At 43.9% G+C, this 509,626-nt stretch overlaps 2 protein-coding genes and 2 long non-coding RNA genes across 12 annotated transcripts; 2 read left to right on the forward strand and 2 right to left on the reverse strand.

The window, feature by feature from the left end:
- The first annotated feature begins 157,914 nt into the window (after positions 1-157,914).
- Positions 157,915-358,728, forward strand: cacnb2 (calcium voltage-gated channel auxiliary subunit beta 2). Of its 5 annotated transcripts, none has more exons than XM_033015312.1 (13): positions 157,915-157,972; positions 284,148-284,267; positions 324,562-324,684; positions 324,768-324,904; positions 328,280-328,356; positions 332,727-332,860; positions 338,930-339,010; positions 340,234-340,292; positions 344,063-344,172; positions 351,048-351,199; positions 353,396-353,491; positions 355,841-356,026; positions 356,750-358,728. In XM_033015312.1, exons 1-13 carry the CDS (start codon positions 157,946-157,948, stop codon positions 357,245-357,247), a joined length of 1,800 nt encoding a protein of 599 aa, XP_032871203.1. In that variant the 5' UTR covers positions 157,915-157,945; the 3' UTR covers positions 357,248-358,728. The 5 variants fall into 5 exon arrangements, with proteins under 5 accessions (XP_032871203.1, XP_032871219.1, XP_032871189.1 ...); XM_033015298.1 differs by lacking the exon at positions 157,915-157,972 and adding an exon at positions 218,660-218,982; XM_033015320.1 differs by lacking the exons at positions 157,915-157,972; positions 332,727-332,860 and adding exons at positions 218,660-218,982; positions 333,007-333,026.
- A 912-nt stretch (positions 358,729-359,640) lies between these two features.
- Positions 359,641-415,727, reverse strand: nsun6 (NOP2/Sun RNA methyltransferase 6). 5 transcript variants are annotated; one of them, XM_033015358.1, is made up of 13 exons: positions 415,637-415,727; positions 411,940-411,944; positions 406,454-406,695; positions 405,629-405,784; positions 403,696-403,784; positions 397,640-397,749; positions 389,676-389,829; positions 386,542-386,623; positions 385,610-385,729; positions 374,475-374,619; positions 373,090-373,238; positions 368,752-368,877; positions 359,641-364,838 (listed from the first exon to the last, which is right to left on the reverse strand). In XM_033015358.1, exons 3-13 carry the CDS (start codon positions 406,526-406,528, stop codon positions 364,611-364,613), a joined length of 1,434 nt encoding a protein of 477 aa, XP_032871249.1. In that variant the 5' UTR covers positions 406,529-406,695; positions 411,940-411,944; positions 415,637-415,727; the 3' UTR covers positions 359,641-364,610. The 5 variants fall into 5 exon arrangements, with proteins under 5 accessions (XP_032871249.1, XP_032871237.1, XP_032871230.1 ...); XM_033015346.1 differs by lacking the exon at positions 411,940-411,944 and having other exon boundaries at positions 415,595-415,726; XM_033015339.1 differs by lacking the exon at positions 411,940-411,944 and having other exon boundaries at positions 415,556-415,726.
- On the reverse strand, positions 379,489-380,760 carry LOC116968602. Its single transcript, XR_004410483.1, has 3 exons — positions 380,720-380,760; positions 380,073-380,075; positions 379,489-379,618 (listed from the first exon to the last, which is right to left on the reverse strand). It is a non-coding gene; the product is annotated as an uncharacterized LOC116968602 (long non-coding RNA).
- LOC116968612 lies at positions 403,246-413,814 on the forward strand. The gene is made up of 3 exons (XR_004410487.1): positions 403,246-403,259; positions 411,820-411,825; positions 413,705-413,814. It is a non-coding gene; the product is annotated as an uncharacterized LOC116968612 (long non-coding RNA).
- Positions 415,728-509,626: the final 93,899 nt, after the last annotated feature.

The raw sequence follows: 509,626 nt of genomic DNA on the forward strand, positions 1-509,626 counted from the left end.
AGAATAATAAATTGGTATGTTCAAGATATCCAACGTTATTGATGATTCTTATTGCTCTTTTTTGTAATGTGCATAACGGCTGTAGGTTGGTTTTGTAGGCGTTACCCCATATCTCCACACAGTAATTTAGATATGGCAATATGAGTGTATTATACAATGTAATGATTTGTGGTCCAGAATATGTCTTGATTTTCCCAATATTGCTATAGACTTTGCCAGATTTGCTTTGACGTGGTCTATATGTGGTTTCCAGCAGATTTTAGTGCATCAGATCTAGTGCATCAGTTTTTACATTTACAGAGGAAATGACTGTAAATTTATGATAATTCTGGGCGATATATTTCCCTATGGATATGCTGTCAAATGAGGGTTCTTTTGTAATCTTTGCTTCATTGTGGACAAATTAACAGGGAGAGAGAATATAATATATTTTCCTTTAACCAAAAAGTAAATCTTCAAATACCTGTAAAATAATTGAATATTTGACGGTTGGCCTTCTTGGTCACTGAAACTTGAAGAAGTTGATTGTGAGAAAGATTGAACTGGTGGTGAGGAAGAAAGGTTGCGTTTCATGTGATGGACAAGCAGAAGCTCGCAGAAGCATGAAAGGGAGAATAATTTGTGAAATAGTGACTGAAAATATGTCTGCAAATATGTGGCCGAATTCATTGCAAAAGACATACGAAGATGAAATGGATCAAGACCATTTTAAGGAGACAGGGAACTGCAGATGCTAGTTTACAAAAAAAGACACAAAATGCTGGAATAATTCAACGGGTCAGGCAGCATTTCTGGCGAACATGGTTAGGTGACGTTTTGGGTTGGGACCCTTTTTCACATTGATTCTGTTGGGGGGGAGGGGTGTGTGTGGGAGTTAGCAGGAAAAGGTAGAAGAGGACAAAACTGGTCAGTGATAGGTGGATACAGGTGAGTGGGGGGGGGGGTTTATAGGCAGATGGTTGGACAAAGGACAAAGATGAAAAGTGTGAGATAAAAATAGAAGAGTTTAAAATTGTAAAGTCAGAGGAAGGAACATAGAGGGAAGTGGTGGGGAGGGGGAGACATGGGTGCAAATCCGGGTGGGGGTACAAGGAAAGGTGGGATGGTGAAAGAAAGGAAGACCATTTAACTCTTTATTGCATTGATGCTGGCCTGAACAATGGTCACAGTACAAAATATAATAGATTTCTTATCATATCTGGGTCAATCAATATTTATATTGTACTATTCACAAATTCTTGATTGCAGTGTATGTATATTTTATTGAAGTATGTTACCTTCAGAGTCGTTTGTGATGCAGAACAGGACTGCCTTTTCAGAAATGTGCTGATTTTAGGGAGGGTATAAAATGTATGCACATTTTCATTCTGCTACCATTGCTAAACAATAGACAATAGGTGCAGGAATAGGCCCTTCGAGCCAGCACCACCATTCAATGTGATTATGGCTGATCATCCCCAATCAATACCACATTCCTGCCTTCTCCCTATAATCCCCTGACTCCGCTATTTTTAAGAGCCCTATCTAGCTCTCGAAAGCATCCAAAGAACCTGTCTCCACCACCCTCTGAGGCAGAGAATTTCACAGACTCACCACTCTCTGTGAGAAAAAGTGTTTCCTCATCTCAGTTCTAAATACGTTAATAAAGTATTTATCTATCTATCTATCTATCTAAATGGCTTACTCCTTATTCTTAATCTGTGGCCCCTGGTTCTGGACTCCCCCAACATCGGGAACATGTTTCCTGCCTCTAGCGTGTCCAAACCCTTAACAATCTTATATGTTTCAATGAGATGCCCTCTCATCCTTCTAAACTCCAGAGTGTACAAGCCCAGCTGTTCCATTCTCTCAGCATGTGACAGTCCCGCCATCCTGGGAATTAACCTTGTAAACCTCTTTTCTCTTTCTTCCTTCGCATCATATACTCACTTGAAAGCAAAAATAATCAACCTCATTAATTGCTTAGCTTATAACTCACCAGCGCAACAGCACAAAATGCTATTAGCAATCCCAGCAAGTATGCTTCTTCTGTTAGACTATACATTCATTTGTTAGACAGTGTTTTGGCAGAGAACAAAAACACAGTCCTTGGCCACGGGTCTTCAGCAAAGATGAATAAAACCCCAACACTTCGAATTGCTGTTTAAAATTAGCTCCTGCATTTTCAATTTCAATTTAAGTTATTAGTTAAACTGTTGACAATAGATGTCTGGATCCAGTTATCAATGTACCTCACTTCAACTGCTTTTAGTCTAAAATGTATAATGACAGAATCAAGTGCAGTTGAGTGTGAAATCGTGTTAATAGGTTCGTCATCCTGTCAGAAAATAATTTACTGTCAGCTATATTAAAGAAATGCTGACAACATGGACACATTTACTTAATTCCTTCTCAATGCATTGATTATAAAAAAAATTGCACAAAAACAGTTCACCCAGCCGTTGCCCTGTGATTTTACAAGAGAGTATCTTTTGCTTCTCTGAATTAGAAATAGTCGTCAGGACAGGTAGAATATCTGGAGAAAGAGATAGAACACTGGCTTCAAGTCAAGGCTTGAGTGGCACAGTAGTACAGCAGGAGAGTTACATCCTTACAGCGGCAGCAGCACGAGTTCAACCCTGACAACAGGTATTGTCTGTACGGAGTTAGTACGTTCTCCCCCGTAACTGCTTGGGGTTTTCTCTGGGTGATCCAGTGTTCTCCAACACTCAAGACCTACAGGTTCATTGGCATTGATAGAAATTGTAAATTGTCCCTAATGTATAGGACGGTGTTAGTGTACAGGGATCGCTGGTCAGCACTGACTCGGTGGGTCAAAGGGCCTGTTTCCGTGCTGTATCTCTAAACTAAACTAAGTCAATTGGCACAGGTGAGGCACCTCTGATATGGCTCATTGAGTTGAAAGGCTAACCATGTTTTTCGTTGCAGTTTCTGTTAATGGATTCTGTCAATAAAATGCAATAATATTCTTTTGGGAACTGTAATACAGCTTCTAATTTTCTGATTCATCGCTTTGGCCTTTGTTGGAATTTAAAGGACAATTCAAGACATTGCATATCAGGAAATCTGGATTCAACCCTAACTTTGGGCACTGTCTATGTGGACTTTGCATGTTCTCCCTGCGCTGAGTTTCCTCCCACATCCCAAAGGGTTGTGAGTTGGTAGGTTAATTGGCCACTGTAAGTTAGGGTGGCACAGTGGCACAATGGTAGAGTTGCTGCCTTACAGCACCAGAGGCCTGAGTTCGATCATGACAATGGGTGCTGTCTGTACGGAGTTTGTATGTTTTCCCTATGACCGCGTAAGATTTCTCCGGCTGCTCTGGTTTCCTCCCACTTTCCAAAGATGTACGGGTTTGCAGGTTAATTGGCTTCTGTAAATTATCCCTAGTGTATAGGATAGAACTATTGTACAGGGGATCGTGGGTTGGCGCAGACTCAGTGGGCTGAAGTGCCTGTTTTTAATGCTGTATCACCAAACTAGGCTTACCCTCGTGTGAAGATGAGTGATGGAATCTGAGGGGAAGTTGGTGAGAATGTGGAGAGAATACAATTGGATGTAGGATTAGTGTGTATGGGTGGTAGATGGTCTGTGCAGATCGGTGGGCCACCAAGCCCTTTTTCTGTGCCATATGACTATGGAGAGCGTTGGCTGAGATTTTAGCAAGTATCTAAGATTTTATTTGTGAGGTGAGACTTTGATGATTTTCTTCAGAATGTGAAAGATTAAGGGTAAACTTAACTAAAGTTTCAAATGTTGAGATTTTGATAGAATAAAACTACATCCTCGGCTGAGATCTGGGGAGGCATTGAAGAGAATATTTTAATTCCACGCAGAAGTTGCTATTACCTGAAGACATGATGGAAACTCTTTCAATAAATAATTTTCAGAAGGCATTATTTGAATGAATATTTGAAAATGAACTTACTGGTCCATGGGCAAAAGCAGAGTTATGGGAATAAATATGAATGTTCATTCCAGGAGTTTGCCACAATGGAGGCCTGGTTAGAGCGGATGTGGAGAGGATGTCTCCACTAGTGGGAGAGTCTAGGATCAGATGTCATTGTCTCAGAATTAAAGGATGTTCCATTCGGAAGGAGATGAGGAGGAATTTCATTAGTCAGAAGGTGGTGAATCTGTGGAATTCATTGCCACAGAAGGGTGTGGAGGCCAATGGATATTTTTAAGGCAGAGAGAGATAGATTCTTAATTATTATGGGTGTCCAGGCTTATGGGGGGGGGGGGGGGGAGGGGGAGCAGGAGAATAGGCTTAAGATGGAAGGGTAGATCAGCCATGATTGAATGGCGAAGTAGACTTGATGGGCCGAATGGCCTAATTCTGCTCCTATCACATGAACTTAAAAAGAACCAGAGGTACTGGAATCCTGTGCAAAACACAAAAATACTGAAGTAACTTGGTAGTCCAGGCACTATCTATGGACGGAATGGGTTGGCGATTTTTTGGGTCAGGACCACAATAGGCCAGGTTTCTCTTCTGTGAGAGAAATAACTTCTTATACTAACCTTTTCTGCTGGCCAGTACATTTCATGGCTAGTTATTATTACTGGCAGTTGGCATTCACAGGGGAAATCAACCAGAAGCATGCTCTCAAATCACTCCCTTCATTTGGAGTGAAGGACAGTGAGATTAGTGTGGAGAATACTAATATGCCCTGGCAGTTTGTGGTTAAGAAGGAGGAGGTGTTGGAGGTCTTCAGTAGAGCATTAAAGTGGATAAATCTCCAGGACCTGCTGGGATTTATCCAAGGTTATTGAAAGAGGCAAGAGAGGAGCTTGCGGGAGCTTTGATAAAAATATTTGCATGACGTCATGGAGGATTGGAAAGTAGCTAATGTTGTTCCTTTATTTAAGAAGGGAAGTAGAGAGAATACAAGGAAATTATATTCTCCCATCAGCGGTAGACCACATCACAAACCAGGAGATCTACCGGGAAACTGCAACAAAGCCTCTCAGCCAGGACATAGAGGTACGCAGGATGAAATTTGCAGGACGTGTACTCAGAATGTCACCAGAATGTGCACCTAAGATAGCAATGACATGGCAACCTGGCCGAAGAAGGAAAAGAGGCCGATCAAAACTCACATGGAGAATTTGAGAGCCCGGGACGCAAACCTATCGAGGGTGGAAGACGTTGCACATAACCAAACAGAATGGCGAAAGCTTGCTGCCCAATGAAGTCAACAGTGTGGGAGGAACAAAGTCTAAGTCTAAATAATCAATGGAAGGGAAACTATTGGAGAGGAATCTTTGTTTTTGGATTTACATTTGAAAGGGAATGGGTTAATTGTGGACGGTGAGCATGGTTTTGGACATGGCAAGTGTTGTTTTACTAATTTGATCGAGTATTTTGAAGAGGTGACTTAAGGTTATTGATGAGGGTAGGGTGGTGGATGGATCCTACATGGATTCCTTACACCCCAAAATATTGACATGTGCCTGCTCCTTCCAAAACTTGACAAAGTAAAATGCTGTACTAATCATGGTAAAACTTTTCACACTCTAATGCCTACATAAGCAATGTTTGTTCTAATCTTCTCCTTTCTCACACTTGCCTTTGATGTCTCAGCGATTTGATTTTTTTTTAAATTAAAAAAAAGAATAATAATAGAAAATGCTGAAAGATAATTGATCTGAAATGTTTAAGAAGGAACTGCAGGTGCTGGAAAATGGAAGGTACACAAAAATGCTGGAGAAACTCAGCAAGTGCAGCAGCATCTATGGAGCGAAGGAAATAGGCAAACGTTTCAGGCCAAAACGCTTCTTCAGACTGATGGATGGGGGGGGGGGGCGAAGAAAGGAATTAGGAGCCCGAAGGCTGAGGGATGGGAGGAGACAGCCCGAGGGCAGAGGAAGGGGAGGAGACAGCAAGTGCTAACAAAATTGGGAGAATTCAATGTTCATGCCCCAAGGATGCAGACTCCCCAAGCGGAATATGAGGTGCTGTTCCTCCAAAAACAAACCCTCCGGTGTTGCTCTCTCTGGCCATGGAGGAGACCTAGGACAGAGAGGTCGGATATGGAATGGGAGGGGGAGTTGAAGTGCTGAGCCATCAGGAGGTCAGGTTGGTTATTGCGGACCGAGCGGTGGTGTTTGGAGAAACGATCGCTAAGCCTCCGCTTAGTCTCACCGATGTAGATCAGCTGACATCTAGAGCAGCGGATGCAATAGATGAGGTTGGAGGAGATGCAGGTGAACCTCTGTCGCGCCTGGAACGACTGCTTGGGTCCTTTAATGGAGTCGAGGGGGGAAGTAAAGGAACAAGTGTTGCATCTCTTGCAGTTGCAATGGAAAGTGCCCGGGGAGGGGGTGGTATGGGAGGGAAGGGAATAATTGACAAGGGAGTTACGGAGGGTGCAGTCTTTGCAGAAGGCAGACATGGAGGAGATGGGAAGATGTGGCGAGTGGTGGGGTCACGTTGGAGGTGGAGAAACTGACGGAGGATTATTTGTTGTATGTGACGACTGGTGGGGCGAAAGGTGTTAACTGTTTCTTTCTTCATAGTTACTGTCTGACCTGCTGAGTATCTCCAGCATTTTCTGTTTTTATTTTAGATTCCCCAAATCTGCAGCTTATTAATTTATGATTAACTGCATGTATTTTATAATATTCACAATCTCTGTTGCATCCTCCTCTGTCATTGCCCCTGGTATTCCAGCCTTTCCTTACAACATCACCTTCTAATCCTTGTTGTCAGCAAGCTAATTTTGTGTTGCACATTCTTCAGGTTTATAATCTCTTATTCGGCACGGACTAGAAGGGCCGAGATGGCCTGTTTCCGTGCTGTAATTGTTATATGGGGTATAACAATACTGTATTTCCGAAACCATGGTCTAAATAATATTAATATTATAAACTTGAGCTATCTTCCTTTGCATTCAACACAACTTGTTGTTTCTAATGCGTAGGGGAAAAACTGTAGATGCTGGTTTAAATCTAAAATTCCTTCACTCCAGAGATGTTGCCTGTCCCGCTGAGTTACTCCAGCATTTTGTGTCTATCCTTGTTGTTTCTAATGGCTGTTATGTTCACATTTCATATATTCAGTGTTAAGATTAAATCCAGCAAAAAAAAAATGTTGCATTTGCATGGCACATTATCACATCTCTGAGAAATTCTTGATTTGTAAAAGTATCAAATGTTACGGGGAAACGGCCAGAGAATGGGGTTCAGAGGGGAAAATAAATCTGCCATGAATGAATGGCGGAACAGACACAATGGCCTAATTCTACTACTATGTCTTCTTTGAAGGTATTTCACATCTACTGTTGTGTGGACAGTTGAGGCAAATACTCCAGCACCAGTACTTGACAAATACTCAACATTACCCTGGTTATGTTCTCAATGACCCACACTACTCAGGCCATGGTCTCGTGTCAACCCTACCATCGAGGAGAAGGTACAGGAGCCTGAAAACTGTGCTCACCAGGTTCAAGAATAGCTCCTTCCCAGCAACCATCAAGCTCTTGAACACTGCCCAACACTAACCTGGTTTGTAGGTTAATCGACTGTAAATTGTCCCTAGTGTGGTGGATAGTGCTAGTGTGCGGGGTGATCGATTATCTGTACAGACTCGGTGGGCCGAAGGACCTGTTTCAACACTACATCTCTAAATTCTAACCTCGCCTAACTTGAAATTTAACCTCACTCAACTTAATATGAACTATAATGAGATGTCTTTGTTTGCACGGACACTTTTTTTTCTTTTTGCACTTTTTACGGTTATTGATTTATGGAATTTTGGATTGTTATTTATTTGTGTGTACTGCATTTACAGGCCTGTTAAGCTACTGCAAGTAAGAATTTCATTGTTCCATTGATGGTACATATGAAAATGAAACATTCTTGACTCTTGAACCAATATATGTACAAAACATCTTTCAAAAATACTAATAGGAACAAGCACATGGGCTGCGGAGCTGGGGGGGGGGGGGGGGGGAGACATGTTCCAATGTCTTCAACTTTGGACGAGGTGCTGCTGTGCTCTGAGCAACCTGGTCGTGGGTGTTAGAGCTGGGGCGGAGGGATGGATGGAAGCAGTAGCGGCGGGGGCAGATGCGGACGGGGAGCCAGGGATGGCGAGTATTTGAGGGGCTGGCGAGCCGCTCGCTGTAGCTCCGGCCATGGAGCGGCCTCAGTGCAAGAGTCCCTTGCCGTCGGAGACGGCCGGGCCTCGGGTCGAAGGCGAGGAGGAAGCATTGCGCCACTGCCGTGAGAGTCTCTGCGCCGAATACACCCTGGTGACCGGCATAGACCAGGTTGCGGCTCAGTGCATCCTGGAAGACAACCAGTGGCTGCTGGAAGTAGGTACCAAGATCTGGGTTGAAGCAGTGGAAGTTAGTGGCCTTCAAATGGGGGTGGTTGGAGATAGCATCCTGCTTGCCTACTAGATTTTCACTTACTGTAACTGCAGGAAAAATGTTCCCAATGTTGGGGGAGTCCAGAACCAGGGGTCACATTTAAGAATAAGGGGTTGGCCATTTAGGACTGAGATGAGGAAAAACTTTATTCACCCAGAGAGTTGTGAATCTGTAATTCTCTGCTACTAGAGGAAGTGGCGGCCAATTCACTTGATGTTTTCAAGAGAGCGTTAGATTTAACTCTTGGGGCTAGCCAAATCATGGGATATGGGGAAAAAGCAGGAACTGAGTACTGATTTCAGATGATCAGCCATGATCATATTGAATGGCAGTGCTGGCTCGAATGGCTTATTTCTGCACCTATTTTCTATGTTTCTATGCTTGAGTATATGGCAATAAATCTTGACCACTTGATTTTGAAGCATTCATACATGGTGGAGGTATAATGTAGTCATTGAGTGATACAGTGTGAAAACAGGCCCTTCAGCCCAACTTGTCCACACCCGCCAACTATACTACCTGCTTTTGGTCCATATCCCTCCAAACCTGTCCTATACATGTATCCGTCTAACTGTTTCTTAAATGTTGGGATAGTCCCTGCCTCAACTACCTCCTCTGGCAGCTTATTCCATACACCCACCACCCTTTGTGTGGAAAAAGATACCCCTCAGATTCCTATGAAATCTTTTCCCCATCACCTTAAATCTGTCCTCTGGTCCTTGATTCACCTACTCTGGTCAAGAGGCTCAGTCTATTGAAATGTATATTCCTAATGCATTTTAGATTTCTCAAATGCCTTACTTTAAAAAAAGTGATGTTTCCACAAACATAAACCCCCTTTATAAATGTCATGGTTTGATGATTCCACATTCAAATCAAAATATATGTCGAAAGGAGAACGCATACTTTCAAAATACTCTGATTTTTCCCCGAGCAAAACATAATTTCTATGACTTTGCAAAATCAGGAAACATTATGATTATTTCTTGTCCCTTTTTCCAACTACAAACAAAAAAAAATAGCACTTGAAATTATAACACATTTAAACTTTTTTTTGTCAAATTTTCTGTACCGTAGAAGGTACTGGCGTCGATCCCAGGGGGTGGGGTATGGGGGATATATCCCCCCACTTTTTGAGGTGGGGGATGGCCTGTGTTATTATCCCCCAGTTTTTGGAGCTCGAGCAATAACAAAAGTGATAATTACCTACTCGTATCTCGACTGTAGGCCCTACAATATCTTAAAAATACTTCTAACAAAAAACATTGAAATCATACCTACAATGCAATAAAACATGATTTTAATACATCAAATTTCAAAAAGTCCCCAAAAAGTGCCCCCCTCCCTCACCCGCTCCACTCCCTTGTCAGGTACCCCCGAGGCTGGTAATCAGTGATCGCTCAGCCCCCCTGCACTTTCAAAAACGCTACACGGCCCCTGAGGCAGACTGTTCAGGTGACATCAGGCACTGAGAAAATCTTGCCACACCTTTCACAGGATGTTTAAAATGCACTTGAATTGTAGTAAGCAACTCTGTTTAATACATAAGCTGAAGAACAGTATTATTGATGATACTTCATTCTCTCAATAATATAATGTATCATTACATGAAATATGTCCAATGCCTGAAGCTTTGTTTTTAGTGAAATAACACGTTTTTCAAAAGAAAAAGAATATTGCATTATTACCAAGTTGAATGGTGAATCTCTGGAATTCTCTGCCACAGAAGGTAGTTGAGGCCAGTTCATTAGCTATATTTAAGAGGGAGTTAGATGTGGCCCTTGTGGCTAAAGGGATCAGGGGGTATGGAGAGAAGGCATACTGAGTTGGATGATCAGCCATGATCATATTGAATGGCAGTGCAGGCTCAAAGGGCTGAATGGCCTACTCCTGCACCTAACTTCTATGTTTCTAAAATATTCCTTTTTTATATTGTGTATTCCTTGAAAAATTTACGAAAGCTTGCAAGAAAACGGAATATATTGTACATTTAGTTATCAGTCATCAATTTTGAAGGTTATATCATTTAGGTTTCTGAGGCACTACACATTAATCAATATTTTACACTTGGCAATAATAGTCTCAGAGTTATCGGTCTATTTATGTTTTGATTAGCCAAATGTAATAAAACAACTTTTCACTTAGTTAGACATATGCCATTTCGTTCATGAAAGAATTTAATCTAATGTAAGTTAATATATGCAAAACTAAAGTAAAGGTATTAATATAACTTTCACAATGAATGTGACATGCTTGATAAACATACAGTGGGAAAACAGGTGCCAAAGCAGGAGGAGAGAGAATTGCTGAAGTGAGAAGCCAATGTGTTGAAGAGATGGTAAATGATAGAAATCTCTCACATCGATTGAAGATAGATGAGAAGAACTTTTTTCACACAGAGAGTGGTGAATCTCTGGAACTCCCTGCCACAGAGGGTAGTCGAGGCCAGTTCATTGGCTATATTTAAGAGGGAGTTAGATGTGGCCCTTGTGGCTAAGGGGATCAGAGGGTATGGAGAGAAGGCAGGTACGGGATACTGAGTTGGATGATCAGCCATGATCATATTGAATGGCGGTGCAGGCTCGAAGGGCCGAATGGCCTACTCCTGCACCTAATTTCTATGTTTCTATGTTTCTAAGATAGGAAGTTTTGGTCTGAATTTTGCAGTCAAAATAACAGAGTGGGTAGTGGAGCTTGTGGCTATTAGATGATAAATCAGTGGTTTCTGGCTTGGACACATGTTCAGTTAAACATGGAAATCCTGAAGCTTTTGTCAGAGATGCCCCACTTCTCCACACTTCCTTCCTGTTGATATCCTTGCTGATATAACGCCACCCTGAAATTACTAGTGTCGGGATCTGCACTATTTATCCGCAAGTCCACGCTAGTTGAAATGGTTATTGCTGGTGGAATCCAGGGTAAGTGGGTTAAATTTCACTGGTTTGTTTAAATGGGAATTGATGCCACATGTTGCCTGCTGCTAACTTCATGTTGCTTCTTCATTTCCATGGTTTCTGTGCTCAGCCAACACGAGCCATGCTGTTCATTGGCTACATGCGGTAACAAGCAGCTAATATAGTAAGTATTAGTTCACTGGCACTGCTTAAAGAGGAGCTGTACTGTGGTTGGATCGGGTGCTGGAAGTTCATCTACCCGAGAGTCTAACCCAGGGTGGATGATTCCATTTTATTGATGGCGATCTTGTATGTGGTGCAGGGACTAAATATCAAGGGACAAATTGTGTATCCACAGGGAACCAGCCGATCTCCAGGCTTCCCTGTCGGGTGGCAATCCAATCAAATGGTCCTGGAGCTCTTTGAGGAGTCTCAAGTTTCATGATGCTGGATACAACATCACAAGAAATTTACAAACTGCACAAGATCAGAACCAGTGAATATAAAGTACTCTCAAATACAATTGCAAAATTAACCCTGCATTCTGCTCAACTCATCAATTTTTTTAATCAATTGGGACTCTCACCTGACATTCTTATGTCCCAGACACTCCTTCCTACACTTAAATTATCGACCGCATTACCCTCATGACCCTACTTGTACATGTTGCCCGTAATTCAATCTGATAGCCACGTCTAACTTTCTCTACATTTAATGTAGGCTCCATCTAAGGGTTTTGAAAAGGTTCCACATGACAAGCTGTTGTCCAATGAAAGTAAATTGCATGGAAACATAAAAGCTCAAGGGATCTTATGGAGGGCTGACTTTTGCATTCAAAATTAACTCTGGTAGTTTGGGGTGAAAGTAACTTGCATTTAGAGTCATTGTCATCCAACACAGAACCAGGCCCTTTGGCACAACTTGCCCATGCCATCTAAGATGCCCCAGTTACGCTAGTCCCATCTGTCCACATTTGACCCATATCTCTCTAAATATCCTATACATTTCTTGCCTGTTCGCTAACATTACTGATTTAATATATTTGTATTGATGCGTTGGCCATTTTCTTACTGATTAACTGCATTGGTTTAGTTTCTCCTTTGATGGCAGGAAGCAAAGAGTAAAAGTTGACAGTTTATGACATAACTTGTTATAAGTGGGGTTTCTCACAGCTCAGTACCTGACACCTTGATTTTTGTAATGCAGTATACACCAGTGATTTAGTGTTGTAGCTAGAGAAGATGATAATGCCCCTGTCCCACTTAGGAAACCTGAACGGAAACCTCTGGAGACGTTGCGCCCCACCCAAGGTTTCCGTGCGGTTCCCAGAGGTTGCAGGTGGTTGCCGGAGGTTGTAGGTAGTGGAAGCAGGTAGGGAAACTGGCAAAGTTGCTGGCAAGAAGGAGGAAAACTTTAGACTGTAAGAAGATGAAAATGGGCACCTCAGTTGAGTGAGAAAGCAGTTATTCAATTTAATCCAAGGTGGTGTAAGGCAGCATAGTTCAGAAGGTGCCACAAGACAAAGGCATGCAACCACCAGAATAATATCAAGACTTAAAGAGGAACAAAGGGTTCTTAAAATGTGCGTTGACAGATCCCTAGCAGGACGTCAATGTGGTTAGAGAGGGATATGATATGTTTTACTTTGTTAGTCAATACATAACCTGTAAACTATAAAATTATACACCATAGAAACAGTCTGTTGGCCAACCAAGTCCATATTGAGCACAGAACACCACTTACACTAATCCTACACAAATCCCATTTCTCCAAGGAACTGCAGATGCTGGTTCAGTATTGTTAAGCTTCAAGTCCGAAAAAAGGTCTCAACCTAAAATGTCACCGAACCATGTTCTCTAGAGTTGTTGCCTGACCTGAGTTACTCAAGCCCCATTTCTCCAATTTCAGCTACCCATTCCCCTTCTCCCCCCCCCCCCCCCACCATGCTTGCCATGCAATTACTTACCCCTTCTCCACCTCTTTCATCCAGTTATCTCATACTTCTCCCTACTCTGTGTCCCAGTTTTTCTTCTCCCCTATTTCCTTCTACCTATCATCTCTCCCCTTGGTTCATCATTTTACTCCTCACCGTCCATTCTTATCAGATTCTACCATTTGCACTCTTTTGCCCTTCCGCTTATCAGCCTTGGTTACTATCTCTCCCCTTCCCCCTCCCAGCTCACTTGTCAACTCCTCCTTACCTGGATCCACCAATCACTTGCTAAATCAAAGAGTCATACAGCATAGATACAGACCCTTCAACCCAATTTGCCCATGCCAACCAAAATGCCCCATATACATTAGTCCTACCTGCCTGTTTTTGGCCAATATCTCTCTGAACCATTCCTATCCATATACCTGCCCAAATGTCTTTTAAATGTTGTTATGTTACCTGCGTCAACTACCTCCTGTTGCAGTTTATTTCATATATCCACCACCCTCTGTGAAAAGGGTGCCCGTCTGGTTCCTATTGAATCTTTCTCCTTCATCTTAAACCTATGTCCTCTAGTTCTTGATTCTCCTGCTCTGGATTAAAGACTGCATTTACTCTATATATTCCCTTCATGATCATATACACTTCTATAAGATCACCCCCCCCCCGCCCTCCTGCACTCCGAGGAATAAAGTCCTTGCCTGCCCAACCCCTCTATAGCTCCCCCCATTCCTTCTCATCTATCCACCTTGCTCTGTCTTGTTCCACCTCTTTCCCTCACCTCTTTCGACCAGCTGTCTCCCTTCAACGCCATTGGCCTAAAGAAGTTGTCCTGAGCCAAAACGTATTCTGTCTATTTCCCTCCACAGATACTGCCTGCCCTACTGAGTTCCCCCACTACTTTAATTTTTGCCCAAGTTTCCAAGGCCTGCAGGTTTTTATCATCCGCTTTCCCATTTCTCCCCATATTCCCATAACCTCCCAAGATGCCACCACTCACCCACCCACACATCAGCGGCAATTGACCTATAAACCCTCAGGGCTTAGGATGTGTGACCAAGAAAAAACCAATGTGCGAAAGCGCAAGTTCCACGCAGACAGCAATGGAATCAGGATTGTAGCTGGATCACTGGAGCTTCGAGGTAACTGCTCCACGAATTGTACCACTGTACTAAATAAATAATCATAAAGGGTCCCAACACAAAACGTCTCCTATCCATGTTCTCCAGAGATGCTACTTGACCTGCTGAGTTACTTCGGCAGTTTGTGTCTTTTTTATGATGATGTACCCATTTTCTTCGCAGAGAAGTCAAACACCAGTGGACATAGATTTAAATGACCATTAGGTTCACTTACCTGAGTGCAGTAAGGGTCTGAAGCTCACTGCCTCAAAGGGTAATAGAAGCAGAACTGTCATCCCATTTTAACAATACTTGGATGTGTACTTGAAGACTCCTGCCCTGGAGTGGTACAAATGTAGTGCTAGAAGGTAGAATGGGACGACAGATGGCACAATGGGCTAAGTGTTCGGCTGGCAACCGGAAGGTAGCCGGTTCGAATCCCGCTTGGAGTGCATACTGTCGTTGTGTCCTTGGGCAAGACACTTCACCCACCTTTGCCTGTGTGTGAATGTGTGTGAGTGATTGGTGGTAGTCGGAGGGGCCGTAGGCACAGATTGGCAGCCATGCTTCCGTCAGTCTGCCCCAGGGCAGCTGTGGCTACAGAAGTAGCTTACCACCACCGAGTGTGACTGAGGAGTGAATGAATAATGTGATGTAAAGCGCCTTGAAAGGCGCTATATAAATCCCATCCATCATTATTATTATTAATTAGGTTGAGAAGTTCTTGTACATCTGGTAGGTATTAGATGGGTCAATTGCAAATCTTCTGTGCTGGAAATTTTCTATCAATCTATTTGCTACACTTTCCATTCTGTAACAGAAACGGTTGGTATCTTACCAGAGGCACTATGTGTTAAGTATGGAACAGGGGCAAACAATGCTGAGTTCCAAGCCAATGGCAGAGATGGTGATGAAACCATTGGCTTGAGAGTATTTCATACCTCATCCTTGTTTCTCCTCTCTCCTTCAACAAATTGTAACTATTGTTTCCTTTCACCCTTTCCTTACAAAATAAAACTCTGTTCCGATATGCAAGAAATGCACGCCATCAAGGCAAGCAAGTATTGCAAGAAGACAAATATTCTAAAGGTACATCACACCAGAATTCACCAGCACAGATACAGAACCGACACATACATTAGAAGACTACATCAAGGCAGAATCTGAATGTGTTGAAACTTTAGGTGTGCTAAGTCTGCTCCAATTCCCTGGAAGGAGCGGTGTCTTATATGAGCACTTTAGTGGGGTCTACAGAAAAACAAAGATGGGTACAATGAAATGCTTGGTGGATTTGATATTTTACTAGCTTGTGTTCCTAGCCAAGATGTTAACCATATCTGGTACCAACTTGGCACTGGGTTATATGCTGAGCTTGCATGAAAGTGGCAAACAATTCCATTGATATATTTGTAGATCGAGTATTGCCACTTGCTTCAGTTGCATCTTGTCCCAACATTTGCTTGCTGCAGTGGATTCTCACACAATGGGCATCATTGGATTACAGCTTGCACAGGGCACACATCACATGAGTACAACATTCAAATCAGTATCTGCTAAAGCCCCAATCAATAGAAATACCATTTGTGAGGACTACATCATGCATCTTCTAATCTTTTCTGCGGCTCGTACATCTAACACCAACTGCCCCTGTCCATGTAGATAGTGCTGCTGTAGAAAGTCTGTGCTTTCTAGAGGAAGTACTGCATAGCATTTCCAAGGGTCACTATACAGAGATTGCACAGTCAACATTATATAACCATATAACCATATAACAATTACAGCACGGAAACAGGCCATCTCGGCCCTACAAGTCCGTGCCGAACAATTTTTTTCCCTTAGTCCCACCTGCCTGCACTCATACCATAACCCTCCATTCCCTTCTCATCCATATGCCTATCCAATTTATTCTTAAATGATACCAACGAACCTGCCGCCACCACTTCCACTGGAAGCTCATTCCACACCGCTACCACTCTCTGAGTAAAGAAGTTCCCCCTCATGTTACCCCTAAACTTCTGTCCCTTAATTCTGAAGTCATGTCCCCTTGTTTGAATCTTCCCTACTCTCAGTGGGAAAAGCTTGATCACATCAACTCTGTCTATCCCTCTCATCATTTTAAAGACCTCTATCAAGTCCCCCCTTAACCTTCTGCGCTCCAGAGAATAAAGACCTAACTTATTCAACCTATCTCTGTAACTTAGTTGTTGAAACCCAGGCAACATTCTAGTAAATCTCCTCTGTACTCTCTCTATTTTGTTGACATCCTTCCTATAATTGGGCGACACCATACTCCAGATTTGGTCTCACCAATGCCTTGTACAATTTTAACATTACATCCCAGCTTCTATACTCATATATGTAGCAATTTGTAAATTTGGTTTGGATTTTGATTTGGTATTGTGGCCAAATGGATGCTAAATTGGACAGAGGAAAGGTGAAATATGTCTCATGGGAGTAGTTTTCGCAGAAGATAGACACAATACTGGAGCAGGTCAAGCAGCATCTGGAGAAAAGGAATAGGTGGCTTTTTGGGTCGAGACTCTTCTTCAGTTATTCGCAATGCACGTTGAGTTTTTCACAGACTATGGTCAAAAATAAGCTGTTTATGAAACCTTCTCCAACCACTTTCTCCATCAGCCATCTACTCCTCCAGTTCCTTATGTCTCCCTTGTTTATTGTACTACTTCACCCGCCCGAGTCGCGGGGTCGAGGAGTGCCTGGAGCGGGGCCTTACTTCACCGCCCGGCGCGGCTTCAACGGCTGCGGGACTTTGCTAGCGCCCGCCGGGGGCTCCAACAACAAGACCCGGAGCAGGGCCTTGCATCACCCGGCGCGGCGTTAATGGCCGCGGGACAATTGCCATCGCCCGCCGGGGGCTTTGACTCTGACATCGGGAGGGGAATGTGGAGTGCAGGGGAGAGAAGTTTTTTTGCCTTCCATCACAGCGAGGAGGAGATGCGCTGTGATGGATGTCTGTGTAAATTGTGTTGTGTCTTGGGTCTTTTTTTCTTGTGTGTATGACTGCAGAAACAACATTTCATTTGAGCCTCTATGAGGTTCAAGTGACAAATAAATTGTATTGTGTATTGTGTATAAAGGCAATACAAAGGTTAGTTCCCACTATGCTGTACAGCATTCAGCGGACCACAATGAGTCTTGACTCCTGTACTGTTGAGTGCTGCAAAATGCCTTCAATTTGGTCTAGACCTTTAAAATGCTAATGGTCCATCAAAGATTTTGCAGCAGTGTGGTTATTATCAAAGGCTTGCAGTCCATTTGGGGGTGGATGAGGATCAGAATAATTTGAAGATAGCTCTAATCACCTGTTAATTGGTGCAGGCTGCAGCACCCACCTGCATAATTGACTGACTATTGTTGCCCATTAATGTGGCGCTAAGGCAATAGTGTGTCCTTAGTTTCCTGAAGAGAACAGAACCAACGCTGAAGCAATTCAAGACGGGTCGTGAGCAATTGAATAGCTGCACTCTGTCTCTGCCATTAATGTTGACGAGAAGGAATGAAGAATTGTCAGCTGTCTCCAACTAAGACGTTTCAGTTACTACACGTAAACAGCAGTGGACAGCTGACAGTAGGATGTTGAAAATAAGTCCTTTGCTGGAAGAAAAAAGATACATACAAGTTCATCGCCCGTCACATAGATAGGCAATGGCCTGCTCCAAGGGTGTAGCTGCCTGGAGCTAGGTGACATCTTATTTGCCACAGAGGGCTGTGGAGGCCAAGTGAATAGATATTTCTAAGGCAGGGACAGATAATAATAATAATATATTTTATTGTCATTGCACATAAGCGCAATGAGATTTGGTATGCAGCTTCCAACCGATGTTATAACATAAATAAATAATAAATTTGGATTTAGATGTCCCGAGAACATGGATTGTAAAAAGAACAGTAAAACAGTTCACAGACTAAAGTGCAGATGTGTCTGTGCGACGTGACCATCCGAGGGAGACAGTCCATGGGGGGTGGGGGGCACTCAACAGGGCCGGTTCAGAGCCGCTATAGCTCTGGGAATGAAGCTGATCCTGAGTCTGGAGGTCCGGGCGTAGAAGGCCTTGTAACGTCTGCCGGAGGGAAGTAGTTCGAACAGTCCATTACAAGGGGGAGTCTTTATGGATGCTGACGGCCTTCCTGAGGCACCGTGTGTGGTAGATGCCCTCCAAGGCTGGTAGCTGTGTCCCAATAATCCTCTGCGCTCTGTGGACGGCGCACTGAAGAGCGCTCCTCTCCGCCTCCGTGCAGCTGAGATACCACACAGAGATGCCATACGTTAATATGCTCTCTGTGGTGCAGCAGTAGAAGGTTGTCAGCAGCTGTTGGGGCAAACCAGTCTTTTTTAATGTTCTCAGGAAGAACAGTCGTTGCTGTGCCTTCTTGACCAGCGCAGCGGTGTTGGTGGACCATGTGAGGTCCTCTGAAATGTGAGTGCCCAGAAACCTAAAGCTGGACACTCTCTCCACACTGTCCCCTTAGATGGAGATTGGGGCGTATTCTCCATTATGGGACCTCCTGAAGTCAATAATCAGCTCCTTGGTCTTGGAGGTGTTTAGTGACAAGTTGTTATGTGCGCACCAGTTCGACAGGTTCTGCACCTCCGCTCTGTATTTTGTTTCATCACCGTTGGTGATCAGCCCAATCACTGTTGTGTCGTCTGCAAACTTCACGATGGTGTTGGTGTCGAATGCAGGAACACAGTCGTGAGTGAAGAGGGAGTAGAGCATGGGGCTTAGTACACAGCCCTGTGGTGTGCCGGTGCTCGGGGTGATAGTGGAGGACAGGTGTGGGCCCAGTCTCACTGCCTGCGGTCGCTCCGTCAGAAAGTTCAGGATCCAATCGCATATCGGCGAGCTGAGGCCTAGCTGGTGGAGTTTGGTGGTGAGCTTGGTGGGGATGACCGTATTGAATGCAGAGCTATAGTCAATGAAGAGCATCCTCACGTGCGTGCCCTGTCTACCCAGGTGAGTCAGGACAGTGTGAAGAGCCAGAGAGATGGCATCCTCTGTTGATCTATTTGCCCTGTATGCAAATTGATGAGAGTCCAGCGAGGCAGGGATGCTGGATTTGATGTGGGAGAGGACCAGCCTTTCGAAGCACTTCATTGGTATTGGAGTTAGGGCAACCGGGCGGTAGTCGTTCAGGTTGGTGACTTTAGACTTTTTCGGCACCGGCACTATGGTAGCTGTTTTCAGGCACTTGGGGACCGTTGCCAGAGAATATTCTCGTGAATACCTCCGCCAGCTGTACAGCACAGTCCTTTAGTACCCTTCCCTGGACTCCATCCGGGCCTGCAGCCTTGCGTGGATTGATCCTACGCAGAGCGCACTGTACCTCCTGAGTGCTCAGTGATAAGGCCTGTCCCTCCGCCATGGCCGGGGTTATTCCACTCCTGGTGGTGTTGCCAGTTTAGAAGCAGGCAAAGAAGGTGTTTAGTTCGTTGGCCAGTGTGATATCACTGTGGGGGCAGGTGGGGCTACTCTTGTAGTCAGTGATGTCCCGGACACCCTGCCACATGCTTCTGGTGTCCGCGGTATTGAAGTGGTCTTCCACCCTTTGCCTGTGGATGTCTTTGGCCTTTTTTATACCTTTGTTCTGGTTCGACCTGGCAGCACTGTAGGCAGAAGTGTCCCTGGATTTAAAGGCATTGTTGCATACCCTTAGCAGATCCTGAACCTCCTTGTTCATCCAGGGTTTCCGGTTTGGGAACATCTTTATTTGCTTGTCCACTGTGACAGTCTCCACACAGCAGTTGATGTAGGAGAGCACAGTGGATGTGTACTCCTCCAAGTCTCCAAGATAGATTCTTGATTAGTACAAGTGTCAGAGGTTGTGGGGAGAAGGCAGGAGAATGGGGTTAGGAGGGAGAGATGGATCAGCCATGATTGAATGGCAGACTTGATGGGCTGAATGGCCTAATTCTACTCTTCCTTATGACCACTTTCAGCAAGGATATCTTCACCAAGAGTGCAGATATTTTGCAGTTTGAATCTCATTCAGGAAAAGTGCTCCTTCTTCAACCATCTTGTCCCCTTTGTGCCTCTGAGGATTCTCCTCGAAAGAAAGAGAATGGCACAAAGACTAATCAAATGGTTTGTACACAAACTTTGACATTGGTTAGAAATCCAACAGTGCCTGCCGCATCATTCCCAGTCGACTTTTGTAACATGATTTGATTTTCAAAAGTATAAAACAATTATTGAAATACAGCAACGCCAAGGAGAAATTAAATAATGTGCAACAGTTAAAAGGTGCTCACTGATCGATTGGAGGGAAAGGATCTTCTTACTCTTTATTGATGTTCAACTGTGTATTTGCAATCTGTGTATTTATAGTAGCGTTGAACACCAAAATAACATTGCCGGTATCAAGGAAATATTGAATGTAGACGGACACAATCTGTCACTTCTGAGTAATTCCAGGAAATATCTGCTGCATGGATTAACCCCTCCTCAATATGATACTTACTGGCAGTATCAGCCAAATAAACATGTTCCATGTGTAGCAAGGAACTGCAGATGCTGGCTTCAACCAAAGATCGATAAAAAATGCTGGAGTAACTCAGCGGGACAGGCAGCATCTCTGGATAGAAGGAACGGGTGATGTTTCGGGTCGAGACCTTTCTTCAGACTGAGTTCCACACCCTCTGTAGTATTATTGTGGTCATCAGTGAAACTGGGTGCCGAGTGTATGTTTATTCCATGTTAAATGATAATTATTATTCTACAACCTCTCTGGCCCTGAATAATTAAGATTTTGATGTCAAGGTTGGTTTCTTCAGATGAAAATTAATGAGGAAAATTGTTTTTTTTCTTTTAAATTCTATCTTGCATATGACTTTCATGTCATGCTTTCTGTATAGTCTAATCTTTTTTTTTTCAGTGTTGAACCTTCTTTAATTCTGATACATAATTCCTGGCATGGAAATTGACATTTGGATGATGTTGCTGAGAAACAACATGTAAATGGGAAATTCAAGGCAGTCAAGGGAAGCTACACAAAATTGCTGGGGAAACTCAGCGGGTGCAGCAGCATCTATGGAGCGAAGGAAATAGGCGACGTTTCGGGCCGAAACCCTTCTTCAGACTGGCTGGTCAAGGGAAGCTGCCTGGTTGCATCTGGATGCCTAAGCATTGAGCAAAGTTGGTATGGACCCATCCCATCCCGCAGGACAATGGTGTAGCACATTTGTAGTCGATAGCCCAAACTTACAGGCTGCGCATGGATCAAAGAGTGGGTCACTTAAGTAGTAGCTGAAAGGAAGACGGGCATGTGGTGTGGAAGTGTAGATAGGGAATTTAAGACTCTGGAACGAGGCAGTTGAAAGCTTAGAGAGGTGACAATGCAGAGAGGTTAAAAAAAAAAAAGGTTGTGATGTTAGTTGAATGGGAAATGAGCCAGGACTAGAGACGCATACAGATTTTTCTAGCCATAATAATGAGAACAAAAAGGGATTGAAAACAAAAAGCAGAGTTTTAAAATTGAACACGGGTGGCTGGAAGCCATTATAGATCAGTGAGCAGAAGGGTGAAATGTGAACATATCATAGTGTGTAGGTTAAAAGAATCGGAGGTTATGGAGAGAAGGCAGGAGAATGGGGTTGAGAGGGAAAGATTGAGCAGCCGTGATTGAATGGCGGAATAGCCTTGATGGGTTGATTGGGGATCTCATTGAAACATATAAGATGGTTAAGGGTTTGGACACGCTAGAGGCAGGAAACATGTTCCCGATATTGGGGGAGTCCAGAAACAGGGGCCACAGATTAAGAATAAGGAGTAAACCATTTAGAATGGAGACGAGGGAACACTCTTTCTCACAGAGAGTGGCGAGTCTGTGGAATTCTCTGCCTCAGAGGCGGGTTCTCTGGATGCTTTCAAGAGAGCTAGACAGGGCTCTTAAAAATAGTGGAGACGGGGGATATGGGGAGAAGGCAGGAACGGGGTACTGATTGGGGATGATCAGCCATGATCACATTGAATGGTGGTGTTGGCTCGAAGGGCCGACTGGCCTACTCCTGCACCTATTGTCTATTGTCTAATTCTACTCATAGCTTATGAATTGATGACTGATTTGCTAAATTTACAAAATTATGGCTAATGCATGGAAGATTCACAATCGTACCTAAACGTAATTTTAATGTGGCCGTAACAATTTACCAGCAACAGTGATCAAACGGCATCTTTCACTGTATTGTTGTATATTGGAGTGTGGCCATATTTGTTACTGGCTTTACTAATGTTTAAATAAGTCACTGGGCCATTATCTGTTAAATGCATGTCTTTTGTTGCTCAGTAATTAAATTTAATGACACAGTGATCAGTTTATTTCCTTTGCAGTGGTTTGTATTTTATATAATTTCTACTTTTTAGACATTTTCTTCATGTTCAGTACTACTTTTAAATGACCAGCTTTGAACTTACTTGTTTAATTATTATTTGGTGCTTAGGGTTATAATTTTTATTTAATAAAGCTATAATTAATTATATTGATCATAACGGCATCTTAGTCAAGCTTCAAAGAAACCAATTTAATGACCAGCAGCAGGAGAGCAGCGAGTAATTGAATTTTCCCCACTTCTCGGGCTGAGCCTCAGAGGGATGAAATGTTTGTTTTGCTGTAGCATAGTTCATTATACGCATGGCCTCAGTGTGAAACATTAAATGTGCCAATTCAGTACATAATGCAAAGTATAATGTCAATTAAATTGGGAAAGTGCATTGTAAATGATTTGCACTCGTATAAAAATACAAGAGTAGAATTTGTCAACACATAAGCCAAGATCAACTGAATGATTTGGCAAGTTTACTGTTTAGTTTAGGGATTCAGCATGGAAACAGGCTCTTTACCACTTAAGGGCCTGTCCCACGAGCATGCGACTCCATGCGGCAAGCGCGACCTAACGTGGTCGCTTGAGCTGTACGGCCTCGCGGGGCCAGTCCCACTTCGATCGCCGGAGCTGTATATGGAGTTGTGCGGAGCTGGTCCCAACATCATGCGGGGCTCCGAAAAACTGACCGTGTTCAAAAATTCCGCACAGTAACGGCCTGCCGGCCCGCAGCCACCTCGACACCGTACGCACCGCCTCGACACCGTACGCACTGCCTCGACGGGCGTGCGCAGCGTCTTGACGTAGTACGCAGCGTCTTGACGCCGTATGTCACACGCGAACTTCCCGCGGACTTTGCTCGAACTTCACGTCACTCACTCAACCTCCGCGCGGCCCCCGCTTCCGTTTTGGTCGCGCTCGCAGCTTGCGGGCGCATGCTGGTGGGACCGGCCCTGTACGGGGATCACTCGACCTCTGCGCGGCACCCGCTTCCGGTTTGGTCGCGCTTGCCGCATGCAGGTCGCATGCTCGTGGGACAGGCCCTTTAGTCTACATCGATCAAAGGGTGCCACAGTGGTGCGGTGGTAGAATTGCTGCCTCACAACGCCAACTGGATTTCGGATTTGAACCTGGCCGTGGGTGCTGTCTGTATGGGATTTGTAAGTTCTGCCTGTAACTGCGTGGGTTTTCTCCGAGTGCATCATTTTCCTCCAAAGAACTTCGAGCACCTGTTTACACTAGTTCTATGTTATCCTACTTTCTCATCCACTCCCTACACACTAGCGTAATTTACAGAGGCCAATTAACCTACAAACCCACACATATTTGAGATGAGGGTGTAAAGTGGAACATCTGGAGGAAACCCATGCCATCATATAAAGAACATGTGGACTCCACACAGACAACACCCAAGGTCATGATCGAACCAGGTCACTGGTTCAACCAGTTGCCCCACTGATGCCACGGATCTCTAGGTTATCCATATGGCATGACTGAGCTCTTCACTGTCTTCCATCCTATGCCCACTTCTGATGGGAATCTAACCAGTGTGACAGCACCTGCCATGTTAATCCAGCAACCTTGGTTCAAACTGACCTTGGCTGCTGTTTGTGTGGAGTTTGCATGTTCTCCCTGTGATGGCGTGGATTTCCTCCAGATCCACAAGCTGTCTCCCCCATCCGAAAGACATTGGCTTCTGTGCATTATGCCCACTGTAGGCAGGAAAAGCAGAAGGGTGATCATGGGAGAGAGAATGGGTTCCAGGGAAAGCAGTGTGGGAATTGGACTGCTGAGATCTGGCAGAGGCGTAATGAGCTAAATGGCCTCCTCCTATGTTGTAAGGTAGATAGGAGAAACACACAACAGATGAAAGATTGAGATGTCGATACAAGGAACTGCAGATACTGGTTTACAAAATAGGATATAAAGTGCTGGAGTAACCCAGAAACCCGCTGGGTCACTCCAGCACTTTGTGTGGGTTTTTTGACATAACAGACGAGGTTTGGTCACCGAGGTTTGGTCACCAATCTGATTTTTCAGTTTACTTCACAAGTGCTTCACAAATTCACTGATTTTTCTATGCAGCACTTACACATAGCCTGAAGTGCATCATTTAAGTATTTATATACTTCTCTAGACTTTGTGTTGAAATAGCAATGAATAATAAAACTATCTATATAAAATGGACATTCAGAATTGCTGGCAGCAGTGTATGATGCTGGAGTACATTTAAAGAAGTCTTTAAAATTATAGTTTTGACTCGACGCCTGTATTCCAAGTTTTATTTTGTTTATCTTCCTTTTATGTCTGTTCGCACTTCATTGCAGAGGAGGCGTTGTGCCAAGTGTTTGGAGTTCTGCAAATTTGGCACATTGCAATCCCACAGGAATTAACACTCTATATGAGGGGGGTTTTTTCTTCAGAAGAGGTATTATGGGCAGATCAAACTGCATTCTACTTATCTGGCAGCATTTCAGCCCGATTTCCAGATGCAGGGTCAATTTCTTTGCATTAGTTGGAGCAGGTGCAAAGCAAGGCCACCATCCCAGTCTTGAGCTCCAGCCTAAGCTTCTGCAAGCTTTCTTCACCGGTGGCATTAATAGCTAACTGTGCCTTTCTCATCTCTACCTTCAAGGCATTCTGCAATAATGTCCCTTAGGCACCTAATCCTGCTATCATTTGTGTATCAATGCCCCATCCGCCTGTCATAGAGTCATGGAGTTATATAGCTAAGAAATGGACCCTTTAGCCAAGCCCATCCATGCCAACTATTTTTTGCTCATCGACACTACTCTCATTTGCCTGCATTAACCCCATAAACCTGTCTCGTCAAGTCACTGTCTAAATGCCTCTTAAACATAGTGATTGTATCTGACTCAAACTACGTTCTCTGGCAGCATGTTCCAAACACCAATCATTCTCTATGTGGGGGGAAAAAACGGTTCCCCTCGAATCCCTTGAGCTCTTTCCTTTCCCATTAAAGCTCTGCCCTCTTGTTTCTCGTATCACACTGGCAAAGGTTTGAGGGAGAGCAGCGGTGTGTAGGTGAACCTATCATTATTCTATTCTTTGGCCATAAGATTGGTTTTCCTTTCTCCATGTTTATTGTATGTCGATGGATTTTGCCAGTTATTTTTTATTATTCAGAGGCTGAAATGGTTGTAAAAATATTATGTGGCTTTGCAAAGATTACAAGCATTTTAAGCTGTATCTGACCTACTTATATTGAAGTTTGCAAACCACCTCTGTCTGCAAATAAGTTCTTGTCCTGCCTTCGGCAAACTTCCAATGGCCGAACACAATAAGAAAATGAAGCTGCATCATCAGAATCCACTGGGTTCAGTAAATGGATGCTCAGATGGTTGCTGATAAAGAGCCATCACCCAGTTGAAGCTCAGTCGGAGGCCTGACTTGAATATGATTATTTTTTACAGTGGAATGGACAAAATGAACATGATGAAAAAATGTATTGCCTTCATACCCAGTGGATACACTAGTTACAAAGTGCACAATTTCAATTTATTTTGCACATTATTTTCAAAGGTCAGTGCACAATGTGTATAATAACAACAAATACAGCAATCATTTTCCTTTTCATTACTTGGGTATCATCACTATTTTTTCATGTTTATTTAATTGTTTCTAATTTGAGTCACTTCTGTTTTCTCTTTCTTGCCTTTGGTTATGGAATACCTGGTCAAATGACAACCTAGGCATGGAGCATAAAGCACAGAACAGCAAAGGAACAGGCCATTTGGCCCACTGTGTCTGTACTGATCATTGCGTACAGTTTTGGTCTCCTAATCTGAGGAAAGACATTCTTGCCATAGAGGGAGTACAGAGAACGTTCTCCAGACTGATTCCTGGGATGTCAGGACTTTCATATGAAGAAAGATTGGATAGACTCGGTTTGTACTCGCTAGAAGTTAGAAGATTGAGGGGGGATCTTATAGAAACTTACAAAATTCTTAAGGGGTTGGACAGGCTAGATGCAGGAAGATTATTCCTGATGTTGGGGAAGTCCAGAACAAGGGGTCACAGTTTAAGGATAAGGTGGAAATCTTCTAGTACCGAGATGCGGAAATCATTTTTCACACAGAGACTGGTGAATCTCTGGAATTCTCTGCCACAGAAGGTAGTTGAGGCCAGTTCATTGGCTATATTTAAGGGAGTTAGATGTGGCCCTTGTGGCTAAAGGGATCAGGGGGTATGGCGAGAAGGCAGGTACGGGATACTGAGTTGGATGATCAGCCATGATCATAATGAATGGCAGTGCAGGCTCGAAGGGCCGAATGGCCTACTCCTGCACCTATTTTCTATATTTCTATGTTTCTATGAGGCTAATTAAATCTAACTGAAATATTTGTAGAAACCGAGAATTTGGTATGTAATCCTCTTTGTACAAAAGGTAGCAGGACAGAATATTTTTAAACAATGGACAATCAAAAGGTGTTGATGTTGAGGTGGGAGTGGGGTGTCATATGTAAACCATTAACATTTAGCATGCAGGTATGAAAAATAATTAAGAAAATAAATGGTGCATTAATCTTTAGTGCAATAGTATTTGAGTACAAGAGTGCAAACATCTTGCTTTAATTAAATAGACACAAAAAGCTGAAGTAACTCAACGGATCGGGCAGCATCTCTGGAGAAAAGGAATAGGTGTTGTTTCAGGTCGAGACCCTTCTTCAGACTGAGAGTCAGGGGAGAGGGAAACTAGAGGTATGAAAAAGTTCAGAACATATCAGAGCCAGCACTGAAGACCATGGAAAGGTGGAGCCCACAATGATCCATTGTTGGGTGTGGAAGAGCTGATAATGAATGGATATATGGATGCAAAGAGTGAAACTAGCAAGAAGCCTAGGGTGGTGGAAAGATAGAGAGAGAGAGAGGGGGGGGGGGGGGCATGCAAGGGTTACTTGAAGTTAGAAAAAAATCAATATTCATACCGCTGGGTTGTAAGATGCCCAAGCACAATAAGAAATGGTGTTCCTCCAATTTGTGTGTGGCCGATAGAGGAGGCCCAAGATAGAAAGGTCAGTGTGGGCATAAGGTCATAAGGTATAGGAGTAGAATTAGGTCATTCGGCCCATCAAGTCTACTATGCCATTCAATCGTGGCTGATCTATCTCTCCCTCTTAATCCCATTCTCCTCTCTCCATAACTTCTGATACCTGTACTAATCAAAAATCTATCTATTTCTGCCTTAAATATCCACTGACAGCCTCTACAGCCTTGAATTCCACAGATTCACCACCCTCTGACTAAAGACATTTCTCCTCATTTCCTTCCTAAAAGAACGATTGGGAAGGGGAGTTAAAATGTTTGGCAACCGGGAGAAACCACACCTGGAAGTCTGGTCTTGCTACTGAAGAATTGTCACCAGATCAATTTCTGGGTAAGTGGAATTGCTATATGCAGAGAGATTAAGCACTCTGGGCCTATACTCTGCTGCATTTCGAAATTAGGAGGTCTTGTTGAAATGGAAAGCTTTTTCAAAAGGTTGGGATGAAAGAGTATTGCAGATTTATTTTTTGCTTCAAAATATGTTTTGCTGAACTGGAATATCTAGAAACAGAGGTCAGAGTCCCAAAAAAAAAAGGTTGATTATTCTGGATGAAGATGAAAAATCACTCGGAAGGTAGTGAATCTTTGGAATTCTCTACTCATAGAAACATAGAAAATAGGTGCATTCGGCCAAAAGTAGGCCATTCGGCCCTTCGAGCCTGCACCGCCATTCAATATGATCATGGCTGATCATCCAACTCCGTATCCTGTACCTGCTTTCTCTCCATATCCCCTGATCCCTTTAGCCACAAGGGCCACATCTAACTCCCTCTTAAATATAGCTAATGAACTGGCCTCAACTACCTTCTGTGGCAGAGAGTTCCAGAGATTCACCACTCTCTGTGTGAAAAATGTTTTCCTCATCTCGGTCCTAAAAGATTTCCCCTTTATCCTTAAACTGTGACCCCTAGTTTTGGAACTCAAGATGGTCATGGGGGCTCAGATTATGCGTTAAAGGACAAGGCCAGTAATTTGAGATATTAAGTAAATCAGGTGAACTAGTATTAGGAAAGCGTCAATTAAGGCAAAGGATCAGCCATGGTATAATGGAACTGTAAAGGAAAGATTAGGGTGGGGGTGGGGGGGGGGTGGGTAGCCTCTTCCTACTTTTTATTTGCTTATGCACTCATGCATTAGAACTGCTGTTGAGAATGCCATCCAATGATGTTGGGTGGGAAACAAAGGAAATGTATCAACAGCAAAGGGTGCAGAGATTGCACCCTTCAACAGGTGGTATGTAACATGCTAACTGCTCATGTCTATAATTGCAGCTTCTGCTCAGCTGCCACATTGCTGATATGTACTATGTTGCATTGCACATATTGCCGGCAACGACCTTCCATATAAAGAATGGAATTGACTATGCCTATCATTTAATTAGTTGCAATCTATAGGATCCCAAACATCCTGGAGTCGTCATTGACCAGAACCTCAACTGGTCCAGCACATAATTACAACAACTGCCAGGAAAGATTAGACTGTTGGTATCATGCTCTGAATGAATCACTGCCTGACACCTCAAAGCCTTTCCAAGAACTACAAGACATGACTCAGGCTGGAGTAACTCAGTGGGACAGGCAGCATCTCTGGATAGAAGGAATGGGTGACGTTTTGGGTCTTGACCCTTCTTCAGACCCACATTACTTCCTGTCACGTGTCTTCTGCCAGTCCTTAAAGGGCCTGTCCCACTTTGCGATTTTTTTTCGGCGACTTCGGAGCATCAGTGACTGACGCCCATAAAAACTTCAAAGTGCACGACATACACACGCTGACATATGCTGCCATGCGGGTGACACCCGGTTAGGGTTGAGGCTGTAAAATATTCTTCCTTCAATGCATGGATTTTAAATATTGATACATTAAAATTAATACAATAAAATCAATTGCTCAAATGAAAAGATGTCTGAGTCGTTCAGTTTTATTTATAGATTTATTGGTCCGCTTCCAGATCCAATCACCGTACCCCTCCCCTCGCATCCCTTCTCCATTATTGTATTAATTTTAATATATAATGTTTAAAATCCATGCATTGAAGGAAGAATATTTTACAGCCCATATGTGGTCCCTCACCCTAACCGGGCGTCACCCACAGGACAGCATACATCAGCAAGTGACAGGGCGCGCAACATGATGAGACACCCAAATGTCGCCCCAGGATTTTGAACATTCCAAAATCCTGGGGCGACAGGGACGCACCGCGCTTACCGCACGTCACTGCATGCGTCACCAAACCTCACCATGCGTCACGCCTGCGTCACGACCCGACCACAGCGCAACAACCTCTTTTTAGGCTTTTGCCTAAATGTCACCCAAATGTCACCCAAGTGGGATAGGCCCTTAACGCTGTTGGAAACCTACACTCGTTTGCAAGATGTAAGTCATTGGCAGAGCATGATCATCACCAGGGTACACAAAATTGCTGGAGGAACTCAGCGGGTGCAGCAGCATCTATGGAGCGAAGGAAATAGGCGACGTTTCGGGCCGAAACCCTTCTTCAACATGATCATCACCAGACTAGGATCAGTAAATGTGAATTGGGAGCTAAGCAGCTCAAATACAACCAGAAATGGCAGTCCTTCAGCTAATATGGCAGTAGACATTTTTTTAAGATTATATCAATTAACTATATCTTGGTAAATGTTTTTTATCTCTGAGTTATCGTTGAGAATCACTGGACATTTGGGTCAGTTATCTTTGGGATGTTAAATGAGGAAAGTTAGCAGATGGGAAGGAATTTGACAGGGTCAAATGATTATACTTAATGATTAAGAAGTATTTGCAAACATCAGATCTGGATAAGATTTAATGAAGCGTCTTGAGGAGCCAATGTTCAACCTAACTGCCAGGAGGCCAATGTTCAATTCTTATCTGCTTCAGGGTTAAAAAGGTTTGTTATACTGTACGAGTTACATGCCCATTGAAACATTAAAAAAAATCTATTTGGTCTTTGACTGACCTAGATTCAACACTAAACACTGCCATAGAAAATAATTATTGCTCTGGGTTTCCCTAGACTTTCTTTGAACCACCCATTGCACAAAAGGGACAACTTTATCCATGTAAATTATCGCTGCAGATTCAGTACAAATAAACTAAGGATATAAGCATCTCAGAATTAGTCATTATTGTTTCAAAGTCTCAGGGGGCGGTGGCGGCTGGTTCTCTGGATACTTTCAAGAGAGGGATGAGATGAGAAAAACATTTTTCACACAGAGCGGTGAATCTGTGGAATTCTCTGCCACAGAAGGCAGTTGAGGCCAGTTCATTGGCTATATTTAAGAGGGAGTTAGATGTGGCCCTTGTGGCTAAAGGGATCAGGGGGTATGGAGAGAAGGCAGGTACAGGATACTGAGTTGGATGACCAGCCTTGATCATATTGAATGGTGGTGCAGGCTCGAAGGGCTGAATGGCCTACTCCTGCACCTATTTTCTATGTTTCTATGAGAACTAGATAGGGCTCTTAAAGATAGCAGAGTGGGGAGATATGGGGAGAAGGCAGGAATGGGGTACTGATTGGGGATCATCATCCATGATCATATTGAATGGCGGTGCTTGCTCGAAGGGCCGAATGGCCTACTCCTGCACCTATTGTCTATTGTCGAAAGCAGATTATGTATCATGTAAGATGGACACAAAATGCTGGAGTAACTCAATGGGCCAGGGAGCATCTCTGGAGAAAAGGAACGGGTGACATTTTGGGTCGAAACACTTCATCAGACCCATGTACCTCATCAGTACCTGTACATGTACATCGGTATTGCATCAGTATGTACATCAGAACACGTACCATGTACATCAGCATTGCAATGGTGATCATCTGCTATGTCTTTGCAAATCTGACTAACTATAGCTTAAGGTTAAATTTTCAGGCTGAGTACTATTTGTTATCTTTTAGGGTGAGTGGGAGAGTATGGTAGGCAGACACACAATGCTGGAGTAACTCAGTGGGACAGGCAGCATCTCTGGAGAGAAGGAATGGGTGACGTTTTGGGTCGAGACCCTTCTTCAGCTTTTTGATTTCCAAATCAAGATGATAGTTATCATATTATGGCAGGTTCTCCCATAAATGTCATGCATTAGGTTACGAGTTTTAGTTTATCAGAATATTGGCACATTATGGAAACAGACTACCTGCTGTGAAGTTGGTGGAAAGCCTGAATTCTTAACAACATTTCTAAAATGCACTGTCATTTTATTTCCAGCAGAGAGGACATATATTTTCCTGTAATCGTAACTGCAGACACACTTTGCTGTTTCTGGTTATTTTTGTTGAGGGGAACAAAGTTGTGAAATTTTAGATTGGAATTAAATTTAGATGGCCATACTACATAAACATTTGACTTTGAGTATAAAAGTTCAACACTGAAAATAGGAATTACCTGAAATCTGGTTCCCTCTTAATCTCCCTAATTTTATTTTTACTCATTCCCTGTTAACATCTATTGCATATATTTGCATAATGTCACAGGTAAAATGTGGCTATTTTTCTGTGTTATTTATAGAGACTTAAACTTTGGAATTATGGAATGGGAGTGGAAAAGATGGTTGGGAAAATGTTAGCTTATCCAGTTGGATTAGATTCTCCTGAAGCCTGCCTAATAAAGCAATGCCTAAATACAGACAAAATGTGCATGAAGGAACTGCAGATGCTGGTTTAAACTGAAGATAGATGCAAAAAGCTGGAGTTGCTCAGCGGGTCAGACACCATTTCTGGATAAAAAGAATGGGTGATGTTTCGGGTCAAGAGCCTTCGTCAGACATTTGCGCTGGGTTTTCCTAATCGAACGAAGGGTTTAAACCCGAAACGTCACCTATTCCGTTTCTCCTGGGATGCTGTTTGATCTGAGCTCCTCTAGCTGAGTTACTCCAGCTTTTTGTGTCTATCTTGCTTAAATACAGACCTTCCCTTTAAGAACTGCTTGGTGGATTGATCTAAGAGCGATTATCATACATTTATGGAGTTGATAATGATAATGATAATAAGCTGAATGCTCCACATGCCTGACCATTTGAAGAGATGGGCTGGAGGAGATTTCAGCAATGTTGGAAAGAGGAAATTGAATTCATCAACATAGCCAAGCTAAACAATGCAAATATTGTAGAAAAGGTGAGATTCAAGGAAGCTCTGATTCAAGGAAGCTCTGAATCATTAGTGTTACTTTAACCTAATGACTTTTAATATTGCTTTATATAACTAAAAATAACTCTTCATAAATCCCATCCATCACACTGTTTTACCCCTACCCCCCAACTCCGATCCTCCCCAGTCTCACTGTTACTCTCAACAAGCATACTGTATGGTTGTGCTATAAACATGTTAATTCTACTTACTGGCACAATTCAGGATGTTTGGGATTAACATTGAGATTATAGTGTAGAAAATACATCGGGATTGATTCTATCAAAGCAGGTTGCTTTGACCATAACATGACCTAAAATGGCAAAATTCATTGGTTTATTCAGTTCTTTTAATTAGTCAAGATAATCTTGCTTGATTCAGAGCCAGTATTTTACTGGTTGTTTTGGCTTTTCCTCGACCTTCGTCAGTGTTGAGGATTACTTGCTGCCTTTCCAGCATGTTGAGTGGGAGATGCCTCTACAAGAAAGAATGGCACGCCTTAACGTCCACTTCCTCTTTCATTGCTGGTCCTGGTCAGGCAGCCTCTCTGAAGAATGTGGATAGATGGCATTTCAGGCTGGGACCCTTCTTCAGACTGATTATTGGAAGGGGAAGAAAGCTGAGAGAGAGGAGAGGCAGGACAAAACACCACCATTCCACATTCTTGTGCAAATATCTCAACATCTATCCTGCCCCCCCCTTATGTCCATTGGCTCATAATATCAGTGCTGCCCATGATGCTGAATTAAAGTAGTCATAGAGCTACACAGCACAGAAACAGAGCCCTCAGCCCAATTCATCCACGCTGACCAAGGCACCCCATGAAAGCTAGTCCTACATGTCCGCATTTGGCCTATACCCCTCTAATTTTTTCTATCCAAGTGTTTTTCTACCTGCCTCAACTGCCTCCTCTGGCAGTTTGTTCCTTATAGCCCCCACCCTCTGAGTGGAAAAGATGACACATTTAGGAAAAAGACTATCTACACAAGTTTTGACTCGTAATTTTACATACTTAACTTATATTTTTCAATAAGGTCATTATTTTAAAGAATAGATAAGGTGAGAGGTCACAGTCACTTCTGGGGGGGGGGGGGATAAGATGAGGGGTAACTCTTTTACACAGAGAACAGTGGATGTATGAATTTAGGAGAGGTGAGTACAATTGGATTTAAAAGAAATTTGGACTGGTATATGAATCTGAAATGTTTGGAGGGATATAGAATGCCAATAGGTGCAGCTCATTGGCCAACTCATTTAGGCAACTTGGTTGGCAACTTAGTTGGGCCAAAAGGCCTTTCCTTGCAGTATAACTATGACCTTTTGACTATTTATATAACAGTGTGCCTTGGATTCCTCTTATTGAAGTGTATGACCCCTCACTTTCATCCATTTACCATTTCCCCCCACTCACTCAATCTATATCCAGTTGCAGAGTCCGAATATTCTCTTATCATGCCCTTCTACCGACTTCTCCGAGTAGCAAACTTAGCTACCTCACACTCTGCCCCTTCCCCCAAGTCATTAAAATAACTGGTCCTAGAGGGCCAAGAAGTGATCCACCAGTTATATTCTTGCAGCCTGAAAATGACCTATCTATTCCAAGAATCTGTTTTCATGTGACAACCAGTCTTCAATCCATGCAAACATACTCCACCTAATGCCATGACCTTTACTGTTCTTGCACTCAACACATCTGTTAAGTAATCAAAGTGTTCAAAAAGGAACTGCAGATGCTGGAATATCGAAGGTACACAAAATTGAGACTGAGTCTGAAGAAGGGTTTCGGCCCGAAACGTCGCCTATTTCCTTCGCTCCATAGATGCTGCTGCACCCGCTGAGTTTCCCCAGCAATTTTGTGTACATCTGTTAAGTAAGCTCTGTTTCCAGTATGTTTTTATTCACTTCCTCAACATGCCTTATGTTCGAATTCTCCTAAATCTTTCTGTTAAAGTATGCCTTTTAGAATTGTGCCCCTTGTGCCTTTTTTTTCCAATCACTATTTAATACCTCAAATTTCTCACCGTAGAATTTAATCTGCCACATATACACCCCATCCACCAGTCCCTTGAAGTAGATTACTATGCTCCTCGCACTTTTGTTATATGTCCACGTTTTGTTCCATGAACACCCACGTCTAAATCCTTAATATGCTCACATGGGGAAGCTCCTCCATACACATTCCCTCCTCTTTGAAAAGCAACCTTTCATCCAGTTTTCTGTTTCTTAGCTAAGTTTCAAAACATGTTGATCTAGCTCCTTTGCCTCCTGGGCATCCATCTAATGACATTAAATTCTTGTCAAATTCCTTTTGAAAGTCCACATGTAATAATAATAATAATGGATGGGATTTATATAGCGCCTTTCTAATACTCAAGGCGCTTTACATCGCATTATTCATTCACTCCTCAGTCACACTCGGTGGTGGTAAGCTACTTCTGTAGCCACAGCTGCCCTGGGGCAGACTGACGGAAGCGTGGCTGCCAATCTGCGCCTACGGCCCCTCCGACCACCACCAATCACTCACACACATTCACACACATTCACACACAGGCAAAGGTGGGTGAAGTGTCTTGCCCAAGGACACAACGACAGTATGCACTCCAAGGGGATTTCTCTCACCTCTGTTACTTCATTTAAAAAAAAAAAATCAGTGATTTACCTTTAACAAATATATGTATCAACAATTCGCTTTTGTCCAAGCTACTGCTAATTATGACTCTCGTCATAGCTCCTAGCCAAACATCTGGTCTATGACCGGCTTTTAGCCTCTCCCTTCTCCTACCTTTGCAATCAGTACCTTTCTTCCATTTTGGGAGGCGCCCAGCCTTTCAATCTTACTATCTGGAGCCTGGCAAATTAATGCTGGGTTTTTATTCACACTGGCATTGTGATCTTCACTCCATCCTTCATACTGGAGATGCTGCAAATTGTGCACACTAAGCCCATAAGGTCATGTGATAGGAGCAGAATTAGGCCATTCAGCCCATCAAGTCTACTCCGCCATTCAATCATGGCTGATATATCTCTCCTTACCCTAACCCCATTCTCCTGCCTTCTCCCCATAGACCCTGACACCTGTACAAATCAAGATTCTATCTATCTCTGCCTTGAAAATATCAATTGACGGCCTCCACAACCTTCTGTGAGCCTGTGGACTTCTATTTAAATTAGCAGCTGAATCACCAGGACTGAAGTCTTGTCTGCAATCTGAGTTTCCACTTACACCAGCTGTTCTTCCCACCCTTTGCCTTTACAGAAGTGAGAGAGTTGTCTGGCTTAAATAACAACACGGAAATTCCACAAAGTAAACTATAAAGGGCCTGGAAATTGAGGGGTTGGCTTTTGTTCTAAGTAAAATGGTTATATTTTTGTTAACAAAGCCGCTGCAGGAATATGTTCTTTTCAGAGATCAGTGGATCTGAACTCGCATCCTGACCTAATATAATGACCTTCCTTGATATTAGTTGAGATAAGATTGCTCCCTAACAATAATGCTCCCGGCTTGGAGATTCTTGTTTCAACTACATGAATCCAACACTGGAACTACTTCAACATTTAAGGGAAAAATGGAGCCAATTATAAAAAAATCACCACGTGTTGCAGGCCACAAGCGGCAGCAGGTCTGGTTCACCGCCATGAAAAGATAAGACTGTATTTGGAGATTTTGAAACTTTGTCGGAAGCAGAAATATGACAATTCTTTGTGTACTACCTAGGTGATGTCTGCTGTATGATTTTACTGGCTTGTATGTAAAAATGAAGATTTTCATTGTACCGATGTACATGTGGCAATAAAGTATCATTCATTCATTCATTGAAATGATAAAGGTATTTAGAAAGAGCACTGGGATACTTCGGATATCCGTTCCTGTTCAATGGATGGAAAATGAACAAAATATTGGAAAGAGATAGGATTTCATCTTTGCAACCAAAGGTTTGCAGCAATGACACCTCAACCAAACTGGACCACTTCCAGATTCAATGTCCTGTGGAAAATGATAAATGAGGAGTTGGGCACGGACATATAGGCCAAGTTTCATCTTGGACAGAACAAGGAGTAGTGTGGGATGTATAATATTGGCTGATTGTTTTGTATTCTGCCATTTCAGCACAAATGTCAAGTAAAAAATGCTGAGGTGAATAAAAATGTTGGCACCGAAAGGAAAAGATTTTGGTCTTTTGAACAGGTTTCTCAATATTCAATAACAGTAAATGATATATAAGGGCTATTCATAACTGATTCAGTGGCAAAATATGGGCAATTACAGACTGACTGCACAATGTATAGCCAAGCTGAATTTTATTTCCATTAATTTTATTCGCTACCTTTGCAATTGCCCAAATATGATGTTGTATGACTCGTGAGATATCACATAAGTCATAGGATGTGATATTGAGCCTGTGCTCACTGATTCTTTTTAGAATACTATGGAGAGTTGTGCTTAAAATATTATAATTAAAAACATGCAGCAAAAAAATATTTCGTTGATTTCTGAAAGTGAAGACCTGAATTATAAACAATTTACAGAAAATAATGTTTGTTAATCCAGAGACAAAATTACTGTATTGAAGACTGTAATGAGATTTTTATTTGCTTACTGAACCCTTAAAACTGCGTTTCCCAGCTCCGGGACAGATAATGAGGGGAAATGGATGGATTAGATATAATTGCTTCACACGGAGCAAAGTGAATATTTTTAAGTGGCTGCCGGCAAGGTTGAGAGGATTAGTCATTTTTTCTCTACTGTTGGAAAGGCTATTGATGAGAAAATCAGTTGAAGAATGTCAATAATGGGATCTATGTTCTTGATTTTGAACTGTTGAGAAGGCCAAAAATAATCGAAAGTTATCTCTTGCAGTTCTGTGCAGTGGATTATATTCCTGTGCCACAGATCTCTTTGGTCTTTCTAATACTTTTGAAAGAAGCAAACCAGTTGAAATGATTCATTATCACATACATGTTACAAGTTATTCCTGGGAAATTGTTTATAACCTTCAGTCTGTGGTGACCAATCCTGCCGTCCAGTTTATATATTGTCTGCAAAGCAACATTTCTAACATGGATCTAACATTTTTCATTGTTCATGGTATGAATATTTATTATTTTTGATATATGTAAATGCATTTTGGCGATCTCTTATTGAATTGAAAGATGCAACCTGGAAACTGGTCCTTCGGCCCGTTGAGTCTACACTGACCATTGTTCACACTAGTTCTATGTTATTCACTTTAGCATCCTCACCCTACAAGTGAGGGACAACTTAGAGGCCATTTAATAATAATAATAATAATAATAATAACTTTATTTATAAAGCACTTTAAACAACTGCAGTTGCCACAAAGTGCTGTACATGAGAACTCATGGACAAAAAGCTATTACAAACCATTAAAAACCGTAAAACGAAGGACTGTAAAAATCACACTAAAAATTAAAAGACATTAAAAGCACTAAGAACAGGAGCAATGCCTCAGCCAGTGTCGAAAGCCAAAGAATAAAAATGTGTTTTTAGGGAGGATTTGAAGATGGACAGTGAGGGGGCCTGTCTGATGTGCAGCGGCAAGGTGTTCCAGAGTGCCGGAGCAGCAACAGAAAAGGCTCTATCCCCTCTGAGCTTCCGCTTAGACCTTGGTACCTCAAGGAGCAGCTGATCAGCTGACCTGAGGCACCGGGCAGGAGCATATAGGTGGAGCAGCTCAGAGAGGTAAGGCGGGGCGAGCCCTATTCAACGATTTAAAAACAAATAAAATAATTTTGAAATGAACTCGAAAGTGCACTGGGAGCCAGTGAAGGGAGGCCAAAATTGGCGTAATGTGCTCCCTCTTTCGAGTTCCGGTCAAAAGGCGAGCGGCACCATTTTGAACAAGATGGAGACGAGCCAATGAAGCTCGTGCGACTCCAGAGTAGAGTGCGTTACAGTAATCCAGCCTAGATGTAATAAAGGCATGGATTACTGTTTCAAAATGCTGCCGCTCGAGAATGGGCTTCACCTTTGCCAGCTTCCTTAGGTGAAAGAAGCTGGACTTAACCACCGCGCCTATTTGTTTATCTAATTTAAAATCACCGTCCATCCTAAAACCCAGGTTCAAAACGGTTGGCTTTACAGACAATGCCAGTGGACCCAAGTCAACAAAGGGAGGTTCACGGCAGCCATTGGGGCCAAACAAAATCACCTCTGTCTTCTCTTCATTAAGTCCCAGAAAGTTTAAGGCCATCCAGGACTTAATGTCCTCAAGACAAGACAGAAGTGATTTTAGAGAATAGTCGTCTTCTCTCCTGAGTGGCATATATAACTGGCTATCATCTGCAGTAAAAGTGAAAGGAGATGTCCATGCCTTCTTAAAATTGAGCCCAGAGGAAGTAGGTATAAAGAGAAGAGCAGGGGCCCTAAAATTGAGCCCTGTGGAACCCCATATACCAAGGGAGTGGAGGAGGATTCAAAGCCAGCAAGGCTTACACGCATGGTTCTGTCTGCCAGATAGGACCTGAACCATCCCAGGGCACTGCCACAAATGCCCACTTGGTGCTGTAATCGGGAAATTAAAATTCCATGGTCCACTGTATCGAAGGCGGCAGATAGGTCCAGCAAGACAAGAACCACATAATTACCAGAGTCGTTTGCCAGGAGGATGTCGTTGAAGACCCTTAGCAGAGCCGACTCTGTGCTATGCATAGCCTTGAATCCAGACTGGAAAACCTCCCGAATATTGTGCTCATCCAGGAAGAGTTTCAGCTGAGCATAAACTACTTTCTCCATGATCTTAGAGATAAAAGGCAACTTGGAGATCGGCCTAAAATTGGCCAGAACAGTTTGATCCAGGCCTGGTTTCTTAAGTAGTGGTTGCACTACAGCATGTTTAAAATTTATGGGGACAACCCCAGAACACAAGCTACTGTTTATGATGGCGAGAACCGACTGCCCTATACTCGGGAAAACCTCTTTAAAAAGAAGAGGAGGGACAGCATCACAAGGGGAACCCGACGGCTTAATATGCCTAACCACATCCTCTAGACCCGACAATGTCAGAGGCACAAACTTATCGAATGCCACCAGGCATGGGGCCGGAACAGAGGGGTCAGAGGCAGGAGCTGAGATGAGAGCCCTTATAGAAACAACCTTATTGATAAAGAAGTGCAGGAAGGTACAAACCTTTGGGTTGTGGGTGGAAACAGAAGCACCTGGAGGAAACCTACAGGTGCCAGCAATGGTTTAGTGTGTCTAATTGTATGTTTTAAATGTTGGCAGAACTTGAAGGTCTGAGTACAGCGAGAGGTTGAGCAGGCTAAGGACTTTATTTCTTGGGGCGCAGGAGGATGAGGGGTGATCTTATAGAGGTGTATAAGATCATTAGATGGGGTAAAATGCACCAAATTGTTTTACTCAGAGCCTGAGGACATGGGTTTAAGGTGATGAGGGGAACGATCTAATAGAAGCCTGAGGGGCAACGTTTTTACACCAATGATGGTAGGTATGTGGACCAAGTGGCTAGAGGAGATGGTTAAGGCAGCGACCATCACATTTTAGAAAACATTCGGACAGGCACATAGATAGGATAGGTTTAGCGGGATATGGGCCAAACACAGGCAGGTGGGTCTAATGTAGATGGGGCATGTTGGGAGGCATCGGAAAGTTGGGCTGAAGGGCCTGTTTCCACATTGTATGACTCTCTATGACTATGAATCCACTTATTCCTGAGCACATCCTGCTAGCAATGTCCAGAAACCTCTGCTAATTTCAGAAGGATTACCCTGGCAAAAACAAACCAGCTCTTATTTCCTGGAACCCACAGGTCCATATTTCAGGTCCTGTCTCTTGATGTTATAGCCTGATCAGTAACAGAACACTAAATAGCATGTAAAAAATTGAATTAGCTTTGACTATTCTCAGAAGAAAGAGCCTCGTATCCAAGTCCAACAATAACATTAAAGGAGTTGCTGAACATAACTAAATGCCAAAAAAAGGCGAAAAATTGAACTGTTTGTCTTGTTCAATCACAATAAGTAATAATTTCTAGGAAATCAAGATCCATACGCATCTCAAGATTTTTGCTAAATAAATAATGACGGAGGTAAAAGTTATCTCTGTTTTTCTTCCCACAGAATGCGACAAGTTTTTCCAGCTTTCACTGTTTTTATTTTAGATTTCCAGCAACACATTTTTTTGCTTTTCACTTGCTTGTTAAATGCAGTCATTTGGTTGCACTCAAGATTTAAGCAGCTCAGCCTTAATTGTTTAAGAAGGAAGACTTGTATTTACATGTCATCTTTTATTTTCTGGGGAATGGTCCTTAGCATTTTACATCCAATTCAGCACTTTGAGAAACAATTACCATTATAATGCAGAAAAAGAGCTGTCAAATGTTTGGACAACACAACCCTACATGTAGGCATGAAATAATGATTGCATAATGATGGGCAGCATGGTGGCACAGCGGTAGAGTTGCTGCCTTAGAACGCCAGAGATCTGCGTTTGTTCCTGACTACGGGTGCTGTCTATGGAGTTTGTACGTTCTCCCAGTGACCTGTGTAGGTTTTTTTCTGGATGCTCAGGTTTCCTCCCACACTTCAAAGACATGCAGGTTTGTAGGCTAATTGGCTTGGAAAAATTGTCCCTAGTGTGTTTAGGATAGTATTAATGTGTGGGGATCGGTGGTCTCGGTGGGCCGAAGGGCCTGTATCTCTAAACTAAACTATAAACTCCCTTGTCAATGTTGGTTGAGGGGCATAAGGACAATACCCAGGATGGTATGTAGAACTACTCAGCACTTCTTAAAACAGTGCTGTGGCATCATTTAAATCCATTTGAGAGGACAGATGGTTTATCAGCTAGATACCTCATTTGAAAGGTGCCTTCTCCTAAAGTGTCAGTCTAGATTACGTGTTCATGTGTTTGGTGTGGGAGCTGAACCAAAAACTCTCAAACTCAGAGCTGAATATGTTTAGCTGGGTTGGTTGTGTTTTACCATCTTTAGGACTGATATTATTTAGACCTGGCTGGTTAGTCGTAGTGTTAGTATAATTTCCAAGCTTCTATGTGCCAGTATTAAATCGGGCATAGTGCATTTTGATGTGAAACTGACTGGGAAATGAAATGAAACTTCCTGCTTCAATCCTGCATTCAGGTGGAGTCTTGCTATGGGTGCAGGCTGATTTTACAGTGTAAGTTCTGGCTTTGGTTCAATTGAAGCAGTTTTGCCGAGGAAGCGTTCAGTGAATCAAGTACCACGTGTGAACATGTTCCAAGGTGACAAGTGAGTGAACAAGTGTGGAAACATGCACTGTTAGTCCTGCTGTCTCTTCATGGTGATTCTAAATTAGAACTCCATTCTCCAGAACTAACAATATCCAAATGGATTAACTGGCCTCGCCTCATTCATCTCCTCTTCTTATAATCCCTTTGCGGTCAGGGATGATTTGTAGCTTTCAGCTTTGTGGGTTCTGAGGTGACTGAAAAGGTAAATGTGTGATCCATAGGCTCTAATGCAGACTGGACAAGGTTAGTTTGGCTAAATCGGTCAATAGATACAGTAGTTTGTTAGTTTGTATGACAATGGGTTTGATGGATTCCTAATGCTGCTTACGCAGGGCTCCCAACTAATGGGAACAATGTACTCAGTGTCATCCCTAACATTTTGGTGCCATTCTGAATGGTCCTAGGTCGACAATCTCCAGATGGCAGTGGGGATGTCGCATATTATCAAGAAGGTTTTGAAAATATCCTTCAATTCTAGATTTTTCTGACATACTAACTGTACCTTGGAGATAATTAAAGATATTGGTTTATGAGTGGATGCTGACATTAGTTCCAGTGCATTTGGAGAAATTTTGCAGAAATAGCATTGGTGGTATCTCTCCTGTGCTTTGAAATGCCTCATATTCTTAAAAGGTGACATTTGTATAACCATATAACCATATTACCATATAACAATTACAGCACGGAAACAGGCCATCTCGGCCCTACAAGTCCGCGCCGAACAATTTTTTTTCCCTTAGTCCCACCTGCCTGCACTCATACCATAACCCTCCATTCCCTTCTCATCCATATGCCTATCCAATTTATTCTTAAACGATACCAACGAACCTGCCGCCACCACTTCCACTGGAAGCTCATTCCACACCGCTACCACTCTCTGAGTAAAGAAGTTCCCCCTCATGTTACCCCTAAACTTCTGTCCCTTAATTCTGAAGTCATGTCCTCTTGTTTGAATCTTCCCTATTCTCAAAGGGAAAAGCTTGATCACATCAACTCTGTCTATCCCTCTCATCATTTTAAAGACCTCTATCAAGTCCCCCCTTAACCTTCTGCGCTCCAGAGAATAAAGACCTAACTTATTCAACCTATCTCTGTAACTTAGACAGGAGGAGAGGGGTGGGGGTGGGGGGGGTCATAGCTACCTATTAGATCATGATCTTTACTCCAGGTTGAGGACAATCTTCAAACACCGCTCTCGTCAACCATGGTGGCCCAGTTGAACTGAAGGCAAGGATGAATTGCACTATTGATGCCGTTCTTTGCTGAGATATTGGGAACTACTATCAAAAGGCTGAGTGATGCAGTGGGAATAGATAGAGGAGATTGGTCTTGTGGACAGTAAGTGAGCGGCCCATTCTCTGAATAAGTCAACAATGGTTTTGATGTCAACCTCTGAATGGTGCCTATGCAAGCATCAATTGTCTCCTGCATCTCGCCTGCTGGGGTTGGGGAGACCTTAGTTCTAGAATGGGCATAATGTAGGTAGTTTATTTAGGTATTATTGGCACATGTATCAATGATGGACAGTGAAAAGCTTTTGTTAGAGTGCTATCCAGTCAAAGAAAAGACTTTGCATGGATACAATCAAGACGTCCACAGTGCACAGATTTACTCTACTCCCACAAGAAGCTTAATGAAGGTGAGGTGATAGAGTGTGAGAAAGATTGAAGGATGTGCCTTGTTTAATGATAGCCTGCCGTGAGATTAGATCTGTTCTGGACCTTTTAGATCACCTCTTGAAATACTTAATGGATGGAAAATGTCTGTGAGCAGTCAAGTTTGAGCAGGATGTCTGCTTCACCATCAGGAACTGCCTCTTGAGGTGATTCACCTGCTTCAGGCTTTTCAGCGTCTTGAACTCAATTGAAAGAGGAAAAAGAAAACAGAAAGGAATGAAAAGTAAAATAAATCGACATCCTCAAATATATCTTTTCATTTTTCAAAGTAACATCATATGACCATAAGTAAAAAGATTTGTTGTTTGAGTCCTATCATTACCTTTCTTCCTTCTAGACTTTGCTATCGCTCGATTTATTGTTGTTATGTTGCAGAAGTGACGATAGCACTCTGCATGATAACCCGGGATACACTGATGCCTCCTAAATATAGAAGATAATATGTCTCAGGGTGTATTTTACATCTTTTCATGTTTTATATTATGTAAGACAATATCACATATCAATGAGGAAATTAAACATGTATGCATGTCCAGGTAGATGGGATGGCAAATCTGCAAATTATCAAATTAGTGTTCATTAAAGCACAGTGCATGTCCATACAACACACTTTTGTGTGGACAGGCTCTGAAGAGTGGAGGGGCAGAAGCTGCAGAAAAGAAAAATCTCATATTACTTAGGTCTGCATGGACTTCAATTCATAAAATGTCAATCTCTTCTTAATGTCAATGAGACTTACACTGTAATTTACTGCCATAGATAAGACTTCAAGTTCAAGTGCAGGAGCAGAGGGTGCAGAATAGCTAGAGAAAGAAACATCTCATAGTACCTAGATCTGCATGGACTTCCATTCATAAAGTGTCAACCTCTATTTAATGTCAATGAGACTTGCACTGTAATTTACTACTATTGATAAGTTATTTCAAGTTTAAGTAGAGGCTACAGAAAAAAAAATCTCATAGTCATTAAGTCTGCATGGACTTCAATTCATAAAATTTCAACCTCTTCTTAATGTTAATGAGAATAACAATAGGTTACTACCATAGAAAAACTAACTATTTGTTCACCAATTCATTTCTACAGAAACATCAACCATTTCTGACCATTTCTCACTGCAATGGAAGCCTATAAAGTGCGATCAATATCCCTCCGTTTTTCTCCCGAGGTCTGGGCTGGAAACGGCCGCTACAGACGGCACTATGTACAGCCTCCTCCCCTCCCCCCGCCCGCGGAGATGATCCGCGGTTCCGCGTTCGCGAATCGGCCGCTTCTTAATTGAGACCGCGGCTTCACTATATTAAGTACCTAGGCCCCGCGGTCAGAGCACTTTTTCCCGGTAAGTTATCGCAGGCAGCTCCGAGATTAGCTGTTAAAGACTTATTACTCTACTACAAGCTGGCATTAGTGACAATGTTTAATTGACTGTGTTATGGATACATATAGTTTAGGCCCTCAACTTCATGAATGAATGAATGAATGAATGAATGAATGAATGAATGAATGAATGAATGAATTTATTCACATTATAAAAGGGTGCAATTAAATTAATTAAAGTCCATACAGATAGATTTTCATAAATTCAGACTTTAGTTCTTACCTTTCAGTTAGAGTTGATTCCTGGCTGTCTTCTTTGTGTTCCAGCACCTCAGCAGCGACTTTGCTTTCAAGGCTTTCTTCCACTTAGCAGCACATTCTTCAACCTTTTTAATGCTTTTCTCACTAAATTCAATTACCCTGCTGCAGGTTTCCACGACATGTATTCCACAGAACAACAAATCGGAATCTCCAGTAAAACAGGCATCAGTGAAGCCCTCTCAGCTATGTTGTGTGCTAGCCTGAAGCAAAGTGTGTGATTGGCCAACTGGCAGACAACTCAATGTTAAACGCGCTTTGATTGGACTAAAAATTACCCGAAATTTTTCCGGTTTTTCTCTAATTTAATAAAAATGTGCAAGTCCTGTTCATGACGAGTTTCAGGGGTGATTTATATAATTTTTTTACACAATATGTGAAAATTTCATGTAGTTTGGTGACTTAGGTCACGTAACAGTAGAATAAAGCTCCTCGGCCCACAGCTTATTTGTAGGTTAATTGGCGTTTGTAAATTGCCCCTGGTGTGTAGGATGCAAAATTGATTAATATCGAACAAGTGTATGGGTGATCGTTGGTCAGCGTGGACTCGGTGGGACGAAGGGCCTGTTTCCATGCTGTATCTCTAAACTAAACTAAAATTATAATCGTAATTATGTTTCATGTTACTTGTTACTGTATACTGTTTGAATACAACACAGTATTCATACTGTCTTTTACTTTTGCTTATGAATCAACAGAGAATAGATATTGGGCGTGAGGTGTTTGAGAATATTTTAAGAATGAGAAAGTGTGAGGTTGGACAAACTTGTATTTTTTGTGTTGGAACATCGAAATGCTGAGAACCATCTCCGACTTCTCCCTACTGTTTCTAGATCTCACCGTCTCCATCACAGGAGCCAGACTATCAACTGACATCTATTGCAAACCCACTGACTCCCATAGCTATCTAGACTACGCTTCTTCCCACCCTGCTTCCTGTACAGACTCTATCCCTTACTTCCAAATCCTCCCTCTTCACTGCATCTGCACCCAGGATGAGGTTTTCCATACCAGGCCATCTGAGATACCCTCATTCCTTAGGGAACGGGGGTTCCCCCCTTCATTATAGATGAGGCTCTCACTAGGGTCTCCTCGATATCCCGCAGCTCTGCTCTTGCTCACCCTCCTCCTCCCCCACTCCCCCCCTCCCCCCTCCCATTCATAACAAGGACAGAGTCCCCTTGTCCTCACCTTCCACACCATCAGACGTTAGTATACAATATCAATATCAATATCAGTTTTATTCGTCACTTACACATAAAGTGCAAGTGAAATGAATTTGCCAGCAGCGGTACAATGAAAAGGAACACACAAAAACACAATAAAAATATTTTTTTAACACAAACATCCAGCACAGCATTCATCACTGTGGTGGAAGGCACAAAATTTGGCCAGTGCTCCTCCATTTCCCCCCGTGGTCGGGACCTCAACCCTCTGCAGCCGCCGCTGCGGGCGTCCAGAAGTTCAGATAAAGTCCAGGCAAGTCCTGAATCGGTGATTGCCCCACCGGAGACCGCGGCTTCAGATTGGTGTAGGCCGCAGGCCGGCGTTCGAAGATTTAAAGTTCCCGCCGCGCCGCAGCCAGAAGCACCGCAGACAGCAGGGCCGGCGGTCAGAGCTCCTCTCCAGGGGTCCCCGACGAGGGACCCTGCTCCTGATGGTAATTCCCCGCCGCGCCCGCGGTAGAAGTAGGATTCCCCCTCACCCCTCCACACCACCCCCCACACAAGACACACAGAGAGACACAGCACATAATCCTCTGACATTTTTGCCACCTCCAACGCGATCCCACAACTAGCCACATCTTCCCATCTCCACCCCTTTCTGCTTACCACAGGGACCGATCCCTCTGCAACTCCGTGGTCAACTCGTCCCTCCCACCCAAACCACCCTCTCCCCAGGTACTTTCCCCTGCAACCACAGGAGATGCAACTCCTGTCCCTTTACCTCCCCCTTGATTCCGTCCAAGGACCTCGACATTCCTTCCAGGTGAGGCAGAGGTTGACTTGCACCTCCTCCAACCTCATCTACTGTATCCACTATTCCAGGTGTCAACTCCTGTACATCGGCGAGACCAAGCCTAAGCTTGGCGGTTGTTTCGCTGAACACCTCTGCTCAGTCCGCCTAAACCTACCTGATCTCCCGGATGCTCAGCACTTTAACTCCCGCTCCAATTCCAAATATGACCTTTCTGTCTTGTGCGTTCACCATTGTCAGAGTGAGGACCAGCACAAATTGGAGGAACATCACCTCTTATTTTGCTTGGGTAGCTTACACCCCCAGCAGTATGAACATTGACTTCTCCAAGTTCAAGTAGCCCTTGCTTTCTCTCTCTCCATCTCCTCCCCCTTCCCAGTTCTCCAGCCAGTCTTACTGTCTCCGACTAGATTTTACCGCCCACTCCCCTGACATCAGTCTGAAGAAGGGTCTCGACCCGAAACGTCACCCATTCCTTCTCCCCAGAGATGCTGCCTGTCCCGCTGAGTTACTCCAGCATTTTGTGTCTACCTTAGAAGTATATAAAACTTAAGGGATGCATAGACGGTCTTTTTCCGAGGGTGGAATGATCGATGCTTGAGGGTAGAGCTGTTATGTGAGAGGGGGAAATTTTAAATATATTGTTTGGTACGTTGTTTTACACAAAGAATGGAAAGTGCATGAGAGGTGGTATAAGCAGATGCAAGAGTTGTGTGTAAGAGGCATTTGGACAATACATGAACAGGCAGGCGATGGACTATGTGCAGGTAGATGGTATTAGTTTAGATTTACATAATTGTCACTGCAGACATGACAGGCCAAAGGGCCTATTCTTTTGCTGCACTATTATATGTCCCATCAATGTAAAGCAAAACTACTTGAGTGGATCTGTTAAGCCCCCGTCCCACTTAGAAAACGGAAACCTCTGGAGACTTTGTGCCCCACCCAAGGTTTCCGTGCGGTTCCCGGAGGTTTTTTGTCAGTCTCCCTACCTGCTTCCACTACCTGCAACCTCCAGCAACCACCTGCAACCTCAGGGACCGCACGGAAACCTTGGGTGGGGTGCAAAGTCTCCAGTGGTTCCCGTTTAGGTTTCCTAAGTGGGACAGGGGCATTAGCCCTTGGTGAGGTAGCTTTTAGTAAAAAGGATGAAAAGAGCTAAAGAGGAACAGAGGGACATTTACCCATTAATGAGCTATCGGAGAGAGTCAAGTATTTAAGTGTTCACCCGAGAAACTAATCTGTAGAATGTGCAGCAACCAATACAATGTAATTTTCACAAAAGATTGGATGCCTTTATTAAAGGTAAATAAAAATGCTGGAGAAACTCAGCGGGTGAGGCAGCATCTATGGAGCGAAGGAATAGGTGACCTTTTGGGTCGCGACCCTTCTTCAGACTGTCTTTATTCAATGTAATTTTCTAAAAAAAAGTTAGATTCGGTGTATGCAGTTTTGAAGTTTGCTTAAGCACTGGATTCAACAGTTGGGCAGCTACAGGAAAGAGTGGCAGGCTAAAACACACTGAGGACCACCAGGTCCCAGCTGTAGCAGGTGAAATGTGTAAGAAGGAATTGCAGATGCTGGTTTACACCGAAGATAGACACAAAGCTGGAGTAACTCAGCTGGACAGGCAGCATCTCTGGAGAGAAGGAATTGTCAGGCCTTTGGTTAACCATTTCTCATGTTTATTTCCCATATTCAATTAAAGTTTGACAGTGGCTCCATAACCATGGGGATATATCATTCTGATTAAATTAGATAAATTAAATGGTAAATATCCTTCTCAGATGTTGTCTGAATGTAACGTTTCTGAGATCAGTGGCAAACTGTTACCTTCCGTTTAATCCATCTGTTCTGATCTATGAATATGTTAATTAGGTGCAAAATATATCTCTGCCTACACTCAATAAGTAGGATAACTCAGAAGTTCTTGTGATGATTTAGAGCAGGTGTCATAATGATCTAAGCTTTCACAAGGGTAGTGTGACCTTAAGAATATAAGAGATATGAGCAGGAGTAGGCTATTTATTCAAAGAACATACAGAATATAGAACAGGGACAGGCCCTTCGGCCCACAATATCTGTGCAGAACACGATGCCGTTAAACTAATCTAATCTGCACATACCATCCATACCCTTTATTCTCTGCATATCCATATACCTATCTGAAAGCCTCTTAAATGCCATTATCATTTCTGCCTCCACCACCACCCCTCACAGCACGTTTCAGGCATTCGCCACTCTCTGTTTAAAAAAAAAAATCTAGTTTACTTTTTTGTTCGATTTGCCCTCTATCAATTTCTTTGCTGGATTCTAAAATGACACCAGTCCTCAGTCTTGCTGCTTTTTTTTTTTCCAGGCAACTTTCTAACCCTTTTCCCTACACTTAGTGCAGAGTTATGCAGCCCAGAATCAGGCCCTTCAACTCAACTCACCCACACAACGAGTGAGTCCTCTTCTATGTTAATACTATGTTCCAGCATTTGGTCCGAAGCATTCACTGCTTAAGCAATTCAAGAGCCTTTCTAGATACTGTACATCTTTAATATTGCAAGAGTCTCTGCCTGCACCAGATACTCAGCCGGTGTGTTCAAGATTCCAACCTTCCTCTGGGTGACAAGAGATCTCCTCCTATCACCTTGAGCCTACTACCCCTTATCTTAAACCCATTACTTCTGATTTTAAATACCTCCACTTTAGGCAATTTTTTTTACTATCCTATCAATTGTCCTAATAATTTTGTTTCTCCTGACATGTTATCAATGTGTTCAAAAGGGAACTGCAGATGCTGGAATATCGAAGGTACACAAAATTGCTGGGGAAACTCAGCGGATGCAGCAGCATCTATGGAGCGAAGGAAATAGGCGACGTTTCTGGCCGAAACCCTTCTTCAGACTCAATGTTATCAATGTCCCATGGTTTAGCATTCTTCAATCAGGTCCCCTTCAGTCTCTCCACTTCAAGGGAAAAAAAGAAGATAGTTCAATCTCTCCTCATAACCAGAAAGCTCCATCACAGGTAACATCTTGGAGATTCTCCTCTGCATTGTGTCCAATACAATCATGTCATCCTAAAGTGTGATGACCAGAACTCTACACAGTTCTCCAGCTGTGACCTACAGTTGCACCATAACCTCCATACTCTTATATTCTATGCTCTGGCTAATGAAGGCAATTATCCAATTTTGCCTTCTTCGCCAACTTATTTACCTGGAGTCTTTTCCTCAATACTCCCTTACATTTATCAAGATTAAATTCTGTTTAAATACTGTTTCTCTTTTCATCTCACCAACTCTTCATTATCTCGCACCACCCATTTTTATGTTGTCTTGTGAACGTACTAATTATGCCTCCTACACGTATCAATTTGATGAAATGTGATTCAATCAAAGAATCCCTGCAAAAAAAAATCCGTGTGATGCACCACACATCACAGGCTTATAATCATAAAAAAACCTTCACCATCACTCTTTGCCTCCTATTACCAAGCCAATTTGAGGTTCAATTTGCTAATTTTCCCTGGATGTCATGGGCTCAAACCTTTTGGACTAATCTTACTAGTTCATCCTTGGAGACATCACATTGGGCCCTGGGGATTTATCAAATGTAATCCTGCTAAGATATCTATTACCTTCTCCTTTTGAATGGTAATGTTTTCTAGAATGTCACCAACCCCTTCCACAAATTCTTCACTGACAATGTAATCCTTCTTGGTTCAACGATGCTTTATTTGTCATTTGTTATAGTTGAGAAATATTCATTTATCCTTTTCCTGTAGTTCCATGTTCTTATTACAACTGTTCCCATGAAAACCCTGTTGCCCTTAATATACTTTGCAGAAAATTCCATAGCATTAAAAACAATCTTGTCCATTATGTCATATTCCCTGCTTGACTTCCTAATATCATTTTAATTTTCCCTTACATTTCTGATACTTTTGCTAGGTTTGCCAAATTTTTAATTCCCCACACCTACCAGTATGCTTCCCTTATTTTCTTTGTCCAACTCATGATGGTGCTTGACATTGAAAGTTCCTTTGACTTACAGTCTTCACTCTTAAGAAACCCTCACTTATTATTGTTCACTTTTGAGCAACTCCCACTTGTTGGATGTCAACCCACCTGCAAGAAACTGCTTGAACTCTACTTTTGCCATTTCCCATCTTATGATATCAAATTTAGCCTTATCTAATTCGGGATGCTAATTTCTAGTCTATCCTTTGTCCATAATTACCTTTGTATAGAGCTGTGGGTGATATCTTCAACATAAAAGCAGAAAACGCTGAGAACACTCAGGCAGCATCCACGGAGTAAGGAACAATTAATATTTGTTCTGTCTATCACGATTCCACACCTTTTCTGCTACCTGGACTAATTTGTTCCTCTTTCTCAGTTCTGATTAAGATTCCCAGAACGGAAATGTTAACAGTTTTTATTTCAGATTTCCAGCATATGTATTACTTTTGATTGTCATTATCTTCAACAAGCCCGCCCACCCACGTTTCAATTACTTTACCAGCTACATTCATTATATTAGATCCAGTCCAGGCTTTTTGTTGTAGGATTATCTGCATAATGTCTCTAAAATCTCTCCTGGGCACACTTGGAAAAACTCCATTCCCTCGAAGTCTTTCACACTAAGGTAATTCCAGTTAATATTAGGGAAATTGAAATCTCCTACCAGATTAACTCCATTATTCTTGCACTTATCTGTGAATTATGTAATATACCCCGCAACTAAGTCCCTTTTTGTATCTTAGCTCTACTACGATGACCTAATTTGAAGAGCTTCCTATGATATTTCACCTCATCACTGCAGTAATTGATCTTATAATCAATTCTGGACCACTTCTCTTGTCCCAGAAAATCAAATAAAAGCAGTAGATGCTGGAAATATGAAATATAAACAGAAAATGCGCTCAGCATTTGTGAAAACAGAAAGACAATGGGCCTTGAAGGGAATAAATATCTAGATCTTTGGATAGTCAAATGGAAATGGAAGGAATAGAGGGATATGGATCACATGCAGGAAGAGGAGACTAGTTTAAATAGGCACTATGTTCAGCACAGTCATGATGGGCCAAAGGGATTATTCCTATGCTCTACTGTTCTGTCCCTGAGGACTTGCAGTGCTGTTAAAGTTTTAGTTTACATTAGAGATACCAACACGGAAACAGGCCCTTTTGCCGACTGGTCCCCAACCAGAGATCCCCGTATACTAGCACTATCCAACACACTAGGGACAATTTCCGATTTTTACCAAAGAAAAATTAGCCTACAAACACGTACGTCTTTGGAATGTGGGAGGAAACCTGAGCACCCGAAGAAAGCCTGTGTGGTCACAGGGAGAACGTACAAACTCCGTACAGACAGCATCCGTACTCAGAATCAAACTTGGGTCTCTGGCACTGTAAGGCAGCAACTCCACCACTGCACCACCTTGCCGCACCGTATGGGCGTGAAGCATGAAAAAAAATATTAAGAACTTAAAATCAATTAAAATGATTGCGATTTGGATTTGGCACCTAGTCTAGGTGGTGCATAGTTGCAGGGGCCTAACTCAGTGCAATCCAGTGGTAGAGGCTCTGAAACGGTTCCCTATTTGCCCCCTGCATACAGCAAGACTGCAAATTCACATGCAGTTGGCACTGCTGGTAGAGCCGCTGCTTGGCCGCAATAGATGCCCAGATTTGATCGGGAGAGGATGCTAAAGTGGGATGACATGGAACTTTTTTGAAGGGGGCGATTGAAGATCGGCATAGATTCTGTGGGCTGTTTCATTGGTGTATCTCTCAACTAAAAACCTCTAAACATATTAACTTTGGACTTAGTTCATTGGGAACTTTCAACCACAACAAGCACAATTAGTCAATGTTTCAAAGACAATGTTAAACTTTCACCATCTTCATTTTCCATGTCAATCCAAATTCGATATCAGCAGAAAATGTGTCTCATTTTAGCTGTCATATAAATCATTATGTAGCGGCCAGTAATGAATTTGTACTTTTATTGCTGCCTTTCTTCTTTCTATCGGTTTCTTGCTCTCAGGCTGACAACATAAAGCAGCATGATAATGCTGAGTTAGGCCCAGTGATTGTGGCAATAAATCTGTGAACTTTAATTTGTCCCTGTTGGTTTTCGAACAGCTCATGTAAAATTAAAATAGAGTCTAACCCTGAGTCCCAGTCACTGGAGAGCAAAGTGAAATCCAAGAAGTAAGCCCAAACAAATCTTTTGACCTTTCCCATTTGTTCTTAAAATTCTACTTCATAATTGCCTACGTGAAAGGAAGTTTTCTCTACTTATCTTAAGGAAACTTAATGGTTACCCGTACTCCACATGAAAATTTAATCTACTCTCTCCTCTTGCAATGAGCTCTCATTGCACATATCCCTTCAATGCAAGGAATTAACTCTTTGACATCCTCGCCAGAGCCTTGGTTTTTGCTGATCTCTCCCACAATTTCATTTACCCACATTTTGCCACGTCATTTGTGAATGATTGAATACTTTATTGTCAGATGTGACAAGACACAGTGCTATTCTTAGCTTTCTTTATCCCGAGGTGTGCAAATAAACGCCACATAGAGGGCGCTTACAAAGTATTGGCATCGGGTCCCCCTTTACACTATTCCACCCCCCTCCCCTCCCCCTTCCCCCTCCCTCACGGCAGTCCCCCCAGGCTGGGTCCTCTGTTCCTTCCCCCGGCAGTGGCGTTCACACTTCCATATGATCCGATCGACTGACGTGTCGACCTCCACTATCGCTGCCAGGTCTTCTCCGGATGACTCGTGGCGCTGATCCTAAAGATTGTGCATTTTAATGGTGTCGTAATAACATTTTTAAGCATTTTTGCTAAATTGCAATCTTTAATTGCAAAGTTCCTAGAAGAGTATTGTCAGATTTTCCTGCATAACGTCATCCTGTCCTAGCTTCAGCGTGTGCTCTTAGGTCATAAGTGATAGGAGTAGAATTTGGCCATTCGGCCCATCAAGTCTACGCCATTCAATCATGGCTGATCTATCTCTCCTTCCTAACCCCATTCTCCTGCCTTCTCCCTATAACCTCTGACACCTGTACTAATCAAGAATCTATCTATCTCTGCCTTAAAAAAAAGATCTGATCTGTACAAGTTCTCCCAGCTGCTGTCACTCAGCCTCACAGTTGCAATCTCAGCAACCAGCCCTTAAAAAGACGTACAGGCAGCAATCTTGCAACCATCGTTTAAGGAATAGATATTGCAATGATGAGGGGATGGGTGGTTGTAAGTTCTGTCAGGGGGGCAGTGGCATGCAGACGTGCTGGGGAAGAATGTGGCAAAGATATATTAGATGGTTATAGCTGAGTGTCCCTCTGAGGCGGCAAGGATTGATACTGCATGTGTATACCTATGACCACTGTCTTTTGGAAAGCCTGCAATCCTAAACGGTCCATGTCCCTTTGTCTGTCACTGGGAGCTAAACTCTACTCCCACGAATGCTATGTTCAGGGGAGCTTAGTTTAGTTGAGAGATACAGCATGGAAACAGGCCCTTCGGCCCACTGAGCCTGGACTGCTTCACCTGTGTAGTGGGAATATAGTTTAGCTCACAGTGACTGCAATTTAACATCACTGGAGAGGACAAACAAGTAATTTTGAGGGTGCCCTTTTAAAGTAAATATGGTGTCAATTTTCAGAGATATGAGGTTGAAAAATCGCATTAGTTATGAATATTGAGGGATGTGCTATTGTTAACATCTTTTGGTGAATTTTCCTCCTGAAGAAAATGTACCAGTGCAAACAAACCGTCAAAATGTCAAATTTTCTAATGGATGATAAGACAATTAGAAATATGCCCAACACCGTTTTATACTGGGATGTACCTTCTTCCCAACACGTGGAGTTTCAGGAGAGACAGGGGTGAGGGGAAAAGGGAAGGGAGGGTTGCATTGTTGGTTAATGAGGATGTCAAGACTGTGTTCAGAGGTGACATTACGGACGGTTCGTCTAGTGAGACTATATAGGTGGAGATGACAAACAAGAAAGAGATGATCACCTTGTTGGGGGTGTACTACAGATGCCTGAATAGTCAACGGGAATTAGAAGAACAAATGTGCTGGGAGATTGCAGACAGCTGCAAGTCAAACAAGGTTGTGTCGTAGGGGATTTTAACTTTAGTAGACTGGGAACATCGTAGCGTGAAGGGTTCATATGGGGTGCAATTCCTCAAAAGTGTTCAGGATAGTTTTTTATGCAGTATGTGGAGGCCCCCACATGTGAGAGGGCAATGCTCTGGATCTAGTGATAGATTGATTGATTGATTGATATAATTTAATTGCCACACAACCAAGGTCGGTGGTATTTGGGTTGCCAGCAGCGGTACAGTAATAAAAAACACACAACCACAATAAAAATTTTACACAAACATCCACCACAGCATTCATCACTGTGGTGGAAGGCACAGAGCTTGGCCAGTCCTCCTCCATTTTCCCCCGTGGTCGGGACCTCCACCCTCCACAGCCGTTGCTGCGGGCATCCAGATGGTAAGGGACAAAGTCAAAGTTAAGGTGAGTCCAGGATCGGCTCTTCCCAACCAGAGACCGCGGCTTCAGGCTGGTGTAGGCCGCAGGCCGGCGGTCAAAGTTTTAAAGTACCTGCCGTGCCGCAGCCGGAAGCACCGTAGACTGCAGGGCCGGCGGTCAAAGCTCCCCTCCAGGGGTGATGGTAAGTCCATGCCGCACCCGCGGTAGAAGACGGCCGCGGGACGGCGGTGGAAGCTTCTTCTTCCCCCCGGGTCCCCCACGAGGGATCCCGGGCTGCAGACGCCGCACCAGCTGGAGTTCTGCAGACCGCTGCTTCAGGCTGCCGGCTGCCGCGGGCCAGCGTAACGGAGCGCTCCCCTCCAGCGAGCCCCAGCGAGGTCTCACCCGCTCCGCGCCGAGAGTCCACGCTGCGCCCGCCGCTGAAGCCCCGGGCGCGTCTCCGGGAAAGTCCGCGCCGATCCTTGCTGTTAGGCCACGGGGGAGGCGACCTGAAAAAAGTCGCCTCTCCATGGAAGAGGCGGCCAAAACGGTTTCCCCCTTACCCCCCCACACCACCCCCCACACATATCACACAAAGAAACATTAAAAACAGACTTTTAAACATACTAAAAAAATAAAAAAAGTTGGGAAAAAACGGACACGCTGCCGACAGGCTGCTGCCAGTGCAGCGCCCCCTACACTACTAGTACCCCTAGTATTGGGAAATTGGGATGAGCAAGTTAATGAATTGTGCGTGGAGGAGCCTTTTGGGATCGATTAGGTTTAAGATGGTTATGGCTAGGACGGAGAGGTTCCACGTGTTAAAATGCTCAACTGGGGTAAAGCAGTTTGAGGGTATGAGAGAAAGTCTTGCTCATGTTGACTGGAGCAGGTTATTTGAGGGGAAAGGAATATTGGCCAAGTGGGATGCTTTTAAAAGTGTACTGGAGAAAGCTCCGGATGTGTACATCTCCATTAGAGTGAAAGGCAAAGCAGGCAAATGCAAGGAAGCTTGGCAACGAGGGAAATTGAGACGTTAGTCAAAAACACGAAGGATGCATGGGTAAGCAGCTGGGATCAAGTGCATCCCTGGAGGAGTTTCGGAAACTAAGGAGTACACTAAAAAAGGAAATCTGAAGGGTAAATAGGGACCAGGAGATAGCTCTGGTGGGTAGCATTACGGATAATCCCAAAAGATTTTATAAATACATAAGGGGGGAAAGAGTAACTAGAGAGAGAGTGGAACCTCTCAGGAATCAAAGTTGTCACCTCTGTGTGGAACCACAGGAGATGGGCAAGTCACAGGAAGTGTCTTGAGAGCAGTTAGTGTTACTGTCAAAGAAGTACTGAAGGTACTATCGTGTTTGAGGTAGACAAATCTCCAGGGCCTGATCTGATATATCCAAGGACATTGTGGGAAACTAAAGAGGAAATTGCGGGAGCCCTGCTTGAAATTTATGACGTCCTTCAATACAGGAGAGGTGTCGGAAGATTGGAGGGTGGAAGATAGGGTACTTAAGGAAGTGGCTCTAGAAAGCGTGGACGCATTGGTGATCATTTTCCAATGTTCTATTGATTCATGATCAGTTCCTGTCGATTGTAGGGTAGCTAATGTGATCCCACTTTTAAAGAAAGGAGGGAGAGAGAAAACAGGGAATCTGTTGATCAGTAGATCAGTTAACCTGACATCGGTGGTGGGGAAGATGCTGGTGTCAATTATAAAAGATGAAATAGCAGTAACAGGATTGGTCCGAGTCAGCATGGATTTACGAAGGTGAAATCATGCTTGACTAATCTTCTGGACTTTTTTGAGGATGTAACTAGGAAAATGGACAAAGGAGAGCCAGTGGATATAGTGTACCTGGACTTTCAGAAAGCATTTGATAAGGTCCCACATGGGAGATTAGTGGGTAAAATTAGAGCACATGGTATTGGGGGTAGGGCGCTGACATGGATACAAAATTGGTTGGCAGACAGGAAACAAAGAGTAGGTATTAAAAGGTCCCTTTCAGAATGGCAGGCAGTGACTGTGGGGTATCACAAGGCTCGGTGCTGGGACCGCAACTATTTACAATATACATTAATGATTTAGATTAAGGGATTAAAAGTAACATTTGCAAACTAGTAGATGACACAAAACTGTGAGGAGGATGCTAGGAGGATGCAGGGTGACTTGGACAGGTTGGGTGAGTGGGCAGATGCATGGCAGATGCATTTTAATGTGGATAAATGTGAGGTTATCCACTTTGGTGGCAAAAACAGGAAGGCAGATTATTATCTGAATGGTGTCAAGTTAGGAAAAGGAGAAGTACAACGAGATCTGGATGTCCTTGTTCATCAGACACTGAAAGTAAGCATGCAGGTACAGCAGGTAGTGAAGAAAGCTAATGGCATGTTGGCCTTCATAACAAGAGGAGTTGAGTATAGGATCAAAGAGGTCCTTCTGCAGTTGTATAGGGCCCTAGTGAGACCACACCTGGAGTATAGTGTGCAGTTTTGGTCTCCAAATTTGAGGAAGGAAATTCTTGCTGTTGAGGGAGTGCAGCGTAGGATCACACGGTTAATTCCTGGGATGGCGGGACTGTCATATGTAGAAAGAATGGAGCGACTGGGCTTGTATATACTGGAATGTAGAAAGATGAGAGGGGATCTTATTGAAACATATGCTTATTAAGGGATTGGACACGTTAGAGGCAGGAAACATGTTCCCGATGTTGGGGAAGTCCATAACCATATAACCATATAACAATTACAGCACGGAAACAGGCCATCTCGACCCTTCTAGTCCGTGCCGAACACGTATTCTCCCCTAGTCCCATATACCTGCGCTCAGACCATAACCCTCCATTCCTTTCCCGTCCATATAACTATCCAATTTATTTTTAAATGATAAAAACAAACCTGCCTCCACCACCTTCCCTGGAAGTTCATTCCACACAGCCACCACTCTCTGAGTAAAGAAGTTCCCCCTCATGTTACCCCTAAACTTCTGTCCCTTAATTCTCAAGTCATGTCCCCTTGTTTGAATCTTCCCTACTCTCAGTGGGAAAAGCTTATCCACGTCAACTCTGTCTATCCCTCTCATCATTTTAAAGACCTCTATCAAGTACCCCCTTAACCTTCTGCGCTCCAAAGAATAAAGCCCTAACTTGTTCAACCTTTCTCTGTAACTTAGTTGCTGAAACCCAGGCAACATTCTAGTAAATCTCCTCTGTACTCTCTCTATTTTGTTGACATCCTTCCTATAATTAGGCGACCAAAATTGTACCCCATACTCCAGAATTGGCCTCACCAATGCCTTGTACAATTTTAACATTACATCCCAACTTCTATACTTAATGCTCTGATTTATAAAGGCCAGCACACCAAAAGCTTTCTTTACCACCCTATCTACATGAGATTCCACTTTCAGGGAACTGTGCACAGTTATTCCCAGATCCCTCTGTTCACCTGCATTCTTCAATTCCCTACCATTTACTATGTACGTCCTATTTTGATTTGTCCTGCCAAGATGTAGCACCTCACACTTATCAGCATTAAACTCCATCTGCCATCTTTCAGCCCACTCTTCCAACTGGCATAAATCTCTCTGTAGACTTTGAAAATCTACTTCATTATCCACAACCCCACCTATTTTAGTATCATCTGCATACTTACTAATCCAATTTACCACACCATCATCCAGATCATTGATGTACATGACAAACAACAGTGGACCCAACACAGATCCCTGTGGCACCCCACTAGTCACTGGCCTCCAACCTGACAAACAACCATCCACCATTACTCTCTGGCATCTCCCATTCAGCCACTGTTGAATCCATCTTGCTACTCCACCATTAATACCCAACCATTGAACCTTCTTAACCAACCTTCCATGAGGAACCTTGTCAAAGGCCTTATTGAAGTCCATATATACAACATCCACCCTCATCAATTTCCCGAGTAACCTCTTCAAAAAATTCAAGAAGATTAGTCAAACATGACCTTCCAGGCACAAATCCATGTTGACTGTTCCTAATCAGACCCTGTTTATCCAGATGTTTATATATATTATCTCTAAGTATCCTTTCCATTAATTTGCCCACCACTGACGTCAAACTAACAGGTCTATAATTGCTAGGTTTACTCTTAGACCCCTTTTTAAACAATGGAACAACATGCGCAGTACGCCAATCCTCCGGCACTATTCCCGTTTCTATTGACATTTGAAATATTTCTGTCATAGCCCCTGCTATTTCTACACTAACTTCCCTCAATGTCCTAGGGAATATCCTGTCCGGACTTGGAGACTTATCCACTTTTATATTTCTCAAAAGTGTCAGTATTACCTCTTCTTTGAATCTCATAGTTTCCATAGCTACTCTATTTGTTTCCCTTACCTCACATAATTCAATATCCTTCTCCTTGGTGAATACCGAAGAAAATAAATTGTTCAATATCTCCCCCATCTCTTATGGCTCTGCAGATAGCTGTCCACTTTGACTCTCTAATGGACCAATTTTATCCCTCGTTATCCTTTTGCTATTAATATAGCTGTAGAAACCCTTTGGATTTACTTTCACCTTACTTGCCAAAGCAACCTCATATCTTCTTTTAGCTTTTCTAATTTATTTCTTAAGATTCTTTTTACATTCTTTATACTCCTCAAGCACTTCATTTACTCCATGCTGCCTATAATTATTGTAGATCTTCCTCTTTTTCCGAACCAAGTGTCCAATTTCCCTTGAAAACCATGGCTCTTTCCGATTTTTACTATTTCCTTTCAACCGAACAGGGACATAAAGATTCTGTACTCTTAAAATTTCCCCTTTAAATGTACTCCATTTCTCTTCCACATCTTTCCCATAAAACAAAATGTCCCAATTTACTCCTTTTAAATCCTTTCGCATCTCCTCAAAGTTAGCCTTTCTCCAATCAAAAATCACAACCCTAGGTCCGGTTCTGACCCTCTCCATAATTATTTTGAAACTAATGGTATTGTGATCACTGGTCCCGAACTGTTCCCCAACGCATACCTCTGCCACCTGACCCGTCTCATTTCCTAACAGGAGGTCCAGCACCGCCCCTTCTCTAATAGGTACTTCTATGTATTGCTGCAAAAAACTATCCTGCACACATTTTACAAGCCAGGGGCTACAATTTAAGAATAAGGAGTAAGCCATTTAGAACGGAGATGATGAGAAACTTTTTCACCCAGAGAGTTGTGAATCTGTGGAATTCTCTGCCTCAGTAGGCAGTGAAGGCCAATTCTCTGGAAGCTCTCAAGAGAGAGTTGGGTAGAGCTCTTAAAGATAGCAGAGTCAAGGGATATGGGGAGAAGGCAGGAATGGGGTACTGCTTGTGGAGGATCAGCCATGATCACAGTGAATGGCGGTTCTGGCTCGAAGGGCTAAAAGGCCTACTCCTGCACCCATTGTCTATTGTCAAACGTTGTACCTCTTTTCAAGAAGGGCTGCAGGGAACATGCTTGGAACTATAGGCCGGTGAGCTTAACATCTGTAGTAGGTAAGTTACTGGAGAGTATTCTGAGGGATAGGATATACAAGCATTTGGATGGGCAAGGGCTGATTAGGGATAGTCAGCATGGTTTTGTTTATGGGAGGTCATGTCTCACAAATTTGATTGATTTTTCTGAAGACGGTAACCAAAAATGTTGATGAGGGAAGGGCAGATCTGTAGATGTTGTGTACTTGGAAGGTGTTCAACAAGGTTCCGCATGGTGGGCTGCTCTGGAAGGTTAGATCGCATGGGATCCAAGGAGAGATAGCTGAATGGATAGTAAATTGGTTCCATGGAAGGAAGCAGAGGGTGATGGTGGAAGGTTGCTTCTCAGACAGGAGGCCTGTGACTAGTGGTGTGCCTCAGGGTTCGGTGCTGGGCCCGTTACTGTTTGTCATCGACATCAATGATTTGGATGAGAATATACAGGGCAAGATTAGCAAGTTTGCTGATGATGCAAAAGTTAGTGATTTTGCAGATAGTGAAGGTGGTTGTGAATGATTGCAGCAGGATTTGGATCGATTTGCCAGGTGGGCGGAGGAATGATTGATGGAATTGAATACAGAGAAGTATGAAGTGTTGCAATTTGGGATGGCGAACAAAGGCGGGACCTACAAAGTAAATGGTAGGCCTCTAGGTAGTGTTGTTGAACAGAGGGATCTAGGAGTACAGGTGCATGGTTCCTTGAAGGTCGAGTCGCAGGTAGATAAGGTGGTCAAAAAGGCTTTTGGCTCTTGGGCCTTCATCAGTCAGAGTATTGAGTATAGAAGTTGGGAGGTCATGTTGCAGTTGTATAAGACGTTGGTGAGACTGCATTTCGAATATTGTGTTCAGTTCTGGGCACCATGTTATAGGAAAGATATTGTCAAGCTTGCAATGCTTCAGAAAAGATTTACGAGGATGTTGCCAGGACTAGAGGGTGTGAGCTATAGGGAGAGGTTGTGTAGGCTGGGTCTCTATTCCATGGAGTGCAGGAGGACAAGGGGAGATATTATAGAGGTATACGAAATCATAGGAATTTGGCCAGAGTAGGGGAATCGAGGACCAGATGACATAGGTTCAAGGTGAAGGGGAAAAGATTTAATAGGAATCCGAGGGGTAACTTTTTCACACAAAGGGGGGTGGTTGTATGGAACAAGCTGCCAGAGGGGGTAGTTAAGACTGGGACTATCCCATCGTTTAAGAAACAGACAAGTACATGGATAGGACAGGTTTGGAGGGATATGGACCAATCGCAGGCAAGTGGGACTAGTGTAGCTGGGACATTGTTGTCCGGTTTGGGCGAGTTGGGCCGAATGGCCTGTTTCTTCACTCTATCACTCTATAACTCTATGACTGCTTCTTTTTGAAAAGTGTGAATGAATTGCTAGCTCAGAACACTATGAAACATTTACATGAAACAGCCCTAGTGAGACCACACCTTGCAGGCAGCCTTGGAAGCCTTACCCCACTACTCAAACCTCACGTCAAAAACCTTGGCGTGATATTTGACTCAGCACTGAAATTTGACAAACGTCAATGCCGTGGTAAAAGCTAGCTTCTTTCAGCTTCGGACGAGAGCTAAAATAAAACAATTCCTCCAGTTTGATGACCTGGAAAAGATCATCCACACATTCATCTCCTCCCGCCTAGATTACTGCAACTCCCTTTACACTGGCATCAGCCAATCTTCCCTGTCCCGCCTGCAACTGGTCCAAAACGTCGCAGCGAGACTCCTGACGGGCACCCGAAAAAGGGACCACATCACCCCGATCCTGGCATCTCTCCACTGGCTCCCTGTGCGGTTCCGTATAAACTTCAAAATACTCCTCCATGTCTACAAAGCCCACAATGGGCTTGCCCCCACCTGCATAAAAAGTCTTCTCACCCACCACTCCACCTCCAGGCCCCTCAGATCGGCCAACTTGGGGCTGCTGAATATCCCGCGGTCTAGGCATAAGCTCAGGGGCGACCGTGCCTTTGCGGTTGCAGCTCCTAGACTGTGGAACAGCATCCCCCTTCCCATCAGAACTGCCCCCTCCATCGACTCTTTTAAGTCAAGACTGAAGACTTATCTATACTCCCAAGCCTTTCCTGACGTCCTCTGAGTGAGGGCTATATGTATATATGTATGTAGTCTGTTTTTGTTGTGCTATTCTTATAACAAATGTAAAGCACTTTGGCCAACGAGAGTTGTTTTTTAAATGTGCTATATAAATAAATGTGACTTGACTTGACACCTGGAGTATTGTGTGCAGTTTTGGTCCCCTAATTTGAGGAAGGACATTCTTGCCATTGAGGGAGTGCAGCTTAGCTTTATAAGGTTAATTCTTGGGATGGCAGGACTGTCATATGCTGAGAGACTGGAGCAGCTGGGCTTGTACACTCTGGAGTTCAGAAGGATGGGAGGGAATCTCATTGAAACGTATAAGATTGTTAAGGGTTTGGACACGCTAGAGGCAGGAAACGTGTTCCCGATGTTGGGGGAGCCCAGAACCAGGGGCCACAGTTTAAGAATAAGGAGTAAGCCATTTAGAACGGAGACAAGGAAACACTTTTTCTCGCAGAGAGTGGTGAGTCTGTGGAATTACCTGCCTCAGAGGGCGCTGGAGGCAGGTTCTCTGGATGCTTTCAATAGAGAGCTAGATAGGGCTCTTAAAAATAGCAGAGTCGGGGGATATGGGGAGAAAGCAGGAACGGGATACTGATTGGGGATGATCAGCCATGATCACATTGAATGGTGGTGCTGGCTCGAAGGGCCGAATGGCCTATTCCTGCACCTATTGCCTATTTCGTCCTGATGGTCTAATTCTGCTCCTATGACTGGAAATTTCATTCACACTTTTTTCTGTCGGTCCCTTGAAGTAAAGGACAGTGGTCTGCATTTAAAAAAAAAAAAAAATTTGATTTTGTACATTTTCTAGCTATGCAATTTGTGTTATCAGATACCTACATTATTATCCTCCACAGTTTAAAAAAAAAAGAAATTTCATCTCCCTTGAATCCAGGTGGATGAGGCTCACACCAGGGTCTCATCCATACCCCGTAACACTGCTCTCTCTCCCCATCCCCGCACTCGCAACAAGGGCAGAGTCCCTCTGGTCCTCACCTTTCACCCCACCAGCCGGCAAATACAACACATAATCCTCCGCCATTTCCGCCACCTCCAACGTGACCCCACCACTCGCCACATCTTCCCATCTCCCCCCATGTCTGCCTTCCGCAAAGACCGCTCCCTCCGCAGATGGCGCAAGGGACGACAGATGGCACAATGGGCTAAGTGTTCGGCTGGCAACCGGAAGGTAGCCGGTTCGAATCCCGCTTGGAGTGCATACTGTCGTTGTGTCCTTGGGCAAGACACTTCACCCACCTTTGCCTGTGTGTGAATGTGTGTGAATGTGTGTGAGTGATTGGTGGTGGTCGGAGGGGCCGTAGGCGCAGAATGGCAGCCACGCTTCCGTCAGTCTGCCCCAGGGCAGCTGTGGCTACAGAAGAAGCTTACTTACCACCACCGAGTGTGACTGAGGAGTGAATGAATAATGCGCTGTAAAGCGCCTTGAGTATTAGAAAGGCGCTATATAAATCCCATCCATCATTATCATTATTTATTCCCCACCTTAAATGCCATCAGTCACAATATTACCCGCTTCCCTGGACTGTCCCTGTCATCTCCTGCTCCCACAATGCAGCTTATTCTGGCCCTAGGCTTGTTTCATCTCACACCTGCAAACATAAAATTACTCCAAGTCAGTAACGGGTATGGTAAAATTCTGAAGCCTTATTATGGAACCTTGGGGACCACGTCTTGTTGTCACATCCTCTGCATCAAAGAACATTCTCTCTCCCTGCTCTTTTTTTTAACTTGCTCTTAACCAATTACCATCCCGTGTCAACAGATGACCTTCAATTCTGCATGCTTATATATAACCATATAACCATATAACAATTTACAGCACGGAAACAGGCCATCTCGACCCTTCTAGTCCGTGCCGAACACATAATCTCCCCTAGTCCCATCTACCTGCGCTCAGACCATAACCCTCCATTCCTTTCCCATCCATATAACTATCCAATTTATTTTTAAATGATAAAAACGAACCTGCCTCCACCACCTTCACTGGAAGCTCATTCCACACAGCTACCACTCTCTGAGTAAAGAAGTTCCCCCTCATGTTACCCCTAAACTTCAGTCCCTTAATTCTCAAGTCATGTCCCCTTGTTTGAATCTTCCCTACTCTCAGTGGGAAAAGCTTTTCCACGTCAACTCTGTCTATCCCTCTCATCATTTTAAAAACCTCTATCAAGTCCCCCCTTAACCTTCTGCGCTCCAAAGAATAAAGCCCTCACTTGTTCAACCTTTCTCTGTAACTTAGTTGCTGAAACCCAGGCAACATTCTAGTAAATCTCCTCTGTACTCTCTCTATTTTGTTGACATCCTTCCTATAATTAGGCGACCAAAATTGTACCCCATACTCCAGAATTGGCCTCACCAATGCCTTGTACAATTTTAACATTACATCCCAACTTCTATACTCAATGCTCTGATTTATAAAGGCCAGATTTATAAAGACCAGATATATTTGATAACCTTGCGTGTGGGGCATTATTCAACGCATTGACTGAGTACACAGAGAAATTCATGGACATATGCCTATCCATTGCAGCAATGACTGCTTCAAAAATTCAACTATGCTAATCGAACATGACATACCCTTCACAAATCCTCACTGGCTGCCTGTTGCTGGCTCCTAATTGTTGAAGTGCTTGGTCATGCTGTCCCAGGTGACAGATGCCAGGAACTTTAGCAACTGGCAGGACTGAGTTATTCATAGATCTAATTTATGGAGCAAGAGAGGTTTGTAAAATTGAATTGTGGTACTAGATCCATCTTGTCAAGATGCTCAATATAAGCTAGTCCCAGTTACCCATGTTTGGCCCATCTCTAAACCTTTCTCAATCCATGTATTTGACTAAATGTCTCTATAGAGTAAAGCATGCCTAAAGATGCTTTTTGTCATCTTAATGAGTATGTTTGTAATAACCTGCTGAACATTCAATACAATAAGCACCACAGTGGTGCATCCTCACAGTGCCGGAGACCAGAGTTCGTTCCTGACCTTGGGTGCTGTTTGTGTGGAGTTTGCACATTCTCTCTGTGACCACATGGGTTTCCTCCAGGTGCTCCAGGTTATTTCCATATTTCAAAGCTGTGTGGGTTTGCGGGTTAACTGGCCTCTGTAAATGATCCCTAGTATGTAGTGAGTAGATGCGAAAGTGGGATAACATAGAAACAGCACAAACATAAATGGTTAGCATGGAGTTGGTGGGCCGAAGGCCCTGCTTCATGCTGTATTTTAAAATCCAATCAAAAACAACATTGAATTATAACACTAAAGTACATTTGGTGTGTACATTTGTTAAGCAATCCATTAGTAATCTGGAGATATTCTTTGCCCTGGTTGTAAACGGTAATATTTTACACAACACCGTTAACATGAGACTAACTAGAAAGCTTACCATTTACGTGTTCTGCCGAATGTTTCATCTTTTATTATTGTTTAACAAGCTCTCAAAATCAAGTTAGCGTCTTGCTGATAATGACTTTTTTCTGCACATCATGGCCTAATGTCTGTTAAATTCGAGTATGATTCATTCATGCATTGTGCTTGTACTTTGAACGAAATAGTATGCAAATAATAATCTTGTAAATTTTCATCAACATTTTTTTTCTGAAGAATCTATATATCTAATGTAAGATAATAATGTAGTTTGTTGATGAATAAAGTGTAAAAGGAAATTGTGAATTTAAAATCATTTTAATGTAATTTGATTCAGTTTTGCCTAAAGTGTTTTGAAGAGTCTCTAGTAATATATTTGACTGTGATAGTTGTGTTGCTGAAACGCATATTAGCTGTGAGGTGTGGGAGGTTTGCAACAGTGTCAAATGTATAAGATGAAGGATATGAATGGAGGATGCAGCTTTCTAAACCTTTGGTTAGGTCACATTACGAGTATTGCATTCTGTTCTGGTCGCCCTATTACAAGAAAGATGTGGAGGCTTTGGAGAGGTTGCAGAAGAGATTTACCAGGATTAGAGGATTGGTTTGGATTTCTGATTGTTTTCCTGAAGTCGGAAGTTGAGGGAAGACTGGATAGAAGTATACTGTATAAGACTTGAAGAATCCTAGATAGGGTGGATAATCAGAACCAAGGTATAAAAGTCAAAGACTTGAGGACATAGCTTTCGGGTCAGAGGAGGAAAGTTAAATGGAGATGTGCAGGGCATATTTTTGACAGTGGTGGATAGACGCAGATACGATAGTGGTGTTTAAGAGGCTTTTGGATAGGCATATGGGAAATGGAGGGATATGGGTCATCTGCAGGCAAAGGCTGTTAGATGAATGACATCATGTTCGGCACAGACATTGTAGGCCAAGCTTTATTTTGGACTGTTTCATGTTTTTTTTAATGTAAGGCAGGGATTGAGAATGTGCGAGCAGAGAGGGGCAGTTGTATTGAAGATGCATTCTCTGATCTTGATCATTCATGTGTGCTCATTCGTCAATAACACCAGAGTTGTTACGGATGATGATTAGTCAGAGTATAGGATGGAGATCGATCATCTGACTGGTGCCAGAACAATAACCTTGCTCTCGACGTCAATAAAACCAAGGAACTGATTGTTGATTTTAGAAGAAGAAGGCCGAGGATCCACAAACCTGTCTTCTAGGTGTCGCTAGTGGAGGGAGTCAACAACTTCAATCAATCAATCAATCAATCAATCAACCTTTATTGTCATCTTGCAAAGCAACAGTTGTACAGTGCAAAATGAGAAGACGTTTCCCAGGGAATACCGGAGCATCGCACATGAAACTTAAAACATTTCACACATAATAACAATAAAAACAATCCAGTCCCTGATGAAACAAGTTCTACAGCTTGCATATCTCTGAAAATCTGTCCTGGACCTAGCACATTGATGCAATCATAATGAAAGCCCAATCAACACTTCTACTTCCTTAGAAGATTGAGGAGATTTGACTGGTGGGCGGCAGCTTCGACCACCCCGGGCCGCGGTGTTTGAGCCGCGGGACTGATTTGTAACATCGCCCGGGGGGTATCGCCTCAGTGCAGAGGGAGAAGAGGAGGAAAGAGACTGCAGACCTAAGACTTTTGCCTCCATCACAGTGAGGAGATGCTGGGTGGACTCACTGTGGTGGATGTTAATATGTGTTTATTGTTGTTTTTATTGTATTGTATGTATGACTGCTGAAATTTCGTTCAGACTTCGGTCTGAATGACAATAAAGGCTATCTATCTATCTATCTATCTATATTAATGAATACTCTAACGGGTGTATGGTTGAAAGCATATTAACTGGTTGCTTCACCGCCCAGTTTGGCAACTCGAACACCCAGGAATGAAGAAGATTATGGTCCTGAGCACAATCCTCTTCGGTGTGCTTGTCTCCCAGCTGTTCATTGAGGCCCCCACAGCTCAATGCGGAGATTTTCTGCACACAAGTCCTGGAGAACTGCCAAATACTATTTGAATCAAAACTTTGTGCATATTTGATTCTGGTATTTACCAATGTTGATATTTACCAACATTCAGCAAAAATGAGGAACTAACTACCAAAGAGTGAAAATAGTTGATTGCACTTAATTGTTTAATTCTTGATTACTGGTATAGTTTAAATGCTTAAAATGTCAAAAGCCAAAACCGTATCCTTATCTTTACTGTTAAACCACTAGCTTAATTGCATGCTGCCTTTACAAGAATCCTGGTTATTTGCATAAAATGGTCATAAATTAACATGTCCGTGTTAGTTGATATGAACAATGTTTGACAGGGCGGCACAGTGGTACAGCTGCTCCCGCACAGCACCAGTGAGCCGGGTTTGATCCTGACCTCGGGAGCTTTCCGTGTGGAGTTTGCAAATTCTCCCTGTGACCGCGCGGATTTCCTTGGGTGCTGCGGTTTCCTGCTTCATCCCAAAGATGTCCAGGGTTGTAGGTTAATTGGCCTCTGTAAATTGCCCCTAGTTTGATGCGAAAATGGTAGTTGATGCGAAAATGGGATAACATAGGACTAGTGTGAACTGGTAATCAATGGTTGACGTGGGCCGAAGGACTGTTTCCATGCTATATCTTTAAACTAAACTAATTATACCACACTAAACTAGACTGTTGGACATTATAAAGATTTTGACAAAACATAAAAAAGAAAAGTATGTGAAAGTGGTAGTGGTAATTGTAGTTAAGTTATTATATAAAATAGTCACAAAAGCTGGTTATGTCATGTGATATGCATACATACAGTGGGTGACTACAGACACAAAAATATACTTGTGCTTAAGAAGGAACTGCAGATGCTGGAAAATCGAAGGTACACAAAAATGCTGGAGAAACTCAGCGGGTGCAGCAGCATCTATGGAGCGGAGGAAATGGCAACGTTTCGCTCCATAGATGCTACTGCACCCGCTGAGTTTCTCCAGCAATTTTGTGTACCTACAAAAATATACGTAGTTCATCAATCAGTTAACCGTAATTAAGAAGCTAAAAGTAACAAAAGTGGCAGCTGGTGTATAAAATCTCGCACAATCCTTAGCTTTCAAACTGTTTCTCTTCACAATTTCTACATGCAATGTTAAAAAAAAATGGCCATTCACTATCTGACAAATCAAAGATTCTTGAACTCCTAGGCAACAAGATGATGAGCCAGAGTAATATGTAAATTTATAACTGGTGTTTGAACTAGATTTATTGTTCTTTTGTAGCCAAGTCACTTCCCCACCTCTTTCCCCCTCCACCCTTCGACTATTCTTTAATAAAACATTGTTTTATTGCATGTCCTGCATAAAGGCATAATTGCCTGAGAAAATAGGTTATGTAAGTAAACAGTATTGACTGTAAAGTAAAATCCTGATTTATTAACATTTTAACGAATTAAAGTGCAAAACACTAAAATAATTTGCATGCACATAAAAAGAACTAAAGCTTTAAAGTGACTAAATTAAAGCAAATTTAAAAGTCCACCTAAAGGCCCTGTCCCACTTATGTGTCCTTGGCAGGCAAATTACGCAACCTCGTCGTCGCGTTGAGGCGCACGGGTATCGTGTGGCCGCGCAGGGCTGGTCCCACTGAGAAGCGAGGAGGGGTATGGAGTTGTGCGCGGTATCGCGTGACGCTACGGGATTTTGTACCGAACAAAATCTTAGCGCGCTACTTGCCTGTCGTGTAACTTACGGCCAAAGTGGGACAGGCCCAAGACCCTGGCGCGACGCAATGTCTCACCTCCAACTGCAGCAGAAGCAGGCAAACGATCGTCAAACTCGGCCTGGGGCTCACGGCCATTGCGGATCCGGTCCGCCCCCACTTCTACTCCCACAGCGGGGCCAAGAAAATTGAAGATAGACACAAAATGCAGGAGTAACTCAGCGGGACCAGCAGCATCTTTGGAGAGAAGGAATGGGTGCCGTTTCGGGTCAAGACCCTTCTTTCAGACTGAAGACGGGTTTCGACCCGAAACATCATCCATTCCTTCTCTCCAGAGATGCTGCCGCTCCTGCTGAGTTACTCCAGCATTTTGTGTCCATCTTCAAATGACGTCACGCGCTCCAGACGGCTGTGTGGGCGCATGACGATGCGCGCGATCTTCGCGGGACCGTCGCGCCTCAACGCGACCACGAGGTCGCGTAATTAGTGTGCCAAGGACACGCAAGTGGGACAGGGGCTTAACATTTTGCTGGTGTAGGAAGGAACTGCAGATGCTGTTTTACATCGAAGATAGACACAAAAAGTTGGAGTAACTAAGCGGGTCTAACATTCTGCTGGTAGCTGAATGTTTCTCCCATTTATTGAATCCACAATGTTGGCAGCTGGTCTAATCCTGGCTAGGTTCAAAAGGCTGAATTCCCTCCCTGAGTGATAACAAACCTGTTAGTGTTACCCTATTAGACTGCATGAGGTGACCATGGGTTCCTTTGGGCCAACACCTTACCTGGAAAGCAAAACCTGGGTGACCTGTTGGCTTTTGAGCCAAAGATCTGCTCCATGTTTATGAACAGGCAGCACAACCTTGTCATGTTACTTGACAATGCAATCCGTGGTGGGTTTAATCTAACTTGGCAAGTCTTTGACTTCCCTTTCAGACGCAATAGTCGCAGTAGAAACCCTTTCCTCCCTCGGTTTAGTATATCTGCAAATGTTTCCAGTTTCATTGAGTTCAGACTTTAGGGAGGGAACATTGACTCTTCATTCAAAAGGGGAGTGACGGTCTGAAAAATATTGGAGAAAAATAGTTCTGCACAATTAACACTTATCCTGAGATTTATGAGGTACAGATGGTATTCATGAGGCAGTCTTACATTTGCTTCTGTCTCCTAAACCACTTTGTTGCATTACATTTCTCTGTTCTCTGTTTTGGCATCCAAACATTGTATGATATATGTCTAAAGCAACATCCTTTTGAGCAGAGCTTTTTCAGATGCTAATTTGAAGTCAATGGCGTACCATGACATTAGGGTTTTCTACTTGGAAAGTCTGTGGACATTTCTTCAGAGAAGGCAATAAGATAGTTAAGCCTCTAGCTCTGCTCATTTCTGCTGATTTACTCCTAATCAGACGAAGTCAGATTTACAAACCTAATATAACATTTGATGCAAAATTTACAAACCCTTTGCCTGGACATTTTTTCAACTTTGTGAAAATAAATCCCACATTTGATTATCTCCTGCCAAAAAAACATTTGTGATGAGTTTGCTCGTGCTGCCTGTATCTGCAGAGTTTCCTCTGGGTGCTCTGGCTTCCTCCCCTATCTCAATGATGTGCCATTGGGGTCAGTTAATTAGCCAGCAAGTGTGTAGGTGGGCAGTAATATTGGATGGAGTTAATGGGAATGTGGGGAGAATAAAAAGGGTCAGGGGGATTACTATGAATGCTGGTTGCTGCAGACTCAGAAAGCCGAAGGATCTTTTGCCATGCTATCTCTCTCTATGACTCTGTGACATCTGCAGCATCTCATAACTCTTAGAAGTGTTCCAGGTAAGTATCTTCCCACTGACAACCATTCTCCAGTAACCTTTCTCAGGCTGCCAAAGACCCCAGCTCCATTGATGCTGGCTCCACAATACTCTGATAGCAGTGGACACAACATTCATCTCTTCTGTGGTCGATACCCACTTTTTCCCTTCGGAGCTATCATATCGGCTGACCTAGGAATATTCATTCTCTCTCTCATGAATGTTGTGATACCACTATTAGAAAAAAAACAAAAATGTGAGACCATTCATCTGTTTCATTGTCTAATTTACTTGTAGGTTCTTTACTGCTATAACAAATGATACATACTGTGTACATTGCAGATTTGTTGAAAGAATTCTATTGATTTTCTATCAACATTAATTGAGTAAGAACTGCAGGAGTTCAATAATCTGGGAATATAATGTTTTTTAATATATCTTGCAGTCTATCTTTTTTTTGCTGCATGAAAGTAAATATGCCACATTAACAAAATGTAAAAGCAATGGTCTTGTGATTTTTTAATTAAAATGTCACTGGCAGAAAACAAGGCCAGCGCCTAGCTGAACTGGAACGAATGCTGTGAAGCACCCACAACAGCTGGTCCTATGCAGAGGCCTTTGATGCGTTAGCTTTCATAGCAAAATGATTTGAGTATAGGAGCAGGGAGGTTCTACTGCAGTTGTACAGGGTCTTGGTGAGACCACACCTGGAGTATTGCGTACAGTTTTGGTCTCCAAATCTGAGGAAAGACATTATTGCCATAGAGGGAGTGCAGAGAAGGTTAACCAGACTGATTCCTGGGATGTCAGGACTGTTTTATGAAGAAAGATTGGATAGACTTGGTTTATACTCTCTAGAATTTAGGAGATTGAGAGGGGATCTTATAGAAACTTACAAAATTCTTAAGGGGTTGGACAGGCTAGATGCAGGAAGATTGCTCCCGATGTTGGGGAAGTCCAGGACAAGGGGTCACAGCTTAAGGATAAGGGGGAAATCCTTTAAAACCGAGATGAGAAGAACTTTTTTCACACAGAGAGTGGTGAATCTCTGGAACTCTCTGCCACAGAGGGTAGTCGAGGCCAGTTCATTGGCTATATTTAAGAGGGAGTTAGATGTGGCCCTTGTGGCTAAGGGGATCAGAGGGTATGGAGAGAAGGCAGGTACGGGATACTGAGTTGGATGATCAGCCATGATCATATTGAATAGCGGTGCAGGCTCGAAGGGCCGAATGGCCTACTCCTGCACCTAATTTCTATGTTTCTATGTTTCTATGTCATTGCTTCTATGGCTGGAGCATAGCCACATGTCATGTGGATTAATGAGGGCAGTTGGAGGGTGATTATACCTTGTGTGTAAGGTGGTGCCAATAGAAGGGCTGTGGGATATGCCCATCATAGACTGATAGCGCGGAAACAGGCCCTTCGGCCCAACTTGACCACACCAGCCAACATGTCCCAGCTACACTAGTCCCACCTGCCCATATTTGGTCCATATCCCTTCAAACCTGTCCTATCCATGTGCCTGTCTAACTGTTTCTTAAATGATGGGATAGTGCTTGCCACAACTACCTCCCCTGGCAGCATGTTCCATACACCCACCACCCTTTGTGTGACAAAGTTACCCCTCAGATTCCTATTAAATCTTTTCCCCTTCACCTTAAAATCAGGTCATCTAATGAACGAAAGGCGGTGATATCTGTGCTTTATGACAAAAGTATTAGTGCAATGTTTTGATCTCTCATGATTTTCATTTCCCGTAAATTATCTCACCAAATTTGAAGTTACCTCATTATTTTCCAACTTAGGAACAAAACACTCCCCCTGTTGCTCCCCCCCCCATTTCAGTGCCCCTGGACTTGCAACTATTTCTTCCCTCCCCCTCTTCCCTCACCTTCATTCCTTCCTCTAGCTTCACAATTTGCAACTATTCAATCCTATTTCATCACACACATCTCTGGCCTTTGTCCACCATCTGCCTTTCAACCTCCCCCCACTGCCTCATCCTATTACCTGCTAGATTTTGTCCCCTTCCTCTCTTCCAGCTTTTTCCCCCTCCCCCCCCCCCTGCCCGCCACCGTACAATCAGTCTGAAGAAGGGCCCCAACCCGAAAAACTTCATCTATCCATTTTCGCCAGGTATGCTGCCTGACCCACTGAGTTACTCCAGCACATTGTGTGTTTTTTTTGTAAACCAGCACCTGCAGTTCCTTGTATCCTTTAAAAAAAAAAAATGTTTAATCTTATCAAATTATCCCTGCCGCACCCCTCACCGATCAATAGACAGATGCATTAATTAGACTGGCGAGCTATCTCGTGTTATTTATCACAGGTATGTGTATAGATCAAGTGCTTTAAGATGATTAATGTACAGTTAAAAGTAGGTCACCGAATTGCTGACAACAGCAAATTTTGTTTCAATATTTTTCTGTGCAGCTGGTTTGCAATTGTCAACCTGTGATTTGTTCTATTAATCATTCATTAACAACCTCTAGATGCATAGGACAATTTTATTTAGCTGATGTTTAAATGATGAGAATAAGTTGATGTGTTATTTTAGTTCAACAGGTAGCTTCTGAGTAATATTGTGTCATAGTGTAGCAATGTTACAAAATTTTGAGATTTAAAAACTCAAGTCTGCAATTTATCCCATCAGATAAAGCATAAAAAGAAGTTTAATTTGACACCTAATTCACTTTCATATCTTCAGTATTAAAAAAGTTATGGCCATTTTCATACTCGGAAATTAGCATCTTGTTCCCTATTGATTTTCCATTGACTTAACACAAAAGCTGTGATCAAGAACAGTCTAACGCCAATAACTTTATTAAAAATTAAGAGAACTGAAAGAAATTTTCAGTTATAGATTGAAGCACTCTGAAACAAATATTAAACAATCTTACTTGGGTGACCTGAAATTAAAGCATATAATTAGTTAGTTACCCAATTGTAGCTAATTCCAAAATTCAATTACTAGATCTAAACATCTATCCATTTCTTAAGGAAAGATTAACATTTTTAAATAGCCCAAGTGTCCAACGAACATTCACACAAGAATTCACAATAAAACATGATTTTTAAATCTCACTGACATTAATTTATAGGCCAAATGGAAGGGATTTAGTGTTCAATTGCTGTAAATTAATGGCCATTTAAATCAGCTTGCGAGTGGGATTTAGTAGAACGTGCTGGTTTGGAACGCGGCCATTGCGGTGAATTTGAAGCCCATATGGCATGAAAGATACTGCGGGATTGAATGGGCCCCCAAGTCAGCTACTCGCAACATAACATTTTGTATAAAGGGATCTTAAGAAGCCCTTTTTAATGTAAAAATAAACAACCTACCTTGCCTTGTCCCCTACATGAGATCCGTCCCGTTGTCGGGGTTCGCGGCTTTAGAGGATGATTTTTAATCTACTATAACAATTAAATTATCTAACTTAGTTTAAAAATACCTGCAGCGAACGAATTTAGCAGCGATTTTTCGTCAGCAACTAAGTAGGCTGAACAACAACGATTTCAACAGCCTAGAGAAAATCGCGTTTTAAACCCGCCCCCCTCTCAAAGGTGCCAAAGTCGCGCACACGGGCAGCGGCAGAACTGCAGCGCTGCTGAAGGTATGTTTTGTAACATACCTACATAGTGAACATCCAATAAAGTCTACTTCATTAAAAAGACAAATAACAGCATTTTTCTGATCATTACACCAAATTTAAGTTTAATTTCAACTTAAGGAACTTTTAATGCAGCAGGGTGGCGGCACCTGGTGGCAAGCCATGGGAAAACGAACCCTCGGCTCTGGAGGGCGGGGTCTCGGCCTGGTATTTAAGGCCGGGCAACGCCCGTGACCTTGGAGAAGTAGGGAGCTGTATTGGAGAGAATAAACACGTCTCGTGCACACAATTTTTGTCCGCTTAGTATTTGGCTGGACTCCTGTGAGTCCCCGCTACACTGGTAACCCCAACCCCCAGGAGTGTAATCCTGGAAGGGAAATTTGAAAATTAGCATTTCGCTGCTGCCGCCTAAGAGGCCCGCGAGGCCGAAATCAACGCAGTCTTCCTGAAGCTGCCTACATTTTGGACCTCGCAGCCGGGGGTTTGGTTCTGACAGGCTGAGTCCCAATTCTACATCCGCAGCGTAACGGGACCCATTACCACTATATGGTAAACGCACTTGATCAGGAGACGGCCAGTCGGGTCGTTCCTTACCTCGATAATCCGCCAGCAGCGGGTAAGTACACAGGCCTCAAGGAGCTGCTGCTCTGGATCTGCAGGCCGAGCCGAATGGGTCCTCAACATGGGCGGGCTCGGCGATCAGAAGCCCTCGGCCCTCATGAGCGAGATGCTCACGCTCATGGGCGACCACCAGCTCTGCCCGCTGTTTGAATTTACTTACCTGCAGCATTTGCCACATGACAAAGGTAAAACAGTTATAATGGGTGACTTCAATCTACATATAGATTGGGTGAATCAAATTGGCAAGGGTGCTGAGGAAGAGGATTTCTTGGAATGTATGCGGGATAGTTTTCTAAACCAACATGTAGAGGAACCAACGAGAGAGCAGGCTATTGTAGATTGGGTATTGAGTAATGATGAAGGGTTAGTTAGCAGTCTTGTTGTGCGTGGCCCCTTGGGCAACAGTGACCATAATAAGGTTGAGTTCTTCATTAGGATGGAGAGTGACATTGTTAATTCAGAAACAAGGGTCCTGAACTTAAAGAAAGGTAACTTTGAGGGTATGAGACGTGAATTGGCCGAGATTGACTGGCGATTAATTCTTAAAGGGTTGACGGTGGATATGCAATGGAAGGCATTTAAAGACTGCATGGATGAACTACAAAAATTGTTCATCCCAGTTTGGCAAAAGAATAATTCGGGGAAGGTAGTGCATCCGTGGATAACAAGGGAAATCAGGGATAGTATCAAAACAAAAGATGAAGTATACAAATTAGCCAGAAAAAGCAGCCTACCTGAGGACTGGGAGAAATTCAGAGACCAGCAGAGGAGGGCAAAGGGCTTAATTAGGAAAGGGAAAATAGATTATGAAAGAAAACTGGCAGGGAACATTAAAACTGACTGCAAACATTTTTATACAGTAGATATGTGAAGAGAAAGAGATTAGTTAAAACAAATGTAGGTCCCTTGCAGTCAGAAACAGGTGAATTGATCATGGGGAACAAGGACATGGCGGACCAATTGAATAACTACTTTGGTTCCGTCTTCACCAAGGAAGACATAAATAATCTGCCGGAAATAGCAGGGGACCGCGGGTCAAAGGAGATGGAGGAACTGAGTGAAATCCAGGTTAGCCGGGAAGTGGTGTTAGGTAAATTGAATGGATTAAAGGCCGATAAATCCCCAGGGCCAGATAGGCTGCATCCCAGAGTACTTAAGGAAGTAGCTCCAGTAATAGTGGATGCATTAGTGATAATTTTTCAAAACTCTTTAGATTCTGGAGTAGTTCCTGAGGATTGGAGGGTAGCAAATGTAACCCCACTTTTTAAAATGGGAGGGAGAGAGAAAACGGGGAATTACAGACCAGTTGGTCTAACATCGGTAGTGGGGAAACTGCTAGAGTCAGTTATTAAAGATGGGATAGCAGCACATTTGAAAAGTGGTGAAATCATTGGACAAAGTCAGCATGGATTTACGAAAGGTAAATCATGTCTGACAAATCTTATAGAATTTTTCGAGGATGTAACTAGTAGCGTGGATAGGGGAGAACCAGTGGATGTGTTATATCTGGACTTTCAGAAGGCTTTCGACAAGGTCCCACATAAGAGACTAGTATACAAACTTAAAGCACACGATATTGGGGGTTCAGTATTGACGTGGATAGAGAACTGGCTGGCAAACAGGAAGCAAAGAGTAGGAGTAAACGGGTCCTTTTCAGAATGGCAGGCAGCGACTAGTGTGGTACTGCAAGGCTCAGTGCTGGGACCCCAGCTATTTACAATATATATTAATGATTTGGACAAGGGAATTGAATGCAACATCTCCAAGTTTGAGGATGACACTAAGCTGGGGGCAGTGTTTGCTGTGAGGAGGATGCTAGGAGGCTGCAAGGTGACTTGGATAGGCTGGGTGAGTGGGCAAATGCATGGCAGATGTAGTATAATGTGGATAAATGTGAGGTTATCCACTTTGGTGGCAAAAACAGGAAAGCAGACTATCTAAATGGTGACCGATTAGGAAAAGGGGAGATGTAACGAGACCTGGGTGTCATGGTACACCAGTCATTGAAAGTAGGCATGCAGGTGCAGCAGGCAGTGAAGAAAGCGAATGGTATGTTAGCATTCATAGCAAAAGGATTTGAGTATAGGAGCAGGGAGGTTCTACTGCAGTTGTACAGGGTCTTGGTGAGACCTCATCTGGAGTATTGCGTACAGTTTTGGTCTTCAAATCTGAGGAAGGACATTATTGCCAGCGAGGGAGTGCAGAGAAGGTTCACCAGACTGATTCCTGGGATGTCAGGACTTTCATATGAAGAAAGACTGGATAGACTCGGCTTGTACTCACTAGAATTTAGGAGATTAAGGGGGGATCTTATAGAAACGTACAAAATTCTTAAGGGGTTGGACAGGCTAGATGCTGGAAGATTGTTCCCGATGCTGGGGAAGTCCAGGACAAGGGTTCACAGCTTAAGGATAGAGGGGAAATCCGTTTGGACCGAGATGAGAAAAACTTTTTTCACACAGAGTGGTGAATCTCTGGAACTCTCTGCCACAGAAGGTAGTTGAGGCCAGTTCATTGGCTATATTTAAGAGGGAGTCAGATGTGGTCCTTGTGGCTAAAGGGGTCAGGGGGTATGGAGAGAAGGTAGTTACGGGATACTGAGTTGGATGATCAGCCATGATCATTGTTACGACTCCCGAATGCAAGTACTTCAGAGCCACGTAACACAAGTCAAAAACCAGGTTCAGGTTCAAAAAACAGTTTTAATTATTCATAGGAACACAAAACTCAAACCTGATTTAAACAACCCAGTCAGGGATATGGATAAACCGACAACAATTTAACAATGCTCCAGCCAGCCTCGCCATGGGCCGTCGAACCGGAGATCCCAAAACCTGCCCAAAGAGATACAACCCTGAAACCAAAATACAGGAAAACTCTAAGGTCAGCCCTTATCCGTCCCAATACAATATCTGATAACAAGGAATGGTGAAAATACACAAAGTTCTATGCCATGTGGTCAGGCTGCCTCGGCCCACACCAGCAGTCTGCTCATCAGTCGGAGTCTACGACGAAGAGACGAGGATCCTGGGAAGCTCTCGTATTTATACTTCAGATGAGTCACCCGTCACCTGACGCAGCTGGGCCAATCGGGTACAGGAGCCTTTAACCCCTCGATTCCAGACTCACAGCCACGAGGCCTGTACTTGGGATAGAAACAGAGAAGTAAGTACATAGCATTCACCAGGAGGGGGAAAGTGCCTAACAATCATATTGAATGGCGGTGCAGGCTCGAAGGGCCAAATGGCCTACTCCTGCACCTATTTTCTATGTTTCTATGTTTCTATGACATTCGCTGGCAGCTCGCGGGAGAGAGCTTCGAGGATCCGATCAGACTAGTGGCGCGTGCTGATGAGCTGTGGCTGTCCGACCGGCAGCAAGTGGAATTCCTGGAATCGCTGGAGTCACTGGACCGGATCGATTCAGCGCCCTGGAAGGCCCAGTGACCCAGGATCACGTACACGTGGACATCGTGGGGCCACTGTCTCCATCCCGGGGTGGATGGACGAGTTGCCCTGGGTCCTGTTGGGGATTCGGACGGCCCCCAAGTAGGATCTGTCATTGTTCTCCGCGGAGTTGGTATATGGTGCTCCGCTCACCGTCCCCGGGGAGTTTGTCCCTGCTGCTGATGGGTCCCAGGAACCGCCGTCATCGGTGCTGGTCTGCTTGCGAGAGAGTGTCAACACCCTGTCTCCCATCCCAACGTCACATCATGGAGTGGCCCTTTCCCATGTACCACTGCTGCTGATGGGATGCCCATACGTCTATCTTCGCCGTGACTCTCACAGGTCGCCCTTGCTGTGCCTGTATGAAGATTACTTTCGCGTGCTGCGGCACGGGCCTACTACATTTGATTTGGACATGGGAGGCCGGCACAAAACTGTGTCCATGGCTCATTTGAAGCAGGTCCACTTGGACCTGAGCGAGCCAGTCCATGTGTCTCAGCCACCCCGTCGCGGGCGTCTGCCGTCCCGGGTTCCCATAGATTCTTCTGAACCGTGCAAGCCCCCAGGGCTTGGGGTGGCATCTACGCATTCTGGCCGCCTCGTTTGGCGTCCTGTCCCGTTAGGTGCCTCTGGTTCTGGGGGGGGGGGGGGGGGGGGGTCATGTGGCGGCACCTGGTGGCAAGCCACGGACACAACGAACCCTCGGCTCTGGAGGGAGGCGCTAGTCATGGGGTTTGCACCTGAGTTGGTATTTAAGGCCGGGCAACACCCGTCACCTTGGAGGAGTAGGGAGATGTATCGGAGAAAATAAACACATCTCATGCACACAACTTATGTCCGTTTAGTTTTTGGCTGGACTCCTGCGAGTTCCCGCTACAGCAGTATCAAAGTGGTGCACTCCCGTTGAGAGCAAATGAACAAGTTGAGTTCATAGAGTCGAAAATGGTTTACGCCAGACAAATAGTCCGCTGCACTACAGGTACCAGACACCCCAAAAATGGACTCCCTTGACCCTGCTGTCCAACTAGGCAAGCCTAGATATTGTGGGTACCAGCTAAAACCAAGTTTAAATGATCTATCACACCTTGGGGGATATGAAATGACCTATGACAGAACAATTATCCACTGCCTTGGGTCTACCAGCCCCCTAAATGGGCCTTGGGTCCATCTAGGGTAGCCTAAATATTAAAGATACCAGCTAAAGCCAGGTTTTGATGATAAATCACAGCCAAGGAAATACAAAATCACCCATGCCAGAATGATAACCCATTGCCTTGGCCTTACCAACCCCCCCCCCCCCCCCCCCTCCCCCTTAATATTCCTTGGGCCTGTAGGCTAGTCTAGGTATTAAAGATATGAGCTGAACCAGTTTTATATGATCAACCTCAACCTTCGGCTAGTGAATACAAAGTGACTCATGTCAAAAAATTGATCACTTTATCGACCATTTCCACAACAACCCATTTCAATGAGAAAAGAGGGACAAGAGGCTATTAATAGGTATAAACTGTTGGAGTGTCCTATTTTGCTTTCTTTATATTTGGCCATTTGGCTGAATGCGGTGACAAGCTCTCCTTAGCTGCATCCAATCAACATCGGATTGGATGGAAGTTTTTGCAGTAAAGAATCACTGCTTCCGGTTGTTTGAGGTAAGTTGTTTTACTTTGCTACATAATAGTTTGCTGTTATAATGCAGGGATATCATGCATGGTTCAGTTATAGTGTTCAGTTGATAATTTGCATTAAAACCAATGCCATGGGGCCATGCCATGCCCAGAGCACATGGCGTCCAGAGAGGTACAATGACTGACACGTGGTTAGGATCAAGTATCAGCAAGTGCATGTAAAAGCCCTGTAGAATTTGTGCAATAAACTATGCTATATAGGCCTAAGTACAATTTAAGCTGGAATATTATGTTGTTTGATGGTGATTTATCTTAAATAGGGATGAACTTTAATTTGATAAACTTACAGAGTCATCTCCCGTCTTTAAGAAAAACTACAGATCAGACATCCTATAGTATGGAAATTATTGCAATATCAGTAGTGATGCAGTGAGTTTATGCTTAAAATATTAAACTCAATAATGTTGTTTATTGTCAAGGTCAATTTGTGCCATTATGGGATGTTTTATCTGTGGCATGGTCAGCAAATAGTTTGAAGATACTTGTCGATACTTTAGATTCATTACATTCAGTCTCGTGTTTAAAATTGTAAGTATGAATTTTGGAACATTTGTGATATTTACTTACAATATATCACAGTGGAACATTTGCAATATTTACTTACAATATATCACAGTGGAACATTTGCAATATTTACTTACCTTATATCACAGATCAAGAAGATATTTGCTACAATGTTAATTTTTTAGTGATTCATAAACTGATAATTTGTTATTTATGTTTGTTGGGTTTACCACCCTGAACCAAACTTATAAAAAAAATACTTTGATGACCTAGGTTTTTAAAGTTTTCTACATTCAAATGGAGGAACAAGCTTTGAATGAGAGTATTTTTTAGTCCACATTGATCTCCCATTAAAAGCTTTTTAGTATAGTTCAGGTTAATTTTATCCCGGGCCTTAACAAGTTCTGGCTAGAGGTCTTTCATACATTATCCCAGGTGTTAAACATCAAATTGGAACCAAAGCCTCTAATCGCTCTTTTTGGGGTCACTGGTGAGGAGGTTGGATTAACTGCAGATAAACGTCGCATTATATCTTTTGCTGCTCTTCTGGCTCGACGAACAATCCTGCTCAGGTGGACGGAACCTACCCCGCCCGCTCATACACAATGGCTGACAGATATTATGTCCTGCCTAAAGCTCGAGAAAATCAGGTACTCGCTTCAACATTCAAATGGAAGGTTTCAGAAAGCGTGGGGACCTTTTTTAAATGCATTCCAGGCTTTGTAAATGCTTGATCATCAAGCACAGTTTAACAGCTTAACAGTCTACCCATTCACCCAAATCACCAAACCTAGCTAGTACTAGTAGTAAGACAATGTACATGGAGGGTCCTGTAAACTGTAATGATGATTTACCATTCTATTACGCTACCGGGAAATCATAGCACACAATGAGCTATAAATAATTGCAAAAATGGGCATTTGGGGGCATATTTGTGATTTTTCTTAACTGCTCGATGTTCAACCCACTAAATTTTCCACATGGTTGTGAAGATCATATCATCTATATTAAAACATATATATATATATATATGTATTTTTTGCAATGAGAAAAAAAGCAACTTGATAACTGTTTCTAAGTCTTATATATATATATATATATATATATATATATATATATGTGTGTATATATGTGTATATATATATATATGTGTGTATATATGTGTGTATATATATATATATATATATATATATATGTGTGTATATATATATATGTGTGTATATATATATAGATAGATATAGATATAGATAATATATATGTGTGTGTATATATATATATATATATATATATATATGTGTATATCTCTATATATATGTATATATTGTGTCTATCTATCTCTCTATCTGTCTCTCTCTCTCTGTCTATCTCTATATCTCTCTCTCTATATATCTCTCTCTCTCTCTCTCTCTGTGTATCTCTCTCTCTCTCCATCTGTCTCTCCCTCCCTCCCTGTCTCCCCCTCTCTCTCTCTATCTCTCTCTATCCCCCTCTCTCTCTCTCTGTCTATGTCTCTCTCTCTCTCTGTCTCTGTCTCTCTCTGTCTCTGTATATGTCTCTGTATCTCTCTCTCTCTGTCTATGTCACTGTGTCTCTGTCTTTCTCTCTATCTCTCTCTCTCTCTGTCTCTCTCTATGTGTCTCTATCTCTCTGTGTGTCTATCTCTCTGTGTCTCTCTCTCTCTGTGTCTCTATCTCTGTGTATATCTATCTGTGTGTCTCTCTCTCTGGTCTCTCTCTCTGTGTCTCTCTCTAGGTGTATCTCTCTCTGTGTCTCTCTCTCGTTCTCTAGCTCTGGTCTCTCTCTCTCTCTGTGTCTCTCTCTCTTGTCTCTCTCTCTCTGTGTCTCTCTCTCTCTTTGTCTCTCTCTCTCTGTGTCTCTCTCTCTCTGTGTCTCTCTCTCTCTGTCTCTCTCTCTCTCTCTGTCTCTCTCTCTCTGTGTCTCTCTCTCTCTGTGTCTGTGTCTCTCTCTCTCTCTGTGTCTCTCTCTCTCTCTGTGTCTCTCTCTCTCTCTGTGTCTCTCTCTCTCTCCTATCTCTCTCTCTCCTTTCTCTTATCTCTCTCTCTCTCTCTCTCTCCGCCTTCGCCCCCGTTCTCCGTTGCTTTTTTTCTCATTGCCCCCCTGTCCCAGCTGTTCACTTTTTGCCAATTTTACTAATGACAACTTCAGACTGCTTTTGGTGCAAACTGTTTGTTTTGAAATAGCCATATCTAAGAACTGAGTAACAGTTTAACATTTGAGTCTGTTATTCTTTAATGAATCATTCCTTACACAAATACATTGGGCCATATACAAATGAGCTTGGGATCAAAATGTCAATTTTGGACCACGTGTTTGCCAACAGGCTAAATGTTTGCTTTAAATGATCAATCACACCTTGGGGAATATAACATGACCGATGCCAGAGCAATTATCTGTTGCCTTGTGTTAAAGGACACCCCCCCCCCCCCCCCCCCCCCCCAGTTGGGCAATTAAGGGACTATTTGGGGAGTCTGGTAGACCCAAGGCAGCCGATAATTGTTCTGTCGTAGGTCATTTTATATTCCCCCAAGGTGCAATAGATCATTTAAACTTGGTTTTATCTGGTACCCACAATATCAAGGATTGCCTAGTTGGACAGCAGGGTCTAGGGTGTCCATTTTTGGGGTGTCTGGTACCTGTAGTGCAGCGGACTTTTTGTCTGGTGTAATCCATTTTGTACTCTATGAACTCAACTTATTCATTTGGCATCATTTTTGAGTGGGACCTTGCTCGTCTATATGCCAGCCCATTTTTTTAGGCCCTTTGTGGGGGGTCTGGCGGGCCTTTTGCAGCGGGAAAAATGGCTGCCGTTTGTGTTGTTGATATAGGCGTGGCAGTGAGCACACCATGGTAGTGGAGTTAAGTGGTACCTCACTCATCTATTGAGCACTCGTTTTTTTGGCCCCTTGGGGGTCCCCCAGGTCTACACGCAGTGGGTGGTACCCGGCAGACTCCCAATTCTGTTCATTTCAGGTGACCCCCTACACACTCCCATAGTCAGACATTGTTACATAGTTCATCTAACCTAATGTCTCTGGGCTGAAGGTCTATTAGGAGAATGAGGGGTTATCTTATAGAGGTGTATACAATCACGAGAGGAATAGTTTCAAACATGTCTTTTGCTCAAGTGGGGGTGAAAAGATTCAACAGGAACCTGAAAGGTAACTGCATTATGCTTTATTAGCGTGGAACAAGCTGCCAGAGGAGGTGATTGAGGAAGGTGCTATTGCAACGTTTAAGAAACATTTAGACAGGTTCATGAATAGAATAGGTTTAGAGTGGACTCGGTGGACTGAAGGGCCTGTTTCTGCACTGTATCTCTAAACCAAACTAAACTAGACTTTCAGGGTCAGTCACTCTCTTCCTACATTTTAGAATTCATCTTTTTTGTCCATTTTTGAACCAAGAATGTAATGAACCAAGTGGTCCCAATAAAACCCAAATTAAACATCTAAGATAACATTGTCAAATGGCCTTTGATTGCCACACTGAAAAATGAGAATAGATTAATTTAGTAGAATCTGGCCAAATTATAATTCCTTTTTTTCCGAGAACTGTGGATGTTTGAATAAGTTTGTCTTTTCTCAATGCTGTAGCTGTACTGGAATAGCGTTGCTGAACACAAGACTAATTCTACATCATTACCTGGGGCCATGATACATCCAAAGCACTCAACTGCTTCACAATATTGTTCAGGGTGATTGAATACTGGCTTCTGTGATGATGAAGATCTAAACAAATGGTCTAGGTGTCTTTAGTCTTTAGGCAGGGAAACAGGCCCTTTGGCCCAACTTGCCCATGCTGAACAAAATGCTCCATCTACACTAGTCCCACCTGCGTGTCAGAGTCATAGTCATAGAGTGATACAGTGTGGAAACAGGCCCTTCAACCCAACTAGCCCACACTGGCCAATACGTCCCAGCTACACTAGTCCCACCTGCCTTCGTTTGGTCCATATCCCTCCAAACCTGTCCTATCCTTGGTACACAAAAAAGCTGGAGAAACTCAGCGGGTGCAGCAGCATCTATGGAGCGAAGGAAATAGGCCTCCAGCTTTCCCCAGCTTTTTTGTGTACCTTCGATTTTCCAGCATCTGCAGTTCCTTCTTAAACACTGTCCTATCCTTGTACCTGTCTAACTGTTTCTTAAATGTTGGAATAGTCCCAGCCTCAACTACCTCCTCTGGCAGCTTATAAGTCACACCACCCTTTGTGCGCTCCAAGGAATCGAGCCCCAGCCTACTCAACCTTTCCCTACAGCTCAGACCCTCTAGTCCTGGCAACATCCTCGTGAATCTTCTCTGTGTCCTTTCCAGCTTGACAACATCTTTCCTATAGCATGGTCCCCACAACTGAACACAGAATACTCTATATGTGGCTTCACCAACATGTCTGTGTTTGCCTCGTATTTGTCTGAACCGTTTCTATCCATGTACCTGTAGAAAGTGGTGGATCATCCACTAAGAATTTCTGGTTGATGTTGCTTGCATAAAGTTCTACCTTTTCCTTTGTGCTTGCATGTTAGGCTGCATCATTGTGCTTCATGAAGCCTCCTCCACCAAGATGTTGGTTTATTCACTTTCTTCTATTTAAAACTACACAAGTGTTTTTATTTGTTCATACCCAAGTTCAAAATGAAAGATGATTCAAATACAGATTTTTTTTTTAAGTACACAGCATGCCAATTAAAGCCTGGAAGAGCAAACCTCTTGGACACAACATTACAGAATAACTTGGTATAACTTGTATCCCTTTTCTTTAATGGTAGCGCAGCTGTGGAGTTGCTGCCTTAGAGTGCCAGAGACCCGGGTTCAATCCTGACTACGGGTGCTGTCTGCACAGAGTTTGTATGTTCTCACCATGACCTGTGTGGGTTTTCTCTGGAAGTTCCAGTTACCTACCACACTAAAGACGTACAGGTTTGCAAGTTAATTGACTTGGTAAAATTGTAAATTGTCCCTTGTATGTGTAGCTTAGTGTTAGTGCGGGGAATGCTGCTCGGTGTGGACTTGGTGAGCTGAAGAGCCTTTTTCCGTGCAGTATTTCTGAACTAAACTAAATTATTCACATTGTGATCCTTGCTTATGTTCACTCATCTCTGTCATAGAGATGAGTTCAGGCAGCAGTGCCTCAAATATATCTTCTGAATGGTTTGTAAAACAACATATTTATTTCATGTAGTTACTTTAACTGCTGCTTCTACTCCCAGTTCCTGTAGGCTCTCGGCTAAGATGACATGGGAGCCAGATGGCTCCCATCTAATATTTCTAAATGTGAATCCTTATTTATACCAGATAAGATGCCCATGAGAGAGCAAATACGAAATTATCTAGAAGAAAATGATATGTGCCTGTTTTGAACAGAAATGAAAACCCTATAACAGCATTTGAAAGAAAAAGGGCTAATTTTAACTGATACTGTTAGGCAAAATTTGGTGATAATGAATTGGATTCACCTGGCTCAACAATATTTTGAGATTTAAACTCTGGGCAATACAGTGGCGCAGCTAGCAGAGCTGCTGCCCAATTGCGTCAAAACCCGGCTTCAAAGCTGACCTTGAGTGCTGTCTGTGTGGAACTTTTGCAGCTTTTCCTTGTGACAATGTGGGTTTCCTCTGGATGCTCCAGTTTATTCCTACATCCCAAAAACGTGCGGTTTGTAGGCTAATTGGCTTCTGTAAATTGCTCCTAGTGTGTAGGGAATGGATGCGGAAGTGGGATAACATCAATCTAGTGTGAATGGGTGATCGATGGTCAGGATGGACTTGCAGTGCAGAAACAGACCCTTCGGCCTAACTTGCCCATGCTGACCAATGTGCCCCATCTACATGAGCCCCACCTGCCTGCATTTTAGACAATGGACAATAGACAATAGGTGCAGGAGTAGACTATTCAGCCCTTCGAGCCAGCACCGCCATTCACTGCGATCATGGCTGATCATCCACATTCAGTACCCCGTTCCTCCTCATATCCCCATGACTCCGCTATCTTTAAGAGCTCTATTTAACTCTCTCTTGAAAGCATCCAGAGATTTGGCCTCCACTGTCTTCTGAGGCAGCGAATTCCACAGATTCACAACTCTCTGGGTGAAAACGTTTTTCCTCATCTCCGTTCTAAATGGCCTAACCCTTATTCTTAAACTGTGGCCCCCTGGTTCTGGACCCCCCCCCCCCCCAAGATCAGGAACATATTTCCTTGCTCTAGCGTGCCTCTTGCCCATATCCTTCTAAACCTTTCCTGTCCATATACTTGGAGGACTTGATGGACTGAAGCACTTGTTTCCCTGCTGTGCCTCTAAACTAAATTGAATACTGGCATTTCTGGAAAATATTGTTCTTGACTCTAAAATATGTAATTTATTTTTATTATTCCATGAGGTTACAAACCTGTGCAGTAGCAGAGAAATTTGTTATTATTGGTGGAATATTAACTTCCCTCTACAGAATGAAATGATGAAACGTTGAAGTGATGAGGTCAGCCAGTCCTCCACACTTTGGTGTCGGAAGGAATTGCAGATGCTGGTTTGCACTGAAGATAGACTCAAGATACTCCGCAGGACAGGCAACATTTCGGGACAGAAGGAATGGGTGACGGTTCAGGTCTGAAGAAGGGTCTTGGCCCGAAACCCCCCCCCCCCCCCCATTCCTCTCTCCTGCGATGTTGCCTGTCCTGCTGAGTTACTCCATCATTGTGTGTCACACTTGGGTATGAATCTCTCTTTCCCTTTCTTGGTTCCAACTTCTGCTGCTCTTCATAGTAACCGAGCGGTTACGAGGTAAGGGATTCTGATGACATCTTACCTGCCCCATTTAAAGTTGCTCGCAAGACTATTTATTCATAAATAAGTAGTTATGGACTGAAGAATAGACTACCTATTCAAGTTCCAGTGATCAGAGGTTGCAAGAGCCAAGTCAATATTGTTTAAGTGTCCTATGTACCAACAGCAGAATAATGAAATTCTTACTTGCAGCATCAATAAAATCATCACAAAAAATAATAACCATAATCCAAAGAACATATTGCAGCCAAATGCTCAGTGTATAGAAGTTAATTGTTGCCGAGATTAGTGTTGTGTAGTGTTCAAGAGCTTGATGATTGTTGGGATGAAGCTGTTCTTGAACCGGGTGGTCACAGTTTTCAGGCTCTTGAACCACCTTCCTGATGGTAGGAGTGAAATGAGAGCATGGCCAGGGTGGTGTGGGGTTTTGATAATAATAATAATGGATGGGATTTATATAGCGCCTTTCTAATACTCAAGGCGCTTTACATCGCATTATTCATTCACTCCTCAGTCACACTCGGTGGTGGTAAGCTACTTCTGTAGCCACAGCTGCCCTGTCAGCAGACTGACAGAAGCGTGGCTGCCAATCTGCGCCTACGGCCCCTCCGACCACCACCAATCACTCACACACATTCACACACATTCACACACAGGCAAAGGTGGGTGAAGTGTCTTGCCCAAGGACACAACGACAGTATGCACTCCAAGCGGGATTCGAACCGGCTACCTTCCGGTCGCCAGCCAAACACTTAGCCCATTGTGCCATCTGTCGTCCCAAATGATGACATTTGATGACATTGGCTGTCTTTTTGAGGCAGCTACTCCTGTAGAACCCTTGGATGGTGGTGAGGTCAGTACCTTGGAAGTTGGTGCTGGGCTACCAAAGACAACTTCAGCAAGAAAGGTAAGTCCACTCTGGAGATTGAAGATATCTATGAGGGCTGTTGGTGTGTTGTATTGTCTCCTCACTCTTGATGTAACATGTTGCATGAATAAGCGTGTTGTAGCAAGAATAGTTTGAAATTGCAGAATGTTTTCAGCTAACATTCAAAGCAAGCCTCCATATCTGGAGTGCTCATGTGCTATAACTTTGATTACAAATTTAAACAGAAGTGAAATTTGTCTCCTTGGGAAGCAAAAAGGGACAATAAAACACTGACTGACAGTTTTATATCCGATATGCGGCCAGCCGATGCTGGGGAAAAAATAGCAGATCAAACATCATTGGTCAGCTTATAACAGAAGAATCTTCAATTTGGAACGTGAATTCTGTTTGGCTTTCCCTAATGTCTGCCTGACCTGCTAAAATGTTCCAGCATTTTCTGTATCTATTTCTGATTTTCAACACCTGCAGTTTTTGATTTTCATTTACTGTTTTCTATTTTGCCTTCTTCTTCTTCTTCTTCTTCTTCTTCTTCTTCTTCTTCTTCTTCTTCTTCTTCTTCTTCTTCTTGTGAATGAAACATAAACCAAATAAATAGTTAGATCTCAAGCCGGGTGTTGAGCAGCCAGTTTGTTGCATCCGTGTCAATGTCTGCCAGGCCCTGAGCTCCATTTGGTGGGTGGTAGAGCGGGCACCCGGAGATGACATGGTTGGCTGTCTGTTGTTCTGCTCCACATTCACAGGCTGGGCTCTGGCGGAGCCCCCATGAAACGCCCAACTCCAGTACGAACTCTGTTGAGCTTTACCAGGGCTGCCAACTCTCACGCTTTGAGCGTGAGACTCACGCCCTCAAGCAAACTCTCACGCCCTCACGCTCATCAGAAATTTCTCACGCTCAGTGGTGAGAAATTTTGTGATCAACGAAAATTTCAAAACTCGGATAAACTGCATGGTCCGCGGGTGTTGGAGAGCAGGGGCTGTGGGAGGGATGGGAGCAGAACCAGCGGTGGGAGCAGATGCGGGGAGCAGGGACTTGCGAGTGTTTGCGGCGCTGCGAGTCGCTCGCTGCAGCTCTGGCCATGGAGCACTCCGGACAGTGCAAGTGTCCCGGGCCGCGGAGCCGTCGGAAGCGCCGCTGCCGCTGCCACGAGAGTCTCTGTGCCGAAGGGACAGACTCTCAAAGGGAGGTGGAGAGAGAGAGACGGGAAGGAGACAGTGGGGGGAGAGAGAGGGGAGAGACAGAGGGGGCATGAATGGAGAGAGAGAAGAGGGAGGGGGGGGGAGAGAGGGGTGAGAGGGAAGAAAGAGGGTGGAGAGGGAGGAGAGGGTAGGAGAGAATGGGAGAGAGAGGGGGAAGAGAGAGGGGTGGTAAAAGAGAGAGGGAGAGAGGGGGAAAGAGAGAGATGGGGAGGGGCAAAGAGAAAGAGGAGATAGAGAGGGGAGAGAGAGCCAGGGGGAGAGTGAGGTGGGAGGGAGAAATGGGGGAGAGGGAGAGAGAGATGAGAGAGAGAAAGTGGGGGAAGAGAGAGAGCATGGGGGAAGAGAGAGAGGTGAGAGGAGAGACAGAGAGAGGGGAGAGTGTATAGAGAGGGAGAGAGAGGGAGAGATAGAGAGGGAGGGAGAAAGAGAGGGAGGGAGAAAGAGAGAAGAAAGGGGGAGAGAGAGAGGGAGGGGGGGGATAGAGTTAGGGGAAAGAGAGGGGAGAGAGAGTTAGGGCAAAGAGGTGGTCGAGAGAGGAGAGAGGGGACGAGAGAGGTGGAGAGTGAGGTGGGAGGGAGAGAGGGGGAAGAGAGAAAGAGGGAGAGAGAGAGAGGGGAAGAGAGGGGAGAGAGGGGAAGAGAGGAGAGAGAGAGGGGGAGAGAGGTAAGTGGAGAGAGTGAGAGGGGTGAGAGGGGAGAGAGGAGAGAGAGAGAGGGGGAGGGGAGAGAGAGAGGGGGAGGGGGGTTGAGATGAGAGAGAGCGGAAGAGAGGGAGAGAGAGGGGAGAGAGAGAGAGGGATGAGAGGTGGGAGGGAGAGAGAGGGGAGAGAGAGAGGATGTTGGCGCCTTTGAGAGGGGGGAGGGTTTAAAACGCGATTTCCTCTCGGCTATTCAAATCGAGGTTGTTCAACCTTCTTAGTTGCTCTAAACCCGCGACCGCTGACAACGGGACGGATCTCATGCGGGGACAACGGAAGGTAGGTTGTTTATTTTTACATTAAAAAGCGCTTCTTAAGATCCCTTGATACAAAATGTTATGTAGCGAGTAGCTAATTTGGGGGCCCATTCAATCATGCAGTATTTTTCTGGGCATATGGGGTACAAATCCACCGCAATGGGAGCGTTCCACTCGCAAGCTGATTTAAATGGCCATTAATTTACAGCAATTGAACACTAAATCCCTTCCATTTGGCCTATAAATTAATGAAAATGAGATTTTAAAATCGTTTTATTGTGAATTCTTGTGTGAATGTTATTTGGACACTTAGGCTATTTAAAAATGTTAATCTTTTCTTAAGAAATGGATAGATGTTTAGATCTAGTAATTGAAGTTTGGAATTAGATACAATTGGGTAACTAACTAATTATATGCTTTAATTTCAGGTCATCCAAGTAAGATTGTTTCATATTTGTTTCAGAATGCTTCAATCTATAATAACTGAAAATTTCTTTCAGTTCTCTTAATTTTTAATAAAGTTATGGCCATTTCACTGTCTTTGACCACAACTTTTGTGTTAAGTCAATGGAAAATCAATAGGGAACAAGATGCTAATTTCCGAGTATGAAAATGGCCATAACTTTTTTAATACTGAAGATATGAAAGTGAATTAGGTGTCAAATTAAACTTATTTTTGTGCTTTATCTGATGGGATAAATTGCAGATTTGATTTTAAAAATCTCAAAATTTTGTAACATTGCTACTTTGCATGCTATCCAATCAGATCAGACAATACTATACATAAATACAATCAAGTCGATCTGAAACAAAATACAAAGAGCAGATGTAAAGATACAGAGTGCAGAATATAGCTCTCAGCATTGTAGCGCAATAGTTCCATTGACAAAGGTCCAATGTCCACAATGGAGTAGAGATGAATTGGACATAGCCTAGCTTATGGAAGGGTCATTCAGAAGCTTGAGAACAGAGGGGAAAACGCTGTTCCTGAGTCTGGTGATGGACACTTTCAAGCTTCTGTAGCTTTCTGCTGGATAGGAACGGGGAGAAGGAATGACTGGGGTGGGATGTCTGGTTATGTTGGCTGTTTTTCCAAGGCAGTGTGCAGTGTCGTTGAAGTCAACTACATGGTGGGAGGTCTGGCCTGTGTGATGGACTGGGCTACATCTACAACTTTATGCAATTTCTTGCTATATTGGGCAGCGATGTTCTCAAATCAAGCTGTGATGCAACACAAACAGTATGGTTTCTATGGTGCATCTGTAAAAATTTGACGTTCGGAACAGTCATTGGAGACATGCCACATTTTCTTAATCTCCTCAGGAAGCAGAGGCATTGCTACACCGTCTTGGCTGTGGCATCAATATGGTTAGGAATGAACTACAGATGCTGGTTAAAACCGAAAATAGACACAAAGCTGGAGTAACTCAGCGGATCAGACAGCATCTCTGGAGAAAAGGAAGAATCTGAAGAAGGGTCTTGACCCGAAACGCCAACTGTCCCTTTTCTCCAGAGATGCTGTCTGACCCACTGAGTTACTCCAGCTGGTTAAATGGGAAGTATCTGTATAGTGTTTTTTCTTTAAAATCAACTGCCACCTAAATACACCACTGCTACATAAAATACATTCTTCCACTCCTGTGGGTTGCAAAAGGATCTGAAAAAATGATCTGTACCGAGAAAAGGAATCAATTGGCTGATGTAGTATATACAACATTAAAAGTGTTGTTCCTCTAGTATTTTATTGCTTACTAGGCTGGTAGATTATTGCTTACATTTAATAATGTTTCTTTTCAGAAAAGGTTACTGTCGTGGATATTTATTGAATGTTCGCTGTATTTGTCTGTATTCTGACAATGAAAAATATTTTATTTTTGTCACTGCACTGTGTGTTATCACAGCAGCTTTATTTCCCTTAGCTTCGACGGTTCATTACTACTGACTCATGGTCATGAAATATGAGCACGAACAGTCTCCCTTGAGACTGGGAACCTCCTGACTTCCACGGCGTTACCAAGTTGGAATGGAAGTCTGGTGCATCACAACTGTTGTCTTTCATATGAGTCATGCAACGATCTATTGAACTTGATTGCGTTTACTGGGAGATCATGGGAGGGGAGGAACATGGGTCAACAGGAAGTTGGCATTTCATTGCCCAGTGTTTCAGATGTACCAGCATTTTTCCTGAGAGCGTTGACATTCATGAACTGCCTGTAGTCTCAATTGGTTGCGAACAGACACATATGGAGAGTATCCTGTTTTTCAGCTTGTTTTTAAAATAGAATCTTTAATCTGTCAAGTGCATCGAGAGCATTTGCTTTGGACATTGCTGTTATTTTCTTCCTGACATCTTCACTCGGATATATTTCTCTATAATCCTCCCTGTGCCCCTTCAGCCATTGGTCATGCGTTCCAACATTCAACTGCACTGCGGGAAATTGTTGAGTCTTCCGTTGAGATATACTTTCTTAACAATCAGCATATAACAGAATTCATCTACACTGAGGTCAGAAACCTGAAATGTTTAATTTAGTTTTAGTTTTGGGATGCAGCACAGAAACAGGCCCTTCAGCCCGCCAAGTCTGCGCTGACCAGTGATCCCCATATACTAGCACTTGTGGCAGTCCCTGGGGGTTAGGCCACTCCTTGGGTCATCCCCCTCGGCTCTTGAGGGACAGGGCCGATTGCCTGCCCAAGGGGTTTCCTGGGTCCTGCTCGCGGGCGTTCTGGTTGTTTGAAATGTTTCATTAAACGACTTCTGAACCTGCCTGCCGTCTGGCCTTTTCCTGGCCTCATCCAGGTCACTACAGCTGGTGACCCCGACGTTCATCACGCATCGTGATGGAAAACAACGCCGTTGCGCTGAAGCTCCCGACTTTGTGGACCGAAGAGCGTGATATCTGGTTCCAGCAGGCAGAGGCACAGTTTGCTCTGCGAGGGGTGATGATAGATGAAACTAAGTAGTTTTACGTGGTCAGCGCTCTTGACCAGGTGACCGCGAGGCGGGTAAACCTTAACTCAGCGCCCCCCCCGGCAACTAACAAATATAGGGGCCTTAAGGCCTTGTTTATCAGGAGGTTTGGCCTTAGCGAGTCTGAGCGGGCAGCTCAGATTCTCCGAATGGACGGCCTAGGTGACCATCGGCTGTCGGCCCTCCTGGAGGCGTCCCCGTGGACGGTGCCCGGGGAGTTCATTCCGTCAGCACCGGGCCAGGTGGAGCAGCCTTCGGATGCTCTGCAATGTCTTCGGCAGACGGTGAGCAAGCTGGCGCCGGTGCCCACGTCTCGTCATGGGTCCTTCCGTCCGCACGTTCCCTCTGCTCTGGAGGACTGCCAGTTTGTCTTCCTGCGCAGGGATGCTCATCGGGCACCCTTCCAGCAGCCGTACGAGGGTCCCTTCCGGGTCTTGGAACATGGCTTGTCCACATTTGTCCTGTACATGGGGGGTCAGCATGAGACTGTTTCGGTTGCGCGGCTGAAGTCGACGCATATCGACATTGATCGACCAGTGCTGGTATCACGACCCCACAAGCGAGGGCGCCCTCTGCCTAGGGTAACTCCTCCAGTGGCTACTCCATCCTCTGCACCTGTTGGTCAGTTGCCTGTTCCTGTGCTGGGCATGGTGCGCACCCGAGCTGGTCGCCGCATGCGCCCTCCTGTCCGTTTCATGCTTCTGGTTCTTGGCGGGGGGGGGGGGGTCCTGTGGTGGTCCCTGGGGATTAGGCCACTCCTTGGGTCATCCCTCTCGGCTATTGAGCGACAGGGACGATTGTCTGCCCATGGGGTTTCCCGGGTCCTGCTCGCGGGCGTTCTGGTTGTTTGCCATGTTTCATTAAACAACTTCTGAACCTGCCTGGCGTCTGGCCTTTTCCTGACCTTATCCAGGCCACTACACACTACCCTACACACTAGGGACAATTTACAATTTTTACCGCAGCCATTTAACTTACAAACCTGTACATCCTTGGAGTGTGGGAGAAAACCGGAAGTACCCAGGGAAAATGAATGACTTCATGGGGAGAGCGTAAAAACTCTGTACAGACAGCACCCGTAGTCAGGATCGAGCCCGGGTCTCTGGCGCTGTAAGGCAGCAACCCTACTGTTGCGCCACCATGCCACCCAATCTTGTTAGCAAAGGCTGAGGGCTACTTTATATGCAGCTCAATATGGCTATTCCTTTAGCTTTTGTTGTTGGACTAAAAATACTGGATAATAAAATCCTGCCCGAATTGAGTTTGTTGATAGTCACTAATGCTTAAGCCAAAAGATGGACTAATAAACTCCATGAGCTTCTGTGGTTTTCAGAACCTCAGTCATGTGCTTCTGGAAGCATCTTATCGGGAAACATCACAGTTTGGTTTGGCAACTGTTCAACCCAAGAAATTGTGGATCAAGAAGCGAGTTGTAGGCGTAGCTCAGCCCATCATGTAAACCTGCCTCCACCACCACTCTCCCCTCACTCCATTGACTCTACCTGCCTCAGGAAAGCAACCGACATAATCCAGCACCACTCACACCCTGGTCATTCCCTCTTTTCCCCACTCCCCAAGATATAAAAGCTTGAAAATACACACTGCCAGTTTAAGGGCAGCTTTTACCAGACTTGAATCTCATAAGCTAATGACTTATCCCGCTACCCCCCCCCCCCATTAGACCACGTTGTGGCCCTTGCATCTTTTTTATCTGCACTTTTCCAGTTACAGCACTATATTCACCATTATTTTTACATTCTCTGCACTTGTGCTTGGTTTTGAGTGTAATCATGTATTGATTTTTTACCTGGAAATCATGCAAATGGAGATTTTTGCTGTATCTCCATACATATGACAATGATAAGTCAATACCAATATCAATGAAGCAAAGAACGTTAATCTACTCAAAACATCGTCATGTTGTTTGGTTTTGTTTGAAACCGAGGATCCACCATAAAAGGCAAGAAAATCATGATTATTTAAACATTTCTAATTTTGTTATTTTTGGAGGTGGCAACAGTTTAATTTGACACGTTTGATTATATTTTGGAACACGAGCATGTAAAGGTCTCAGACATTCTGACCCGTTATGGTAAAAAGAGAAATATGTTTCATATCAAAGCTATGTTTGTAGTTGTACAGAAAATGTCAGACATCTATTAAAAGCAGTCATAAACCACTTCTAGCCCAAAAAACAAACTGGGCTGCAGCATTTTGGGTTTCACATTGCAAACTGCAGTGATTTAGGTGGAACAGCAGGAACTTTGTAAGTGGTCATGCCTTCTCAGGTCCTAGTAATCTCTTTAATTCTCAAAAAAATTTTTTGGCTGAAGTGCCATGCTGAGGAAACAACTTGTTCACAAGGAAGTGTATAAATCTCCAGATGTTCTAAAAAAAATTGTGCTGTTCATTCTTCCACTATCCCAACCATGAGCTGTTCAGGTTGATAGCATGAAAACATCTGTGCAATTTCCATCAGATTTAAATTTTAATTTTAATTGACTTTGACATTGAAATTCATCTAGCATTGGATGTAAGTGGCTGAAAGTATCAAGCGTGCACACATGAATTTATAAACAAAATACAGTCTACTGCAAAACCTCTGGTCAACCATTCCTACATTGTGCTGAACAAGTGCCAGTCACATGCTGTGCACCAAGAATAAATCTAATTCAAAGCTCAACTCTGTCAATCAGCCTGAGGAAGGGTCCTGACCCTAAACGTCACCCATCCTTTTTCTCCAGAGAGGCTGCCTGACCAGCTGAGTTATACCATCACTTTCTGTCTATCTTCTGTCAATCTAAAGTCAGCTGGATGATGGCCTTTACATTCTGCAATTAAATCTATGATTTCTAGATCACTGGGATCTCTTGTTGGGCAGGGCTGACCTATACAAAAGGGACGGATTGCACCTTAATTAGAGGGGGACCAACATTCTGGCAGGTAGGTTTGCTAGTGCTACACGGGTGTGTTTAAATTAAACGGGGGGTGAACAAAGTGGAAGCATATGCGTGCAGCTAACGGGAAAGAGAGTGTAGTAAAGGTCACGTTTAAACTAACAGGGCAGGGGGATGGGAACCAATGCAAAGAGACAGAGGGACATAAAAGGAGGACAGAAGCAAAAGGTAGAAGAGCGATAAGAAAAATAAACCTGAAAACTTTGTGCCTTAATGTGAGGAGCATTCGTAATAAGGTGGATGAATTGAATGTGCGGATAGTGGTTAAGGAATATGATATAGTTGGAATTACGGAGACATGGCTCCAGGGTGACCAAGGCTGGGAGATAAACATGCAGGGGTATTTGATATTCAGGAAGGATAGAAGGAAAAGAAGAGGAGGTGGGGTGGCATTGCTGGTTAAAGAGGAGATTAATGCAATAGCAAGGAGAGACATTAGCTTGGATGCTGTAGAATCAGTATGGGTAGAACTGCGAAATAACCAAGGGCAGAAAATGCTTATTGTATACAGACGACCAAACCAGCAGTAGGGAGGTTGGGGAGAGCACCAAGCAGGAAATTAAGGATGCGTGCAGCAAAGGTACAGCAGTTATCGTGGGTGACTATAATCTACATATAGATTGGGTCAACCAAATTGAGGCCCTCACTCTTGTCTCCTCGGTACCCCGCAGCTCAACCTTTGCTCCTCTTCCCCCTAGTTGCAATAGAGCCAAAGTCCCCCTCGTCCTTGCCTTCCACCCCATCATCCGTCGCGTCCTCTGAAATTTCTGCCACCTCCAACGGGATCCCACCACTAACCACATTTTCCCATCTCCACCTCTTTCCGCCTTGCACGGAGACTGTTCCCTCCGCAATTCCCTGGTTAACTCATTCCAAACCACACCCCTCCCCAGGTACCTTCCCCTGCAACTGCAGAAGTTGCAACACCTGTCATAGAAACATAGAAACATAGAAATTAGGTGCAGGAGTAGGCCATTCGGCCCTTCGAGCCTGCACCGCCATTCAATATGTTCATGGCTGATCATCCCACTCAGTATCCTATACCTGCCTTCTCTCCATACCCCCTGATCCCTTTAGCCCCAAGGGCCACATCTAACTCCCTCTTAAATATAGCCAATGAACTGGCCTCAACTATCTTCTGTGGCAGAGAATTCCAGAGATTCACCACTCTCTGTGTGAAAAATGTTTTTCTCATCTCGGTCCTAAAAGATTTCCCCCTTATCCTTAAACTGTGACCCCTTGTTCTGGACTTCCCAAACATCGGGAACAATCTTCCTGCATCTAGCCTGTCCAACCCCTTAAGAATTTTGTAAGTTTCTATAAGATCCTATACTTCCTCTCTCAACTCTGTCCAGGGACCCCGACAGTCCTTTCAGATTAGGCAGAGGTTCACTTGCACCTCCTCCAACCTCATCTACTGTATCTGTTGTTCAAGATGTGGACTCTTATACATCGGCGAGACTAAACGCAGACTGGGTGATCGTTTCGCGGAACACCTTCGCTCAGCCCGCATGAACCAACCTGAACTCCCGGTTGCTGGACACTTTAATTCTCCTTCAGATTCCCTACATAGACCTTTCTGTCCTCAGTCTCCTCCATTGTCAGAGTGAGGCTAAACGGAAATTGGAGCAACAGCATCTCATATTTCGCTTGGGCAGCTTTCAACCCAGTGCTATGACTATTGATTTCTCTCACTTCAGGTAGCCCCAGCATTCCTTCTGTCTCTATCTCTCCCCCACCCAATTTGCACTAGCTTCTAATTTTCACTCTACAACCAACTAACGATGGCCCGTTTCCTTTATCATTGATACTTTTTTGCATATCTTTCATTCATTTTTCTTTATCTCTCCACATTTCCTCTCATTTCCCTTATCTCTAACCAGTCTGAAGAAGGGTCTTGACCCAAAACATCACCCATTCCTACTCTCCAGAAATGCTGCCTGTCCTGCGGAGTTTATCCAGCTTTTTTGTTTACATTCGTTATAAACCATTATCTGTAGTTCTTTCTTACACATTATCTGAATGATGTCAGATTTGGAAAAGGGGAGGTGCAACGAGACCTGGGTGTGCTTGTACATCAGTCACCACTGAAAGTAAGCATGCAGGTACAGCAGGCAGTGAAGAAAGCTCTTGGAATGTTGGCCTTCATTGCAAGAGGATTTGAGTTTAGGAGTAAGGAGGTCCTACTGCAGTTGGTGAGACCACACCTGGAGTATTGTGTGCAATTTTGGTCTCCTAATTTGAGGAAGGACATTATTGCTATTGAGGGAGTGCAGAGTAGGTTCACCAGGTTAATTCCCGGGATGGCGGGATTAACATGTGATGAAAGAATGGGTCGACTTGTATTCACTGGAATTTAGAAGGATGATCTCATAGAAATATATATAATGTTCTTAAGAGATTCGACAGGCTAGATGCAAGAAAACATTTCCCGATGTCGGGGGAGTCCAGCACCAGGGGTCACAGTTTAAGAATAAGGAGTCAGCCAGTTAGGACTGAGATGAAGACATTTTTTCACAAAGAGAATTGTGGATCTCTGAACATCTCTGCCACAGAAGGCAGTGGAGGCCAATTCTCTGGATGATTTCAAGAGAGTTAGATTTTGCTCTTTGGGCCAACTGAATCAAGGGATAGGGGGGAACGCAGGAACAGGGTACTGCAGGAAAATTGTTCCCGATGTTGGGGAAGTCCAGAACAAGGGGTCACAGTTTAGGATAAGGGAGAAGTCTTTTAGGACTGAGATGAGAAAAACATTTTTCACACAGAGAGTGTGAATCTGTGGAATTCTCTGCCACAGAAGGTAGTTGAGGCCAGTTCATTGGCTATATTTAAGAGGGAGTTAGATGTGGCCCTTGTGGCTAAAGGGATCAGGGGGTATGGAGAGAAGGCAGGCACAGGATATTGAGTTGGATGATCAGCCATAATCATATTGAATGGCGGTGCAGGCTTGAAGGGCCGAATGGCCTACTCCTGCACCTATTTTCTATATTTCTATTATCATAGAACATGGAACATAGAACTGGGAAATACAGAAACAACCTGTGCAAATACACAGTAGACCATGAAGAAAATAAATACATATTTGTTAGATGGATGATCTAACATCACAATTAGCTGATTATGATGCAAACAGGAAAAGCTAGTTATCTGAAATTGCTAAATGCAATATTAAGTCCCAAAGGTTGCAATATATCTAATGGAAGAAGTAGAGACGTACTTCTGCTTATGTTGGACATCACTGCAATGATGTAGGAGGCTAAAGATAGAGAAGTCAGACTGGGAGAGGATAGTTAAAGTGCTGAGCATTTGTATGCTCAGTGTCATCGTTGCTGACTAATAGAGATATTCTGCATAACAATCACCTTATTTCCATTCTCTGACTGCCTTCATTTAAGTATTAATTAGATGGCACAATAAACAGTTCTATCATTTTTTAATAATTATTTTTATTTTAACATTTTAGGGTAGGTGTTTTACACAGAGTGGTGGGTGTTTGGAGCGTGCTGTCAGGGTGGTGGTGGAGGCAGATATGATAGTGATGTTTAAGAGGCTTTTAGATAGGGACATGGATATGCAGGGAGTAGAGGGGTGTGGATCATGTGCAAACTGAGGAGATTAGTTTATCTTGCAATCATATTCAGCCCAGACATTGTAGACTGAAGGGTCTGTTCCTGTGCTATACTCTTCTATGTTTTATCTGACCATGCATTATATTACAGATATCTCCCAGCCACTGCCTCCATTCTCCACCACCCGCAGTATTTTAAAGCACAGTTGTTTTCCTGCTTTGTCAATTATGGAGCCGTATAATCATACAGCATGGGAACAACCTCTTGGACCCAGGAAAAACAGGAAAGTAGACTATTATCTGAATGGTGGCCGATTAGGAAAAGGGGAGATGCAACGAGACCTGGGTGTCATGGTACACCAGTCATTGAAAGTAGGCATGCAGGTACAGCAGGCATTGAAGAAAGCGAATGGTATGTTAGCATTCATAGCAAAAGGATTTGAGTGTAGGAGCAGGGAGGTTCTACTGCAGTTGTACAGGGTCTTGGTGAGACCACACCTGGAGTATTGTGTACAGTTTTGGTCTCCTAATTTGAGGAAAGACATTCTTGCCATAGAGGGAGTACAGAGAAGATTCACCAGACTGATTCCTGGGATGGCAGGACTTTCATATGAAGAAAGACTGGATAAACTCGGCTTGTACTCGCTAGAATTTAGAAGATTGAGGGGGGATCTTATAGAAACTTACAAAATTCTTAAGGGGTTGGACAGGCTAGATGCAGGAAGATTGTTCCCAATGTTGGGGAAGTTCAGAATGAGGGGTCACAGTTTAAGGATAAGGGGGAAATCTTTTATGACCGAGATGAGAAAAACATTTTTCACAGAGAGAGTGGTGAATCTCTGGAATTCTCTGCCACAGAAGGTAGTTGAGGCCAGTTCATTGGCTATATTTAAGAGGGAGTTAGATGTGGCCCTTGTGGCTAAAGGGATCAGGGGGTATGGAGAGAAGGCAGGTACAGGATACCAAGTTGGATGATCAGCCATGATCATATTGAATGGCGGTGCAGGCTTGAAGGGCCGAATGGCCTACTCCTGCACCTATTTTCTATGTTTCTAACCTGTCCATGCCAACCAAGATGACCCATGTAAGCTGTTCCACCTATCCACATTTGGCCCATATCATTCTAAATCTTTCCTTTCCATGCACCTGTCCATTGTTGTAACATGTAATGCTCAACCTGAATTGTTAACTCTGTTTCTCTCCCAATGGGTGTTGTCTGATTTGTTAGACACAAAATGCTAGAGTAACTCAGTGGGATAGGCAGCATCTCTGGATAGAAGGAACGGGTGACGTTTCGAGTCGAGACCCTTCTTCAGACAGAGTCAGGGGAGAGGTAGACACAGAAATAAGGAAGGGTAAGGTATGAAAACACTATTTGTTGCTTGTTTCAAGCATTTTCTTTTTTTCAAATTTCACCAACTGCCTTTTTGCCTTGAAGTCTGTGGATTTGCTGTCCGTGATGGGTTCACTTTTGTTTGAACTTGTATATGGAACAATGACCAACATCACCAACGTTTATGTACATAATATGCAGCTCAAACTAACATTAACAAACACACGGCCATTTTATTTCAAAGGCAGAACAACAACTAAACTAGTTAACTAGAGGCTAGCAAGAAAGTCTGTCACCTTGAAAACATGAGATATAATAATGCATTGTAATGGGTTGTAATGCACACCTAATGAACACATCATAGGACAACTTCTTCCGTAGTCCCTCGGGTTGAAGATGACTTGTTTTCCACAATTGATCTGAGCGTTTTAAGGTGACGGAAGAGGCCAATTTCAAAATTGCTGGTTCTTCCACTGATGGGGTCAGTGCATGGATCGTTTGTGAGATGGTGTGGAAACAAAGGTATGCAGAGGCTGGTTAATACACAAAAGAACACCCCTTCACACCTCACCTACATCTAGCTATGGCTTGCTAGGCTTTGCTCCCCAACCTCCCTTCTCCTGCTTTCCCCTATTACTGTATCAGTCTGAAGAAGGTTCCTGACCTAAGATATTTTATGTCTGATATTTTCTTGTTGTATGACTGCAGAAACCAAATTTAGTTTGAACTTCATTTGAGGTTCGTTGGTCAGCGTGGACTCAGTGGGCCAAAGGGCCTGTTTCCACTGTGTATCTCTAAGCTCTGAACTCTAAACATCTACAAAGAGCACAGGAAATTGAGTTTGATTGGAGGTCGAGGAGAGATGCAGCCTTATAACCATATAACAATTGCAGCACGGAAACAGGCCATCTCGACCCTTCTAGTCCGTGCCGAACACGTAATCTCCCCTAGTCCCATATACCTGCGCTCAGACCATAACCCTCCATTCCTTTCCCGTCCATATAACTATCCAATTTATTTTTAAATGATAAAATCGAACCTGCCTCCACCACCTTCACTGGAAGCTCATTCTACACAGCCACCACTCTCTGAGTAAAGAAGTTCCCCCTCATGTTACCCCTAAACTTCTGTCCCTTAATTCTCAAGTCATGTCCCCTTGTTTGAATCTTCCCTACTCTCAGTGGGAAAAGCTTATCCACGTCAACTCTGTCTATCCCTCTCATCATTTTAAAGACCTCTATCAAGTCCCCCCTTAACCTTCTGCGCTCCAAAGAATAAAGCCCTAACTTGTTCAACCTTTCTCTGTAACTTAGTTGCTGAAACCCAGGCAACATTCTAGTAAATCTCCTCTGTACTCTCTCTATTTTGTTGACGTCCTTCCTATAATTAGGCGACCAAAATTGTACACCATGCTCCAGAATTGGCCTCACCAATGCCTTGTACAATTTTAACATTACATCCCAACTTCTATACCTTGATGCAGAATGGCTGAGAGCAAAATGATTGCTTTATTAATTTATCAAAATAAACTTGTCTTTCCCTGCTGTTTCTGGCAACACAACATTCACAAGGGAGTTGATTCTCAAAGTGAGCCTTCATTATGTTTTTCTATTCATGGTTTAATTTTGTATTCGGGAATCAATATATAAAAAAATATCGAGGCAATACAGTTGTTACACTTCATTTGTCACCAAATAGATGGGAATCTGAAATGTGGCCAAGCACACCCCCAAGTGGTAGATAGGGGCAACTTACACCTAATAATACAGGCTGCTGTCAGTGTAGCGACACATTTACCTTTAAACAAGTTTTGAAATGCAATGATACAGCAGGCACAATGTCAGATTGAATTCATATCCTGTGTATTTAGAGCAGAATTCCAGCATGTTAATACACTGTAAACTGAGTTATAAACATAGGCAGCATTGCTAGGTATGTTACAGGCCTAATAATATGTGACATGGAAGGTGTATTACTGGACTAATGATATGAAATATAAAAGCTAGAATCAGTAACCATCTTCTCGGGCTGTCTCAGTTATGAGAATGACTTGCTTCTTCTTCAGTTGCATGGATACGGTGGTGACTGATGAAGCCAAAGTGTGAACCGCTCTTCCATAGGTGGGGCATGTAGGTGGGTAGATAATGAGGTGGCGTGCCACTTCTGCTGTTTACATTGAGTTTCTATGTGCTATTGGGTTCCCAATGCTAATGGTTCTTAATAGCATCATGAATGCTCCTTCATCACTCTGATGGTCATCGGCTAGAGATTCTCAGCAGCAAGTGGGGATGTTGCATTTTTTTAAGAGAAAGATGAGCACATTTGTTCATATTTTCTTTTGTTCACCCGGTAATCTCTTCCCAAGACCAGGCTTGGAATAGAGTGCCTGTTTTAGGGTGTTAGATGGCAGGCATGTAAAAGTGAAGGGAGTGTTGCTGAAACCTCTCCTGTTCCTTGTACCTGCTATCGGTATCTCAGAAACAGAAGGGACGGTGAGCTTCATTGCTATCTGCTGGAACGTAGGGCAACACAAGAGACTACAGATGCTGGAATAGAGTCATAGAGTGATACAGCATGGAAACAGGCCCTTCGGCCCAACTTGCCCACACTGACCAACATGTCCCAGCTACACTAGTCCCACCTGCCCACGTTTGGCCCATATCCCTCCAAACCTGTCCTATCAATGAACTTGTCTAACTGTTTCTTAAACATTGGGATAGTCCCTGCCTCAACTACCTCCTCTGGCAGCTTGTTCCATACACCCATCCTTTGTGTGAAAAAGCTACCCCTCAGATTCACCTACTCTAGGCAAGTGACCCTGTGCATCTACCCGATCTACTCCTCTCATGATTTAAAGATTTTAATGTGGAACAACAAACAAGAGAGAGTTGGATATAGCTCTTTGGGCTAACAGAATCAAGGGATATGGGGAGAAAGCAGGAACGGGTTATTGATTCTGGATGATCAGTTATGATCATATTGAATGACGGTGCTGGCTCGAAAGGCTGAATGGCCTACTCCTGCACCTATTTTCTATGTTTCCAATCATTTGAAAACAAACAGTCTGAAGAAGGGTCCTGACCCGAAATGTCACCTATCCTTTTCTCCAGAGGTGCTGCCTGAACCGTTCAAGTTACTCCAGCACTTTTTGTCCATATTCTACAATCTTTAGTTCAATGTAGAGATATAGCTTGGAAGCAAGTCCTTTGGCCCACTGAGTCCATGCTGAATATCAATCACACGTTCATACTAATTCTACTTATCACACATTCTGATCCACTCTCCACTCTTCCCACTAGGGGCAAGTTACAGAGCCAATTAACCTACAAATCCACATGCCTTTAAACCCCTGTCTCATGGTGCGTGTCCACCCACGAGGGATCCCGAGTTAAAAACAAATTAAACTCGTGGTAATCACGTAGAATTAACGCTGCGGGAACGTCGGAACTCGTGAACGTAACTTAGCGACTCGTAACGCTAACGGCAGGTATTCGGGGAAACTTGTTAACTCGTGAAAATTATTCAACGTGTTGAAAGATTTCCACGAGTCAAATTTACTCCTGAAGGAAAAATTTGAAACGTTTAAACTCGTTGTAATACCGTAGTAGCCCGTGAGTTTACCGTAGTGACTCGTGAGTAGCTCGTGGGTTTGGCCTGAGTGCCAGAAGTGAAATGTTGATGATTAATCAGATCTTAATGGAAAATTTTACAGTGATCTAACAATTCACTGTTAAGGAGCAAAAATCACTCACCGGGGATCTGAGAAACAGTGGCAGAACAAAAAAGAATGAACCGTGCAGTGTGGGGAAAGCCGCAGTGCGAGAGTTAATTAGTTCTATTCATAACTTTAACTTTTCACATTGAAACGGTGCCATGAATCCTTGTTGGGTTAATGCACTTTTTATGGAGAAGCAGATATATGGGACAGGTGTCCCGTCTCAGGATTTATATCCGACAAATTAATATCAGTTATTGAAGGCTGATGCGTTTATACAGGGGATTTTCTCACCTAGTCTGTCCGCGTTAGAGACCAATTGGTCAAAACAATGTTGTAAATGGGACGTTTTATTTTATAATTTTATAAATGGGAATTTTATAAATGTTATAAATTGGAAGGAACTACAGATGCAGGTTTAGTCCGAAGAAGGGTCTCGATCCGAAATGTCACCTATTCCTTCTCCCCAGAGATGCCGTCTGTCCCGCTGAGTTACTCTTAGCTTCTTGATAAATGAATTGTTGGAAGCTCCTTCGTGGTGTGTTGCTATTCAGAGTTTTGTACTAACCCGTGCAATATGCTTGCCAAAGATAGGAGGCGTACAGTGCGGAAGTTCACAAAATAAGTTCACAAGTTCAAGAAGGAATTGCAGATGCTGGAAAATCGAAGGTAGACAAAAGTGCTGGAGAAACTCAGCGGGTGCGGCAGCATCTATGGAGCGAAGGAAATAGGCAACATTTCGGGCCGAAACCCTTCTTCAGACTGAAGAAGCAAATAAGCTCACAAGCTGTAATTTTTGTGTGTTATGTAAAATAAATTAATGTTTCAGGTTCTTTACATCACAAGTATTCTCCTAAAAAGTTACCAACAACTTTACGTTGTAAATGTGTTGGTTTTAGTCCAGTTGGTTTTAGTCCAGTAAAACTTGGTTTTACCCGAGTTTAAATTGAAACTTGGGCCAGGCGCTGGGAAACTCTGGGACGACACTGCTGAAGAGAACATCTGAGCTCTGTCTTTCATTCAGAGGTTCACGGGCGGGCTGGGGTGACTGTAGGGCTCTGAAAACTTTGTTTCCCAGGGCTGGGGTGAGTGTGAAAGGGGTGGTTTCTGGGCAGATCTGCCCAACCAGCAATGTTTTGAGCCGCTGCTTTTTATACAGTTTAAGTCGCGATGGTGGGACGGCTGCTCTGACGGACATACTGGGTGAATTGAGACACACACGCACACACACTGCTATCCCCCTGGTCTACGGACCTTGCTGTCGGGGGGGAAAAAATAACGTCAATGCTCAATTTACCTAATCTTTTTGTTAGAAGTTTACCAATGTTTTGATGAGAGATAAAGGGAATAAAACAATCTTACTGAACACAAAAAGCTGGAGTAACTCAGCCAAGCCGACAGCATCTCTGGAGAGAAGGGTCAAAATATTTTTTCAATCTGAAGAAGGCACTCGACCAGAAACGTCACCCATTCCTTCTCTCCAGAAATACTGCATGTCCTGCTGAGTTACTCCAGCATTTTGTGTCTATCTTCATTGTAAACCAGCATCTGCAGTTCCTCCCGACACAAAACAGCCTTTGCCTTTCAATGATTGATGCCAGACCTTGAACAAATGCAGTTCAAATGGACTTTTGTATGCAATTTTGGAAGGATTGTTTCTTGAAAAAAACTGCTCTAAAAGTTTGAAGGAAGGAGTTGCAGATACTAGTTTAAACCAAAGATAGACGCAAAATGATGGACTAACTCAGCTGGTCAGACAGCATCTCTGGAGAAAAGAAATAGGTGATGTTTCGGGTCGAGATCGTTCTTCAGGCTGGGTCTTATAGTGAAAGAAAAACTGCATGACATCATTTTTACCATGTGATGATTTTTCGTTGTTGGCTCAAGAGTAACTCGGGAGAGGAACTTGGTACATTGCAGAAATGAGAAGTAAACGGCAAACTTAGACATACACGTGGGAACTCGTTTAAACTCGTGAACATAAACTTGGAATCTCGTAGACAACCACGAGTTTGATTTTTTCTTTCACTCGGGATCACTCGTGGGTGGACTCGCACCATGAGACAGGGCCATTAGGATGTGGGAGGAAACCGGAGCACCCAGAGGTCACAGTGAAAACGTGCAAACTCCACACAGACAGCACTCGAGGTTAGGATCAAACCCGGGGCTCTGGTGCTGTGAGGCAACAACCTTACCAGCTGTGCCTCCCTGCTGCACTAGATTTTTATAATTTTCCAGCTTCTTCCTACAACTACAATCAGGCTGAAAATGAGTCTGAAGAAACGTCATCTGTCAATTCTCTCTAAAGATATAAAAAAGGAACTGCGGAACTACTTCCACGGGGTGGTGCAGCGATGGCAGCCTCGCCAGCAGCCTGTGTGCCATTTCCACTTTTTCTGTAATTTTTAGTGTGTCTAAAATGTATGTTTTAATGTTTCTCGGTATGTTTTATGGGGGGGGGGGGGGGGATAGGGAGAAACATTTCAATTAGTTACATCGACGGAGATGTGATCTTTCTCCGTTCCCCCCCTGCGGTCTAACAAATTGGATAGGTGCGGCCTTTCCTGGAGACCGGCCCGGAGCTTCAAGCCGCAAGTGCGGCGTGGTCTTATCATCACGGAGCGGGCGATCCTTTGCCGAGGATCGCTGTGGTAATGGTCCATGAAGCAACAATCTTTAACACCATGAAGCAACAGTCTCCGATAAGAAGAGGTCGACTCAGGAGTTCCATGCCACGGAGTGTTCCGATCCGTCCCGACACTGGAGTTTCCATCATCCCGAAGAAAGGGGTTGAACAGCGGACCGTCGGCAGAGGCAGTGCTGAGGGTTAAAAAGCCCCGACCACCACGGGTGAACAAAGGCGGAAGATGACTGAACTTTATTACCTTCCATCACGGTGAGGAATGTTGATTCCACTGTGGTGGATGTTTATGTTAAATTTATTGTGCATTGTGTTCTTTTTTACTTGTATGGCTGCATGGTAACTCAAATATCACCGTACCTTAATTGGTGCATGTGACAATAAATGTGAACCTGAACTTGAACCAGAACCAAGGAGAGATGCAAAGAGCTGGAGTGACTCAGCAGTCTGGCAGCATACTTGGAGAACATGGATAGGTGACACTTCAGGTTGAGCCCCATTCTTCAGACTGAAAAGGAGTCGCAAGCCGTAATGTTATCCATCCATGTTCTCCAGGGATGCCGGCTGATATGCTGAGTTACTCCAGCATTTTGGACTTTCCCTCCAAAGATATGGCCCAACCTGCTGAACTCCTCCAGCACTTTGTGTTTTGCACATTGAAAGCGGAGATGAAGTTCATCACTAATGATTGTTTTTATTGATAGGAATCACTTCTTAGCGAAGATGGTAGCAATAATGGCCACCATGAAAATCTGTACCATTGTAAAAACAAAATTGGCTTGGAGGAAAGAGTCAAAGTTCTGGAGAGTTATTTTTCTGATTGGAGAGCTGTGACCAGTGAAGTGCTGCAGGGGTCATTGCTGAATCCACTGCTGTTTGTTATATATATTCACAATTATAATAACAAGCATTCAGTGAGGAGATCCAGCTGGAGGTTGGCATTCGAGGCGAGGATGTCTGGCCAGCATTGAGGTCTGGTCAGCGATAGAGGTCGTTCCAGTAAGGGATGTCGGAGGTCGGATGCGCTGCTGAGAACAAAGGGAGACCCGGTGTGGGGGGACCGACAAGACTAAGGGGGTCCCACAATTGGAATGTGTTAAAAATGGTTTCTGTTAAAATGGGATACTTGCGCCCTTTATGTGGCAACGCTTTGCATATCTTGGGTATCCAAAACCAAGAATATGGCAGTGACTTGTCACATAGAAACATAGAAAATAGGTGCAGGAGTAGGACATTCGGCACTTCGAGCCTGCACCGCCATTCAATATGATCATGGCTGATCATCCAACTCAGTATCCTGTACCTGCCTTCTCTCCATACCCTCTGATCCCTTTAGCCACAAGGGCCACATCTAACTCCCTCTTAAATATAGCCAATTAACTGGCCTCAACTACCTTCTGTGGCAGAGAATTCCACAGATTCACCACTCTCTGTGTGAAAAATGTTTTTCACATCTCGGTCCTAAAAGACTTCTCCTTTATCCTTAAACTGTGACCCCTTGTTCTGGACTTCCCCAACATCGGGAACAATTTTCCTGCATCTAGCCTGTCCAACCCCTTAAGAATTTTGTACGTTTCTATAAGATCCCCCCTCAATCTTCTAAATTCTAGCGAGTACATCCAGTCTATAGATCCAGTCTATACATATCCACATGTGACAATAAAATGCCATTCATTCATTCATTCATTCATTCACAATTTGGATGACAATGTGGATAACAGAGTTAAACACAAAATGCTGGAGTAACTCAGCAGTTCAGACAGCATCTCTGGAGAAAAGGAATGGGCGACATTTTGGGTGAAGACCCTTATTCAGACTGAGAGTCAGGGGAGAGGGAAACGAGATTAGATCGTGGTGATATTGGCAGAATAATGGCAGATGGAGTTTAATCAAGACAGGTGTGAGTTGTTGGAGTTTTTGAGGTCAAATGGTAGGATTGATGTACAGAGGTATCTTGATAGCTAAGTTTCTAAAAGTTGCAACACAAGTAAATTGAATGGTAAAGATGATATGCTTGCCTTCATCAGTAGGGCATTGAGTATAAGATTCAGGGAATTATTTTACAGTTTTGTGAAACTGATTAGGCTGCATTTGGTGAGTGGTGTGCAGTACTGCTTGCTCCATTACAAAAAGGATGAGGAAGCTTTTTAGAGAGCAGAAGCAGTTTACTAGGATGCTGCCTAAATGGGAGGGTATTAGCTCTTAGGAGAGGTTGGCCAAAGTGGAGTGTTTTCTCTGGAGCTGAGGGAGGATCTGATCAGAGTTAATAACATTATGAGCGACATAGAAATGGTAGACAGTCACAATCATTTTTCCAGAGTGGAATTGTCAAATCTTAGAGGGCATTGGTTTCAGGTAAGAAATAAAGTTGCCGTACGTATTGTATATTATTGTCATGTATACCGAGATCAAGTAGAAAACTGTTTGCATGCTATCCAGTCAAATTAAGTCATGCTATACCTGATCCCAATCAAACCACAAACAAGTACCACAGGAGGTGCAAAGAGAAAAATACAAGAGTACAGAATATAGTGTCATAGCAATATGGTGTTGCAGTTACACAGAAATTGCAATATCCACAATAAATTAGGTTGCAAGACTAGCATTACACCCTAGTTGTGGAAGGACCATTCAATATTCTGATAACAACAGGGAAGAAACTGTTCCTGAAGCTGGTGCAACATGCTTTCCGCTCCAACAATGTTCTTACCACTGGGCGGCACGGTGGCGCAACAGTAGAGTTGCTGCTTTACAGCGCTTGCAGCGTTGGAGACCCGTGTTCGATCTCAACTACGGGTGCTGTGTGTATGGAGTTTGTATGTTCTCCTCGTGACCGCGTGGGTTTTCTCCAAGATCTTCGGTTTCCTCCAACACTCCAAGGACATACAGGTATGTAGGTTCATTGGCTTGCTGCATGTGCAAATTGTCTCTCGTGTTCTTGGTTCTTGGTTTCTTGGTCCTCCAAAATATTCCAAATGGAATTTAAACTGGAGGTGGTGGAGGGAGGGAGGAGTGGAGGGAGGGTGGGATGTGTAGGATAGTGTTAATGTGTGGGGATTGCTGGTTGGGCTGATGGGCCTGTTTCCACGCTGTATCTCCAAACTAAACTAATGTCAAGTCTACCGATCTATAGTTCCCTGGCTTGTCTTTGGTGCATTTCTTAAAAAACTATGCAACATTATCCATCCTTCAGTTTTATGGAACTTCACCTGTGGCTAAAGATGATGCAAATATTTCTGCAAGGACCTCTGCAATTTCTTCCCTAGCTTCCCACAAGGTTCCGGCTGCACCTGCTTAGGACCTGTGGAAGTAATTTAGAATAGGACATCTGATGTGCCTAAGTCTGGTCTATAAATGATTCTACACCCTAAATCAATTGACTCCTAACTGCTCAATGAAATGATTTAGTAATCATTTAGTTCAGGAGTAATTAGGAATTGAGATTAAAATTGCATTGCATCCTGCATTGCCAGGAATGCTTGTATTCCATGAATTAATTTAAATGAAATAACCAGGTATAATCTGCAGTAGACAAAAATGCTGGAGAATCTCAGCAGGTGAGGCAGCATTTATGTAGTGAAGGAATATGTGACGTTTCGAGTCGAGACCCTTCAGACTGATGTGGAGGTGAGGGGTGCAGGAAGAAGAAAGGATGAGGCGGGGACAGTGGGCTGTGGGAGAGCTGGGGAGGAGAAGGAGGGAGAAAGCAAGGACTACCTGAAAGTGGAGAAGTCAATGTTCATACCACGGGGGTGTAAACTACCCAAGCAAAATATGAGGTGCTGCTCCTCCAATTTGCAGTGGGACTCACTCTGGCCATGGAGGAGGCCCAGGACAGAAATGTCAGATACGGAATGGGAGGGGGAGTTGAAGTGCTGAGCCACCAGGTGATCGCGTTGGTTAATGCGGACTGTGCGGAGGTGTTGGGCGAAGCAATCGCCAAGCCTGCGCTTGGTCTCACCGATGTAGAGCAGCTGACACCTGGAACAGCGGATGCAATAGATGAGGTTGGAGGAGGTGCAGGTGAACCTCTGCCTCACCTGGAAAGACTGCTTGTGTCCTTGGATGGAGTTGAGGGGGGAGGTAAAGCGACAAGTGTAGCATTTCCTGCGGTTGCAAGGGAAAGTACCAGGAGAGGGGTGGTTCGGGTGGGAAGGGTCGAATTGACCAGGGAATTAGAGGGAGCTGTCTCTGCGGAAAGCCGAAATGGGAGGAGATGAGAAGGTGTTGCCAGTGGGATCCCGTTGGAGGTGGTGAAAATGTCAGAGGATTATCTGTTGTATAGGTCCTCTGGTGCAGCAGGAGACATGTTGGTGGAAGTTGGGGAGTGATTTCTTGAGGTTCGCCTTATTGAAGTCCCCAGCAATGGTGGTAAATGCCTCGGGGTAAGACGTCTGGTGTTTGTTGACCACGGCCTGCAGCTCCTCCAGTGCCAGACGGACGTCTGGCTGGGGTGGGATGTAGACCGCGGTCAGGATAACGGAGGTGAATTCTCTTGGGAGGTAGAAGGGACGGCACTTCACCGCCAGATGTTCGAGGTGTGGAGAGCAGGAGTTGGACAGGACTGCCACGTCTGAACACCATGCAGAGTTGACTCCATACAGCTCCGGCGATTGAAGTGGGACCGGCCCCGCGAGGCCGTACGGCTCAAGCGACCACGCATACAGTTGCATGCTCGTGGGCCAGGCCCTAAGCACTGCTGCCAACACAATCAAGGACCGCTTACTTCCTGGAAGGAGACAAAAGTGCTGGAGTAACTCTGGGTCAGTCAGCATCTCTGGAGAACATGGTTAGGTGACATTTCTAGTTGGCACCCATCCTTAGATGACGTTTTGGGTCCCGACCTGAAGCGTCATCTATCCATTTTCTTCACAGATGCTGCCTGACTCCAGCACTTTATGTCATTTTGTGTATTAAACCAACATCCGCAGTTCCTTGTTTCTACCACTCACACCCCAGTCATTTTCTATTCTCCCCTCTCCTGTTGGGCAGAACATAGAAAACATTAAAAGCACACACCATCAGATTCAAGAGCAGCTTCTTCCCTAGTCTTATCAATCTTTTGAACAGACCTCATATGTGAGGGATGAGTTTTCCAATCTATCTCTCTGTGGCCTTGCATTTTTTTATATCTGCACTTTCTCTACAGTTGTAATTCTATATTCTGCACTGTTTATTTTCGCATTTATACTACTTGATGTATTCAAGTATGATGTGATCTGTCTGGATAGAACAAAGTTTTTCATTGTATCTTGGTACGGAAACCAATACGAATACCATAGGCCACGAAATGGCAAATGCCAGATTTAAAAAATATTATGGTTGAGGAAGGAATATGCCAGGTCATTTATTTGAGTAGTGCTGTGGGATCTTTTATATATCCAAAAATTCTATTATAACATTAATTTAACACCCTTCCCTAAAGATATTGGAAGTAATTTTCACCTTCAACAAGAGTGGGAATTAATTATTGCATGTTTATTATGAACTATGCACAAATAACCATTACTGATTCAGTCGGGTGATGTGTGAACACATTGCATCAGTGCAGTCCCTACTTGCAACCACACTGAAAATGGTCCCAGTACCAGTTCAGCCACAGCCAGGGTGGCACAGCACTAGAGTTGCTGCCGTAAGGGGCTGTCCCACTTGGGTGACCTAATTGGCGAGTTTACAAGAGTTAGAAAAAATGTCATGTTGAAGTCCACCTTCCACTATGTAGAAGACCTCCTTCGACTATGTTGAAGACTAGCTTCAATTAGCTACGACTAACTTCGGGAAAATTGGACACCAAATATTGGCGAATGAAGCCAACCTCCTTCGACCTCCCTTCGACTATGATGAAGACTATCTACGACTACCTTTGACTACCATTGATTACCTACGACTAACATGCTGACCTACTACGACCTACTACGACTAAAGCTACCAGTAAAAAAAGTATCGACTTTTTTCCTTGGCAACCTTTTTTTACTCACGGGCATTTTTCAACATGTTGAAAAATACGCCGCGACCTAGCTGAGGCCTTGAGTACACGGGGACTACTCTCGAGCATGAAGGAGAGTTACAAAGACCTCCTACGACCTCATGTCGATCATGCTGCGAGTATGAGTCGACGGCAAACTCGCCAGAACTCGCGGATTAGGTCGCCCAAGTGGGACAGCCCCTTTACAGCGCTTGTAATGCCGGAGACCTGGGTTCGATCCCAACTAAGGGTGCTGTTTGTATGGAGTTTGGACGTTCTCCCTGTGACCGCATGGGTTTTCTCTGAGATCTTCGGTTTCCTCCCACACTCCAAAGATGTGCAAGCTTGTTGGTTAATTGGCTTGGTGTATGTGTAAATTGTCCCTAGTGTGTGTAGGATAGTGTTAATGTTTGGGGATCACTGGTTGGTGTGGACTCGGTGGGCCGAAGGGCCTGTTTCCGCGCTGTATCTGTAAACTAAACTAAAAAAAAACTAATAACACAGGACACTTTTAACAGTAAAAGTAGCATGGACAGAAACATTGGATCACATCATGCCATTTTTTTGTGTGCAAAACAATTCAATTTCAGTCAAAGATCAATTGCAAAGGAAAATCAGGGATTATGTAGGTTGCCCAGATTTTATAGGATATGTCGAACAACCACCGTTCCAGGCCCTATCCTTGAACTCTATCTCTGCTACATTGATGACTGCATCGGTTCTACCTCCTGCACCTATGCAGAACTTACTGACTTCATTAACTTAACTACTAATTTCCATCCTGCACTTAAATTCACTTGGACCATCTCTGACATCTCCCTGCCGTTTCTTGATCTCACCTTCTCCATCACAGGAGCCAGACTATCGACTGATGTCTAATGTAAACTCACTGACTCCCATGGCTATCTGGACTACACCCAACCTGCTTCCTGTAAAGACTCTATCCCCTACTCCTAATTCCTCCATCTACGCTGCATCTGCGCCCAGGATGAGATGTTCCATATCAGGTCATCGGAGATGTCCTCATTCTTTACGGAACAGTGGTTCCCATCTTCCATTATAGGAGGCCCTCACTAGGATCGTCTCGATATCCCACAGCTCCGCTCTTGCTCCCACTCCCGCTTTTTGTAACAAGGAGAGAGTTCCTCTTATCCTCATCTTCCACCCCATCAGCTGTCGCACACAGCACATAATCCACTGACATTTTTGCCATCTCCAATGGGATCCCATTACTAGCCACATCTTCCCATCTCCACCCCTTTCCACTTTCCAACACAGATCATTCCCTCTGCAACTCCCTGGTCAACTTGTCCCTTCCCACCCAAACCACCCATTCCCCAGGTACTTTCCCTGCAACCACAGGAGATGCAACACCTGTCCCTATACCTCCACCCTCGACTCTGTCCAAGGACCCCGACAGCCTTTCCAGGTGAGGCAGAGAGGTTCACTTGCACTACCTCCAACCTCATCTACTGTATCCGCTGTTCCAGGTGTGGACTCCTGTATATCGTCGAGACCAAGTGCAGGCCCGGCGATCGTTTCGTTGAACACCTCCTCTCAGTCTGCCTAAACCTACCTGATTTCAACACTTCTCCTCCCATTCCCACATTGACCTTTCTGTCCATTGTTGGAGGGAGGTCCAGTGCAAATTGGAGGAACAGCACCTCATAGTTTGATTGGGTAGCTTACACCCCAGCAGTATGAACATTGACTCCACTAACAAGTAACCCTTGCTTTCCCTTTCTTTCCATCCCCTCCCCTCTTCCCAATTCTCCTACCAGTCATACTGTCCCCAGCTACATTTTATCTCTGTTACGCCCACTCCCCTGACATCAGTATGAAGAAAGGTCTTGCCCCGAAATGTCACCCATTCCTTCTCTCCAGAGATGCTGCCTGTCTCGCTGAGTTACTTCAGCTTTTTGTGTCTATCTGTAATCTCCCTTTCAGGTTCTCCATATCTTTAACAGGCTGATTCTTGGTGAAATCCAGAAAGCCCCATTGTGTCTCTGAGTGCACAGTGTACAGACTGGACATTAATTGGCTGGTCCAGAGCATGTAGACAGCATAGGCAATTTATCAATGAGCATGCCTTCATTAGATAAGTGAGGTCTGTTTCAGGATCAGTTAAAGGAGACCTAACTGAGCACATCCCAGATTATGGTGTTCAGAAATGGGACGTTGCCTCGAGTGAGTCTCATCACAAGAACACAATAAAATACAAATAGGCGCAGGCTACTCTGCCCCTCAAGCCTATCTTGCTATTCAATATTATCATGGCTGATCTATGCTGGCACTAACTCTTCCTCTGTACAAGTTCCCCATAACCTTCATTTCCTCAATCTTTCAAATATTTATCTATCTCCACCACCCTTGTGGGCAGAGAATTCCTATCATTCACTAGCCTTTGAGATAAGAACGTTTTATGGAGATCATTTTTAAATGATCGGTCCCTTATTTTGTAGTCATGTCCCTTTGTGGAAATCTCTCAACATCCATTCTGTCAGTCCCCCTTTATTTTTGAATAAGGAAACCCAAACTATTGATCCTCTATTGATACAGGGACCAAAACCATGAGCAATATTTATTTTGTGGCATCATCAATACCCTGTACAAATATATCAAAAACTCCCCATTATTAAACTACAATCTATTTGCAATAAAGACCAATATGATGTTTGCCTTGATGACTTTTCCTCAATACCCACCACAGTAACTGCCTGGTTGCAACTCCCAACCTCATCCGAGTTAACCTATGCCCCTGCCCCACTTAACCTGAACGGAAACCTATGGAGATTTTGTACCCCACCCAAGGTTTCCGTGCGGTTCCCGGAGGTTCCCGGAGGTTTTTGTCAGTCTCCCTAATGGTCGAAAGTGGTTTCCGCTTCTTCTATGCTAGTTGAAGGTGGTTGCCGGAGGTTGCAGGTGGTTGCTGGAGGTCGCAGGTAGTGCAAGGTAAGACCTTCCACTATCTGCAACCTCCGGCAACCACCTTCAACTAGCATCGCAACCACCTTCAACTAGCATCGCAACCGGCTTCAACTAAAAAATTACCGATTTTTAAAACGGCAACCTATTTTTAGTCGCGGCCGGTTTTGAATTTTTTGAAATAATCGCCGGAACATAGAAGAAGCGGAAACCACTTTCGACCATTAGGGAGACTGACAAAAACCTCCGGGAACCGCACGGAAACCTTGGGTGGGGCGCAAAGTCTCCAGAGGTTTCCGTTCAGGTTTCCTAAGTGGGACAGGGGCATGAGATTCTCGCCTACTCAGTAGTGCCCATGACTGCCTGCCTATCAGTAGAACTCTTCTGCCACTTGTCTCTCAGCTCCGACCCAGTCATAAGTACCAGCCTTCTGAACAGTTATCTGATCCTGATTCCTTTCTCCTGACTGCAAATCAGTGGGCTCAAGACATTATGGCGCTCCCGTCGGGGCGGCCCAGCTCGAGGGTAACGGCACTCCCGTGAGGGCGGCCTGGCGCGGGGCTGAGACGCTCACGTGAGGGCGACCCGGCTCGGGGCTGGAACGGTGCTCCGGTGGCTGGGACGGCGTTCTGGCGGCGGCGGCCTGAGTTCGGGGTTCGGCCGCGGGCCAGTGGACGACGTCGTCAACAGCTGCGTCCGCTGGACTGGAGGGCGGCAAGCTTCGACCACCCCGGGCCGCGGTGTTTGAACCGGCCCGTTCGCGGAGCTCGGTGAGCCGCGGGACTGATTTACCATCGCCCGGTGGGGTATCGCCTCAGCGCAGTGGGAGAAGAGGAGGGAAGAGACTGCAGCCCTAAGATTTTTGCCTCCATCACCGTGAGGAGGTGCTTGGTGGACTCAATGTGGTGGATGTTAATTTGTGTTTAGTGTCTGTTCTGTTGTCTATTATTGTATTATTGTATGTATGACTGCAGGCACGAAATTTCGTTCAGACTGAAAGGTCTGAATGACAATAAAGGAAATTCAATTCAATTCATTTAGCTATCCATCTGCCCAACCAACCCCATCCAATCGATGAACCTCAGTTGTGATGTTGATCTCCAGTTCCTAAACCACTGAACTACACCTCCACTTTAGCAATCCCTAATCCTTGACCTAGACTCCTCAGGATCTTTCTCCTCCCCAACCTATCATGCCCCACTCCAACGATTAGGACCAGGAGTAATTTGATTTCAGCCTCGAACATGACTGAATGTTGTAATAGTCGGTACTCGGTCAAAATATTGATTAGCCAACTGCACACAGCCTGAAGAAGGGTCTCAACCCGAAACATCACCCATTCCTTCTCTCCAGAGATGCTGCCTGTCCCGCTGAGTTACTCCAGCTTTTTGTGTCAAACACATTGTCATCCAAATTGTGAATGAATGATACTTTATTGTCACATGTGACAAGTCACAGTGATATTCTTGGTTTTGCCTACCCGAGGTATGCAAAGAGTCGCCACAAAAAGGGCACCGTCATAGTTACAGGTATCCCATTTTAACACAAACTATTTTTAACACAACCAGCATCTGCTGTTCCTTCCTACATACAGCCTGACTCAAATGTGCTTGTTGCCACACAGTCCCATTCCTAGCTCTGGTTGTAGTGTTTAGTTTCTGTTTATAAATGGGATCATACATTTAGTAGCAGAGTTAAGTGTTCTTTCACATCTGAGCTTCAAATGCTGCAGGCTCTATGTGGATATTCTATGTTGTTTGACAAGTAGCTAAAAGCTGCGATCGAGGCGGCCATCTCATAAAATAGCCATTAGAGCCTCTATATTAAAAATAAATGAGGAATTAATCCCTATTTGTCATGTTTTTTCTGAAATTGGATCTCAGAAGTTCTGTGGAAGGCATTCATGTAATTGAAACCCTTGCATGTTTCTGTTTCCCACCCCCAAGTGATTCAGCTGCTCTTCAAATCACCTGAGGGGCAACATCTTTACTCAGAGGGTGGTGAGTATATGGAACGAGCTGCCAGAGGATGTCGTTGGAGGAGGTACTACACCAGCATCCAAGCTGCATGGATAAGAAAGGTTTAGAGGGATATGCAGCAAACACGGGCAAATTAGCCTAGCTTAGTGCGGGGGGAACTTGGTTGGCATGAATGAGTTGGGCTGTATGACTCTATCACCATTCCGGCCACTTGTCCTTCCTTTTCTCAATGGCTCCACTGTCTGTCTCTTTCTCCCAAATACCATTCTCTTCTCCTCTACCACACTATCTCTATTGTCCCCTTTCCAAACTAGATTCTAATGACTTCTGAGAAATTATCCCCAGTGTAAAGGTGACCATTAGTCGGCATGGACTCGATGGGCCGAAGGGCGTTTCTACGCTGTATCTCTAAATTAAACTAAACCAAGCAACATGACCAAGTAGTAAAATGAAATGTTCATCACTACACCTCAGCATTCAGCTACCATGAAAGCTAAAGAGGCAACTGATTAAATTTATAATTGTTTTCAAATATGCTTTAAACCAAATGTATTGAGTCAAGGAGAGATATAGCACATCAACAGACATTTCAGCCTACTGAGTCCATGCCAAACATCAAGCATCCGTTTTGCATTAATCCTTCCCTAATCAATTGTTATTTTAAATCTCTTGCAGTAGATGAAGAATCTCTACAGTATTTTAAAACCTCTACAGGTTTTGGCAAAGCGTTCCTGCTCTTGGTCAAAAGAGCTGGCAACATTTTTGAATCATTAATGTACTGTTAGAAATCATCTGTTTTAATCAGGACGGCTGCAAACAGAAGGCACTATCAACAAAAACAGTTTTCTACTATTAAATAATATTTACACATTACAAATAGTAAGATTAAACGAGAACTTACCAGTTTGAAGTTTGATCGTTATTTTATGAGGAGTAACGTTGAGGGATTACGTGAAGAACCCCACCAGGACGCATGCGTGTCATTCTTCAAAGCAGCGGTGTGAAATCACAGATAACTGTAATGACTAAACATAGTAAGATTAGAGAAGAGATACCAGTTGAGTATATGATCAAGGGTGGGAGCGGAGGGCACGTAATCCCTCAACGTTACTCCTCATAAAATAACGATCAAACTTCAAACTGGTAAGTTCTCGTTTAATCTTACTATTTTACTTCGGAGTCACGTGAGTGACTACGTGAAGATTTTAAAGCTCTGTGATTTCATGCCGTGGAAACGAGTCCATGCATCACATCTGCCTTGATTATGGGGAGAATAGTGTTAACATCATTAGACATCAATACGATATTGAAAACCCAACGATAAATATATTAACACCAAATTATAGCCCCTATTTATAGGGTAAATTATATTACAGAACTTAAAATTGTTTCTGCAAATGTTCCAGGTTCAATGACTGGTTTGTTATAAAATCGTTGGAAAGTTTTCTCCGTTGACCATCCTGCTGTCTTGAGGATTTGGTCCATAGGAACATCCAACTTCATAGCTGCCGATGTAGCTGCAGCCCTGGTGGAGTGAGATTTAAAATGCTAGTGTCTACTCCAGCCTTTATTAGGACCTGTTTTAGCCATCTAGAGATGGTCTGGACTGTCACTGTTTTGAGTGGCTGTTTGTAGCTGATTAAAAGTGACATTTCTTTCCCTCTGATGATCTTAGTATACTCCATATATAATAGTAAGTGTGTTACAATACAGAGACGATCATCTGTCGGGTAGGCCCTGAATTCTGTTTTTAGGCCTGCTGACCCCTGTCTGTTTTTTTTGACTAATTCATTGATGTGAAAAGTTAAATTTCCAGATGAAATAGTCATGTTGTCCAGCCTTAGTTTCTGTAGTGACTGGACCCTTTGTGCCGTGACCAAGGCCATCAGCATGACTGTTTTCATAGTCAGTTTCTGTAGGGACAGAGCTGTAGCTGGAGACCAGTTTCTTAACATGGTCAGTACAATGCTCACATCCCATATTTGGGAGTACCTGGTTCTTGGGGGATTAACATTAAAATGCCCCTCATGAGTTTGGTTACCAGGGTGTGTCCCAACAGAATGCCGCTCTGTTCCTTGCCACAGGTATGTTGACAGAGCACTTCTGGCGCAGTTGATGGCACTATGACTGAGCCTCTCATCGTAATGGAGGCTTGCCAGGAATTCCAGAACAGACGAGATGTTCATAGATCTGTGGGTGATGTTTATTGTTGTGACAGTACTTCCCATTTCTTGATGACACCAAGTACTGTTTTTTGGTGGACTGTCTGTGGGCCGCTGAAATAATATCCACTGTTCGGTCCGTCAGTCCCAGGTGTAGTAGAGGTGCTTTCAAACTCTACAAATAAATAGGTTTATATAATTATGACATGGGTAACTTCCCCTTGTTGCGGGATGAACCAGTAAATTAAGTCTATGATGGATGGTGATGCATGGTTCTAATACCATGTCGAGTATCACTGGGACACATGGTTGAGTAGGCCAATCGGGTACTATCAAAATACCAGATGCGGAGTCTTGCTGTATATTCCTAAATACCCGACTGATGAGGCAGAAAGGAGGGAATGCATAAATAAACAATCCCCCAATGCAGCGAAAATGCATCTGTTGCCACTGCCCCAGGTTCTGGTTCCCATGAACATAATTCGATAGCTGGTGTGAGCCTGGATGCGAATAGGTCGATATCTGGTGTTCCATACCGTGCTGTAATTTCAGCAAATACATTTTTATCCAACATCCATTCAGTGTTTTCATTGAATTTGCGTGACCTGTTGTCTGCCACTAAATTTAGTTTACCTGGTAAGTAGGTAGCTGATATCCAAATATCTCTCTCTGGATACACTATTGCCAAATTGTGTTGGCCAGATTGTCACATAATGTCGATTTGTTTCCACCCATATGGTTGATATATGCTACCACGGTGGTGTTGTCAATTTGTAGTCTAACATGCTGGTGATATAACCCAGAACAATATGACTTAAGGCCATGGAATGCACTTAACATTCCCAGGTAGTTTATGCCCAGTGTTTGTAATAATGATGCCTCCTGTGCATTCCATCTCCCCCACAGCTGGAGATGGAATTGGTAGCACCCCATCCAAGTGCACTGGCATCAGTTTGTAGTTCCATAGACGGGTAGCTGATAATGTTTGGATAGGAACAATGCCTAATGTTATCTTTCCACCATTTTAGTTCCATTATGGCCTCTGTTGGTAGCTTCATAGGTCTGTCAAAATGACCACCATAATTTTTGAGTGCTCGTATTTTAGCCCTCTGTAATTTTTGATAATGTAAAGGTCCGATTTGTGTGGCTGGAAACGCAGCCACTATTATGCCAATTATTCTTGCTACCAGTCTGATGGATGGTTTTGTGATGTCAATGATTTTGCTGCAAGCCTCCATTAAGGCTGTAACCTTTTTTTTTCGGCAAAGTCACTGACGTGAACTGAGTTAAGGGTGAACCCTAGATGATCCATTGTGTTAAATAACATCTGTGGTCACCTCTAATGGGTACTGTATAGTAAGCATCTTTTAAAACGAGGCTTGCCATGTAGTAACCTAGGAAATCAATTGCTTAGCAGTAATAAAGGTTTCCATCTAGTAATGAATATATAGTACGAAAGTATTCAAATTAGTCAAATTTATGATGATGATGCGGCAACCACCATCTTGTTTACGATAAAGATTTTGGACACGAATTCCTGTGATTCGTGTTGGGTTTCCTCCATTACTCCTTTTGTATATGGCCACCGTAGTTCAGCATGCACTTTTGATTTTTCTTTGCCTGTAAGCACGGACATTCGGTTCGGTACATGCTGAACTGGAGGATTATGTTTTTGTATTAATTCTATGGTATAACCCTATACTTCTGAAAATATCAGTGTCGGTAGTTAATTTATCCCATGCATCCAGATAGAATTGTAATCTCCCACCAACCTCATAAGGAACCAGACCCACCTACCTCCATGGTTACTATTTTTTTTTTTTTTTTAAATCAAAAATATTTATTCAAATATTAAAATTGTATTTACAATACAATAAAACAAAACACCACCATAATACAAGATGAACAAATATGTAAGCAACTGCTAAACAACTATATTACAATCCTTGTCAAGGATACATTCAACCCCCCTCGGTGCCCAGCGGTCGCGGAACTCCCTCAGGGTGCCCGTAGACAGGGCGTATTCCCTTTCCATCCGCACCCGGGCACGGACGTAACCCCGGAAAAGGGGCAGGCAGCCAGCTCGGGTAGAGCCCTCCACTGTCTGGCGCCTTGACTCACGGATGGCCAGCTTGGCCAGGCCCAGGAGCAACCCAACCAGGACATCTTCAGCCCTACCCTCTCCCCTACGCACAGTGTGTCCAAAGATGAGGATGGTGGGTGAGAAATGCAGCCAGAAGGCAAGGAGCAGCCCCTTTAGGTATTGAAACAGTGGCTGCAGCCTCACGCACTCCATGTACACGTGGTACACAGACTCTTCCAGCCCGCAAAAGTGGCAGGCGGCTGGCGAGTCTGTGAACCGCGAGAGAAACAGGTTGCAGGGTACACCTCGATACAGTACCCTCCACCCCAGGTCCCCAATGTAGAGGGGGAGAATCCCTGCGTATAGGGACCCCACCGGGGGCCCCCCTCGCGACCGGAAGGCAACACCGACCGCCACTTGGTGTCCGGACGGTGGACCAGGGCGAGGAAGTGCAGGGTGTGGAGGAGGAGCCTGTACAGGACACGCCTCCCTGCGTCTCGGAGGGAGACGAAGGGTGTCGTGGAAAGGCGGCTCAAATTGTGTGGGACCGGCTCCCGGGATGGATTACGGCGCCTTGGTCCGATGAGTACTTCCGGCTGAGCGGGGTCTTGCTCAACCACCAGTACTCCACACGTTTGAGCCCCCCGGTCACCCGATGGGGCGGGACAGGGACCGGCTGCTCTCAAGTCCGGGCCGTCACCCTCCGCTGGTGGAGGTGGGGCCTGGTCAACGGCAACCAGGTTCCAGACTCTCAACAAGTCCCTGTAGAAGCCAGGCATCCCCATCAGGACCGCACGGCTGACCCCCACCATCGGGATCCGCGTACCTCCTTGAAGGCAGCGGCTCCGTTGGAAAAAGTGCGTTGCCAGCACGTGCCACCTGGGAGGATGCCCTGAGTACAGGTATCTCTGCAAGGTCCTGAGGCGGAGAGCCGCCAACTTGGTGCGAATGCACACCAGCGACTGACCGCCCTCCTCGATCGGGAGACTCAGGACCGCTGCAGAGACCCAGTGCTTTCCGTTGCCCCAGAAGAAGTCCACCAACTTCTTCTGGATGATCCCAGCAAAGGTGGCTGATGGGACCAATGTGGTCAATCTGTACCAGAGCATGGAGGCCACGAGTTGGTTAATGACCAACACCCTGCCCCGGTACGAAAGCACTCTGAGGAGACCCGCCCAGCGCCCCAGCCGGGTGACGACTTTCACCTCCAGCTCCTGCCAGTTCGCCAGCCAGGTCTCCGCACCGGGACTCAGGTAGACTCCCAGGTAGAGGAGGTGTGTGGTACTCCACGTGAAAGACCTCATCTCCTGCGGGAGGGAGTCCACCTGCTAGGGACCCACCAAGAGTCCAGAACATTTCCCCCAGTTGATCCTTGCAGAGGAGGCTGCCGAGAAGACTCGTTGGCACTCATGCATCCTCTGTAGGTCGACGGGGTCGGTGACCATGAGGAGCACGTCATCGGCGTAGACCGAGAGGACCACCTCCATGACCGGCTCGCGTAGAACCATGCCCGTCAACTTCCTCCGAAGCAGACTAAGGAATGGCTCCACGCAGATGGCGTACAGTTGGCCAGACATGGGGCATCCCTGACGTACTCCTCTGTGGAAGGGAATGGGGGCCGTCAAGGATCCATTGACTTTCACGAGGCACTCTGCGGTGGCGTATAAAAGTCGGATCCGGGACACAAAGTGCGGTCCGAACCCAAACGCCCGCAGAGTCCTCAACAGATACTCGTGATCCACCCTGTCAAAAGCCTTCTCCTGGTCGAGGGAGAGAAAGGCAGTGGGTACACCGGTCTCCTGAGCCAGGTAGACCAGGTCCTGGACCAGATGGATATTGTCCTGGATGGACCGGCCTGGGACCGTGTAAGACTGGTCAGGGTGGATCACTTGAGCCAGCACTGGGCCCAGACGGTTTGCCATTGCCTTGGCAAAGACCTTGTAGTCGGTACAGAGGAGGGAGACTGGGCGCCAGTTTTTTAGACGGCGGAGATCGCCCTTCTTGGGCAGAAGGACCACGACAGCCCTTCGCCAAGACAGGGGCATCTCTCCGGTCGCCAGGCTCTCCCTCAATACCATGGTGTAGTCCTCCCCAAGGATCCCCCAGAAAGTGCGGAGGAACTCTGCTGTCAGTCCGTCTAGGCCAGGGGATTTGCCCCTTCGGATCTGATGGAGGGCCGCGGTCAGTTCATCCAGTGTCAGGGGGGCATCCAGACGCTCGGCACCCTCCGGGTCGACCGTGGCTAGACCTTCCCACAGATCACTGCACTCGTCCCCGCCAGAGCTATCTGGTGAGAACAAGGTCCCATAAAAGGAACGAACTGCTGCGTTAATGTCCTCTGGTTCAGTGACGGAGGAGTCATCATCAGCGAGCAGCTCCACTAACTGCTGACGGACTCCCCGCCACTTCTCCAGCGAGTAGAAGAAGGGTGAACCGCGGTCCAAATCGTGGAGCAATTGGATCCGCGACCTCACGTACGCGCCTCGAGATTGCTCCAACTGTAGCTCCTTCAGCGCGTCCTTCTTCTCCTGGTATTCCCTCCAGAGGATCGTGTCCCCGACGGTCTGACTTAGACGCGAATCCAAATCGAGCAGCTCACTCCCGAGCTGTCTGATCTTGGAATCGCGTCTCTTGGTCGACCCTCTAGTGTACTCCTGACAGAAACTCCGGATGTGGGCCTTGCCCACATCCCACCATAGCCGCAGGGAGTGAAATCCTCCCCGCTTCCTCTTCCAGGTATTCCAGAACCTCGCAAACGAGTCCCGGAAGCGGCGATCCTCCAGCAGCCGGTTGTTAAACTGCCAGTACGCGGACCCTCCCCTCGTGCGCAGCGGGTTAAACTCCGCCCACACCAGGTGGTGGTCCGAGCACGGCACCGGCAGCATGGAGGCCGCCGCGACGCGGGAGACGTACGCCCTAGAAATGTACAGGCGGTCGATGCGAGACCCACCCCCCTCTGACCTTCTGGAGAAGGCCCTAGAGTCGGGGTGGAGGTTCCTCCAAGTGTCTACCAAGTCAAAGGAGCCCACGAGCTCCTTCAACTTCTTCACCGACTCCTGACCACGCTGGAGACCGGAACGGTCTCCTTCCTCGAGGGTACAGTTGAAATCCCCCCCGAGGATCACGCAGTCACCAGGGTCGATGGAGCTCAGCAGCGCAGACACCTCCCGGAACAGGCGCGTCTGCAACACGGCAGGCTTGGGGGCGTACACGTTGACAAAATGCAACGGCACGCCATCCAGGCGCACGGCCAAGTGAAGCAAGCGGCCTGGCACCAGTTCCTGGACCTTTAGGATCTCAGGCCGGAAATTCGGGGCCAACAAAATGGCCACCCCACTGGAAATGGAGCTGAGGTGGCTCATGAAGACCTCGCCACCCCACTCCAGGAGCCAAGTGGACTTGTCTCCTGGGGTGGTGTGGGTTTCCTGCAGAAAGCTCACCGCATATTTCCCATCCCTCAGGGTTGAGAGATGGTTAAACCTGCGGAGAGGCCTCCTGCTGCCATTTATGTTGTAACTGGCTATGGTGATCGCCATGTCAGGAGTACACTAGATCCCCTCACCAGTCCCCCGGTCGCTGACAGCAGAGCTGCTCCTCCCTCTCCGGACCCTACGTGGATTGGCGGTAGGTTTTACCTTCCGGATCCTGGCTACAAGGGACGCTCTACGGCTCCCTCTACCCTCAGCAGGAACGACGCTGCTCTCGGCCTTGGCGTCCTTCTCCAGGTCGTCCAAAAAGGACCTGAGCTGACGCCGGTCGTTCCCCTTCACCCCCTTTGACCCCTTGCCCCTCACCCTCTTTTTGAGGATGAGTTTTAGCGAGCTAGTGAGCCCTTTTATGTTCGGCCACCGAAGGGAGGCCAGTCTGGGCCGATGTTGAGCTCCTTCGGTGGCCGTGATGAACTCGCGGATCTCCTCCACTGAAATGAGTGGAGTGGCGTCAGGGGGAGCGAGAACATCCATTGACTCATTGCCCGAGGAGTCCCCTTCCACCTGCTCACTGCAGATGGAGTCGCCATCCCCAACTCCGGACACACCTTCTGTGCTTAAAACACCCGCCTCACCCTGTGCAGCGGTTGCCTCTGCCCCACCCGCTGGTCTCTCCTCCACCTCAGCCCCAACACTGGGATCAGTGGTAGAAGGGCCTTCCCCAGATGTACCCGGGGATTCAAGACCATCGGCAGTGGGGGTGACTATCCCTCCCCCAGTTGGGCCCAGAGAGGACTCTGGTGCATCAGACTCAGGGAGTACCTCTGGAGCCAGGTCCTGAAGCAGAGAAGGGCTGGGTTCCCCACCCCCCTCTCCATCTACAGTCTCTAACTCCAGAGGTGTGCTCTGCGCCTCGTCCTGGGTGGGTTGCTTCTGGGCTTCCTCAGGTGCCTGATGCGGGAGTCCCTCCCCAACAGGAATCTCCCACTGCTCCATAGCACCGGAGTGGTCCCCATCACCACCCTCCCCAGAATCCCCTCCAGAACATGGGACCGGGGCCTGAACCAGAGGGTGGGAGTCTTCCTCCACCACAGTACTCCCCTCCCCCCTGGAGGATTCCCGTTCGTCCCCCTTCTGCTCCTCCCCAGAGAGATGCCTCCTCCTTTTCTTCACAGGGGAGGAGCTCACAGGCTCTGGTGTCGCCTTAACAGCCTTTTCCTGTGGCTCCCCCTCCTCCCGCCCGATCCCCACTGCCCCCGATCCATGGTTACTATTGGTAGGTTTGTTACTTTTTCGGCATCCTCCGTGGACGTTGAGGCGCCGGTGTCTGGATCTGTAGTTGGGTCGGTGTTGAGGGTTAGCGCATTCCCCAGGAAGGCCGGTCTGGGCCATGGCCTAAAAAGACCGATGTTGAGTGTTCCTGGCCTTTGAGCTTTCACCAGTTTGTCTTGGCCGACTGGTGGTGCGTAGGGGTGCTTTTTCTGGCCGAAGTAGTTTTTAGACGTTGCTTTAATGAGCCCCAGGGTTTTACCCTCTTCGTCAAGTTCTTTTATCTGTTTTGATAAGTTGCCTCCAAATAGTAATACAGGTGCACAACCTTTTATCCGGAGTTCCGGAAACCGAAAAGATCCGAAAACCGGACATTTTTTCCAGGATGTCGTCTGCACACCAAAGCTCGCGTTTGGCGCCAAACTTGACCCGAAACGACCCATGGTCAACCCAGGTCTGTACTACTGTAGCGGCTGCCTCCTCCCCGGAGACCGGGGGAGACACTTAAACATCTGTAAATCATTGCTTAAATGTCAGTCAGTTAGTTTGGAGGGCTTTTATGTGAGGCGGGGTGAAGGGGGAAACTTTAATTCTTAGTCCCCTACCTGGTCGGAGAGGCGGGGAGCGGGCAATGCCTTACCGGGTCGCCATGCAGTAAGCTCCGGAGCGCTGTGGCCGCCGACTGCCAACATCACGGAGCTGGGGCTGCGGGGTGCGGCGCCGGTTGTAGCTCCGACCCCGGCAACTCTACCCCTGTCTGCGCGGCGCTCCAAATCCAGTGCGGCCCGCGGCCGGACGCCCGCAGCCCCAGCTCCGCGATGTTGTGTGTCGGCGGCCACAGCGCTCCGGAGCTTACCGCACGGCGACCCGGTAAGGCATTGCCCGCTCCCCGCTGGTATCCCAGCGCTGCGACGGCGCCGACTCCCAACATCGCGGAGCTGGGGCTGCGGGCGTCTGGCCGCGGGCGGCGCTGGATTTGGAGCCAGTGGTAGAGTTGCCGAGGTCAGAGCTCCAACCGGCGCCGCCCGCGTCCGGACGCCCGCAGCCCCAGCTCCGCGATGTTGGGAGTCGGCGGCCACAGCGCTCCGGAGCTTACTGCACGGCGACCCGGTAAGGCATTGCCCGCTCCCCGCCTCTCCGACCAGGTAGGGGACTAAGAATTAAAGTTTCCCCCTTTACCCCCTGTCCTTATAGCTGGTTGAATGACAAGTAGTTGACACTTGCAGCTATTTTAGGTTCCAGGTTTTGGCCAGTTTGGTCGGGTTGAATAAACTGGGGCACCATATCCAATAGGTTTTCTTGCACCCCATGTGCACTAGGGGTATGTTCTGCACCCCTCTTCAGGGTCAGCCCAGAATTGACCCCCTGTACTCCCCTCTGATGAGGGAGAAACACTGTGCAGCCCTACAAGAGGTACTGCTGTAGGACTTACTAGCTGCCCACTGTGACTAGTCTCCATCTCCCGGAGCATGTCACTTTGGAGTATTTGCTCCAACAGCCGCTCCAACTGGCTCCAATGCTCTCGGGCACTGGCCACTCGCGGCTGCTCCAGTTCCTGCAGCCGCTCCAACCGGCTCCAATGCTCACGGGCACTGGCCGTCACGGCTGCTCCTGCTCCAGTTCCTGCAGCCGCTCCAACTGGCTCCAATGCTCACGGGCACTGGCCGTCGCGGCTGCTCTTGTTCCCCGCTCCCAGCCGCTCCAACCGGCTCCAATGCGCATGGGCACTGGCCGCTCGTGGCTGCTCCTGAAGCCGCTCCAACCGGCCCCAATGCTCACGGGCACTGGCCGCTCGCGGCTATTCAGAGTCGGACTCATCGGAGTCAACGACTCTGTTAGTTTTTTGCTTCGCTTTAGGAGCGAAGTCGGGCACAGCTGTTCCCATTACGGGAGATTGGCGTGCCATTGGCTGCTGCTGCCGGCTGCCCGCAATGCCGCGGTTCTCCCCCGCCAGCTTTTTCGCAGCCTTCGTGGATCTGGTCCATGTCACCACCTGTAAGGTAAGTGGAAGGAACGCAGAGTCTCCTTATCTGCTGTTCCCGGCTTTCAAATTCCGCCACTAAGGGGAACGTCGTTCCCCCTGCTGTGACTCGTTGCAATGCGTGTAGCGATATGACACGCATGCGTCCTGGCGGGGTTCTTCACGTAGTCACTCACGTGACTCCGAAGTAAAATTGAGTATTTACTCAATTGAAAAATGGGAGCACAGTGAGCAAAAGCAGTCAGAAACAGAAGGAGTACAGGTGGGTGCTGGAGACAGATATGATGGTGGCCTTGAGGCTTTTGGATAATAACATAGATATGGAGGGATATAGATGACGTGTATGTTGAGGAGATTAGTTTTTTCATGTTTGGCACGACATTGTGGGCTGAAGAATCTGTTCCTATGATGTACTGTTCTGTGTCTGTCTAACATAGCATTCATTCCCTGTAACCAATGGATCAGATCAAAACTCTAATGTCTTGCCGCACTGAGTCATGATGGTCAAGTCAAGTCAAGTCACATTTATTTATATAGCACATTTAAAAAACAACTCTCGTTGGCCAAAGTGCTTTACATTTGTTATAAGAATAGTATAAACAAACAAACTACATACATATAGAAACATAGAAACATAGAAATTAGGTGCAGGAGTAGGCCATTCGGCCCTTCGAGCCTGCACCGCCATTCAATATGATCATGGCTGATCATACATATAGCCCTCGCTCAGTGGACGTCAGGAAAGGCTTGGGAGTATAGATAAGTTTTTAGTCTTGACTTAAAGGAGTCCATGGAGGGGGCAGTTCTGATGGGAAGGGGGACGATGTTCCACAGTCTAGGAGCTGCAACCGCAACCCTAAACGTGGGTGAAAAATTAAACATTTAAGGATCAATGGGTGTGGGCACCTGTGTTGGGTTGCTAGATTGATGGGTTGGGTCACGGCATCGAATGTTTGTTTTCTCTCAGCCGATTTATAGCAGTCCATTGTTGGTGTTGAGTGGGCAAATCATTCATTGCTGGAACATGTTCAGAAGGATGAGGGGACACGTCGCTGAAACTTACCATGTAGTGAAAGGCCTGGATAGAGTGGATATGGAGAAAATGTTTTCACTAGTGGGAGAGTCTAGGACCAGAGTCCATAACCTCAGAATAAAAGGATGTTTCTTTAGAAAGGAGATGAGGAGGAATTTCTTTAGAGGATGGTGAATCTGTGGACTTTAATACCACAGACAGCTGTAGAGGCCATGTCAGTGGATATTTTTAAGGCAGAGATTGTCAGATTCTTGGTTCGTATGGATGTCAGGTGTTATGGTGAGAAGGCAGGAGAATGGGGTTGAGAGGGAAAGATAGATCAGCCATGAATGAATGGCAGAGTAGACTTGATGGGCTGATTGGCCTAATTCTGCCCCTATAACTTATGAACTAATGAGAAGTGCCAAATTATGGTTGGCAATGCTCCAGTTAGCTTTGTAGAATGTTGGGTGGGAGTGCTGGTGTTGAGTTGGGAGATGAATACGTGGAAATGCCAAGCTTGGGGTGGGAAATTAGTGGGTTCAAGTGCCAGGCTTGGGTTGGGAAATCAGTGGGTGGGAGTGATGTTGATGAGTTGGGAGATCAATGGGCAGGTGTAAATTGGGAGATTAGTCCATGTGCTGGATTTTGTTCAGCAGCTCGGTGGTGCAGTTACTGTTTTGTATGGAAAGAATACTACATGGTTGTGTCAGTCTGAGGTTGATTGCACTAAGGTGATAGTGCTTTGGCTGGGTTAGTGACAATCATGGGTGGAAATCGCTTTTAAAACATGGGGGGGACACAATGAGGCCTAACATTTAGGACGGGTCGGCAAACTACGGCCCATGGGCCGGATCAGGCCCTTAACCTGAAATCAACCGGCCCGCAGGTGCATTTTTTTTTCAATGTATTCGCGATCTGGGAACTGCGGCCAGTCCCGGGGCACGAGAGCTGACCTGGGCGCTACAGCCAGACCTGCCAACTGACCTGGGCCCTACAGCCAATTCCCGGGGCAAGCGAGCTAACCTGGGCACTACAGCCAGTCCCGGAGCAGGCAGGCTACCTGTGAGCTAAAGCCCGACCTGCCAGCCGACCTGGGCGCTACAGCCAGTCACGGGGCAGGCAAGCCAACCTAGGCGCGCATGCGTCCTGGGAACTGCAGGTCCTTTGGCCCACGGAGTCCGCGCCGACCAGCAATCACACTGTATACTAGCACCAGCCGAGACACTAGGGACAATGTACCGAAGCACTTAACCTACAAACCTGCACGTCTTTGGAATGTGGGGCAGGTGAGCTGACCTGGGCGCTACAGCCAGTCCCGGGGCATGCAGGTGACTTGGGTGCTACAGCCAGTCCCGGGGCATGCAGGTGACCTGGGTGCTACAGCCAGACCTGGGGCATGCAGGTGACCTGGGTGCTACAGCCAGACCTGGGACAGGTGAGCTGACCTGGGCGCTACAGCCAGTCCCGGGGCATGCAGGGGACCTGAGGGCTACAGCCAGACCTGGGACTGGCTGTAGCGCCCAGGTCACAAAACATGGGGGGGAATTGTCCCCCACCTCTCAAAACATGGGGGGGATCCCCCCCCCCCCAAGGATTTCCGCCCCTGCCAATTGGCAAAGGTTGGTTTACAGACTGCTGGGTACAGTTACTCGAGCTAGTTTGGTAAATGGATGAATGTTGGTGCATGGGTTAGATTGCCGGTTAGATGTGGTGGATTCCTTTAATGCTCTCTGCTAACAGGCAGATGCTCTCTCTCCAACACCATTATTGCCTCAGCTGATTGGTGGCTAAGGAACCCAACTTGATCAAGATGGAAGCTCACTGCTAAGATTTCATGTTAGAGAGAAGAATCCAGTGTCATCTTAACATCTTACAAAGGCGGAGCACCCAAGATTGACATTCTGTTCATTAAACGTTGGCAGTGCTACAGTATCGGGGTATGTGGCAGGAGTTTATTTTTGTTGGAGTTTATCTTTGGGCTGCATGGGAATAATTTCAGATATTGCCAGTCTGGGTTTCCACTCCCTCTGGGATTGGAAACCATCTTTCAAATCTTCCTTTCTCCCAATCAAGGTGAACCTTGGTTAGAGCACTGGGATGCATAAATCGCAAGCTTGCCATGTATCTGTTAAAACACTATAAAGCAGACAGGGGCTCCTGATGGTTCAAGTCTAACTCACTTCCATAAAATATATTTGGTTGCAAGTTAACCACAGACTATGAAATAAGTAACAACCAATTGTTAAGTAATAATAATGATTTAATTGTTTTTGCTCCATTAACGTCCCTTAATTTAATTTTCAGCAGCACATATGTGTGTGTCCTGTTATAATTATTTGTCAGGCTACACTTTGAACTGTCGTTGAGAATTTTAATTAAATCATGGAGCGCGCAGCTGCATCTCTCGGGGTACAGGCAGTAAAGACACAGTTCTGACCAGACATGATGTGAGACACGTACAGGAGGCACAGCAGCTTACTAATCTGACATTGGTTCAGATCGTCCAGTGAATTGAATCCAGCCTTGGTCATAAACATCGAGCGAGGCAGAAGATTGAAAGATCAGATTCTGTCAAAGTTCGCAAAGTGTACCCGAGTAGCTGAAACAGATTTTAAACACAAATAGCTGCATTTGTCTCATAGAGAAATTAGAAGGATTGGTTTGTAGTGATAATCACAAGATTTGAACAGTGGCTATTAAGTAATATATGAATTCAAGTTGTAGCATATCCACAGAAGTTTACATAAAACTGTGACATCAAAATGCATGTTTTGCATGTGAAGAGACGGTTTACCACAATGAAATATCTTCATCATTCCTGAAGCAAGCTCTGATATCTTTGGGATCAGCGTTCCATTTCCTACAAGTTTCTTACACTGAAGAAAGGTAAAACCTTGACAATGGTTCACTTGAGTGAGTGACTGACACAGCTTAAGGCTCTGTGAAGCTGCTTGCAGTTTGTATTCTGTTACCCGCTTAATGCAGTGCTGTGGCCTGGGACATCGGCGGCCAGTGCAGATTTCCTACGTAAGTGTCCTGATCTCTGCATTAGTCTATTCTTTACCCGGCTGCTGTTTATTGTAGTTCTAACTGGTTTCATCATCAATCTGATATTTCGTCATGGGCTCGCATTGCAATTGAAAGATAAATTTGCTTATTTCCTTTAGCTTCAATTCACGTTTGTTCAAGGATAGCAGTAAGCAACTGTTTTAATTTACTATGTGGATTTAATTTAAAACACAGAACTTAATCCTATTTAAGAACTGAGGACAAGCAAGGTCAAATTCGGATGCTGTTGATAGCAAAGCATCACCCTTGCTAGCCACGCTAAATATACAGGTGCAGGGGAAAGATAAACCTTATTTGGTTGTGTTTGCTTGTGTAATACTTAAATGTAACTGCTCCTTAGCATAGTATATATTAATATATCAAAGTGAAATAGCTATTGAAGATTTGCAACAGTACTCAGCAATGGATATTGATTCATACTAAAATCACCGGTGAATTCTTTGCAGAGGAGATTCAATCATGTTGTCACAGATGCTTGACAACATTTGCAGACTAACATTTGTAAAACTAAGTAATGTTGAAATTGTTCAAATGTTTTTCCCACTTAATTTGCATAATTGTTATAGTAGGAATGTATTCAAAGCAATGTTAACTCAGGGATACCTTCAGCCAATAATTCTCCCCCCCCCCCCCCCCCATAGGATGTGCGTATCCACGTTAAAGGATAAATACTTTTTGCAAACTATATTTAATTTTCTGATTAGACTTTCACTAATAAGTTAAAACATTTTACTAAAACCTTATTCTAATTTTGCATATTTATATAGTAGGGATGTATTCAAACAATGTAAACTTAGGGTTATGTTTTGCCAGTAATTATCTCCCTATGGGATGTGAACATTCACACTGAAGGCTAACTACTTTTTGCAAACTATGTTTAATTTTCTGAAGAGACCTTTACTTAAAACCTATTCATTTTGTATCAATTCTGTTAAAGCCGAAGTAAACTGCCTTTTTCTTTTTTTTTTTGTTTGTGATTACCTCTAAACATATTTGTAATTAACCTTTCATGTCAATTACTGTGTTAGTTGGCAGCTCTGATTGTAATAGATCCTTAGGATTGAGAATGACCGTGTTCTTAGATCACTCGCACTGAGAACAGGCAATTATTCACCAGCTCTGTGTAGGAAGGAACTGCAGATGCTGGTTTACACCAAAGCTTCAGCAGAGTTGATATTTCTCTAACTAAGGAGAGATTGATGTGCCAGTAAACATTTTTTTCTAAACATTTAATTTTTTTAATTCATTGTTTTTAGCCCTTTTATTCCTCCATTCTTTATATTGTGTACAGTGAAATCTGCTGTTTAAAATTAAACATCCATTTCTAGCTCACCTTTAAAAGTAACTGTTGGCAAATCTGTCTCAAAAAGAGTACAGAGAAGATTCCATCTCTGGACAGATGGAATGAGTGACATTTCGGGCCGAGGCCCTTCTTCAGACTGAGTCAGGGGAGAGGCAGATAAAGAGATAAGGAAGAGTAAGGTGTGAAAATTAGACAAAGTTCTTGGAGATCAAGATCAATGTAGAATAGATAGTCTGAAGAAGGGTTTCGGACCGAAACTTTGCCTATTTCCTTCGCTCCATAGATGCTGCTGCACCCGCTGAGTTTCTCCAGCATTTTTGTGTACCTTAGAATAGATAATTGTTAGCTAGAAGCAGGTAACATCAAAGCAAACTGAGATCAAATGTAAGAGGACAAACTAGTCAGAGAACTGGATGATTCTATGGCTTGCTGTGACCCTAAAAGAATAACCTGTTTGGTCATTAGTTTAATATGATTCTACAATACATTTTTTATCAGTTGTTTAAAGAAAATGAATTTGTATCAGAACATGTGGAGGCCTGCGATTAGAAGATTTATCGATGAGGGCTGAAAATTATTATCTCCTGTTCTTTGGGAAGTTTAGACAGTTTTAACCACTAATTAGGCTCTGCAACAAATTTGATGACTGTTAAAGTGTTAGTGGGTAAAATGGCTCGTATTTAAATTCTATCACCTGGAACCCTTCTAAATTTTGCAGATCTGCTTTTGCGTTATACAGCCTCAGGATGCCTAGAATCCATTTCCAATTAAGAAGTTGCAGTGGTAATTGGGGAAGAAATATTCATTGAACTAACTGAACTCTATCAATTCAGGTCAAAGTACTGTACATCTTGGGAGAGTTGGTACAGTAGATTAGAGAAATGAGTGACTTACTATTTTTTTTCCTGAGAGCAATGTCAAAAATAGAGATGTATTTAAAGTGCAGGTAAACATGTGTTTTCTATATTCTACCTAGCTCTTCCGTTTTTTAATCTTGGTTTAGCTCATGGGGAGTTTGTATTTAGTTTAGGGTATTTTTTATTTTATTAGTCCTTGGCAAAATTGTGCACTATTGACTGTTTAAATAAAACCTCAAGCAATCCATGAAATTCAAATAAATCAAAGTTCCTGAAACATACAGAAGAGATTGTACAGTTGCCACTTGTGGCATTCTTAAGGCAAAGTTAATGAAAATGTAAATTCTGCGTGGTTGAGATTTGTTGCCTGTATAGTTTTATTGGCAAAAGTAAATTAGAAGGTGTTTTCTAAGTAGGCTTTTGGAAGGAAGTGGGATCTGGGGCAGATTTATTGGTTAAAACAGAAAAATCTAAATCCTGATTGCACTGGGTATGCAGATACAGAGACTTGAGATATAATCCTGTGTATTTAAAGCCCTGTTAGCAAATGGATAGTTGATTCAGGTTAAAACAAGGAGATGAAAGGATTTGAATTGAGTCCTATGAACTGTCACATGTTTAGAACAAATGGACGTATCATTGTTTTATGTTGATACTTTGAGTTGGTCAATTTTTTTCAAATTCAAATGGCACATTGGTGCAGCAGGAGAGTTGCTGTCTTACAGCGCCAGAGACACGGGTTCAATCCTGACTACAGGTGCTTGTCTGTACGGAATTGTACGTTCTCCCTGTGACCGTGTGGGTTCTCTCCGGGTGCTCTGCATTCCAAAGACGTACAGATTTATAGGTTAGTTGGCTTCAGTAAAAATTGTAAAGTGTCCCTAGTGTGTAGGATAGTGCTAGTGTACGTGGATCAGTGGTCGGCGCTGACTCAGTGGGCCGAAGGGCCTCTTTCCATGCCATATCTCTGAACTAAACTAAACAAACATTAAGAACATGAGGCTGTCTATATAAAGACCGATTATTTGCCTTAATGCAAATTGTATTTGTCCAGGTCAAGAAACCCAGGATAAAATTCAGCCTTATTGTCCTTCCATCATCTTCCACATGGAAAGTCAGCTTTATCTTTGCCAAAACATTTACCAATGATAATGTCACTTCAGACCCGTTATCTTCCTCTCATGTATTGCTACCATAGCACCAGCAACAAGGTCATAATATAGCCTTTAACAGAGGTGTAATTAGATAAGAATTGATACCCAACCAAACATCTTATTCAGAGTTCCTGCACATAGTGTTTTATTTTTAGGGACACTCAGAAGAGTGACCAAAAACATGTTCAATTAATTGATTTGATGGAGAATGCTAGGGGGGTGAGATTTACACAGAGACCTCGCAGATTTTTGCTCTAGAAAGGCTCTAGGAATTAGTGGTGCTTAAGAGGTCAGCATTGGCTGAACACATTGGCTTGTGGTGTTTCTCTGAGGTATTTAGATATGTATGAAAGCTATATTAATGCAAGTATATATGTTCAAATTGCTCAATTTCTCAGTAAACCTCCCAAGCAAAGGCTGCATTTTCAAACAGTGCCACACAAGATGGTATTAGAACAGTGTGATGTGTTTTAAGGAGCATCTTCTGGAAGGGACAGAGAGGTTTTAAAACAAAATTCCACATCTTCTTATGTAGATAACAGAAAGCATTCGCAAGGGATACAAATTCTAGATTCAACGAATTGCGACTGGCAGTCAATGTAGCTTGTAATGGGTAACAAAACATTTCATGAGCTGAGATGAAGATCATAATGGCCATTGGTTAGGAAGTTGGCAGGACCTAACTTAATCAAGATCTGAGTCATATTCTCACCTGAATAACAATGCCTGACTTCACCCCTGGTTAAATGCATCTCTTGACAAAATCCTAGCACTTTGCTTTATCTACTCCAAACTCAAGCATGGAAATGCTGCTCGGACTGACTTCCCAACCATGATTCAGTTTGTTGAGAATGTTTGATACTTTTTAATTTTACTCCATGTCAAAGTTACTGTGATTAATTATGAAGACATGTTGAGAGAAATGTTCTGGATTTTATGGTTAATTTTAAGTGAGGTTTCTACAAATGACCCATTATCAAAAATGTTCATTCCACTGTGAAGAACTTTACCTGATCTAAGAAATGGTGACTATTAACCATTTAGATACAAAGTGTTTAAGAAGGAACTGCAGATGCTGGTTTAAACCAAAGATAGACACAAAAAGCTGTAGTAACTCAGCAAGCGAGGCAGCATCTCTAGAGAGAAGGAATGAGTGACGTTTCGGGTCGAGTCTGAAGAAGGGACTCGACCCGAAAAGTCACCCATACCTTCTCTCCAGAGATGCTGCCTGTCCCGCTGAGTTACTCCAGCTTTTTGTGTCTATCTTTGATACAAAGTGTTATTGTCTTTACTAATGCATATGTAGGCAAGTTTTGGAATAGTAACTTTAGATTTAGATTTTGCTTTATGATATACAGTACAACAAAAAGCTTTGTTTTGCACGCTATCCAAACAGAAGAGATAATACTACATGTAAATATAACCCAGCCAAACTCAAGTACAACAAGTAGACCAGGGGATAGATACAGAGTGCAGAATATGGTTCTCAACATTGTAGCACAACAGTTCCAGACAAACTCCAATGTCCGCAATGGGGAAGAGGTGCCCTTGTTAATAGAAGGATGGTTCAGATGCCTGATAACAAAGGGGAAGATAAATGGTATCAGGACCTGGCAATGGGAGGTAAAACAACAAAAACAGACTTGGTTGGTAGTCCCCTTTCTGCGGAGTTTAATGTTATAATAGAGCGATTGTCCCTACTTTCTTTTTCTTTCTTTTCTAGGGTCTACTTTCTTACTTTACTTCCTTCTCTAACTTCTTTTCTAAGGGGCTTTCTTTTCCCAACACTCTCTTGCACTTCACGACTCTTGCGCACTTTCTTTACTTTCCTTACTTCTATCTTTTTCTTAAAGCTCAAAAAAATGAAGCGGTACAAAAAATGTATTAAGATATATGTGTTGTGTATTATTGTAATTTACCGTACTTCTAATAAAAATAATTTTAAAAAAACAAAAAAAAAACAAAGGGGAAGAAGCTGTGGCTGAGTCTGGTAGTATGCACCTTCAAGCTTCGGTACATTTGCCCAATGGGAGCTGGGAGGAGAAGGAATGAACGGGTGGGACAAGTCTTCGATTATGCTGGCTGCTTTTCTGAGGCACTGCAAAGTGTAAATGTTGTCGATGTTATGGAGTCTGGTCTTCATCTACAACTCGCTACAATTCATGGGCAGATCTTTTCCTAAACCAAGTGGTGATGAAACATCTGCTTTCTATGGTGCATCTGTAGATGTTTGTAAGAGTCATTGGAGACATTCTGAATTTCCACAGTCTCCAAAGGCAGTAGAACTATTGGTGTGAACTTCTTGGCTGTCACATCAATATGCTTGATTCACAGCAGACTGAATAAATGTGACAGCAGTAGTAGATAGAAAATACGAATCAGCTGGAGGTTTCCTTATCCACGATTGAGTTGTTCTTAAAAGGTATGTTTCTGCAGTTATGGCTTTGTCAGAATGTTGGTGACTAGTCTGTGGAACAGCACCCCTTTGTAATTTAAGCACAGTTTCCTTAATTTGAGTAAGCAAGATTATGAAGATTAGACCAGGCTATTATAGGAACATAGAAACATAGAAAATAGGTGCAGGAGTAGGCCATTCGGCCCTTCGAGCCTGCACCGCCATTCAATATGATCATGGCTGATCATCCAACTCAGTATCCTGTACCTGCCTTTTCTCCATACCCCTGATCCTTGGCCATATACTTTGGCAAACTGAAAAGACTTTTACAACAATGTGGTGTTTTCACAGTTAATTTACTGTTCCACCTTAATTTATGTTATAGTCAAAGAGTCATATCCAAGTCCAACTTCCCCACACTGACCAAAATGCCCCATCATGCCATCCATTATGCCCATCTACACAGTCCCATCTGCTTGCATTTGGCCCATATCCATTAAGTGAAGAATAAAAGTCTACATCTGACAGAGTAGAACTTGAATACAAGTTTCTGGGTCATTGGTCTATATCTTTCCATCCCACGTGCACAAATGCATTTGATTAGTATGACTTCAAGAAAGCTTGGTGTCTCTCCCTCTTCTCCCCCTCTCCCATCTGACAAGAGGTATAGAAGTGTGGAAATGCATTCCTCCAGATTCAGGAACAGTTTTTTCCCAGGATAGTTCAAGCAACTGAACCATCCTACCAGCATCTTGAGACCAGTCCTGAGCTACTATCTATCTCACTGGACACCCTCGGCCTATCTTTAATCAGACTTTATCTTGCACCAAACATTATTCACTTTATCATGTATCTGTACACTTTGGATGGCTTGATTGTAATCATGTATTGTCTTTCTGTAGACTGGTTAGCACGCAACAAAAGTTTTTCACTGTACCTTGGTACACGTGACAATAAACTAAACTAACTAACTAAATCTTTTCTATGTATGTTTCTATGTATGGAGAGAGGGCAGGTACAGGATACTGAGTTGGATGAACAGCCATGATCATATTGAATGGCGGTGCAGGCTCGAAGGGCCGAATGGCCTACTCCTGCACCTATTTTCAATGTTTCTAAGTTTCTAAATAAGTGTTAGGGAATCATCAAATGTCTGTCCAGTTGTGGAGTGCGTGGGGAAACTCAACATCAGAAGTCATTACTTGCCATCAAGTTTGGGTCTCCCTGTACTCAACATGGAGAAGTGCCAGTTCTCACAAGTTCTTACTGCTTCTGTGCAAACTAAAAGCAAGTCATGCTGCATTCACTAGCTTTGTCTATGGGGAGTAAGATTCATTACAGAAATACTATTCACATTGCAAATCATTAACTGCCTTTATAAGGCCTCTTTAGAATCATGCTGAAAACAAAAAAATAATCATCAGTTCATGTTATCCTCATGGTAGTTTTTGCCAAATGCCTTTCACTAGAACAAGTTCAGATGAAGACTATTATTGCAGTCCCTGTCCTCACCAACTAACTCCCCACACTATTGACCCTCCCATTAGAAACATAGAAATATAGAAACATAGAAAATAGGTGCAGGAGTAGGCCATTCGGCCCTTCGAGCCTGCATAGAAACATAGAAACATAGAAAGTAGGTGCGAGAGTAGACCACCAGGTCCGTCGAGCCCGCACCGCCATTCGCTCATGGCTGAACACTAAACAGACACACTTACCCACAAACAGTAGACACAAGACACAGAACACAAGACACTACCCTCCCCTTTATACCGCTATCACCCCTCTCCACCCCAAGAACCGCGTGATCTCCTGGGGGAGGCAAAAAAACGGATAAAAACCCAGGTCCAATTCGGGAAAAAAATCCGGGAAATTCCTCTCCGACCCCAATCCAGGCGATCGACACTTGATTCAATATAATCATGGCTGATCATCCAACTCAGTATCCTGTACCTGCCTTCTCTCCATACCCCCTGATCCCTTTAGCCACAAGGGCCACATCTAACTCCCTCTTAAATATAGCCAACGAACTGGCCTCAACTACCTTCTGTGGCAGAGAATTCCAGAGATTCACCACTCTCTGTGTGAAAAATGTTTTCCTCATCTCGGTCCTAAAAGATTTCCCCCTTATCCTTAAACTGTGACCCCTTGAACATTATGAACATTTCATCACACAAAGTTTTCTCTCTCTCGGATCTGAAATAGAAAATACTACAAGAATGTCAGCTCAGGGATGACATTTAGATTTGTATGGGTTTTAGAAGAAAAAGGACAGAAAATCAGAGATTTATTTTATGTCTATGGTTCCAACGTACATTTCTGTTTTAAATTGGCTCTTGATAACAGACTTGAAGAATTGTGCAACATTGTGCAAATAAAGAGATTCACTTTATCATAGAAGCATAGAGTCAAATTGCTTGGACAAAGGCCCTTCAGCCCAACCCATCTATGCTGACATTCAACCAAGATGCAATTAGCCTTTCCTCTCTATATACCTACCCATATGCCTTTCAAATGTTGTTATTGCACCTGCCTCAACCACAGACTGTGTGGTTGAGGCAGGTGCACTTATCACCCGATGTGTGAAAAAATTGCCCCACGGGTTCTTATTAAATCTTTCCCTTCTCACTGTAAACTTATGCACTCTAACTCTTGATTCCCTAACCCTGGGAAAAAGACTGTGTACATTCATTCTATCTACACCTCTCATGATTTATATATTTCTAAAGGATTATCCCTCCATGTCCTGCACTCTAAGGAATAAAGTCCCAGCTTTCAAGAGAGAACTAGATAGGGCTCTTAAAAATAGCGGAGTCAGGGGATATGGGGAGAAGGCAGGAACGGGGTACTGATTGGGGATGATCAGCCATGATCACATTGAATGGCGGTGCTGGCTCGAAGGGCCAAATGGCCTCCTCCTGCACCTATTGTCTATTGTCTATTGCCTGTCCAACCTCTCCTTATAACTCAGTCCCTGGCAACACACTTGTAGATCATCTATGCACTCTTTCCAGCTTAATGTCATCGTTCCTACAGTAGGGAGAACAAAACTGAATACAATATTATAAATGCAGTCAAGACCAATGTTTTATACAACTGTAACATCGCGTCCAAAATTCTCTACTCCATGTCCTTACTGATGAAGGCTGCTAAAAAGCCTGCCCACGCATAATGCCACTATCTCCTTGTACTCCTCGGTCTCTCTGTTCTACAACATAGTCCGCACTATTCAATGTGAAAATTCAACCCTGGTTTGACTTGACAAAATGCCATGCTGACTACCTCTAATCAGCCTTTATCCTTCAAAATGCATCTGCATCTTATCCCTCAGAGTCTCCAGTAACTTTAGGTTTACAAGTCTGTACTCAGGTTTTCCTTGGCACCTTTTCTTAAATTGATCTGCAACATACACAGTCTTCCAGCATCTCACCTGTGTCCAATGATGATTCATATATCTCAGTCAAGGTTCCTACAATATGGAGAGAAGGCAGGTACAGAATACTGAGTTGGATGATCAGCCATATTGTTCACACATCGGGTGATAAGTGCACCTGCCTCAACCACAGACTGTGTGGTTGAGGCAGGTACAATAACAACATTTGAAAGGCATATGGGTAGGTATATAGAGAGGAAAGGCTAATTGCATCTTGGTTGAATGTCAGCATAGATGGGTTGGGCTGAAGGGCCTTTGTCCAAGCAATTTGACTCTATGCTTCTATGATAAAGTGAATCTCTTTATTTGCACAATGTTGCACAATTCTCCAAGTCTGTTATCAAGAGCCAATTTAAAACAGAAATGTACGTTGGAACCATAGACATAAAATAAATCTCTGATTTTCTGTCCTTTTTCTTCTAAAACCCATACAAATCTAAATGTCATCCCTGAGCTGACATTCTTGTAGTATTTTCTATTTCAGATCTGAGAGAGAGAAAACTTTGTGTGATGAAATGTTCATAATGTTCAAGGGGTCACAGTTTAAGGATAAGGGGGAAATCTTTTAGGACCGAGATGAGGAAAACATTTTTCACACAGAGTGGTGAATCTCTGGAATTCTCTGCCACAGAAGGTAGTTGAGGCCAGTTCATTGGCTATATTTAAGAGGGAGTTAGATGTGGCCCTTGTGGCTAAAGGGATCAGGGGATATGGAGAGAAGGCAGGTACAGAATACTGAGTTGGATGATCAGCCATGATCATATTGAATGGCAGTGCAGGCTCGAAGGGCTGAATGGCCTACTCCTGCACCTATTTTCCATGTTTCTATGTTTCTATATCCCTCTAAACCTTTCCTATGCATGTATCTGTCCAAGTGTCTTTTAAATGTTGTTATTATATCTTGCCTTGACTACCTCCTATTACCTAATTTATTTCATATACCCACCACCTTTTGAGTAAAAAAGTTGCGTATTAATTTTTGCCCCTCCAACACAGCCAACTAGCTCCAAAATGTTGGCTTCCCTTTGCAACTGGATCTTTCACTTCCTCTTCAGGAGTGCCCATTAGTGCACATCAATAACAACATCATCTCCACACTAACCAGCTACACAGGTGTACGTCAATGTTGATTGCGTAGCCCCCTGCTCTACGCTCTTTACACCCATGTGGACAAGTTGGGAGACTCCATGATTCTAGCTGATCGTTGACTTCAGGAGATGACATGCTAGTTTTCCTTGGATTGGCAGCAGGGAGAGTTAGCAGCTTCAAATTTCTGGGCGTTAACATCTGAGATAACCTGTCCTGGGCGGAGCACATAGAGGAGTAATCAGGAGGAATGCTGCTTTATAATTTTTTTAAGAAAATATCCTACATGTCACTGAAAACTCTATCAAACTTCTACAGATGCATCTTGAATGGTTGCATTATGACCTGGTCCGATGATTTCAATGCATAAGTACACAGAGGTTGCAGACGGTAGTGGACTCCACTTGGTCCATCATGAATACAGCTCTCCTCACCATCAAAAACATCTACATGAAGTGCTGACTCAAGAGGACAGCATCTATCATCAAGGATCCACACCATCCAGACCATACCATCTTTTAGTGACTACCATAGGGTTTACAGAAGTCTGAACTCCCACCGCACTAGATTCAGCAACAGTTAAGTTCCTACAATTGTCAGGTTCTTGACAAGTGCAACCCTAATCCTACCTCACAAAGGAACACTACGGACCTCTGGCACCTCTGTGGACTTGTTTACTAATTGCATTTTGTACTAATGACTTGTACAACAATATATAATTTGTGTGTGATGTATGTTTTTGTGCATTGTCTGAGTGTTCATAAGGTCATAGGAGCCAAATTAGGCTCTTCAGCTCATCGAGTCTACTCTGCCATTCAATCTGGCTGATCTATCTTTCCCTCTCAACCCCATAGTCTAGCAAAGTCACAAAATTTTGAGATTTTAAAAATCAAGTGTGTAATTTATCCCATCAGATAAAGCATAAAAATAAGTTTAATTTTACACCTAATTCACTTTCATATCTTCAGTATTAAAAAAGTTGTGGCCATTTTCATACTCAGAAATTAGCATCTTGTTCCCTATTGCTTTTCCATTGACTTAACACAAAAGCTGTGACCGAGGACAGTCAAAAGCCCATAACTTTCTTAAAAAATAAAGAGAACTGAAATAACAGTTATTATAGATTGAAGCATTCTGAAACAAATATGAAACTATCTTACTTGGATGACCTGAAATTAAAGCATATAATTAGTTAGTTACCTAATTGTAGCTAATTACAAAATTCAATTACTAGATCTAAACATCTATCAATTTCTAAAAAAAAGATTAACAGTTTTAAATAGCCTAAATGTCCAAATAACATTCACACAAGCATTAACAATATAACATGATTTTAAAATCTCATTGTCATGAATTTATAGGCCAAATGGAAGGAATTTAGTGTTTAATTCCCGTAAATTAATGGCCATTTTAATCATCTTGCGAGTGAGATTTTGTGGAACGCGATCGATTGGAACGTTGCGGTTGTGGTGAATTTAAACACCATATCGGCAGGAAAAATACTGCCAGTTCATATGGGGCCTAAATCACCTTTTCGCAAAGTAAAATTTGGATTAAGGTAATCCGAATAAGCACGTTTATATGTAAACTAAACAGCTTACCTTTAGCTGTCCCGTACTTGAGATCCCTCCCGTTGTCGGCGTTGACGGCATTAAAAGCGGGTTTTTATTCTACTCCAGCGCTGAAATTGTCCCGCAATAAATAAAAAAATTCACAGAACGGCAGCCGGAACAATTCTTCAGCATTAGCTAGCAGCTCGAGAAAATATATATCGGACAGGCGATAGAAAACCCGGTCCCCCCCCCCCCCCTCAAAGGCGCCAAAGTCGCGCACATGGCCAGTGGCAGAACTGCAGCGCTGCTGAAGGTAAGTTTTGTAACATACCTACATAGTCCTGCCTTCTCCCCATAGCCTTTGAGGTATATTGCCTATGATGTTGTTTCAAGCAAGATTTTCATTCTACCATAACAGCACTGTACTTGTGCAAATGACAATAAGCTCGGCTTGGGTCTTCCGCTATGTGATATGTGCACAAACTCCCCCAATTTTCATTCCCTTTGGTGAATTAATATCTACCCATACCTGACATCTCAGTTGAAGAATTCAGTAGCACCAGGAACATTAATTGCAAGGAAAACTATATATAGACGGAACCTTACAATGAAGCTGGATAAACATACAAGTGGCACAGCATATGGGAACAATAAATATTACCTTTCCCTCTATTACGCTGTGAATAAAGAGAATTAATTGTAGGGTCCGCATGGCTTATTTCAGGATAGTTATAGATATAGAACAAAAAATAATAATTATAAACATTTCTATTTGCAGATTTATTCTGGGTTTAGTTTAGATTGTAATGTAAAGAGCTGGGAGCATGGTGAGGAATCAGCTTTATCAGACACTGAGAAATACTGTAACTTCATTGATTGAGCATGATTAAACCAACACTTTGATGTGTGTTGTACAGGAGCTAATCTTCCTATTGTTGTTGGCAAAAGGCCAGCAGTGTTGTCTTTCTAAAAGCTTTAGTTTAATACACGGCCCACCAAGCAGGAGGCCAGCTCTCCAGCTGCTGATCCGTATATAATCCACACTCTAGGCACTCTTGGAAAGATCTTAAAAAATATTTTTCTTTATATAACGGCGCACCAAGAGAAAATGATCTCTTTGTTTCAGCAATAAATGAAACATGGCACTGTAGGAAAAATGTAATGCAACTTTTTTTTCTGTGTCCAGGCAATTTATTTCTGCAGCTACAAATGCTGATTCATGCAAGTGTGAGAATGAGATATATATATTATATATATATAAATTTCCAAATATGGCTCTATTCAGGTCTAGGTATTTGCACTCGATGCAGGTATGTAAATTTCTACTTCACCACGTCATCAAGGCATGACATCAATCCTGCCCACATACAACACAGCCCAGGGGTAGTATGGCCTTTCTGAAATGAGTGGGTGCACACACATTGTTTCAATTCAAATGTTAGCTCTAATGCTCCTGGTTTTAACTTTAACAGGATAGTTTCAAAAGACCTATTACTCTACACGATTTTAAATCTATATTACTAAAAGTCTGATCTTGACCACTTCCTGTTGTTCTGTATATTGATTTTAGAAAAAACGCTGCCGAAATCATGACATTAAAACCTCAAGAACCTACACACTTACTGAAGTTCCCCTTTAAAATCGCAACAGAAAAATTTAAATATTTGGGTATTCAGATTACCAGAAAATATAAAGCATTATTCAACGCTAATTTCATGCCTTTATTAAATAAACTTAATACGTTGATTAAATTTTGGAAAACACTTCCCTTATCATTATTAGGTAGAATAAATGCAATAAAAATGATCTTCCTACCACAATTACTATACCTATTTCAATCTATACCGGTATATATACCAAAATATTTTTTTTTTAAATTAGACTCTAATATTACTAATTATATTTGGGACTATAGATCACATAGAATCACAAAAAAACACTTATGTAAACCAAAAGAGGTCGGGGGACTTTCACTTCCGAATTTTATGTATTATTACTGGGCAGTGCATATTAAGGATATGATTTATTGGTTGGATAGTTCTACCCAACAGACAGAATGGATAAAAATGGAGAAGGAGGATTGCCATCCTTGTAATATAGGAACGATCCTCTTCTCCCCCAAAAAACTGAATAACACAATATATAAGAAGAACCCAATTATATATGGTACAATAAGAATTTGGAAACAAATAAAATTATCTTTAAAATTAAGAAATCTATCACTGTTAATGCCAATAGCGAATAACCCTTTATTTAAACCATCTCTTATTGATAAGACATATAACCAATGGGAAAGTCTCGGAATTAGAAGGATCGGGGATATGTATGAAATGGGAAACTTACTATCATTCCAACAACTACAATTAAAATTTAAATTGAAAAACAACCAATATTTTAAATATCTTCAGATTTGCGATTTCGTGAAAAAATATATACAAGGATATCAAAAAGTAACTCCTGACTTATTGGAAGAAGCAATGAATATTGAAGCTGACTCACAAAAATTAATATCATATTTATATAACAGTATTCTAAATATAGACCTACCATCGACAGAGGTACTTAGAGAAGAGTGGGAACGGGAACTAATGATAAAAATTACGAAGGTTAAATGGGAAAAATACCTGATATATATTCACAAATGTTCAATTAATGTAAGACATAATCTAATTCAATTTAAAATTGTACATAGATTATATTATTCAAAAACAAGATTGAACAAATTTTATCCAAATATATCCGCCACTTGTGATAAATGTCTAGCCCAAAAGGCAACTATAACACACTCCTTAGTTTCCTGCATAAAACTTTATAGATTTTGGAATGATATTTTTGAAATATTTACAAAATTATTCAAGACAAGAATGGAACCTAATACTGAAATGATTATATTTGGCGTAATGGAAGATGGGAATAAATTGAATACATCTCAAAATCTATTCCTTAACTATGGTTTAATAATAGCAAAAAAATTAATTCTTAAATTTTGGAAGGGTACATCAATACCAACGCTTAAAATGTGGATTGCAAGTATGTTGGACACCGCTCATCTTGAGGAAATGCGATTCCTCTTAATGGATAAAACTTATGGTCGTGATTTTTGGCCATCTTACACAGAGTCCCCCTCCGCTGTGCAGGACAAGAGGATGTTTCCCATCGATGAAAAATAAAAGAGTTATTAGTGTTTAAAAAATGTTGAGATTCGCTCTCCTGAAGGCCATGACCCTTCTGGAGGGAGTATAAAACCCGGAAGTGTTGAGTGCCTCAGTCAGTCTCTGCAAGATGGGGGAAGAGAGAGGGTCACGTCTCTCAGTCTGTGCTGTGAATAACACTGAACACACGTCTACTAAACTGTGAGTGTGGTTTTACTGACCTTGAGTGCCCTTAATGTGGTTTGAAAATGAAAATGTGGTTGGTTTGAAAAAGCACAGCAAATGGTTGGTGGTGGTTGGTTTGAACTAAAGCATAGCAAATGGTTGGTGGTTGGTTTGAACTAAAGCACAGCAAATGGTTGGTAGTGGTTGGTTTGAACTAAAGCGCAGCATTAAAAGTCTAAACTTGACAACTTCCTGTTTACACTGTATATTGATTTTAGATAAAACGCTACCACTTATGGCTGTGATTTTTGGCCATCTTACCCAGCCCCCCTCCGCTCATCAGGTGCAGAGGATTCTTCCCGTCAATGAAAAATAAAAGTGTTATTAGTGTTTAAATTTTTTTGAGAATCTCTCTTGTCAATCACTCCATGAAGACCACGCCCCTTCCGGTGGGAGGGGGAGGGATTATAAAACCCGGAAGTGTGGGTGTGGCTCAGTCTCTGCAAGATGGGGGAAGGAGAGGTCACGACTCTGTGAATCAACGGACCACACTGAATGTCTACTGAACTGTGAGTGTGGTGTTTATGTGGTGTTCATGTGGTGTTTTGTGTGGTTTTATGGTGGTTTCACCCTGCTTGAAATGGTATGAAACTGCATTTGTATTTGGTTGTCTTGCACCCTGCTTGAAGTGCTATGAAGCTGCACTTGAATTTCGTGGCCTTGCTCCCTGCTTGAAATGGCATGAAACTGCAATTGAATGTGGTGGACTCGCACCCTGCTTGAAATGGAATTTCAAGGAATAGCCTTGAGTCAACTGCCAGCCCACCAGCCTTGAGTGAGCTGCCAGCATATCAGGCTTGATTAACTGAGCTGCCACCCCAAGAATCCATTTGGCCAACAATATCCATACTAGCCCTCTGATAACCAGTCTCTTCAGCCCACAACACCCATACTAGCGCTCCAAAAAGCACTATTGGAATTGGTGGAGAGGTGGAATATTGCTTTGGGGGACCAGCCCTCCCGTGTGAACATGGAAACCAACGGGTCCCACTTAGTCTAGTATTCTATATTGGTGTTGAGCAATATGGGGAGGTGTGGGGGTTGGGAGGGTTGTTTGCATAATGGATTGAGCTGTGCTCACAACTGCCTACAATTTCTTGTGGTTATGAATGAAGCAATTGCCATCCAAGTTGTGATGCATCCAGTTCAGATAGTTTGCATGATGCATCTGTAAATATTGGTAAGGGTCATTGGATACATATCAAATTTCCTTAGCCATCTGAGGAAATAGAGGAATCAATGTGCTTTTTTGGCCATAGTTTATAGCATGTAAACAGGCCCTTCAGCCCACCGTATACGCACCAACCAATGATCACATGTACACTAGTTCTATCTTACACACTAGGGACAATTTACAGGTCAATTACCCTACACGTCTTTGGAATGTGGAAGGAAACCAGAACACCCGGAGAAAACCTACGTGGTCACAGGGTGAGCGTAAAAACTCCATACAGACAGCATCCATAGTCAGGATCGAACCCGGGTCTCTGGCACGATAAGGCAGCAACTCCACCATTGCACCACTGTACTGGCTTAACCACCATGCTGCCCTGCACATAGTATCAGTGTGGTTGGACAATAACCAATTGTTTTGCACCAAGAAACTCGAAGCTCTTTATCATCTTCACTTCAGCATTATTGATACTCTTCACTAATAGACTAGTCCTATCAGGACCTCTCCTCCCACTGTTCCCATTTGCCCACCCCACTTCCCATAGATGGTCCCATACTACAACTTCCTTTCCCATCAAAATTCAACATCTGCAGACCCTGGTAACCCCCATCAATCATTTCTCAGCCTCTATCACCCTCCTTCCTATCTGACTTCACTGAACTCCTCACACTTGCCTCATCCCTCTCCCCACGTCTGCTGCTACTTGGTGACTTAAATATTCACATGGACTCCCCCACCTGCAAGCTCGCATCTGAATTCGCCTTTTTACTGGACAACTTCTCTCTCACTCAGCACGTCACCTTTCCCACCCATGTCAAAGGTCACATCCTTGACCTGGTCTGCTCCACAAATCAACCGGTACTCGACCTCCATCCATGCCTCTTCCCCCTCTATGATCATAAGCTTATACGGTTCACCATCCCTTCTCCGACACCTTGCCCCCGCTTCCTCCGAGAAATCACCTTCCGTAATCTAAAATCTATTGATCCCCACCATCTCTCTGACCTGCTCTCCACCACTCTCCCCCTGGACTCAACCCATATCTCACCTGATGAGCTCACAAACCATCTCAACTCCATCTTGTCTACCTCCCTTAACACTATGGCCCCCCTCAAAACAAGAACTGCAACTTTCAACACATCTTCACCCTGGTACACACCTGCACTTCGTAAACTGAAACAGACTGGTTGCCGACTTGAACGACTCACAAAGAAATCATCTCTCACAGTCCACCTTGAAGCTTACAAACTCCACCTCACTGACTACAAAGATGCCCTCATTGCAGCAAAATCTGCCTACCTCTCCTCCATATTCACCGATCCCTGCCTAAACCACAGAACCCTCTTCTCCACAGTGGGCAACCTCCTCAAGCCTCGAGCCAACACTCTCCCTACCTCTACTCCGGATCTCTGCAACTCATTCCTCCACTTTTTCGCTGATAAAATCAGCACCATCTATCAATCTTTATCCCCTGTACCCGACTCCCCAGCATCTACTCCACCACCTACCAAGGCCCCTACTTTCAACATCTCCACTGACCTCCTTACCCCTCCTCCACACTGCTTCCTCTCCCAGTTTGACCTGGTCACCCCTATTGAAATCTCCAAACTCATCAGCTCTTCCAAACCCACTACCTGCTCCCTCGACCCTCTCCCCACTCCCCTGTTGAAGTCCTGCCTCCCCGTACTCTGCCCCTACCTCACTAATCTCTTCAACTCCTCATTGTCCCAAGGAATTGTCCCCTCCGCTTTCAAAACTGCTGCTGTCACACAAATCTTAAAGAAACCTGGTCTTGATCCCTCCTCTCTCATTAACTACCGCCCAATCTCAAACCTCCCCTTTCTTTCAAAAACCCTGGAGCGTATCGTTGCGTCGCAACTTCATTCCCACCTCCTTGCGTATAACCTACTTGAACCCATCCAATCTGGCTTTCGCCCCCTCCATAGCACAGAAACTGCTCTCCTCAAAGTCCTCAACGACCTCCTCACCTCTGCTGACACTGGTTCCCTCAACATCCTCATCCTCCTCGACCTGAGCGCAGCCTTCGATATAGTGAACCATAACATCCTGCTCACCAGACTCAAAGACCTCGGCATTGAAGGCTCTGCACTCAGCTGGCTCCGTTCCTACCTTTCCAACAGATCCCACTTCATCTCTCTCCACAACCACACCTCTGCTACAGCCACAGTCACTCAAGGCATTCTTCAAGGCTCCGTACTCGGCCCCCTCCTCTACATCCTCCCCCTTGGTCAGATACTCCGCCACTTCAACCTGGACTTCCACTGTTACACCGATGACACCCAGATCTACCTCAGCACCAAATCCCCCCACAACTCGCCCCTCTCCCATATCAACTCCTGTTTGTCAGCTATAAAAACCTGGATGCAACATAACTTCCTCAAACTCAACAGCGATAAGACAGAATTCCTCCTCATAGGCTCCAAAGCCACACTCAGCAAAATCAATAACCCCATTCTCACCATCGACGGCACCACTGTCTCCCCATCTCCCCAGGCCCGCAACCTTGGCGTGATCTTTGATTCCACCCTCTCCCTTGAGCCTCACATCCGCCATGTCATTAAAACCTCCTTCTTTCATCTCCGCAACATCGCCTAACTCAGACCCTCTCTCACACCGCCCGCTGCTGAAAGACTCATCCATGCGTTCATCTCCTCCCAACTGGACTATTGCAACTCACTTCTCCTTGGCATCAGCTCCACCTACATCAACCGACTCCAACTGGTCCAGAACGCAGCCGCCCGACTCATCACCCACACCAAATCCTGGCATCACATCACTCCAGTCCTCAAACAACTTCACTGGCTTCCCATCTCCCACCGGATCACCTACAAAATCCTGATCCTCACCTACAAAGCCCTCCACCATCTGGCCCCCCCCCCCATATCTCACTGACCTCCTCTCCCCCTACCAACCCTCACGGTCCCTCAGATCCACATCAGCCGGTCTCCTCTCCATCCACAAGTCCAACCTCCGCAGTTTTGGGGACAGAGCCTTCTCCAGGGCAGCTCCCAGGCTCTGGAACTCCCTCCCCCAACTGATCCGCAATTCCGTGTCCCTCACCATCTTCCAGTCCCGCCTCAAGACCCATCAAAGGCCGATAAATCCCCAGGGCCAGATAGGCTGCATCCCAGAGTACTTAAGGAAGTAGCTCCAGAAATAGTGGATGCATTAGTAATAATCTTTCAAAACTCTTTAGATTCTGGAGTAGTTCCTGAGGATTGGCGGGTAGCAAACGTAACCCCACTTTTTAAGAAGGGAGGGAGAGAGAAAACGGGGAATTACAGACCAGTTAGTCTAACATCGGTAGTGGGGAAACTGCTAGAGTCAGTTATTAAAGATGGGATAGCAGCACATTTGGAAAGTGGTGAAATCATTGGACAAAGTCAGCATGAATTTACAAAAGGTAAATCATGTCTGACGAATCTTATAGAATTTTTCGAGGATGTAACTAGTAGCGTGGATAGGGGAGAACCAGTGGATGTGGTGTATCTGGACTTCCAGAAGGCTTTCGACAAGGTCCCACATAAGAGATTAGTTTACAAACTTAAAGCACATGGCATTGGGGGTTCAGTATTGATGTGGATAGAGAACTGGCTGGCAAACAGGAAGCAAAGAGTAGGAGTAAACGGGTCCTTTTCACAATGGCAGGCAGTGACTAGTGGGGTACCGCAAGGCTCAGTGCTGGGACCCCAGCTATTTACAATATATATTAATGATCTCGATGTGGGAATTGAAGGCAATATCTCCAAGTTTGCGGATGACACTAAGCTGGGGGGCAGTGTTAGCTGTGAGGAGGATGCTAGGAGACTGCAAGGTGACTTGGATAGGCTGGGTGAGTGGGCAAATGTTTGGCAGATGCAGTATAATGTGGATAAATGTGAGGTTATCCATTTTGGTGGCAAAAACAGGAAAGCAGACTATTATCTAAATGGTGGCCGACTAGGAAAAGGGGAGATGCAGCGAGACCTGGGTGTCATGGTACACCAGTCATTGAAAGTGGGCTTGCAGGTGCAGCAGGCAGTGAAGAAAGCGAATGGTATGTTAGCTTTCATAGCAAAAGGATTTGAGTATAGGAGCAGGGAGGTTCTACTGCAGTTGTACAGGGTCTTGGTGAGACCACACCTGGAGTATTGCGTACAGTTTTGGTCTCCAAATCTGAGGAAGGACATTATTGCCATAGAGGGAGTGCAGAGAAGGTTCACCAGACTGATTCCTGGGATGTCAGGACTGTCTTATGAAGAAAGACTGGATAGACTTGGTTTATACTCTCTAGAATTTAGGAGATTGAGAGGGGATCTTATAGAAACTTACAAAATTCTTAAGGGGTTGGACAGGCTAGATGCAGGAAGATTGCTCCCGATGTTGGGGAAGTCCAGGACAAGGGGTCACAGCTTAAGGATAAGGGGGAAATCCTTTAAAACCGAGATGAGAAGAACTTTTTTCACACAGAGAGTGGTGAATCTCTGGAACTCCCTGCCACAGAGGGTAGTCGAGGCCAGTTCATTGGCTATATTTAAGAGGGAGTTAGATGTGGCCCTTGTGGCTAAGGGGATCAGAGGGTATGGAGAGAAGGCAGGTACGGGATACTGTCTTCACCTCTGCCTATCCTTAGCCCCACGTCCCCCTCCCTTTTCATCTGTGCATTAATTGCCTCATATTGTGTTTTGAATTGAATTCTGTCTTTACTTTGTGTACTAGTCATGTCTCTACTATTTATTTCATTCCCGTTACATGTTTTTCCTCTACATGCTAAATTTTTGTAAGGTGTCCTTGAGACTCTTGAAAGGCGCCCATAAATAAAATTTATTATTATTATTATTATTATCACTATCTACACAACTGCGAGAATGATCCCGGGGATGACTGGGTTACCATATGATGAGCATTTGACGGAATGTGTCACCAATTGTGTTTCGACCTTCAAGTATTACTGAAGGTATTCACGGAGAATTTCTTAAAACTGTCTGATCGGGTACAATTACCATTTGAACTAATTGGATGTATTGGTGGCTGGGAAAAATTTAAACGGGTATCGGATTTAAACGGGTCAGGTCATTAAGGGCTCTGGTCGAACAGGTTTCCTGGCTGGCTTGCAGGTAAGTCCCTCATTCACTGTCCCTCCAAGGTTGGTACTTCTGTTTGCCTTTATTTGCTTCTGTTTTATTTGTTTAAGTGTTACTTATCTCACATTGTAGCTTTTGAAAGATTCAAGCGGCTGAATCGGCACATTCGCAGGGCCTTTCATCGCCCGGCGCGGCTTAAAATCAATCTGCTGCATCGAGACTCCCAATGTTGAAGCCCCCGCCGGCCGATTTTAAGCCACGGCTGGTGATGAAAGGCCCCGCGAATGGGCCGATTCAAGCCCCACAATTCGGGGCGGACAAAGCTGCTGTTGCTGGAGTTCGGAGTCGATCACCAACCAGGTCAGCTCCCGATGTTACCGTCCACAGGGCCCACGGCCGAAGCTTCGCGTGTGTGTGCGTGCGCGTGTGCGCGCGGCAACCAAGAAATTGTACACCCCCCCATATTTTGACAGTGATTTCCACCCTGGAATGGATATGTGCTAATTGTGTTTTACAATTACTGGGCTGCCTGTGTCCTTGTTGCTCCAGTCATTATATGATGGTGCCTAAAATGTGATGACCCTTGTGAATGGACTCTACTATCTACACTCTTGAAATTGGTATGATTATGTCTAATGGATAGCAGGAGTGGGGTTGAGGGTGAACGATAGATTGATCAGCCATGATTGAATGGCAGAGTAGACTTGATGGGCCAAATGGCCTAATTTTTCTCCTATAACATGAACGTGTACTATAGCTGGAAAACCTTGCAGAGATCTGAAGAAAGGAATAAGAGCATGAACTAGAACTATTCATTGAAGAGGCACCAGTGTAACCACTGAGCATGGAAATTATGGTCAAAATGGAATTCTGAATTTCACTTTGAATGAATAAAAATGTACATTACCAATGTTACCAAAAACAGCAAAATAATTCTTGCAGTTTGCTTTAAATTTAAGAATTAAAAAAAAATTAAGTATTACTCTGTGTTCATCTTCAATTCCCTTCTTTGCCCAATCGGCAACAAATACTTGAGTATCCAGGGATTTTGAAGGAATATTAAGTGGCATTTAAAGTGCGAGTTTCCATCCCCTTGATGTAAATGACCCCATTCCCAGGATTTATCCTGATACAGATTCTGAGCCAAACCAGCAGCTAGAACTCCCATATTTCCAGTGGTGGAACAGAACTCCAGTATTTATATATTGAAACTAAATGACTGGGAAATGTAAATTCATTACCCCTCTATCATTGGCGCTTTTGAATTATTCTTCGTCGCTGGAATCTGGTGAGCGTTGCCATGGAAACAAACACCCTCTGGTTGTGAATCCGTGTTCCTAGCATTTCTCTGCAGACTGTGAGCATCTTGTGAGGCTGGGAAATGGTGCACCGATCCGTCTGGAGCAAGGTGACATGTTATGCTTTTATATAACCTAGCAAACCTGGATCAATCAAGTTAATTTAACGTAGAGGCTGTTTTTATAATGTAATGAAACTTCACTATTTAAGAAAATAAAAAAATAGTGTGTTAAATTCTTCACAGTAAGTACAAATATCGTAGTTTTGCAGGGAACGAGCAGTTCTCAATGGAGATTAAATTCCAGTATTATTAACTATTAGATTTTGAGACAAATATTCTATACATTAAATTGTTGTTTTAACAATAAGTATCTGAGTTTGTTTTTAACTTATATATGTAACATTTTTTGTTAAAGTAGTGATTTCCTCAGAAATAAACTGTAACCCAGCAATAATTGTTTGATTCAAAATGTATTATTGCAGCAGGGCCTGCTGTGGGGATCAAAGAACTTTGTAAATGGGACTGACCCGCTTGCTAAATGGGAAGGGAGAGACCCTTGTCTATAATCTGCCTTCAATCAACCCACACTAATCAGTAGTGATAGTTGTAAAATTTAGCCTGGATCTACTTAACTAATCTAGATTGACGTGAGGTGAAACAGAGCAATAGAAGGGAAGAGAGTATACGGGAGAGAAAGAGAGCGAGCGTGAACGAGCGGGCGGAGGGGAGATTGGAATCTGTTTCCAGGTGATTCTGAATGCTTTGTTTCTGTCAGGTTACTTGATTCCAGCCGTGGGCCCTGTTCACACCAGATGTACCATGTGACTCTGCAGCTATCAGAGAGCATTACTAGGTAAAAATTAGTCGGCACCGACTACTTTTGCACATGCATTATTAAATGGATAGAGAACAGGTTGCTGACATCACCATGAATAAGACTGAAGTTTGGCTTTGTTGTGGGATACAGCAATGACAACAGAAGAGAATAGCAGCAGCCCTTCAAGGTCTTCCCAGTGGTAGTCCTTTTCAGTATTTATTTATGTCTTAATGCTTGCGTAAGCCACAGGCTCAAAGTCTTCATTAAGGCTTAGTGTGTGATTGGGCACAGCAGTGTCTGTCTTAGCTCCGGCTCCACCCCTGGCAAGTGAAAGATACGTGATGCGTCTCATTCCCACTCTGCATTTATGACAATTTCTGTGGGATAGAAGAATCTGCCTCTCTGTGGTGGAGATAAAGGATTTATCATTGGGAACGGTCTGTGGAAAGATGTTTTAAATGGTACCTTGGGGACAGACGCAGTATTTTAACAACAATGGCAGAAGTGGACATGGCTCAATGTGTTGGCATTTCTTTTAACTACCGCTGTGCCTCCGTTAACCAGGCCAGGGAACTATATAGATTTGGGTGACTGCTACAACTGGTCATCTCCACCAAGCTTCCCATGCTGGTGGGGTTGCTTTTGGTTTTCACAACGCTACATGTTGCCATGCTTAAAACACCCAAGGCCAAAAATGTCTCGTGGGTAAGTACTTCAAACCTTTAAACTTGTGACAAGAATGTGAATATTTTTAGTTTCCAGAATGTTATTTGCTGTTATTGCGCTGATGTTTACCTTCAGACTTTATTACTGTATTCCAAAAAATGGATAATAACTACAATCTGTATTTACGGTTAATTATTTGGCAAAACTTTCTGATTTAGTCATTTTCAAAACTACCGTGCAGGTAAACTTCCACCAAGATATTTTTCCTGCTTATGAATGTACGATAAATGAAGACGTTCTATCACTTCAGCCACACAGTAACCGTATCAGTAGTAATTGTGTGACCGACCTCATTAATTGTAGATTTATTATTGTGTGAAATAAGAGATTATTTTCTAAAAGTTATGAAATCTTTGGAATATATGCAAGGAATGCTGACCTAGAAACTGATTAGACCTGCTGCATATTTTGTTCCAGTTGTTTAATTAAAGCCTCATTGAATGCTATCATAGCGAATACACCTTTTCCTTATTAAGATAAAAGGAAATTGTACTCTTGTTGGTACCAAATGGATTGATGTTATTTGCGAAATAAATTTTAGGTGCTTATTGTGGAGATATTGGTGAAAAGCAGCAAAACGAGAGTTGATCAATTTGGGAGTACACCTGCTGAAGCTAAAATAAAACATACATACTAGGAAACAGATGGATAGATTGTGAATCAAAGAGGAGTTCAGATTAAACAAGCTGCATATACACACTCAATCCTTTCAATTTCATTGTATATACCTTAATGCTTTCTCATTCAGGAAATGAAACATCGGTCAGCTTTTGTGAATCTTTAGTTTTTATATATACATACTTGCCATCTCAACTAAATCCAAGTGAAGCTGGTCTCTGCAATAGGGTATAAAGCAGGAAGAACAGATGCCAGTCCAAGTTAGAGATTAATTCTTCTAATATAAAGTGCTCCACAACCTAAATCCAAGTTGATTTGGTCATTCTTTGTGAGCCTCCTATTATGTGCTGTATGTAATAATTCTGTGATCCAGCTGCTATTGGGGATGGGCACCATGTTGACTTATTGCATAAATCTTTAATTAAACAGGGCGACCTATTTTGCTTTTCAAATATTATCAGCTGTGGTACTGAAGAATGGCACTGCGTTTTTTTTTGCTTGGAGGTCAAATATCATCAAATGCATAAAATCATCCTGGCTCTTGTGCTGGGAACATGGGGGAGAAACACACATTGAAAGCAATTTGAAAGTTCGCCAGACAAGATTAAAAACTGCTTACTAATCTAGATTACTGTTTGTAATGTTTAAAAAACTGCAAGATCAGCAGTCAAACTGAAGTATGGCAAAGCATGGATATTTCCCGTTTCCCTTTCCCCTGACTCGGTCTGAAGAAGGGTCTCGACCCGAAACAGCTCCTATTCCTTTTCTCCAGAGATGCTGTCTGACCGGCTGAGTTACTACCTTCAGTAGTTGTGCCTATCTTCAGAAGAATGCCAATGTTTAGTGTGTACATCAAAAATGTAGAAATCCATGGTTATCCTTGACAATGAATGTGTTGAAAACGGTTTTATTACATCCCTGTGAAATTGTCTTCTTTATACGTTCTCGAAGAAAAATTGCGAAGGATTGTGAAATGTTGTTTAGCATCACTTGCTTCAGTGACACATCATCAGTGGGAATGGTAATTAAAAACCTCTACCTACTCATAGTGCAAATTAAGAAGTGCAAAGAACATCGTAAATAATGTACAACAGCTCAAATGTCATTGTAAATGAAGGATGAGCATTTTTGGTAACTAAATGTACAAACGAATAACATCAGTGTCTGGGGAGAGCAGCATAATTGCAAAGATCTGTGCCATGTATGAGTGGGCATAGGTTTTTCTTTTCATTTTCCACCCGTGTGTTATTTTCTATCTGAGCTACCTGCCACAGAGAGGCCAGTGAAGATGGCAGATGCTTTCCAAGAGGGCTGGGGTAATTAGAGTGAGTCACACTGGGTGGCTTTCGCACTGGTATTTCATGGTAATACAAGTGTAAGACTGATAACTGACCATCTGCTTGGTCAGTCATTGGAAAATTATGTTGTACATGGCAAAGATACAGAAGGTGCAGATAGAGAGGATGCAGCTGAGAATATGAACCTTGAAGAATAAAGTTGAATTTTACATTGGTTTAATCACTGCAAGGTGATCAAAACACAAAGATACCCATCACAAATGGCATCAATGTAAGGTGGAATGGGCCTAATTTTCCATGAGAATGTCAATTGGATTTGAGGTCGGTAATTGTGGTTGAAATATAACAAAACAGTACTATTGTTTAAACGAGCCTCATTCATCAGTGAAACAAGGTTTTTTTTTTACACACATAGTGGTGAGTGGCTGGAATACATTGCCAAGGGTGGAGGTGGGGGAAGATATGATAATGGCATTCAAGAGACTTTTGGATAGGCGCGTGGATATGCAGGGAATGGAGGGATAAACAAGATTGACCATGTGAACATCATGAGACAATGCTCTTCAGCCCACAATGTCTTTGCCAAACACGATGTCAAGACCAAATCTTATCTGCCTGCACTTAATCCCTCCATTCCCCAACATATCCATATACCCATTCACAAGACTCTTACTGTAAATGCCACTATAGTATTCTGCCACCCCACCCTCCCCCAACCCCAGCAGCACGTTCACAACATAGAAAGATAGAAAATAGGTGCAGGAGTAAGCCATTCGACCCCTCAAGCCAGCACCACCATTCAATATGATCATGGCAGATCATCCAAAATCAGTACCCCATTCTGGCTTTTCCCCCATATTCCTTGATTCCCTTAGCCTTCAGAGCTAGAGGTCTGGAGAGTGGCGGCACCTAACGGCAACGGCTCGACTGCAGTCCGTCTGTCTTTTTTTTTTTTTCGTCTCGTTAAATGTATGTTTTTGATTCTAGTTTTATTATTTTTTAACTGTGTATATGTGGGGGGTGGGGGTGGGGGAAACCGTTTAATCTCTTCCCTGTACGGGGACCCGACTTTTTCCCTGTCGGGTCTCCGGTGTCGTTGGGTCTAACATCGTGGAGCCGGCGGCTGCCTCCAACCGGAACCAACCTGAGGGCTCCAGTGGCGGAGCCTGCGGACTCGCCATCGCGGAGCTGGCGGACTTCAGAGCGGGGAGAGCTGTGGTGGCGCGCGGCTGCAACCCAACTTCGGAGCTTCGGAGGCTCTGACCGCAGGCCCGGTGGACAAGAACATCGGGAGCTCGCAGGTCCCTGGTGGGTGACCGCTTTTCGGAGCTCCGGCACCGGCAAATTCTCCCGCCGCAATCGCAGGGTTTAAAGGACTCGGAGCGGGGCATAACATCGCCCGGCGCGGCTAAAACGGCAGCGGGCCTTACCATCGCCCACCGGGGGCTTTAACATCATGAGCCCCAGTCGCCTCGACGCTGCAGTTGGACTGCTGGACTGCGGGAGAAGAACAAAGGGAAGAGATAAGACTTTTGCCTCCCATCACAGTGAGGAGGTGTTGAAGATTCACTGTGATGGATGTTTGTGTAAATTGTGTTAAGGGTTTTTTTGTAATGTTAAGACAGTAGAAATGCAATTTTGTTCAAACCAAGCTGTTTGAATGACAACAAAAGGCATTCTATTCTATTCCATTCTAATTCTAACTCTCTCTTGAAAACCTGCAGTGAATTGGCCTCCAATGCCTTCTGCGGCAGAAAATTCCACAGATTCACAACTCTCTGAGTGAAAAGGTTTTTCCTGATCTCAGTCCTCAATGGCCTACCCCTTATTCTTGAACTGTGACCCCAGGTTCTGGACTCCCCCAACATCGGGATCATCTACCTTGTCCAATCCTCTAAGAATTTTATATGATCTTATTTACTTATTACATGATTTTATGATCCTCCCCTCTAAGACCACCTCGCATGAATCCAACTCCACCACCAGAAGTAGCCAGCCTTCCTGATGAGTAACACAATGTTACCTCAAATTGTTTAACTAATGGTTTCATTTTTATAAGGTACTAGACCAACTGGGACCTGTTGGGTCCCTGTCACATGGGAGGCCTGGTCCCCCAACGCAACCCGTTCCCGAAAGTAAGATTCCAGCACACTCCTGCCTCCCCCAGCACTGGACTTTAAAAAAAAAAAAAAAAAAAAAAAAAAAAAATTCCAATTGCACTTTCCCAATTGCAATACCAGGAGATGACGTAAGTGTTGTAGGATGGCACCATTGTTGCAAATGTCAGGTAGAGGACTGTGATATCCCATTCAGGTACAAACTTGGTGGAAGCACAAGAGTGTTCCTGTATTGCAACTTTCAATCAGTCTGTTGGAAGCTGGTGCAGCAAGGATATTAACAGAAAATATCTTGTTAAAGTTGGCTTTTTTTAAACTTTAAATATCAATAACATGAAATTTTACATCAAATGTGAAGTAACTTGATACGAATGACCACGGAAAAAAGCTGAGTAAGATTCTGCAAAAATAATTCCTAGAGTGTGAGATGCCATTGTGACAACATGCTTCTAGAAAAGTCTCACACTCAGTCAGTTATTATTCTCAAAGTTGGCTTTTTTTAAACTTTAAATGTAAATTACTTGTGAAATATACCATCAATGTGAAGAAACTTGATACGAGCGACGACGGGAAAAAGCTGAGTAAGATTCTGCAAAAAAATGTTGTGCTAATGTGTACTGTTTTGGCGTAGCTCCTGAGATCACAGACAGACAGACAAGTCGAGACTTTTAATAGTATACTAGACCAAGTGGGACCCATTGGGCCCCGTCCCCAATGCAATAATCCACCACTCACCTGTTCCCCCAATGCAACCCGTTTCCACCACTCACCCTTTCCCCAATGTAAACTGTTCCCTCAAGGCAATAATCCACCACTCACCCATTGCCCCCACGGAAGGCCTGGTCCCCCAACACAACCCATTCCCCAACGTAAGATTCCATCACTTACCCGTTGGGTCCCTGTCACACGGGAGGCCTTGTCTCCAACACAACCCATTTCCCCCAATGCAATATTCCACCACTCACCCATTTCGCCAATGCAACCCGTTCCCCCAATACAATATTCCGCCCCTCATCCATTCCCCCAGCGCAACCCGTTCCCCCAATGCAATATTCCACCACTCACCCATAGCCCTCAACTGCAGGTCATTTTAAACTTTAAATCTTAGTGCAATTGCATTTTTTTTAATGTGATGTAGGTGCCACCGACAGGGCTATCTTTTGTTATCCAAATCTAATCATTAAACTTTGCTGTGCTGGGTTAGGCTGGCAGATTCTTTCCCTGAAGGACATTTGCTGTGAAGGACTCAATGTTCTGGGATAGAAACATTGTACCCGGTAGGGCATTGTGATGTCATAACTGCCTATCTGCCAGCGCAGATGTGAAGAAATCCAACTTTTAAATGTCACTTTAAAACTTTTAAATCTCCCCCACTATGTCCCTCTCCTTACAACAATGTAAAAACACTCCCATGGCTTGTGTATTGGCAGCAGAGATCACATTGTGATGTCATTTTTGGTTTTCGGAATCTTTACGGCAGCTTGTCTAAATGAGATCCCATTGTGATTGGACAACTGTGAGATGCCACTGTGACATCATCACTGGAAGCTGCTGGAAGGAGACGCCCTCTCAAAGGCAGTTATTATTTTCAAACTTTGCTCTTTTAATATCAATCACATGAAATATAACATCAAATCTGAAGGAAACTTGTAAGAACGACAACGGGAAAAAGCTGAGTATGGTTCAACAAAAATGTTTACGTTATTGTGTACTGTTTTACGCAGTTCCTTGAGATCGCTCGCACGCAGACAGACAGATAGACGTCCAAACAAGACGAGACTTCTAGTATAATATAGATACATAGATAGAATGTAGAAAAGTAAATGCATGTTAAAGAGGAGCTGCAGCACAGTGGACAGCTAATAGAGCCACTGTGTTCCAGTGCGGAAGACATGGGTTCAATCCGATTTTAGGTGCTCTCTGTGTGGAGTGCAGGAGGGAATTCTGTGCTATTTTATGCTGTGTCAATACCATGTATCTGGCTTTACTCAGATAGGCACAGACACAAAATGAAAAAGCTTGTGGATCAGTGGTGAGTCTATCGTACAAGTGGGACATTGAAGGCCTTTACTCTGAGTAAAACCAAATGTCTCAACAATTCCTTGCACCTACAGCATTTTTATATTCTCATGATACAATTGTTACTTGTGGAGTTGAAATAAATCAGCATTGATCAATGTTGTAACCTTTCATCTTTGCCTTTCCTAGAGTTAACTTTAACATTAAGTTTCCTGTTGTTTTGAAAATCTCTCTCCCATATATCTAACAAATAGATACCATAGATGTCAATGTCCCTGTAGGGAGATTTCGATAGGGATGACTTAGTAAAAAAAAGGCCACTTGTTAACTTTTGGGAGATTTGCCTACTAAACACAGTGATAAAGAGCTGCTGTAATCTCAAGGTTGCAACGGATAAGAACCTAGACAGAACTGCAAACGACTATCCCCTCTTCAATAGACAAGGAAGCCTGCTTTTCAGCAGAGTGCATTAGTTTTGGCTGTTCCCCTCAATAGATAAGGAAGCCTGCTTTTCACAGAGTGTATTAGTTCTAGCTATTTTAATTAAGGTGTGCTGTGAAGACTAAGTACATTGACACATCTACTTATTACTGTCCTAACATTCTATGTTGGCCATCATGCTTCCCCAGTGTGTGACCTCTAGGTTTAACCAGATTATAACCTACTCATCTTCCTTATAATTTTTCACAATTCCCGACAATAGCAGTTTGCAGTTTCTTCTTGTGACTGCATGGATTTCCACCGGGTGCTTTGGTTTCCTTCTACATCCCAAAGGTATGAAAGTGGGTAGTTTAATTTAATTTAGACTTACATTAGACAGACAGTGTGGAAACAGGCCACCATGTCTGCCCTCCTCAGCGATCAACCCCTATATCAGGACAATCCTACACACACTAGGGACAGAAGCCAATTAACCTACAAACCTGTACGTCTTTGGAGTATTGGAGGAAACCAGGACACCTGGAGAAAACCCATGTGGTCACAGGGAGAATGTACAAACTCTGTACAGACACCTGTGCCAGTCACTGTAAGGCACCAAAAACTACCGCTGTGCTACCCTAATTAAAAAAAAAACAATTGACTGCTGTAAATTCCCACAAGTGTTAAATGAATGGTATATTCTGGGTGATGTGATAGGAATGTGGGGAAAATATAACAGAATTAGTGTAGGATGTGAATATCGGGATGCTTGTTGATAGTGAGGACTCAGTTGGGCCAAAAGCCTGTCTCCACAGTTTGACTTTCCACTCTACAGTAATTCTATCAGAGTGAGTTAGTCAGTGAATATCTGCTGTGTATGTATTGCTAATCATGAGTGTGCCTGTTCTCAATATCTCAATGTATGAGAAAGAGCAGGTGCAGAATATTCTCACTTGAATAAAAGTAGTTGTTTTATGTTTGTGGGTCTTTAACCTGCTTCAACTGTGATCCATTCTTGCTGCATGTGTAGCAGACTGACTCTATGAAACCCTTTTAGGAGCTGTCAGCAATATCTTTTTGTTCAGAGCCTTTATCTCAAATCAAATCTTCCGCACCTATTCTTCCAGTATTTCAAACAGACAATGCAGGCAGGATATTGCAACAGAGAATGGAAAGCAGGAAATCTTGTGTGGATTTCGTGAGGTGTCTAATCTTTATTGCCTCTGAATATAGAAAAAGCAAAGGATGTGGAGCTTTAGTTGCTCTGTGGCAGCTCGCATGCTTGGATTATTTTGCAACATACTCAATACTCAATATTTATTACATGTCATTTGAACCTCAGTGAGGCTCAAACGAAACTCCGTTTCCACAGCCATACAAACAAAGACAATTTCCTACAGACATACACACAATTCAATTTACAGAAACATCCATCACAGTGAACCCACTGTGATGGAAGGCAAAGTCTTTTCACTCCCCTGTTCTCCATTTTTCTCCCGATGTTGAAGCCCCAGGCGGGCGATGATAAGTCCCACGGCCATTTTAGGCCACGCCGGGCGATGTACGGCCCCGCTCCCGGTCTAAAAGTCACGAAGTTGGAGCCCCCGGCAGGCGCTGGAATATCCCGCGGCCATTAAGCCGCGCCGGGCGATGTACGGCCCCGCTCCGGGTCGTTCCAACCCCGCGACACGGGCTAGAGAAATCGCGTTGTGGGAGCTCCGGAAAGCGGTCTCTCATCCGGACCCACGAGCTCCCGATATCACAGTCCACCGGACCTGCGGCTGCAGCTGCAGCTGGAGCCTCTGAGCTACGTGGTCGGGCCGCAGCAGCGAGTCACCACCGCTCCCCACGCTCCGATGCCGGCCAGCACCACGATGGTAAGTCCGCAGCTCCGCAGACTCCGTCACTGGAGCCCCCAGGTCGTTCCAGATGGAGGCCGCTCCACGGTGCTAGGCCCCAACGACAACGGAGACCCGACAGGAAAAAAGTCGGGTCTCCCGTGCATGGAAGAGATTTTTTTTTAAGTTTCCCCCTTCCCCCCCCCCCACCGCCCCTCACATATACACAGTTAAAAACAGTATTAAAAAATACAAACAACTACATTTAACTAGACGGGCTGTAGGGGCCGCTGCAACAGGTGAGTCACGCCGTCGCCGGAACATAAACATAAACATGTTTATGCTTCTAACTTTTGTTGATGCAGTAGAAAACTAGGAAATGGTAATTGTGTGCGTTTATCCTTGCTAAGATAATTGAGATGCCTTTGCAAGGCCACCAGCATATGCAAAGATGTGTCTTACCACGATCACTCCCTCTTCTGCCCTCTCCGAGGAAAACACACACCTCAAGATTCAGGGATAGTTTCTTCCCAGCTGTTATCAGGCAACTGAACCATCCTATCACCAACTAGAGAGTGGTCCTAAACTACCATCTATCTCATTGGAGACCATAGGACTATCTTTCATCAGACTTTACTGGATTTTATCTTGCACTAAATGTTATTCCTTTCATCATGTATCAGTGTACTGTGGATGACCCAATTGTAACCATGTACTGTATAGTCTTTCCACTGACTGCTTAGCAATCAACAAAAAGCTTTTCACTGAACCTTGGTACACATGACAACAAACTAAACTAAACTAATCCATGGGATAAATTATTCTTCTACGGTAGGGAAATACTTGTTTTTGTGCATCATTTGAAAAAAAGAATAACTGATTGCGGCATGTGCAGTGGACTTACTCAAAGAAACCCTTGACACATATTAAAGGAAATGTTGAAAGGCAGACAGTTTAACCTGGTTATTCTTCCTCATCTGCAAGAGCTGCCAGAAGATAACAATTTAGGAATTTAATGCCTAAATTGAGCAGGAGGGAAGGAAAACTGGCCCAAAATCAGTGGGCCGAAGGGCCTGATTCAATTCTAAATTAAACTCAAATTTCCTGATATTTCATGATAAAGTTATGTGTAGGAAGGAACTGCAGATGTTGGTTTAAACCAAAGATAGACACAAAATCAGCAGGACAGGCAGCATCTCTGGAGAGAAGGAATGGGTGCCGTTTCAGGTTAAGACCGTAATTCAGACTGAAAGTCAAGGGAAAGGGAAACGAGTGATATAGACGATGATGTAGAGAGATATAGAACAAATAAATTAAAGATATGCAAAAAAAGTAACAATGATAAAAGGAAACAGGTCATTGTTAGCTGCAGCTCGGTGAGAACGAAAAGCTGGTGCGTCTTGGGTGGGGGAGGGATGGAGAGAAAGTTGAAGTTAGAGAAATCAAAAGTAATACCCCTTGGTTTTAAGCTGCCCAAGCGAAATATGAGATGCTGTCCCTCCAATTTGCATTTAGCCTCACTCTGACAATGCAGGAGGCCTAGGACAGAAAGGTCAGTGTGGGAATGGGAAGGGGAATTACAGTGTTTAGCAACCGGAAGATCGCATAGGTTCAGGCGGACTGAGCGAAGGTGTTCAGAAAATTGATCGCCCGGTCTACGTTGGGTCTTGCCGACGGACGCAGTAGATGAGGTTGGAGGAGATGCAAGTGAACCTCTGCCTAATCTGAAAGGACTGTCGGAGTGCCTGAACAGAGTCGAGGGAGGAGGTATAGGGACAGGTGTTGCATCTTCTGTGGTTGCAGGGGAAGGTACCTGGGGAGGATGTGGTTTGGGTGAGAAATGATGAGCAAACCAGGGAGTTGCGGAGGGAACGGTCACTGCGGGAGGCAGAAAGGGGTGGAGATGGGAAGTTCATAGATTATAGGAGCAGAATTAGGCCATCTGGCCCATCAAGTCTACTCCACCATTCAATCATGGATGATCTATCTTTCGCTCTCAAGCCCATCTTTCTGCCTTCTCCCCATTATCACTGACACCCTTACTGATCAAGAATCTGTCAATATGCATTTTAAAATATCTAATGACTTGGCCTCCATAGTCGTCTGTGGTAATGCATTCCGCAGATTCACCAGCCTCTGACTAATAAAATACCTCATCTCTTTTCTAAGGGTGTGTCCTTTTATTCTTGAGGCTATGGTCTCTAGTCCTAGGCTCTCTCATTCGTGGAAATATTCACTCTATCCAGGCCTTTCACTCTTTGTTAAGTTTCAATAAGGGGTCCCCTCATCCTTCTAAACTCCAGCGAGAACAGGCCCAGTGCCATCAAACACTCATCATATGTTAACCTAAGCATTCCTGGGATCATTCTCGTAAACCTTCTCTGGATCCTCTCCAATGTCAGCACACCCTTCCTCAGATATGGGGCCCAAGACTGCTCACAATAATTCACTGTGTCTTATATAAAGCATCAGTATTCCAACCCTGTTTTTATATTCTAGTCCTCATGAAATAAATGCTCACATTGCAACTTTTGAAGGTCTCCTGGTGTCAACTTTTGGTCCAAAGTCAATCAAGTCATCAATAACAAGGTTCTTACTGCTGAAGATGTCATCACATGAGTGTCGGGTGAAATGAGTGTATGAGTTAGTAGGAATAAATGCAGATCAAAGATGACACAAAACTTACTGCAAAGACTGTTAGGCAGTGTGCTCTGGATTACTTGTCTGTCAAAAACCACGAATGAACAAAAATCAGAATACAACACTTTAAAAAATATTAAACTATACTCAAGTATATTATCTACTGCCTTGGTACTCCGGAAGTGGCGGCGCTGGTGAACGGCTGCGGCTCGCCTGCAGTCCGTTTGTCTTTACTTTTTTGTGTTGTTTTTTTTCGTTTTGTCTAGTTAAGTTTTTGGTTTTTAGGTTGTGTTTATGTGGGGAGAGGGGGGGGGGGGGTGGGGGGTTGAAACGGGGCTTGCTGTCTCTCCCTTCGGGGGAATGCGACTTTTTTGTTGTATCCCCCTTCTCTGCCTCCGTCTGCGCTGAGGCCTAATGGCGGAGCTGGCGACCTCGAGACTCCGGAGGCAGCCAGTCAGGACTCACCCTGGGCTCGCTCCCGTGAGGGAGGCCCAGCTCGGGGCTGGAACGGCGCTCCCGTGAGGGGCTGTGACGCTCCCGTCGGAGCGGCCCATCCCGAGGGTGGAATGGCGCTCCCGTCGGAGCGGCCCAGCTCGGGGGTGGAATGGCGCTACCGTCGGAGCGGCCCATCCCGAGGGTGGGATGGCGCTCCCGTCGGAGCGGCCCATCCCGAGGGTGGAATGGCGCTCCCGTCGGAGCGGCCCAGCCCGAGGGTGGAATGGCGCTCCCGTCGGAGCGGCCCAGCTCGAGGGAGGAACGGCGCTCCCGTTGGAGCGGCCCAGCTCGAGGGAGGAACGGCACTCACGTGAGGGCGATCCGGCTCGGGGCTGGAACGGTGCTCCGGTGGCTGGGACGGCATTCTGGTGGCGGTGACCTGTGTCCGGGGTTCAGCCGCGGGCCAGCGGCTGCGTGTGCTGGACTGGAGGGCGGCAGCTTCGACCACCCTGGGCCGCGGTGTTTGAGCCGGCCCGTTTGCGGGGTTCGTTGAGCCGCGGGACTGATTTACCATCGCCCGGTGGGGTATCGCCTCAGCGCAGAGGGAGAAGAGGAGGGAAGAGACTGCAGCCCTAAGATTTTTTCCTCCACCACAGTGAGGAGGTGCTTGGAGGATACACTGTGGTGGATGTTAATTTGTGTTTAGTGTTGTTTATTATTGTATGACTGTATGTATGACTGCAGGCACGAAATTTCGTTCAGACCATAAGGTCTGAATGACAATAAAATAATTCAATTCAATTCAAAACAACTATTCCGCTGCATTCATATGAAGGGAGTTTCTGTACCTGTTCCAGTGCTGATCTAATGCAAGGTTAGAGATTTCTTTCTCCAGTGCTAATGCAGAGTAATTGTCACAGTTTCAGCTCTGAGAACATCCTCAAATCTTTTTATCAGTCCATCAGGTAACTTCATGCCAGAATGAAGACCGAGATGAGAAATCATTTTTTACACAGAGAGTGGTGAATCTGTGGAATTCTCTGCCACAGAAGGTAGTTGAGGCCAGTTCATTGGCTATATTTAAGCGGGAGTTAGATGTGGCCCTTGTGGCTAAAGGGATCAGGGGGTATGGAGAGAAGGCAGGTACAGGATACTAAGTTGGATGATCAGCCATGATCATATTGAATGGCGGTGCAGGCTCGAAGGGCCGAATGGCCTACTCCTGCACCTATTTTTCTATGTTTCTATGGAACTCCGAATAGAATATTAGTTTTGATCATCTGAAGAAGGGTCTCGACTCAAAATGTCACCCACTCCTTCTCTCCAGAGATGCTGCCTGTTACTCCAGCATTTTGTGTCTATCATCAGTTTTGAGGGTCTGCTGGTGGGATTGCAAATAAAGTGCCCAGTTTGATGGAGTTAAGTATAACTGGGCCTCAGTGTGGAGGATGGCCTGAGAGAGGATCTTGTCCTGATCCTATCAATGGATGTTCATTTTAGTTTTGATTTTCTGTCAGTGTTTTTGGAGTATTTTACGGAGATGACCTTGGTGCAGCACCTCTGGTGCTTTGCAATTCCCGATGTATGTAGCACATGTTCCAGAAGTAAATCTGAGTGCTTGAAGAATGAATGCTGAGAGTAGCAAAAACGTTTGTTGGATTAGAGGAGGCACAATGGCACCACGGTAGAGTTGCTGCCTTACAGGACGACAGATGGCACAATGGGCTAAGTGTTCGGCTGGCAACCGGAAGGTAGCCGGTTCGAATCCCGCTTGGAGTGCATACTGTCGTTGTGTCCTTGGGCAAGACACTTCACCCACCTTTGCCTGTGTGTGAATGTGTGTGAGTGATTGGTGGTGGTCGGAGGGGCCGTAGGCGCAGATTGGCAGCCACGCTTCCGTCAGTCTGCCCCAGGGCAGCTGTGGCTACAGAAGTAGCTCACCACCACCGAGTGTGACTGAGGAGTGAATGAATAATGCGATGTAAAGCGCCTTGAGTATTAGAATATAAATCCCATCCATTATTATTATTATTATTATTACAGCGCCGGAGACCTGGGTTCGATCCTGAATCCAGGTGCTGTCTGCATGGAGTTTTCACGTTCTCCCTGTTACCATTTGGGTTTCCTCTAGGTCCTCAAATTTCATCCCTCAGTTCAAAGATGTGCAGATTTGTAGGCTTCTGGATGTTGCCCCTGGTGTGTACAATAAAACTAATGTTGGGGTGATCGTTAGTCAGCACGGATATGGTGGGCCGAAAAGCCCATTTTCATTCTGTATCTCCAACCTAAACTCTCTAAACTAGAGGTCTAGCCAGAGTTTATGCTAACACACTGAAAAATGTTAGTGAACCTCATTATTGAGTTCTCCATGGAGAAGTGGTAATGTAGAAATGGTCCACATTCTTCATAATGTCATTATGGATCTTTAGTTTCAGAAAACAAATTTGTACACAACATTGGTCGATGTTAACATTTTGTGGATGTTAACTGTAGGCACAAACCTTTGTGTGTTTGAGTAAATGAGTCAACATCAATTTTGACATCAGCCTCCAAATGTCTGTATTGTTTAGATAGAGTGAGTATCTAAGAGTTGAATAGTTTCCTCTTGCCCTATAGATTAGTTTTACAGTGGAGGGAACTTGTTGGAGGTGCAGAGATGTGGTGAGAAAGATTGGGCAAGATGTGTGGACAATGAAGTAATGTTGTATGTCGCCAGTCTGCAATTTGATTAAGCTTATGCCTTACACGCTGTCATGTGAGATGGACATGTATTTCTGTAGGCAGCTAATATGAAAAGGGGTAATCACAATCTCTCAAAGTCTTTTCTGAGGTGAAAAACAGTTATGTATAGTAATTGCTCCCCTCCCCCACTTAATAACTTGATCAATCTGGAGGAAAATCATTGAAGAAAATGCAAACTTTGAATGTTGTTTTCCAGTTTTTGTTTGGGCAAGTGATAATCATCCTAGGAGAGTGGAATAGGGTAAATGGAGCTGAAGGAAACCATTGAAGAACATCTGGTAGCCATTAGTCTTGGATGTTTGCTATGGCTAGATTTGGCATTCCTCCATCTAAAATTGGCCAACTCCAATTGTTAAGGAGCTTTTGGTATATTGTGGATCAAAATGACCACAAAAAAATATTCTTTGATGTCCTGCCATGTGATTATATTATATGATCCAAGTATAAAATACTAAAGGAAGAGGAACAATGTTAAAAGGAGATGCACAGGACAGGTTTATTTACACAGAGCATGGTGAGTGCCTGGTGATTGAGGCCGATATGATAGACATTTGAGACTTTTGGATAGGCATATGCATATGTAGGGTATTGAAGAATATAGATTACCCCTAGGCTGATAAGAATTGGTCTTGGGAATATGTTCAGCACTGACAGTGTGCTGCATTGTTCTATATGTGGTACCGAACAATATATATATATAGATATATAGATATATAGATATATAGATATATAGATATAGATATAGATATAGTGAAATGATATTAAAATGGAGTGGCGTCAGCTAATACACAGACCACTTATGGTCGAACCCTCGTCAGTAGCTACGAGGGCTGGCATGTGACGTCATGGGCTAGGGGGAGTGTCCTGCTACATACGCTTATCTCAATAATGTAAGAGACCGAGGGAGTCAACCGGTAGCTGAGCCCGAGAGAACAACCTCACTCAGCTACAGCAGCAATGATAATTACGTTATCGGACCAACTTAACATGTAACATCTGAATAAACTATTGTTTGAACCTGCCTGACGTCTGGCCTTATTCACCACGCTTGGTGCTGCTACAATGGTATGATTTTCTCATCCATCAGTGTATTTCTATCAGAACTGACTATAATTTCTATCATTATCTGTGCCTCCATTCCTTTGACAGAAAAAATAGAGTTACATTTGTAAATATAATATCACTATCAGATAGATAAAATCAGGAATTATGAACAATGTGTTAGAGGTAGGTTATGGGTAACAAAATATATCCAAATATATTCCATAGTATCCATTCTAATTGTTAAGGAGAAACAAGAGACTTCAGATGCTGGAATCTTGAGCAAAAAACAAATTGCTGGATGAACTCAGCAGATCAAACAGCATCTTTAGTCTGAAGAAGGGTCTCAACTTGAAACGTAGTCTATGCATTTCCCTCCAGATGCGGACCAGAGTTCCTCCATCACGTGGTTAAGAATATGTCTGAATAGAAGGTTGTGATAAAAAGGACATCTTACCCAATTTGCACCTTCTATTGAATTTACGTCAGCAATCATGTAATCTGTTAAATGGTGCGAAACTGAAGAGCATTGGTGTTGAGAAGAACCTGTGTGTCATTGTACATGAATCACTGAACGTGAACTTTCAGGTAGAATTAGAAAATGAGAATACAGACAGACAATGCTATATTATAGAAATATAAAGTTCACTCAAATATATACAGAGGCCTAGTGAAGGAGCACCTGATATATTGTGTAAAAACTGTTCGTTCTGTCTAGGATACAAGAAAAAAAATTCAATTCAACCATGTATCCTGTCCGATGAGAATATTCTAGCCCATGACGTCACATGCCGGCTCCTTAGTTGGGTTAAATTTCTTCTAAATTTATGAGTCATGAATAGTTTGCGAGGCAATGTTTTGTATAATTGAATCTTTGAAAGATACAGCATGGCAACAGTCCTTTCAGCCCTCTGAGTCCATGTTGACCAGTTATCGTCCATTAACACTAGTTCTATGTTATCCCACTTTCTCATCTGTTGGCTTATTAGCATGAGATGTCTTTGGAAATTTGGAGGACACAGGCCCATGCAGAGAACTCATGCTGTCCCCAGGAGAACATGCAAACTACACCGAGACAGCACCTGAAGGTCAGGGTCAAACCCGTGTCTCTGGCGCTGTGTGGCAGCAACTCTACCAGCTGCGCCACTGTGCTGCATATTTAAATTCGTGATGGTTGCCTATACATTGACATTCCAGCTATAGAAACATAGAAACATAGGTGCAGGAGTAGGCCATTCGGCCCTTCGAGCCTGCACCGCCATTCAATATGATCATGGCTGATCATCCAACTCAGTATCCTGTACCTGCCTCTCTCCATACCCCCTGATCCCTTTAGCCACAATGGCCACATCTAACTCCCTCTTAAATATAGCCAATGAACTGGCCTCAACTACATTCAGTTGCAGAGAATTCCAGAAATTCACCACTCTCTGTGTGAAAAATGTTTTTCTCATCTCAGTCCTAAAAGATTTCCCCTTTATCCTTAAACTGTGACCCCTTGTCCTGGACTTCCCCAACATCGGGAACAATCTTCCTGCATCTAGCTTGTCCAACCCCTTAAGAATTTTGGAAGTTTCTATAAGATCCCCCCTCAATCTTCTAAATTCTAGCGAGTACAAGCCGAGTCTACCCAGTCTTTCTTGATATGAAAGTCCTGACATCCCAGGAATCAGTCTGGTGAACCTTCTCTGTACTCCCTCTATGGCAAGAATGTCCTTCCTCAGATTAGGAGACCAAAACTGTACGCAATACTCCAGGTGACTGGTTTGCCAGCTGAAGTTCCTGATCTGTGTATGGGAGCTGAACTGCACTTCCACTTATCCTTGGGCTCAGCCACTATATCCATGGTCCAAAACAAAAATGCAGAGAATTAGAAGCAATGAGAGGCAAGATAAACATCAGAGAAATAGGAATAAAGAGGTAAATGGAGCAAATGCAGCATTTGGTCTCAATTAGAACAGTTGAAAATGAGAATCTATGTAGAGAAAGTATGCTTCACTTAACATTAGGAACTTTGTGATACAAACCTTTCTTTTTTCTTGGCTAGAATCATAGAGTTATACAGTATGGAAGCAGACCCCTCGGCCCGACTCATCTATGTTGACCAAGATGCCCCAAGCTAGTTCTATTTGCCAGTATTTGGCCGATATCTCTAAAACCTTTCCTGTGTATTACTGTCTAAGTGCTTTTTAAATGTTGGTATAGTACCTGCCTCAACTACCTTCTCTAGCAGCTCGTTCCATATACCCACCACCCTCTGTGTGTATAGGTTGCCCCTCAGTTTATGATTAAATCTTGTTCCACTCACCTAGAAGCTATGTGCTCTGATTATTGATCCCCCCCCTCCCCCACCCCCACTCTGGATTCACTTTATCACTATATCATTCTTTATCTAGCATTCACTTTATCTATTCCCTTTATCATCAGATCATTAGTAATAGCAGCAGAATTAGGCCATTCTGCCCATCGTCTACTCCACCATTCAATCATGGCTGATCTATCTCTCCTTCCAAACCCTATTCTCCAGCCTTCTCCCCATAACCTCTGACACCTGCACTAATCAAGAATCTATCTATCTCTGCCTTAAATATGTCCACTGACTTGGCCTCCACAGCCTTCTGTGGCAAAGAATTCCACAGATTCACCACCCTCTGATTAAATTAATTCCTCCTGATCTACTTCTTAAAAGAACGTCCTTTAATTCTGAGTCCATGACCTCTAGTCCTAGACGCTCCCACTAGTGGAAACATCCTCTCCACATCCACTCTATCCAAGCCTGATTATGATTTTATACACATCCATAAGATCACCCCTGAGCTTCTTGTGCTCCAAGGAATTAAATCCTGGCCTGCCCAATCTTTTTCCTTATAACTCAGGCCATTGATTCTGGTAACTTCCTTGCAAATCTTCTCTTCGCCATTTGCTGCCTGTCTTTTCATCTCTTTTTTAAAATTTTTAGTTAGTTTAAGTGTTTTGTTGGAGGTCTAGACTTTTTTATGTGGGGGGTGGGGGGTGGGGGGTGGGGGGGCGGGATGGGGGATACTATCTTTCAGGGTCCCTACCTGGTCGGAGAGGCAGCTTTTCTCCGGGCTGCAGTTTCGACCCGTCCTCGCGGCCTACCAGCGGGCCTGGAGCGGCGTTTCCTGTCGGGGACCGCCCAGAACCTCGGCTTCGGTGGCGGCACAGCGCTGGAGCGCTATCGTGGAGCGGAGCGGGCGATGCCTTGCCCGGGTCGCCACGCTGGAGCTCCGGTGAGCTGAAGACCGCCAAGATAAACATCGCGGAGCTGCGGGACTGTGGAGCGACCAGCTGAGGGCGGCGGCGCTGAACTTAAACATCGGGAGCCTGGGATCTCTCGATGAGATCGCCAGTGGTGGAGCTCCAACCGGCGCGGCCTTGTTGGCTTCGGAAACCGCTGTCTCCGGTGAGGGAGGAGGCCGTTCCAGGGTTCCCATGCCGCCGAGAGGATTCTCCCGACGCTGGAGTACAATCATCCAGCGAGAACGGCCTGGAACATCGGGCCTCCTTAAAGGCAACTGTGGAGGCCTCAATAGGCCCGACTATGGGTGGACATGGGATGGGGACTGGACACTGTGTCTTCCCTCATAATGGGAACCATTGTGGGGGGATGTTTTTATGTTTAAATTTCTTTATTATTGTTATGTCTGTATTCTTTCTTTATGTGCTGCATGGCAAGAAGCATTTCACTACACCTAGGTGTGTATGTGATCAATAAAATTATTCTATTCTATTCTAGTTTGAAAACATCCGTCCAATAGCAGAGTGACCAAAACCAAACACAATACTACAAATGTGGCCTCACCAATTTCTTGTATGATCATAACATAATGTCCCCACCTCGGTACTCAGTACTGTGACTGACGAAGGCCAATGCACTAAAAGCCTTCTGTACCTTACTATCTACCTGTGACGCCACTTTCAGAGAACTATATACCTGTACTCCTAGATCCCTCCACTTCTCAACACTCCTCGGGGTACTATCATTCATTGTGAAGGTCCTGTCCTTGTTTGACTTTCCAAAATGCAACACCTTTCACTTAGCTGCATTATACTCCATTAGCCAGTCCTCAGCCCCTTGCCCAGCTGATCAAGATCCTTCTCTATTTTTTGATAACCGTCTCCACTGTATCTGATACCATCTACTTTAGTTTCATCTGCAAATCTACTTGTCATGCCTTGTACATTCTCATCCAAATCGTTGATATAAACCACAAACATCAATGGGCCCAGCACCAATCCCCAATCCCCAAATCACATGTAAAGGAAGTTCCGCCAAATGCAGGCAAATGGGAATAGATTAAATGGGGCATCTTGGTCGGCATGGGTGAGTTGGGCTGAAGGGCTTATTTCATGCTGAATGTCCGTCCCTAGACTATTTTTCTTGAATTACCTCTCTCAGGATAGTGTATTCATATCATCCCTGTGTAATAATTTTACGTTTTTTCCATCTTAATCAGCTTGCCCCATAGTTTCAGGAATATGTAAATACAAGACACATTTATTATCTGTCTTTATAATGGACCATCTACTGTAGGTCCCTACTTCCAAAAATGTGGTGCCCAAAGTTGAAATCAATGTTTCAGAACGGGTCAAACCAATATTCTATAACTAATTTTAAAACATAGCAAAGTGGCAAAACCAAGAAGTCAAGTCCTTAGGCTGGTGCATTTATTCTGGATTAATGAAATTAAATTTAAGTGAGAAATAGTAGTCCAAAATATTCTGTTAATTTGTAAAATGTTAGTGAAAAAAATCAAGGTGAAGATAAGCTTACTTTAAAGAAATCCTGCACTACTGCAGTGTATTAAACTTGAAATGAAGTATAAATTGGAAGACTGTTCTACTCATACTCTTTGAACTTTATCTAATTGTAGCCTCAAATACAGTTACCATTTATGCCGAATGGACTTTTCTGAATCAATAATAAAACAATGAACTTCAGGAGTTTGTTCATAGAGTCCCTGGTTACAACTGGCCAGCTTGAACATTTTTGCTTGTTCATTTTAATGAATAGAAGAATCTCATCTCCAGCCTTTGCCTGGTGATCTATTGATAACAGCTGGACACATCTTCAAAGTCAAAATTTGCATATTGTAAATTCGTGACCTCATTTAAATAAAGTAGAATGTACTAATGTGAACTCAGATTCACTTCCTGAATGTCATTCTTAAAAAGAAAATTATCATTATCATTATCATTAGCAACGTCTTATCTTGATCCATTATTTCCTTTAGCAGAAACATGTCATTTCCCTCTGAATAGAGTTGGAAGATAGATCTATTTTTGTGCCAGAATTTCTTCATACAAGCCTACTGATTACTCTGATTAGAAAAAAACAGTAATTGCCACAAAGATGAGCTTCTGTATTGAGCTGCAGTACTGCCTTCTCTTAGAGTTTGCATGCAACAAAACAACATAATTAAAGGATCAGGAATTAAAGGTTAGTCGAATTATAAACAAAATTTAAATGAAAGTTCCTGCAGTTAATTTTAAAAACTGGAGGGAGTGATTATGTTGCATTATTTGTACAAGCCATACATTCAAATTCAGTGTGTGGGAATGAACAATATTTTGAATATGAAGTTTAAATGGTTATGAGTTAATAGCAGGTGGTATAAAGGAGGTCTCCATAAACAAGCATGGTATGGAATTTTTAGTAACATGTTGTTGGTGATTCAGATTCAGAGTCAGTAGTCTGAGGAAGGGTTCCGACCCGGAACATCACCTATCCATGTTCACCAGAGATGATGCCTGACCTCCAGCATTTTGTGTCCCCTTCAAAAAGCGAAAAACTATGGACAGGTTCGTTGAACGTCTGTTGCTGGGAAAATGCTTGACTGTATTAATAGAGAAACATTGCAAACATTTGGAAAATTACATACAATTGAACATATGTTTGCAAAAGGAAAATCAGTTTATTCAGTTTTGTGCCACTTTATAGATTATTAGATAAGGTGAGAAGTCAAGATGCCGCGGTTAATATCTTTGCATGGATCAAAATTAGCTTACAAATAAATTCTTTAAATTTCTTTATTTATATAGCACATTTTTAGTCAACTTGCATTGACCCCAAAGTGCTTCACATAATTACATTCACACACACAGGCAAAGATGGGTGAAGTGTCTTGCCCAAGGACACACACAGGCAAAGGTGGGTGAAGTGTCTTGCCCAAGGACACAACGACAGTATGCACTCCAAGCGGGATTCGAACCAGCTACCTTCCGGTTGCCAGCCGAACACTTAGCCCATTGTGCCATCTGTCGTCCCTATAAGGTACATAGAGGTAGGATTACAGGGTCCATTTCAGCTTAGCAAAATGCCACAGGGATCAGTGTTAGGTCCTCAACTACGTATAATCTGTATCAATGACGGATGGAGAAATTGTGTTGTATTCACACAAATGTTCACTGGAACTTCTTAATTGTAGAGAGATATAGATGCATGGGAGGCAACATGGAAAAGGTACACGAGATTACAACAAAGGATGAGTGAGCCATTTGAGCCTATTCTTCATGGTTTAGAAAAGAGAGAAGCTTGTTGAAGCTTACAACATTCTGAGGGGACCTGAGTAGGAATACCTGTTGAGAACATAGATCATAGAAATGTACACCACAGGAACAGACCATTCAGCCCACAATACCTGTGCTGAACATGATGCAAAACTAAAATCATTTTGTTAAACAAAAACAAAACAAAAAGAATAATGATAAACATAACAATGATATTGATACATAGGGATCAGGATTTCATTAATAACAGGTATAAGCTAAATATGAGTCCAGTGTCAAAATACACATTGAATATAGACCTCTATGTAAATATAGTTAAATGTTTAAAAGAAAACTTATATATGTAGAAAAAAACACAAAGATAAAAAAAGGAAGAAACAAAACCCCCCCTAAACTAAAGATTAAAAAATAAATTTAAAAAAGCAAAACAGAATCTGAGCTGAGAATTACAACAATTTAAGTCTGTTTGTCGTCAAGTCCGTTCCACCATATAAAGGTAAAATAATTTTTATAACGGTGGAGGGGGAGCAATTTATGTTGTGTGAAAGTGTTGAATACATTTTCCCCAAGTCTTATCAAATTTAACCAAGGGTTCAACAATGTTACTGCTGATTTTTTCTAAATTTAAACATGATATCGTTTCAGAGTACCAATGGAGTGTAGCCGGAGGGTTGGAGTCTTTCCATTTAAATAAAATAGATCTTCTGGCGATTGATGTGGTAAATGCAATCAACCGATGGGCGGAACGGGGACAAATATTTCCAAATGTCAGTGACATCAGTGAACATTAAAAACTTCACTGCATTGACAGCCAGCAAAGTTAGGTGATGGGCATTGGGCAGGGAGGACGTTCCCAGCGGTAGAAGATTCTGCAAGGAATCTAGAGGATGGGGTCGATCTGGTCCATATATATCACTCCATTACGGAGTCCAGAAGTTGCCATTTGGTTCTGGGACTGCCCAAACCGGTAAGACCAGCCCTTGCCCTGTGGGAAAGGGGAGGGTGGAGCAATGGGGTGCATGAGCGTCAGTCAGATGCATCATTCTCATCACAGATACGCAAGTTTATGCTTTTCTTTAATGATGGAAAACAAACCTTGGTCTTCCCAGTGGCGACTACATCCCGTACGTATAAATGGAATACAAAATCTTTGTTGGAAATTTGCCAACCAGAGCAAGATGTGTAAATGCAGAAATCGGGAGATATTAAGCAGTTTCTTTGTGACTGGCTGATGTCTTTTGGCTATTTGTCTAACATCTGAAGAGTGCCTCAAACCAGCTGTTGAGAGGGTTTCCATTGCCCTTTCAAAAGGCCACAGACTGTTGCTCAAACATTTATTAACACCCTCAGGAGCTACCCAGGCTTGTATCCTGACTTCTCTGCTAAAGAGGGCCCTTTGGATGCGATTTATTTTGAAAAACAAAGCTTTCATGAAAATTCTTTTTTGACTACAATGACTGCAGCCCCACAACCTTTAACCCTATTCAATTAGTGGCTTGCTATTCCTTTCGATGATTGTTGATTTTTACAAAAATACTGGACTAAGTGCAGACCCGTTGGGTCTGCATCCCAACACAATATTCCACCACTCATCCTTTCCCTCCCTCTCCTTTCCCCGACCCTCGGTCACTCCTTCCCTCCCTCCATAACTCCTCTCCCCTCCCTACTCCCCTCCTATCCCTCTATCTCCCCCCCCCCCCCACACTATCCCCCCTCACGTCCCCCACTGCCCTCCTCTCCCTCTATTCCCCACTCCCTACCTCCCCCACTCCCCCCTCTCCCTCTATTCCCCCTCCTCCCCACTCTCCCTCCTCACCTCCCCCACATTAACCCCTCTCCCTCCCTATCCTTTCCTCTCCCTCAATCCCCCCCCCATTCTCCCTCCTCACCTCCCCAGGTTCTTTCCCCTCTCCTCCTCCCCTCCCCCAATCCATTCCTCACCTCTCCCTCCCTCTCCTTTCCCCTACCCTCAGTCACCCCCTCTCTCCATAAAAAACAGCATCTGCTGTTCCTTCCTCCACAGGTCATCCATTGTTAGCTGTGGTTTAGATCCCGTTGACTTAACGATTGGACTAGTTTGCATCATGTGTGCAAGTTACTCAAACTCCTCGCAAACTGCCCGGCCACCCTGCAACCCGACTCTCCCTCCCTCCCTCTGCCACCCCGGCTCAACCGCTGCTCAGCCTGTCCCCATCCTGCCCGACTGCCTGCTGATGCTACTAGGCCCGTCCCGGCCCTGCCCACCTGCCTGCTCTTTGCCGCTGTACCATGAGCAGGTGGAGAAGATCTCCTCCGAGTGGGCAGTGAGGGTGAGTTACCGCAGTGGCGGCGGCGGCGGATGAGACGGACGGTCGCAGCCATTCACCCGGGGGGACGGGTAGATGGGACCCCCATTGCCGCAGAGGGCGGGGGGGGGGAGGGGTGAGTGAGGGAGAGAGCCACGGGACCAGGGCCTCCACAAACCCCCCCCCCCCCCTCCTCCGCGGCCACCACCGGTGGTGGGGGAGACGGTAGACAAGTTACTGCGAGGAGGGGAGAGGGAGTTTGTGAGTGAGAAACATAGAAAATAGGTGCAGGAGGAGGCCATTCAGCCCTTCGAGCCAGCACCGCCATTCATTGTGATCATGGCTGATCGTCCCCTATCAATAACCCGTGCCTGCCTTCTCCCCATATCCCTTGACTCCACTAGCCCCTAGAGCTCTATCTAACGCTCTCTTAAATCCATTCAGTGATTTGGCCTCCACTGCCCTCTGTGACAGGGAATTCCATAAATTCACAACTCTCTGGGTGAAAAAGTTTTTTCTCACCTCAGTCTTAAATGACCTCCCCTTTATTCTAAGACTGTGGCCCCTGGTTCTGGACTCGCCCAACCTTGGGAACATTTTTCTTGCATCTAGCTTGTCCAGTCCTTTTATAATTTTATATGTTTCTATAAGATGTCCCCTCATACTTCTAAACTCCAGTGAATACAAGCCTAGTCTTTTCAATCTTTCCTCATATGACAGTCCCACCATCCCAGGGATCAATCTCGTGAACCTACGCTGCACTGCCTCAATCACAAGGATGCCCTTTCTCAAATTAGGAGACCAAAACTGTACACAATACTCTAGATGTGGTCTCACCATAGCCATATACAACTGCAGAAGAACCTTTTTACTCCTATACTGAAACCCTCTTGTTATTAAGGCCAACATTCCTTTAGCTTTCTTCACTGCCTGCTGTACCTGTAAGCCAACTTTCAGTGACCGGTGTACAAGGACGCCCAGGTCTCACTGCACCTCCCCCTTACCTAACCTAACCCCATAGGATAACCCCAGAGGCAGGAGAGGCAGCGGTGCAGGAAGTGATGTCGCCGTCCCAGCCGTGGCGTTGACTGAGAGGAGAGGAGACCAATCTGCATGACATTCCTATACAAGTAAATTTTAGCAGCAGTCAATAATGGGGAAGAATTAATCTTCAAAGTATTAATGTGAACTTGGTCTTTCTGGAATGATGTTTCCACAATCATGATTACAAATGATCCTACATGGCTGAAAAATCCTGTTGCTGGTGCCTGCTCCTCAGCTGCAGTTGGATTCACTGATTGCTGATTTTCCCTTCTACTAAAATATATTTTGTTTTGTCTGTACTAAAATATATTTTGGGCCTCTACAGAAATGCATGGTGGAAAGTAGTTTTGAGAACTGAAATGCCAAGAGCTAGTAATTAGAAATAAGGCACCAATGCAAACACAAATCAGATTATTCCACAGATTAATTTACCTGTCTGGGTATTAATGTTATTCAGAGTTCTATCATGTAGAGACATTTAAAAAAAAAAAAATCTGTTTATTGATTTTGTCCTGAACTACTATCCACCTCATTGATGACACTCGGCTATCTTTGTTTGGACTTTACTGGCTTAATTTTGCATGAAACGTTATTCCCTTATGTGGATAGCTCGACTGTAATTGTCCTGCATTGACTTTCCGCTGACTGGTTAGCATGCAACAAAAGCTTTTCACTATACCTCGGTACATGTGACAATAAACTAAACTGAATTGCATCTTAGATATTGCACACTATTTTTCAATAGTTATGATCTAAAGTAAATAACCATCTAAGTAATGGATTGGTGAATAATGTATTACCGAACTGATGTATAACCAGTCTTCACACTGTGTAACTTCAAAGTGAATGAAGATGAGCTACTGTCTACCATTGCTGACCTTCAGACTATCCTTGATCGGACTTTGCTGGCTTTACCTTGCATGGAACGTTATTCCATTATCATTATCTACATACTGTAAATGGCTCTATTGTAATCATGTATTGCCTTTCCGCTGACTGGATAGCACGCAACAAGTTTTTCAATGTACCGCTGTACACGTGACAATAAACTAAACTGTAACTAACTTTTCATTAATCTGTCTGCAGATATTTCCAATTATTTCTTATAATGCTTGTAAAGTAGATAATGCTTATCACTAAGCAATGGGAAAGACTCATTTGTTTATATTTGTCAGCATTTGACACACAAGGGTAGAATCCGTGCGTTTGTGCCTCTGATGCAGGGTGCATGTAAGGAATTCCTGCTCTGAGATCAGATGACATGCAGAATGCTCCTCTGGGACCGACTGTTCTCAATGAACATCGGATCTGAAATTGCATCACGTACTCCCAGTAGGTTTAAATTTGCCCCTTAAAGTTCAGGCACATTGACATGACGATAAAGCTGCTGCCTCACAGCACCAGAGATACGTGGATAAGCTTTTCCCATTGAGAGTAGGGAAGATTTAAACAAGAGGACATGACTTCAGAATTAAGGGATAGAAGTTTAGGGGTAACATGAGGGGAACTTCTTTACTCAGAGAGTGGTAGCTGTGTGGAATGAGCTTCCAGTGGAAGTGGTGGAGGCAGGTTTGATTTTATCATTTAAAAATAAATTGGATAGTTATATGGATGGGAAAGGAATGGAGGGTTATGGTCTGAGTGCAGGTAGATGGGACTAGGGGAAAATAAGTGTTCGGCACAGACTTGTAGGGCCAAGATGGCCTGTTTCCGTGCTGTAATTGTTATATGGTTATATGGTTATACGGATTTGATTCTGACCTCAGTTGCCGTCTGTGCGGAGTATGTAAGTTCTCCCTGTGACTGCGTGGGTTTCCTCCATTAACAATAATGTTTGTTAAGTGCCTTTTCTTCCCTATCGTAATTAGCCGTCTTTACCTAGGAAACAGGAAGTTCTTCAGATTTCGCACTTTTGTCTTTTTTCCTTCCCTGTTTTTGCACAAGAAACAATGGTCTCCCATTCCTGACATCAGAGTTTACCAGCAATCAGGAAATCAGAAAAGTATCTGACATTCAAATCCATTAATTTCTACACAGGATCACTTGAATGGAATTAGGAATTAAAGCCTTGGTGAATTTTTCTGAACCCTTTCAAGCTTGGCAATATCTTTCCAATAACATGGTGTCCAGAACTGAACACAATATTCTAAATGCGGTCTCACCAACGTCTTATAAAACTGCAAAATGACCTCCCAACTTCTATACTCAATACTCTGGCTGAAGAAGGCCAAAGTGCCAAAAGCCTTTTTGACCACCTTATCTACCTGCGACTCGACCTTCAAGGAACCATGCACCTGCACTCCTAGATCCCTCTGCTCCACAACACTACCCAGAGGCCTACCATTTACTGTACTGTACTGCAATACCCCACACTTTTCTGTGTTAAATTCCATCAACCATTCCTCTGCCCACCTGGCCAATTGATCCAGATCCTGCTGCAATCTTTCACAACCATATCTGCAAAACCACTACCTTTTGTATCATCAGCAAACTTGCTAATCTTGCCCTGTATATTCTCATCCAAATCATTGACGTAGACAAACAGTAACGGGCCCAGTACCAAACCCTAAGGCACACCACTAGTCATAGGCCTCCAGTCAGAGAAGCAACCTTCCACCATCACCCTCTGCTTCCCTCTGTGGAGCCAAATTGCTATCCATTCAGCTGTCTCTCCTTGGATCCCATGCGATCTAACCTTCCAGAGCAGCCTACCATGCGGAACCTTGTTGATTCCCTTTCTGAAGTCCATGTACACAACATCTACAGCTCTGCAATCATCATTCTTTTTGGTCGTGTCTTAAAGAAAAATCAATTATTTCAGTCAATTCCTTTATCATCGTTTCTTTTTTGCATATCTTTAATTCATTGTTCTTTATCTCTCCACATCATCTGAATGGTGGCCGATTAGGAAAAGGGGAGATGCAACGAGACCTGGGTGTCATGGTACACCATTCATTGAAAGTAGGCATGCAGGTGCAGCAGGCAGTGAAGAAAGCAAATGGTATGTTAGCATTCATAGCAAAAGGATTTGAGTATAGGAGCAGGGAGGTTCTACTGCAGTTGTACAGGGTCTTGGTGAGACCACACCTGCAGTATTGCGTACAGTTTTGATCTCCTTATCTGAGGAAAGACATTCTTGCCATAGAGGGACTACAGAGAAGGTTCACCAGACTGATTCCTGGGATGTCAGGACTTTCATATGAAGAAAGATTGGATAGAACAGGGGTCACAGTTTAAGGATAAGGGGGAAATCTTTTAGGACCGAGATGAGAAAAACATTTTTCACACAGAGAGTGGTGAATCTCTGGAATTCTCTGCCACAGAAGGTAGTTGAGGCCAGTTCATTGGCTATATTTAAGAGGGAGTTCGATGTGGCCCTTGTGGTCCTAAATGGATCAGGGGGTATGGAGAGAAGGCAGGTACAGGATACTGAGTTGGATGATCAGCCATGATCATATTGAATGGCGGTGCAGGCTCGAAGGGCCGAATGGCCTACTCCTGCACCTATTTTCTATGTTTCTATCACCTTCTATACCTCTCTTCTCCCTAACCAGTCTGTATACGGGTCTCGACCCGCAACGTCACCCATTCCTTCTCTCCAGAGGTACTGCCTGGACCGCCGAGTTATTCAAGATTTTTGTGTCTATCTTGGGTCAAACTGGATGCTGATCTGCTTCATGATGCTGGAAATGATAATCCAGCACTCAGTTAATAGCCATGTGGACAGTTGTGGGTAAATAGAAGTAAGTCAGGGAGGTTTTGTTAAAATAAAACAATCTTGAACTAACAAATCTTTGATAAGGCATTCTCCAAGCTTATTAGATAAAATGCCACATAATTGGTTGCCTGCAAAATTGACATCCATGGAAATATGGGCAGTGGAAGTATGGATATGAGATTGGCTTAGGACAGAGGTAGTTTTGTTTTAGACTGGGTGAAATTACATGGAAATGTTCATAAGTATCAGCACTACTTTTCTTGATAGAAGTGAATAACCTTTTTGTGGTTGTGAGACACGGTGTCAAAATGCACAATTAACACAAAACCTGTAAGATGGAGAGTGATATACTTCATCAGAATGTCTATTAGTCACTAAACTACCTATTAGTGGAATGGATAGACATGCGAAAAGTGAAATCGAATGCACTGAAGAGCAAATTAATGCATTTGATGGGAAGAACAAGGAGAGGCAATATAATTTAAAGGCACCATTCTAAATGCCTAATATGCATTCAGTGTTTCATTTTCAATCTGCTGAAAGCTATATATTTCAATTTATGTACAACATAATGACTATACAGGCTGTAACACAAATTGTAGAGGCAGCTGAGGAGTTGATATACTTTGTGCTTTAAATATGATGATTGGAAAATAATGCAGATGTGTGCTTCTATATTATTTCCTGTGGCATAATAAGGAAAAGATAACATTGAGAAACAGTTGTATAAAGTTGTCTTAATAACTTTGGTAGTAAGATTGTGTTTGCTTGTTTTTGAATATTAATTCTTCAGTACAATTGTATGACTGATGCTCAAAATTACTATTGGAAGAACAACAAAATAGAGAGAGTACAGAGGAGATTTACTAGAATGTTGCCTGGGTTTCAACAACTAAGTTACAGAGATAGGTTGAATAAGTTAGGTCTTTATTCTCTGGAGCGCAGAAGGCTAAGGGGGGACTTGATAGAGATCTTTAAAATGATGAGAGGGATAGACAGAGTTGATGTGATCAAGCTTTTCCCTTTGAGAATAGGGAAGATTCAAACAAGAGGACATGACTTCAGAATTAAGGGACAGAAGTTTAGGGGTAACATGAGGGGGAACTTCTTTACTCAGAGATGGTAGCGGTGTGGAATGAGCTTCCAGTGGAAGTGGTGGCGGCAGGTTCGTTGGTATCATTTAAAAATAAATTGGATAGGCATATGGATGAGAAGGGAATGGAGGGTTATGGTATGAGTGCAGGCAGGTGGGACTAAGGGAAAAAAGTTGTTCAGCACGGACTTGTAGGGCCGAGATGGCCTGTTTCGGTGCTGTAATAGTTATATGGTTATATGCTTGAATTTATTTGTCAACATAGAAAATGCATTACAACAGAATCCTGTGGGGAAAAAAAATTGTATTTTGAAGATAAATTAATTTATTAATTATCTTTCACATTATATTGTGTTGAAATATATTTTCCTCTTCCTACAGTTGGGTGTTTGGGATATTTTAGGATGTGTTGTTAAAGGAACAGAAACATCTTAATAATTAGTTGCAGAATACATTTAAATAAAGAAAGATAAATTATCATTGTTAAAGTAATCTCCAGTGAGTAGTTCAAACAACAAACTGTTGGAGGACTGTTCAGCAGGTCAGGCAGCATCTGTGAAGGCAAAGGAATGGTCTGTCTGGTGCAGGGTCTTGACCCAAAATGTCGACCATAGCTTTACCTTTACAGGTGCTGCCCAACCCATTATTTTCTTCCTGCAGTTGTTTTTTGCTCAAAATATCTGCACCTGCAGTCTCTTGCACCTCCAACGAGTAGCTAATGAATTAGTAGAACTTTTATGTATGTTCTTGGGGTGAAATATTGTAGACTTGTTTGAGAGACACTACGAATATTTTTTTCTAGATCAGTTATTCTGAAGCTAATTCTAGAAATTCAATGGAATATTAAGTGGAGTAAAAGGAAGGAGTAGGAAAAATGGGATTGTTCTTCTAAAGAGCTAAGATGGACACAAGGTGTGATTGGCTTTCAGTGAGGCAGCTGGACTTAAAGATACAAAGACTAATCCTGGCAGTGCTTGAAACTGCAATCAGTATGTTTAATCTGAAGAAGGGTTTCGGCCCGAAACGTCGCCTATTTCCTTCGCTCCATAGATGCTGCTGCACCCGCTGAGTTTCCCCAGCAATTTTGTGTACCTTCGATATTCCAGCATCTGCAGTTCCCTTTTGAACAGTATGTTTAATCAGTCTGCTATCAAAATAATTTTATTGAACTCTACAAAGTTGCAAATAACTACTAACCACAGCAATAGTAGCATGCATGCATTTTTCAAATAAATTGTAATTAATTCTGTTGGACCTGTTGAATGCAAGCTAAAAGAACTATGAATAGATTTTAGTTCTAATAACAATCAAATATTTTACTTGTGTGGCAGGTATTATTGGTGGCGCTTAATGTTAAAATATGAAGTTGGGATTTGCTTTTGGATGTTAGAAATCTGAAATAAAGACAGAAAATACTGGAAATCCTCAATCGTTGAGGAATTCAATAGTACTTTATTGTCATATGCACCTAGATACAATGAAATGTTTTGCATACAATCCAGTAAAATCATACTATACATAGGTGCAATCATACACAAGTGCAAGAGTGCAATGATTGTATTGTGAAAATAGTAGATTTGTTCTGAGGCAGTACGTGAAAACTTCCCACATTTCCAGCAACATCTTGTACCATTTCAAGTATCAAATTCTTATAAAATATCACATCTTAGGTTAGCCTAGAAGGGTCTTTGTTCTGGCAGCGGTCTTGTTGGTGTGGTCATCAGCCTGGGCTGGCGATGCTGTTGGGGTCCTCCACCAATGCTCCGCCTCTCCCATGTTGCCCCGGGTAACATCCGATGTCGATCCAACTTCCGGGCGTCTGATCCACATGGTCCACTGGCTCCTGTAGGGTCTCCAGTGGCCCACTCCACCATGAATGCATCTTCTTATCTCCTGGAACCACCGCTCCACCTCTGTGTGCCAAAATGCTTCCTGTAACTGGCCTCTGAATTTTTAAAGCACTTCCAAGAGCAAGGGAGGCTCACTCAAAGACACTGAACCTCTCCTTCATTTGCTACAGCTGTCATCTTGATACCACCTTCTCTTTCATAATGTCAACATGATTCAGGACTTCACTTTTCTCTTCCCTGATATCTCTGACTTCCATGAAGTTCACCAGTTCACCATATAAATGCATATGAGTGGCTTTAATTTAACATCTGGTCTATCTCCAGTGGCTCCACACTTAGATGACCACATTGATCATTAATGGAACCTTTTCTCTTCCTAGTTACCCTTTTGCTCTGAACATGCTTATAAAATCTCTTCGGATTCTTCTTCACCTTGTTTGCCAAGGAGATGACTGACTCGATATCTTATGGCAACAGTAAAATCAAACTCCAGGAAGAACTAAGTGTATCAGGCAGCATCTGTGGAGGGAAAACGGGGGTGGTGGTTAATTAAATCACCAGTTTTGCGCGGGTGAACATGATGATATGAATGAGTGGAGAAGTTGATGAACAAGTTTTTTACATTCCCTTCTTGTCCTCCTGATTTGCTTGTGAAGTGTACTTCCACAACCTGTATACTCTTCAAGAGATCTGCTTGATCTCAGCTGCCTTCACCTAAAAGCTATCCTGACTTGGAACATCATCTATCCATTCCCTCCACAGATGCTGCCTGACCTGCTGAGTTACTCCAGCACTTTGAGTTTTCCCTGCCATATGCCACCTTTTTCCTTACAGGAACCTCAATATCCCTCATCCATTCAGGGTTCCCTAATCGTGCCAGCCTTGCCCTTCACTCAGACAGAAATATATTGACATTTACATTGAACTCTCCAGTTCACTTGTAAATATTTCCCACTTACCAGACATCCCTTTACCTGCAAACGGCATAAACCTTTGCAAGTTCCCATCCAATGCCATAAAAATTCAATTTGCCCCAATTTAGGGCTTTAACCAATGGAGCAGTGCTATCTTTTACCATCTATATAATTAAAAGTCTCATCTTGACCACTTCCTGTCTGTGCTGTATATTGATTTTAGAAAAAACACTACCATATATCGCTATGATCTTTGGCCATCTTACTCGTAGTCCTCCTCTGCTGAGCAGGCCCCGAGGATTTTTCCCATCAATGAAAAATAAAAAAGTTTGAGATCCTCTCGCCTGTCAATAACAGCGATGAAGGTAACACTCCTTCCGGGTGCGGGGCAGAGGGGCAGGACTATAAAACCCCGGATGCCTGGATATCTCAGTCACTCTGCAAGATCGCGAGGGAGAGGCCACGACTCTCATTCTAAGCTGTGGATCAACTAAACTGTGAGTCTGCAATGTACTTGTAATAAATGATTTGTTAGCCCTTAATGAAAATCAAATGAGTTGTTTGGCCTGCCCTGTGCTTGAAACTGCAATGGCAATGGAAATTAAATGAAAATGCAATCAGCTGTTTGACCTGCCCTGTGCTTGAAACTGCAATGGCAATGGAAATTAAATGAAAATGCAATCAGCTGTTTGGCCTGCCATGTGCTTGAAACTGCAATGGCAATGGAAATGAAATGAAAATGCAATCAGCTGTTTGGCCTGCACTGTGCTTGAAATTGAAATACAAATGAAAATGCAATGAGCTGTTTGGCCTGCCCTGTGTTTGAATTGAAATGGAAATGAAATTAAATGAGTTGTTTGGCCTGCCTGAAAGCACTAATTTCAGTACACGCCCCAATTAGCTGAGAAAGCAGTCCCTTTTGGCCAAAATGCCCGTTTTAGGCCCAAAAGGCCCGTGCCAGGCCAGGAAAAGTCCAGAAAAAGTGCCTTTTACTGAAATTTCACTCTTTTTTTAAAGAGCCCCTTTGACCCATCAGGCATGTACTAGCCCAGGAGGAGTCCCTTCGGCCCATCAGTAAGCATTCCCCCTGCAAATATTAAACCTCAGCCCAGTACATTTCTCCCTCCCTTCATTGGTTCCTTGTGAGATCCAGGCCAAGATAGACTTTGCTCCTTCATTGCTGTGATCTGCAGAAAAAGATGAAAAATGTCTAAAATTGATTCTCCACCCTCTCCCCCTTTTTCTCCCACAGTCTCTCACCTGTTTTGGGCAGAATTTCTGGCAGTTTCTGAGCTGCCAGCCCACCAGGCTTGAGTGACTGAGCTGCCAGCCCACCAGGCTTGAGTGACTGAGCTGCCAGCCCACCAGGCTTGAGTGACTGAGCTGCCAACCCACCAGGCTTGAGTGACTGAGCTGCCAGCCCACCAGGCCTGAATGACTAAGCTGCCAGCCGAATAATCTATTCAGCCCACAGTCCATACTAGCCCTCTGGAAACCAGTCCCTTTGGCCCACAACGCCCATACTAGTGCCCCAGAAAGCCCCCCCCCCCTCCCCCACTGGCCACCAATATTGGAATTGTTGGAGAGGTGGAATATTGCGTTGGGGGACCAGCCCTCCCATGTCCCACTTCGTCTAATAACTATTTAAAAACTAATGGAATTAGTCACTGATTCCAAAGTGCCAACGGGTCAGGCAGCATCTCAGGAGAATGTGGTTCAGACGTAAGAAATGTCCACAACATCCACATATCCATGTTCTCCAGAGATGAGTTACTCCAGCACTTTGTGCCCTTTTTTTGTTGTAAACTAGCATCTGCAGTTCCTTGTTTTTTACGTCCATGATTGGGATTTAAATTTGAAAAGTGAATATTTCTGTTCTTAACGCTCCACCAAACCAAACATTGTCTCTTACAAGCTATACTCTCCCTAATTCCTTGCATCTTTATCAATCATAGAAACATAGAAACATTGAAAATAGGTGCAGGAGTAGGCCATTCGGCCCTTCGAGCCTGCACCACCATTCAATATGATCATGGCTGATCATCCAAATCATTATTGTTTGCTATCATTTTCAAAAGCTTTCTCGTTCTGATGCATGGTTTCAACCTAAAATATTAAGTTTGGTTATTACTCCACAGACACTATCTTACCCATTGAGTATTGCCACCAAGGATGACTTAATACAGTATTAAATGAAGCAAGATTTATGAATTATTTAAACATTCATAGAAGCCCATTCTAAGTTCTCAACATTGTGTTTTAAATCATTAACAATTTTTTCGTTTAAACTTTAAGAGCCTGTGACTTGGCCGTCATTTGTACGTAAATTACTTGACATAATTTAGGCGTCACGACTGCCTATGTCATCACGCATCATGCTGCGCGCATGATGCGTGATGACATAGGCAGTGATGCGTGGCTGCGCGCGGCGTCGCAGGATTTTGTGATATACAACATCTTCGTGCGCCGTCTGCGCGACGCGCAAATGATGGCCAAGTGAGACAGGCCCTTTAGTGTTCGGTAGGAAAGGTCTCTGTTCCTTTGTCCAACAATCAGAACCTTTCATAGACACATAATGCTGGAGTAACTCGGCGAGTCAGGCAGCATCTCTGGATAAAAGGAATAGGTGACATTTTGGGTTAAGTCCCTTCATCAGACTTTTATCCCAGGGTGTAAATATCAAGGGCATGGTTTGATGGCAACATTTATAGATGTGCAGGGAAGATTATTAGACAGAGAATGGTGGGTGCCTGGTCACGCTACCAGGGGTAATGGCAGAGAAGAAGCTTTTGGTAGGCATATGGCTAAACAGCGAAGGATAGAGATAATGTGCTGGCAGAGAAGATTAGTTTAACTTGGCATAGTTTTCAGAATGAACACTTTGGGGCCGAAAGGCCTGTTTCTGTGTTGCACAGTTCTATGTTCTAATACCTGTGGCAGACCCATAAATACTCTTTGCCTTTCCAGCACAACAGAATATTTGTAGTTATTTTATTTCCATAATGAATTTAAGAACAATGGGGATATATCTCACAATGTATTCAGTAGGGATCTGTCCTCTTCCATCATTAGATAGCAGAGTATTGTAACAAGATTGATGCTGAAAACCTTCCTGTCGTATCACTATCATCTCACCAAATCTTTACCCTCTTGTGACAAGAATGCAAGAGATTACAAAAATGTTATCAACATGTGCCCAGTGGAATGCTCAGCATTCACTTGTGGGGTATATTTTGTGTCTGCTAAAGAGCTGCACTGCTAAGGGTTTCTCACCACTTCATCGGCAAGTAAGCCTTCCAAAGCAGCCAAATTCTGATTTCTCCATTGTTGGATTGCGCACAGCTATTGACCCACTGGTAGTGAATATTCATTTCCCAGCAGTTTGTCTGAACTATCACACACCACGAGGAACCCTGCCCTCACTTAGCCTAAACTTGGCTCCAAGAACCAGGGGGGGCTTTACTACCATGGGAAAGTAAAAGTGTCTCAATACCAGTGGGACATCTATGCAACAGTTGTGAGATTCCCCAATGGACATGCCCTAGAATTTAATGATAATGGAATAGGGAAACAACAGTAGATTAAAAAAGAGGAACTGGCTTTTACTGTATATAGGGCTTTTTACAACTGTCCCAAATAGAAGGATGAAATTCACCCTTGCAGTAGCACAACAGAATGTTTACTTAATACTGGTCAGTGGTGGCCCTGTCAGTTACTGTCGGGACCATGGGAGCTCTGAATCTATTCAAACAGTGGCTCGTGACACTCCCATATTGTCGAGGGTTGTCAATTTCTGTTGTAACTCAGGAGTCCATCTGGCTGGGGTCCCATCACAGTGCCCTGCAATGAGCTTGTGACAACTGATGTCACTGAACCAGACTGTGAACCAGGGGAAGCAAAGTGGCAGATCCTGCCATATTGTGCACAGAGAATGCGGCTTTACATTACTCTCCTCGCCTGCTGGACTCCACATGGACTCCAGATCAATTTGGCACAAGATCCGAGACCTCATTGATTGCTATCGGCTTCTAACCCTGCATATTCAAAGGCAAAGATGAGGTATTTAATTAAAACAGAAAAGGCAGAAATGAGCCAGCAATATTCCGCAGGCCACTAATTTTAACAATTTACTTCAATCTCCACTTGAAATCCTCCCGAGTAGCACTAGCGAGCATCCATAAATGGGAGAAGATTGAAGCTCTCGTGCAAATCCTGTGACACACCAGTCAATCTAAATACAGCACATCCTGTGGTTCCTATTTACTTACAGGACATTGGATGGAAGTTTGCGAATGACACAAAAATTGCTGTATTGGACAATGAAGAAGATGACCTACGATTAGAATGGGATTTTGATCAACTGGGAGAATGGGCCGAGGAAGGGCAGATGGAGTTTAAGTCAGATAAATGCGAGGTATAGCATTTTTGTAGATCAAATCAAGGCAGGACTTATACATTTAACATTAGGGTCCTGAGGAATGTTGTAGAACAGAAAAGATCCAGGGGTTTACATGGGTTTTAATAAAGCATATGATAAAGTCTCCCATGGTAGGCTGATCCAGAAGATTAAAATGCATGGGATTAACTGTGACTTGGTTATATGAATTCAGAATTGGTTTATAGATAGAAGACAGAGCGTTGTGCTGGAAGGATAATATTCAAGCTGGAGGTCTATGACCAGTGGAGTTCCTAAGGAAGGTACACAAAAAAGCTGGAGAAACTCAGCGGGTGCAGCAGCATCTATGGAGCGAAGGAAAAAAGCAACGTTTCGGGCCGAAACCTTGCTTCAGACTGATCGGGGGTGGGGGGGGGGAGAAGAAAGGGAAAAGGAGGAGGAGCCAGAAGACTGGGGGATGGGAGGAGACAGCAGGAGGGCTGAGGAAGGGGAGGAGACAGCAAGGACTAACAAAATTGGGAGAATTCAATTTCATGCCCCCAGGATGCAGACTCCCCAAGCGGAATATGAGGTGCTGTTCCTCCAATTTCCGGTGTTGATTTCCTAAGTTGAGTTCCTAAGGAATCTGTGTTGGGACTGCTGCTGTTTATGATACATATATAAATGACTTGGATGCAAACGTAGATAGGTTGGTTAGTAAGTTTGAAGATGACACCAAGATTCTTTGTGAGGATGGCTGTCAAGGTATATACAGTGGGATATAGATCAGTTTAGGTTTTTTTTTTCAGTTTAAAGATACAGTGGGGAAACAGGCCCTTCGGCCCACCGACTCCACCCCGACCAACGATCTCCACACATTAACACTATCCCACACACAATTATGGACAATTTACATTTATACCAAAACAATTAACGTACAAACCTGTACGTTTTTTTGGAGTGTGGGAGGAAACCGAAGATCACGGAGAAAACCCACTTAGGTCATGGGGAGAACGTACAAACTCCATACAGACAGCACCCATAGTCAGCATCGAACCCGGGTCTCTGGCACCGTAAGGCAGCAACTCTCCCTTTGCACCACTGTGCCACCCAGATATCCTACAGGAACGGGTGGAGAAATGGCAGATGGAGTTTAATCTCAATAAGTGTGATGTGTTGCATTTTGGGAGGTTAAAAGTGGGGGGAAATGTAATGACATGACCCTTATTAACTGCATTGGTATACAGAGGGATCTTGGGGTCTAATAATAATAATAATAATAATAATAATAATAATAATAATAATAATAATAATAATAATAATAATAATAATAATAATAATTATAATAATAATAATAATCTTTATTACGAGGTCCAGACATGGGGCAACATTACATTAAAAAATGCATTGCATATTAAAAAAATATCATACATATAAAATCTTAGTTTATCACTTATAAAAGCATCATAAATTATATTTATAAAAAATAATTAAAAAAACACAATACAAACGTTAAAAATCCAGATTAAAAGAATGATCAATGACCTAAGTCCATAACTCCCTGAAAGTGACAACACAGGTAAATAGAATGGTAAAGAAGGCATGTCACATGCTTGGATTCAGAGGTCAGGGCATTCAGTATAAGATGTCATGATGTCATTCCTCTCTCGCCCAGCCTTCATGTCCTGTGGGGGCACCTCCAACAGCCACCCTTAAGGGCGCAGAAGGTCCACCGCTGTCACCGACTCCCTCCACCGTCCGGTTCCCAGTCTTCTGGGATGAGCAGGAAACTCTGATGAGACTTCGACTTCACGTGGGTTCGCCGGTTCCCCGGTGCATGAGTCAGGCCTTCTGCTGGGGTACGGCAGTGGCCCGCAGCCCATTGGGCATGACATGGATAGGAAAGGTTTTGAGAGATATGGGCCAGGCACAGACATGTGGGACTAGCTCAGTTAAGCAACTTGGTCGCCATGGCTGACAATGTATGCACATGAGACTGACTGGTAGGATACAACTGGGCCAAGCAGTGTTGCCCTTCAGTTGAATAATCTCCCAGTAGGCCTAATTGTTGCCTATGCTTAAACTGTGCCGACTACCACTTTTTGATCTCTAATGCCCCTGTCCCACTTAGGAAACCTGAACGGAAACCTTTGGAGACTTTGCGCCCCACCCACGGTTTCCGTGCAGTTCCCGGAGGTTGCAGGTGGTTGCCGGAGGTTGCAGGTAGTGGAAGCAGGTAGGGAGACTGACAAAAACCTTCGGGAACCGCACGGAAACCTTGGGTGGGGCGCAAAGTCTCCAGAGGTTTCCGTTCAGGTTTCCTAAGTGGGACATGGGGCATTACCTAGCAAAGGGCCTTCAGGACGTTCATGGAAAATTGAGGGTGTGTGCAAATTAAGTATTATATTGTTCCTTAACAAGCCTAGTTTTAATAGCACTTCATTGTAGACACCCAAGAATACACCCAGAGGTGTTGTGTGTGACTGTCATCACCATATATCAGGAACGCCACTCAGTATTCCCTGTTGGAAAACAAACATCATAAATGTGCTGGAAAAAGTGAATCTCTTTCTCTTGTACGATGATATTTGCTTCAGGTAAGAAAACTATGTTGCTGCAACAGCCTGAGCAAGCCCATGTGTAACGAACAACAATGGTTATGGGTCCAAAAGGGAGCTGCAGATGCTGGAATATCGAAGGTACACAAAATTGCTGGGGAAACTCAGCGGGTGCAGCAGCATCTATGGAGCGAAGGAAATAGGCGATGTTTCGGGCCAAAACCCTTCTTCAGACTGATGGGGGGTGGGGGGGGGGAGAAAGAAGGAAAAGGGGAGGAGGAGGAGGAGCCCGAGGGCGGGCGGGTGGGAGGAGACAGCTAGAGGGTTAAGGAAGGGGAGGAGACAGCAGGGGCTAGCAAAATTGGGAGAATTCAATGTTAATGCCATACAGACGCAAGGTCCCCAGACGGAATATGAGGTGCTGTTCCTCCAATTTCCGCTGTTGCTCACTCTGGCAATGGAGGAGACCCAGGACAGAGAGGTCGGATTGGGAATGGGAGGGGGAGTTGAAGTGCTGAGCCACCGGGAGTTCAGGTAGGTTATTGCGGACTGAGCGGAGGTGTTCGGCGAAACGATCGCCCAACCTACGCTTGGTCTCCCCGATGTAAATCAGCTGACATCTAGAGCAGCGGATGCAGTAGATGAGGTTGGAGGAGATACAGGTGAACCTTTGTCGCACCTGGAACGACTGCTTGGGACCTTGAATGGAGTCGAGGGGGGAGGTGAAGGGACAGGTGTTGCATTTCTTGCGGTTGCAACGGAAAGTGCCCGGGGAGGGGGTGGTGCAGGAGGGAAGGGAAGAATTGACGAGGGAGTTGTGGAGGGAGCGGTCTTTGCGGAAGGCAGACATAGGGGGAGATGGGAAGATGTGGCGAGTGGTTATGGGTCCTTCTCTGTTCCTTTTTGGTACACAGCAAAAGTAAATATTATGAAGTATTAGATTCACATGGCAATTCCCAATGCTAGTAACTAAGCTACTTCAATTTACCACAAGGTCTATTTGTTTGTGTCTGTCCTGGGTATAAACAAGGGGTTCAAGAGCTGTCCGCAATGGTCTTTAGTTGCAGTCCCTCAAGTGCGAAAGAAACACCTGAGAGATTCGTCAAAGTGCCCTCTGCTGAATGAGTTCTATCTCAGTAGTGGAAAGCAAAGCTGTTATAGTTATATTTCTATTACAGTTTTATTGAATAGAAACTGTAAGCAAAGCACGATATTGGTGGATCAATCATTCAAAGCCTTGGAGGGTTTTCCTCTTTGTTTCATAATTCCAAACTACATTATGTCATGGAAAATTAATTTAGTGCAGTTAAAAAAGAAAAATGCACATATGGTAGAAATTGGAAATAAAACAGAAATGTTGAAATTCCATAGATTTTGAAAGAAGCGTTGGTTCAGCAGGAATAAAGGGCCTGTCCCACGAGCATGCGCCTGCATGCGGCAAGCGCGACCTAATGTGGTTGTTTGAGCCGTACGGCCTCATGGGGCCGGTCCCACTTCGATCGCCGAAGTCGTATGGAGTTGTGCGGGGCTGGTCCCGACATCGCGCGGGGCTCCGGAAAACTGACCGTGTTTAAAAATTCCGCGCGGCAATGGCCTGCCGGCCCGCAGCCGCCTCAATGACGTGTCACTCACTCGACTTCCGCGCGGCTCCCGCTTCTGGTTTGGTCGCGCTTGCCGCATGCCGTACGGCTCAAGCGACCACGTTAGGTCGAGCTTGCCACATGCAGGTCGCATGCTCGTGGGACAGGCCCTTAAGAATTCACCAGAATAACTTTAAATAATATTGAACAGAAAATTCATATAAGTTACTACTGAAGATATGAGTGAATACATACTTTATTGCTGATAGATTTCTGTTTGGTATGTTGCTGAGCCATTGTTAACAGGCTTTTCCTTGAATTAAAGAAAGGATTTGCTCTCTCTAATCTTTTACCACTTCAAAACAACCAAAAGTACAAAAAGCAGTGACACAACATTCTGCAGATGAAGGAAACTTGAGCACAAACAATCCACTGGAGGAACTCAGCAGGTCAGACAGAACCTGTGGACGCAAAGGGACGTTTCGGTGGGCGGCGCGACTCTCATCAGCAGCGGCCTCTGCAGTCCGTCTGCGTTTTTATTATTTTATGTCTATGTTTTTATGTAGTTTTTGTTATTTTTTGTTGGGGTATGTGTGTGGGGGTGGTGTGGGGGGGGAGGGGGTAACTTTTAAATCTCTCCCTGCACGGGAGACCCGACCTTTTCTTTGTCGGGTCTCCGTTGTCGTTGGGGCTGCAACGAGGAGCGGCCTCCAACAGGAAGACCGGGGGCTGTGGTGCCGACTACTCACCTCACCGTTGCGGAGCTGGCTGAGTCCAGAGCGGGTGGAGCTGTGGTGGACGCTGCTGCGGCCCGACCCCCGGAGATTCGGTGGCTGCAACTGCGGGTTTGGCGGACAGTGATACCGGGAGCCCGCGGATCCCTGGAGGGAGACCGCTTTTCGGGGCTTCCGCAACGGCGACTTCTCCCGCCCGAGTTGCGGGGTTGAAGAGCTCCTGGAGCGGGGCCTTACAGCACCGCCCCGCGCGGCTTGGAATGGTTGCGGGATTGCGAGCGCCCGCCGCGGGCTCTAACACCAAGACCCGGTGTGCGACCTTGCATCACCCGGCGTGGCTTTAATGGCCACGGGACAATCGCCATCGCCCGCCGGGGGCTTTGACTTTGACTTTGACATCGGGGGGGGGGGAGTGCAGTGGAGAGAGAAGTTTTTTTGGCCTTCCATCACAGCAATGTGATGGATGTTTATGTAAATTATGTTGTGTCTTGGGTCTATTTCTTTGTAATGTATGGCTGCAGAAACGACATTTCGTTTGGACCTCAAGGGGTCCAAATGACAATAAATTGAATTGTATTGTATTGTATTGTAACATTTCCGGTTGAGGCTCTGCAATTGGACCGAAAGTGTAAAGGGGTGATTCCATGTACTTTTCTGCCAATTAAGTATATTTCAATCGTTCAATTGTACCTTCATCTCACATAGATCAAGTGAAATTCATTTTTTGCATACATTTCATTAACAACCTTACTATACTTTTGGCACAATCATACTTGAGTATAAGAGTGTAAGAATAGATGACACTGTGGAAGTACACAAGAGTTCTGGCACCATCTTGTTCCCTTCAAGTTCAGTCTTGTTAAAATTTAAGTCTAATTTTGGCCACAAAGGCCCATTGTCCTGATGGTGGCACAGATTTGGAATTACAGGGGTTGGCCTGGCCAGGCGATATGTCAATATTCTCCCACCGCCACTCCGTGCCACTGCAGGCCGCATCTGATCTGCACAATCAGCCACTTGGAGCAGCACTCAATCTAATCGAGACCCAGGCTGCTGCATGGCCTCCAGCTGAAACCTCGATCCGGACACATTGACTTACGAACATCCCATTCCTTGCCTCACACAGCCATTGCTCAGTTTCGTTGCTCCGGGGCGCTTCCCGCAGCCGACCGTTGAGCACCCAGAGCGCCTTCAATCTTCTTCTTGTGCATGGCGTGCACAGCCTAAAGTTGTAGGACAACTTGTTCTATTTGATCTTATTTCATTGTGCTCATCACGTTGATTGCATTTGGCGAAACAGGGCGGACCACATGACGGTTGCAATCTCCCTCCCCAACGCCTTCAATGACGTGGCAGATCGGGCCTCAGCCCACTCAACGGCACCATTGTTTTCCTCTATCCACCACTGCCGCCATCTTGAAGGGCTCATCTCAAGCGTTGAACTAGGCTGAACCATTTTCAGCTGTTTCATGTTAAGGTCTGTCACCTTAGACCAGTGTCAGTGATAAATCTAGTGGTAATTCGATTTTCACTGTACCTTAATTGGTACATATGACAATAAACTGACCTTTGAAATCTGATCATACAAAATGTGTACATCATCTCTTCACCATGGGCTATTTGGAGGTTTTTTTAATCACATTTTCTTACTTATGAGAACATTTTTGCAGATTACATATGTGTCATTTGAGTATAAAATTGATGTTTTGTGATTATACTTATTTTGTTTACCTGGGACACTTGATTGCATAAATTGTAATGGTTAGAAAAGTTAGTGCACCAGATAGAGGAAAGGTTCCAGCTTTGTGCATTTAAACATTTCTAGAGAATCAGCTTTGAAGAAAATTATTTGAATTATACTCTTTTTATAATTGTCTTATGTGGAATTGCTGCAATCTCTAAACATCCTCCAAAAGGACTTGGGTTGCCAGCAGTTCTCTGTGTTAAAAGGAGATGGTATTTATCTCATACTGTAAATCCTGGATTTACACAAGCTCTCCAAATCTCCTTACAATGAAACAATCACATGACTCCTCCTCGCCATCATGCTTTCAATCCAAGCAGGAAGCAACGATAAATATATGCAGCACACTCTTTTACAAATCCAATATTTAATTAAATATTGAGTCTTTGACAACACTGTCAAATAAATTATTATACCAGCCGGTATTATAGCGTCAGTGCCTGTCACCGGTTGGCGTAGGTTGACGTAGGTAGTCGACAATGGAATTCACCAAAGTCAGCACCGGCGACAACCTATGTCATCCTGGCGACAACCTACGACAAGCCAACTGTCGCCGAAAAGTTTGGAACATTTCAAAATCCAGGGGCGACCAGAAAAACGCTACGATTCTTTGGGCGACTGAGGAGACGACTCACGACCATACAGGCGACACCTAGGCGACCATGTGGCGACATTGTAGTCGCCTGTAGTCGCCTAAAAAATCGCCTAAGTGGGACAGGGGCATTATTGCGCCTGTTTAGAAATCTCCTCTTCACAAAAGGTGCTCATTCATTTTTCTTTTATCCCACAGTTTTCTTGGTGCTGCATTGGTATTGGTGTTGGTATGAGTTTATTATTAAGATACAGTGAAAGCTTTGTTTGTGTGCTATCCAGTCAAATCATACTATGCATTAATATAAACAAGCTATACACAAATACAACAGGCAGTGCAAAGAGAAAAAGACCAGAGATCTGCAATGAGGTAGGTGGGAAGATTGGGATTACTTACGGCAGGCTTGTTTTATGGAAAGGTCATCATCACAGTGGGGAGGAAGCTGTTCCTGAATCTAGTGGTACATTCAAGTTTTTGTACCTTCTGCCCGATGGGAAAGGGGAGAAGAGGGAATGAACGGAGTGAAAAGTGTCCTTGATTATATTGGAACGACAAGGAAATGCAGATGCTGGGTTACAAACTAAGATATAAAGTGTTGGAGTTACTTGGCATGGGTCAGGCAGCACCCACCCCTCTGTCTTTCTTCCACCCTCTCTCCCCTATGCTCCAGCGTGACTTGAGCCTATTTCTCCCCACCCCCACCCCTTCCCCTGGCATTTACCCAACTCTGTTTCTAAGGCTGTCCCTTGCAGTTGGGCAAGACTTACTTTTACACAGCTTTTGTAGCTTCTGACGTAACTAATGAAGCCAATGTAGGAATCATTGCTACCGGGCAGCATACAACTAATTTTGTTAATAGTTTTGCTCGAGACTGCAAGAAATAGCAGGTGGTCTGCCCAATCTAGCTGACTAGGAGCAACTCTGCACATGGAGCTGTGGATGTTGACCTGGGAGGGGATGCTATCACTTAATTATCATTATACTGCACCAAAAACTGGCCCTTCAGCCCACCATATCCATGCCAACGTTTGCCCATCAATCCCTTTTCATCCATAAAAACAGATGACAAATATTAATTTAAGATCTCAACTGTGTCCACCTATTCCTTGCATAATTTGACAATTTAGTCCCTGATACACCGTATTCTTGTCCTCAAAATACATACAAAAATGTCCTTAATTGTCCTTTATGCCTTCTGCTATTTCCACGGAGACTATCATAATCTCCAGAAAAGTATTTTAATGTAGAATACAGAACAGTACAGTCCTTTGGCCCACAATGTCTGTGCCAAACATGATGCCAAAACCAACTCTTAATTGCTTACACATAATCCATATCCCAGGCATACCCCAAATCTCTTAAATGTCACTATAATATCTGCCTCAACCTCCACCCCCGGCATTGCATTCCAGGCACTAGCACACTCTGTTTAAAAAAAAACAAAAAAACTTTCCCTGCATATATATATATATATATATACCTATATATATATATATATATATATATATATATATATATATCTATCTATCTATCTATCTATCTATCTATCTATCTATCTATCTATCTATCTATCTATCTATCTATCTATCTATCTATCTATCTATCTATCTATCTATCTATCTATCTATCTATCTATCTATCTATCTATCTATCTATCTATCTATCTATCTATCTATCTATCTATCTATCTATCTATCTATCTATCTATCTATCTATCTATCTATCTATCTATCTATCTATCTATCTATCTATCTAGTCGCCTGCCCGGCTGCCTTTCTTCCTTTTGATTCGTTTCCATCGTGTGATGTCACAATGCCCAATGCTCGCAGATGTCCAATCGGAATGGATCCATTTACATGGACGGCTGCTGGCTGCATTTCTTCCTTTGATTCACTGCAACTCCGAAACCAGACGCAGAATCGCCGACATCTTTTACATTTCGGTAGAGATTTCACTTTTCTTTCTAAGTATCCGCTCCTCATTACATTTCGTCGTGTTTAAGTACACGTTTTTAATCAAATCCTTCCCCCCCAATATTTCAAAAATAAACTGGCTTCTCACCCATAGAAGCAGCACCAGCCCCAGCCCCTGGTGAACGTTCCATTGTGTGATGTCACAATGCCCAATGTTCACATATGCCCCATCGGAACTTAAGAGGGAGTTAGATGTGGCCCTTGTGGCTAAAGGGATCAGGGGGTATGGAGAGAAGGCAGGTACAGGATACTGAGTTGGATGGTCAGCCATGATCATATTGAATGGTGGTGCAGGCTCAAAGGGCCGAATGGCCTACGTCTGCATTAATTTCTATGTTTCTATGTTTCCCTCTCTTCACCCCTCTCCCTCTCCCACCCATCCCTCTCTCCCCCACCCCCCTTCCCTCTCTACCCCACCCCCTTCCCTCTCTCCCCCCGCCCCCTTCCCCTACCCCTCTGTCCCTCTTCCACCACTCCCCCTACCCCTCCCCTCCCCACTCTTCCACTTCTCTCCCCTTACCCCACCCCTCTCCCTCCCCCACCCCTCTCTCTTCCCCTCCCTTTCCCTCTCTCCCCCACCCCTTCCTCTTACCCCTATGTTCCTCTTCCACCACTCCCCCATCCAACTTCCACCACTCCCGCTACCCCTCTACCCCTCCCTCCCTCCCTCCCTCCCTCCCCACTCTTTCACTTCTCTCCCCCTTCTCTCCTACCCCCTCCCTCTCCTCACCCCTCTCTCTCTCCCATCCCTCTTCCCCCACCCCCTTCCCTCTCTCCCCCGCCCCCTTCCCCCTATCCCCCCGCCCCCTTCCCCCTATCCCTCTGTCCGTCTTCCATCACTCCCCCTACCCCTCTCCTCCTCCCTCCCCACTCTTCCACTTCTCTCCCCCCACCCCCTCCACTCTCCCTCCCCACTCTTTCCCCTCTCTCCCCCCACCCCTCTTCCCCTCCCTCCCTCTTCCCCTCCCTCCTCATCCCCCCCTCCCCCACATCTCTCTCCCCATCCCCCTCTCTCACCCCCTACCCCACTCTCCTTTCTCTCCCAAATCTGTCCCGTTTCCTCCTCCTCCTCTCCCCTCCCTCCCCTCTTCTCACCCCCCTCCCCCCACCTGTGTGTTTGGGGGGTGGTTAATGTGAGTGATGCCGCAGCCCCCCCCAATATTTCAAAACAAACTGACATCTCACCCATAGAAGCAGCCCCAGCCCCTGGTGAACGTTCCATCGTGTGATGTCACAATGCCCAATGCTCAAAGACATTGTTGCCATAGAGGGAGTACAGAGAAGGTTCACCAGACTGATTCCTGGGATGTCAGGACTTTCATATGAAGAAATAATGGATAGACTCGGCTTGTACTCGCTAGATTTTAGAAGATTGAGGGGGTATCTTATAGAAACTTACAAAATTCTTAAGGGGTTGGACAGGCTAGATGCAGGAAGATTTTTCCAGATGTTGGGGAAGTCCAGAACAAGGGGTCACAGTTTAAGGATAAGGGGTAAATCTTTTAGGATCGAGATGAGAAAAACATTTTTCACACAGAGAGTGGTGAATCTCTGGAATTCACTGGCACAGATGTTAGTTGAGGCCAGTTCATTGGCTATATTTAAGAGGGAGTTAGATCTGGCCCTTGTGGCTAAAGGGATCAGGGGGTATGGAGAGAAGGCAGGTACAGGATACTGAGTTGGATGATCAGCCATGATCATATTGAATGGTGGTGCAGGCTCGTAGGGCCGAATGGCCTACTCCTGCACTTAATTTCTATGTTTCCCTCTCCTCACCCCTCTCCCTCTCCCACCCATCCCTCTCTCCCCCACCCCCCTTCCCTCTCTACCCCACCCCCTTCTCTCTCTCCCCCCGCCCCCATCCCCCATACCGCTCTGTCCCTCTTCCACCACTCCCCCTACCCCTCCCTCCCCACTCTTCCACTTCTCTCCCCTTACCCCACCCCTCTTCCTCCCCCACCCCTCTCTCTTCCCCTCCCTTCCCCTCTCTCCCCCACCCCTTCCCCTACCCCTCTGTTCCTCTTCCACCACTCCCCCGTCCCTCTTCCACCACTCCCGCTACCCCTCTTCCCCTCCCTCCCTCCCCACTCCTCTCCCCCTCTCCCTCTCCTCATCCCTCCCCCACCCCTCTTCCCTCTCTCCCCCACCCCCTTCCCTCTCTACCCCACCCCCTTCCCTCTCTCCCCCCGCTCCCTTCCCCCTACCCCTCTGTCCCTCTTCCATCACTCCACCTACCCCTCTCCTCCTCCCTCCCCACTCTTCCTCTTCTCTCCCCCTTCCCCCTCCACTCTCCCCACTCCTTCCCCTCTCTCCCCCACCCCTCTCCCCCTCCCTCCTTCCTCCCCTCCCTCCCCATCCGCCCCTCCCCCACGTCTCTCTCCCCATCCCCCTCTCTCACCTCCTACCCCGCTCTCCTTTCCCTCCCAAATCTGTCCCGTTTCCTCCTCCTCCTCTCCCCTCCCTCCCCTCTTCTCACCTCCCCTCCCCCCACCTGTGTGTTTGGGGGGTGGTTAATGTGAGTGTGATGCCACAGCCCCCCCCCCCCCCCCCCCCCCGCAAACGCCGTTGGGGAAACAGACCCAACGGGTCTGCACTTGGTCTAGTTATTATATAAAAGTCTGTGGCTGCCGCCTGCCGTCTGTCCGTCCGGCTGCCGGCTGCCTTTCTTCCTTTTGATTCGTTCCATCGTGTGATGTCACAATGCCCAATGTTCACATATGTCCAATCGGAATGGATCCATTTACATATGCCTTTGCAGGAGCCCCAGCCCATGGTGAACGTTCCATTGTGTGATGTCACAATGCCCAATGCTCAAAGACATACTTGCCATAGAGGGAGTACAGAGAAGGTTCACCAGACTGATTCCTGAGATGTCAGGACTTTCATATTAAGAAAGACTGGATAGACTCGGCTTGTACTCGCTAGATTTTTGAAGATTGAGGGGGGATCTTATAGAAACCGATGTTGGGTAAGTCCAGAACAAGGGGTCACAGTTTAAGGATAAGGAGGAAATCTTCTAGGACCGAGATGAGAAAAACATTTTTCACACAGAGAGTGGTGAATCTCTGGAATTCACTGACACAGAAGGTAGTTGAGGCCTGTTCATTGGCTATATTTAAGAGGGAGTTAGATGTGGCCCTTGTGGCTAAAGGGATCAGGGGGTGTGGAGAGAAGGCAGGTACAGGATACTGAGTTGGATGATCAGCCATGATCATATTGACTGGAGGTGCAGGCTCGAAGGGCCGAATGGCCTACTCCTGCACCTAATTTCTATGTTTCTATGTTTCCCTCATTCCACCCCTCTCCCTCTCCCACCCATCCCTCTCTCCCCCACCCCCCTTCCCTCTCTACCCTATCCCCTTCCCTCTCTCCCCCCGCCCCTTCCCCCTACCCCTCTGTACCTCTTCCACCACTCCACCTACCCCTCCCTCCCCACTCTTCCACTTCTCTCCCTCACCCCACCCCTTTCCCTCCCCCACCCCTCTCTCTCCCCCTCCCTTCCCCCTCCCTCCCCTCTCCCCCCACACCCCTTCCCCCTACCCCTCTGACCCTCCCCACTCTTCCACCTCTCCCCCCTCCCACTATCCCTCCCCACTCTTTCCCCCCTCTCCCCCCACCTCTCTCCCCCTTCCTCCACACTCTTCCCCCTCCCTCCACACTCTTACCCCTCCCTCCTCCTCTCCGTCCCCATCCCTCCCCCCCACATCTCTCTCCCCTCCCCATCCCTCTCTCCTCCCTCTCTTCCACTTCACTTCTCTCCCCCCTTCCCCCTCCACTCTCCCTCCCCACTCTTTCCCCTCTCTCCACCAACCCCTCTCCCCTTCCCTCCCTCCTCCTCTCCCTCCCCATCCCCCCCCCCTCACATACATCTCTCTCCCCATCCCCCTCTCTCACCCCCTACCCCGCTCTCCTTTCCCTCCCAAATCTGTCCAGTTTCATCCTCCTCCTCTCCCCTCCCTCCCCTCTTCTCACCCCCCCTCCCCCCACCTGTGTGTTTGGGGGGTGGTTAATGTGAGTGTGATGCCTCAGCCCCCCCCCCCCCCCCCCCCCCGCAAACGCCGTTGGGGAAACAGACCCAACGGGTCTGCACTTGGTCTAGTCTCCTTTAAACGTTGCCCCTCTTACCTTAAAACTATGCCCTCTTGTCACTCTACTTACAAATCATGCTTTTTGCATTGAAATATATACAATTTAGACTTTCTTTCCTCATATATTCCTTATAATACCCATGTATGTGCTATCTACTGGACTGACTTAATTTCCCTTCTATTTTTGACTGCACCTCCCCCCAAATGTACATAAACTCTACATTGCATTTCCCTGCCAAATTAGTTGAAATGCTTCCCAACAGCACTAACAAATCTTCCCGCAAGAATGTTGGACCTGTTCCTGTTCAGATGCAAGCCATCCAAGTTTTACAGGTCCCATCTTCCCCAGAGATGGTTCCAGATGTTTCTTATATCCAGTTTCTGTGTAGCTGTAACATTATATTGTGCACTCTATTTATTTTCTCTTTTGCACTACCTGGGATGCTCATGGTATGATTCACCTGGATAGCACATAAAACAAAGTTGTACCTCGGAACACATAGGTTTTAATAACTTAGTCAGAGCCTTTTTCCCAGGATGGAAATATCAAATACTCGAGGGCATAACTTTAAGGTGAGAAAGGTAATGTTTAAAGGAGATGTGTGAGACAAGTCTTTAGACAGAGGGTGGAATGAGCTGCCGAGGTGCCTGGATCGAGCTGCCGAGGTGGTGTTGAAGGCAGATATGATAGTAGCATTTAAGAGAATTTTGGATAAGCATACGGATATGCAAGGAATGGAGGGATATGAAATCTCTGCAGGCCAATAAGAGTTGGTCATGACATCATGTTCAGCACAGACATTATGGGCTGAATAGCCTGTTTCTATGCTGTATTGTTCTATGATCTACATGGCAATAATAAACCAGTACTATAATACTAGAATTCCAAATCATTCCCTCTTACGTTATCCCTTTAGCCACACATTCATCAGACTGATTGTCCTATTCCTATTTGAATAACATATTTCCAAGGATACTCAACCATCAACAACCCAGACTTCCTCTTAACTAATTAAGATTCATACACTAGTAGTAAAACTCAATTTGTATTTTTGAAAATCAAAACAAAAAACTGCAGATGTCAAAGATTTTAAATAAAAACAGAAAATCTGGAAATCCTCAGACCCTTCGACCGGAAACATTAACTCTGTTATTCGTCCCACAGATGCAGCCTGACCTGCTGAGTATTTCCAGACGTTTCTGTTTTTCTTTTTTTCTCTTTTGAATAGCTCATTCTAACCAAGATGTAAATGCTGCATTGAGTTTAAAAACAGTTGCATTTGCTTGGAAGAAAAAACAGCCTTTGCACTCAACATGTGAAAAGTTGCTGCCATCAAAGTGAAGCTAATGGATTGTAAAAAAATCTTGGTTTAGAAACTTTGAAAAGCTTGAGAAGAAAAGTTATTCTCCTTACCCCCTTGTCCTTATCTTGCCTGGCCTTAAATGATGAAAGACTTTCATTGAAAGTTGACCCTGGGCTGTTTTCAGAAGTGCCTCATGAAAGAATTGGTTGTATTAGACAGAATTAGACTCCTGACGGGCACCCGAAACATCACCCCGATCCTGGCCTCTCTCCACTGGCTCCCTGTGCGGTTCCGTATACATTTCAAGACCCTGCTCTATGTCTACAAAGCCCTCAATGGGCTTGCCCCCTCCTACATTAAAAATAGACTGTGGAACAGCATCCCCCTTCCCATCAGAACTGCCTCCCTCCATCGACTCCTTTAAATCAAGACTAAAAACGTATCTATACGCCCAAGCCTTTCCTGACGTCCACTGAGCGAGGGCTATATGTATATATGTATGTAGTTTGTTTGTTTATACTATTCTTATAACAAATGTAAAGCACTTTGGCCAACAAGAGTTGTTTTTTAAATGTGCTATATAAATAAATGTGACAAGTCAAGTCGACTTGTATCAAACCAAGGCAAACGACCCCTTCCCCACACCGACAACAGTGGTTCAAGAAGGTAATGCGGGCACTAACCCAGGACAGCTAGGATTTGAGTAGATACTGGGTGCCAGTTATATAATCACAGTACACAAATGGAAAACTGAATCATCAAAAGAGTAGGGAAAGTCCCTGACATTAAAGGTCAAATGAAACTTCATGGAAGTAGAGGTACATTACAGCAGATTTCGTATTTCCTGGGAGGAGAATGATGATCAGTCAACAATCCCATATATTTAATCAACCTTGATGGAAATGTGAGGGTGTGTGTTTGCATTTGAGTGTGAAATGTGCTCATATATATACTATACCTGAAGCGATACCTGTGGGTCAGTAAACCACCCATGGATCTGTAGATATTTGTTGATCTTCCTGAGTAAGGAGTTGTCTGCAATAGAGTTCTGCTGATGGGCACAATTCAAGGTGCAGGAGTATGTGCTGAGGGATGCAGTGATGCTCAGTGCAGCCCCCACATAGGGTGTGTGGTGTAGGACCCTGCTTCCAATGGACACTGAGCAGGGTATAGATCTGGACCAGGAGTAGACTTGATGGGCCGAATGGCCTAATTCTACTCCTATTCCTTATGACCTTATGAGCAATTAGGTCTGAGCAACAGCCTCTCAAATGCCTCATCAGCACATTGTCGAAGGAGGAACACAAGTGGCATTGATGCATTACATGAGAACGTATTGAACTGATAACCCAGTGAACATGGAGAAAGGCATATTCCCATGGTATTTACTGTATATATTATGTAAATTTTATGTTTTGAAAAACAATAGCCAGAATTACTGAAGAAGGGTCCCAAACCAAATTGTCACCAAACAATGTTCTCCAGGGATGTTGCCTGACCCGTTGACTTCAACGATTTCAAAGGTTTCAGAGGTTTTTTATTGTCGCGTGTTCCAATTATCACACAGCCAAACTAAAAAAAAGCACCAAGACACACAACTACATAAAAGTTAACATACACAGTGGATTCCCCACATTCCTCACTGTGATGGAAGGCAATAAAGTCTAATCTTCTTCCCTCCTAATTCTTTATTCTCCCGCGGTTGGGGCAGTCGAACCATCCGCAGTCGGGGCGGTCGAAGCTCCTGCGGCTTGGAACTCCCGAAGTCGGTCTCTACCCAGAAACCGCGAGCTCCACGATGTTAAGTCCCTTGGTTGGAACCCCCGAAGTCGGCCTCCAGCAGAGGCTGCCAACTCCACGATGTTAGGCCGCAGTGCGGATGAAGATACGATACGGAAAGAAATTGCATATCCTTCGAGGTAAAATATATATTTTTAGTTTCCCCCAACCCCCCCTCCCCTTCCCATGAAATAAGATAAAGAAATAACTAAAAAATACGTTTAACACATCCTAAAAATCAAAGGAGGAAGGGACAGGCAGACTGTTGGCGAGGCAGCCATTACTGGCGCCACCCGGTGGATACTCCAGCACTTTGTGTCTTATTTAGCCTGATATCCTACCTGCCTATTTCTAGAAGAATGTTATTCCCCCCGTGGTAGAATCATCCAGGAGAATAAAATGCACAGGACTTAGTCATTTGGATTTGGTTTACTGATAGAAGACAGATGGTTGTGGTGGAACAACAATATTCAGGCTGGAGGTCTGTGACCAGTGGAGTTCCACAGGGATCTGTGCTGGAAAGTCTGCTGTTTGTGATAGGAAGGAGCTGTGGATGCTGGTTTAAACCGAAGATAGACACAAAAAGCTAGAGTAACTCAGCGGGGGCAGGCAGCATCTCTGGAGAGAAGGAATGGGTGACGTTTCGGGTCTTCAGAAGAAGGGTCTCAACCCAAAACGTCACCCATTCCTTCTCTCCAGAGATGCTGCCTGTCCTGTTGAGTTACTCCAGCTTTTGTGTCTATCTGCTGTTTGTGATATATATAAGCAACTTGGATTTAAATGCAGATGGCTCGGTTAGTAAGTCTGCAGATGACTCCAGGGTTGCTAGGGTCGCAGACAGTGAGGAAAGCTGTCAAAGTATACTGCAGGATATAGATCAGCTACAGAAATGAGTGGAAAATGGTAGATTGAATTTAACTCGAGTGTAAGATGTTTCACTTTGGGAAGTCAAATGTAAGGGGAAAATATACAATTAATGGCATGAGCCTTAGTTAAGTTGATGTTTCGAGGGATCTTCGAGTTCAAGTCCTTAACACCCTGAAAGTGACAACACAAATAGATGGGAGACCTGGGAGAATTATATAAAATCATAATAGGCGGAGATAGGATGGACATCAAAAATGAAATACTAGATTGCATAGCTTTAAGGGAGAGGGGGGAAGTTGAAAGAAGATGAGCATACAAGTTTTTACATGAAGGGTGGTGCATGCCTGGAACATTCTGCTGGGGGTGGTGGTTGAGGCAGATGATAGTGAGATTTAAGAGACTTTTGGATAAGCGTATGGATATACAGGGACTGGAGGGATATGGCCTATGTGATGGTATATAGGAGATGGTCTTGTCATCATGTTCGGCACAGGCATTGTGGGCTGAAGATTTGTTCTTGTACTGTTCTATGTCTAAATGTGCAAATGAAGGTCCTGCTTTAAATGCTGGGACCTAAATCCTATTTTCATGAGTCATTAAACAAAAATGCTTGAAATCTGAAATAAAACCAAAAAGCATTGTATAAATTCAGCAAGCGGTGACAGCTTGTTCAGCAAAGCTGGGATAGATTACCTGAGGAGAGATGAGAAGCCTTCATGTTAGATTGATGACGCAAATTTATTTGAGCAGTTATCTCTTGTGCTTCCTTTCTAACTGTTCTGATCCGTTAAACAAGAAAGTGCCATTCTAGCTGCACTGCTGTTTGTTTGATTGTGAGAATTAAATAAACTTTCTGGCAGTTACATCTAATTTCCAATCTGAGGAAAGGCATATGTTCGAAATGGTTACAGGTAATTTCCCCAGGTAGCCGATGACTGATTTAGCATGTACTTGCATGTAAATGCTCTCATTTTTGTTATTATTTCAGCTTTCCAGCAATTGGAGCTTTTTCCCTTTGTTTGATTTTTTTTTTCCCCACTGGGAGGCTTAATAAACGGTCACCCTGAGATTTGGGTTCCGGTAATTTAGTCATCTATCATTAAAATGAGAAAGATTTGTTTAGAAATCCCATCTAGAATTATTTGTCCCCTTGTGAGTTTGCCTTTTCCGTATAAAAATTACTTAATTACTGATATTAAGACCACAGTAGCACAGGTTGCAATGAAACCATTAGACTACAATTGTCAAATTAAACTTGGCTAACTCTAAGTTAATTGAGAACTTGTTGCAGCATAATTGTTACTCGTAATAAACCAGTACATCCATAGCAAGTAATGGCAGTCCAGTTGGCAATTTAAAGCTTTGTTACATTGTCTAATGTAGGCCACATCTAATACAGGTGACATCTGGTGCAGAGGTACTTATGCAGAGTACTATCAAACATTTCAGCTAGATATGTAGGCTCGGGTACTTTTCGGCGCTGCCGTTTCGGCGCCTCTGTTTATAATATCTGTACTCAGCATAACCCTAATCCTAACCCTAACCCTAACCTCTGTAAATACCTCCAGATAAATAAAAGTGTTCCATGCGTCACAATACTCCGGGATAGTGAATACCAGAGATCCTCTGCAAGAAGTTCCTATGCCAAGGATATTGCAAGTGAGATCAGCTTTATGTTAACAAGTTTGGAAATTGGTTTCCACTGGCCCACCGCTGTGGCACCCTAACCCTAACCCTAACCCATACACTAACCCTAACTCTAACACCCCGAAACGGAGGCGCCGAAACAGCGGCGCCCAAACGGCGGCGCCGAATGGTACCATTCCGAGATATGTGATGAGGAGATAGGGGACAACAACTGGTAGGGAGAGAACATAAACACTAGGAACTGCGGATGCTCATTACAAAAATGACACAAGGTACTAGAGTAATTCAGTGGGTCAGGCAGCATCTCTGGAGTACATGGATAGGCAATGTTTTGGGTCGGTATTCCTCTGTAGAAGGGTCCCGACCTGAAATGTCGCCGATCTACAGTATGTTCTCCAGAAATGCTACCTGATGCGCTGAATTACTCTGGCACATTGTGTCTTTTTTTGGTAGAGAGGGAAGATTGATATGGAAATGATAACAACTGGCTAGTTTCAGAAAGAGTAAACCATGGAGCATAGGTGAATTGGACACCAAAAAGAAACAATGACAAGTAGAATCGAACATGAGTGGATGCATATTGAGGCTAGCAACATTAGGGGCAGGAAACTATAACTGCAGAGACGGCAACAATCTTCTCAAGGGCAATTGGGGATGAGCGACAAATGTTTGCCAAGATCCTGAAAATGAATTTGGAAAAAATAACTATTTTCAGGTTCCTTGCGGAGGGAGAGGGAGAGTGAGAGATGAACTGTATTATTAAAATGCTAAGGAGCAGCAAATGCAGTAAGATCTTGAGATCACAAGTGATAGGAGTAGAATTAGGCCGTTTGGCCCATCAAGCCAACCCCATCATTCAGTCAAGGCTGATCTATCTCTCTCTCTCCTAACCCATTCTCCTGCCTTCTCCCCAAAACCTCAGACACCTTTATGATAACGTTTCCTATCATCTAGCGATCTGATATACCCACTCCTAAAAGCAGATACATAACTTCAAAAAGACTGAATTCACAAATCTAGGGAATATTGAAAAAAGATCAATTGGGACAACTTTGTCAACCACATTTCATTCGGGAACAAATGGAATCCCTTTACAGATGCCTTTAAGTGCTGCACATTTATGAACCAAGAACTAACCCTTCTGCAGAAATGGTACAAAATGTATATATTAAAGTGAAATGAGAAGTGAAATTAAGATAAGGTGTCGCCGTTACAGATTGAGTGGAGAGACATGGGAAGAAGTGCTGTGAGAGGACTAAAAGCATGCAAGGTGTTTAGATGAAGTGGTGAGAGGAAGAAGTGAGATTTGTGACAGAGGTCAGAGTAACTGCTGGGGGCACCCAGAGAGGAGGTGTAAACTATTAAATAGACAAGAATGTTTATGACTAAAGTGGTAAGAATGTTCCATTTGTTGTTTTGCATTTTGTACGGCCCGTTCGGCGAGTCCGTTGGACTGCGGAAACTCAGGGCTGCTGGTGATAAGTCGAAAGTCCCATTATTGTGCAAAGTTTTTGAAAAGCTGGTTGGTGAACTGACTGCCGTTGCCGGACAGAAGGCGTGCAGGGGAACCGTGCACGGAGAAATGGCGCTGCCACTTAGAAACATAGCAACATAGAAAATAGGTGCAGGAGTAGGCCATTCGGCCCTTCGAGCCTGCACCGCCATTCAATGTGATCATGGCTGATCATCCAACTCAGTATCCTGTACCTGCCTTCTCTCCATACCCCCTGATCCCTTTAGCCACAAGGGCCACATCTAACTCCCTCTTAAATATAGCCAACGAACTGGCCTCAACTACCTTCTGTGGCAGAGAATTCCACAGATTCACCACTCCCTGTGTGAAAAAAAGTTTTTCTCATCTCGGTCCTAAAAGACTTCCCCCTTATCCTTAAACTGTGACCCCTTGTTCTGGACTTCCCCAACATCGGGAACAATCTTCCTGCATCTAGCCTGACCAACCCCTTAAGAATTTTGTACATTTCTATAAGATCCCCCCTCAATCTTCTAAATTCTAGACTTCTGGATAACTGCTTCAGATGTGATGGTTTGGAGTAGATCAATGTCAAACCAGCCCGAATAAGAGTCGACAAAAAACAGATAGTGTTTCCCATGCCATTCGAATATGTCGGTGGCTACCGTGGACTACGGTAGAGGAGGGACCGGGTGCGCCTGTAAAGGCTGCTTCTGCTGCTGTGGAGTCAGGCTTTTGCTGGCGGTGCAGACTTCAGTTTTGTCATGTATGTACTTGGTCATATTAGGCCAGTAAAACATGCCATGTGCCCGTTGTAGGGTTGCCTCCACGCCGGGGTGGCCCCTGTGGACGGCGTCGAAGTAATCGTCCCGGAGGACAGCTGGGACAACTGCCTTGTGGCCCTTGACTATAATCCCGTCCTGTAACACCAGTTCGTCGTGAACCAGGAAGTATGGGCAGATCGTGAGTGGGGTGCTGTATTGTTTATCCGGCCAGCCACGCCGGACAATTGCAAAGTCTTGTCAGCAGCCGTGTGCTCTGCCAGGCTACTTAGGCAATTAGTAGGAACATACGATACCTTCATTACTGAGAACTGGTCCTGTTCAGAGAGTTTTTGCTCACTGTTTTTGCGTTGGGCTCTTGATAGCATGTCAGCTATGTGCATGTCCTTGCCATTTTTTTATAGACAATTCATAAGTGGGATACGAACCCACGCCTCCACTTGGATGAATTATAGTTTAGTGTCTTATCTCAGTATTTGTTCAATTCAGTACCTATTGTAGGGTAGCAGATTATTAGCATAGATGATTATTGACTGCAAACCCCAGACTGTTGTAAGGAATCCGTGGGTCAAGCAGCATCAGGAATGTCATTTCAGGCTGCGACTGCATCAAGACTGCATGTTCACACATTTAGTATAGTTTTTGTCATGTGTAGCGAGGTACAGTGATAAACTTTTATTTTGCAGTTTCAGTATCATTATTACCACATACTAAGACATAACCCTCTAATTCTAAAGGAGTTCGAACATTTGTAAAGTTCAAGCTATTAAAAGCAACCGAGAAGTTCAGAAGGAATTCCCAGTCTGCAATGTTTAGCTGTGTTTGGGACAATCCAATCATTCAAAAAAAAAAAAGTCCAAAAGCAGTCCTAAAATAATACCTCTTTCATATTACAGCTGGATGTGCGAATGCCATCGATCACAGCTATTGCAGTTCTTGTTGGTCGAGCTAATTGTTTTCTTAGTTGCTGTTTATTAAGTGGAAAGGTGAAAGGTTGGGGCAGTGATCACCCTCAGTCAATATCTGTAAGCTCAGGGGCATGTATTAGGCACTAATGAAATGTTGTTCTCGGCAGCGACGCTCAGCATTCCCGAGTGGATTCACGTCACGGAGAGTGCAGCAAGTTCCTCCCACTCTGCCTCTTAATTTACATTGACGGGTCTCCAGTTCGGAGTTTGAACCCGGAGCAGACGCTGGATCAAATAAACAGCTAACGCGGTTCATTTCTCCGGGAAGGTTCCGGCAGCTGCGAGGAAGATCTCTAAATTCAGCACAGGAAGTAAAGCCCCTGGATAAGGGTGTGTGAAAAAAGCCAGCCACACATAGTTGTGGTTCAGAGCAGCGGTGGATGTACTCGTGTCCCTCCCGTGTCTGAGACAGCTGCCTTGTGACAGAAGGAGTGTGAGACACTTGCATCTGAGTCTGGCATGCTTGATCGTCATCTCATGACCCCTGGCCCAGAACACCTTTTCGTCCAGGTAAGCGGGTGTGTGGTCTGTTCCTGGAAGCTGAAGGGTCAGCAGCAAACTAGATCCTGCAGGGCACTGGGTGTGTGGACTGACTGCTGGATGAACGTGACACTCATTTCAGCATAATAATGACTGGCAGCATTTCTTAACGTCCCCTGTTAATTATGTATTCTGACAATACCGCAGGGAATAATAAATAACACCATTAAAGGGAAAGTCAATCCAGACTTACGCACTGAAGTACTTCATTTTTTTTGGCTATCATTTTGGGATTCATTAAGCAATAGCCATTTCCCAGTCAAAATATAGAGAACAATGCATATCTTGTTACTTTCTTTGTCTGATGAATATGTAGATAATAAACCTTGAGGACAGTACAGCTGGTAAAGCTGCTGCCTCACAGTGCCAGAGACCCAGGTTCGATCCTGACCTCAGGTGCTGTCTTGTGTGGAGTTTGCATATTCTCTCTCTGACCGCATGAGTTTCCCATGGGTGCTCCTGTTTCCTCCCACATCCCATGCGGGATTGTAGGTTAATGTCCTCTCTAAATTTCCCCTAGTGTGTAGGGAGTCGATGAGAGAGTGGGATAACATAGTGCTGGTATGAATGGGCGATGGATGGTCAGCGTCGACATGGTGGGCTGAAGGGCCTGTTCCCATGCTGTATCTTTTAATCAATTAACTTCATATTATAATAAAACTTGAAGATTACATTGTCGCTTTATAACATTGATTCAGGTTACACCAATCTTCCTCCACTTAATCAAACTGACAGCAACAGTTAAAAGTTTGAGTTGAGATTTGCGGTTGAAAAGAAAAGCATTTAAAATGTCCTTCATTTATGTTGAACTTAAGCAGATCAGTGTTTTGAAATGAAGCATGTTTGCCAGCTTATCTTTCTGTTTATAACAATAACATAGAATGATGTAGATCACCCAGAAAACATAATTATCAGAAAATCACTGTACAACTTCTGTGATGTTGGCAAAACTTTTGTAAGCCAGTTTGAAGAGAAAACTAAAATCTATATTTATCTGAACAAAGTATTCTTTGCTTCTCAAAATGTATACCTTGTCAAAAATGCACACATGCATAAATGAGTGAAAAGCAAGCAAGTTACATGATTAATAATTAGACACTAAAATATATTGTTTTGCTCATTTTTGGCTTTGTCACTGTGCACTATCAAGAAACCGTGATATGAAATGCAGACAGAAAGCATGGTCTGTTACTGGCAATGAGCGGGTGGGGGTGGGGAAGGGGAATTGCAATGGAGCATAACTAGTTGTGAGATCCTTTCAAATCTAAGAGAGGGATCACGTTTCAAACTTGTTCCCAGTTTATTTTCTGGCAGTCAGCCTAACTGAGAACTGGAGTGAACCCAATGGAACATAGAGACGGGGGGGAGAGATTGTAAAATCTCGAGAATTGGAAAAGGCTGGGAATGGATCAGGAAGGGGAGAGAAAGATCAGGAGATGGGATGGAGATCACAAAGGATAAAATGAACGCAGCCACACTGGGCAGATGAGATCGCAGATACAGGGGTGCGATGGATCTGGAGTACAGTAACTCAGCGGGCGAGGCAGCATCTCTGGAGGACATGAGTAGGTGACATTTTGGGATGGCACCATTCTTCGTCTTGCAAACGATCAGTCCTCTCCAACTTGGGATGTGTTGGAGGGACAGGGTGTCTGCTTGCTATAGAGGAATAGTCTGGGTCTCCTATCAATGTGTGTAGGAATCTAGTCATGAGCATGGGGTTGGGAACGTGGGGTTCACTGAAGAGCGTCATGGTTTCCACTGCGGGAGGGTTTAAAAACATAGAAAAATAGGTGTAGGAGGAGGCCATCCGGCCTTTCGAGCCAGCACCACCATTCATTGTGATCATGGCTGATCATCCACAATCAGTAACCCGTGCCTGCCTTCTCCCCATATCCCTTGATTCCGCTAGCACCTAGAGCTCTATCTAACTCTCTTTTAAATTTATCCATGGAATTGGCTTCTACTGCCTTCTGTGGCAGAGAATTCCACAAATTCACAACTCTCTAGGTAAAAAAAGTTTTTTCATCTAATTTTTAAATGACCTCCCCTTTATTCTAAGACTGTGGCCCCCTGATTCTGGACTCCCCCAACATTGGGAACATCTTTCCTGCATCTAGCTTGTCCAGTCTTTTTATAACTTTATATGTTTCTATAAGATGCCCTCTCATCCTTTTAAATTCCAGTGAATACAAGCCCAGTCTATCCTCATATGTTATTATGTCCATATGTCCATCATATGTCCATATGTCATATGTCCATACTCCTGTTATTATACTTTGTGAAGACAATCTTGCCTGAGTCCTTCTTTAGTCTGTACAAATCATGCTTTTCTACCTTTCATAGCCATTTTTAATACCTGTTCTGAAACCTGATTCTTGACACTTCAAATTAGAGGTTTATTGGGTGAAATCTGGAGCCTGCTAAATTAATCATGCTGATTTGAAGTGCCTTGACAACAGTTGTCCAACACCTGTTCCTCAAGCAACTCCATGTCTTTATTTGGTGAACTGTTATATGTAGATGAAGCACCTTAAAATACAGATTGAGGATTCAAGTTGTGAAAGAGACCGGTTTTCGTTTTAATCCCATGTACATTGATAACCCATTTTGCTGTATCTGTTGCAATAAAATAATTTATAATTAAAAATGTAACAGGGCCTACTGAATTCTAGTGGAAAGGATATCATGTGCATTTTGTCCTTGGTGTTTGTGAAAATTTGACTTCAACCTTAAAATTGGTTTATTTGTTTTCTTCAAACTTTAGGTGCCGTTTAAACTGGTATTCAAATCCATGTGATTTACTTCAATGCATGCTAATTAAATTTGCATGATGTTTCAGTTGAGTTCACTTGTACATGTGTATGGGAGAGCAGGCTAGGATAGTAGAGTTTAATCTTATCCAGAAAACATGAACTTTATCACAAAGGTGTGTGGGTTTGTACGATAATCAGCCTCTGGAAAATTGCCCCTAATGTGCGGGGAGTGAATGTGTAAATGGGATAACATAAAGGATAGCATAGATATTTCATAGCAAAAGGATTTGAGTATAGGAGCAGGGAGGTTCTACTGCAGTTGTACAGGGTCTTGGTGAGACCACACCTGGAGTATTGCGTACAGTTTTGGTCTCCTAATCTGAGGAAAGACATTATTGCCATAGAAGGAGTGCAGAGAAGGTTCACCAGACTGATTCCAGGGATGTCAGGACTTTCATATGAAGAAAGACTGGATAGACTCTGCTTGTACTCGCTAGAATTTAGAAGAGTGAGGGGGGATCTTATAGAAATTTACAAAATACTTAAGGGGTTCGACAGGCTAGATGCAGGAAGATTGTTCCCGATGTTGGGGAAGTCCAGGACAAGGGGTCACAGCTTAAGGATAGAGGAGAAATCCTTTAGGACCGAGATGAGAAAAACATTTTTCACACAGAGAGTGGTGAATCTGTGGAACTCTCTGCCACAGAAGGTAGTTGAGGCCAGTTCATTGGCTGTATTTAAGAGGGAGTTAGATGTGGCCCTTGTGGCTAAAGGGATCAGGGGGTATGGAGAGAAGGCAGGTACAGGATACTGAGTTGGATGATCAGCCATGATCATATTGAATGGTGGTGCAGGCTCGAAGGGCCGAATGGCCTACTCCTGCACCTGTTTTCTATGTTTCTATGTTTCTAAAGGCAGTGTGAATGGTGATTGATGGTTGGTGTGGACAAGATGGGCTGAAGGGCCTATTTCCTTGCTGTATTTATAAACTAAACTAAACTAAACGGTGTATGATAGGTCACTGTCTGTACCTTCAGGCTTATAGGTAACCCAAGGTTTGACTCCAATGTTTTACTTATCATCAGCTGCTGTTTGTGTTCAACATTCTTGTCCTGTTTTAAAATATATTAATACCAATTTAAATATGAGTTAATGTCTGTTATATTAGAAGCTGCTGATATCAGGAGCTGAGTCATTGGTATGTTCGCTGAAATGCATTTACTGGCAATGTTGTTTTTGTTCTGTATTAGTTGCCAAGTTATCTGATTTCTTTGAAGCCACATACCAAAGTATTTAATTTTCAAAATGTATGCAGCATTCTGAGGCCATCATATTTCAAAACCATAAGTTTCCACTGCCCCAAGCTAAAATAAAGCTGATTTTTTTTTTGCCGCGACAATAATTAAATTTTAATGTTGATTCATAATTTAATATTGATATACTCAGTGAAAAATAATATACCCCATGAGCTAGCTAATCAGGAGCAGCTGTATAGATTTTCACGGAGAAAGGTTGGCATGGAAATAAATAATGGCGACTGTTAATAGCGTGCAAATTGGCCAGCAACTTAAGGGAAGGCAGAAATTGTCCAGGAATTGCAAATTGGTGTAAATTTCACAGTTGGCTTGGTGAAAATAGCATATTTTGCTTACACTTGATTTCATGAAATTGTCACATTTGCACTGTATTTAAACTTTTCACAAAGTTCCCATCGATGTGAACTTTAGTTGCAGATTATAAGCCTGCAATTTTCTAAAATTAAATCACATTATTTTCCACCCTTCGTTTCTGTACATTTTTTCGCTCCTTTCTAATTCAATGTTTCATTCTGAAAATCTGCTTCAACAGAATCTGACCTTTTTCCATTATTGAGCACCTTACTGCATCCTGGAAATGTTACAAGGTTTGTTGAGTATGTAATTGCTATTTTTGTGTGGGCAATGAAGATAACAGAGTGGAATATCTATACCTGCATGGATGCTCGTATTGGAGGCTACCTAATGCTTCTTCAATGGTTCAACGATGCTTTCTTTGTCACATGTGCAACTGCACATTCAAATTCTTTTTGCACATTGGTGCCATTTCCACAGCGTCTTGGCATCATTTCCACAGTTTGGTCTGCCCATGTGCTTAATCTACGTGCTCATGCTCCACGTGTTCATTCCAGTTCCCCATCCTTGAATGCCCCAAGCTCCTGCAGGGCCTTCTCCATCGCCCTCGACCGGATCAGCCCGTAAACCGATGTCCCTCTCCTCGACCGGCCATCCTTGTATTCCGGAGGGTCCTCCTGCAACCGTGAATTTGTCCATTTAGATGTTTTCTCCCCGTCAAGAAGATCTTCACAGGTCTGATCTTGCCTTCCATTCCACTTCCTTGTCTGATCCCCACACTCTTGATTCTGCAAAAGAATGTCTCAGCTTTGAATGTACTTAATAACTATCCACACCTTGCAGGGTAGAATATATTTATTTACTCAATATCCAGGTTAGTGGAGACAAAAACTGCATCCCAATGAGGGGTCAAATTTTTCCTCTGGAGTTGAGCAGCAGACCTCCTATCATGATAAGATACCCTCTTGTTGTAGGCTCACCGTAGGGTGGCCGTAGGGTGGCACAATGGTACAACTGTACAGCAGCACATACCCAGGCTCCACCTTAACTACAGGTGCTTTGGTTTCCTCCCACACTCCAAAGACAGGCAGGTTGGTAGGTTAATTGCCTTCTGGTCCCTAGGACATAGGATAGAACTAATGTATGGATGATCGGCTAAGACTCAATGAGTCGAAGGGCCTGTTTCCATGCCTTATTTTGTGGTTCCACTAAACTAAACACTTTTCAGAGAAACCTCTTCACAACATCTCCTCCCTGTTAAGCTTCCTTTGTAATCTTCAGTATTTCAGTGAGATTGCATCCTACTCCTTTAAACTCCAGATAGCATGGAGCCATTCTTTCTTCACAGGCTATCCACATCTCAGAACCAATCTGATAAATCTTCACTGCATAACCTCCACACCAAATCTATCCTTTTAGCAAGACCTTTGAAAAGGCACCAAATGGTAGGCTGATGTGAAAGATTAGATACAATGGGATTCAGGGTGAGCTTGTCAACTGGATACAAGAATTGGCTTGAAAATTGGAGACAGAATGGTGGTAGAGGGTTATATGTCATAGTAGAAACTTATAACAAGTCAATACTTGGTCCACTATTGTTCTTTATTCATATTGATAATTTGAATATGATTATAGGTGGCATGGTTCGTAAATTTGTGTATTATAATAAAATTGGTGATATGGTGAAGAAGGTTATCTAAGATTACATGGGATCTTGATGTAAAGCCAAGGATTGACAGGTAAAGTTCAGATCAATGTATGGTGCTGCATTTTGGTAAGACAAACCAGGGCTGGTCTTGCATAATAAATGGGAGGACCTGGGGAGTGTTGCAGCACTGAGAGACATGGGGGTTCAGGAGCATAGTTGCATGAAAGTGGCAGCACAGATACACAGGGTGGTAAAGAGGTTTGCACAGTTACCTTCTTTGGTCATTGCATTAAATACAGGAGTAGGGATGTCATGTTACAACTGTAGAGGATGTTAGGTAGGCCCCATTTGGAGTACTGTGTACAGTTCCGGTTGCCCTGCAATAGAAAGGATACCATTCCCCATTTTTTAAAACCCTTGGAAGCAGTTCTAAATGATAAAATATTTAAGTCGTCCAGTTATAGAATAATACAGCACAGAACCAGTCCCAACTCCTCCATGCTGACTAAAGTGGTTTACTGAGTTATTCCCATTTGCCTGCATTTGACCTCCATCCCTCTAAAACATTCCGCTCCATGAAACTCCCCCCCCCATGGTAGGTGTGTCTGGAAGATTAGATCACAGATTTTACAGTTTAGTTTGTCACGCGTACCGAGGTACAGTGAAAAGCTTTAGTTTAGTTTATTTTAGAAATACAGCGCGGAAACAGGCCCTTTGGCCCACTGGGTCTGCGCCGACCAGCGATCCCCGCACATTAACATGATCCTACATCCACCAGGGACAATTTTTACATTTGCCAAGCCAATTAACCTACAAACCTGTATGTCTTTTGAGTGTGGGACGAAACCGAAGATCTCGGAGAAAACCCACGCAGGTCACGGGGAGACCGTACAAACTCCGTCAGCCAGCACCCGTCAGGATCGAACCCGGGTCTCCGGCGCTGCATTCGATGTAAGGCAGCAACTCTACCGCTGCGCCACCGTGACTGTAGTTGCATGCTATCCAGTCAGCAGAAATACAATAAATGATTACAATCGAGCCATTTACAATATATAGATACATGATAAGGGGCTAATGTTTAGTGCAAGGTAAACATAGAAAAAAATAGGTGCAGGAGTAGGCCATTCGGCCCTTCGAGCCTGCCATGCCATTCAATATGACCATGGCTGAAACATCGTAAAGCCAACAAAGTTTGATCAAGGATAGTCTGAGGGTCACCAAGGAGGTAGATAGTAGTTCAGCACTGCTCTCTGGTTGTGGGAGGATGATACAGTTGCCTGATAAAAACTGGGAAGAAGCTGTCCCTGAATCTGGAGGTGTGTGTTTTCACACTTGCATACATAGATACATCAACAATAGGTGCAGGAGTAGGCCATTCGGCCCTTCGAGGCAGCACCGCCATTCAATGTGATCATGGCTGATCATCCACAATCAGTACCCCGTTCCTGCCTTCTCCCCATATCCCCTTGATTCCGCTAACCCTAAGAGTTCTATCTAACTCTCTTTTAAATGCATCCAGTGAAGGCCTCCACTGCCTTCTGAGGCAGAGAATTCCACAGACTCGCCACTCTCTGTGAGAAAAAGTGTTTTCTCGTCTCTGTTCTAAATGCCTTACTCCTTATTCATAAACTGTGGCCCCTGTTTCTGGACTCCCCCAACATTAGGAGCATGTTTCCTGCCTCCAGCGTGTCCAAACCCTTAACAATCTTATATGTTTCAATAAGATCCACTGTCATCCTTCTAAACTACAGAGTGTACAAGCCCAGCTATTGGAGGGATGTCATAATGTTGGAAAGAATGCAGAAGCGATTCACTATGATGTTACTTGGACTTGTGGGCTGAGTTATAGGGAGAGGCTTGAGAAGGTGGGACTTCTTGAATTGAGGGTGTACGAGGCTGAGGGGTGACCTTATTGAAGCATACAAAATCAGGAGGGCATAGACAAATAGAACGTTCAATTTCCCCCAGAGCAGAGGATTCTAAAACAAAAGAGCTTAATGTAAGAAGAGGGAGATCATGGTGGCAACTTTCTCCCAGATGGTAGCCTGCATCTGGAGTTGCCAGAGGAAGTAATTGAAGCAGATACAATTGTGACTTTCAAAAGGCATTTGGACAGATATGTGGATAGAAAGGGTTTAGAGGGATATGGATCAAATGCAGGCAAATGGGACTAATCCAGAACACCAGTTTGGGGGGGCATGGTTAAGTTAGACAGAAGGACATGTTCATAAGTTATAAGTGCAGAATTAGGCCATTTGGCCCATTAGGTGTAAATGGCTGATCTACCTTTCCCTCTGAATCCCATTTTCCTACCATCTCCCAATAACCCCTGACTACCGTACTAATGTACGGACTTATTTCCATGCTGTATAGCTCAATGACTCTAACCCTTTTAAATGTCTTTTAAACTTTATAATTGTACCAGCTCTGTCACTTCCTTTGACAGTCTGTTCCATATACCCAGCACTATATACCCACCCAGTCTGCATGGCAAAAGTTGCCCCTCAGGATCCTGTTAAATCATTCCCCTCTAGTTTTAGACTCCCCCGTAGGAAAAAAAAGACTACAAATAGGCCTTATTGGGCACTGCAGTCTGCATGGACGCTGTGACCTGTAAGCCTGTTCGCACACTCCCGAAATGCAAGACCTCCAGTCTTAACAACATCCCAATGAATCGTTTAGACTTAAGACATTAGAGTTTAGATATACAGTGTGGAAACAGGCCCTTTGGCACCAAGTCCACACCGACCAGCAATCATCCCCATACACCAGCACTATCCTACACACTGGGGACAACTTACAATTTCCAGAAGCTATTCAACTTAAAAATCTGTACATCTTAGGAATGTGGGAGGAAACTGGAAAACCCATGCAGTCACAGGGAGAATGTACAAACTACGTACAGACAGCACCCATAGTCATGATCTAACCCGAGTCTCTAGCGCTATAATTCTATAGTAGAGTCCTATGGTGGAGTCAATGGACAGTGGTAGAGTCTATAAAGGGCCTGTCCCACAAGCATGCGACTCCATGCGGCAAGCGCGACCTAAAAGGGCCTGTCCCACGAGCATGCGACTTGCATGCGGCAAGCGCGACCAAATCAGAAGCGGGGGCCGCGCGGAGGTCGAGTGAGGGACATGAAGTTTGAGCGAAGTCCGCGTGACGTACGGCGTTGAGGCGGCTGCGGGCCGGCAGGCCGTTGCCGCGCGGAATTTTTGAACACAGTCAGTTTTTCGGAGCCCCGCGCGATGTCGGGACCAGCTCCGCACAACTCCATACGGCTCCGGTGGTCGAAGTGGGACCGGCCCCGCGAGCCATACGGCTCAAGCGACCACGTTAGGTCGCGCTTGCCGCATGGAGTCGCATGCTCGTGGGACAGGCCCTTTACTCTACCACTGCACCACCGTGCCGCCCCAGCATGCGCCCTAGCTTAATCACATCCTTCTTCTGGTACGGTAGCCGTACTATTATGTGTCGGGTCTCACCAAAGTCGATCTCACGATTTAGTCATCTATCATACTTCTTCTCCCATGATAACTTTTAACTTAATATCTATCTTAGCCAACTTCAACTATACCTCTGTAGTCAACTGCATTTGTCTAGGTTCAGAGTTTTAAATCTTAATTGCTTTCAAACTGAATGTGAAATTGCATGTTATGATTGCTGTTTCCCAAAAGACAGAATATAGAATAGTACAGCACAGAAACCGGCCCTTTGGCCCACAATGTCTGTGCCACATGACGAAGTCCTTCTCCTATCTGCTGCACATCATTTATGTCCCATTCCCTGTACATCCATGGGCCTATCCAAAAGCCGCTTAAATGCCACCACTGTATCAGCCTCCACCACCACTCCTGGCAGCATATTCCAGGCACTTATCACTCTGCCTCACACATCTACTTCAAACATTACCTCCTCAACCTAAAGCTATGCCCTCTAGCATTTGATCATTCCAGTCTGGGAAAAAGTTTCTGACTCGCAACCCTATCTACGCCTTTCATAATTTTATGTATCTCAACTGTTGGCGCTCCCGAGGAAACAATCCAAGTCTGTCCAACCTCTCCCTGTAGCTATCACCCCATAATCCAGGTCTCGTTTAGTTTAACCACCTCTGCACCCTTTCTAAACCCTCCACATCCTGAAACGGGACGACCAGAACTGCACAAAATGATTAAATTGCAATCTAATCAAAGTCCTATAAAACTGCATCATGACTTCCTGGCAGTTTCTCAATGCCACACCCAATGAAGGCAAACCATATGCTTACTTTATCACTCAATCTACTGATAATATAAATGAACCTTAACACTACTTGAGTGCCATTTTCATGGAATTATGGAATTGGACCCCAAGATCCCTCTGCACATCAATATTGTTAAGGGGCTTCTTATGAATTGCATAGTTTCCCCTTACATTTGACCTCCTAAAGTCAGCACCTCACACTTGCTTGGATTAAACTCCATCTGCCATTTATCTGCCTATTTCCACAGCTGATCTATTTCGTTCTGACATCCAGCCTGAATATTGTCCATCTGTTCTGAATCCATACGACCGTTACTGTTAATCCACTGCATCTTAATCTTCAGGATCAACCTACCATGGGAAACGTTATCAAATGTCTTACTGAAATCCATGTACACACAACCACCACCCTACCCTCCTCGAGCTACCCTCCTCGAGGTGAAGAGTTTGTACATTCTCCATGACTGCATGGACTTTCTCTGGGTGCTCCGGTTTCCTCCCACATTCCAAAGATGTGCAGGTTTGTAGGTTAATTGGTTGTGTAAATTGTTCCTAGAGTGCAAGATAGAACTAGTGTACGAGGATTATCGGTGGGCCGAAGGGCCTGTTCCCATGCTATATCACTAAACTAAATACTGAAACTAAATGTAGCTGCTTAAAGGGCCTGTCCCACTTTTCCGAATTATTCACGAATTCTCCGGAGTTTTCTTCTTGATTCAAACTCGGAGAATGTCCGTAGCGAGTCTGTAGGAGGCCGAAGGAGTCCGTAGATATTTTGTAGCAGCTCGTAATGCCAGCTGTAGGTACTCGGGGCATCAGGTAAGCCGGGACGTTTTTTCAGCATGTTGAAAAATGTCCACGAGTAAAAAAAAAATCCCCGAGTACCTACGGCTGGCATCTCCCAGTTTGAATCAAGGGGGAAACTCAGGAGAATTTGTGAGTACCTCGGGAAAGTGGGACAGGCCCTTCAGGTTTATATCTTGCTATTTTTCCAGTTACACTTTATTTTTCCATAGTCAAGCCGTATTGGGCAAAATAATTGTTTGGAATAAAAACCTTCTATGTTTAGAAGATATTTGAACAGGTACATGAATAGGAAAGGTTGAAAGGGATATGGATCAAACATGGGCAGGATGGGCGAGCATAGTTAGTGCTTCTTGGTCAGCATAGGCAAGTTGGGCCGAAGGGGATGTTTCCATGCTGTACAACTCTATGACTCTAAAGGAGAGGAGCAACACAGTGGGCAGTAAATGTGACGGCCAGCCTGAGTTCCTGCAGAGAAAATCCAGGTTGCGACACGGTGCCAGTCAACACATACTGACCTGCAACACACTAGCATTGAATGTATTGCAGGTCAGATGCTGGCAGATGTTCATTTAATATTCAAAATTTTCAATGATTATTGATGTTTTTAGTTAATTTATGTTTCCTCTGCCTGGGCCGTACTTGTGCTTGCGGCCTACTCCAATTGTGGAATGGCCAAATCAACGAGGCCTAGTGGTCATTGAGTGCCACGCTGCCACGCAATAGAAAGTTCCAGAAAACTTTACACAACAGATGGGTAACAAAGTCGAGGACATAAAAATAACACAGATATTTCTAGACAATGTAAACATAGAAACATACAAAAAGGTGCCGGAGTAGACCATTCGGCCATTCGAGTCAGCACTGCCATTCAATATGATCATGGCTAATCAGTACCCCGTTCCAGCTTTTTCCCCATATCCCTTGATTCCCTTAACCCTAAGAGCTAAATATAACCCCCTCTTGAAAACATCCAGTGAGTTGGCATCCACTGCCTTCTGTGGCAGAGAATTCCTCAGATTCACAAATCTCTGGATGAAAATGTTATTCCTCATCTTTAAGAATTAGGAGTAAGCCATTTAGAACGGAGACAAGGAAACACTTTTTCTCACAGACAGTGGTGAGTCTGTGGAATTTTCTGCCTTAGAGGGAGGCAGGTTCTCTGGATGCTTTCAAGAGAGAGCTAGATAGGGCTCTTAAAAATAGCGGAGTCAGGGGATATGGGGAGAAGGCAGGAACGGGGTACTGATTGGGGATGATCAGCCATGATCACATTGAATGGCGGTGCTGGCTCGAAAGGTCGAATGGCCTACTCCTGCAATCTTTGTCTATTGTCTATTGTCTATTGTCAGTCCTAAATGATTTATTTTTAAAGTGTGACCACTGGTTCTGGACTCCCCCAAACATCGGGAACATTTTTGCTGCATCTATCCTGTCCAATCCTCTAAGAAATGTATATGTTTCTATAAGATATCCTCTCATCCTTCTTAAATTCCAGTGAATTCAAACCCAGTCGACCCATTTGACAGTCCCGCCATCCTGGGAATTAACCTGGTGAACCTACGCTTCACTCCCTCAATAGCAATAATGTCCTTTCTCAAATTAGGAGACCAAAATTGCACACAATACCACCATATATAACCATATATAACCATATACTCCAGGTGCACTCACCAGGGCCATGTACAACTGCAGTAGGACCTCCTTGCTCCTAAAATCAAATCCTCTCGCAATGAAGGCCAACATGCCATTAGCTTTCTTCACTGCCTGCTGCACCTGCATGCTTACTTTCAGTGACTGATGTACAAGCACACCTCTCTGCACCTCCCCTTCTCCTAATCTGACACAATTCAGATAATAATCTGCCTTCCTGTTCTTGCCACCAAAGTGGATAACCTCACATTTATCCACATTACACTGCATCTGCCATGCTTCTGCCCACTGACCCAACGTATTGAAGTCATCATGCAGCCTCATAGCATCCTCATCGCAGTTAACACTGCCACCCAGCTTTGTGTCATTCGCAAACTTTGAGATGTTACATTTAGTTCCCTCATCTAAATCGTTAATATATATTGTAAACAACTGGGTTCCCTGCACCGAGCCTTGCGGCACCCCACTAGTCACTGCCTGCCATTCTGAAAAGGACCCGTTAATTCCTACTCTTTGCCTCCTGTCTGCCAATCAGTTCTCTATCCATGTCAATACTCTACCTCCAATACCATGTGCTCTAATTTTGCACATTAATCTCTTGTGCGGGAACTTGTCAAAGGCTTTTTGAAAGTCCAGATACACCACATCCACTGGCTCTCCCTTATCCATTCTACTTGTTACATCCACAAAAAATTCCAGAATATTAGTCAAGTATGATTTCCCCTTCATAAATCCATGCTGACTTTGATCAATCCTGTCACTGCTTTCCAAATGCGCTGCTATAACATCTTTAATAATCGACTCCAGCAGCTTCCCCACTACCGATGTAAGGCTAACTGGTCTATAATTCCCCATTTTCTCTCTCCCTCCTTTCTTCAAAAATGGTTACATTGGCTACCCTCCAGTCCACAGATATAAGATTTCCTAAAGCAATTTAGATGATAATGCGATTGATAAATTAGCGAACATTATTAGTGTTACATGAGCTGAATTGAATCTAACGCAATATCAACAGGAACTATATAATCACTTTCCCTCTCCCCTGACTCTCAGTTTGAAGAAGGGTCTTGTTCGAAATGTCACCGATTCCTTTTCTCCAAAGATATTGCCTGATCTGCTGAGTTACTCCAGCAATTTGTGTCGATTATCTTTAGAATCACTTAGAGTCATAGAGTGACACAGTGTCGAAACAGGCCCTTCAGCCCAAATTGCCCACACCGGCCAACATGTCCCAGCTACACTAGTCCCACCTGCCTGCGCTTGGTCCATATCCCTCCAAACCTGTCCTATCCAGGTATCTGTCCAACTGCTTCTTAAAAGTTGGGATAGTCCCAGCCTCGACTACTTCCTCTGGCAGCTTGTTCCATGCTCCCACCACCCTTTGTGTGAAAAAGTTATCCCTCAGATTCCTATTAAATCTTTTCCCCTTCACCTTGAACCTATTTCCTCTGGTCCTCGATTCCCCTACTCTGGGCAAGAGATTCTGTGCATCTACCCGATCTATTCCACTCATGATTTTATGCACCTCAATAAGATCTCCCCTCATCCTCCTGCACTCCAAGGAATAGAGACCCAGCCTACTCAACCTCTCCCTATAGCTCACACCCTCTAGTCCTGGCAGCATCCTCATAAATCTTCTCTGAACCCTAAGAAGCTTGACAATATCTTTCCTATAACATGGTGCCCAGAACTGAACACAATATTCTAAATGCGGTCTCACCAACATCTTATACAATTGCAACATGACCTCCCAATGTCTATACTCAATACTCTGACCGATGAAGGTCAATGTGCTAAAAGCCTTTTTGACCACCTTATCTACCTGTGTCTCGACCTTCAAGGAACCATCCACCTGTACTCCTAGATCCCTCTGCTCTACAACTCCCCAGAGGCCTACCATTCACTGTGTAGGTCCTGCCCGTTAGACGTCCCAAAATGCTACACCTCACAATTCTCTATTAAATTCCATCAACCATTCCTTAGCCCACCTGGCCAATAGATCCAGATCCTGCTGCAATCTTTCACAACCATCTTCACTATCTGCAAAACCACCCACTTTTGTATCATCAGCAAGTTATTATGGAAATTGATAAACAGAAATAAAGTTCTCTTGGGGAAAAAAAAAATCAGGGTTGGGAATAAAATCCTTAGGGTGGCACAGTGGCGCAGCGGTTGAGTTGCTGCCTTACACCACAAGAGATCTGGCTTGATCCTGACTATGGGTGCTGTACGCACTCCCTGTGGCCGTGTGAGTTTTCTCCAGATACTCCGGTTTCCTCCCACACTCTAAAGATGTACAGGTTTGTAGGTAAATTGGCTTCTGTGAATTGTATATTGTCCCTAGTGTGTAGGATGGTGCTAGCTTACGCGGTGATTGGTGGTCGGTATGGACTCGGTGGGCCAAAGGGACTGTTTCCTAACTTGTTGTTTTTTATAAAATCTAAAGTAAAGTCTAATGTCTTCTCGTGTAACCTTCCCACAGAAATCAAACATCATTGTCCCTCAAGAAAACAGCTGCTAGTTTCACCTTGAGAGGACTTGGAAATAGACAAGCAAACACTTCCATTGACACTTATGCAATGGCACTCTACTAAATGCTGTAACGTACAGCCTTTAGTATTTTTAGTTTGCAGTAACAAAAATATAAATATAGCTACTGAAAAAAAAAGTTTTATTTTATAGAAACCCAACAAGAAAAAATAACTTTGTTATAATGAGAATGAAACTCTCCAACCCACAGATTCAAAGGATACAAGGATACAAAGGACATTTATTATCACATACACCAATTGTTGTAGTGAAATTTGACTTGCCATTGCAGCACAAAAATAAAGATAAGACACAACATCAAAGAATTTAACAGTAAACATAAAAATATCCCCCCACAATGGTTCCCACTGTGGGGGAAGGCAGCAAACGTCCAGTCCCATCCCCAGTTCACCCATAGTCGGGCCTGTTGAGGCCTCCGCAGTCGCCACTACGGCATCCCCATGCTGCAGGCCCACTCGCCGGATGATGGAGTTCTGGAGTCGGGTGAACACTCTCAGCGGCTCAGAGTCTCTGGAGCAGCCGCCTCCTCCACGGAGACCGCAGCACCCGCGATGTTGGAGTCGGCGGTCCCAGCCCTCCGGAGCTAACTGCACGGCGACCCGGGTAAGGCATCGCCCGCTCCACGATGGCGCCCCAGCGCTGTGCCGCAGCTGAAGCTGAAGTCCTGGCCGGTCCCGGCAGGAAAACGCCACTCCAGTCTGCCGGTAGGCCGCGAGGAAGGGGCGAAAACACGGCTCGGAGAAAAGCCGCATTTCCGACCAGGTAGGTATTGAGAAAAATAGTTTCCCCCTTTTCCCCCCCCCCCCCCCCCCACATAAAAAGACTAAAAGACCTCCAAACCAAACACTATTAACTAACTAAAAAAAAATTAAAAGGGTGAAAAGACTAACAGCTGCTGGCAGGGCAGCCATGCTCGACGGCACCCCCACTGTTTAAGATTCCCTTTTCACATAGTCATAGCGGAAAATGGAGTAACATGATTTTCTCCTAATGCAAGATTTCTTTGGAATACCACCATTGTGTTATAGCAGATCTGCCTGTATATATCACATAATTATATATTTATGCATCTGCAAACATCAGTGAATTGGAACGGCAGTGCGACATGCTGATCAGAACAGAGATCAAGGGATTAGAATGGATTAATCTGTGAATTGTCAGTATTAACAAAGGGCATACAGTTTGAGATTCAATGGTTGATGTCTGAGGGTTTAGCTGAACCTGTGCAGAGAAATGTCTGAATGTCTATTCACTGGAAACTAAGAATGATATGAATAAACAAAAGGTAAGCAATTGAGATCATTCTAACAATCAGCAGTTTAATGTGTGACAGAAAGTTACACAATTATGTGTTTTTTGAGAGGAAATAGCTGACGTGATCTCATTGAAATTATGGCTTCCTGTTGCTCTGGTCACTACCACGTGAGAAAAATACTCGTATTTTACATGTGACGAAGGGATGTTTGCGTTCGATCTATTTACTATTGATTCATTATGCAAAGTCAAGAATTTTAATTGTTTCAAAATTTAGCCTTTGTGTGCCTTAAAAATATCTTAACTGTAATCAACAGATAAATTAAAACATGCGCTAATGCTTCTAAAATTAAGTTGTGTTCACTTCAGACATTTTTGTCCAATATATTATAAATCTAACTATATGATCAGCCATGATCATATTGAATGGCGGTGTAGGCTCGAAGGGTCGATTGGCCTACTCCTGCACCTATTTTTCTATGTTTCTATGTTTCTAATCCAGTATTGTCCAATATATTTGGCAACAATTACTTCCGATAAGCTGCTAACCAGATATTCAGGTGTGTATTTTTTGCATTTCACATTAGCAAGTAAAAATGAAGTTATGACACAATGAATATAATTTCAATATAGTGGCACAGCGGCACAACTGATAGAGACCCAGGTTCGAACCTGAGCTTGGGTGCTGGCTGTGTGGAGTTTGTACGTTCTGCCTGTGACTGCGTAGGTTTCCTCCGGGTGTTCGGGTTTCCTCACACATCCCAAAGATGTGCGGGTTTGTAGGTTAATTGGCCTCCATAAAATTTGCCATGATGTATAGGGAGTGGATGAGAAAATGGGATGTCATAGAACTAGTGTGAACGGGTGATCGATGGTCAGTGTGGGCACAGTGGGCTGAAGGGCCTGTTTCTATGCTGTTTTTCTAAACTCTATGCTAATAGTCACAAACTTGGATTATTTTTCTCTAGAATGCCAGAGACTTGAGATAGTCAGAACCTTTTTCCCAGGGTGGAAATGCCAAAGATTAGCAGGCATAACTTTAAGGTGAGAAGGACAAAGCCTAAAGGAGATGTATGGGGCATTTTTTTTTTTTAACACAAAGAGTGGTGGGTGCCTGGAATGCACTCCCAAGGATGGTGGTGCAGGTAGCTACGATGGTGACATTTAAGAAGCTTTTCGATAAGTCCATGCATACATAAAGAAAAGAGGGATGCTTGCAGCTGCAATTAGTTTATCTTGGCATTATTTTTGGCACAGACATTGTGGGCTGGACTTTTCTATGCTCTAAGCAGGTACACGTACGTGGTTTGCTGATCAAATGTTAATATTGAAAACAGAGTGTAAATATTTCCTGGTTATTAAGTGTTTTGTTACTGAATACACATGGACTTTTCTGAAGTGATTACAAAAATGTGAGATCCATTATGTAAGCATCTTAAGACATTTCCCACTCGCACTAGTTTACTATGACATAAAATTGCCCAGTAGCTGAAATAAATTAAAAATGGTTCTTCACTGCTTGCTGTCAAGACATCTTGTTTGTAAATTAGCACAGACATATAGTTATTCAGAAGAGCGCATGGATCTACTTCTGAGGTAGCCTTAAAACCAAATGGCCGAAGTAGCAAAGTAAAATGTAAAGGGCCTGTCCCACCAGCTTGCGACTGCATGCGGCTAGCACGATCTAACGTGGTCGCTTGAGCCGTACGGCCTCGCGGGGCCAGTCCCACTTCGATCGCCGGAGGCGTATGGAGTTGTGCGGGGCTGGTCTCGACATCGCACGGGGCTCCGAAAAACTGACCGTGTTCAAAAATCCTGTGCGACAACGGCCTGTCGGCTCGCAGCCGCATTGAGGCCGTACACAGCACCTCGACGGGCGTACGCAGCGTCTCAACGCCGTACGCAGTGTCTTGACGACGTACGCCTAGCGCGTGGCTTTGCGCGATGACGTCACCGCCCGGCGTGCCGTTGCGTGATGACGTACCGCCCAACGCCATGCGACATCCAAATTCAGTCGGCCCGCTTCCTGCCCAGCTGATTGGTGAGTATGATGTCGGGACCAGCCCCGCACAACTCCAGACGGCTCCGCGGTTGGAAGTGGGACCGGCCCCGCGAGGCCGTACGCCTCAAGCCACCACGTTTGGTCGCGCTAGATGCATGCAATCACATGCTGGTGGGACAGACCCTTAACAGTTGTATTTGAATTATTCGTACACAAGTTCTTATACATATCTCAAGAGTATAATCCCTAAATCTCTACTTGCACTGGACAATGCTAATGAGTTAGATAGCTTAAAGGTGTGTTTAACAATAGATGTAGTGGTGGGTGGGTTGAGATAAGGTTTCAGTGATGGCTACTCATTAGTAACATATGTAGCTGTCAAGGTTCGATTCCTGTGCAGCCTTTCAAGTACTAAAATAGAAACAAAATGCTGCAAGCCTTCAGCAGATCAGGTACAATAGTATCCGGGGAAAGAGAAACCAAGATGACATTTCAGGTTGAAGACAGCTGAAAAATTATTTGTTCCAGCGTATACATTTTTAAACTTTGATGTGCCAGATTTCCCTCAGTTATGTGGTATTCAGATAGTTTTTCCTTTCATAATTTATTATTTTAGTTTATTGAGTTAGATTATCAACTGGTCAATATTTATAAGTCTATGCCAAATAGACGCAATCATTTATGGGCCAAATGTGGGAAAAGGGGTTTAGCTTATATGGGGCATCTTGGCCAGCATGGTCAGGTTGGGCTGAAGGACCTGTTTTCGTGCTGCATAACACCATGACACCACGATATTTATCAAAATAGAAATTCATGATTGAAGAGAATTGTTGGGGGGGGGGGGGGTGAGGGGGAGGAGGAGGGGAAGGAGGGGGAGGAGGAGGAGGAGGGGGAGGGGGAGAAGGAGGATGAGGAGCAGGAGGAGGAGATGGGGGAGGAGGAGGGGGGGGGGGGAGAGGGAGACTAATTTCCTGAATGATAATCCCTAGAAACTGGGCCAATGTGAATATTAGATCCTCATCAAACCATTACACCTGCTTATCTCATATTTCCAAATGATACCTCTGGGAGCAAGTCAGCAAGAAATCTAACCCTATCAGATTGCTACTCTCAGAAAAAAATGCCACTTAAATTTAGCAAAAAATATTCTCTAGCAGAATAGTACCTCATTTATTGGCCTCCAATATAGGAATGGTTGATGAGGATTCAGCAATGAATTAGGAAGTATGGCAGATATTATGATGAATAGCAGATATGAAAGGATTAGAAATTATACCGAATTCAAGTTGAAGGGTTTGGGGAATCATTATTGGAGGGAAAGGAATAAATGTAATGCTAAACTTGAACAATACCAGTCTCCATTGGAATATAACAGCCAAATACATTAGCTGAGTAATATGGTGCATATAAATGCAGCATGTATATGTTTAATCATGTATGATCATACATAAGCATACATGTTTGAGGTTTAGATTTGTTTGAAGATACAGTATTGAACTAGGTCCTTTGGCCCACCAAGTCCACACCAACCATCGATCAACCATTCACACTAGTTCCATGTTATCCCATTTTGCATCCACCTCCTACACACCAGGACTAATTCACAGAGGCCAAATAACCTCCAAATCTTCCATCTTTGGGATGTGGGAGGAAATGCACGAGGTCACAGGGTTCAATGGTACATTATTGTCACATGTACCAAGGCAGAGTGAAATTCCTTTTTGCATATATTTCAGTAAAAGTATTACCTATACCTATGTACAATCTTAGATTAAGTACCACAGTATAGGAATAGTACACTGAAACAGGTCACCAGGTTTTGCCGCTATTTTCAGAGAATGTGCAAAGTCAGCACCCGAGGTGTGGATTGAACCCAGATCTCTGAAGCTGTGAGGCAGCAGATCTACCAGATGCGCCGTTATGCCACTTGTATTTAGAGAGCTGAACCGACTGATTCAAACTTTTCCCTGGGTCCCTGTACTTGTCTACATACATGGCTTTACCGGCTTTGAAGTAAGAGACAAATGAACATGCACATGTTGCAAATTGACGAGGATAGATAGCAAAATAAAGAACCACGTCTTTGAGTCTGTCAGTATGCACAAGGTAATACTTCATGCGGTGTAACTGGAAGACCTGAGAGAAAGTTTTAACTTTAAATTCATGCAAGGATACGGTTGAATCCACAGCAAATGTTACATTGTGGTAAATAAAGAAAATCAAATAGAAAGCACAGGACAAACTGTGGCAATTTGCCTGAACAGAAACTGCATTCATTGTAAAACTGGAAAAGATGCAAATGATTATTCTCACAGGTGTATACAGTTGAGTGCAGTTATATTTGATGAAATACATGAAAATATTTTGAAGCAAATAACATGTTGAAAATTGACAGTGGTGATCAAATCATGTCTGTACAAAGCCATGCATTGTGGAAGTCATTTTCTACCAACAAACCATGGAAACCTGCTTCTTCAAGTAAATATTAATCATGCCACTCAGATCTTTTTCCAATAACTTCCCTGCCACTGACATGAGACAAGCTTGTAGTTACAGGCAACATCGTTGGAGCAAAATGACCAGTTAACCCTAAATGATGACTGTTTATTACATTCCACAGATGCTACTTGATCTGCTGAGTTCCTCCATCAGTTCTTTATTCGCTACAGATTCCAGCACCTGCAGTCTTTGGTTTGCCTGTGGATAAATGTGGATAAATGTGAGGTTATCCATTTTGGTGGCAAAAACAGGAAAGCAGACTATTATCTAAATGGTGGCCGACTAGGAAAAGGGGAGATGCAGCGAGACCTGGGTGTCATGGTACACCAGTCATTGAAAGTGGGCATGCAGGTGCAGCAGGCAGTAAAGAAAGCGAATGGTATGTTAGCTTTCATAGCAAAAGGATTTGAGTATAGGAGCAGGGAGGTTCTACTGCAGTTGTACAGGGTCTTGGTGAGACCACACCTGGAGTATTGCGTACAGTTTTGGTCTCCAAATCTGAGGAAGGACATTATTGCCATAGAGGGAGTGCAGAGAAGGTTCACCAGACTGATTCCTGGGATGTCAGGACTGTCTTATGAAGAAAGACTGGATAGACTAGGTTTATACTCTCTAGAATTTAGGAGATTGAGAGGGGATCTTATAGAAACTTACAAAATTCTTAAGGGGTTGGACAGGCTAGATGCAGGAAGATTGCTCCCGATGTTGGGGAAGTCCAGGACAAGGGGTCACAGCTTAAGGATAAGGGGGAAATCCTTTAAAACCGAGATGAGAAGAACTTTTTTCACACAGAGAGTGGTGAACCTCTGGAACTCCCTGCCACAGAGGGTAGTCGAGGCCAGTTCATTGGCTATATTTAAGAGGGAGTTAGATGTGGCCCTTGTGGCTAAGGGGATCAGAGGGTATGGAGAGAAGGCAGGTACGGGATACTGAGTTGGATGATCAGCCATGATCATATTGAATGGCGGTGCAGGCTCGAAGTGCCGAATGGCCTACTCCTGCACCTAATTTCTATGTTTCTATGTTTACCAGATTATAATATTTAATCAACATTGACGGGTAAAGATCGGGTCAGAGAATTGAAGCTGGATTGGAGAGGAGTGTTCAACTTGTGTGTTTCAAAATCACATCTAGACTTACGATTTGTAGTGGCCATTTGGCATGTTTTGCATGTCATTGATGATGGCATGTGCCTTTAAATTTTAGACTACCCGTTATATTGTGGGTGGGTAAATTTATGACGTATTTTTGGGCGTGCTTTGGGCTATGTCGCTTGCGCAGAAGTATAGTTTTTAGATTAGTTTGGAGAGACCATGGAGAAGGTTTACCCTTCGACCCCGCGAGGTGTAAAGCAGATCATGCAAAGTGTAACGGAGACACGAGGAGCTTTCTAATGTTTAAAGTAATAAGCTGGAGTTCGATGAAGATAATAGTAATGAGAGAAGAAATTTGGATGTATCTCACTGTTTTCAATCAACAACAAAGCTTTTATTCATCAAAATACTGTGTTTTGAAGATTTATCGGTGAAGAAGCTCTGAAGGTCTCTGTGAGTGAGCTCGCATGCGTATCGAAGATATTCCCCTTAACCATGCTCGTCCATTTAGCGGCTAGAGGGTTAATTTCTTGAATGATTTAAAAATCGTCCGCTACACTATGACGAAAGCATGTAACACTATTCAAGAACAGCGAAATTGATATTGAAGGTTATCCTGACAAAACCAGCATGATCCTGGGGGGGGGGGGGGGGGGGGAGGTCCCCTCCCCCACCATAGATGAGGCTCTCACCAGGGTCTCATCAATACCCCGTAACACTGCTCTCTCTCCCCATCCCCCTACTCGTAACAAGGGCAGTCCCCCTAGTCCTCACCTTTCACCCCACCAGCCGTCACATACAACAAATAATCCTCCGTCATTTTCGCCACCTCCAACGTGACCCCACCACTCGCCACATCTTCCCATCTCCTCCCCTGTCTGCCTTCCGCAAAGACCGCTCCCTCCATAACTCCCTGATCAATTCTTCCCTTCCCTTCCGCACCACCCCTTCCCCGGGCACTTTCCCTCGCAACCGCAAGAGATGCTACACTTGTCGCTTTACCTCCCCCGTCGACTCCATTCAAGGACCCAAGCAGTCGTTCCAGGTGCGACAGAGGTTCACCTGCACCTCCTCCAATCTCATCTATTGTATCCACTGCTCTAGGTGTCAGCTGATCTACATCGGTGAGACCAAGCGTAGACTTGGCGATCGTTTCGCCGAACACCTCAGCTCGGTCGATATTAACCAACCTGATCTCCCTGTGGCTCAGCACTTCAACTCCCCCTCCCATTCCAAATCCGACCTCTCTGTCCTGGGCCTCCTCCATGGCCAGAGTGAGCACCACCGGAAATTGGAGGAGCAGCACCTCATATTCCGCTTGGGCAGTCTGCACCCTAGTAGCCTGAACATTGACTTCTCCAATTTCCGGTAGCACTTGCTGTCTCCTCCCCTTCTCAGCTCTCCCTCAGCCCTCTGGCTCCTCCTCTTCCTTTCTTCCTCCTGCCCCCACCTTGCATCAGTCTGAAGAAGGATTTCGGCCCGGAACGTTGCCCATTTCCTTCGCTCCATAGATGCTGCCGTACCCGCTGAGTTTCTCCAGCAATTTTGTCTACCTTCGATTTTCCAGCATCTGCAGTTCCTTCCTGAATATGATCCTGGCCATGCTCTCTCCTGACTATTGCCATTGGGAAGAAGGTACAGGAGACAGATCTGACACCTCTAGGTGCAAGAACAGCTTCTTCCCATCAACCATCAGGCTCTTGAATCACACTGTATAAACCTACCTAAATAGTTATTGGATTATTTTTTTATTGTATATTTATTTGTCGCATAAATGTGCAGCAAGTAAGAATTGCATTGTTCCATTTCTGGTGCATATGACAATTAAACATTCTGGACTCGACTGTAAGCCTTAATCTATCCCACATGCATGAAAACTGGATGGAGGAAGAGTTAGACAAATCAGAACAATGTGTAGTTTTAGTAAAGGTACCAGAGTGACAAGAATTGTAGCTGTGCCGAAAACAGAGACAATTATTTGACCGTGTTGATTTCAAGATGACAATGAATAAGACAATTGGCAGTGAACAGCACACGTATGCTCAATTTGACGTGAAGACATGGAGTCAAGGATATTTGACAATAAATGCCATTAGTGCTTTTATTCATGCAAAAAAATTGCCTTATGGAATGCAAACATTACCAAAGATCTCTCAAACTCTAATGGGTAAGATATGATAAGGTGTATAGTAGATCATTGCCAAGCAATCAAGAAGATGCACTGATAGCCACTAGGAAATAGAAACATAGAAACATAGAAATGACTGGAACCTAGCAATTGCGAAGCCATAGAAAGTGGAAAACGTTATACACCCTGATCATTTGTGGACATTCTACAGCATAATGCTGGATCTTTGACATAAGGCCCCACATAGGAGAGGAGTGGGCAAAATTAGAACACATGTTATTGGGGGTAGGGCATTGACATGGATAAAAAAATTGGTTGGCAGACAGAAAACAAAGAGTAGGGATTAATGGATCCCTTTCAGAACGGTAGGCAGTGACTAGTGGAGTACCGCAAGGCTCGGTGCTGGGACCGCAGCTATTTACAATATACATTGATGATTTAGATGAAGGGATTCAAAGTAACAGCAGCAAATTTACAGATGACACAAAGCTGGGTGGCAGTGTGAACTATGAGGAGGATACTATGAGGATGCAGGGTGACATGGACAGGTTGGGTGAGTGGGCAGATGAATGGCAGATGCAGTTTAATGTGGATAAGTATGAGGTTATCCACTTTGGTGGCAAAAACAGGAAAGCAGATTATTACCTGAATGGTGACAAGTTGGGATAATGGGAAGTACAAAGAGATCTGGGGGTCCTTGTTTATCACTCACTGAAAGTAAGCATGCAGGTACAGCAAGCAGTGAAGAAAGCTAATGGCATGTTGGCCTTCATAACAAGAGGAGTTGAATATTGGAGCAAAGATGTCCATCTGCAGTTGTACAGGGCCCTAGTGAGACCACACCTGAAGTATTGTGTGCAGTTTTGGTCACCAAATTTGAGGAAGGACATTCTTGCTATTGAGGGAGTGCAGCGTAGGTTAATTCCCGGGATGGCGGGACTGTCATATGTTGATAGAATGGAGCGGCTGGGCTTGTACATTCTGGAATTTAGAAGGATGAGAGGATATCTTATTGAATCTTATATAAGATTATTATAGGATTGGACACGCTAGAGGCAGGAAACATGTTCCCGGTGTTGGGAGAGTACTGAACCAGGAGCCACAGTTTAAGAATGAGGGGTAGGCCATTTAGAACGAAGATGAGGAAAAACTTTTTTAACCAGAGAGGTGTGACTCTGTGGAATTCTCTGCCTCAGTGGGCATTGGAGGCTGGATGCTTTCAAGAGAGAGTTAGATAGAGCTCTTAGGGATAGCAGAGTTAAGGAATATGGGGAGAAGGCAGGAACAGGGTACTGATTGTGGATGATCATCCATAATCACATTGAATGCTGAAATACTGTGCCTCATATCCATCAAACTTCCTCATGGAGAAGAACTAATCTTCACTATGAATAAGAAATGATGTCACCTCCATTGCAAAACCAACGTAACTCCAACCTTTGTTTGTGAGCTGTGGTATGCAGATGACACTTGTGTGCATGCATGTTCAAAGGTTAAATCCAATACATCATTGACTGAATCTTGAGAGATTGTGCATTTCAACAAATAATCAGGGTGAAATACAAATGACTAGAGGGACCCAGTGGATCATGCAGCATCTGCAGAGAGAGATGGAAACATAACATTTTTGGTCAGGACCCTTTATCAAGTCCGTAACTTAAATTCTTGAGCTTTGAAGAAGGCTCCCAACCTAAAAGGTTAACTGTCCATTTCTCTCTGCAGGTGCTGCCCAACCTACTAAATTCCTCCGGCAGTTTGTTTTTTTGCTCAGGATTCCAACATCTGCAGTTTCTTGTGTCTCCAGTGGTGTGGAGACAGTCATTAAAAGGCAGACTTATGGGCCTCTCTCACTTAGGCGATTTTTCAGGCAACTGCAGGAGACTATGCAGTCGCCACATGGTCGCCACATGTTCGCAGGTAGTTGCTGGGGAGTCGCCTTCATGGTCGTGAGGAGTTTCTGCATTCTGGGAACTAGTCACGGCCTCATTATGGTCACGCAAATTTTTCAACATGTTGAAAAATTAACGGCGACTAGAATTAAGCCACCATGGAGAGTAGCGAGAGTTCTCGTAAGGTGGGTCGCCAGGAGGTCCTAATGGGTTGCCAGGAGGTCGAAGGTTCTCTGAGGTTCTCATAGGTTGTAGCCGGTGCTGATTCTATCTAATTTCATTGGCGCATTGGGAAAAAAAAGGTCAGCAATAGTTTTCAGAACCAAGAATAACCGACCGGTAATGTTAAATATACGCCGAGCTTCACAGCCGTGTATCTCTGACTTCTTAAAGGTTGTCTCCACTCCTTCTCCCCCCCCCCCCCCTTGCCCCCCCTCTTTTAAAGGACTTACTGTACACTGTGTTTTCGCCGTCTTATTGTGTGTAGTTTTAGATCCCCTAATTTGAGGAAGGACATTCTTGCTATTGAGGGAGTGCAGAGTAGGTTCACAAGGTTAATTCCCAGGATGGCGGGACTGTCATATGCTGAGAGAATGGAGCGGCTGGGCTTGTATACTCTGGAATTTAGAAGGATGAGAGGGGATCTTATTGAATCCAGATTATTAAGGTTTGGACACGCTAGAGGCAGGAAACATGTTCCAGATTTTTAGGGACTCCAGAACCAGGGGCCACAGTTTAAGAATAAGGGGTAAGGCATTTATAGATATAGATGCTTTATTTGTCATTCAGACCTTACGGTCTGAACGAAATGTCATTACCTGCAGCCATACATACAATAATACAATAATAAACAACAGAACAGACAGTAAACACAAATTAACATCCACCACAGTGAGTCCACCAATCACCTCCTCACTGTGATGGAGGCAAAAATCTTAGGGCTGCAGTCTCTTCCCTCCTCTTCTCCCTCTGCGCTGAGGCGATACCCCACCGGGCGATGGTAAAATCAGTCCCGCGGCTCACCGAGCTCCGCGAACGGGCCGGTTCAAACACCGCGGCCCGGGGTGGTCGAAGCTGCCGCCCTCCAGTCCAGCGGACGCAGCTGTTGATGACGTCGTCCACTGGCCCGCGGCCGAACCCCGGACTCAGGCCGCCGCCGCCAGAACGCCGTCTCAGCCACCGGAGCACCGTTCCAGCCCCGAGCCGGGTCACCCTCACGTGAGCGTCTCAGCCCCTGCGCCAGCCCGCCCACACGGGAGCGCCGTTGCCCTCGAGCTGGGCCGCCCCGACGGGTGCACCGTTACCCTCGAGCTGGGCCGCCCCCACGGGAGCGCCGTTACCCTCGAGCTGGGCCACCCCCACGGGAGCGCCGTTACCCTCGAGCTGGGCCACCCCCACGGGAGCGCCGTTACCCTCGAGCTGGGCCACCCCCATGGGAGCGCCGTTACCCTCGAGCTGGGCCACCCCCACGGGAGCGCCGTTACCCTCGAGCTGGGCCGCCCCCACGGGAGCGCCGTTACCCTCGAGCTGGGCCGTCCCCACGGGAGCGTCTCAGCCCCTCATGGGTGCGCCGTTCCAGCCCCGAGATGGGCCGCCCTCACAGGAGCGAGCCCAGGGCGAGTCCTGACAGGCTGCCTCCGGAGTCTCGAGGTCGCCAGCTCCGCCATTAGGCCTCAGCGCAGACGGTAACGGTGCAGAGGCAGACGGAGGCAGAGAAGGGGGATACGACAAAAAAGTTGCATTCCCCCGAAGGGAGAGACAGCAAGCCCTGTTTCAACCCCCCACCCCCCCCCTCCCCCCACACATAAACACAACCTAAAACCAAAAACTTAGCTAAACAAAACGAAAAAAACAACACAAAAAAGTAAAAACAAACGGACTGCAGGCTAGCCGTTCACCAACGCCACCACTTTGATTTAGAACAGAGATAAGGAAACACTTTTTCGCACAGAGTTGTAAGGCTGTGGAATTCTCTGCCTCAGAGGGCGGTTAACTAAACCTCGCTACCAGAATACCAAATATTTCTTAAACTGAGTGTCGGGCTTAGTTAGACCGAGCGGAAGGTTTAAGGTGAGTTTAAGGAAAGTCTAACTTTGCAATTAGTAGAATAGTGGCCATCAAGTTTATCCAGGCACCAGTTGTAATGCAAGTGCTCCAACTTTTATAAGCTGCATTATCTGATCAGAGTTTTGCGGGCTTTTGAGAGTAATCAGTGCTCCTCACATCGACAGGAGCTTTAATCGTTAATTCTTGACTAGGTACGCGGTAGTTTGAGCATTATTTATCGTTAATAAAGAATATTTCGCTCAACCTGCCTGGTCTCACTACAGTAGATGTGTTATTAATAGACACATTCCCTTGGTCAAGGAAAAGCAAAGAAGCCAAAGTGCTAATCTACGGTTGTCTCAAACAAAAAAATCATCTTGGCAACATTAACATCCAGAAGAAACAAGGAAAAATATCTGAGAATAGAAAGAGAGGACAAGAGATGTCTGCCTTTGATATGGAAAGTGGCAACCGGGAGTCCAATCTACATGGATGAAAAGCTTTGGGGAGATTCAATTTAGCGTTACTTTTTAGTTATACATTATTCCCCTCCTGTTTCTTAAATCTCAGTAGTCTCCCAATTTTGGATTCTGCATTGTTCAATGGATTTTGCTTTCCATGGCTAATTCTGTTAATACTGAAATCTGCACATTTAGTTACACAGGAATATGACAGCAATGAATAAGAGGTTTGTTTGAAAGAATGCATTTGAAAAAATTCCTCAAAACATTAATTTAAATTGTTTATACTAAGTGAATTGCTATTTCAGAAATATTTAGTACTGTCTGTAATTTCTCCTGAATATAAACCCAGTCTAATTGTGTGGAGAGGAACTGCAGATGCCGGCTTAAACCGAAGACAGACACAAAAAGCTGGAGTAACTCAGTGGGTCAGGCAGCATTTCTGGAGAGAAGGAATAGGTACCGTTTTGGGTCTAGACCCATCTTTAGACTGAGAGTCAGGTGAAAGGGGAACGAGAGATCCAGATGGTACTTAGATGAAATGAATGGAAGATATGCTAAAAATGATAATCTGGAAATGTGGGGCACATGATAAGCCATTGTTGGCTATGCGATAGGTGACAGTGAGTATACAGACAGAGGAACTCAACAGGACAACAGTAAACTAGTATGATGACTAATATGGGGGAGGGACAGAGATAGAGGGAATGCAAGGGTTACTTGAAGTTAGAGAAATCAAGAATGATACCGTTGGGTTGTGAGCAACCCAAGCGAAATATGAGATGCTGTTCCTCCAATTTATGTTTGGTCGCGCTCTGATAATGGAGGAGGCCCAGGACAGAAAGATCAGTATGGGAATGGGAGGGGGAGATAAAGTGTTTGGCAACTGGAAGATCACGTAGGTTTAGGTGGACGGAGCGAAGGTGTTCAGTGAAACCATCACCGAATCTGGGCTTGGTCTCACCAATATACAGGAGTCCATATCTGGAACAGCGGATACAGTCAGTGGCGGACAGACCATGGTGTCAGCTTGCCCGATAGCAAGTGGGCCCCTGATGAAGTGGGCCCCCTATATCAAGTGGGCCCCTGATGAAGTGGGCCCCCTTTGTCTCCTGGCAACCAATATTTTTAGACCCAGTCCGCCACTGGATACAGTAGATGAGGTTGGAGGAGATGCAAGTGAACATCTGAACGGACTGCCGGGGTCCCTGGAAAGAGTCGAGTGAGGGACGGAGATATAGGGACAGGTGTTCAGTGGCAGTGGCAGTGGCAGAGGGTGGTTAGTTGGGAAGTGATGAGTTAACCAGGGAGTTGCGAAGGGGAACAGTCTCTGCAGTAAGCAGAAAGGGGTGGGGATGGGAAAATGTGGCTAGTGGTGGGATCCTGTCGGAGGTGGCGAAAATGTCAGAGGATTATTTACAGTATGCGACGGCTGATAGGGTGAAAGGTGAGAACCCAGTCAAGTCAGGCCTGAACTCACTAGAATCATGAAACTACACAGCTTCGAAATATGTCCTTGAGTCCAACATTTCCGTGCCCTAATGTTGCCTAACTGAGCTAATCCCACTTGCTTATGTTTAACCTGTGTTGCTTCAAACCTTCATGTGCTGATCATGTGCCTGAACAAATCTATTTTAAATGTCCTAACTGTACTTCCTTTACCACTTCATCTTATAGCTTGTTCCATCTACACACCACCATCTGTCTGGATATTGTTCACCTTAAACCTAGCCCCACTAGGTATAGACTTCCCTACCATGGGGAAGGACACTATGAAAGCTAAGCACCACAATTCATGGGGTTTACACCACAATGTCACGCCCAGAAAAGTTTTGGAGAAATACTTGGGGAATTTAGTGCATTTTAGGTCATAAGTAATAGGAGCAGAATTAGACCATTTGGCCCATCAAGTCTACTCTGGCATTCAATATGGCTGATCTATCTCTCCCTCGTAACTCAATTCTCCTGCCTTCTCCCTATAACCCCTGACACCTGTCTATCTCCCTTTAAACATATCCTTGTCTTGGCCTCCACAGCCTTAGGAACATAGAAACATAGAAAATAGGTGTAGGAGGAGGCCATTCGGCCCTTCGAGCCAACACCACCATTCATTGTGATCATGGCTGATCGTTCCCAATCAATAGCCCGTGCCTGCCTTCACCCCATATCCCTTGATTCCACTAACCCATAGAGCTCTATCTAACTCTCTCTTAAATCCATCCGGTGACTTGGCCTCCACTGCCCTCCGTGGCAGGGAATTCCGCAAAGAATTCCACAGATTTACCAGTGGTCCACCCTCTGACTAATGAAATTCCTTCTCATCTCCTTCCTAAAGGAGCGTCCTTTAATTCTGAGGCTATGACCTTTAGTCCTAGATTAGAGTCTCCCACTAGTGGAAACATCCTCTGTATCCAAGCCGGAACTCCGACCTGTGTGTGTGTGTGTGTGTGTATACTGGGATGTATGTGTGTGTGTGGAATGAGAAAGGCTGTTTGGAAAAGTATTCTTTACAATTACTTAGATCATGAAAAATTCAAAGGCTTTTATTTTCATTTGTCATTTATATCCATGTTGGCAGTAAGTTTCGCGCGTGTTTGAGTGGAAACAACCCGAACACTGATGATTACTACTTGGTCTGATTCAGGATCTTGGGCCATTGCAGTTACTATATATAGAATTATCTCCTTAAACTAAAAATACCACCACATACTGTAAACCACGACTAAAGGGGAAGGATATCAGAGACTGTCATCAGCGTTTACGTTGCTTCCCACATGCATTCCTGGTGCAAAATAATGCGTGTCTAGCTGTTGTGGTAACTAATGCCAACTTTTGACTCCTTTAACCGCAGGGGCCAGAGTTGGGTAACAAGGAAGGGGTCTCGTCGAGGGCACGGGATGCAATAAGCCCAGGGTTAGGGTAATGCCAGGGTATGTCAAGCCGGGAGACGGTGGTTGGGGTGGGGGTAGCTAGTGTTGAGGTCCCGGGACAAGGTTGAACGACCGGGGCTGGTCATCCTAAGGGCAGCGCCGGGGAGTGCACTTCCTCGGTCCCATCCGGACTGGCACTCCAGTTAAAGCCCTTTGGTTAAAGCTGGGGCCGCCGCCCAACAGTGGGGGGTTTGGAGTGGGTGGAAACGCTCCTCCCCGTTGCCCGTCTGCAGAAGTTGATGGTGCAGTCTGCGCTAACTTGTCCCATGGAAGCAGCCGAGAGTTGAACGCCGTACCTCTCTCAGCGGGGACATGTACCTCTACGGCCGGGAGGAGCCCGAAGAGGTAAGGAGGGGAAGGGAGGGCAGGGAAGGGAATGAAGGTCCAAGCTTCAAGAGAGCACCACAGACCCCGTCCTGCTCTGGAATGGGGAAGCGGCCAGAGTCTGCACAAGGTACACAAAAATGCTGGAGAAACTCAGCGGGTGCAGAGTCTGCACAATATGCTCTCCTCCTTCATTATATCCCAGGGTGGCTCGCCGGAGGCACACACAATTATTCAAGTGATTGATGAGAGGTTAAGTGATAAACGCCCAATAACTGTGTTCAAAAAGGAACTGCAGATGCTGGAATATCGAAGGTACACAAAATTGCTGGGGAAACTCAGCGAGTGCAGCAGCATCTATGCTGCTGCACCCGCTGAGTTTCCCCAGCAATTTTGTGTACCAACGCCCAATAACTGTTGTTTTAATCACAACCTGCTGACTTGGGGGGGAAACAACCGAGTGCACAGCTCAATAAAAACCGAAACTGCTGGAAATACCCGGGAGAAAACGGATTCGAGCACAAATGCTTAACCTGATGAGGAACTCCAGCATTTTCTATTTAAACTCTGCACCCAACTATGTTAGATAAAGGCGACAAGCGTTTAAGAAATGTTTCACAAAAAAAAACTTGAATATAAAAATACCAGGCATGAGATAAATACTGTGGATTTTTGAAATCTAAAGTGAAACGGGAACTCAACAGTAACTTGTAGACACGAGAGATTGTAGATGCTGGAATCACGGGCAAAAAAAAAAACGCAATCTGGCGAAAGAACAAACTCCGTATCTTTAATCAGGATCGAACCTGGGTCTCTGGCACTGTAAAGCTCCAACTCACCACTGATACTGATAGATATCAAGCCACACAGAAGTACAATCGGTAGAGCAAAAGGGAAGATGTAGAGTCTGGAATATAATTCTCAGATTCAAGAGAGAGCTAGATAGGGCTCTTAAAAATAGCGGAGTCAGGGGTTGGACAGGCTAGATGCAGGAAGATTGCTCCCGATGTTGGGGAAGTCCAGGACAAGGGGTCACAGCTTAAGGATAAGGGGGAAATCCTTTAAAACCGAGATGAGAAGAACTTTTTTTCACACAGAGAGTGGTGAATCTCTGGAACTCTCTGCCACAGAGGGTAGTCGAGGCCAGTTCATTGGCTATATTTAAGAGGGAGTTAGATGTGGCCCTTGTGGCTAAGGGGATCAGAGGGTATGGAGAGAGGGCAGGTACAGGATACTGAGTTGGATGATCAGCCATGATCATATTGAATGGCGGTGCAGGCTCGAAGGGCCGAATGGCCTACTCCTGCACCTAATTTCTATGTTTCTATGATATGGGGAGAAGGCAGGAACGGGGTACTGATTGTGGATGATCAGCCATGATCACATTGAATGGCGGTGCTGGCTCGAAGGGCCGAACGGCCTACTCCTGCACCTATTGTCTATTGTCTATTGTCTCAGCATTGCAGTGAAGTTCCAGAGACAAAGTCCAATGTCCACATTGGGGTAGAGGTGATCCGACGGTATCCTAGCTTATTGAAGGACTATTCAGAAGCCTGAAAATAGAGGGGAACAATCTGTACCTGAGTCTGGCGGTGGGCGCTTTCAAGTATCCTCTGCCCAATGAAACTCTTTGATTATGTTGACTGCTTTTCCTTGGCAATGTGTGTCAGTGTGGAGAGCCAGGTCTGTGTGATGGACTGGGCAACATTTACAACACCCTTGCAGTCTTGGGCAGAGCTGGTCCCAAACCAAGCTGCGATGGCCCAAACCAAACCAACCACCCTGACAGCATGCTTTCTATGTGCATCCACAGCAGTTTGTAAAAGTCTTTGGAGGCGTGCTGAATTTCTTCAGTCTTCTGAGGAAGTAGAGGCATTAGCGTGCCTTCATGACTATTGACAATAGGTGCAGGTGTAGGCCATTTGGCCCTTCGAACCAGCACCGCCATTCAATGTGATCATGGCTGATCATCCCCAATCAGTACCCCGTTCCTGCTTTCTCCCCATATCCCCTGACTCCGTTATTTTTAAGAGCCCTATCTAGCTCTCTCTTGAAAGCATCCAGAGAACCTGCCTCCACCACCCTCTGAGGCAGAGAATTCCACAGACTCACCACTCTCTGTGAGAAAAAATGTTTCCTCGTCTCCGTTCTAAATGGCCAATGCTGAGATCTGGAGCAAAAGAACAAGCTGTTGAAGGAACTTGGGTTCGAGCATCATCTGTAGAGGCAAATGGGTAGTCAACCTTTTCTGGTCCAAAACCTATATCATGGCAAATTAGTAAATATTGGAAGAAAGCATGCTAACTTGTTGAGTTTCACCAACAGGTAGACACAAAGTGCTGGAGCAACTCAGCGGGTCAGGCTGTGTGAAGTCCGAAGAAGGATTCTGACCTGAAAAGGCACCTGTTCCTTTTCTCCCTCGATGCTGCATGACCCGCTTAGTTACTCCAGCACTTCGTGTCTATCTTTGGTATAAACCGCCATCTCCAGTTCCTCCCTATGAAGTTCTCCAGCAGTTTGATTCTTGTAAAGATGGAAAAATTGATTTTATTTCTAGTTTTTTCTACCATATGTTGTCCGTAAACCAAATGTTTTCTGAAGGGATATATTTTCTGCAATTCGTATGCGACTCAATTGACCATTATTTATGAATCATATAACCATATAACCATATAACAATTACAGCACGGAAACAGGCCATCTCGGCCCTACAAGTCCGCGCCGAACAATTTTTTTCCCTTAGTCCCACCTGCCTGCACTCATACCATAACCCTCCATTCCCTTCTCATCCATATGCCTATCCAATTTATTCTTAAATGATACCAACGAACCTGCCGCCACCCCTTCCACTGGAAGCTCATTCCACACCGCTACCACTCTCCGAGCAAAGAAGTTCCCCCTCATGCTACCCCCAAACTTCTGTCCCTTAATTCTGAAGTCATGTCCTCTTGTTTGAATCAAGAACCGACAGGACATTCTCAGCGCTAGATCCAATACTGTCAGGTCACATTCCAATCTTTATGAAAAGGCTCTTTTTAAATGGAGCTTTATTATTATTATTAGAATGTAAAACAGTACAGCACAGGGACAGGCCCTTCAGCACACAAAGCCTGTGCTTAACATGGTGCCAAGATAAACAAATCTGATATGTCTGCACATGAACCATATCCCTTCACTCCCTGCAAATCCATGTGGCTATCTAAAAGCATCTAATGTATCTGCCTCCTCACCCAATCTGGTATCCAACACCCTTTAAGTCTCTCATAATTTTATGTACTTCTATCAGGTCTCCGTGCAACCTCTGGTGTTCCAGAGGTAACAGTCCAAGTCTGTCCACTCTATCTTTCTTGCCAATATCCTCTAATCCAGGAATCATTCTGGTAAACCTTTGCTGCACTCCCTCCTATGCTTCCACATCCTTCTTGTAATGAGTTATGTCATAAGGAATAGGAGTAGAATTAGGCCATTTGGCCCGTCAAGTCTACTCCGCCATTCAATCATGGCTGATCTATCTCTCCCTCCTAACCTCATTCTCCTGCCTTCTCCCCATAACTCTCTGACACCTGAACTAGATGCAACACACCAAATGCAGTCTGAACAACTCCTTTGAAGCTGCATTATGACTTCCTGACTCTTATATTTGATGCCCTGACTTATAGACAAGCATATGATATGCATTTTTAATAGCAGTATAGGGGGAACCGAGCTTTCCTCCTAAGAACAAGGCAGCAGTGATAACTGTGGTTCCCCAGTTGAAATCATTAATTTAGCATAGAGCAACAGGATTATGAGTGTTCTGTGCTTTCAGTTCCAAATCTTAGTCTTCAAGCACCCTTTCCCAGTCAGCCAAGGGCTCTGCTGGTACACTGAAGGATATTGTAAATGTCAACTTTGATATCCACCTTCACACAGGGTCCACATTGTCCGGGATCACACCATGACACTTCATTGTCCGAGTGTGGCGTTGTATAGTGGGCACAGGTTTGATGGAAGCCGTTTGTTTTGTGAATGTTGTGTTTAAGGTTCATCATCTTCTTTGCTTCAGTGAATGAGGTGATGATGAGTTGAAGCTTGCCCTCTGAATGCAAGTGATGTCCAAGTACTGCTGTTCAATGACTAGGGCAAGGATGACCGAATTACACTCAGTTATTACAGGCCGTATTATCTGCATGCCTAACAACAGACTTCTGACGGTATCCATTTAGAGTTTTGGCACAAAGTGATTCCCAGGTGAAAAGAATAGAAGCTTCAAGGATGTGTCCAAAGCCTTCCTGTAAATGAATTCTGACTAATTGCCAGGCCTCCCAGATCAAGGACCACCCAAAGTGGAAGCGAAAAAATTGCGATGGGATTGTGAACCTTGAGGCCCCGTGTTGGGATCAGACTGAAGCCCTGTATAAATGGAGGAATGAGCATGGTGCCTCACAAACCACGTACTCGCCTTGAACTTCCCACCCATCTATGGAAGCGTCTTCAGTTTATATTAGAGATACAGCGCAGAAACAAGTTCTTCAGCCTACCGAGTCGGTGCCAACCAGCGATCACCCAGTATACTAACACTATCCTACACGAATGGGACTATTTTACAATTAACTAAAGCCAATTTACCTACAAACCTGTAGTATGGGAGGAAACCAAAGCACCCAGAAAAAACCCACCCGGTCACAGGGAGAATAGATAATAGACAATAGGTGCAGGAGTAGGCCATTCAACCCCTCGAGCCAGCACCGCCATTCAATGTGATCATGGCTGATCATCCACAATCAGTACCCCGTTCCTGCCTTCTCCCCATATCCCTTGACTCCGCGATCTTTATGGACAATGTACAAACTCTCTACAGATAGCGTCCTTAGTCAGGATTGAACCAGGGGCTCTTGCACTATAAGGCAGCAACTCTACTGCTGCACCACTGTATTGCCCTGTTCCTACGTTGGTTTCATCAGTTATCTTAAAGCCCACAAAAATGGAAAAAAGCAAGTCATCCTCGAATCCAAGGGGAATCCAGAAGAAGGAGAAGAATAAAGTACATATACTAACGGAATTGCTGGAAGTGGCAATTCAAGCTTGCCTGTGCTCTCATCGTGCATGTGGATACTATAAAGTCAGGGTATAAGCTGCATGAGTATTATTGAAGAGTAGTAACAAAGGGCCGTACAATTGATGTACACTGATGAAATATTGTTCTTGTCTTCAGCTGCTTGAAATAAAAAATGCACTTAAAATGAGAACCAATTTGAGAAACTTAAGATGGATGCGGTAGAATATATGAGGAACCCAGGAAGTTGAAGGATTTTCTAGTCAGAGCAGGCAAGATTTAGGAACAATTTCATAAGGAGTTCAAAATCTGAAAGGTTTTTGTGAGAGTACATAAAGATAAGCTCTTTAGAGAACTGCCACAGAAGGCTGGGGAGGCCGTCAGTTGATATTTTTAAAGAAGAGGTAGATAGATTCTTGATTAGTACAGGTGTCAGAGGTTATGGGGAAAAGGCATGAGAATGTGGTTCGGAGGGAGAGATAGATCAGCCATGATTGAATGGTGGAAGACTTGATGGGCCGAATGGCCTAATTCTACTCCTATCACTTCTGGCCTTATGACCTATCCACTGACAGGAGATAAACTAATCAGAAGACACAAAATTTAGGGTATGGGTCCCATGATATGTAGCAAGCACACTTGTGCATTTGTCATTTGTCCACCATGTGCGAATATAGATTAAATTCAAATGATCCCCTGGAAAGAATCCAGTATCTCAAATCTAGTTTAAAATAAAATTAGTGTGGTTGATGACAAACAGATTGATCCAGAATTAGATCTGGATTTCTTTAAATATAGATCATTTGTATTTAGCGAACATCTGATCGAAACTGCCTGACATTGCTATCATCTGTTAACACAGTGAACAACCCTCACAGATGGAATGTGAAGTCTTCTGGCAGCTTCAATCAACTGTTCCTGGCACATTCAAAATGCGTGGACTTCACACAGCTTCTGACGTAAATAACTCCTCGACCTTTAGTTTAGTTAAATTTAGAAATCCTTTGACCCACCAAGTCCACACCGACCAGCAATCACCTGGACATTAGTTCTATCCTACGCACTAAGAACAGTTTACAGAAGCCAATCAAACTACAAACCTGCGCGTCTTTGGAGTGTGGGAGGAAGCCGGAGCACCCGGAGAAAACCCACGCGGTCACAGGCAGAAAGTACAAATTCTGTACAGACAGCACCCATAGTCAGGATCGAACCCGGGTCCCTGGCGTTGTAAGATAGCAACTCTACCGCTGTACCACCATGTCGCCACTATTAATTTGTCAAAAAATACCCAGGATGATGTAAATAATGGGGACTGCAATTGACAAGAGAAATCAGAAGATAAAGTGATGTTCTAGGATATATTGTTAGAAATATATTGTCACTGTATGACTCTAAAGGGAAATGGAATCAGATTCAATAATAATGAAAAAATAAGTGCAGAGCAATGGGGAGAAAATAGAGGAGGGGGGCTAATAGGTCATCTTTTTAAAAGTGTCTGCATTGAGCTCTTTGTACAGTGCTGATCTATGGAATAAACCGTTTAAGAAAGAACTGCAGATGCTGGAAAAATCGAAGGTAGACAAAATGCTGGAGAAACTCAGCGGATGAGGCAGCATCTATGGAGGAGAGGATGTTGCTAAACTGTCTTCGGAGAGAAGAAGGAGGAGAACTTCTTCAAAGTAGACATACCTTGAGGAGATTTTGCAGTGGAGTAGACCAAATGTTTAAGAAAGAACTGCATAATGCTGGAATAATCGGAGGTAGACAAAAATGTTGGAGAAATCAAGCGGGTGAGGAACCTGGTTTCCATACGGGTGAGATTGCTCAAGGAAAGCATGCAAGAGTTATGTCAATGTAATGATAATTTGATGGAGCAAGGTCACGGTGGTGGAAAAGTGGCAACAAGGAAGCTGTTTAATCCTAAAACTTGATTTCTCTCAAGATCAAGAAAGTACCATCTCAGCCTTGAATGTGTACTTGAAACACAGTTCAATTATATATTTATGCTGCAGATGTTATTTTTTACCATGCTAGCATTGATGAAAAACAGTACTGTTGCAAAAGGATGGGAGCAATTTTTTTCAGAGATCTGCGCTCGAGATAGTGACCTGTTCTGCCAGATTTTCTAAGCATCTATTAAAAAACAATCAGTGAATTTGGCACACAGTGTTTTCCTGCTCTGTGTTGTTAAGATGCACAGCCCCACAGACTTTTTGTATTGAAATAAATGATTGCCGCAATGGAGGTTGCAGGAAAAACACTAAACATTGTCCAACTGGGTTACGCTGGGAGCTGACGGGAACGAGATTGACACAGTGCTCTAGTAAGAAGGCAGAAGACTCCCCGGATCCACCGCGCGGCTGCAGAAGGTCCCCAGAATGTGCCACGGAGCCGGGAATATGCCATGTGCCTCCTATCCATGAGACCCAGTGGCCGGATGTAGGATGACCCAGTGGGCTGCCTGCGGCCACACGCGTCTGCTGGCCTGGATCGCCGCTGTGAAGAAAGACTCTGCGGGTTGCGGCCTGCAGGGGGGGAAGCTCGGAAGCCGCTGAGCTCTGGCCCGAAAACGGGAGAGTCAAAGAGGAGGGAGGTGCTGGTGAGAGGAGTGGGCCAGTAGGAGAGGTTCAAGGAAGGATTGCCTTCAAGGTCAGCTGCAGGAGGCACCCCCTGGACACAGGCAGTTGAGCGAGTTGAGGGACGTTGGATTCACAGGCCAAGCAGACGCAGGAGGCCCTGAAGCAGCGTGGGTTTACCTGGATCCGGAGCCATTACAAAACATCGAGCATGTGGACCGCACTTTGGCCTTTTTGTTAATGGCGTCAAAATATGGGACTTGTGGCCAGTGTTGCAGTGCTAGGATGTCAGGACTTTCATATGAAGAAAGACTGGATAGACTCGGCTTGTACTCGCTAGAATTTAGAAGATTGAGGGGGGATCTTATAGAAACTTACAGAATTCTTGGGGGGTTGGACAGGCTAGATGCAGGAGGATTGTTCCCGATGTTGGGGAAGTCCAGAACAAGGGGTCACAGTTTAAGGATAAAGGGGAAATCTTTTAGGACTGAGATGAGAAAAACATTTTTCACACAGAGAGTGGTGAATCTCTGGAATTCTCTGCCACAGGAGGTAGTTGAGGCCAGTTCATTGGCTATATTTAAGAGGGAGTTAGATGTGGCCCTTGTGGCTAAATGGATCAGGGGGTATGGAGAGAAGGCAGGTACAGGACACTGAGCTGGATGATCAGCCATGATCATATTGAATGGTGGTGCAGGCTCGAAGGGCCGAATGGCCTACTCCTGCACCTATTTTCTATGCTTCTATGTTTCTATGCTAATTTTTTAAGTGCTGGAGCCATCAAACAGGGGCGTCATTTCAGGTTTTGCCTGGTGGGAGGGGGCAGGGGGGCAAGCTAGTTTCCCAAGAGGGTCAAACAAAATTATAGCCTTTCACTACATCCCAGTGTACAACTAGTATAATAAAACATATAATACTTACTTTAATAATATGACAAAATATTGCACGGTTGCATTCACTAATTATCATGAAATATAATTATCAATCAAGTAAAGAAAAAGACAGTAATCATGTATTTTACCAATTTACAAGTAATTACCTGCTTACCAAATGCCACCAATGAGAAGTTTCACAGTAATTTCCACAAAGGGTCAGGTGTAACATGTGTTCGGGTGTCTGAAGCAACTCTTGTGGTCCTGGTGCGGGAGGGGTGGTGAGGGTGGGGGTCTGTGTGGGGAAGGTGGTGAGGGAGGCTGGACATAGGTGGAGAGGTGGTGGGGTATGTGTGTGTGTAGGGGTGCGGGGATCTATATGCTGCGGTTGGAGGGTTTTGTGTGGGGGTCTCCCGCGGACACGGGTCAGGCGGAGTCGGGATATGGGGGAGAAGGCAGGAACGGGGTACTGATTGGGGGTGATCAGCCATGATCACATTGAATGGCGGTGCTGGCTCGAAGGGCCGAATGGCCTACTCCTGCACCTATTGTCTATTGCCTCCGGGAGTTACAGGTGGAGGTGGAATATACAGAGTGCTGGCATCAATTTGGATGTGACAAACGGGTCTCTATGTATCGCTCTTATCACGACAAAGTATCAGGTAACACTCCATTGGCATTGAACCAGCTAAGTTATTAATTTACCCAGTGAGCACCGTAATATTTCACAACCATTGTGTTAATGAACAGATAATCAGTGTTAAAATCCGCTGGGAAATTCCCCGCTGGTTAAAATTCCCCGCTGTTTATTTTGGGTTTTTTTTTTACAGAGGTGCCGGAGTGGCCTTGCTTGTGCCAATGCAAAATGGAATTTCACTGTGCAGTGCATATGTGACAATAAAGCACCATTGAACCCACCTGCTTATTTTGTTCTGAACATTTATCCTCAGCCCTATACTTTTGAGGTATTGATGAAAATATATTTTCAGTATTATAACATATGTACCCTCAGCTGAAGGTAATTTAAGCTATAATAATGTACTGATTAAGTTGCAGTGTTAACTTAAGTTCGTTTTCTAAAACAATCAGTATTAACTTATGCTAAAGTGTATTAGAGCTTGCTGTATAGCAATTTGTGTGTAACCCTATAATGTAGGGTTTACTGGGAGTGGAACCCTCAGGGTTTCGGCACGACCCTTTGCCTATTTCCTTCGCTCCATAGATGCTGCTGCACCCGCTGAGTTTCTCCAGCATTTTTGTGTACCTGGTATTCTTTAAAATGCCCGAAGGAGATTGCATTCAACATTTTGACTTTCACTTTCAATGACTTTCCAGAAACTGTTCATTGCTCAAAGTGTGAGGCATGAACTTCCAGAACCTCCCAAGTAATTCAGTCAGTCACAACATAACGACTGACGCATAATTATAAATCCCTGAAATGATACAATGGAACGTTAGGATCCAGGTGATTGAAATGCGGATATTTAACTAAACCACAAGCCATTAATATCAAGGATGATCAGATTATCAATTTTATGGAGACTCAAAAAACTGCAGATGCTGGAATCTTGAGCAAAAGATAAGGTGCTGGAGGCACTAAACGGGTAAGGCGATATTTTAGGTCTGGACCCTTCTGATGATGCATGATCCGCTGGTTTCCTCCCGTACTTTGACTTTTGCTCAGTTTATCAGTTTTATGGTTTCACAATTTAGCAATTTTTTTAAACTTTCTGCATAAGTAACTGCTGTTTGCTGGAAATTACCTTGTTTCCAAAACGACCATGTTCTCACTGTTGTAGGAACTAGAATTCACAACGAGGGAGGATCTGTCCTTCTGCTGATAAGTGACTTCCCGCTCACTCCACATTGGTTGGTCTTTGCTCCCCTTCTCAAGAATGAGGTTATAGAGTTCCCCCCAGGCCACAATATGATTTGGTTGCCAAAGTTAGATGGAATTTTAAACTTTAAATTATTGTATGGACAAATATTGAAGTTGTTAGGCATATGTATAGATGGATATGATTGAACACCTGATGCACCTTGATGGACCCTCTAGTCTTATTAGAAAGGTGGGAATGTGGAAACAAAGGGGAATCTGGTCTGTGATTATATCATCAGGCCAGATACAGGGGCGTATGAATACTTCAGTTTTCTTGTAAATAACGGTGACTTCGCAAACATTGTACAGAACTTTCCCTCTGTAAATTCAATACATAGGGAGAGCCCGTTGTTTGGTCGAGAATTATGTGGAAGGATTGGGCTTGAGATTTGACCATTTCTTGTTCTGCTCCTTCATCTAAGCATTAAATGTATCGTTTGTCTGAACATTCCAGAGTTTGTTCGCAGATCATTCCCTCAGGGGAGTTGTTACTCTGAATCAATAACATTTTATTTGTGTATGTGAACAATTTGTGTGGCAATATCTGGTCCTCTTGGCCGCATATCCTTTTACAGCCTTTGTTGGGAACAGGGATGAAAGCGGCAAATTTCTGAGATGATGTGAGAGTAAATGCCAGTGTTTGACCAAGGTTGTCAGGAGGGAGCGTTAATGACTTGAAGTCAATGGGAATCCAGGAAAAGACTCCACCGGTTGATCCTGAGTAGCTCAAAGGCTGTGGTTGCTGTAGGACAATTCTTTCTGCCCCAGGTTCTCTCTGGAGGATAGACCCAAAGTGCTGGAGTAACTCAGTAGGTCATTCTTGCCATAGAGGGAGTGCAGAGAAGGTTCACCAGACAGATTCCCGGGATGTCAGGACTTTCATATGAAGAAAGACTGGATAGACTCGGCTTGTACTCGCTAGAATTTAGAAGATTGAGGGGGGATCTTATAGAAACTTACAAAATTCTTAAGGGGTTGGACAGGCTAGATGCAGGAAGATTGTTTCCGATGTTGGGGAAGTCCAGAACAAGGGGTCACAGTTTAAGGATAAGGGGGAAATCTTTTAGGACCGAGATGAGGAAAACATTTTTCACACAGAGAGTGGTGAATCTCTGGAATTCTCTGCCACAGAAGGTAGTTGAGGCCAGTTCATTGGCTATATTTAAGAGGGAGTTAGATGTGGCCCTTGTGGCTAAAGGGATCAGGGGGTATGGAGAGAAGGCAGGTACAGGATACTGAGCTGGATGATCAGCCATGATCAATATTGAATGGCGGTGCAGGCTCGAAGGGCCGAATGGCCTACTCCTGCACCTATTTTCTATGTTTCTATGTCAGGCAGCATCTCTGGAGAAAAGGAATAGGTGATGTTTCGGGTCGAGACCCCTCGGTGAGAGAGGGTGTTGCTGGAGTTCCTCAGTCCTAGGCCAAGCTACTTCAAGCTGCTTCATCTTGACCTGTCAAGAGTGAAGAAGTGTGGAAGAAACACACGTGGCTGTGGTAGTGAGTCCAGGTCAAAACATGGTTGTCGAGTTGGAAAGCAAGAATCAGAGATGGCGAACAGCGATACTTGCCTCCAGTGACACTTGGCACAAGTCCGAAACAACTCCTATCTATATTCTCCAGGGATGCTGCCTGACCTGCTGAGTTACTCCAGCACTTTGTGTCCTTTTGTGTTTTAACCAGCATCTGCAGTTCCTTGTTTCTAGATAATGAAGCAACCTTAGCTGCATTAAGGCCCCGGACCTTGAAAAATGAGAACATAAGAAAGGCATATCTCCTAAGATTAAATTCAGACCTAATATTTTCGGAGACTTGAGACTTGAACGTTGCAGGATGGTTGCAACAGAAGGTGTTCGAATTTGCCAACTATTTCTGCGCTGTTGCTCACTTTTGCTTTTGTATGATTGCAGCCACATATAGTAAGATTTGACTGGAGAGCACACAAAATAGGTTTTTCACTGTGTGTCGCATGTGACAATTATAAACTAAACTAAACTAGATTAAACTTCCACCACCAAACCCTGGCACACAGCATTCATTCAATACAAGTCCCAGGCAATGATTATTACTAACATTAGAAAGTCAAACCACTTCCTCAAGACATTTATTTTAACTTCGACTGAACCACAATTTAATAGGTTCAGTTAATATTAAAGCAGATAGGTGGCTGGATATATTGAAATCACTGCCTCTTCTACTGACTCCCCATAACTGAGGGAACATAGTAGGGATGCACTATTAATTACATGGAGCATGAGGAAACGGGTGGGATTGGGTGCAATTTGATATTACCCATTGTTTAGCAGCCACAATCTAAATATATATATATGATATATTTTATTTTGCTAACCTTCAAATAGCAATTTCATATTGTGAATAAAGGGGATTGTTACCACTCAGTAATGGAAATAACCTGAGCATACAAATAACAGCAGGCAATAACATAGAAACTCATATAAACATCTCCTACCTAATTCAGCTAAGTGTGTTACATCTTACAGTGTTCTCTTGTATTTTAAAAACAGCCAAATTATTTGTGTCCTGCAAAAGTCCCAATGTTGCTAATATCTTTGCAATTCTCCTTCTCAGTGTCAATCTAACTTCCATTTTAATAAGACAAAAATGTGTAAGTACTTTCACTCATGTGCCCTCAATACCAAATGCAGTTGAAAGTACTGCCATTTCCTATATAACATTTCCAGCTCTGGTATTTTTCCAGTGCATATGATGAAAAATAATTCTACTGATGTTGGCCATACCATGGAACCTTGCCAATGCCACAGTTCTTCATGTGTGAGCCCAGGGGTGTATATTAACAGGATATTCAGCAGTGAGGTCCATTATCGCCAAGGTGGATTATTTAGATGGTTAGGTTTTTAAACAAGGGATGTTGGCAGCAATGCTCAAATAAAACTGTGATAATGTCAGAGATTTTTATCTTGAGATGAACATAAGCAATCTGTGCAAAATGGATTAATGGTGTGAACCATCCTCAACATCTCAGTATGGTGGTGCTATGGTAAAGTTGCCGCCTCACAGCTCCAGAGACCCGGGTTCGTTCCTGACCTCGGGTCATGTCTGAGTTGAGTATGCATATTCTCACTGTGACTGCATGGGATTCCTCCCACATACCAAAGACATATGGGTTTGTAGATTAATTGTAAATTATAATCACCCCGAGTGTGTATGGGATAACTAGTGTGAATGGGTTATTAATGGTTGGCGTGAACTCGGTGGGCTGAAGGGCCTGTTTCCATGCCATATCTCTAAACTATACTGAAAATCTCAACAAACTTTGAGTCTGACAAACTGATATTATCAGCATATTATTTCCAGTTTTTAACAATTGAGCCATTCCTAAAACATTAGCATTCAGTCAGTGATAAAAAATAAACTGCTGGAAACATTGGTGGCACCGTAGCACAGCTAGTAGAACCACTGTCTCACAGAGACCCAGGAGCAATCCTGACCTCAGGTGCTGCCTGTGCGGAGTTTGCCCATTGTCTCTGTGACCACACAGGTCTCCCCCTAATGCTACAGCTTCCTCCCACATCCTCAATATGTAGGTTGGTAGGTTAACTGGCCACTATAAATTGCTCCTAGTGTACAGGTGAGTGTTTAGTTTAATTTAAAGATATGGTATGGAAACGGGCCCTATGGCCGATCGAGTATATGCCAACCATGATCACCCATAGACCAGTTCTATCCTCGACACTAGGGACAATACACAGAAGCCAATGTGTTTGGAATCTTTGGAATGTGGGAGGAAACTGGAGGACACGGAGAAAACCCTCACGTTCACAGGGAGAACGTACAAACACCGCACAGACAGCACCCTTAGTCAGGATCAAATCCAGGTCTCTGATGCAATAATGCAGCAACTGTGCCGCTGGGCCTCCCTGTTGAATCTGGGAGGATGTGAATTTAAGCTTCATGGTTTAGGCTTGGTGTGGACTTGTCAGACTGAAGAGTCAAAGAAAGGTACAGCACATAAAATAATTCTATTAATGTGTGCCATTTCACAGAACTCTGCCTGTGCAACAGTAAGGCATGTGTGAGCCCAGGGATGAATATTAACAGGATATTCAGCAGTGAAGTCCATCATAGCCAAGTTTCAACGGTTAGGTTTTTAACAGAGTTAACATTTCAAGGCAGACTTTTCATCAAAACAAAAAAAATGTTTTAAGTTACTAAGTTGTCAACAATTAAGTTAAGGTTATGGATTTATGGAATTTATGGAATTCCCTGCCACAGAGGGCATTGGAGGCCATGTCACTTGCTAGGTTTAAGAGAGAGTTAGATAGAGCTCTAGGGGCTAGTGGAGTCAAGGGATATGGGGAGAAGGCAGGCACAGGTTATTGATAGGGAATGATCAGCCATGGCAAAAGAATAAATCAGGGAAGGTAGTGCATCCGTGGATAACAAGGGAAATCAGGGATAGTATCAAAGCGAAGGATGATGCGTACAAATTAGCCAGAAAAAGCAGCATACCGGAGGACTGGGAGAAATTCAGAGACCAGCAGAGGAGGACAAAGGGCTTAATTAGGAAAGGAAAAATAGATTATGAAAGAAAACTGGCAGGGAACATAAAAACTGACTGCAAAAGTTTTTACAGATATGTGAAAAGAAAGAGATTAGTTAAAACAAATGTAGGTCCCTTGCAGTCAGAAACGGGTGAGTTGATCATGGGGAACAAGGATATGGCGGACCAATTGAATAACTACTTTGGTTCCGTCTTCACTAAGGAAGACATAAATAATCTGCCGGAAATAGCAGGGGACCGCGGGTCAAAGGAGTTGGAGGAATTGAGTGAAATCCAGGTTAGCCGGGAAGTGGTGTTGGGTAAATTGAATGGATTAAAGGCCGATAAATCCCCAGGGCCAGATAGGCTGCATCCCAGAGTACTTAAGGAAGTAGCTCCAGAAATAGTGGATGCATTAGTAATAATCTTTCAAAACTCTTTAGATTCTGGAGTAGTTCCTGAGGATTGGCGGGTAGCAAACGTAACCCCACTTTTTAAGAAGGGAGGGAGAGAGAAAACGGGGAATTACAGACCAGTTAGTCTAACATCGGTAGTGGGGAAACTGCTAGAGTCAGTTATTAAAGATGGGATAGCAGCACATTTGGAAAGTGGTGAAATCATTGGACAAAGTCAGCATGGATTTACAAAAGGTAAATAATGTCTGACGAATCTTATAGAATTTTTCGAGGATGTAACTAGTAGCGTGGATAGGGGAGAACCAGTGGATGTGGTGTATCTGGACTTCCAGAAGGCTTTCGACAAGGTCCCACATAAGAGATTAGTTTACAAACTTAAAGCACACGGCATTGGGGGTTCAGTATTGATGTGGATAGAGAACTGGCTGGCAAACAGGAAGCAAAGAGTAGGAGTAAACGGGTCCTTTTCACAATGGCAGGCAGTGACTAGTGGGGTACCACAAGGCTCAGTGCTGGGACCCCAGCTATTTACAATATATATTAATGATCTGGATGAGGGAATTGAAGGCAATATCTCCAAGTTTGCGGATGACACTAAGCTGGGGGGCAGTGTTAGCTGTGAGGAGGATGCTAGGAGACTGCAAGGTGACTTGGATAGGCTGGGTGAGGGCAAATGTTTGGCAGATGCAGTATAATGTGGATAAATGTGAGGTTATCCATTTTGGTGGCAAAAACAGGAAAGCAGACTATTATCTAAATGGTGGCCGACTAGGAAAAGGGGAAGATGCAGCTGAGACCTGGGTGTCATGGTACACCAGTCATTGAAAGTGGGCATGCAGGTGCAGCAGGCAGTGAAGATAGCGAATGGTATGTTAGCTTTCATAGCAAAAGGATTTGAGTATAGGAGCAGGGAGGTTCTACTGCAGTTGTACAGGGTCTTGGTGAGACCACACCTGGAGTATTGCGTACAGTTTTGGTCTCCAAATCTGAGGAAGGACATTATTGCCATAGAGGGAGTGCAGAGAAGGTTCACCAGACTGATTCCTGGGATGTCAGGACTGTCTTATGAAGAAAGACTGGATAGACTTGGTTTATACTCTCTAGAATTTAGGCGATTGAGAGGGGATCTTATAGAAACTTACAAAATTCTTAAGGGGTTGGACAGGCTAGATGCAGGAAGATTGCTCCCGATGTTGGGGAAGTCCAGGACAAGGGGTCACAGCTTAAGGATAAGGGGGAAATCCTTTAAAACCGAGATGAGAAGAACTTTTTTCACACAGAGAGTGGTGAATCTCTGGAACTCCCTGCCACAGAGGGTAGTCGAGGCCAGTTCATTGGCTATATTTAAGAGGGAGTTAGATGTGGCCCTTGTGGCTAAGGGGATCAGAGGGTATCGAGAGAAGGCAGGTACGGGATACTGAGTTGGATGATCAGCCATGATCATATTGAATGGCGGTGCAGGCTCGAAGGGCCGAATGGCCTACTCCTGCACCTAATTTCTATGTTTCTATGTTTCTATGATCACAATGAATGGTGGTGCTGGCTCGAAGGACCGAATGGCCTCCTGCACCTATTTTCTATGTTTCTATGTTATTCGGTCCCTAATGCAATGTATAATGTTTTGATATCCATGGAAATCAAATTGATCCTGTTAAATCTTCAGAAATATTTCACTATTGAGAGAGCTTTTTCAGACATTCCAAATAACCCTAGACAGTCTTGCATAAGATCCTTTTTAAATGTAAGTTTATCTGGGAATTCACCCACAGTCCTGGAATCTTATGTGTTTGAGAAATCCAGGCAAGTCAAATGTAGAATCAGAGAAAGTTATGTTTACACAGTGAGCGACTGATTTAAGTGTGGGAATGTTAAAAAAAAAAAGGAACTGTTCTAACTGAGCTAAACAATAGGATGCGCATTATTTATGCATTGCAAGGTGATGTAGTGATTTGCACTGATGAATGCATTTGTGCGAGTGCTAGTGAAGGAACACAGGCCTACACTATCAGGCTGCTGTTGAGTTTAGACTCAGATGCTGGCAGTCAGCCACAGCTGCAAAGCTTGGAATGCTCAAAAATATTTGGCTAGAGATCGCAGTGATTTGTTTTCCCGATTAAACATGGGAAACAATTGAAGATAGAAAACTAAACTGCTGTGCAGGAAGCCGTTACTGTTTCTTCTCATGTGGATGTGGAGAGGATGTTTCCATTAGTGGGACCAGAGGTCATAGCCTCAGAATAAAAGGACGTACCTTTAAGGGCCCGGCCCACTGGGGCGTCATTTTCGTGTCACGCAGATGGCGCGCAAAGATTTTGTACATCCCAAAATCCTGGGGCGCCGCGCGTCACTGCCTACGTCACCACGCATCATGCGCGCGTAATGCGCACCGTGTAATGATGTCGCATAAATGACGCGCAAATGACTCCCAAGTGGGACAGGCCCTTTAGAAAGGATGATGAGGAGGAATTCTTTTGGCCAGAGTGTGGTGAATCTGTGGAATTCATTGGCAAAGATTCTGTGGAGGTCAAGTCAATGGGTATTTATAAGGCCGAGATTAACATATACTTGATTGGTAAGGGTGTCAAGGCTTATGGGGATAAGGCTGGAGAATAGGGTTGAGAGGGAAGGATAGGCATGATTGAAAGGTGAAGTAGACTTGATGGGCCAAATGGCCTGCTTCTGCTCCTATGACTTATGAACTAATTTACATTTACTTTTTTCTAATTTAAAGCACAAACCTTGGAAATCTATGCAACTCTTTCAAATCTGAACAGGAATAAGCTCCATTATTCTGCTCACAATAATTTGATCACTTGTTTTCTTGAATAGAACATTCCCAGTGTAAACCAGCATCTGCCATTGCTTCTTACACATTCCTAATGTCTTAATTGCTCAGACTCGATCATTGTGTTTATTGGTTTGTCATCACTGATTCTAAGACTAGAGTGTTTTCTCCTATTTTCCCTGGATTTCAATTTAAACTTGAGCTCCTTTATGCCCCACTCTGCCTAATACTATCATGCTACCAACTGCAGTCATTTTAACTTCACTGTGTAGTTAATCTCTTACTTCAGTGCATAGAGTAAGGCTGTGATGAGGTCTGAAGCTGAGTAGTTCTGGCAAAAACTATGCACCAGCAAGTAGGTTCCTGGCAGTGCCAGGTTATAGCAATGGGAAATTCCACAGGACATGGTAAATGGTGGAGACCTGGAGAGTGTTGCAGAACAGATCTGGGAATACAGGTGCATGATTCCCTCAAAGTGGTGAGTCAGGTGGACAATGTGATGAAGATGGTATTGGGCACATTTGCCTTTAATGGGAAAGGTATTGAGTACAAAAGTGGTTCATCATTTGCGGCTGTATAAGTTGTTGTTTGACATAGAAACATAGAAAATAGGTGCAGGAGTAGACCATTCGACCCTTCGAGCCTGCACCGCCATTCAATATGATCATGGCTGATCATCCAACTCAGTATCCCATACCTGCCTTCTCTCCATACCCCCTGATCCCTTTAGCCACAAGGACCACATCTAACTCCCTCTTAAATATAGCCAATGAACTGGCCTCAACTACCTTCTGTGGCAGAGAATTCCAGAGATTCACCACTCTCTGTGTGAATTTTTTTTTCTCATCTCGGTCCTAAAAGATTTCCCCCTTATTCTTAAACTGTGACCCCTTGTTCTGGACTTCCCCAACATCGGGAACAACCTTCCTGCATCTAGCCTGTCCAACCCCTTAAGAATGTTGTAGGTTTCTATAAGATCCCCCCTCAATCTTCTAAATTCTAGCGAGTACAAGCCGAGCCCATCCAGTCTTTCTTCATATGAAAGTCCTGAGACCACACTTGGAGGACCGTGTGCGGTTATGATTATCCAACAAAAGGAAGGATGTCATTAAGTTGGTGGAAATGGTGCAATGGAGATTCATTAGGATGTTGCTTAAGGTTGAAGATTTGAGTTAATTGGATGGATTGGATAGGCTAGCATTTGTTCTTTGGAGCATAGGAGGATGAGGGGTGTCATTGAAGTATACGAGATTATGAGGGGCATTGATAAAGTGAACATTCATAGTCTTTTTCTCAAGGTGGAGGATTAGAAAACAAGGGCATAAGGTTAGGGTGAGAGGGGAGATATTTAAGAGGGATGTCAAAGGGCAACGTTTTCACTCAGAGATTCGTCCGTATCTGGAATGAGCTGCCAGAGAAAGCTGTATAAGTGAATACAGTTACAATTTTTGGACAGATGTAGGGGGTTAGAGGGCTATGGGCCAAATGCTGGCAAATAGGTCTTGCCCAATGTGCCAACTTGGACTGCATGAATGAACAAGGTGGGCCAAAGGGCTTGTCTTTGTGCTGTATAACTCTATGACTCCGTGACTCCAAGAAGTTTAATTGAAACAATTACTGTTTTGCAATTTGAATTCTACATTTGTTACAACAATTGATTGTAAGTCCCTTAGCTGTTCTAGTTGGATTTGAATGACTAAGTTCTCTTGATCATCGTTGCATGCCGCTTGATTTTTATTCAAATATCCATGCTAATATTTCCCAGTGTAATGACTTAATGAAGCCACTCTCAACAACAAGGCCCAAGGCCAACCTTAAAATAGACTTATCAAGACTTATTAACATGCAAAATACAAACAGCTGGAAGGGACGCAGCAGATCAGGCAGCAGGATGGTCGATGTTCGGATTGAGACCCAGCATCTAGTCTTGGTGCCGGCCTGAATCTTAAAATGAGTGTTTATCTTTAATTATGTAAATGAGATGCCAAGTTCCATTCATAGGCAGCTTATAGAAAATGGTTTGGTCCATTATCTGCCCGACAGACTGTCCGACTAAGCCTTAGGGTGGAAGATGTTCATCTCATCATGCTGGCTTTGCAGTCATAAAACACACACAATAAGGTCTCATTTCTCCTCTTGTGAGTCCAACGGGTTATAAACCAGGCATTCGACTTGGATTACCCAGTTCAACAGTGGCAATGGTTTTGCCAATGGCTCTTCCGATGATGGCTCTTTCGATGATGCCCAAAACCTGACAAGTAAACCAATTAAAAAACATTCAAAATCTTATGGAAACCTCACCTAGCGCATTATTAGTCAAGTCAAGTCAAGTTTATTCGTCACATACACATACGAGATGTGCAGTGAAATGAAAAGTGGCAATGCTCGCGGACATTGTGCAAAAAGACAAACAAACAAACAACCATACAAACAGAATGGAACAGAATCACATATTCTTTTATGTAAATATGACATCTACAGAACACGTAACTTAAGATCATCTTTAATCCACATACACATTAGTGATGCTAACCTATATATGATTGGTTGCATGCATATACCAATCTACATTTTACATATTAGATATTGTGGGCGGTGTGGAAAAAGGGAAAAAAACAGCAATTTAAAATAAAAGCAGTAGAGTGGAACAGTAAAGTTAGTCCCTGTTGAGGTAGGAGTTTACAGTCCTAATGGCCTCTGGGAAGAAACTCCTTCTCAACCTCTCCGTTCTCGCAGCATGGCAACGGAGGCGTTTGCCTGACCGTAGCAGCTGGAACAGTCCGTTGCAGGGGTGGAAGATCTTATTGGCTCTGGAGTTGCACCTCAGCAAGTGAACTTTATCTAACACTTGACAGTGTTTAATAGAACAAAGAACATTGAAAAGTACAGCACAGGAACAAGCCTTTTGAATCACAATGTTTGTGCCGAACATGATGCCAAGATGAACTAATCTCATCTGCCTGCATATGTTCAATTTCCTTCCACTCCCTGCATATTCATGTGCCTAACTAAAAGCCTCTTAACGTCCACTATCGCATCTGCCTCCATGACTATCCCTGGCAGAGCGTTCCAGGCACCCTGTGTGTAAAGAAAAGCCCCAAAACCTCTTTAAACTTTGGCCCTCTTACTTTAAAGTTATACCCTCTAGTCTTTGATATTTTCACCATGGGAGTTAGGTCTGACTATCTATCCTATCTATGCCTCTCATAGTTGTATATGTTTCTAGCAGATAATTGGCATGAGGGGGGTACAATAGTACAGCCACAGAGATGTTACTGGCTGTGCAGGGTGACATCAATTGGCATGTGATGGATGATCATGAGCTAAATGCACGACAATAAACTAAACAAAACTATGATCAATGTTTAAGAAGGAACTGCTGCTTAGATGCTGGAAAATCGAAGGTAGACAAAAATGCTGGAGAAACTCAACGGGTGAGGCAGCATCTATGGAGCGAAGAAATAGGCAACGTTTTGGGTCGAGACCCTTCTTCACACTGATGTGAGGGTGGGAGGGGGGGGGGGGCGGGAAGAAGAAAGGAAGAGGTGGAGACAGTGGGCTGAGGGAGAGCTGAGAAGTGGAGGAGAAAGCAAGGACTACCTGAAATTAGAGAAGTCAATGTTCAAACCGCTGGGGTGTAAACGGCCCAAGCGAAATATGAGGTGCTGCTCCTCCAATTTACGGTGAACCTCACTCTGGCCATGGAGGAGGCCCAGGTCAGATTGGGAATGGGAGGGGCAGTTGAAGTGCTGAGCCACCGGGAGATCAGGTTGGTTATTGCGAACCGAGCGGAGGTGTTGGGCGAAGCCAGGCAAGGGATCCGCTCCGATGTTAAGTCCGCGTCCCGCGGTGGGGCTCACGACAGTCCGAGGAGGCCTCCAGCTCCAGCAGAGCCCGGAGAATGTGATCCGAAAATTGATTACATCTACGGGAAGGTAAGAACTTGAAAAAAAGTTTCCCCCTCCCCCCACGTAAAACAAACCGAAGTACATTAAAACAAACTTTTAACAAATGCTAAAAATAAGAAAAATATGAAAAAACGAACTGACTTCCGGCAGGGCTGCCATCTCCATGGCGCCCCTGGTTCGAATGGTTGATGTTTCAGGCGGAGACCCGTCTTCAGCCTGTCCCGCTGAGTTACCCCAGCTTTTGTGTCCATCTTCGGTTTAAACCAGCTTCTGCATCGCCTTCCTACACATTTCAACGAATGAGAGGTGATCTGGATATCTAGGACTTTATGGCTCTCTTCATCTTGACTTTGATTTCAAGCCTAATCATCTCTTTGATAATCACCTTGCCCATCTGATTCCAAGATTCTCAGACCACTCCTTAATCCACCCTCCCAGTTAAATCCACTTCCCCTATTGCTCCTGTGGGCCCCATATATTCTTTAATCACTGTGGTGATGGTGAACTAGGAAGGAAGCATTTGTGTTATCATGGTCTAAGCATTCGACAGTTGGATAGGATATTTTAGCCTCGTCCTTACTCCAAGCTGGCTTGATCTACCACACTGCACTTCAGTGTATAAAATAATTCCTTGAAGTATTCATGGGCCATTGTCTTTCACCTAATGTTTTAAGTTTTATTCTAATGCCCCTGTCCCACTTAGGAAACCTGAACGGAAACCTCTGGATACTTTGCGCCCCACCCAAGGTTTCCGTGCGGTTCCCGGAGGGTGCAGGTAGTGGAAGCAGGTAGGGAGACTGACAAAAACCTCCGGGAACCGCACGGAAACCTTGGGTGGGGCGCAAAGTCACCAGAGGTTTCCGTTCAGGTTTCCTAAGTGGGACAGGGGCATTAATGGTTTACGGTTTGTCGTGTTGTTTCTTGCGAGCGGAGCACCAGGGCAAATTCTTAAACTCATTCATTCATTCATTCATTCATTCATTCATTCATTCATTCATTCATTCATTCATTCATTCATAAACTTATTCATGCATTCATTCACCTGTCATCCACTGAGTGTTTGTCCCTGTAGCTTCATGCACATTGTGATTGTGCAGCAGGGTTGCAGCTTCCATCCTTGGTGTTGAGGAGCACATTAATTTTGTATTATGCAAATGCAATAATTTATTTCAAAATATTTGCACTTTGTAAGTTACCTGAACATTTAAAATGTCCTGCCAAGGCTAGCATTTATTGCTCAAACCCAATTGCATCATTATGGCTGTCCTTCTGATGGATAGTTCAATTATGTAGATCCAGTGATGATGAAAAAATGATACATATTTCCAAATCATAATGGTGTATGACATGGAGAAGAGACTATAGGTTGTGATGTTCCTGTGTTACCTGAAGGCCTTGTTGTTTATGGTGATGGAGGTGTTGACTTTGGGAGGTGTTGGAGTAATCTAAAGGGCCTGTCCCACTTACGTGTCCTCGGCACGCAAATTACGCGACCTTGTGGTTGCGTTGAACCGCGACGGTCCCACGAAGGTCGGGCGCGATTACATATAACCATATAATAATAATAATAATAATATATCTTTTATTGTCATTGCACGTCAGTGCAACGAGATTTAGTATGCAGCTCCACTGATGTACAAGAAAGGTAAATAAATACAATACATAAATAAACAAGCTGAATTGATTGACGTGACCATCTGAGGGAGACTGTCCAAAGGGGGTGGGTGGGGGGGGGGGGCACTCATTAGGGCCGGTTCAGAGCCGCTATAGCTATAACCATATAACAATTACAGCACGGAAACAGGCCATCTCGGCCCTACAAGTCCGTGCCGAACACTTATTTTCCCTTAGTCCCACCTGCCTGCACTCATACCATAACCCTCCATTCCCTTCTCATCCATATGCCTATCCAATTTATTTTTAAATGATACCAACGAACCTGCCTCCACCACATCCACTGGAAGCTCATTCCACACCGCTACCACTCTCTGAGTAAAGAAGTTCCCCCTCATGTTACCCCTAAACTTCTGTCCCTTAATTCTCAAGTCATGTCCTCTTGTTTGAATCTTCCCTACTCTCAAAGGGAAAAGCTTGTCCACATCAACTCTGCCTATCCCTCTCATCATTTTAAAGACCTCTATCAAGTCCCCCCTTAACCTTCTGCGCTCCAGAGAATAAAGACCTAACTTATTCAACCTTTCTCTGTAACTTAGTTGTTGAAACCCAGGCAACATTCTAGTAAATCTCTTCTGTACTCTCTCTATTTTGTTGACATCCTTCCTATAATTGGGCGACCAAAATTGTACACCATACTCCACATTTGGTCTCACCAATGCCTTGTACAATTTTAACATTACATCCCAGCTTCTATACTCAATGCTCTGATTTATAAAGGCTAGCATACCAAAAGCTTTCTTTACCACCCTATCTATATGAGATTCCACCTTCAAGGAACTATGCACGGTTATTCCCAGATCCCTCTGTTCAACTGCATTCTTCAATTCCCTACCATTTACCATGTACGTCCTATTTTGATTTGTCCTGCCAAGGTGTAGCACCTCACATTTATCAGCATTAAACTCCATCTGCCATCTTTCAGCCCATTCTTCCAAATGGCCTAAATCACTCTGTAGACTTTGGAAATCCTCTTCATTATCCACAACACCCCCTATCTTGGTATCAGCTGCATACTTACTAATCCAATTTACCACACCTTCATCCAGATCATTGATGTAGATGACAAACAACAAAGGACCCAACACAGATCCCTGAGGCACCCCACTAGTCACCTGCCTCCAACCCGACAAACAGCCATCCACCATTACCCTCTGGCGTCTCCCATTCAGCCACTGTTGAATCTATCTTGCTACTCCTGCATTTATACCCAACAGTTGAACCTTCTTAACCAACCTTCCATGAGGAACCTTGTCAAAGGCCTTACTAAAGTCCATATAGACAACATCCACTGCTTTACCCTTGTCAATTTCCCTAGTAACCTCTTCAAAAAATTCAAGAAGATTAGTCAAACATGACCTTCCAGGCACAAATCCATGTTGACAGTTCCTAATCAGACCTTGTTTATCCAGATGCTTATATATATTATCTCTAAGTATCTTTTCCATTAATTTGCCCACCACTGAAGTCAAACTAACAGGTCTATAATTGCTAGGTTTACTCTTCGACCCCTTTTTAAACAATGGAACAACATGCGCAGTACGCCAATCCTCGGGGACTATTCCCGTTTCTAATGACATTTGAAATATTTCTGTCATAGCCCCTGCTATTTCTACACTAACTTCCCTCAATGTCCTAGGGAATATCCTGTCAGGACCTGGAGACTTATCCACTTTTATATTTTTCAAAAGTGTCAGTACTTCTTTTACTTTGAATCTCATAGTTTCCATAGCTACTCTACTAGTTTCCCCTACCTCACATAATTCAATATCCTTCTCCTTGGTGAATACCGAAGAAAAGTAATTGTTCAATATCTCCCCCATCTCTTTTGGCTCTGCAGATAGCTGTCCACTCTGACTCTCTAATGGACCAATTTTATCCCTCGTTATCCTTTTGCTATTAATATAGCTGTAGAAACCCTTTGGATTTACTTTCACCTTACTGCCAAAGCAACCTCATATCTTCTTTTAGCTTTTAAAATTTCTTTCTTAAGATTCTTTTTACATTCCTTATACTCCTCAAGCACCTCATTTACTTCATGCTGCCTATAATTATTGTAGATCTCCCTCTTTTTCCGAATAAGATGTCCAATTTCCCTTGAAAACCAGGGCTCTTTCCAATGCGCACATGCGTACCACAGCCGCCTGGAGCGCGTGACGTCATTTGAAGATGGACACAAAGCTGGAGTAACTCAGCAGGGCCGGCAGCATCTCTGGAGAGAAGCAATGGGTGATGTTTCGTGTCGAGACTCTTCTTCAGGCTGAAAAGAAGGGCTTGACCCGAAACGTCACCCATTGCTTCTCTCCAGAGATGCTGCCGGTCCCGCTGAGTTACTCCTGCATTTTGCGTCTTTCTTCAATTTTCTTGGCCCTGCTCTGGGAGTAGAAGTGGGGGCGGATCCGGACCGCAACGGCCATGAGCCCCAGGCCGAGCTTGGCGATCGTTTGCCTGCTTCTGCTGCTGTTGGAGGTGAGACGTTGCGTCGCGCCAGGGTCTTGGGCCTGTCCCACTTTGGCCGTCCGTCACGCGACAGGTCGTTGGCGCGCGAAGATTTCATTCACTACAAACATTTCCGAGCCCCGCGCGATGTCGCGCACAACTACATACCCTCCGCGCTTCTAAGTGGGACCGGCCCCGCACGGCCACACGTTGCCCATGCGCCTCAATGAGAACACGAGGTCGCGTAATTTGCGTGCCAAGGACACGTAAGTGGGATGGGCCCTTTAGTGAACAACTGCAGTGTTTTTTGTAGATATAGAACATAGTTCAGTGGATCACAGGAATAGGTTCTTCAGCCCACAATGCCAGTGCTGAACATGACACAGAGTTAAATTAATCTCCTCTGCCTGCACGTGATCCATATCCCTTCATTCCCTGAATATCCACGCCTATCTGAAAGCAGCTTAGATGCCACTATCGTGTCTGCCTCCACCACCACTATGACAGCATGTTGCAGGCACTCATCTCCATGTGCAAAGAAAACTGGCCCTGCACATCTATTTTAAAGCTTGCCCCTCTCACTCTGAAGCCATGGCTTTTACTCTTTGACGTTTCCATCCTGGGAAAAAGCCTCTGACTGTCTACCCTATGACTCTTATAATTGTATATACTTCTGTCAGGTCTCCCTTAAGACTTCAACATTCCAGAGAAAATAATCCAAGTGTGTCTAATGTAATAGCTAATATCCTCTAATCCAGGCTGCATTCTTGTAAATCTCTTGTGCACCATCTCCAAAGATTTCACATTCATGAGGCAACTGGAATTGTGCACAGTACTCCAATAATGGCCGAACCAAAGCGCTTTAAAGCTGCACCATGACTTTCTGATTCTTATACTCAATGCTTCGACCTATGAGGGCAAGCATACCATTCGCCGTCTTTTCCGCTCTACCTACTCGTGTTGCCGCTTTCAGGGAGTTATAGACTTGGAACCCAAGAACCCTTTGTACATCAATACTGTTAAGGGTCTTGGCATTAACTGTATACTTGCTCCTTAAATTATCAGCTCAAAGTGCAACACTTGATACTGTAGCCACTGTGAAGCAGTGTTAGCATGGCAGAAGGGATACCAGTTAATGGTCTGCTTTGTCCTGGATGGTGTTGATATCTTAAGTTGTTGGACATAGTTGGTGTAAGCTTGCTTATGGCCTAAGTGAACGATTTCGACATGCAACACATTTAAATAAAAAGCAGAATAACCACCATTAATCATCACTAAAGCATAAATCTAGAACTGGAGAACCAGATTTTTTTTTAAATGAGATTTCTTTTACACAGTACAAAAACAATTTGTTTGTACTTGTTTGGAATAAAGGCTAGAAGTTGTGATCTTTAGGTAATGTTCTTAAAAAATCTTATTTGGAGCTAGCTAAGAGCAGGGCAACTTGATTCTACAATAGGTACACAAAAAAATGCTGGAGAAATTCAGCGGGTGCAGCAGCATCTATGGAGCGAAAGAAATAGGCAACGTTTTGGGCCAAAACCCTTCTTCAGACTAAGAGCAGGGCTACTTGATTCTACAATATTCTGAAGAAGGCTCCCAACCTGAAATGTTACCTCTCCATTCTTTCCACAGATGCTGCCTGACCTGCTGAATTCTCCAGCACTTTATGTTTTTTGCCCAATGCCATCATCTGCAGTATTTAGTGTATTCTATAGGTATGTTGCTTCAAAGTGAATATCACTTCAATTTCTGAAGTAGTGCATTGATTATTTGGAGCTGGAGTTGCTTGGCATTTATTTCTGATTGTGGTTTTCATGACCTTTCCATGAGCGAGAATCCAGAATTCAAGCGTTATTATTTGATTTTTATCTGCCAGAAACCTGGATGCAATAGCAGTAGCTTTAACTGCAGGTTCATTTACAAGTGTGAAAGCAGGAAGCATGGCTTAGGGATCACACTGCATTTATTAGCTTCCACGTGGCACTGACCAGTCTGTGGTGGTTGAATCCATAATCCTTTAGAAGCTGTGCCTGATAAGTTAGATGTTTCAAAATGTTTAAATAAAGGATTTTCCTGGATAGCACAGTCGGTAGAACATCTGAGTTTTAATCTGAGGGTCCAGTGTACATGTCCCTGTTCGGGCATTCGCTTTTGGTACATGGATAGGACAGGTTCGGAGGGATATGAACCAAATGCAGGCAGGTGGGACTAGTGTAGCTGGGACATGTTGGTCGGTGTGGGCAAGTTGGGCCAAAGGGCCTGTTTCCACACTGTATCACTCTATGACTCTATCATAGGGGAAATTGATGCAATGTCAAGCTACCCTCTGCCGTGAGCTTTCTCTGGAAGGCAGAAAGTCCTGGCGAGCCGCAGTCATACCCTGACAGCAGGCCTGACTTGCCTGCTGTGGAACTAGGAGAGGGAAGCCATTGAGCCTGGTCCCTGCTCACCCCTGAAGGTCGGGAACCGGAAAGGAAGTGAAGGGAGTTGGCGATGATGCCGGACAGGGAGGAGGGGGGAGGGGGGGGGGGGGGGGGGGGTTCCTGCCATCTACACCTCGAGGTCAGCCGGGGCACGAAGGTTGAAGATGGCTGGGCAAGGAGAGGAACAGCAGTCCGTGGGACATCCGGACGGGGGCAACAGCTGTAATAGCCCTTTATAGCCAGCTGCAGTTGGGACTGTGACATGGCACTAAAACCTGGCGACTCTAGCATATTGCATGTATTATGTACTTAACTGGGGATTGTACTGATATATTACAATAGTATTACTGATCTGTATGCAAAAAATACAAATTTCACTGTACCTTGATGCACGTGATATTATTAGGAACATTGAACCATTGATTTGGTTCATTATGGTCCATAGATTATGGAACATCACTCTCAATTTAGGATTGGTGGGAAGCATTTCCCCATACTGAGGTAAAGGCCATTGTATGAATTGGAATTAAATAACTAATCAGATCGATGTGTCGAGGTTTGCTCATGTTGCCATGGAGCTGTGGCAGATGCCACAGAAGGTAGTTGAGGCCAGTTCATTGGCTATATTTAAGAGGGAGTTAGATGTGGTCCATGTGGCTAAAGGGATCAGGGGGTATGGAGAGAAGGCAGGTACGGGATACTGAGTTGGATGATCAGTCATGATCATATTGAATGGCGGTGCAGGCTCGAAGGGCCGAATGGCCTACTCCTGCACCTATTTTCTATGTTTAAATGTTTCTATGCATGAGATACCTGTTATCCTCTGTGGGTTCTTTACACATTGACCAGCACAACAAACCTAAGGTGGATAGAAATAAAATAAATATGTTAGAATTTTGTTGTAGTGTGGTTACTTTGTAAACTGAATCCTACTACAATCAGTCTGAAGAAGTGTCCTGACACAGAAAAGTCGCCTATCCATGTTCTCCAGAGATGCTGCGTTGCTCCAGCATTTTAGTTAGTTCTTTATATGCATCTGTACACCTGATTTGATTCACAAGCATTTAGAGGAGAACCAGGGGCCACAGTTTAAGAATAAGGAGTAAACCATTTAGAACGGAAACGAGGAAACACTTTTTCTCACAGAGAGCGGTGAGTCTGTGGAATTCTCTGCCTCAGAGGGCGGTGGAGGCAGGTTCTCTGGATGCTTTCAAAAGAGAGCTAGATAGGGCTCTTAAAAATAGCGGAGTCAGGGGTTATGGGGAGAAGGCAGGAACGGGGTACTGATTGGGGATGATCAGCCATGATCACATTAAATGGCAGTGCTGGCTCGAAGGGCCGAATGGCCTACTCCTGCACCTATTGTCTATTATCTAACATCCAATTTGTAAATACTAACTGAATTGTAATTAGATACAATATGGAAAATTACGAATGGGCACTAAGGTAATCTAATTGATAATAATTTAGTTAGCCCATTCCATTACAAGCACATCCACCCTCTTCATCAAAGGCATCTATTGAGGTGCTGCCTCAAGAAGGCAGTATCTATCATGTGGGATCCCCACCATCCAGACCATGCCCTCTTCTCTCTGTTACCTTTGGACACGAGGTACACAAGTCCAATGTTGCACACTACCAAGTTCAGGGGCAGCTACTTTCCTATGAACATCAGTTTCTTAAACTGACCTGCACAACCCTAATCCTACTTCACAATGGTATACTATGCCTCCCCTCTTTCACTACCATAGACTTGGTTTCCAATTGTTTTTTGCAATATTTTCTTGTTTTTTGTTGCAGTGTTTTCCTTTTTTACTTGCAGAATTTAAGTGTAATATATGAGTAATTTGTTTCTTCTTTCTGTGTTGTAACTCTATATGCCTGTGGTGTAGCTACAGGCAAGATTTTTCATTGTTCATAAGTTCCAGGAGCAGATCCAGGCCATTTGGCCCATTGAGTCTACTCCACCATTCAATCATGGCTGATCTATCTTTCCTTCAAACCGCATTCTCCTGTCTTCTCCCCATAACCCCTGTCACCCATATTATTCAAGAATCTAGAATTTAGAAGATTGAGGGGGGATCTTATGGAAACTTATAAAATTCTTAAGGGGTTGGACAGGCTAGATGCAGGAAGATTATTCCCGATGTTGGGGAGGTCCAGAACAAGGGGTCACAGTTTAAGGATAAGAGGGAAGTCTATTAGGACTGAGATGAGAAAATTTTTTACACAGAGAGTGGTAAATCTGTGGAATTCTCTGCCACAGAAGGTAGTTGAGGCCAGTTCATTGGCTATATTTAAGAGGGAGTTAGATGTGGTCCTTGTGGCTAAAGGGATCAGGGGGTATGGAGAGAAGGCAGGTACGGGATACTGAGTTGGATGATCAGCCATGATCATATTGAATGGCGGTGCAGGCTCGAAGGGCCGAATGGCCTACTCCTGCACCTATTTTCTATGTTTCTATGTAACACTGATTGAAGAGGGATGTTAAGACTCTGGTCAGAAAAAAAGAGGCATGCGTCTAACTGAAATATGAAACTATTTTCTATGTTTCTATGTCTATGTTTATCTGTCAATCTGCCTTGAAAATATGAATTGACATCCTCTACAGGCTTCGTGACGATGAAATCCACAGATTCTCCACACTATGACTAAAATTATACCTGCACATGACAATAAAGTTGACTTGACTTGACTTGAATTTATAGATGCCGTTATTAACCCTGTAGCAGACACAGATCGAGCAAACGTTCCCAGTAAATGGACTTGACAGATTTGCAGACAGGCTGGATAGATTAGCATTCAATGGCAGATTGTTGTGTTTCTCGTTTTGTAAGTCAGAACATTATATTCATGTTGAAAAGAGCCAGTTGGGATCGCATTGTCTCTTGGGCAATGATGTTTTCTCACCTGTGGGTGGGATGCTCTGTCTAAAATGGAAAACAGATTTTACTCCTCGCAACTAGTTCAGGCGACGTATAAACTGTAATGGTGCACGTTTCACATTCACGCTGTAAAAGATTGCGATTGATTATTCCGTTTGAAGTCGGATATTAATAGAATCATTCATTTCAACCGTGTTTTGATGTCCTTGGAATATCAGAAAAACTTTAGTAAGTCTCGTTAATATTTTCATTTCTTAACCAGTGTGACTGGTTTTGTTCAGTTACATTTTTTTATCAGGTCAACCTGACTAGCATCTTGGCTTCCACTGTAGCTGGTGTGTTTATTTTAAACGTTGCTGGTTCCTGTCCTTGTTAATTAGGCACTGTGGAAAGGAAATGTGTCATTCTTGATTGAAAAGATCCTGTAAAAAGAATGAAGGCTAGCAGTATTGTTTTGTGCAAGTGGTGACAGGTGTATGACAGAAAAATGAAGCCATTGACTTGCATTTGTTACAGCTGTACAAGGACCCTGCTATTTTCATGCTCTACCCTTGAGGATTCGAATGGCAGCTTGACAGAAGGTGAACATCACAGTGTGATGTGAGCATCTGCGTAAAGCTGTAGCTACTGAGCATGCTCCTTGATGTGACGAGTTTCTCTGTCTCCCTGGAGAGAGGGATTGAACTTTGCACTATAATATGCGTAAATAAATTCCATATTTGACTTTTAAAAGATTCCCACTTGCAATATTTTTTTTTTGTCCCTCCTGTCATGTAGTGCCTGTGGGATGAACGGAGGTTTCTAGGTGTACTAGAGGAATTGTGGCAACGAAAGACTTCAAGTATGGAAAACACCTAACCTTCATTTCTCAAAGAAGCGAGCTGTCTTGTTTGCTTGCTCGAATGACTCATTATAGAATGAGAGGAAAGAGGCTAAAATGAAAGGAGCAGGTTTGCAAGCGTTCGGGCAAGATGGGTTAAAAGTAAAGCAGTGTTGATTGAGCAGTACACAGTGGCAATCAGCTTTATCTAGGATCAGAGCTAGGCACAGCCACAGTGGACAATAGCTGAGATCTCCGGCTAATGAAGGCCACCTGGATAAGGATTCTGAAACGAGCTAAAGGAGGACGTTTGAAGAATTCTGATCTCTGTGTAAGAATAAACCTTTTCTTAATTTGTTTTCGGTAACGATTGGCGTGGATGATGTGAGACAAACACAGCTGGCGTGTTTGCAGCACCGGTTAATACAATGTAACTGATGATTGAAATAATTTGTTGAAATCTGCTCGAGAGCCAGAGTAACCTTTTATTAAAGACTGGTAGGAATTTGTGGCAACTTCACTGTTTTCGTAAATAGGTGGCAGGGAAGGATTTTTGATCTTAATCCATCGGAAACCAGCGGATGTTTGCAAAGATCAAAAGATGCAGAACAGCACAAGGGAAAAGTAAAACAGTAGTTGGAAACAGGATCTTGTGATTTTATAGCCGTAGGCATGCTTTGTATATATTTTCTTTAGTCATCTGCTTTGTGGTTGTGCAACAGTTTATTCAGGTGACTCCATTGCGAAATAATTGCATCCAAATGTGTGCGCATAGAATTGTACTTCAAATTAGAAATATTACTAAATCAGAAGTGGGGGAGAGATAAGATGGAAGCAGAATCACTCAGCAAATTAATTTTCCATTTGATATCCTGGGATACAGTCATTCCTAATTAATTTGCTTTACATTACAGAGTGTGGTGACTCTCTGCAAGTGCAATGACTTTCAAACTGCAGTTTGCTTGCCACCGGCAAAGGTCACATATTTCCCATGTCTTGTCCCCGCAGGGTTCGGCGGACTCCTATACCAGCCGTCCATCTGAATCAGATGTATCTCTGGAGGAAGACCGCGAGGCAGTACGGAGAGAAGCACAGCGCCAAGCCCAAGCCCAGCTGGAGAAAGCAAAGGTGGTGTAACGCTCGTTTAAATCATATCGTTATATTATGCATCTAGTAGGCAGATTTTATTGCAACTATTATTATTTTACTTGTTGAATTCACAAGCTCAAGTTATATGAATAGAATTAGGCCATTCGGCCCTTCGAGCCTACTCCGCCATTCAATCATGGCTGATCTCTGCCTTCTAGTCCCATTTTCCTGTCTCCCCCCATAACCCTTGATACCCGTTCAAATCAAGAATTTGTCTATTTCTGCACTAAAAATATCCACCGACTTGGCCTCCACAGCCCTCTGTGGCAATGAGTTCCACAGATTAACTACCCTAAGTCTAAAGAAGTTCCTCCTCACTTCCTTTCTAAAAGAGCGCCCTTTAATTCTGAGGCTAAGACCTCTGGTCCTAGACTCTCCCACCAGTCATGCTTTCCACATCCACTCTATCTATGCCTTTCATTATTCTGTAAGTTTCAATAAGGTTCATGGCATGGATCAATGTTCGAACACGTTTTTTCCCCTCACTCCCCTCCCCCATCCCCGGTCCCCTTCCACCTATATCCTTCCCTCTAACTTTATATTTCCTCCTCTTCTCTCCTTAACTGTCACCCTTTTGACTCCTTTTTATCACTAGCCATTGCCCACACATCTGCCCATCAAACCCTCCGTCTCCTCTGTATCCACCTATTCCTTCTCTCCAGAGATGCTACCTGAGGCTATGCTGAGTTACTCCAGCATTTTGTGTCCAACTATCGCCAGGCTTTGTCCTGCCCCCACCTCATTACCAGCTTTCTCCCTCCTGCTACAATCAGTCTGAACAAGGGTCCCAGCCCGAAACATCTCCTGTACATTTCTTCCGCAGATAATGCCTGACTCAAGCATTTTGTGTATTACTTAAGTTAGAACGCATGTAGGAAACTGATCTAAGCAAGCAGAAATACCCCGAGGGTCGATTTGGGAGAATTTCTAATCTCCTTTAAATATTTAAGTCAAATTAAAGTCTGAAGGAGGGTCCCGAACCATAACATCACCTATCCACGTTCTCCAGGCATGTTGCTGGGCCTGCTGAGACACTTTAGCACTTTATCTTTTTTTAGGTCAAATTAAATGTTGCTTTCCATTAAATACTGGCATTCAGGAATCTAAATCTATTTCTTCAAATGTGTGAAGTACTTTATAGTCATAGACTCATACAGCGTGGAAACAGGCCCTTTGGCTCAACTTACCCACACCGACCAACATGTCCCATCTACACTAGACCCACCAGCCTGCGTCTGACCCGTATCTCTCTAAACCTATCCTATCAATGTACCTGTCTAAATGTTATTTAAACATTGCGATAGTACCTGCTTCAGCTACCCCTCAGGTTCATATTAAATCTTTCTCCCCTCACTTTAAACCTATGCCTTCTGGCTCTCAGTTTCCCTACTCTGGGCAATAGACTCTGTGCGTTTACCAGATCTATTCCTCTAATGATTCTGTACAGCTATAATAAGTGCAGCACAGTGGTGCAGCAGCAGAGTTGCAGCCAGAGACCCGAGTTCAATCCTGACTAAGGTTGCTGTCACCAACAAGGGCAGAGTCCCTCTGGTCCTCACCTTTCACCCCACCAGCCGGCAAATACAACACATAATCCTCCGCCATTTCCGCCACCTCCAACGTGACCCCACCACTCGCCACATCTTCCCATCTCCCCCAATGTCTGCCTTCCGCAAAGACCGCTCCCTCCGCAACTCCCTCGTCAATTCTTCCCTTCCCTCCCGCACCACCCCCTCCCCGGGCACTTTCCGTTGCAACCGCAAGAAATGCAACACCTGTCCCTTCACCTCCCCCCTCGACTCCATTCAAGGTCCCAAGCAGTCGTTCCAGGTGCGACAAAGGTTCACCTGTATCTCCTCCAACCTCATCTACTGCATCCGCTGCTCTAGATGTCAGCTCATTTACATCGGTGAGACCAAGCGTAGGTTGGGCGATCGTTTCGCCGAACACCTCCGCTCAGTCCGCAATAACCTACCTGACCTCCCGGTGGCTCAGCACTTCAACTCCCCCTCCCATTCCCAATCCGACCTCTCTGTCCTGGGTCTCCTCCATTGCCAGAGTGAGCAACAGCGGAAATTGGAGGAACAGCACCTCATATTCCGTCTGGGGTCCTTGCGTCCTTATGGCATTAACATTGAATTCTCCCAATTTGGCTAGCCCGTGCTGTCTCCTCCCCTTCCTTAACCCTCTAGCTGTCTCCTCCCACCCTCCCATCTGCCCGCCCTCGGGCTCCTCCTCCTCCTCCCCTTTTCCTTCTTTCTTTCCCCACCCCCCATCAGTCTGAAGAAGGGTTTCGGCCCGAAACGTCGCCTATTTCCTTCGCTCCATAGATGCTGCTGCACCCGCTGAGTTTCCCCAGCAATTGTGTGTACCTAAGGTTGCTGTCTGTATGGAGTTTGTACTTTCTCCCTGAGAGCCCGTGGGTTTTCTCCGAGTGCTTTGGTTTCCTCCCACACTCGAAAGAAGTGGAGTCAATTGGCTTTGGTAAGTTTGTAAATTGTCCCTAGTGTGGACGAAAGTGTTAGTGTACTGGATCGCTGGATGGCGGGGACACGATGGGCCGAAGGGCCCATTTCCGCGCTGTATTTCTAAACCAAACTAAACTAAAGATCAATTAAATGCACTCACGGGTATGTGGACGACTTCAGCAGCCAATTTGTGCGAAGCAAGACCAAGTACTGGTCTCAGCACTGAGTTAAAATACCATTTATTTTCTCTTTGTTTATATTGACTGTTGAAGGAATGTTGGGCTTAATAGAATTTGCTACTCAAAGTAAAGCCAGAATACAGATGCAAACAAGGTCGATCATTTTAAGTTTTTGGCTGAGGGTACAAAATTGAACTTTAAGTCTTCAGCTTAAGCTGACAATCACTTTTGACTGCTGCAATTCCCAGATGTACAGTATAACTCTCATGTAATATTAATGAATGGTAGCCAGCCTGCAACAACGTTTGATGCAGGAGCTCCTGACAGCCCCTGACATTTGGACATTTCTTCCTTTACCACAGGGGTGCAATATCATTTGCTGGATGAATATTCCACGCATTAAACAATTTTTTTTCTAGGAGCAATTTGTGAAGAGTTGGATGGAAACTGTATAACCTGCTGGGCGCTTTGCATTTGATTAAGCATTTCTCCTTGAGACTCTTCAGGAGAAGTGCTGACTGCTCCATTCTGTAGTCACCTAATCAGCATTACTTGATTGATAAACACTGATTGCAGAGGCAGCTTACCATTTAAAGACACGTAGAAGTGATTAATGACCTGAATAAAACACCAACTAAGTTAGAGTAACAAACCCTTCTAGTATTTATATAGGAATGAAATAAAGCATTCTGTGGATTTTCACAAGGTAATCAGACAAAAATGACATTGGGCAGAAAATGAGATGATGGACTAGAAGTTTGCTTAAAGTAATAGAAGGAGAAAGGGGAAGAAATAGTTGGTGGAAAGATTTTAGATGGAGAACATCTGACATTAGGATCCAGGCTGCTAAAGGGACGCCACGGGCATCTGGGTTATACAACTTTAAGATGTACTCGAAGTCCAGAATTAGAGGAGTGCAGCTTTCTATAAGAGCTTCGAGTTTCTTGGTGCAAAAATCAACAAGTGGTTATTGTCCAACTACACCAATACTATGTGCAGGGCAGCACAGTGGCACAGCGGTTGGGGTGGCACGGTGGTACAGCAGTAGAGTTGCTGCCTTACAGCACCAGCGACCTGGGTTCGATCCTGACCATGGCTGCTTGTCTGTACGGAGTTTGTACATTCTCCCCGTGACCTGCATGGGGTTTATCCTCGATATCCGGTTTCCTCCCACACTCTAAAGACGTGCAGGTTTGTAAGTTAATTGGCTTGGTATAATCATAAATTGTCACTTGTGTAGGAAAATGTAAGCGTGCGGGGATCGCTGGTCGGCGTGGACTCGATGGGCCGAAGGGCCTATGTCAGCACTGTATCTCTAAACTAAACTAAACTATGACTCTTAACTGCCAATCCAACCTCACCTGTATCCACCTATCACTTGCCAGGCTTTGTCCCATCCCAACTAAACTAAGCTATGGAGCTGGAGAAGACGGCATTGATTGGGTGGTGTGTAAGGAGAGGGTGTAACAAGGTCATGGAAGAATTTGGTAATCACTTTATGTTCAAAGTGATTATGCATTCAACATCAGTATAGGTCAACCCAATGTGCAAGGGTTTAACTGAGAATACTATTAATTGTAACATTGAGATGCCAGTAGCCTATTAGAACCAGTTAGCTCTCTTCAAGAGCAAAAAATAAAGGTAATTGCTATAGATATTTGCTTGGGCAGGGATCTGTGAGGTAGTAAGGAAAACTTCTTCAAAAGGCCATTTTTTAATTATGTCTATAACTTTAAAATTCTCATTTTGTATGTGTGTATGTATGTGTATCTTTATATTTTCGCCAAAACACTACGGGGTAACGATAACTTTTTTACATATTCTGACGCCTTTTTTGATTTACTGACTTGTGTGTGGAATTTGCATGTTCTCTCTGTGACTGCGTTGGTTTTTTCCGGGTGCTACGGTTTCCTCCCACATCCCAAAGACACGTGAGTCTGTAGGTTATGGGTCTCGTAAATTTCTGCTAGTGTGTAGGTGGCAAATGAGAAAGTGGGATAACATTGAACTAGTGTGAACGGGTGAGTGATGGCCAGCATGTAGTCGGCAGGGTGAAGATCCTGTTTCCCTGATAGATATCTAAACTGAACTAAACTAAACAGGAAGAGACCTTTGTAGCATTGTGTCCATGCTTGCTAAATCCATCTCCTGTATTACAGGTGTTTTGCTGAATTTCATTTTTTCTTTTCCCAATCCCTGCCCTCAAGCGTGGGTAACTCTAGAAGCAGTCAGCTTCCTCTAGGTATTATGTCCTATACACATTAGGTTTTGTTTTGCCTTTGTCTTTGTGGATGCCCTTCATTGTGGAGGATGGCTCTTGTTGACTTGAAACATCAAATGTCCATTCCCTCCACAGATGCTGCCTCCCCTGTCCCGCAGTATTCCTCCAGCAGTTTGCATTTTATTGCACAAGTTTCCAGCATCCACAAAACTATTTTACTTCTCCCTCTTTGTTCTTATTTCTACTGCTCAAATTTTAATTGGAATTTACTCCCATAGTTTCAGTGCATTTATTTACTATTTGCTAAGTGTTAGATTTGTGGCCCCTTGTACTTGACCCTGACACCCACCCCATCCCAACAACTGGAACAAGCTGCTTCTGTTTAGCTTGTCCATTCATTTTATAATTGCAATTCATTCACAGACCTCGCTCAGGCACACAACACCAAGATTTATGTTCCAACAAGTCACTCTGGGTTGAATCCAAATGGTCAGCATCATGCATAGAGTTGTTCTGATGATTACAGCAGATGAACAGATCTGATGACAAACCCGACCATGAGTCAGGCTTGGACTGACAAGTGCAGGACCAGTTCAGTCAAAGTTCAAAGCTCAGGACTGTGCAATCTGTGATTCCCACTGGTACAATTTTCTATCCCTTAGGTCATGAGTAACTATGCATGTGGCCCAATATCGCTTGTAGGGCAAATACTCTAACAATCGGTAACAAAATTAGCTAAAAGGATATTGATCCCTTACTGATCTTTAACAATGGCATTATTGACATGCTCACCACAATAGCTGGTGAGACTGCACTTTGAGTATTGTGTGCAGTTGCCATGCTATAGAAAGGATGTGATCAAGCTGGAGAGGGTGTAGGAATGATTCAATAGACAATAGGTGCAGGATATTCAGCCTTTCGAGCCAGCACGGCCATTCAATGTGGTCATGGCTGATCATCCCCAATCAGTACCCCGTTCCTGCCTTCTCCCCATATCCCCTGGACTCCGCTATCTTTAAGCCCTATCTAGCTCTCTCTTGAAAGTATCCAGAGAAATGGCCTCCACCGCCCTCTGAGGCAGAGAATTCCAGTCTCACAACTCTCTGTGAGAAAGTGTTTCCTCATCTCCGTTCTAAATATAACCATATAACCATATAACAATTACAGCACGGAAACAGGCCATCTCGACCCTTCTAGTCCGTGCCGAACACATAATCTCCCCTAGTCCCATCTACCTGCGCTCAGACCATAACCCTCCATTCCATTCCCATCCATATAACTATCCAATTTATTTTTAAATGATAAAAACGAACCTGCCTCCACCACCTTCACTGGAAGCTCATTCCACACAGCTACCACTCTCTGAGTAAAGAAGTTCCCCCTCATGTTACCCCTAAACTTCAGTCCCTTAATTCTCAAGTCATGTCCCCTTGTTTGAATCTTCCCTACTCTCAGTGGGAAAAGCTTTTCCACGTCAACTCTGTCTATCCCTCTCATCATTTTAAAAACCTCTATCAAGTCCCCCCTTAACCTTCTGCGCTCCAAAGAATAAAGCCCTAACAAATATCATACCCCTTATTCTTAAACAGTGGCCCCTGGTTCTGGACTCCCCCAACACCCCCCTTGTTTCCTGCCTCTAGCATGTCCAAACCCTTAATAATCATATATGTTTCAATAAGATCCCCTCTCATCCTTCTAAATTCCATAGTATACAAGCCCAGCCGCTCCATTCACTCAGCATATGACAGTCCCGCCATCCCGGGAATTAACCTTGTACACCTACGCTGCACTCCCTCAATAGCAAGAATGTCCTTCCTCAAATTAGGGGACCAAAACTGCACACAATACTCCAGGTGCGGTCTCACTAAGGCCCTATACAACTGCAGAAGGACCTCTTTGCTCCTATACTCCTCTTATTATGAAGGCCAGGCTTTCTTCACTGCCTGCTGTTACTGCATGCTTACTTTCATTGACTGATGAACAAGGACCCCCCATATCCCGTTGTACTTCACCTTTTCTCAACTTGACACCATTTAGATAATTCACACGGTGTTGCCAGGAATAAAGTTACAAAAAGGGATTGGATAGGCTAGGACTGTTTTCCCTAGACCAAAGGAATCTTTGAAGGAATATAAGGGGTAATATTTAAAGGAATATAAAATCATGAGATGCAAAAAGAGGGTAGATAGTCACAGTCTATCTTATAAGGTGTATTGCATGCAGTTCTGGTCATCCTATTACAGGAAGGAAATGGAAGCTTTTGAAAGGGTGCAGAGGAAGTTCACCTGAATGAGACCGGGATTGAGAGGAATTGGATATGGGGAAAGATTGGACAGACTGGGATTTTCAAACTGTGGAATACCAGACCTGCTAGATGTATGTAACATTATGAGAGGGATATATAGGGTAGCAGAACCTTTTCCCCATGATGTAAATATCCAATACCAGAAGGCACAGTTTAAGGCGAGAGAGGCAATGTTTAAAGCTGATGTGCAAGGCAAGTTTTGTACAGAAGGTGGTGCGTACCTGGAACACGCTGCCAGTGTTGGAGGTGGAGGCAGATACATAGTGGTATTTAAGAGACTTTTAGATAGGTGCGTGGATATGTTGGGAATTAATGGATTATGTGCATGCAAATAAGAGTTGGTCTTGGCATCATGACATTATGGGGTGAAGGGCCTGTTTCCTTATTGGAATCTTCTATGTATCTTTCCCAAGATAGGGGAGTCTAAAGCTAGAGTACAGGTGGAGAGATTTAGAGGCATGTGACAGTGGGATAACATCATACAGTGAATGGGTGATTGATGGTCACCATGGACTTGGTGGGCCTGTTATCAGGCTGCATCATTTAATCAATATAATAAAATTTCACTCACATGATTATAAACACCACCCTATTTCAAAGTACTGGAGTAACTCAGCGTGTCAGGTACTACCTCTGGAGGGGATGGATAAGCGCTGTTTCAGCGACCCTTCTTCAGACTCTGAAAAAGGGTCCTGACCCAAAATGGCACCTGTCTCTTCCCACCAAAGATGTTGCCTGGCCCACTGAGTTACTCCAGTACTTTGTGTTCGACTCAGATTCCAGCACCTGCAGTCCCTTGTGTCACTCAGAGGTTAGTTTGATGTTTCATTGTGAAAGCGGAAAGCATTACTAGCGTTGCTGCAAAGAACAGGATTGATGGAGTTCTGTGTAGGAAGGAGCTGCAGATGCTGGTTTACACCGAAGATAGACACAAAATGCTGGAGTAACTTAGCGTGACAGGCAGCATCTCTGGATAGAAAAATGGGTGATGTTTCGGGTCGAAACTCTTCTTCAGACTGAAGAAGGTCTCAACCCGAAACGTCACCCATTCCTATCCAGAGATGCTGCCTGTCCCGTTGATCGAGTTCTGTTTGTTTGTGGTGAGAGCACCATCGGTGAGCCACAACTGAAATGCAGTCTAATGGTTACAGGGGATTATTTCTGCTGTAATCCCAGTTCAATTCATTCAAGTTAAGGGTCCATGAACTGTGTAATTCACTTCTACATTACTCACTAACCCTATGAAGAGTTTCTCAAGGAAAAAGCATGAATAAAAATCTTGAACTGCTTGAATATCTCCCCACAATATTTTTGGCTCCGCAAAGACACTTTCGTTCAACAAGATAATTTTTCTAATTTTGTTTAAACAATGCGGAGTACATGATGATGCCCGATGGGGATTGTTAAATTCATTGAGGCTGGGAATTAACATTTGTGACCGCATAGACTAACCTTTCAGCACATTGGAAAGCCAATTCTTCGTCCGCTATTTTAACCTCTACACTTGTTTATTTTTAATTGTTTAATACCACCTATTAAATAACAGGCACAGGAATGTTGCATGGATTTTCAAGTGCTCATCCATTAAGACTGTTGACAGTAACTTCCAGGCTATTTTTTTTTTAAATCACCACTTGTTGAAAGAGCTCAGTTTAATATGCCTTTCAATTTGGTTCACAGCTAAGTGTGAAGTTGATATTCATAGCACAGTTGGTTTCCATTGCCAAGTTTTGCATTAATGGGTATAATGCAATTTGTGGCAGGAACTGGAAGTGTTGTTCTCAAACATATATTAGCATTTTTATTTAGAATTTGTGTGAATCAAAAGTGGGACAGGAACTGCGAAAGGTATGCTGTTGCATTTGTCACTAAAATCACTTGACTTTGATTCATATCCTTGCTGTACGCAAACTCCTGAATATCGCTGCACATAGTTTGTCTTTGCACCTCTCCATATCTGGGTACTCCCTTGACCATTATTTTACAGATCATTACCTCCCGAATGCTGAGTGTTAGGACATTGGCCTCTTCTGCTCTTTGGAAGCACAGTCTCCAGGTGTAACATGAAAGCGCCCTTGTGAAAACTCCCTTACAGAGCAGTGAAAGTCTCAGCAGTCACACCATGCCTGCCTGTATCACGCGCAGATCCTTCATTGTGTTGTCCAAGTGTCCTTGCACAGGGTACAATGCAGGAATCATAGCCAGGATCACAAGGCAGGAGGGTAGAAACAGTTGTTGCAGTTTTAAAAAGGATGAGATTAAAGCTGTGTAACTCGTTTAAATGTGGCAACAAGAAATCATTACCATTTTGTTATTTTGCTATATAAATATTTAAATAAATATTAAAAACGCTGGCCTTTCTATCAGGAGAACTCAAATGCTAGGTGGTAGAACACACTTGGAGTACTGTGAGTTGTTATGGCAAACACAGCTAAGGGGTTTTCATACCTTTCATTCATTTGTTCTGTGACCTTTCCAAACCACTATTTTCCTTCTCCTCTGACTCTCAGTCTGAAGAAGCGTCTCGACCCGAAAAATCCCATTCCTTTTCTCCAGAGATGCTGCCTGACCTGCTGAGTTACTTCAGCATTGTGTGTCTATCTAAGGGAGCATAGTTCTTTGTAATGGCTGCACCTTTACCAGAATAACATTTGACTCTAAGGATCGGTTATGAGGAGAGATGAGGAAAATCAGGAACGGGGTTCCAGAATTCAGCTAAGGGAACGATATAATCACAGGGCTGCTAACTCTCACGCTTTGAGCGTGAGAGTCACGCATTTCAGCCAATTCTCACGCCCTCACGCTGATGACAGAATTCTCATGATGTCTTTAGTCCCTGCACAGCAAGGATCCTATAGCAGAGCAATACGATCTTTGCTCCACATGACAGCGGTCTGGGGAAGCGCGTCGTTTGATGGCTGTGAGTGACATCGTGTCTCTTCTCTCTTGGTCGGATGAGCAGCCGCCGGGTGTCAGTACCTCTGTGCGCCGGCTACGAGCGCTGCGCTGCAGGCCGCCGCTGTAGCCTCGCTCCCTCCCTCCCTCCTGCCCTTCAACTCACACGGCAGCGCCAGCGCCGCCAATCCACGCTGCACCGTGCCTGCCAGACCCAACATAGGGAGGCCGGGGAGAGAGACGGAGGGGAGAAAGAGAGAGAGAGAAAGGGAAAAAAAAAGGGAGGGATGGAGGCAAAGAGAGACAGGGAGAGGGAATGTAGAAAGGGGATGAAGGAAGGGAAGGAGAAAGGGGAGAAAAAGGGAGGGTGAGGAAAGAGGGAGGGGGTGGAAAGAGGGAGTGGGCGGAAATGGTGGGAGGGGGAGGAAAGGGGCAGGAGAGTGGGAGGGGTGGTGGGGGAAAGAAGGAGGGATGGGGAGGAGGGATGAAGGGGAGGAAAGAGGGAGGAAGTGGGGAGGAAAGAGTGAGGGAGGAGGAGGATGGAGGGTGGGAGGGGGAAGGAAAGGTGTGTGTGTGTGTGTCTGTCTCCCTGTGTGTGTCTCCGTGTGTGTATGTGTCTCCCTGTGTGTGTGTGTGTGTGTCTCCCTGTGTGTGTGTGTGTGTCTGTCTCCCTGTGTGTGTGTGTGTGTCTCCCTGTGTGTGTGTGTGTGTCTGTCCGTGTCCCTGTGTGTGTGTGTGTGTGTGTGTGTGTGTGTATATGTATGTGTCTCCCTGTGTGTCTGTTGTCACATCCTTGCCTTAGACAGGGCTGCCAACTCACGCTTTGAGCGTGAGAGTCACGCATTTCAGCCAATTCTCATGCTGATGACAGAATTCTGACGATCTCTTCAGTCCCTGCACAGTTTGTCTCTTTACGCCACATCACAGCGATCTGTGCAGTCTGTGGAAGCGCGTCAGTTGGCGGCTGTGAGTGTCTCTTCTCTTCTTTCTTGGTTGGATGTGCAGCCGCTGACAACATGAAGCAGCCGGAGATAGAACTAACCAGGTGAATCAGTTATAAAACATGGGGGGAGCACAATGAGGCCAAACATCTAGGACAGGGTTTGGCAACTTTGTTTTTGCGGGGTCGGGGCAGGTGAGCCAACCTGAGAACTGCAGCCAGTCCCTCGGAAGCGAGCTGATCTGGGAACGGCAGCCAGTCCCTGGGCACGCAGAATGCCAACTTGATCATTATGGACTAATTGGGCCAGCCATGTCCATGTTGACACTATACAGATCTGAATGGGCTTAGAATTACCATTTAAGCAAAATTGCCCCCACTTTCCCCATTTTGATTCTTGAGATTAATATCCCTTTGCTCTGTTAAGAGCGTTAAAGTACTTATGAGGTAGAGTCAGAAAAGGGAACATGTTATTTTTTTTAGTTTGCTTTAATTTGTTAGTTGATTGTTGAGAGCCATAATTTCTGAAATGGTCTTAAAGTAACAACTGTTATAAAGCAGTAATAAGTGATTTTTGTCCAAACAATTGGAACTTGCATAAAATGTTTGCATTATTAGCAGGGCTGCCAACTCTCACGCATTGAGCGTGAGACTCGTGCATTTCACAAAATTCTCACACTCTCAAGCGGCCTTTTCACGGGGCGACTTGACGCAAGAGTTAACCGGAGTTTAACATCGTGGGAACCTCGTGCGATAACAGTACGGCATTCGTGGACCACCGTGGACCACCGTAGCGCTAACGGCAGGTCATCGTGTAACTTGGTCACTCGGGAGAAAATTCAAGAAAGTTTGAATTTCTCCAAGATTGACTTGTACACTTGTGGTTGAGTATTGCAACATTATATGAACGTAGTGGCCAGTGCGATATCCGTAATAACTCTTGCGGGTACCGTGGGAACTCCTGCGAACGGTGAACCCGGAAGCTGGACAGAGGGGACAGAAGGTGAGTAAAAATTATCTTCTGTGGGATTGAATTTAAAAAATAAATAAAAATAAAGATTTGCATCCGCATATGGACATCAACTTATTCATGAGTTATGTTAATGAGATTCAAGAAAATAACTATAATCTTTAAAAGGGACTTTAAAAGGGACTTTACTGAAAGGTTACGCATTTTTATGGTCCGTGAGAAATTTTTCACATGTACTTCTTTGAGAGATACAGGTCGGAGTCCTCGCCGACTAGCGATCGATGCCTTTCCGAAGTAGGGTCCGGAACGCTACCAATCAATGTTGTACAGAGACCCGTGTAAGGAGTGAACTGCACATGCTGGTTTAAACCGAAGACAGACACAAAAAGCTGGAGTAACTCAGCGAGTCAAGCAGCATCTCTGGAGAAAAAAAGCTGATGTTTCGGGACGAGACACATCTTCAGACTCAATTCCGATTAGGCTGTCTGAAGAAGGGCTCCGATTCGAATCGTCACCTATTCTTTTTCTCCAGAGATGCTGCCTGACCCGCTGACTTACTCCAGCTTTTTATGTTTTTCTTCCCAGATCTGACTTACCTGCTGAGTTACACCAACATTTTGTGTCCTTCTGTGCGTATTAACCAGCATTAACCAGCGTCTGCAGTTCCTTTAGACATTACCTAACTTCAGATTTTAGAGATATAGCGCGTGGGAACTCCTGCGAACGGTAAACCCGGAAGCTGGACAGAGGGGACAGAAGGTGATTAAAAAAGGTGGTCTCAACATCGACAAGGGAACATGTGTCCTTCGAGGACGTCCCACCTAATTGTCATTGTTGGATAATCTTTTTAACAGGAACACTTGCAGAGATGGCTCCCAGAAAATCTCAAAGAAAGGGGGTAAAGCGTGTCAGAGATGTTTTTGCCATGTTGCGCTATTCAGTTTCTATATTGTTTCAGTTTCTATATCTATATTGTTGCTCTATTCAGTTTCCCAGGGGGTCGGGACGGGACTGGAGTTGGGAGGGAAAGGTGGGGGAGTCGAGGGAGAGGAGGGGGAGACAGATGGGGGTGTCTTCATTTACTGGCGGCGGGTGTCTGTCACTGAAACAGGCAAGTGAGATTTCACATCCACCTTGTGTGTGCCTCTCTCTCTCTCTCCCTCCCTCTTACACAGGCTGAGAGACTCTGCCTCTGTGAGTGTACGTCTCTTTCTCCCCCTCTCCCACACACAGTAAGACCGAGGTACTGTGCTCAGTCCATCTGTGTCTCCCACATACACAGTAAAATATGTCTCCAAATGAGCCAATTCAACCAAGGGAGGATATATATAGTGTGTAAAAAAAAAGTTACATCATTTGTGTCACGTGTAGTTCACGATGTTCATTCAAGATTTAACGCGAAAGCTCGGGAAACGGACAAGTCACTCGCACAAATAACAGAAATGCCGAGTACCGTGGGAACTCTTTATCTACCCCCGTTATATCGTGCGAGACTCGTGCTGGACCACGACCTCTTCACTCTGGTGACATCTTGCGTCAACTCGCCCCGTGAAAAAGCCCCATCACGCTGATCACAAAATTTCTCACGCTCAAAAATCTGCAGGTGCTGGAAGTTCAAAATAAAGCAAAAATTAGATGAGTTGTATGGCCTGCCCCGTGCGTGAAACTGAAATGGCAATGGCAATGAAATGAAAATTAGATGTCACCTCACTTTATTAGATGTTGTATGGCCTGCACTGTGCTTTAAACTGAAATGGCAATGGAAATGAAAATGAAATGAAAATGAGATGTTGTTTGGCCTGCCCTGTGCTTGAAACTGAAATGGCGATGGAAATGAAAATGAAATGAAAATGAGGTGAGCTGTTTGGCCTGCCCAAGAATCCATTCGGCCCACAATATCCATACTAGCCCTCTGGAAAACAGTCCTGTCAGCCCACAACACCCATACTAGCGCTCCAGAAAGCTCCTAATTCCACTCCTATCACTTATGAACTTATGAAGCTGCGAGGAAGGCATGAAAAAATGCTGGCAAGGAAAATCGAAGTAGCATTGTTAAATATCGGCAGTGGTACAGCGGGTCTTCAGTGTTGTCAGGTTTTGATCATTCTAAATGCCAAAAGGACAACAAAGGGGAGAGGTCTTAATAGGCACCAGGAAAGTAACTGTCAGTGGAGATGTAAAATATGAGTATGGTTTAGTTTAGAGATAGAGATACAGCGCGGAAACAGGCCCCTCGGCCCACCGAGCCTGCGCCGACCAGTGATCCCTGCACATTAACATCGTCCTACAGACACTAGGGATAATATACATTTCAACCAAGCCAATTAACCAGTACGTCTTGGGAGTGTGGGAGGAAACCAACATTCTTGTACAGTTGTACAGGGTCTTGGTGAGACCACATCTGGAGTATTGCGTACAGTTTTGGTCTCTTAATCTGAGGAAAGACATTCTTGCCATAGAGGGAGTACAGAGAAGGTTCACCAGACTGATTCCTGGGATGTCAGGACTTTCATATGAAGAAAGACTGGATAGACTCGGCTTGTACTCGCTAGACTTTAAGAGATTGAGGGGGGATCTTCTAGAAACTTACAAAATTCTTAAAGGGTTGGACAGGGTAGATGCAGGAAGATTGTTCCCGATGTTGGGGAAGTCCAGGACAAGGGGTCACAGTTTGAGGGTAGAGGGGAAATCCTTTAGGACCGAGATGAGAAAAAAAAATTTTCACACAGAGAGTGGTGAATCTCTGGAACTCGCTGCCACAGAAGGTAGTTGAGGCCAGTTCATTGGCTATATTTAAGAGGGAGTTAGATGTGGCCCTTGTGGCTAAAGGGATCAGGGGGTATGGAGAGGTCAGGTACAGGATGCTGAGTTGGATGATCAGCCATGATCATATTGAATGGCGGTGCAGGCTCGAAGGGCCGAATGGCCTACTCCTGCACCTATTTTCCTCTGTTTCTATGTTTCTTGGAGAAAACCCACGTGGTCACGGGGAGAACATACAAACTCCGTTATAGATGGCACCCGTATTCGGGATTGAACCCAGGCCTCTGCCGCTGAAAGTGCTGTAAGGCAGCAACTCCACCGCTGCACCATCATGCCGCCCCTTACTGACAGGTCTTTAGTGAATACATCATGGATCTCTTCATAAAAGAGGGGGATAATTGCGTGTTGCAGTCAAAAGGAATGTGTGAAATATTAGATGGGATCAAGGGGCAAGAGAGGAAGTGTTAAGAATTTCAGCAAGTTTAAAAGAGGATAAATCCCAGGCTATTCAAAGAATCAGAAGAGGAAATTGCTAAGGTTCTGATTACAGTTCTCACTCCCGCAGGCTACTTCAGCAGTGTTAGTGGAGTGAATGAATGCCAATTTTGTTTAAAAAGGGACGGTTTTGGATTTATCTGTCTGACCTGTTGGTACGGGGTTGTGGGTTTGGGAAGCATTGTGGAAGCAACCTAGACTTGCCGTTTCCTCTGGAGTGGGAGTGAGTGTGTGGGAGGGTGAGGTATAGGTTCACAAGTTATAGGAGTAGAATAAGGGCATTCGGCCCATCGAGTCTACTTTGCCATTCGACCATGGCTGATCTCTGCCTCCTAATAACATTTTCCTGGCTTCTCCCCATAACCCTTGACATCCATTCTAATCAAGAATTTGTCTATCTCTGCCTTCAAAATATCCACTGACAGCCTCCACAGCCCTCTTAACTACCCTATAAACTTAACAAATTGAGAGATTGGGTGTCCAAAGATAAATGAGGACAGGCAGGTTGAATGAAGGTCGGTCATTTTGTGCAAGATAAGAGCTTGACATGAAAGGACACAGTGAACAGCTGAGCAAGTGCTTCGGGAGGAACTCCCCCATGGTGCAGTCTAAATACTGGACTCGGACCTGCTGGGGATAGTCCTTTAAGTATCAATAAAGGAAAACTATTTTGAAGTCTACTTGCTCGACTGATCCAATGGGCTTTCAGACAATAATCCAAAAGTGCATTTAAAGCATGCATTTAATTTTATATTGAAATTGAGTCACATTGTCCACAAAAACATGGTGCTATGCAGTGCAATTTCCAGATTAAATGCCTTATGTGTAATGGATTGGAGAGCAGCTTGTTTTGGTTCATGCTTTGAATGTTCCTTTATTTCTGTGCTATGTTATGAATCCTTAATTGTAATATCAAGTCTTTTGTTGTCCTCACTCAATATCAGTTAGCAGTGATCCCAACCAGATATCCATAATTTTGATGAGTTGTTGTTTTGTGTGTAATGTTTTTGTGTTACATAGCAGAGGTTATTTGGGATTCAGCTTTTCAGGAATAGTTTCATACTTTCCATCAGTAGTGGTCTTTTGCATTGTATTGTTTTCTCAAAAGTACCAAAAGTGGTATTTGTATCAGAGGACAAGTTATATAGTGCAAGTCAAGTTTATTGTCATTTGCATAAGTATAGTGAGGTAGTTTCAATGAAAAATGTTGCAGCAGCATCACAGGCACATAGACTGAGACAAACACACAAAAACAAATTAAACATAAATTTCAAATAACATTTCTCAAAGAAAGACTGTGCAAAAAGAAGACATCAGTGCAAAAACACAATACAAAAAAAGTGCAAGTCCGTAGTAGTGCAAGTGGTGGACCATAGTGTTCCGAGTTTGAATTAAGCTTGTTCAAGAATCTGATAGCTGAAGAAAAGCAGCTATGTTCTTGAACCTGTTGGAATGGGACTTCAGGCTTCTGCACCTCTTACCCCGATGGTAGCAGCAAGAGGTAGACTTGTCACAAATGATGGGGATCTTTAGAAACATAGAAACATGGAAATTATGTGCAGGAGTAGGCCATTCGGCCCTTCGAGCCTGCAGCGCCATTCAATATGATCATGGCTGATCATCCAACACAGCATCCCGTACCTGCCTTCTCTCCATACCCTCTGATCGCTTTAGCCACAAGGGCCACATCTAACTCCCTCATAAATATAGCCAATGAACTGGCCTCAACTACCTTCTGTGGCAGAGAATTCCAGAGATTCACCACTCTCTGTGTGAAAAATGTTTTTCTCATCTCGGTCCTAAAGGATTTCCCCCTTATCCTTAAACTGTGACCCCTTGGCCTGGACTTCCCCAACATCGGGAACAATCTTCCTGCATCTAGCCTGTCCAACCCCTTAAGAATTTTGTAAGTTTCTATAAGATCCCCCCTCAATCTTCTAAATTCTAGAAGATTCTTGATGATAAATGTCACCTCCTTGAGGCAGTGCCTCAGATAAATGCTTCTGATGAGAGTAAGGTTGTGTCTGTGGTGGACTAGACTGAGTCCACCACTCTCTGTAGCATCTTGTATTTCTGTGTTTCTGAGTACTTTAACAAGTCTCTTTTAGATGTACTATGGAACAAATGCTGACTGGCTGTATCATGGCCTGATATAATACCGTATTTGGAGACATGCTAAAATTCTTTAACCTTCCTCAAAGGTAGATGTGCTGGCACGTCGTCTGTGTGATTAGGTTCACCTGGACAAGATCATCCTGACTTAATGCCCAGGGATTTGAAGTTGCTAATTCTCTCCACCATCAACCCACCGATGAAACCAGAGCATTGTGTGCCGACATCTCCTTTCTGACGCCGATGATTACTACCTTCGTCTTCTTGACGTTGAGCGAGCGGTTGTTGTTGCGGCACCACTCTCCCAGTTGTTCCATTTCTCGTCTGTATGCTGACTCGTCAACATGTTATTTGGCCAACAAAAGTGGTGTTTTAGGCAAATATAAAGATGGCATTGAAACTATACTTACTCACGCAGTCGAGGGAGTAAAGAGAGTAGAGAAGGGGGCGAGGCACGCAGCACTGTGGTCCACCTACGGGGGAGATGTTGTCCACAATGCACACTGATTGAGGTCTGCTGATGAGGATGTTAAACATCCAGTTTGTTTGCTCGGAAAGCCCCATAAAGTCCCTTTCCATCGCTATTCTTTTACTCTGACAGCCACGGGATTAAGGATGATCAACTGTTTTATCTGTTCTGAGGTAGCTAATGTGGGAGCAGATAACAATTCCATAGATGGGGCGGGTAGATCCATGAGGTTGTACACCTTATGTAATTTACATAGAGCTTTAGTGTCCTCCTACTTTATACATTTGAGATTCTCCACACATACTAATTGCTCCTTCTGTTGAGCGATGAAGGGTCGGTGATCCCTGGAAATCAGTGGGGATATTGCATTTCATCAGGGAGGGATTGAACACATCCGAGAATCTTTTCCTTTGAACTCCTGATCACCTGTTCCCATGTCAGACGTCTGAATAGACCGTCTGTTTTGTGAGTCTGTTGTCGGGCATGCAAACCATGCGGCCTGCCCAATATGACATCAAGGGTGGAACCATTGCCTTAATAGTGCGGATGTTGGTCTGGAAGAAAACCCATATGCTGATTATTTGACCTTGGAATACTTCACAGAAATAGTGCTGGTGGCATTTTTCCAGTGCCTGCTGTTGGTATCAGAATTAGGCAGGAGAATAGGGATCACTGCATGCCAATAGACTATGACTTTTATGTGAGCTATGAGTTTTTATTTCAATTATCTCTTTACTCAATTGACTGTCGGCTGTGCTGGCATATTGAAGGTGATGGTGCATTTCGTCATTGATACCTAGTTTACATTCATTTGTGGAAGGGTTTTTAAAAATTGCGACTTTACATGTAATCACGAATCAAGGTAAAAAGAGACAAATTGAAATGCCATGTGAAAGAAGAGATGAGCTAGAGCAGGAATAGAAAACGGGGCTTGCTACGTATTTACACGTCTTTTCCACAAGCTTCGTTCTCCTTTAATGTTTGATTTTGTCAGAACAAGATCATTTCTTCCTAGTTTGCATTGAAAATCTAAAGGATGGATGATTAATGCCCAACTAAATGTATTATTGTCATGGGTAAATAATATTTATTTCAAAATTTCACGACATTAATCTTTGGCTTTTCAAACTTCCTATATTCTATCTGCAAAGTAAAGATATTGATCTTTCATTATGGAATAATTTAAATCTATTTTGCATCCATATCACAATGGGTCGTGCAAGAGGATGACTCATTTTTGTGGGAAATGATGCACTATTTTACATATATTGGAATGTTATGCTCTGTAATGCGCAATATATATTATTCTACCAACATGGGTCTGAATTCCCTAAAGTCAACCAATTGTGTTTATTCACATATCTGCAAAACTAATACATGACATAGCACAAAATTTTAAAATCAAGGATAACGAGAACCAGCCTTTATTTGCTAAAGGGAAAATGATATGCTACTTTAATGGGAGAATAACTTAAAAAATACTTCAAATCAAAATCATTGGACAGACATCAGTTAGAATATTGTTTAATTTTGGGCATCCCAGCATCCAGTATAATGTAGAGACCAAAGAATATATCTATTAAGATATGCAGCTAAGATATAGAACATTTTGAGAGGCACAGATAAGGTAGACAGTCAGAACCTTTATCCCAGGATGGGGAAAATCAGATACTAGAATGCATAGCTTTCAGGTGAGAGTCAAGTCAAGTCAAGTTTATTGGTCACATACACATACGAGATGTGCAGTGAAATGAAAAATGGCAATGCTCGCGGACTTTGTGCAAAAAGACAAACAAACAAACAACCAAACAAACTACAAACAGAATGGAACAAAATAAAGGAGATGTGTGGGACAAGTATTTTTTACACAGAGGGTGATGAGTACCTGGAATGCACTGCTGGGGGTGGTGTTGATGCAGATACAATAGTGGCATTTAAGAGATATGGATATGCAGGGTATAGAGGGATATTCATTATATGCAGGCAGATAAGACTTAGTCTTGGCATCATGTTCAGCATAGACATTGTGGGTCGAATAGACTGTTTGTGTGTTGTATGTTCTATTTTCTAAGATGTCACCAGGAAGCGAAACATATTTGTGAATAGAATGTTAGAACATAATAGTGCTGGATAATTGGTTTATAAAATAAGGTAAAGGTAAAAAAAGCGAAAGATAAAAGAATCGGACATCAATAGCTCTCTCAGAAACACTTAATTGGGAAAATGGGCTGAATGACGTCCTGTTTTATTTCTATGTACCAGATGAATTTGGCTGTAAATTTAATGACTTTTGTCAGAACAAGACTGCTGACCTCCTTTTCACTGAGGCATCTGAGAACATTCAGTTCACTTCAGTTTGGTTTAGTTTATTGTCACGTGTACCGAGGTACAGTGAAAAGCTTTTGTTGCGTGCTAAAAGACAATACATGATTATAATTGAGCCATTACAAGATAAAGTCCGATCAAAGAAACATGAAGAACAAGTTAGGGCTTTATTCTTTAGAGCGCAGAAGGTTAAGGGGGGACTTGATAGAGGTTTTTAAAATGATGAGAGGGATAGGCAGAGTTGACGTGGAAAAGCTTTTCCCACTGAGAGTAGGGAAGATTCAAACAAGGGGACATGACTTGAGAATTAAGGGACTGAAGTTTAGGGGTAACATGAGGGGGAACTTCTTTACTCAGAGAGTGGTAGCTGTGTGGAATGAGCTTCCAGTGAAGGTGGTGGAGGCAGGTTCGTTTTTATCATTTAAAAATAAATTGGATAGTTATATGGATGGGAAAGGAATGGAGGGTTATGGTCTGAGTGCAGGTATATGGGACTAGGGGAGATTATGTGTTCGGCACGGACTAGAAGGGTCGAGATGGCCTGTTTCCGTGCTGTAATTGTTATATGGTTATATGGTTATTATATGGTTACCAGCAAAATGTAATTGTCCACTGCTTTTCTAAGCAGTGCTCTGAAGTGTGCAAACATTTAGCATTTGAATCCTAAAATAATGGTTTTAAAATGTTCTAAAAATGGCTCGATTTGTTGTTGCCAAGGATGTAATGTTGCTGAGAAATACAGAGGGGGTCAAAACCAAATCTGACCCATCGTCTTTTACCCGGACTTTTACCCAGAGTAGGGGAATCAATAACTAGGGGACAGAGGTTTAAGGTGAGAGGAGAAAGATTTAATAGGAACATGAGGGGCAACTTTTTCACACTGAGGTTGGTGGGTATGTGGAACGAGCTGCCAGAGGAGATAGTTGAGGCAGGTATAAAAGCATTTACGTGACGTTTGGACAGATACACCGACAGGAAGAGTTTAAAAGCAAAGATCCTACAGCGGGGCAAGATAATCCACTCGACGAAAAAGCCGTAGTAGGGTCATGGGTAATCTTCAGCACCATTTCAGTAACCGGCTTCCGTCTCTGCTCTAGTATCTTTGCTTTGGTCATGGCGTCTTCAGACACACATCATATTTTTGTTTCTCAGCTGCAGGTGATCATTTTGATATTCCTACATAGTCCTCCTTATTAACTTTGAACATCCAAAATATTGCCATTAGGAAGGAGCTCCAGAAAATCCTGCACCCACTTAAGCCATCCTCTCCCCCCCCCCCCCCGCCCCCCCCCCCCCCCCCCCCCCCACAACCTTCCCTCTGACACGGACACGGACCGATCGCCGGCCTCCTGTTTCTTTGTTAATCGTCTATTTAGTTCGGGTGTTTTTTAAAAAATTCTCCCTTACCATTTCCGTACTTTTTTGATATGTGCCACGACCCGTTTAATGTCATCCTTCGCCCTGCTCCTGGTCTCGGCCCGCACTGATCTGCCGGACGTGGTGTGTGTGTGTGTGTGTGTTTGGCAGAGTCTGAGAGGCGAAGCGCCGGCACCAAGAGCGAGCGAACGCGCGGACAGACGGACAAACGCAACGATCATAGAGCGGAATAGGTGCCCATTATCTCTTGTTCCTCTTTCCCCTGACTCAGTCTGAAGAAGGGTCTCGACCAGAAATGTCATCTATTCCGCTCGATGATCGTTGCTTTCGTCCGTCTGCCCGCTCGTTCGCTCGCCCTTGGATTAAGTAGCGCAGGATAAAGCTGCAAATTCACACACAGGATGTGTTTGGGAGAGAGAGAGAGAGAGAGAGAGAGAGCGAGAGAGAGAGAGAGAGAGAGAGAGAGAGAGAGATCTCCTGATACCTGCACATCTCCGTTTATTCCTCCTTCACAGTATTGTTGCATTTATTTTGTAGGTCAAACACAGTTTTCTAAAAACGAAGTGTCTGAAGAAGGGTCTCGGCCCGAAACGCCATCCATTCCTTCTCTCCAGAGATGTTGCCTGTCCCGCTGAGTTACTCCAGCATTTTGTGTCTACCTTCTTTGTAAAAACAAACCCTGGTCCCGCAATGTTTTAAAACACACAAAAAAAACTTACGTTTTTTGCAGCATCCGAGTCCCGCCCCCTCGACCCGTCCGGGGAAATGAAAGTGTTTATTTTTTTTGTAGTAAAGGAGGGAGGAAGGTGAAATCACTCAATAACTGAACGCATAACTGAAGTCGGGTCCGGTCAAAGATGGGGTCAGGTTACTGAAATGGCGGAAGTTACGCTCCGTTGCGTACTACACGTTGGTCCATTGGATTTTGCAGGAGTGCTCCGCTATAGGATCTTTGTTTAAAAGGGTATGGGCCACACAGGGGCAAATGGGATCAGCTTTGATGGCTGATCGGCATGGATCAGTCGGGCTGATGGGCCTGTTTCCATGCTGCATGACGGAGTCTATCTTCCTGAATTGTCCCATATTGGGTATGAACAATGATGAAAGATGATCCCAATGGCCTGAAAAACACAGCCATGCAAATGGAAAAATCAAACATTGTCCCTAATGGCTAATCCCAAGAATCCCTGCTGTGGATGTTGAGTGAGGACTGACTGCGGCTGCTTTTTGAACTCTTCAGGATCTCAAAGCCTGTTGATAGATGCAGCCTAATTTCATGCATGAAAATTATTGAATAATACATCAGAGAGACCTTGTTGCTAGTTCACCAGCATGGAATATAGTCATTAGGAGTGGAGAAATCAGAACTGGAAAATGGGAAGAGTATTTATGTGAAACCAGTTGAAATGTTTTATCGATCAAGGTTTTCGGTTAAATGTTTCAGGTAGGGATTTTATCCTTTCACGCAGAAAATATTTTAAACCATTGAACTACTTGCTATGAGAGGGACGGTAGCAAGAGTAGACAATTCTTCCCCTCATTCACAATCATACTGATCAGATGGGTGGCTAATTGGCGCTGCTACCTCACAGCGCCAGATACCCTGGTTCGATCCTGACCTCAGGTGCCGACTGTGTGGAGTTTGTGCATTTTTCTTGTGACCGTGTGGGTTTTCTCTGGGTGCTCTGATTTCATAGAAACATAGAAAATAGGTGCAGGAGTAGGCCATTCGGCCCTTTCAAGACAGCACCGCCATTCAATATGATCATGGCTGATCATCCATCAGTACTCCGTTCCTGCTTTTTCTCCATATTCCTTCATTCCGTTAACCCGTAGAGACTAACTCTCTCGAAACCATCCAGTGAATTGGCCTCCACTGCCTTCTGTGGCAGAGCATTCCATGGATTCACAACTCTCTGAGTTGCCTCATCTCAGTCCTAAATGGGCTACCCCTTATTCTTAAACTGTGACTCCTGGTTCTGGACACCCCCAACATGGGGAACATTATTCCTGCATCTAGCCTGTCCAATCCCGTAAGAATTTTATATGTTTCTATAAGATCCCCTCTCATCCAGTGAATATAAGCCCGGGTGACCCATTCTTTCATCATATGTCCTCCCACGTCCCAAAGATATGTGGGTTTGTAGGTTAATTGGCTTCTGTAAATTGCCCTTGTGTGTAGGGAGTATGTAGAACTAGTGTGTGAACAGATGATCGACGGTGGGCCTGGACTAGGTGAGCCACTATGCCTGTATCCATTGTGTATTTCTAAACTAAACTAAACTAAGGATGCACATTCACCAACTTTAAAATTGACAGAAGCTACTTGCTATACCAAATGGAGGATGCCCATTTCTAATTGGAAATGATCAAATGCATAATAAATAGAGGGCAGGGCGTGTTGACTGGGCAACAGATGGCACAAGATGCCGAAAGAAGCAGTGCATGTGTGGAAGAGAAATGTTGTGTGCGTCAGTGGAGTTATTTCTGTATCAACTATCTCCTGAGCTGAATGTAAATTGACACTTGCGTGTGCCTCAGAATATGGTTTCTGATAGGAGTGGGAAGCACAGCTGCCAGTCTTTGCAGCCAAAAACCTGTAGAGACTGTGCAGTGCCGAGAGCACACAGCAACTGGTGGCCCCTGAGTCATGTCACTGGTTTACTCAGAGAGTGTCTTTATAGTAACGTGTGAATTATGGACACATCACATGTTTTGAAACACCCTTTTAATCTACAGTATGCATATTAATAACACCTATTGTATAATTCAAACGGACTAAGGCAGCGCATTTGCAGATAAACTACAAGTTTCTGTGCAGTGTAATGCTTGGGTTGCATTTTCCTGGAAATTTACTCCATAAATGATTTAATATAATCTACTTTAATAGACAATAGGTGCAGTAGGCCCTTTAGCCCTTCGAGCCAGTACGGCCATTCACTATCATGGCTGATCATCCACATTCAGTACCCAGTTCCTGCCTTCTCACCATATCTCCTGATGCCGCTATCTTTAAGAGCTCTATCTAACACTCTCTTGAAACCATCCAGAAAATTGGCCTCCACTGTCATCTGAGGCAGAGAATTCCAGATTAAGAAGTCTCTGGGTGAAAAAGCTTTTCCTCATCTCCGTTCTAAATGGCTTACCCCTTATTCTTAAACTGTGGCCCCTGGTTCTGGACTCCCCCAAACATCGGGAACATGTTTCCTGCCTCTAGCGTGTCAAATCCCTTAATAATCTTATATGTTTCAATAAGATTGCCTCTCATCCTTCTAAATTCTAGAGTATACAAACCCAGCCGCTCCATTCTATCAACATATGACAGTCCCGCCATCCCGGGAATTAACCTCGTGAATCTACGCTGCACTCCCTCAATAGCAAGAATGTCCTTCCTCAAATTAGGGGACCAAAACTACACACAATACTCCAGGTGTGGTCTCACTGGGGCCCTGTACAACTGCAGAAGGACCTCTTTGCTCCTAATCTCAACTACTCTTGTTATAAAGGCCAACATGCCATTAGCTTTCTTCACTGCCTGCTGTACCTGCATGCTTACTTTCGGTGTCTGATGAACAATGACCCCCAGACCTCTTTGTACTTCCCCTTTTCCTAACTTCCCACCATTCAGATAATAATCGGCCTTCCTGTTTTTGCCACCCTCACATATGCAGTTTAATGTGGACAAATGTAACCTCACATTTGTCCACATTAAACTGCATCTGCCATGCTTCTGCCCACTCACCCAAGACTTTTCATTCTGACATTTCCCACTGATTCAGGAGCTGAGATGATTTTGATCCCATGATGACACTTCTGTCTAAATGAATTTATTGACACAAATTATAAATGTGCAAATCACATGGGGAAATTAGCCTGGGACCTGCAATGCACGATTCACCTTACTGCAGCTATCATTTGCCCAGTATACATTGACAGTGCCGAAGTAGAGATGGTTGAAAGCTTCACGTTCCTAGGAGTAAATATCACTAGCAACTTGTCCTGGACTCGCCATTGCACAACTTCACAAGTTATTGGAGTAGAATTAGGCCATTTTTCTGCCTTGTCCCCATAACCCTTGACACCCATTCAAATCCAGAATTTGTCTATCTCTGCCTTAAAAATATCTACTGACTTGGCCTCCAAAGCCCTCGGTGGCAATGAGTTCCACAGATTAACTACCCTTTGGCTAAAGAAGTTCCCCCTCACCTCCTTTCTAAAAGAGTGCACTTTAATTCTGAGGCTATGACCTCTGGTCTCAGACTCTCACCAGTGGAAACATCCTTTCCACATCCAATCTATCTATGCCTTTCATTATTTTCTAATTTTCAATGAGGTCCCCCCTCAATCTTCTAAATTATCATACCTTCTGAAAATCTAGGTAAATAACATCTACAGCCTCCCTTCTGTCTGTCCTGCTATTAACTTCCTCAAAGAACTCCAAGAGATACGCCAGGCAAGATCTTTCGATCGCCTAGAAACCACACCAATGCCTCTATTTCTTTAGGTCTAGGAAGTTCAATATGTCCCCAACAACTCTTACCAATGTCTACAGATGCACCGCAGAAAGCTTTTTATCGGGATGCATCGCAGCATCGTTTGGGAACAGCTCTATTCCGCTATGCAAGAAATTGCAGAGAATTGCGGAAGTAGCCCAGATCATAACACAAACCAACCTCCCTTCCATTGACTACATCTACACTTCACGCTGCCTCAGCAAGGCCACCAGCATAATCAAGGACAACTCACACCCCAGACACTCCCTCTTCTCCCCTCTCCCAGCAGGCAAGATGTACAAAAGTGCAAAAACGCATAACTCCAGATTCAGAGATAGTTTCTTCCCAGCCTTTACCAAGCAACAGAACCATCCTATCAAAAACTAAAGAGCAGTCCTGAGCTACCATGTCCCTCAATGATGACCTTCGGACTATATTTGATCGGACTGGACTTTATCTTGCAGTGAATGTTATTACCTTTACCATGTACCTGTAGACTGTGGATGGCTCGATTGTAATCATATATAGTCTTTCAGCTGACTGGTTAGCACGCAACTAGAAGCTTTTCACTGTACCTCGGTACACGTGACAATAAATTAAATCAAACCAGAAAAAATATTAGTGCACCAAGTAATGTTGCAGAAGAAAGACACAAATTGCTGGAGTAACTAAACTGAACAAGGGTTGCAACCAGAAACGTCAACTATCCATGTTCACCAGGGAATCTGACAGACCCGCTGAGTTACTTCAGCATTTTGTGCTTTTCCTTGGTAAACCAGCATCTGCTGTTCCTTGTTTCTACAGTTACAGACATGAGAGATAAGACTTTGCCTTCCATCACAGTGAGGAGGAGATTCACTGTGATGGATGTTTGTGTGAATTGTGTTGTGTCTTGGTTCTTTTTTCTTGTGTGTATGACTGCAGAAACCAAATTTCGTTTGAACCTCAAGAGATTCAAATGATAACAAATAAATTGTATTGTATTGTATATGTTATTGTTTTTGGCAGTCTGTTGTTTGTTCACTGAAAGACGAAGTGACACGATCAGCAATGGGCTGGCAGTAAATGAGGCCTGAACTTTGATATCACCTGCCAAAATTTTCACGGTTCGCCATCATGGAGAATGATTCAATTATGGTTGCCTTCATTGGCTGTGGCATTGAATACAAGGGGTGTAATTGGAGGCAACATTGGAAAGACTGCACTTGGAGCAATGTGTGCAGTGCTGGTTGCCATTCTACTGGAAGGATGTGATTAAGTTCGAGAGGGCACAGAAAAGATTCACAAGGATGTTGAAGGACTGGAGGGTTTGAGTTAAAAAGAGATATTAGATAGACTGGGAATGTTTTTGCTGCACTGAAGGAAGCTATAACATTTAAAACTCATTTCGACCAGAATAGCAGAGGCTGAGCGGAATATGGACAAAATACAGGCAAAAGGGATTGGATAAAATAGACATGTGTTAGAAAGAACTGCAGGCGCTGGTTTAAAATGGTAGATGCAAAATGCTGGAGTAACTCAGTGGGACTGGCAGCGTCCATGGTGACGATTTGGGTCGAGACCCTTCTTCGGATGGATGTTGGGGAGTGGGTGGGACAAAGATAGAATGTAGTCGGAGACAGTAAGACTGGGAAGGGGAAGTGGACAGAGAGGGAAAGCAAGAGCTATCTGACGTTGAGAAGTCAATATTCATACCGCTATATGAGGTGCTGTTCCTCCAATTTCCGCTGGGCCTCACTCTGATAATGGAGGAGGTCAAGGACAGAAAGGTCAGATTGGGAATGGGAAGGGGTGCTGAAGTGCTGAGCTACAGGGAGATCAGGTAAGTTAAGACGGACTGAGCGGAGGTATGAAGCGTAACGATCGCTGAGCCTGCGCTTGGTCTCGTTGATGTAAAGAAGTTGACACCTGGAACAGCGGATACAGTAGATGAGGTTGGAGGAGATGCAAGTGAACCTCTGCCTCACCTGGAAAGACTGTTTGGGTCCTTGGATGGAGTCAAGGGGGGAGGTAAAGGGACAGGTGTTGCATCTCCTGCGGCTGCAGGGGAAAGTACCTGGGGAGGGGATGGTTTGGGTGGGAAGAGTCAAGTTGATCAGGGAGTTTCGGAGGGTATGGTCTCTGTGGAAGGCAGAAAGGGGTGGAGATGGGAAGATGTTGCCAGTAGTGGGATCACGTTGGAGGTGGCGACAATTTTGGAGGATTATCTGCTGTTTGTGATGGCTGATGGGGTGCAAGATGTGGACAAGGGGGACTCTGTCCTTGTTCCAGAATGGCGGGAGGAGGAGCAAGAGCGGAGATGCGGGATATCGAGGAGACCCAAGTGAGAGCCTAGATAAGATAGGCATCTTGGTCAGAAAGAATTAGTTGTGCTGTTAGTTGATCCATGCTGTACAACTCTATGAACCTCCATGAATCCATGGAACTCCTAATTCTTTGCTTGAATTCTTTTCCTGCTTTCTTTATTTCCTCAACAAAGGCCATTTCCATAGTCCTGGCAACATAATTTAGAGTCACAGTCATAGAATGATACAGTGTGGAAACAGGCCCTTCGGCCAACTCGCCCACACTGGCCAACAATGTCCCAGCTACACTAGTCCCACTTGCCTGCGCTGGGTCCGTATCCCTCCACGCTTGTACTATCCATGTTCCTGTCTAACTGTCTCATAAACAATGGGATTGCCCCAGCCTCAACTACCTCCTCTGGCAGCTTGTTCCATACACCCAGCACCCTTTGTGTGAAAAAGTTTACCCCTCGGATTCCTATTAAATCTTTTCCCCTTCACCTTGAACCGATGCCCTCTTGTCTCTTTCCCCCTATTCTGGACAAAAGACTGTGCATCTACCCAATCTATTCCTCTCATGATTTTGTATACCCCCATAAGATTTCTCCTCATCCTCCTGCTCTCCATGGAATATAGACCCAGCCTACTCAACCTCTCCCTATAGCTCAGATGTAAACAAAAATGCTGGAGAAACTCAGCGGAGCGAAGGAATAGGCGACGTTTCGGGTCGAGACCCTTCTTCTCCCTGTAGCGCACACACTCTAGTCCTGGCAACATTGTCGTACAGTAAATCTTTTCTGAACCCTTTCAATCTGGACAATATCCTCCCCCTAGTTGCAACAGGGACAGAGTCCCTCTAGTCCTTACCTTCCACCCCATCAGCCGTCGCATATAACACATAATCCTCCGAAATTTCCGCCACATCCAACGGGATCCCACACTAGCCACATTTTCCCATCTCCACCCCTTTCCGCTGCAGAGACTGTTCCCTCCACAACTCCCTGGTTAACTCATCCCTTCCCACCCCCTCCACAGGTACCTTCCCCTGCAACCACAGAAGTTGCAACACCTGTCGCTATACCTCCTTCCTTGGCTCCAGGGAGCCCCCTGCAGTCCTTTCAGGTTCGGCAGAGGTTCACTTGCACCTCCTCCAACCTCATCTACTTTATCTGTTGTACAAAATGTATACTCTTATAAATGGGCGAGACCAAATGCAGACTGACGTTTGCTCAGCCTTTGAGCGGAAAACCTTTGCTATCCCGGTTGCTGGACACTTTAATAGTTCTTCCCATTCCTGCACAGACCTTTCTGTCCTCCATTGTCAGAGTGAGGCCACAAATTGATGGAACAGCATCTCATATTTTGCTTGGGCAGCTTACAGCCCAGTGGTATGAATATTGATTTCTCTCACTTCAGGTAGCCCCGACATTCTCTCTCTCTCTATCCCTCTCCCAGCCAAGTCGCACTAGCTTCTCATTTTCACCCTGCAAACTGCTTACAATGGCTTGTTTAGAGCCATAGAGTGATACAGTGTGGAAACAGGCCCTTCGGCCCAACTCGCCCACACCTGCCAACAATGTCCCACTAGTCCCACTTGCCTGCGCTTGGTCCATTTCCCTCCAAACCTGTCCTATCCATGTACCTGTCTAACTGTTTCTTAAATGATGCGATAGTCCCAGCCTCAACTACCTACTCTGGCAGCTTGTCCATACGCCAATCCCCTCATCCTCCTGCACTCCATGGAATAGAGACCCAGCCTACTCAACTTCTCCCTATAGCTCACACCCTCTAGTCCTGGCAACATCCGCGTAAATCTTTTCTGAACTCTTTCAAGCTTGACAATATCTTTCCTATAACATGGTGCCCGGAACTGAACACAATATTCCAATGTCTTATACAACTGCCACATAACCTCCCAACTTCTATACTTAATACTCTGACTGATGAAGCACAAAGTGCCAAAAGCCTTTTTGACCACCTTATCTACCTGCGACTCGACCTTCAAGGAACCATGCACCTGTATTCCTAGATCCCTCTGCTCTACAATACTCCCCAGAGGCCTACCATTTACTGTGTAGGTCCTGCCCTTGTTCGACGTCCCAAAATGCAACACCTCACACTTCTCTGCATTGAATTCCATCAACCATTCCTCCGCCCACCTGGCCAATCGATCCAGATCCTGCTGTAATCGTTCACAACCATCTTCACTATCTGCAAAACCACTAACTTTTGTATCATCAGCAAACTTGCTAATCATGCCCTGTATGTTCTCATCCAAATCATTGATGTAGATGACAAACAGTAACTGGCCCAGCACCAAACACTGAGGCACACCACTAGTCACAAGCATCCGTTCTGAGAAGCAACTTTCCACCATTACCCTTCCATGGAGCCAATTTGCTATCAATTCAGCTATCTCTCCTTGGATCCCATACGATCTAACCCTCCAGAGCAGCCCACCATGCGGATCCTTGTCGAACGCCTTACTGAAGCCCATGTTCACAACATCTACAGCTCTGCCCACATCTACAGCTGTGCCTTCCACCACAGTGATGAATGCTGTGGTGGATGTTTGTGTAAATTTTTTATTGTGGTTGTGTTCTTTATTACTGTACCGCTGCTGGCAACCCAAATACCACCGACCTTGGTTGTGTGGCAATTAAATTATATCAATTAAATTATATCTATATCAATCAAACTTTATTGTCACGTCTTAAAAACACCCAATCAGTTTCATGAGACACTCCCACGTACAAAACCATGCTGAATATCCCTGATCAGCCCTTGCCCATCCAAATGCCTGTATAACCTATCCCTCAGAAAACTCTCCAGTAATTTACCAACTACAGATCTTAAGCTCACCGGCCTATAGTTCCCAGCATTTTCCCTGCAGCCCTTCTTGAAAAGAGGTACAACATTTGCCAACCTCCAGTCTTCCGGCACCTCACCTGTATTTAAGGACGACTCGTAAGTTTCAACCAGGGCTCCCGCAATTTCTTCATCCTAAACCATATATGTGCTTACTGTTATGTTTAAACCAAATTTGTATCCTCTCTGGTCATTCCTCTTAACTTGCCATCCTTCTTATTGGAACATGCTATTCCTGAACTTTGATCACCTAGTCCTTAAATGAGTCCCACATGTCTGATGTAGATTTATCCGATAACGGCTGCTACAAATTTACTCTCTCATCTAATAATATAATCTGCCCTCCCCTAATTTCATAACAAGAGGATTTCAGTACAGGAGTAGAGAGGTTCTTCAGCAGTTGTATAGGGCTCTGGTAAGACCACATCTGGAGTATTGTGTACAGTTTTGGTCTCCTAATTTGAGGAAGGACATCCTTGTGATTGAGGCAGAGCGGCGTAGGTTCACGAGATTGATCCCTGGGATGGCGGGACTGTCATATGAGGAAAGATTGAAAAGACTAGGCTAGTATTCACTGGAGTTTAGAAGGATGAGGGGGAATCTTATAGAAACATATAAAAGGACTGGACAAGCTAGATGCAGGTAAAATGTTCCCAATGTTGGGCGAGAACGAGGGGCCACAGAACCAGGGGCCACAGTCTTAGAATAAAGGGGAGGCCATTTAAGACTGAGGTGAGAAAAAACTTTTTCACCCAGAGAGTTGTGAATTTGTGGAATTCCCTGCCACAGAGGGCAGTGGAGGCCAAATCACTGGATGGATTTAAGAGAGAGTTAGATAGAACTCTAGGGGCTATTGGAATCAAGGGATATGGGAAGAAGGCAGGCACGGGTTATTGATTGAGGACGATCAGCCATGATCACAATGAATGGCGGTGCTGGCTCGAAGGGCCGAATGGCCTCCTCCTGCACCTATTTTCCATGTCTATATTTATGGCTAATTTACCACCTTTCCCTCAAGGTCCAGTTTAACATTATTCAAAGATATTGTGAAATTTAAGGAGTTGAAAAAGAAAAAGAGAAGTTTAAAGAAAGCCTTAGGAAGTGAATTAATGTTGAAACTTGGTATTGCTTTTGGAGGTAGAATGAACCAGGAGATCTCTTTCATGCCTTTTAGTTTTGGATTCTGGGCTGTTGAGATGCAGCATATACCATCTCCTTGAGGAAATCTTTCATACTGCATTCTAAAGTGTCATGAATTAGTATGATTTTCAAATAAGCATAATTTACGTAATATCAAAATATATTAATCATTGCACTCTCAATATAGAAATAGAGCAGGGTGTTGCATCTAAAGCAATGATAGAAACATAGAAATTAGGTGCAGGAGTAGGCCATTCGGCCCTTCGAGCCTGCACCGCTATTCAATATGATCATGGCTGATCATCCAACTCAGTATCCCGTACCTGCCTTCTCTCCATACCCTCTGATCCCTTTAGCCACAAGGGCCACATCTAACTCCCTCTTAAATATAGCCAATGAACTGGCCTCAACTACCCTCTGTGGCAGAGAGTTCCAGAGATTCACCACTCTCTGTGTGAAAAAAGTTTTTTCTCATCTCGGTTTTAAAGGATTTCCCCCTTATCCTTAAGCTGTGACCCCTTGTCCTGGACTTCCCCAACTTCGGGAATAATCTTCCTGCATCTAGCTTGTCCAACCCCTTAAGAATTTTGTAAGTTTCTATAAGATCCCCTCTCAATCTCCTAAATTCTAGAGAGTATAAACCAAGTCTATCCAGTCTTTCTTCATAAGACAGTCCTGACATCCCAGGAATCAGTCTGGTGAACCTTCTCTGCACTCCCTCTATGGCAATAATGTCCTTCCTCAGATTTGGAGACCAAAACTGTACGCAATACTCCAGGTGTGGTCTCACCAAGACCCTGTACAACTGCAGTAGAATCTCCCTGCTCCTATACTCACCGGAAGTGGCGGCGCTGTTAACAGCTGCGGCTCGCCTGCAGTCCGTCTGTCTTTACTTTTTTCTGTTGTTTTTTTTGTCTTGTTTTGGTTAAGTTTTAGTTTGTTGGGTTGTGTTAGAGGGGGTGAAACATGTTCTCTGTCTCTTCCTTCGGGGGAATGCGACTTTTTCGTGTCGTATCCCCCTTCTCTGCCTCCGTCTGCGCTGAGGCCTAATGGCGGAGCTGGCGGCCTCCAGCCTGCGACTGACCCCGAGGCTCCGGAGGCGGAACCAGCCAGGACTTACCAACGTGAGGCTGGCCGTCTTCGGGGCTGAGGCAGCGGTGGCCCGACTTGCTGGTGCGGCGTTCTGGTTTTCGGCGGCGGCCTGGAGCTGATGCAGCGGGGCTCGGAGCTGAGACTGCGGGATCTGGAGCTGGGGCAGCGGCCTGGAGCTGGGGCAGCTGCCCGGAGCGGAGACTGCGGGACCTGGAACGGCGACTGCGGGACCCGGAGCTGGGGCGGCGGCCTGGAGCGGAGACTGCGGGACCCGGAGCTGGGGCAGCGGCCCGGAACGGAGGCTGCGGGACCCGGAGCTGGGGCAGCGGCCCAGAGCGGAGACTGCGGGATCTGGAGCTGGGGCGGCGGCCTGGAGCTGGGGCGGCTGCCCGGAGCTGATGCTGTGGCGGGCCGTCTCGGAGCGGAGAAAGCGTTCCGGCTTTCGGCGGCGGCGGCGACATCACCACGGAGGTCCGCTGGACTGGAGAGCGGCATCTCCGGCCTGGATCGATCGCCTCAGCGCAGAGGGAGAACAAGGAGGGAAGAGACGGAGACTAAGACTTTGCCTCCATCACAGTGAGAATGTGCTTGGTGAACTCACTGTGGTGGATTTTTAATTTGTGTTTATTGTATGTTTTGTTATTATTAATTCTGTGTATGACTGCAGGCAACATAATTTTGTTCAGACCAAAAGGTCTGAATGACAATAAAGGATGGATGGATGGATGGATGGATGGATGGATCTATCTATCTATCTATCTATCTATCTATCTATCTATCTATCTATCTATCTATCTATCTATCTATCTATCTATCTAACCATATAACAATTACAGCACGGAAACAGGCCATCTCGACCCCTCTAGTCCGTGCCGAACACATAATCTCCCCTAGTCCCATATACCTGCGCTCAGACCATAACCCTCCATTCCTTTCCCATCCATATAACTATCCAATTTATTTTTAAATGATAAAAACGAACCTGCCTCCACCACCTTCACTGGAAGCTCATTCCACACAGCTACCACTCTCTGAGTAAAGAAGTTCCCCCTCATGTTACCCCTAAACTTCAGTCCCTTAATTCTCAAGTCATGTCCCCTTGTTTGAATCTTCCCTACTCTCAGTGGGAAAAGCTTTTCCACGTCAACTCTGTTGACTCTATCTATCTATCTATCTATCTATCTATCTATCTATCTATCTATCTATCTATCTATCTATCTATCTATTCCTTTTGCTATGAATGCTAACATACCATTTGCTTTCTTCACTGCCTGCTGCACCTGCATGCCTACTTTCAATGACTGGTGTACCATGACACCCAGGTCTCGCTGCATCTCCCCTTTTCCTAATCGGCCACCATTTAGATAATAGTCTGCTTTCCTGTTTTTGCCACCAAAATGGATAACCTCACATTTATCCACATTATACTGCATCTGCCAAACATTTGCCCACTCACCCAGCCTATCCAAGTCACCTTGCAGTCTCCTAGCATCCTCCTCACAGCTAACACTGCCCCCCAGCTTAGTGTCATCCACAAACTTGGAGATATTGCCTTCAATTCCCTCATCCAGATCATTAATATATATTGTAAATAGCTGGGGTCCCAGCACTGAGCCTTGCGGTACCCCACTAGTCACTGCCCGCCATTGTGAAAAGGACCCGTTTACTCCTACTCTTTGCTTCCTGTTTGCCAGCCAGTTCTCTATCCACATCAATACTGAACCCCCAATGCCGTGTGCTTTAAGTTTGTATACTAATCTCTTATGTGGGACCTTGTTGAAAGCCATCTGGAAGTCCAGATATAACACATCCACTGGTTCTCCCCTATCCACGCTACTAGTTACATCCTCGAAAAATTCTATAAGATTCGTCAGACATGATTTACCTTTCGTAAATCCATGCTGACTTTGTCCAATGATTTCACCACTTTCCAAATGTGCTGCTATCCCATCTTTAATAACTGACTCTAGCAGTTTCCCCACTACCGATGTTAGACTAACTGGTCTGTAATTCCCCGTTTTCTCTCTCCTTCCTTAAAAAGTTGGTGAAAATTTTGACAGGGTCCGTGGTTCAAGCAATGCCTGCCCATTTATGGCCAGGTGCATTCAGGTAGTACTGATGTACTAGTTTTTTTTGTGTCAGTGGAGTTAACTATTTGGACACTATTTCTGGTTCAATTTAGCAATATTTCTGATTCTATTTAAGGAACCCTGTTTTTAAATCAATCTCTGTAACAAAACTAAAAGGCGTATGTTCTCCCGGTTCAGTGTTTCTTTGGTCTATCTCCAAAAGCAATTTTCTCCCTCATGTACACATTGACAGCACCTTCTCTAATATAGCTGGGTATTCTGTTTGAAGGTCCTCTTAAGAAATTGGTGTGGCACAGTGGTAGAGACCTGGATTTGATCCTGACTATGGGTGCTGCTATCTGTATTGAGTTTGTACATTCTCCCCATGACCTGTGTGGGTTTTCTCCGGGAGCTCTGGTTTCCTCCCACACTCGAAAGACGTACAGGTTTGTAGATTAATTGGTTTGGTAAATTGTAAATTGGTCCTGGTGTGTGTAGGAAAGTGTAGTGTGCGGGGATCACCGATCGGTGGGCCAAAGGGCCTGTTTCTACCCTTTATCTCTAAACCAAACTAAACTAAAAGTTGCAGAATTAGACAAGTTAACACAAAGCTGTTCTGTAAATTTTATCTTATGAATCCTGGCAAAAAATCTCGATGCCTGACAACAGCTGCACAGCTACCAGATAAGTGTGATGGTACGGTGACCCAAATGTAGAACACATTGTAACCTCATTGTGTGTTTAGCAGAGTGACCACAAGTTATTGCAGAAATTATATTGAGCATTAGGTGATGACCTTTTGCTTAGAATTTAACCATGACTTAATTATAGCTGCTGACAAACACATAACATTAATTCCTTACAATCGGAACTGGTAATGGGAATGAATCGTTTGCCAATTTGAAAGTATTCTCTCATCACTTTGAATCTAAACCAATTATCTCTACTTTGCTGCAAGTTCAAAAGAGTGCAAGGTGGAATCTGCCAGAATAGGATTTTGAATTGAAAATCATTTTAAAAAAAACTGCAGGTGCCGTAGATCTAAAATAAAAATAGAAAATGTTGGAAATTTAGACCAGTGGAAATTGACAACAAAAGTAATGACACTGTTGAGTTCTGTATGAGTGGAGAGTGATTTTCTACATATTACCCCTCAGCTCCAAGAAATAGTCTCAGCCTATCTCTCTTTATAACTCAGTCCTTTAAGTCCTGGCAACAATCTTGTAAATCTTTTCTGCACTCTTTTAAGCTACAGCAGTGTGAGCAAATCTGAATGCAATACAAGAAGTGTGGAGTCACCAACAGAACATCCCAACATCTGTACTCTGAAATTAAGCATGCAGGTACAGCAGGCAGTGAAGAAAGCAAATGGCATATAACCATATAACCATATAACAATTACAGCACGGAAACAGGCCATCTCGGCCCTACAAGTCCGCGCCGAACAATTTTTTTCCCTTAGTCCCACTTGCCTGCACTCATGTTGGCCTTCATAGCGAGAGGATTTGAGTATAGGAGCAAGGACGTCCTACTGCAGTTGTACAGGGTCCTGGTGAGACCGCACCTGGAGTATTGTGTGCAGTTTTCGTCTCCTAATTTGTGGAAGGACATTATTGCTATTGAGGGAGTGCTGTGTAGGTTCACCAGGTTAATTCCCATGATGGCGGGACTGGCATATGATGAAAGGATGGATTGATTGATTGACATGTTGAAAAATGTCCACGAGAGCCCCGAGTACCGACGAGTGGCCATTACCATAAATCTCCGAGTTTGAATCAGGGCAAACTCGTGAGAGTTGGAATGAACTCGTACCGTGGGACAGGGCTTTAAGGATTAAGAACTTTGGAAGGGATATAAGGAAACATTTTTTGCACCCAAGGATTTCTAGCCGACCACTTGAATTTCAAGTTCATAGGAGGATATGGACCAATTGCTGGTAAATGAGATTAGTATGGATGAATAATTGATGGTTCCCCTGGACACAGTGTGGTGAAGGCCTTGTTTCTATGCTTTGATTTGGTGGACTCATTTCATTTTCATCACCTCCCTGCCTACTTAGTTTCAGATATTATACCCATCCTTAAGATGTGATGGTTTATTTTCTATGTAGGCTACTCTCCATGGCAAATACTAAGGCAAATGCAAAAACTGCATCAATAAATTTTCATCCCCTCCAATGTTTGTTGGCAGGAATTTTAAACATGCAGATCTTTGTATTGACTCCTAGAGACAGAATTCCTTATTTAGTCTTTCAAAGCCTTTCATGATTTTTAAAAATAACTGTTAAATCTATCGACCTCCCATGCAGCACAAAAGATTCCAGTAGCTCATGTTTCATAATACATTTTGCTATTTTTTAATTTTTATGAATAATATATTTTTATTATTTCCTGAATGAGATGCAAATACATACAGGACACTGTGGCCTATTTGTTTTCTCATGTAAGTTCATTATTGCACCTTTGGTGCTTTATTCTGTCCACGAGAGCCCCGATTTACATTTAACATGGATAATGTTAAATAAACACGTGGGCAACCGTTTTCCATCTGCAAGTTCGTCAATGTGCAAGAAACAATAAATAAAAGATGTGTCTTGAAAACAGCAAATCCATTTAAACACTTCATTTAATGGTTCAGATCTTCCATTTAAAAGCCAACATTCCCACGTAGAACTGCCAGTTGTTACTCGTGTAGATGTAATGACCTGGACTTCTGTACAGCTGATCCCCATTTTTAGCACAACCACAAATCACCGTCGGATTCCTAATGGGGCCGCTGGCAGTCAGCTTCTGCCCAATGAGTCACTAGGTAAGGACACGCTTGCGAGTTAGTGGCCTCGAGCTCGAGTGGTTCACGAAGGCCAATTATGCTTTGATTTTTCAATAGGTTTCCTGTCAAAGTAGATTAAGGATTTAAACCCAATGATTAACAATAACCTCAACCTGCGACAACATTTAATGCTTGGCTCTCGATGGATATCATTAGGGCCTAGGTCGGGCACAGGAGATCAGTGATTGTTTCTTGCAGAATATTCCTTTAACTAGATTGCAAAGATTTGCATGTTTCTGATCAGGTTGTTTGTTTGTTGTTTGTTTTTTGTGTGTACATATTTGTGCTTGTGTATGTGTGTGTATATATGTATACATATGTGTGTGTATATATATATATATATGTGTGTGTGTGTGTGTGTGTACTTGAGAGTCTGTGTATATATACACATTGAACTGTTTTCCCCTCTCATTTATTACATTGTTTACAGTGTACTTTGTTTACATATTCTGTTGTGCTGCAGCAAGTAAGAATTTAATTGTTCTATTTGGGACATATGACAATAAAACTCTCTTGACTCTTGACTTGAAGTTTGAAGTCGTTTGCAAGATTTACTTTCCTGTGTAGGAGAATTGCTGTACAATATCTATCTCGGATCCTGTGGTAGGACCCTGAGGCAGCTGTATCTCACTGTTTAATTAAGTCGTTGATGTGTTCAAAATGAAGTTGAGAGCATGATGCCAGAGAGCAGAAAATGTGGAAATATCCCCCTAAAACCTAAACTGTATTTGATGGGGCACAAAGTGCTGGAGTAACTCAGCAGGTCAGGGAGCATCTCTGCAGAATATAGATAGGTGAGATTTTGGGTCACAACCCTTTTTCAGTCTGAGGAAATGTCACCTATCCATGTTCTCCAGAGATGCTGCCTGACCTGCTGAGTTACTCCAGCACTTTGTGGCCTTTTGTACATTAACCAGCATTTGCAGTCCTTTGTTTCTACATTTTAAATTGTACTTGTATTTATAACATTAGATGAAAAATTACTACGGTTTTTATATAAAACGGAATAATATATGAGTAATATTTCAGATCTCAATATTTTTATGTTTAATGCGTGTGCCCAGTATTGTTTAATTCAAACAAGGGTCTAAAGCCGAAGGTTGACACAAAAAGCTGGAGTAACTTAGTGGGTCAGCTAGCGTCTCTGGAGAAAAAGAATGGGTGATGTTTCAGGTTGAAGCCCTTCTTCAGACTGAGCTTTAAAGCAATGTTTGTTTGGTGCAGCGATGTTGTGACAAGCACAGTGCTAATTGAATTGCTCTGTGCATGCACAATGTTGAATTTTTGCACACAAGATATGGTTTTATTTAATATAAGTGCAAACATAGAATAATTCTGAAGAAGGGTTTTGGCCCGAAACGTTGCATATTTCCTTCGCTCCATAGATGCTGCCTCACCCGCTGAGTTTCTCCAGCATTTTTGTCTACCTTCGATTTTCCAGCATCTGCAGTTCCTTCTTAAACAGAATAATTCTCTTTGGTTTGAAAGCATCCTTAAAGTTTTCCATGTAAAGTTGTTCAGTAAACCAGGAATAATGAAGTAGTTAAGGGCCTGTCCCACGAGCATGCGACTCCATGCGGCAAGCGCGACCTAACGTGGTCGCTTGAGCCGTACGGCCTCGCGGGGCCGGTCCCACTTCGATCGCCGGAGCAGTATTGGAGTTGTGCGGAGCTGGTCCCGACATGGCGCGAGGCTCCGATAAACTGACCGTGTTCAAAAATTCCGCGCGGCAACGGCCCGCAGCCGCCTCGACGCCGTACGCACCGCCTCGACGGCGTACGTCACGTGCGAACTTCCTGCGGACTTAGCTCGAACTTCATGTCACTCACTCGACCTCCGCGCGGCCCCCGCTTCTGGTTTGGTTGCGTTTGCCGCATGCAGTCGCATGCTCGTGGGACAGGCCCTTTAGGTCGCGCTTGCCGCATGGAGTCGCATGCTCGAGGGACAGGCCCTTAACATTTTTTATTTCTCCTGACAGACTAAACTGGTTGCATTTGCTGTACGGACAAATGTTGGCTACAGCGCAGCCCTGGACAATGATGTCCCTGTCCCAGGCATGGCTATCTCTTTCGAAACAAAGGATTTTCTGCACGTCAAAGAAGTAAGTTCGTTAATTGATACAGCATTCAATGCAAAGTAAAGTGGTAAAATGTAACACATTGTTTTTCTTATTTCCATGTTTAGAAATTCAGTAACGACTGGTGGATTGGACGGTTGGTTAAAGAAGGCTGTGAAATAGGATTCATCCCCAGTCCAGTAAAATTAGAAAATATGAGACTGCAGAGTGACCAAAAAACAAAGCAGGGAAAATATCACTCAAGGTAAGTTGAAAAATAAATTCCCAATGTGGAAGCCATTTGCAGCCAGCATGTGACAACTTCAGTCTAATTCAAGGAAATTCTGCCTCGTTGTACAATGCACTTGCATAATCAGCTGAGATGCCATGTTAAAAAGGCTTACGGTTTCTTAGACAATGGATGGGACCACTGACACTTGTAATGCTGAAATCTGAGCATACCAGTGCACTCTTTGTATCCATCTTCCAGCTTTTAGCAATATGCGCAGCATCTCACAAATCAGTTTTTTTTTTTCTCTTTCTCGAAATCCTTCCGCAGAGATATTGCTGCCATTGCCATTATCCAAAGTAGATGTTCCCAAAGTTAATCTCCCAGTTTCCAACACATAATTTAAACTCGCTGGATCCTTACTTTCCTCACGCCTTTTGAACCAACTGAGGCCCCTGTTCCCATGCCCCTTGAATCCACTGAGGCCTCTTGTTCTCATGCCCCCTTTCAACCCACAGCCTCATTTCCCATACGTCTTTAAGCTCGGTATACCATTGCATTTCACCGTGCATCTGGGGAAAAAAGTAAATTAAATATTTGTTGGCGGTATTAATAGGAATATTTCTGCCTCCACCACCTATTGCAGCGCTTTCGAGGCACCCACCGCCCTTTGTCTATAAAAACAAATTCCCGCACATCTCCTTTAAAGTTAATTTTACAGTAATAACGTATTTGCCTTCTCTTATCTGTTCTACACCTCCAACGGATAACCTCTTAGTTGCCTCATTTAAACATAGAAACATAGAAATTAGGTGCAGGAGTAGGCCATTCGGCCCTTCGAGCCTGCACCGCCATTCAATATGATCATGGCTGATCATCCAACTCAGTATCCTGTACCTGCCTTCTCTCCATACCCTCTGATCCCCTTAGCCACAAGGGCCACATCTAACTCATTCTTAAATATAGCCAATGAACTGGCCTCGACTACCCTCTGTGTCAGAGAGTTCCAGAGATTCACCACTCTCTGTGTGAAAAAAGTTCTTCTCATCTCGGTTTTAAAGGATTTCCCCCTTATCCTTAAGCTGTGACCCCTTGTCCTGGACTTCCCCAACATCGGGAGCAATCTTCCTGCATCTAGCATCCCCATTCCGGGTGTGTAATGTGCAATATCAAGACCAGCATTGTGAATATTCACTGAGTAAACACACATTTATTGTATTTGGGCAATTACAGCAAATAATATTCACACTCAATTTAAAGTTGAAAAGAGATTCAATGCAAATTTTCACTGTGAGGAAAAAATATTGCCTAAAGTAGAGTCCGAACAGATTAAGAGAAGACATGTAGAAATGGAATTAGAATTAGCTTGGCTAATAAAAATGTGGATATCAAATATGTTTGAAACACTACATCTGGAAGAGATGAGATTCCTCTTAGCAGGCAAAGCAGACCAATTCCAAAAGACGTGGTCCACGTTTTTGGAACTATTACAAGCATGAGGTGCAATAGTAATTAAAAAAATAAATAAATAAATAAATGGTGCCAGGATCTGGCAACGGGGGGTAAAACAACAAAAACAGACTTGGTTGGTAGTCCCCTTTCTGCGGAGTTTAATGTTATAATAGAGCGATTGTTTCTCCTTTCTTTTTCCTTCTTTTCTAGGGTCTACTTTCTTTCTTTACTTCCTTCTCTAACTTCTTTTCTAAGGGGCTTTCTTTTCTCAACACTCTCTTGCACCTTCACGACTCTTGCGCACTTTCCTTACTTCCTTTACTTCTATCTTTTTCTTAAAGCTCAAAAAATGAAGCGGTACAAAAAAATGTATTAAGACATATGTGTTGTGTATTATTGTAACTTACCGTACTTCTAATAAAAAAAAAAAATAATAAAAATTAAAAAAATAAATAAAAAAAAAAAAGAATTAGCTTGGCAGCTGTATTACAGGTGGATGTCAGTAGGGACAGCTGCCAGATTCAGAATACCAAATGCCATAATTATGGTGGTATGAAAAATGTCTCAAGGTCTAGAGTGTTGCATAGACTCTGCAGCACAGGTTCAGGCCATTTGGCCCACCCACCCTATTCTGAACTACTATCTACCTCTTTTTTGACCCTTGATTGTGCACAATACTGAATCAATTTGGACTTTACTGGGTTTACCTTGCACTAAATGTGATTACCTTATCATGTATCTATACACTGCAAATGGCTCGATTGTAATCATGTATTGCCTTTCTGCTGACTGGAGATCACGCAACAAAAGCTTTTCACTGTACCTCGGCACATGTGACAATAAACTAAACTGAACTGATGATATTGCAGCACTTGAGATCCTTGTTCCTTTTTTCATCTCATCTCTTCTGTACCTCTTATCAAGCTTGAATTTATCTTCCCTCTAACGACATCAGTACTATTTACTTCCCTGGGGAAATGAGAGTCATATTCTAACTGCTCTCTGGAAAAAAATGTTTCCCCTAAATCCCCTAAATGAATTTATTAGTAGCTATGTAGACACATAGGAACTGCAGATGCTGGTCTACAAAAAAGGACACAAAGTCCTGGAGTAACTCAGCAGGTCAAGGAGCATCTCTGGAGAACATGGATAGGTGGCGTTTTGGATCTGAAGAAGTCTGCTGATCCAAACCGTTGCCTATCCATGTTCTCCAGGTATGTTGCCTGATCTGCTGAGTTCCTACAGCATTTTGTGTATTTGATTAATAGCTATGTTAGATTTATAATTTCCAATTCTGATCCCTCCTTCAAATGAACGCCTAATTTATCAAACACTTAATATTCTTTAAGATTCTACCTGGCTATCTTTCAAGCTTCTGTTTTATCAAGAAAAACATTCCAAGCATATTCAATCATTCTTGTAGGACATATTGTTCCATGATTGTCCTTGTAAATTGTAAATCTCTTTTGCATCTTCCATACGTGCCTTATTATTATTATTTTTTTAAATGCATAGAGTGCTGGAGGAACTCAACGGGACAGCAGCATCTCTGGTGAACATGGATAGGAAACGTTTCCAGTTGGGCGTGAAGAAAGGTCACCTATCCATGTTCGCCCGAGATGCTGCCCAACCCACTAAATTACTCCAGCACTCTGTATCTTTTTTTTGTTATACCAGCTCCTGCAGTTCCTTGTGTGGCCTATTCTTAACGCATTCAAAAGTGATTTGATGTGCATCATTTGTACTATATAATGGTATTGCAAACTTAAGGGTGATAAATAGTGTTCAAAAAGATCCAATTTAATTATGTAAATGGAATTTATGTTAATAATGTAAATTATGCAGAAAGCTGTGAAAATAGTAAAATGTAAATATAAATGTTCAATCTTTTGTATAAGAAATGACATCAGTTACAATGTAAGATTTTTAAATGTACTTATCGATTTGAATCTGTCCTAGTAAATCGGGTGGAAATTCATCTTCCAGTATAGGTGATGTGGTCCCTAGTTCCAGGCGATCCACTCCCCCCTCATCTGGTAAGTGGGTCACCAAAGTTTCTTACTGCAGAATGATCATGTGTGTAGATATAATATAAATATGTTTGAATGCCATGATTGCATCGAGCTAAACTTTAAGCAGTTGATAATCTAAATGAGAATCTTTTATTTTGCTGTTGATGAAAATAAAGAAAGCAACATTGAGGAAATTGTACAATTAAATGGGACAACTTTCAGCATATGATGAGTTATGCCCCTGTCCCACATAGGAAACTTGAACGGAAACCTCTGGAGACTTTGTGCCCCACCCAAGGTTTCCGTGCAGTTCCTGGAGGTTTTTGTCAGTCTCCCTACCTGCTTCCACTACCTGCAACCTCCGGCAACCACCTGCAACCTCCGGGAACTGCACGGAAACCTTGGGTGGGGCGCAAAGTCTCCAGAGGTTTCCGTTCAGGTTTCCTAAGTGGGACAGGGGCATAACTATAACCTTCTCTTTAGCAGTGTTGCTTCTGGGCAAAAGGACCTTCGTCCATCAAGTGAACTCTGGTTGAATATGTATGACTGCTTTGAATAGATGTTGGATGACAACAATGAGATCCTTCCAGTAGTGTTACATAGACTAACGTTATAGGTGGACCGTGTGGCTAAAGGTCCTTTCCATTGGGTTTTGCTTTCAGTCGCAATTAACTATTAGTCAGTATCAGGGATAGGTTGTTAACTATTTAACCAGGGGCTTTGGGCTAACCCTAGCAAGGCTTTTCCCATCTTCCCCTAATTATGGGTTTCCCTTCTGAACCTCACCCCACAAACCACCCTCAAACTCCCTCCAAAACAGATCGTCCTTACAGGCTAAGGTAGCTGGAGAAACTCAGCGGGTGAGGCAGCATTTATGGAGAGAAGGAATAGGCGACGTTTCGTGTCAGGACTCCTTACAGGTTTCCTTTCCCCGCTCATAACAACCACCACCCCTCACTCCTCATCCTTTCCTCGTCCCATCTTCTTCCTTTCTTCCAACTCTCCCTTTCTCCCCTCTCTGTCCCATTTCTGCTGAACTCATTAATCTGATCATGAGAGTGTGCTTCACTCTGTTGCAATTGATATTGGCTTATCTATTTTGATAGGCATGACGTTACACAGGAACACACAAGAAAATAGTAGGCCACGTGACCCTAGATGCCAGTCCTGCCTTTCAATATGATTGTGAATGATCTGTCCTCAATCTCAATTCCTCTTCTGTGCCAGTTTCACCTGGGCCCAATTTTTCCCAAAAATATCTACCTCTTCTTTAATTACTTCCATGTTTTAGCTTCAAAAACATTTTGGGGTAAAGGATTCCGGAGATTCTCCACCCTCTATGAGGTGAGATTCCTGTGCACCATTGTTTTAAATGACTACCCCCTTATCTTGTAACAACGTCACCTTGTTTAAGAAGGCATGGAGCAAGGAAAGCCTCGGAAGATGGGAATTGCTTGGACGGGAAGGCCTGGAGAGAGAGGACGAAAGGAGATTTAGTTTTGTTTAGCTTAGAGATACAGTGCGGAAACAGGCCCTTCGGCCCACTGAGTCCGCACTGACCAGCGATCCCTGCACATTAACGCTATCCTACACTCGGGACAAATTTTACATTCTCGGAGAAAACCCACAAGGAGAATGTACAAACTCCATACAGACAAGCACCTGTAGCCAGGATCAAACTGGGGTCTCTGGCACTACTGCTGCACCACCGTGCCACCTTAGATGTGGAGAGAGTTGTCTTTGCTATACTCAACTCCAGTGTAACAAAGGTGAATGGCCATTTGCCTTCTTAAGTACTTGCTGTATCTGCATGCTAACATTTTTGTGTTTCAGGCTGAAAATTACATTGATCCTTCTGTACTCTTCTTATTTGCAATCACTCTCCATTTACAAAACAAACTCTATTTAAATAAAAGTGGGTGCTCACACATTTTCCTACTAAACTCTATTTACCAAACTTTCACCCAATCACTCAACCTACCTATTGTTGGAGTTTTTAGATAGCCTCATTGCAGTGTGGTCTCCCACTTATTTCCATGTCACCGGGATTTTACTAACTTTTAATTTGACTATTTTTGAATCATTATTTTAAGATCTGTGTTCATTAGCCTTACCAGGTGGTTATAATAGTGCAAAAAATGTAGACTATGTGGTCTGTTTATTTTGAAGTACACAACAGCTGTGTTGAATCCAGTGAAGGCTGGACAACCTTCACATGTATTTTTGAGGAGGCTGGTGTCACTTGGTGTAACAAAGCTCTTCTTACGGTAAAATGGTACAATATTATTGTATTAATCATCAAAGTAAACACCAATTGACATTAGACCTGCTAATATCTGATGAGGAACAATAATGTATAAGAGAGCATAAAAAATGGTTTTGGGTTGAGAAAAATGAATCTATCCCCTGAGCACATTCCCACAGTAGATTCAGTGCCTCTCACCAATTTATCAAACCAATAGAGGACATACACAACAAAGGATAAGACTCCAAAACTGAGTTGGATATACTCCAGATTATAAATCTAATTATTCTTTTCAATCCTGGTGAAATGTGCTTCAGTGTTTGATGTTGATTGATTGATTGAATCGATTGAAAGGTACAGTATGGATTCAGGTCTTTTGTCCCACTTAGTCCACGCTGACCATCAATCACTTTAGTTCTATTGTTATCCCACTTTCCCATTCACTCCATACACACAGGGGGCAATTTGTAGAGGCCTATTAACCTACAAACGCCCACGTCTTTGGGATGTGGGAGGAAACCAGAGTATCTGGAGGATACCCATGCTGTCACAGGGAGAATGTGTAAACTCCAGCACCCGAAGTTAGGATCAAATCCGGATATCTAATACAGTGTGGCAGCAGCTCTACTAGCTGTGCCACAGTGCTGCCCCGGACTTAACAGCAGGTAAACCATAGTGAATCCTGACATCTTCAGTGCTGTTTGGAATCAAAGCTCCAGCAAACGCTGAAAAGCCAAAACTGCTTGATTAAGAAATCTGCAGTACTAGCTAAAATTGACAATATTTGACAGAGGATCAAAGATGAGGGATGCAGGAGACTGAATGAATGAGCGCAAAGAGCCAAACAGAATTCAGTACAAAGAAGTAATGTGAGTTAATGCATTTGGGGAGATTAGATGATGAAATGCACAATAAATGGTAGGATACTGAGAGGCATAGAGATACTGAGGAACCTTGGAACACATTGAGGTTCATTGAAAAGTCAACTCAATTGAGGTTAAATGTAGAAGATAGAACACAAAGATTTTAAAGCTCAGGAACAGATCCTTGAGCCAACCAAGTCTGTGCCAGCCATTATATAAACCAAATTAATACCATCTGCCTGTTTACAGTCCACATCCTCTACCCCTTGCCTGTTCATGTATCTGTCTAATTACCACTTAAATGTTATTATTGTATTTGACTATATTATTATATCATCTTATATTATTATACCATCTCCCCTGACAGGTTGTTCTAGGTATTTATCACTGTCGTAATAAAAAAAGCCCTGCGCATCTCCTTGAAACATTCCCCCTCTCAACTAAAATCTACGTCCTCTAATGTTTGACATTTCAGCCTGGGATAAATAACTCTTACGATCAGCCCTATCAAAGCATCACAAACTGTTTATATATTTCTATGAGATCGTCTGACACTCCAGAGAAAACAATTCAAATTAGTCCAACCTCTCCTGTAATTTCTTGGATTATTATTGTTGCCCTTCTGAAATATCCTTTATTTTGGTCAGTATAGTGTGAGTCATGCACCCTCTTTTGTGTGTCATAAACCTGCTTGATTAAGTTAGGAAATGAGTGTGGCAGTGGTTCACCAATTGCACCAGTGGTTCACCAATTGCACCAGTGGTTCACCAACTGCACCAGTAGATTGTGATCTCTCCCGTCCAACTCTTTAGCCCATCGGGTCCGGGCCGACCAGTGATCACTAATACACACACACACGAGGGACAATTTTACAACTTACCACAGCCAATTAACCGACAAACCCGCATGTCTTTGGAGTGTGGGAGGAAACCAAAGCACCCGGAGAAAACCCACGCAGTCATAGAGAGAATGCAAGGTAGCAACTCTATCGTTGCACCACCGTGGTGATCAAAATTAAAGTAACTTTGCTCTTTGATTATAAATGTATTTACTTTCTTTTGGGAAGGGAGCAGTTAAAATATCTTGGGCATTTGAGGCCTAATTTAATGAGCCATTTTCACCTGTTTGTTTCTGTATTTGACTCACTTAAACTTTTGAGTTTGTTTCTTTACTGTTGTACATTGCCATATTTTGATTTTGTATTTGCCTATGTACATTTTTGTTGGGATTATTTCCATTCATTCAACTCCTGTTTTCCTTCCTTCCCCTGTTATCCGGGTGCATAGCTCTTGATTTAGATGCAAGTGGCTTAGATGCAGAAGACATTGATCCCCAGGCAAATCAGCGAACCCCTATAACCAGTGTAAACAATGTAACGTCTCCCCAGTCTAAAGAGAAAAGAATGCCCTTTTTTAAGAAGGTAACCACACTTCCGAAACTCCAGTCTGTCGCACGTGCTAATCGCCAGTATGTCACTCAACAAGTCTTCTATTTGTTTGTGTCCTGAAATGGGACAATAACATGCATGCTATGTTATTCTTTATTTCTTCTTTAATATTTCTATAGCTAAACAGAAGCAGAAATCGGTAAGTCCACATCATTATATGCTGTTCTTGCCAGCTGCCTAATTAGCATTGAAATCCCTAAATTAGACATTATGAACAATTTTTTCTTAATTATTATTTTCCTAAAATATTTTCTGAAACAATTATATTTAAAGGACCTGATTTTCATGATATATGAATTAAATATTAATTAATTCTGAAACTTGCTCCTGGATTCATCCAATATTATTTATAACTATTCAAGAATGCTAATTATGTCACTGGGACATATCCTGCTGCTTGCTTGACAATTGGGTTACCAGGACAACGAGTGCTTCGTAGTTGATGTAGTCTTTGGATACTAGTTTGTGAAAAACAAAAACATTCTTTATTTTCCAGCTGTCATTGTGCTTGTTTGATCTTTTTGTGACACGTATGTTCAATTCTGTCATCTTGGTGATTGTGTTTTTGCTTTGCTGTTTTGCATGTTATGTTTTAAGGAATTAGTTATATTTCTGAGGAATGTGCAGATATAGATTTCGTGTTTAATTACATTTGGATATGTTGTACCTGTTTGGAATCAAATCTAATGCTAGCGCTTTTCAGCTATTGGGGATAAAAGTCAAATAAAACAAATGTGAGGACAGAGTTGAAGACAGATACTGAAAATGTGAAAGGGAGTAAATGGATTAAAAGGACCAGGAATCAGCAATTAATGAATCCAGATTCCAACATTCTCTGCCAGGGGTACTTTACCTGAAGCAAAATCTCCATGAAACCCAAATAAGGTAACTTTGCACCACAGATAGCTTCCAGGTCAGGAGTAACTTGTAGTTGGACTTTCCGTCTTTTGAGTATAGTGATACAGGGTATCTGACACTCCTTTTGTCCCACTGAGTCCATGCAAACCAACAAGCACCTGTACACTAGTACTACTATACACACTAGGGACAATTAATAGAAGTCAATTAACCTACAAACCTGCATGTCTTTGGAATGTGGGAGGAAACCGGAACACCCAGAGAAAATCCAGGCTGTCACAGGGAGAACGTACAAACCCCATGCAGCACAGCCCATTGTCATGATCGAACCTGAGTCTCTTCACTGTATGGCAGCACTTCTACCGCTACGCTACTGTACCTTTGTTATTAATTCACACTTCAACAAGGGCTACGCTAGGTTCAAAGTAATGAACCCTGTACAGTTTGAGGTTTTTGCATTGGCACCTTGTTTTTTAAATTGTATAATTCTGCCCTGTTTACTTGAGTTTAAAATAAGGTCATAACTATCAACATAACTATCAACTCCAGAACAAGGGGTCACAGTTTAAGGATAAAGGGGAAATCTTTTAGGACTGAGATGAGAAAAACATTTTTCACACAGAGAGTGGTGAATCTCTGGAATTCTCTGCCACAGAATGTAGTTGAGGCCAGTTCATTGGCTATATTTAAGAGGGAGTTAGACGTGGCCCTTGTGGCTAAGGGGATCAGGGGGTATGGAGAGAAGGCAGGTATGGGATACTGAGTTGGATGATCAGCCATGATCATATTGAATGGCGGTGCAGGCTCGAAGGGCCGAATGGCCTACTCCTGCACCTATTTTCTATGTTTCTAACACTGAGTACAGATCGACAGATAGAATACACAAATTTCCTTGTGTCACAGCTGCCTTTGGCCACTGGGCTGTCATTGCCTACAAAGCCGACAGGTACCCCATATATGGAGTGTATGGTGGGGTCTCCGTCTTGAGACCCCATATATCGTCACATCCTCCTCGTGATGTTCTCCCATGTTTACAGATAGCAACTTCACAATGTGGAGCAGGCTGATTGAGCCCGGTGCCATAATAGAGTTTGATTACAGATCTGAGTGTGAATGGATCTCTTCATTGGGAACAGATGCATCATTGCTGCATTACTACACCATTAAATCCACTTCCCTGGCCTAATTTTGCTATCTCCCCTTAATTTCACCATCTCCCCCCGCTCCTCCCCCAAACTGAACAACAGACCTTGGTTTTCTTTAATGAATTCAGAGAATGGTTGCAGCACCACAAATTTCATCTGCGACTTATATAGTGGTACAGCATGAAAACATATCCTTCGGCCCAACTTGCCCATGCCGATCTACACTAGTCCGACCTGCACAAAAGAGAGTTAGATTTAGCTCTTGGGGCTGAAGGAATCAAGGGATATGGGGAAACAGTAGGAATGGGGTGCTGAATTTAGATGATCAGCCATGAAAATATTGAATGGCGGTGATGGCTCGAAGGGCCAAATGGCCTACTCCGATTTGTCTATGTTTCTGTGTATCTATGCCAGTGTTTGGCTCATATCCCTCTTAACCTTTCCCATCCATGTAAGTGTCCAAATGTATTTTACATGTTGCTATAGTACCTGACTCAACTACCTCCTCTGGCAGTTCATTCCATATACCCACTGTGTGAAAAAGTTGCCCTTCTGGTTCCTATTAAATCTTTACCCTTTCACGTTAAAAATATCTATGTGGCTACCACGGAGAATAGCACCAAGTGTTGAAATGCATCCCAACGGGCATGAAACAGAAGGCATGAGTCATTTTTTAAAATGTTTCTTAAAGGAATTAAACCTTGATAAACTTATTCCAAAGGAAGATTGTCCTGATTTTGCAATGTGTTTGATGATCTGCAACTTGTCATTACACAATGTGATGCTCTAAAAATGGATGAAACCTCATTTCATGGCACCTAGTCATGATCCACAATTTGCAGGCAACTGCAGGGTGAATGTAGAGGAAGGGAAGGAAACTGACGTTGAGGCACAAGGTACTGTAGATGCTGGAAACTTCCATGGAATACAAAGTGCAAGAGTGAAGCAGCAGCTTCGTCGGTATCTCTGGATATCGGCAACATCTCTTATCTACCTGCTCATAATCCATATCCCTCCATTCCTTGCATATCCATATGCCTATTCAAAAGTATCTTAAATGCCACTATTGCACCTGCCTCCACCACTAACCACGGCAGCTCATTCCAGGTACTAACCAGTCTGTGTAAAAAAAAACTTGCTCTGCACATCTCCGTTACATTTGGCTCCTCTCATCTTAAAGCCATGCCCTTTGCTATTTGATTTTTACACCCTGGAAGAAAGGTTTTGACTGTCTACCCTATCCATGCCTCTCATAATTTTAATACTTCTATCTAATTGACTAACAGGTTAGACAACTTCAGTTCTTTTGTCTTTGAACCATCGCCACCCCACCTCCCCATTGAGCGGCATGCTTCCTTCATTTACTGTGCCCCCTGCAATCTATCTAGAAATGATAGACTTGGAATGAATCCTATCCATACTTCAGTGAACAGAAAACCAGTGTCCTATGGCAAATTGCCTTGTGAATATTTCATCACCCTTGAAATATTCCTGAATTTATCACCTACTTTAATGTCAGCACGAGTAATGTTGTAAAAATAAAATATCATTCCTGAGTGTTCCTGTATATTCTGTTACTGCTTATGAACAGCTAATTGATCAACAGAATAATAAGGGTTTCCCTTGAGGCCATGCATCTAAAATATTTGCTGCCCTGACAAATGTTAGGTGTGTAGGCAACAAACATACTCTAATTGTACTGTTCATGTCATAAGTGATAGGAGCAGAATTAGGCCATTCAGCCCATCGTCTACTACGCCATTCAATCAAGGTTGATCTATTTCTTCCTCCTAACCCCATTCTCCTGCTTTCGCCCCACAACCCCTGACACGCGTACTGCTCAGAGATGCTGATGGGAGAAATTAAACCATCAACCTCAATTTAAATTGCTTTCAATGATAGTTACAATTATAGAATAGACCTTTCAGTCCACCATGTCTGTGCCAAAGATGATGCCAAAATAAACCTCATCTGCCTGCACGTAATCCATTTCCCTCTGTGTTTAACAAGGAACTGCAGATGCTGGAAAATCGAAGGTACACAAAAATGCTGGAGAAACTCAGCGGGTGCAGCTTATATTCCGCTTGGGGAGTTTGCATCCTGGTGGCATGAACATTGATTTCTCACAATTCTGTTAACCCTTGCTGTCTCCTCCCCTTCCTACCTTGGGCTCCTCCTCCTCCTTTTTCCTTTCTTCTCTCCGCCCCCCCCTCCCCCCACCCCCTATCAGTCTGAAGAAGGGTTTCGGCCCGAAACGTTGCCTATCTCCTTCGCTCCATAGATGCTGCTGCACCCGCTGAGTTTCTCCAGCATTTTTGTGTACCATCCATTTCCCTCTATTCTCTGCATATCCATGTGCCTATCTAAAAACCTCTTGAACACTGTTATCCTATCTGCCTTCACCACCAGCCCAGGCAATGCTTTCCAGGCACCCACCAGCCTCAATGTAAAATAACTATTGCCACGCACAAATCTTTGGAGCTTTGCTCTCTCTCACCTAAAAGCTGTGCCATCTCGTCTGTGACATTTGCACCCTCAGGAAAAAACTTCTGACTGTCTATCCTATCTATGCCTCTCATAATTTTATATACCTCTATTTGGTTTCACCTCAACCTTTGGCATTCCAGAGAAACTAATCAAAATTTGTTCAACCGTTCCTTGTAGTTAATACCTGCAAACCAGGCAGCATTCCAGTAAAAAAAACACAAAGTGCTGGAGTAACTCAGCAGTAGAGACGGCATATCTGGAGAGCATGGATAGATGACGTTTCAGTCTGAAGAAGGGTCCCGACCCAAAACGTCACCTATCTATGTTCTCCAGAAATGCTGCCTGACCCATTTTGTGTCATTTTTTGTAAACCAGTATCTGCAGTTCCTTGTTCCAGCATTCTGGCAAAATCATTTTTGTCTTAAATGTTTCCATATGTGCATTTTATAGTTTATTTTGGATCTATTTAGCTGTTCAGCTTTTTACCCAAGACCTCACCAGTAATTAACCCATCTGCACTTGTGGCATGAGTCAGAAAAAATAATGGATTAGCACTTGCTGAATGAAATTAGATATGAAATAATTTAGTATATGCCATAAAGATAAAGTACATTATTAAAGTTTTAAAGATAGTTAAGTGTCTGCAATTTAATTCTCATTTTCAAAAGGGTAATTTTTAACTGGTGGAATTATGAACTATTCAATTATATTTGTGATAAAGGTCTTTAAGTTTGGCATTCTTTCAGTCCAAATTTGAAGTGACAGCCTTAGAATTTAATGCTTAAATGTGAGTCGAACGTTATAATGCCTGGTGTTTTTAAGCTGTCTAAATATTTACTTTGCTTGCATTGTGTCTCTGCTACCTCTAGGGAACAAAGACACTCTATTCTTGATTACTCGATAATCGTTGTCTTTTAGTAAGTGGTTAACCCGTGGAAAGCAACCAGTGAGATCTGTGTTATTGGCTCCACCTTCCAGGCATTTGTACAACAGGGTTCCTGTCCTAGCCTGTCAGACATGAACATACCATTGTCATGGTGCACCATTCATTAGCCACCAAAGTAATCAGCATCATAGCAACATGTTACTATGATCAGCCATGATCATATTGAATGGCGGTGCAGGCTCGAAGGGCCTAATGGCCTACTCCTGCACCTATTTTCTATGTTTCGATGTTACATTAGGAAGTCCTTTCATTTTGCTATTGTCATACGTAATGTTGGAAAAAAAATGCAGTTGAAACCCATAAATATTAATATTATTTATTTTCTAAAATTGTGGTTGTATCCATGATCTTATTTGGAAGATTAGTTGGCTGTTTTGTTTGTGTGATTAAGCTATTGATTAGGAATGAGTCTTTTTTTTCCACTGATGAGAGATAGAACATTTTCAACACAGTTTTGAAGAAATGTGAACTTTAATCTGACAATAACGATAGGCAGAGAAGATTCATTGGTGCTGTTTGTGCATAAATTACAGTTGTGGTGTTGGAAGGTGAGCAAATAGGAACTTACTCAGATCAGGATGTTTTAAGAATGTTTTCTTCACGCAGACTGAGCATGTCCCTCCCTACGATGTAGTGCCTTCTATGCGACCAGTGGTTCTCGTGGGGCCTTCTTTGAAAGGATACGAGGTAAGCTGGTCAAGGATACTCCAATTTTGGAGACAATTCTCTTAAAAAGTAACATTAAAGGGACAATAATTGAATTTTGGGAGAGGGAAGAGGAGAGCAGAATGATGCTGGATGATAGAGGGGGGAAGGGAGGTGAAGAGCAAGAACATCAACTTGAGGATCACAGGATGGTGGCTGATTACAACTGAGGACGGGGAAGGTCAAAAGATTTGGTGGGATGGGCGAGAAGAAAAACCCAGGGTGTGCGACAGGCAGTCAAATCTGATCATTTGGCCAGTGGAGTGAGAAGACATCTGGACAGGCCAGGGCAAGAACCATTTACCATGCAGTTAATATAAGGAAGGCCATTCGGCCCATCTTATTCACGTCCATGTCAGTTCCCAGAAGGGCATCCCTGTTAGTCACATCCTCCTCCTGTTTATTTCACTGTAACCCAGCAGTTATTCTCCATCACCCAAGCCCGTCGACTCCCCTGGGATTCGAATAATTTGCAAAAGCCAAATAACATTACGGCATGTCTTTGGGATGTGGGCGGAAACTGAGGCGCATGCTGTCACAGGGAAAATATACAAACGCCACACAAACAGCACCCAAGAATAGATGGAAATGTCTTAGAGGGTAAAGTGCATTGTTTGATTTATCTGGCTGAGTTGCATGAAGATAAACTTTAGTTTGCAAGTAATGTCTTTTCTAAGTAATAATTCTTCAAGCAGTTTCACAATTTGTTCATTTTCACAGACAGTAAGGTTATCACAATTCAGATCACCTAACAGTAGTTCACTAGAATGTCAGGCCTCTTGAGAAATTGGCTGGGGCAAGTGGCTGAAGTATTCATGGATGATCCTTTGTGGACCAATGATCCCTGTCCTATTAGCTTTAAGATGGCAGATAAAGGCAGGGTGGGCTTGCGTGTTAAAATTCTAAATTGGGGCAAGGCCAACTTTGAAGGTATTAGACAGGAACTCACTCAAGTGGATTAGAGAAAGTTGTCTAAATTGGGGGAAGGCTAACAGAAGGCTGCACTGTTCTATGCACTAACTGTATCTGCCAAATTCAGGCATCACACAAATCCATCTTTTTTCATTTTAAATTTCTGGAAACTCTGCAGTAAATAAATGTCATCTATATTCATTTTCTAGTTTTTCAAAATATGTGGATTTATTTTCCATATTTCATCATTAAAATTCAGATTAATCTTTAACTTATAACATTGCTTTCTTCAGGTGACAGATATGATGCAAAAAGCATTATTTGACTTCCTGAAGCACAGATTTGAAGGAAGGTATGTATGGTTCTATAGGATTCTAGTAATACCTGTCGTAAAGATATTATGCACAATAACTCCTTCATATCGCAGTACCATCTATTAATGTACACAAAAATGCTGGAGAAACTCAGCGGGTGCAGCAGCATCTATGGAGCGAAGGAAATAGGCGACGTTTCGGGACGAAACCCTTCTTCAGACTGATGGGGGGTGGGGGGGAGAAGGAAGTAAAAAGGGAGGAGGAGGAGCCCGAGGGCGGGGGATGGGAGGAGACAGCTCGAGGGTTAAGGAAGGGGAGGAGACAGCAAGGGCTAGCAAAACTGGGAGAATTCAATGTTCATGCCATCCGGACGCAACGCCTTCTATTAATGTGTTTATATTAAAGGTATTACTTCAAAATCTATAATCTCCACAGATAATCATGTTCTGATGAAGGATCTTTGTCCTGAAGCATTAACTCTGTTTCTCTCCCCTCAGACGTGCCTGATCTGCTGAGTATTTCCAGCTCTTTCTATTTCTACTTGATGATAATAAAATCATAAATTACACTTTATTTTATTCATCAATAAATCATTCTTAATGTAGCCTTCCACTACACACGCACACACACATGTATCTATATATGTGTGTATATATTTTATATATATCCAAGTCGCACACCATCCTGACTTGGAGCCATCCTGGAACACTAGGCCTAAAATCCTGAAACACTAGGCCTAAAGTGCCGCGTGTGTACCATCTCTCGAAGTACAGCAGTGGTTCAAGAAGAAGTGGTCGGCTTGGTTTTGTCTGGGACAGGTCATGCATTACAAACCTGTTTAGGAGGCGACGAAGGCAGTGGATATTGTCTAACATGGACTTTAGGAAGGCAATTGACGAGGTCCCTCATGGTAGGCTGATCCAGGGGATTAAGATTCATGAGTTTCCCTTGTGTACCAGCTAATATTTATCCTTCGATTGGCTTTATTTAAAATGGATCTTACTTGATCATTATCGTAGGGCTGCTTTTGGGAGCTTTCTATGCATATGTTAACCACTGCATTTTTGATAATTCAACAGAATCTACAGCTGGAAAGGATTTCATTGAATGTAAAGCACTTTGGGCTGTTTCATATACATTGAAGATGTTCTTTCTTCTCTCTGTCCTGTTTTCTCTCTATTAAGTACAGTTTTGGTATCGGCAAATGTCTTTGAGCATGTTATTTAGTAAGAAGCAGTTTCCGTATTGGTTAGTCCACGTGATTTTATGACTTGCTTTAATCATTTAAGCAATAAATAATTTACAACTTTTCAATCCACCATGAAAATGGGTCAATTTATGTCAATATCATGTTTCCGTTTACAAGAAATGTCAAAGACTAGAGGACATAGCTTTAAAGTGAGAGGAGCAAAGTTTAAGATCATTAAACATATGAGCAGAATGAGGCCATTCAGCCCATTGCATCAACTCTGCCATTCAATAATGGCTGATCTAATTTTCCCTCTCAACGCATTCTCCAGCCTTCTCCCTGTAACCTTTACAGTGCATTCAGAAAGTATTCAGACCCCTTCACTTTTTCCACATTTTGTTACATTACAGCCTTATTTTAAAATGGATTAAATTCATTTTTGTTATCAATCTACACACAATACCCCAGAATGAAGAAGCGAAAACAGGTGTTTAGAATTTTTTGCGAATTAATTAAAAATAAATAACTGAAATATCACATTTACATAAGTATTCAGACCCTTTGCTATGACACTCAAAATTGAGCTCAGGTTCATCCTGTTTCCATTGATTATCCTTGGGATTTTTCTACAACTTGATTGGAGTCCACCAGTGGTAAATTAAACTGATTGGACATGAGTTGGAAAGGCACACACCTGTCTATATAAGGTCCCACAGTTGACAGTGCATGTTAGAGCAAAAACCAAGCCATGAAAATGAAGGAATTGGCCGTAGACCTCCGAGACAGGATTGTGTCGAGACACAGATCTGGGGACGGGTATAAAACAATTTCTGTAGCATTGCAGGTCCTGAAGAGCACAGTGGCCTCTGTCATTCTTAAATGGAAGAACTTTGGAACCATCAGGACTTTTCATTGAACTGGCCGCCCGGCCAAACTGAGCAATTCGGGGTAGAAGGGCCTTGGTCAGGGAGGTCTCGTTGACAGAGCTCCAGAGTTCCTCTGTGGAGATGGCAGAACATTCCCGAAGGACAACTATATCTGCAGCACTCCACCAATCAGGCCTTTATGGTAGAGTGGCCAGATGGAAGCCACTCCTCAGTAAAAGGCACATGACAGCTCATTTGGAGTTTGCCAAAAGGCATGAGAAACAAGTTTCTCTGGTCTGATGAAACCAAGATTGAACTCTTTGGCCTGAATGCCAAGCGTCATGTCTGGAGGAAACCAGGCACCGCTCATCATGTGGCCAACACTGTGAAGCATGGTGGTGGCAGCATCATGCTGTGGGGATGTTTTCAATGGCAGGAACTGGGAGACTAGTCAGAATTGAGGAAAAGATGAATGGAGCAAAGTACAGAGATCCTTGATGAAAACCTGCTCCAGAGTGCTCTGAACCTCAGAGGTTCACCTTCCAACAGGACAACGACCCTAAGCACACAGCCAAGACAACGCAGGAGTGGCTTCGTGACAAGTCCATGAATGTCCTTGAGTGGCCCAGCCAGAGCCCGGACTTGAACCTGATCGAACATCTCTGGAGGGACCAAAAAATCGCTGTGTGTCGACGCTTCCCATCCAACCTGACAGAGCATTAGAGGATCCGCAGAGAAGAATGGGAGAAATTACCCAAATACAGATGTGCCAAGCTGGTAACGTCATACCCAAGAAGACTTGAGGCTGTAATCACTGCCAAAGGTGTCTCAACAAAGTACTGAGTAAAGGGTCTGATTACTTATGCAAATATGATATTTCAGTTATTTATTTTTAATTACTTTGCAAACTTTTCTAAACCCTTGTTTATTATGGGGTATTGTGTGCAGATTTATGATAAAACCAAATTAAGTTTATCCATTTTAGAATAAGGCTGTAACGCAACAAAATATGGAAAAAGTGAAGGGGTCTGAATACTTTCTAAAAGCACTGTACCTCCTAAAGGAGATGTGCGGGGCATGTTTTTTACAGAGCGAGTGGTTGGTGGCTGGGAATGCAGTTCCAAGGTTCGTGGTGGAAGCAGATACGATAGGATCATTTGCGAAGTTTTTAGATAGACAGATGGATATGCAGGGATTGAAGGAATATGGATCACTTGCAGGCAAAGGAGATTGTGGGCTGATTGGCCTGTTCCTGTGCTATACTGCTAGAATTTAGAAGATTGAGGGGGGATCTTATAGAAACTTACAAAATTCTTAAGGGGTTGGACAGGCTAGATGCAGGAAGATTATTCCCGATGTTGGGGAAGTCCAGAACAAGAGGTCACAGTTTAAGGATAAGAGGGAAGTCTTTTCGGACCGAGATGAGAAAATCATTTTTTACACAGAGAGTGGTGAATCTGTGGAATTCTCTGCCACAGGAGGTAGTTGAGGCCAGTTCATTGGCTCTATTTAAGAGGGAGTTAGATGTGGCCCTTGTGGCTAAAGGGATCAGGGGGTATGGAGAGAAGGCGGGTACGGGATTCTAAGTTGGATGACCAGCCACGATCATATTGAATGGCGGTGCAGGCTCGAAGGGCTGAATGACCTACTCCTGCACCTATTTTCTATGTTTCTATGTTGTAACAATATTTTAGTTTAAGGCATTGCAATTACAATTTTGCATCTGTTAATCATCCATTTTGATTATTCATAGAATATCAATCACACGGGTCACAGCTGACATCTCCCTTGCCAAACGCTCAGTGTTAAATAATCCTAGTAAGCACGCAATAATTGAACGCTCGAACACAAGATCGAGTTTGGGTAAGTATGCTCTTTCTTATGCGTGTCATGTCAGCTGATTTTATTTCATTTCTTCGCCATCAAAAGGTGGAAAGCTTAAATTAATTTATGTTGAACGATAGTTAAGTTAGATTTAAAATTGTCAGGTTTACCTTCATATTGATGCGTCAGAATGATGGAATGTGTGATTTAATATGTAAATTGTTTGTGTAAACCGGTTTGTGCTGTCAAGTCCAGTACAACAAGAAAATAAATTATTTAAAATCGTATTTCACAGCAGATCAAAAACGATTAGTAATGGTAATATTTTAGTTCTACTGGAAGCATTCCTTTCTGTGACTGTTGTTCCCTTCAAAAGCTTTGTTCTAAAGTCACAAATTACTGTTCTCTGGAATCAGGGTATTAACCTCAATCTTAGATCTCTGCCAATCTGCATCTAATAGCTTGCGTATAACTGAAGGTCACATTGTAACTGCACTGCCCTGCAGTAAGCATCAAGAAATCCCCTGGCTGTGTACTCCCAATTGAACTGATTCACTACTTCACTGCAAACCTCTGCATGTGAGATGCTGAGGGCAAAAATTAATTGGTTACTCAAGTCATCTTTGTCGGAACAAGTTCCTAATTGAGCATGAATCATTAATATTTTGGATTAAAATAAAAAAGAAGTTTCCAAAGGAAGTCAAGGGGCATTCAAGAGACATTATGGGTAGTGCTCTTGTAAAAAAATTATTCCCTTAATTTTGCTTGTTTTTATGTGGTTTAAACACTGTCACTTTTTGGCTCCAGCCTCTGCACTGAATATTGCCAGGTGATGATCAGCATGGGGAGGTGCAGATTAAAGTTGTTTCTCTGCAGTCCCAACAGTCTACCATGTAAAGCATTCTTTACTGAACAAGCTAGTATATTTCAGCATTCGCCTTTCTGTGAAAGTCACTGTACTACTTGTGTCTATAATGTTACTTTATATGAAGAACAGATGGTTAGTTATCTGTGCATTTCTGGTGTTCTTGTTTCTTTGCTTTTAACACGTTTTCTGTGTTCTGTACAAATCTGATTGTCTTGGCTTTTATTAAATTATTTTACTTTATTAATGCTATCCTTTTGCAGATGCTTTGTGTATGTATAATGATGGAAGGTTGGCCTCTTTTTTGCTGTTTTAATGATTTATTTATTTGGTTTTAGGCTGTGCATTGTTTTCTGGCTTGCCATCAGTAAATTGGTTGCTTTGGGGGAAAATAGTCATAGTTTAGCGAGTTATCAACAATCAGTTTAACAGACTGATAGTATTAAAGTTTTGTGCATTGTTGTGCCTATAATAGAGAGAAGGGATCTTTCTCCCTGTGAGGATTACAAACAGGTATTAAAATCCAATGAAGTTTGTCTTTGCTTTTATTTTCCATTGAATTGCTTTTGTTTCTGCTGAACTGCAAATGAGAAACACTGCACTTACAGGAAGGGCACTCTGGGATGAGAGGACACTTGCAACTTCTAATCTTTTTAATATAATGAAGACCCATTAAAATAGCAAAAAATTAATAAATGCCTGATTCATCTAAATGCTTCTTGTATTGTATACTTTCTGATATATAAGAACCGATTTCAGACTAACAGCTGAATACATACATTATTATCCTCTGATCTATGCTATAGATATTTAACATAGTTAAAGTCTGGTTTCAATATTAACCCAGTGGATAAAGTAGTGTTAGTTTAGCATTCTGGTAATCCACATTGATTCTAACAGCAGTGTGGGAGAATGGTGTTATTATTGATTGTTTACCAATGGTTTTATCAAATGTCTAAACGTGGCAATAATTAGATTATGTAACAAAATGTTACATAACATATAACTCATTTTAATGGAGTTCACAATGGAAATGTCAGAATGGTGGAAAAGTTCACAAAAAAGCCCACTAGGAGTTACAATGAATAAAACTTTCATTAATAACTGAATGACCAGGGAGGCCATTAGTTCCAATGTAATATAAAGGCACAAAATATGCAATAAATCGGTTTTGAATGAAGAAGTTTGTGACAAATTGGACCAATGTTAAATTACACCTTTTCCCCCCCACTCATTTATCACCACAATTTTGAATGTCATTATTTACCCCCAATTCCCCAGTTTCTGCCCAAATTCCAAAGACATTCTAGTAGATAGGTTAATTGGCTACTGTAAATCACCTCTAAGGTGTGGTAGTCTGGGAGAGTCAATAGAAAATTGGAAGAATAAAATGGGTTATTGTAAAATGGATGTTTGATGGGTGGCATAGACCTGGTGGGCTGAAGGGCCTGTTTCGTGGCAGTATGGTTCCTGACTATGCTTTCACCTTTTTCTGATGCATCAAGTCGGGTGTTAATTCAGAGTACGAGCACCCCTTTGGATCCCTTGCAGAAAGTTGGTCAAAATGGGTTCAGGGTGGTTTGCACCCAGTATAATGTACTAAAACGAGCCTGACATGTTTCCTAACAAGACAGGTCCCCATCAACATGGCTGGAAACACTCTGCATTTTTTCCTTATGGAAACGCTATGCTGTGGTCCCGACATAGAAGGCTGTCTGTCCTTAAAAGCGTGCACCTCTTCCTTCCCCATATCCCCCTGCCTGGCATCCAAGCAGCTTGTCTGCAAGGAATTGGAATGGGTTTACGCAGAAGGACATAGACGTCTTGGTGCAAAAGTCATTGTTGGGAAAGGATGTCCCAACATAAATACTCTCCCTCAACTTTTTCTCTCCCCTATACACGCTCACACTCACACTCTGTGGCCTCAATTGTACTTAATGCCTGGACTAGTGTAATGGGTTTGTTGCAAAAAAGTGCACACCAGGTCTGGGATGGAGACTGTATCTCTGTCTTCCACGTATTCTTCTGCAGGAGGTTAGCGATGGACATACTCCATGCTTTATTTTTTGTCATTTCATGCATTTGGTGAGGCAATTTCCCATTCTAGTGCAAGCCCCTGACTGTAAATTACTCCAAATGCCATGTCAAATAGAATCATACAGCATGGAAACAGACCCCTCAGCCCAACCCGTCCATGCTGACCAAATGTCCCATTTTCCTGAATTTGGCCCATTTCCCTTTAAACCTTTCCTATCCTGCCAAGTATCTTTTCATGTTGCTGCCTCAGCTACTTCCCAATGTATTGTCTGACTGGATAGCACGCAACAAAAGCTTTTCACTGTACTTCGGAGCACGTGACAATAAACTAAACTGTAGCAGATTATTCCATTCCACCAACCTATGATTTAAAGTTTCCCCTCAGATTTCCTATTAAATCTTTCCCCACTCACCTTAAACCCATATCTTCTGTTTCTTAATTCTCCTACCCTAGGTAAAAGGCTCTGTACATTCACCATATCAATTGCCCTCATGTTTGACCAATTTCACTGTCCTTTGCAAAATAAACTGAATGGTTATTAGTGTTAAGCCATCGATTTGGTACATAATTAATTTAAATTATTGGATTGAAGACTAACTATGAGTATAGTTGGACAAACGTATTTATTGGAGCATTGGAAGCTGTGGAGAGATGGAAATATGTAACATTTTGAGAGGTATAGAGAGGTTAGACAGTCAGAATCTTTTTCTCCAGGGTAGAAATGTCAAGGACTAGAGGGCATAACTTTAAGGTCAGAGGGGGGTGGTTTAAAGGAGGTGTCATGGCACATTTGTTTTATACAGAGATCTGTAGGTGCCAGGAATGGGCTGCCAAGGGTGTTGATGGTCAAAGCAGATACCATAACAATGTTTAAGAGGCATTTAGACAGACAGAGAAATGTAGGGAATAGAGGGATTTTGATTAAATGCTGGCAAATAGTATTAGTTAGATTGGCATTATAGTTGGCACAGGTATGGTGGGCTGAATGGCCTGTTCTTGTGCTTGTTCTATGTTGTATAGTCACAATGGGTGAATACAATTCATATTATATCTATCTATCAATTAGTTTTAATTGTGTTCAGATGATCAATTGGGGATACCGACTAATCCATTTGCATGGGATTGAGCCAATCCAATAAGTGCATGGTATAAAATGTGAACAAATGTCTGAGTACAGCAACTCCAGACCTGAATATTTGTGTTTGACAGCATGAAAATCTCATTGTGTCGAAGCGGAGTGGAATTGTGAGCATCACAGCAATGTCACCTCACTTTGGTGACGTGATTCTGTGGTGAATATGTAAATGTCTGCAAGACTGGCCTATTGATAAGTGGAGTAGACAAGCAGGATTCGGCCCGAAACATTGCCTATTTCCTTCGCTCCATGGATGCTGCCTCACCCGCTGAGTTTCTCCAGCATTTTTGTCTACCTATTGATAAGTGGAAGTGTGTGTGTGTGTGTATGCAGCTCTGTTTCATAGAAAATAGGTGCAGGAGTAGGCCATTCGGCCCTTCGAGCCTGCACCGCCATTCGATATGATCATGGCTGATCATCCAACTGATCAAGACCATCCCTGCCTTCTCTCCATACCCCCTGATCCCTTTAGCCACAAGGGCCATATCTAACTCCCTCTTAAATATAGCCAATGAACTGGCCTCAATTACCTTCTGTGGCAGAGAATTCCACAGATTCACCACTCTCTGTGTAAAAAATGATTTTCTCATTTCGGTCCTAAAAAACTTCCCTCTTATCCTTAAACTGTGACCCCTAGTTCTGGACTTCCCCAACATCGGGAATAATCTTCCTGCATCTAGCCTGTCCAACCCCTTAAGAATTTTGTAAGTTTCTATAAGAACCCCCCTCAATCTTCTAAATTCTAGCGGGTACAAGCCGAGTCTATCCAGTCTTTCTTCATATGAAAGTCCTGCCATCCCAGGAATCAGTGTGGAGAACCTTCTCATTGTATGGAAGTCCCTCTTAACATTCTTCTCTGCTATTGTAACACCAGCATTCCCTTGAAGAAAATGCTTTGTCCGACAATCTCGGGGGCAACCAGAAGAAATAAAATCTCACACAAAGAGTGTGATGTTGTGGATATCTTGTCACTGAGTGGTGTCAATTGATTCACCAATGAAGAAACAATGTGGTTAAATATACAAAATTAAATATGAAGGCAATGATATGAAGAAATAATCATAGATAGATAGATTCTTGATTAATACAGATGTCAGAGGTTAAGGGGAGAAGGCAGAAGAATGGGGTTAGGAGAGAGAGATAAAGCAGCCATTATTGAAAGATTGGAGTAGACTTGATGGGCCGAATGGCCGAATTCTATTCCGAAAGTACTAATATGATTCTCGCATGACCTTAAAAACTCCTTAAATCTTACTTTATTCATTTTGCTCATTGGCAGATGGTTCACGGTGCCTTACGATGTAGGAATGCAATGTGACATTGTTCATTGGTCAGACAGAACTTTGACAGGAGAGATGGTGACATCCCCAGACAGTGTTATCCTGGTTTTCTGCGCTTATGCACTGAATTCTGAGTGGGAGGGACTGCGTGCAATTTTGGTTTTGGGAGTTGAGCATGCAGGACGGTACAAAAGCTTGAAACAAGCAATATTTAAATTTAGATGCAAACTTCAATACTTTTGATTTCACTCCTAAAATACAGCATTCATTTATTCATTATGTCAAATACAAATTTTGCTGCCAAGGACAGCATTTATTACCCATCCCTAAAGCCATGGAAATGTTTGGCTATCAAAATATTTTCAGAGAACATTTAAGAGTCAACTGATCTGGTCACTCATAGGGCAGACACAAAAGGATGATACGTTTCCTCCTTGAAGGACATAGAGAATCAGATGGATTTTTATAACAATCCAATGGTTTTCCGGTAATCATTGTCAGTTTAGTTTATTAACTGAAATTAAATTTGACAGTTACCATGGTTGGATTTGAACCCAAGGATCTGGATTGTCAGATTCAGATTCAGATTCAATCTTTATTGCCATTGTGAAGTGTACAGTACAGAGACAACGAAATGCATTTAGCATCTCACCCAGAATAGCGAACATAGAATAATGAGCAGTAAAATTGTGTCAAGGTTTCCAGATTATTTGCAAGTAAATTAACAGATGCATCACTGCCATTGGCTATTAATCTACGTTCTTCACTCAGAACATGTTCTGCATTTAATAGTTTCAACTCAATAATAAAATTGGTGCTACTGATGGCTTTTGTAATTGTTACCTTAATTACTGTTCTACAAACAGGCTATTAGAAGACTTTTGTGGTCAGATAGTTCAGCGTGGTTGAATATATGTGGATTTTCCAATGTAATGCCCACTTTATGATCATAGTCATTAAATGACTATTGTCAGTGAGAAAATAACTCCACCTCACCATCTTTGTAACTCCTCCAGCCCTCTTACCCTTTCAGATATCACTTATGTTTGCATTATGTACTTTAGATTGTGCACTGTGATAGTCTGGTTACCTAGTATTACTGATTATTAATTTATTGTATCACTGATGACTGTATATTGATTTGTGTTATTGTGAATAACGGGCCAGTAAAACTGCAGCAAGTGAGAATGTCATTGTTGCAATACGATAGAACTTTATTTATCCCAGGAGGGAAATTGATCTGCCAACAGTCATAAAAACACAAAATACATGAAATATGAAATTAAAGTGACGAGTGGAAAGGATTGGGGGATGTGCAATGATTGGGGAGGGAAGGGGGGAGGGGAGTCACTCAGTCTACCCCACGACAGAAGGGGGAGGAGTTGTTTTCTTGCTGGTGCATATGACAGTTAAACATTGTCGACCCTTGACGTTCGATCCTTCATCCTGGAAAAGAATCACCGCAGGTTGGGTTGTGGTTGTTATAAGTAGGGAGCTAGTGAGAATATTCTTCGATAAATCACACTTTAAAAGGTAAGGTAAATTATTGTTTTTTGTTCTGCGTTCTTTGACATGTTCTTGCTTCTTCATCTGCAGCTGAAGTCCAATGTGAAATAGAACGGATTTTTGAATTGGCAAGAACACTGCAATTAGTAGTTCTAGATGCAGATACGATCAACCATCCAGCTCAGTTGGGCAAAACCTCTTTGGCTCCTGTTATAGTCTATGTAAAAATTTCATCTCCGAAGGTAAATGGACGCATGCTGTTGGTTTTTACTCTTGTGTTAATGCAACTATCCCTTTATACTGTGGGCATAATCTTGCAAGGGTTATTAACTGCAAAAGGAATAGATTTTTCTTTTAAAAGACCTCTGAGTACAAACATTTGCCTTAAGACTCCAATATTTACTGGCTGCTGAATAGTTTTCAGTGTATACTACCATCTCCAGGCTTTAAACTCACTAAAACAAAGTAGAGAGTACTTGTTGTAAAAGTGCTTGTGTGCAAATTTAGACTTTAGAAATGCAGTGTGGAAACCCCTTAAGAATAATGAGTAAGCCATTTAGAACGGAGATGAGGAAATACTTTTTCTCACTGAGTTGTGAGTCTATGGAATTATCTGCCACGGAGGGCGGTGGAGGCCGATTCTCTGGATACTTTCAAGAGAGCTAGATAGGGCTCTTAAGGATAGCAAAGTCAGGGGAATGGGGAGAAGGCAGGAACAGGGTACTGATTGGGGATGATCAGCCATGATCACATTGAATGGCGGTGCTGGCTCGAAGGGCTGAATGGCCTACTCCTGCACCTATTGTCTATTGAAACAGGCCCTTCAGCCCACCGAGTCCACGCCACCCCGCGATCACCCCGTACATTCGCACTCTCCACCATTTTACAATTTACAGAAGTCAATTAAGTTACAAACCTGCACGTCTTTGAGATGTGGGGGGAAACTGGAGCACCCCGAGAAAGCCCACACGATCACAGGGAGAATGTGCAACCTCTGTACAGACAGGACCCTTAGTCAGGATCAAATCCAGGTCTCTGGTGCTGTAAGGCAGTAGCTCTACCATTCCACCACTGTGCCACCCTATGTGTGTGGCACAATGCTCCCCATAATGTTTGGGACAAAGACCCATCATTTATTTATTTGCCTCTGTACTCTGCAAATTGAGATTTGTAATAGAAAAAAATCACATGGTTAAAGTGCACATTGTTAGATTTTATTAAAGGGTATTTTTATACATTTTGGTTTCACCATGTAGAAATTACAGCTGCATTAAGGAGACAATTAAACACACCTGTGAAGCCATGTGTCCCAAACATTATGGTGCCCTGAAATGGGGGGACTATGTATGGCTTCACAGGTGTTTGTAATTGCTCAGGTATGTTTAATTGCCTCCTTAATGCAGGTATAAGGGAGTTATCAGCACCAAGTCTTTCCATCACCTTTAGAAACATTTATAGCTGTTTATCAACATGAGGACCAAAGTTGCGCCAATGAAAGTCAAAGAAGCCATTATGAGACTGAGAAACAAGAATAAAACTGTTCGAGACATCAGCCAAACCTTAGGCTTACCAAAATCAACTGTTTGGAACATCATTAAGAAGAAAGAGAGCGTTGGTGAGCTTACTAATCACAAAGGGACTGGCAGGCCAAGAAGACCTCGACAGCTGATAACAGAAGAATTCTCTCTATAATAAAGAAAAATCGCCAAAATCCTGTCCGACAGATCAGAAACACTCTTCAGGAGTCATTATGGAGGGCACTGTATATAACTCTCGCGAAGGTTCAGATTAGGTGTCCCAGTAAGTGGCATTGTGGACTGAGCCTAAGGGTTAAAGGTTTGATGACTCTGGAAACATAGGTGGATATTTAAAACAGTTATTGACAAATAGACTACAAACGATTCAAGGGTACGGTAAGAAAGGAGGAAAGTGGTGTGGAGGTCAAGGCTGGAGCAGCCGTGACCTTAATAAAAGGCAGGTAAGGCTGAAGGGGTTGAATAACCCAATGCTACTCCTGTTTAATGAAAGGAACACCAGCGACATTCTGTTGGGTGAATTCTTCTTTCCTTTTGAAGTGAACAGGACTGCACACCAAAGCAAATTCCAATGATTTGCATTTATAAAGCCCTCAGCATTGTGCGTTTTCTTCTTAATTTGGAGCAATCAAAAATGCTTGATTTTGCCCAATAAGTGAATTTAGCTGAATCATAGCTTCAGTCCAGATAGCACGGAATGTGTCCAAAAACCACTCTTTCTTTAACTGGGGATGAAAAATTGGTGCAATTCACTCCTACAACATGGATTTTAATTGCTTTATTCTTGCCATTTTATTTGAATAAAGGGACCTTTACATCAGTTAGGACAGTTATTTGCGAAAGGTTGTCAAACTATTATCTATGTACTAACTTCCTAATCTTTCCATTTTATCTTGCATGCAGGTATTGCAAAGATTAATAAAATCAAGAGGAAAATCCCAGGCTAAACACCTGAATGTCCAGATGGTAGCAGCAGACAAACTGGCTCAGTGTCCTCCAGTGAGTACTTTTAATCTTTTTTCTTTCTCATTCAATTACTTATTGAAATTTATTCCACTTAATCCTTGAAAGCCAATTGATTGTTTTTACTGTCTTGAAAATTGGTGTCTGGCCTGTCCTCTGTCTACATTGCTGAATGCCTTAGACAGTGAATCAAATCAACATCTCAATGTGAAGAAATTAATTTTCAGTCAGTTGCACAATGTGGCAGCGATCACACATTTTTGCCACAGAAATTGGGTTTCATTGCAGCACAAAAAGGTCTTAAAAAATTAATGAGATGAACTACAGGATATTTGCATACAGTTCTACTGGTAAATAGGCATGGTGATCTATTCGCTCCAATTTCTGATCTCATGGAGCTGAGCTCGCTTGTTACACTGAAAAATGTGTTTCCCGATGTGAGCAATGACCTTGTTTTGCCTGCAAAGGCGATTGATGACCATCGGGACGACAGATGGCACAATGGGCTAAGTGTTCGGCTGGCAACCGGAAGGTAGCCGGTTCGAATCCCGCTTGGAGTGCATACTGTCGTTGTGTCCTTGGGCAAGACACTTCACCCACCTTTGCCTGTGTGTGAATGTGTGTGAGTGATTGGTGGTGGTCGGAGGGGCCGTAGGCGCAGATTGGCAGCCACGCTTCCGTCAGTCTGCCCCAGGGCAGCTGTGGCTACAGAAGTAGCTCACCACCACCGAGTGTGACTGAGGAGTGAATGAATAATGCGATGTAAAACGCCTTGAGTATTAGAAAGGCGCTATATAAATCCCATCCATTATTATTATTATCTTAACTATCAATTGCGTGTATTTGGAAACAAGAGATGATCATTTCCCGAACCATCACTGAATTCTCAGCTCAGATGTGATTCTGGATGCAGAACAAATCAGTTACTGGGGAAGGAATTAATCTCATAGAACAGTGCAACACAGGAACAGACCATTCGGCCTACAATGTCTGTGCCAAACATGATGCCAAGATAAATTAACCTCCTCTGCCTGCTAATGGTTTATCCTTCCGTTCTCTACATATCTATGTGCCTATCTAAAAGACTCTTCAACTATAGAACCATATTTGTCTGCACCACCACCTCGGGCAGCACGTTCCACCATTACACCAATCTTTGTGTAAAGAACTTGCCCTGAACATCTCCTTTAAACTTTGCCCCTCTCACCAGATATGCCCTCTGGCCTTTGACATTTCCACCCCGGGGAAAATCTCCATACTATTATAATAAAAGTCCCAGTTGCTCAAACAGATGCTGGAGAACCACAGGCCCAAATTGTTGTTGATCCTTTTATGTGATGTGCTAGTGTGGAGACTGCTGCGCAAATAGTGATGGCAAACTTCCAAAATGCACTAGGTTTACTGGCACAAACTTCAAGCACTGAAGGAGGGCTTAAGAGGAGCCCCGAGGCTGACTTTGATGTTATTTCCACTTTACCTGGGAGGCTGTTGGAAGATTCTTTCTTTATCCTAATTGCATCAAACTTTACGATACAAGAAGCTACTGATTCTGGAAACTGGAGAAACAATCTGCTGCAGAAACTCTGTGGGTAGAAAGGGAATGGCCGATGTTTCGGGTCAGAAACCCTGCATCCAGACCGGGTTGTGTGCTAATGCTGGGTCCCAGTCCGAAATGTTGGCCATTTCATTCCACCCACAGATTCTGTTCAACCTATTGAGTTCTTCCAGCAGATTGTCTGGTGTCTTAAGCTTTCCTTCATTTCAGTTAGCCTCCACATTCCCTACTACTTTTCTGCTGATGCCTTGGCAGTCTTTATCTGACCAATCAATCCTCTGTCCACCATTTTCAGATATTGCCACCTCAATCCTGCACTCATCATCTTGCCATGTATCATCTACCATCTCATCCATTATCAACCCATTCACCACCATCATCTGTCAAAGGATCCATTATATGATTCTATATCCTCTTTCCAAGTCTAGGAGATAGGCTTATTCTATTCTTTCAACACCTGGGCTTCATGTGTGGTTGGGTACTGAAGTTCTTCTATGGATCAATCTGAGAATGCTTTAAGGTTTAAGACAATTTAAAATATGATTTTAATAAAGCAAGAATTGAAGGAATTTGATGAACACAAATGTCTGAAGAAGGGTTTCGGCCCGAAACGTTGCCTATTTCCTTCCCTCCATAGATGCTGCCTCACCCGCTGAGTTTCTCCAGCATATTTGTCTATCTGTTCATAAAATAACATGGGAATGGTAAATTGTACAATGCCAAATACGTCCAAGTATACTGCAATATTTTGCTGAAATGCGAACACAACTTACTATTAAAAGCTGAATGTATAAAGAAATTTGAATTTAAAGTTTATGGCATTGCCCTAGGAACTATTTGATGTAATCCTTGATGAAAATCAGCTAGAAGACGCCTGTGAGCACCTCTCTGACTACCTAGAAGCTTACTGGAGAGCTACCCACCCTCCGAGTAGCAATCCTCCCAACCCTCTCCTCAGCCGGACAATGGCCAGCGCAGCTCTTCCTTCAAGCCCAGCACCAGTCTCCAATCTGCAGGTACAAGTTCTTGCTTCTCTCCAACCTAATCTTCATTTCTGGCATATAGAGGACAATGGAGAAAACCAAGTGATTTGTGATGATCACATTTCACTGGAGATGGAGACATTTAATTACCTTCCAGCTTCAGGTTAGAACTCACCAGATTATTGAAAAATGCTGTTTCTTTTGACAGTATTTTTTTAAGCAGCTTTGCATGAGGAAAATCACTTAACCCTTGTGGTGGTTTTGACTAATCACAATAAAGATGCTAACAAGGAATTGTTTAGTGATTAAGGTATAAATCCATTAATCTATATTCTCAAAGATGGTTTCTTCAGTGCGAAAGAGAATTCATAAACACTTCAGAGACTGCATGCTTACTTGAAAAGTAATCATTACCTGGTTAATGTGGGCAAAGAAAAGGTGTCATATTTTCATGCTAATACCCATGAGTCCATAACATTTTGTTTTCTTTAGCAATTTTATTTAATTAACACTAGTTTCAGTATTAAGGTAATCCAACATTTGAGATCTTTTTACGTTAAGATACTTGACAGTTATTACTTTGCTCCAGTAACCGAATGTAACCAGATGCTTAATGTAAAACAATTAGTATTAACTATAAACCATTAAGTTTGGGAGAATTGGGTGTGTAGAGCCTGCTAATTAATTAGATCTAGATAGTGTTTGAAATTATACATTTTCACTAACTGGATTGTTGCATGGTGTGGCACTAACCAGGGTGAACAGAAACAGGGAGAGCAAAAACGTGTACATTCAGGACCTGAGAGATCTGCTTCCCAGGAGGAAGAGAAGCAACCGGAGCCAGTAAAAAAGCCCCAACACCGAACTTCTTCCTCGGCCAAGCACCACAATCACAGGGGCACAGCGAGTCGGGGCCTGGAGAGGCAGGAAACATTTGACTCGGAAATGGAGGACAGCAGGGATTCTGTGTATATAGAACCAAAGGATGATTGTATGGATAGTCACGGCGATCATTATAGCTCACATCAGGATCACAACCATACAGAAGAAGTCCAAGGTGACTGCAGCCACAGGCATCGAGAATCACGACATCGTTCAAAGGAACAAGAGCGAGAACAGGACCATAATGAACGCAACAAACAGCGCAGTCGCCATAAATCAAAGGATCAACATTGTGAAAGGGATGGGGATGTTGCATCCAAAAAAAGAAACGATGTCGGTGAGTGGAATCAGGATGCGTACATTCGCCATTAACTCTGTCTATAAGGCTCCTCTGTCTCTATTAGTTTGTGTGTAAAAGGAAAAATACACCACCTGATTTGTTTGCTGTAAAAGTTATTGTACATTGGAGAGCTCTTACAGTTGTTGCTGATCCAGCATGGAAATACAATCAATATAATTTACTTAAACTCATTGTACGATTGCAGATCTTCTAGACTTGTACTGTAATTGTTTATGGTTTGGTTTAGATGGCTGCCAGCTGAACAATAACTTTTACTATCAAATTACTGTTAATGTTCTTAAGCAACATTTTTATATATACATATCTATGTGGGGGATTGGGTGGGTGGGGTTGGGAAGGAAAAGTGAACATACCTGAGTATTCAGGATGAGTTGGATCAGCACAATGTGTTTTTGTAAATCCTCAAATGTTTAACTTCTGCATGCAGAAATCAGTTCAAGTTTAAAGACCACTCTGGCTTGTACTTGTAGTTGGGATGCATTTGGGGAATCTAGTCTTGCCTTACACATCAGACATAATTAAAAGGAAAGTATTTTTTAAGTACTAGTACTATGTACTGTATGGTATCATTTTATTTATACTTGTAACATTTGCAAATAATTCACAAATAATAGCCATTTTATCTGCTTCAGAATTGTTTAGATGTATTTTCTCTCCTGCATCATGCCAATTACAACTGGCCTATTTTAGAAAATTGTCACTTTGCTTCACGTATCTGCATATCATTGATCAGAGGCTGGGAAATACAAAGCATTTTTACGAGAGAGACATTGTTTAGAGTTTCGTAAAATTAATCGTTTGAACTGGTAAGGCAATGGCCATCTTAGACAGATTAAGTTATACACCAAATTCCTATTATTTATGTATGTTATGATTTATTTTGATTTAGGAATTGCTTGAGGGTTTTGTGTTTATTCCCCTGTAAAATTATTTTGTTTTTCCAAATGGCTTTGACTTATTGCTTCATGGCCATAAAGAAAAGTTGTCTGTACTGTATATGCATATGTGAAATTTATTTTTGAAATCTAATTTGTAAGCATTTGTATATATTACTGTTATTATTGCCTTTGTAGATGTTGACAGTAGTGGATTCTGCTGCACTGTTTGATAGTTATTTATTTAACTGTACAAATGTTGGCTGTCCACGTTAACAGAAATGCCATTTCAGTAACAGGAACAATGTTGCATTGCTTCTGTTATGTAATGAAGAGACACAAAGACGTATACATGCCTACATTCTTCCAATCACTTTGCCTGAGATGGGTTGCTGCTTTATCATAAAAAAATGTAAAGTCCTAGCAAGTGAGGTGTTTATTCTCTTCTCCAATATACCAAACTATGTATATTCTCCAAATAGCAATGTGCACTACATCTGAATTTCAGATCTGTTGGGTTTAAAAAAAAAATGAAAGTACTATTCCCCTACTTTTCCAATGTCCTACCTTTTTGGTAGATTACTTGTTTTGGATGTTGATGTTGACAGAATGTGCATTTGGGTTTGTGCGTAAAAATAAACACCTGCAGATCAATGAGGTGACCCTGAAATCTGGTATTTGGAATTTTGCATTGTCAAAGTCTTCAATGGCAAAAAATGGGGCTGAATTGTAATAAGTACAACATAAGAGTATGCGTATGAACAGCACCTTTAGTCAGTGTGTAAATTTGTCAAGATTACTGGTACACCTTAGAATCATTTCAGCTCTTATGTTTTAGTGGATAATTAAGTGAAGTATCAGAGGGCTTTCATGGAATCCCAGCATCCGTCAGTGCCTTTACAAATGGAAAGATTAAACAAGAACAATCACACAAGAATCATTCCAGTCTTGTTCATTATAAAAGCAAAATACTGCAGATGCTGGATATCTGAAATAAAGCAGAACATGCCAGAAATACCAAGCAGATCAGGTAGCAGCTGTCGAGAAGTGTGATTGTTACAAGGCAATGACTATTCATCAGATCAAGAAATGGTCTGCATGAAGCTATTGATATTAAATCACAAATCAGCTGCCTGTATTTCCAGTAGCTTCTATTTTATTTCTCATTCATTACTGTTGCTGCTTCTGAAGTAGTCTTTACACTCAGTGTCCAGAAGTACTGAAGCTTAAAGAAATGCATCCAAGCACGCGTCATTTTTTGAACAAGAGTTTCCTGGTCCAAGGAAAAGTCCAGTGTACATTTTATTGTCAGTATAGGGACATTTTTGTGAATGTACTCTTGGTGTAGAAAGGTATGCAAAATTAAGTGGATCTGAGAGGTGCAGTTTCATTTTCAGGCATAATGTCACTATGGCAAACACACTGATTGCTATACCCTCTCATCTGTTCTGTCTCCTTGACGTTATGGTACAGCCAACATGATATTTTACATAATTTCATTACCTAACAACTGGAAAATTATCTTAATGTACTTGAGCTGTTAAATTTATTCCACGGTGATCACATGTTAGTACACCATCAAACTGTATAATCAACAATGTGGATCTTAACTACAAGACGTGAGAGAGAAAACATCATCATTTACAATATAAATGGCATGTTATGATACTGCAATAGTAGAGAAAAAGTGATTTGATAATGTTCTCATTTAGGATGATTTTAAAGACCATCAAATGGAATTACAGGGTAACATAACTAACCAGCCACTGAAATGGTGCTCGAAGCTCTTCACCATAATGTCATTCCGGTCAAATAATAAAAAAAATCTGAAGTGTGAAAAGCTAATGTTGAATGTGTGAATGATAAGAAAATGTAAATTAAAAACTGCCAATTTATGGTCCTGCAACTTGTGTAGAATTATCATGCCCAATTTGAATTTTTTATTTGTTTTCTGATAAATTTTTCACCCTCCCCTCACTTTTCTCCGGGAAGCAGCATCTATAACCAAAGGCAGCCAGACCTAATTCTCGCTAAATAACCACTAAGAGGCAGTAAATGAAGTTCAAGGACCAGCTCAGTGATTATCCTCTTCTCTTTTCTCCAGAGGACGAAACCAATTATTTTCACACATTGATGGAATTGAAGTCAGTAGATTGACAAAGTAAATCCACATTGTTTACTATATTTAAACTTAACACTTGTAGTAATATTCAGTTACTGCACAAATATCAAAATGGATAAATGTAAATAAAAGAACAAGGTGATGAGACTATTTGCAATTTACAATAAAGCAGCCAACATGTTGCTGAGAAATTGCGTGTCCAACTGAAACCTACATTCAAATGAAACGTAACAGTAATTCTTATATTGGGGTAACCACCTCAAAGTTAATTGCAAAACAATTAAAGTTTTGGGATATTATACATTGTTCTAATATGTCATTCACATTGAACAGCTCCTGCACTTTAAAATGGCATAAAGTGTATTTACTGCCATACAACACATATGACTGAATGCTTGTTGTATAAAACCTTCCAACTATATTAAAATTACATGGAACTTTGCGTTTGTTGTACTGACTAGAATACGTTGGTCAATTCTGTGTAAATGTACAATTTTAAAAGAAACAATGAACTTTAATTTTTTGATCAAAAGTATTCTTTTTTGGTTCATATGCATGTGTTCTAATATATATATATATATAAAAAAATTAAAGTTCAGCAAGCTTCAAATGCATGTAGATTTGTTTCAGAATGTCTTAAGTAGATTTGTTTCAGAATGTCTTAAATACTAGTGTATCAAGCTTTCTTCACTACTTTGATTGATTTGAAAGGAACGTTTGATTAATGGTCTAGTTGATGGACAATAACGGAGCTCCCTCAGCTGGACGTGCAAGTGAAAAGCATTCAGAACTCCGTGACCAACAGGGCATTGTGGATATTGTTTGAGGTCAGACTGAAACAACGGGTAGATTTTGACTGATTTTTTTACCACTTGCAGATCCAACTTCCTGAGGTGTGGTTTTTCCATTAAGTGAACAAACCTGGTAATGGAAATGCTCAAAACATATAAAACTTACTGTAAAGGGGAAAAGCAGTAGTGACAAGGAGACTGGAATGAAGAGGAGCACATAGTGCCAAAAGCATTAAATAACGCACCAATCCAGAAAGAAAAAGAGGCATTTAAATCAGGATTGATAAGTTCATCATTTATATAAATGGCAATGAAAAGATTCAAATTTGTTAAAGATACAAAGGTTGCCAGGAAAGTAAGACATAAAGAAAATACGAAGAATCTGAAAAATGTCATAGACCAAGTAACTGATTAGACGATGAGAAAATGTTAAGTTGCAAAGAATGGAAACGCAGCATTTTTTAGGCATGGAGTAACACTAGAAGAGATTGTGATGCACTGGTTCACGAGACACAAACTAAAACTGCAGGTACATTTAATGGTACATTGGTGTTTTTTTCTTGCAAGGGAGCTGATGTACAAAAATAAGGACGTCATCCTGAGATTATACAGAATTTTAGAATACATAGAAAATAGGTGCAGATGTAGGCTATTTGGCCCTTCGAGCTAGCACCGCCATTTAATATGATCATCCAAAATCAGTACCTCGTTCCTGCTTTCTCCCCATATCCCTTGATTCAGTTAGCCCAAAGAGCTATATCTCTCTTGAAAACATCCAGTGAATTGGCCTCCTCTGCCTTCTGTGGCAGAGAATACTGTTCAATATTGGTTTACACACTAGCTTTTGAATAATTGTGTTATATATATTTTGTATGATTGCTGGAAAGAGAACTGTCTTATGGAGAAATATTTAGGAAGTTTGGCCTTTACTCAAAAGTTAAGAAGAATGAGAAACATTCTCACTGAGATATATAAACTGCACCGAAGGGCTGACGGGTCTGTTTCCTCTTTGTGGAGCATCCAGAACTAGGAGCCCTTTCAGTCATTTAGATGACATTGAAATGACATTCCTATATACACTGGATTTGTAAAACTTCTGAATTTGTTATATTGGGACTGTGAATGCTATATTGGGACTGTGAATGCTCAGTTAAATAAATTCAAAGCTGAGGACGTTCGACTTTTGGACACCCAGGACTTTCAGGTTTGTGATCGGGTGAGAAAATGGATGAAACTTTGGTTCAGCCATGATCTTATTGAATGATGGATAGGCTGTAAATGCCCTAGTGGCTACTACCATTTCTATTTCTTATGACGTCATATACTTGGCTAATGCCAATTCCCCCCCATTCAATTCTGGAATTTGGAAACAAGATCTAAAATAAAATAAAATCTAGAAATTAGGCTGCATCTTAAAACACTGAAAATGTTAATTAATTATGATTACTAAATCATAATCAACACTGTCTTCACAGTATGACTGATCTTTACATACATTATTTTTTATCTGTTCTTGCATGTCTTTTCCAATTTTATTTATCCACACTACAGAAAGTATCCAAATCTTAAAACTAAATAAGGCAGCACAGTGGTGCAGCTAGTGAAATGGCTGCCTCACCACGCCAGAGACTTAGGTTCAATCATGACCTTAGGTGCTGTTTTTGAGGAGTTTGCACCTTCTCCATGACCACATGGTCTACCTCCCACACCCCAAAGGTGTGCAGATTGGCTGGTTAATTGGGCAATGCCAATTACCCCGTGTGTGTAGGTGAGGGGTAAATGAGAATGTGGGGAGAATTTAAAGATTGATTAACGTAAATGGGTAGTTGACGTTTGGTGCGGCCTCTAGGCTGTACAGCTTTTTAGCAGAAGAATGGAGTGACAAATAGCGGGTGCTGGTGTAAAAATAGCAGTTTGATGTCACATGGCTAAAGCCTGAAATACTGGAGAGATAAAGAATGAATAAACAACATTAAGGCACTGTAAATGGATAAAAACATCTGTTGTTGTGTTCAGGAGAGTAGAAATGGAGTAAGAAAAGGAATAGTATAAACATAATCAGAAATGTCATCAGGAGCCAGCATAGAAATTATGTCTTTGGATCATTGGAAAAGGTGAGCTGAAACAGAAATGCTGAAAAAAACTCAGCCAGTCAAGCAGCATCTGTGGAAAGAGAAGCCGGGTAACATTTAGGCTTGGCAAGCACCAAAAAACGGTGGATAGATGGCCACCTTTCCTCAGAACAGGCTTGACACCGAGTTCTTTCCAGCATTTCTAATCAGATTCTAGCATTGACAGTTTTGCTTTACAAAGACGAGCTAGTTGCCAGTAACTTATGTCTGAAGCTTTGGGAATTGGTGGTGGTGGAGGAGGAGGTTGTAGTTGTGAACTTAGAAATGGCAGAGATATGATCTATTGGCAAAGAGAATATACCTAACCAATCTAAAGAAACAAAAATACAGATCCAGTTCGAGAAACACAAGAGTCATGGTCCTTTTAGTGATTAGACTAGGCAGAAAGCAGTTTGATTGCAAAATAGCTGAGTGAATTTGGTTGGGAAGAAGAGGTAGACTGGCAACAAGCAAGAGGTTGAGCAAGAGGTAGGTGCATGTATAAACAGTGGAGATTTGATGAATGATGCCTCTGAGACTGTGTGTCTGAAGAAAGTGTAGGGAGGTATCTATTATCACAGGTTATTTAGTCCTTCCAGAGAAAAGTATTATATAAGACATTTAAATCCAAGATTTAAGGTGAGCGTAAAGTGAAAATCTAAAGTGTACCCTTTTCACTTTCAAAATATTACTAAAATATTAATGTTATCTTTAAACATAAACAAAAAAAGGACATATGTACCTCGCACTTATTCAATATTAAATTTCATGCGAACTGCATGATAAACATTTGTTCTCAAGTACAAAACATAAAAATCGGAGAAAGAGGTTTAAAGCAAATGGTGTAATCTGGATTCTAAATCAAATACAAAAGCCTCTAATGACCTTTGTCAGCACGTGGTATACGATCTCATGGAACAGCTGGCATAATCTATTGCTACCATAGCAACTATGCCTTTGGTTACCTGTCATAGGAATAATGCTCTGACGATGCTGTCAGTTGAACTTTAGTTAATCAGTTTATAAAAAAACATATGGGGAAAATGAATTATTACAATGAACACACCCAAAACATTAATAATTAGTTTGCATTATTACAAAATAATCTCCCCTTTAAATATTTTCTTTTTATTTCGGGTGCACTTGTGTATTTTATTCCAGTAAACTGTTAGGCATGAAAAGACACACTGCGCTGGAGTAACTCAGCGGGTCAGGAAGCATCACTGGATAGCATGGATAGGTGACATTTTGGGTCGGGACCTTCCTTCAGCTTTTCTCTGGCAAGGAGTCCTTGCTGCTGGTGAGTACCCCTTCTCCAACATTCCTCCAAATAATTAAATTTTCTCCAGTGAGTTGTCCTCTGCCCAACGACAACCCCTTCTCCCGTCTCCAACAATCCTCAAAACCAATTTAACTGAATCGTTGCCTGGCCATGCTATCCAGAAATACTTCTTGACCTGCTGAGTTACTCATCTCTACAACTGTTGAGCATCTTGCACCTTAATAAATTTTGCGATAAAAAAGCCTATTGTGTCCTTATTGGCCAAGTTAATTAAATGAGTCGTCTGACCGAAATCCAGATCTGCCGAAGAAACAATGGTGTCCTTTACAATTATACTAGATGGATTAAATCTCTGCAGCAATTTCAATTGATTTTCTGAAAGTCCAACACCCATCATGCCTTCGTCACCCAGGTGAGGCTCCTGTAGGAATAGATGTGCATTGAAAACAATCCCACCAAATGTAATCCTTTAACATCCCCTAAAGTACTCTTCTAATTAAGCAGGATAAATGTCAAACATATGAAGAAACCAAACAATTTGAGAAAACGCATGTAGTTTTTGAAATTGAATATAAATGTCAAGCACAATCTGTTTTGCAATAACAAATATATTACAAAATCAGGTCAAAACATGATCTGGTAGGCATTAAAATTTAATTTTAAACAGAATAGATGAGATACCCATGTATTCTTTATCAATATACAATTAAAACATTTTACTGGAATAATGTATCCAACCTTATATATCCATCTATCTGGCCCAAAGAATCCCAATCTAGCAATGTGGTCGGAGCAGTGTCCAAGCTTCCAGTAGGGCAAATAGGAAGCTTCATCTTTGAGGCACCTCTGACAATCTAACCAACTACTCCTAGTCTTGCTGAATTCAATTCTGAAAGCAACTTCTGATAAGTGTTTAAATGCCACTGACATCCACAGACTTTGAGAAGTAACACAATGGAAGTAAAGAAAACAATTTATTTTTTAAAGCATTACATACATTTAGGGGATATTAGGGGATTCTGGGAAAGTAACTGGAAGGTAAGCCAAGGTAAAAAGATCAGTCACAATCTAATTAAATGGTGAAAAAAGTGAGGAGCCCGATGATCGACTAATATTTATTTGTCTTATAACACATTAATAATTCAAAACATTATGCTGAAGTGAAATATGAAATATTTATTTTCTGTAACCCGACAAGTCCATGGGCCTTGATATCTGTTTAGCTAGTGCAGAATAAGGAAGACATTTGCCACCATATTCCTGAAACAATCATGACTGGGCTATGCTGCTGGTCCACAGTTCTACTTGTGTTCCCAACACAATCCCCCAATAGTTGCCACGCTGGCAAGGCCCCAAAACCTCTAAACAAAAACCGCTCTTCCTCGAAAGAGAAGGCCAGTGAGGGACTAGCTTTCAGGGACTAGAGATTACAAAAGCCAGAGGAAGCTGCAGTTTTCTGTAGACTTGGGAACTGGTTTAAAAGTGCCTCTGCACGTCCAGTGTATGGTTCATGCCTGAGATAACATTCAGTTCTTTGTGACAGTATATATTGATTGCTTAAACTGCAAGTCAAATCTTTTCAAATTCTGCATTTACTAATATTATTCCCATTATCATCTATCTGTACACTGTGGATGGCTCGATTGTAATGATGTATAATCTTTCCGCTGACTGGTTGGCGGGCAATAAAAACGCTTTTTTACTGTACCTTTGTGCACGTGCCAATCAACTAAACTTATACTAATGAAGAGACATCACAAAACACGGACTGCCTCCTGCCACTCAGTCTGTTGCATTGACTGAAGGTGCTGCCTGGATCACTGGTAGTGGAGGCCATCTGTTAACACCTGGGCTGAAGATTCCCCTGGTGCCTTGAGCTCTGGAAAGAAGTCAGTGTTGCACTATATGCCGTCGCTGAATGGACAAGAATCCAATTGGAAAATAGCCAAACGGCCACCCACATCCACTTATCCATCTTCAGATAAAAATAAACACATATTGCTAGTGGCTACCAAGTAACGTCTGACAAGTTAGTGGGGAAAAAAGCCATTGTGTATCTTAAGGTAAGCCATCGCAAAATATGGCTCCTACGGGATCATGGAATGTTTTTAAATAGGTGGTTGTTTGGAATGTGCATTAGAGTTCATGAATAAAATAAATGAAACAGAAAAAAAAGTTAAATAGATTTACATGACAATGCACGTGCACTATACCATATAGCAAATGTCTACAATTGGATACAAAATCAATGACTGGATTTCAAAAGTCTGTCCTTGGGCACAATGCTTTCATACTGGTAGGGGGAACACACGTCAGCAGGCAATACCAAGCATTTCTCTCTACAGCTACTGATAACTTTGATCAGCCACAATCTTACTGAATAGTAGAACTCACACAAGTATCAGGATAACCTGTTCAAGCTTCAAACTTGGAATAGTGAATAATAAGCAAATCAGGAAAGATAGAATCATGCCAAGCCAATCAGCGCAAGTGAATCTGTTGTCTTTTCAAGTATCTCATTTTAACCAGACCCAACTCTCATCTGTCAATATTAGCCTCTACACGTGGATCATAATAAAAAGGAAATGCTTTGTTGCATAGGCAAACGACTTCAGTATCTTCCCCACTCCACTCAAACCCAAATAACAAGTGGGATGAAGATTTAGGTTACTTTACCATAAAGGTTTAGGTTTATTATTGACACATGTATGGAGGTACAGACTACTCTCAATTTCGGTTATAGCTGATGGGAGTGCTCCCACAGTCTCTTTAAGAGCACTGGCTGCTAGTTACACAGCAGGAGGTCACTGAAATTGACAAGCTATTGCTTCGGCACTTGTGCAATGATACTCCACTACACAACGTAACAGCCTTTAGTATTTTTAGCTTGCAGTAACAAAAAAACATTTTTAGGTGTTAAAAAGAACTTTGTATTTGCAAACAACTTATTTCTTGGAGTGACACCGAGGTGTTGGAGTGAATCCCTTACTTGGTTATAGTGAACAATCGGCAATAACACTTTTGTTATTGGGACCCCACTATGGTCCATTATAACAAGGGTGGTCTATAGGGTGATTTCACGATTGGTCACTGGAGCGTAAATCCCCACTCACGTGACCGGAAATTTTAACTGGGGGACAAGCGTCACTTCCAGTACATGTTAGTGAATGGGAAAACACGCACTTTCACACCCGTTAAAAACATCGAAAACAGCCAGTTTTGGAGCTGCAATTAAGTGAGCCAGTCGGGGTGACCGTGAGGAACAGCGACCTAAATTTACAGTTCAAAAAAAAGATAGAAACTAAGGTAAATACAAGAGGGAGCTGAAGGGGCCAAAAAGGCGGAAGTTGATTACGGACATTTCTCGTGGAGATTTAAAGATCCAAAATATCGGGAATTATCGCGTTTGCTCGCTGCATTTCATCAAAAGTGGCATTATTGACTTTGTTATCTTTATTCATTTGTTAGATGAAAAGTATTAAAAGTTAGAAATCCGTCAGTAAAATTGCAAAATCGCCCATGGTTCTCGGGTGGGTTTTAACATGCAAAATGAAAACGCTTCTGAAGCTCCATTTACCATTTAAATAATCGTAAACTCTCAATGCGTTTGGAAATCAATTTTACTCAGATGCAAGCTAAGGAATGGGATAATTCTCAGCTGTTGGGAAATATATTCTGGCAAATAATAAAATCTCCTGATTTTGTCCAACAGCTGAGAATTATCCGATTCCTTAGCTTGCATCTGAGTAAAATTGATTTCCAAACGCATTGATAGTTTACGATTATTTAAATGGTAAATGGAGCTTCAGAAGCGTTTTCATTTTGCATGTTAAAACCCACCCGAGAACCATGGGCGATTTTGCAATTTTACTGACGGATTTTTAACTTTTAATACTTTAACCCAGTTAAAATTTTCGGTCACGTGTGGGGATTTATGCTCCAGTGACCTTTAGTGAAATCACCCTATACAGTGGAAAACTGTATTTTGCATGCTATCCAATTAGTTCAGATAATACTAACAGTTACCTGCAGTCAGACTTTACAACTCACTTTGCCCATTAATTATGTAAAACCACGAAGAGAATTGAATTATAATCCCACCATCATCCTCCTCTTTTAACACATCCTCCTGAAAAATCTTACCTTTAAATTCCACCTGCAAGGAAGTCAACCAATTCATAAATTATAACAATGCAGTAATCTATAAATAAAACCGGCGCACAAACCATATTTTTACATCAAATTGTTTTCTGCAACTATTATTTATGATAAATATATGAGAAACTATTATTTCTTAAGTTGAATTCAACAAATTATCTAAATACTGTGATTACCTGTTGATGCAGTTGTAAGCAAGGAAAAGTACTGAGTGCCCAAGCAACTTGTTCTTCATTTTCTGCCAATGTTATTGTACAGGTGCTGTAGACCAAAACACCTCCAGGCTTTAGCAAATTGACTGCCTGAGGACATAGTTCAGTTGGAAAACAAAGCCAAATATAAAATAAAAACAAAATAGTTTCCAGTGTGCAAAATGTAACTAATGGAAATTCACAGTTCAGATAATATCTGTGGATGATTTGTATTTAAATGATATCTTTCACCACATCACAAAGCTTGCCAAACCCAGTGAAATACTTTAAGTGTAGTCAATGTGGTAATATAGAAATTACAAATCAGTTTTCGCACAAAATGCTCCTCAGAACAACAAACTGAAAAGGACTATTTTTTTCCATAAATTATATTATTTAGGAACAAAGATTGGTCAGGATATCAATAAAACTAAACTGATTGATATTCCAAAAGAAACAGATAACAGCAGAACTCTTCAAGAACTGCACTAGAGAGTCAGCTTTAGGTTTCATGTATAAGGATCTGAAGTGCTATTGACTTAACTTGGTAGTGTGAGTAGTTTCATTGAACCTAGCTGAATTAACTGTTAAGTCCAGAACTGGACGGTCAATAACTTTTATAGTAAACCAGACCAAGTGCAGACCCGTTGGGTCTGTTCCCCCAACACGCGTTTGCGGGAGGGGGGTGGGGGTGTGGGGCGGCATGCGGCGTCACACACACTAACCACCCTCACACACACACTATCTACCCCCCTTGATATTATATTAATATTATTAATTTGCTTCTTTTACCCCATAACCGCCCTATCCACTGACACAGCCCCCAACTCGCAGGCGCGTCTAGAGGGGGGGGGGGGGGTGTAGACAGTGAGGGCAGAGTGAGAATGGGGAGAGACAGAGAGAGAGGCAGAGACAGAAGGGCAAGAGACAGAGAGAGCGGGGGGGGTGGAGGGGAGGAGAGGGAGGGTGGGTGAGGGGGGAGGGGAGCGAGAGATGGGTGGAGAGGGGGAAAGGGGGGCTGAGAGGGGGGGGGAAGGGAAGAGAGTGGGTGGGAAGGGAGGGGGAGAGGTGGGGGGAAGGGAGGGCGAAGGTGGAGGGAAGGGGGTAGGGGGTGGAGGAAAGGGGGTAGGGGAGGGTGTGGAGGGGGGAAGGGGGTTTAGGGGAAGGAGGGTGGGGGAGGGCAGGAGGTTGGGGAGAGGAAGGGGGGGAGGGAGGGGAGGAAGAGAGAAAGAGGGGGGGAGAGAGAGAGGGGGGGGAAGAGAGAGGGAGGGAGAGAAGGGGAGCGAGATGGGGAGAGAGAGGGGGAGTGAGAAAAAGAGAGAGGTGGGGAGGGAGAGAGAGGAGAGGGGGAAGAGGGCGGGAGGGAGAGAAAGAGAGTGGGGGGAGAGAGAGAGAGAGAGAGAGAGGGGGGAGGGAGAGAGGGGGGCGAGAGGAAGAGGGGGGGAGAGAGAGAGGGGGGGAGTGAGAGAGAGAGGGGGAGAGAGGGAGAGAGGGAGAGAGAGAGGGGGAGAGAGAGGGAGAGAGGGAGGGTGGGAGAGAGAGAGAGGGGAGAGGGGGGAGAGAGAGGGGGGAGGGAGAGAGAGAGGGGGGAGGGAAAGAGAGAGGGGGAAGGAGAGAGAGTGTGGGGAGAGAGAGAAGAGGAGAGAGAGGGGGGAGGGAGAGAGAGGGAAGGAGAGAGTGTGGGGAGAGCGAGAGAGAGGGGAGAGAGAGAGAGAGAGGAGAGAGAGAGCGGGGGGGAGAGAGAGAGAGAGAGAGAGAGAGAGAGAGAGAGAGAGAGAGGGGAGAGAGAGGAGAGGGGCGGCAGCCCGAGCGAGGCACGGAGCGATCTGAGGACGGTGAAAAGCAGCGGGGGGACCAGCCGATCGTGACGGGGCCGGGGGGGGGGGGGGGGGGGGGGACAGACAATCGGGCCTCGGAGGTCCTCAACGACCTCCTCACCTCTGCTGACACTGGTTCCCTCAACATCCTCATCCTCCTCGACCTGAGCGCAGCCTTCGATACAGTGAACCATAACATCCTGCTCACCAGACTCAAGGACCTCGGCATTGAAGGCTCTGCACTCAGCTGGCTCCGTTCCTACCTTTCCAACAGATCCCACTTCATCTCTCTCCACAACCACACCTCTGCTACAGCCGCAGTCACTCAAGGCGTTCCCCAAGGCTCCGTACTCGGCCCCCTCCTCTTCATCATCTACATCCTCCCCCTTGGTCAGATACTCCGCCACTTCAATCTGGACTTCCACTGTTACGCTGATGACACCCAGATTTACCTTGGCACCAAATCCCCCCACAACCCCCCCCTCTCCCATATCAACTCCTGTTTGTCAGCAATAAAAACCTGGATGCAACATAATTTCCTCAAACTCAACAGCGATAAGACAGAATTTCTCCTCATAGGCTCCAAAGCCACACTTAGCAAAATCAATAACCCCACTCTCACCATCGACGGCACCACTGTCTCCCCATCTCCCCAGGCCCGCAACCTTGGCGTGATCTTTGATTCCACCCTCTCCCTTGAGCCTCACATCCGCCATGTCATTAAAACCTCCTTCTTTCATCTCCGCAACATCGCCAAACTCAGACCCTCTCTCACACCGCCTGCTGCTGAAAGACTCATCCATGCCTTCATCTCCTCCCGACTGGACTATTGCAACTCACTTCTCCTTGGCATCAGCTCCACCTACATCAACCGACTCCAACTGGTCCAGAACGCAGCCGCCCGACTCATCACCCACACCAAATCCTGGCATCACATCACTCCAGTCCTCAAAAAACTTCACTGGCTTCCCGTCTCCCACCGGATCACCTACAAAATCCTGGTCCTCACCTACAAAGCCCTCCACCATCTGGCCCCCACATATCTCATTGACCTCCTCTCCCCCTACCAACCCTCACGGTCCCTCAGATCCACATCAGCCGGTCTCCTCTCCATCCACAAGTCCAACCTCCGCAGTTTTGGGGACAGAGCCTTCTCCAGGGCAGCTCCCAGGCTCTGGAACTCCCTCCCCCAACTGATCCGCAATTCCGTGTCCCTCCCCATCTTCCAGTCCCGCCTCAAGACCCATCTCTTCACCTCTGCCTATCCTTAGCCCCACGTCCCCGTCCCTTTTCATCTGTGCATTAATTGCCTCATGCTGTGTTTTGTATTGAATTCTGTCTTTACTTTGTGTACTAGTCATGTCTCTACTATTTATTTCATTCCCCTTACATGTTTTTCCTATACATGCTCAATTTTTGTAAGGTGTCCTTGAGACTCTTGAAAGGCGCCCATAAATAAAATGTATTATTATTATTATTATCCCCTGGGACGGGTAGAGAGCAGGTATACTGTAGCGGTATAGGATCTTTGATAGAGAGGAGAGGGAGAGGGGAGAGAGGGAGGAAGGTGAGGGGAGGAGGTGAGAAGAGGAGGTGGTGGGGGGGAGGGCGGAGGGGAGCCTGGCGAGTGAGTGGGCAATGAGAAGCGGCCTCTGACTCTCTGGAAACCCACATCTGGAATGGGCGGGGCTTCACGAGCTGCGCCGGCAGTGAGGAGAAGGTTCAGCGCGTGACCCCGAGATCTGCAGAACAAAGATCCTATAGCGGAACTGAGCTGTTGAATCTTTGATCTGCAGAACTTTCTCGATCTTTCTGCGCCTTTTGAAGGGTGGAGTAACGTACCTCGTGGAAAACTGCGCATGCGCGTTGACAGCAGCTGCATTAATCTACAGCGGCGGGGGCGGTGCCATGAGGCAGGTGGGCCTTGATCGGTGGGCATGTGGGCATTGTGACGCCAGGAGCTGGCAAGTGGTGATTTTTTTAAAAGTGCGATTTGTGAACAATTTTATTCAAAATCTGGGGAAATAATTCAGCAAATTTAGAGAGGAGTGCATTTCTGAAATCATAAGTTAAATCCCTACCGAAATATGTAAAAATCTCTGCGTTTTTGCATCTGGTTTTCGAAGGAATACGTTTCAAAGGCAAACTGACACACACCCACGCGCACACACACACACACAGAGTTTTAAAAGTATTAAACGTATATAGATAGATAGATACTAAGCTAGAGGGAAGGTCCCTCTTCAATTCATCACGCTTTATAAAGCATCAATGAACTTATTAGTTTTAATAAACTATAATTACTAAATATTGACAGTTGATCTTTCAAAACTGAGGATTTTTCAGTTAAACCCATGACCCAAGGGCAATATGTAAAATAAAATGGTTCATGTTTTTGCACTAAAATATATCAAAAGGGATGTCTATAAAATTTTAGCAATTACACAAAAGAGCTAAAATTACACACGCCAGGACAGTTAAGGTTAAATAATGCGGAAGCACTGACCACTTTGAACAACATTCGCTGCAATGGCTGGTAAGAAGTGATTTCCTTTAAGCTCCAATCACAGGCCATATTGGGTCTCTGACCTAACCCACTGCAAGGGGCATCCAGAAGTACCCGATCAAAACTGTCTGGTGGGAATGGAGGCCCTTCTGCCAAATGAAAACAAAATATACTCCTAATTTTCAATATTCATTCCTTAAATTTAATAAAACTAATTATAGTTGAATTAAGATACTCCAAAGAAAACACAAATATACTTCAAATGTCCAGCATATGAAAATTTTTAAAGCAGATTCTTGATTAGCTAGAGAGTCTTTTGATTTATTTTGTTAACAGCTTTCAAAGAAACTTCCTCTCCAAGAGTAGGTCCCTCCTCATTTTAAGTTCTCTTGTAAAGTCATCATATTGGAAAAAGGTTTTATTTTAACTATCACATCTTGCACATTACTCTTTATCTTGGAGTACATTTTAGAACGATTTAATATAATTAACAACTAAATACAGGCCACATACTTAGAAGTTCTCTAAAGTTTAAATAATGCTCGTCATATTCTGAGCGTTTAGTTTAGAGAACCAGCACGGTAACAGGCCTTCGACCCACCAAATCCGTGCCGACCAGCGATCCTCACACACCAACACTATCCTACACACTAGGGACAATTTACAATTTTACCAAAGCCAATTAACCTACAAAACTGTACATCATAGAAACATAGAAAATAGGTGCAGGAGGAGGCCATTCGGCCCTTCGAGCCAACACCACCATTCATTGTGATCATGGCTGATCGTCCCCTATCAATAACCCGTGCCTGCCTTCTCCCCATATCCTTTGACTCCACTAGCCTCTAGAGCTCTATCTAACTCTCTCTTAAATCCATCCAGTGACTTGGCCTCCACTGCCCTCTGTGGCAGGGAATTCCATAAATTCACAACTCTCTGGGTGAAAAAGTTTTTTCTGACCTCAGTCTTAAATGGCCTCCCCTTTATTCTAAGACTGTGGCTCCTGGTTCTGGACTCGCCCAACATTGGGAACATTTTTCCTGCATCTAGCTTGTCCAGTCCTTTTATAATTTTATATGTTTCTATAAGATCCCGCTCATCCTTGGAGTATGGGAGGAAATGGAAGCAGCCGGTCATAGGGAGAACTTACAAACTCTGTACAGGTCAGGATCAAACCCGGGTCTCTGGCAGCAAACTCTTGTAAAACATATCCTGGAGAATGAAGGTAGACAAAAGTTCTGGAGAAACTCAGCGGGTGAGGCAGCATCTATGGAGCGAAGGAAATAGGCAACGTTTCGGGCCGAAACCCTTCTTCAGACTGGAGAATGAAACAGCTTTATAACACATGACCAGTACTTTCCAACGCTACTCACATGAATTCATACCTTGCTCATGCCAAATGCCTTCTTTTGCAAGGGCTTTAGTTCCATCATAACAAAACACTTTTGTACATTTCAATTGTAAGTTCTCAGCATTCTGTTTAATCTTCTTTACTTTATTTGCAATCTTATCAATTGCTATCACTTCACCCTGTTGAAAAGATTGTTCTAAATGTTATTGAAATGGTAAGATTTTTTTCTTATATTTATTGTCAAGAACAAAAGCCAAAGGGCAGTTAATGCATTGCCTCTATGAAGAGCTTCAGTTGGTGTCATGTGTGACACAGCAGGGAAACAAATAATTCGGCCCAACTTGTCATGCCGACCAAGATGCCTCATCTAAGAAAGTATCTTCTGCCTGCGTTTGGCCAACATCCCTCTAAACCTTTTCTATCCACATATCAGTCTAAATGTGCTTTAAATGTGGTAATACCTGCTCAACTAGCTCCTCCGACAGCTCATTCCATACACCCACCACCCTGTGTGGAAAATGTTCACTCTAGGGTGTCTATTAAATCTTTCCCTATCTCACCTGAAATCTCTATTCTCTGGATTTTGATTCCCTTACTCTGGGTACAAGACTATGCATTCTTCCTATTTATTCCCCTCATGATTTTATACACTTCTATAAGATTACCCCTCAGCCTCCTGTCTTCAAGAAATAAAGTTCCAGCCTGCCTAACCTCGGTCTATAGCTCAGGCCCAAAAGTCCTGGCAGATCTTCTCTGCACTCTTTCCATGTTAATGACATCCTTCCATAGCAGGGTGACCAAAACTAAATACAATACTCCAAATGCGGCCTGACGTCTTGTACAACTGTAAAATGTCCATAAGACCATTTGACATTGGAGCAGAAATAGGCCATTCAGCCCATTGAGTCTACTCCAACATTCAATCATGGCTGATCTATTTTTCGCTCTCAAACCGTTTCCCCTGCCTTCTCCTTGTAACCTTTGACACCCTTACTAATCAAGAACCTATCAATTCCTGTGCGGGAAAGAGATAAAAATCCCCCCCCCCCCGACGAGACAGACTGCTGGCGAGGCATCCATTGTATGGCGCCACCCGGTGGAGTATGTGCACTATGACTTATATCCCGCTATTCTTCACCTCTAAGCGTGTCTGACAAAATGCCTCTTAAATGTTGCTATCGCATCTGTTTCTATCACCTCCCCTGGCAGCACGTTCCAGGCAACTACTAATCTAAAAAAAATTGCAGTGTAAATCTCCTGTAATCTTTCCTCCTTGTCGCTTTACAGCTATGTCTAGAATTTAACATTTTCACCCTGGGTTTGAAAAGAACAGGATGGAATACATTGCCGACATGGACTTTAGTGAGGCCTTTGATAAGATCCCACATGGCAGGCTAGTCTGGAAGTTAGAGCACAAGGAATCCAGGGCAAACGTCAAATGGACGCAAATTTGGCTTGCTGGAATAGATTAGGATGCAATCACGCGACAATAAGAACACATACATCAGTTAATTAACTAGTGCTTGGCACACAACAACATAATTTCCCTCCAAGCTTATTATCGATTTCAGGGCCCTGGTAAGACCACACCTTGAGTATTGTGTGTAGTTTTGGTTTCCTAATTTGAGGAAGGACATTCTTGCTATTAAGGGAGTGCAGAGTAGATTCACAAGGTTAATTCCCGGGATGGCGGGACTGTCATATGATGAAAGAATGGAACGACTGGGCTTGTATTCACTGGAATTTAGAAGGATGAGAGGGCATCTTATAGAAACATATAAAATTATTACGGGATTGCTAGATGCAGGAAACATGTTCCAGATGTTCGGGGAGCCCAGATCCAGGAGCCACAGTTTAAGAATAAGGGGAGAATTTATGGAATTCTCTGCCTCAGAAGGCAGTGGAGGCCGGTTCACTGGATGCATTCAAAAGAGATAGATAGAGCTCTTGGGTCTAGCGGAATCAAGGGATATGGGAGAAGGCAGGAACGGGGTACTGATTGTGGATGATCAGCCATGATCACTTTGCTTGGCAGTGCTGGCACTTATTGCCTATGTATCTATGACTGTGTATCCACAGTTCCAACGCCATTGGTTAATTTGCTGACAATACCACTGTTGTTGAATGAATAATGGCTAATGAGTCAGAGTGTAGGAGGGACACTGAAAATCAGATTGAACGGTACTCTTAGAACAATCTTGCTCTTAATGTCAGCTGGACTAGAGAACCGATTGTCGACTTTAGAAGAGGAAAGCCGAGGGCCCACCTGGCGGTGGAGTCAATAACTTCAGAATTGTGGGCCAACATATCTCTGAAGATCCGGACTGGTTCAATCACAAAGAAACCTCATCAATGCTTCTACTGCCTTGGAAGATTTCAGCGATTTTGTCAACGAATGCTCTATTGAATTTCTACAAGTATACAGTAAAGAGCATAATGACTGATTACACCAGTCTGGTTTGGTAACTTGAACGCCCAGGAAGGAAGGAGATTACAGAGAGTAGTAGACACTGCCCGGCCTATCACAGAGCACTGACCTCTCCACCATGGAAGGAATCTATAGGAGGGGTTGCCTCAAAGTTAGCCAATATTATCTGAACAATATTATCTGATCCAATAAGACTCAACACCCAAGCCACTTCTCATTTCACCCTCACCATCGGGAAGATTAAGGAATCTGAAAACCAGGACCACCAGATTCAAAAATAGTTTCTTACAATCACCATCAGGCTCTTGAACACTGCATAACACTAACCTCATTTATGACCCGTGGACTGTCTTTGGTTGCACTAAGGGCTTTGGAATCGTTTTACACTGGTTTTGGTTGTTGATTTATTGAAATTTTGCTTATTTTTATTACTTATGTGTCAGCTGGACTAAAGAACCGATTGCCGACTTTAGAAGGGGAAAGCCGATGACCAACCTGGCAGTGGAGTCAATAACCGTGGACCGTGTTGGGGAACTGGAGAAGCAGGTGGATGACCTCAGGTTCGTCCGAGAAACTGAGTCGTTCCTCGACACGTCCTACAGTAAGATTGTTACACCTAAGGTACTGGAAAAGAGAAGGTGGGTGACGGTGAGAAAGGGAGGGAAGCATGGAATGCAAACGTCCCCGGGTGTTGTACCTCTTGTGAACAGGTTCACCCACGTAGAAGCTGTCGGGACAGAAGACGTTATTACACTACGCGGCGGACTGGCTTGCAAAGCAAATAGGACTGTTGAGCCAAAACCAAAGAGGTCAACGTCAGGCAACGCCATTGTAGTGGGAGACTCCATTGTGAGAGGTACGGACAGGGGTTTCTGCGGCAACAGACGGGATTCGAGGATGGTGTGCTGCCTTCCTGGTGCCAGGATTCAGGTTGTCACGGACAGAGTGCAGAAAATCCTCAAGGGCGAAGGTGAACAGCCGGAAGTGGTAGTGCACACAGAGAGTGGTGAATCTCTGGAATTCTCTGCCACAGAAGGTAGTTGAGGCCAGTTCATTGGCTATATTTAAGAGGGAGTTAGATGTGGCCCTTGTGGCTAAAGGGATCAGGGGGTATGGAGAGAAGGCAGGTACAGGATACTGAGTTGAATGATCAGCCATGATCATATTGAATGGCGGTGCAGGCTCGAAGGGCCGAATGGCCTACTCCTGCACCTATTTTCTATGTTTCTATGCATGTCGGCACAAACGATGTCGGAAAGAAGGGGATGAATATTCTGCAGTGTGACTTTAGAACGCTTGGGAAAATGCTGAAAAGCAGGACCTCCAGGGTTGTTATCTCCGGTTTGCTTCCAGTTCCTCGTGCTGGCGAGAGCAGGAACAGGGAGATACGGGACCTGAACGTGTGGCTAAGGAACTGGTGCACGGGGCAGGGATTTAGGTTCTTAGATCACTGGGATCTCTTTTGGAGTAAGGGGGAACTGTACAAAAGGGACGGATTGCATCTTAACAGGTGGGGGACCAGCATTCTGGCAGGCAGGTTTGCCACTGCTACACGGGTGGTTTTAAACTGAATAAGGGGGGTGGGGTGTCAAATGGCATAGTCGAGGATGGAGTTAAAGGGAAAGGGTTTCTTAAATGTGTGAGCGGAGAGACAGAGGGGTGTAAAATTAGGGTAGAAGCAATCGGTAGCAAGGTGAAAAGTAAAAGTGACAGGCAGACAAATCCAGGGCAAAAATCTAAAAGGGCCACTTTTCAACACAATTGTATAAGGGGTAAGAGTGTTGGAAAAACAAGCCTGAAGGCTTTGTGTCTCAATGCAAGGAGCATTCGTAATAAGGTGGATGAGTTGAATGTGCAGGTAGCTATTAATGACTATGATATAGTTGGGATCACGGAGACATGGCTCCAGGGTGACCAAGGCTGGGAGCTGAACATCCAGGGATATTCAATATTCAGGAGGGATAGGCAAAGGAGGGGGGGAGGGGTAGTGTTGATGGTTAGAGAGGAGATTAATGCAATAGAAAGGAAGGATATTAGCTTGGAGGATGTGGAATTGATATGGTTAGAGCTGCGAAACACTAAGGGGCAGAAAACGCTAGTGGGAGTTGTGTACAGGCCACCTAACAGTAGTAGTGGAGTTGGGGATGGCATCAAACAGGAAATTAGAAATGCGTGCAACAAAGGTAAAACAGTTATAATGGGTGACTTCAATCTACATATAGATTGGGTGAATCAAATTGGCAAGGGTACTGAGGAAGAGGATTTCTTGGAATGTATGCGGGATAGTTTTTTAAACCAACATGTAGAGGAACCAACAAGAGAGCAGGCTATTCTAGATTGGGTATTGAGTAATGAGGAAGGATTAGTTAGCAGTCTTGTTGTGCGTGGCCCCTTGTGCAAGAGTGACCGTAATATGGTTGAGTTCTTCATTAGGATGGAGAGTGACATTGTTAATTCAGAAACAAGGGTCCTGAACTTAAAGAAAGGTAACTTTGAGGGTATGAGACGGGAATTGGCCAAGATAGACTGGCAATTGATTCTTAAAGGGTTGACGGTGGATATGCAATGGAAGGCATTTAAAGACTGCATGGATGAACTACAACAATTGTTCATCCCAAATTTGGCAAAAGAATAAATCAGGGAAGGTAGTGCATCCGTAGATAACAAGGGAAATCAGGGATAGTATCAAAACAAAAGATGAAGCATACAAATTGGCCAGAAATAGCAGCCTACCAGGGAACTGGGAGAAACTGGTGGAACAGTTTCCTCCCCCAGGAGATCACGCGGTTCTTGGGGTGGAGAGGGGTGATAGCGGTATAAAGGGGAGGGTAGTGTCTTGTGTTCTGTGTCTTGTGTCTACTGTTTGTGGGTAAGTGTGTCTGTTTAGTGTTCAGCCATGAGCGAATGGCGGTGCGGGCTCGACGGACCGGGTGGTCTACTCTCGCACCTACTTTCTATGTTTCTATGTAACAGCTGGTGAGCTGGTGCAGCAGGAACAACCTTCTCCTAAATGTGAACAAAACCAAGGAGATTGTCGTCGATTTCAGAAGGAAAATTCAGCCCAGTCACACTCCACTTTGCATCAACAACTCAGCAGTGGAGCAGGTGAAAAGGATCAAGTTCCTGGGGGTGCATATAACAGACACCTTAAACTGGTCCACAAACATTACACCTCTGGCAAAACGGGCACAGCAGCGGTTGTACTTCCTCCGCAGGTTGAGAAGTTTACACCTCCACCCTTCCATCCTCGCCACTTTCTACAGAAGCACAATTGAGTCGGTCATGACCAGCTGCATCTCTACGTGGTGCGGCAGCTGTACAGCTACGGACTGGAAGTGCCTTCAGAGAGTGGTGAGGACAGCGGAAAAAATCATTGGGACTTCTCTTCCTTCCATCATGGACATGGGGTACAAGCGCTGTCTGATTAGAGCTAAGGGCATTACCAGAGCCCCCACACGCCCACAATTTGGACTGTTTATACTGCTTAACTCTGGGAAGAGGTACCGCAGCATGAAGAGCAGGACAACCAGGTTCTGCAACAGCTTCATCCCCCAGGCCATAAGATTACTGAACAATCAACAAAACCGAGGCTAGAACTTTTTAAATATCGACACTTTTTAAAACCTTTTTATATATATTTATTTTACAGAACCATGCACATGAGGCATTTTTATGGACGCACCTAGCACTTTTACTTTTACTATTTACCTGAATTGGAGAGTCAAATGCAACAAAATTTCGTTCAAGGTGCACTGTGTCTAGGTGTATATCTGAATGACAATAAAGTTTTCATTCATTCATTCATTCATTCATTCATTCATTCATTCATTCAGAGTCCAGCAGAGGAATACAAAGGGCTTAATTAGGAAAGGGAAAATAGATTATGAAAGAAAACTGGCAGGGAACATAAAAACTGACTGCAAAAGCTTTTATAGATATGTGAAGAGAAAAAGATTAGTTAAAACAAATGTAGGTCCCTTGCAGTCAGAAACAGGTGAATTGATCATGGGGAACAAGGACATGGCAGACCAATTGAATAACTACTTTGGTTCTGTCTTCACTAAGGAAGACATAAATAATCTGCCGGAAATAGCAGGGGACCGGGGGTCAAATGTGATGGAGGAACTGAGTGAAATCCAGGTTAGCCGGGAAGTGGTGTTAGGTAAATTGAATGGATTAAAGGCCAATAAATCCCCAGGGCCAGATAGGCTGCATCCCAGAGTACTTAAGGAAGTAGCCGCAGAAATAGTGGATGCACTAGTGATAATTTTTCAAAACTCTTTAGATTCTGGAGTAATTCCTGACGATTGGAGGGTAGCTAATGTAACCCCACTTTTTAAAATGGGAGGGAGAGAGAAAACGGGGAGTCTGAAGAAGGGTTTTGGCCCGAAACGTCGCCTATTTCCTTCGCTCCATAGATGCTGCTGCACCCGCTGAGTTTCTCCAGCATTTTTGTGTACCTTCGATCTTCCAGCATCTGCAGTTCCTTCTTGAACACGAATTACAGACCAGTTAGTCTAACATCGGTAGTGAGGAAACTGCTAGAGTCAGTTATTAAAGATGGGATAGCAGCACATTTGGAAAGTGGTGAAATCATTGGGCAAAGTTAGCATGGATTTATGAAAGGTAAATCATGTCTGACGAATCTTATAGAATTTTTCGAGGATGTAACTAGTAGAGTGGATAAGGGAGAACCAGTGGATGTGTTATATCTGGACTTTCAGAAGGCTTTCGACAAGGTCCCACATAAGAGATTAGTATACAAACTTAAAGCACACGGTATTGGGGGTTCAGTATTGATGTGGATAGAGAACTGGCTGGCAGACAGGAAGCAAAGAGTAGGAGTAAACGGGTCCTTTTCACAATGGCAGGCTGTGACTAGTGGGGTACCGCAAGGCTCAGTGCTGGGAACCCAGCTATTTACGATATATATTAATGATTTGGACGAGGGAATTGAATGCACATCTCCGAGTTTGCGGATGACACGAAGCTGGGGGGCAGTGTTAGCTGTGAGGAGGATGCTAGGAGGCTGCAAGGTGACTTGGATAGGCTGGGTGAGTGGGCAAATGCATGGCAGATGCAGTATAATGTGGATAAATGTGAGGTTATCCACTTTGGTGTCAAAAACAGGAAAGTATACTGTTATCTGAATGGTGGCCGATTAGGAAAAGGGGAGATGCAACGAGACCTGGGTGTCATGGTACACCAGTCATTGAAAGTAGGCATGCAGGTGCAGCAGGCAGTGAAGAAAGCGAATGGTATGTTAGCATTCATATCAAAAGGATTTGAGTATAGGAGCAGGGAGGTTCTATTGCAGTTGTACAGGGTCTTGGTGAGACCACAGCTGGAGTATTGCGTACAGTTTTGGTCTCCTAATCTGAGAAAATACATTCTTGCCATAGAGTACAGAGAAGGTTCACCAGACTGATTTCTGGGATGTCAGGACTTTCATATGAAGAAAGACTGGATAGACTCGGCTTGTACTCGCTAGAATTTAGAAGATTGAGGGGGTATCTTATAGAAACTTACGAAATTCTTAAGGGGTTGGACAGGCTGGATGCAGGAAGATTGTTCCCGATGTTGGGGAAGTCCAGAACAAGGGGTCACAGTTTAAGGATAAGGGGGAAATCTTTTAGGACTGAGATGAGAAAAACATTTTTCACACAGAGTGGTGAATCTCTGGAATTCTCTGCCACAGAAGGTAGTTGAGGCCAGTTCATTGGCTATATTTAAGAGGGAGTTAGATGTGGCCCCTGTGGCTAAAGGGATCAGGGGGTATGGAGGGAAGGCAGGTACAGGATACTGAGTTGGATGATCAGCCATTATCATATTGAATGGCGGTGCAGGCTCGAAGGGCCGAATGGCCTACTCCTGCACCTATTTTCTACGTTTCTATGTGTATTGTATTTACAGGCCTGTAATGCTCATGCAAGTAAGAATTTAGTTGTTCCATTGTCAGTACCTTTGATAATTAAATACTCTTGGCTCTTGAAGGAGTCAGAGGATGGCAGTGGAGGGCTGTTATTCGGATTGAAATAAGGTTGTTTCTATAAGGGCTCTCATCTCAGCTCCTGCCTTTGACCCCTCTGTTCCGGCCCCATGCCTGGTGGCATTCGATAAGTTTGTGCCTCTGACATTGTCGGGTCTAGAGGATGTGGTTAGGCATATTAAGCCGTCGGGTTCCCCTTGTGATGCTGTCCCTCCTCTTCTTTTTAAAGAGGTTTTCCCGAGTATAGGGCAGTCGGTTCTCGCCATCATAAACAGTAGCTTGTGTTTTGGGGTTGTCCCCATAAATTTTAAACATGCTGTAGTGCAACCACTACTTAAGAAACCAGGCCTGGATCAAACTGTTCTGGCCAATTTTTGGCCGATCTCCAAGTTGCCTTTTATCTCTAAGATCATGGAGAAAGTAGTTTATGCTCAGCTGAAACTCTTCCTGGATGAGCACAATATTCGGGAGGTTTTCCAGTCTGGATTCAAGGCTATGCATAGCACAGATTCGGCTCTGCTAAGGGTCTTCAACGACATCCTCCTGGCAAACGACTCTGGTAATTATGTGGTTCTTGTCTTGCTGGACCTATCTGCCGCCTTCGATACAGTGGACCATGGAATTTTAATTTCCCGATTACAACACCAAGTGGGCATTTGTGGCAGTGCCCTGGATGGTTCAGGTCCTATCTGGCTGACAGAACCATGCGTGTAAGCCTTGCTGGCTTTGAATCCTCCTCCACTCCCTTGGTATATGGGGTTCCACAGGGCTCAATTTTAGGGCCCCTGCTCTTCTTATACCTACTTCCTCTGGGCTCAATTTTAAGAAGGCATGGCATCTCCTTTCACTTTTACGCAGATGATAGCCAGTTATATATGCCACTCAGGAAAGAAGACGACTATTCTCTAAAATCACTTCTGTCTTGTCTTGAGGACATTAAGTCCTGGATGGCCTTAAACTTTCTGGGACTTAATGAAGAGAAGACAGAGGTGATTTTGTTTGGCCCCAATGGCTGCCGTGAACCTCCCTTTGTTGACTTGGGTCCACTGGCATTGTCTGTAAAGCCAACCGTTTTGAACCTGGGTTTTAGGATGGACGGTGATTTTAAACTAGATAAACAAATAGGCGCTGGTGGTTAAGTCCAGCTTCTTTCACCTAAGGAAGCTGGCAATGGTGAAGCCCATCCTCGAGCGGCAGCATTTTGAAACAGTAATCCATGCCTTTATTACATCTAGGCTGGGTTACTGTAACGCACTCTACTCTGGAGTCGCACGAGCTTCATTGGCTCGTCTCCAGCTTGTTCAAAATGCTGCCGCTCGCCTTTTGACCGGAACTCGAAAGAGGGAGCACATTACGCCAATTTTGGCCTCCCTTCACTGGCTCCCAGTGCACTTTCGAGTTCATTTCAAAATTATTTTATTTGTTTTTAAATCGTTGAATGGGCTCGCCCCGCCTTACCTCTCTGAGCTGCTCCACCTATATGCTCCTGCCCGGTGCCTCGGGTCAGCTGATCAGCTGCTCCTTGAGGTACCAAGGTCTAAGCGGAAGCTCAGAGGGGATAGAGCCTTTTCTGTTGCTGTTCCGGCATTCTGGAACACCTTGCCGCTGCACATCAGACAGGCCCCCTCACTGTCCATCTTCAAATCCTCCCTAAAAACACATTTTTATTCTTTGGCTTTCGACACTGGCTGAGGCATTGCTCCTGTTCTTAGTGCTTTTAATGTCTTTTAATTTTTAGTGTGTTTTTTATAGTCCTTCGTTTTACGGTTTTTAATGGTTTGTAATAGCTTTTTGTCCATGAGTTCTCATGTACAGCACTTTGTGGCAACTGCAGTTGTTTAAAGTGCTTTATAAATAAAGTTATTATTATTATTGATAAAACCAGTCTTAAAACCCTTTTCTATTCCTTAGCTTTTGACCCTGCATGAGACTTTGCTCCTGTTTTAGTGTTTTTAATGTTATTTATTGTTTTTACTCTCTTTTTTAATGTTTTTATTGTCTTGTAATAATTTTTTGTTCATGATTAGTCATGTACAGCACTTTGTTGCAACAGTGGTTGTTTTAAAGTGCTCTATAAATAAAGTTATTATTATTATTATTATTATTATTATTGTGGCTGGGGCTTGAATAGGTCGGGCAGCACTCTGAGGTAGAGCACTTGAATCAGACACGGTCTGCAGTGGTGGAGGACATTGACAACATGGACTGGCCAGGACTTTATTGGCAAGTTAAGACTCTACATTCTTAGCAGCTTTGAACTTGAAGGTCACAACATGGTGATGGAAATTTGGTGACTCTTGTGTACTACTTCAGTGTGATCTCCTATTCTTACACTCTTGTACTTAATTATAATCGTGCCTATGTACAGTAAGGTTCTTACTGAACTGATCCCAAAGACATACAGGTTTGTAGGTTAATTGGTCTCTGTAAAGTGGGATAACATGGATGTGTGGGTGATCAATGGTCAGCATGGACTCGGTGGGCCGAAGGGTCTATTTCCACGATGTTTCTCTAATCTCTAAACTGTATTTAAACAAAGGAAATTCTCTGTTCTTAGGTACGTGTCAAAAGTACCATTGAATCATTGAAATTCACTTGCATTTTTCACTAAAATTATCTAGATTATTTTTCTATATTACTATTAATTTTTTCTATTTCTCTTGTTCTAACAGGCTAAATATTATCTTGTTCTGGTCTCACCTTATCATTCATTAATGCTGCATTATAAATATTTATCATGTTCTGATCTTACCTTATCATTCATTAATGCTGCAATATGAGTAGTTTTTCCTCCAGGACCAGCACACATATCCAAGATTCGTTCTCCTGGCTTCGGACCCAACACATGGCTCGCTACCACTGATGGCAGGTTCTGAATATTTAGAAAAGAGAATTCAGCTGCACATACCCCACAAATTAATATTTCCATTGTACTTAAAATCAAGGATCTCCAAACTGTAACAACGCGGTACAGATTTGATATCAGAAAAGAATTTGGAAGTACTTTTCACAAAATCTTTGATGAAAAAAGCAATTCTGAATCCATTCTGAGCAGGAGAAATTATGACATGCTCTCAATCGTCAAAGTGATGGTAGGTGCCAATAATAATGCAATTCCTTGTCTCCAAAAGCACCATAAGAAAAGGGTATTTTTTAAAATATAAAGTTAATATCACTACAAAGAAACATTATTAAATCTTCATGACAGATGCAGTGCCAACACAGTTTATAAGCAGACTTTAATACTCCAAAGCAAAATTGAAATGGAATATCATATACACGACTTGTGATTAATACATTTAACATCTTGGACCTCGCTGTCCCGACTTCGGGAGCTCCAAGCTGCGAGAGCTTCAACCACCCAGACACGGGAGTTTTGATTGTCCCGATGTGGGGGCTTCGACCGTCGGCTGCGAGAGCTTCGATCGCCCGATGGATGGTTTGACTGCCCCGACTGCGGGAGAATAAAGAGGGAAGAAGATTGCCTTCCATCACAGTGAGGAATCCACTGTGGTGGATGTTTATGTTAACTTTTACATAGTTGCGTGCCTTTTTGTTTTTCTTTAGTATGTCTGTATGGTAATTCGAATATCACTATTAATTGGTACACGTGACAATAAAAGACCTTTGAAACCTTTGAATGTCAGTACAAAACGTATATGATGTAGAAACATTTAGACTTACCTGTAAAAACAGAAAACTGTTCATTAAGTTGTCAAATGATGGGCTAACATAGACAGGCTCAGTCATTCTGATTCCCACACCCCTGAAGAGGAATAAACAACATTTAAAACATGCTTAATAAATACATGTTATGTATGCAGGTCTTCCATTTTATTATCCTTAAGGTCTTTATTGAAATGATTTATGTTGGTATCAACACATCAGTAATATTATATCACCATAAGAAATAAAGATTCAGCTTCAAAGATTCTATATTTTGTGTTCAATACATTGTGATAAAATCAATGTAAGCGATGAAGCGAAATAACTTTCTGAACGATTTAATCCTTGTAGCCCTGGGTGCTGCTTTCTACTAGTAGCCTGCCCCCCAGCTCCTCAATTGCGTCACTGCAGGCAGCTGCACTCACGGAATGGCTCTGACAGTCAGTGAGGTCCATACCCTGGCTCTTTAACCATCAAAGCTCTCACTATATTATTGAAGATTTGTAAAGGTGTTTGATATTCACATTTGTTCACAATAGGTGACAAAAATATTTTTCCAACATGAAGAAAACAAAGGCAATTCCAGCATAAGACTGATGCCAGTTTGAATGATTCTTCTGGTACACACTATATAGGGGTAGCACAGTGGCTCAGCGATAGAGCTGCTACATCGCCAGAGACCTGGCTTTGAACCCGATTACAGATTAACTCTGCAAAGTTTATATGTCCTCGCTGTGCCCGTGTGGGTTTTCTCCCACATTCCAAAGACGTGCAGGTTTGTAGGTCAATTGGCTTCTGTAAATTGTTCCTAATGTGTGGAGAGGGATAGCATAGAACTAGTGTACAGACCATCGATGGTCAGCATGGACTTGGTGGGCGGAAGGGCCTGTTTCCACGGCTGTATTTCTAAAACTAAAATTAAAACTATTACTCGCAATCTCGTTTTATGTCATAAATTTCCAGCTTTGGATGCAGTTGTACGGTTTTCAATTACACCAGTTCACATACAAGGCAATTTCGACATAACTTGTTATATTGCAGTATTGGACAGGCTGTAGGATTGTCATTTCATTGCAATATATGGAGCAAAATCTGTTGTCCAATATGTGTGGTGACATTATGTTTCTGGGTTCTCAAGCCTTGCTTTTAACTTGCAAGAGAGAATGATTATACAATGTTATGTCAAATGGATTGTAACATAGGCAAATGTAGTCATGAGAATAGGTATCTGTGGGATACATGCTCTTGTGAGCCAGCATCCCCCAGGAAAAGACAATGTCACTGGGACTAATCCACTGGGGATTTCCGGCGTGTTTGTGACTACTTCTGCTGTGTATAGTTTCATGGGATTTTATGGATCCAATTGTCTCAGAGTGTTCCCTGCACTTGGGAGCGACACTGTGGCACAGTGGTAGAGTTGCTACCTTACAGCGCCAGAGACTTAGGTTTGATTACAGGGCTACCTGTACGGAGTTTGTATGTTCTCCCCGTGACCGTGTGGGTTTTCTCCGGCTCTAGTTTTTTTCTCCATATGCTTGGTTGTGCTCCAGTTATTCCATTAGTCAGTAATATGCATACCAAAAATGTTTGTGAGAGTCCATCTGATAACATCAGTACTGAGGAGGCAGCAATAAATTCTGAAAAAGGATTGGTAATTCTGTGCTGAGCTTCTGTTCCACAAATTGTAAGTACAGAATACAGCATTAAATGTTGAATGGACATGATGAGGGTGGACGTCAGGGAATATCTGTGCAAAATTTGTGCATACGGGTGTTCAAACATCAGAGACACTTATCTGTTGGCTGAAGATTTTTGTTCATGGAGCCATGTTGTGGAAATGGTACTGAGCACATGCTGGAAGAGGGGTTCCCAAATCAGAATCATCCAGCATGGAAACAGACCCTTCAGCCCACTGATTGGCAAATGCCCATTTACACTAATCCCATGTTCCCATCAACTCTCCCCACACATACAAACAATGCGGAACTGACAACCAATTATCTGCCAACCTGCACCTTTTTGGGATATGCGAGGAAACCAGAATGCCTGGAGGAAACCTACATGGTGGCAGGGAGAATGTGCCCAGGATTTGGTTTGAACAATAGTCACTAGAATAGTCACTAGCAACACTACTAGCTGCACCACTGTGCTGCCCCAAATTAAGTCAAGGTTAGCTTAACCATGGCTAGTTTAAAACATTGGTATTGAAGTTGGGCCCTGGTATCTGCATTATATCGAGGGAGCAGTGTAAATTCACTTTATATTGTGACTCCTGTTTCAACTCGTGCAATATCCCACTTCACATTTACCAGGTGGGACTCTTGCTGATATAACGACAAAATCCTAGCCAATTAGCTTGCACATTTTTGCAAATGTAATTGAAGAAAGCATGTAATAATATGGCCACAAGAGTGTGCAGGTCTATTACCCCGGCCCAGGAAAAATCAAAACTTGGTAAATGACAAAGTGGTTGGACAAGTGCTAATGAATTGCAATTTGAATGAGTTAACTTGTGCATTCCATTAAGAAAGAGAGTTAAAGACTGCATGAAAATTATACATCTCAGTCATTGGTAACAAAAATTGCTCCGTTAGATATGGTTGGGTAAACTTCTTAGTCTTTGGATCAATTAAACGGAAAGTTACAAAAGGACCAGTTCCCAACAGCACTGCAGAGCTGTAGCTTTGACTCTGCCTGAACACATTGACGGAAGGGAAGGAAAATGTGCCAGACTCGCTGCCAGTAGTAGGCTGTATGGATTGGTACAGTGCTATAATCTGGGAAACACAATATCCCAAGATGAAGTGGGATTTGCTGCTGTAAACTGTGCAAACAATCTTGAGGAATGTTTAAAATTTGTTGAAGATAAATACCATGAATCTGTGCAAGTTAATTTGTCATTTAATTGTCGTAATCTGTGACTGAATGTTTTAACACGGATCTATTTTACTGTGGTTCAATATCCTTTTACAATGAAAAAAAGGTTACCAAATCCTGCTAACAAGTCAGGACTGTTGAAATTGGTAACATTCAGAATTGTAGTACTTGCTATAACAAATATCAAGATACATAGTGCAAGTTTGGTTGAAAACTTTTAAAAACATATTTATTTTGTATTGAATAAGACAACACAATATTTGTAAAATATTTACCTTAAAGTACAATTTGAGCTAAATATTTCCTTGCGGCTTAATTCAGCAATACCATTCCCTACAAATACTTTAATTCCCTTATATTCCTTTGCACCCCTTTTGCATTCACCATGAACATCTGAATACACCGAGACAACATCACCAGCTTTCATTACTGAAACACAAATAGAAAGTTATTTATATTCTACATCTATTTTTCTGGTTAAATGGAAAATACAATTAAAACAAGGTCAGCAAAAAATAGTAGACCAGTCTAGTAAGAGATGAATAACAGGTGAAAAATATGCATCCATTAAATTATCAAGAAAAGACTACAGATATTGATGATACAGAATACAGATCCCATTGTTTAGGATGGTACTTATTCTTTATTAATTGAGTAAAACAGACATTCCTACATTATTTTTCCATTTGATTACATCAGAAGCTATGGTTTTCCAATCACAATATCTTTGTAATACAAATAAGTCACTGAAAATCTTTTTTTTGGAAATCCAATTGATTCACCAAAGAGTTTCAGGAAGCAGAATATCGGACTCAAAAGGAAGTAGAAAAAGTCAACAGTCATCCAAAATATGATATATTGAATTATTCATTTTAGGAGCATGCTAGTCACAGTAATAACATTGCAGGTAAAAAATAGATTGGATATTGTATCAATGTCCGTGTAATTTGGGCATAGGCGCTGTACTCATACTCGCACATATAATTATGTAAATGAGGTCAGTGACTTTGACCTGGAAATAAATCTTTCTTGCTTTTGATCCCAACACGAGTGTGTGTGGAGCCATCTTTCTCCGTCTAATATGTGCTAGTGTTATCTATATCGTAAGCAGACACATATCAAAACGTGGTGGCAGCGGTAAAAGCAAAATTTGTGGATCAAATGTACGCTATGGTGAATAGCGAAACACTTTGAAAAGACTTTCAGGAATCAGTTCTTTCAACGCTCATCGACCGGACTTGCCGACTGATTTAGTCGGAGGTGCATGTATGAGATGGACTGTATGCAGGTCAGTGCGCATACAAAGCTAAGACACAGTGTGTAAATCAGTGATGTGGAGGTCGAGGGTTGAAATGACGTGTAGTATGAGACTGCTCGAAGATCGTGCACGCTGTGTGGATCCAGGGACCGAAAAAAAAAAATGTTTACTGCACAACAGATGACTGTTGACTTTTTCTACTTTTTCTACTTCCTTTTGAGTTTTGTTTTGAAAATAATTATTAAGAGCGGCAGGTTACGCTGATATTTCAAAATGGCGCAGGCCAGTCCATCTTTCCACGTGGCTCCACCACCCAATCTAAAGCTCAAAGAGAACCGGGTGGAAGAGTGGTAAATGTATAAACAAATGTACAAAAATTATGCAGTGATAACAGAACTGGATAAGAAGGAGTTTAAGAAGGAACTGCAGATGCTGGAAAATAGAAGGTAGACAAAAATGCTGGAGAAACTCAGCGGGTGAGGCAGCATCTATGGAGCGAAGGAAATAGGCAACGTCGAGACCCTTCTTCAGACTGGGGGGCGGGGCAGGAAGCATTCCAGCAAATTTCTCCAGCATTTTTGTCTACCTTGGATAAGACGGAGAAACAGTATCAAAAAGCAGTATTGCTGCTTACTGTTGGACCGGAAGGACTGCGAATCTTCAATACCCTGACGTTCGAAACGGTAGCAGATGAGATGGATGTGAACGTCATCATCGGTAAGGTGTCTACCATCATCATAGGAGAGACGAATGAAATGTATGAACAATTAATTTTCAATAAACGAGACCAGAAACCAGGGGAAAGCATTGAATTGTATGTTGCAGAGCTGAAGGAGCTTGCTAAGACATTCAACTTCTGCAATTGCCTGAAAGAAAGCCTCATTCGAGATTGCATCGTCATTGGTATTGCAGACCAGCCATCTAAGATGACACGCCTTCAGAAGAAGCTGACACTGCAGAATACTGTGGACATATGCAGATCCTCGGAAGTAACAGCGACAAGTTTGCAGGTCATCGGCGAAGAGCCGACAGCACACAAGCACAAACCGAGGGAAAAGATGGTTGATTTTCCTTTGCAGAGGAAAAATCAGGGACTAGTCAAATGCAAGTTCTGTGCGAGGACGCAAAAGCGTAGGAAGGAGGAATGCCCAGCGCATGGAAAGGATTGCAACAGATGCAGACGATAAAACCACTTTGCCTGCTGCTGCAAGCAGAGGAAGGAGAGCACGCAGAAACGTGTTCTGTACAAGGTCGTAGAGACATCTGACACAACGTCCATTTCCGACACAGAGTCTGTGAGTTGCACTGGGATCAATGCAGCCGGAAACAATTCCTCTTCAGGCCTATTCGTTGAGATGCAGGTCGGCACAGAAGCCATCAAGTTTCAGATTTACTCTGGTTCCAGTGTTAATGTGATTCCCAAGGATCGTGTGCCCAACAAAGAAAACATTAGACGAGAGAAAATCATCTTAAAGATGTACAACGGATCCAACCTGCTGGCGGAACGTAGGACGAAAGTCATACTCCGGAACAAGACGAACAACAAGAAGTACCATGTTCACTTCATAGAGGTAGAGGAAGGCTGGCTCACACTGCTCCTGAGCGGCAAAGCTGCACAACAGATGAAACGCATCATGGTTCACTACGCGATTTTCAAGAACCTGAATGCTGTTAGCGAGGCTGGCTCATTACTCAAGAGCTACAAAGATGTCTTTGACGACAAAAGATCGGGGAGACTGCCTGGCAAGGTCAAGTTGGTAACTAGGACGGAGGATGTGACAGTGTCCTGCAATGCCACGAAAGAGGTCAAGAATGGTCTCATGAAGCTGTTCGAGCAGGACATCTTGACTCGTCGAAGAACCGAGTGGTGTAGCAGGCTGGTCATTACGGAGAAAAAGGACAGCAGAGTTGAGGTTCTGCATAGATCCTTGACCCATCAACAAATTCCTGAAAAGGGAGAACCACAGACTACCAGTCATAGAGGACGTACTCCCTGAGCTGTCCATGGCGAAGATTTTCTCCAAATTCGATCTGAAGTCAGGATACCTCCACTGCGAACTAGAGCAGTTTCCTAACAACCATCAACACCCCCTTTGAGAGATATAGCTGGAAGAGGATACTATTTGGACATTAATTTTTTGAGGATGTAACTAGGAAAATGGACAAGGGAGAGCCAGTGGATGTCATGTACCTGGACTTTCAGAAAACATTTGATAAGGTCCCACATAGGAGATTAGTGGTCAAAATTAGGGCACATGGTATTGGGGGTGGAGAGCTGACATGGATAGAAAATTGGTTGGAAGACAGGAAACAAAGAGTAGGGATTAACGGGTCCCTTTCAGAATGGCAGGCAGTGACTAGTGGGGTACCGCAAGGCTCAGTGCTGGGTCCGCAGCTATTTACAATATATAATAATGATTTAGGTGAAGGGATTACAAGTAACATTAGCAAATTTGCAGATGACACAAAGCTGGGTGGCAGTATGAACTGTGAGGAGGATGCTATGAGAATGCAGGATGACCTGGCCAGGTTGGGTACATGGCAGGATGCATGGCAGATGCAGTTTAATGTGGAAAAATGTGAGGTCATCCACTTTGGTAGCAACAGGAAGGCCGATTATTATCTAAATGGTGTCAAGTTGGGAAAAGGGGAAGTACAACAGGATCTGGGGTCCTTGTTCATCAGTCAATGAAAGTAATGCATGTACAGCAGGCAGTGAAGAAAGCGAATGGCATGTTGGCCTTCATAACAAGAGGAGTTGAATTTAGGAGCAAAGAGGTCCTTCTGCAGTTGTACAGGGCCCTAGTGAGACCACACCTGGAGTATTGTGTGCAGTTTTGGTCTCCAAATTTGGGGAAGGACATTCTTGTTATTGAGGGAGTGCAGCGTAGGTTCACAAGGTTAATTCCCAGGATGGTGGGACTGTCAAATGCTGAAAGAATGGTCGGCTGGGCTTGTATACTCTGGAATTTAGAAGGATGAGAGGGAATCTGATTGAAACATATAAGATTATTAAGGGTTTGGACACGCTAGAGGCAGGAAACATGTTTCTGATGTTGGGGGAGTCCAGAACCAGGGCCCACAGTTTAAGAATAAGGGGTAAGCCATTTAGAACGGAGATGAGGAAACACTTTTTCACACAGAGGGTTGTGAGTCTGTGTAATTCTCTGCCTCAGAGGGCAGTGGAGGCCGGTTCTCTGGATACTTTCAAGAGAGAGCTCGATAGGGCTCTTAAAGATAGCGGAGTCAGGGGATATGGGGAGAAGGCAGGAACGAGGTACTGATTGTGAATGATCAGCCATGATCACATTGAATGGCGGTGCTGGCTCGAAGGGCCAAATGACCTTCTCCTGCACCTATTGTCTATTGACTGAAAGTAAGTGCAGCGATCCTCCAGAAGAAGCTGCAACAAGCCCTAGAAGGATTAAAGGGAGTGGAATGTGTAGACGACATCATCCTATTCGAAGTAGGGGATGCAGAAAGGAATCACGATGCAAGACTGCAAGACATTCTTCAGCGATACAGAGATAAAGGCATCAAGCTGAACCGGAAGTCGGCAGTGAAAACTACTTGTATCACATTTCTAGGACATGTCGTTACAGATCGTGGCCTGAAACCGGATCAGAAGAAGATCCAGGCTATCCTAGAGATGCCCAACCTAACCAATCCAACAGAAATCCAAAGATTACAAGGCAGTGTAAACTACTTGGCAAGATTCCTGCCAATGTTGTCGGACACATTCGAGCCATTGAGGAGATTGACCCACAAGGAAGCAGAGTGGGAATGGTAATCGGATCATGACACGGCATTTCAACGGCACCTATCCTGGCGTACTACACACCAGATGAACAGCTGGCTATACAATGTGATGCAAGCAAGGCAGGTCTAGGTGCAACACTTGTGCAAAAAGGACAACCACTGTCCTATGCGAGACGAGCATTGATGCCAACCAAGCAGAGATATGCTCAGATTGAGAAGGAGGCACTAACAATAGTGTTTGTACTCAAGCGCTTTCATCAGTACACCTACGGACAGAGTGATCGTTGAGAGTGACCATAAGCCATTGGAAGTCATCGTCAAAAAGCCTCTACATAGAGCACCAAGACGTCTTCAGGGTATGATGATGAGGATGCTACACTATGACATCGAGATCAAATGGGTAAAGGGAAAAGACATGCATCTAGCAGATATGCTCTCCCGAGCATACCTCCCGGACACCACAGGATCGACCAGATTCACAGATGTCAACGTAGTTGAGTCCTTGAGCATGGGAGAGGACAAGGTCAAACGCATCCAAGCCCATACTAGGGAAGACGAAACATTACAGACCATTAAGACAGTAATCCAAATGGATGGCCAGATCACAAAGCAGAAGTCCCAGAAGCAGCACAACCGTACTTCAACATCAGAGACGAGTTGAGTGTGCAAGACGGCCTAGTATTCAGAGAGAGATTTGTAATCCCTAACACTCTACGCAAAGATATGAAGGAGACACTCCACACCTCTCACCTAGGAGTAGAATGAACCTCAGACGTGCTAGAGAATGCATTTTCTGGCCCGGAATGAACTCAGATGTGAAGCAGTTCATTTCAAACTGTGAAGCCTGCAGGATGTACAAACAACAGAATCAGAAAGAAACTCATTATCCAATCACAGTTGACTATCTAATTTCTGGGAAATAGACAGACTGTATGACCAGACCAGCAGGACAGTCATTGTGAAACTCAAGAACCACTTCGCAAGATACGGAATTCCCAGCACTGTGGTAGGCGACAACGGGACACAGTTCTCATCAGAGGAGTTCGCCAAATTTGCCAGGAAATGGGAATTTGACCACTACACAATTTCTCCAAGACATAGCCAAGCTAACAGAAAGGTGGAATCGGCATTCAAGGCAGCTAAGCGAGTACTGAAGAAAACCACTCACTCCAAGACAGATGTCTACTTGGCAATACTGGAATTGCGCAACACCCCTGCGCAAAGAGTGAACAGTAGTCCTGCACAAAGACTACATGGAAGGAGAACAAGAACGACACTTCCAACTCCATCAAACCTCCTCAAAGCAAATGGTGCTGAGATACTCACAGAAGAGAGGAGAAAGATGAAAGATTTCCAAGGAAAACAGTCAAAGATCTACAACCAACATGCCAAGGATCTGCCAATCCTGGAAAAAATTGATGGCGTAAGACTCAAACAATATAAACTAGGAGATACCAGATGGCAGAGAGCAACAGTTCAAAAATGACTGGATGAGAGATCATACAAAGTTGAAACAGTCAGGACTTCTATTCTGACAAATCGAGTGGATCTGAAGAAGACCGGAGAACTACCCCCACACATAACTCCAGAGAAACCACCAGACGTGGAGAAGACTGAGCCACCTTTGTAACTTCAGCTGACATAGGAAAAACCAACACAACATGCATCACCAGCAAAAGATGCAACTCATGAAACTCAGAACACAGGGAAAACTAAACAAAAACAAAGTGACACAAGAGAAGAAACTAGGAATGATGCACAGAAGGTACACACTGAAAAGAAAGACACCTGAAAGAAACACCATCACAAAGACTAGGGCAGGAAGAGTTGTCAGACCACCAGAAAGATACGGCGAGTATGCCAAGAAGTAAGGTGTTTTGTTGTGATGCACTTACATGCTTATGAGAAGAAAGCATGTGAACATTATTTTGTGTTATTGAAACAAGTCTGAAGTATTGCTATGCTTAAAATTGTGAAATAAGACAGAACAGTTGTTTTATTCAGTTAAGTTAAACCATATTACTAGTGTGTATTACTATGAAGTGTTTAGATTTACTTTGTTTTGGATCTTTGGAAATGTAATCCCAAAAATTCAAAAAGGAAAGGATGTATCAATGTCCATGTAATTTAAGCATAGGAGCTGTACTCATACTCGTGCATGCTCGTACTCGTGCAAATAATTATGTAAATGAGGTCAGTGACTTTTGACCTGGAAATAAGTCTTTCTTGCTTTTGATCCCAACACGAGTGTGTGTGGAGCCATCTTTCTCCATCTAATATGTGCTAGTTTTACCTATATCGTAAGTAGACACATATCAAAAACAGATATGTGTTTAAGAAGGAACTGCAGATGCTGGAAAATCGAAGGTACACAAAAATGCTGGAGAAACTCAGCGAGTGCAGCAGCATCTATGTAGCGAAGGAAATAGGCAACGTTTCAGGCCGAAACCCTTCTTCAGACTGATGGGGGGTGGGATAACAGAATTCTGTTAGCCCTTGCTGTCTCCTCCCCTTCCTACCTCTCCCTCAGCCCTCGGGCTCCTCCTCCTCCTCCTTTTTCCTTTCTTCTCCCCGCCTCCCCCCCATCCCCCATCAGTCTGAAGAAGGGTTTCGGCCCGAAACGTTGCCTATTTCCTTCGCTCCATAGATGCTGCTGCACCTGCTGAGTTTCTCCAGCATTTTTGTGTACCTTCAAAAACAGATATAATGCTTTATAGACGTTCCTTTGTCTTAAAGTTGTAACTAATTTTAACATGATTAAAAACAGTACACCATGATCAAAGCTGCAAAAATTTAGAACATGCAGAAAGGTTAAATAACCTGGGCATTTCTTTAAATTGTACTGACTGAAATGTGTGGTGCAGACTATTAACAGAGTACAATATGATTTTAATATTGTATACTCGTCGTAACAATCTCCAATCCAGAAATTACTGATAAACGAGTAGGTAAAGAGTTTGTGATACATCATTGAACAATACAGTCCTGTAAAAGTGTAGGTTAAAGCCCCAAATTTAACCTACAAAATACTAAGATATCACTAAAAATAGTTTATTGCCCTCAGGTGCATAAACTGTAAATGGTACTCAATTTCTATTGAATGCCCCCTTCTCAAAGGAACTGCACAGCTATCAGATTAGGTCCACTTCAAACTTGAACATTTTAGATGAATGTACATTCTAGCACGCAGAATTGAATAGAGAAATAAAAAAAGCAACTCACATTTTGGAGCAGAAACAATGCCAGGGATAAAAACGTGTGCACCACGAAGTACTGCATTCCCACACTGAGCACCCACAATCACTTCAAATGAATGCCTTTGCAAATTTTCTCTGAAGAAAGAAAAAGTTCTCCAATAACGTTCCTAGTGGCATTTAGCATAGTAACAGACTTATTGAACCATCATGTCAATGCTGACCATCAAGGGTCCACCTATATAATCAATTTACTTGTCTATTGCATAATACAACTTGACAATTCAAGTGCTCATCCAAGTGATTCTTATATGTTGTGCAACCACCTTCTCAGTTCAGTTTAGTTTATTGTCACGTGTACCAAGGTACAGTGAAAAAGGTCTCAATCATTGTATTCCTGATTGCAACCATCTTCCACATGAATCTTCTTTAAATCCCAATTTCTTCCTCAAATCCCTTCTACAATTGACATCTTTAAAAATTTCCTTCTCTTCCACTTTTGAAATTTTTGGGTTTGATTGGTTTTGATGGGGAATGGAGAAAATGACGTGGGGAAGTGATGAAGAAAGCAGGCAAAAGTGATGATGCGAGACAGTGATGAAAGAGAAGATGAAGATTTCTACTTCATCTGAATTTTACAAGTTCACAAGATAGTAGAATTAGGCCATTCAGCCCATCGAGTCCAATCCTCCATTGATTCATGACTGATCTCTGTCCCCTCATCCCATTTTCCTGCCGTCTCCCGATAACCCTTGACACCCATTCTAATCATGAATTTGTCTATCTCTGCCTTAAAAATATCCCCTGGAGGCCTCCCCAGCCCTCTGTGGCAATGACTTCCACAGATAAACTATCCTCTAACAAAAGAAGTTCCTCCTCACCTCCTTTCTAAAAGAGCGCCCTTTAATTCTGACTCTGATACAAGACTCTCCGACCAGCAGAAACATCCTTTCCACATCCACTCTATCTATGCCTTTCATTATTCTGTATCCCCTCTCAACCTTCTAAACTCCAACGAGTAGAGACCCAGTGCTGTCAAATGTTCATCATATGCTAAACCATTAATTCCTGGAATCATTCTTATAAACCTCCTCTGGACCCACTCCAGCACATCCTTCCTCAGATATGGGGCCCAAGTTTGCTCACAGTATTCCAAATGCAGCCTGACCAGCGCCTTATAGAGCCTCACCATTACATCTCTGTTTTTTGTATTCCAGTCTTCTTGACATAAACGCTATAATTGGATTTGCCTTCCTTACTACCCATTCGACTTGCAAATTAACTTTTTGGGAGTCCTGCACCAGCACCGACCCTTGCGGAACTTAACTAACCACTGGCAGCCAACCTGAAAAAGCACCTTTTATTGTAACTTTGCCTTCTGCCATCCAGCCAACCCGCTATCCATGCTAGTATCTTCCCTTCAATACCATGGGCTCCCATCTTCCCTAGCAGCCTGATGTGCGGCACCTTATCGAAGTCCTTCCGAAAATCTAGGTGAGCAACATTTACAGCCTCCCTTCTATCTGTTCTGCTATTAACTTCCTCAAAGGACTCCAGCAGATTCGTCAGGCACGATGTTCCCTTCACAAAACCATGCTGACTTCGGCCTATTTTATCATGAACTTCCAAGTGCTGCATAACCTCATCCTTTATAATTGACTGTAAAATATTACCAACCACCGAAGTCAGGCTAACCTGCCTATAGTTTTCGCTCTTCTGCTTTGCTCCCTTCTAGGACAGCGGGGTGATATTTGCAATTTTCCAATCTTCAGGAACCACTCCTAACTCTAGTGATTCTTGAAATATCACAATTAATATCTCCACAATCTCTGAGGCCACCTCCTTCAGAACCCTGGGGTGCAGTCCATCCGGTCCAGGTGACTTATCCACCCTCACACCTTTCCGTTTTCTTCACACCAGTCTAAATATTTTTCAGCCTTCTATGCCCAGTTACCAATGGAAAACTTAAAAAATAAGGAATGATTAATGCCAAAATTAAATGATTATCAGTATTTCAGGGGACTTTAAATCCTGATATGAATGCTGAGATAGGGAAGGATAAAGCCGTAGTCTGACTAATAGCGAAGAAGTATTTTACTTGTTGAATCATAGAGCATGGAAACAGGCCCTACGGCTCAACTTGTCCACAATAACCACATCTACGCTAGTTCCACATGCCCACATTTGGCCCATATCCCTCTAAACCTTTACTTGACCAAATGCCTTTTAAATGTTATTACAGTACTTGTCTCAACTATTTCTTCTGGCAGCCCGTTCCATATACCCACCGCAAACTAGGTGAAAAGGTTGCCCCTCAGCTTCCTTTCCCCTCTCATCTTAATCCTATTTTATTCTGTTTATTGACCAATGGGTAAAATACTATTTTTACCCAATGTATTCCCTTAAATCTTATGCACTTCTCATTAGATCACCCCTCAGCCTCCTGTGCCACAACCAATAAAATTCTTGTCCATCCAACCTCTCTCTATAGCTTAGGCTTTCCAACCTTTTTCATCCCGTTTACCCCTGGCAACTTTAAAAGCACATAACAATGTTATTTCACATTTATAAACGACTAATGATGAAAAATGGCAGCTGCGGCTCGCCTGCAGTCTGTCTGTTTTTTTGTTGTTCTTTTGTCCTGTTTTAGTTAATCTTTGGTTTATTAGGTTGTGTATGTGTGTGGGTGGGGGGGAGAAACATGTTTTTGGTCTCCTCCTTCGGGGGGATGCGACTTCTCTTATCGTATCCCCCGTCTCCGTCTCCGCCGTGGCCTAATAGCGGAGCTGGCGGCCGCGGGGCTGGGGCAGCGTTCCAGCGGCAGCGGTCCGACTCCGGAGCTGTGGTGTTCCGACAGCAGCGGCCACCCGGCCTCGGAGCTGGAGAAGGGGCAGCGGCCACCCGGCCTCGGAGCTGGGGCAGCGGTAGCGGCGACCCGGCCTCGGAGCTGGGGCAGCGGCGACCCGGCCTCGGAGTTGGGGCAGCGGCAGCGGCAACCCGGCCTCGGAGCTGGGGCAGTGTTCCGGCGGCAGTGGCCACCCGACCCGACCGCAGGCCCAGTGGACGACATCGTCGGGAGCTCACAGTCACAGGTTGGTGACCTGTTTTTCCGGAGCTCCCGCAACAACAGCTGCGTCCACTTCGACCACCCCGGGCCGCGGAGTTGAACCGGCCCGTTCGCGGAGCTCGGATTCAGCCGCGGGACTGACATTACTTACCATCGCCCGGCGGGGTCACAACATCTGAAGCCTGGATCGCCTCGTCGCAGAGGGAGAATAAGGAGGGATGAGACAAAGACTTAAGACTTTTGCCTTCCATCACAGTGAGGAGGTGCCTGGTGAACTCACTGTGGTGGATGTTAATTTGTGTTTATTGTGTGTTTTTGTCATTTTGTACTATATGTAGGACTGCAAGGCAACAACATTTCGTTCAGACCACAAGGTCTGAATGACAATAATGGCTACTTTGACTTTGACATCAGAACCAAACAGTTAGTCAATGAGAAAAAATATGTACAAATCCAGAATCACCCAATTTACCCCCTGGGTAGGCAAAATTTACCTTGTGGGAACCCTTTCATTTCCTCCTGGGAAGTTTACCCCGGGTTGGTAACCCTTGGCTTAAGCCCTCGAGTCCTGGCAACATCTTTGTTAACCTTTGATGCAGCCTTTCCAGCTTAATAACATTCTTCCTGTAGCAGGGTGACCAAACCTGAACACAATACGGCCCTAATACTGGCCCAAATGCAGCCTCACCAATGTCATTTGAATCACAAATACCATTGGGAGTAAATTTATGAACCTGGTTGAGTCCTTCAATCTGACTCTACTTACCACTAGACCCACTCAGAAGCTTGGCTACACACTCGAACTGGTGCTATCGTCTGGTCTCCCAATTTGTAATATAGAAATTATTGAAGCTTTTCTGTCAGATCATAGCACAATTATATTTGATGCATCTCTGTCTTTCTCTCCCTCAATATCCCATCTCCCTGTTCGCTACTCCCGCTACATAAACTCTGCGACTGCCAGTAAGTTCTCTGAGGATCTCATAGCTGCTCCCGACATCTGCACCATCGGGGCGTCTCCCCTCCATCTCAGCACTGACGACCTCATTTCTTTATTCAATACCACTTGCTCTTCCATCCTGGATTCTGTTGCTCCTCTTAAAATGAAAAAGCCTAAGCCTAAAGGCTGGCCCTGGCTCAATGACACCACCAGAGGCCTAAGAAGAGAGTGCAGAAAATCAGAACGGAAGTATAAATCTGATGCTTCAAATTTCATTTGAACTTCTGAGAAATAATTTTCTCAAAAACCAGGAATCAGTAGTCTGCGAGAACACAATACTTTTCCGACCTTATTTCCAAAAACGCCATAACTCCAAGGTCCTATTTAGTACCATTACCTTAGACATATGTCCTGCCCCCAGTACCAGCTTAGCTGGGTCCCCTGCTAAGTGCGAAGAATTTACTACATTTTTCACCAGCAAAGTTGGGAACATCAGAACGAACATTTCCCCTCCCATCAGTGACCTAGCTGTCTGATTGGTCTGTTCTTCTAAATTAGAGAACCCGTTACTCTACCCTCCCTTGTAAAGCTGGTCTCCACTATGAAATCTGCAACCTGCCCCCTCGACGTTATCCCCACTGCCCTTCTGAAGAATGTCATTGCAATAGCCGGTCCCAGCATCCTCTCTATCATCAATAGTTCTCTGGCCACTGGCACAGTTCCAACCTGCTTCAAGCACGCAGTGGTCCAGCACCTCCTGAAAAAACCTAACCTAGACCCACCTTGGCTAGCAACTACAGATCTATTTCCAAACTTCCTTTCCTTTCAAAAGTCCTTGAAAAGGTAATTCTAAATCAACTAATGCCTTACCTACACCAAAATACCATCCTGGAAAGTTTCCAATCAGGTTTCAGGGCCCACCACAGCACAGAGTCTGCCTTGTTGAAGGTACATAACGACCTGCTTCTCGCCATTGACTCTGGCGACTGTGCAATCCTGCTCCTTCTCGACCTCAGCGCAGCATTTGATACAGTGGACCACACCATCCTAATTGACCGTCTCCGGTACGGGGTTGGTATTGATGGCACTGCCCTGAGCTGGTTCATCTCCTACCTCAAAGATAGGAGTTTCTCTACAAACATAGGCAACTCTTTCTCTTCCCCAGCTAATCTCTGCTGTGGGGTTCCACAAGGCTCCATCCTTGGCCCCATTCTCTACTCTCTCGGCCTCTCGGACTCCATCAAAATGATAGCAGGCAGCCTTGGAAGCCTAACCTCCTTACTCAAACCTCACGTCAAAAACCTTGGCGTGATATTTGACTCCGCATTAAAGTTTGACAAACAAGTCAATGCTGTGGTAAAAGCTAGCTTCTTCCAGCTTCGCACGATAGCTAAAATCAAACCATTCCTCCAATTCGACGACCTAGAAAAGATCTACGCATTTATCTCCTCCCGCCTTGATTACTGCAACTCCCTCTACACTGGTATCAGCCAATCATCCCTGTCCCGCCTGCAATTGGACCAAAACGCCGCAGCGAGACTTCTGACGGGCACCCGAAAAAGGGACCACATCACCCCGATTCTGGCCTCTCTCCACTGGCTCTCAGTGTGGTTCAGAATCAATTTCAAGCTCCTCCTTTATGTATACAAAGCCCTTAATGGGCTTGCCCCCACCTACATCAAAAATCTGCTAACCCACCATCCTACCTCCAGGTCCCTCAGGTCGGCTGACTTGGGGCTACTGACTATCCCGCGGTCTAGGTATAAGCTCACGGGCGACCGCGCTTTTGCGATTGCAGCACCTAAACTATGGAACAGCATCTTCTCATCAGAACTGCCCCCTCCATCGACTCCTTTAGACTTAAAACTTATTTCTACTCACAAGTGTTTCTTGAGGTCCTCTGAGGGAGCGCTGTATGTATTTATGTATGTATTGTTAGATCAATGTACCACTGTATGTAGCACGTTACTACCTGCACTGATGTAAAGCACTTTGGTCAACAAGAGTTGTTTTTAAATGTGCTATAGAAATAAAATTGACGACATGACTTGATGATTCAATAATCATATTTACATACCTGGGACCAATATTAGGAATTAAAATAACATCTGGAATCCTTGGATGCTCCAATATTCGAATATCTTCCACAGGGCATCCTTTACATTCCTGCAAAATAGGTAATTAAAGACTAGCCAAGTGCTAAAATCAAACCTGACAAACAATTTTACTTTAGGAATACATATATTGAAGAAAAGACATATGGATCATCCTTGTGTACTAATTTATTTTGCTCTTCAAAATAAACTTTGTTTGAATATGCCATTGCATTATGCTGTAAAGACTTAAATAAAAGATTAAGCAATTTATGACCTTTAACTTGGTAAATATGAAAAAATTATAGATAACTGGCCCTGTTCTCGATTGAAGATTCATCATCTTCATTTCTATCCCACTGTCTTTTTTCCCCATCTCTCCCAAAGTTTTTCAAAGCTCTTGCTACGATGTGGAGAATTTCTATTGTATGACAATTCCATTATCTTCCTTGCATCTTATTATTCCAAAATCATGCCACAAACTCAACCACTGACATCCCAAAGAAGTCTTGCATGCAAATGCATCAAAATGTAATGATCAACATCTATTATTACAGGTACACAAAAATGCTGGAGAAACTCAGCGGGTGCAGCAGCATCTATGGAGCGAAGGAAATAGGTAACGTTTCGGGCCGAAATCCTTCTTCAGACAATTTCCTATTTCCCATTTCACCTATTTCCTTCGCTCCATAGATGCTGCTGCACCCGCTGAGTTTCTCCAGCATTTTTGTGTACCTTCGATTTTCCAGCATCTGCAGTTCCTTCTTGAACACATCTATTATTACAGCCTGTGTTATGCAAATGCAGAAACAGGAGAAACTTGAAACACTGTCTCAGGTCTTAAACAATCGGATAGCAACTTCTAAGCAAATCAATCAAATTATAGACTTGTTCAAGACAACACAATAGCTTCGAATCGGCAGTTAATGGTGACCTGCTTACCACCACGCCATGTACGAGCTCACATGACACCAAACATTTTAATAAATTCTTTATTGGAATGCAGAATCTCAGAAGCAGGTGATATTGCTGTTCAATAATCAAATTATCCTTGTGGTGATGGTGGTGAGTCACGTTCCTTGAACCACTGCAGTTTTAATGAAGAAGGTAACCCACAGTAATTATGGCTAATAAATTCCAGAATTTAGAATCAGTGACAATGAAGTAGCAGCAATATCAGCAACTGCAACAGTAGCACAGCAGTTAGAGCTGCTACCTTACAATGCCAGAGACCAGGGTTCAATCCTGACTATGGGTGCAATCTGTACGGAGTTTGTATGTGTTCTCTGTGACCGTGTAAGTTTTCTCCGGGTGCTCCGGTTTCCTCCAACATTCTAAAGACGTGCAGGTTTCTAGTTTAATTGGCTTTTGTAAATTGTCTCTTGAACCCTTGAATACAGAACTAGTTTACGGATGAACGATGGTCGGGGCTGACTCGGTGACGTAAAGGGCCTGTTTTCTCGCTGTATCTCCAAACTAAACTGCAACCAGGATGTTGTATATCTTGGAGGTGAGCCTGAGCAAAAAACAGCACAGCAAAGGAACATATCCTCAATGGTATTTATTGTCACATGTACGCAAGTACAGTGAAATTCTTTATTTGCAGTTCACATAGTTCAATGACAATCATACTACACATTAGGCACAATCATACTAAGTGTAAGAGTGTAAGCCATATGCCCATCACGGCCTGATGGGCATATGTCTGTGACTGCATTAAGTAGTGAGGAGCTTTGCCTTCTCACCTTTGGATTTCATGAAGAGGTCAGTTTCAGATCACTGTATCAAAACCAGCACCAAACCACTGTACCACCACTTCAGGACTTTGTATGGAAGCAAATGTTGGCAGTTATGAGGGTAGAAGTCACATTGGGAATTAACGTTTTTACAATATGAATAAACTAAACTGAATCAAACCTTTCGAATTTCTTCAGTCAACAACTTTTTAACATGGTCAACCGAAACCAAACTGGTATTCACTCTGACACTTGAGAAAGCTGGAGGATGTGACAAGCGTCTTAAAAGAGCTTCAAATTTAACATCGCACACCTCAGACCCCAAACTTGTCAAAAGCTGAAAAATACAAATAGATCTTTAAAAAAGCACTGTAAGAAAGCCATGCCTTTTGATTGCATGAAATGAGCACCTTCAAATTTATTAGCTATTGAATCACAAATATTGTCAAGGCATTCCTACGATTTTCAAGAGGTTATGTTTAAGACACTTTTGGGTAGGCACATGAATATGCATACAAAATAATGATGTAGATCACACGCAGGCAGAGTTTAATTTAATTTGGCATCATATTCAGCATATATACCGTGGGCTGAAGGGCCTGTTTCTGTGCATGCAAATGGGACCAGCTTAGATGGGGCATCTTTGTTGGCATGGATAAGTTGGTCAACATGCCTGTTTTTGTAAGCTATGACCCTATACTTAATGAGCTTAATAATGTTCAAGGAAAGATATTAAGTGACCAGAACGTAAGGAAGGTAGATTTAAAAAAAAAAATTTGCGTGTACTCCTATAATTTTATAAATCCAGCAATAAAATTAAGATTACAAATTATTTACTAAAAATAATTCCAGGTACTCTTGTTTTATTTGTCTTACTGCACTTTGCATTGTTAGATTCTTCACAGATTTCTTCTGTGTAACTTTTACAAATTGATTGGTGTCATTGAATCTAATTTTTTTTGGTTACTTAAAAATATAACATGTTTTATTATCAATAATTTATTACCTCTTTATTTTTGAAAACACTTCGTAGATATGTCTCCACCTCAGGTTTGAGATGAATTTTGGGGAACATCAACATTTCTGCATCTGAAGGATCTCAACCTGAAACGTCACCTATTCCTCTTCTCCAGCTATGCTGCCTGACCTGCGGAGTTACTCCAACCTTTTGTGTCTTTCTTCGGTTTTAAACCAAATTCTGCAGTTCCTCCCTACACATTTTTTCTCCTTATTCGTTGATCTCACAACCTGAAATGCAAGTGAAATGAAAATAACAGAGGTAAGAGCCATACAAAATCTGTAACAAACTCAAAAAGGCCATTTTGTTACATAGTGCCATCTAACCTGTCCTCATTGAAAAGAATGGTAATGAAAGGAATTAAGTGATGTTCTAAAATATAAGAATGAAGGTTGCTGCAAAAAGTGGTGGACAGTGCCCAGTCCATCATGGGAATTCATTTTCCATCACCTCCACCATCCAACCTGTGGGGGGGGGGGGGTGCGGGTGTGTGTGTGTGTGTGTGTGTGGGGGGGTGTGGGGGGGGTGGGTGGGTGGGGGGGGGGGGGGGGGGGGGTGGGTGTGGGGGGGGGGGTGTGGTGGGGGTGTGGGGGGGTGTGTGTGTGGTGGGGTGCGTGTGCGTGTGGGGTGTGTGTGTGTGGTGGGGTGTGTGTGCGTGTGGGGGGGGGTGTGCTTGTGGGGGGTGTGCGTGTGGGGGGGGTGCGTGTGGGGGGTGTGCGGGTGGGGGGTGTGCGTGTGGGGGGGGGTGTGCGTGTAGGGGGGGTGTGTGTGGGGGGTGGTGTGTGTGTGTGTGGGGGGGGTGGGTGTGTGTGGGGGTGGGGGGTGTGGTGGGGGTGGGGGTGTGTGTGTGTGTGTAGGGGGTGTGTGGGGGAGGGGGTGTGGTGGGTAGGGGGTGAGAGAGAGGGTGGGGGTGTGTGTGGGCGTGATGTGTGGGGGTGTGTGGGTGTGTGTGGGTGGGTGTGTGGGGTGTTTGAGGTGTGTGTGGGGGGGGTGTGTGTGGGGGTCGTGCGTGGAAGGGGGTGCGTGTGGGGGGTGTGCGTGTGGGTTGTGTGGGGGGGTTGTGGAGGGGGTGCATGGAGGGGGGGTGTGGGAGATGTGTGGGGGTGTATGTAGGGTGTGTGTGGGGGTGTGCGTGTGTGGGGGTGGTGTGACAGGGAGTGTGTGGGGGAAAGGGGGTTTGTGGGGCACGGTGGGTGTGGGCGAGGGGGGTGTGGGTGGTGGGTGTTGGGGGGGTTTGTGGGGGGGGGGTGTGGGTGGGTGGGTGTGTGTGTGTGTGGGTGGGTGTGTGTGTGTGTGGGTGGGTGTGGGGGGGTGGGTGTGTGTGGGGGGGGATGTGTGGGGGTTGTGCATGGAGGGGGTGCGTGTGGGGGTGGGCGTGTGGGTTGTGTGGGGGGTTGTGGAGGGGGTGCGTGGAGGGGGTGCGTGGGAGTGTGAGTGTGAGTGTGTGTGTGAGTGGGGGTGGGGGTGTGCGTGGGGGTGTGTGTGTGTGGGGGTGGTGTGGCAGGGAGTGTGTGGGGGAATGGGGGTTTGTGGGGGCACGGTGGGTGTGGACGAGGGGGGTGTAGGTGGTGGGTGTTGGGGGGGGTTTGTGGGGAGGTGTGTGTGGAGGGGGGTTGGGGGTGTGTGTGTGGGGTGGGTGGGTGTGTGAGTATGGGTGGGTGGGTGTGTGAGTATTTGGGGGTGGGTGTGTGTGTAGAGAGGGTGGGTGTGTAGGGAGGGTGGGTGTGTGTGCGCAGGGGGGGTGGATGTATGTCTGTGGGGGTGTGTGTGTGGGCGGGCGGGGTGGTGTGGGCAGGGGGGGGTGTGTGGGCGGGGGGGGGTGTGTGGGCGGAGAGGCTTGTCAGGGGAGGGATGTGTGGGCAGGGTGGGGGGTTGTGTGGGGGGAGAGGGGTGTGTGGGCAGGAGGAGTGAGTTCGGAGAAAAGACAGGGGAAGAGCCATGGAGGAGAGTGGGGCATCACGGGAGAGGGGGGAGGAGCCAGCGAGGGGGACCCGAGGGGTAGTGGCTGGAATTGGCGTTGTGATGCGGACTCACAGCGAGCGCTGGTCGCTGTTCGTTCTCCTCCGCCGGGATCAGTCTCCCTTGCCGGGCTGGGTCAGGTCTCCAGCTTGGGGCGGGGCTGCTGCTTGGGGCGGGGCTGCTGCTTGGGGCGGGGCTGCTGCTTGGGGCTGCTGCTTGGGGCGGGGTTGCTGCTTGGGGCGTGGCTGCATCGGGTCCCTCTGAAAGTCTGGTTGGAAACCTCTGCCGGCCATCCTCAGCTCCAGTAAAGACACGATAGCGCAGTAAGGGGCGGACCGTCCCGGGGAGTGACAGGGGAAGAGACTAATCTGAGCGGCGCTGCCTTGCAGAAGAGATCAATCTGCGCACGCGCGGTTTTTAAGATTTTTAAGAAATTCAAATGATTGGATCGAAACTTGGTGCAATCGCAGCACAGAACGGTCAGTGAACTGGCGATAATTCGTAGCGCTATCGCAAACCGTTTTTGCGCAAATAGGAAGACCGCGCAAACCGGAAGATAACAAGATCAGATTTTTAGTTATGTATAGATATCATTAGCACAAAAATATGTACTCTTGATAAACTCAGGGACTACAGGAAGCAAATATTAGATCAATAATATTAATTGGAAAGGCAAGATCTGATTGATTATTATCTTATAGTGTGTGGCAGCCAAGTTTGATCATGGAAGGTAAAGGTAGTTTACTGTGGTGGAGTAGGCTTGATGGGCCGAACGGCCTAATTCTGCTCCCAAAACTTATGAACAGTTGGGGAGGGATGGCGGGGAAGATAGATATGGAAGATGTTGCCTTCATGTTGGGCTGGGCAGCTGTTTAAACCGTAGAATGGAACTTGAATCCAAGACAATACATAACAAAATTTAACAGCAAAACTGTCTCCTAACCCGTTAGGAGTGGGGCATCAGATTGAAACAGGAAAATAATTAAAACCAGTCAGATACCTGGCATGACCTGGGTACCACTTTCAGTCATTACAAAGACTACCTCAAGCTCAGTCAAACTTAAAGCATAGGCTAATAAGTGGAAGTAGTATTTGCACCACTAAAGTGCCTGGCTATAACTGCTTTCAACAAGGAGTTTAACTGCTCACCTTGATATTCAATGGTATTACCATCACCATGTCCCCTACAATCACCCACCTGGTGTAACCAAACTAACAATTTAACGTGATCAGCAATGTAAATAATGTACGACAAGAGCAGATCAAAGACCAGAGTGGAACACAGCTGTTTCTGCATGATTGTAGATCCAAGAACATTGTTTGACATCATATAAGACAAAGCGGCTTACTTCATTAGTACCTATTCATCACCCTACACATTAAGTCCCTCCACTACCACCATACAATAATAGCAGGATGCACTGTCCACAGCAGCAGAGATGCACAGCAGTACATGTACAGATGTCCAATGAGCGGCCACGGTGGCACAGCGGTAGAGTTGCTGCCTTATAAGCTCGATCCCAACTACGGGTGCTGTCTATACGGAGTTTGTACGCTCTCCAAGTGACCGTGTGGGTCTTCTCTGAGATCTTTGGTTTCCTCCCACACTCCAGACGTACAGATATGTAGGTTAATTGGCTTTGTGTATGTGTAAATTGCCCCTAGTGTTTGTAGGATAATGTTAATGTGCGGGGATCGCTGGTCGGCACGGACTTGGTGGGCTAAAGGGCCTGTTTCCTCGCTGTATCTCTAAACTAACTAAACCTCCAGGTCGTTGGTGTGATCCTGACCTTGAGTGATGCCCGAGTAAAGTTTCCTTGTTTTCTCTGTGACATTGTGTGATTTCTCAGGGTACTCGTTTCCTCTTACATCAAAAAGAGGTGCTGAAGGTTAATCAGACTCTCAACCATCTATCTACACTGTAGACACAAAAAGCTGGAGTAACTTGGGTCTCGACCCGAAACGTCATCCATTCTTTCTCTCCAGAGATGCTGCCTGTCCCGCTGAGTTACTCCAGCTTTTTGTGTCTATCTTTGGCTTAAACCAGCGTCTGCAGTTCCTTCTCACAGACTCCATCAACACATCACACTGCCGCAGAAAAATAGCCAACCTAATCAAGGCTTCTCCCATCCCAGTCATTGCTTTTTCTCCTCGCTCTTGTGAGGCAGAAGATGCAGAAGCGTGAATTTGCACATGACCAGACTCAGGAACAGTTTCTTCCCCTCCATTGTCAGACTTCTAAACAATCCTAATGTAAACTAGAATACTGTCCAATTCACCTCTATCCCATTGCAGACATTAGACTATGTCCATGGAACTGATGTGCTACAATGCTGAGAACTATATTCTGCACTCTGCCATATGGTCATAAGTGATAGGAATAGAATTAGGCCATTCGGCCCATTAAGTCTATTCTGCCATTCAATTACAGTTGATCTATCTCTCCCTTCTAACCCCATTCTCCTGCCTTCTCCCATAACCTCTGACACCTGTATTAATCAAGAATCTATCTATGCCTTAAAAATATCCACTGACTTGGCTTCCACAGCCTTTTGTGGCAAAGAAATCCACAGATTCACCACCCTCTGACAAAATTAATTTCTCGTCTCCTTCCTAAAAGAACATTGTTTAATTCTGAGGATATGACCTCTAGTCCTAGACTCTCCCACGAGTGGAAACATCCTCTCCACATCCACTCTATCCAAGCCTTTCACTATTCTGTATGTTTCAATGAGGTTCCCCTCATTCTTCTAAACTCCAGCAGGTACACACCCAGTGCCGACAAATATCATCATAGGCTAACCTACTCATTCCTGGGATCAATCTTGTAAACCTCATCTGGACCCTCTCCAGAGCCAGCACATCCTTCCCAAAATTGCTCACTTTATTCCAAATGCGGCATTATCAGCGTTTCGACTTGCAAATTAACTTTTTGGGAATCCTGCACCAGCACTCCTAAGTCCCTTTGCACCTTCGATTTCTGGATTCTCTACCCATTTAGAAAATAGTCGACATCTTTATTTCTACTACCAAAATGCATTACTCCACACTTTGCTACACTATATTCCATCTGCCACTTCTCTGCCCACTCACCCAACCTGTCCATGTCCTTCTGCCGAGTCCCTGCTTTCTCTTCACTACCTGCCCTTCCACCTATTTTTGTCTCATTCGCACACTTGTCCACAAAGCCTTCAATCCTCTCATCCAAATCATTAATATACAACATGAAGAGTAAGCTGCCCCAGCACCGACCCCTGCGGAACTCCGCTAGTCACTTGCAGCCAACAAGAAAAAGCCCCCTTTATTGTCACTCTTTGTCTTCTACCATCCAGCCAACCTGCTATTTATGCTAGTATCTGCCCTTTGATACCATGGGCTCTCATCTTCCTTAGCAGTCTCACGTGTGGCACCTTATCAAAGGCTTTGAAAATCTAAGTAAATAACCTATTGATTCTCCTTTGTCTGTCATGCTATTTACATCTTCAAAGAATTACAGCAAATTTGTCAAGCAAGACCTCCCCTTCACAAAGCCACGCTGACTGGCCTGTTTTATCGTGAATTTCTAAGCAAGTAAGAATTTCATTGTTCTATCTGGGACATAGGACAATAAAAGACTCTTGATTCTATTCCATAACCTCTTCCTTTATAATGGACTTGAAAATCTTACCAACCACTGACGTCAGACTAACCGGCCTATAGTTCCCTCTTTTCTGCATTGCTCCCTTCTTGTGCAGCAGGATAATATTGGCAATTTTCCAATCATCTGGGACCACTCCTGTCTCTAGTGATTCTTAAAATATCACTGTTAATGCCTCCACAATCTCTAAAGCCACCTTTTTCAGGACCCTAGGGTGCAGTCCATCTGCTCCAGGTGATCTATCCACCTTCAGCCCTTTCAGCTTCCCAAGCACCTTCTCCCTAGTAACAGTCACTCCACTAACTTCCACCCCCTGACTCTCTTGAATTTCAGGCACATTGCTGGTGTCTTCCACTGTGAAGACTGATGCAAAAAAGTTTTCCAACACTCTGCCATTTCTTTATTCCCCAATATCACTTCTCCTGCATCATTCTCCAGTGGTCCAACTTCCATGCTTGCCTCTTTCTTACTCTTTATACAACTGAAGAAACTCTTGCTATCCTCTATTATATTATTGGCTAGTTTACCTTCGTATATCACCGTTTCTCCCCATATTGCCTTTTTAGTTACCTTCTGGTGTTCTTTAAAAGTTTCCCCAATCCTCTGGCTTTCCACTAATCTTTGCTGTGCTGTACGCCTTCTCTTTTAGTTCTATACTGTCCTTAACTTCCCTTGTCAGCCACGGTCGCCTCTTTCTCCCCCAAGAATATTTCTTCCTATTTGGAATGAAAAATCCTGCATCTTGCGTATTCCCAAAAATTCATGCCATTGCTGTTCCACCATCACCCCTGGTCCCTTTCCAGTCAACTTTGGCCACCTCCTCCCTCATGCCTCTGTAGTCCCCTTTGCTCAGCTGCAATACCAACACATCCAATTTCACCTTCTCCCTCTCAAATTGCAGACCTGTACCTTCCTCTTTAGTCTCCCTATTGTACTTGAAATTGACTTGATTGTATTTACACATATTATTACTTGATCTGATTGGATAGCATGCAAAACAAAACGTTACACTGTGCCTCGATACACATGACAATAGTAAACCTAAATCAAAACCTAAAAGGTTGGTGCTGAGAGATGGCAGATGCTGAAGCATGGAGCAAAGGAGAGCTGCTGGATGACTCAGCGGGTCAGGTGGTATCTGTGGTGAGAAATTGATGTTTTGGATTGAGACTAGACTGAAAGAGCAGGGAAGTAACCAGTATAAAGTTGGGGGGGGGGGGGGGGGGGTGGGAGAAAGGGGAAAACTTGAGAGATGGGCAAGAGTTAGCATGCAAAAGATAGCTGCAGACGTCAAAATGTTGATTGGCAGATAATTGTCAGATGGAGGAGTCAAGGGTAGAAATAGCAACAGAGGCTGGGAGGTGATATGTGGAGAACAAAAGGCTGGAGAATCTGGAATCTTTTCAGAAAGAAAAGTGAAGAACTAAACTAAATAATTAGGGACGTTGGCAGATGGGTTCAACTGAGGAATGGATGAGCAGTGGATGGGGGAGGGAAACCGGTAGAAGAGTGTGGAGGTGGATGGATGGAAGGAATACTTTATTGTCACATGTGACAAGGCACAGTGAAATTCTTTGCTTGCATACCCAAGTTATGCAATCAGGGGCCACCTACGGCGCTGACAAAGTTACAAAGTACGCCAGCTCCTCCCCCCCCCCATATGGGCATATGGACTAAATAGGGTGAGGAAGCAAAGAAAAAGGGTGATAAAAGGTTGGGTATATTGCAAGATGAAAGGTGGGTTTGAGTGATCTAGGATGGAGAGATTAAAAAGACAGAGGAGGTGCAGGTTACCTGAAATTGGAGAATTTAATGTTCATGTCTTTGGATTGCAAACTACCCTGGTGGAGTAGAAGATGCTGTTCTTTTACATCTGGTCTCACCCTGGCAGTGGAGGAGGCCAATGACAGACAGATTGCTGTGGGAATTGGAAAGGGAATTAAAATGGCTGGCAACTGGAAGATACAAAATGCTGGAGTAGCTCAGCAGGAAAGGCAGCATCTCTGGAGAGAAGGAATGGGTTTAAACCAGCATCTGCAGTTCCTTCATACACAACTGGGAGATACAAATTGCCAAGTGCTTGTAAAGTGGTTGCTTAGTTTGCATCAGGTCTCATCGATGTAGAGGATGCCACATCAAGAGCAGCAAATGCAATAGACAAGCTTGGAGGAAGTACAGGTGAATATCTATTTATCTGGAATGGCTGTTTAGTCCCTGAAGATGGAGGGCAAAATATAAGGAAAAGGGTTACAAGTGTCCTGTGACATCCTACCCCACTAGTGGCAGAATCTGCATGGCTCATTTCGGCCTCATCAGAAATAGAGCAAAAGGGAGAAAAAGCTGTAAACACTTTGCAGGCCAGACAGCCTTTGCGGTAAGAGAAACAGGGAAAATTGCTGCTCTAAATTCCTTGGTCAGTTTTGAATTAATGCATCAATGCAGAGAGAACAGCCAAAGTAAAAAATCACTGATGGATAACTTACAACAGGCATATCCAGTTTAGAGACAGAAAAAAATGTAATCTAAAGTTGGAAAATTGTATAGTCATAGAGTGATACAATGTGGAAACAGGCCCACTGACCCAACTTGTTCACACCGGCCAACGTCCCACCTGCCTGCACCTGGTCCATATCCCTCCAAACTTGTCCTATCCATGTACGTGTCGAACTGTTTCATAAACGTTGGGATTGTCCCAGCCTCAACTACCTTCTCTGGAGCTTGTTAAATACACTCACCACCCTTTGTATGAAAAAGTTACCCTCAGTTTCCTATTAAATCTTTTTCCCTTGAACGTATGTTCTCTGGTCCTCGATTCCCCTACTCTGGGCAAGAGACTGTGCATCTACCCGATCTATTCCTCTCATGATTTTATACACCTCTATAACATCGCCCCTCATCCTCCTGCGCTCCAAGGAATAGACCCAGCCTATTCAAGCTCTCTAGCTTACACCCTCTAGTCTTGTAAACATCCTCGTAAATCTTCTCCCAACCATTTCAAGCTTGACAATATCTTTCCCATAACATAGTGAATAGCATCTGGAAGACTGCAGGAGACAGGGTGATGCTCTGGAAGACAGGGTGATGCTATTGGGCTTTGCTGTGGCAAAGTGATCATCCAACGTGCAGTCTCCCTTCACACAGAAGATTCCTGACCAGCTGAGTGTCCCCAGCATGTCCAGCGCCTGCGGTCTATCGGATGTTCATTCGGGCTTCATTGAAAGTCTATTTTAATGTCCGTGATATCGGACACTCGGCGATTCGATGAATGCAGCATTAATCGCTTGCTCCGGCCGGAGCGACGACAATGACTGTCAGTGTCAGGCCTGGACCTCCGCACTGACCCCCCCCCCGGGTCCTCATTCATCACCTTCTCCCTGGGTACACGGGTCCGCACTCGCCACCACCCCCCGGGGGGCACGGATCCGCATTGCCCACCTCCCTCTCACCACCTCCTCCGCCTCCCCGCGGGTACACGGGCCCGCACTCATCATCACCTCCCCGCGGGTACACGGGCCCGCACTCATCATCATCACCTCCCAGCGGGTACACGGGCCCGCACTCATCATCATCATCACCACCCCGCGGGTACACGGGCCATAGAGCGGATGATCTTTGCTCATCTCCACCTCCTCCTCCGAGCCTCCGGGTCAACGGCAGGGCAGCGCCCCGCCTCCTCATTGGTCCGACGTCACGTGACCCGAGCGGCCGGATCAAACACATTAGAATCTTTGGGCCGGATGACGTCGTTGTCCCCTAGCCCCGCCCGCTCGGCGCGTCACCGCGGCTCGGCCCCGCCAACGGCCGTTGCGCGAGCCCCTGCGTCACTGGCGCGCGCGCGTGCAGGCGGAGCTGGCGTTGGAAAGCAGCGCGCGTGCGCAGTCGCCCCCCCCCCGAGCCGTGCTCCACGCAGCAGGAAGATCCACTGTAGGCGTTAAAACTCTTCCTCAATTTACAAATGCTGCCAGGTTTGCTGGGCATGTTCCATTTCGACTTGTTCATTTACTAATATAATAGTTGCGCTACCCATTGTAATCCCGTTACCTAGTATAATTTAAACACCTAGTTACTAGTATAATTTATTGCATATGCAAGGAAAAACTGGAGTAACTTAGCGTGTCAGGCAGCATCTCTGGAGAAAAGGAATAACATAACCATATAACAATTACAGCACGGAAACAGGCCATCTCGACCCTTCTAGTCCGTGCCGAACACATAATCTCCCCTAGTCCCATCTACCTGCACTCAGACCATAACCCTCCATTCCTTTCCCGTCCATATACCTATCCAATTTATTTTTAAATGATAAAAACGAACCTGCCTCCACCACCTCCACTGGAAGCTCATTCCACACAGCTACCACTCTCTGAGTAAAGAAGTTCCCCCTCATGTTACCCCTAAACTTCAGTCCCTTAATTCTGAAGTCATGTCCCCTTGTTTGAATCTTCCCTACTCTCAGTGGGAAAAGCTTTTCCACGTCAACTCTGTCTATCCCTCTCATCGTTTTAAAAACCTCTATCAAGTCCCCCCTTAACCTTCTGCGCTCCAAAGAATAAAGCCCTAACTTGTTCAACCTTTCTCTGTAACTTAGTTGCTGAAACCCAGGCAACATTCTAGTAAATCTCCTCTGTACTATCTCTATTTTGTTGACATCCTTCCTATAATTAGGCGACCAAAATTGTACACCATACTCCAGAATTGGCCTCACCAATGCCCTGTACAATTTTAACATTACATCCCAACTTCTATACTCAAATAGAGTGGTAGCGGTGTGGAATGAGCTTCCAGTGGAAGTGGTGGAGGCAGGTTCGTTGGTATCATTTAAAAATAAATTGGATAGGCATATGGATGAGAAGGGAATGGAGGGTTATGGTATGAGTGCAGGCAGGTGGGACTAAGGGAAAAAAGTTGTTCGGCACGGACTTGTAGGGCCGAGATGGCCTGTTTCCGTGCTGTAATTGTTATATGGTTAGATGAAAGTTCGGGTCGAGATCCTTTTTCAGACTGAGAGTTAGGGGAGAGGGAGTCTAGAGTACAAAGAATGAAAGGTAGACACACAATGCTTGGGTAACTCAGCGGGACAAACCCTTCTTCAGACTCAACCTGAAACGTCAACAATTCCTTTTCTCCAGAGATGCTGCCTGACCTCGTTAGTTACTCCAGCTTTATGTGTCTATCTCTGGAGCTCACAATTTATTGTCACGTGTACCGAGGTACAGTGAAAAGTTTTTGTTGATTGACAGTGGAAAGACAATACATGATTACAAATGAGCCATTTATAGTGTGTAGATACATGATAAGGGAATAACGTTTAGTGCAAGGTAAAGCCAGTAAAATCCAATCAAAGCTAGTCTGAGGATCACCAAAGAGATCGTAGTTCAGCACTGCTCGCTTGCTGTGGTAGGATGATTCCGTTGCCTGATAACAGCTGGGAAGAAATTGTCTCTGAATCTGGAAGTATGTGTTTTACCACTTCTATACCTTTTGCCTGATGGGATACGGGAGAAGAGGGAGTGGCCAGGGTGCAACTCGTCCTTAATTATGCTGCTGGCATTGCCGAGGCAGCGTGAGGTATAACTGGAGTCAATAGAAGGGAGGTTGGTTTGTATGATGGTCTGGGCTGTGTCCACAATTCGCTGCAATTTCTTACGGTCTCGGAAGGAGCTGTTCCCAAACCGAGCTGTGAGACATCCTGATAAAATGCTTTCTATGGTGCACCTATAGAAGTTGGTGAGAGTTGGAGGAGACATGCCAAACTTCCAAAGCCTTCTAAGGAAGCAGAGGCATTGGTGTGCTTTCTTGGTAGTTGCTTCAATACACTGATCCAGGAGAAGTTGTTGATGATAGTGACTCCTAGGTATTTGAAGTTTTCAACTATCTCTACTCCGGCGCCATCATTGCAAACTGGGGTATGTGAACCGCTTTGCTTCCTGAAGTTGATCACTATCTCCTTTGTCTTACTGACATTGAGAGAAAGGTTGTTGTCTAGACCCCAGGACATGAGGTTCTCGATCTCCTTCCTGTTCTCCCTCATCATTATTTGATATCTGACCCACAATGGTGGTTTTGTCTGCAAATTTGAAAATTGAATTACATGGCAGTACAGTTGTGGATGTACAAGGAGTAAAGAAGAGAACACATCCATGCGGAGCACCAGTGTTGAGGATCATTGTAGGGGATGATTTGTCTCCTATCCTGACTGATTGGGATCTGTTGGTCAGGAAGTCGAGGATCCAGTTGCAGAGATGAGTGCTGAATCCAAGTCCCGTGGGTTTGGTGATAAGCTTGGATTAAAAAATGGTGTTAAAGGCAGAGCTGTAGTCTTTGAATAGGAGTGTTATGTAAGTGTCTCCCTTTCCAAGTGTTCCAGAGATGAGTGTAGGGCTAGGGCAATGGCATCGTCCGTGGACCAGTTGTGGCGGTAAGCGAACTGCAGTAGGTCAAGGCTGCTGGGTAGACTAGATTTAATGCGTTCCATCACTAGCCTCTCAAAACATTTCATGATTGTGAATGTCATGGCCAGTGGATGGTAGTTGTTTGGGCATGAGGGAATGAAAGGGTTACTTAAAATGAGAAAAATCAATATTTAGTAACAGCGGGGTTTTGATGCTGATGCTGCAGCATTGTGTTTGATGTATATAAAAACCTCAGAACCCCGAGAACACCTAGAACCCCTAGAAACCCCAGTACCCCCAGAAATCATAGTAAGAAACTCACCTCCAGGACGAGGAAACCCAGGACCCACATCGTAATCCCGACGGGTCGCACATGGAGCCGTACGGAACTGCTCAACATCGGACGTGGCTGCGAGAAACTGGCTTGTGAGTACTACAGCACCCTCACCAAAATCCCGATGGAGCTTGGCAGAACAGCCCCCTGGATCACCACTCCGGAGGGTAGGAGACGGAGCAAGCGCCGGGAGCGAAAGCAGAAACGTGGAAGACGAGCGGAGGTGCAGGCCAGGCTACGGAGGGCTCCACAAAGACCATCGCTCCCAAGCGTCTTTCTCGCAAATGTCCGGTCACTCACCAACAAGCTGGATGAGGTAAGGCTCTGGATCAACACCCAGCGATCCCTGAAAGACTGCTGTGTACTGATATTCACAGAGACCTGGCTCAGCGCGCTGGTTCCCAATGGGGCTGTGGACCTAACGAACCGGTCACTGCATCGGGCTGATAGGACAAAGGACTCCGGTAAGAGCAAGGGTGGCGGGCTCTGTATCTACATCAACAATGACTGGTGCACCAACCACACTGCAGTAGAGAGCTACTGTTCCCCAGACCTGGAATACCTAGTGATTAAATGTAGGCCGTTTTACCTGCCTCGGGAGTTTACTGTGGCTATCATCATGGCCATATACATCCCACCACAGGGTAATGCCAACCTAGCGCTAGCACAGCTGCACTCGGCCATCAGTAGACAGCAGGATGCTCACCCCGACGGTGCCTTCATTGTTGCAGGGGACTTTAATCAGGTCGACCTACGAGCTGCACTCCGCAAATTCCACCAGCATGTGCAGTGCCCTACCAGGGGCTCAAACACGCTGGATAAAGTGTACACCAACATCAAGGACGCATACAGAGCTCTCCCCTGCCCATCCCTGGGACAATCCGATCACCTCTCACTGTTTCTACTGCCTGCATACAAACCCCTCATCCGCAAGACCAAACCTGCAATAAGGGGGTCAAAATATGGCCCGAGGACGCCACCCTACAACTCCAAGACTGCTTTGATCGCACCGACTGGGACCAGTTTGCACAACAGGCTACCAGTGGTACAGAGGTAGACTTGGAGGAGTACACATCCACTGTGCTCTCCTACATCAACTGCTGTGTGGAGACTGTCACAGTGGACAAGCAAATAAAGATGTTCCCAAACCAGAAACCCTGGATGAACAAGGAGGTTCAGAATCTGCTAAGGGCATGCAACAAAGCCTTTAAATCCAGGGACACTTCTGCCTACAGTGCTGCCAGGTGGAACCTGAACAAAGGCATAAAAAAGGCCAAAGACATCCACAGGCAAAGGGTGGAAGACCACTTCAATACCGCGGACACCAGAAGCATGTGGCAGGGTGTCCGGGACATCACTGACTACAAGAGCAGCCCCGCCTGCCCCCACAGTGATATCACACTGGCCAACGAACTGAACACCATCTTTGCCTGCTTCGAAACTGGCAACACCACCAGGAGTGGAATAACCCCGGCCATGGCGGAGGGACAGGCCTTATCACTGAGCACTCAGGAGGTACAGGGCGGATCAATCCACGCAAGGCTGCAGGCCCGGATGGAGTCCAGGGAAAGGTACTAAAGGACTGTGCTGTACAGCTGGCGGAGGTATTCACGAGAATCTTTAATCTGTCTCTATCTATGGCAACGGTCCCCAAGTGCCTGAAAACAGATACCATAATGCCGGTGCCGAAAAAGTCTAAAATCACCAACCTGAATGACTACCGCCCGGTTGCCCTAACTCCAATACCAATGAAGTGCTTCGAAAGGCTGGTCCTCTCCCACATCAAATCCAGCATCCCTGCCTCACTGGACTCTCATCAATTTGCATACAGGGCAAACAGATCAACAGAGGATGCCATCTCTCTGGCTCTTCCACTGTCCTGACTCACCTGGATAGACTGGGCACGTACGTGAGGATGCTCTTCATTGACTATAGCTCTGCATTCAATACGGTCATCCCCACCAAGCTCACCACCAAACTCCACCAGCTAGACCTCAGCTCGCCGATATGCGATTGGATCCTGAACTTTCTGACGGAGCGACCGCAGGCAGTGAGACTGGGCCCGCACTTGTCCTCCACTATCACCCTGAGCACCGGCACACCACAGGGCTGTGTACTAAGCCCCATGCTCTACTCCCTCTTCACTCACGACTGTGTTCCTGCATTCGACACCAACACTATCGTGAAGTTTGCAGACGACACAACAGTGATTGGGCTGATCACCAACGGTGATGAAACAAAATACAGAGCGGAGGTGCAGAACCTGGCGGACTGGTGCGCACGTAACAACTTGTCACTAAACACCTCCAAGACCAAGGAGCTGATTATTGACTTCAGGAGGTCCCATAATGGAGAATACGCCCCAATCTCCATCTACGGGGAAAGTGTGGAGAGAGTGTCCAGCTTTAAGTTTCTGGGCACTCATATTTCAGAGGACCTCACATGGTCCACCAACACCGCTGCGCTGGTCAAGAAGGCACAGCAACGACTGTTCTTCCTGAGAACATTAAAAAAGACTGGTTTGCCCCAATAGCTGCTGACAACCTTCTACTGCTGCACCACAGAGAGCATATTAACGTATGGCATCTCTGTGTGGTATCTCAGCTGCACAGAGGCGGAGAGGAGAGCTCTTCAGCGTGTCGTCCACAGGGCACAGTGGATTATTGAGACAGAGCTACCAGCCTTGGAGGGCATCTACCACACACGGTGCCTCAGGAAGGCCGTCAGCATCCATAAAGACTCCTCACACCCTTGTAATGGACTGTTCGAACTACATCCCTCCGGCAGACGTTACAAGGCCTTCTACGCCCGAAACTCCAGACTCAGGAACAGCTTCATTCCCAGAGCTATAGCGGCTCTGAACCGGCCCTGCTGAGTGCCCCCCACCCCCCATGGACTGTCTCCCTCGGATGGTCACGTCACACAGACACATCTGCACTTTAGTCTGTGAACTGTTTTGACTGTTTTACTGTTCTTTTTACAATCCATGTTCTCGGGATATCTAAACCAAATTTTATTAGTTATTTATGTTATGACACCGGTTGGAAGCTGCATACCAAATCTCATTGTGCTTATGTGCAATGACAATAAAAGATATTATTATTATTATTATTATTATTTATTCGTTGTGTTGTTGCATTAATGTGTCAGTAAAGTTGCAAGTATTATTTTTAATTTCTGGACTTTTGTTTCCGGACCTGCTTATTTCGACCAGAGCATTGTTAGTTTGATGTATGGCCCCTCCTTCATCCTTACTCTCACCACACAGTTGAAATCTGAATTGGTCATTGGTGAGCAGGTTTTCCCTCAGCCAGTGTCGCTAGATTGCATTATCAGGGACACCTTTAATCGCTTTGTTGATTGACCACCCCAACTATGTTTGTCGTACTTCTGTGAACAAGGCGTACTTGATTAATATTCACATTGTTGAATGTTATAACTTGTTAGCTATAGGTACAACTACTTCTTCAGCACAAAGACAGACATAAAAACCCTTCCCATTCCCCTACTGACCTTTCCTTCCTGGGCCTACTCAATTATCATAGTGAGGCCAAATTTGAGCACCTAATTATGCTTGGGCAGCTTATAACCCAGCGGTATGAATATTGATTTTTCTAACTTCAAGCAACCCTTACATCCTCTCTCTCTCCATCCCTCCCCCATCCTAGTCGTTGAACTAGTTTCACTGCCGTCCTGTTGAATTTCATTGTCCGTATAACTCATTATCAATTAGCCCATAGCCAACAATGGACCATGGTGGGTTCCACCTTTCCTTGATCATCGTTACATTTTTTGCATATCTCTCATTTATTTGTTCTATATCTCTCTAGATCACCATCTATATTTCTTGTTTCCCTTTCCCATGACTCTACCTGAAACACCACCTATTCACTTTCTCCAGAGATGCTGCCTGACCCGCTGAGTTACTCCAGCATTTTGTGTCTATCTTCGTTTTAAACCAGCATGTGCAGTTCCTTCTTACTACATATTTCTTTAGCATTACAGTTTAGAGATACAGTGGGAACAGGCCCTTTGGCCCACCAAGTCTGCGCTGACCAACGATCATCTGCGCACTAGTTTTATGTTATCATAGTTTTGCATTCTACATACTAGAAGCCAATTAACCTTCGAACATGCACATCTTTGGAATTTGGGAGGAAACTGGACCACCTGGAGAAATCCCACATGGTGATAGGGCAAACGTGCAAACTGTGCAGACAACACCCGTAGTCGGGATCGTACCCAATTCTTTGGTGCAGCAAATCTATCGCTGTGCCACCCTGTAAGGTAGCTGTTTAGTCCCATAGCTTTTGCAAATCCAATGTTCACAGTAATTTCTCAACATTACTGCCTAACCTCAACATTATGCCTAACTTCCGCCAACACATTACGTGTGTCACCAGGGGGAAAGAACTTTGGACCACTGCCGTTTCTCGCCCTCCTTTTGGAAAATCAGGCCATGCCACCATTTTCCTGCTGCCGGAATATAAGCAACGGATAGTACGGGAAGCGGCAGTGACGAGGGACATAAAGCGGTGGTCTGACAATTCAGAGGCCATGCTACAGGATGCACTGAGTGATGTCGATTGTAATATGTTCCAGTCAAGTTCCAGACATGTCAGTGAGTTTTGCTGAAGTTGTCACAGACTTCATAGCAACACTAGCCGACAACATCGTCGCCACGGTAAGAGTTAGCTTCTTTCACAACCAAAAACCCTGGGTTGACAGATCAATTTGTGTCGCTTTGAATGCTCGTACTGCTGCTTACAACTCCGGCCTGGATGCATGAATGATTACAAGGCAGAGTCCTATAGACTGCGAAGGACGGCGAAGGACGCAACGAGGAAGTACAGGGACATGATGACGTCGCAGATGGGGCAGCATGACCACCAGACGCCTATGGCAGGGGCTATGAACTATAACAAATTACCAGAGCTGCCCCCTCCTCAACCGGAATTGCACGATTTGAGGCGGACAACAACACCCCTAGCTGGCCGGCTAATAATAACATCGTCAGCGCGCTGGCTAGCGAGGCTGGAGTGAGGCACACCGCTGTGGATGAGCACACATTCTCGGTGTCCGAGCACGACGTGAGGAGGGCTCTGACGCGTGTGAACACAAGGAAAGCTGTAGGCCCAAATCAATGAAAGCATCCTGACCGGAAACATCTTTATCTGGTTTGGCAACTGGACAGGAAGGATCTGATAGCATGCACCCGGAGTTTCTACTACATTCTGGAGACGTTGCCTACCAACTGGATCTGACAGTACCTTTGGACCTCCATGGAGAAGTGCAAAATCCCAAAGATCTGTCATCGTGCAACAGTCATCGCCCTCCCAAAGTCGAACAAGCCAAAGGATGATCCTAAAAGCTACCGGCTCATCTCGCTCCTCCGCATCCCATACAAACTCCTTGAGATTAGATTAGATTAGATCCTTTATTTGTCATTCAGACCTTTCGGTCTGAACGAAATGTCATTGCCTGCAGCCATACATATAATAATAAACAACAAAACACACAATAAACACAAATTAACATCCACCACAGTGAGTTCACCAGGCACCTCCTCACTGTGATGGAGGCAAAAGTCTTAAAGTTACTGTCTCTCTTCCCTCCTCATTCTCCCTCTGCACTGAGGCGATATGTTGTTACCCCACTGGGCGATGGTAGTCAGTCCCGCGGCTCAACTGAGCTCCGTGAACGGGCCGGTTCAAGCTCCGTGGCCCGGGGTGGTCGAAACTGCCGCCCTCCAGTCAAGCGGATGCAGCTGTTGCCGCGGGAGCTCCGGAAAACAGGCACCAGCCTGTGACCTGCGAGCTCCCGACGATGTCGTCCACTGGCCTGCGGCCGAGCCCCGGATTCAGGTCGCCGCCGCCGGAACGCCGCCTCAGCCACCGGAGCAACGTCTCAGCCCCGCGCCGGGCCGCCCTCACCGGAGCGCCGTCTCAGCCCAGAGCCGGGCCGCCCTCACCAGAACGCCATTTCAGCCCCACGCCGGGCCACCCTCACCGGAGCGCCGTCTCAGCCCCGCGCCGGGCCACCCTCACCGGAGCGCCGTCTCAGCCCCGCACTGGGCCTCCCTCACCGGAGCGCCGTCTCAGCACCGAGCCGGGCTGCCGTCTCAGCCCCGAGCCAGGCTGATCCACGGGTGTATCAACCCCATCATAGACCCTCAACTCCCCACGAGCTAGTTTCCGCCAAGGTCAATCTACTGCGGACAGGTAACTCTCCTTACCCAAGACATCGAGGACTGCTTTGAGGCAAATGAGAAGGCAGGAGCTGTTCTTATAGATCTGATAGCTGCCTATGACACCTTGTGGCACCGGGGACTAACTGCAAAGCTACTTTGGGTGCTGCCAGATAGGCGCATGGTACGCTACATCATGGAGCTGATATCAAACCGCAGCTTTGTGCTTAAGACCAGTGATGGACAGCAGAGTAGGCTACGTAGACTGAAGAATGGCATCCCACAGGGATCCATCTTGGCTCCGCTGTTTTTCAACGTGTACATCCATGACCTCCCAGAGACCATCGCTGGAAAATATGGGTATGCTGACGATTTAGCCATCCTGATGAGACACAAAAAATGGAAGACAATCGAAAGCTCCTTGAGTCAAGACATGGGGACTTTGGCAGTATACCTATGACCGTGGCGTCTAAAGCTGAGCGTAGGCAAAACAGTGTCAACAGCATTTCATCTAAACAACAAGGAAGCTAAGCGAGAGCTAGTTGTCTTCGTTAACAATAGGCGATTGGATTTCCAACAAACACCCACTTACCTTGTCGTACACTCTGGAGTTTAGAAGGATGAGAGGGAATCTCATTGAAACATATAAGATTGTTAAGGGCTTGGACACGCTAGAGGCAGGAAACATGTTCCAGATGTTGGGGTAGTCCAGAACCAGGGGCCACAGTTTAAGAATAAGGAGTAAGCCATTTAGAACGGAGACGAGGAAACACTCTTTCTCACAGAGAGTGGCGAGTCTGTGGAATTCTCTGCCTCAGAGGCGGGTTCTCTGGATGCTTTCAAGAGAGCTAGACAGGGCTCTTAAAAATAGTGGAGTCTGTGGAATTCTCTGCCTCAGAGGGCGGTGGGGGCAGGTTCTCTGGAAGCTTTCAAGAGAGAGCTAGATAGGGCTCTTAAAAATAGCAGAGTCGAGGGATATGGAGAGAAGACAGGAACGGGGTATTGATTGGGGATGATCAGCCATGATCATATTGAATGGCGGTGTTGGCTCGAATGGCCAAATGGCCTACTCCTGTACCTATTGTCTATTGTAAAACTGGACAGGTCGCTTACATTTCATCAACACCTGGCTGGTCTCATCAACTCTTAGCACCTCTACCTTAGCTCTTGTGTATGCCCCAGCTGAGTACTGCGCACCTGTATGGAGCAGAAGTAGACATACTAGCCTGGTAGACACGAGCCTGAACAGCACCTTGCGAACCATTACTGGGTGCCTTCAACCTGCTCCAGTCGAGCAGCTCCCTATATTTGCAGGCATTCCGCTGCAGAGATCCGAAGGCAAGCAGCTACTCTGGCACTATCTCATCGTGCCATGGACCCAGATCACCTCCTCCATCAGGCTATCAGCAGAGAACAGAGGCCACCCCGACTGAAGTCCCGTCACCGCTTCGCTCCACATGGAAAACAACTCCTAGCATCCATCCAGCCAACTGAGACAAAAGCACACTGGATAGCCACAAAGTGGTCACAGGAGTGGAAGGCAACCTCATCTCCATTACATAGCTACATCTCTTCACCAGATAAAAGCTGTCCAGGGTCTGACCTCCCCAGAGGAGCATGGGTGAAGCTCAACAGACATTGTACTGGAGTTGGGCGTTTCAATGCCAGCATGTGGAGATGGGGGCTCCGCCAGAGCCCAGCCTGTGAATGCAGAGCAGAACAACAGACAGCCAACCATGTCATCTCTGGGTGCCTGCTATACCACCCACCAAATAGAGCTCGGGGCCTGGCAGACATTGACGCAGAGACAACAACCTGGCTGTTCAACACCCAGCTTGAGATCTAACAATTCCTTTGGTTTATGTTTCATTCGCAAGAAGAAGAAGAAGGCCATCAGGATTAAACTCTGATCTCACCAGGGCGTAAATGCTGTTCTGTTCTGTTGTTTTGCACAATCCCACAAGCATTGCCACTTCCATTTCACTGTGCACCTTGTATATGTATGTGACAAATAAAGTTGACTTGACTTGACATCATGAGGGAAAAATCAAACTGGGAGAAGATTGGTTTTTGTGATACTGGAGATCGCAGATGGAAGCTGAATTAGAGCAGTGACCTGACGGTTTTGGTTGACTTTAATTTGTGAAGACTTTAATTTGTCTTCAGCATTCACGTACTGGGGTCTGTTATTGCTGAGGATGGCCGATCTAAATTATTTAGTGCAATTTTGGTTTAGTTTAAAGATACAGCGTGGAAATAGGTCATTTGGCCCGCCGAGTTGGCACTTTCCAGCGGCCACCACATACACTAGTTCTATCCTACCAGGGCTCTAAATTAATTGTTGCCTGGGTGCCAATGGCCACCTAAAGTCCCACCAGGCAACCTAAATACCGAGGCATTTTGCCCAGCTTGGCACTGCAGATAGTGGTTTATACCGAAAGTAGATACAAAAAACTGGAGTAACTCAGCGAGTCAACCAGCATCTCTGGAGAAAAGGAACGTGACATTTCGTGTTCCCCCCCCCCCCTCCCTCCCCCCCCCCGCCCCCCCTGGCCCGGCTATGCCACGCCCACTGAAGCCAAAGATCGGCTGGTCCCCCGCTGCTTTACGCTGTCCTCGCTGGCGGCCCGCAGGTTCACTCGGCATCACGCCCGCCGCCCCCTCCTGTCGCAACCGCGCGTTGCGGGAACAGACCCAACGGGTCTGCACTTGGTCTAGCGCAATAAAACTCGACCACTTGATTTTGAAGCATTCATGCATGGTGGAGGTATAATGTAATCATTGAGTGATACAGTGTGAAAACAGGCCCTTCGGCACAACTTGCCCACACCCGGCAACATGTCCCAGCTATACTATCTGCTTTTGGTCCATATCCCTCCAAACCTGTCCTATCCATGTATCAGTCTAACTGTTTCTTAAATGATGGGATAGTCCCTGCCTCAACTACCTCCTCTGGCAGCTAGTTCCATACACCCACCACCCTTTGTGTAGAAATAGTTACCCCTTAAAAAGTTACCTCTTAAAATACTTCTAACGAAAAACATTGAAATCATACTTCTACAATGCACTATAACATGATTTTAATACATAAAATTTCAAAAAGTCCCTAATGTGGGAGGGGACACCCCCCCCCCCCCACTCGGTTGCTCCCCCCACTCAGTTGCTCCACTCCCTCGCCGGATACCCCCAAGGCGAGTGATCAGTGATCGCTCAGCCCCCCCACTTTCAAAAACACTCTGTGGCCCCTGGTTCAGACAGAGACCACTGCCAGATGTGAGCGGGGAACTGAGGCCAGTTGTCCATGACGTCTGGATCCCAATGCTCAGCGTTTCATGTTTCGGAGTTGGCTAATGTTATTGATTTGTAATTAGTTGACAAAACCTTAATTTATTAATCCGGAATATCCAGGGGGATGGGATAAGTGTAATATTAAAATGACATGCAAGGTGTCAGGCTGTCTGTTACAACATACAGCCCCGATAACCCATTATTTCCTTCAGTTAAATATTGGGAAGGTAGCACTATTGTCATTTGCCACTCAACTATTATGTTTGTTTACCTCACTGACTATTTCTAAACACCCCCCCCCCCTTAAATTCCTTTGACTGGTTGAACAGAAATGTCCCCAATCTCGTTGTTTTATTAACTGAACACGTAGGGTTCAAAGGGTCATCAACACCGCACAAAAAATCACTGGCTGCCCACTGCCCTCCCTGAAGGACATCTTCAGCTCTCGCTGCCTTGGCAGGGCAGCCAACATCCTGAAGGACCCTTCCCACCCTGGACACAACCTGTTCCACCCGCTGCCCTCTGGCAGACGGTACAGGTCTTTCAAAACTCGCACAAACAGACTCAGAGACAGCTTCTACCCCATAGCCATACGTGAACTTAACAATGCAAAATAAGAAATAACACTCACATTCAACTGAATGGTTCTACCTCAGCTGCTATTGTTATTTATCTGTAATTTTTTTTTACATGTATATATTTTTACCTTTTCTTATATATTTAAAATTGCTCTTGTGAATCGCACCGTGGGATTGACTTTTAAATTTTGTTGTACCATGTGCAATGACAATAAAGAGATTCATTCATTCATTCATTCAGATGAACATCCTCAAGGAGTGTAATCAGATGGAAACTGATTCAGATGCGATGTTTATGAGCTTGTTCAAAGAAGGGGCATATTTTAAAGGAGTGACAGAGATACTTGCAGGGGAATGTGTGAGGAGGTTATTATTTGTCTCTAGTTTTAGCTTGAACCAGGACATCTGAAGATTGAAATTCTAATATAGTAATTGTGCTGATACTGACTCCAACCAACCACGTAATGAATATCATCTATTCCGGAGGTTTTATTTTTCTGATGCCATTTAAACTCACTTGGATTTCAATCACTTCAATTTAAAAGTAATTGGGAACAAAAATTTGCCCTCGGTACATATTAACTGTAATATAATAATGTATGCACGTTGTAAGGTGCAATCAAAACAAAGATCTTTTTATCATTGATATGCAACCTGAGCGCCCTGGAGAGGAAAAGACTACAAAAAGTTGTAAACACTGCCCAGTGCATCATCAGCTCTGACCTTCCTTCTATCGAGAGGATCTATCACAGTCGCTGTCTCAAAATGTCATCCCGTACTGACCCCCCCTCCATTTATCCTGCACCAATCCCCCCCATCCATCCTGTAGTGATTTCCCCATTCCTTTTATTGATTTCCCCCATTCATCCTGTACTGATCACCTCATTCATCCTGCACTGATCTCCCTATCCATCCTGTACTGACCACCCCTCCATTTATTCTGGACCATTCCCCCCCATCCATCCTGTAGTGATCTCCCCATTCATCTTTTACTGATCCCCCCATTCATCTTTTACTGATCCCCTCATTTATCGAGTACTGATCCCCTCATTCATCCTGTACTAAAACTCCCATTCATCCTGCAATGATGCCCCATCCTTCCTGTAGTGAACCACCCATTCATCCTGCAGTGAGCCACCCATTCATCCTGCACAGACCCTCTGATCCACACTGTACTGACCACACCCCCCCCCCGCCATTCATCCTGTACTGATCACCCATTCATCCTGTGCTGATCCCCCCCATCCATCCAGTACTGATCCCCCATTCAAGAAGAATGGGGACTCAGACTGAAGAAGGGTCTCGACCCGAAACATTGCCTATTACCTTCGCTGCATAGATGCTGCCTCACCCGCTGAGTTTCTCCAGCATTTTTGTCTACCCCCATTCAAATACGGTCATCCCCACCAAGCTCACCACCAAACTCCACCAGCTAGGCATCAGCTCGCCGATATGCGATTGGATCCTGAATTTTCTGACGGAGCGACCACAGGGAGTGAGACTGGGCCCGCACCTGTCCTCCACTATCACCCTGAGCACTGGCACACCACAGGGCTGTGTACTGAGCCCCATGCTCTACTCCCTCTTCACACACAACTGTGTTCCTGCATTCGACACCAACACCATCGTCAAGTTTGCAGACGACACAACAGTGATTGGGCTGATCACGGTGATGAAACAAAATACAGAGCGGAGGTGCAGAACCTGGCGGACTGGTGCGCATGTAACAACTTGTCACTAAACACCTCCAAGCCCAAGGAGCTGATTATTGACTTCAGGAAGTCTCATAATGGAGAATACGCCCCAATCTCCATCTACGGGGACAGTGTGGAGAGAGTGTCCAGCTTTAGGTTTCTGGGCACTCACATTTCAGAGGACCTCACACGGTCCACCAACACCGCTGCGCTGGTCAAGAAGGCACAGCAACGACTGTTCTTCCTGAGAACATTAAAAAAGACTGGTTTGCCCCAACAGCTGCTGACAACCTTCTACCGCTGCACCACAGAGAGCATATTAACGTATGGCATCTCTGTGTGGTATCTCAGCTGCACGGAGGCGGAGAGGAGAGCTCTTCAGCGCGTCATCCACAGAGCGCAGAAGATTATTGGGACAGCTACCAGCCTTGGAGGGCATCTACCACACACGGTGCGTCAGGAAGGCCGTCAGCATCCATAAAGATTCCTCACACCCTTGTAATGGACTGTTCGAACTACTTCCCTCCGGCAGACGTTACAAGGCCTTCTACGCCCGAACCTCCAGACTTAGGAACAGCTTCATTCCCAGAGCTATAGCGGCTCTGAACCAGCCCTGCTGAGTGCCCCCCACCCCCCATGGACTGTCTCCCTCGGATGGTCACGTCGCACAGACACATCTGCACTTTAGTCTGTTTGAACTGTTTTCACTATTTTACTGTTGTAATGTTCTTTTTACAAACCATGTTCTCGGGTTTTTATCTAAATCTAAATTTTATTAGTTATTTAAGTTATGACATCGGATGGAAGCTGCATACCAAATCTCGTTGCGCTTATGTGCAATGACAATAAAATATATTATTATTATTATCCTGTACTGATCCCCTCATTCAACCCCACTGACATCCCCCGCACTCTCCCCTCACAATTTTACCTACTCTAACCAACACACACTAATTCCCCTGCCTCAATCCATCCATTCTGCCGGAAGTGGCAGCGCTGTTGAACAGCTGCGGCTCGCCTGCAGTCTGTCTGTTTTTACTTTTGTTGTTGTTTTTTTTGTCTTGTTTTAGTTAAATTATAGTTTACTAGGTTGTGTTATGTGTGGGGGGGGGGTGAAACATGTTTTTTTTGTCTCTTCCTTCGGGGGAATGCGACTCTTTTTGTCGTATCCCCCTTCTCTGCCTCCGTCTGCGCTGAGGCCTAATGGATCGCCTCAGTGCAGAGGGAGAATAAGGAGGGAAGAGACAGAGACTTTAAGACTTTTGCCTCCATCACAGTGAGGAGGTGCCTAGTGAACTAACTGTGGTGGATGTTAATTTGTGTTTATTGTGTGTTTTGTTATTTATTATTATATGTATGACTGCAGGCAACGACATTTCGTTCTGACCGAAAGGTCTGAATGACAAATAAAGGAACCTCTCTCATCTCTCATTCTGCGCCGATTGCCTTCTCAACCCCCCCCCCCCCCCCCTGCCATATCTATCCATCCCGCACTTGCACACCCCACCCCAGCCCGACCCTACTGTGCTGGAAATGTCTTCAGAGCGGACTATGCTTGATAATGGAATGCAATTAAATGTGTTTTAATTCCCAATGTTTTTTTTTAATCCATAAAGATGGATTAATTAAATTGTGAACACGTGAAACATTAAAACCGCAGTGTTCGATTGTAACTGCTACTGTTGATACGTTATTACTGAATTCATTTTAATGGCAAATCAATGCTCTGATTATGGAGTATCAGTACTGTATTTATTTAATGAGCACCATTCACAACTATACGTTGGATTTATCCAGGTTTTACTTCTACAGTCGGTCATATACATCACAAATTTGGTCAGGAGATATTTCAGTTGAAATTTTAACGTTAACTCTGAAGTGGGAATGATGGAAACAGCGTTTATCAATGATTTTTTTTAAATCTGGTGCGTACAAACTGGGTATCTTCATTGCTGTTCACAACACATACATCTAATCTGAATGTCCGGTAATGTGGCTTTTTGACACCTTTAAACATTTCAAAAAGAACATTTGCTGCAGTTATGTCCTTTGGTCATCTCTTGTCAGTTAGTGTAATATTTAACCTATCAGATGGGTATAGTCAGTTTTAACAGCTATTATCATAAAATGCCTTTAGAAATTTCCTTGCAACCTGTATATTTTGTTGTGGATAGATTATGTGGGAAGCGAGAATGTTTCTGTACCAATAGCAATAACGACCCATTCTATGGCCATGTCATGATAATTTACAGTCCTTCACAGAAAACATGCTTGCATCAATCTGTAGTGCGCATAGTTAAGCATATATGTTAACCATGGACCAGGATTTATTGACACGGGTTAATCATATGCTGAATAATCCAACCACATTTTTGTTTGGAAGTGGAAAGAAATAATAGAAATTGCATTAATTGCAATGTGTAAAAAGAGTTGAGATACTGTATTATAACTTTGCTGCATGTCATCGTGGTATATATCATGTCTTGATTGGTGAATATGTTTAGTTTGTGACTTTATTTGAAGCAGAAATAATATGTGAATACTTCATTGAGCATAATTCCGACTGGTAACTACGGGACTTCGTCCGAGCACATTATCGCACGCGTCATGCAAGCCGTCTTAAATGACCACCTAAACTGTCATTTGGCAACCTAAAAAGCTGCCTAGGTTGCCTGGCTGGCAACAGGCATAAAAAATTAAGTGAGAGCCCTGCCTACACATCTGGGACAATTTACAGAAGCCAATTAACTTATAAATCTGCACATTATTGAAATGTTGGAGGAAACTGGAGCATCCGGAGAAAACCGATGTGCTCACATGGAGACTCCAGTGGAGTCACTCCACACAGATAGCACTCGAAGTCAGGATCGAATCCAGGTGTCTGGCATTGTAAGGCAGGTGGGATGGTAGGAAACGTCTGCTTCTGTGCTGTACAACATCCCTCTGTGGTTTTAAACCTATATTGTATGTTTACTTTACCTGTAGTCATGACAAGAATGCAAATATTCATTTCAATTTTTCTTGTAATCACAGTGATTTATCTCCCATTACATGGAATTTCATTGCCTCCCTCATTGCTGTTCACAACACATTGCTGTTCAGTGGCAGTTTGATTGCCAACAACATGAAGTACAGTTTCTCTATCTGTTTAGTTGGCACATTTCTTTAACCTGTGAACTCTGAATTGAATCTTGTAACATTTGATGTCCCATGATGTTGTTCACAAACAATTGAGTTAAAAATAATGATACATCTGGTTTAAATTGCGTTGGTATTGATTGTCAAGCTTAACAATCAGAGGCAGGAGCAGGCCTTTCTGTTCTGCCATTGAACTAAATCATGTCTGATTTTGAGTTCAGCACTACTTTCATACATTAATCCCTATTCCTAATTTCTTTATCGGAAAACCTATTGATCTCAGTCTTGTAATATATTTTTTTATTAAAGGTAATCAATTACAATGCTTCAAACAACTTTATATCAAATTAATTCAATTTGCATTAAGTAAAACACTAGTAATACTTATCTACTGTTTTTTTAGAAATAATGATAGAGAAAGAATAGAGGAAGAATAAATCATTAAGAGAGTGATTAAATAATAATTTGATTATATATAGGAAAGAAAAGAGAAACGGAAAAAAAAAAAAAAAAAAAAAAAAAAAAAAAAAAAAAAAAAAAACATTTTTAGTAACCACAATATGTATTATTAATAACACTACTACAAGTGATAGAATCAATAAAGACATATATGTAATTCCAATATAAAAATGAATTATTCTCACCAAATCCCGCAGGGTGCACGTCGAGCTGTGTTGCCAAGAACAGCTACTTCTCTAAATACTGTATATATGGAGACCATATCTGTTCAAAAGAATTATACTTGTCCAATAGGACAAATCTAATTCTTTCCAGATGTAACGTCTCCATCATCTCTGTTGCCCACATTTTGGTTGTGGGGGATAATGTTCCCTTCCAAAATTTCAATATGATTTTTTTTCCAATTATTAAACAGTAATCAAAGAAATTTCTTTGATTTACTGTAAGTGATAGATGTAAATCCGGAATTCCAAATATTATTAGCTTTGGGTTAGGGTCCAATTTAACTTTGATGACTTCAGAAATAACTTTAAAGATTTCTGTCCAGTAATAATTCAATTTAGGACATGTAACGAAACTATGTATTAAATTTGCCTCTGCTTTCTTGCACTTATCACAAATAGCGGAGAGATTCGGAAAAATACTATTTAATTTAGTTTTCGAATAATGTAACCTATATAATACTTTAAATTGTATCAGTATATGTCTGGCGTTTAATGAACACCGGTGTATTCGTTGTAGACTTTCTTCCCAGTTTTCTTTTGTTATAGCCAATCCCATTTCATTTTCCCATGCTTGACGATATACTTCCGTTATTGGATTCTCCTTATCCAAAATGATGTTATATATATAGGCTATTAATTTTTCTGTATTTGGATATAAATTAAACAGTTCATCTAACAATCCTGCTTCTTTATTTTTATAATCTTGTGTATTGGATTTAATATAATCTCTAATTTGTAAATACCTAAACAAATGTTGTGGAGACAATCCATAAATATCTTGTAACTCCTGGAATAAAAGAAATTTTCCTTTTCTATACAGATGTTCTATCCTTGTAATTCCTAAATCATCCCATTGTTTAAACCCCCCATCTAATATAGCAGGTTTAAACGATGGATTATTCATAATTGGTAATCTAAATGAGAGATTATCCAAGTGTAGGGTCTTAACTATTTGTTTCCAAATACGTCTATTATTATATATTATTAGGTTGTCTTTATAATATTTTTTTTGTACTTCCGTTGGTGCAAAAATTATCGAACCTACATTGAAAGGTAGACAGTCCTCCTTTTCTATATTTAACCATGTCGGTTCATGATCCATATTTACCCACCAGAAATTCATATTCTTAATCTGAACAGCCCAAAAATAATATAAAAAGTTTGGAAGTGCTAATCCTCCATTTATCTTAGCTTTACATAGATGTTTTTTATTTATTCTGTGATTTTTATAATCCCAAATAAAGCTATTGACAATATTATCAATTTTTTTAAAAAAAGTTTTCGGAAGAAAAAAAGGAATAGCCTGAAACAAATATAACAACTGCGGTAGAAATACCATCTTTATGGCACTTATTCTACCAATCATGGATATAGGCAGTGTTTTCCAATATAAAATATTTTTTCTAAGTTTATCTAATAGTTGAGGATAGTTGGATTTTATTAATGCGTTATGAGTTTTAGTTACGTTAATCCCTAAATATTTAAGTTTGTCTGTAACTACTTTTAATGGGTATTGTTGTAATGTATTAAGATTTATTCCTGTTATTGGCATAATCTCGCTTTTATCCCAATTAATCCTATACCCAGAAAATGCACCAAACTTAGTTATAATGTTTAGCAGGTTGGGAATACTAATTTCCGGTTTTGTAATATAAATCAAAACATCATCTGCATATAAAGAAATTTTATTAATTGTTGTATCAGTATTATAGCCATATATTTCAGGTTCAGATCTAATTTTTTCCGCCAATGGTTCTATCACCAATGCGAACAATAAGGGTGATAACGGACATCCCTGTCTGCATCCCCTAGAGAGTTTAAATTTGGCTGATAAAATTTGGTTAGTCAAAATTCTTGCCATAGGATTCGAGTATAAAATTCTTACCCATTTACAAAATCTATCCCCCAATTGAAACTTTTCCATTATATTAAATAAATACATCCATTCCACCTGATCAAACGCTTTTTCTGCATCTAGTGATATAACCGCTAGTTCCGTATCTCGTATTCTTTTTGAATATATAATATTAAACAAACGTCTGAGATTATGGGATGAGTAACGTTTTGGGATAAAACCTGTTTGATCATAATGTATTAATTTAGAGATCACTAAACTTAATCTCCTAGATAAGACCTTAGTTAATATTTTTTGGTCTGTATTTAAAAGGGCAATCGCTCTATATGATCCAGGATCTTCCAAATCCTTATCTACTTTAGGGATGAGTGTAATTGTGGATTCATTTAAAGATTCTGGTAATTTTCCTTGGTCATATGCATATCTATACATTATTTGTAATCTTGGGGAAATCAGATCTTGAAATTTTTTATAAAATTCTGCACTCAGGCCATCTGGGCCCGCTGCTTTTCCGTTCTTAAGCGAACTAATTGATTCTATAATATCTTTTACTGTTATTTCAGCATTTAACAATTCTCTACCTTCCTGATCTAAGCTATTGATTTGACATTCTTGTAAAAATATTTCCATACTATCTGTTTGTCCTGTTAGTTTTGACGAATAAAGATTTTTATAATATTGTAAAAATCTATCATTAATATCTTTTGGAGTAATTAATATATTTCCATACTCAGATCTAATTCCGTGTATCATCTTCTCATCTTCTAATTTTCTAAGCTGTCGTGCTAGTAATTTTTGTGGCTTATCTCCAAATTCAAAATACACTTGCTTAGTTTGTTGAAAAAGTTTAATCACTTGATTAGAATATATTTTATTTAATCTATATTTTACTGATGCAATTTTATTACTTAACTCTTTGGAAGGCTGTTTTATATTTTCATTATCTAGACGTTTTATCTCATTTTCTAAATTTTGTTCTATTTTTCGATTTTCTTTATTGAGATGTGCTTGTGCGGATATTATTGCGCCACGCATGAATGCCTTAAATGTGTCCCAAAATAGTGATGGAGAAGTTTCAGGATTATCATTAGTTTCAAAAAATAATTTAATCTGATCCATCACATATTTACAACAGTCATTGTCCTTTAATATCTGAGGGTTAAATCTCCAGGTAGTAGTTTTATTAGATATATCTTTTAATTTTATCTTAAATGTTAATGGCGCATGATCTGAGATGATAATATTATGATATTTTGCATCATACGTAAAGGGAAGTAATTTAGAATCTATTAAAAAATAATCTATCCTCGAATAGGTTCCATGTACGGGCGAGAAAAAAGAATATTCTCGTCCGGATGGGTTATCTAACCTCCAGATGTCTTTAATATTAGATGTATTGATAAAAGCATTTATGAATTTACTTGATTTCGAGGCAGCTTTCCTTTTTGCGGATGATCTATCTAGATAATTATCTAAAGTACAATTTAAATCACCTCCAATTATTAAATTGTGTTGAGTGGATATAGGAATATTATTAAATATTTTCTTAAAAAATAATGGATTATCAAAATTAGGGGCATATATATTCATTAAAATTACCTTTTTTGAATATAATTCCCCTGTAATTATTACATATCTGCCTTCTTTATCCTCTATAATAGAACTTTGTATGAAAGGTATACCTTTGCGAATAATTATTGCAACTCCTCTAGATTTATGAATAAATGTAGAATGATACACCTTAGAAATCCATTTAGCTGTTAATCTATGTTGAGCATCTTTTTTAAGATGAGTCTCTTGAAGGAAAATGACATCTGTCTTCAATCTGTTCAACTGAGCTAATACCTTTCCCCTTTTAATTGGTTCATTAATGCCTTTTACATTCCAACTGCAGAAGGTTACTCCATCACCCCCAGTCTTCACCTTTATATCATGCATTTTACTATTAGGGCGGCTTTTTTTGGAGTAGCCTTCTTGACTCACACAGCTCCCCGTTGCACCCGGACATCAATCCAATGAGAATTTCTTTCCACCTTAATCCACATCTATGTCTTCTTAAACTAAATACACAATATCCTTCACATCTACATTCAAATAATATATAATATAAGATCAATAAAAAACAAAAACAATAAGAAATATCAATAATAAAAAAAAAGTAAAGGGTGTTAATAGGGTGCTCAGAAAAAAAAGAAACTACACTTGTATAGTGTGTAGTATGTGAAGGTGAAAGCCACACTAACGTGGCCATTAATCTAAAGACTTCCGTTTGTTTAATAAAAAAAAGATGTTGATTATACCAGCTCCTATCTCAAATGCTATATATATTGGGGTGGGGTACTAACTTTATATACTTAGTACTTAGTAATTATTTCTATTATTCATATTACTATTTGCTAATTACTAATATCAATTGTATTTAATACTATAATATGTAATACTATTATCATGGAATAATTAAATATTTTCTAATAATTAATACAGAACTACTACTAAATGCCCATTATTCCACTTCCTTCTAAGTGAGTATTTCATAACCACAGGTCGATGATAAAAGTTCAGTCCTCTCCTTCTCCCTCGGATTCTTCCTCCGCATCTTCTCTCTCTTCATCTTCTGGCTTCTGCTGTATGCCTCGGGCGAATTTCAATGCTTCAGTATGCTTAACGAAACGATATTCCTTGTCATCATAAGTTACTCTCAGTATTGCTGGGTACATCAAGCCATATCTCAGATTCTTAGTATTCTGTACATTCCTCAGAATACCTTTTGTTTCTTTAAATAGAGCTCTTTTCTTGGCCACTTCTGCAGGGAAGTCTCTAAAAATACTGATGTTGTCTCCCTCGTATTTCAGGTTTCTCTTTTTTATTATTATCTTCATCATTTCTTCGAAGACATGGTCAAAGGCCACTTTTACAATCATTTGTCTGGGCGATGAACCTATCCCAGGGGCCCGTCTTAGAGCCCTATGTGCACGGCTCAACAGGGGTTCATGATCCAAATTCAAAATATCCATTAAAAGTTTTGCAACAAATTTTCGAGGATCTTGACTCCCCTCACGACCTTCGCTCAGACCAACTATACGCAAATTTTTACGGCGTTGGCGTCCCTCCAGATCGATACATTTCTCGTTTGTTTTATGTAATAATTCTAAGAGGCGTTTGTTCTCGGCACGGAGTTTTTCGGTCTCCTTAGTATTCACTTCAGCAATTTTAGTTAGCTCTTTAATTGCTTCGCCTTGTTGGTCTAGCGAAATTATAGTAGGATCTATCTTGTCATCCAGCTTTCTTTCCATCCCAGCAGCTATTTCCTTTACATCCTCAATTTGAGTTTGTAACTCGGCATTAGCCTTTTCCTTCCACTCATCCATCATACTTTTTACCGTCGTTATAACTTGTTTTATTAAGTCTTCTTTATCTTCTTTATTTTTCTCGTGAGACACCAGCATATCCGCTTTTAAACTTTTTATCTCCTCCATATACTCCTTCCTCTGCTTCTTTATCTCCTCCATATACTCCTTCCTCTGCTTCTTTATCTCACCTAGAATGGTAGTCTTAAGTTCCTCCATTTCAGCTTTCCTCTGTGAGATATCTTCTTGAGAAGCAGAAGCAGCAGCAGCTCCAGAGCTGAGGCCAGTTTCCCTTCTCGTAGATTTTTTTCCAGCGGTGGGGGTGGGGGAGCGCTGGGTCATAATTTCTTCTTAAAATCGCGCGCCTGATGACGTCACGCACCTTTTAAACGCTGCCGGAGCCGTTCACAATCGATCTCCTGTGGTAAGTGCGTTTGTTTGACCCTTTTACCCCCGTTTTAAATACAGTTTTTTTCGGAGCTGTAATGGCGCGATTCCACTCACATCGTGGCGCCAACCGGAAGTGATCTCAGTCTTGAATGTACTCGTATCTTAGCCTCCATAGCCCACTTGGGAGAGAATTTCAAAGATTCATTGCCCTCGGGGGTGAGAAATTTCCTCTCATTTTATTCCGAATGACTAGCTCTTTATTTTGAAATTGCAATCCATAATTCTGGACACTCCAGCCAGGGGTGTCTGAAACATTATCCGTGCATGCAATCTGCCAAGCTCTGCAAGAATGTTATATATTTCAATCAGATGACTTCTCATTTGTGTGAACTAATTTCCTTTGCTATTTCCTCGAAGGATAATTTACTCATGCCACAGACAAATCCAAAGAAACATCTCTTCCTTTCTTAAGTAGGGAGACTAGGCCAATACACAATACTGCTGATGTGATTGTCCCACAGCCCTATAGATTACCGTGTGCGTATTAGGGCTCCAGATCTTTAAAATATTACGTATTTCGTTTTTGCAATGCGCCTTTTAAGTTTGTATGGTTACGTACTTAAAATGTCATTGTTTAGAATGTTATTATAATAGCTGTGATGTAAATGCTAGTGCCATCTTGAAACATTTGTACTCGTAATCAATGTGTAAATGCCAGTGCCCTCTTGAGGCCAGGAGCAGAAGCTGCCAGTTTTGCCTGGGCCCCGTGACTGATGACAAGTGACCTTCTAGTAGTTTCTGTTGGTTGTTGGAAATAAACTCTTCTTACAAGATGTCGTCGGTGTTGGATGTGTATTCATTGCGCTAGCCACAGCAGGGTTATATACAGACATTACATGGTGTTAGAAGTGGGATTTTGAGCAGAACCACAGACATGCAGTAGAGAAGCTGAAGCGTCTTCTCACATAGCCACCCGTGAGCCACCCGTGCTCAAACTACTATGTGAACGCGCCCATTTCAATTGCCACAGACGCTTCCAACAGCGGATTTGGAGCAGTCCTAATGCAAGATGAGAGGCCTGTTGCCTACGCATCACGACGTGTGAACGCGGCCGAGCGCAACTATGCGACTATAGAGAAGGAGCTGTGCGCCATATTGTACGCATGCATAAAGTTCCATGACTTAATTGTCGGTCAGCGCACAGTAATCCTTACTGACCTCAAGCCATTAATAGGCTTGTTCGCTAAGCCGCTACACAATCTAGGCCCCAGACTCCAGCGCATGCGAATGCACCTGCTACGGTAAGATCTGGAGATACGGTGGAAGCGGGACGTGAAATGTTTGTCCCCGACGCCCTGAGCCAGCTGCCCAGTGCAAACATGCCTGCGGAAGAGCACATCACACTGCCGAACGTGATACATGCGGTAGACGTCATCCTACACATGTCAGACGAGCACCTTGCGCAGTTCAAGGCTGAAACAGAAAAAGATCAAACCCTAACACTGCTGCGCGAGTACATAAGAAAAGGTTGGCCTAATAACAGGCGTGATCTGCCCTCGGACCTGATTCTGTTTCATGCATACCATGACGAGCTAGTTGAAGTCGATGGATTAGTCTTAAGGGAAAACTGAATCGTAGTTCCCCAAAGCATGCGCCGGCAGATGCTGAACGTGCTACATGAATCACATCTGGGAGTAGTGAAACTGAACCAACGAGCCCGCAATTTCTTTGCGTGGCCAGGAATGAATGCACAGATCGAGGACACAGTGCGAACTTGCTCGATATGCCAGGCGACTAGGAAAGCACAAGTAAGTGAGCCACTACAACCACACTTCATCTCCAGCAGGCCTTGGTCTAAAGTCGGGGCAGACATCTTCCATCTGGATGGAGTTGACCATTTGCTAGTAGTGGACTATTACTTCAAGTACCCAGAAATAGCGAAACTGACGTTACATTCAGTGATACGAAAGATGAAGGGCATGTTTGCCCGGAATGGCATTCCTGACTTGGTGATGTCAGCCAATTTGACTGTGCTGAGTTTCGCAAGTTCAAGGATGATTGGGCATTTGCCCATGTCACCTCAAGTCCCATATATTCACAGAGCACCGGGCAGGTAGAGCGCTGTGTGCAAACCATGAAAAATATCATGAAGAAAGCCAAACGCAGCGACCGTGACTCGATGTATGCCATCCTCGAATACCGCAACATTGCCCTTGACGGGTCATGTGGTTATGCCCCCTCATAGCTACTGAACAGTGGACTGATAAGAAGCAAATTGCCGTCGCCTTTATCGCTCCTACATCCCCATCCTGTCCCTCCCATGGGACCGCAACTAGCCATCCGGCAAGAAAAACAGGCAGCATACTTCAATGAGAAGGCAAGTGCCAAGCTGCTGCCATGCCTGGAGCGACAATAACAGGTGTGATTTCGTGCAAAACCAACCGAGTGGCAACGTGGCCAGATTGCGCGAGAAAACGCGGCCCCTCGGAGCTACTCCATTTCGACACTGAGTACCACAGAAACCGGAAGGACATACGACCTGCGCATGAACCAGCTGAGCCATGCCCTGGCAACATGCAGCAAAAGAGCGCGAAAACTCTCCCCGACGAGATGGAGAGTCTCCCAGACTGACCATGTCTCCCAGACGAGACACAGAGTCAACCAGATGGAGGAGCACCTCTCCCATATGGAGCAAGTCCCCCAGACTCACGAGAGCAATTACAGCCCGCATCACAAGGTAATGTGGTGGGGGAACACTCACACACAACAGAATTACAACACAGAACGAGTCGGAAATACGAGACGTGGGTGAATGTCAATACCGTCAACTCGACTTGTTATGTAAATATAATGTAAAATAGTTGGGCAATGATTTTATTGTTTTGTAGTATAACTAGACTAAGTGGGACCCATTGGGTCCCAGTCACACAGGAGGCCTGGTCTCTCAACGCAACCATTCCCCAACGCAATATTCCACCACTAACCCGTTCCCCCAACGCAATATTCCACCACTCACCAATAGCTCATAACTGCAGGCTCAGCTCATTTCCCCTCATCCCCAGCACTGGGGTTGTGGGCGGGGGAGGGGTGTGGGCATGGGGGGAGGGGTGTGTGGGCGGGGATTGTGGTGTTGAGGCAGTGGTAAGGGGGGGAGGAGTGTGTGGGCGGAGGGGAGGGGTGTGTGGGCGGGGGAGGGGTTGAGGGGGGGAGGGGTGGGGGGAAGTGTGGGCGCGGGGAGAGGAGGGGTGTGGGGGAAGGGTGTTTGGGTGGGGGAGGGGTGTGGGTGGTGGTGGAAGGGTTAAGGGGGGTTGTGGGTGGGAGGGGTGTGGCGGTGGGGGGGAGGTGTGTGGGGGGTTGTGGGGGAAGGGTGGGAGGGGTGTGTAGGAGATGTGTGGGGGAGGTGTAGGGTGGGAGGATGTTTGGGGCGGAGTAGGGGGGGGGGTTTGTGCGGGAGGGGGGGCAGCGAGCGTTGTGGACCAGGGAGGGGGTGTGTGTGGAGGGGGGTGTGTGGAGGGGGGTGTGGAGGCGGGAAGTAGGGGGGTGTGGGGAGAGAGCTCGGAAAATAGACGGGAGTTGTGGGGGGTATCACGGGGGAAGGGGGCAGGAGCCAGCGAGGGGGACCAGAGGGGAAGGGGCTGAAGGGCTCACAGCGGGCGACATGGACTCACAGCGGGCGACGTGGACTCACAGCGGGCAATGTCGGCTCACAGCGGGCGACGTGGACTCACAGCGGGCGATGTGGACTCACAGCGGGCGACGTGGACTCACAGCGGGCGACGTGGACTCACAGCGGGCGATGTGGACTCACAGCGGGCAACGTGGACTCACAGCGGGCAATGTCAGCTCACAGCGGGCGACGTGGACTCACAGCGGGCGACGTGGACTCACAGCGGGCGACGTGGACTCACAGCGGGCGACGTGGACTCATAGCGGGCGACGTGGACTCACAGCGGGCGATGTGGACTCACAGCGGGCAATGTCAGCTCACAGCGGGCGACGTGGACTCACAGCGGGCGATGTGGACTCACAGCGGGCGACGTGGACTCACAGCGGGCGACGTGGACTCACAGCGGGCGACGTGGACTCACAGCGGGCGACGTGGACTCACAGCGGGCGAAGTGGACTCACAGCGGGCGACGTGGACTCACAGCGGGCGACGTGGACTCACAGCGGGCGATGTGGACTCACAGCGGGCAATGTCAGCTCACAGCGGGCGACGTGGACTCACAGCGGGCGATGTGGACTCACAGCGGGCGACGTGGACTCACAGCGGGCGATGTGGACTCACAGCGGGCAATGTCAGCTCACAGCGGGCGACGTGGACTCACAGCGGGCGATGTGGACTCACAGCGGGCGACGTGGACTCACAGCGGGCGACGTGGGCTCACAGCGGGCGACGACTCACAGCGGACAATGTCGGCTCACAGCGGGCGACGTGGACTCACAGCGGGCGACGTGGACCACAGCTTTAGCATTTCCAAACCAAAGGCAACGCAGCTTTAGCATTTCCAAACCAAAGGCAACACAGCTTTAGCATTTCCAAACTAAAGGCAACACAGCGTTAGCATTTCCAAACCAAAGGCAGCACACCTTTAGCATTTCCAAACCAAAGGCAACACAGCTTTAGCATTTCCAAACTATATTTTCAAACCACATTAAGGGCACTGACAGATCAGTAAAACCACTCACAGTTTAGTAGACATGTGTTCAGTGTTATTCACAGCTCAGACTGAGAGACGTGACCCTCTCGCTCCCCCATCTTGCAGAGACTGACTGAGGCACTCAACACTTCTGGGTTTTATAGGTCCTCCAGAAGGGGCGTGGCCTACAGGAGAGAGAATCTCAACATTTTTTAAACACTAATAACTCTTTTATTTTGTCCTGCGCAGCAGAGAGGGACTCTGAGTAAGATGGCCAAAAATCACAGCCGTAAGGGCAGCGTTTTTTCTAAAATCAATATAGAGAACAACAGGAAGTGGTCAAGATCAGACTTTTAGTAATATAGATATATTATGTCTTTGCATGTTTGTATTTAGCTTATGGGCAAAAGTCTAAGAAGGAGGATGCTGATCAATCATTATTGCTGATCTGATTGCTGATCCATGTCTGGTTTTGCTATTGCTGACCCGATCCGTAATCCATGTCGGATTTCCACCATGCCATCTTGTGGAATGCGAGCAGCCATGATTTTGGTTTAAGCTACGACTTTGAGCCTACAGTACCTATGTATATGGTTCCTGTATGTATTATTAAAGAACTTATTATGAACTTTTATGACTCAGTGTCAATAGTACTTTACACACAAAATCCAATCCACTGGAACCAATCCAGAATCTATAGAACATTGAACGATTACCAATGCGTCCACGATTTCTGGAGCCTCCTCCTTGAGTACCCTGGGATCCAGCTCATCAGGCCCTGGGGACTTATCAGCCTTCAGTCCCATCAGTCCACCCAACACCATTCCGTCACTAATGTGAATTTCCTTCAGTTCCTCCATCACCCTCGGTCGTCTGTCCCCCTAGTACATCTGGGAGATTGTTTGTGTCTTCTTTAGTGAAGACAGAACCAAAGTACCTGTTCAACTCGTTTGCCATTTCCTTGTTTCCCATAATAAATTCACCTGTTTCCGTCTTCAAGGGACCCACATTTGTCTTAACTATTTTTTTCTTCTTCACATACCTAAAGAAGCTTTTACTATCCTCCTTTATATTCTTGGCTAGCTTACCTTCGTACTTCATCTTGTCTCCCTGTATTGCCTTTTTAGTTACTTTCTGTTGATCTTTAAAAGTTTCCCAATTGTCTGGCTTCCCGCACATGTTTGCTATGTTATACGACTTATTTCATTGTTATACTGTCCTTGACTTCCCTTATCAGCTACTGTGGCCTCTTACTCCCCTTAGAACCGTTCTTCCTCTTTGGAATGAAATAGTATAATAGTATATTAAATAGAGAATTACCCACAACAGAGGCACTAAGAGAAGATTGGGAACATGAACTAATGATAAAGATCCCGAAAGATAGATGGGAAAAGTATCTGATGAACACACATAATTGTTCCATTAATGCAAGACATAATTTAATAATTTAAATTATTACATAGACTATATTATTCAAAAACGAGGTTGAATAAATTCTACCCAAACGTCTCTCCCAGATGCGATAAATGTTTGTTTCAAAATGCCAATATAACACATTCATTTGTAGGATGTACAAAGTTGAATAAATTTTGGAGCGATATATTTGATATATTTACAAAGCTCTTCAAGTCAAGAATAGAACCTAATATGGAATGGATTATATTTGGAATAATAGTAGAAGATATCAATTTAAACAAAGACCAAAAAGTATTCTTTAATTATGGGTTAATAATTGGAAAGAAATTGATACTTACATTTTGGAAAAATACAGCTGTACCAACTATTAAAATGTGGATTAGGAATATGACGGACATAGCACACCTTGAAGAAATGAGACTCCGCCTAATAGATAAATATGACCAATTCTTAAGGAGTTGGTCCCCTTTCATCGACTTTTTGGAATCATGTGATGCAGCAGTATCGTAAAGATGACTGATTTCAGGTCAGGTCGTGGATAGATTTACATCTCCGAACAAAGATTTGAAAATTTCTTTTTTAAGGGTCTTTTTCTCCTATTTCTACTTTCTACTTTTTCTTTTCTTATATACACACTTCACGTTTTTCTATTTTCTACTATCTATTTTTCCTCTTTTTCTTCTCTCTATTTTTTGTTTTTTTTTACTTCCTTTTCAAAAACATAAAACTAGAGGTTGCACATAGAATGTATTACGTTATGACATAGTTGGCACCTAAAATTAGGTACCACTGTATTGTTTTGTACTGTATTAACTTCTAATAAAATAAACACAAAAAAAACACACAAAAAAAAAGGAATGAAATAAACCTGCATCTTCTGGATTATTCCCAGAGACCTGCCATTGCTGTTCCATGGTCATCCTTGCTTGGGTCCCTTTCCACTCAACTTTGGCCAGCTCCTCCCTTATGCCAACATAGTCCTGTTTGTTCAGCTGCAATATTGACACTTCCGATTTTACCTCCTCCCTCTCAAATTGCAGGTTAAAACTTACATATTATGGTCACTACCTCATAATAGTTCCTTTACCTTGAGTTTCCTTATCAAATCCAGTTTATTACACAACACTAAATCCAGAATTGCTACTCCCTGAAAGGCTCCAATACAAGCTGCTCTAAGAACCCTTCTCGGAGGCACTCTACAAACTCCCTTTCTTGCAGTCCAGTACCAACATGATTTTCCCAGTCTACCTGCATGTTGAAATTTCTCATAACCACTGCAGCATTACGTTTGTTACATGCTAATTTTAACTTGTGATGCAACTTGTATCCTATCACCAGGATACTGTTTGGGGGCTTGTAGATAACTCCAATTAGTGTCATTTTACCCTTACAATTCTTCAGTTCTATCCACAATGACTCTACATCTTCTGATTCTATGATACTTACCAATTTCTAACTGAGCCTCAAACTCATCCACTTTATCTCTTATACTTTGCGCATTCATCTATAACACTTTTAATTTGGTATTAACCTCCCCTTTCACACTGGTTCTTATTGCACCTGACCTTACTCTCTTATCCCTTGTTGAACTTTCCGTCCCATTAATTTGGGTGTGTTTCATAACTTTTCCTGTACTCTCTTCCCTTTTAACTCGATCCTTATGCTCCCAATTTGTCAACCCCTCCCCCTCGCTATTTAGTTTAAACCTATGGGGAGGAATCTGCCTACAGACAGGAAGTGACACAGCTGGCATCCTGGTGCCATCGCAACAGCATGGAGCTCAATGCTCTTAAGACAGTGGAATTGATTGTAGACTTTAGGAGAGCTCCCCCTCCCGCCACTCACCATCAACAACACCACAGTTACACCTGTGGAGTCATTTAAGTTCCTTGGAACCTTCATCTCCAGGGATCTTAAATGGATGGCCACCATCGACTTCACAGTCCAAAACGCCCAACAGAGAATGTTCTTCCAGCAGCGTACTACCATCATAGACTCTGTCCTCACCTCCATCATGGTCTGGTTTGGCTCAGCCACCAAGCATGACATCTGGAGGCTGCAACGCATCTTTCAAAAGGCCGAGAAGGTTGTTGGCTAGAACCTTCCCCCCATACACTGCAAGGGCCAGAAAGCGAGCGGGTAAGATCATCTCTGACCCCTCTCGCCCTGGCCACAAACTCTTTGAAGCACTTCCCTCTGGAAGGCGACTTTGGTCTGTCAAAGCCGCCATAGCCAGACATAAAAACAGCTTTTTTCCACGAGCAGTAGCTCTACTCAATAATCAAAAGTCTGTAGCCTCCTTTTACCCTGATATTTTCATTGTTCTCATGTTTAAATTATGGATTTTTTTAAATTGTCTACTGTATATCATGTTGTTAATTGCGAGCTAAGCACCAAGGTAAATTCCTTGTATATATACATACATGGCTATTAAAATTAATTCATTTCAATTCAATACATTCATCGTACTTTACGGAGAGTCGGATTGTCAAGGAAGACTCTCTCTACCTTCTACAGGTGCGCAGTCGAGAGCATACTGACCAGTTGCATCGTGGCTTGGCTCGGCAATTTGAGCGCCCTGGAGAGGAAAAGACTACAAAAAGTAGAAAACACTGCCCAGTCCATCATCGGCTCTGATCTTCCTTCCATCGAGGGGATTTATCGCAGTCGCTGCCTCAAAAAGGCTGGCAGTATCATCAAAGACCCACACCATCCTGGCCACACACTCATCTCCCTGCTACCTTCAGGTAGAAGGTACAGGAGCCTGAAGACTGCAACAACCAGGTTCAGGAATAGCTACTTCCCCACAGCCATCAGGCTATTAAACCTGGCTCGGACAAAACTCTGATTATTAATAACCACTTTCTGTTATTTGCACTTTACCAGTTTATTTATTCATGTGTGTATATATTTATATCATGGTATATGGACACATTTATCTGTTTTGTAGTAAATGCCTACTATTTTCTGTGTGCTTAAGCAAAGCAAGAATTTCATTGTCCTATACAGGGACACATGACAATAAAGTCACTTGAACTTGAACTTGAACCTATCCTCCTAATCCTAGTCTCACGAATGCATGACACCAGGAATGTTAATAGATTTTAAATGTCTCTAAATGGCTCCACAGATTCTTGTTGGACTTAATGGTTCAGAGAGATGCTTCTTCATTAGAGTGTCAATGTGGTGTAATTGGTAGACTTGCTCCCTTACAGTGCCAGAGACTCGGGTTCAATCCTGACTTCAGCTGCTGTCTCTGTGTGGAGATGGTACATTCTTCCTGTGACTGCATGGTTTTCCTCCAGGTGCTCTGGTTTCCTCCCACATCCCCAAGAGGTGTGGATTTGTAGATTAATTGGCCTCTGTAAATTGCTACCAGTGCACAGGAAGTGGCATAACATAGAACGAGTGTGAAGGGGTGATTGATGGTCATCATGCACTCGTAGAAGGAGCTAGCATAGACTTGAGGAGTTCAATGGCCGTTTCCTGTTCTGTAATTCTGTAGCAGTTCTGCAATTCATCTCCAGGACTTCCTATCGGCAGTGCATTAAGATACATTGCCTTTTTGGTCTTTGGCTCTGCTGTGCTCTGTGAACCGCTTATTGTCACAGATTTGAAAGACAGATTTGCTGAGGAGGGTGGGCTGAAGGCCCTGTGTCCGTGCTATATTGTTTAATCAATTAATCAAGCAATCTTCCCAAATAAATGCCAGAATGTAGGTTGAATACCAACATCTATCCAAGTTCAACACCTCATGCCAGATGCTTCAGGGTTTCAATAGATCTATACCTTTCAGAAGTTAATATTGCTAACCTTGAGATGTGCAGCCACCCTATACTTTTGGACCATTACCAAGGCCAAGTACTGACTCGTCTAATCTTTTCATTAGCATATACTTGTGTTTTACTGTTTGTGAAATTAATTCACGGAATGGATGAATGATTTGTTTCAGGCAATTTATTTTAATAGAAAGCACTCTTAAATTTCTTTCCACCATAATTCTGGCTGTGGGTATCTCCAAATGAGAGAGGTAATCAATCGTCAACTGTAAGGGATGATTGCTCATGAGGTATGCCGTTATTGAATTCATGATTACATTGCTAAATGGAAGTTTAAAACTTTACATATGTTACCGAAATTGTCAATTCATGAAGTTTGACATGATTTAATGGCAATAGAGTCAAGAACAATCTTATGAAGGATGAATCTGAAGGAGGGACCCAACCTGAAATGTCAACTGTCTATTTCCATCCACGGCATTCCTCCAGCATTTCGTTTTGTGCTTAAATAAGAATCATCTTAGTACAGCAATGAAATATTCTTAATACCTTACCTTCTCAGTTATTTACTCTTAATCCAATTTTCAGATAAGTACAGTGGAAAAATCAATTGTTTATTTAAGAAATACACCTTATTTTTAATCTTATTAAATGTAGAAAACTAAGTTTAAAAAAACTCAAACTTTATTCTTGCTCTGAATGAAATCCAACGTGCCTGCAGACTTATGTTCTTCATCACGTTATTTTTTTAGCTAAAGATGGATGTTACTATGGAGTGCAAGCACTTTATATAGATGCTGCAAATAATATTTAGCATGGTCTTTTTCAAAGTACACCGAATTGTACGTTGGGTATTTTGAGCTCAAATTATTGATATGCGTTCATATTTAACCATGCCAGGTGTAATTATATAACTATAATCATTATTGAAGTAAGTCTTTCAGACCCTGGTGCCTGTGATGTAACAGTGGTCACTGATGTCTCCCTACTAACTCTTCTAAAAATTATTATTTTTAGTGTGCTGTCTTTCTATATTAGTCCGAATATATGGAAAGACTGTACACTAAAAATAAATTTCACAAGTCTTTGGTCTTTTATAGTTTTGCCAGGGAATGAGGGTAATATTATCCTATTGGTACCTTCCCTCAGTCAGCCACTGACATCTTAATCATTCATTTCAGCAGAGCATCACATGGATCACCAAGGCCTGCCCTCACCAACTGGCATTGGACAAGCAACTGGAGCTTCCATGAAGTTTATCTGCAGGAATCCCTGTTAGTGGAGGTGGGGTGGGGGGAAGGGGAGGGGAAGGGGTAGTGCAGTTTTGCACTAGGTTCCAGGTTTTAGATGGCACAGCTGCTGGGGAGAGGTGGCGAGTGGCTGCGGAGTGGCCTTACCCCATAGGAGCAAGTGGATAATGGTTAGAAAGTAGAGGCAAAGCTGGCACTAGTGTGCTGTGTTCACGGGCTGCCAGGTGCCGATGAGCGCAGCTGGGGCTGGGAGCTACTGAGTGCAACAGGCGCGGGGTCTTGGAGCCAATGAGTGAGTCCGGAGCCGGGACCTGCAGCCGGTGAGTGCGGTCGGAGCCGGAGCTGCTGAGCCCACACACCAGTCCCCCATACATACCCCCCTTCCCCACACATACCCACCCCCCCCATCCCCACACCCCCCTCCTTCCCCACACCCCCCCCTTCCCAACCCTCCCTTACCCACCCCATCCCCCCTTATCCACTCCTCCCTTATCCACCACCCCCTTCCCCACACCCCCCGTTCCCCACACCCCCCTTTCCCCCACCGCCCCTCCCCCACCCACCCCCCTCCCCCACACCCCCCTCCCTCCCCCACACACCCATACCCCCTCCCCAGAGTGGTGGAACATTGCTTTGGGGGAACGGGTTGCGGTGGGGGAACAGGTAAGTGGTGGAATATTGTGTTGGGGAATGGGTTGCGTTGGGGGGTGGAGGGAGGGGGGGAACCAGGCCTCCCGTGTGACTGGGACCCAATTTATATATTACTAAATCTCTGATCTTGACCGCTTTTGGCCCACTGTGCTGCGATTTCCGACAGAATGCCGCCACCTAAGGCTGTCATTTTTGGCCACCTCGCTCAGAGCCCCCCTCCGCCTTACGGGTGTGGAGGATTTTTCCCATCGATGACAAATCAGAGAGATATTAATGTATTTTAAAAATGCACCATTCTCTCTGCTGCCCCTGCTGGAGGTAGGGGGAGGGACTATAAAACCAGGAAATGGTGTGCCTCACCCACTCTCTGGAAGATGGATGAAGCCAAGGGTCACATCTCTCTGAGCTCTGAATAACACTGCAAAAATATCTACACAACTGTGAGTACCCTTAATGTGGTTTGAAAATGAAAATAAGGGTTGTTTGAAGTAAAAAGGTGCTGCCTGAAATGGTTGTTTGGGTGCTTTGGCTTGAAGTTGAAATGCACTACTTACGGCAAATGGTGGCTTGGGTGCTTTGACTTGAAGTTGAAAGGCACTACTTATTGCAAATGGTGGCTTGGGAGCTTTGGTTTAAAGTTGAAAGGCACTACTTACTGCCAATGGTGGCTTGGGAGCTTTGGCTTGCAGTTGAAAGGCACTAACTGCAAATGGTGGCTTGGGAGCTTTGGCTTGAGGTTGAAAGGCAATACTTACTGCAAATGGTGGCTTGGGTGCTTTTCTTGAAATTGAAAGGCACTACTTACTGCAAATGGTGGCTTGGGTGCTTTGGCTTGAACTTGAAGTCACTAACTGCAAACGGTGGCAGGTGATTTGGCTTGAAGTTGGAAGGCACTTCTTACTGCAAATGGTGGCTTGGGTGCTTTGGCTTAACGTTGAAAGGCACTACTTACTGCAAATGGTGGCTTGGGAGATTTGGCTTGAAGTTGAAAGGCACTACTTACTGCAAATGGTGGCAGGTGATTTGGCTTGTGTTGAAAGGCACTTCTTACTGCAAATGGTGGCTTGGGTGCTTTGGCTTGAAGTTGAAAGGCACTACTTACTACAAATGGTGGCATGAAGTTGAAAGGCACTACTTACTGCAAATGGTGGCTTGGGTGATTTGGCTTGAGTTGAAAGTCACTACTTACTACAAATGGTGGCTTGGGTGCTTTGGCTTGAAGTTGAAAGGCACTACTTACTGCAAATGGTGGCTTGGGAGCTTTGGTTTAAAGTTGAAAGGCACTACTTACTGCAAATGGTGGCTTGGGAGATTTGGCTTGAAGTTGAAAGGCACTACTTACTGCTAATGGTGGCTTGGGTGTTTTGGCTTGAAGTTGAAAGGCACTACTTACTGCAAATGGTGGCTTGGGAGCTTTGGCTTGAAGTTGAAAGGAACTACTTACTGCAAATGGTGGCTTGGGTGTTTTGCTTGAAGTTGAAAGGCACTACTTACTGCACATGGTGGCTTGGGTGCTTTGGCTTGAAGTTGAAAGGCACTACTTACTGCAAATGGTGGCTTGGATGCTTTGGCTTGAAGTTGAAAGGCACTCCTTACTGCAAATGGTGGCTTGGGTGCTTTGGCTTGAAGTTAACCATATAACCATATAACCATATAACAATTACAGCACGGAAACAGGCCATCTCGGCCCTACAGGTCCGTGCCGAACAACTTTTTTCCCTTAGTCCCACCTGCCTGCACTCATACCATAACCCTCCATTCCCTTCTCATCCATATGCCTATCCAATTTATTTTTAAATGATACCAACGAACCTGCCTCCACCACTTCTACTGGAAGCTCATTCCACACCGCTACCACTCTCTGAGTAAAGAAGTTCCCCCTCATGTTACCCCTAAACTTATGTTCCTTAATTCTGAAGTCATGTCTGTAGATCAGTGCATGCTCCTTTAACATAGTGACCTCACCACTACTAACCACGCCCCATTGTCTCATGTATAATTGTAGCTTCCCCGCCTCTAGCTCGCTCTCTAGTCCCAGTGATGACCACGGACAGCTAGAGCACAATGTGTGTAGTGACTAAATAAAGATACTTGGTAAGAGACTTTGTGTGTCGGAACAATACCTTTTACATGGTGTCAGCGCGGTAGACTTGCGTCTCCTGTTTATCGGTTTTATTTTATTATTTGTTTCTCCCAGTTGCTTCCCCACCTTTACATTTTACTATGGCTAACTCGTGCCGTCGTCCTGACAAGCTCGTTTTTGACGCGGACATCGTGCACCGCTGGACTGTCTTCCAGCGCGACTATGAACATTACATCGCTATCGCTCTTAGATGCCAAGAGCTCCTTTTGGCAGATCCCTCTGGATGAACGTTCGTCTTTTTTAACCACCTTCAGCACACCTTTCGGCAGGTTTCGTTTTCTTCGCATGCCCTTCGGGATCAACTCAGCAAGTGAGGTTTTCCAGCGGACCATGGAACAGCTGTTTTCCGGGTTGCCATGTGCTATTATTGTTGATGACATTTTGGTATACGGGAAGGACGTCGCTGAGCACGACCTGCACCTACGCCAAGTCCTGGACCGGGCTCGTGAGATCAATCTCAAGCTCAACCCGAAGAAGTGTCGGTTCCGCGTTCAGGAGGTCACGTACGTGGGCCACGTTTTCACGGCCAGGGGACTAAAGCCAGACCCCCAGAAGACTGCTGCGGTCACCGAAATGCCTGCTCCCACCGACGTGCCCAGCCTGCAGCGCTTTCTGGGCATGGTCAACTACCTGGGTAAGTTCATACCCGACCTCAGCGAACTGAGTGCCCCTCTGAGGGAGCTAATCAAAAAGGACAATGCCTGGGTCTGGCTACCGCATCACCAGTCGGCATTCGTATCCCTGAAGTCCAGGCTCGCTCGCACCCCGACTTTAACGTATTTTGACCTGACCAGGCCAATCGTCCTCACCTGCGATGCATCTCGGTTCGGACTCGGTGCTGCCTGCCTGCAGCTCGAGGACGATCGGCAGCTGCCTGTTTCCTATGTCTCTCGCACCATGACCCCTGCTGAGCAGCGCTGCGCTCAGATCGAGAAGGAGCTCCTTGCCGTGGTTTTCGCATGCTCCAAATTCAAAGACTACATTCTGGGCAACACTTTCACCATTGAAACGGACCACCAGCCGCTGGTTTCTATCTTGAACAAGCCTATCCATGCGGCCTCCTCGCGGTTACAGCGAATGATGCTGCAGCTCCAACGATTCACATTCAACATTGTGTACCGCAAGGGCAAGGAAATGTTCGTGGCCGACACATTGTCCCGTGCGCCGCTCCCTTCCGTTGCCCGCCATCCATACGAATCGTCTGACCTGATGGTACTGAACGTTAACATTGTTCCCTCTTGGCAGATGCAGTCCCTGGTCGAACACACTGCCGCTGATCCTGCCCTACAACAGCTTGCGGGCGTCATCCGCCGTGGCTGGCCTGACCGACGCTCTTCCCTACCGGCCGGTGCCGTGCCCTACTTCCTGGTTCGGGACGAATTGGTGCTGCACAGCGGCATGGTGGTGAAGGGTCACAAGGTCGTGGTGCCGGACGCTCTGCGTGACCACTACTACCAAACCGCACACAGCGGTCACCCCGGGGTGGAGGCCACTTTGTCCCGTGCCCAAGCTCAGTTTTTCTGGCCTGGCATGATTCCGGAGATTCGTGACAGGGTCTCCGCCTGTGCTGCCTGCAACAGCCTACTGCCTCATCAACGACGCCAACCTCTCATGCAGCAGCCGGCTCCCGAGCTGCCGTGGATGGCAGTCGCCACTGACATTTTCGAATGGCTTGGCAAACACTTCCTGGTCCTGGTGGACTCCTACTCCAGCTGGTTCGAGGTGGACCAGCTGCCTTCCCTCACGTCTGTTGCCGTCATCGGGAAGCTTCGCCGCCACTTTTCTACCTTTGGTTCCCCGGTGACTCTCCAATCCGACAACGGCGGACAGTTTTCCAGCACAGAGTTCGCCGCTTTCGCCGCCCTATGGAACTTTCGCCACATCACCAGCAGCCCCGAGTACCCGCAAAGCAACGGCCTTGCAGAGCGCGCTGTCCGCAGTGCCAAGGAGCTGCTGGAACATTGTCGTCTGTCCCATTCGGACTTCTATCTTGCCCTCCTCAACCTCCGCAACATTTCCCGGGACCCCGCACTTGGTTCGCCTGCCCAGCGCCTCATGTCCCGCACCACTAGACCCCCTCTCCCGGTTTCTCAGCAATCTCTAACGCCCGCTGTCCGCAGCCCTGCCGCTGTCAAGGAGCGCATCATCGAGAAACAGGTCATCCAAAAGCACTCCTTTGATAAATCTTCCCGACTACTTCCCCGTCTGTTCCCAGGCCAGGTTGTTCGGATGATGTCCACCTCCGGTCATCACCGGCTGGCCGTTGTCGTTGGCAATGCCGATTCTCCCCGGTCCTACCTGGTTAATTACGAGGGCACCGTGTACCGTCAGACACGCCAGCACCTGCTGCTAGTCAACGAGCCTTCTCCGCCTCCCGCGGACCCGTTTTCGCCGCCTGTTCATTCCCCGCCGCCTGTCCAGCCCCCGCCGCCAGTCCATTCACCGCCGCCTGCGACTGCTCCTGCCCCTGTCACTCCTCGCATGCCACGGACCCTTCCCTCTCAGCTCATGGTGCCCAGCCCACACGGTCCCCCTTCTCCTCCTTCACCTGCTGTGGTGCCCGTTCCTTCGCCTTGTTCTCCTCCTCCCCCTGGGCTTTCGTCTCCCGGTTCCCCTATCTCTGTCCCTGCCCCCGTTCCTGTTGCTCCTGCGGTGGAAGGGGAAGGCGGGTTGCGCACCCGCTCTGGGCGTCTGGTCAAGCCGCCTGTCCGGTACGGAGTGGGCGAGTAGTCTGCTTCATAATGTTTTCCAACTGTTTCTGGTTTGCCTCTAGCGTATGAGCCGTGGTCGCTTTGTTTCCAAGAGAAAGGATGTAGATCAGTGCATGCTCCTTTAACATAGTGACCTCACCACTACTAACCACGCCCCATTGTCTCCTGTATAATTGTAGCTTCCCCGCCTCTAGCTCGCTCTCTAGTCCCAGTGATGACCACGGACAGCTAGAGCACAATGTGTGTAGTGACTAAATAAAGATACTTGGTAAGAGACTTTGTGTGTCGGAACAAGTCCTTTTACAATGTCCTCTTGTTTGAATCTTCCCTATTCTCAAAGGGAAAAGCTTGTCCACATCAACTCTGTCTATCCCTCTCATCATTTTAAAGACCTCTATCAAGTCCCCCCTTAACCTTCTGCGCTCCAGAGAATAAAGACCTAACTTATTCAACCTTTCTCTGTAACTTAGTTGTTGAAACCCAGGCAACATTCTAGCAAATCTCCTCTATACTCTCTCTATTTTGTTGACATCCTTCCTATAATTGGGCAAACAAATTGTACACCATACTCCAGATTTGGTCTCACCAATGCCTTGTACAATTTTAACATTACATCCCAGCTTCTATACTCAATGCTCTGATTTATAAAGGCTAGCATACCAAAAGCTTTCTTTACCACCCTATCTATATGAGATTCCACCTTCAAGGAACTATGCACGGTTATTCCCAGATCCCTCTGTTCAACTGTATTCTTCAATTCCCTACCATTTACCATGTACGTCCTATTTTGATTTGATGTTGAAAGGCACTACTTACTGCAAATGGTGCCTTGGGAGCTTTGGCTTGAGGTTGAAAGGCATTACTTACTGCAAATGGTGGCGGTGATTTGGTTTGAAGTTGAAAGGCACTTCTTACTGCAAATGGTGGCTTGGGTGCTTTGGCTTGAAGTTGAAAGGCACTACTTACTGCAAATAGTGGCATGAAGTTGAAAGGCACTACTTACTGCAAATGGTGGCTTGGGAGCTTTGGCTTGAGGTTGAAAAGCACCACTTACTGCAAATGGTGGCTTGGGTGCTTTGCTTGAAATTGAAAGGCACTACTTACTGCAAATGGTGGCTTGGGTGCTTTGCCTTGAAGTTGAAAGGCACTACTTACTGCAAATGGTGGCTTGGGTGCTTCAGCTTTAAGTTGAAAGGCACTACTTACTGCAAATGGTGGCATGAGGTTTAAATGCACTACTTACTGCAAATGGTGGCATGAGGTTGAAAGGCACTACTTACTGCAAATCGTGGCTTAGGAGCTTTGGCTTGAGGTTGAAAAGCACTACACTGCAAATGGTGGCTTGGGTGCTTTGCTTGAAATTGAAAGGCACTACTTACTGCAAATGGTGGCTTGGGTGCTTTGGCTTGAAGTTGAAAGGCACTACTTACTGCAAATGGTGGCGGGTGATTTGGCTTGACGTTGAAAGGCACTACTTACTGCAAATGGTGGCTTGAGAGCTTTGGCTTGAAGTTTAAAAAAATCACCATTCTCTCTGCTGCCCCTGCTGGAGGGAGGGGGAGGGACTATAAAACTAGGAAGTGGTTTGCCTCACTCAGTCTCTGCAAGATGGATGAAGCCAAGGGTCACGTCTCTCTGAGCTCTGAATAACACTGAACAAAGGTCTACACAACTGTGAGTACCCTTAATGTGGTTTGAAAATGAAAATATGGTTTGTTTGAAGTAAAAAGGCATTGCCTGCAAATGGTTGTTTGGGTGCTTTGGCTTGAAGTTGAAAGACACTACTTACTACAAATGGTCGCTTGGGTGCTTTGGCTTGAAGTTGAAAGGCACTACTGACTGCAAATGGTGGCTTGGCAGATTTGGTTTAAAGTTGAAAGTCACTACTTACTGCAAATGGTGGCTTGGGAGCTTTGGCTTGAAGTTTAAAAAAAATCACCATTCCCTCTGCTGCCCCTGCTGGAGGGAGGGGGAGGGACTATCAAACCAGGAAGTGGTGTGCCTCACTCAGTCTCTGCAAGATGGATGAAGCCAAGGGTCACGTCTCTCTGAACTCTGAATAACACTGAACAAATGTCCACACAACTGTGAGTACCCTTAATGTGGTTTGAAAATGAAAATATGTTTTTTTTTAACTAAAAAGGCACTGCCTGCAAATGGTTGTTTGGGTGCTTTGGCTTGAAGTTCAAAAGGCACTACTTACAGCAAATGGTGGCTTGGGTGCTTTGACGAAGTTGAAAGGGACTATTTATTGCAAATGGTGGCTTGGGTGCTTTGGCTTGAAGTTGAAAGGCACTACTTACTGCAAATGACAGCTTGGGTGCTTTGGCTTGAAGTTAAAAGGCACTATTGCAAATGCACTTACTTCCTGTTTGCACTATATATTGATTTTAGTTAAAACGCTACCACTTACGACTGAGATTTTTGGCCATCTTACTCGGTCCCCCCCCCTTCCGCTGAGCAGGTGCAGAGAATTCTTCCCATCAATGAAAAATAAAAGTGTTATTAATGTTTTTAAAATGTTGAGTATCTCACTCCTGTCAATCACGCCCTGAAAGCCACACCTTTTCTGGTGGGAGGGGGAGGGGTTATAATACCCGGAAGTGTGGGTGTGGTTCAGTCTCTGCATGATGGGGGAGGGAGAGGTCATGACTCTGTCTGTGAATCAACTGAACACACTGAATGTCTACTGAACTGTGAGTTTGGTGTTTTGTGTGGTTTTATGGTGGTTTCACCCTGCATGAAATGGTATGAAGCTGCATTTGAATTTGGTGGCCTTGGACCCTGCTTGAAGTGGAATGAAACTGTACTTGAATTTGGCGGCGTTGCATCCTGCTTGAAGTGGTATATAACTGCACTGAATTTGGTGGCCTTGCACCCTGCTGAAAGTGGTATGAAACTGCACTTAAATTTGGTGGCCTTGCACCCTGCTTGAAGTGGTTGGAAACTGCACTTGAATTCGGTGGCCTTGCACCCTACTCATAGTGGTAAGAAACTGTACTTGAATTTGGTGGCCTTGCACCCTGCTTGAAATGGTAGGAACATGGATTTGAATTTGGTGGCCTTGCACCCTGCTTGAAAAGGAATTTCAAGAAATAGTCATGAGTCAACTGCCCACTAGCCGTGAGTGAGCTACCAGCAGATCAGGCTTGAGGGACTGAGCTGCCACCCCAAGAACCCATACCAGCACTCCAGAAAGCCCCCCCACTGGCCACCAATATTGGAATTGGTGGAGAGGTAGAATATTGCGTCGGGGGACCAGCCCTCCCGTGTGAACATGGGACCCAACGGGTCCCACTTAGTCTAGTATGTTATAAATACAAAAACCCTCACAGTCAAAGGGAGAACATACAGTACATACTCCATACAGACAACACCTGAGGAACAGTGGCACAGCTGGTAGAGCTGCCACCTCCTAGGACCAGAGACCTCAGTTTGATCCTGACCTTGGGTGCTGTTTGATTGTAGTTTACACATTCTCCCTGTGACCATGTGGGTTTCCTCTGGCTACTTCGGTTTCCTCCCACAGGCCAAAGACGTGCAAGTTTGTCAGTCTGTAAATTGCCCCTAATGTGTCGTTGGAACTTGGAACTTGTGTGAATGGGTGATTGATGTTCCGCCTGAAGGGCTTGTTTCCATGCTGCATCTCTAAATTAAGTTATCAAAATCATCTATTCCTAGCTGGAGACAGAGCGGGTGCAGGTGTTAGTTGTTTGAAGCTGGTAACAAAGTTAGACATGGTAAAACATAAACTGCTGGATTAACTCGGTGAGTCAGACAGCTTCTCTGGAAAACATGGATAGATGATATTACGGGTCGGGACCATTCTTCAGGCAAAGGAACCAACTATAAAACTTAATATCCAATCTATTTTTTATCTACCGTGCTGTGTAACTTTTTGTTTGATTTAGTATAGAAATACAGCATGGAAACAGGTCCTTCAGCCCACCGAGTCCGCACCGACCAGTGATCCCCACACATTAACACTGTCCAACACAAACCAGAGATAATTTACATTTATACCAAGCCAATTAACCTTTAAACCTGTAATTCTTTGGAGTGTGGGAGGAAACTGAAGATCTTGGAGAAAACCCATGAGGGAGGGAGACAGCTCCCGTAGTTGGGATCATACCTGGGTCTCTCGCTCTGTAAGCGCTGTTATGGGGCCTTTTCACGGGGCGAGTTGACGCAAGATGTCACCAGAGTGAAGTAGTCGTGGTCCAGCACGAGTCTCGCACGATATAACGGGAGTAGATAAAGAGTTCCCACGGTACTCGGCATTTCTGTTATTTGTGCGAGTGACTTGTCCGTTTCCCGAGCTTTCGCGTTAAATCTTGAATGAACATCGTGAACTACACGTGACACAAATGATGTAACTTTTTTTTTCACACACTATATATATCCTCCCTTGGTTGAATTGGCTCATTTGGAGACATGTTTTACTGTGTATGTGGGAGACACAGATGGACTGAGCACAGTACCTCGGTCTTACTGTGTGTGGGAGAGGGGGAGAAAGAGACGTACACTCACAGAGGCAGAGTCTCTCAGCCTGTGTAAGAGGGAGGGAGAGAGAGAGAGAGGCACACACAAGGTGGATGTGAAATCTCACCTGCCTGTTTCAGTGACAGACACCCGCCGCCAGTAAATGAAGACACCCCCATCTGTCTCCCCCTCCTCTCCCTCGACTCCCCCACCTTTCCCTCCCAACTCCAGTCCCGTCCCGACCCCCTGGGAAACTGAATAGAGCAACAATATAGATATAGAAACTGAAACAATATAGAAACTGAATAGCGCAACATGGCAAAAACATCTCTGACACGCTTTACCCCCTTTCTTTGAGATTTTCTGGGAGCCATCTCTGCAAGTGTTCCTGTTAAAAAGATTATCCAACAATGACAATTAGGTGGGACGTCCTCGAAGGACACATGTTCCCTTGTCGATATTTTTACTCACCTTCTGTCCCCTCTGTCCAGCTTCCGGGTTTACCGTTCGCAGGAGTTCCCACGCGCTATATCTCTAAAATCTGAAGTTAGGTAATGTCTAAAGGAACTGCAGATGCTGGTTAATGCTGGTTAATACGCACAGAAGGACACAAAATGTTGGTGTAACTCAGCAGGTAAGTCAGATCTGGGAAGAAAAACATAAAAAGCTGGAGTAAGTCAGCGGGTCAGGCAGCATCTCTGGAGAAAAAGAATAGGTGACGATTCGAATCGAAGCCCTTCTTCAGACAGCCTAATCGGAATTGAGTCTGAAGATGTGTCTCATCCCGAAACATCAGCTTTTTTTCTCCAGAGATGCTGCTTGGCTCGCTGAGTTACTCCAGCTTTTTGTGTCTGTCTTCTGTTTAAACCAGCATGTGCAGTTCATTCCTTACACGGGTCTCTGTACAACATTGATTGGTAGCGTTCCGGACCCCTGGACCCGAGGACTCCGACCTGTATCTCTCAAAGAAGTACATGTGAAAAATTTCTCACGGACCATAAAAATGCGTAACCTTTCAGTAAAGTCCCTTTTAAAGTCCCTTTTAAAGATTATAGTTATTTTCTTGAATCTCATTAACATAACATGAATAAGTTGATGTCCATATGCGGATGCAAATCTTTATTTTTATTTATTTTTTAAATTCAATCCCACAGAAGATAATTTTTACTCACCTTCTGTCCCCTCTGTCCAGCTTCCGGGTTCACCGTTCGCAGGAGGTCCCACGGTACCCGCAAGAGTTATTACGGATATCGCACTGGCCACTACGTTCATATAATGTTGCAATACTCAACCACAAGTGTACAAGTCAATCTTGGAGAAATTCAAACTTTCTTGAATTTTCTCCCGAGTGACCAAGTTACACGATGACCTGCCGTTAGCGCTACGGTGGTCCACGGTGGTCCACGAATTCCGTACTGTTATCGCACGAGGTTCCCACGATGTTAAACTCCGGTTAACTCTTGCGTCAAGTCGCCCCGTGAAAAGGCCGCTTAAGGCAGCAACTCTACCACTGTGCCACCATGGCGGCCTTAGCGTGCTGCTTAAAGAACAACTATATATCAAATTCTGGATGATTGTTGCCTGTTTTCTCCTCCTCCCTTCACTTTCCCACCCCTTTTTGAGTCGGGTATTCACCATTTCATTAAATGCTTCGAGTTAACTGGCCTCCCCGAGGGGAAGGGCAGGACAAAGACTGGCAAGTAATAGGTGGGTACAGATAATGTTGGTAGTTACCGTAAACTGGAGAATTCATTGCTCACACTGTGGTATTGTAATCTACCCAAACGGAATATGAGGTGCTGCACCTCCATTTGTATGTGGTCTCATTCTGGCAATGGAGGAGGCCCAAGGAGGAAACAGAAAGGTCAGTATGGGAATGGGCAAGGGCTTTAAATGGTTAGCAGGTGAGATATTCAATAGGCCTTGGTGGACCAAGTGCAAGTGTTTGGTGAAATGGTCGCCGAGTCTATGCTTAGCCTCGCTGATGTATTGGAGGCCACATCAGCAACACCAGATGCAGTAGATGAGCTTAGAGGAGCCGCATGTGAAACTTAGTCTCACCTGGAAGGACTGCCGGCATCCCTGGATAGAGTTGAGAGACGAGGTATAGATACAGATATGGTTGGGGTGGTTTGTGTGGGAACGGATGAGCGATTCAAGTAGTTGCGGAGGGAACAGTCTCTGTGGAAAGCGGAAAGGGGTGGAATAACGTTGGAGGTGGCAGAAATGTTGGAGAATGATGAGGTGGCTGGTGGGGTGAAAGTTGAGGACCAGGGGAACGCTCTCCATGTTCCGTCTAGGGGGAGGGGCAGCTAGAGCAGAACTATGAGACACCGAGAAGTAGCGGGTGATGGATTCATCTAGGACAGCAGGGGCGGGGGGGGGAACCATGTTTACTAAAGAAAGATGATACGTTTACATTGAGGGGGGAAAGAGGTTTAAGATGAGGGGGAGAGACAGACCAAGAAAGGGGAGAGAGATGTCGGAAATTGAACACATTTTTGGAGTCATTGAAGAAGGGTCCTGACCACTAAAATGTCACCAATCCATGTGTTCTTGAGATGCGGCTTGACCCACTGAGTTACTCCAGCACTTAGTGTCTTTTTCTGTAAACCAGCATCTGCAGTATCTTGTTTCTCCAAATTGGACAGCGTGTTTGGCACATTTGCCTTCATCACTAATGGTACTGACTACAGGAGTTGTGATATAATGTAATACCTGTACAGTACCTTGGTAAGGCCACATTTGAAGTACTGTGTACATTCTGATCAACCTGCTCTAGAAAGTATGTAATTGAAATGGAAATAATGCAAGAAAGATTTACGAGGATATTAATGTGGTTGGATAGGCTAGTACTTTTTAACTTGAAGGTGGCTGAAGGGTGAGTTTGTTGAGATAAATGAAAGGAGGGGCAATGAGAAGGTGAACAGCTGTAATTCCTTCCCTGTGTAGGGTTGTCGATTAGTAGTGGACACAGGTTTAAGGTGGATACGATTTAAAAGGAACCCTCGTTGCAATGTTTTTTACACAGAGAATGATGCATATGTGGATCAAGGTGCTAGAGGAAGTGGTGGTGGCGGGTGCAATTACAACACGGACACGTAGATGGATTGGGAACATTTGGAGGAATATGAGGGATACCAAGCTAGGCAAGTGGTTAGACAATATGTTGGGCGTGGACCAGTTGGGCCAAAGTGCCTGGTTCCATGCTGTATAGTTCTATGTCACTGTCTCTCCCATCTCCCCTGAGGAGGACTCTGATCATGCATTTTTTTCTCCTGTCCATATAAGCATAGCAAAAGGATTTGAGTATAGGAGCAGGGAGGTTCTACTGCAGTTGTACAGGGTCTTGGTGAGACCACACCTGGAGTATTGCATACAGTTTTGGTCTCCTAATCTGAGGAAATACATTCTTGCCATAGAGGGAGTACAGAGAAGGTTCACCAGACTGATTCCTGGGATGTCAGGACTTTCATATGAAGAAAGACTGGATAGACTCGGCTTGTACTCGCTAGAATTAAGAAGATTGAGGGGGGATCTTATGGAAACTTACAAAATTCTTAAGGGGTTGGACAGGCTAGATACAGGAGGATTGTTCCCGATGTTGGAGAAGTCCAGAACAAGAGGTCACAGTTTAAGGATAAGGGGGAAATCTTTTAGGACCGAGATGAGGAAAACATTTTTCACACAGAGAGTGGTGAATCTCTGGAATTCTCTGCCACAGAAGGTAGTTGAGGCCAATTCATTGGCTATATTTAAGAGGGAGTTAGATGTGGCCCTTGTGGCTAAAGGGATCAGGGGGTATGGAGAGAAGGCAGGTACAGGATACTGAGTTGGATGATCAGCCATGATCATATTGAATGGCGGTGCAGGCTCGAAAGGCCGAATGGCCTACTCCTGCACCTATTTTCTATGTTTCTATAATCTGGATCATTATGAAATCACAGCACATGGAATATATTTGACCCTTTTCAGCCACCAGATGGGGCTTCACACCATGAAGAAAATATTCCTGTTTTGTTTCTTACAAGATTGCCCATTTGTTCCTCGTGAATGTATTGTGCTTTGGTTAATCTTTCACATAGATTTTCTATTGAATATAATTTGTGTTCATATTAACTCTTTTCTCTAAGGACATTTATTCAACATCATCTTCCAAAATTCTATAGAAAATATATGCGAAATAACTTTAGGCTTTATATCCTGCTCGTTGCTTTTGTATTTTATGTGTAAAAGTAATGTGCAAGTACAGTGATTTGCCCCAGACACATTGGCAGTAATTTATTTTCTATGGTTCTCTAGGGTTTTAGTTGACAGGTAGCAAGGAAATCTCAGGTTCTTAGGTTGGTAACTTGCCCCCATGACCTAGATCAGATCATTGTTTCTTCTCCAGCACCATTTAGGGTAATGGGATGTTCACATATTAGATTTACTAGCGTCAAAGCTTTTGTCCAGTACTATTGAAGACAGCTTACTTAATGTCTGCTGGTGTGACTAATGAAATGGCAATCCACAGAAAGCTGGTTAGAGTGAATAAAAGTTGCCCATTATTGATTCCTTTAGGAAGGCAATGAATATTGAACATTTAATTACATTTAGGAAGTTGTCAATGTTTTGTGAAGAATGACAGAAAACACCAAGACATGCACAACATCAAATAGATGAATGCAGACTGTTTTCTGTGAAAACCCTCCAAAAGAAGGAATCAAGGAAACCACATCAGAACTTATTTTTATTTTTAGTTTACCTGATTTTTTAAAATTTCAATCAAATGTTATTTAAAAAAAAACATATTTGTTTGACTTGTCATGAAATATGGGTAATACTACTCTTGGCTAGCTGAGTTAATTTATCCATTTTTGTTGCTGAGATTTTAGTTGTAAAAGCTGTGGCATTGGAGGTGACCAGATCACAGATTACAACATCAGATAATCTGACATTCTGGAAGAGATGGAAATCATAAAATATATTTTTTAACAAGAGTAATGCAATTGTCCGTAAAATGCCACCACTGTCAGTTGCGATCATGCCTCATCCTCCTGGGTCACATTATCCACAGGATTTATTGAGTCTGTCCGATGCTCTATAAATTTCCAGGAGGAAAGTATCGACTGTTGTGTTATAGTGGCTGCTGAAATAATTCATGTGGACTGCTGGTGCCCTTGCTTAATCAGGGAAATACAAAAAGTTCTAACATATACAGAGCTAGGGAAAATTACACTTACTAGCTAGAGTTTTCAGTGAGAATTTAAATTGTGCTATTCGCAAGGTGAAAGGAGACATAATTCCCTTGGGTAAAACATTTGATCGATTGGTGTTTGTGATAATATGTAAGGGTTGGAGGAAACAAGGATCCACCAGGTGGCGCCGTAAGTGGCAGCCTTGTCAAAGCCAACAAACCTGTCTCGTCCCTTTCTTTTGCTATTTTTAGTCTGTTTTATTTGTATGTTTTAGTGTATCTTTAGTTTTGTGTTATTGGGGGGGGGGGGAGGGGGTTGGGGGAAACTTGAATGGACAACGTTTCGGATCGACATCCTTCTTCATACTGATCAGTCTGAAGAAGGGTCTCGTCCCGAAACGTCGCCCATTCCTTTTCTCCAGAGATGCTGCCTCACCCGCTGAGTTACTCCAGCATTTTGTGTGCACCTTCGATGTAAACAAACATCTGCAGTTATTTCTTACACATTTAAGCCATTAGCTTTTTGTTTGCAGTTAATTATATCTCTACCAGACAGATATAGGTTTGGTGAGTTTATGCAATTGCATGGGGTTGTGTCGGAGTTAAGGGTATCCTGCTGATGATGAGCTCCTAGGTTTCCAATGGATGAATACCACTTGGCATTAGCTAGATCACAGAAGGCCATCAAGGCAGGGCTGGTAGCAAATCAGCAAGTCATAAAGGATGGGCATCACAAGTTATCCACCAAGTATCACATTTTCTGAAAAGCACATTAAATGTGTGCGCTTATGAATTTGCAGAGCAAAGGAAAGCAAACCAGCAGTGATAGCACAGAGGACCATGCAATCGACTGCTCAATTTTCTAACCACAGTCGTAATAATTGAACAGAGACACATTTTCACACAAAGAATGGCAGAAATTCAAAACATTCTCCCCATAATCATTTGTCCCACTGCACACAGCATGCAGTCAAACTAACATTGGAGATTTTACTTCGGAGTCACGTGAGTGACTACGTGAAGAACCCGCTCAGTGCGCAGGCGCGGCATTACGCCAGCAGTGCAACAGCGGCCGCAACGGGAGTTAGGCTCTCCTGCTACAGAATGAACCGGACCGTCAGGTGAGTACCCTGAGGTCGGGGTTTCTTTTACAGGTGAGCCTTTTTTCTGCTTGTGTTTTTTACAGGCAGAGAAAAAGGCTCTGGAACAAAACTGTCCCCCGTTCAAGGATGAACGGTTTCCCGTCGGGAGGGAAGGGGGGCAGCAACAGGCGGTAGGAGCGTTACCCGGTGTTCCGTAATTCCCCGACACCGTGCCGAGGCCAGCCCGCTAGTACCTGAGCAGCGGGCTGGATGCATAGCCACTCGAGAGGCATCCGGCAGGTGTTCCCGATTGGGACGGGACGTCTCTCCACCCGCACGGGGGGAGAGAGAGCCGCCTGAGCCGCTGGAGCGGCTCACGGAGCAGGTGCCTGCGAGACGCGCTGCTTGAGGGGCGCTCTCGCATCTACAAGGCAAAAGCTCCAGAAGAAGGCGGTAGGAACCGGGCGCTACGCTATTCCCATCACCGCGCCGAGCCCAGTCCCGCTAGTGCCTGAACTGCGGGCTGGATATCTAGCCATCCGAACAGGCATCCGGCCGGTGGCGTCCGATTCGTCGGACGGGGACATGTCTCTACCTAAAATGGAGGAGAGACAGCCGCCTGAGCTGCATCCAACAGCTATTGGAGCAGCTCCAGCGAGATGCGCAGAAAGAGCGCTCTCGCGAAAAGAAAAAACAAGACTTTCGAAATCTGCCCCCGTCCAACTCCGCAAGAGGAGAAGGGGGGGCAGCAACAGGCGGTAGGAGCGCTATCCGGGCGCATCCGCTATCCCCGACACCGAGCCGAGTCCAGCTCCGCTAATGTCTGAACAGCGGGCTGGAGGCAAAGCCAAACGGAAGAGCAACCGGCCGGTGGCATCCGACTCGTCGGACGGGGACGTCTCTCCACCCAGGAGGGGGAGGGACAGCCGCCTGAGCCGCATGGAGCGGCTCTTGGAGCAGGTGCTCCAGCAAGGTGCACCCCGGGAGGGGAGCTCTTGCAGAGGGAGGTCAGGCACTCCCTCTACAGTGCCTCCTGCACTGTCCATTGCATCCTCCTTTCCAGAGGATAGCTTTGGGGACCAGGACTGGGCTGGTCCAGAACAAGGGGTTATGGCTGAAGATTTCGGGAGTATGCAGGGGGTGCAGGAGCAGGAACAGCTGCTTGGTGCAGTGGGCCACTACATGTCAAAACCCCGTGCAGGGGAACCGCTAGAGGCCAAACTAGCGGCAAGTATCAATCACCTTTCCAACAGACCTCTGCAGGGGCAGGTGATTAATGAAGCTTTAGATACCTATACGGCGCCGTAGAACTGTGAACCTCTAAAAAGTACCAGCGGTGAACAGCCAAATCTGGGGACACATTGGGGCAACCAACCGGCACCACGAGCTAAAGCTGCAGCGGATACTCCGACTATTGACAGCAGGCATCACTTCGTTTGCTCGTTCTATAAACAACACCGAGATGACCACCAATCAACAGGATACACTCGCGTTGTTGTGTAACACGCAGTTTGAAATTAATAATCTGCGGAAAGAAATCATCAAACCTGCCATCAGTCCTCGATTTGCCGGGCTGTGTAAAACACCAGCCGATAAGCCAGACAGGCTGCTCTTCGGGAAGGCAGGGTATAAAACGAGCAAACTGAAAACACACACCACCAAGTGGCAGCACCCCGCCACATCCACCAGTAAACATCCGCCATTCAACACTGGTGAAAGCTCGGGGTCCGCTTACTTTCACCGTAAGTCTTTTTTAGACCAGGGCCCAGAGCGGACCCCATTGAAAATGCGCCAACCCCCAACAAACACGCCACATCAGACACCTCGCAAGCCGACCAAAGGGAATCAGAGGAAATACCCGTAACCATGGAGGTAGGTGGGTCTGGTTCCTATCACCTTTTGGGAGGTGGAGGCTTAATACTAACAGGAGGTAGATTGCACCAGTTTGAAGCATAGTGGATATAAAATACAATTCATGTCAGAAAAAACGCCACCAGTTCAACAATGGCCCCAAAGGGTATTTCTCCCTCCGTCAAAGAGAAACGTGAGGGACAAGCTGAACTGGTGAGACTTATCACAAAGGGGGTCATCGAAAAGACCAAACATGAACCTTTGGAATTTGTATCGAATATCATATATAATATATAAAACTCTCGCCCAAGATTCCGAAACGGAACTCCGTCCGGCTGTCACATTTCTTCCATTGATTCCCTGCAACTCCGAAACTGGACGCAGAATCGCCGACATCTTTTCCATTTCGGTAGAGATTTCACTTTTCTTTCTACGTATCCGCTCCTCATTACATTCAGTCGTGTTTAGGTACACGTTTTTAATCAAATCCTTCCCCCCCCCCCCCCAATATTTCAAAACTGAACTGGCTTCACACCCACAGAACCTTCTCCAGCCCCAGCCCCTGCTGAACGTTCCATCGTGTGATGTCACAATGCCCAATCTTCACATATGTCCAATCGGAATGGATCCATTTACATATGCCTATGCAGGAGCCCCAGCCAATGGTGAACGTTCCATCGTGTGATGTCACAATGCCCAATGCTCAAAGACATCGTTGCCATAGAGAGGGAGTACAGAGAAGGTTCACCAGGCTGATTCCTGTTATGTCAGAACTTTCATATGAAGAAAGACTGGATAGACTCGCCTTGTAATCGCTAGATTTTAGAAGATTGAGGGGGTATCTTATAGAGACGTTTAAAATTCTTAAGGGGTTGGACAGGCTAGATGCAGGAAGATTGTTCCGGATGTTGGGGAAGACCAGAACAAGGGGTCAAAGTTTAAGGATAAGGGGGAACGCTGAATCGCCGACATCTTTTCCATTTTGGTAGAGATTTCTCTTTTCTTTCTAAGTATCCGTTCCTCATTACATTTCGACGTGTTTAAGTACACGTTTTTAATCAAATCCTAACCCCCCCCCCCCCCCCAATATTTCAAAACTAAACTGGCTTCACACCCACAGAACCTTCACCAGCCCCAGCCCCTGCTGAACGTTCCATCGTGTGATGTCACAATGCCCAATCTTCACATATGTCCAATCGGAATGGTTCCATTTACATATGCCTATGCAGGAGCCCAAGCCAATGGTGAACGTTCCATCGTGTGATGTCACAATGCCCAGTGCTCATAGACATCGTTGCCATAGTGACAGTACAGAGAGTCAGATGTGGGCCGAGGAGCCTTCAAGACAACATGAGATGTTCCCATATTGTGTGAAAATATTTACGTCATTCACCCCTGAACCTCGATAAGAACACCACCTGCACATCTTAATTAAATTAGAGAAAAACGGAAAAGAGGTCGGGCATTTACACTTTTAAGGCTCTGTGTGTGTCGAAGCTTCGTGTGTGTGATGCCGCACCGCTAACCCCCCCACCACCCCCCCCACGCGTTGCCGAGACGGACCCGACTTCGACGACTTCAAGATACGATATTTTAAGACGGCAGGGACCCGACTTCGACGACCAAATCTCCCCTGGGGGCTACAGGTAGGGAACGGTCTTTATGCACTTTTCCAACTCTGTGTGTGGGGGTGGTTAGTGTGTGTGAGGCGCCCGCCCCCCACCCCCCCCCCCCAGTGGGGGCTACGGGTAGGGAACGGCTGCGTTGGGGGATCAGACCCAACGGGTTTGCCATTGGTCGTCGTGTTTAAGTGCACGTTTTTAATCAAATCCTAACCCACCCCCCCCCCCCCCAATATTTCACAACTAAACTGGCTTCTCACCCATAGAAGCAGCACCAGCCCCAGCCCCTGGTGAACGTTCCATCGTGTGATGTCACAATGCCCAATGTTCAAATACATCGTTGCCATAGAGGGAGTACAGAGAAGGTTCACCAGACTGATTCCTGGGATGTCAGGACTTTCATATGACGAAAGACTGGATAGACTCGGCTTGTACATGCTAGAATTTAAAAGATTGAGGGGGTATCTTATAGAAACTTACAAAATTCTTAAGGGGTTGGACAGGCTAGATGCAGGAAGATTGTTCCAGATGTTGGGGAAGTCCAGAACAAGGGGTCACAGTTTAAGGATAAGGGGTAAATCTTTTAGGACCGAGATGAGAAAAACATTTTTAACACAGAGAGTGGTGAATCTCTGGAATTCACTGGCACAGAAGGTAGTTGAGGCCTGTTCATTGGCTGTATTTAAGAGGGAGTTAGATGTGGTCCTTGTGGCTAAAGGGATCAGGGGGTATGGAGAGAAGGCAGGTACAGGATACTGAGTTGGATGATCAGCCACGATCATATTGAATGGTGGTGCAGGCTCGAAGGGCCGAATGGCCTACTCCTGCACTTAATTTCAATGGTTCTATGTTTCCCTCTCCGAAACCACTCTCCCACCCATCCCTCTCTCCCCCACACCCCTTCCCTCTCTACGCCACCCCCTTCCTCCTACCCCTCTGTCCCTCTTCCATCACTCCCCCTACCCCTCTCCACCTCCCTCTCCACTCTTTCCCCTCTCTCCCCCACCCCTCTCCCCCTCCCTCCCTCCTTCCCTACCTCCCCATCCTCCCCCTCCACCACATCTATCTCCCCATCCCCCTCTCTCACCCCCTACCCCGCTCTCCTGTCCCTCCCAAATCTGTCCCATTTCCTCCACCTCCTCTCCCCTCCCTCCCCTCTTCACATCCCCCCTCCCTCCACCCACCTGTGTGTTTGGGGGTTGGTTAATATGAGTTTGATGCCGCAGCCCCCCCCCCCCCCCCCCCCCCCCTGCAAAACGCCGTTGGGGAAACAGACCCAACGGGTCTGCACTTGGTCTAGTATTCACTAAAACCAAAAAAGATGGTGGCTGTCGCATCATCATTGACTTAACATCACTAAACAAATTTGTTAAGTATATACATTTCAAAATGGAGACATATGTTACTGCCAAACAACTGAATTCCAAAGGATATTCGACAAGTAGCAAGAGTAATTGGGAAAATGGTAGCAGCATTTCCGGCTACTCAATTCGGACCTTTCCACTATCAAAAAAAAAAAAAAAAAATTTACAGAGAGCAAAGGTACAGGCAATAAAACGACATACAGGTCACTATGATCGTGTCATGAACTTACCCACTGAAGCAATATCAGAGCTACAGTGGTGGGCAGAAAACGTTTGGCATAGTTTCAGCCCTATCTTTATCACTAACCCTACTTTAGTTACTAAAACAGATGCCAGTGCTCAAGGCTGGGGAGCGACTAACTCCATATCCAGCACAGGTGGTAGATGGACTAACCTAGAGTCATCATTACTACTTACACTGGGCATTAACTATCTAGAGATGTTGGGCGCCTTTTATGGTTTAAAAGCATATGTATCTAATATGCAGCACTTGCATGTTCGGTTACAAATTGATAAATACTACGGTGATGGCTTATATTAACCATATGGGTGGCATAAAATCATTGTCATGCGACAAATTGGTCAACATGATTTGGCAATGGTGTGTCGAAAGACATATTTGGCTATCAGCTACTTACCTACCAGGTAAGCTAAACACCCATGCCATGAGAAAATTAAACGCCTGGGTTGCAAGTTTGAACAGACCTTACCTGGAACTGGGATTGTCCAAACAAACCATCACCATGTCGGCATCCCTTCGAACATCCACCAGTGGCAGTACAAAAAAAAAGTACCAGCATCAAAAAAGGGAGAAGTACTGCCAGGAAACAGGGACGACATACGCAACAGCTACAGCCACCAACATACTGGAGTTCCTGGCCTATCTACACCACGATGCAGGGATCAGCTACAGTGCCATCAACAACCAGCGCCAGGACAACAGGCGATGGGATCCCATCCACTGGTGGTAAAACTGATGAAGGGCATTTACAATATCAAGCCCTAAGCCCAGGTATACCCATATTTGGGATATCAGTGTGGTCCTGACATATCTCAGGGAATGGCCACCAGCCAGATCCCCGGCCTCGAGCAAGCTACACTAAAGACGCTCATGTTGATGGCACTTGTATCCGCTCAGAGGGTCCAGTCACTACACCTATTGCGACTGGACAACATGATCACAGCTCCAGACCAGATCTGTTGTTATCCAGTGACTGATCAAACAGAGCAGACCAGGAACACCTAATCCAGTCGTGGCTTACCCACCAGAACCACGGTTATGTGCCATGACTCACCTACTATCCTACATAGATACAACCAAAATATACGAGGGAGATGAAAAGCCTTGTGGGTCAGTCACAAAAACCTTATGGTCGGGTGACGAGCCAAACCATTGCGAGATGGCTCAAGCAGGTGCTAGAAACTGCTGGGATAAACACTAACATGTACAAATTTTATTCCACCAGGACAGCATCCATGTCGACGGCTAAAGAATGGACATGCCTATAGACCACATCCTGGCTACAGCAGGATGGTGGGAAGGGAAAAGACCGTTCAGAAATTTTATAATAAGCCGTTGGCAAAACCTGGTTTATTTGCAGTAAAGATTTACGAACTGCAAATATTTAATTTAGCCCAGGGGAGCAACTTAATTCTTTGTTGTTATTGTTTAAAAAATACCATTGTGTTTTTCTACAAATAGACTCATTGGTTGATTACGATAACACTTCCTCCCTCAAGAACTTCGGCAGTGAGTGAAATGAAACTGTTACACGGTTTGAAATCACAGAGCTTTGAAATCTTCACGTAGTCACTCACGTGACTCCGAAGTAAAATAGTAAGATTAAACGAGAACTTACCAGTTTGAAGTTTGATCTGTATTTTATGAGGAGTTACGATGAGGGATTACGTGCCCTCCGCTCCCACCCTCATTATATGGATCAAACTAATAAATTGATGTCTCCTTATCTTTACTATGTTTACTTCAAATAACTGTGTCTATCTGTGATTCCACACCGCTGCTTGGAAGTATGCCGTGCCTGCGCACTGAGCGGGTTCTTCCCGTAATCCCTCATCGTAACTCCTCATAAAATACAGATCAAACTTCAAACTGGTAAGTTCTCGTTTAATCTTACTATTTTATTTATTTGTTAAAACATTGTATAAGTATATTTCTAAGGAGCCTGAGAGAGACATAGAATGCCTCACCAGCCCATGAAATAGCAATAAAACGGGTGTTGATTGCCAAGTGAGTATTATGTATGCTACCTAGATCTGACTGGAATTCAGAAGGGAGTTAAAATTCCCCCTGCTGTTTGTGGAAGTAATACTACTTCCATATGGACTTTTGTCCATGACATCTGTTTTCTTCTGCCTGCAACATGGCTACACTCTTCTTTGAAGAACAGTAGGCAGCAGACAACAACAGTATTTTAACATTGACTTGGCATCAGTGTAGCAGTGCCTTGAATTGTCTGGGCAACATAAAAACATTTAAAAAAAGGCTGACAACATGTCAATAGAGTATTCAATATAGACCTTGAGGGAAGCATGCTCCATTGTGAATCAACTCTCAGGTTCTGTCTTTAGATTTTACAGTGGTGCTGCAAGATTCACAGCAGTGTATATCCTTGATTCCCTCTTGCTAATTAGACTAGCTTCAATTCACACCGCTCTATGAAACTTCAAAGAGATCTTTGCCAACTGAGAGATTACTTAGCATTCATATTCACAATTTGATCTCCATGTTTTACAGACCACTATACTTTAGTGATAGGCAAATATCATAAAGCTAATTTTAAATTCAGTTTACCCAAATTATCTTGAATCCCAGGATAGATACAATATGCTGGAGTAACAGTGGGTCAGGCAGCTTCTCTTGAGAAAAGGATTAGGTGACATTATGGGTTGGAACCTTTCTTCAGAAACCCGAAACGCCTTCGCCACATGCACAAAACCATGCTGACTCTCCCTAATCAGTTCCAGTCTGTCAAAGTGATCATAGATACTATCCCTAAATGTTCTTCAATAGCTTCTCTACCACTGTCAGGTTCGCTAGCTTTTGTTTCCTTGCTTATCCCCGCTGTCGTTGAATATGGAAACAACATTAGCTACCCTCCAGTCACTCGTGGTAAAGGTGATGTAAAAATCTATATAATTTCCTAGTTTGTTTCCCTTAGCATCCTGAGGTAGGTTTAATCAGATTTCATTACCTTGAGATTTCTCCACTTCGATGTAAGTCAGTGTTTTGTAACACTTTCTGTTTCCTGATACACACATGTTCCTGATACATGCCCTAATTCTCCATCCTCCTCTTCTTTCTCCCTGGTGAATACTGATGTGAAGGACCCCACATGTATCCCCTGGCTGCACACAAAGACTTTCCTTTTGGTCCATGAGTTCCCCAAGTTCCATGTTAGTTCGCTGAGTTCCCTGAGATTTTTAATTTATTAACTTTTTTGTTATTGTTTATTACGGGTTTTACAGAGTACTATGTTTACATATCTGCTGGAGAAACTCAGCAGGTCAGGCAGCATCTATGGAGCGAAGGAAATAGGCAATGTTTCGGGTCGAAATCCTTCTTCGACCCGAAACGTTGCCTATTTCCTTCACTCCATAGATGCTTCCTCACCCGCTGAGTTTGTCCAGCATTTTTGTCTACCTTCAATTTTCCAGCAGTTCCTTCTTAAACATGTTTACATATCTGTTGTGCTGCTGCAAGTAAAAATGTAATTGTACCGTTTCAAGCCATATGACAATAAAACACTCCTGACTTTCTATAGGATATGAATGTCAGTGGCAATGCTGTCATTTACAGTATTATCCATCTCTAATTGTCCCATAACCAAATGTGCTATGTCAATCATATTGATGAATTGGGAGTTTAATTTAGTCCAGACTGGGTAAGGGCAGCAGATCTTTTTCTGAACTAGATGGGCCTTTACCATGATCTAGAAGCTTCATAGTTAGCACTGATGGGATTAATTTTAATTCCAAATTTATTTAATGACTTGAATTTCAATTCTGCCAGCTGTTGTGGTGGTATTTGAACTTTGATTCAGGGTTAATTGTCCAGTATCTGGGCCATTGCACTCCTGTACCCCTGAACATATTCATAAGTTATAGGAGCAGAATTAGACCATTGGCCCATCAGGTCTACTTCGCCATTCAATCATGGCTGATCTATCTTTCCCTCTCAGCCCCATTATCCTGCATTATCCCCATACCCTTTGACAATAGGGTCCTGTGTGCTGGGTAATCTGTAGGGTTCTTTTATCCAACAGTAAACTACACGTATCACTGGCACTGATGAACAAAGGCATCAGGAACATCCTAGTTCCATATGGAGCAGAAGCTCGCATTGACGGCTTGGAGCAGGCTTCCCATACCAAAGACTTGTGATTATTATCCTCCAGGTTCTTGACAGAACTGTTCATGCTTGAGAATTACTTAGTGAAGCTGTTTGCGGGATTAGGCATCATTCCAAGAGCGATTTCAATGTGAGATGGGGGTAGGTTTTGAACTTGAATGCTTAGGTAGTTCAAAATAGAAGCATTGACCATTTACAAACCCTGCTGATTTTCAACAGACCCCGTGACATTTAGGATAATTGAAATAATCAAATGAAATCACTTAAACTAATCATTGTGTTTATTACTATTCAAAAATCAATTGGCAACTTACATTAGAGAATTAAGTGTCACTATATTTCTGAGCACACTGTGCCTAAATAAAATTATTTGGATCATTTGAAATGTCTCTTCTACCTACTGTTTTAATACGTGGTTTTACAGGATCAATGTACAACTCTCACTTTGCTGAGTATCTGGTCCGAATAACATAATTGTATAAATATTTTGAGTAGAGGTCTCCATTTCCTCTCATGAATCTCAGGAAATTTTAGAGGGAAGTCATCTGAATTAATTTTTATGTAATTTTTGGTGATTGGATCAGAGTGGCATGACAAATCCATGAGTAAACACAAAATAAAAAGAGAAAATGCTGGAAATGGTCAGCAGGTCAGGTTGCATCTGTGGGAAGAGAAGCAACCTGACAATATACTGATTTCAGGTTGCTTATCCTTTGTCAGAAGTATGAAGACTCTTGGAGTGAACCTGCCAATTACACTCGTTCTTGATTCAAAAGTGATTCCATTTACAGTAGTTCTGAACAAGTAAGGTGCAATTCCTGTATGAAGCTCTGTTTTGCAGCAATAATATAACACAAATCTTTTATCATGATCTTCTGTGATGAGGAATGAGGCAGTATTATTCTACCTGGGTGCTTGTTTATTACTTCAAAAAAAGACACAAAGTGCCAGAATAACTCAGCGGGTCGGACAGCATCTTTGGAGGACATGGATAGGCGTTATTTCGCGTCGGAACCCATCTTTGGACTGATCGTAATGCGGGGGACAAAACTGGATGAAAGGTGGAATGGAACAAAGCCTGCCAAATGATGGATGGGTGCAGGTGAAGGGTGTGCAAAGACCAGTGATGAAATTAAAACAAAAGGGTGTACATAAGGGGATGCCCCATTGTTTTTACTTCACTTGGTTTCAGCCTTAACATACAATCTTTGTGCTCTTTAACTGTTAATACAAAGCAGCACATAGGCTGCTCAGCTTCCTCTTAAGTATTCTTCTGGCTTCAATAGAAATAAAGAGCAGACAAGCTGTGTATAATCGTTGGCAGATCTGAGAACACCCATTTTCATTATTAACCACAAGAGACTGATTACAAATTCAAGACACAATTTGACTAATGCTAAGTGTACATTGTAAGTGAACCTTAAGCATTTTATAATGTCGATCCATTTTATAAGCAGTTAAATCCAATCCATGGCTCTGATTTCATTTTTAATGATGTGGGAATAAGTGTAAAGTATATGAAAACAGGCCATTGTAAACGACATCAGTGACGGTCCATTCGAATTCTGGACTGATTTCAATCCCTATGTTGATTGAATCACCAATAGTGGCCATGCCTTTGGCAGCCTAATGCCTGGAATTGTCTTCCTAAACCTCTTACTCTCTTTACCATGCTTGTGGTCAAGTGTTCAAATACCATTTTATGATTCTATACTTCAGTGACATCAACTGCAATTCAGCAAAACATCACTGTAGCCCCAAGGCTGCAATTATTCTACCTCGGTGTTAAATGTTTCCCTTATTCGACTCTTATCCTATTTTAAAGTGAGATATAGGTATAACTAGTTACCTTAATTATATATAGAGCTGATTCTACTGCATACAGGCAAACAATGTAATTCGCAGAACTGGCTGGGATCACATCATTTATACCCTGATGATAAGACATCATTTTTACCTTTGCCTTTTTATTCTACATTTGCTCCACTGCCTACTTTCTATATGTCCTGTATTATTTTAGCAAATCGCAGGAAACATTAAACCTAAAAATCTAGCACATCTTATATTTTTATTCCACAGGACATCCAATGGAGTTTTTCAATGAGGCATTAATCTTCAGTGACAAAAGCTACAGCAGTTGAATGATACTAGACACATGACTAGTTTGCTAAGGCATATTAAACACGCATCAGCATTGTGCCTGAACCTGGAAACTGTGATTGCTGAGAAAACTGTCAAGTTTGAAAATCTTTTCTGCCATGAACCGTTTAATCTTGCTCAACAATCAATCTGAAGAAAAACAGCAGGAAATACTTAAAAAGGAGCAGTGTTGTAGAAAAAGCACTTTCACTATAATACCTTGTCCAATTTACAACATATTATTTGCTGCACAATGGAGCCCGTCAGTCTTCTGATGGCTCAAATCTCACCCAGTTGTGTTGGTTTTCAGCTACATCTCTCAATGCAGCATTTGAGGGAATAATAATCAGTATCAACAGAGATCACAGTCTTGCCAGTGGCTTGCATATGATCCTTGATATACGCAAACCCTTGAGTACCCCATCCAAAATTACTCTGCCAAGGGGTACAGTGTTGAGCTCCCAGGTCCTTGCATATGCATATAACCGGTTCAGCACTAAAAACACCAATTGTATAAAGCGATTGCAATGACATTTTGGGTTGGGACCCTTCTTCAAACTGCCCCTGGAAAACATCATTAGGTTATGTTTTGGGTTTGGAACCCTTCTTCAGATTGACAAAGGGTTGTGATCTGAAACACCACTATCCATGTTCTCCACGTTCCCCTCAGTCTGACCCGCTGAGTTACTCCAGCATTTTGTGCCTTTCCAAAGTTTAAAAGAGATGTGTGGGGCAGGTTATTTTACACAGAGAGTGGTGGGTGCCTGGAAAACACTGCCAGATATGGTGGTGGAGGTAGATGTGATAGGGACGTGTAAGAGGCTTTTAGATAGATGCAATGAATATGCAGGAAATGGATATGGATCATGTGCAGGCAGAAGAGATTAGTTTAACTTGGCATCATGTTCAGCACGGGTATTGTGAGGCAAATGGCCTGTTCCTGGGCCGTACTATTTTACTGTCTATGTTCACCAAATACAAGGATATATTTTCTTCTCCATTGTTGGCTGAATCTCAACCAGACCTCTCATGCTAAGGATAAATTCCTGATATTCGAATCTGTCTCATTGCTACCTTTGACATTTTTTTTAATGTGCACTCTCTCTGTAGTTATAACTCTATTCCGCACTCATGACTTGATACACTCATGTGGGTTATGATTTGCCTGCTGAGCAGATTTTCACTGCAGCACACATGTAACTGTAATAATCCAATATCAATCCCAGAAAGCAAAGAAAAAAACAGCTTGATCCTTCACATCTATATTATTCCTCTTTGAAAGAGATGTCAAATTGGCCCCAATCGATGATCATTTTCCACATGCCTTTTTTACAGCCTTTTCATCTTGTCTTGCTGTCTTCAAATAATCGTGTAGATACACCCAGGTCTTTTATTTCTTGCAACCCTTTTAAAGCTGTCTCATTGGATTTAAATTGTCTCTGCTCATTTGTTCAATTAAAATGGATTACTAACATTCATGTTAGCTTCCCTTGAAGTTGATAAATCTGGGCAGTGTGAAGGCATAATGTGAACCAAATTGCCATTAATTCACAGCATAACACCAGTAGGACCTAAAGCAGTGCAGCTACACTCTTCAAACTCGGTTTCTTTCTCTTAATTAGTTTCTCTGAATTACTGCTTGGGCTACATTTTTACATTTTTGATCATTATTATAAAAACAATTGATTGAGAGTAAAAAGCCAGGATAGTATTTTATTTCTGCTTTTATTGTGCTAGCCAAATCAAAGAGAAAAGATAAATAATTTCTCCCTCACACCACTCCTGAAAAACCTAACCTCGACCCCACCTTGCCAAGCAACTACAGACCCATTTCTAAACTGCCTTTCCTCTCAAAAGCCCTTGAAAAGGTAATTTTAAGTCAACTTATGCCTTACCTTCACCAAAACACTATCTTGGAAACTTTCCAATCAGGTTTCAGGGCTCACCATAGCATAGAGTCTGCCTTGTTGAAGGTACATAATGACCTACTCCTCACCATTGACTCCGGCGACTGTACAATTCTGCTCCTTCTTGACCTCAGCGCAGCATTTGATACTGTCGACCACACCATCCTAATTGACCGTCTCCGGTACGGGGTTGGTATTGATGGCACTGCCCTGAGCTGGTTCATCTCCTACCTCAAAGGTAGGAGTTTCTCGACTAACATAGGCAACTCATTCTCCTCCCCAGCTAATCACTGCTGTGGGGTTCCACAAGGTTCCATCCTTGGCCCCATTCTCTTCTCCCTGTATATGCTCCCCTTAGGCCAAGTCATTGAAAGGCTACGCAGACGATACCCAACTCTATCTCCACCTGAAGCCCAAAAACCAATCAAATCTGTTTAACCTTACCCACTGCCTCGAGGATATAAAGTGTTGGATGGCCCAGAACTTACTCCAACTAAACGAGAGTAAGTCTGAGGTCATCCTTCTCGTCCCTCGGACTCAATCAAAATGATAGCAGGCAGCCTTGGAAGCCTTACCCCACTACTCAAACCTCACGTCAAAAACCTTGGCGTGATATTTGACTCAGCACTGAAATTTGACAAACAAGTCAATGCCGTGGTAAAAGCTAGCTTCTTTCAGCTTCGGACGATAGCTAAAATAAAAAAATTCCTCCAGTTTGATGACCTGGAAAAGATCATCCACACATTCATCTCCTCCCGCCTAGATTACTGCAACTCCCTTTACACTGGCATCAGCCAATCTTCCCTGTCCCGCCTACAACTGGTCCAAAACGCCGCAGCGCGACTCCTGACAGGCAGCCGAAAAAGGGACCACATCACCACGATCCTGGCCTCTCTCCACTGGTTCCCTGTGCGGTTCCGTATACACTTCAAGATTCTCCTCCATGTCTACAAAGCCCTCAATGGGCTTGCCCCCACCTACATAAAAAGTCTTCTCACCCACCACTCCACCTCCAGGCCCCTCAGATCGGCCGACTTGGGGCTGCTGAATATCCCGCGGTCTAGGCATAAGCTCAGGGGCGACCGTGCCTTTGCGGTTGCAGCTCCTAGACTGTGGAACTGCATCCCCTTTCCCATCAGAACTGCCCCCTCCATCGACTCTTTTAAGTCAAGACTAAAGACTTATCTATACTCCCAAGCCTTTCCTGACATCCTCTGAGTGAGGGCTATATGTATATATGTATGTAATTTTTTTTGTTGTGCTATTCTTATAACAAATGTAAAGCACTTTGGCCAACGAGAGTTGTTTTTTAAATGTGCTATATAAATAAATGTGACTTGACGACTTGACTTGTATTTTACAAGAAATTTGGAGCCTATTCATCATCTGCAACAATGGCATCCTAAGACTTCTTCTGTTGCACTTAGCTGGAGATTTTATCTTGGATAATGAATTGAGATAGGTGTAGCCTCAAGAGTTTATTTTGAGATAAGGAAGGTGACCTATGTTTACATGTCAGTTGTTGATTCTTCAAAGTGGAACGTGGTTCCACTGAAAGATGCTTAAATAAAGGTTAGACTTTGCAAATTTATTGTTCTGTCCAATCTGTCATACCTTAAACTAAATTAACAGTGTTGGAAAAGTCACATAGTCCTGCTTAGCCAGGTAACAGATGCTAAGTAGATATTACAAATGCATATTTAAAAATGAAAACTAACTGGATAACTAATGTAAAACCTGAAAATCTTGGCAAATGTCTAGCAAGTCTATCTATCTATGGAGAAAATAACCTGTCATCAAAACCCTTTTTATTTGTAGATTTCTGATTTGTTTAGTTTCTGGTGCAGTGGATGACAAAAAAAATCAGCAAGTACAAAACAGCAATTGGGAACATTTAAAAAAAATGTGGTCAAGTTAAATTAAAAGAAGTGTAAGAGAATGTAATTTGACTTTTGCAAGTAAAAATCATATTCTGATTGAGAACCGATCATTCTTCAGGGACTGAGTCAGGCCCAAATGGGTCAGTACTAATGTGTCAATTATAGAAAAGAAGCTGTGCCAACCTTTCCCCTGATTTCTCCTCATCAAATTCAATTATCTAGATGACCAGCTGAAATTATTGAGTATCTTTGGTGACTCAAGGAGTGTTATGAGGGGAAATAATTTAATAGGAACCCGAGGGGCAGCTTTTTTTTTTTTTTTTTTTTTTTTTACACAAAGGACGGTGGTTCTACAGAGTCCAGAGGAAAGTGGGAGAAATGAGATGTGCAGGAAAAAACAGAAAAGAGGAGACAGTAATCTCAAGAATTAGATTTGGACACACTGGTCTGAACAGTACACTTTTTATAATAGGCAAGCATAATACAGGTAGATGTGAATACTGTGGGCAAGAAGAGACAATAGAGCATGTCATTGTACATTGTGAGAGGTATGAGGAGGAGAGAGAACGGATGAGTGAGCAGTTCAGAAAAGAAAGAATACAATTTGATTTGGTAGATATTTTGCAAGGAAGTTCATGTAAGTGCTATCAAATCCTGTTGCATTTTCTTAGGGTAACCAATTTGTTCGGAAGGATATAGGTTATTAGTATATGTAATGGTGTTGTTTGATCCACACTCCATGCCAGTTGGTGGTGGTAATGCACCAAAAAAGTTGTTTGCCAACTGCCAAAAAACACCACATAGAAGAAGAAGAAGGAGCTTTTTTACACAAAGGGCAGTGGATATATGGAATGAGATGCCAGGTGAAGTAGTAGAAGTAGGTACAATAACAAGATTTAAATGCCATTCAGACAGGTGCATGAATAGGTTAGGTTTATTGGGACATGGGTCAGGCGTGAGCAAATGGGACTAGCTTGAAAGGGTCACTTTAAAGGGGCAGCTTGGTCGGTATGGACAAGTTTGGCTGTGTTGTATGACTGTGGCTCTATTTCCAGCATTTGCAGTTTTTTTTATTTTTGATAGTAGTAGTTTTGTGAAGAAGAGCAGCAAGATAATTATAGGCCAACGAGTCTAAAATTCAACATAGTAAAATTACTGGGGAAAAGAATTGAGGAACATAACTAATTTGCACTTGGAATGATAAGGATAGTCGGCAATGGCAAAATGACTAATTTGATTGAATATTTTGAGGTGATGACTATGAGTCAATGAGATCGTGCAGCTGATGTCATCTATATGGATTTCAGTAAGGCTGTTGGCAAAGCCTCACATTGGATACTGATCCAAAAACCAAGAGCCCATCAGATCTGGGGCAACATGGCAAGCTGACCACAAAATGGACTCAGTGATAGGAGGCCAACGGTGATGGTCAAAGTATATATTCACAATTGAGGGATGCTGGGACACGTGCAAACCTTTATCCAATTAATGATCTGGATGCGAAAGTAGAAGGTATAATCAGGAAACCCACAGATGCAATAAAGATTGATGGAGTCACTGATGATGAGGCAGATAACCTACCCACAGAATAATATTACTAAGCTGATAAAATGGACAAAGCTTGGCAAATGGAAATTAATTATATTTGGATCCATTTTGAGAGGATTAAAAAGGCTGAGATAGGCATGATGAATTGCAGCATCCACTGAAGGATTGAGGAATAAGAGAGACTGTATCCCAAGGGATACTTGAAGACAGAAGCATAAAATGATGGATAAAGGCATATGGATACTTGCTTCCATTAGCTAGAATATAGAAGCCGGATTATTGTATAACTCAAAAGAACATTAATTAAGTCACAGCCAGAACACTGTAGTCACAACACAAGAGGAAATATGTCATTGTACTGGAGAAGATTCAAAGGAAATTAATCTGAATGTTATTTGGGTTGTATGGAACATTTTAACCAAGAGGAGAGACTGTGTTTGAAGACAAAGAAGAACCTGGTAGAGGTATGCAAATCATGAAGGGCTGATAAGATAGATAGTCAGGAAATTGCCCCTTAGCAGAAGAGTCCATGACCAGAACCCATGGGTTTAAAGTAAAGAGTGGGAGAGTTCAAGGAAATTTGAAGAAGATTAATTTTCACTCAGAGGATGTCTGGAATGCACTGCCTGAGTGGTGGCAAGTCGTCTCACTACTTCTAAGATGTATCAGGATGAAAATAGAAACACCACAGTATAAAAGGCTATGGCATAAGTGCTTGAAAATGTAATTACTGTGTGTAGCTATTTGATGGCCAGCATGGAAGTGATGGGCCGAAGGGCATGCTTTTCTGCTGCATGATTCTATGCTTTATGTTGCTGTGGGCACCAGTTTTGAGGGCATTGTATGTGAACGATTGTGATATATCATTGATTTAATATATAAAGGGCACTAACCTAATGATTCATGTTTTCTCAATATCAAGCATGTATTAAAAGTAGAAGATTCATATTGTCTATAATCTGCCCTCGAAGCAGGAAAATGACAGATGACATGCCTGAAGCACTCAAAATGATCACATTACAATTACTCACTCGTACTTCTCTCATATAATGTTCATGTTCATAAGTTATAGAAGCAGAATTAGGCCATTCGGCCCATCAAATCTACTCCACCATTCAATCATGTCTGAACTATCTTTCCCTCTCAACCTCATTCTTTTGTCTTCTCCCCATAACTCCTGGCACCCCCATCAAAAATTACTTTAAAAAGTTCAAAATATAGATGCATGCTCAATGCAAATATAAACATTCGGATCAGATGTTCAATTATGTTGTCATGAAGTCAGATGTGCAAATCTAGCTTCTAAGCTATTCTTTGAAATATGTGCAATATCTTAGCTGGAAAATTGAATGGTGATGTTTTTCCATTGTCAATCCTTTTGTCATGTACCCGTTGTTTCACCACCACTGCGCTGGCATGTTATACTTCCTGAACACAGGAGCTGAGGAAGGAACAAGATGAATTTGTGGCTGTTGGGGTGAGATGTAATTGTGGTAAAACAAGAAATGGATGTTTGTGCAGCTCTAAATCAGAAGAAATTATATTTCACGGGGAAGCAGGAAGTAAGAAGAAATTTAAATTTGAAGATCGTTCAGAGGTTGTGGGGAGAACTGATAGAAGTATAAAAAATTCTTCGAGGCATAGTTAGGGTAAGCATAAGTTCATCATTTAGTTGGCTATATTTAAGAGGGAGTTAGATGTGTCCCTTGTGGCTAAAGGGATTAGGGGGTATGGAGAGAAGGCAGGTACGGGATACTGTGTTGGATGATCAGCCATGATCATATTGAATGGTGGTGCAGGCTCGAAGGGCCAAATGGCCTACCCCTGCACCTATTTTCTATGTTTCTATCAGTTACAGGAGCAGAGCATTGGGCCATTAAGTCTTCTCCGCCATTCAATCATGGCTGATCTATTTTTCCTTTTCAATCCTATTTTCCTGCCTTCTCCCCAAAACCCGTGACATCCATACGAATCAAGAATCGGTCAATCTCTGCCCTAAAATTATCCATTGACGGTCTCCACAGCTTTCTGTGACAGTGAATTCCACAGATTCGCCAACCTCTGACTAAAGAAAGATAGTCAGAATCTATTTCCCATGAACGAAAGATAAAATACTAGAGGGCAGAGCTTTAAGGTGAAAGGAACAAAGTTTAAAGGTGATGTACGGGGCAACTGTTTTACGTAAAGGATGGTGAGTGCCTGGAACGCTGAGCGATTGAGATAAGGATGTGAATGTGACTGTTGCAAATATAAATATTCACATCTGATGTCCAGTGATGTTGTCGTGAAGTCAGATGTGCAAATCCAGTTCTAAACTATCCTCTTAATTGCCAGGAGTTGGGCATAATGTCACACTTTCTCAATGTTTCAATGGGATCATATCTGACTCTGGGCGGCATGGTTGAATAGCTGGTAATGTGTGCATGGGGAAAGTGATGCTGTGCACCAATGAACTCTAGGTAGTAGTCACAATTGTTGATAGGAGATTGCTGGCGTTGGAGGAAGGAGGTATTGCTGGATAATTGAGCAATGGAGTAGTTGATGAAACATAGTATCTGAAAATTCATTTGCTGACGTTGATCACTTATGCAACATCGTTGAAATTATTGTGATCCCACTGCAGTTCCTTTGACAATTGGCTTTGAGAAATTTGCGGAGAGATTCCCCTGGCACCTGTGGAGAGAGAATTGAGAACAGCAGTGAACTTCGGAAATCTTCCAACTGCGTTCTACATTCCCATGTCTTCCTAAACTGCGACAACATATGAACATCATCTGCAAACATCTCTTTTAAGTAGCGTAGTCGAAAGGGCCTGTCCCACTTAGATGATTTTTTAGGCAACTGCCGGTGACTATGCCGTTGCCACACGGTCGCCAGCGTGTCGCCTGTATGGTCGTGAGTATTCTCCTCAGTCGCTCAAAGGGTCGTAGCGTTTTGCTGGTTGTTGCTGGATTTTGAAATGTTCAAAACGTTTCGGCGACAGTCGGCGACCGTGGGCTTGTCGTAGCTTGTCTTCTCCTGACGTAGGTGCTGTCGTAGGTTGTCGTCAGGATGGGGTAGGTTGTCACCAGGTGACGTAGGTTGTAGCCGGTGCTGACTTCAGTGAATTCCATTGTCGTAGTCGCCGGCAGTCGCCTAAAAAATCGTCTAGTGGGACAGGCCCTTAAGTAGCTCAAACAGACTTTAAACATTGCTCAACACTAACGCAATTATCAAAAAAGCTCATCAGCGCCTCTACTTCCTGAGAAGATTACGGAGAGTCGGATTGTCAAGGAAGACTCTCTCTAACTTCTACCGGTGCACAGCCGAGAGCATGCTGACCGGTTGCATCGTGGCTTGGTTCGGCAATTTGAGCGCCCTGGAGAGGAAAAGACTACAAAAAGTAGTAAACACTGCCCAGTCCATCATCGGCTCTGACCTTCCTTCCATCGAGGGGATTTATCGCAGTCGCTGCCTCAAAAAGGCTGGCAGTATCATCAAAGACCCACACCATCCTGGCCACACACTCATCTCCATGCTACCTTCAGGTAGAAGGTACAGGAGCCTGAAGACTGCAACAACCAGGTTCAGGAATAGCTACTTCCCCTCAGCCATCAGGCTATTAAACCTGGCTCGGACAAAACTCTGATTATTAGCAACCACTTTCTGTTATTTGCACTACCAGTTTATTTATTCATGTGTGTATACATTTATATCATGGTATATGGACACATTTATCTGTTTTGTAGTAAATGCCTACTATTTTCTGTGTGCTTAAGCAAAGCAAGAATTTCATTGTCCTATACAGGGACACATGACAATAAACTCACTTGAACTTGAACATTCATGATATTGATTCTGAATACCTATAGAAAGCACACAGTGATGCTGGCTGTACACTGCAATCCTGGTCATTAACAGACAACACAAGATATTATTTGATGGTGTTAAATTTGCATTGCATTTATCTTTATTTGTGTGCTGCAATGGCAAGACAAATCTCACTACACCAAACGGTGTATGTGATAATAAATGTCCTTTGTCCATTTCCTTTTACCACTCTTGGGGATTATTTAATTTAGCCTCCATTGTATTTTAATCAGATTTTTAAATGGCTTAACATTCCCATTATTAAGCATGGTTATATTAGGAAACAAGCATTATGTTATCCTCAGTCTTTATACTGATGCCAGCCACCTGGTAGCAGTGTGCTATAAAAGAAAGCATTGTTTTTGTACAACTGCGCAGGTTAATGGATTTTTCAGATACCATTAAAAATGTTGCTCTTGATAGCTTTTAATAACTCTACAATATCGAATGGTGCAGCAAATAGCCTGAACAATATCTAGTAATAATTTAATGGCCCCCCCGGTCTTTCATTTGAAATGATTGATTTTGTGCCAGTAATACAGTATATCACTTTTACAATTGCTATCATCCCAACTATCAACGATTTTGCTGACTGAAATTTTGAGCTTATATGTGTCCCTGAGAAGGTTGTAGTAATGGCCAATTGAAATGGAAGAGGAGCCACAATGGATCTTTCTGTTCCGCACACAACCTGCTAGTGACAGTAATATAGCCTCTGCAAAGGGCCAAGGACTTAAGCGAAGGTCGATACCAAATATAGCAATTATTATAGCAAGTTGACATTGGGCAATACTGTGCTGCCTTTTGTAAAGAACATGTTATGTCCTGGGAGACACAGATGCAAAATTCAGTAATGTATTGTTCATTGTGCAATATTGTTAAACTTCTTACGATATCACTGCTGTTCACATGGCAATTGCCTTTGAGACATTTGCCAAGAGATTCTCCTGCCACATGTGGAGAGAGAATTGAGAACATTCCCTTTCATTTGTGGAAACTGCATTTGATTCAATCTCAACTAATGGAACAATACTAAGAAATAAAACAAAAGTATTTAAAGTCCATTATTAATGGCTTATAGCTGACAGTCTTGTGTAGAAAAGCTATGTGTGGGTATTGAAATAGCAAATGTCACAATAGTGACATTGTTTGAAATAATATATAACCAATTTGGAAGTAAATATGGATGTGTCGGTTAGTAAATTTGCAGATTACATAAAAAATGCTGGAGTTGTGGACGTTCAGGAAGGCTGTCAACGTATTTAGCGGGATATAAATCAGATACGGAAATGGCGGAGAAATGCCACATTGAATCCGAGCATGTGTGATGTGTTGCACTTTGGGAGGTCAAATGGAAGGAGAAAGTGTACAGTTAATGACAAAACACTTAACAGTATTTATGTACTGCAGAATCTTGGGGACCATGTCTATAGCTCCCAGAAAGTGGCACCATGAGTAGATGGTGTAAAGAAGACATATAGTATGCTTGCTTTCAACGGTCGAGGCATTACATATAAGAGTCAAGAAGTTATGTTGACTATTAAGCTTTATAAGTCTTTAGTTAGGTTGCATTTGGAGTATTGTGCAGTTCTGGTCACGCCATTACAGGAAGGATGTGGAGGCTTTGGAGATGGTGCAGAAGAGGCTTACCAGAATGGTTGGTCAAACCTGGATTGTTTCCTCATTAGCAACGGAGGCTAAAGGAAGACCTGATAGAAGTATAGAAACATAGAAACATAGAAAAATAGGTGCAGGAGTAGGCCATTCGGCCCTTCCAGCCTACACCGCCATTCAATATGATCATGGCTGATCATCCAACTCAGAATCCCATCCCTGCCTTCTCTCCATACCCTCTGATCCCTTTAGCCACAAGGGCCACATCTAACTCCCTCTTAAATATAGCCAATGAACTGGCCTCAACTACCTTCTGTGGCCGAGAATTCCACAGTTTCACCACTCTCTGTGTAAAAAATGATTTTCTCATCTCGGTCCTAAAAGACTTCCCTCTTATCCTTAAACTGTGACCCCTAGTTCTGGACTTCCCCAACATCGGGAATAATCTTCCTGCATCTAGCCTGTCCAACCCCTTAAGAATTTTGTAAGTTTCTATAAGATCCCCCCTCAATCTTCTAAATTCTATCGAGTACAAGCCGAGTCTATCCAGTCTTTCTTCATATGAAAGTCCTGCCATCCCAGGAATCAGTCTGGTGAACCTTCGCTGTATGGCAAGAATGTTTTTCCTCAGATTAGGAGACCAAAACTGTATGCAATACTCCAGGTGTGGTCTCACCAAGACCCTGTACAACTGCAGTAGAACCTCCCTGCTCTTATACTCAAATCCTTTTGCTATGAATGCTAACATACCATTTGCTTTCTTCACTGCCTGCTGCACCTGCATGCCTACTTTCAATGACTGGTGTACCATGACACCCAGGTCTCGTTGCATCTCCCCTTTTCCTAATCGGCCACCATTCAGATAATAGTCTACTTTCCTGTTTTTGCCACCAAAGTGGATAACCTCACATTTATCCACATTATACTGCATCTGCCATGCATTTGCCCACTCACCCAACCGATCCAAGTCACCTTGCAGCCTCCTAGCATCCTCCTCACAGCTAACACTGCCCCCCAGCTTCGTGTCATCCGCAAACTTGGAGATGTTGCATTCAATTCCCTCATCCAGATCATTAATATATATTGTAAATAGCTGGGATCCCAGCACTGAGCCTTGCGGTACCCCACTAGTTACTGCCTGCCATTCTGAAAAGGACCCGTTTACTCCTACTCATTGCTTCCTGTCTGCCAGCCAGTTCTCTATCCACATCAATACTGAACCCCCAATACCGTGTGCTTTAAGTTTGCATACTAATCTCTTATGTGGGACCTTGTCGAAAGCCTTCTGAAAGTCCAGATATAACACATCCACTGGTTCTCCCTTATCCACTCTACTAGTTACATCCTCAAAAACTTCTATAAGATTTGTCAGACATGATTTACCTTTCATAAATCCTTGCTGACTTTGTCCAATGAATTCACTACTTTCCAAATGTGCTGCTATCCCATCTTTAATAAATGACTCCAGAATTTTCCCCACCACCGATGTTAGACTAACTGGTCTGTAATTCCCCGTTTTCTCTCTCCCTCCCTTTTTAAAAAGTGGGGTTACAATAGCTACCCTCCAGTCCTCAGGAACTACTCCAGAATCTAAAGAGTTTTGAAAAATTATCACTAATGCATCCACTATTTCTGCGGCTACTTCCGTAAGTACTCTGGGATGCAACTTATCTGGCCCTGGGGATTTATCGGCCTTTAATACATTCAATTTACCTAACACCACTTCCCGGCTAACCTGGATTTCACTCAGTTCCTCCATCTCATTTAACCCCCGGTCCCTTACTATTTCCGGCAGATTATTTATGTCTTCCTTAGTGAAGACAGAACCAAAGTAGTTATTCATGTAGTCTGCCATGTCCTTGTTCCCCATGATCAATTTGCCTGTTTCTGACTGCAAGGGACCTACATTTCTTTTAACTAATCTTTTCCTCTCATAATAAAGTTATGAGAAGCATAGGTAGGTAGACAGTCAGTGTCTTTTTCCCGGGGTGGATATAGGATACCAAAGGATATAGCTTTAAAGTGAGTGGGGTAAAGTTAAAGGAGGTGTGCAGGGCAACTTTCTAGAAATTGGTGAGTGCCTGGAATGCACTGGTGGAGGCAGATACAATAATGACATTCAACAGGCTATTAGATAGGCACATAGATTTACAGAGAATGGAGGGATATGGATCACTTGCAGGCATAGGAAATTAGTTTAACTTGGCATCATGTTTGGCACAGTCATTGTGGGCCGAGAGGCTTACACCCGTGTGTACTGTTCTATGTTCTACGTTTTAATACATATTACTAACGTATTAATATGCATTTGAGACAACAGTCAAATAGTTAAAGCAGAATCAGTTGTATCCTTGCACATGCTATAACGATTAAGAGTGTATGATTTGGTTACAGGGTTCAAAAGGAGCAAAACAACTCACTATAATTTTAATAAAGTACTTGAAGACATCGATGTTGTCAGTAACTTGAGGCTTTATTCTACATGCTCTTTTGGGATCAATTGATATACATAGCTGGAGACGGAAATAATTTGGCCATATAATAATACTGCTTAACATGGCGATGACTTGAGGCATTTCAGTGAAAACCATCTGGCAGAGTTCTACCGTCAATTGTATTGACAATACGAGTAATTGCTTTTCCTACTGTTACACCTTGTAATCCATGCAGATGTTTGATAGATTAATACTTCTAACTTTTGACACATTTATATTCAGATTCAGATTCAAACATTATTGCCATTGTGCAGTGTACAAGTACAGAGACAACGAGATGCATTTAGCATCTCACCCAGAAGAATGAACATAGAATAATGGAACAGTAAAATATATATATGTACATACAGTAGCAGTAGTGTAATTTTTCTGGGGGAAGGAGTGTCCTGGGGGGGGGGGGGGGGGGGGAGGGTGACTGGCAATCATCAAGGTGCAGAGTTAAGTAGTGTAACAGCTGCAGGGAAGAAGCTGTTCCTGGACCTGCTGGTCCGGCAACGGAGAGATCTGTAGCGCCTCCCGGATGGGAGGAGGGTAAACAGTCTATGGTTGGGGTGAGAGCAGTCCCTCACGATGCTGTGCGCCCTTCGCAGACATTGCTTGCTCTGGATAGACTCAATGGAGGGGAGTGAGGAACCGGTGATGCGTTGGGCAGTTTTCACCACCCTCTGCGGTGCTTTCCGGTCGGAGACAGGGCAGTTGCCATACCATACTGTGATACAGTTAGTAAGGATGCTCTTGATGGTGCAGCGGTAGAAGTTCACCAGAATCTGTGTAGACAGATGGACCTTCTTTAGTCTCCTTAGGAAGAAGAGACGCCGGTGAGCCTTCTTGACCAGTGTTGAGGTATTGTGGGTCCAAGAGAGGTCATCAGAGATGTTGACCCCCAGAAACCTGAGGTTGGAAACACGCTCCACCTCCATCCTGTTAATATGGATGGGGGTGTGCGTGCCACCCCTAGACCTTCTGTAGTCCACAATGAGCTCCTTGGTCTTCTTTTTTTTTTTTTTTTTTTTTTTTTTTTAATAAAAAATATTTATTAAAATATTAAAATTGTATTTACAATACAATAAAACAAAACACCACCATAATGCAAGATCAACAATTATGCTAATCAACTGCTAAACAACTATATTACAATCCTTGTCAAGGATACATTCAACCTCCCTCGGTGCCCAGCGGTCGCGGAACTCCCTCAGGGTGCCCGTAGACAGGGCGTATTCCCTTTCCATCCGCACCCGGGCACGGACGTATCCTCGGAAAAGGGGCAGGCAGCCGGCTCGGGTAGAGCCCTCCACCGTCTGGCGCCGTGACTCGCGGATGGCCAGCTTGGCCAGGCCCAGGAGCAACCCAACCAGCACATCTTCAGCCCTACCCTCTCCCCTGCGCACAGGGTGTCCAAAGATGAGGATGGTGGGTGAAAAATGCAGCCAGAAGGCACTCCTTGGTCTTCTTGGAGTTAAGGGCCAGGTTGTTGTCAGCGCACTATGCTGTTAGGAGCTGGACCTCCTCCCTATAGGCCGACTCATCGTTGTTGCTGATGAGGCCAATCACCGTTGTATCATCTGCATACTTGATGATGGGGTTAGTACCATGTACAGGTGTGCAGTCGTAGGTGAAGAGGGAGTAGAGGAGAGGGCTCAGTACACAGCCCTGTGGAACGCTGGTGTTCAGGGTGAGGGTTGAAGAGGTGTGGTTGTCTAACCTAACAGACTGGGGTCTGTTAGTTAGAAAGTCCAGTATCCAGTTGCAGAGGGAGGGGTCGATGCCCTGGTCGATGAGTTTGGTGATCAGTTTTGAGGGGATAATGGTGTTAAATGCTGAGCTGTAATCGATGAACATTCTTACGTAGGTGTCTCTGTTGTCGAGGTGGGAGAGGGTGGAGTGAAGTGCCGTTGAGATGGCGTCCTCCATACTCCTGTTCTTGGGGTAGGCGAACTGGTAGGGATCCAGTGTGGGGGATAGGCAGCCTTTGAGGTGTGCCAGGACCAGCCTCTCGAAGCACTTAGTGATGATGGGAGTAAGTACAACTGGGCAGAAGTCGTTGAGGCTTGCCGCAGTGGAGTGTTTTGACACCAGCACGATGGAGGTGGTTTTAAGGCACGTGGGGACAACTGCTTGGGCAAGTGACAGGTTGAAGATGTCAGTCCAGACGTCGGTCAGCTGCGCAGCACAGGCCCTGAGCACGCGCCCGGGGATGCCGTCAGGGCCAGCAGCCTTACGTGCATTAATCCTGCTCAGTGCCACGTACACGTCGTAGGGGGTGAGTGTGAGGGGCTGGTGATCAGCAGGGAGCACAGCCTTGATGGCCATCTCTAGATTGTCCATGTCAAAGCGGCCATAGAAGTGGTTACGCTCCTCAAGGAAGGAGGCGTCGCTGGATGGGGGGGTGGTGTTGGCGGATTTATTGTCCGTGATGGCCTGGATGCCTTGCCACATGCGTCGGGGGGTCGGAGTTGTTATTGAAGTGCTCCTCAATCCTTAGCTTGTAGCTATGCTTGGCCTTCTTGATGCCCCTCTTCAGGTTAGCCCTGGATGAACTGTAGGCTTGAGCATCGCCTGACCTGAAAGCGGTGTCACGTGCCTTCAGCAGTAGCCTGACCTCTCTGTTCATTCATGGCTTCTGATTCGGGAATGTGGTAATCCATTTGAGGGAGGTGACACTGTTGATGGTGGAGTTGATAAAGTCCAAAACGGAGGATGTATAAGAGTCAATGTCTGTGTAAGAGTCAAGGGTGGCCTGGGCTGCAAACGCATTCCAGTCAGTGTTTCCAAAACGCTGCTGAAGTGTGGAGTCCGCCTCCTCTGACCAAACTTTAACTGTCCTCACTGTGGGTTTAACCCGTCTGATGAGTGTAGACTACTTTGGGAGCAGGAACAATGAGAGGTGATCAGACTGTCCAAGGTGGGGGAGGGGGACGGCTTTGTAAGCTTCAGCCATAATTGTGTAAACTTTGTCCAGTATCTTGTCTTCTCTAGTGGCGAAGGAGACATGTTGGTGGAATCGGGGGAGTACAGTCTTCAAGTTGGAGTGATTGAAGTCACCCGCAACAATGAAGGCTGCCTCGGGGTTGTGAGTCTGTTGTTTGCTAATGGCAGTATGCAGTTCTTTTATTGCAAGCTTAGCATTAGCATGAGGAGGGATATAGGCTTCAGTCACAACAATGGAGGTAAACTCTCTGGACAGATAGAACGGTCTGCATTTAACCATGAGAAACTCTAGGTTAGCTGAGCAGTGACTTTCAATGATGGTGGTGTCCGTGCACCATGCTATATTTACATAAATGCACAGACCCCCACCTCTGGTCTTACCGGAGTCTGTTGTTCTGCCCGCTCGAAGTATATGAAGCCCCATTAGCTCGATGGCGCAGTCAGGAACGTCAATGTTAAGCCATGTTTCTGTGAAGATCAAGATGCTGCAGTCTTTAATCCAGTTGTGGGAGGTAACCCATAGCCGGAGTTCGTCCATTTTGTTCGCCAGTGAGCATACGTTGGCGAGGAAAAGGCTAGGTATCGATAGCCTGTGTGGGGCTAGCTCTGACCTGGCCTTTAACCCACCTCGTCATCCACGGCGGTGCTTGCATTCGCGTCGCCATCTGTGGGTGCTTCTGGTCAGCCGAGCTGACTTGGTGCGCTCTGATGTTCCGCGACTCCGCGGCTCCACTGCTCCGCTGTTCTGGCTAGTTCAGGAGCGAGACGGAGTTCAACCAAAAAGTTGTTGTAGCTGCAGGAACCGAAGTTCAGAAGTTCCTGTCGGCTGTATGTTAGGAAGGCAAGACTTGAAACGAGTAAGTACATTATTGTTAGTTCGCAGATTCTCGTGAGACACAGGGTGTAGCGATGTGCCCGCGCAGCCGCCATTCATATGGTACGTGTTTATGTGGTAACTTCATTGTAAAAAAAATCACAAGGAAATTCGTAATGAGTATCCTTTTGCAATGCAATGCAGTAAACCCTCACGATAATGGACCTCCATATAGCGCAATTTGGTTTTAGTGGGCTGAGGCTCCTGTTGCACCACCCTCCCACTTCCCAAAGAGCTGGTGTAATGTAGCGTACTTCTGGTTGCAGGAGTGGAGAGAGTGAGTAAGCATGAAGGCGGCATGAGTACCGAACACATCCATGGTACATCGCGTGTGACGCCCGCGGCTCTGCGGCTCCCTGGCCTGTGAATTCCCACTGTTTAACTCCCCCAACACAGCGGTGCCAGCCAGCCTTGGGTTAAACTTTACCCTCCCCCTCTCTTAACTCAGTTATAGTGGACAATCGGCTATAATGGACACCAGCCCCCCACCTCTGTGCTCCATTATCACGAGGGTTTACTGTACTGTTTCCAAGCATGTCTGGAGTTTAGAGTTATTCTGAGTTTGTATTACTTTAAGTTTGTTTACTGCAGGTAGTTTCAGCTTTTCTGTTTTAGATTAGTTTTGCACATCAACACTAACTCACTGTTTGTCTGAGAATGTTTATTGTATCTTATATCCAGGTAAAATTGACCCATCAAATGATTTGTATCAGCTTTGAGACCAAGTTATTCAGCCATAAACAGGAGAAATAGGCAGAAACAATCTAATCGCAAATAGTGATAGGTCACTATATGAAAACATTAATTAACAGTACAAATCAGGAGTGATGGATAGAGTCTGGTCTACTCGTGGTGTAATTACAAGGAAGAAGATACACAATCTCACATCTCATTTACTTGCCTTGACACTTTAGACACAAAGTAGAAGAAAGATAATGGTGTCTAGCAGCGACTGGCAGAAAGATGGGGTTTGAAAAATGAGATAGTCTTGAAGCTCAGCACCTTGGTTAGGGGCAACTTTTAACAATTATAAAAAAATCCTCCTGCCACAATTTTTCCCAGAGCCCTGTAAAAGCTGGGGTCATGAGAATTTCTGATGTTCAATATTACAAGGCCCACACAAAAGTCCCTGATGGGCATAAACACAAAGTCCTGGAGTAACTCAGCTGGTCAAGCAGCATCTCTGGAGAAAAGGATCGAAAATGTTTCGGGTCAGGACCCTTCTTCAGATGGCCATTAACATTAGAAAAACATTTAAAAAATAAAATATTACAATAAATTAGACACAGTATAGCACATATGTCTACATTTCCTTCTGGATGCAGCTAGCAGCCTCATTCACTGCCTGGTGTAAAGTTCAGAGTAGATGCAAACTGCATCTAGACCCTCACTGAAGGAATCTCTGCTTTTCCATTGACATCTGACTTGCAGTGCAACCTCAGACTGTGCAGTATGGATGTCTGCATAGTTCTGATCCATAAATGGCTTCTGAACCACTGACCCCCCAACCACCACGATTCAGCTCAATGGTCATACTAGGTTTACTTTTGTTGCTAATAATCTTTGTTGAACTGGTGTCTTCTATGACTATGAGCTATTGTGTCTTTCTTTAAAATTGATGTCATTTGTTAACAGCACACAAGAAATAGGAAAGGTTAAGAGGATATGGAGCAACCGTGGGCAGGTGGGACTGGTGTAGACAGGGCATCTTTGTCAGCATGGGCAAAATGGGCCAAAGAGCCTGTTTCCTTGCTATATGACTCTAAATAATTGTCATTACATGCTAAATGTATACAATGCAGTTTATCAGTTCCCTTTACAATAAAGATCTAAATAGAGACAAGTAGAAACACAGAACTGCTGATGCTGGTTAATCCACAAAAGGACTCACAGTGCTGTAGTAACTCAGCAGGCCAGGCAGCGTTTCTGGAGAACATGGAGAGGTGATGTTTCAAATCAAGACACTCCTTCAACCTAGCATATACAGTAAGAGTTACACTTTCAGTGCATGAGGATCACAAATTATTCTGTAAGGAGCACATAAAGCATAGAACAGTGCAATACAGGTATTCAATATAGCTATTCATGCCAGACACTTCATGCCAAAGATGGGCCAGACTTTCACTGTGTTTGTATCGGAAGTTCTGTAAATAAAAATGTACTTCTATTGGTATTGGCATTGCTTTTAATTGTCGCATGTACTGCGATACGGTGATAAACTTTGTTGTGTGTGCTATTCAGTCAAATCATACCATACAGAGGAACAATCAAATCATACACACAAGTACAAAAGGTAGTACAAAGAGAAAAATAAACAGAGCATAAAATAGATTGACAGATACAGAGAAAGTGAAGATAACTAACTAGTGCAAGGATTGCAATGGGGGTAGAGTGGGAGATTAGTTTAGTTACTGAAGTACAGTGAAAAGCTTTTGTTGTGTGATAACTAGTCAGCAGAAAGACTATATATGATTATAATCGAGCCATCCACAGTGTACAGATACATGCTAAAGGAATCCAGCATTCTGACAGGCATGTTTGCCACTGCTACTCGGGTGATTTAAAACTAAATAATGGGGGGGAGGGGGTGTCAAATGGGATAGTCAAGGACGGAGTTAAAGGGAAAAACAGTAAATGGATAGCTAATGACCACAGAATTAACGGGAAAGAAAGCTCACAAATGGATAGGAGAGTATGGCCAAGTGTAATAGGGATCGAAGTGAAAGGTGAGATGCGTAAGGAATTAAAAGTTTTGTATATGAAAGCGGAAAGTATAAGAAGTAAATTAGATGAGCTTGAGGCTCAGTTAGAGGTTGGTAGATATGCATTGTGGGGATTACTGAGACGTGGCTGCAGGAGGATCGGGCCTGGGAACTTAATTTTCAGGGTTAAACATCCTTTAGAAAGGACAGGCAGGTGAGCAGAGGAGGGGGGGGGGGGGGGGGGGGGGGGGGGGGGGGTAGCTCTGCTGGTGAGGGATGGAATTCTGTCCCTTGCGAGGGAAGACATAGGGACTGACGAGGTAGAGTCACTGTGGATTGAGTTGAGGAATTGTAAAGGCAAGAAGACACTAATTGGTGTTATCTACAGACCCCCAAATAGTAGCACGGATGTAGGGTGTAAGTTGCGCAGGAGTTAAAACTGACATGTGACAAAGGTAATGCCACTGTGGTGATGGGGGATTTCAATATGCAGGTAGACTGGGAAAATCAGGTTGGTTCAGGACCCCAAGAAAGAGAGTTTGTAGAATGCCTCCAAGATGGATTCTTAGAGCAGCTTGTAATGGAGCCGGCCAGAGAAAAGGCAATTGTGGATTTAGTGTTGTCCAATGAACCAGATTTGATAAGAGAACTTGAGGTAAAGGAACCGCTTGGAGGTAGTGATCATAATATGATTAGTTTTAATCTGCAATTTGAGAAGGAGAAGGTTAAATCGGAAGTGTCAGTGATGTAGTTGAACAAAGTGGACTATGAAGGCATGAGAGGGGAGCTGGCCAAGGTAGACTGGAAAGGGATACTAGCAAGAATGACGGTGGAACAGCAATGGCAGGAATTTCTGGGCATAATCCGGAAGACGCAGGATCATTTAATTCCAAAAAGGAAGAAAGATTCTAAGGGGAGTAGGAGGCAACTGTGGCTGACAAGAGAAGTTAGGGATAGAATAAAACGAAAAGAAAAGATGTATAACACAGCAAAGAGTATCCGAAACCCAGAGGATTGGGAAATTTCATAGGACAACAGAAGGAAACAAAACGGGCAATACGGGCTGAAAAGATGAAGTACGAAGGGAAGCTGGCCAGGAATATAAAGAAGGACAGTAAAAGCTTCTTTAGATATGTTAAGGGGAAAAAGAGTAGCAAAGTCAATGTGGGTCCCTTGAAGGCAGACACGGGTGAAATTATTATGGGTAACAAGGAAATGGCAGAAGAGTTGAACAGGTACTTCAGATCTGTCTTCACTAAGGAAGACACAAACAATCTCCCAGATGTACTGGAGGACAAAGGGGGTAGAGGAACTGAAAGAAATGTTCATTAGGCGAGAAATAGTATTGGGTAGGCTAATAAGACTGAAGGATGATAAATCCCCTGGGCCTGATGGTCTACATCCCAGGGTCCCCACGGAGGTGGGTCTAGAAGTAGTGGATGCATTGGTGATCATTTTCCAATGTTCAATAGATTTAGGATCAGTTCCTGTGGATTGGAGGGTAGCTAATGTTATTCCACTTTTCAAGAAGGGAGCGAGAGAGAAAACGGGGAATTACAGACCAGTTCGCCTGACTTCGATGGTGGGAAAGATGCTGGAGTCAATTATTAAAGAGGCAATAATGGGGCATTTGGATAGCAGTAAAAGGATTAATCCAAGTCAACATGGATTTATGAAAGGGAAATCATGCTTGACTAATCTTCTGGAATTTTTTTGTGGTTGTGACAAGTAAAATGGATGAAGGGGAGCCAGTGGATGTAGTGTATCTAGACTTTCAGAAAGCCTTTGATAAGGTCCTGCACGGGCGACTGGTGACTAAAATTAGAGCACATGGTATTGTGGGTAGTGTGTTGACATGGATAGAAAATTGGTTGGTAGACATGAAGCAAAGAGTAGGAGTGAACGGATCATTTTCGGAATGGCAGGCAGTGGCGAGTGGAGTGCCGCAAGGCTCGAAGTTGGGGTCGAGGACAGGAAGGCAGATTTATTTAAATGGTGTCAGAACATGAAGGCTGATTTATCTAGATGGTGTCAGATTAGGAAAAGGGGAGGTGCAACGACACCTGGGTGTGCTTGTACATCAGTCACTGAAAGTAAGCATACAGGTACAGCAGGCAATGAAGAAAGCTAATGGCCTGTTGGCCTTCATTGCATGAGGATTTGAGTTTAGGAGCAAGGTTGTACAGGGCCCCGGTGAAACCGCACCTGGAGTATTGTGTGCAATTTTGGTCTCCTAATTTGAGGAAGGACATTATTGCTATTGAGAGAGTGCAGCGTAGGTTCACCTGGTTAATTCCCGGGATGGCAGGACTGACATGATGAAAGAATGGATCGACTGGGCTTGTATTCACTGGAATAGGAATCAAAGATGAGAGGGTATCTTATAGAAGCATATAACATTCTTAATGGATTGGACAGGTTGGATGCAGGATGTTGGTGGAGTCCAGAACCAGGGGCTCACAGTTTAAGAATATGGGGTAGGCTATTTAGGACTGAGATGAATAAAATTTTATTTACCCAAAGAGCAGTGAATCTGTGGAATCTGTAGAAGGCAGTGGAGGCCAATTCACTGGATGTTTTCAAGAGAGAGTTCGATTTAACTCTTAGGGCTAAAGGAATCAAGGGATATGGGCAAAAAGCAGGAACGGGGAACTCATTTTAGATGATCAGCCATTATCATATTGAATCGAAAGGCTGAATGGCCAACTCCCACACCTATTTTTCTATGTTTCTATCAATCCCAGCCTACTCAACATCTGCCTATAGCTCAGATCCAGTCTGAAGAAGGGTTTCGGCCCGAAACGTTGCCTATTTCCTTTGCTCCATAGATGCTGCTGCACCCGTTGAGTTTCTCCAGCATTTTTGTGTACCTTCGATTTTCCAGCATCTGCAGTTCCTTCTTAAACGCTCAGATCCTCTAGTCCTGACCACATCCTCGTAAATCTGCTCTGTACCCTTTCCAGCTTGACCACATCTTACCTATAACACGGTGCCCAGAACTGAACACAAAACTTTAAATGTGGCCTCACCAATGTCTTGTACAACCGCAATATAATCTCCCAACCTCTATATTCAATACTCTGGCTGATGAAGACCAATGTGCCAAAAGCCTTTTTGACCACATGTTCTACCTGCGACTCCATCTGCAGGGAACTATGCATCTGCACTGCTAGTTCCCTCTGCTCTACAACACTGCCCAGGGCCCTGCCATTCACTGTGTAGGTCCTGCCCATGTTAGACTTCCCAAAATGAATCACCTCACATTTTTCTGTTCTGGCCTTCACAAACAAGAGCAGGTCTCAATTTTGTGATTATTTGGCAAATCTTGTGGAAAAAATAAATGAGCTGAGCCTTTCAAAGATTCACATTCTTTTGGCATTTAACTTTTGAAATGTGATTGATTCCGATGCAGTGCAAAACTAATCAAAGTCATTTTATAATATTCAAAATGTGCACGGTTTGGAAAATTGTAACGTGATTTTAAAGTGCATATTCTACTCGGTCTAGTGATGTTTTATGATGAGTGTGTGCTTATTTCTTGGGAAAATTTGAGGAGGTATGTTGAACAAAATACAAATTAAATGACATCTGTGGATATAAGAAATGCATCAATGGCATCTGCTGTTTGGACTACTATTAATTATGCAGGCATTTTGTTTAATCAAATTACATACGCTGGTTTGGATCTGATCATCATTGTAATGAATGGTTAAACTGATTTATTTGGATGTATTGCTGATTTGGGGGCCTTGTGGATCACACTGTGGAATAGGCAAAGGGATTACAATGTGGAATTGGCACAGGGATTACAATGTGAAATTCATCAGTGCCTGTTTGATCTGATGCAGCCAGCACACCAACCTTAAACAGCAACCTCATTATTGTCAAATCAATGACGAGCAAATGCTAACTGTTGTTGCAGGCTTTAGCACACATCCACAGGGCTTAATTTTGTGTATGACTACCTCAAATTAACTAGGGCTGAGTTAAGCCATTTCTACATCTCTTAAAATTCAGTGCAGGTTCTCTTTTTTGCAGCAATTCCAAAGTCTCTCTGTACAAAGGAGTAAAGAGGTTCTTCTGCAGTTGTATTGGGCTCTGGTGAGACCACATCTGGAGTATTGTATACAGTTTTGGTCTCCTAATTTGAGGAAGGACATCCTTGTGATTGAGGCAGTGCAGCGTAGGTTCACGAGATTGATCCCTGGGATGGCGGGACTGTCATATGAGGAAAGATTGAAAATACCAGGCTTGTATTCACTGGAGTGTAGAAGGATGAGGGGGAATCTTATAGAAACATATAAAATTATAAAAGGACTGGACAAGCTAGATGCAGGAAAATTTTTCCCAATGTGGGGCGAGTCCAGAACCAGGGGCCACAGTCTTAGAATAAAGGGGAGGTCATTTAAGATTGAGGTGAGAAAAACCTTTTTCACCCAGAGAGTTGTGAATTTATGGAATTCCCTGCCACAGAGGGCAGTGGAGGCCAAGTCACTGGATGGATTTAAGAGAGAGTTAGATAGAGCTCTAGGGGCTAGTGGAGTTGAGGGATATGCGGAGAAGGCAGGCACGGGTTATTTATAGGGGACGATCAGCCATGATCACAATGAATGGCGGTGCTGGCTCGAAGGGCCGAATGGCCTCCTCCTGCACCTATTTTCTATGTTTCTATGTATCTCTCTTCGGTGGGATTGAGAGAAAGCAGATGCTGGAATCTTGAGCAAAAATACAAAGAACTGGAGGAACTCAGCTGGTCAGATAGCATCTGTGGAGGGAATGGACAGACAACGTTTTGGGTCAGAATCCTCTTTCAGGGTTCTTGCAACCAATCTGAAGAAAAGACCCAACCCAAAATGTCGTCTGTCCAATCCCTCCATAGATGCTGCCTGATTAGTTGAGTTCTTCTCACACTTTGATTTTATTTGAGAGAAGGAGGGCGGTCTATTTTTCCTACAGGGAAAGTAAATGCTTTGGAAATTGATAATATGAAGAGTCACAGACAAAAACACAGGTGTAGTGTCCCAAAAATAACCTGGCCTGTGTGGTCAAAGTGACAACATCAAATTTCACCCTACTGCACTGCCAGCCACATAACAGCTCCATTTAATACAACCTTCACCAACATCCCCATCTTTCATCTTAAATTAATCTTTGTCATTTAGGGATGGGAACTGATATTCAGGTAATCAAGCTAAGCGTACGTGCGTACATGCTCACCGCACGCACATGCACACGCATGCATGCACATGCTACACACACAGTCATACACAGACTTACAGTCATACACAGACATACACTGTGATACACAGACATACACAGATACAAACACACAGACACACGCACTTGCGCACGCGCATAAACACATGCACACACACAAGCACATACACCAAGTCCAGCAAACCATCTCACAGCTCCACATAAAGACTGCTTATTCAACCATGGCAGGCATATAACCTTGTCGCTCTTTACCTTCTTTCAGGTGAAGAAAGTGCTTGGCCGGCATTAGCTATAGCAAACCCATCCAGGGCCGAGCCTGCTTCCTTCCCTCTGCTTGCTGCTCTGGCGGAGAGGCTGCTGGCCATTCTTCGAGAAGTTCCCGCCGAATCTGTGGCCATTGGCAGTGCATGGACTATTGATAATGACATTATGCACCTACCTAATTTTGCTTTTTTGCCTCCCACTTGGTCTTCATTTGGCAATCTCTTATATTTACTGAACTGTTGGCAGTGCAATCGTTTATTGCTTACATGCACCCTCCTTCCTCTAACCATAACCCTAGCCTCGCCCCTTTCTCCTTTCAGGAAGCAGTGACTGACCTGGCAGAGGTGAGCCAATATCAAGATAGTGATGAAGATGGGGCCAATCTGATGCAGGCAAAGCCAGGGGAAGAGTACCCCTTTGAAGCAGGAATGTACTGGGCTGATGCTGTAAACCATTTAGACATAGTACAGTACAACAGTGGGTGGTGGATCTGTAGAATTCTTTGCCACAGAAGGCTGTGGAAGCCAAGTCAGTGGATATTTTTAAGGCAGAGAGAGATAGATTCTTGATTAGTGTAGGTGCCAGAGGTTATGAGGAGAAGGCAGGAGAATGGGGTTAGGAGGGAGAGATAGATCAGCCATGATTGAATGCAGAATAGACTTGATGGGCCAAATTGCCTAATTCTACTCCTATCACTTATGACCTGAACACAGGAACAGGGCCTTTGGTCCACAATGTCTCACAATTCCTATCTAATTCCTCCAAGCTGCCTCCACATGATCTATATCTCTGAGGGTTTATGCACTGCAGGCCTGAAAGTTTGCTTTGCTTCATTGGAAATATGGTGAAGTTATGCCCTTTCCTTTGTGCAGAACCTGGAACTCATCCTTACCAGAAAATCAGTGACTTATGTCAAGAAATGATTACCTGGCAGATGATTGTGCTTTTAATTTCAGAAGGCTAATCAATGGGGTTGAATCGGCTTGCCTAGCATTTACAGGGCAGTAGTCAACATCTCTGGAACTTACTGGTTCTGCTCCTCCATTAAAATTCTCCTTAAAATCTCTTTGTTTGTTCAGATAGTTAATCACTGCTTCTAAAATCTTGTCTGGCAGTGAGTTAACTTCTGTCTGTTTGTGGCCATTTGAAGTGCTTTGTTCCCCCATATGGCAGGGACGGGTTATTGATAGGGGACGATCATCCATGATCACAATGAATGGCGGTGCTGTCTTGAAGGGCCGAATGGCCTCCTCCTGCACCTATTTTCTATGTTTCTATATCAAAAGTGATACATAAAACAATTGCATTGTTTATAAATGTAATCACCGGACAGAAGACAAGTTTTCAAGAGAGAGTTAGATTTAGCTCTTAGGGCTAAAGGAATCAAAGGATGTGGGAAAAAGCAGGAATGGGGTACTGATTTTAGGTGTATCAGCCATGATCATATTGAATGGTTCGAAGGGCCAAATGGCCCACTCCTGCACCTAGTTTCTATGTTTCTATTCATATTTGTATGAGAAGATGATAGACATAAATGAGAAGTTCATGAGCTGGAAAACTATATATCCCAAGGTCACGATGATCTGCATCCTCAAACGTGAAACGTTGGCTTTGTTTCCTTTCCCACTCATGCCACCTAATCTGCTGAATGTTTTTAAGCCAAAAGTAACTAATGGATTTTACTCTATGATATAAGGAGAAGGAATAGAAGATTGTGTGTGTGTATAATATGCTAACTCACAGAAGCCGCTATGTGTGTGTGTGTGTGTTATGCTAACTTGCAGAAGCTGCATTGTATGTGCCTTAACCGTCTCAACTATCTTCACCACACATTCATTGTCATTCCACCATATCCGGATCTTCTGTTTAACCATCTCCTACCAGATGCCCACAGTGCTTGATTTAAACAAAAATGTAGATTGTCTCAGTCTTGCTCTTCGCAAAAGCTTTTCTTTTCGCAAAAGGCTTTGCTCTTCATCCAGAAATTGATCTGAGTTCTTTGCTGCAAATGAATTCTGTCGGACATTTCAGTCAACTTCCCTTAGCGTGAAATCATTCACCAAGAATCAATTAATTCTTATTATTTACTTTGCTCTTTCTTCTTTTTAACACACACATGGGCTAACTATCAAGCTCCAAGGCGGTTGGCGCCTTTTGTTTTAGGAGGCCAATTGGAATATTCCTTTTATTGTAGATATTATCGCATTTAGTAATTTTAGAGTGCATATTTTAAAATGCAGAAACTTTTTGTTCATATTCCATTGATATCCGATGACAGTTTTATGATAGTTATAAAGTTTTGTACAGCTTAGAAAAAGGTTCTTCAGCACTCCTTATCTTTGCCGACCATCATGCCAATCTATATGAATCGCCCTTGCCTGTATTACATAAAATATAGAAAGGTACCGCATTAGAATAGTCCCTTTGGCCCACAATGCCTGTGCGGAATATGATACCAAGGTAAACTAATCTCATCTGCCTACATATGATCCATATCTCTCCACATCAATGTGTTGGTCTAAAAGCCTCTTAAACACCACTATCATATCTGCCTTCACCACCACCCCTTGCACCACTTTCTGTAAAAAAAAATTCCCTGCACATCTCATTTAAACTTTGCCCATTTCACCTTAAAGCTATGCCCAATTATCTTTGATGTCCCAGCAAAAAGGTTTTGACTGTTTACCCTAACTATGTCTGATCATTTTATATACTTCTACCAGGTCTCCCCTCAACCTCTGGCGTTCAAGAGGAAACAATCCAAGTCTGTCCAACCCCTCCTTACAGCTAGTACCCCTATAATCCAGGCAGCATTCTGGCAAACATCAGCACCGTCTCCAAAGTCTTCGCCTCCTTCCTGTAGTGGGGTGACCAGAACTTCACACAATACTCCGAATGCGGCCTAACGAAGGTCCTATAATTTTTTCTTCCTGACTCTTATTCTCAATGCACCAAGCATATGATGCAGCACAATTAATCAACACCATCATTATGCCTTACACATTCAGGTATCTGTCCAGATGACTCCTAAATTTTGTTTCTGTTTCTACCTCCATCATAGAAACATAGAAAATAGGTGCAGTTTCACCACTTTCCAAATGTGCTGCTATCCCATCTTTAATAACTGATTCTAGCAGTTTCCCCACTACCGACGTTAGACTAACTGGTCTGTAATTCCCCGTTTTCTCTCTCCCTCCCTTTTTAAAAAGTGGGGTTACATTAGCTACCCTCCAATCCTCAGGAACTACTCCAGAATCTAAAGAGTTTTGTAGAATTATCACTAATGCATCCACTATTTCTGGGGCTACTTCCTTAAGTACTCTGGGATGCAGCCTATCTGGCCCTGGGGATTTGTCGGCCTTTAATCCATTCAATTTACCTAACACCACTTCCCGGCTAACCTGGATTTCACTCAGTTCCTCCATCTCATTTGACCCCCGGTCCCCTGCTATTTCCGGCAGATTATTTATGTCTTCCTTAGTGAAGACAGAACCAAAGTAGTTATTCAATTGGTCTGCCATGTCCTTGTTCCCCATGATCAATTCACCTGTTTCTGACTGCAAAGGACCTACATTTGTTTTAACTAATCTTTTTCTCTTCACATATCTATAAAAGCTTTTGCAGTCAGTTTTTATGTTACCTGCCAGTTTTCTTTCATAATCTATTTTCCCTTTCCTAATTAAGCCCTTTGTCCTCCTCTGCTGGACTCTGAATTTCTCCCAGTCCTCTGGTAGGCTGCTTTTTCTGGCTAATTTGTACGCTTCATCTTTTGTTTTGATACTATCCCTGATTTCCCTTGTTATCCACGGATGCACTACCTTCCCTGATTTATTTTTTTGCCAAACTGGGATGAACAATTGTTGTAGTTCATCCATGCAGTCTTTAAATGCCTTCCATTGCATATCCACCGTCAACCCATTAAGAATCAATTGCCAGCCTATCTTGGCCAATTCGCGTCTCATACCCTCAAAGTTACCTTTCTTTAAGTTCAGGACCCTTGTTTCTGAATTAACAATGTAACTCTCCATCCTAATGAAGAACTCAACCATATTATGGTCACTCTTGCCCAAGGGGCCACGCACAACAAGACTGCTAACTAACCCTTCCTCATTACTCAATACCCAGTCTAGAATAGCCTGCTCTCTTGTTGGTTCCTCTACATGTTGGTTTAGAAAACTATCCCGCATACATTCCAAGAAATCCTCTTCCTCAGCACCCTTGCCAATTTGATTCACCCAATCTATATGTAGATTGAAGTCACCCATTATAACTGTTTTAGCTTTGTTGCACTCATTTCTAATTTCCTGTTTGATGCCATCCCCAACTTCACTACTACTGTTAGGTGGCCTGTACACAACTCCCGCTAGCGTTTTCTGCCCCTTAGTGTTTCGCAGCTCTACCCATATCGATTCCACATCCTTCAAGCTAATGCCCTTCCCTTCTATTGCGTTAATCTGCTCTCTAACCAGCAATGCTACCCCACCTCCTTTCCCTTTCTGTCTATCCCTCCTGAATATTGAATATCCCTGGATGTTGAGCTCCCAGCCTTGGTCACCCTGGAGCCATGTCTCCGTGATCCCAACTATATCATAGTCCCGATGTTGGGGAAGTCCAGGACAAGGGGTCACAGCTTAAGGATAAAGGGGAAATCCTTTAAAACCGAGATGAGAAAAACATTTTTCACACAGAGAGTGGTGAATCTCTGGAACTCTCTGCCACAGAGGGTAGTTGAGGCCAGTTCATTGGCTATATTTAAGAGGGAGTTAGATGTGGCCCTTGTGGCTAAGGGGATCAGATGGTATGGAGAGAAGGCAGGTACGGGATACTGAGTTGGATGATCAGCCATGATCATATTGAATGGCGGTGCAGGCTCGAAGGGCTGAATGGCCTACTCCTGCACCTAATTTCTATGTTTCTATGTTTCTATAGTCATTAATAGCTATCTGCACATTCAACTCATCCACCTTATTATGAATGCTCCTTGCATTGAGACACAAAGCCTTCAGGCTTGTTCTTACAACACTCTTACCCCTTATACAATTATGTTGAAAAGTGGCCCTTTTTGATTTTTGCCCTGGATTTGTCTGCCTGCCACTTTTACTTTTCACCTTGCTACCTATTGCTTCTACCCTCATTTTACACCCCTCTGTCTCTACGCTCACACATTTAAGAAACCCTTTCCCTTTAACTCCATCCTCAATATCCCATTCGACACCCCACCCCCCTTATTCAGTTTAAAGCCACCCGTGCAGCAGTGGCAAACTTGCCTGCCAGAATGCTGGTCCCCCACCTGTTAAGATGCAATCCGTCCCTTTTGTACAGCTCCCCCTTACTCCAAAACAGATCTCAGTGATCTAAGAATCTAAATCCCTGCCCCGTGCACCAGTTCCTCAGCCACACATTCAGGTCCTGTATCTCCCTGTTCCTGCTCTCGCCAGCACGAGGAACTGGAAGCAAACCGGAGATAACAACCCTGGAGGTCCTGCTTTTCAGCATTTTTCCGAGCTCTCTAAAGTCACGCTGCAGAATATTCATCCCCTTCTTTCCGACATCAACTCCTGCGACTGCTCAATCCGGATTCCAAGCATTTGTGTGAAAAATGTACCCCTTTGATCCCTTTTAACCCTCCTTCCACTCATCTTAAGTGGATACTCCCTAGTTTTAAGCTCCCTAGTTTTACACACCCTATCTTGGGAACCAGGCACTGGCTATCTATCCTGTCC

Source organism: Amblyraja radiata, chromosome 2, assembly GCF_010909765.2.
Source record: "Amblyraja radiata isolate CabotCenter1 chromosome 2, sAmbRad1.1.pri, whole genome shotgun sequence".
NCBI classification, from domain to species: domain Eukaryota; kingdom Metazoa; phylum Chordata; class Chondrichthyes; order Rajiformes; family Rajidae; genus Amblyraja; species Amblyraja radiata.

Bases quoted from the DNA above. Each gene is read 5' to 3' on its own strand.
- cacnb2 (XM_033015298.1), top strand. From the start codon at position 218,932: ATGCTTGATCGTCATCTCATGACCCCTGGCCCAGAACACCTTTTCGTC. The intron at 284,268-324,561 runs GTGGTGTAACGC...TTCTCCTGACAG, and splicing joins CCCAGCTGGAGAAAGCAAAG to ACTAAACTGGTTGCATTTGC. The intron at 351,200-353,395 runs GTAAATGGACGC...TCTTGCATGCAG, and splicing joins TAAAAATTTCATCTCCGAAG to GTATTGCAAAGATTAATAAA.
- nsun6 (XM_033015358.1), bottom strand. From the start codon at position 406,528: ATGTTGATGTTCCCCAAAATTCATCTCAAACCTGAGGTGGAGACATAT. The intron at 397,750-403,695 runs GTATGTAAATAT...TTCTTTCTTCAG, and splicing joins ATTCCTAATATTGGTCCCAG to AGAAAATTTGCAAAGGCATT. The intron at 364,839-368,751 runs GTAATCACAGTA...CTATTCCTACAG, and splicing joins GCTTACAACTGCATCAACAG to GAGCCTCACCTGGGTGACGA.